Here is a 546,281-nt window from a genome sequence, read left to right as displayed (position 1 = left end):
GATATTTCTTGCTGGGTGACTCGCTCAACACGACGGTGACGGTCATCTCTACGCTGCAGAACCAAGTCGTCAGCTACAACACACTGACGTTGACGTACCTCCTTATCGTCGGCATCGTCGCACAGGGCGTCGGCATTGGTGTCTTTTGGCTCATTCAGAAGAAGTTCAACCTTAGTGCCAAGACCATGTTCAACGCAGTCATGGTGTCCATCATCCTTCTAGACGGCTGGGGCATGATTGGCAACTGGACCGATAAGTTTGGCTTCCACAACGAGTGGGAAGTCTGGGTCTACCAAGCGTTCTATGGACTATTCGTGTGCCCGTGGTATAGCTATTCGCAGATTATGATTAGCTCCGTGACCCCCCGAGGCCACGAATTTCTCTTCTTCTCCATCTTCAACATCATCGGCAAGTCTTCGAGCTTCATCGGGCCTCTTATCAGCAGCGCCATCATCGACGCCACGCCCAACGGCAGCAACAACAGCGCTCCGTTCTATTTCTTGTTTGCACTGACGATTGTCAGCGCGGTGGGCATTTGGACTTTCCTCGACTTGGATAAGAGTGCTAGGGAGCAGGAGGCGTTCCTGGCGCAGGAAAAGGCGCGGATTATGGGTGACGACGTGACGACTAGCAAAACGACAGAAGAGGACCAGGCAGGCGCATGATTTGGGCTTTTGTTTGTTTTCTTTTTTCGTGTTTCTTTTTTTTTTTTTTTCCGTTGGCTATGGACCTTTTTCGATTGTCGAGACACCGGTTGCTTATGATGGTGCAACACTCTATCTAGACAATGATCTCGCTCTGCTGTCGAGCAGCAGATGCGCATGCCCCCGTCCATGCCGTTACCATGTTATGACGTAGCATCGAGGCCTGTGGTTCGAGCCGCAGGTTTCTTTGATTATAGATGTCCGCGTAGTTTTCGGTGATGTTGCCAGTCTGCCTTGATATGCATACCCAAACATTGGTTCCACCTACGTGATTTGCTTTGCTGTAGAAGATGTGTATATTCATAACTGGCTAAGCTGATCAATATATTACATTTATATCATTCTCGTATGTTCATATCTTGGCCGTCATCAATCTACAAAAGCACGACGATGTAATGGGCACGTCCGCCACAGCCATGGCCTTCTTCAGCGGGCCCTCCACCTTCTTCGCCTCCTCTGTCCTGCCCAGCTTAACCAAACACTCGTGATAGCCGTGCAGCGCCCAGACATTGTTCGGATGGCGATGAACTCGGGGTAAAGATTCGTCGATACCCAGGTCTGCACTGTATATGCTCAATGCTTCACTAACATGGCCTTGCTCAAGCAGGAGTGCACCGTAAGCATGTCGCGCGGGCTGCATCCATCCCCACGGTTCGTCAAAGGGGAGACCGTCGTAGCGGGAGATTGATTCGCGGAGGTGGGCAAAGGCGGCGGGGTAGTTGGCCGAGCGGTACTCGATTTCGCCGTCGAGCATGGCTTCGGCGACGCAGAGAATGTCGATGCATTTGTTGTTGAAGAGGGTGCGGGTGGGCTTGACGCGGGGGACGGATTCGGTGAAGAGCTGGCGCTGTTGGCGGGCTTCGTCGACTTGTCCCAAGGCTGCCAGTGCCATGCCCCTTGCGTAGTACGTCAGTGCCGTGGTGACGCAGTAGAGGTCTTGGTCTTCGGGCAGTTTCAGCGCGAGAATGTCTTTCCAGCGGCCAAAGCGGATGAGGACGTGAACACGCATGGCGAGGAAAGCTTCAAGCCAGTCTGCCATGGGAGGAGTCTCGACGCGGAGGAGTTCATCGGAGAAGCTTGCCTCGAGCTGCTCGACAGTCTCGAGAGCAATCTTGGACTGAGCGGCGAACATGGCCGAGTACAGGCGGAAATGATAGTCGTGGCTTCGGTACAGAGTGTAAAAGTTCATGGGACCTTCGCGCTTGAGAAACTTTTCGTCGGCGTGGACAGCATCGGAGTTGGCGACGACGGCTCTGGCGTAGTCTCCCACGAGGATGTCGAGGTGGCTCGGCATGTGGTTCAGGTGGCCTGAATCAGGAACCAGGCCGCGAAGCTGGTCGGCTGCGGGCATGGCGGCCTCTGGGGTATTTGACATTTCCATGAGGTGAATGTAGAGATGCAGAAGACCTGGGTGTCGGTTACCGCCCTCGAGAGACATGCCGTGCTCGAGTGTCTGTTTTACCTCGAGCGTGCGAGCTTCTGGAGCTGGATTGCCTGTCTTGATATCCCAGAGGGCCCAGGGGGTGAGATTCATCATGGAATCGGCGTATAGAGTGGCAACGTCCAGGTCATCTGGGAACTGGGCCGAGACGGCGCTCATTGCATCGGCGTATTCTCGATTCCATATGGGGCGGTCCGTCTTGGTTGGGGCATTCGACCTTGGGTATCTATAGCGAAGAGCGTCTATAAGCGCCCTCTCAACGGGAGTGGCAGATTCGGAGCACGCCTTGGCCTTTTCAATCGCTCGATGCGTCCGATCCGCCGTGTTCTGAATCTCTCTCCTGCCAAACAGATCCCAGGGCTTGTTGTAGTTGGGCCCCAAGGCATAGGCGAGGCCCCAGTAGGCCATGGCACAGGCGGGATCGTGGGCAATGGCCCGCTCGAAGCATTTTGCCGCCTCTTCGTGGTTGAAGCCGTAGCACCAGACGAGACCTCGGTTGAACCAGGTTTGGGCGATTGGGTTGGTGGTGGAAACGGTGCGATGCAGGTCGCCGAGGTCGTAGTAGTCGGCGTCCAGATGCGGTCTGTCGCTGGCCGTTCGACAGGCCTCCTTCTCTGACGCTTCTTCCATTTTGCCTCTGTTCTTTGCGAGCTGCTAGTTCAGATGATGGAGGAGGCGAATCGTGAGCTGGCAATCAGCTGGCCCCGTGGATCGGACGAGCATGTCATCGTCTAGAGCAGGTTGGAACCGGCTCAAGGCCGCTAGATGCAGGTAATCTGCTAGTTTGGTGGAGATTGGGAGCTCCAACCGCGGCGCGACCAGCCGAAACCTTATCGGCAAGGGAGAAGGTGGGAGAAGGTGGGAGTCGGTAAGACGATGAGAGAGGCGGTGATTTTGGTTTGAAGGTGACGATCAGGGCCAATGATTTTATGTTGATTCAGATTCGGATTTTGAAATGGGAAGCTCAGCGAGATCGGCACGGATCTGGAATGACCCCGCTATATGAGATAGCATGAGATAGGGGAGGGGAAATAAATCTCCGATGGTTACATGTTGGTACCGCTTCATCTTGAAGAACACGGGCCCATGAGATTATCTTCATAAAAGTACATGTACTTTAAAAAGTATTGTTTGGTCCTCAGAAGTTGATTGACTTGGGAGGCAGTAATGGCGATTGTCTTATAAGTAACTTGCAGCTCAGGATATGGAACAGATGCAGTAGGGCAGCCCTCAATGTCTCGAATGGCACATACCACACTCACCTATAGACGACTGAGTTCCATTCTTGGGATATTGAACGTATATTATCAACAGACATAAGAGTTAATAAACTCGACTCCATTGCAACCCATTTTTAATATAAATCCGTTTAATTATTTAATATATTATATTCTTAGTATAATTAAATCATGATGGTGAAGAGAGCAGAGAGAGTTTAATACCTTAAGACGACTTGTGAAACCAGTGTTTGAGCTCTGCCGTGTTTCTATTAAAAAGACATACCAAAAAGTCGACTAAAATATATTTACAGCATTCCACGTTTGTCTCAACATTTGTTTGTATAAGTACTCGCCATGTCTGAATCAATTTGACAAGTGAGCTCCAGGTCGGTGGATTGGAGGACGTATCTTTCATGACACCACTTTTGACAGAAGTCGTTTGATATAATCATGACTGTCCGCCGCGAAAACCCGGCAGCGCACTGCACTAATGTTCTCGCCTCCCGCCGGTGTCGCGTCATTCTTGCTCTCACCGCTGTGATATTGACGATTTACCTAATTCTCAGCAGAGCAGATGATTATTACTCCCAAAAGACGTCTACTGTCCTCTACAAGACTTCCAAGGATACGAATGAGCTGGATTGGTCGAAATATGCGTATACTCAATATGTCACCAGCAGCGAATATCTTTGCGTCTCAGTGATGCTGTTGGAAAGGCTACATCACCTCGGAAGCCGTGCAGACAGGGTATTGATATATCCTAAAAAGATGCTTCCAGATCCCGAAACAAATGATGGCGGAGGCTCCCACGATGCTGAAATGTTAATCAAGGCACGAGACGAATACGGTGTAAAACTTATGCCAATTCAAAATCAGCATAAAGATACTGTTGACGGTATGTGCTCTCCGTTCTCTGATGATAAGCAACCCAAAGGCTTCTTCGTTTGCTAACCAGTCAAGATACACGGGCCAACTCTTACACCAAACTCCTCGCCTTTAACCTGACTCAGTACGAGCGTGTCATTGCCATCGACGCAGATGTCACAGTCTTGAAGCACATGGACGAACTCTTCCACCTGCCGCCATGCCCCATCGCCATGCCTCGCGCATACTGGCTCCTCGACGACATGAAATCCCGAATGACGCTTTCTTCCCACGTCATGGTCATCCAACCCAGCGAGCAGGAATTCGACCGCATCCAGAAGAGGGTTCAGCTCGCTGACAACGACGAATACGACATGGAGCTGCTAAACAAGCTGTACGCTGACACGGCCATGGTGCTTCCTCACAGGCCTTTTGCAATGATTTCTTCAGAGTTTCGCGAGACGGATCATCACTTGTATCTCGGCTCTGAGACGGAGGAATGGGACCCTGTAGCGGTGCTCAATGAAGCCAAGACGGTTCATTTCTCAGATCACCCCGTGCCGAAACCCTGGAAAGTACATCTGACTACGGACGATCAGGATAGTATTACCAATTTGGAACCTAAATGTGAAATGAAGACAAAGGACAGCGAAAGCGATGGCGAAGAGGAGGATTGCTCGGGAAGGGACGCATGGAGACAGCTGTACGCTGATTTCAGAGAGCGCAAGGCGGTAAGTTGTACATTCATGAGATGAGAGAAGAAGGGTGGATTAACTGATACGGATGTTACAGAGAGTTTGTGCAAGGATGCAGTGGTCAAATTATGAAGACGTGAGAGTTGGAGTGTCGAAGGAGGAGATGGGCGGCTTTATGGATCCGATTCCATATAAAGAGTCAGAAGACGATGCCAGATATCTATCGGCGTGATGACTGATGCGAGAGTAGGAACTGAAAGAGATAAATTAAGCATAGAGATACTACAATATATTTCAGCAGTAAGCATAATGAGCTTTATTTAAATAAATGTTCAACTCTCTCCCCCTATTAATTACACGCCGGCTATGTTCCCACGGGATAATGCGGAACTCGCCGTTCACATGCAGAGTTGCGGCCCGCCCCCACCACTTCCGACTATCCGCTTCAAGCCGCTTCCGAAGGTCGCAGAGCAATTGATTGCTAATTGCTCATGAGCTTTGTAAAACGCCCGGCGAGCTTGTCACTGTCATCGTCACCTTCTCGCTCAAGCTATTTCTAACTCTCAACAACTCCCTTCCCTCTCCCCTCAACTCTCCTTCATCTCTCCATCAACCCCTCCCCCTCCTCAACCTCACATCAAACAAATCACAGCAACAATGTCGTCCTACGCCCATCTCCTCCCCCCAAGCTGGAAACCCCAAGTCACCGCCTGGCTCGCCGAAGACACGCCCTCCTTCGACTACGCCGGCTTCGTCGTCGGCGAGGCCCCGCGCACCGCCACCCTCTGGGGGAAATCCGAGGGCATCATCGCCGGCCGGCCCTTTTTCGACGAGGTATTCACCCAGTGCGGCTGCGCCGTCGAGTGGCATGCCGAAGAGGGCTCGCGCATCGACCTCTCCGCCTCGCCCGATGGCAAAATCAAGATTGCGACGGTCACGGGCCCCGCGAGAGGATTGCTGCTCGGCGAGAGGGTTGCGCTGAATACCCTCGCCAGGTGCTCCGGCGTTGCGACGCAGAGCGAGAGGGTCGTGGCGAAGCTGCGCAAGGCTGGGTATCGGGGCGTCTTGGCCGGCACGCGCAAGACGACGCCCGGGTTCCGACTGGTGGAAAAGTACGGCATGCTTGTGGGCGGCGCGGACGGCCACCGCATGGACCTGAGCGCAATGGTGATGCTCAAGGACAACCACGTGTGGAGCCGCGGCAGCATCACCGAGGCCGTGGCGGCGGCCAAGGCGGTTGCCGGGTTCAGCGTCAAGATCGAGGTCGAAGTGCAGAGCGAGGCCGAGGCGGACGAGGCCATTGCGGCGGGCGCGGACGTGGTGATGCTGGACAACTTCACTGGCGACGGCGTCAAGATTGCGGCGCGGAGCTTGAAGCAGAGGTGGGCTGGCAAGAAGCACTTTTTGCTGGAGGTGTCTGGAGGACTGCGGGAGGACAATGTCGAGCCATATGTGTGCAACGGTGAGCATCTATCTTTTATATTATTACAGCTTTTTCCTCGTTTACTGATTGGCGACTTGGCAGATGTGGACATCATTTCAACGAGCTCGATCCACCAGGGAGTCCCGCATGTCGACTTTTCCCTCAAGATCAACCACTAAATCGCATGAATGATGGGTAATTAGACGCGAGTGTATTTTACATGTATGTATATGGATGGATCAGTTATATTAAACTCTGCAAAGGCAAACTGGGAGGCTACAATGAAAGATTTCAACTCTGGTTATAATTCCAACGCAACTAATAAGACAAAAATAAGGCTATACATAAAATACAAAAAAGTACAGGTATCTACAATGTCTCTTGCAAAAAAGACAGCTTTATTTCCTTTCTTTTTTCCTTCATTTTTTTTTCTCTTTAGTTTACCTCCTCCTTCTTGCCAAACAGTCCGTTAAACGTCTTGCTCAGCCTCTTGCTCAGCTTCTCGTCAACATTTGCCCCGGCCTCCTTGGCGTCGATGCTCGGACCGCCTCCCTGGAGATGCGTCGCGGGATCGTTCTGCACTGTGCAGTTGTTCTTGTCACCAGATGTGGTGCAGCAGGATCCTCCAAGGAGGACACTGGCGTTGTTCCTGGTAGAGGGAACATCAATCGCAGGGTTGGCGTTGAAGAAGTCGGTAGGCTTGATGTGGATCTGGAAGGTCTCAACGGGCCTAGATGGAAATTGTTAGCATCATATCCTTAGTTATCAAGAGTGTACAATGTTCGACTTACATGACGGGCCAGTCCTCTATCCGGGGGTTGTGTGTCAAGCCAAAGACGCTCCACACAACAGGGCTGCTCCTCTTACCCTTGTCTGCCGCATCGCCATTCGTCGCCCCGTTGGTCTCGCGATCCGTGAACCAATCTCCTCGCTTGACCATGTCAGCCACGCCGCCGACCTCCTTGGTGCTCTGGTTCGTAAACTCTCCTGCAGCCCACAGCTCGCCGTCTCGGTGACCCGTCACCCAGGCATTGTGCAGGGCAAACTGCGCGCGCTGTGCAGCCAAGCCTTCAGGGTCAGCGAGCAGCATCTGAGTCACTGGCGCCATGACCTTGTAGCCAAGGTTCTTGCCCGAGATGGGGTTCTTCTTGTTGGCGTTTTCCAGCTTGATCAGTCGGTTGAGGCGTGGCTCAGCGTCGACCCATTTAGCCTGCTCGACAACTTGACGCTGAATCTTGTAAAAGTTGCCGTATGGGTTCGTCTTGGGGTCAATCTTCTGTGGGTGAGACTCTTCAACAACCACCTGTGAGTCGGCGTCGTTGTACGAGTCAATGGCCGGGTCGATGCGCACAGCGAAAACGTGCTGGTGGTTCTGTGCCAGGACACCAGGTGTCATGATGTTGCCGTAGGCACTGACCTTGCCCTCATCGATACCAGTGACACTGACAATGCCGGTGGCGCGGGTTTCGAGAGTAATGGAGCCGGCGAGATCCAGCTTATAGCACAAGATATACTCGTAGTTGGCCAGAGTGCAAATGAATTGGACCACAAACTCGCGGTTGCGCGTCACAACAGCCCGGTTGGTACGGAAGTTGGTGTGCTTCCACAGGATACCATTATCCTGTTCGTGGAGACACACGACGGCCTTTCCAGGAGATGGTGAGCCATCGGGTTCAGTGTTGACAACGTCAACATAGTGAATCGCACCCAGACAGTCGCATCCCAGCTCCAGGTTGTTGGAGGCTCGGCCCATGCCACCGTCACCAAAGTCAAAGGCCTGCTTACGGTGGAAAGGAGGTCGCGGGTCTGCGTATGGGACTGTCATCTCACTGAAGCTGAGGCGGTACATGACTGAGCGGTTATCATAGTGAACATCGTGCAGGACTGCACCTTCGCGGGGGGTGAATCCCAAGCGGAATCGCCACTTTTGCCATTCAATGAGGCCATCATCCTGGATGGTGAAAGAGGCGCCCTCGGGTTGTGTAATGTTGATGGGCTTCAGGTCGGTTCTCAGGGGAATGTCCAGCAGCTCAGGGACGTACTCGCAGCCCTTGTGGTTCTCGAACAGCTTGATCGGCTCATCGCTTTGCACCTTGGCCTCCAGTTCATCGCCAATGCCACCAGTTGCGATTCTCTCGACTCTGATGAGCTTCTTGGTGTGCCAGTCCATTACGGGGACAATGGGGATTGGGTATCCGTAGTGGTTGGAGTCCTCGTTCTTGTTGCGGGCGTCCTTTGCATAGACCAATCCCTGCATGTAGCGCGGAATGTCCGTCTCATCGGCATTGGGGGGTCCATAAGGCCATGGGTCAATGCAGACTTCAAAGCCCTCGGGGAGGGTGAATTCGGCCATGGCCTTTTGGAACAGCTCCGACTTGATGCAAGGCTCGATGAATTGGTCAAACTCGCCCCTGGATGGCGTTAGAGCTTTGTCCCTTTGTGACCATGTTAAAGGAAAGACTTACGGAGTGACGTATGGCTGGTGAGGCACCGGGGCAGATACGGTAGTGACCTTGCCAGTATCCAAGTTGACCACGGCGTTGATGTACTCGGAGCGATCAGGCCGGAGAACATCGTGCTCAACAAGGGCCTCTCTGGCAGGCCGCTTGGTCTCCTCAGTCAGAGTGCCCGTGTGCTCAGCCTCGAGGAACGGCTGCAGCTCAGCCTTTTTCGGTTCTTGGAGGTGAATAGCTCTGAAGAAGATGGATTCGGAGGCGCCGTGAAGCTTAGCAACGGCATCCCGGGCCTTGATGTGTTCGGCCTCGGAGAGTGGAGCCAGCGGATGCGGCCGAGGTGCTGCGGTGACGGCCATTGTGATGTATGTTTTGGCTGTTAAAGAAGAAGGTTGAAACAATGAAACAAGACAGATCTAGCTGTTGAAGAAGTATTGGGAGGGATGATCGGTTATCAGCGGGGACGGCCCAATGATCAAGCCAGCTTACTTTGTGTTGCCGTATGATATCATAGGACACAAGAAGGATTGGCGTGGAGTTGGGTGCTCAGCTGACGGCTTAGAATATCGAATGATACTCCAAAGTGGCTGAGACACAGAGTTGTCAAGTCTTGCTATTGGATTGTCTGAGAGGTTGTTGGATGTTGAGAAGAGAGGATGAGGATGGCCGGATGTTTAAGTATCTCGTCGTAGTCAAGCAGCAACAAGCCCCAAGGGTCCCGCGGGCTTCCGGAGCGTAAATTCGGAGTGGAGCTCGTCAATGAAGCGTAAAAACTACCGTTGAAGCTGACTAGATGCAACGATCGCCCTGGAATGGCAGCAAATCGAAGGTTTGATACACGGACAATGGCTCAAACCACGAAGCCAAAGACAGCAGCAAAGGCGGAGGTGGGGCAGCGGCTCCTCCACGGTTGGGGGTCTCCAGCGCTTGCCCCGCGTTTTTGCCACAATCCGGCCAATCAGGCGGCTGCTGTGGCGGAATTACAGCGCCTCAGGTTGCCGCTGATAACGCCCAAAGAGCCCACAAGGACAGATAATTGCTCGCCTTTCCATCTCAGGGCATTTGGCCTCAATCTAGAGGCTTTCTCGACCTTTCCCTTCGCCGTGCTGCAGATTGGCCGCGAGATCCCACGCCGGCACATGACCCGGACTAAGCCCGATTGGGGCGATATCCTGCTGGGCGTGCATGAGGCTCAGGGCAATGGCCGTAATGGTTTGCCGCTGGTGGCTCGTGGGTTCCGCCTTGTGAGACGGGGCTCTGGGTAGCTGATGGCTATCAAGCTATCTATGCCCGGCATCCTGGTTCGAGGTGAGCGTTATTGCCTGTTTTTGGACGCGATGCTTCTGGAACCGGAATCGGAGACGCGCGTGGAATGAGTTGAGGGGTTACGATGGTCCAGAGCCGTGGAGATGGGATTCTGGTAGTGGCCGGAGAGAAGATGAGTGCCTAATTTGGCAATTCTCGTGTGGTCTGATCTTGACAGCTGCTTGTTTAACACGGGTAAAACAGGCGAAGAAGCTATTCTATTATTGCTTGTTGCTGTAGAATGATGCTGCTACTCGGGTATTTTGACCGGAATCATCTGGCATGGGATTTTGCCAAGAAGTCTGCAATTCCGACGACAAAACCAAATGACAAACGACGCTGTTTGTATAATGATTGATACGATTCAGTGCATGATTGCCATTCTTAAGATGAGATGAGACGAGATGAATTGATATGGTATGTAATGCCATTCATCCAAGATCTCGATGTGGGCTTGTAATCTTTGCCACATCCCCATCTTCCACGATACATGCTCCAGCCATTGGAAGCCATGACCAATCCGACGAGCAATCAACTAATCAACTGCTACTATCATTTAAGAATGAAGCTAAAAACCCACTTCTCTATCTTGGTACCATCTGTAGTTCCAAATTCTTATCTCCAAGTCCCGTTATGATATTGAATTGTATGGCCTGATAATTGCTGTCCAGATACGCCTATCTGGCCTCCGCACCCCCGCCGCTACGGCGAAGCTCAGACTCGCTCCCCGCGCCGTTGCCGCCCGGAGCCGAGCGCGGGGGAAGGCCAAAACTGGAAGCAAAAAGACATGCGGTGCCGCAGAACGGCCGCGTTGGAGCAACGGCCAAGAATAGGTGTAACCGCATCATGCTGAGACGTTTATGTTTCGAGTTTTGGAGTCGCTTGCTGTCTCGGAAGTCGGCGTCTTTGACCTTGATGCTCGTAATTCTGCTGGCGGTCAAGATCTACATCATCTTGAACTATCTGACGAGCAACCGGTTGGTCTGAACTTGCGTACACTCTCCCAGGTAATCATCACGCCTTTTCAGAGGAATACAGCTTCATTTCATCACAAATATACAAGGTATAAAAGTTACCAGGTAACTTAAAATAGCCCACTGGCGAGGGTTACTGTACCGGATCGACAGGTCCATGTCCCATATTTGCGAAACAGCACATGTAGCAAAAAGGCACGCTTCCAAGTTGGAACAAACCTGCTGCAGCCGAGTTTGAACAGTGTAGCATCTAACGAAAAGTCCTTGCTCGATCTGCATCTGCCGTGATGCAAAAATCATGCCATTCTGGCTGCAGTCGGAATTCTTGTGTCGTAGCCTCGCACTTTCGGTGTTTCATGCGTGCTGCCATGAATCCTTTCGGAGGCGAGTTGCTCGTAGCACTTGCAGCCTGTCACATCCAGTCCGGTCCACATCTGCGGAATCAAACGGGACAAATTCAGTTTGACATTGATGCCAGAGGATAAAAAAAGGAAAAGATGGGCTGGAGAGAATGGATCGGCCAGTGCTAGATGTATCAAGTGCACGGTACGTCTTGTGATCAGCACGTGTCTCGCACGATGTACATCAAACATGCATCCTCCACGATGCTCATCATCACTCCACCAAGATCTTTAGCTTCTTTGCAGCATTCCCGACGGAATATCTACTTTTTCCTTTTTCCACTCCAAGCGTTAGCATTTGCCACATGCACACCATTGACGACGCACCCTGTGGCTCAGCCATCAACATCTCCAGACAAGCATACGAAAGAGTCAGCCTCAGCCATAACTCGGATACCGGCTGGTGGAGGCTGAGGCTGCTTTTTTTTTATCCCTCTCGGACTGCCTACCTCATGGTGTTCTGTCATCAATTAGCCCTATTACAGCTCCGCCTCCCTCGGCCCGTGCGGCAAAACACGACAGGAGATCCAGATCGCAAGAAATACGAAGATTTTAGTGGATTCTCGTACTGGGAACGAGGACAAACATTGGTTTTTGTTGATGAAAATAGAAACATAAAGGCGAAACCTTGGAAAGGCCAGTGCTGGTACGAGATGTACGAGTAAAAGACCAAACCAGTGCGAGTCGCGGTGCAGCGCTAGACTTGCTGGATTAGGCTTTTTTCCCCCTTCTTCGTTCCCGCCATGAGCGTGGATAGACGCATCTGCACGGTGATAGGCGAGCCGAAATCGAATCATTTCTCACGACTCCAACCAAGCCCAGCCCTACGTTACAGCCGGCCATCGCCAAGCAGATCGCCTACGCTGTGCTAAATTCTGACTTTCGGGCGGTACAGCAGCTGTTTGTCACGTCACAAGGGGTTTTCCGTGATGCCCGTACGAGAGAGTGTCAGGCTGATATTACCCGCATGCAAGACTACGAACGAGTCAATCTCGCCAAGAAAAAGCTTGGTTGTATGCTACCGCCTCATTGGAATGAATCGCTATCGAAAAGAACCAGGTTTTACCACTAGCTTCTCATGCTTTGTTGTGCGAGGTAGTGCAGCTAGCACGTAATAGCTTTTACGAAGCGCTGCTATTGATTCCCACGACGTCGCTTATCATGGCCGTTGAAATTAGAGCCCGGAAATGATGGAGACCATGACAGGGGCAGAGATCCATCCACCGGAAAAGATACGAGCTGATAACGCGAAGAAAAGATAGATAGCTGGTCCTCGGCCAAGACAACGGTTTCGGATGCTGATTAAGGTTTGCTTGGCAGTGACGAGATAATCTGCAACTCTAAAGAGGATATTTAGAGTTGAGCAGGTGGCCGCATTCTGCATCGCTTTGGCATCTTCAGGGGATGAAAGGATGAGAACTAGAATTGCGAAACAAGCCAAGACTCACATGTTGATGAGTAGAGTCGCAGCGAGTGTGCCTAAACCCCCGTAGCGCGAATTTTGCTGCCCGCTGTTGTAGGGGTCCATTGCCCGAAATGACGACATCTCCACTGTAGTTCAGCTGGTCAGCAATCAGAGCTGAGGCAAAGACGAAATGGACATTTCATGCAGCAGCAAGACAAGAGGGAAGGCAGCAGAAGAAAAAAAATTGATAACAATAGCAAGGCAAGATTTTCTGGATTACATTGTAGCCATGTGCGAAACGAAGCAGCCAACAATGAAGAGGATAAAAAAAGATGAAACAGCACTTCCAAAGCGTGTCAGAGAAGAAGCGCCAAGGCGTCGACGATCTGGGCAGCAAACGAACCAACAGATCGTTGCGCTAGACACTTTTGGCGTTTCATGTGCGCCTTGTAGGAATTGATAATCCCCTTTTTTCGCTGCTAGAGAACCAAAAGATCACGTCACCCGCCAGCTGTGCCTCTACATTCGGTACTGTGCGCGCCATCATGGTGCAGCTCATTGCCTTGCAAGGGAGGTGGTAGATATGCAATACTACTACTGTATTATCGAGGTTGTATCGGCATGTATGAGCATGGAGGCTTATCATCTACAGGGCCTTCATCTCATCTCATCTTGATTACACTTCTGCTGCTCATCATGTTCAAGGCCGTGATTTGTTAGTGGGAGTCGAGTCCAAGCTATTAGATTGCCAGCCTCTGCCAATAAAATCACACAAGTACCTCGTACGGCCTGTCCGGTGCAGAGAGTGGGTTCGTTGCAGGTACCGGCTACCTGCTAGTCGCCATTAGTGGCCAAAAGCAACCAGTGCAAAAACGGTGCTAAGTTGAGAACACCCCTATTTTCCTGGCGATTTTTAGCTCAAATCTCCCACGCCAAAGAAAAAAAAATACCTTAGCAAAGAGGTGACATCAAATACTTGGCAGATGGAAGCACCGCATGCATCCACCCTCTTCGTCAAACCCAAACTTTTCATTCTCCTGTTCCCCAGAGCCCCCTTCTTCGGCTTCTTGATACAGACCCTTTCCTTTTGATTTGGTTCGAGGGCCTATTTTACTTTTCTCGTCAATCGTTTTAAAGCCTCGCCTGAACTTGGCATCTTTGCCCCCCTTTCGTCATCCCCTCTTTAGTTCCCTACGTCCTGCATTGGTCTCCGTATTTCCCATCTCGTATCCCGTCAACGCCTAACAAGCGAGAACGAAACGAAGAGAAGAGAAGAGAGAAAAAAAGACGAAAACCCACAGCTAGCCCCCCTGCCAAGCGGAAGCAAGCGAGCTTTTTTTTTTTTTTTTTTTTATCCTCTTCTTTCGACTGGTGCTATTTTCTCTTGTACTTGCCCTCGTCGAATATCTCAGCTGTCACATTGTGATTTGCAGCTATTCCATGGTCTAGCTTCAAGCTTAATCTCGATTTTAATTTTCTCGATCCGTACCAGGTGTCTACGACATCGACGAGTTTCGACATCGACCTCACCTCTTTCGTCTACGAGAAGGGTAAAGGAAATAATACAATAAGATAGAAGAAGAGAGAGAAGGAGAGAAGAGAGAAGCCCAACATGTTGAACCCACGCCGCGCCTTCATTGCGGCGGCGTTCCTTTTGACCGTCTTCTTCCTCATCACCCGATCGCACAGCTCCGAGCCGAGTCCTGCCACCAAGACCGAAAGCCAAGATGCCCAAGCAGAAGCACAGGCCGCGGCCAATACGCAGCAGCGAATCCTCCCCCCGCCTCCTCCGCAAAAGCCCATGATTGACATGTCGGGCATGTCAACGTACGAAAAGCTGGCCTACCAGTACGAGTACGACATCGAGTCCAAGTTCCCCGCCTACATCTGGCAGACGTGGAAGCACACGCCGGGCGAGGGCGAGTTCCAGTTCCGCGAGCAGGAGGCGTCGTGGTCAATTGAGCACCCGGGCTTCATCCACGAGGTCATCACCGATTCCGTGGCCGACACGCTGCTGCAGCTGCTGTACGGGAGCATCCCCGAGGTGCTGGAGGCGTACCACGCCCTCCCGCTGCCCGTGCTCAAGGCCGACCTGTTCCGCTACCTGATCCTGTACGCGCGCGGCGGCATCTACTCGGACATTGACACGTACGCCATCAGGAGCGCGATTGAATGGATCCCGGCGCAGATTCCCAAGGAGACGGTGGGCTTGGTGATTGGCATTGAGGCTGACCCCGACCGGCCCGACTGGGCTGACTGGTACAGCCGGCGCATCCAGTTCTGCCAGTGGACGATCCAGAGCAAGCCCGGCCACCCGGTGCTGCGCGACATCATCAGCCGCATCACGAACTCGACGCTGACCATGAAGAAGGAGGGCAAGCTGTCTCAGTTCCAAGGCAACCGCGTGGTGGACCTGACGGGCCCGGCCGTGTGGACCGACACCATCATGGACTACTTCAACGATGAGCGCTACTTCGACATGGCCAACAGCAAGGGCAAGATTGACTACCGCAACTTTACGGGCATGGAGACGAGTAAGCGCGTCGGCGACGTGGTTGTGCTGCCCATTACGAGCTTCTCGCCGGGCGTTGGCCAGATGGGCGCCAAGGACTATGACGACCCCATGGCATTTGTAAAGCACGACTTTGAGGGTAAGTTGTGAACAAAACGATAGAAAGCAAGACTTGCGCAAAGCTAACTGTGTGATCTTCTCAGGAACGTGGAAACCCGAAAGCGAACGACATATCGGCGAGGTCCAGCAGGAGCTCGGAGAGGGAGAGGAAGCTCCGAAACAGCAGTAAAGAAGAAAAGAAGAAAGAAGAAGAACCTCGACACCCTATAATTGCATGAGCCACGTCGGAGGGATGTTTTTTTTTTTTTTTGTTATTTGTCATTATTCCTGCGCCTGTATATTCTTTCTTCTTCGCTGCGGTGGGCTGGGTTCCGCATCGTCACACCTTTATTTCGGGTAATATTTTTATTTCCGCGTTGCTGCGCGCCGCGTATGGGCGTCACGGCTATATATTGGTAGCGTGGGGGGAAGGAGGGAGGAGGGATTGAAACGTTTTTTTACAACATTGAGGCATCATCAGCATTGGGGTTTTTAGACTCATGTATTTTTCGGCTTTTTGTTTTTTTTTTTCTGTCATTTTCTATTGGAGGGAGGATGGGGAATTAGATGCCGGATGGAGTTTTTTGTTTGGTTTTCTACATATTGTCGGCGTCTCCATATTTTTTATCGCCATGTTTTGTGAGATTTCTACGATATAGCCGTTGGCGCTACCAGCGGGAGGCTGTGTGTAGCGTAGAGCCGAGGTCAGTAAAATGAAATCCATCAGACAGACAAGCATTGCGGAGGCCCGCTGAGGAGACTTTGAGATGAGATGAGATGGGGCTTGATAGGAAATGCATGGTATGATTCGGTGACGCGTCGTGTTTGTTGCCGACGGGCGCATACAAAGAGTGCAGCGAATGTTTGCGTGTGTTGCGGCGTAACGCAGGGAGTTGCTGAGATGATGGTTGGTGATAGCCGGACAAGGCAGGGTTGCGTGTGAATCAGTGTGGTGGCACAACGGGTAGAGCAGCAGCAGCAGCAGCAGACACTGTGCTGCAATTGAGGGCATCAGTCAATCAAACAAAGATGCGAAGAAACGGAGAAAGAGAAGACATGATGTCGAATCGCAGCACAGTACATCTTTCCTTAACCTCATGAAGTCTTACATCAGATTGATATCTCATCCCTACAAAAAAAAAACATGTGAGCCGCCTCTCTTCCCAGCAGCTCTCAAGGTCAATCATCCGCCCCTGCAGCCCGACCCGGACCGCCTGTCCCGCACCAAAGGTCCATCTTGGTCGGCAGCCCCAGCGAATAAGAAGCCACAGCAACAAGCAGCGGCCCCAAGCCAAAGCGGGAAACAAGGGCAGCCTAGCATTCTCTCGTTTTTTCCTTTTGGGGGAGCAGACGGCAATAGCCCAAGCTCTAAACCTGCGAGTGGCGAGTGGGGAAATGCCGGACAAAGCAACGGTAAAAGCGTTCGTGATGCCGCAAGTGGCTTGGGCGAGAAGTAGCACGAGAAATGATAGAGGTTCACGGTCCGAAGAGGTCCTTTTTTAGTGTGGGGAAGCAAAAAAGAGGAGGGGGATATTGGGCTTGGTGGGCAAAGGAAAGCCGTTCCGTAGGTCGGGACGGCGGACTGGGAATTTTTTCTGGGGAAATGGGGGCCGGGAACCTTTTTTTTTAGGGACACTTATCTTTTTGGGTATATTTATAAAGTGAGGAGGGTGGTGTGTGTGTGTTGGTTTGTGCTTTGGCTCGTGTCTTGTCTTGTCTTGTGGTTTTTGGGTTTCCGTGGAATGAGAGGTGTCTCTTGTGAAACACTATTTTCTTCCGTCTTCCTCTTCTTCTTTTTAATTTATTTTACAAAAACAACTCATCATCCCTTGGAAAAGAAGTGAAGCATAAAACCCTGAATGGCGGCTTGAATCAATACCGTGGACGATTTTTTTCCCCCCTTATTTCCTCTTTTTGATACCTCGGTGTTTCCTTTTCTGCATATAGCGAAGTTTACGTGTCGTCACAAATCTCCCCCTCCTCCTCCTCACTCGCAGCACTTCACCACCCAACTACGTTGAAAGGAAACAATGTCCATGTACACGCGGGCCTGCGCAGGGCCGCTGGGCCGGGCGAGAGCTTCGGCGCGAATGGCGGCGGTCGTAAGGAGAGCGATGAGTACGGCGGCGGCGGCGGCGAGGACGGTTGACGAGGGCTATGTGCAGCAGGAGTGGCAGCAGAGGATATTGGGGACCGAGGGGCTGAGCATACGGACGGGGCCGATGGAGGTGAGTTTTTTTTGACTGGAACTTGATGGGTGACGGCGGCGCGTTGGTGAGTTGGGATATAAGAGGATGAGTTGGTGTTGATGACGACGTTCTCTTACACGCCCGCTTACGCTCTCACTCATCCCATCTCATCTCACTCACTCGCTCACCCACTCGCCCATCATCACCACTTACACCAAAACCACAAAAGACTAACATCATGTCCAGCCCGCCCTCTTCACCGGCACCATCCCCGACCACTTCGCCTCCGTCGTCTCCCGCCACGGCGACCGTCCCGCCGTCATCGCCCGCTCGCCATCCCCCCTCGCCCGGGAATCCACCCTCACCTACCACGCGCTCGACCTCGTCTCCAACCGCCTCGCCTCCTCCCTCTCCTCCCTCGGCGTCCGCAAGGGCGACCGCGTCGCCGTCTCGCTCGGCAACAGCGCAGAGTTCGCCGCCCTCACTTACGCCCTGTTCAAGCTCGGCGCCGTCCTCGTCCCGCTCAACCCTACCTTCAATGCCCAGCAGGTGACCGCCGCGCTGGGCCATCTCGGCGCTGAAGTATTGATTATTGGCGCTGTCACGGATCTCGCGTATCGCCCTGGAAAGGGACGCAGCAACAAGCAGCTGCTGGAGACGGTTGTCGGCGACCTGCACCGTAGCCGGATCCAGAGCGAGGCCGTCCCTAGTCTGAAGCGTGTCGTCGTGCTGGATAACCGCACCAGCCATCCCGACGTCGACTTCCCGCTGGATCAATTCGCTGCCTTGAGTTCGTATGAGACTCTGCTCGAGGGCTCTGACCGCACCGTCAAGCCTGATGCCCCGTTGGATCCCGCGGACACCATCAACATCCAGTTCACGTCCGGCACAACATCCGCCCCTAAAGCCGCACAGCTCTCGCACACGGCCATCCTCAACAACGGCGCCTTCATCGCAGACCGCATGGGGCTTGCTCCTACAGATCGCATCGTCGTGCCACCGCCGCTGTTCCACTGCTTCGGCTCCGTGCTGGGCTACATGGCCACGGCCACCACCGGCGCCGCCATCCTCTTCCCGTCTCCGGCCTTCGACCCCGTGGCTACGGTGCGGATGGCCGCCGAGACCAACGCCACCGGCTTATACGGCGTCAGCACCATGCTGGTCTCCATATTCGAGGCCCTGGACGCCGGCAACCTCCCCGTGCCGCAGCACCTGCTCAAGGGCATCGTCGCTGGCAGCAGCGTGCCAGAGTCACTCATGCGCACCATCTACAAGCGTCTCGGGCTGCAAGATCTGGTCATCTGCTACGGCATGACAGAAACCGCACCCGTCAGCTGCATGACACGGCCGTCAGACCCCTTTGAGCAGCGCACATCGTCAGTCGGCACGCCCATGCCACACACCGCAGTCAAGATTGTCGATCCCCTAGACCCAGAACGTATCGTCCCCCTCGGTGAGCGCGGCGAGCTGGCCGCCTCCGGATACCTCGTCATGAAGGGCTACTTCGGCGACCCGGAGCGCACCGCCCAGGTCCGGCGCACCGACGCCGACGGCCGCACGTGGATGTACTCGGGCGACGAGGCCGAGATGGACGCCAACGGCTTCGTCCAAATCACCGGCCGCATCAAGGACCTCATCATCCGCGGCGGCGAAAACATCCACCCCCTCGAGGTCGAAAACTGCCTCTTCCAGCTCCCCGGCGTCCAGGAGGTGTCCGTCGCCGGCGTCCCGGACGAGCGTCTAGGTGAAGCCGTCGCCGCCTTCGTCATCCCTCGCCACGGCTGGCAAACGACCGACGCGCAGCAAGACGGCGACGAGGCTGCGCAGAGACTATCCAAGGACCGCGTGCGCGAATGGGTGCGGACGAATCTGTCGAGCCACCTGGTGCCCAAGTACGTCTTCTGGGTCGACGACTATCCCAAGACGGCCAGCGGCAAGATTCAGAAGTTTAAGCTGCAGGAGATGGCCAAGAAGATGCTGGCCGCCGAGGCATAAAGCAAGAAACAAATAAACAAAAAAAATTACAAAAAAAAAATTACAATTAACGAAGCATACTAATCATGTGAATATAGCATTTATCCATGTACTTATTGATTTATTGATTTTCTTTGGCTCAATAGCTTCTGGTTTTGGTTTCTGCATTATCAAGGTCGCTCAGGGGGCGAGTGACGGGCAGTCCAGGTACATGTAATCTATTTACTTGTATTTCAATTCTGCCCCTGAATAACTTAGGTATGAATAAATATACAACCATATTCTCGCAATCCTCAACTTCACAGTGACAACCTAAACATCATTCATCACAATGCACCAGGAATCGACATGTATCCCGCAAAATCAATCGTCATAAGAACTAACCCACGCGAAATCAACTCTCTATCGAGTCTATAGAATCCACTTCGTCAAGTCAGTTGTCGTAGCACATGGTATCAAAGGCTTCTAGCATCGTCCTTCTGTCCGCCTGTCCGTCTCGCTCTGCCTGAGCTCCCAGAGGTCGCACAGCCCTACCAGTTGAAAATATCCCATATCCCAAACAAGTTTCATGTTAAGAGCTTGAAAAAAGGAGAGAAAAAAAGGAAGAGGCTCCCACCTCCCCAGAAGAGAAGGGTAAAGGGGGTAGCCTCAAAACTCCTCAACGCCGTCATCCCAAGAAAAGACACCTCTCTCCGCCCTGCCCATCCTCCTCCTTTTCCCTGTCCGGATATTCATCTTTTATTCCACCTGTTTCTCGCAGCCAATGCGGCCAAGAAGCTCCTTACGATCGCTGTGTCCCGGCAGGCTGACTCCGCTGGCGGAAGCCTGCTTCTTAAGGCCGTTGCGTCGCTCCCAGCTTTTGAGGTCCAGCTCCTCCACTCCGACCTCCTGCTCCAGCGGTTGAACTTCCTCGTAGATGAGCTCCTCCGTATCCTCATCTTCTTCAGCCTCGTCGTCGCTCCGGGAATCTTCAGCGCCAGTTCCGCTAATCACCTTGATGGCAACGCGAATGATCATGGTGAACCAGTAAATCGTAATGGCCTGCAGCAGAAGGAGGGGTGCGAGGAAAGCCCACTTGACTGTCTCGTTGTAGCACACACGGCCCGTCGAGTTGAAGAATGGCTCAAGCAGATACGTGAAGCCGGCGGGGGCTTCCACTGGTCCAACCAGGGCGTCGTTTGATCCAATGAAGCATCCGTTGGGCATAATCTCAGGGGTGTGTGCGTAAATCGACCAGCAGACCATGACGTAGAAGACGTGGCGCGCCACAAACCAGGACACCATGAAGAGGGCAAAGGCATAGTCGCACAGCGTGTTGTGGCCGGTGTACTTGAGACACTTGGCAACCTAGACAAATTGTTGGGGTCAGCCATCACATCAACGACCCCCAAAGCCTACAATGGAGGCAATCGGAAACCGAGAGAAAACTTACAGGGAAGAATAGATCCACCACGTCCATAATAACCAAGATGAACATTCCAACACGGGTATGGTGATAGCAGTAGCACGACGAAATCAGTGCGGTGGTAATGATGTGGTGGCTAAACATTTGCCAGTGGTCCTTTCGCCGATCCTCGATGTTGATGACGATAATCTGCTGCAGCCAAAACGCCCATTGGGCAAGCATGTACCACTTCATGAGGCCGCCCATCTCCCGGTTCGGCCAGTCGGTCCACAGCTCCCTCATGTTCAGCCAGGCGGGGGAATTGTAGTACAGATACTATTATACGGCCAGTCAGTGATTTTGCGTCGCCTACTTGGGGCATGTGATTCGGAACCACGTACCATGCCCGTAGGCCAAAAGACGCAATAGTAAACCAGTAACCAGGCCTGCTCGGTGAACCGCGTCAAGGTCTTCTTCTTGCTGATTCCGTTGAGTCGGCCAAGCGGTGCCAGAATGTAGTCCATGGTGCCGGCTCGAAGGCCGGTGAAGAGGACAATGAAAAAGGCAATCAAATAGGCATCGTCAAATCCGGTAGCATACTTGCCCGTCCTCTGGTTGAAGTACGAGAGGTGGAAGAACTTGGTCGTGTGTATTCTGGCTTTGGGGATGCAGGCGTGGGCCAGGAACAGAAGAGCGAGCAGGTTGAGTGACAAGCCTAGTGACAGCAAAAGTCAGTAAGGTTCCATGAGGTGGCTGCTTTAGAGAGAAGCATGTCGCATTACGCAAACGTTGCGACAGGTGCCAATGCTTGTGCGGGCGGGGGAACGTAACAAGCCAAAACAAGGGAAAACAACGTACCGACCTGGTTCTCGACGAACCAGCGAGCGAGGGGCTTCCAGACGCTCTCGTCCTTGCGCTTCAGGCGACGGACCAGCACGACATTGCGGCCAGGAGTCTGCATGTACAGCGGTCGATCGCTCTTGGAGGAGCTGGCGACAGTCTTTTCGTCCGCCACCAGGCCGTGTGAGTCGCCCATGGTGTCGAGCGTTGTCGAGGAAGGCAGCGGTCGTGAGCGAGGCACCTCGACTCGGGCTGTGAAAAGGGGATGAGACTTTGCGGAGGTGAGTCGAGTCGAGAAATGCTAACGGCCGGTTAGCACAACACAAAGACAAGACAGAGCAAGACAGGACAGGACAAGCAATAATTAGTAGGTACTAGACGGTACAGTAGCAGCAGCCAAAGGGTGTGGTGGGGGTGGTGGGATGTCTCACCTTGGCCAGCGATTGGACGGCTCTTTTTTTTTCTACCTCTTTTTTGCAGGTTCTTTTTTTTCCCTCTTTTTCACGGCGGGCGGAGTGGCGTCCCAAGCTGCAGCTTAGCTCCTCTAAACAGAGAACAAAGAACAAGGGCAAGGAGAGCTCCCGAGGAAAGGACGAGATGGAAGAGCGCTCTGCCAAGCTTCCTGGTCAAGGGCTCCAGTCAATTGCTTGCAGATGGAGAGATGTTCCACTCTGGAGGGATGGAGGGGAGAGGAATTGGGAGCGTTTAAAGAGCGCATTGAGTGAGGCTCGGTACATGCACGAGTACCTCGCAAGCCGGGGGACGGACGGGAAAAAAGAGCAAGCGGGAAAGGACAGATAGGCGGTGGAGGGCCCAGATTAGAGGGATCAGCAGCCAGATGGATGCACTGGTCTGCTTCAACATGCGACTCAGTTGGGTGCTAAGCCTCGTACAGTGTACGGGCCGGCGGCTGGGAGAAGCTGTGCGACTCAGTCACTCAGGGCACCGGCGTAGGTACCAGGTACGGCCGGCCAGATCAGGTACTGTCTTTCATCAGTCCAGTTACTACCCGACCTTGGTAACATCCATTCTCTCCTCTCCAGCTGCTCGTATTACTGCTGTACTGTACAGGCTGTACTTGGATTCTCACACAAGGACAGAGCTGGCACAAGTACTACCTATGTACATTTACCAGCAGCCAAGCGGCGGCAGCGGCAGCGGCGTGTCAAGTGTCGTGTCTGGTCTGGCCTGTTCTGGTCTGATACATGAACAACAACCTGTGCTGCGTCCTGCAGAATGTGAGCAGTCAACTAGGAGCCTCCCCCGCGCATATCGAACAGAGATTGCTTTGAGCCCTGGCCCGAGCTTTTCGACTTTTGTCTCAAACCCCGGCACGAATGACGTTTCTGCCCGTCCCACAATTGCCGTAATACTAACATGACACAGCACCGTGCTTGTACGGAGCACTCTGTAATAATGCCTTCAATGTCCATATCAAAGTATATCTAGGTAGTCAATTAAACAGGTATCACATTTGCTCTCAATCTCTTCCATCAAGACTTGTTGCAAGCGGTGAGAGCTGCGGCACATGTACGAGCAACTGCTACAGTGTGCGTCGCCCTCAACTAACACCAACCCACTACGGCGCACTTGCGCTACCCGCTAGCGGTCTAGCAGCCTGCTAAGATGTGCTGAGGCGCTCGCTTGGGCCCCTGGCCTCAACAAATGCGATGCAAGCTCAGCGGGTGAAGCCATGGCCTGATTCGCTCCCCGAATTAACCTCACCAGGCGCGGCTGCTTTGGTGGCCACCAATGGCAGCAGCCCGAATTCTCCCCTCTGAAACTCCCCTCTTTTCCTGCAGTATGGACCCGACTCCATTGCTTTTAACCTCACAGCAGGGTAGTATTTGTAGCAGAGCGTTTGACTCCCAATACCTTGGCTAACCGCAGGGAGTAATGCTCTGCACCTCCGCCTCTGTGCGACTATGCTTGTCAAGCTGTATTGCTACGCGGCCCTCGGACCCCGTGCAAGGTTATTACTGCAGATTTGCCTCGGAACTGAAGAGATGTGCGCCACCATGAACAGAAACACACGTGGGCTGAGCATAGGCTGTAGGATCTGGGCTAAGATGAACCCTTGCTTGTCAGTTAGCCCATCCAACCTACAGTAGAGCATGCCAAAAGAGCAGTGCATGTGTGCGAGGATGGATGGATTTAGCAGCACCTACCTGTCCAGGCAAGTTGAAGAGTAATGGAGGTGTCGTACTATCCAAAGTGAGGATAACGTCAGCTGTCATGGCGCTGCTGAATCTGAAGCTGAGAAATATGCAGCTCTTTGTCTTTTGTAGGCCAGTATGCATGTATTCATTCAATAGAGAGTTACAACGGGTGGCTGTCCTCTGGCCCTTTAGAAATTACGTCTTATAGTCTCATCCTCGAGATCCTTCTGTATTCTCCCTAGCAAGAGGACCTGATCCGACTCCCCGCCGCCTAGTAGAGGTTCAGCTGAGGTCTCGTGATGTTATTCACATCAATAGCCTAATATGACCCTCCATGGTATAGTAGTGCATCAAGGATGAAAGCAAGAGAATAGAATTGGCTTCTCAGACGATAGTCTCGAACGAAGAATCTAATCTGAGATCGAGTGGGGGCGGGGATTCAAAGCGTGGCGTCATGAGCAGTGGTGGGCCCTCGACAGAGGCATCAGTCTTGGTAAACATAACTCTCATCAAGACATGACAACAGAATGAGTTGATCTTAGGTAATAGCAGCATATGCAAAAGTTGGCGATATCACATAACAGCAGATGTAAAAAGGCACAGGCAGCAAACCCCCGATCTGCACGTCGACAGCAACTGCAGTTCGCCATCAAAGAGACATTTTACGCTCACCAGCTGATCGATTTTCTCATAGAACCCCAGCTGCAGGTCGACAGGGATCACAACCAAGGCCAATCACGAAAGCGCTCGTCGCAACACCCTCTACAGCCGTCCTGTCGCTCGTCACAGTTCTAGGCCCCAGCTGACTGAACCAAGCCGAACCCGGCCAAGACAGGAAATGGCTTTTTGTGCTTGTTGAAAAGAACAAGACTTTTTTGCAGTCCCTTGAGAAGAATCTTGAGTCATCATCCCGGCCAATAGCCCCAGCCATTGCAACAAGACCACTTGAGAGCCTACTCTATAGAATTTTTATTATTTGTATTACAAGTTGTTTGTCAAGACAACCTTTTGCTCTATGCCTCCCCTATACAAGTAACAGCCAGCCAAAGGCGGGGAACAAGCAATTCAATACTTGCACAACTAAAACACAAACCCATCTAAATTTAGGGCTCCTGGACTGGTGCTGCTTCGGAAGTGCTTCGTGCTGTCCCCAACCAAGACCCATCAGCCCTGTACAGTATGGTGAACGACACCCACGCCACTTTGATTGGGCATGGTGGTCAAATTGAATCAAATCAACATGCAATTAGGTTGGAAACAAGGCCTCGGAGAGGGTTAAAATTGCTGTGAAAAATAGTACTATCCACATTATGAGGCTCTTTTTGGGGTCAAACTACATCAAATCAGAATCATGTAAACAGGTTGGAGACAAGGCCTCGGCGGAGCTTAAAATTACTGTGAATTTGCATTTTTTGGTCAAACTGCATTAAATCAGAATCATGCAAACTGTTGGAGACAAGGCCTGGGGGGAGGTTAAAATTGCTGTGAAGTATTATGGAGGCTCTTTTGAGGCTCTTTTGAGGCCCTTTTTTCCCTCCTCGCTCTCCCACCAAGACTCGTAGATTTCAAGCATTCATATATACGTTCAAATAAATAATTAGATATTAATATATCAGTTCATATAGAAAGCTAGTTATTATCTAACAGCTATGGAAATTTGAACTTCTTTGTTACTATCTCTATCCATGCTATAAGGGGAGATCAATCCCATACAAAGTTTGATGTGTTTTCGATTTCTCTACCTATGCTCGCAACTTCAAGCTGTCTGGAAGCTCTCCAGCTTTAATTCCAGCACAGCCACATTCCCCATCCGAAATAGGCACCAACCGAGCTCGCCCCGCTCACCAGCCACGCCGTCTCCCCTCCTGACCCAGTAATTTATCGTCTACATCATCCTTCCGCCACAGCGATCGCCTGTCCCTTTGATCCTTCACACTTCCGTCCACCTCAGCACCAACCACAAACCGTCTTTTCTTTCGTGAGAAGCCCCGAACTTCCCATCAGCGCGATAGAGGAGAAAGAAGACTTGCGCGCAAAACCATGGCGTCCACCGCAAAGTACCAGCCGGCTCCCCAGCAGGAGCCCGACGACGACTACACGCAAGCTCCGCCCGCGTACGGCACTGCGGCGGCATCGTCGTCGCGCAACGATCCCGGCTTGTTTGCTGAGCCGCGCAGCAGCGATGACAACATCCCCGATGACTTCAAGGTAAGTGCAGGATGAACATTCTTTGATATCAAAATCTAGCATCTATATCTCACGGAACGTCCCTTGCTGACGTCATGTTAAACAGTTTGGAGCTTCCGTCGCCGAAGCCACGGTCGATATTCGCAACCAGTTTGTCCGCAAGGTCTACAGCATCCTCACCGTCCAACTCATCGCTACTGCGGCCCTGAGCTCCATCAGCTTCTTCAGCGAGGGCTACAAGGCATGGATCCAAAGCCACCCTGGTCTTGTCTGGGCATCTGTATGTCAACCACTCCACGTTCTCATCAATGATACCCTTAGCTAACCAACATCTCCAGCTCTTCGGCGCCATGATCTTCATGGGTCTCACCTACTGGAAGCGCAAGTCATATCCGACCAACCTGCTCTTCCTCTCGCTCTTCACCCTCACCGAAGCCTACTCCATCTCCGTCATCGTCTCCTTCTACCAGACCTCCATCGTCCTCAACGCCACCATCCTCACCGCAGGCATCTTCGTCTTCCTCACTGTCTTTGCCTGCCAGTCCAAGTACGACTTTACATCATGGATGCCCTACCTCTTTGGCGCTCTATGGGGTCTCGTTCTCTTCGGATTCATGGCCATGTTCCTCCCCTACAGCTCCACCGGCGAGCTCGTCTACGGCGGTCTTGCGGCTCTCATCTTCAGCGGCTACATCCTCGTCGACACCCAGATGATCATGCGCCACCACCACGTTGAGGAGGAGATTGCCGCCGCCATCAGCCTGTACCTCGACATCATCAACCTTTTCCTGGCCATTCTGCGCATCCTCAACAGTCAATCTAACAACTAATATGGCCAAAGAGTGAATCGCACAAGTGGTAACAGTCAACTACTGTGCAATGCTCGTTATTCGTGGAAAGAGCTTCGAGATTGTTATCATGGGCACTACCCTTGCTTTTATTTTCCTTGTTTCTTTTTGTTTTTCTTTTTCTTTTGCAACAATGTAGGATAATGGGATACAGCGGATGGGACGCGGATAGGGCAGTTGACTTTGGCTTTTTATCTTTATTGGTTTTCTTTTTGCATGGTTTGCCATTTATTTCTCACTGCCTGTCTCCTTGGTGTTTGAAGCGCCAACGTACAACACAAGGGACGGAATAAACTAGCTTCTTGTTTCCTAATTGCATGGCCGACTAGGCTCTCTTCTCTCAAGTGTCGAAATCGTGATGAAGGTTGTGAATGTATTTGATATCTGCATTAGAAGTCCACTACAGTAGCTAGAAAAAATAAAAGGACAGTTTAAAAAAAACAGGGAGACCATTTGACAACAGATGGCTACTGATGCGGCTAAAAAACAGGATACCTTGCGAGAGCGTACAGAGAGGCTGGACAGCTCGAGAACCCAAAGAGGTTGTCAAGGCATGCCGTTCATCTCCGTCTCGCACATTATTATGCTGAGTAGCCGCATGCTTTCCCACCTTTGCCGATCCGAGGCACCTCTCTTCGTCGGGGTATACGTCGTTTTGGTCCAACGGCATTCCACCCTCTCCATATATTCCACCATGAAACTCCCTCCCCTTCGTCAGCCTCTAACGTTCCATCTCAGCACCAGCCCATGCGTCACTTCGCGAGTTGCCGTAGGTCGCAATAAAATAAGTAAAGAAAAAACAGGGAGAAAATCAAACTCGATTCTGTAACGGCCGGGGGAATGTTCTGATGTCTTTGCTCTTCAGTGTGTAGGAGAGGTAAAACCCAACGCCGGCAGCGATAAATAGACCAACGTCGCAATTTACTTTTATAATGCCGAAGAAAGCCCTAATACGTGATTTGAGATGATTTAGTTCTCCTCGCCATTGAGGCTGGTGTCCAGTGCGGGGGATGCCTGGGCTGTCGTCTCGCGCTGCATGCGAGCCTCTATCTCGCGAAGCTGAGACTCGCGCGCCAGCAGCTCCTGTCGCTTCTCGTTGATCTCGCGCTGAACCTTGAGCTCGATCTCGCGGAGCTTCTCCTCTTCTCTTCGGAGCTGTTCCTCCTTGAGGCGAACGGACTGGGAAGCCAGGTCCTCGGGGTTCATGGAGCTATCAAGACTTCACACGTTAGTTCACTGTCGCAGCAGGCAAGGTTGTAGTATACTTACCCAGAGGCACCGCCATCCACACTCTTAGACAGCTTCTCGGTACGGTAGTTCTCATACAAGAAATCGTGGGTGATTTCCTTCAAGTCGGCCAAGTGGCTGTGGAGGAGGGCTGATCGGATAGCCAAGAAGTCTGAGTGACGAGGGTTCTCGACCTCGACAACACCCCATGGGTACTGACGAGCGCGGACCTTGCGGCCGCCAATCTCAACCACATCCTCGGAGCCAACAATGGCAAACGGCATGAGTCCTCTGAGCTCTGCGTTTTCCTCAACGGTATCCTCGTCGTCTTCCTCAATGTCGTAGGGGAAGTTGTACACGGGGATTCTGTAGTGCTCAATGTCCTCCATGACCAGCTTCTTTGACTCGGCAAGCTCCTGAGGGGTCAGGGTATCGGCTCGGCCAATAACGGGGATGACGTTGACACGCGGCGCAAGGCGCTTCATCAGTTCGATATCGAGTTCTCGGAGGCTTGTGGAGACGCGTCAGTACGAAAGAAGTAGCTCGCTGGGCAGGAGAAGGAGGCTTACCCGTGGCCGGTAGGGGTGATGAAGTAAAGCATGGCGTGAACACGGTTGTCCCTGAAGCGAGGGTTACGCTTAATACGGGACTCCTCGGCCAAGATGTCGTCATATTGTCTCTCGAGGTAGCCGACGATTTCTGAGAAGCTATATGCGGCAGGTTAGCATGCGACAGAGCGCAGGCGAAAGGGTAGTCAATGCGGGGCTAACCTGGCCTCGTTGTCAATCTGGTCGCCGAATCCGGGGGTGTCGACGATGGTCAGTGAAATTCGGGTGCCTTCCTCGTCGAGTTCAAGCTCTAATCAGGTGGTGAGCGCTTGTCAAAAGACAGATTGGGGCGTTTGCGACTCATCATCACGTACCAACAGTAAGGGGCTTGATCTTGACGCCCTCCTCGATGTGCGCGTTGGTAGCATCGTCGGCTTCCTTGTGCTCGAGGACAGACTTGCCGCAGAGGGTGTTGACGAAGGTGGTCCGGCCTGCAGCGACAATTGTGAGTCTCAAGTTCGTGTTTGGAATTGCAGCGCAGGTGGAGAGAGCAGCGGCATACCAGTTCCAGAAGCACCGCACACCATCAGGCAGAACTGAATGCCTTTCTTGACATTCTTCTTGCGGCGAATAACCTTCTGCACAGTCCAGAACAGTTAGTTTTTTTTTTTCTTCGCGTTTCAAACATGACAGGGCCAGAAAATCGTCGAGGAAACAGCATGTTTTGGGAGTCGTGCATCGTCGTCGTCGAATTGACACGTCCCTAAGAATTGCGGGAAACGGGGGGTGCACATACGGAGGACATCATGGATGGCGATGGGTATGAGGATTAGCCCTAAAACGGCGGGAGAGGGTGCAGAAGCAGCTGGAGCGAGGAAATAGAAACAGAGTTCGGCCAAGACGAAGCTCTTGATGGAGGAGAGAAGAATTGGTGGTGATAAGAGGCCAGGAGAAGTCGGGTGCTAAAGGAGAAGAAGGCGTCGTACTGGCAATTTGCTTCTTTCAGGGGCCGCCAGCGCCAGCCTAGGCCTAGACGAGCCAGACCGCCCCTGCCCCGGCTGTAGCTCCCCCTAAGTCCCCAAGTGAACCTGGTGCTACCCTACGGAGCTAAGCTAAATCATGCAATCCCAAAACGCCTGGTACCTGTAATGGATCAATTGTTTGCTGCATTGTCCGTGCGCGCATCTCAATTAGAGAGGTACTGGACCTGGAGATGTATTTTCGCCGGGAATTCATCGGAAAACACAAACACAGTGCCGGATGTACCTTGTTGAGGGCGATCCATCCAGGTCTCTTTTTTTTTTTTTCGTTTGATCAGCAGAGGAGCAATACGAGCGTTGGTGGTACCGCAGATGGTCAAGTTAATGGACACTTCATGCTACTACTTCCTAGAATATATGGCGAGGCCGATTTCTGGAGAACATTGTTTTGCAAAATGAAGAGCTACCCCTCATTTTGTGTGCCAATGTAGACATATAAAACCCAAGTATTCTGCCTTGCTACAAGTCCTACGTGATGATTGTCCAAGTCCCCTGTCCATTGGTGCCAGAATGGGTGCTGCCATTGTCCAATCTGACATGCTGCCTTTGTAGCGACGACGTGTACTTTTCTTGAGCCTCGTATCCCCAATGCTTAGTCCCAGGTAGGCAGAAGGGTGATGTCCGTCACGCATGAACAATACCTGATGAATCACCAATGTTATAGAGTAATGCAGAAGAAGTATACCTGGCACTTCAAGTATCTGCTATTATTGCTATTAAATATGCCACGTGGGATTGATGCCAGATGGCCAACTTGGGATGCAACCCAGCAAATGCTCGAAGTACGTACCTATCATGATGTTCCCTCTCCTATGCAAATTCACCGAGCCCGCGCATGCTGGTAGCAGATGCTAGAGATCCATACCAACGTAAGGTCCAAGCACGGTAGATAAGGTAGGTACATGTAGAGATGTCAATGAATGCAAGGCGCAAAGCTGCATCTCGGCTTCAATTGCCCTCGACTTTGATTCTCCCAGAAACGCCATGTTGATAGGGGCAACCGATTTATAGCGCTGTCCCGCTACAAGGCAGCGGCCCCACGGAACGTATGAGGCACCAGCTGCTGGGTCGCCTCCGCATTAAAGCGCCAGTGCAGTTTAAAGCAACCACACCCTGTATCTTCCTAATCCACATCCACTGGGCTATTTTCAGCAGCGCTCAACTGCGGTATTGACACATTGGATATCAAATCCAGTACCTGCATCCATTTGGATCGGCAATCATCCTTCAAATCATCCAGTATCGTCGTGCTGTTAAAACATATTCAACGGTCAACGGCCCTGTGTTCACAGCACTGCGTCATTTGTCACATATTAATTCCCCCCTTGCTCTCTCTTTGCTTTGCTGGTGTCTGGAAACCCCATGATCACTGCGCCAAAACGGGATAGCTGGCGGGACCCAGTCGCAGTCCACAGATTACCGAGCATCAGCATCAACAACATCTAAACATCGATAGTCCCTACTCCCATCCCAAACGCCTTTTATACAGGGCCAGAGGCAGGAAGCCGCTTCTTCACCCGCAGCTTCGGCGATCCTGGAACCCGTCTCGGCGCCTCATTTGGTCTTCTGGGTTCCATTCTTGTTTCCTTGCTCGGTTCGGTGAAGCCGCCTCGCCGCCATGAATGTACGGCCGCCTATAGAGTCGTCGTCTCCCACGGCGGTCTTGTCCGTGGCATTCAACAAAGACTCGAGCTGTTTTTCTGTGGGCTTGGAATCAGGGATATGTGGTAAGCCGTGAGATGGGCTCGACGAAGAAGCTCTCGACAGCTGGCTGATAACAAGGGTACTCGTGATGTGTAGTCTTTCATACTAAGTCATGTCTGCTCAAGGCATCAAGAGGTTAGTACTTCATTTTATAGCTCGATATTCGGCGGTAATGTACAGGATAGCTAACATCTAATGAGACTTCAATGGTGGCATCGGCCTTGTCCGAATGATGGGCACAACAAATTACCTCGCCCTAGCTGGCGGCGGTAAATCACCCAAGTTCGCCATCAACAAGGTACTCGTTTACCCTGCAGCCATGGTGGACAAAACATTGACTCGGTATACATCTAGGCTATTATATGGGACGACATGAAGGGAAAAGTTGCCTTGGAAATCTCAGCCCTCACTCCCATTCGCGGCATGCAGCTAAGTAGAGAACGCATTGTCGTGGTCCTCCAGAACAGCGTCCGCGTCTACTCGTTCGCCAAACCTCCCGAGCTGCTGCATGTATACGAGACGGCCGACAACTTGCTCGGCCTGTGCTGTCTCTCGGACAAGAAGCTTGCGTTCCCGGGCCGCACAACGGGGCAGATCCAGATCGTCGAGCTCGCCACTGGTAATGTCAGTATCATCCCGGCTCACTCCTCTGCCCTCAAGGCCATCCAATTAAGTACCGATGGTGAGCTGCTGGCAAGCGCAAGCGAAACAGGGACACTCATTCGTGTCTATGCGACTAGCAGCTGTGCCAGATTAGCAGAACTCCGCAGAGGCATTGACCCGGCGACCATCTATTCACTCGCCTTTTCGCCATCCGGATCATTGCTGGCTTGTACCTCTGACAAGTCCACGCTTCACATCTTCGATGTGCCTAATCCTAAGCGGCCGAGTGCTCATCGTAGTCCACAGCCTGGCGGTGCGGCGCAAGAGGCAGATGTTGGCAAATGGGGCATTCTCAGCAAAATCCCACTTATGCCGCGGGTCTTTTCAGACGTCTATTCTTTTACTTCGGCGCCATTTGAGGCTGGCAACGAGTCCATGATTGGCGGCATCTCGTTTTCTGAGGGCACCGTTCTGGGAACCACGAGGCCGCCCAAAGGCGTCATTGGATGGATCAGCGAGGACAGCCTTGCAGTCATTGGCGCTGGCCAGGACGCAAGGTGGGAGAAATTTACACTGGTCGATGGTGAGGATGGAAAGCGTCACTGCGTTCGCGAGGGTTGGAAGCGATATCTGGGAAACTCTTCGTGAGGGATAACAAAGGGACTATACAGGGAAGGTGATTCAATTCAGATGCAGCGGGGACTTTTTGGGCGTTTCTGGGGGGAATAATGCTGTTCAAACGAAGATGGGGGAATATTTTTCCTTTGGGTATTCATAGCTTTTGGACCTGGTACTAATTTTGACGACGCCGAGGAGATCGGCTTCTACTCTTGCGCTGCGATCTTCTCCTACCATCGTCGTCATCGTCTTCTTCTCTCCGCCCCCTGTGTCTCTCGCGGTCATCGTCTCTTCTATGGGACCTCCTGTCATCGTTTTCTGATTTCTTCTCCCGTCGTCTTTCCCGTTCCTGTGAGTCTCCTCGGGGTGAATCTCTGCGCCTCCTGTGGCGCTCTCTGGAATCATCTCGGTGTCTATATCGTCTCGATTCACCATCTGAGGTTCGCTTTTCCTTCTCCCCTGATATATCATCCTTCCGTGACTTGTCGCGCCGGCTATCATCTCCCCTGTCCCGTCTTGACTTGTGATGCCTGTGACTCCTATGACTGTCCGACTTCTCTTTCCTGTCAGCTCTCCGCCGAGCTTCTTCCACCTCTTTCTTCTTTTCGTCGATCAAGAATCCTTTCATGGGGTCATCGTCATCGTGGTCTCGCATCAGGAGAGCCAGCTCTCTTTCCTCAGGCAGCATTGGTCTCTGAATCTCTTCCGGAATGCTCTCGTCATCTGACAGAGCCTTGCCTTCCCTGCGTTGGATATCTTCCCAGCCGACTTTGAATTCATCTTGGTCTTCATCGTCTCGTGCTTGATATCGGGCGTGGTCAACTCGTAATAGCCTTCCGCCGATCTCTGCGCCGCCTAGGTTGTCTACTGCGAGGTCGGTGCTCCTTTGGTCTTCGTACTTCAGCCAGCCGAAGCCCTTGGATTTGCCCGTCTCCTTGTCGCGCACGAGTTTTAGGAACACCGGTTCGCCGAATTGAGAGAATATTGTGATGATGTCTCCTTCAGAGAGTTCGTATGGCAGGCCGCCAAAGTAGACGAACGCCGTGTCACGATAGTCGACATGCCAGGACGCGTCTGGTGAACTGCGCCGTGTCAGCCCTGCGTTTGCCACGGTCAAAGATTGATTGCGGCCATGCGCAGACTTACATTCCGTTTTCAATCTCCTTTTTGTTAAGCGCCTGGATGGCGCGTATCTGGTTCATGTTGCTCTGCCCAAAAGGCGGATCTTGCTGGGAAATCGAGTCCGTGCCGTCTCGTCAAGATGCGAACCTTGAAAGATGATGCAAGGCTGAGTAACTGCTGCAATTATTCAAACAAGGCTGTACGTGCACTGAGCTCCAGTGACCAATTACCCACTAAACGAGCTCCCATAGCGCCTGACGATAGCGCTGCGTGCTGTCTGGTCCCGGCTCGTCTCCCGACAATTACCCAGATGCCCCAAGCAGTGACCCTTGTTCCAATCGGGTTGATGAAGGAAATGCTTCTGCTGTAGCTATCGGGAAATATCTCGCCTACAAGGCCTATGGCTTCCCAATCCTAATCCTCAGATCGCAGCTCGACGACAATAGCGACGATTTTCCCTTCCGGCGCAGCGCCTCTTCCCGCCACGTCGCTTCATTGTTGGCATCTGGACCAAGATGCTCCGCTATCCCTAGGACCTTCTATCATCCCACCTTAATACTGTTACGACTGGAAGCGCGAGCGTTTCCCCCTATAATAACCCGGCCACCAAACCAACGCGTGCGATCCGGGCGATCACGACGTATTTTCGCAAGCATTTCTGGTTGAGCGACGCTGCCACCTCGGAGGTGCGGAGACTGTGACCATGGCAAACAGGATATCACAATATACCATGACCTCGGGGGATGGCGACAGTCGAAATGGCGAGCCAAAGAGGAATCTGTGGACTTCAATGCTAGAGTCAGTGGCCAGCGGCAAGAGATTACCGGAAAAGAACCTTTTGGTCTTGGGTATGGAGGCATCGTGACTGGACATTCTCAGCTGTCGGCGGCATTCACTGACCGTTCCCTCAGGAGGCACTCCGGAATCGCAACGGGAGTTTCTGGACTCCCTGTCAGGATCCGAACCGAGGCGCAACTTTGATCGGCAAAAGATCCCTCCCATTGCGAACAACTATGCCCTGGGTTATACCTATTATGACGTTCTCGACGCGGATCAAGATGGTTAGCCGCCCCCTCGAACTGCTAGAGCAGCGGCATGGCATTGGTGACTGACTGTACAATTAGACACACTTGCTCGAGTTTCCCTCTACCTTCTTTCCCAGCCCTCGGGCGAGTTCTCTTCGCTCATCGCCCCGCTGCTTACGCCCGAGACGATACCAAACACTGCGCTGGTAATACTGTTAGACTGGTCGCACCCGCATTTGTGGCTGCGTCAAATCTGGACATGGTTGCAGGTCTTCCAGGAAGTTCTAGAGCACCTGAGCAGAGATGTGCAAACCGAGATGGAAGAGGTCATGAATAATTGGAAGGAGAGGGGTAGGGGAGGCTCGTCGGTCAATCTGGATGGCACTCCATCCGCCACCGCCGCGAATGGCGATAGCAATGGCTCACTACCCCTTGGCCCGGGTGAATGGACTGAGCCTCTTGGGCTGCCATTGTGTGTCGTGTGCCAGAACGTGAGTTTGGCTTTATAGCCCCCTTTGCGCTCTCCGAGTTTACTAACAGGCTCTAGTCGCAAAAAATCGACTTTCTAGAGAAGAACAAAGGTTGGAAAGAGCCGGACTTTGACGGGGTGCTACAGAATTTACGAACAGTCCTGCTGAGACGTGAGTTTGTTTTCCATTGTTTCGACATACACTTGCGGTATCTAATTATGACTTAGACGGCGCCTCTCTCATATACACATCACAAAGTACCACCTCTCAACTCCCTATTCTTATCCACTCCACCCTCGGCATCACTTCTCTTTTGAAACGCCAACCCCTGAAACACAATGTCATCGACCGAGACAAGATTGTCGTTCCTCCGAACTGGGATTCTTGGGGCAAGATTAGAGTTCTAGGTGGCTCATTCGACACTGAAAAGGTGTCACAGTACTGGTCTGAGGATATCAAGATTCCCCTCGGCGCCCCTCCTCCAAGCCTAGCCCTGCCCGACCCCGAAGACGACGACGAGGACGGCTCGAATCAGCCTCCTCAAGTTGAGAGCGCGATTGCCCTCTACGAAGACTGGTGCAGAGATCCGAATAGTGGAGGACTCGCCCTCGTAGAGAACGCCATGAACGACGGCACGGAAGTGGCTGTTGAAAGCGAAGACACGCAGGACTTCCTTGAACGACAGCTCAAGATCCTGGAGGCGTACAAGTCAAAGGCGCCGGAGAAGACGACGGATGGTGCTCTCTCCAGCTCGACGAGGAGATCGGACTACGATGAAAAGACTGTCAATGAGCATATTGGCCCCGTGCAGTTCAATATGGGCGGCATTCAAGTCGACGCTGACGATATGCTGCAGCGCCTTAAGGTATGAATCACCCCTGATGAAATAGAGAAAGAGAAAAAAAAAATCGTAGCTAACATCTCGCATAGGACCGCAATGCACACATCGCAGCTGATGTTCCATCCTCCGAACCAGAAGGCGCAGTCAGCAACATGGCCAAGGATTTTGACAATGAGCAACTACACGATTTCTTCTCAGGCCTGATGAACAGAACGGCCGGGGCCGCCGATGGAGGACGCTGATGAAGTGTCTGGTCATGATTTTTTTGGGGGGGAGTGTATGTGTGGTTTTTGGTTTAGCCGATGTGTTTCGACTGACTGGCTGAGAATTATCGTCTTTCTGATTAAGCAGGCGGCAGTTAGTTTTCCATGAGCGAGCATTTGGAGACGGGAGGAAACGAAGTATGGCTTATGTAGTTTTTTTTTTCATCTGGGGAGGGCTTGGAAAATAATTGGTCAAGGGAGGAATTGGGGGAGGACTCAGGGGTGTTGGTTGGCGTGAGGAGGCATTCCATCCACTTGTAGAATAGATACCCTTGATGAAGATGAAAAAAAAAAAGGACATGAAAACATTTTTGTCAGAGCGACGTGTTTGTATGCAGACAGAGGTACATACAAATGAGTGTTAAGTGACAAAAAAATGACAATGTCTATGTATGACGGCGGTTCCCTAACCCTCTCCTTTCCCTCAAGCCAGAAAGCAAGACCATTCAAGCCAGCCCTTTCAAACCACTGAAACAATCCAGGGAAAAAACAAAATGGAAAAAGGCCATGACAAAAACTCCCCAACCCAGTCCGAAATCCATTTCCCGAACCACATTTTTAAAAAGAAAAAAGGGATTTACGCCTTTTGCCTCGTCGTCTTGTACCTCACATCGACAGTCCTCACCTCCAATCCCAGACCCAGCCTAGCCACTACAACGCCTCCCAGAAGGCCCGGGAACAGCCACGGGTGCTGCAACATCTCCGCCTCAAAGGCATTGATAGTCTCGCGCGCGAAGCCAGTGAACTTCTCGTCTCCCAGAAGCTCGCCGAGCCGGAAAAGGTTTGAGACTGAAACCCCGTTGGTAGAGGGTAGGGATGTATCCATGCCGTCCTTGAGACGGAGAATGGTGTGAGGAGAAGACAAGGTGGTTGAGAAGAAGGCTCCGGCGGTATCGTAAAAGAGAGTGATTTGGGATTCTATATGACATGAGTCAGTAAACGCCGCTGTAAAGGGGAGGCGAGTGTGTTAAAGGGGAGACGATTCGAAGCACTTACTCTGCAGGCTGTCGGCGAATTCGACATAACTCTCGTCCCCAGTAGCATCAAAGAGATCCAAAACGCCATGAATTAGATACGCATAATCATCCGCAAAGCCTTCGGTGTGCCGCTCATCGCTCCATATCCGGTACAGGGTCTTGTTCTTCTCATCCCACAGCTTCTCCTTGATAAAGGTCACGCATGCTTTGGCTGCGTTGAGGTACTTTTGGCTCTTCTCCGGCTTCAGCTCCTTGAGAGATGTTGCCGTTCGCACCAAAGCCGAAACAACCAATCCATTCCATCCAGTGACAATTTTGTCATCCACATCTGGGTGCGGCCGCTCCTTCTCCCGCCTCTTCTTGAGCGCCTCCCTAGCCGTCTGGATATTTTTCTTCACCGTGGCGACAGGGACATTGAACTGTTTGCTCAGTTCATCGGGCGTTTTCCTGATCCTCAAGATGTTTTGGTTAATAAAGTCATCGTTTGGGTCGTGATCCTCGTCCACGTTTCCATCTTCCTGCACGTCCCAGTATGCTTCAACCATGGGGCTGATATGGGGGTCATCAGCACCGACGACAGAAGCAAACTCACGTCGTGTCCATAGATAATAGGCTCCCTCTCTCTTGTCACCGTCTCCCCGCTTAGCATAGGAGTCGGCGGCCTCGGAGGAGGCAAAGCCACCGTTCGGGAGAGCAATGGGCGCGGAGGTTAGGTACTCGGCAAGTTCGACGACGACATCATAAAATTCATCGTTCTCCCTCCCGCCACTCCTTTTCCACGCCTCCAAGTACAGCTGTAAGAGTGATGCATTGTCAACCACCATCTTCTCAAAGTTGGGGATGCTCCAATCAGGCGTGACGGAGCATCTGGCAAATCCAGTGGCCCCAATGTGGTCATGCAGCGCTCCATCACGGATCTTGCGCAGAGTATCCAGAGCCATGTCCAGCGCATGTTTACACTCGGCCTCGCCCACAACATCCTGCACTGGAGAGGGGAAGTTGACCAGCTCCAACAAAAAGGCCAGCTTGGGTGGCGTCAGGAATTTCGGAGCAAGGCCAAAACCCCCGTATACTGGATCAAAGGTTCCGGCGATGTGCGTATAGGCCTCTTCGAGCTGGTCGAGATCCAACTCGCTGGACACGGCCGTGCTGTCGCTCACCTTGGCAACGGGTTGGTTGGACACTGGAGCAGCCCATCCAGCAGGAGCTATCTGCTGTGGAGCGGTAATGCTTCGTTTCCCAAGAGTGCCCTCGGCCGCAAATTCACGCAGTTGGCCAATGACCTCGGTTGCCTCTTTACGACATCTGGCTTGCTGATCCTTCCAGATGTTGCGGACCTTTTTCAAGATAACTAGAAAGTCCAAAGGCTCATCGCCATGGTCCTCTGTCGCTCTTCTTGCCACACTAGGGCCAGGCCAGTACGTGCCTCCAAAGACGGGCTCTAGCTCAGGAGTGAGGAAGAGGTTGAGCGGCCAGCCTCCAGAATTGCTCACGGCCTGGACATAGTTCATGTAGATGGTGTCGATATCGGGGCGCACTTCGCGGTCGACAATGATGGGGATGAAGGAGTGGTTCAGGACGGCAGCGCAATCGGAGTTGGAGAAGGACTCTAGGGCCATGAGGCGAGAGACTGGGACCAAGTCAGCGAAATCCAACGGGCCGCAGGGACAAACTCACAGTGGCAGGCCCTATATCCAATGTGTAGGAAGATGAGCTTGTTCTCCCTCCTCGCCCTCTCGACAGACTCGTTGTCCAACAGCTGCCAGGCCACGAGACTATCCTCATAGGCCTTGATAAAAGGCGACTTGCCCTGCTTTGCGCAGTTCTGGAGTGGCAGCAGCTGGGCTTCTATGCTGCTGCTGCTGTCGCCTCTGTCCGATGGTGGCGAGGACTTCATGGCAACGGCAGACGCCGTCAACTCGGAGACAACCATGGTGAAGTTGAGATGCTTGTCGTTTGATGGATCCGTCAGCTCCCCCGCCAAGCTCTAGAAGATGCTTATTTCGTCACCAGCCGAGTATTTCAAGAGCAGCAGCGATGATATTCTTATGGCAGAGCATTAGACGTCTAATCCAACGCGTCACATGCAGGGGGGAGTCAGGTCGCCGTACCTTGGCAGATAAGGCGTTGCGTCTTATCGCGTGTTAATCGGAGAAGAGGACTTGCAAATGTTCGGGAATCGGGAGACGACGGTGTAACCAAAAAGCTCAGTGCTGTGGGCAATGACGGAACAATGGCTTGCTGCAGTATAATAGGTCCAGTACTGTAATATAGCTTAGGCCGGTCGCTAAAAATGGGACGCCTGAATAGAGAATAGAGACGAAGAACCCCGCCGAGGGGCTGACAAGTTTGGACGGTTTGGATACCCTAGACCGAATCCGGGAGAAGTGATACAGCGGGCGAATTGAACGGCGAGATGAGAGGAAATAAATGTGTTGTTATGCTGCGGACGATTCGAGATGTAGTTGGATTGCTGTTGTCTCCGATGTAGATGTGGAATTGAGCAAGAGATGACTCGTCGTTGCCTATTGTTGAGAAGAAGGCGTCGGCCTTAGGCAATGATCCGGGTAATATCTCTATGATGATCTAGTTTAGAACTTGGCCATTTCGTTATCTTTACCCTCCGTGCTAAATCTTGCCTACATACCTTTTATCTTCAGCCGTGCTAGAGCTGCTAAAGCTAAAGTCTATATATACTTTTACCAGCTGGATGGACCTTGGTCTTGGGATTCTCCGCGCATTGACGTTTCATTGGAGATGCCGTTTTCGGATATGACTGCAGTGGGCTTGTCACTGGTGAACCTTGCACCAGCTTGGCTTACACCAGCTGTATCTGGCCGTGATGCTTCCCATGTATTCTTTTGTCGCGGCTGCCTTGTTGTTGTTCGCGAAATGTATTGGGGGCAGATTCGTGAATGTGATGATGCGTAGGTATTTGGGTTTCACAGCGCTGTTGTTCGACCATACATGGCATCTCGGCGTGACTCAAGAAAAAGATTGATGGGTGTCTATGATTGTGATTGTGAGTAACACCTCCAGCTCGTCGCGCCATTACATCATCGGTGATGGCACAGGATAAGATTTAGAGGACGACAGAAGGGGTACCTTCAAATGTCAATACACCTGCCTGTGCTGGTTTATCGATATTAACGAACATAGCATCGGTATTCTGAACAGGGAGATGGAGCACTATATGCCCTACCCGCTAGCTATGGTGTATCTAGACATATACCTATTCACAAAGCATGGACCAGATATTAGTCGATGAACTTATAGAAATTGAGCGCACGAGACTCAGTCCCCAGCCCAGTTTTCCAATGTCGCAGTGGCTGCAGCGCCTCCACGCGACTGACCACAGCGACTGGCCCAGTAAAACGCCCCTGACGGCCACGTCCAGCAGGCACAGTCAGGCGTTCCTCCAGCGCATTTGGAAATGGTGGAGGGGCTTCCTGGCGCTAATGTGGCCTTGAGCCGGCACGCTGAGCCGCGTAACTTTACGGCGTCTCGGAGCTGGTCTGATTCTGAGCTCCGCGGACGATACAGCCACACCAAGCTTCATCTTGGACTTTTTTTCTTTTTCTTTCTCTCTTCTTCATCCTCTAATCTACCTTTGCCCATTTGCGTCCGTCTCTACTCGGGCGACATGGCAGAGCCGCAATACACCGTCTTCGTCAGGGTCCCCATCCCTCGTCGGGGCTTCGTTGATCCGCCTGCCGTACGTTTGATGCCCATGTCTCCCTCGGATAGCGCCATCTGCAGCAGTGACAACATCGATATGCTAACACTGAACACCTGGCTAGGTCAGTTGGGACATCGCCAAAGACGAGGCTCTGTGGAAGATTCTCTCCCAGCACAATGAAATAGACTGTATGATGCGACCCTCTGCAGAAACTGATGGGTGAAGGGCATGAGTTGCTAACTGATGCGCAGGGAATCTAGTGTATGCCACGCCGAATGCCGTGTCGATCCATTCCCCTGAACTGCCGACTGACCATTTACGTCTCCAGGGCCGACCGATTCGAAGTCCCCGTCGATTTTCTGGTCCAGCAGGTGGCCTATTTGAACGAACGACACCAGTCACACACCCTCGCCCAAGTTCGAAAGGTCGCGGCAGCCAAGGGCTCAGCGACCCAGTCACCTATACCTGGAGCCGACCTGGCTGGCGCAGGACATACGAGGACACCGTCGGCCTTGTCTATCCGTCGCGATGTGCCCATGCTACGGAATGAGAGCGGCACTTCTGGGCCTGCTATGAATGCGCCCGTTCGCCCGACTATGTCTCGCAACACCTCGGCGACTACGACAGTCATGAGAGATGGCGGCGGCGCCTCTCCTAGGATAGGCAATAGACTCAATCTCCGGGGGGCTGGGCAAGCTGGGGGGATACGGCTATCGTCATTGCCGATGCAACTGCCATCGCCATTGCCGGCGCCGACGCCAAGGTCCCCTAAGCTGCCTGGGGCTGAAATCAACAGGATGGATTCACCTGGCCCAGCCGAGACGAGCTCAACTACCTCATCCGACGACGAATCGATGCCGGCTCAGTCTCGTATCATCCGTCGACCACCACGACCTCAACAGCAAGACTCATCTCTCGGCTATGTGGGGGATGAGGATGACGAGTCGGAGCCTGCGTTTCAGCCGTACAATGCGCTATCTGCTGGTACATCCTCGCACGACCTGTCGTCTACATTGAAGCTGAGGAACCAAGAGGGCCGAAACCAACCGAGACGGACCCCAAAGCCATTTACCAAAGAACTCCACCACTCGCAGACCTCTGACTCGTCAGCAAGCTCCCCCGCTATGGTGTCGCGGCCAGGCAAGTTGCGAGAGCGCAACAGTGCCGGCCCCTCGTCTCCTCACCGTAACACACAGTCGCAGGAAAACAGTGAGGGCACGCCAAGCATCAGCAGCAGCTTTAGTGACTTGGACGGTATAGTTGCCCGAGATGTTTTGATATTGTCGCACATTCTCTTTGCTAACTTGCCCGCCTATATAGATGCATCAGTTACGCGGTCCGCCATGGAGGAAGCTCTGGCCAGTCGAATGGGAGGATTGGGGAGCACAAGTCGATTCAGCTTCCCATTCCGAAGCCGCTGAGTCCCTCGTTGAAGTCGGCATTTTTCTATTTCGCTTCTTCTAATTGTTTATTTTGCAATGGTTTTTAATCTGGGTGGTCTGGCGTTGGATGGTTGAGAGATGGATGACGACATTCTAATGACATATATTAACAGATACAGTGTGTTCACTCGCCACAATGCAGCGAACTCCTCTGAGAAGCTGAGAGATTTTTCTACATTATTATCTACCGAGCTCTACATAATTACCTAAATAGAGTAACCAATATACCTCTACTCAACTTGTGCTACAGTTTGATAGCTCGTATCTGTAGTTTCGTCCTAATAGATCTTTGCTTTGCAGCCCCTCGAGGTATGCTCGTTAACTTGTCTGCCTTGTAACTTTGTGAGAATATTCATGACAAAAGTAGCCACTGCTATTCGCATCTCTCCATTTCTCCCCGGATTCAGCGCTAATATTGCAGTTGGAGATGCATCAGCGACGCAACACGCATCCTCGCTCTTACCGACGGGTGCTCGCAGCTGGCACGGCTCGTCGCGTTAACATGCTGTAAGAGCTTATATAGGCGTCTCAACGTTTCTGGTCTTCTCACAAATTACATCAATAGTGTTGGGGGGAAAATAGAGCGCTTTATCAGAACTCTTCTTATCTCCTCCGTTATTTAACATTGTGCTTGCTCCTAACCTCCACGTCTAATTCTCTCCGCTACATCTTCACCAGCAACCGAAGACCAAAGCAACTCCCTCTTCTCCACTACCCCAAACAGATAGAAGAATAAAAAAAAGCCTTTCCTCATCGTCATAATGTTCCGTCGTCTATGGTCGGGCCTCCCAAAGGATGCCTCTTTCCCATCTGATTTCAAGGGACTCGGGTTTGTCTCCTTACTTTTTCCTCGATATTCGGATTTTGCTTTCCTCTAACTCGTTGGCTTGAAACAGATACTTTATCAACGACCAAGATGAAATCAGGTCCATCGAGGATCCCGATAATTACTTCAAATTCTTTATTGATCGCAACCCCCGGATTTGCGCTCGTCAGCGATTCGAATTCAACCGTAAGCAGCCATCGTGCAAAACAGCAAGACACTGGGTTGGATATGGCTGACAGATAATCAACAGATGCCCTGGAATCCGTTATTCATGAGCGTCTAGAGAAAGAAGGCCAGCAGAAACTCCTCCTCCCTCTGGGAATACCGACCACCGAGCCTCACATGCCAATCTTCGTCGCCCCAAATCTGGAGACTAAATCTCGTATTGTGGTCATATTCGGCGAACCTACACAGGAGCTTGGGCTCGTGGCCGGCCGTGTGGCTAATGGAGCTGGAGGCATTAACGAAGGAAGCATGGTCTCCGTGGTTCGCGCTCTCGCATCGCAGCGTTCGTCTCCAGACGATGCCTCTGCACCAGGTGTCGTGCTGGCAAATATGGGTCAGACGTACTTCTGGCCTCAGGGAAACCGTGCAATTACGGTTCTTGCGAGCTCGTATTTGCCGTTGCCCAGCCTGTTGCATAAAGGCATACGACACGTGCCAGCGCTGAACGACATCCCGGGCAACGAGGGTCCGGAGCAGCACGTCAAGTACATCTTTGGCGAGGTGCTTCGCTCCATGGCAAGTGAGAAGGCCATGGTGGATGTTATAGCTATTGGAGACAGCTGTGAAATTGTGGAAAAGTTCCTGGATGGCAAAGAAGCCTGGGAAGTCTGGGGCAAGAGGCTTAGTTCTCTGATACTGTTGAGCCCGGTGTGCGAAGCGGACGGTTTGACGAACGAACAGTTCAAAGACTTCATGACAAAGGTAAAATCTCGACTCCCATTTCAGAAGAAGATCCTGTTATTTGGGCTAACGTAATGCATCTAGCGAGCGCGTGGTTATCTCGTCTGTCCCGAGCCCCTCGGCACTCCCCTGGCTCCCCCTGAAGGCAATTCGGAGCTCAGCATTGCGCCCCTGGGCTTTCCATGCTTCTCTTCATCCGAGCCAATGTACGCCGAGACTATTCTTATTCGGGCCCGATCTCATATCCTCTCGCACATCCAGGATGTAGCTATGGATCCAGGCTATGAGAATCCAGCCATCACGCCGATCGATTGCCCGCCACCTGCCATGACTGAGCAGCACTGGGATGATTTGCCCGAGGAGGATAAACCTGTGGTAGAGAAGGTTGACCCGGCAGAGTTCAAGGAGCAGGTGAAGCAGGCTAAACGCTGGAGGAAGTTTCAAGAGACTGGAAAGGCACCGGATACAGATTCGGAACCGGAGACGGATGTCTAAATAGGCGGGTGATGTCTTCTTACCGAGCACATCAGCTTGAGGACTTGGGGGTCTAAATTTGACTTTATCTGTTGGCGGGTAGATTCTAGAGCAGAAATCCTGGTGCAAAGTCAAGGAAAAGCAATTCATTGCCGTCTCCACTAGCTTATACTAATACATGGGATTCTGCATCGTCCTTTTGTCGGACAACGCATTTTAATACATCGTGGTAAATAACCAACCAATAACCGTAGCCTATTTGACACAATTATACCTTGAAAAATGACACAATACCGGGCTTTGGTGCCTGAATATCCTCCAACAACTCCCGTGTCCGCTTAACGCGGTCTTGAATCACCACCTCCTCAGCTTCCCAGCGGCCTTCCGTCTCTTGTGACGGTCCGCTCCAGAAGGAGAACATGGACGTCTGAGATCCCGTCGCCTTCTTCTCCTTCTCTTCCTTTGCCAATCTTGATACCATGATGGACCAGTTGTCTAATCCAGTAGACAGACAATTCCTGCACGTTGATTTCGTCTCGCGGGCGTCCTGGCTTAGTTTAGGACTTCGGAGCTGCTCCTCTGCCAAATCCACTCCGTCTCTAGTCCAGGCCAAACCCTCGTCTCTCGATCCTGTGGCGTAGAGGATCTCTCCGATGTAAAGATTCAGGGCGGCTTCCTGGCAGCGTTCTAGGGTGCTTCGCCAGGGGGGTTGTGTGCCGTCGGGAGGGGGTGGGGGGTATTCCGGCGGGGCGAAGAATTTGAGTATCTGCTGAGAGAAGGATTCAACCTTGGGTTTGGAAGATGTTGTGCGAGGAGGGTCGTCGGATAGGGAGCGGCGGGCTTTGAGGATGGAGAGGTAGATTGGTAGGGCGGAGGAGATGTCTCCCTTGCGAGCTATGTGGTTGGCCGTGGCTGTGAGAGCGTCGAGGACGTTCATCGAGGGTGGTCCAGCGCGTTCCTTGAGAATCAGGGTCCTCGGGTCATAGGGCAGCTTCTTTGGGTCTATGCCAGAAGTTGCTTCTGCGAGCGCAAGTTTGTAGAGAGATTCAGCGCCCTCGGGATTGTTCTTAAACTCCATGAAGCTGGCGTATTCCAGGGAAGCTTCCATTTTCTGTCGTGGGCTTAAGCCCTTGGTCGCAAGGATCTTAGTGTACCAGTTGTCGGCAGACGGATATGCGGTTTCGCAGTCTTCTTCACGAGGAGCTGACGGGTTGCCAGGCGGGATTGGGGTTGGATGAGGATTTGACGGTCCAATAACGAACTCGGGAGGCGTTACAATGTTGCGTGTTATATCTCTCTGCCAGCCGTCGACGTGCTCTGCGGCTTTGGCGGCCAGCATGATGGCCTCGAAGTAGCCCCTTCGCCATTCCTCAGATTTCGCTGAAATGTCGCAGGCGATAAACTCGCCGGGCACTTCCAGCGTCAGGTCGACTATATCCGAGAGCTTCACTACATCCTGTCCACCCGTCTTGACATCCTCCAATCGAATAACGACTCCCCGCGACAGCTCCAGCGCCCTTGCCCAGTTGATCTCGCCATTCTTGGGGTCCTTGAAGTTATTTGCATCCCGTAGAAACTTCCTCGTCAAGTAGTGCCACTCGTGCGGCGTCGGAAACTCTCGCTCCACAATCTCCTCGTTGATTGCGAAGAAAATAGTCAAGACGCATATGACGGCTCCCCACAGCGTGAGGGTGTAGCGCACCACAAGCTTCGCCTCATGTTTCCACCATCGCTGTCGCTCCGACGTGAAGCGCCGTACTGAATTCGGACTTGATCTGGGGATGAAGAGAAATGGTAGGATCGGTCGTGATCGGTTAGTTGTGGTGGTGAGGCGAGACTGGTTCGCAAAGCTTCGGAGGCATCGCGGGCGGGAGACTGTGGGATGCAATAGAATCCTCCGGGTTATTAATCTTGGGGCCATGGCGGCGCTGGCCTGGGAGAGCCGGAGTCCCGGGCTGGGCGAACAGTTCAATGGCGGAGGGATAATCTTGTGATGTCGAGGTTATTATATGCAGTTTGGAGGGTTGCATCATATCTTTTGCACGCCCACTTCGATAGATGACTAAGCCCCCACTAAAATATTTCAATCCCATGGCACCATTCGCAGCACTCATTTGAGCCAATCGTCTTCTCAGTTGGATAAAATTTATGGGAGGATGTGATCAACATGTCTTCCTTTATATCAGATACAATTTCCAATTCCCGGTTTCAGTTGATCGCAACTGCGGCCGTGTCCGGTGCAGCTGTGGCGGGTTTGATACTGGGTTTTCAGGCATTGGAAAGAGAAGAGCGGCTTTCGGAGCTGAAGAACTCGATCCCGTCGTTGTCAACCGATAAAGGAAGGGTAATTCAAGCCCCCAACTTTATATAATTCACTCAAAGATTAACAAACGTCTTAATAGTTGAACAGCTTTGGTGTCTCGTCAGAATCGGGCCTGGATCTTGAAGATGCGCGCAACATTGCTCTTGCTAAGCGGGCGCAGTCTGGAGACTTCGACGAAGACCTCATTCTAGAGCAACTGGCTCGCAATCAAGTCTTTCTTACACCAGAGGGCTTACAAAAGTTACGGGATTCGTTTGTTATAGTAGTGGGCTGCGGAGGCGTCGGTTCACATTGCGCTGCTACTCTGGCTCGGTCAGGTGTTTCTAAGCTTCGTCTCATTGACTTTGATCAAGTGACATTGAGTTCATTGAACAGACATGCCGTGGCCACTCTGGCAGACGTTGGCACTCCCAAAGTGCAATGCCTATACCGACGACTGATCGCCATCGCCCCCTGGATCAAATTCGACCTCCGTCAAGAAAAGTTTGACGAATCTGTTGCCGAAGCGATGCTGGCTCCCTGGAAAGAAGATGGCCGCAAACCAGACTTTATTATTGATGCCATCGACAACATCGACACAAAAGTTGCCCTGTTAAAGTATTGCTACGATAATAACTTGCCTGTCATCAGCTCTATGGGCGCCGGATGCAAAGGAGACCCAACTAAAATTGTCATCGGCGATATTGGAACAAGTAAAGACGACGGACTATCACGAGCTACGAGACGACGACTTAAGCTTCTTGGAATCACGAGCGGCATACCAGTTGTTTACTCTACCGAGCAATCTGGAGAAGGAAAGGCAGAGCTGTTGCCACTCCCCGAAGAGGAATTCCAGAAAGGATCTGTTGGTGACCTTGGTGTGATGGCCAACTTTCGAGTGCGAATCCTTCCGGTTCTGGGAACGATGCCAGCAATCTTTGGCTTGACTGCCGCAAACCACGTTATTCTGAGAATAACGGGATATCCCATTTCATATGTCCCTGGCAAAGCACGTGAACGAATGTATGAAGGTATTCTCACGTATGTTCAAGGATCGGAAGAGAAGCTCGCTCGAATGTTCGTGCCTGGTACTACAGGTCTTAAAACACCTCTGACACTGGGCGACGTGGCATTCATGACGGAGGAGTTGTATCGTGGTCGCAGTATCATCAGCGGTATCCCTACGAAGCTGGTTCTCATCAGGTTTAAGAAGCCAGAGACATGCAGCATGACGGTGATTGGGGAGGGCAAGGACGAACAGAAATGCTCTACGATACGGTTGAGAGACCTCGTGTGCATGACGAAGGAGGAAGCAACAAGGCACGAAAAGGAGATCTTCAAGGCGGACAAGTCACTCGCGGAGTTGTATGATGAAGAGACCATCAAGCGTGTTGAGGAGCGGATGCTGGAAGCAGAAAAGTATGAATGGTTCCGCAGGTAGAATGTGAATAGCATCATTCATTCTCACCATCAATCCCCCGTACAAACACCGAATTCCCGATGTGGAGATTAGGAAACACTTGTATTCGGTAAAGGCAACCACATCACCTGAACATGGCTTCACCGCCTCAAAATATTTACGGGAAAGGACGGAGTAATGCGTTCTAGCCCCCATCTTAAGTGAACCTTGCGGCAACAGCGGCAGCGCCGTCTCAGATATCTCATTCCATTCGTTGCTTGTTGTGCTTGTAAGACCAACACAAAGGGTCTCAATTATGTTCAGTTGCACACCGGTTGGCCATACTTTTGTCTTGTAATACGTGGGCCCCTCTATGTGGACATCTAGGTCTCCGAGATAATGCAGGGGGGATCATGGGCCCATGCCACATGAATGTGACGATATGGAGTACACCTGATCAAGACCTCATAGGCTACTCACATGTGAACGATAAATCTTCTCTGTAGCGCATTATTTGCTGAACTCTAACCAAGTAGTATTCTGTACTCTAGGGAAGAGAAGGCAGCAGACTTATAAAGTAAGGGGGTTTCAGTCTAGGACCAGGGCACTACAAAAGTGCTATGTAATCAATTTGCATAAATTCGGTATGCAGGTAGGTCACATTTAAAATTTGGCAACATATGATTTGTCAACCTATGATTGGTACTCTCTATTTGAGGGTTGGTGATTGGGATCTCCAGCAGCGAAGAGAAAGGAGTCTTGTAGGATTAATTCCTCCATGTAGGTAATAGATTAATGAGCAGTCTTCCTGATCCAATAATGTGTTCGAGGCCGTATCCTTTCTAAAGCCGTAGACGTAACGAGAGGGGGCGGGCTTTAAGTTGCGCCAGTTGCAGCTTCAGCTTCGAATTCCTTTTTTTTGCACTTTCCTTTTTTTTAATACTTTGCGCAACTACTGCCATGTTAGCCCACTGCCTTGCAAGGATAACAGCCTGTTTATGAGTACACCAGAACTGAAAGAGAAGGCTTTCTTTTCTTTTTCTTTTCTCATTTACCCTGAGTTTGCTTGGGATATCGCCGGGCTTGCCTCCCTTCGCCTCATCACATGGGCATACTGCTTTACCGAGACATGTTGGGGTTTGCCTTATTACCACGGGTTTGCGCAGAAATAGTATACATCGTTTGCTACATTGTTTCGATGCTCAATAAAATGGGTGGGCGGAGCGCTATGAGACACCGCTTTGCCTGCTGCATCATTTCAGGTGATAGTATCACAAACATTGCCTAATATTGGTTGCCTTGTCAAAGTTTTATTTACGCGAGTTTCAATAGCCATTCATGTTGAAGGCGGGAGGCAATCAATATGCGGCTGCAGTTCTAGACGTTCGGTGTGCATGTAGGCTGTTGCGCCACATGGAGCAAAGTAGTTTGCCCCCCATGCTCTCAGCAGAGAAGGAATGCACACCATGTTTCAATAAAACATGAGATATGGAAGGGATCGGTGTTTTTATCACGGTATTAATGTCAATCCCAGCGGATGCCTTAAAAGTCAGCAGGCATAATCATTATGGTTGAAAGATGAGGGCGAAAATTAAAGCTACTACCACGTTATCATGACGCGAAATAGCCACCACCCTTTTCACTTGAGTCCAGTAGTACTAGCCTTGCTCTGCCACGTTTGCTTGTATAGTTCAATGTCGCCTCATCCAAGGAACATTGGTTAGTGGTCTTTGATTGGGTTGAATAGGACGTCAATCGTGGTCTAGGGATGGTTAAAAGAAAGAACCCGACGGGTATATAGTGATAAAGAATGGACTATTCATACGCTGATTGGTAAATAGAAGCCGGGGTGCTCCTGAGAGATGTAGATCAGTCATTGAGTTAACAATTTCTAGCAAATGAAAGTGAGGCGAACTGGAAGGCAATTTGTTGCTTAAGACTTGAATAGGTGATTGGCATTTGTCGATCTCCTCTATGGATGGATCCGCACGCCGCAATGGACTAAAACACGGCTCATCTACCGATTTAGTTAACCGCAATATCGTACCTACCTACCTGATGTAGGAAGACAATAGTTACTGCCTACATGAATGTACCTAGGTCCCTGCAGGCAGTCAAACCAGAGGCGCTCTTACCGCTCTCACGGTCATTCCCTCGAACAATAAAGTAAAAGAACTGACGTAAAATCTTGAACTCCAACAATACACAAAATCGTTCGCATACATTGTTACGTATACGAGCGCAAGTTGCCTCATTGTTCTTTGGATACGTGCGGGCTATAACTTCAGCATTTGATGTGTAGATACGATTTTCGATTCAGGTGAACCTCCAATGGTGGTGACATCGAACCCCACAAATACAGGCACCCTCTACGCTTGTACAACCTACATGTATAGGTATACATATAATCTTGAATATAGGTACCTACAGGTACCTTGGCACACACCAAAATGCAATAAGCAAGACCCACCTAGAGAAGTGACAATAGATATATTGAGTTGCAAAAGGGGTGATAATATAAGAAAATAAAGCAAACGCAAAGTTGATGTCAGAAAAATACGTGTATATGTGCTTAGCGGATAACCCTGCTGTAATTCTATTCTTGGCTCTCTTAGCGCTGCAAGGGAGCTGACTTGATCATAATCATATCCGATTGCCACGACGTCCTGCTTTTAATAAAATCTTGAAACTTGAATAATATGATTGATTCATGGCCTATAAATGACACACCACTTTGCATTATGTCAAATGATGGATAGGAGAGAGCTGTGGCTGAGCGAGAAGGGAGTGACGTGAGGTTGGTCATCATCAGCCCCGTCTCCAAGGGCAGTAATGCATAAATGAGATAAAGCCCAAAGCACTATATAGAATGTTCCATCTGATGATAATTACCGAATTCATGCATCTTCAATGCCTAATCAAACGATTTGAACCGTAAAGGTAGGTATTAGGCCGGTGAAGCCTAAATCTGATCTATGTGGTTTAGCTCGTCAATAAGGCTCAAAAGTATGTACCACCAACGTAAGTGCAGCAGCCCCATTAGGCCGCTGGTTCATTGTTCAAGGAAACTGGATGGTGTAGGTATTTAAGAACACCTGTGCTCCGTAGCTGCCCGAGGAATGAATCATGACCAACACGAGGGAGAGAAAAGGGCAATGCCTTGTTTTTCTCTACTGTTTTATCCCTACGTCGGTCCTGTGTTGTCTTTTGGGCCTTGGCACAAGGCACCATTCTACCCCTTCAAGCAAGGCGAACAAGATCTAGACGCAAGATCACCCAACTGATTTGGCATCATTGATCCCTTTCGTTTGAGGCGTCCGAGACTGCAGTCACCGGTTTGTGAGACAAAAGGAGTGTGTCTATTGACGGTTAACCTCAGTCCCAGTGTCTCAAAGTGACCTGGAGCACTGACCTCATCATAGCGCGATTTCTTGAATCCTCCCTACCGCGTCGAGTGCCAAGGTAACGCAAGGCATCATCGACGCAGTTTGCTTTGTTACTCTTCACATCGCCATCCGGACATCAAGTACACGTAGCGTCGACGAAAAGGCAAATCCTCGCCTATACCGTCCATTAAGATAACAACACATACAAAAGGCGTCAGGTTACATAAGACTTTGAGTGAATACTGTAACACTGTGCGACGGAACTTCAATAATGTAACACGGGTGAGGCTGAATTGCCATCGATTACCTGCTTCGTGGATAGCATTTTCAAGGTTAATACTGGTGGCATTTTCTCACCTGGCCGTTCAGATTGAACACACAATACGAATGTGATGGAGACAATAACCCTATCACGATTGGCACAGATAGATGTTCTGACGGTTGCCTGCTGAGATGAATGGTTGAGAACGGTCTACCACGAGTCTAGGCAGCTAACAGAGTTCCATTTGAAGAAATGGAAAATAGGCGTGTGTTTAAGGACTAATAAAAAGGGGACTGAGTCAGGTGCGATTTGAACGTGTATACTTGATCTAGGCAGTCAAATGCATAGAGTGGCGAGTTATCGAATGTTATTTCGAGGAAGCGAACCAGGCTTTATTTGGGGACATATCATAGTAGGCATGGACAGACAGACCTCAACAAGAAAAGAAGTCTGGGAAGGTCCAGGTGGGATCATTGGACGGAGGGGTCCATGCGGCTCTACGGGACGCGGCCACACTCCGAGACAAATATTGTGGCTGCATCATCATCGACGGTGTAGGAATATCATGGCAAGCTGAGTGGGCTCAAGCCAGCCTTGCCGGCGAGATGGGTTGCTTCCACGTAGTGGTGTTGTTGATGCCTACGAGGTAAATATGGGAACAACAGCCAATGCATATGGTGCATTGAAGGGCTGCGCTCTTCATCTGCATGGATAAGTATAAGGGATGGCTGGGAATTGTATTTGAAGCTGTGGGCTTTTCCATGTATGGAGTGCTATCACATACGAGGAAGTCGATCCATGGCCAATTCAGTTCCTCCAATGCTATCACTGCATCGAGCAGGGCGTGACAATTATAAATTATACATAGAGCCTGAAGCCTAAGACGCTGCAAGAAGATATTGCAGCCTCGTCGGGCAGACTCCCCGTATATCCATGACGAAAGCATCAAAGGCTCAGATTAGAATGGCACTTCTAAACAGTTACGTACCTGAACTGCTGTAAACAGGCCGCGGACCTCTTCGGCGCACCTCTTCGGGTATTGTCACGCCCCGCCACTACAGGACGGGACCGAAATTGGGGCTGGCAGAAATTGTAGCGCTTAAATCATCCATGCCTTATAGATAAGTAAATACATGTAGGTAGTCCAAACTTATTTATATAAACCCTCATTTCCTGGACCTCAGCAATCCCAACAATCTCATTTTCCACCCTCAGCCTCAAGACATGGATTCGAGATTCCAGACACATTAAGTTGATGAAACTTGAGAAACTTTATTGGCCTATTTCGCTGTTTGTTATTTTACCGTTCAATTATTATTATTATGTTTATCATTTTCTTCATCATTGCCAACTCTCCAGTACAAACTCTTGGAGAATATATGAGAGTTCACCGCGAAGTAGTAGCGATATTCCCCAAATCGGCCATCAAGGTTAGTGGGTTCGGGGTGTTTGGCCAATTTCCTAGAGCCGCATTAAGGCAACCTCTGCAAAGACTGCGATGGTTCGCGCACCCTAAGCAACAGGCATTTAGTGGGCAGCCTGCAGCGAAGTCCCGCCCGCCCGCAGATGCATTAGGTTGCAGCCACCCCAAAAGAGGGTGTGCATGACTAAGATCAATGTGGAGCACCATTTGCCATCACAAATGGAGATATCGCTTCACTCTTTTTTATCTTCTCCTCTGCGGGCATAGACATATCAAGGCCACTCCCGGCATGACCGCCAGGCCGAACGAATTATTGCAGCTGCTGTATCTTCGGAATGCCATCGACTAACGATTTTTGGATGATAGACCCGTTTCTCTGTCCCTGAGTGGCTGTTGAAATCTCCCTCACCTGCCCGCGTCTCACCAGCAATCAGCCTCATTGCGACGAGCCCCCAACTCTACTTACACGAGGGTATCCATCTGTTTTAGCTGCGCTGAGGCTCATCTCCGCCAATAAAAACATCATGTCTTCTGTCCAACCCGATATCTCAAAGATATTTGTCAACTATCTGCGGAACTCTCGGCAGTTGAGTTGTCCCATCTGCCAGGTAGATGTGAAGCCACCCACGTTTGATGGATTCAAACAGCATGTCCAAAATAGTGCCGAGAAGCACCCCACGGAAGAAAAGGCCATTCTGGAAGCTTTCCAGAAGATGAAGCTCAGCTCATCCAAGCCTCAGTGAGTGGCTCCCGCCACGACATGTGACTTCCTAATCTAACATACCCAAAGACCCCAGCCTGCATCTGCCATTGATAATGATCCTCAAAATAGAAGATCAAGAAAAAGATCCGGAGGTGCAGCCGCCCTGGATCGACCAGACGACCAGCAGACTCCGGATCATAGTCACTTAAATGTCAATGAAAACTCCGATAATGAAGGTCCCAATAAGAAGGTTTGCTCTCCCCGTAACTCGCCCCCGCCTACTACATCTACGCCAAATAGGCGGGGTCGTGGGAGGCAACAAGCCGACAACAAAGAGTTTGATCGCGGGACCAAAGGCTCAAGCACACGTCAACTCTGGAATCCAAGCAGCGCTGGCCTACCTAGACCTTCTCAGCTCAAGGCACAACCACTAGGCCATCGATCAAGACCGTTGCCTCGAGCCAAGATAACTCAGCATGAGGCGGAGGAGCCTGATCCAGAGCCTGGCCCAGCAGTTGAGACTGAGGCTGACAATTCCTATACTGAGGATCCCTCTGTATCCCAGCTAATTCGTCAACCGGAAACCAGGCCAATATCTCAAGAACAGCTTGTTGCTGAAGTTAAAGGCATTTATGCTGGCCTTGTCATGGTAGAAAGCAAGTGTATTGAGGTTGACAATGCTCAATCAGCAAACAAAGATTCACCCCAGCAGCTTAACAACGAGCAGTGGCAGGCACTAATTGCTCTTCATCGTACGCTTCTTCACGAGCATCATGACTTTTTCCTGGCCAGTCAGCATCCGTCTGCCAGCCCAGCACTTCGACGGCTTGCCTCTAAGTATGCCATGCCGGCAAGAATGTGGCGACATGGAATCCATTCGTTCCTGGAACTCTTAAGACACAGATTGCCGCTATCACTAGAGCACATGCTCACTTTCATTTATATTGCGTACAGCATGATGGCTCTTCTTTACGAGACTGTCCCTGCATTCGAAGATACTTGGATTGAGTGTCTCGGAGATCTAGGCAGATATCGCATGGCCATTGAAGACGATGATATTAGAGACCGAGAAACATGGACAGCCGTGTCTCGGTACTGGTATTCAAAGGCATCGGATAAGCTACCGACCACTGGTCGACTCTATCACCACCTAGCTATACTCGCGCGTCCCAACGCGCTTCAGCAGACATATTACTATACAAAGTCGCTGTGTGTCCCTATCCCGTTCCTTAGTGCCAGGGAGAGCGTCATGACTCTGTTTGACCCAGTCTTGAGCTCGTGCCCGCCTCGGCTAGAATTAATCGATCTTGCTTTTGTGCGAATCCTAGCAATTTTTTTCTCTGGGAAAGAAAAGAATCAGCTAGGAAACGCCGCTAAACAATTCTTGAGTCTCTTGGATGGACACATCGCTAGAATAACAAAAAGCTGGCTAGAAGCAGGGTAAGAAAGAATATCTGACTCTCGTACCTATCTGATTATTAACTTTATCACTTTCCTTAGATACTATATGGGCATATCAATAACCTGCTCTCTCCTTGGCTTCGGTAACGATTCAAATGTCCTAAAACACGCTATTGTCCCCAAACAGTCTGATGACATGGACACTGCTGGAGAATCTATTACTCCGGAGGCCATTCCCACAGACACTTTTCACCAATCGCTTTCTTTGGCTGTGCAAACACTCGAGATAGTAATTCAGCGGTGGGGGGATATGAATATACTACCCTTCCTCCACACGCAAATGGTGTTCATCCACCATTTGTCTAAATTTCCTGCTGCGATGAAATTCATTCAACATAAATATCCCTGGAAGCTAATTGCAACGATGCTGAACTACTTGAAGCAGTCTTGCAAGTTTGAGCCTCGGATGGATAGCACAGTATTCCCTGGAGCTGAGAACCAGGACCATTACCGACCACTCCCAGAAGACTACGCCATGCGCGGACTAATTTACACTGAAGAGTACTTCCCACTGAAGTGGTTTTCCGGCGAAGCCGTTGAAGAAGATGAAAAATACTTTGAGCAAGCGTCCATGGTGGACGCCCGAAAGGAAAGAATACTATGGATTGGGAGGCAGATTGCTTCCCTCGGCCAATGGCTACTATGGGATTCAGAGAGCGCCAAATTCACTGTAGCAGACGAGTATGACATTGACTTTACAGCGAAAACACCTGAAGCCGGTGCCAGGGAGATTGTAAGTCTCGGAGCCGGCTCACAAGGCGCAGACGCTTCTCAGCCATCAAATTGAAACCTCCCCATAAAGCATTAATAGACTGCATAAATGGGCGCTGGTGGCTTTTTGATTTTGAATAGAGGGCGCCTGGCGCACAGGATTAGAGAAAAAAATTGGGATAGTAGGTATTCTTTCTTCTTACGATTGTTTCTTAATAATTTTTCATGTACGTTGTATGGTTCCTCCTTACATAGTCAATTATAAGTACATATCGAATATTGAAACAAAATCACAAAATATCCTCCATGATGCGCTCTGTAGAGTTTGTCTTGAATTACGTGAGTGCTTGCAGAAGAAAACATGTATTGTGACGAGTGCATGTTTTTGTTCTTTAGCCATCTACACTATGTTCTGCACAGGATAGAAGAACGTGACTTAATTCAGTACCAGCCTCAAAAACCCAATTCAATATTGAGCTATAGCTGATACTTTGATACTGCAGAGTTACTCAGAAACACTTGTAGTCTGAATAAGCTCAACTAGTTTGGTTGGACCAACCCAATCAGATGTTTCTATTTACGGCCCAATTGTTTCTATTTATTGATACGGACACGAACTATTTCGTGGTCATATATACTAGGGTATATGCGGCTCAAGTGGACGAACGGTGTAGGAGACATATCAGGATTGGCCGCAGTAGTTCGTTTCGGTGTGGCCAGTAATATCGCCTCCCATTGGCGTTCTGGGCAATTCTGGCCTCGAAAGCGGCCGGGCATCGACTAGGTAGTGGTACTTGTCGTTGATCGTGGAAAAACTCTTGAGAGTTGCACGTGGCCAGGAGAAGGCACGTGGATGAAGCGGAAGAGCAGGGTGTAGAGTAGCTTGATGTACAATAAGCCCGTGAGATATCTCGATGGGGAACACAAACCCTGGTCTTCGTTTATTGTTTACTGTAGTACCTGTACTTGGCACTTATGTATTTGCTGCATGTGCCTGATTCGGTACCTAGTAGGGATTGTTGATGTATCAGTTTGTATTAGTAGAAGACCCTGTACGAGGAAGCCTTTCGCCGTTTAGGCGATGAGGCAGTAACCATGGATTCAAAACTTGATGCAGTATGAATCATGATCCATACAGAGTGCGTGTCCGTGCGCCGTATATCGTCGTATATGTTCGTTTTGCGTTGACAAGAAAGGAGGAAGCCGAAGACTATTGAACCGGCCTAATGACCCCCCGCTTCTTTTACAAGGACACACCACAAGGCTGCGAAAGGCTGCGAGTGCAGTTCCAGCATTTTAGGCAAAAAAGGCGTTCAAATAACACCACGTTGGACGAGAATCCGAAGATGTCGGGTGAGAGGAGAAAAAGCCAAATGGTGGAGGGATCACAAGACGTAGGTTGGTGAGCCATTATGGCGTGATACATACCAAAGCATGAGGATGGAATGCTGTGAACACAGTGAGGGGTTTTCATCGAAAAAGTGGTGGATGCGCAAAAGTTGATGCGGTTGGTCGCCCGCTCGAGACGAAGAGAGCTATATTACAGGTATGATTTGAGCAGGCTCGGGCGCGGGGACGCCGTTCGACTTGATACGCCCGGGAATGGAATTATGTTTGTCTTTCGTGGGGGTTCTGATGCATTCTATCATCATCGCCATAATGATTCGCACGTCCAGATAAGGCATGTCGCTCATTACGGAGGCTCGGTGATGGGAAAGGCATCCGCGCTCGGGTGACATGCAGGCTGCACGAGATTCGAGAGCAAGACCTGCATGTTTTACTTCAAAGGTATGAAACTACATACATGTCCCCGATGCAAGCAGGGTTCATGTAGTATTGGAGTGTTACAGGGGTAAATGTTTTGGTCTAAGCTCGGCAAAGGCGCCGTCACCCGCCGCTCCTCACGAGGCAGATCTCCGATACCTCACATGGTCTACGCAAATGATGAAGAATCCACATGAGTAGAGTTACGCATAATGCTCAGCCTTGCTCCTTGAGCTCAGTTTCGGAAGTCATCCGTTTATTACTGAATTTTGCAGTACAGTAGAATCTTACATAGGACTGGGTCCGTATGTACATAGTATGCAGTCAGCGCGTTGTTTTCTCTAACCAAATCCTGATCCCTCGTCATATCACATTGGCCCAAGAGTCAGTGGGTCACGCTAATGCGGTTGCCTTTTTTTCTTTTCAACCCGGAAGTTCCCTTAAAGGGCCATGCATGAGGCTCCAGAAGCGGTGCCAGGATAATTCAAACGGCGTCGTACAACTCAGGCAATCAGGGCAAGAATTTACACATGGTGCATGTTCCGCCCTTTTGCGGGGGTTTGAATGAATGAGCAGGGATTCCTTGCAGCTGCAGGAGATCTGTCGTTTCTGCTTGCCGAGCAACGACAGTTCCCGGCAGGTCCCCGAGACCGTACAGTTTTACACAGCAAAGGCTCAATTGCTTTCACAGGCATATAAATTCTGTTGAACCTTGATTCCATAGCTGCTGAAGTAAGTACCTAGGCAAGTAGGATCCCCAACAGCCATACGGAGCAGGGTATGCCAGCAGCCGCAGGTACTACTAAGTCATGTAAGACCTGGTGGCCGTAAGACATGACAACCGACAGCCGAAAGATGTAACCTGAAAGGCTTCTGCCTAATCCAATAGCAGCCAGCTCTGAGGTTTTTTACATCTTGCTACTAGGTTGCGAAACAAGGCGGCCCTCAGTTCTGCGTCGATAATTTTAATCGGTTGGTCACAAATGAAGGCCTTCAGCTATAGGCGACGGCCTAAACCCAGCTGAAGCCGCCGATACAATTGCCTAATTCTCCATATTAGTGGCTATCGACGGGAGCCACATTGCGGCTGAAACCATTGTGACCGAAACCATCGGCCACTCGCGATTTGGGTATCTGTTGAGATATTCAGCTCGCCTTTTTTCGATTATCAGATTTCGGAGTCCGGTGCACCCCTGACGTCATGTAAATCCTCGAATGAAGATCTAGAACATTCCCGTTCCTTGGATCGGTTAAGGCCCTGAGAGGCAACCTCACTAGCACCGATAGGCGAAGGGCGTTAGGTTAGGCATCCATCGATGAGGCGACATACGCGCCGAATATCAAGCTTGCGGCTCTGTCCATCAACGGTGTGCGGAATGTCCTCATTCAGAACTCGCACAAAAGGGGCGAACAAGCGGAGATCTGCGAGTAATGTCAAACATATGTAAGATTCGCCATTGCCACCTGGTTCGCCTTTGATCGGCGAGTTTTTTTTTTTTCAGGTGCTTTTGCCTGGACTGATCCTCTTTCGGGCATTTACAAGACAGCTATCGGATAGCAGTCGTAATACGCCGTGGCTTAGTAGTGAATTCAAGGCCAGAGAGAGGAGGGGATCGCGTATTAGTATAGTCCTAGAGCCTCAAGTGTCCACAAATCTACAAGTCATAGGACCATTTACATATGCGAGTAATTGGGTGGCTGAAGCCGTCAATTTATCACCGGAACGTTTTTGTAGCTATAGACAGTGACTAGTCATAAAAATAGGAACCCGAGCAGCCCGGTAGGAGTTGGGAGGCTCACGTTGTCGAATCCTGATCGTAGCACACCTGTCCGAGCTTGGTCGATCTTTCCGGGGAACACTAGAATATATCAAGGCTATTACTGCACCCCTGAGCTATGTATGGGCGCTTGTGTAGCACACTGCCAGATGGACTAGCTTACTAGGTGTCGCATGTGATGGTGTGTATTAGTCGACTTGGTCAGTGTGTAGTAAGAAGGGGCTGAGATGCCGCTTACAATAGCACGTGTAATTATATCTCTTACATGTACTCATGACAACATGCCGCAGATCCCATTGCCGATATTTACTCCCGAATAATTCTCCATAATACCCCCATCGGCGGTCAAGCAGACCTGGTCCAAGGCAGTGGCAATTGGTGGGTTTCGAGCAGCTGTCAGTTCGGTCAATACGGACTACAAGGGCGCAGGATTTTTCAGCGGGCGTATATATACCTTCATTGAGCTAGCGGATACATATGGCTGCCTGATGCACAGTCCTTGATCATAAAAGAAGGCAACCAAACCATCGATGGAGCAGGCTAACCCGTGATGGTAGTATAAAGAAATGCACATATGTAATCATAATGATGAATAGCATAATGCGACTTGTAATAAGGCGGCAATGCATAGGGCTGACGGATGAGACGGCGCAAGGCTGGATGGATCTGCACATTGATAGTCGATGTATGTATACGGAGTACGTTGTAACTACATGTATCCGTGTTAAGTCTATCGATTGAGCAACTTGGACCAAAAGAAGATTCTCGATGCATTCACATGCTTTAGATATTGTCCGAATAACTAGTGCGTTGTGTCGTATTCCAAGATCGATATGACTGAATGCCAGGCTTGGGGGTGAATTCAATATAAAGTAGTTACAAGATGTATTCGAACCTCCTGAATCGAATAAACCAAAGGCAATATTAAACAATTTTAGGTAATTAATGCAAGGTTCATGCCATTTATATGACTTTTACATCTACAGTTGCATTTGATCTGCTGTAGTTAATTGTCTCAAGCCCAGAATATAATTTGAGTCCTTCTGATTTAGAGAATGGGTATACAGTTGGCTACACTGGCTCTTGCAACTTATATTAAACTTCATTATGAAAACAAGGGTTTTTCCCTTATATGAGCTGTGTTGCAGCTCACAATCGAGCACTTCAGATTGATCCCATATCCAAACTCATCTTAATCACTTACAATTGAGATCTTGAAGCTTCATATGTCATAAATTGCAGAACTCAAAGCTCATGATACTCATTGCAAATTATTACTCTTAAACTGACACACATTTATACATTTCTATTGACTGACATGGAAATTGAATAAAGTCAATTTATACATGGATTTTTCGCAGATGTCAACGTCGTACTATTTGTATACATGGACAAGTGAATAATATCCTTTTTACAGTATTGCTACTCGTCAGGAGAAGAGAAGTTATATGCCTTATACTTGTTGATGTTGTAATTGTAAATATGTGCGCTTATGTTGGATTGGGATTAAATGGAGCTTGGGAATCGGAATAGCATTAATTTGTTAACGAGATTAGGAGAGAAGTGAATAAAAGCTCGAGTTGCAGCATCATGTTATAGAAATATTCTTGTGACATTTTTGATAACTAACACATATACAGCATCTGGGCAATAATTATTTAATCTACAATTGCCCCTCCAATACATTTCTTCTTCATTCTCATTTTGCCCCTCCTCAGTGTATTCCGGTCGCTGTGATGTACAAAGACTACACTCTCACGACCATTATCACTGCAACAATACATACAATTCATTTATGTTAGTTTACCCTGGCGTTCAATTACTACTTCGACACCCTATCAAGTCAGCCTTGGCCTAATCTCTTCTGCTTAGCAAAATATTTCAAGGATGAGATTGTCTGTATCCACCTATTGGAGGAGACTGCTAGCCCCATCACTTCCCACGTAGTAATCTGCTCATTTTGGCACCAACAACCATCACCCACGTATTTATATCACCGAGCAATCTCACCATCAAATTACAATGTCGAATACTGGCAGCTGAACCCAATAGTGTCCACTACCTATGAATAATTGATACGACTTCCCGGGGAAGGTCCGATAAAAAAAGGCAACCATCATACCACAAATGGAACGACCTGCATTGGTGGACTTATTGCTACCTGAAGAGGCGCCTTATGACGACGCCGGCTAAAGTGGAGTTCGGCCAGCCACTCGCCCCCCTCGGTGTGAAGACCAACTCATCACAATCTAGCCCGCCCAATGCAGCAACCTGAGGAAAGGCCCGCAGCCGATGGATTCGTTACATCACTTTCTATCGAAATGTAAGAAATAATCTCAAATTTGACATATAAAACAGAACTACGATTGCTGTGCTGGTCTAGACCAGCCTACGTTTTCGGAGTAAATGCGTGGCTTCTCAAGGTGCACAAGAATGCATGTCGCATGCAATGGTCAGGAGACCCGTTGCTTTCTGCTCTTCTCCAATTAGCTTGTGATATGCAGCTAAGACGATGCAAGCCTTAGGCAGAGTTTCCGGTGGTAGGTGATGCGGAGACAGCAAAGTTTGGCACAGGCATGTTGGCCTTCTCGCCTAGAAAAGGGGCTCGAGAATTTGAGTTTGGGCACTGAGACAGAAATGAATCACATGTCGAAAAGGCGGCTCATAACTCGTAATCATATGCAACGGAATTCTGCAGGGGGTTTTATGACTACAGTGGTGCTTAGGCAGATCTGCAGTCGCTGGGTAGGGTTGACCGCTATCACGAACTTGGCCTAATGGAGAGGATGATTTCGGTAGATCTTTTAGTCCCGATCTTGGTAAATAGCAAAAGGAAAGGTACTGCGATAATCCGTTACGTAGGGTACAAACAAATCGATGGCTTGGGGAGACGCAGACATGAGCAAAATTAGGGTATATCACGAGGTTTCCCTCCTCGAGAACTTGGTTACTACTGATAGGATGGGTATACGAGAATAATAGCTAATCCACTTTTAACCCTTCTCAGTAGGAAATTTAAATGGTTAAAAGCAAGGCATGTAATAAAAATCCATTTCAAGAAGATACCCTCTCATGGACTGCTTCAATTATAGCCAAGCTTTGCACATACGCCGAATATATAACATTGATGAGATGGAAGATGCCAGCAGCACAAGATAATTATTCTTTCGGCTCATCAGTCTACCTTTCATTGCTATTTGCATAAGTAGTAAGCGTAATCCATGGCACGCGAGAATCATTTACTATCTACGGAGTTCTATATTACTACTTCCCAAGTTCGAAGCACTCGACTTTACTTTAAATATGTTCTAATAAGTCTATGCCTATGGCTTTATAATGTAATGGATGGAACCTTTCTACCTTTTCCCATCCTAAGCATCTATCGTCTTGTATTTGGAAAAGCTTAGAGTGGAGCGCTAACAACTCCAGACCGAACGCGATACGTCAAATTCGATCAGCTACTCTTGAAACTGGGTTGAGAGCATTTGCATACATTTTTTCGAATAAACTGTTATCATTACAATGTTCCCTGGCGTTATGCTGTTGCATATGCAGTTTCCCCTCATTGCTGCTGTTCAACAGATTTTACGATTTCTGGGCTAGCGCGACACGCTGCAGTATATGCGACGTGGATAGTGTCATATCCAATGAATCCAAACAGCATTGAACATTGCATGGAACAAAACCAGCTTAATAGGCAGTGCGGTGGCTATGCATTAACCCGGACAATAATTCACTTCTAAAGGCATCCTTTTCAGATTTATAGAATGTTTTGCACTTCCGCCATTTGCATTTCCATAATTTTTCGTGATTCATTATACTCATTCTGCTATTAGCAGGATTCCTAAGTATAATGAAGGCTTGTGCATTGTGAGCTTTCTTTGTAATTTTCCAATCACAACCCCCAAACACCGGAGTGGTGTTTATAGTGATAGATATCATTTTACACTAATGTCAAAGTAACCCAAAAACTTGACGAATCAGTAACTAGCATCTTCAACTATATTTAACTATGGCAAATATTCGATACTGAACAGAGAGAAAGAATACAGCATAATCGCGAGATTACATTAAAAAACTATCCAACATTACTATATGCGGGGAGGCTATTAACTGAGGCATGGTGCCACATCAAAATTCGCCGAATTCGGCTACTGAAGATATTGAGAGTTTGGCTGGACAAGGCGATAAGGAAACACTAGACGAAGTTACTACATTTCCCCTACGATCACCACTACCACTACCATCACGACAACGACGACAACGACGACAACCACGGCGAGGCCAAGATTCCGGTAAATTAACGCCTACTAGAAGTTAATTTTATCATATATACTGTCAAAAGCTTACACTGATTTAGGGCAATCATCAATTTTCGGTAATGTCGAGCAGTTTCGAGCGGAATTACCGAAATGGCCAGGATACATTTCACGAGCTCCTTACACTCCAAGCGTGCAGAGTGATTCCGGATATTCATCAGCTACTACTTCATCACGTCAAAGTGGTGTCACATGGAGATCAAGTGTTTACTCCCGGGGAGGAGGAGTAGAACGAAAATTTAGCTTCCACCAAAATTTGTCTGATTTTTGGGAGGAACCTACAGAAGACACCCTCCCTCAACGCATGCAGACTGATTCAGGATATTTATCACATCCTTGGACGTCCATCCATAGTGGCGATTCGCTGAGAGAACAAAACCTGAAATGGCCAAATGTTATTTCTCTCCCCACCATTGCCCCGAGCATGCAAACTAGTTCCGATTACGGATCAATATCCCGTGATGGCCCAGGACCAAGTCAGAGCTCTCAAATAAAAAAGGTGATTGAGGGTCCACTCGATACCAATATGGAGAGAAATATTACAGGACTTCCTCTTCCTCAAGAAGACGACACGAAAACTCAAATCTTATACCCTGAGGACCAAAGTATGATGGATACGAAAAGCACGCAACGGCATGTCTTGCGCTTCGCAAATCATCTTTACAGTCGACTCCAGAAACAACTTACGGAGGACAGTATATATATCATAACAAAGTTGCTGCCAGAGCTACTCGAATCATTCTCTTTGAAACTTGGCCAGACATCACAATCACAAATAAAACGAGACGCCATGTTCATTATTTACACACATCAAAAGTAAGTTAGGCTTACCTCTTTTAAGTCACTGCTTCAAGTACACTAACGAACTATTCTAGCCAAATAACTCAATCAATAAGAGCACTCGTTAATTCAAAGAGTTTGTCGCGCGAAGAGCTTTTGACTAGCAGTCTAGTTGCTAAGCCTGATGAGGAATACTCTATAAAAGACAATTTTCAACTTTTTGAAGCAGCTACAAAAGATCCAGCTTTTGAGTGGCTTGTTAAAAAACTTAGCAATGAGCTAACTTCAACTGATATAGATTCTTTTGCTGTGAAGCAATTTTCTAGTTGTATACGAGATCGCCTTCCTCGGTTTCGAAGGATCAACAGGAAATATCCATCAAAGCCATACAAGATTACATTTGATGTCGAGTGCGATATCCCTAAATTTATACAGGATCAAGGATACGAAGGCTCTGCTGCTGACGTAGTGCCGAAGGTGATAACTTTAACTGGGTCTATTCATGACGTCCAAGCAGCAACCTGTGAGCACTATCTTATCCAAACGTGGCCAGTGGTAGGATGCAATCTGTTGCGGACAATCCAGGGCGCATTACGAGAGGAACATACCTCTGAAACGTTTCAATATTCCTGCAAATGTAGGTACCTTGCCGTGCACCGAAGAAACAGAGACTTTGGGTAATTCTAACAAATATTTAGGCAAATTTGAAGATCGAACAGAAATCAAAGTCTCTATAGGCCGATCTATGAAAGTCGAAGCAATTGGATCAATTCCCTCTATCATAGAAATTGGCGAGCAAATTGGATGGTTAGCAACAGCATTCAAATCGTCATTTCAAGATTCGGAGATTTCGTTTTGCCATCCAGAAATTATCAGATTCCAGACCGAAGATGTTACTGGCTCGCGGTCCATTGGAAATGAGTTTGAGCAAGCTTTCAAATGTGAAGTCCACGTTGCCACCGACCATATAAGGGACAATTTACCGAGCATCAATGGCCAATGCTGGCAACAGATATTCAATAATCCAGTTGTCGTCACGGGCTATCCAATCAAGTTTAGAGATTTTCTAAACTCTGGAGTTGGTTTGGAATTGCCTTTTGATATGATGACAACCTTGGCGGACGCCCGATATTTAACAACATTCGATGACAAAACATTGGTGAAAGGTTTTTCGACTACATTAATCCCAACAAGAATACACGGCTCTATAATCTTGTGGCATTTACTTGTAAATGAGTCTGGTGCTCGGATATCATATCGAGATCCCCGTATACAGCAGGGAATATTAATTGAGCCTGATCGTCTTAAGAGTGCGCGTCATATCCTGGGATGGTGCACAAATGCTCTTAACAATATAGGTAGGATATACATGGTTCAAAATATGCGGAGAGGTATTTTCTAATCTGTGGCATAATTCAAGGATCCCCAAATGCAAGTTACGATATCGGATATTCTGGCCTCTCTCAAGGGAGAGGAAGCCTGTCCTGGGAGGGGATCGAGCTCAGCATTGGCGCCGGCAATTATTTCAAGGTTGGTACAACTTTCACAAGAGGCAAAAAGGATAGATCGGTCTGCAATTTTGTCTCAAATGGTTACGTATCCCTTGTTGAACACATTGGGAAGCACCATATCATGCTGTACGACGTGAAAGAAAAACGAGGTTGGCTTTCGGATGGTCTGCCTGTGCTTCTTCACCTCGTTCGTACCTCTTTGAGAAGGGATGAGAAGGAAGATCCATACCATCTCTTTACGCAGCATATCGAAAAGTTAAACGAGTCGCCTTCATCAGTTCAAGGCACCACCGCAGCAAAGGCAGTGTTATTTGATGGCGAGAACCGCCTTTTTAATTTGCATTTAATTGACACAAAGGTCACGGAGCAAATAATTGAGAGAACCATCAACGGAGATACTATCAAAGAGATTGTTAGGATAAAGGAGGCAACACATTACCGCTTCGAAAACAGGGTAGAAGAAATATGTCTCCTTCTTGAGAAGACCATTGACCAAACCGCTAAGGCGATCAAAGAGGGAGTCTTGAGAGATACACCAAAGAACCTTCTGGGTGGGTTCGACTTTGTTGGCGTAGCTACTCGCTCACAGCTTCGCCATATCACAACCAAGATACCAATTCCAACTCATGCTTATGGCTGGACGGATCTCGTGGACTCCCTTGAAGTTGTTACTCTTTTCGGTAGCGACTTTGGAGAGCTCATCAAACCAAGAGTAGACAATCCTTCAAAGTCTTGCAATCGTTGTGGATACGGAGCCAGCTTGCCCTCTGGGAAAAATCACGTAGCAGTGTGTGTTGACGTCCTGGAAAGAATTATTGAAACGAATGGCAACAAGGATACGACTGGTTGGAGACTAACGGATGACCTCTACTGGCATTTTAACGAACCTGCTTTCAGAAGCTGTTGCACCAGTTTGAATGGGCAGCGAGTCAATCCAAAAACTGGTAATTGGATCCAGATACTCTCTTCCAAAAACATCTACCATCATCCTGAACTTCTCATTCCAAAAAATGGTATGGGAAACGATGCGGTCATTTTCGGCCATAGTCGGCCACGGCTCGTCCGCATGAGCCGCAATATCGGGATAAAGAGAGATTTACTCCCAGACGAAAGCATATTATCGCAGACATCGTTTGAAGTGTCCATATCATCTAGGCCGCCAGATGAGAATTCCGGGGCAAATGAAAACCAGCTGTTTGAGACTGTGAGCTCTGCTACTCCTATTACCGGTTCCTCAAGAACAGATCGATCGGGCTCAGAAAGTTATCATGATCTGTCTGAAACCATGAGCTCTAATACTCCTAATACTTCCAATTCGTCAGGAAGAGGCGAATTGGGTTCAAACGGCACTACTGTTGATCAGCAGTGTTTTAGCTCAGAGGTATCTGAAAGGCCGGAGATCATTGATACCCTTCCACAGAATGCACCAAAAAAACTACCAACAGACTCTCCCGAGAAATCATTCGGAAGAATAAAAAATACATGCGCGAGGGCCTGGAATAAACTAAAACGTCATAAAGAAAGCCCCGATAGCAAGATGAGAGGTGTCAACCAAATTGAGATTTGAATTCAGCCTCCAACTAGACTTCTTTCTCGTGTTTCACTATACATCAAGTCACTCGACCTACTCTATCCTTGGGTAATTGATATTAATGATGTATACAATACATTTCAATGATTCTGAGATGTATCCATGGCCAAAAGGGAGAGCTCCCCCGATCTCGCTTCTTAAGTTCTTCTGGACATCAAGTCAGCACCCAGACCTTGATACGATTGTCAAATTATCACTTGAAAGGCACTTCAAAGGAATAGAAGTAGTGTGCTGCATAAACAGATAGTGTGCTCATATGCGTAATATTGCCGCAGGCAAAGCTGTCCACATGTACTCGAGTATGTAGCTCCGTGAAATACCTATTCTTGCAAAGAATTCAAGCATAGCTCTTTGAATATGGGTAGAGTTTCAGTTAAAATACTCCAAGTTTATTCTATCTGTCGCATAAATAGGAGAAAAGCAAGATTCCCAGGTATTAGAACTGGGAAAGAAATACCGGCCAGGACCAACACATTGTTTCTGTTCAATAAAGAGTCCGAAGAAATTGTTTGTAAGGAAAATATGTGTGTGTGTTCCGCGATTATTGAGAGCTATTGAGTAGTGATTATCGTAGCAGATCCGACATGGATTGTGAGGACATGGTTCGGGTTGTATATGTTCGTATCTTGTCTTAAAAGGAGATTCGTCATAAAGAAAAGCATCGGAAAAGATGCATATAAGAATTTGCGTGCTCTTTTGTTCCTGTAGAATGCGCGTACAGTTTGTTCCTCCAAACTCCAACGAGCAAAGATCAGTCGTCAAAAGATTTGGAGGGGATGACAAGAAAAGGCGCTTGCGGCTTCGGTAATGGGATTGTGGGTGACAATATTGTCAAGGAGCCGCATAAGATCATCTCTTATTTTGCCTCTTGTCCGTATATATATATATATTTGTGCCATGGAGCTGAGGAGTCCTGTGAGTCGTGATGTCAGGAATTGCAGTCCACTGATGGTGGTGCGATCATAACCATGTCGGGAGTGTTCTAACACTGCATGCTGTATGCCGTCTTATCAGAGGGGTGTAGATATAACGTGCCGGGGAAATATGTATTTTGTTTTAGGCTCTCCCGCTATGCGGCTCGAAGAAGGCGTTGCTTGCCCCCCTGTCTGCGTCGTAATCACAACTTTGCCACAATATGAGTGCCCAGTCTTAGAATAGTACTAATATTATGCCATTACATTTTGGTAATGGCACTGGTTATAAGTAAGGCACCAAAGCGAAGTTATATGTGTAATAACAGGTGTCGTCGTTGTCCTCATATGCTCCCGTTGTGCGAAATTGCAGTTGCTTCAGAAGAAGCCTTGGCGGTTCCGACAGCGCATATCTGAGCCGTTTGTGTCTATTCTATAATGGAAAAAAATAAGGGTTAGTAAGTTGTCCAAGTTGACAATTGTTGAAATGGATTTGAGAGTACTATTTGCAACTAGCAGCTATCTGGAGTGCGACTCACCACCTAAGAGGGTGTAGACTCCGACATCTAGTACATCCAGGAAGGTCGATAGGAAGGAAGTGAAGATACGAAAGCCTTAGATCTACCAAATTATATTAGTGATGTTTATAGATGGGAAGGATGGGAAGGATGGCAAATTTATAGTGTAGCTCTCTCCCATCAACCAGTGAATAGGTCTTGGATTTAGAGGACGAACAGACCACGGATCAAGCGATATATCTGAAGTGATTTCTGATGCCTCGCCAAATCGAAAATGAGCAACTGATTCACTCACATCTCCATTTGGCGGACCCAATCCTCGGCCTTGATTAGATGTCTTAGCAGCTCCCAGAATGGGTCTGCACGACAATAGCAATCACCTGTGCTTCACCCGACATCGTTTACAAGGCCCCCATCTAGAATTCACAACTCTAACGGCATTAAAAATATGATCCAAATATGATATCTCGGCTCAGAAAATACGACCTAACATACCACCACGCCCGGTGTATTCAGTCAGAATGTCACCAGGAACTTATTGACAATTGTGTTTATACTCAAATTGGTCAGAGATATCATAGGCGCGTAATGGATTGGTAACATGAGCACTGCCAGATAAGCCACTGCATTGGCATGAGACTCTAGTACGTACATGTATTTGACACGCCAGCAGGATCAGACATTGATTCAACGCAACAAAAGCAGTTCTTTTTGGATGATCGTCTATTCAATACTCGACTATCAACCGTGATTATGTGCTTGAATCTTCATTCAGATCCTACTAGGGAGCATCGAGCGCATCGGCAGAGCGCCACGCTTCTAGATCTACTAGTGCCCTCAACTTAGTTCCAACAGCCGCTTTAGTCACTCGCCTCTCCCGAGAGATTGTCTTTGCTGATCCGGCTTGTTGTCTTGAGTTGAAATAAGGCCGCTTTCCCTTTTGACTCCATTCCAAGCGGATGCGGCTTGGCTCCCTCTTCTGTTTTAGCGCCACGACATAATCTCGGGATTTCTTAAGATGCATTGCGGAGTTATCAGAAATTCATCGCCTTGGCAACTCTTTGGCCTACTATTTTGGCCAGGTTTGGCTTGGCCAGAGAGGCGTAGCCTCTCTGGTAGAGTTGTTTCCGAAAATCAAGCTTGGTTCTGAGAGCAACTCGTGGCTGACGTGGTGGTAACATTCAAGCGACGAAGACTTTTTTTCGGATTCTCACAGGAAGCGCAAGGACTTCATGAGCAACTCATTTCGTCTATAAATAAGTCGCAACATGCCTCGACTTTGTCTCGAGCGCCATCTGTCTTTACTGTTTAACGCTGGCTATGATATACATATACGCCATTCTCCCATACCACGATCTGGCTATTCATCATGAGGCAATCTCCGCCTGGCGCCTCCTTCGTGGGAGCGCATGTATCTGGACAGTCTAATAAACCAATGTCTCAGCCAGCGCACAGTTTGACTGCTGAACAGGTCCTATTAGAACTTCAAGCGAATGCTTCGAGTGGTCTCAGTGCAGATGAGGCTGTCAGACGAATCAAGGAGCTTGGGCTAAATGAGCTAGAACAGCAAAAGGGTGTTCAGCCAGTAAAGATTTTCCTTGAGCAGATCTTCAATGCGATGACTTTAGTAAGACAAACTAACCTACCTACACCCCCCTCATCATTCTTTAGCGGAACTATGATGAGCTGACACAGAAATCATTAGGTGTTGTTGATGGCATTGGCAGCCAGTTTTGGTATCCACGCATGGATAGAAGGCGGCATCCTTGGAGGCATCATCGTATTAAACATTTTTATCGGCTTCTTCCAGACTCTCCAGGCCGAAAGAACCATCGACTCACTCCGCAACTTGGGATCACCAACATGCGACGTGTTTCGGGACGGCAAAACTATCAACATTCAGACATCTGATGTGGTTCCCGGTGACATTGTCGACTTGACAACCGGTGACTCAGTACCTGCGGACATCAGGCTCATTCATGCCGTAAACTTGGAAGCAGATGAAGCGCTTCTCACGGGTGAGTCGGTTCCAGTTCCTAAGAACCCAAAAGCCACATTTGACGATGACACCGGTCCGGGCGATCGTCTCAACGTGGTCTATAGCTCCACAACAATCACCAAAGGTCGTGGTCGTGGCATTGTCTTTGCGACCGGCATGTGCACAGAAATCGGGCTCATTGCCAGTGCGTTACAAGGAGGAGATTTGACAGGCAAGGGAATCGAATGGGAGCCTCAGCCTACTCAACCTGAGTCTGCGGCCAAGATGTGGTCAAAGGCTACGATGGGATGGTTAGGCAGATTCCTTGGTCTTACTGTCGGCACTCCTCTACAGAAGAAGCTTGCACAATTATTCATGTGGCTCCTCGCCCTTGCAATTGTCTGTGCAATCATCGTTTTGGGAGCCAACAAATTTGACACGCATAGGGATGTTATTCTATATGCTGTTACGACGGCTGTAGGCACGATTCCAGTCTCGCTGCTGCTAGTCCTAACAGTTACCATAGCAGCTGGCGCCAAGAAGATGCTTGAGAGACATGTCATTGTTCGTAATCTGTCTAGCTTGGAGGCTTTGGGTGGAGTGACAAGTAAGCGTCATGTTTTCCCTATCAACTTTTGCTGCAGACGCACTAATCATTGTCTGTAGACATCTGCTCTGACAAGACCGGAACTATTACGCAAGGGCGAATGATTGCACGCAAAGCATGGCTTCCGGGACATGGTACTTACTCTGTCGAAACGACAAACGAGGTATACAACCCAACAGTTGGCCAAGTATCATTTAGCCCTATGCAGCCCCGAGATGTAAATGAAATCGAAAAGCAGCCATCGGAAGAGCAAATTACCCCTCTTGAAGAGGTTTCCAAGAAGCCCTTTCTACGAAGTTATTTAAATATTGCCTCACTCGCCAACTTGGCCACCGTTGAACAAGAAAAGGGTGACTCGACGCAACCAAACCAGTGGACTGCTCATGGCGCTCCAACTGAAATTGCTATTGAGGTATTCGCATCTCGCTTTGGTTGCAATCGTGTGCAGCTCTCGCAGGGATTGGGTGCGAGATGGAGCCACATTGGAGAGTTTCCGTTTGATTCTGAAGTCAAGAAGATGTCGGCTCTGTTCTTGAATACAACGACACAGGAAACCCACATTTTTACCAAGGTATGCAAACATCAGAATAGGTTCAGATATAGATCATAGATAACTAATATCATTTAATAGGGAGCAGTAGAGCGTGTAATAGAGATATGCAACCGCTTTGCTTCAATGGACGAAATCAAGCCCTTGGACAGCGTCATGAAGGCCACCATCTTAGAAAATATGGAGGTTTTAGCAAGCCAAGGCCTTCGTGTCCTAGCACTTGCTCACAAACTCAACAACCGATCAGCCTCAGCATCCGACTTTACAGATGGGATTGCTCCCAATCGCGAACGTTTCGAGCGCGATCTTGTCTTTCATGGCCTCATTGGAATCTACGATCCTCCCCGTCCTGAATCCAAAGACAGTGTCCTCATGTGTCAGGGCGCTGGTATTGTTGTTCATATGCTTACAGGAGACCATCCACAGACGGCGCGTGCTATTGCTACTGACGTGTGTATCCTTCCTTCTCCAGAGAAGATGCGCATGCTCCCTGCCGATGTTGCTCGTACTACAATGATGACGGCTCAAGAGTTTGATGCCCTGAGCGATGACCAGATCGATGCTCTTCCCCAGCTGCCTCTGGTGGTCGCTAGATGTGCTCCTAGCACAAAGGTTAGAATGATTGAGGCCCTCCACAGACGCAACCGCTATGTTGCCATGACCGGCGATGGCGTCAATGACAGTCCCAGTCTCAAGCGTGCAGATATTGGGATCGCCATGGGATCAGGTTCAGACGTCGCCAAAGAATCGTCCGACATTATTCTAACCGACGACAACTTCACTTCAATCCTAAATGCCATTGAGGAAGGTCGTCGGATATTCGACAATATCCAAAAGTTCATCCTTCACGTACTCGCGGCCAACATCGGCTTCGTTATCTCTCTTCTTACAGGTCTTGCCTTCAAAGACAGCGCAAACGTCTCTGTTTTTTTATTGACTCCCGTCGAAATCATATGGATGCTTCTGGGCACCGGTGCCTTTAGTGAGACCGGTCTTGGGTTTGAAACTGCCGTCCCAGACATTCTTAACCGCCCTCCACAAGACGTAAGGATCCCCTCTTTGTTACAGACGGTATACTTACCAGTGTAACTGAAACCCCAGCTAACAACCGTTTGCCACACAGCTCCGCTACGGCATCTTCACTCCCGAATTCATGCTCGACATGGTCATCTACGGCATCCTCATGGCCGGCTGCGTGCTCGGCTCCTTCACTACAGTCATCTTCGGCTTTGGCGACGGCAATTTGGGCGTCAACTGCAACAACGCCTACTCGTCCTCATGCCACGACGTCTTCCGTGCCCGCGCAACGGCATACACGGCCATGACGTGGATCTTCCTGCTCTTCTCGTGGGAGCTGATAGACTTTCGCCGGTCTTTTTTCGATATGCACAGGGGGGTCGGCGCGTGGGGGGCTCATCTGTGGGGAAACAGGTTTCTTTTCTTCGCCATTACAGTTGTCTTCTTTATTGTATTTCCGACGCTGTACATCCCGCGACTGAACACAATCGTCTTCATGCATACGGGGATTGATTGGGAGTGGGGCGTTGTGTTTGTTTCTGTCATAGTATTTGTTGTCGGAGCCGAAGCTTGGAAGTGGATGAAGAGAATCTATTTCCGGAGAAGAGCACAGGGATCGGCTTCGACAAATGAAAATGCAGTTGCGTGAGTGTTGCCTCTCGCTCTGTTAAGGGAATTTTTTCCCTCTTTTTTTTGCGACAGGGTGCAACGTTGTATCACATGTGTTCCTTTTGTCCTGTGTGGCGGATAAACGACTCGTATATGTAGAGAATTGTGAACTATTATTGGATATATATATAGGAGTCGTCTTGGCACAAAATGCGAGGCTCTGATCCTTACTTTAGGCTGCTTTGCACGTTGTGTCAGTCAAGAAAGGCATTGGTCAAACCCAAAGAGCAGTCATCCTCCTACAACCTTTGCAAAAACCCCAGAGCTGTATCTCGACTCAGATCTGACTGCAGGGGTCGGATCCCCTCCGCCGTTAGGGATTTGCGGTGACTCGTATTATGCATCCGATACCCTAGAGGAAACAGATAAGAAAATAAGCTCTGATCTTAGGCCGTGGCATGATCATCCAGCAGAATGCCCGAACGAGGACGGTGGACCCAAAGAGTTGTCTTCAGCACTAAAGAGTCTCCGTTATACTGCTCCGTGCTCCGTACACTTGTCAGTATTGGGAGATGAATCACGCGTGAGCAATGCTGGTACTGAAGCGTTGTCAAAGTCTCGCTTCTGGGGGACGAAGCATGTGCAAGTGAGGATATGCATGGTACAGGTAAGATACGGAGTCGGCGTTAAGACAACCTGAAGCATCGCATCACATCCCATCCATGCCTCGCCAAAAAGGGACCTGGCCAGGCTTTCAACAGAGCACCTGTCTGGGAGGAATGCCACAGGGTGATACTCGGCCACAGGGTGATATCGGAATACTACAGTGACGGCGCCTCACGAAACAATCTTGACATCCTCTAAATGAATACGCACCACAACCAACAGACGAGATGTCTTCGCTGGCAGACACCGGCTCATCGGCTACTCGGCTGCCCGCCAAGACATGCAAAGGAGTCATGCACTCATCTTAAGCGCCGCTATCTCTTCAGGGTCGCATTGTCACATGGCGGGTATCTAGCCGCAGAGCTTCATGTGATGAGTGCTAGACATGTATGTGCGCCCAGGCCTGTACATACATCCAGCTAACTGCGTGGGATCAGCCGCCGCTACTTTCTTACCGGGCTCGTACGCTTTTTAAAAGGGAAAAAGGATATATCGGGAAATAACCTCACGGATCTCATACATTACAGTATGCTTGGGCTGCGAATTGATTGCAACCCCTCCCCTCTTAGTTTCAACCTTGGCGGTATATTCACCGCAACTCAAACATGCCCATCTCAACTGAGCATCGGTCCGTTTTCTGCATGTTTTGTTTGCTGGATTCGAGTCATGACCTCGACATGGATGCAGCATAATGGTACCAGTTTGTTTCGATCCTAGTGGATTGAGCTGTGCTGAACATTCCACATGTGCAGCATATGCTTGTACATGCTTTGAATCTCTTTGGTTGGCAGTCGCCAATAACCAGCCTCATAATAGACGAGTACAACAGCAAGAGCCAGTTTTCTCACAGTGCGCAGTGCATACCAACAGCCGAAACTCCCCTCAAAGAAACAAAAAGGAAAAATGAAAACGGTCCGCCTTTTTGATGTTATCCGTTCGTTTGTCAAGAGAGAGGCAGGTCTTATACCCTTTTAGGCAGCCTGTGCCGACCGTTTTCTCCAGCCCCGGGCGACCAGTTATGCCTTGCAAATGTGCTCTGTTCAAGTAGTCTCCCCACTTGGTGGCAGATGAAGGCTTCTTAGACTCACCTCAGCTAGCTGGATCTGTCAAGGTACGTGTCTGCCACACGGTACAAGCTTGTAGTTTCTTTTTTTCTCAAGAGCTAGACCAAACTTTCAGCGTGGCTCTGCCCACGAGACCGAGAGGGCGGAGTATTGCTGATGGCCTTGGTACAGATGGATTCAGAAGGCGCACTCCAACAGGGTCAGTGCCCCTCGGGTATATACAGTAGGACGAACGCTGCATAGCTTGGCAGAGAGATCCTTTGGAACCCAAGACTTTGTTATGTCGGTACTTGTTGAGCGAAACCGGACACTCTCGGCCGGGCCGTAAACATTCAGAGGAATAAAAGGAAACATCTTGGCAGTCCATGATCTCCTTCAAGGACCAGGCGGGGCCCATAATTTTGAGCGGAGTTTTCTTTGGCAACTTCGAAGGAAGATGTATCCACACCCAGACGAGGTCGTGAGAAAAAAGACCAAGGTGTGACGGGTGTGACGGGTGTAGACAAACAAAAAGTACAGAGAAAAAAAGAAGAAGCAGCAAGGGGTGTAAAGCACAAGGGGGTTCAATGATGATCATGGAGAAACAGCCAGGGCCCTCTCACTTTGACGGCGGGTCTGACCTTTCCCTGAAAGAGGCCTTGTCCTTGACGAACGCGTGTCCTGGGCCATTCGGGTCCCGCCTCAGGGCTCCATGGCTCCCCAATTCTGGCCACTTGATGTCCTCCCAATAGCTTGGTTGTGATCGCCCGGGCATGGGTTTAGCGGAGAGCGCTGGGGCAAAAGTCCCCTCGTTGCGGAATAGTCCCTTTTACCCGTCCCTAAAAACCACAGTGACCCTCTCGTTCCTCCGGAACATGTCCTTGTGGCACTAGGAGATGGCTGCCCCCTGCATGGAGGCGGATGGAAGAGTGCTGGTAACATGCCAATGCTACAAGTACAAGCACGTTTTGATGTGTCTAATGCGCAGATGATGGCACAGATGTTTGATAGGACGCTGGCCGGGGTTTTGCCTGGGAGGCTTGGGGTTTTGACGGCAGGGATTGACAACGACGGAGACCGGGGAAACCGTGCCGAACAGGGGTATCGCAAGACAGGTCAGGGTCAGCCAGGGCGTAGCTTGACGTCGGTGTAGGGGTGCGGGCCTATTCCCACATCTTCTTTGCTGGCTTCATGTCTGAAGGGTCTTGCTCCGTAATTTTTGTATACTCGTAGCTGTGTAGTTTTGACATGGGGGAGTTGTTGAAAACAAACTCCCCCCTGTTCATTCAATGACCGCTGAGTTACGTGGAACAAATAGAGAGCCAGGGGAGGCGTGTCATTGTGGCGAGGACTAGGCTTGCTTGAGCCATGATGATAGTCAGAAATCTGCTTTGCTCGTCGAGCGAAAGCCGCAGGAGCATGAATAACGCTTTCTAGGTCGGTTATGGCCGCGTCCTTGAGCCTGCAGTCAATCGATCGATCCATTCGTGGCAACAATGTGCCAACAATGTGCCAACAATGTGCCGTTACGGTTGCCGAAGCCCGAAATCGGCATACATTCCAATACGACAGCAGCAGCACCAGTGCTTGGCAGGATTCATGTCTCTGGTCCCCATCTCGGCCCGACAAATTGGGAATTGGAAACCGGCTGAGCAGCGCCCAGTGGCGGGTACGCCGTACTCCGCATAGGCAAGGCAAATACGTACCCAACGGGGAACGTAGAGAACATTGGCCGGAGCGAAACGCGAGATGCGAGATGCGAGACACGAAATATGTTGACGCCTGGATTGTTAGGGATGACAGCACGCGACGTCGGCTGATCCCATGTTGGTTATTACTAATCGGTGGGTAGGTTATTGTGGCCTCAGGCACCCACTATCGATAGCCTTTCCACGTATTTCTCGTACTGTAGATGCCTTTATCCGCAGTAATCATGACATGACATGACAGGAGCAGTTCCGACGGCGACAGGGTGTGCACAGCTCAAGAGCACAGGCGCATCAAGCACACCGTTTCCCGTCTCGCCGTTTCTTCTCCATTTGCCGTTCCCGGCTGGGCGGTTCGACCGCACCCCCTCTCACATTGGCAAAGTGCTGTACGACGTGCTAAGGCAGATTTAGGTACATGCTCCGCAGGCATATTCCATAGCGCGGCTCCAAGTACCGCCCCGACCGGCGAAGCGACTCGGGAGCCGCCGGCAACCACCGTTTGCTCCCATGAACTGCTCCTTAGCTCGGGCAACGAGTCGTGACTGGGCTATTTTGCTATTTTGTGCGAAGGGGGTTGCTAGCCGCAGCAAACTAGCGTTACAGAGTGTCAGTCTTGATTGTTTTCTTGGTGGTTCAGATCGATCCTTGTTTCGCCCTGCTGATGTCTCGATTACTTATACGCCTGATCCATTGGGCCTCTACAGCCCAGGTTTCGTTTTCAGATTATTCAATGATATTTTACGGCCAGGACGAAGCAATGAGCTGTGTTTGGACTGTGCTTGGACTGTGCTTAGTCTGGTCTGGTGCTGCTTCTGTTAACACTGCTCAAGCGAGCAGTGGAGGAGGCCGCGGATATGCAATCGCGCATCGCTTGGAAAAGATCGAGAGCAGAGCCCAGCCGGCCGGCTGAAATGCTCAGCTGCCGGAGCTGGTTCCCGACGGAGTTGATGATCCTCGACCACGGAGTCCGGGGGGCAGACAAATTTCAAACTCCGGGTCTCTGGACACTTCGCCGATTATCCACAATTTTGCGGCTCATGTTTTTGAGTCAAAAGTCAATCCCGTGTAAGCGTTAGTCTCAAAGAAAAACTAGTCAAGTACAAGTAGCTGTGCTAACACCTCAAGATAGAGCCCGACCACAAGAAAGAATTGGAATTGGGAAAAAATGGAGAAGAATGCCACGAGGATTCACGCGCGGCCCGCCGAGCGAGCACCGTCAGCACCGGGGCAAATCACCGCCTTCTCCATCTTTGGCGTGCTTTTTTAACTAACTCGTCCTTACTTTTTGGAAAGGGGGCGTGTGATATTTCCGCTGTCTTGCGCGCTTGACTAGGTGGAGCTCTGGTTTAGGGCTGCATGGGTAAACGGCTGGGAAGGGGGATGAGTCAATAAAAGATCTTCAGCTAAGAAAACGAGAGCAAAGCGAGGAGGACAGACGAGCGCCCGCAGAGAAGAGACCATGCGATATGTCAGACGCTTTTTTCCTCGTCCGCCCCTGCTAGCTGTCTGTTTTGCAGCTGGAATTACCACTTTGAGAGCATCGATGATGATGGCGGTTCGTGATTCGACGCTTCGTATTTTCATACAAAAAGTTACAGAGCAGGCCAGATCACCCAGCTGGCATGGGTTGTGTCGACGAAACTGGAGGGTCGGCGCTCAAATACACCGCTGGCTAAAGGCACCGAAAACGACAGTGTAATATCCCAGTGGTTCAGGTGGAATGAAATGCCGTCAAAGACAGTCGCCATGGGTGGGCTGTCATTTCAGGGCTGAAGCTGAGAGGGGTTCGTTGGTTCCAAACTCCTGGGCATCAACGGAGATGATACGAGTGCGGATACGGACGGACTGATCACCATCTACCTGCGCCTAAGTTCTCTTTCCTTACTCTTTTTTAACTCTATACGAATTGGATGGGTCTTTTTTTTTTTCTTTCTTTTTTTTTTTACTCCTCTCACTCTCGCCGCTCTCAGCTGGGAGGGGCGATCTTCAAGCTTCAAGGGGGCGCTCGATGACTGCATCGCAGATGGATGACACCGACATGCGACCGCCTCTGGCTGAAATAGTTTGGGGACGGCATCCAGATTCCGAGCCAATGGCTCAGCCGCACTCGATTGTCTCAGTTGGTGGCGGCTCTACTGCCATCGGATCACGCTCCATATCGAGCCATGGGACTAGTACCAATATGCAGCGAAAATCCATCGAGAAAAGCGTCAAGGCACACGCACACGCCCTTGATGCCGAGCTCCATTGCCGGGTGTCTTGAGAGCTGAAGAGCTGAACAATACGCGAAATCAGCGCTGGCAACGCCGTGTGAATCTAGCGAGCCATCCCGGGAGCACCGTATTAAAAGCCATGTCTTGGACTTAGCTCGCCCCCTCCCTCCATGGCGCTACCAGCCTGACGGTACGCCAGCATCCTCATCTAAACCTAAAACTGTCCCATCAATCTCGTTGGCACCACGTGCGAGACAGGCCCAAGCAAGTCCGTCTCCGCGCCCCGCGACAACTCAGACGCCATCAGAGCATCAAAGGCGGTGTTCGAGTCAACGCCTCCTCGTGACTGGCGCGGCCCTGATTCATGGGACAATCACGACTTCTAGAAGTTCCGCCAGTTCCGGATGCGCGGCCTAGCCTTTGCGCCGGCGCGATTTCTAGTCGTTCGGTTCGGAGCAAGTTATCAAGCGGCGCAGTTGTTGATGCGCCCTTGGGAGAGCTAGAATGTCGCGTACAAAGCCGCCCAGAAGGCACAACGTCTTGCCAAGATGTGTGGTACAGCGAGACAAGGGACAGCAAGGGAGACAAGCCTCGAAAGGTGACAGATGCAACCAGGTGGCGCTCTCCGGGCTAGACTCGGCGTCTGTCGTCGTCAAGACCTTACAAGCAGGAGCGATTATTAATAGCCACCTGGAGGGTGACAGTTCGCATATTCTAGCCGTCTTGACGAATGGATCCAACGCAAGAAGCAATTACCTGAACCAGCAAAAGAAAAGCAAAGCCGGCTCCGGAAGGAAATCCTTATCCCCGGGCGCCCATGATGCTAGTGGTCGTATTACTAGTACTATGTGCCACCATGCAGCTGTGCCAACAGCATCTCGACTCGCAGAGATCCGGGCTTGTGAGCCTCTTTATTCGCTGGATGTGGCCTGATTTCCTGGGCGTCGCTTCTCTTCTTCTTGTCCTTGGCCCTTTTTCCTCCAATTAACCCAGATTATCCCGGGGCCACTAGGATGTGATTCGCCCCTTGTGCGTGCGTACGGCTGAAGTGACGCTTGTCTAGTCCCGCATCGATAGCTTGCTCTGTCGTCGCATTACAACCACATCTCGCCGTCCATCCATCCATCCCATTTCCATTAGTCCCAGCACTTGAGCAATCCCGAGACCTCCTTTGGCGCCAACGCATGCACTCTGTCGATCTAAGGCGTAGCGCCTATCCGTGTCGCACATCAAAACTGGAGTCGTGTCGGACCCCCCTCCCTTGCCTGCCGCTGCTGTTGGTTTCTACCTTTGCTTTTTTGCTTTGGGCTTGTTGGTGTGATATTGTATTGCATGGCTGATAAATCGTAAAGCAAAGCACCTCCTTACATCTCACAGACGGCTCTAGAACTCGCGGTGCTTACCCGTATATTTGACTAGCACACCTCATGAGCAGCACGAGTCGGACATGATACAACGCTGGCGCCTTTTGCTCACTTCCGTCGGGGATTTTCCCTCGGTGGTTGTTTGATAATGCATGATACTATATCTGCAAAGCCAGCAGCAGCAGTAGTACAGTAGTGCGGATATTTGTCCGCCCCCGAAAGCACATGGAGTTGCATCACAGAGTTACGACACATTTCAATCCGTCAACTTACTGCCGCAAACAACTAACAGCAACTCGGTGAAAATACCCCATTTGGCCTCTCCCAACACCTGGACAAGATGATTAGTTCCCTGCTCAAGCGGGCCTAGCCCATCTGTCAGCTTCATCGCCGCGCCATCTAACCAACTAGCCATATCGGCCTCAAACAGAACTTGTACATGTAAGCTGATAGGCGTTAAATAGCAGGCACGCCGGCAAATGCAGCAGCAAAGTCGAGAACCACCCTCCAGGCCCAAGGGTAAATGCACAATGTCCGCGAGTTATATGTACGGACCTGAGTAGTATTAGTGGCGGTCGGACTTCCGCCTCCTGGTCGCCCCGCGCGGCTTTTACGCTCATTGTCTTGGCGGCTGTCGACAAGTGACGGATTCGAACACGGCGGGTTTTCCTCCGCGGCTGTCTTTTGCGCTCTGGCCTCTCTCGCCTTTGCTCGCTTGGACGCCTTTTACTTCTTCGCCAGCTTTCTGCCTGCTCCAGGCAACTCGATGGCACTAGTTGTTCGTACAAGACGCAGTAGCACGCTGGGAAAAACGGGGTAATACTCCGTAGCCCATGACTAGTTGGGGCATGCAATATAAACAACCAGCTGATGGAGTACTGCTAAGTTTCCTTAGTAATGCATTGGGTAAGATTGAACTAAAGCCATCGTGTTATCGTTGGGGCTGCAAATCCCCCGTTGGACGAGACTCGTTCAATGGTGGGATCTCGATGACCGCTTGGCCCGGCCTAAAAAGGCTTCACGGCAAAAGCAAGCCCAAGAGTCGAGATCATCGCCTCCTGCACCCCCCTTCGCCGTCACCAAACCACGACCCCCCGTCTGGATATGCAGATCAGCGGTTTTCGAACAATCGGGGAGCCTGAATCTCTGGATCCGCCTGCGGGCAAGGGGGCCCGTCCAAGCAGCGTCACCCATGCAAATCTCTGTGAGCTTTTTGCTTTCTCCCCTCCCAGCCGCGCCCGCGCAGATATTTCCTCGTTCGGAATGGTCGGGATCCTGATTTCCTTCTCTTCGCCTCTTCACAAACGCAGCAAGTTTGTGCGTTACAGGTGTTGGGCCCTCTGTGCCTTTTGAACCACACCCCAATTCCTCCCTATCGCGAAGGATTTGTGCCCTCCCCCCCTCCTTTTGCGTCCCTCTTTGGCTATGACCTCTTGGATGACCTTTTCTCTCTCTCTCTCTCTTCTGATAGTAGTAGCTGTTATTTCCAGCGTAGTGTTGCTTGGCAAGCTTCGTACTTCCTTCGTATGTAGGATTCATCACAAATTAATACCCCTCCCAACACGGCTTCTTAGCGTAAGCCTTAACGGATCACGAACTCGAGCAGGAAAACGGAAATTAAGCTTTAAACTCTGCCGTGTAAATCAACAACCCCAAGCTGCACGTATCTCGACAATTTGTCATGGCCAAAAGCCGTAATCGAACCCCCAGTCAGCGTTATTTGGAGGAGCATTCTCTGGCTTGACGGCGCTCGGCGTTCGGCTCTCCTACAACAAGAATTAACCATGCAGAAGCCAATAGTCTCTCACCAATGAAACCGCCCACGCAATTGAGGCGCCCTCGCCCTTTCTCTCTCTCTCTCTCTCTCTCTCTTCCCCCTTCCCATCGTAGCGTTTGTTCGTAGGTAGCATTCTGTCGTAATCCATCAGACCGTGGCCTTGTCCGCATTGCCGATGTCTCGGCAGACGAAAGGCTCCTGCTGTACGCAGGAGGCTGCTAAAACGAAGAAGCCCATGCAACTATTCCCGACTGGTAGATATTTTTACAATACATGTATTTATTCATTCCCCAAACAAGAAAAGAAGAGCGTAACGAGTATTCAGACGTTCTACCGTCTTCGGCAGCCCGCGTTTCAAGTGCCGTCGCACGGTCCAACGGATTCCCGCCGCTTGGATTTCTTTTTATTTCCATTTTTCCATTTTTTTTGGGTTCCGTCTTCTGTCATTGCTTCCTCTTTTGCGGCTGCTTGCCCCTCCTTTCGTCAGCAGCATTTTAAAAAAGGGATCGACATGGGAAACAATCTCGGTGGAACAGCGTCGGGGGCTCTCGCGTAAAAAGCCGATGCATGTACTACCTCACAAGCTGGGCTGGTGCTATGGCCCGTCTCACCAAAAGAGAGGCAAAGATCTTCAGAGGCGAGGATCTTTTTGGGCATAGCCCAACGTTGCGACGAGGTTTCGGCGACACACCAAAAATGCCGGCTGTCTTGCGCGGCGGAGATAATGTGAGACATGTTGGGGGTACACCAGGAACAAGGAGTACAAGCAACTTCACGTCAAGAAACCACGTCAAAATCAAGAGTCGTTCGTAGTAAAGAGAATAGCGTTGTTTGAGTGAAAATAAAAGTCTCCCGCGAGATTGATTGTGCATCTCTATTTACATGTAGCTTCTTCTTTTTTTCTCAATAGTCCGCCTCCGTTTCCCTTGCCCAGATAAAACGCCATACTGATGCACTGCTCTGCATGTCTGCTCGAGCCTTTTCCATGTCCCATAGACATAATACAAACTGGTTCCATAGGACGCTTTGATGCTCTCCTAGGATAGCCAAAAACCCTTATTTCATGACACGTCCGAATGTAACAAGACAAAAGTAGGATGGATACTTTCCTCCGACGCCATGCGGTCCCAAAAAGATAAAAATGACAAAAGAAAAAAAAAAGAACACGTCCTCCCAAGACTGGAGAGACTTCGCCAGTGTGACCATGTGGCATCTCATGTGCCTTCTAAATTCCCTAGCTCCTTGATAATGTGGATGATGTTGATCCGATGTCCCACAGGATAAATTGTTGAAAGAAAAGATAAAAGAAAAGGACAGTCATCATGCGTTCATAATGATTCTTCTCCAGTGCGCCTTGGGCGTTTAGGAGAGGAGAATAGGTCCTTTTCCTACGTCAAAGCCGTGGCAACCTCGTTCGTGTCGCTTCATATTGCTTCGAACGCTAAAGGCCTTGCCGCATCCAGTGTGAGGACACTTGAAAGGCTTCTCACCAGTGTGTGAATGGCTATGGATTCGCAGGCTGCTAGGGCGGCTAAAGGCCTTATTACAAGTTTGACAGATGTATCGGTCTTGTGTGGGAGGGAATGGGATCCCGTTGGACGGGTTGAGATAGTGGTGGTGTTGCCAGACATAGCCACCAGAGGGTGTTACACTGAGAGGGCTAGGCGGCGGTGGGAATGACTGGGGCAGCGGACGCTGGTAATGAAGACCAGGCACCTGAGCAGGAGGAGGCGGTGGGAGGTTCTGAACAGGATAGTAGCTGCCGACAGGAGACTGGGCAGATGCCATTGCAGGCTGCTGGGCAGCTGAGGTTGAGATGGTAGGCCGAGAGGCGGCCATTTGATGTCGGTGCGCATCATGGGCCTCTACAGGGGGGGTTGTCTCGTAATAGTGGCTGTGAGGAGCGTGGGAGATGCTGCTGGGTTTGCTTGATGGAGAGCGTCGAATGTCAAATGAGGTATCTGTGGACATGGGCGGTGTGGGTGGCAGCGCCCTGTGTCGAGAAGCTGGTCGGCTCTCAGTCTTGACATAGGGTCGAGGAGAGTTGTGCTGAGACTTGAACGAGGCTTCGCTCGCCAGTGAGCCAGCGTCGGCAAGTCCCAGGAGATTGGAGATAGAGGGCAGTGAGCATTTTGGCTCGTCCATGGGGGGCGAAGGAGGCGGTCGGTAATATCCAGAGTACTGTGTGCCGTAGGGAGGAGATTGGAAAGAGGAGACCAACGCCATTGTGTGCGTTGTTGAAGAGGCGAGAGGGAAGAGTCAAGTATAGGGAAGACTCGGATGTAGATGTCGACAGTCGGGAAAAAAGTTCGTGAGTTTCAGATCAGAAACCTGCGTCGAGGGTTTATTAACACTTGGTTGGATGATGTGTTGGTTGGACAGCAAGCAGAGATGCACCAAAGAGTCCGTCGTCAAATCGTCGATTCAAAAGAAACCAGGCGGCTTGAGGCAAAATGGGGGCTGGAGATGGTATAAGTATGTTTTTGAGCCGCTATTTGAACCAGAGCGAGCGGTTTGGGTGTGGAGCGGCATATCAGATCTGTCTTCCGTAGACATTTAAGTATCCCACACGACAGGCTAGGAAGTGCCCCCGGCGTTTGGAACATCGCAGATATTAGGAGTGGGCCACCCCTCCCCCCTGGTCAGAGAGCCATCATTCCCAGGAAAAGGTCTGGGACCAAAAAATCAATACGCTCGGCCCATCTAACCCTACCAGGGGGCAAGGGCTTGAATAACGGGGTGGAAACGGGCGTCGAGGTCACTAAGAGGGGGGGTGTATTGAGGATGTCATCGAAGCGCAGGGTATTCGATGCTCTCGGGATTGGGGCTCCTAGACACTGTACCTGCTCCAAGGGCGGGAACATGCCAGGATAAGGGAGAAAGGAGGGGAGTGTAAGTAGCACCGCCGGAGGGGGTATTACAACATGAGGCGTGTCCAATGTGGGGGCCTATTTTGGTCGCTCTCCTTGACCGGGACCGCGGATAGAGATCGTAGGCGTGGGTGGTATTGCATAATGGTGGCTGAACGGAGCTCCAGGGATTGTCATCAGGGATCATTGTGTGGCCCAGTCGTGGGAGACGGTGGGTCGGTGGCCTGGACATAACGGAGAGAAAACGTGAGCGACGAGCGACGAGCAACGAGCGCCGAACATCCCTGCCGCTAGAGACAGTCGACCTTGTTTGGGCAATTTCTTCTTCCTCAGCTTCTGGACGGTGTCCGCAACAGCTGCGTACCAAGTACTAGACACGGCCGCCGAGCATGTCCTCTCTCGTCTTTTGGTCTTATTGGCGTGGTTCTTGTGGGCTGCAAAGGGGACAAAGAAGCGTTCTGATGCGAAACGAGTCCCCGAGTCCCGAGCGCCCACCACATGGTAGCAAGATGCATCAACCACGACGGCCGCAGCCTGCTAAGACCGCCTCGCATACATCTAGCTTGTTAGCATGCGTTTCCCCATTGCAGTAGGAGTACTAGTCACACGTCGCAGCATTTCTATTCGCCCGCAGCCAAGAAACTGCAAAGGGGGGAGGTTGAGGTTGAGGCGCTCCGAGAAGCCGCCCCGCGTCGGAAAATCCCCCCTTTGGAGCTACCTGGCACAACTTGAGACGATCTACGACTCGCGGACCGTGGATCAGAGCCCTTGGCCAAATGGAAATGATAGACCTGATGATTAATACCCGGCGAAGTGTTGGAGCTGACACGCAAGAACCAAGAGAGACCTGACTAGTGACAACGGCGCTCCTTGGTTCAATGCGGCCAGAGTCGTCATTGGAGCGTCACGCCCGACCAACAATCTCGATCCATTACAATACGAACCTCTGCGAAAAAGACGGTCTGCAAAGGGGAAGCGGTTCCTACAATGCCACACGTTTCCAGCCAATTCATGCCCGTGCCTGTGCCTGTGCCTGTGTGAGGGGTCCGTGGAATGACGACGGCTTTTCCAACCTCATAGGTTTACACATACTCGATGCAGCCCCAAGATGCGAGGGGGATGATTTTCCTTTCGGTGAAGCCTGTTGCGGTGGCGCTCCCAGAATGACATCGGCAAACTTTCTTCGTGGAGCGAGCTCGTGGCCGCGCCGGCGTTATCTGGAGCACAGCAGCATGGCTAGCCCCGTTCTAGGCCTTCTCATGGCATTGGCCGCTAGCAAAGCAGTCAATGCTACCGTCGTGGTTTTTCGAGCGGGCGAGCATCACCTCGTGGCGTGGCGTCCACTCCGGAGTGCGCCTGGCTGCCATGGTACAGGCTAATTAATGATCGTCGTGCTAGTCGAAGCCCAGGGAGCAGCCAGTAGATTTTCATCGGGTTGCGTGATTCTCCCAGCTAGACAAGGGAGATGCAGGCGCCACTGGTTGAAGACCCTTGTTCTGCTAGCATGAGCGCAGAGGTGTGTCATGATCTGCCAGTATCAAGGAGCACTCCTGGGGCCGGGGTTAATTTGTCTCTTTGTTTCCAGCGGAGCATTGCCTGCTCGCCGCCGACCTGCACCCTCCTGTCGCGTGAATCCCTCTTGCCATTCCCATCAGATGTCAGAGGCTTGATGCTACATGCGTCGTCATAACTAGGTTATTTTCCTTGCTCGTCAAGTCCGTCGGGTGTGCAGGTCAACCGCTGATGCTAATACCTGGAAGACTGCAAAACGGCAAAAAGCCACGGCGTTCGGTTCAACTCATCTTCTCTCTGCTTGTGCAACAACCAGCGCTGTACGCAACCCGGTACATGCAACATGCATGTTGGTGTATCGTTGTATCAAGAGCGTGCTTGGACGGAGCAGCAGCAGCTTGTCGGCTGCTCGACCGCTAGCTAGTAACCATCTACAACCAGCACCGACCTCCCGCGCGCTCCCTCTTCCGTATGGGGAAGTAGATGGCAATGGCCCCGGCCACAGAAAAAATAACCATGCAGCTTCCTCAGCAGGGCTTTCGAAAATTCGTCGATCGTATTTCCCAAGTGTCACCCTTGACAAGGGGTGAGTTCTCGTAGCCAACACTTATTACGGGTCATTCCAATTTGCTAAGGCGCGCTGCGTGGAGCATAGTTGGGCCTTTGAAATGAGCTGTCAAGATGTTCTGGAAGGTTAAGAACCCGCCCCCCAAGCACGGAGTAACTGTGTACGTCACAAGAGCTGCTTACCAAAGTATTGGTCAAAGTAACAAGAAAAATACGATAAAGGTAAAAATGGGCCTATCCAAGCTTCTTTCGCCCGCTCATATAGGGTCCTTTCTTCACACACTCAAGACTTGAGCCAACGGCCAACCGCACATATGTGTGCCAACTTGATTCTGCTGTGATCACCACGGTTAAATGCAATCCTGCGTCATGGACTGTGAGAAGGCTTGCAGCCCATGCTAAACCAGTCTGCAGCCTTTGGAGAGGTCATTTACTCTGTAAATTAACAGAAACGTCGCCCATTCGTCGGTTTCTAAACGCTTGTGGTATTTGGCCGAGAAGGTTGAAAGCTTCTTGTAGCCGCCGTCGTACCTGACGCACTCCGTATTGTGCTCCTTACTCCGCACCAACTCCGCAAATTTGGCACACGCCGTTGAACTCTTGCGTAGTTGCTCTAGCAGCCATTACTCGACCGGTAAAGTTGTGAAACAATGGCTGAAGAAAGCCCGGTTTTATGCTGCCCAACCGAGAACAACGCCCGTCCTTCTTGGTAATACCTACCGTATACTGAAAGACCGGGGAGTTAACGCCTGGAGATATGGCTTGCTCCCGGCTGATTTGCCTCGGCCCGCAAGCAACCGTGGAGCACACAGCTTGGACCAAAGCAACTGATCGCCATCAAGTTTAGGCTTGACGGTTCACTCCACTCGATCTGCCAATGATTGATATTTCAATTTGGAAAGGCTGCACCGAGTGATCATCCTCGATGATACAGCAGGACGCCAAAAGCATGTACGACGCTTATGAAGCAACGGCGTAAGAGGCAGGAGGAGGATATGAGCCGTTCCAGAAGATCTGCCTCCATGACGACTGAATAGGCCCCTGATGAGCTAGTGCCGGGGTAGACTTCCAGAATAGTTTAGGGGGAAGTAGTTGGTTGCGTTGATCAGCAACGTGCAGGAAGATCCTCCCGCCCGCCAGAATCACCCTTGGACGCTATAGCTGTTGCTCGGCTTTCAAGGACGGTTAACGTCTGCTCCATATAACCTAACCACGAAGGACTCACGGAGCAGTATCAAGGAAAGCCGACGTAGCATTCAAACCCATAACCAACAGCCTCATCCATGGAGGGAATCATCACGGGTCATATTCCGCGGCTCACTTGTGCAATTGAGTTGTAACAGGCCGACTACGTCCGAGCCTATCGAAGCGGTGGATCGCTACGCTTATCCGACGGGGAAGCGCTGATGGCAGCTCAAGACCCTATGAGCGCACTGTCCAACTCTTCTCCCATGTCGGTATCAAGAGTCAGTGGTCAAGGTGTTGAGTTGTTGCAGGCCGACGGACATGCCGCACAATGGAACCAGGTTATGGTTACCATGTATTGAAGTAGCATCAATTATGCCTGCTAATTAGCTATTAGCCCGGCGTTGAGAACGGAGATAGCAGGTAACCCACCAAGGGTCGAACACGTAGCCACAAAGATTACTACATGCGCTGAATTCACCCTGAAACCCGTGGACATGCCATCACGGAGTGGTCTTCCGGAACAGCCTGCATGAGGCCTGGCTAAGCGAGTGACAAGGCAAAGACGGAGAGCGGTATGTCGTCGGTGATGCGGAGCCGTCTCGCGATTTCGGGGAGTAAAAGATCTGCTGGAGGTTTCCTGTCATCAACTCCCGCCGGAGTCAATCTGCGGACGATCGCTCTCTGCGATATGGGCAGAGGCCACTATTTCCAGATACAGCATGATCCCGCCGGCGTTTCAATGTCCGTCTGTCGGGTTATTTCGTGGTAGTTATTTCGTGATAGAGAGCGCTTAGCACTTGCAAATACGGCATTGTGTCGGTTATCATGGATTGCGAGAGAAAGAATGGCAGAAGTTGGAGGCTCTTGCGAGCAGTGAAGTCACGGCGGTTGAGGCTCGCTAAACAATGCGCTAACAATGCACAAAGCTAGAGTACCTTGAAGTTACATCGTCGTGATGCGGCAGATCAGTGCCCAGCACGGTCACAACTGCGTACTAAATACCCCAGAGAAAGTACCGATTTTTTTGCGGCGAATGAACTACAACTCTAGTACAATGGACTTTGGCCTTCACAAATGGGCAGGTACATGTACGAGTACATTCACCATCTTTAATTCAGTGATTTGCATTCCAAGGCATTAGAAACGATGTAGAAAAGCGACGGGTTTAACAGAGCATAGACGACCATACCTAAGTACCCAGTAGGTGAAGGGCCAATAAAGACAAATGAATAGACAGATACTATGTAGAAATCTTGCTTGCACTTTCTTGATAGCCAATCGGGCTCTCCGATTGTGCAACGACAAGAGCATGTATATTGGCTATCCGGTGACTTTACGGAGTATTCACTTCAACATAAATCATAATGAATCATACGTCATTATAGGTAACCTGCCAGTGTTTGGGGGCGTGTGCGTTCTGGCTTGCGAATACGAGTATTAAGCATGGACCGTCAGGACCCTTAGAAACCATGCCATCTCGGAAAATACTACGCTGGAATGGGGGTTTTGGAGCTCAACGGAGCCGTGTACGAGTATACTCCGTACTCTGCGGCTAATGCAATGCCACTTGGACGGTTGAAAACGTAGATAGGGCATGTTCAGACAATTATGGCTTTGCACACATGCCTGTTCGATATCCTTGATGACCTGAGTCTGGTTCATGATTTGTATTCTATGTGGCCCGACGACTGCCAGGATCGGCCTCCGGGTTAAACAGCTTCTTCTCCTGGTTAGCATCAGATGACTGCTATAAGATGACTGCTATTACATGTATCGTCATCGGGTAATGCCGTTTATCGTCAGCCTTATGGCGCCCCGAAATGGACCAAGCGGCGATACTATTTCCTTTTCAGTAACACTGCTGTCTCTATTCCGCATTCCTTAGATGGGATGGGGCAACCATCTTTCCGGGAGGCTTACCATTAATCCATATACGAGTACGCATTTACAAACGGTCCACCCATGCTTTCATCATCCGTGCGCTCTCATCTTACCATCAGCAGCCTGTACTTTCCCCAAAGTAATCTTCTTTGCTTAGTTCAATGTCACTCTATTTTATGCATCTCACCGACCTTGCATTACACTATAAACTCCATAAAATGCTTAGGTACCTAGCTTTCAACCACTATACTGACTAATGTTGTAAATTTTGACAAGTGAAGCTTCACCAGCTATTACTGTCCACATGATATTGCCACCAGTCCTCTTGGTCATCAACAGTTACCATACTTAACCCAGCTGCTTAATCCTAGGCGATAAATCTGACAAGACGGTGGATAAATTTGTACACTAGACGTAGACTTTTGCTTCGTGATGCTGACCGACTTTATCTATAGAATATCTGGGGTAGTCGTGAATACGTGTCATCAGGTGACATTTTTTCGGTTGCAGAATTAACGCAACTACCAACAGTTCTCCGTGAAAGCGGATAGCGATCATGATTTGGAAGTTCTCTTAAATACATGTACGTAACATGACATCATGAAGAGCAGCAAATCCCGCCGATTTCTTCTCAAACCATCAACACCTTGCAAAATATCAGACAACGCATTCAAATTGCACTAATGAGATAAGCTCAACCCTGTTCTCCTATTCTAGTAATAACGGCGACTGCCATCCTCAAGAGTAAACTAGGGTGAAAAAGCTTGTGTGCGTGGGCTTACCGGCTCGGATTCAGACACCAAATCTCTACTACCTAGCAGAAGACAGGAGCAGCTGCTCTTGGTCGAGCGAGTAAATCGGTCAGGGATTCACCCATGCTTTGAAAACGTATGAGTAAGAACTGCGTACAGCAAGTTCGTTCGTCGCTTACTTATGCTAGGGTAGTGCCTGTATTGAAAAGAAATTATCAGGTGCAAGTAAACAGAATATGGTTGGTATAAGCGACTGTGATCGACGCCCTTCCAATGGCGAGCATTACCAGGTTACGGCATCCGATACTGAGGACATGTACACAGCCACACTAGATATATTTGGAATTGCCAAAATCATTGCCCAAATGCTCACCTTACTCGATGGGAACTCCTACTCCAATAAACATTCTCCACAGCAGGAGTTTGTGTCACTTCGACAGCAAAACTGCCATGTTACTTATTTACGTCCTTGGTTATAGGCGCACATTTATATGTATTCAATGACCAAGTGTTACAACACGGATGGCGTCTGTCTCTCACCCCTAACGCATCTGACGATGTACGCAGAATCGACGTACCATACTGTGTCCAATCCTCGTGTTCCTTACTTTCCCTACCGAGGACAGCTTAGCCCGCTGTTTCGGGAGCTCTCCGTTTGACTAAGATCCTCCCCGCCGTCTGGACGATCTCCCAGGATACTCCCTGCTCTACCCACGCGACAAGTGGAGAGTTTCGCTGGCTTTGGCTCAGACATCCGGTGGCACGGACGGGGCGCACAGCCTTTGCGCCGCTCGCAACTCGCCAAGATTCTCAGCCATGCCATTGGGTCGTGGCTCTAAGCCTTTGCGTTTGTGGCTCTCTAGTTTTTTTCTATTGTTTAATTTGGGTTAATTTCTATCACACCGACGGAGGGGGCGCCTTTAGACGCCGGTGTTTTCTACAAATGAATTGCGCCGCTAGTCTGCTCCGTGTTGCAAAAGTCTAGATCCCTTCCATTTGGCCAGTTTCCAGGAATCGGGTGCGCTATTGCATCCCCGATGACACTAGCTCTGCGAGTGTTCCGTAACGAACGCTCATCATGAACTATATCTAACGTCATTTTAACGGAGATTGTGCCCAGCACTTATTTGGCTTGGCTTGGTGCACGGCCTCATCAGGCAGAGCGGGAATGCGGTTTACTAACTGTACGGTTCATCCATCCATTTAATCCATCAATCAATTTCAAGAGAAGGAAGGGGAAGAGATCCCGACAGTCTGCTTACTCCGTACATATACAGTGCAAAGACGATGTCACCTCGAAGTGACATTGAGGACCGGATCAAGCAAGGATAGACAATGGCGGTAGCAGCCTTGTAACTATAGTAGCACAATGTGCTTCAAGTCAAGCCTTCTGCAGCCTCACGACTCAAGGTGCAGACTGGGCTCGCTTTGCATGAAAAAGCCTTTCATTGAAAGAGAATCTGCACCAGTGTCAAACTCATACTCCTTGCGCAGGCAATCCTCCGGGTAAATAGAGGGCTTACGATTACGAGCTCTAGTCCCTAAATGACAAGTGCATAGCGTAATCCGTTGTACCCTTGTTGGAGGAACCACCAATAGCAAAGATTAGACATAAACAACTCCTCAAGCCTCTTCCTCCAAGCTGTCGGCAGCGTCGGTTACAAATCGCTAAACCCACGGAGGGACTTTCGTTCGCTCAGCAATTTTAGGCGTATTGGTAAATCATGGGTCTGCGTTATAGTAGTTTATGCAGCTGATCGAGTTTGTTGCCAGCAACGCCATCCAAGCCTGCAAACATGAATCTTACTCCACTGGTATTGGATAGGAGTTAAGAGGCGCCTCCTGAAACTCGCCCTATCAATAGCTACGACTAGTGATGGCGAATGGATTTTACTTTACTATTGTCACTAGTGCAGGAATGCCACGTAAACTTGTTTTAACGCCTGAAATGAACAAGCATAAAGAACAATAATGGGTCTCTCTGCAATAAGAATACCAGGTTGTAGCCTCTCATGAGATAGCTTCGTGTTGTGGTGCCGTAGTTCGATCATTTGAAAAGAGCAACGTAGCACACGGAGGAGCTGGCCCCTTGTTCTCTCGGCGGAGAGAATCGGAATGTGATCCAGAATCTCATATACCAGTACCATGGATCCTTTGCAGAACTGGACAAGCCATCACCCCCAGTTGCCATCAACAATCACGGGGTAGGATCGATCACAAGAGCTAAGATGGAAATACAGTAGTGTCGAAGCCGACATGAGGTAGGGGTACGGCACCCTCCCATCGACAAGCAAGCACGAGGATGTCATCGTTGCCCGCAAGGCAGCAAGGTTAAATGAGGGGTAGCACCGAGAACCAAACAAGGCTGGCAATAAAATTCCGAGGATGAAGACGACAATGTTACCTATAATGCCGAGTACGTGCAGACGGACATGTGGTGGGATGCGTTGCTGCCCATCAAGTTATTACATCCGAGGATGAGAAGGACAATCGGAATCCTGACACTACCACCACCATCGTGACTGAGGGAGGTCAGCAGGTTCTCAATGCCTGCCAAGAGTCTCTGAACGTGGACTTGTTCAAAGGGCACTTTTGTCTTCAAATCCATAAGAAACTGATTCCACATCTTCTAATCAGGCACGCTGTATTTTGTATTGATTGGTTAAGTTATTTGTTTATCCTTGCAACTTGCCAAGTAGATGACCACATACTGGCCAATAGTACTTCAATGTCAGCTGCTCTTTCTTCTATGCGGTCTCATTGCTCTAAGCGGACTTGGATTAAGCGGACATGGATGGAGCATGATTGCTGAACACAATAGGAAAAAGTTGAAGCCAAGAAGCCAAGAAGCCAAGCCGTGGAGAAGAGCATGTCACACCACTGCCTTCAGTAAGCCCCATTGCACCCGAAGCACACCGAATTTGTCAAATGCCATGCCGGAGAAGAATCGGTGTCGGGACCGAGAAGCATCCAATCCCAGTTCGTACAAGCCAGGACATGTGGCTAGTCATGTCCCGGTAAGGATTCCTTGTTATCCTAATCCGGAAAATGCTAAGCATGGTTCAAAGAAGCATCCAACGTTTCGAGATGGCTTCTCCAAATAATCCCACAAAAGGGAATGTAGTGGAGTGTACGCATGGCCATCTCCTAGAGATGATACAAGGCGCAAATTGGCATCGCCAATGGTATGACAAATTGCGTATCTAAGGTGGGAAACGCCTATCCGTACCGGGTATTGCTGGGTAAATCCTTCGAGCTGTTTTGTTGGCTGCCTGTTGTTGCCTGACAAGGCTTTGCTCTCGGATCATCAAGGCAGAAGAAGGCAACGCATCCGTGCCGGGGGTTACGTCTTTAACGGCGGCGCTTGATAGCCTTGATGTAAATCACCAGACCCATTCCCACGGTCTCGGCTGCACCCCGAGCAAGTTGCGAGGGGGGCGATAGGGCCGTTTAGCGAATCCTGACAACTGGGTTCTTGGGACAGGCTCGTCAGCCCAAGAGACGCGCTTGGGCGAATCCGTACGACTAATAGTAATAATAATTAATCCCGAACCCGGTACCGTTGGGGTTCTGGGCCACTCTTGCAGGGCTCGCCCCTTTTCTTGGGAAAGCTGTCAGCAGACATATCGCCGAAGTCAGCGGCAAATGTCCACTCCATGTCAGCAAGCACGCCTGCACCTGTGCTGCATGTTGGCAGTGCTTGGTTCTGAGACATGATATCGCCCTTGAATTTCAGGTAAGGGTCGGCATCGCAAGTGATCCGATGAGGTATCGGATTCATATTCGGGCTGCAACATGTAGAATCAAATGCCGGGCAACTCCCCGTCAGGAAAGGATAGGCGCTTTTTCTGACCACCTTTTTCACATTACGGCAAGGCTGAGATGTCAAGTGCACATATGCAGGGGATGAGGGACAACAATACAAACATTCATACCCGTAGACCGACGGAAGAGTAACACCCGTGCTCATTACTTCGGGCACTCCCCCGGGGACTGTATTCTGACAGATCGACTCGACTTCAGTCATCACCCATGAAGCTGCGCCGCGCTTGTTTTCGGATTCAATCCCAACTGGTTGTCCCCCTGTGTGGCGTGTATCTCGAGCGATCCATTATTCACTCTCTCGCGGCTATCTTCTCGCGCCAAGTTTCTGCCACTGCATCTCCTCGGCGACCATTTGACAAGCCGCCGTTCAATGGATGGGGGGGGCGACTAAGAACCCTAAAGTTTAATGAGATTACTCATTGACAGCTGATAGCGCCCAGGGGTATAACGTTGGCACATTAACTAGCGTATATGATGTTCAAACGGTGGTTGATTTCCATAGATTCGTCGGATTCTATACCGGGTGCAGCAGCGTTTGGGCAAGTCACATCCATCACAGTAGTTTATTCTCACCATGTCACAGCTTCTATCATCCCTTTGTACTTTATACGGATAAATAAAGGAGTTTATATACCCTACGGCATAATTATTCTATTACTGTTGCGTGCAGATCTTGAGAGCTACAGACTGATGTAGCAGCGCTGAGACACGTGGTGGCCGGATAATGCGGGAAGCGAGATGGCTGGAACTTTTGAGTGACCCCGAGTCAACAACGTTTCAGTTCTGGTATTGGGGCCGAGATGCCGAACTCAATATGGCAAGGAGTTTCGACGGGGTTGCCCAGCTTATCAAGATACGAGTACTAGAGTACCAGTGAAGTAAGGGGAGGGTCGGCTGCAAGCTCCCCCAATGGCAATTTCAAGAGATAAGAGACAAGGGTAGTTTCTAGTATCATTTCTCAAAATCATTGGGGAATACGGAATACATTTGTCTTGTAATAAAACTCAAATGTTAATGACATCACTCTCATGGTTTGTCATGAGGTGTGCAGCAACTAGCAATGACCACGGAGGGATTATAAAGCAAATGTAATAGAATGACTAGTCCGATCCAAAAATAGCAAGCAGTCGCAGGTATGGCGAAGCTTTGTAAGTCATTATATAACGATCATATGATCTTATTGTATCCTTTTGCGTCGTAATGCATAGACAGGTTCGTCTGATGACGGCGAAGTTGGGGAGAAAGCAAGTCTAGCCACTTTGTAGTACCACTGCGGTACAGTTTGAAATTCCACTATCAAAATTGAAGTAATATTCGAAGGAACTCGATGACCATGTTTTTGAAACGTTTCCTGGTATGTTATGAGTGAGTGAAGCATGTAAGACATTGTCGTTGATACTACCGAAGTAATAGATTGATGATAACTATGCAAGTAGAATCAATGACTTACACTTGAGGTTTCCTTTACTTCGTTTTCCTTTTATTATGATTGAAAGAAACTCAAAATAAGAATCACCATGCTGTTTGCGTTGGATTTCTTTTTGTTGTTATGCATTGCTAAAAGAAGGATGGTGACAAGGCATTTCAGGGTAGCATAAATATGGCTACATGTACCTGTAGCAGAAGTGGTTTACGAGCGAAGCCTGCACACATGTACCAAACACGATATAGGTACTAAGACATGGATACATGTCTATGCCTCTGCGGTGACGCTGATACCAAAGTTTGAAACATGTCTGAATTTTCAATAAGTAAGTACAGCTGTTTTTTTTTTTTCTTGAACAAGCCGCTTTTCCAGTACCTTGGTGAATCCCCCAATACTGTAGTTCCGCCAACCACGATACGAGTACATGTACTCCGTACTTGTACTAGCTAATGCAGAGTTGACGTGAATCATTCAGCGATTGAAGCTAGCACACTAAGCGAGCAAATACAGAAGGCTTCCAGCCTTCCAGCAGCTGTGATCAGAGCCTCGGAGAATCGGGACTCTCCTCCGGCGCTGCTTTCCCGCGCCCCTAGCGCACCAGCTGAGCCTTGGCTTCCGGTCTCGGCCTAGCGGCCACTTGTCATCAAGATGGAGATATTTGGATATCCCAAACCACGGCGCCAGAAATGGCCGTTCTCGTCCCATTCTGCTGCAATGCGTCTTTGTTTGCTCGACTGGTGGCCCCATCCACTCGACTCAACCAGGCGTCTGCAGCGTCACCGTCATCATGGGCTCAGTCCAACCACCCACGAAGCCATGCCACAACTGCCGTCGGCAGCGGCTCCGTTGTGACCGGTCGTATCCACACTGCAACAAGTGCGCCGCCTCGGGCAAAGAGTGTCTCGGATACGGCAAGCTGTTTCGCTGGACGGGCGCCATAGCGAGTCGCGGCAAGCTGGCCGGCCGGACGTCGAGTGCCCCCGTGGGCGCGGGTGACGCCGAGGATGCTGACGCCGGGGTGGACGGCGACGCGAGGTCAGAGGCCGGAGCTGTGTCGCCGCTTGTGCGCTCCAGGACGAGCTCACCGCAGGCTGTGGCTCTCAACGGGAGCTTTGCAAGGCGATCGTCGACGGGCGCAGGAGCCCTGCAGGTCATTTCCCAGCCAGTGTCTCCCAGCGCCAAGCTGAGGAGCCCGTGGGTGTTGGTCGATCCTCTCTTTCAGGGCTTAGACAAGTCTCACCGGTTTTATCTCGACTACTGTGCGTCTAAGTCAGATCGCTGCTCGTCTCCTCTGTGCTAACATCGTATCGTAACTGTCACCAGTCACAACCCGCGTGTGCAAAGACCTGGTCTCCAATGACGGGCCACAGTGCAATCCTTTCCGCAGCCTCATCCCGCTGACCCGTGCTCACCCACTGCTGCAGCACATCATCGTTGCAGCCTCAGCTGCCCACATGTCCAACCTGATTAGAATGGGCCTGCCCTACCCTGATGGCGGGTTCATACCGGCGAACCGGGATGCGGCATCAACTAGGGCGCTGGATGATGCGCTGGTTGCTAAACACACAGCGCTGAAGCTAATGTCTACCGCGATTCAAAATCTCGATACCATTAATGGTGACGTCGTGCTTGCAGCCTCGCTTTTTTTCATCAACGTGGAGTTGATTGAATCTGGAAAGCATGGCTGGAGGGCACATCTTGAGGGAGCTGCAAAGATCATGTCCTTCTTGCAGCTTACCAAGGCCTGGGATAGCTCATTACGAGACTACCTTCTATCAGATTGCTTCATGTAAGCTGCTCATACCCTTTGCCTTTGTAGCTGCATTACTGTTTCTTCTCCCTCTTTACTGACTGTTCTGCTCAGTTACTTTATCCTGGCTTCAGCATTTATGCCGGCGCGATATGCAGCGTCGCTCAACTTTGAGTCCTCGCAGATTCCTTTTGTGCTTGGCAAGACGGTAGCGAATAGCTACTTGTGCTGCCCGCCGGAGCTGATGGAAATCTTGCACGAGGCCTCTCAGCTTTCAAACAGTGTACTTGGGGACGAGTCCAACGAAGCCGCCACCATAGCTGCTCTGGAGCTCATTAATCGTGCTCAAGCTTACGATATTTATGCATGGGCTCGTGACACTGCCAGGGCTCTTGGTTTACCAAACGATGTGATGCAAAGCCGCATGCACGCTGGGGCTAGTCATCGTCTAGCTGCTTGCATATATATTCTGCAGGCTATTCCCTCTGCCGGAGAGAGGCTTGGCCCGGAGTTTGCCGCCTTCCTCACGGACGACCTACTGGCGCACTTGAACATGATGCCTGTAGAAGACCCGAATTTCAAGGCAACCACGTGGCCAACATTCATCATAGGTGCGGAGACGAGGGATCCAGTACGGCAGAAATTTATCATGGAAAGATTACGCATAATGACTACGGTATGTCCGTGGGGTTTCATCCATACTGCCATGGAAACGCTTCAGGTTATCTGGAATCTAGCTGCTGAAGAAAGAGGATCCAAGAGTTGGGTGCAAACGCTGAAAGATCCGGAAATGAACTTCTTGATCGTCTGACGCGTCGACTGGTTATCAACTTGCATGGAGCAAAGCATGGCTGCCAGGGCATTACGAGATTATCGGAGGACTCTTGTTCAACACGAGCTTGGCTATACTATAACTATTTGCCGTTTTAAGGCCACTTTATGGCCAACCTCTCTATTCTGCTTCATATCAAGCCATTCTATAATGCTGAAATTAGAGCGCAAGGTCGGTCGCACCCCCACCTGAAGGCTTTCAGCTCTGCCGGATGACTCATCGCCAAAAGGCAGATTGAGCATCCAGCTAAATATGTCTGGGAGTCCGGAATGAGCGCACCGGAGTCTTCTCAACTTACAGAAGATGTCTTGGTCTGACTACACATATTGCTCTGATGGAACCGTCGTGGCCGAATCTGTTACTACCTTGCTCGCCGTCATGGCGGTGCCTTGACCGCTTCAGTCTTCTCGATGAAGAAGGTGAAGATGGGCAGGTAGCATTTTGGGCGCTGCTTCAACGTATACTCCAGCAGCCTGTCAACTCCCCTGCTCAGCTTATCGATGTTCTCGACACAATTGCTAATACGAGCTGTGGCTCTTCTGGGGCAGCCAGCGATTTCGGAACACTCAGAGAAGCTGTGGAGCATCATAGTGATACATTCTTCTCAAGGCTATGGCCCACTATTGTGCAGCTCTCGCTAATGCTACCGGATCACTTCCCGGGAGGTATCATCCCAGTACTACGACCAGGGGACAAGTTGAGTCTCACAAGAGACATGGTTGCATGCCTTGTGGCTCACCAGTTTCTCTGCACTCTTCGGTCTCCTCCCTGGCGTGAAGGATATCACGACTTTGGTATTTGGTATGGCTCTGGGCAGCGACACCCACAGGCAGTGCGAATGTATCTCGCGGCGGTCTTCCAATATTTTGAAGAATTTAGTGCGGATTCTCGGACCAGCCCAGAAAATTCCGTTGATACTGGAGTAGAATTCTTTTTACATGCCTTTGATGGCCCTGGAGGCCCCATAATGGGAAATTGGGATCAAGTTCGGCTGCGGAGCTTCAATGTTGTTCATGTCCAAAAGTTCAGTACAGAGCAGCAAGAAGTTGCTTATCAAGGCTACGATGGCGCCGTGGTAGTCTCCGCTAATAAAGATATTGGTTTCGGGCAAACAGCGACTCAGGAGGAGCTTTATATGGGTAACTGTCCCGAGGCCTGTCCCGCAGTGCTCTTCACGCCAACGCTCCGGCATGACCATATTCTGGCTATTCATGGAGCTCGCCCCATGCTGAGAATCTTAGGCCAACGACGTGACATTGCTTGGGAGGAACTTGGGCCGGGGGCTAGACAAGGAGGTAGAATGCTGCTCATGGATGCACTGGAGCTCGATGAGGCGGATGAGTGTGGGATATTACCTGATTTGAAGCAGGCAAACATTCTGCGTGAGATACGAAAGGCATATACGGCGTTTTCATCCTGGACGGGCGGCGATGCTCCGACTGTATGGACGGGACTATGGGGCTGCGGCGCATTTAATGGCGATCCTGCTGTCAAAGTGATTATCATGTGGATAGCGGCCTCATTGGCAGGCAAGGGATTGCGATTACTCTGTGATGCTTCCCAGGCCGATTTTGGTGCCAAATGCGGACAATTTGTTGAGAAGATTCCCTCGAGTTGGACTGTGCGGGAGCTTGAAGGTTGTTTGGAGGCTATACCTAAGGGTATTGGGCGTTGGGAAACAATGGATTGGCTGCTCGACAATGTGCCCGATTGTTGATGGAGATATCATACTGCGTTTTTTTTGTCAATAAGTGTATGATGATCGTGAAGAATATACATGTACAAGAACAGAGTACCATCAAAAGAAAGACTTGAAATTACATTTCGCACTTGAAAAGGTAACATCTACGTCAATAAAAGGAACCGGAAACATTGGCAGATACGCAATACTTGAGAAGTGAGGTTCCCACGTAAATCGAAGCCATTATGGATGCACCAAATCCATGAATCAAATACCTGTATCTCAGTCTGGAGTCTGAGATTGCAGCACAATTTATGGTATAGTACGATAAGAGTAGTTCGGTTGAGCAGATAATGATCGAGAGCCATACGGGTTGACTCTCTGGAGAGCTATCGATTATCATCTGAAATGATGCAGTATCGAATACAGCCCGGCTAATAATACCTCACATCAAAATGCTACAAATCTCGAAGTAACGAGTTTAATCAAACCTCTTTGGTAAATGATGAATAAAAAAGGGCAGCAAAGCACGAAACCCAAGGCGTGAAAGCGTCTCACTACGGAAAGCATCTATTCGGAAGCATTCACGCAGTGCTCTCCCAAAAACGCAAGAGTTTCGCCCACAGATGCGCTGAAAAACATTCTGAAACGCATCAAAATCGCCTCGGCAGAAAGCATTAGCTCACATAATACTCTTGGCACGCATAAACGAGAGGCATCAGCGGTGTGTACTTTGTCGAACAGGCAATTAGGTGGGTGGATGATGAAATATGCCGCAGCGTGAAACAAGGGGAGAGACTGTCTCTCGACGGCATTATAGTTTGGAACTTGTCGCTATAACAAAGGCATTATTATGCCTTCAATAGGCGGGATAAATATCCTAGTAACGCAATATACATTTTGTAGTCACATGCAGTGACGCCACCGTCGCACGACAGCGTCGTGAGGAATCGATTGATATGACCTCAGGCAGTCATTTGACTGGTTGAGGTTCGAGTCGAAACGAGTATCAGCATGACCACCATTGGTTAGATGTTCAAGCGGCCCCCAAGAGGGTGTATTGAGGAAGACAGATGCAATTCTATAAAGTTTGAGGCCGAAGAAGTTCCACCGAGAGATGGTGTGATGCCTTGTTCTGGAATGGCACAAGGTAACCAGGCGGGGGCATAATGAAGGAGATTCTCAAGTACGAAGGATCAATAAAAAGAAGCGAGTCGGTTTAGTGGCACAATGATGTGCAGTTCTCTCGAACCATTCATCCTGAGTGGTCGTGAGGGAAGATCTTTTACTTTGCCGAGCCAGTGGAAACGGGTCGAACTAAAGCGGAGTGAGAGCTGTCATGAGGCTTACCCGTGGTTACATGGGGTTACCGAAGCATCAAGCTTCTGCACGCTGCTGCAAGCCGCGCAGCCGGCCGGAGGGTGATTTGCATAAGGGCCGCTGCAGACGATCCCGCGTGCACATCGGATGCATGGCGGGCCCGATATGGCTGCGAGGCTTGATGCAGTGCGACTTGGTGCGCGAAGAAGAGTAATGGATTATGTCGAGAGATTCAAATTCAGGGCCCAGATAGTCATGTAGCCGTATGTTCACACGGCAAAGAACAGGCGTACACTTCTTTCAACCGAGGGACGGGACATTTGCTCCAGAAACTAGGCGGGGATACGCAACCACAACACGTCTCCCAACTAGAGTAGGTATCAAAGGTGCACGCACGCATATCAAGACATATTAGATGTGACAATCGCGCGCAAATCAAGATCGTATGTGAGGGAGAATTTAGCCTCGGGCAAAGGGGAGGAAGGGCAAAATGCATCCCTAGACGGGCCTTCGCATGTGTCTGCGCATATCCGTCGCATCCAAGATCCTCTGGGATGGGTCAAGTCAGAGTAGCAGCCCGCAAGGCTATGTAAGGAACCGGTCTCTGATTTTGTGGTGTAGTGAGTTCTGAGGCATGATAATGTAGTAGCAATGGGTCCTGCGTGGTATTAGTTCGTGTTACGGTCCGGGCGATTCCGCGGCGGGCGTGACCTTTCGGCGATGGAGAGAGAAAAGGGATGTCGTGAGCGTCCAAGATGCTGGAGAGGGAGGGGAGGGGCGGTTTGGCGCCTGTGGCTGTGGATAGACTGGATGGTGGTTGGGTAAAGTCGCGTCGGACAAAAAAAGGCTCTCCTGTATGTGTGTGTATCTGGCTTGGGCAGAGCATGTGAAGTGGACGATGATGCTGACGGTGACGGCAACGGTGAGAAGAAGACGGAGGAGAAGAATATGGTGATGCTGGTGACGATGATGATGACGATGGAGAAGTAAAAGAGGACGAGGTTTTTCTTGGAGTCATCTCGAGGCACCTGCAATAGCTGCAATAGCACCATGAAGCAGGTGCTGGAAACACGGCAAGACGCTCTTTCCCAGCGAAGGGGAGGGGCCAGAACCCCCTCGTGATCGCCTCTGTTTCTTTCCTTTTTCCTTCTCTCCCTCCTTTCTCCTCATTGACTCGCTATCCGTAATTAATTCACGTTCCTTTTTTTCCAGCTAACGTTAGATGCTGACCGTCACACACCACCTTTTGACCGTTTGGCTTCGTCCCGGCTCCCTTGTCTCAATGTGAGCTTCCTATCCGGTCGACGCTGATCCGTATAACATTGCTGGTTCCGGCCAGTTCCGCCAGTATCCTTCAGAGAGTTGAGAGAGAGGGTGGTGAGCGTTTGCAATGCCTGCCGTTGATTGAACGAGAGCAGTTCCCGCATCGTGCAGACTGATCTGATTCCACGACGAGGCCACTCTGTCGACCGTTACCTCAGCATCTATCCAGCCGCCCGGTGCTTGGTCTAAAGCTGCCCTTCAAGCTAACAACAAGGCCTCTTGCAATCTTATGGACGGGCCGGCAAACAAGATGCCGCGATTTATGTATTCAGCCCTCGGACTCTTGCCCAGCTAGCTCGGCCCCCCTTGTTGAGCTTGTTATCGGCGAACAAGAAAACGAAGGGCCAGACTAAATTTCCATCTCGATGGGCGGAGCACAAAGCAGCCCCCAAGACTTATTACCCGGCCTGCAGCGGTTACCCCTGCAGTGAATGCATGCTGGTAGCCGTCAAGATCAAACGGCCTCGAGCTAGATATTCGACGATGGTTCTAGAGCCATGTGATTGGTAGCCATTCACAGCCTTTGAACTTTGATTTCTAGCCGCATAAACATGCGAAAAATAGCTCCCGGCAGGAGAGGCCAGGCGATCAAACGAGCGCGGGAGAGGCTCAAAATTGCGGCTGGCCTCATTCACAAGCTACTCCGGAATCGCTGTCGGTCAGTTGCTTTGCAGGCTGGCTTGAGCTGTTGTTAGTGGAACGTGGGGTCATCGCAGGTACCTCATGCTCGCCTCTGGGCACTAATATTCGGCCGCCCGCACCGCTGGAATCGGGCAGCTTTCAAACAGGCCGTGGCCCTGTCCCATCGCTGGTGCCGGGCCATTCACCACCTCGGGCACTTTTTTGAGCTTGAATGCTTTGCTTCTCTGTTTCTTCCTTCACCGACAGACGAAGCGGCATCTCCATCTCCATTGTTCACCATTCCCGCCTGGCTTTTGCGACTTATAAAAGGTGACGACGTCTACCAGCCGCCGGCCAAAAACAACGACCGCCCTCCCCCCCACGATACCGATTCTCCAATCACAAGCTCCTGACTTTACGGAGATCCTGGGATAAGGCCTGCGCCAACCTGGCCACACCGGGGTTCGGTTTCAAACCACTTGCGCGCCGCCAGCTCTCAATCCAACCTGCGGTGTCATGCACATCACTGCCGTCATCACCCCGAGACCATGACACTCTGTGCATTGACTTTGCCGGACCAGACGCCATCGTCACTCGAACATTCATGCACAGTATAGTCCTCGCTCTCCATCGCAAACCCCGTCGTTCCACGATATAGTCGATTCGACGTCTTTTACCTTCCTCACCAACCGCTCTTACCATCGCTGTGCCCCCCCACCAGCCTCGACTTCGACGCCATAACAATTCGCCTTGCTACTCTGCTGACTTCGTCACGGCCACGAGTGGCTCTCTCTGTCCAAGAGGCGCCGTAGCGCCTCGCACGACAGCCAGCCATGGCCACTTCCAACGCCGTGCCAGATACACAGCTGGGACTCAGCGCCGAAGAGATTCAGCTGCTTCGGCAAGGCCAGGCGGCTTTGGGAGGCGGCGGAGGTTCGACAAGCTCTCGGGCAGCCAGCAGAGCCAGCAGCCAAGGTCTTTTGATGCTAGATAGCTCATCGCTATCGGCCCTTGGGCGATATTTTGATCGATTGATGGCCGGCATCGAGCAGAACATCCGCTACCTCAGCGAACAAGCCCAAATGTTCACACAGGTTCAATACGATCGAGCCGGCAACATCATTGACGGCGCCGATGCCGAAATTGCACGATATACAGACATTTTGCGGCAGCTCGATGAACTCGAGGTCGATTTCGACAGGATAGCCCATATTAAGGAAATTGTCAAGGGATACAGATCAAGGGTTGAAACGCTAGAAAGAGACTTGGAGAGTAGCGGTGGCTCGTCAAGTCGACACAAGCATTCGCCTTCACATCACCACAAGCACAAGCACAGCGCTTCTCGCCACAAATGATGCAGGACGCCAATGCTACCACATTTCTTTCTCTCTCTCTCTTTCCTTGTTTGATCTTCGTCCGGCTAGAGCGACCTGCAGCCAGCGGTCTTACAGGCCAATTTGTGGATAACATTTTTATATTGTGCGAGGGAGGCTTGGAAGTTTGCCATGGGAGGCGAGCCCGTCAACACCAAAAGATATCTCGCAGGATTACCGATGGAAAGGAAATATGACATTACAAAAGGAAAAAAAAAAAAGAAAGTTTGTCTTCAGATGCCCTAGCAGGCACGGTTTAGGGAGGAGTTGTATCATTCTCGAGGCTGCGGGATTACGGCAACGGAAGTTCCTTAAAGATGGGTGAGGCCTCGCGGCTAGGCAAGAAGGGAAAAAGCCTCACGGCTGGTCATTTCAGTCTGTTGTTTGGGTCATTGTTGGTTTTGGCGTTGAAATTTGCGGATTCGATTCATTTCGGTGTTTTTATTTTCCCCTTTTATTTTCTTTTCTTGTCCCTTTTGCCCAGTTGTTCACTACACTACAACTGATGCTGCCACAGATGCAGTCTACTTTGTTCTTCTTATTTTTCTTTTCTTTTCTTTTTCTTCTTCTCTTCTATCTGGGATATGGGGGGGAGCTGGGGATACCACGTCCATGTTTATTGGAAACGAATTTGTTCACCAGGGAGCGAAGAAGAAACATGATTTATTTTTCATTTCATGCGATACCGGGAATACGGCGCACGCGGTCACGTTGCGACTTGTTTTTTATACCCTTGGGAAAGATACGGAATGATTGTGTTTTCCCGTCAGGCGTCGACAGAAGGAGAGGCTCTGACCTGCCTTGGTCAGGCAGCGAGCAGCCTGGACGGATGGTGTTTGGATTGCGCAAGCGAGCGCTTGGCTACCTGGATGCAATGCATTCATCCCCTCCCGCCGACAGGCGAGGCGAGGCGGTATGCATCAAGACGCAGCTGCGTTGTTAGTCACTATTAGTATTATTTAAGACGTAATGTGAGTTGGCGCATCTACAAGGCGCCAGCGTAATCAGCTTCCCCTTCTCTTTCGTCTGCCCCCCTCTGCTGTCTGTCAATTTCGGTGTAGACCGGGTTGCTGGTTGGCTGTGGAGAGTCTGTCACCGCATCAATGGCTGCATAGTCACTTGAGCCGATCCAATGGACTGAGCGGCGATTAAAAGATGATTTCATCACCCTGTCTAACTGGAGCCGGGAGCTGGCTAAAGCAGGTGGAGAGATATTCGGAGTCGTCTTGATTGGACACAAATGGGCATATCAGAGCATTCTGGTTCGTGGTTGTGCTCAGCATAGCATCTTGTCTTGGGGGGGAGAGGAGGTCCAAAACATCGTCTTGCTCGTCTGCAAGACAGTGACTTTGACAGTGGCGATTTACCATTTATCGGATTCCTTGATATGATTTGCATTGCTAATCTAATAGTGCTCCAGATCATAACATGACACGCATGCTCTTTGCCTGCTCTGCTTCATTCGACGCTGCATAAGTGGACCGAGACGAGCCTATAGCAAAGGATGTCGACCGTCGTCTTCCACCCCGCGCATTTATCGCAGATGGTCCGATACAGACGCATTGACGGCAAAAAGAAATCAATCCATTCAGTACATTAGTACAAGTTTTGTCTCATGCGCGAGAGAAGAAGGCATGTGCCTTTTGTCAAGCGCCCAATCAATACACCAAGCCCAAATCACAAACATACAGACATATGGTATCACAAGAGGTAACTCCGTACTTATGAAATGACGTTATTGGTCTTGTTGCGGTTATATGTATCATCTCTCTCCGTCTCTCCTAAAACGCCTAAACCAAGGGCCAAGCCAAAACACACACACAAAAAACAGACAAAAACCAAGACCGACCAAAAAAAATACCAGCCTACCCAGCCAGCTAAATAAAAAGACCTCATCCCACACGCCACATTTCTTCATAACAGTGAACAAAAAGAAAAAACACAAACACAAAATACATGGGAAGAAGGGAAGTTAAAAAAGGAGGGGCGAAAGAAAACGAGAGAGAGAGAGAGAAAAGGGAATTGAAACGCCATCCCTTCAGAATGTGTTCTCTGCTGAGTGATTTCCACATCTACTGCTTCTTCTCCATCTCCCGTCGTAAGAAAGATCAAGTCAAGAAGGTCTGCCGTGCTCTGTTTGCCTCGTCTCCCCTCCGTTGAGCGAATGCCAAAATAGGAGGATAAACATCAATATAAACAAAAAGGAGACAAAGGGAAGAGAAAAATGATTAAACGAGTTTAACACACGAAGCGAAGAAAACTCGTGCCGATGCTGGTCTTAGCATGTTGACTGTTTCATGCAGAGAAAAAAAAAAAAAGAAACCGTCGAAATATGAGTTTCGCCCAAGTTTGCTGCCCCTGACAAGAAGAAGTCAAAAGCAGCAGAATCAAATGGTGTAAAGAGGTAAATGTATGGTATCCATATGTATGTAGTTTTTTCTGGGTATGATGTCGATGATCAATCGATGTTATGCAATTTTGATGCCATGCATGATGCGATGAAGTTTGCACAGCAGCCCTCGAAAAGCAAAAAGGGGGCCACCGTTGCAAAGCATAAAAACAGAGGGGCCTGAAATAATCCAGTTTGCCAAACTCCCAAAGGAAAGCAACCTTTTTTTTTTTCTCTGTTTTCTCTCTTGCTTTTTTTGTTTTTCTTTTCTCCTCTTCCTATACCTCTCACCGCAGCAAGGCCTCTTAAACCCGTGCAATGCGGCGCCGGTCCAGGAACGGACTCGGCATCTCGTCCCGCTCCGGGTCCCACACGGCCACCGGCTCGTGTCCGGAGCTGACCACGCGATCCCGATATGCTGTGCCTCGCGACCTCTTAGGGCTCACGTTCTCGCCCAGCGGCACGCCCGAGACGCCCGAGATGCTCGAGACGCTCATGGGCCGGCCTCCTGCGCGCGCCTGCTGCAGCTCAACAAGTGTCCGGCCCTTAAGGTTGTTCTTAGCCACCTTGTTGTGCGCATCGGCCGCGTCCTTCCTAGTAGATATCCTGCGCGATAGGCTCGACGAGGAGGAGGAGATGGGAGAGGGGGTGTTAGCCTCGCTGACCGTGTTCTGCAGCCCCAGGTTGGCGACGGAGGGAACCTTATTCAACCGGCTAACCGGAGAGCGCGTGCGGCTGCTTGTCTGCGCAGGCGGCACAGCAACCTTGGATACGAAGCCGCTCGAGGTGCCCGCGCTGGTCCTAATGCGGGCGGCAACACTCGAAGTCTTCTGTGAGCTGAGGATCGGCCGGTTCTTGCTGGTGAAGGGATTTCTAGAGGACCTGTGTCTTGTTGGCGAGGGCGGAGTGATGTCTTCGTCGTCTGAGTCCAGGCTGGCGCCATCTCTCTCCCAATTTTCGGGGTTGGACGTTGTCGTCGCATTCGCAGCAAAGATGTTACCCTGATGCGTTGGCGGCCTCGCTTTTCCGCGGCGGCGCGGCGACAGCGACAGCGTGGCAAGGGCCATGGGGTCAGGGGATGTCATCTCAATGTCCATGGGGGTCGACATGTGGCCGGCAAAGGTTTGCGCCCTACCATATGGCGTCCGCGCCGTCCGCTTGACTTCCTTGATGATGTCGGGACTCTCGACCGCCGTGTAGGAGAGCTCGGTGATGTCGGTGGTCGAAGGGAACTCGTCGCCGCTTCCGTCGGCAGACGACGTGTGTGCGTGTTCTGATTTTGCGTGGGGAGAATCGTTTTGAACCTCTTCCGTCGGCGGCGATGCGGCCCTCTTACGGCGGCTCTCCAGCTCTCTCCCCAGCTCTCTCTCCACGTGTTTCCTGACCTCTTCGTCAAACTGCTTCTTGAGCTTCTCCACTTCGACGCTGATCTGGCGGTCGATTTCTAGCCGGGCCTTGACCTCCCACTCTCTTCGGATAGACGCATCAATCTCCTCTCGCATCTCCTCTCGCATCTCCTGCCGCATTAGATGCTTCTCCTTGTCCAGGTTCACCAGCCGCAGATTCAGCTCCGTCTCCTTTTCGCGAAGAATCTCCTCGCGTGCCTTGAGCGCCTTGTTCAGGTCAACCACCTCCTTCTCCTTGCGCATGAGCTTCACAACCGGCAAGTTCAGCAGTTGCGCAGTGTCGGGTCTCCTATCGGGGTTGACCTTGAGGCAGTCCTTGATGACCTGGTTGAGTTCGGGGGAGTACATGTCTGGCAGGGGGTTGATTTTGCCGTCTTTGATCTTCTGGACGAGTTGGTAGTGTGTCTTTGCGTTGAAGGGCGGCTCGCGAGCGCAGAGTTCGTAGATAATGCACCCCAGCGACCAGATATCGGACTTGAGTGTGTATTTTTCGGCGGCGCAGATTTCGGGCGACATGTAGAACGGAGTACCGACGTAGGTGGAAGCGAAATCCTGCGACTTGATCATCTTGGAAAGACCAAAGTCACCCAGCTTGACGGAATTGTCCTCACCGAGAAAGACTGTTTCGCAGAGAGCATGGTTAGTTGATTTGGGCCAAGAAATACCATCCGGCAATCCCCCCAACAGAGATGCGCTGTATATTGATGCTCACCATTTTCGGGTTTCAGGTCTCGGTGTAGGATCGTCACTGCTCCGGCCGGCGTCTTGGGGGCGTTTCCTCCTGTGATGCCCAAGACGTTGCCGCCGACTTCGGGAGGGTCGATGCCGTAATGGCAACGATACAGCGCCAGAACCAGCTGGCTAAATATGCTCCAGACGAAGCTCTCCTGGGCCCTCTGGCCCTTCAACTGCAGGTCCTTGATGACGCGGCCCAGATCGCCGTTGCCGCAGTATTCCATGTATAGATGCAGGTCTTGGCTCGCTTTTAGGTGCTCGCGGTGGTAGTAGGCGACGATGTGCGGGTGGCGCAGATGCGACAGGATCTGGAACTCGGCATGGAGCTGCTCGCGCTCCTTTTGCGACATGCGAAGGTACGAGATTTCTTTGCGACACATGATGAAGCCGTCGGCCTTGCGACGGACCTTTCGGATGATGCCAAAGGAGCCATGGCCTGGGGGGAGGCGCCGCCAATGTTTAGCTGGGAATGAAGCCAAAATATGCTTCTTTGTGACTCACCAATCTTCTCCAGCGTCTCGTACTTGTCCTCTAACGACATGTTGAGGGGCTTTCACGGTGGTACCAACGATGCTTGTCTGCTTCCGAGCCCCATAAAGGACCTATTCCGACTTTACAGCCAGGGAAGGGGAGAAGAAGAGGAGGGGGCGAGGGGATCCCAGACAAGGTAGAGGGTATATAAAAGAAGCCAAAAAAAAATGTATATCCTGTGTTTCCCCTCGGACTGTCAGACTTAGCACCAAAGCAAAAAAGAAACACTAGGAGAAAGCTTGTTGGTGATGCTGCTTCAAAGGAGGAGAAAAAAGTTGGAATGTCGGAAAGGTAATACAATGGACAACAGAGCAACGGCTCAGCACCTAAATGGGGCGGGCCTTTGTTAGCAAAGAAAAAAACCGGCTCCAAGCCCAAAGCAGGCGTGCGTTTCCACCTTTGTGCTCCTCTGGGCTGCGCAGACAACCAGTTGCTGGCGATGCGGCCAAAAGGGACCCTTGCTCCGCCAATTCGTTGGCCGCTAAGAGCCAAAAACGGGGGTCTTGGGTCGAGTGAATGTAAACAGTGCGTGCGGCTGCCATGGCAACGGGCCGAAAGCGGGAAGTGCCGGGGTATATCCGCTTATCGATAGGGAGCTGGGGCAACTTGGCAACATAGTGCCGCTGGGCCAAAACGTTGTGGCGTGTGAGAGAACAAAAGCTAATGTGGCATTTTGGTGGCGTCTTTTTTTTTTTTTGGCGTGTTGTTTTGTGTGCGGCTGACAATTGACATTCTGCCGTCTGCCGTGGCGGTCAAGAGCAATGAAGCTTTTGGATTGCCTGGCCTTTAGGGTATGTAGAGCAGCTGGCAAACTTGCTATATGACACGGCGCTGCCCTTAGTAAGACGGAGCAGGTAAAATGAGAATACCCAGTTAGATAGCAGACGCTTACTGTACAATCACTATCTACTGACTATTAACCTATTACTACCGATTACCTATTGTGAGGTGCTCGAGTATATTACTGTACAGCAACGTCCGGAGTAACAACGGGCGGGCCCGCGATGGCAGTTCCGGTGACATACTCAAAACCCGATAAGCGGCAAAGTTATCTCCGTGAGACGGCCTTTACATAATCCATCCATCTTTTTTCTCATTCTTTGCTTCCAAATTGAAAGATTGTACTTGTATACCCTCATAGCGAATCATTTCTCCTGTTTCCTTTTTCTCTTCTTCTTCTTTATATATATATATATATTATCATTTCATTTCTTGGATTACATCATACAATGGTGCTGGGAAAACACGAGCTCGAAGGCAAGCTCGGCGAGGAGAGCCTCTTGATTAAGAGCGGCGTACTGCGGGACGAGAACCCGCTCGACACGAGTGCAGAGTTCCATGATTTCCTGCTGGCGTGTCGGAGGGGCGATTTGCGCAAGTGCCAGGAGCTCATTGGCATGGGGGTCAACATCAACGGCAAGGACAAGTTTGATTACACGCCCTTGATCATCGTGAGTGCTTTGTGTGGCAATGGCGGGGTTTTGGGGGTTGACGAGAATAGGCCAGTTTGTGTGGACATTATGAGCTGGTTCAGCTGTTGCTAGAATCCGGTATGTCTTTTTTTCTTTTCTTTTCTTCTCTATCCTCTGTCCATATCAATGTGGTTTGAAGTTATATACAAGAGCGCCTTTGTTGAACCAGAATCCCCATATATAGGCGCCCTCGCAGAGAGAAACACATTCCAGGGAGAGCGCTGCATATACAACGCCCTCAACGACAGAATCCGCAACCTGCTGCTGCAGTACGACTTCTCCAAGAGCTCAGATCCCTACGTCTACTGGTCATCACACATTTCCACCCTGCTGGGCCGTCCGGCTCCGCAAACCACGGACATCTCGCTCGATGCCGAGACAAAGTCCTTCAACCTGCACAAGTTCCTGCTGGCATCCAGGACGCCCTACTTTCGCAGGAAGCTCCAGGCGGCCCCGGAAACCGCATCGTGGAAACTATCATCGACGATCCCCGTGGAGGCGTTTCAGATTGCCGTCCGGTACATTTACCTGGGCGAGGTGCCGAGGGATCTTGCGCCTCCGGGCAGCACCGCCACGGAGGAAGACGTTGCCAAGGGGCTGGACAAGATCAGCAAGCTGCTCGAGATTGAACAGCTGTGGGAGGCCATCCTTGTGGGAAATGACCGTCGATTGGCACGGCAGCGGTATCAGGACGAGGTCGAGAGGGCGTTGAACCAGCTGGGCGACTTCTTCCAGGAGAGCGTCTTGGCGCATAAGATGGTTGTCGACACAGACCGCGTCGACGAAGTCCGGTGGAAGCACGACAACTCCATCTTCGCAGACATCCTCCTGCGAGCAGACGAAGCCGTCAACGAAGAAACAGACGGCCGCCCTGCCGATCCAATCTCCGGATACACCGCCGCCGCCGGCATCCCCATCGGGCCCTCTTCCCAGACCAACGGCTCGAAAAGGACGAGGAAGTCGGTCCTGTATCCCGCCCACAAGGCCATGCTCATCCGCAGCGAGTACTTTGACAAGATGTTCTCGGGCGACTTTGTCGAGTCGAAAAAGTCGGAGCACCTGCACGTCATCACCGTCGACTGCACGCCCGCCGTCCTCGAGCTCATCCTGTCCTTCCTCTACACCGAAAACGCCGCGTGCCCGCTCGAGCACGCGCTCGACCTGCTCTACGCCGCCGACATGCTCTTCCTCGACAGCCTCAAGAACAAGGCCGCCATCGCCATCAGCACTCTCGGCAGCGGCACGACAAACGCCCTCATCGACCGCACGCACAACGTCGCGGCCAACGGCCAAGGCACCGCAGCAGCAGAGGAAGTAGAGGTAGAGGTAGAGGTAGAGCCCATCAACATCTACGACGTCATCCACGCAGCATGGGATCTGCGCGTCCAGCGCCTCGAAGAGTTCGCCGCCCGCTACCTCGCCCAGCGTCTGGAGGACTACATCGACGAGCCCGACTTCCACGAGCTCATCCGCGAGAGTGCCGACCGCATCACCAAGCGTGAGGAGACGGACACCATTGAGCTGCTCGACGATATCCGGTATTACCTCTCGGAGCGCTTCCGCCTGCGCTTCGAAGACGCCGGCCTGGAGGAGATGATGGACGAGGACGGCGAGATTAGCGCCCAGATGGTAGCTGCGCTGGCTAATGGCTCGGCAGACGTTGCTGATGCTACTGCTGCCGTTGCTCAGCTTGACGTGAATGGAGAGAAGAAGAATGAAAACAACGTTGTTGAAGGGGGGGATGAAGCAGTGCGGACGTTGGATGGGGAGACGGCCGAGGATGAGTTTGCCTCGGATGCCATCAATTACCAGATTTTGCTGCAAAAGATTGATGCCATGCTGGAACGACTGAAACTGGATGCATAAGTGGACATGGGAAATATATATATGGGTACATTGAATCAACAATATTTACATACAATACATACTTATTATATAAACGAGATGTAGAATCCATGACATTAACATACGCTTATACAAGCGCTAGTATACTCCTATTTGCTTCTAATTGTACAAGAGCAGAATCCGCACAACAACGATTCAAGTCGACTACAAATCATCAGAAACAAAACAGAAACCCATACATTATACATGAAAATCAAAATCTGGCCGCAACGCTTAATACTTGACAATCTTGATTCGCGCCCGCAGTGCCTCCGGCAACTCCTCCAACTTGACAAGCCCCAGCTGCACAACGTCTCCCCAGAAAAACATGGCCCGGTCCTGGGCATAGCTCAAGTAGTCGAACTCATCCGCGCCGGGCTCCTCTTCAGCAGGGTTTCCATCCAGCCCTGGCACCTTGGCCTGCACGATACCCCAGGCAATCCACTGGGCGCTGTTCGCCGGCTGCCAGAGTCTAGCCTCTTCAATGAGCTCTCGCACCTGCTGGTCGACCTGCTCCTCGCGCGCCTTTTCGACAGCGCCCCAGTCTCCACCAGGATAGCGAGCATCTAGCATAAAGTCGACAATGGAGCTGCTGGACGCCGTCGGAAGAAGCGAGGGCGTGGCTGCAGCGCTGGGAGTGTCGAGAGGTGTCAGTCGAGGCGTCGAGCTGGCCTGGGGGAACTGGGGGCGATGGTCCACGTATGCTCTGATGAACCGCTTCTGCTCCTCAAGGCTTGGGTATCGATCGGCGTGGCAGGCAAAAGGAATCAGCGGGTCATGATAGTTGTACATCCACTCCGTGAAATGGTTGGCAAATTCGAGACCAGCGGTGTTGGGAGCTGCGTATTCGAAATCAATGACGACAAGCTGCTTATGTTTGTTGGCAGGCTGCAGGAGGGGCGACTTTTCATCATCAGGGCGAATCCTAAGAATGTTGCCGTATTGAGTCTAGAAACAAAATGTCAGCTTCTGCCAGGCAAAAGATCAAAGGGAAATAGGGGAGGCGCTCACGTCGTTGTGCGCAAACACAAGCCTGTCCTTGATGGCCCGGTGACCCTTGTAGCAGTTGTTCAGATGGGCCCTGTACTTGATCACCACCTCTTTAAACTGTTCCCAGGGAACACCGCACACATAACCGTTGGCCTTCCAGGCATTAACAACCGAATTCTTCCTCTCAGTCTCGGGCGTCTTTTCCAACTCCTTGTCCAAGAAACTAGTGATGCGGCCGACGTTATCCAGCCACTGGTCCCAGTTCTTCCACACGCCAGGCCCATTCTCTCGTTCGTGCAGGAGCACCTCAACGCCATCGTGCAGCTCTCTCATACGCTTCGCAATCTGCCTCGAGGTTTCAGGCTCTCGCAAATTCAGCGGAGTTAGCGTGATGGCATTGAAGAACTGCTCGAAGCGTCCGTTCTTAAAGGTTCCCAGGAGTCGCGGGCCAATCTTCTTGCGCGCGAGTCGCTGCAGCACCTGGAGCTCGTTCTCTCGATCAATGAGATGCTCCACCTGGGGTCCGTACACTCGAAGCAGCACCTTTGTCGGCGGCTTCTTTCCGTCGGCCTGGGGCAGTTCAGCTGGAGGAGTGACGACATATACGGCGTTGGTCAATGCGCCGCTCAATCGCTCAACAGACATGGACTCGCCGCTGCCGAGGGGGATACGACGCCACCCTTTGAGCCTCAAAGTATGGGCTATGCGTAGAATCTCGTTCTTAAAAACAGTCCATGCCTCTTTTTCCTTCTCGGCCTTGGCAGCGTGAGCTGAGGCATCCTCCGTGCTGGTGCTGGCTCCACCAGTGTAGCTCATTGTCTTGGAGTTGTCAAGCCAAGCATCACAGCTGGGCACGATGGCGTCACCGTCGACATAATCAGTATCCGAGGAGGCGGTGCGATGTAGAGCCGAGCGTGAAGTCGGTCGCCTGTGCTTAGGTCCAACCCGTGGGCTGTACTTTGGCAACGTAGTAAGCCCCATGGAAGCCATCGACGTCTCCAATATATGCTGTAGGCCATCAAAGGAGATGTCGCTGGATTGTGAGCTCGTGGAATTCGATCTTTCGCGCGGAGGATGGCTGGGAGCCGGAGTTGCAGCATCGGTCGCGGCTTGTGTCTGGTCGGACGGAGGAGACTTGGACTTGCGCCGACGACGCTTCTGCTTCCTGGCCACTGCCTTCTTGCGCTCTCGCTCCAGCCATTCTCCAACCTGGGCCAGAATCCTCTCGCTCTGGTGGTTTCGGCGGTGATGATTATGATTATGGTGAGACGAGAGAGTCGCGTCGTCCACGGGTCGGATCGCAGGCGAAGCAGTCGCAGACAGCCTGCCGCTCAATCGGCGAGTAGGACCCGTTGGGCGGCGCTGTTTGGCATGATGCGAATCGTCTTCGATATAGTCCTCGGGGACAGGGTCGGCAATCTGCACCGCTGTGACGAGTGTAAGCCCAGCTCGGCAACCCATTCTACACCTTCTAATTCCAGTTTTTTTACCTCATCGGCCTATAGCAACACGACGAGAAGCGCACGAAGGAGATCGACGACCGGGGACAGCAAAAGATGTCGACATGGCATTCACCCCACCGGCTGGACCCCGCCACAACAGGCAAAATTATCGTCATCGAAGCAATATAGCAGCGCTCGAGACCATTGTGGAGGTGTTGTCCAGTTCACGATGGAATATTCGCGGCCGTAGTCGAAAGCGACGGAGCTTCCTTCGGCCCCATTGGCTGGGAAATCATTCACTCGTACGTACCTTTCAGAGTGCCGCTGGCAGGCGGAGTTCGCACCGCTTCGTCGTCCATCTTGAGAGCCGAGCGCAACGGCGCCGGAGGATGGGTTGGGGTTTCAGACATTTGCGTCAGACAATGCGATTGTTTGAAAGTAAGAGAGGGGCTTCTTCTTTGTGGTGAACAGGAATGCGGCTTGATTCAGTTCTGAGGAAGCAGGGCGCAAAGAGTTGGCGTGGGGGTTGCAAGCGCTTCAAGTCGGCCCAACAAAAAAGAAAAGTCGCTAGTAGAGAGTGTCGCGTGGAAAACAAAACCCGTTCCTGGAGTCACCACTCACTAGGTAGTATTGTCGGCCAAATTTCAGTTAACCAAAAAAGGGAGGGGAAAATAAAGAAGGAACTGTGTCTCAATGATAGATAAGAAAGACAAAGAAAGAGAAAAGGGACGAAAGCAGTAGAAAAAAAGATTGGAAGGGATCTGGGGAAGGACAAAGGCAGCCCTCGTGACCCAGTGACAAACGACAGGCTGGGGGTCAGGACTCTGTGACAAGGTTCTAGATGAACGCCACGCTGTTTTTCTGTGCTAGCAACAGGCCCTGAGTTGTGATAAGGGATTGACTAGGCTGGGCGTTTTGGAGGGATCGCACGAGGCTAGACCGAGAAGAAGACCGGGAGAGTAGACGGGAGGTGTCGACGAAGCAGCCATATGACGTAGCAGAAGGATGTGGCTGATCCTATTCTCGATTCTACAGTTCCTCAGTGGATTTCTGCTTATCCTGCTTTTTATTTTCCTCCTGGACCCTTTCGTCTCACAAGGTTCAAGCCATGGACTCACGGCCCGTCGCGCCGCAGCGACAAGGTGTCTTCTGGCTGTCGTTGGCCTAGTCATGGCGGACATGGACGGCCAGACATGTGATAAGCCTCTCTATCCACTGACACTAATACTCCGTAGCACCAAACAACTCCACCCAACCGAATTCCCCCCTTGTCTATCCTATCCTATTCCATCCTCGTCTAGACAATGCAGCTCCTGTAATGCTACTGTACGAATCGCCCTAAGATGTACTCGTATGTACGAGTAGCTGAGAGCCCGCATGAGGCATTGCCACAAACATACACATACATATTCATGTACACGAACATGAACAGACACACACAAAAGCCAAAAAAAAATCACCATCATCCCTGGTGAGCCCCAGCCCGTCTCTCGGTCGCCGCATGAGGAAATCCCAAGCGTGCCTCAAAGGGCTGAGGCCTTTTCTCAGCCCACTTTTCCCTTGCCTGCTCGCGTGCGCACTTTCTATACGAAATCCGTCCGCTCTATTTGGCTCTATTGGCTCTATCCGACGCACCTCTAGCCACTCAGGTCGTGGCCTGAAATGAGGCGAGACACAACAAAAAAGGAAGCAATCACACTTAGACCCAGTCCTCGCTCGCCAGCCACTCCCTCGTCACATCCACTCCCTCGTTCCTCATAGCCCACGCAATCGCCTCAACCACGTCGTCCACAATCACCGTTGGCTTGTACCTCGGTTCCCTCTCTGCTGCCGTCTCTTTCCACACGCCTGTCTTGACCAGAATGGATATCCACTCAGTTCCGTCCGCCGGCGCAAACTCGTTGGCGCCCCGGATGTCACTCTCCGGGTTGTCGCCAATCATGTAAACCCTCTTCAGCGCCCGCTTCTTCTGACCCTTGCCGTGAGGCTCCTCGGGCGCGTGGTGAAGCAGCCTGTCGTGTGCGTACTCATACGTGTGTTGCGATGGCTTGCCCAAGGCGCTGAACTGCAGCTCGGCGCCGCCCGTTGAGGCGGCCCACACGCCCTTTAGCGCTTCGACAAAGGCACCTGTGCCAAAGCGGTTGACGGGGTATTCCGTCTTCCACAAAAGATCCAGGTTGGAGATCCAGAGCTGTGGCTGCCCGTCTTGCTGCCATCCATTGTTGGGGAGCAGAGCGTTGCCGTTCTTGTCGGATATCGTGCCCAGATAGCCGCGATGCGAGATGAGCAGATCGTGGATCACCTGAATGTCCAGGGACCAATCCCTCGGGTCGTTCCAGACAAGGATCTGGTCAATCTTGAGCGCATTCGCCGGCACGTCCTTGCTGTAGGGGTCGATGGTGTTTGACACGATCTTGCCGTCGGGGAGCGGCCTCGACTCTTTGTGAAGGCTCTCTCGCAGGTTGTCAAACGGATACACCTTGTCGTTGGCTTCGATGATGTCCGCGGGTGTCACGGCCCTGGCAAACCCGTATCTGCACACATAAACACATACAACTCCATGTTAGTGTTTCTCGCCAAGGGGTTACAGGGGCATGGGTTTACACCGACTCGTTGGCTACCCTGCGAGCAATCTCTGGGTGAGATCCCGTAATCAGCACTGTTCCTTGCTTCTTGACGTTCTCATCCCACCCTCGCATCGGCGTGTGCGACAGGATGACCCTGTTGCGGATCACATCCTCGTCCTCCGACAGTCCCAGACGCTTAGATAGAGACTTGTACTTAGCATCTTCGTGACTGCCGCCGCCGTTGGTCAAGAAGACGTAGCGGATGTCGTGCGATCTGATCTTCCTCAGCATCTCCTTGGCCCCCGGAATCGCCCTTTGGCCCTGATACAAGACTCCATCGATGCTGTGATTTTGGCGCTCTTAGTCATCATGTGCGCCTCTTTGGATAGCTTCACCCACGTACTCAAAGGCAAACGCAATCTCGGATAAAGCTTTGCGCGAGGCGTCATCCACCGGGCCCTGTTGCAAGGACCGAGAAGGCGAGTTTACTTTTTCGTGAAGCAACGTCGCCGCATGGAACCTCCGCCTATCGGTGCTCGCTCGAGTTGCACTGGCGCTGAAGCCGTTGAGAGTTGGCCATGGCCGAGTGACAAGTTGCGAAACGGGCATCGGCCGGAATCGGCCCAAAACCCGTGCGCGCGACATTTGGTAAGTTGAAGTCTTTCGACCTTGGCCGCCGTGATGCCTCCAATGGATCCAAGAGGTTTCGCTGCGGTTGCGACAAAAGACGGCGTTGGTACTGTGAAGATACAAATACGCTGGAACAAGTTGAGGTAGCCGTAGAAGTCGCAGGGCGCCGATACTGGCCGGGATCCGTATCTCCACTATCTTAGGCGTCTTCCGCCAAGATACCTGTAGTCAGAAGGCGGCCAAATCAACAACCATGGAGACGATAATTTCTTTTTAGGTAACTTGGAATTATTTTTCTTCGTTTCTCACACTAAAGCAGAGCAGGCCATGACATAATGAGAGATATTATATTAACATTGAGTGGTTCATTGCTTGGTGGACATCCCTTCTATAGCCTAGTGGTACACTACTGTTACAAACAAGTCGTCGTTTTACATAGTATATTGCGCTTCTCATCTCCGCAGCAGTGACAGCTTAGTGGCTGTTCTTCCAATCCTTTAAATGGTCAGCAATCACCTGTGCCGCCTGTTCTGGCGAGTGCTGTCGCCCCAGCGCCTCCACAAAGTCGCCTTCAGGGTCCATCAGGTAAAAGTATATGCTGTGGTCGACCAGATAGTCTTGTCCGGGCTTCACATCTCGCGGCGTGCTGAAATACACCCGGTACTTCTTGCACAGATCCTTGATTTGGTCGTATGTGCCCGTCAGGCCAATAAACTTGGGGTGGAACTCGGCAAGGTAGCTTTTGAGCGCTGGGGGATCGTCGCGGGCCGGGTCGCACGTCACAAAGATGGGCAGGAGTTCGTTGTTGGGGATCTTGGCATCGACAATGTCCAGCATGCGGGCCATCTTGTCGAGCTCTTCGGGGCAGATGTCGGGGCAGCGCGTGAACCCAAAGTAGACCTGGGCGAGTTAGAACCATCGCATGAGAAGTAGTCTCACGTCCTAAAGCTTGCTTACCAATGAGTGCTTGCCCTTCATCATCTCGCTAGTAAACGTCTTGCCATTCTGATCCGTCAGCTCAAAGGATCCCCCAACCTTGGGGCGACCGACGCCCTTGGTTGCCTCTGCTATTCTCTTTCGCTGCATGCGCTCCTTCTCATGCTCAAAGTACCACACCAGTCCACCACACGTAACAACAAACAAGACGGCCGCTTTCAACGAAAAAGGCTGCCCAATGAGTTAGCACAGCTGATGGCTCTGCAAAGCTGATCAAGAACCAGTCAAAGATAAAGAGTCTCTCCATACCCCTGTGCTATACCGGCTCTTGGCTTGCTCGATAGTCTTGTATTTCGTTCGCTTCTGTGTAATCGGCTGTCTGGACTGGACCGGCGATGGTGGGAGCACCGGCCGGAGCTGCTTCGGCTGGAATGCGCCGCTCGAGAAGCATCTTCGGCACTGCTGCGCGGGAAGATTCCGCAGGGCGCCCTGAAGGGCCCTTGACGAGGCGATCGAATGCGACATGGTATTCGCGCCTCAATTGCTGTTCTTGTGCTGTCTTGCGTTGTCTCGGTAGAACAAGTGAAGCTTGCCAAATATCGACAGATGCTGCCCCACCATGCCGCAGTGAGCAAGTTTGTTGCATTTTTGTTTATTAATGCCACTAACCAGATGTCATATCGCCGGATATCTGCCGGCATCGATCTTCCTTGCCACAATCCCTGGTAAACGATGCCATTGAGACGCTTAGTCAGGCACAAATTCCATCTTTCAGTATGAACGCCTCCTGAACGTATCTCAACAATACCCGTTCAAGGCCGTAATTGAGATATCTCGTTGCCATAGAATCTTTCCTGCTGGACGAGGGGATGATTTGTCTTGTGTGGCCGTGTTAAAGCCTTGCTGTATCGTACCGAAGCTGGGGTGACGCAGCATTTGCTTGTTGGCTGGGGTTATTTCACTTGAAGCGTTCATGCTCTAATCTCAAAGCCTTACCAATGGATCCGGCGCGGATAGGCACAGGCGCGGGCACAGGGCCCTACATCATGGAGACGCGATTCGAGCTTATTGATGAAGACATCAAAAGTGAGAGCGCGGTGAATTCGCCCACTCCACTTCACTCTGATGCAGTCCCAGCCTTCAAATCTTCGACTCCCTTGCCATCCACAGAAACTGCTGAGGCCGCAGATCCAGCTCCCTCAATGGCAGGCTCATCATTCGCAGCCAAGAAGAAGAAGGGCACAGCTTCTGCTGTCAAAAAGACTCCCAAGCGCCCAAAATCCGTACGAGACCCCAAACAGCCCAAGTCAGCCAGATCGACAGCCGGCAGTGAGGCCAACAGTACCGCCGCTGAGGATGCATCTGACGAGGACGACGAGTCTGACAATGGGCCATACTGCATCTGCAGAGGACCAGACGACCACCGCTGGATGATTTGCTGCGAGAGATGCGAAGACTGGTTCCACGGAGAGTGCGTGCACATCGGCAAGGATGTTGGAGAGAGCCTTATTGAAAAGTTCATCTGTCCAAACTGCACGACAGACAACTTGGTGACGATTTACAAGAAAACCTGCACGCTGGGCTCATGTCGAAAGGCGGCTCGTCTGACACAAAGCCCACCCAGCGTCTTCTGTTCGGATGAGCATGCTCAGATATGGTGGGAGCGCATGCTGACCAGGTTACCCAAAGCCAGGGCGAAGGCTGCATTGAGTGACGAGCTATCTCAGGAGGAATTCATGGCACTTCTAAGCAGCGATCTTGCCACTATTGATGGGGATGGATCGTGGACTTTAAGGGCGCCATTTTCAGGAAAGCCGTCCGAAGTGAATGGAGATGTGACAGGTAAGTCTAGATGCATAGTCTCCGCAAGCAGCTTTTACTCCATTTTAGCTGACAACTCTCACAGCCGCCGAAGAGCGTCTTGCTCAGATATTAACAGAAGAGGAGAAGGAATATTTGGACAGAAAAGCAAACGCTAGATTCAAACTAGCAGAGGAAACTCTTCTGTGCCAAAAGATGATTACCCTCGTCGAAATGGTCCAAGAACGCCGCCGAGCAGCTATCAGCGCTGGTCGAATCGCAGAGGACATATGCGGCTACGATCATAGACTTGACTCTATTTGTGCGCGCGACGCCTTTGCCGCCTTTGTCAAGTCACCCGAAGGAGAGGTCATCTTCCAGGCGTCAAAGGTCGACGACCCCCTGGGAGAAGGCGACGAGGTCAGGGGCATGTGCGAGCGGAAGCGGTGCAAGATCCACAGTGGCTGGCATAAGATGCTGCTCCTTGCTGTTAAGCACCAGATCAAGGAGATGGCGGATCAGGCGGCGGAAGTTGGCGAGGACGAGCGTATACTTCGGGAGGCTGCTGAGGAGAGATGGAGGAGGAGACAGGCTGAAAGGAACTGGGTTGAGGTGATTGAGGAGTGAATATTTGGGTTCAATCACGAAAGGTTTTATGCGGAAGGGCGTCAAATCGGGGTATAGGAGTTTTGGGCGTTTGAAGCGAGGATTAACACAGTTTAATGAACTATCTGTTTCCTTGTCTCATATAGCATATATGAGATATTGGCACACGCTGATAATATGTGAAGCCTTCTTTTATCTTCTATGCGACGTGCATCCATAATAGCTGCAAGAGCGTTTCAAGTATCTACATGCTTCTCCTCGCCATAAATTACAACAAAAGAATCAGCCATTTTAGAAGGCATTCAGAACAGCAGCAAGCCTCTACTACTACTAGTGAGTACGAAAGCGTTCACTCACAATATGGTGGGGTTCCAAGCCAATGGCGGGGGAGGGGTCAAAGGCGAAAAAAAAAAAAAAAATCCTACCAGCATCAAGAAGCCGGAAGATTCTGCTTATCAAGCAGAAGGTGACGTCTTGCTCCAGCTGAAGAAACAGCTGAATCTTCTCCCGGAATCCGAGATCCTTCTTCTCGTTTTCCTTTTCACATCAATTTCCTTTTCATATTTATACCCTTTGTCAAAGAGCGACCAAGCTGTCCTCTCCTTTTTTGTATCTGTTACACTCCCATTCTTCTCTAGTCCAGCCGTCGCATCGCAAAAATGTCTGCTTCTAACCGCCCTGAAGACGAGATTGACGACGACCTCCTCGACGCTGAGGATGTAGGAGAGGAGGTTGCCAACGACGATGACCTCGCCATGGACTCTGACAACGAGGAGCTCGTCCTGCAAAACGACTCGATTGCCTTCTTCGACCTACCCCAAGACTCTCTCTTCACCATTGCGCAGCACCCCGTCCACCCTTCGCTCATCGCTGTTGGTGGTTCTGCCGGTGAAGCAGACAATGCTCCTGGAGCCGGCTGGCTCTTTGATGCTTCGGCCGCCCAGTCGCGCCCTGTGCTGCCTGCGAGCTACGCCAGCGATCCTTCTGCCCAGCCTCAGACGACTCAGCTCGAGAGCTTGTATTCTCTACAGGGCCACACAGACTCCATCAATGCCCTGACCTGGACTCTTCCTCAGGGTGAGGTCCTGGTCAGCGCGGGCCTGGACGGCAGGATCAAAGCTTGGAAGACGGATGTGCAGCCTTCTACGGGTGTCAAGGTCACTCTCCTTGGAGAGGCGCAAGAGGTCGAAGAAATCAACTGGGTTGCACCCTGTCCTTCGCCATCAAATCCCAACACCATCGCCCTCGGCGCCAACGACGGCTCCGTCTGGGTCTACACAATCGATCCCTCCGACTCCTCCAACCCCCTCCAGATCGTTCAGTCCTATTTCCTGCACACTGCTTCTTGCACAGCCGGAGCATGGACACCCGATGGCCAGCTTCTGGCTACCGTTTCCGAAGACGGCAGCTTATACGTTTGGGATGTGTGGGGTTTCGCTGCTGCACAGGGCCTTGCCAACGACAACGGCATGACCGTTGTGTCGTTGACGGCCGAGGATCAGCGATTCGAGGTCGAGGGCGGTCTATACTCTATTGCCATTGACCCCAAGGGCGCATTCCTCGCTACTGGCGGTGCTGGTGGCGCTATCAAGATTGTCTCCCTTCCTCGTCTTACAGCTGCCGCGCCGGCGAGGTCAGCTCGAGGCGGCAAGTCTGCCGCCGACCCCAGCACTGGTGGACAGATCCTGGCCTCACTTCACAGCCAGTCTGACAGCGTCGAGACGATTGCCGTGTCAGTGGCATCAACGAACCCCCCCACCACCCTTCTGGCTGCCGGCTCTGTGGACGGCTCCATCACCGTGTTCGACGCAACCCGCCGCTTTGCTATCAGAAAGAATCTTATCGGCGCGCACGAGGAGCACTCTGTCGTCAAGGTCGAGTTTGTTCCCAACTCGTGGCTGCTCACAAGCTGCGGCATGGATGGAGTTGTGCGGAGATGGGATCTGCGAGCCAGCGGCACCACTGGCGGTCCTGAGGGAGGAAGCTCTGGTTTGCTGAAGGAGTGGAGGGGCCACAGGGGCGACGGCGAGGGAGGTGGTGTCTTGGGCTTCGTACAGGGGCAGACGGGCGAGAGAGTGGTCACGGCTGGTGATGATGGTATTGCATTGGTTTTTGAGGCATAAATGAAGTATAGACGCACTGGTAGAGGCGGAGAGGGTATGAACTAAAATGGCCTGCCCACCACCATGGCAGGTTTGGATATCAGCTTGTATTTTGTTTTATAATTTTTTCTATCATCTTAGAATGTGAGGGTCAAGTCCACGGTCTAAAGTGTCAAAACAGTGTCAACCATGCCTTGTAATAAGCGCCCATTTTCAGCATATGGTAGATTCTCTGGGTACAGAAATGCGAGCATCATTATTTAAAGGAAAAAAAGAAAGGAACATTTAGCTGCATAAATCCATTTTAACCAGCAAACAATCGTAAACGAGTCCTTCTACTCTCATACATGTCATGCTTCCTCAAGCTTCCTTGAGCTGATGTCGCCTTATCGATTGTGTCCGGGGTTACTTTCTTCCAACAGCTCCAGAGTGGGGGCTGGCCAAAGCCGGGATTACATACGCTGAGGACGTCAGGCAGGTGCCTCTTGCGTTACCCACAGCAGCCTCGCCAATCACTATCAGACCAACCCTCCCACCTAAGTTGAATCGCTTGCAACGCATCATCGAGTCGACTTTGGATTTTCAATTACCGCCCAGCGACTCCCAGATTCCGAATACGACACGCACCTCCAGCATCTCCTTCTATCCGCCCAGTCGACGCAGCACGCCACAATGTCCGAGGCAACCCTCAAGCCCGAGAAGGACTTCTCTAAGGAGGTTGACCAGCAGCTTCCAGAGGCCGAGAGCCTGGCCAAGGTATGGTTCTCCTTGCTGGAGACGTACCTGTAGCTTCTATAAGCTGACGTTTTTGAGTAGACCAACCTTCAGGGCGCAATCGAGAAGCTTGCCGCTCTTGAGAAGCAAACCCGCCAAGTAAGCCAACAGCCCCAACTCTAGCTTCCAAACAGCTCCCCTGACATTGCGACAGGCCTCGGATCTCGCCTCAACATCCCGAATTCTTGTGGCAATCGTCACATTATGCAAAAATGCCGGCGACTGGAGCTTAATGAACGACCAAACGCTGGTCCTGTCGAAGAAGCACAGCCAGCTCAAGCAAGCCATCACCAAGATGGTCCAGACCGTTGTTGGATTCCTCGACGACACTCCCGATCTAAAGACGAAGCTCTCCGTCATCGAGACACTGCGAACGGTCACTGAAGGAAAAATCTTTGTTGAAGTCGAGCGCGCTCGTGTCACCAAGATCCTCTCCGACATCAAGAAGCAGCAGGGTGACGTCAAGGCAGCCACAGAGATTCTTTGCGAGCTGCAGGTAGAAACCTTTGGCTCCATGGACCGACGAGAGAAGACGGAGTTCATTCTAGCCCAAGTTGCGCTCTGCATTGAGAGTGGTGACTGGACACAGGCGGCTATCCTGGGCCGAAAGATTAGCACAAGATACCTGTCGCGAAAGCCCAAGAAGACGGCCGAGCAGCTGGAAAAGGAACAGAAGGAGCGTGAGAAGAAGAAGGCCCGTGGAGAGGAGGTCCCAGAGGAAAAGGAGGACGATACAACGGATCTGAAACTGCGATACTATGAGCAGCAGATTACACTGGCGAAGCATGAAGATAAATACCTGGACGCATGCAAGAACTACCGCCAGGTTCTCGACACCGAGGCTGTCGAGGAAGACGCCGCCAAACTTCGCCCTGTAAGACTGCGCCTCAGCTCCATTACCACCCCTTGTTCCAATGCTAATCATATCTTGCCATAACAGGTTCTCCAACGCATCATCTACTTCGTAATCCTTGCTCCCTACGACAACGAACAACACGACCTCCTTCAGCGCATACACAGAGACTCCCGAAACTCTCAAGTTTCTGAAGATGCCGAGCTTCTCCGGCTCTTCACAGTTCACGAGCTGATGCGGTGGCCGGAAATCGCCAAGAGATTCGGCCCCCATCTGTGCGGCACCGACGTCTTTGACGCTCAGCCCGGACAGTCTGCAGATGAAAAGGCCAACCAGCGATGGGAAGACTTGCGCAAGCGCGTTATCGAGCACAACGTTCGGGTCATTGCCAAGTACTACACTCGCATTCAGATGAGCCGCCTTACTGAGCTCCTTGACCTTGCAGAGGATGAGACGGAGAAGTACATTAGCGAGTTGGTGACCTCCAAGACTGTGTATGCCAAAATCGACCGGCCAGCACGAATTGTCAGCTTCGCCAAGCCGAGAGACGCAGATGATGTCCTGAATGAGTGGAGCCACAACATGAAGAGCTTGCTGGGGCTCTTGGAGAGGATCGACCACCTCATCACCAAGGAGGAGATGATGGCACGCATCCAGCCAACGGGTTCTAAATAGAAGGTTGAGGAGGGGCAAGGGGGTTGGCACGGCGCATTGAAAAGGAGCAATATTACAATGAATATTTGCGGGCACGGCTTTGGTGGGGATTTCACAGCTTGTAATGATACAGCTTAGATAGTCCTCGGAAGGGAATCTGAGGTTATGTAACGCTTATGCGATGCTTGTGTCCATGTCCGTTTATTTCCACCTTGGCTTGCCTTGCTAAACTAAACAAATCATTTTAAGTCTAGGGTTCTAGTTTTGTATCCATCTATCGCTCAATGATTCCATCTCTGCTTGACTGTCTTACTCCTCGTTGCCGCTGGCGTGGTTTTTTATGAATCCGGCCAGGGGCATCACCCACTCCTTGGACACGGGGACGTGATGGCCGCCGGGGTGAACGACAACGACGGGCTCCTCACATCGATCCACCAATCCCTGGCTACGGCTCTCGTCGACAACAGTGTCGAGACTACCGATGTAGTGCAGCGTCGGCGTCTTGATCTTGGGCTCATACAGCCACTCCAGCTCAGGAACAGCGGCATAAAAGCCGGAATAAGAAATGGCAAACTTGACCGGCCGGCCGCCATTCGCCTCTCGCAGCTTACGAGCCCAGTCGCCCTTTGGTCCATCCAGGACAGTCCTCGACGGCTCTAAAGCAGCAGCGACGAAGCCCGTCATGGCACCTCCCTGACTGAACCCACAGATGCCATCAATACCGCCAGCCTCACGAATCGCATCGGCAATGACGGCCATGCCCTCGTCAAAGAGGCGGTACGAGTTGGTGGCGTCGTCCTTGCGGAACCAGCCCCAGGTGTCGGGGAGGTCGTCGGCAGAAGGGTCGTCGCCGCCCTGGGACTCGGCGGAGGACTTGAAGCCCGGGGTGTCGGAAGGGAGGAGGCGGTTGGGGCCTGTTGGGTAGAAGAGGACGGGGAGGAGGGAGATTGGGGCGAGGGTTTTGGCGAGGAGTTTTTCCATGGCGCGGGTTTTTGCGCGGAAGAGGGCGCCTGATTGTGTGTAGCCTTTTGTATGACATTAGTACCTGGTATTTTTGGTCGATGTGAGAGGTGTGAGACGGGATATGAGATGAGATGGGATGAGTAAGAGTGGGTGAGGACTGTTGAGATATTCGGTATACAGATGGGATGACGGTAATGTGGTTGACTAGGAGAGATAGACGAGCTATACGTACCGTGAATCATTAATATCTTGACCTCCTTCTTTGCGCCATTCTTCTGAGCCTGCTGTTCAGGCCGAGGCGTGCCAATGGGCGTAGATGCTGATGACATTGCGCGAAGACTGAAAGCTGACGTACGGGGGGTATACGATGAATGAAGCGCAGGCAATAAGCAAGACGATGTGTATTTGCAATATTGAAACAGAAAAGACTGCATCTAAGGGATTACGGGTGGTGTAAGTGAGAATATAAATGGCAAATGAGTTGAAGGGATGTGAGTGGGCGAGTGCATCTCCGTTGGGATTGACTTAGTAATCTGTGGCTGACGAGGGAAAAAACTAGAAGTTTTGGGGCGCCCGAGTTGGATGCCGAGATAAGCTCGGTGTGTGAGCAACAGATGTGAAATAAGCCTTGTTTTGCATAGCCTTATGCCTGCGTAATAGACACCCTTAATTTGTTTCTTTTCTAGGGTATTTGTTTTTTACGCTACAGGACATTTTGGCTTTTGTTGCAGCTTATACATGAATTGGTGTAGGACATTCAGTTGAAGCACATCACAGGGTAAGCTGTAGATCAAGCAATCCATACCTTCAACATGTCCACAGGTACATAGGTATGCAGTTCCGAACTGCCTAGCACTCGTTTCTTTTATGGAACGTAGAGTTGCAGAGAACAATGCACCCACAACTTGACCGATTCTGCACAATGTCGAGAAAATCACAGCTCATAGCAGTCGTTGCTTGTTCTTCACAAAGGTCTATTCAGCCCTGAATGCGAGTCTATGATACAGTGCAGCGAGACTATCACGCCGCATGCTCTCGAGTCGTCCGAGTATATATCCCTTCCTCCACCTGTTTCCTTCGCAATCCATTTTTTCCCTTTTTATGCGATTTAGTGAGCCTTGTTGCCCGCAGTCTTGGCGTTGGGGTTGCGAGGGTCGTTCTTCCACTCGTCGGCTGTGCAATAGCGTCAGTATCAGTCAAGCTCCAGCAGAGATATTCGGGGGGCGCATACAGGCCATCATGGCGTTCTGGGCAGAGTTGGCGCCATAGGCAATAACCAGGCCTAGGTATTCCATGTTAGTCAAGACTTCACTTTCGCCCACACCCGCGATACCAGCAGATCCCGGCGCAATCGGCGCACAATCGACACAGACACCGTCTCAAACCCATCGAGGATTGTCGCAAAATCACATACCGGCGGCAAAGAAAGGCCAGTAAGGCTTCACTGCGGGCGATTGTCAGTCCATATTTTTTCCCGAGAGGAATTGCCGGCGAATCTGGGGCGCGGGCGACGTACGGAAAGGAGCCGGGAACTTCTTGAAGGGGACGACGCCGAACCAAGACATGATGGCGGTATTGCGGGAGTCGCGCGAGGGGGGCGGTTGAGTAGGACGGAGGTGGATGAAGTTGCTGGTGAAGTCTTCAAAACGAGCCTTTTTCCCTTAGTCCAACCAGAGGCTTCGGAGCAGCGATTCGAACGGTAGCCGACAAGGGTGTTCTGCCTTAGGCATTCAACTGACTGAAGTGGGCTGGTCGGTACCTGCTGCGATGTACCTAGCAGAATCACATGGATTATCACATGATGTTACGATTACATAACACTCTTCTGTTCTTGTTCCGTGCAATACTCCACTTGGCCACTAAAGCCACTAGTGTGACATCATGTCCCCCAATCCTGCTTGTTCCTGTGCTTCTCCGCACCGAAAAGCGGAGTGACAACGCCTTGTAGCTGGTACGGCGTCGAGCTCCATCTTTCCCCAGGTTTCATCCTCGACTGGTACAAGTACAGGTACTCTCTCTCTCTCTCTCTCTCTCTCTCGTACGCGTCCGTCGTCAAAGACTCGAGACACAATCTACACCAGCCATCACCAGAATCTCGTCTCGTCCAATTGCACCCCCCCTTGCTCTATTTGTCCGCCCACAGCCGCCCGGCTGCATACACTCACAGCCTTGCACCAATCGCCGCCGCCCAATTAACCCGAAGCGACCCCCATCGGGTATCTGATAGTGCGGGGTGAAGCTCCCTTGCTGCAACGTGCCTCTTCTTGGCTACTCTGAGCTCTCGTCTCTGCCTCTGCAACCACGCCAAATTAACACAGTATCCAATCGGCCCTTAATCCTGCCCTCCATCAAAGCTGCCCGCCTTGTGCCTTCCGCCACTCAACTGCTCTCTGCTCTCTGCTCCCTGCTCCCTGCTTCTTAGTCGCCGCTTCTTATCAGCAACCAAGACTGCCAGCCTGTGCCTTGACGCTTTAGGCTGCAGCTCTAGGGAGTTTTTGTCGTTGTCCTTGGTCTTTGTCTGAAGCTTCGACATATTGCCTTGTGTCTTGTTCGAAGCCCGCCACAACGTCATCATGCTTGCTCAGAGGTTGTACCGCCGTGCCGCCGCGGCAGCTCCGCGTGCTGGCGTGCGAGCTCTGGCTACAACAGCCTTGAGGCAAGCCAAAACCCCGTCGATGGGCGACATCAACCCCACGGCGTCATCGGTCGAAACCTTCAACGAGAAGCAGAGAGCATTCAGAGAGCACCTGGTGGAAGCGCAGAAGGAACGGGGAGCTCGTGCGTTTGGATCCCAGAACTCGCTTGACTCTAACTCTCCTAACCAAAGCTCATCTCAATCTACTGCAGGAGCCACAGCCTCAGTCCAGAGCAGCGAGCCTGATCGCAAGCAAGGGCCTCTGACGAATCTGATTTATGGCACCAAGGAAGGCAGGGAGATGGAGGCCCAGATGGAGGCCAGCTTCAGCCAGGTCCTGGCTAGAGGCAAATACGTCCACTCCATTGTGTTCCACGAAGTCCAGCCGGACAAGGTGGACGAGTATGTCCAGCTCACCGGCGAATTCTACCCCAAGATGGCCAACACGCCCGAGAATAAGGTTCATCTGGTCGGAAGTTGGCGAACAGAGGTCGGCGACTGCGACACCTTTGGTAAGGATAGCTCCCACGCGTGCTTTGCTCATTGCCACTCTCAGCTAATGATTTCCCGCTCATAGTGCACATTTGGGAGTACCAGCGGTACGAGGGTTACCACGAATCCCGACACTCCATCTCCCACCACCCCGACTTTGCCGATTTCAACAAGAAACTCAGCAAATTGATCACTTCCAAGAAGATATCCCTGATGCAGGAGTTTTCCTTCTGGCCTACCACTCCCCCACGCCAACTGGGAGGTGTTTTTGAGCTTCGATCATATACTCTCCACCCCGGCAACCTGCTGGAGTGGGAGACTCACTGGAGAAGAGGTCTCAAGGCCCGAAGAGAGGTCATGGAAGGTGTTGGCGCCTGGTTTGTCCAGATTGGAGAACTCAACACGGTCCACCATCTCTGGCAGTTTGCCAACCTTGAGGAGCGGAGGGCCCGCCGAGAGAAGAGCTGGTCAGTTGAGGGCTGGAGCGATACAGTGCACAAGACGGTGCCTCTGATCCAGTCCATGCAATCCAGGATCCTCATCCCCATGCCCTGGTCACCTGTAGCATAAGCCCCGCTTCTCCTGCTTTGCAATCAATTTTTAGTGCATTGGATTTTTAAGATTGAGTTGTCTGTTTCGGCGGCGTCAAGGGTGGCTTCTTGTACGAGGAGTTGACATTTTATATGCAAGAGATAGGCATGACGAGAGCATCATATGTACTTAGTTTTTCTTTCATTGAATTTGAACAAATCATCCACAGCTCTTTTCCCGTCCAGACTGTGGCTACTAAGATCCAACGGGGACAACGGTTTACATTGGGGGTATTTGCATATATGCTGCCAATCAGACCAAAGACATCCTTAAAATCGACGGTTATGTATGTACAAGCCATCATCAGCACTATTTATCATGATGTTCAAGAGCATTGGTTACTCCGTGTACGTCTTCAACTGCACACTCATGACGGCATCCAAGTTCCGCCGCGCCTGGTCTAGCATGATGTTCAGATATCCTAGCTTTGAGTAGAGCGAGATGAGGCTGGGGTCAGCGCTCTCTACCCGGACCTTTTCCCGCACATAGACTTCTTCCAGCTGAGAATTTGAAAGTGTCCTCGCAATAGATGGGGGTTGAATGCTGTGGTTGGCGGCCAATCGCCTGGTATCCGACATTTCGTCTCCACCGGGTTTGTACTTGAACACAATATCCGCTTCATCGTGCTCGAGGCGTCGATACGTGCCGATAGCGAGACCGAGCTTTGTGCCGAAATGGACGGGCGCATCCACGGGCTCGAGGGCGCGCATGAGGAGCACAATGCTGCACTCCTGAAGGGTGATGTAGAAGCTAAAGTTTTGCGTCAAGGGGGGCGAAAAGTGCGACGATGGACAGGACTGTGTGGTCCAATTCGTGTCTGGCTCGTTCAAGGGCGGTCCCTTGAGGAGTGCGATGGAGGAGGAAATGGAGTCGGCGAGGAGACGCATCCCCGAGGAAAGGGCTTGCGCTTGGTTGTTGGAGGAGACGTCGGCTTCGGAATTGGATGTTTTGCTGTTGGATAGTAAAAGGCCGAGCAGGTCGATGGACTCGGTTAGGTGCGTATGGAGAGTATCGAGCGCGTGGACGTGGATGGGGAAAGCGGGCGAGAGGGTGAGTGTCTGTTGCGCAATGGTTCGAAATTGCAGACCGAGAGACTTTGAAGAGCAAACTGTGTCAGCAATGCCATACAAGTGGCACATATTTTCAAGAAGAAGCCCATTTACCCCTTTGACGATGCGCGTCCCGACCCGAGTAATGGTGCCCTTGACTCGCTCGTTGCGCGGCGTGCTCATCACCAGAGTGCTGCCGGGATCAACCGGCGCCAGCAGAGCGTAGCAATCCTCCAGGCCATGCTTGAGGTCTTCGCAGGTTTGGAGGGTCCTTGCGATTATCCACGCCAGCTCGCGTTTCTTGAAAGATATCAGCATTGTGCATCCCCCGTTGCCAGTCTGCTCAGCTTGCGCGCCATCAAACTACCGACCTGGGCTTCAGCGACTTTTATGCTGAGCTCCCCTGGGGAAACGGGAGGCCAGATGTCCAGAGACATGGCTGTTCAGCGGAGGGCGAGAAATGGTCGGAGCCTGGGATACAGGCAGCCATTCCTCTAAGAAGAGGCCAGTTTCGAGGTATGAAGCTGGGAGAGAGAGAGGTCTAGCTAGAGATGACAAGATGACGTTCCTGATGGACTGAGACTGGCTCGCCGTGGTGGGGCCAGCGATAACAGCGCCGATAAGAAAAGCGGGCTGGCGAAGAACTAGGAGCAAGTGCTAGGCAGTCATTGTTGATGAAAGTCTTCCTCTCATATTCCCTTTTACGCTTCGTAGCAGCGAGAGAAATTGGCAAAAGGGACGCTTGTGGTTGCCTCACTTACGCCTCTATATTCACTCGTTTTCATTCATATTGGCGGGCTTTAATTCAATCAGTTTTTCTCCTCCATTCAAGCCGAGCTGAGCTCTTGGAACTTCGAAAAGACTCCCTGAAGTCCATCACTACTGCCGGTTCTTCGCCATGACACAGCAAGAAAACGCCTCGTCTAAGCTGGTGCCTGGAGCGGCAAGCAAGATGCCACCAATTCCACAGGGTAGGCACATCGCCTTTACTGGCCCTTGAGGACACGGTTTTGAACCTTGAACATCTCTAACAGCCGGACTCTAGGCGCCAGGATTCAGAAGCGTCCCCTCACTCGACGCCAGCTCCCAGCGTCGTCCAAGACGCCCGTCATTTACGTGTCCTCAAATTCTCCCTTCATGTCCGTCGTGAAGCGGACTAGAAAGTTCCTGGACAAGGCCCTGCGTAGTAATGCTGCTGCTGCCAAGAATGTGTCCTTGCACGCGCGCGTTGAGGCACTGAAGCGAGGCAGTGGTAGTGGGACGGCTCGTGGAGCTGTGGTGACAGTGATGGGCACAGGTAAAGCTATTGAAAAGACACTACACGTTGCAAGCTGGTTCGAGCAGCAAGGAGACTGTGTGGTTGAGATTAAAACACGAACCATCGGGACAGTAGACGATGTGGTTACGGGAGATGCAGACGACGTGTTTGGGGCTGACAACGAAAGTCGGTTGAGGAAGCTTAATTGCTTGGAAGTTGCTATCAGCTTAAAGTGAAGCGCCTCGGAACACGAGCATTTATGAAAACATTAAAAGCATCAAGGGCAAGATGGGGGGAAAGTGGACAATCAGGCTCGCTGAAGGATGACATCTATTAGCGATGCGCAAAGCAGTGAGCTCTTATGCAACCACTGCACGAATCTCGCTGACCAAACAAGTCTCCAGCAGACAAGCAACATCGATGAACCGCCATGAGCAAAGATGAGCACACGCATATCAAACGCCGAAAGCGCCACCATCAAACAGACCAAGGAATAACCTCACAGAGACCAACCCACAGATGCCTTGAAAAAGCGTCAAATTAACAGGATTTCTTTCGCTTCAAACTTCCCCATGCCTAATTCCGTTGCCGCCTCATTAGAAAGAAAAGATAAAAAAAAGAAAAAGAAAAAAAAAAGGCCCCGTACTCCGATTCCGATGCAGCCCATTACCGCCAAACCAAAGGTAACCGATGTCGAAAAATACTCCAGAAAGAGAACTCCACGCTTCAAAACTCCGCAAATCTGCCGTCACCCGGGCGAGTCATCGTGATTCCGCCATACCGTTGAGAAGAGAGAAAAAGAAAACACAGTCCGCCGGCGCCGCCTCCCTATGCTTTGTGTCGTTTGGTCTTGCAATAGCATTTTTTAAAAAAAGAGATTTTCGGGTTATGCTCGTAGCATAATGCGTCTTTTCCCGATAGATGGCCTTATGCTGCCGTCTTCAAGTAAGGCGATAGGCGCTTTGATCACTGGTTAGCCTTGCTTGGGAAAATAATCACGGCATGATTGGGTGATTATCTACTCACTCAATAATCAGCTCTTCACCTCGCCACACACCACTTGCGACCCAGAGCCCACAGTTGACGAACTCGGCATAGCGTTTGTCTGCCGTCTTGACAGTGGCAAAGGTCCGAAAGCCGTATTGACGGGGATCAATGTTCTCCTTGGATTCCCGAGCACTGAGCAGGGTATCGAGTACGTCACATGGGCCCGACAAAGATCCTCGCGTACGCATCTCCAGCATGGCCGGAGGTTGGTCGGTAGTCTGCAGGACAAAAGCGCCTTCAACAATCCGAATCGGACGGAAGCCCCGTGCCTGCCCGAGATCATATCCGCCGGCCTAACGATTTGTCAGCTGATTTTTTTCATCTTTCTTTTTTTTTTATGTGTTATGTCTGTCATGGGCCGGAATTGGATCGGAATGTCCAGGGTGCATCATACCATGACTCGGCCGTTGCCAAATGATCCAGACCACCTGCCTCCTTTGATGGTGGTGATCTCCTTCTGGACACGGTTCTCAATTCTGGAGGGTTCCGGGTTGAGTGCGACGGCGATGCGAAAGTCAAACTCGAGAGTAGGCATGGCGAAGGAGACGCTCGGGCAGGGAAAGTGTTCCAGCGAACGCTTGCAAGCTTCCTCTACGCTCCTGTAGGAGGACAAGAGGTTGGATGTTAGCCAGTAATCGGAGCTTGGCCTGCGCTTCAAGGGCCTATCGCACTCGTCGGGGTTAAGCTGCGCGACGTACTTGCCCGTCACCGTGGCATCGCCTCCCTGATCCTGCTGTTGAGGCTGTTGTGTCTGGTGCTGAGGGCTCGCCGCGGAGTTGCTCGGGCCGCCTAGCTTGGCGGGAAAGCCAAAGGTCGCGGTGATGCTCGTGTCCCACTCATCAGTACTCCATTCTCTCTTGATCCCGCGGCATTGGTGCTCGTCCGGAGGGAGGCATGTTGACGCCGCGACCTCGGTAGGGGCCGTGGTAGTCGGAAGAGAGAGTGTCTCGGTGTCGGTTGCCATTTATTCCAGTCGCGAGAGAGGTGTGCGTATTTGTCTTTTGAGCTTTTGCGTCGAGTACCGGATCGACCCTGGCGGCTGCAGAAATCTCCACTGTGACGGAACCCGAGGCGGGCGCGGCGAGGTTGTCAAAGTTGAATCGAACAATGCGCGATGTCAATTTACGCTATCGTTTTTCTTGGATGATGTAGGTTCGAGCGCATCAATCCAGGACGATGGGATGTCGTCTGTTTTTGGTAGGAGGGGGGCCGAAGGCTGGTCGGCAGCGGAGGAGATGGGTATATGAATCTCGCAATCAGGCTCCGCCTTTGGATAATCCCGGTGGGGTGAGACGTGGTGTATATGTACGAGGGTATGTAACCGGTACGTCCCGGGGCAGGAGAAGGTTTATACGGGCGGGAGAGGAGCTTTGCCGCAGTCGCTGCTGAGTGAGCGTGTGGTTGGGTAATTGGTAATACTGGATTACTTGGAGGGGCAGCTGAGGACGTTTTTCTGTGATCGGGCTGGATGGGACGGGGGCAAGGTTTAAAGGGCTTCCTATTGCCGGATGTCCGCCAGACCCGGCCGAGAGAAGGGGACTGGAGACTTTTGGCGAGGACTTGGGAGAAATAAAGTACGGGAGTGGAGAGGAGATGGGAAAAGGGAACAAGGACTGGTATTTGGTGGCGTGCCGTGTCTAAGTGGTAGCGTGTGTGTGTGTATGTTTTGGCAGCGAATGACCAAGCAGCGCAGCGCAGCTTAAGGCCTTTGGCAGCGAAGGCGAAAGGCGATGGCGAAGAGCTGAATGGGTAGCAAAGTCCGAAGTAGGTAAGTGAGATAAGGTAAGGCGGATGGAAGGCTGGAGTACATGCGAGTACTTGGCAGGCTTGGGTGTGCTACTACCGTATATAAAATCCGAATGATTTCAAATGCGGGTCGCGGATTCGCGCAGGCAATAATAAGCGAAACTAAGCGCTACTCGTGTGGCAGGATTGGGCAAATTAGCGTTTCCGCAATGAGGAAATTGGAAGAGAAGGCGAGCATCGAATGCACTGGTAATGATTACGGGAGGTTTGATGCTTAGTAGAGAAGAGAGAGGAGAGAGGAGAGAGCAGCAATACAATGCGACGTCTTTGGTCAAGCCAACTGTATTACTATCAATAGGCATTTCATGTTACCTGTAGGTACTACCTAAGGTAGGTACCTAGGCTATCGCTACAGTACCGTGCAGCTACCTATGTAAGCCTACAGAGATTCCAAGGTTGCTTACAAGGCCTGAAATGCCACAATCTACGAGTACTCACATGTACCGCCTTTGTACTCTGACTCGAATCCATGACCTTACCTGGCACTGTACCGTTTTCTGCAAAGAACATGCACGGTACATGCATCTTGCGCCGATAAGCTGGGCAGCCCTTTTTTTCCGCACTCCGAGTGGCTGGGCCTGCGGCGGGTGCGGACTAACAGACAACAGCGAAACGGGCATAAGAAAAAGCCCATGACACGGACAAAAAGAAAAAGAAAGAAAAGGTCAGGCATGTACCTTGTTCGTTTTTGAAGTGAGAAGGAGAGTTTTCCCTTTTCTTTCTTTATGCGAGACGGGGGGGGGAGGTTGTGCGAGCATAATATATACGTGAGATGGAAGAAATGCAAGCAGCGTCGCAGTACATATTCTCGTTGCTACTATACTGGTACTATTGCGAAAAGCGAAAAGCAAAAAAAAAGTAGCCGGCTTGGGCGGCCTGGACGGGCGCCGAATCGGCAGGCTTGCGGACCGAGGATGTTTTTGGGAAAGGGAAAAAGGGAAAGGGAAAAAAGTCTCCGAAAATAGCAAAAAAAGGGAAAGAAAAGAAAAGAAAAAAGAAATAAGGGAAAAAAATAAAAGTTAATATTTTTGCATTGACGGGTTCATGTTATTTTGAAATTTGGCCATCTTATTCTTGTTTCTTTTTATATATCTATACTTTCTGTCTGGTTCTTTTTACTGTGCCCTTGGCTAATCTTACCCCGGGATTTTTGGCAAAATGGAAATTTGGTGACGGGAGCTTTTGAATTTCGCTGGATTAGGGAGGGGAGCAGATGAGCCGGGGGGGGGGGGGAGGTGCTTAGCTGGGTTTATCGTGATTTGGCATCGGCATGGGGTGGCATTTTGTTCTGTGTGTGCTGTCGACAGGTACTTGCTGTAACATGGGGGAGATACCTAGGTAGGTTAAAACTCCCCCTAGCCGCGGGAATCCAGTTCAGCAGCCCGGAGCCCGTTTTTACGTTAACTGTACGTTGGGTTGCGTAATACGTCGGCGGCCGGAAATCCAAAATTCTTTTTTGACAACACGGACGGGCTGCAGTTTTGGAGAGCTGGGGGGAGTTGTTGGGCAGAAAGAAACAAAAGGGAAACCATTAGAGGTACGAGTACACTGCTAGGTAAGGCAAGGTACCAAGGTAATTTGCACGAGGGAGGTACCGTGGAAGTACCCATTTCGGGGCATTCTTTGCAATTTCGCGGGTGCACAGTGGGCGTTTTCGGCGCGATTGTCGACCCGGAGCTGTGCTGGGACGGGTAATCCCCGATGGGCGGAGGGACAGAGGGAGATACTCAGGGGGTACTTGGCGGCTGCTGTACTCTTGGGTTTCTTTTCTTTTCTTTTTTTTTTTGTCTTGTTTTTTTCTTTGCTCCGGAATTGCGTTCGTGGTGGTGGCGGTACGCGCAAGGTACAAGGGATGGGAATATGGAATATTTCGGTATTCCGAGGAGGTGGTACGGCATGATGATGATGTACTCGTATCTCGATGGCACGGGGGGTATTTCATTGCTGCCACGGAATATTTGCAGCTCGTAGGATTCGAATTATCGACCTTATTTTTCTTCTTAATGTGCTTACATGTCTTCTCTGATAGTTTTATCTCTGTTCTGTATTGTTGCTCGCATTGGCAATTGCAGGGCATGAACGGGTCAGCAACCCCCGGAATAGATGGTGTAGCAGTGACATTCATTCTGGCTGCTAATTATTCAAGGGAGGGTCGGAGAATGGGCGACGGTGCTAGGGGTGCTATCTCCGCGTTGCTAGCCCGAGACAAGGCAGAGTTGGCCGAGTTCCTTGTTACTGTAGTACGACTTTGGTTGGTTTTTGGTTTCTCGGAATCGATTGATTTTGTACATTATTAACTTTTCCGGTTGGTGCCCCCGCATTCCGCGGATGAATGATGGGAATGATAATACCGATTAGGTACCTAGGTAGGTAAGAACGTATTTCTGTGTTTGTAGAATTGAAGCGAATGCCATTATCGATGGTTTTAAAACGCATTTGATTCATTGATTGTACTGTATATTCTGATCAACTTACAAAGTACCTACAATACAGCCAATCTACTCCGCGGAGCCCCAAAAAACATCCAGGTACCTCACAAGTACAGCCGCCACTTGGTACCAAGGCGCTCTCCCACTCCACCAAAAGGAAGAAGCGCGCGCGACGGAAGGCCGAATATCTCCTTTTCAGCATTCCGTCTCTTCGCCCTCTCCTCTCGTCAACCCAAATCCTCCGTTTCCTCGCCGTACCTGTAAAGGCCGATCGGGCGTGGCAACAACCCCGAGGATCATTTACGATGAATACGTTTTGCGACCCGAGGTAACCCCGCGGCGACCGCCATGCAAAAAAAGTGAATCAATGGCTTCTTGATGATTCCCGTCCGGCATCAGACCTTCAATCGCCGACAGGTAAAAAAACAGGGCAATCTGCTATTACCGAGACCCGGAAAGCCCGCCACCAAACGCCTGGTTGTTCCGGAATTATAAAATGCTCAGCGGCCCTTGGCGCTTTGTAAAAAGAGCCCGACAGCGCCGGTCTGCCCTTGGCTTTTCGGGCTTTGGAAACGGACTCGCGGGTCGTCCCCGTTTCCCTAGCTGGAGCTGGGCGACTCTTTTCTCGGCCATGATGACATATTTGCTCCGTATTTTGTCTCTTTTTCTTGCTTGTGTAAAGATGCTTACCTATACCGCAGCCCTACCTTTCTTTGCCGTTTCTTTTTCCAGAGATGCCGAAAGAATTGGGCTCTTATTCGTACTTCGTATATGTGCTGGTACCGTATAGGTACCTACTAGGTCGCGACATGCCCGTATTAATAAGCGGCTCTTATGACGCGCAATTAATTGCGCTTTTCCCATTCTAACAACAGCCAAGCACTTCCTGAATACAAATCTATTACAATCCATAACAAATTCTCCTATTGTTTTGCCGCTCACACACAAACAGGGCGGGAAGATTGGTTGTTCTCGTAATTGCCCTGTTTGGAGGCAACCCAGCCATCATCTACTGTGGCGAGCCATGGCGGCTTTTTTTAGGCTTTTTCTCCCCCTTTTTTTTTTCTTTGATTTGGACGCCCGTGGATTGAGGCGAGTCAGTGCTTGGCTGGTGATTTGTCGTCGTACTTTGGCTACGATTATTAATTGATATGGGCGTGTCGAGGTTTATTGCCCTTTACGGGAAATGCAAGGCCGCGGCTTGATGATTTGAAGCCTTGGTAGGCTATGGAATTATGATGAAGAAGCCGCAAAAGGGCCAGGAAGGAAGCAAAGGAAAATCCATCCGCTGAGCAATCCTTTGGGTTTGTCATTTGTTCCCCGGGAGGAGCGGGAAGTGCCTCTTCTTGATCTCGATCTTCATCCATTTCGGGCACATGCCGCATATACACGTTACACGTTACACGTATCCGTACGAGTACATCGACACTGTAAAACCCGTAGTGGACGCAGCGTGTCAGAATACTACTAATGACCAGAAACGGTCTCCTCTGCGATACTGTGGCTGACGTCAGGGTTTTCATGTTGCGAAATGGAACGCCAAATGTCCGTCCGGTGGAAAAGCGCACAAAGCTCCGATGAGGCTGTTGCCGCCGCGTCTTCAGACTTTGGCCTTTGTTGAGTGCTTGAGCTGATTGATTGATTGATTTACAGAGTGAAAAGCGCTATCAAGTTGATTTACGAAAAGTCACATGTGTTAATCCATAAAGCTGGGCTGGACAGGCATCTCCATACCGACCCTCTCCCAACCCAAGCATCATCTTCATCCACCACGTCAACGTTTCCCTCCAGCAATCTCCGAAATACCCCCATACTAACCCTCGGAGCGGCATCTTCCGCTCTCCTCCAACTCACCAGCTTACTCGTGCGTACAGTATGTAACATGCTTTTGTCTCTCTCTCCTCCAGCTCTTCCTTCCATCTGTTACCCCTCAGGCTTTCTCGCTTCCAGTTAGTATCTCCCCTCCATCGGATGCCCAATACAGCATCACTTTGGGCTCTCTCCAACAGCAACCCAAGCTTTGTTAGCAGCTTTAGCTTTCTCCTCCTTTTTTGCGAAGCTTGCAGATGTCAAGGTTTACATCTACCCACAATAAAACATGGGCTCCTAATCCACATCTGCCAAATCCTCGGAAATGCTTCGTCACTTCATCCACGGCCCTCTTTTTTTTTTTCTCGTCTACTAGCTACCCCCCAGAAAAAAATTCACAGTGCTCCAACTACCAAACTTTGGCTCCCTGAAAAGAAAATATACACACTCATTTCAACTGGAGAAGTCCATACAGTACTTGGTCCTCTTTGCCTAACCCCCATATCCCGTATATACCATATACACGCTTCACAATGACATCTATTCTCACCACCACCACCCCGTAGATGTAGGCTACAACCCCCAAAAAGCAAGACACATACCCATATCGTATATAAAGTGATAGCCTATCCCCCCCAACTCAAACTCCTCCCAATAACATCCATGAATATTCATTCCCCCCGCCTATCAACAGCCCTTCCTCGGCATAATACCACCCCGAACCCTCCCCCATACGACGAGTCGAGTGACACGGGTTCCAAGACGCGCCGAACAATACACACAGCTTCAGTGAAAAAAGCACAAGGTACACAGCTGGTACATATCTCTTTGCTCTCTGCCTTTTTCAGTGAGATTCTCCACCTTAGTTAAACAAACATGCCTGTATCCCGGATCTGCGTCTCGTGATATCCATGGGTGCCAACAGCAGAGTATAATCATCGAGTGCTCCATAGCATGTACATAATTCTTCACAGTCGATAGCACTCACGTGGCTTGAGCCGAGATGACCAAATCCTCCTTACATGAGCATCGACCTAACACGGAGTAGCCAAATCTACAACATCAGATAAAAATATCAACCCGAAGAGACCAATTGAGAGTCACGCGACGACATTCACTACCATGTCACAGAGGGCTTACAACAAGAGCAGTTGTTTATATCATGCCATAAAACATATTCAGCTACGGTCGTTGCAAATGTCTATGGTCGTTGCGTCTATTCACAGAAAAATGAGCACCGCCGTGCCTCCATATGTAAAATGAACCAAGAAGAGAGTCCCTAATGTCGGCGGCTACGATTCACCATCAACACGTTTCGATAGTGTCTCGCAGCCGCATAGAATCGAAATGCCCCCCGTTGCAAATCCAGCACACCGTCGGGCATTGTGCCAGCCCCATAGCGCCCCTTACCAGCCTGGATCCGTCTGTATACTCATCATAACGACGCCATGCACGTTGAAGTTAGCCGAGAAGACTAATGAGAAGAAATCGGGAGCAGCCAAGGGAGCTGACTCCGAATGTTTGTGGGGAAAAGAGAAGTAGAAGAAATCAAGTCCAGATTGTCAAAATGACATCGCGTAAGATACAATGAGAAGCGAAAAAAGATTCGTCAACGTTTCGATAGTCCGAAACCCTAACCACGCACATCTCAGCCTTCCCGGAGCCCGACCGCCATTGTCATGCTACGACCGAGTCCCTATAGAATCTGCATGGCCAGGAGAAAGTGGCAAGTGCCGGATGGGGGTTTCTGCTACTGTTTAGACAGTAACGGTGGGGTGGCCCAAGGGAGGGAGAACGTTCTCAGCGTACTCTCCACCAAAGTTTCCTGTAAACATCAATGTTAGCTTCTATGCCATGCCATCAGAGTGTGCGATCTTCTCAGAGAGGCTTACCTGGGGGGCTGTAGTTGCAGACAGTGTACCAAGAGGGGAAGGAGAGGACGGTGCCAGCAGGGCACTTGGCGGTGTAGCATCCGACCTTGGTGGATGACTTCCAGACAACCTGGGTGAAGTGACCCCAGGCATCCAGGTTGGAGCCCGAAGGAGGGTTGGACTGGCCGTAGTAAGTCCAGTTCTCCATCTCGTCGTTGTACCACTGATCGGTAACACCGCGGCGACCAGACTCGATCTGCAGGTCATCGATGTTGCCAGTGGAGCCAAAGCTGGCAAGGTTCTGGCCGTAGCCACCGCCACCCTGGGTCCTATAATTATGTTAGAATCATCATATCTACATAATCTCAGCTTTCATGCATCCACTTACATATCATGGGCGAAAACGCAGCCCTCGGCGATGGTCTGGGCATATCCTGCAAGAGTAGTATCCCACGACAGGTCGGGAGCGGAGTGGTTGGAACGGTGAATGTTGTGCTCGTTGACCATGGCAGAGGCGTAGTCGTTTGCAGGAGCGGGAGCGGGAGCAGCAGGCTTAGGGGAAGAAGCAGCAGGCTTAGGAGAGGGTGAAGGAGAAGGCGAAGGCGAAGGCTTAGGAGAAGGCTTGACCACGACGGGGGCGGGGGCCGGTGACGGTGACGGTGACGGTGACGGCTTGGGAGCCGGAGGGGGAGAGGGCTTCGGGGAAACAACGACGACGGTTGTGAACTCGGGCTTCGGGGGGGCCGGGGCCGGCGAAGCAGGAGCCTGTTGAGGAGCCGCCTGGGAGGTAGGCTGTGGAGCCGGAGCAGGAACAGGAGCAAAGCTGGGCTTGGGAGCGACTGCGGGCTTGGGAGAGGGAGAGGCAGCGGGCTGCTCAGAAACGTTTTGAACGAAAACTCCACCAGCGGTTGGCGAAGCCGAAGCCGAAGCGCTGGGGTCGACAGTGACAGTGACAGTGACAATGTCAGTGACCCAAGTGGTCTCCAGAGCTCGCTTGTCGAGGGGGATGGCCGAAACCAACAGGGCACCCGCGGCCAAAAGAACAGCGGACGTCTTCATCTTGAACGATGGAATAGTTTTTTGCTTAGAGTTGCAGATGTCAAAGTTGAACTTGCTAGGAAATGGAGTTAGCTTTGTGGACTATATTTGAACTTGTATATTTGAATAGAGACGGTGAGTATGGAATATCTCGCTGATGCTGGAAATATCAAACTGGATATATAGTGCTCTGAAAGCAACAGCGATTCACAACGACGTCGATCAACGGGAGGTCTCGTGCATCATCCCGGGGAAGAGGCTGGTGATGCCCTCTGGAACGCGGTTTGGGAGGATGAGGAATGCAGATCAAGGAGGCGGCCGTTGAAAACGGAACAATACCCCACAACTCGAGACCGGAGCTTAAAACAAATCTGAGGAATGGGCCAAGGCAGTGCTGGGACAACTTGCGAAGGGACACTTGCCCAGTTGCTCTGGAGAGGAGGGAGAGAGACAGAGATGATCATGGAGTTGTCACATGTATGACGAGAGATGCAACTTGGGAACTGGTGACTTGACAAAGCCAATCATGATTTGCGAATAGATATATAGACAAACAAGGAGTGAGAATAAGGTTGTCGATCACTGCCTTACCTTGATGGACTTGATGGTATGGCGATCCAAATGTGAGATCTGGACGGTGGTCGAAGAGGGTTTATATTGGCTTGCGTCAGAACCAGTCTGGTGCAGCGCTGCTTTCAAGTTGAAGGAGAGTCGGGAGCCGTGTGGTTGGACAGGGACTGAAGGTCGTCTTGTTCGTGGAGCTGTAGAGGTCGACGAAGGAAAAGAGCGTGTTCAGTCGGCGGCTGGATGCACTCGACTTTGTGGATAGCGAACTTGAAAGAAGAACCGGATACCAGGCCGATAAATAACGAAGTGAATCAATCGGGTCTCAGAAAAAAGGAGTGGAATGTGCCGACGAGGACACGGTAAGGAGAGTTGTAAAAAGAGGGGAGGGAAGGGAAATGGCCAAGATTTCGCTCTCTAGGAGTGGAGGACAAGGAGAGGCGAGAGCGGCAGAGGCAGAAGGGCGACGTTAAAAAGGAACGGCTGCAGTGGGAACCGGCCGAATTGACAAGGAGTGGGAGAACGGGGGAGGCGGCGTGTAGTGTGTAGAGTAGAGTGCAGAGCAGAGATGGCAAAGAGAGGTGGAGGAGGCTAGGGGAGATGAAGCTGGGATTGCTCAAGTTTGCAGTGTTTCGAGATGCGCACGCCCCCGCTGGGACCAGGGGGTGCTTACATAGGTACGAGGGGACCCGTACCTTGGCGAGAGGCAGCTGAGGGAAGCCCTGTAAACGCAGCTGTAGTTCAGGCCTAGAGCTGTGCCTACAGCTGCCTACAGCTCTACTGTACTAGTACCTTGAGTGCTATACCTGCTGAATCCAAATCAACATTAAGTGAACACTTCCATTTGATTGCCAATACTGCACTGCACTGCACTGCACTGCATCAGGTCCTCTGCATCAAAAATACAACGGCGGGTAATTATCCATGTACGAGCTCAAAAGCATTTATCGCCCGGTTGGCTATACGAAAACTGCTAAGACAAACAAACAAAAGCACAAGAAAAACCCATGCGTGCGGGTTCCTGAAATCATGGGGCTGTTCCTGACGCTACGAAACAAGCCAAGTTGCTTAGCACTGCACTTTATTGCCAGCTTAGCCTAGTTGGGCAGCGCGGGGGTGACGGCCATGGCGTGGCTGTAGTAAAGGGCATTCATTGATCCATCAAATTGAGCAGAAACTCTCAAGCTGTGCTGCATCAACATCGAGTGATTGATGCTGTTCTGTAGATTGCTGGTGCAACCTCCAATCCTCTGCCAAGTATCTACTATCGACAGGCAGATTCTTGTCCGTGTCACCAGCAATAGACAATTCTACAAGCAACATCGTCCCGACTACAGCTACTAATGTACCTTGCCTTGCCACGTCACATCTACCTACCTGTACTAAGCAGAATTATTACTCGTACAAGCCGCCAGCTTTCTTTTCTTTTTCCCAGCTCCCATCAAACAGCCCGCAAAGGCTGAAAAAGAAGCATTCTAGACCATGGTCTGCTGGCCCGCGCTCATCTTGCACTGACAAGGCTCAAAATTAAAGCCTCCAGAAATTACCGCCTTGGCCAGACCCCAGCAGCCGGGATGAGGGATTCGCCAAACCAAGCCTTTTTCCTGACATCATCTCTTGAATTTGCTTTGGTTTTTTATCATCGTTATTTTTCCTTTTTTTTCCCCTAGAATTTTCAACGTCGTATCCCTGGGGCGTGGCCCTCCTCAACGATTACGCACATCATCAATGATATGTCTGAGATCGGATGGCGCAGCCGCATTGGCGAGGAGAGAGAGAACAGGTTCATCAATGTTTCTGCCGGGGGTCTCGTGAGCCCCCCCTCAAGCCGACGCCATCATACCTCTGTGCAAGTGCTACTTCGTATTCCGTCCGTGTATCGAGATTAGATGCGTCTGACTAGACCGGATTGCTGCGCAATTGCTTCTTTTGTCGTTGGCCGAAGAATGCCTTGGAAACGCCCGACGCGCCAGTTTGTCACTTGATGCGAGCTCTCCAACGCTTCAACTGCGTGTTGTCTGTACAGTATGTGGTCCAGAGAGAGGGGGAGGCACGCAGATGATGGCATTAGTCGATATGTCATTATTCACGTACCACTTGCGATTCCCCCCTTGATTTACGTATGACCCGCCAACTACTGGCTACCGAACTTTTTTTTTTTTTCCATTTCTTTTCCGTAATATAACGTCCGGTGCTCTCTTTTCTCAGCCCTGAATCGGCGCGATTATTCGCCGAGTCCGTCGTCGTGTATCCCGGCATAAGGTTGAAAAGCTTGGCAGCGTTTATTGGCTTGCATGCTGCATGTGCATGAAGCAATTCGGTACTTGCAATAGCTTGATATTGAATACCTAACTTTAAAGTTAAAATACTAAGGTGTACGTCCATCTGCATTTTCATAGGTACCTATCAAGTTGACTTTTCTCTCAATTTGATTCATCTTTTCAACTTCATGCTGTGTTGCTTACAGTACTTACAGACCTTAGCACTCATACGAGCAGCATCACTACTCACACCCCCTCCCCCCTTGCTCCTCATCCTTTTTGTTTCCCGCCTCTCACAGCGCTGTGCCTTGCAGCAGCTGCTCTGGCGCTTGCCTGCTGCAGGCGTCTTTCGGCCTCCACCAACCAGCGCCGGCGTCCCCATCAAACAAGCTACAGGCGGCCTTGCGGGACTTTTATCCCTGAAACGGCACTAATCGCTCTGTATCACCCCCTACCTCATCTCCAGCGCTCTTTGTCAGCCTATTGAGGGCCTGCAATTGGGGGCCTTTGGGCAACGCGAATGGGGCCCTTTTTTGCTGGAAGATGCAGGAGGAGCGTGATGAATGTCACTCATTTCCATCACCCTCGGCTCTCCTATACTGCACTCGTATGGCTTTCTGAGTGGTGAATCCAGCTAGCAGCTTGACGGGAAATTTGGAATCGGATAGTCGACGCGATTCGGGACGGTACATGCTGTTTCCCAACGGCAGCTGTGCAAGTCCAAGTACTTGTACAGTACAGTGAATTTGATGGATCAAGCAATAGAACTCATCGCCCTCGGCCCGCGTCTTCCGTACAGGCAGAGTCGCATTCATGCCTACCAAGCATTCAATAGTGCCAGTCGCAGATCGCAATTGTCCAGATGCGGGGTGTGCCAAAACGGCAAGCACTGCGCTTGGCACTTGAATCTGCCATCCTTGCTGCAGACAATTCCATCGTATTCTTTCTTCTCATCATCATCTTCTTCTTCTTCCACCACCACCACCACCACCACGTCTATAGGTACAGTGTTGTACTCGTACTTGTACAGTACCTTATGTAGTGGCACTCCGGCGATCCGCCTCGTGCTCCGCATCAATCCAGTACTCCGTCTCATCAAGCGCACGCTTTGGACGCACGCGAGCCCCAGCTCCGGATACACCAAACGGCCATCCTTTTTCCTTTGCTGTTTGCACACGCAACTGTAAGAACCTTGAAACATTGACGCCATTTCTCCCTTTGCCGCCGACACTAGCAACACTGCGAGTGTAAGTGGTTTATTGGCGGGGCTTAAAGCACATGGCCGGAATCCAGCACGAGACAATTGATCCATTGTTCCCCTTCCCCTTCACTTCCCTCCCGCGTTGACGATGCTCATTCCGGCCGAGCAGCCGCATGCAATCAACAGTCAACCCGTTTATTTTCTCACTTCCCTCATCATTTCGGTACGTCGGCTCATCTCCTCTTGATGGTCCCACAACCTTGATCGTGTATCCGCTCGATGCTAGCCGTGCTGCCTATTTCGCATCCCCCTGGGTGAATCAGATAAACCAACTGCCCCATCCCCCATGACGACGCCGGGCCTACAGTAGTGCTGCTCGGAGGCAGAATCTTTCTCGGCCGGCGTCCGGGATGCCTTGAGTCGAGGCCCAACGGGCTTACTCGCGCGACCCAAAATCGAGAGTCCATTAGGGGCTTAATTTGTGTCTGGCTTGCACCAGTCGTTGATTGCCACGGTAGTACTACCTGCTTGGCACTTCGTATTTCGACGCAAGATACTCGATGAGTCTCGGCAACACACCTGCAGAAAAACCTAATGCTAATTCTAAATGCCACTGCCGAGTGACCACCCGCATGGGAGACTAGATTCCGTACAGCTCTCCATCTCTTGGCGTCGCTAGACAGATCCGAGGCGCCTATCGAGCACCACCTCCTTGGCCAAAACCTGTGCAGAGACGCTGTTTTCTCTGCTTGATGCCTTAGAATGCGTGTACAGGCAAGAATGGCTCCACTAGATGCACTCATTTCCCCTTACAGTACTGATTATAATAAATACCCGATGAATCAGGTAGGTATACAATATATTGCGCGCTTTGCCCTTGGGCGTGATCAGTACTAGTACTCGTATGAGTCCTGCCTCTTCCTTCGACGGATAGCCCCTCAACAAAATGGCCTCAAGTAATAAACATCGTGCCGCTATGCCTTACGTAACGTGAGTGAAATAATCAAAGGACCCCAGCCAATTTCCACGCCAAATATCAATCACGGCCAAAGTCAGCCTCCTAACAAGGTGCCCAGTCCTTCCAGAACATTGCCAGGACGGGTCCGGAGCCCATGCCTTTAATATTCATGGCACGGTACTTAGCGCTGCCGCTACAATTTGGAGGAAACGCAAGTACTATTAAGCTCGGCATCCTCTCACGCCATTGGCCACGGGCGCCTGGCGGTCACATTCCGAGCTGCAAAAACCCCCCCAGTCTGCGGGCTTACCGGGCCTGCACACCGGCCGCGTTTGAAACATGCCGCCGGTTTCGTTTTCCCAGTTTTTTTTTTGTTCCATCTGTTTGTTTGCTTGTGGGCTCTTTGACGTGTCTAGTCTGGAGATGCACATAAGCGCCGCTAAAGGCCTACGGGTACGCCTAAGTAAGTGTCCTTTTCCCCTTTTTTTTGAAGCGTGGGCCGACATGTGGATGGCCGGGCCCATGGATTGGTGTTGCGAAGACTTTTGTCGTTTTTTACTGTACTGAGCCGAAGCTTTGGTATTGCATATACGAATACCTTGTTGCCTCTGACGATTACGGCTGCTTGTTTGCAAAGAAAATAGTCGTCGGGCAAAATGTAAGTTGTTTTCTATTCGGTGTGTCCTCCTGCATGCGGATGCCCCTTAGTGAAAAGCATCGGGTCTCGTTTATTCTTTCTGTCGCCGAGATAAAGTCGACCGGCGGGATGCGTAAGGCGCGTGGCTGAAACGGCCAGATGAATCCGCCGGGGGAGTGTGGTTTTTGTTTCTTTTGTTTCGGTTTCTTTCGAGATTTTTTTTTTTTTTTTTTTTTTTTCGTGGACTCTGTCTGGGTCGATCTTTGTCTAGATGCTTCTTTGTGGAACCTGGCGGTTTCAAGTTCCGCCTTTTTTTTTTTCTTTAGTGTTCAACGTACGACGATTGATATGTGCTGTGCTGGTTGTACTGTGTCCTGACGTGGAGGTGATTGATTCTAGAGGTGTTGTTGCCTTTGTCGCATTCTATAAGTTGGTGGTTCTGAATGAGGGTGTGAAGAGCTTGTAGAAAGAGAGCCAGTTTACATGTAGGTTGGTGACATGAACAGTACTACTACGTATCAGCCAACCCTATAGCTCCCCGTTTCTCCATCACTGCATTCGGCATCGTCTACGTCTATAAATCATCAAGATGGTGGGTTATTCTATTTATTGTAGGACTACTCGCAATCTACATCATATGGTAGTCTAGGGTAAGATTGTTTATTCAGGAAGCTAGAAATCCTATGCAATGAATTCTTCACTGCCTGTGTATGACTTGAAGCAATTTTCATGTGAGAAGCAACAGAGCATCAATTGCGAACTCACCAGCTATCTACAATATCCTGTTCTACAAAATATTCAGCTATTTCAGCCTCACCATCACACAGCATCTTCACACTCACCATCCACCCGAGACTTCATTGGTAGCAAAAAGTACAACAAGCGGATAGATATTGCTGAATCAATAATTTACTCCAAACGGCCAACTATCCGTCCCGCCTCACCCTCTACACATCTTATCCAATCAACCACGGCTACACGCCAATATTAATCTGGCTGTCAGCTTCCCCGAGTCTTACAATCCAACGGATGGACATGTATGTCCCAGAGGCAGGCTTCCGGCGCTTCACAAACTTGAACGAGATATATCTCATCTCAAAATGTCTCGGCACAATGCCTGCAGCCTACGTGATGACGTTGACAGTATTCACATGTTGCAAAGATCTAGGAGAGAGTGAGGGGCCCCTCATTTTCGACCGGTCTAAGTTGGCTGTTGTGGAATGATTTCTGTGATGCCCGGGGTTAGTGATGGCAGGATCATGAGTTAGCATGTGAATGTGCAACTACGCTATCGGCGGGCACGATGCTGCGAAAGCCCGATGTCCGGTCGACTTGAAGAATTGAGTCGTGTAACGCGTCAACTTTTAACCTTCTATTTTGAGTGTCTGGCTGCGCCAATGTCTCTGCCTCAAACAACCTGCCTCGTACTGTTTGGCTCAGGACCAAACACTTTCAACTCCCCTTGGCCCCTTAGAGCCCCTTCTACAAAAGAATCAAGATGCCTGAGAATCAAATGGTGCGAGTGTTGTATGTAAGAGGCTGATGAGTTATTTTTGTTTCGACTCAGGTGACAGCAATTGTACATGACGCATCTTCACCCCTCCATTCCAACCGTTCCCCTCTTTCCCTCACTGTGAAGCCTCCGATTTTCCGGCGATGAAGGGCTTGCCATCACCAGGTCCAACCCTCACGTCAGCAAAGATCTGTTTCGTCCTCAGCTCAACGGGGGTGACGTTGGCGGGCTGATCAGGAATCTTCTTCTCCAATTTCTAAAGCCGGAGCATGGTTAATAAATTATGGCGCATTGATGTTGAGATGGATGCCGAGGCCAGACGTACCAAGTTATCGTAAACGCACTTGTTGAGCTTCCACTCGGCGGGGCGGCACTGCCAGAGCTGCTGGTTTCGGTTGTCGAGGCACTCCCAGTGCTTGCGGAACTCGGCTAAGCAGTGTGTGTTGATATCCTTGAGCCTGAACGAACCCAAACGTCAGTACCCCTCCTTTCCACAAAATAAATGGCTCTTCCAACAGCCGAGCCCCTGGACCAAGATGGCCGGTGCCAATTCTTGCAATTCATCAAGTCGCTCGCAGGCGGAGGAAAACGTACACACTCTGGGCGCAGCGGGTTACCCTTCGTCCCTCCTTCAGGCAGTTCAGTTCTCCCTTGCCGGGGTTCTCGGTCTTGCACTGCATGTAATCGTCGTTGTAGTCGCGGCATCGTGCGCCGATGAAGAAAGAGGCCGACAGCAGAGGCGCAGAGGAAGCACCAATCTCCTGGACCTGGGGAATGTTGTCAGGAAGAGGCGTGGTGTCGATGAGCACCTGCTGGTGGAATCTGCCCACAATGTTAGTGCTGCTGCCGCGGGATGTCGCCAATGTGCCCTCAGGCCGACTCAATGACGTCGCTGCTGGATCTGGGAGGCTGGATCAACATACTGAGACCGTCGCGTTGCCATGATTGCCGGGTGTTTCGATTGACCCTCTGTGAAGCTTGCGGTAGGATAATGGAGCTATGAGGTTCTTCCGACTGACGCTTAGTTGAAAGATTGAAGTTGCTCTAGCCAATCAGCGACGACCGGGGGGTCAGCAACCGCAGCCTCGTTGGCGTATTGGAGGCGGCTGTTGGCGGTACATGAAGGGAGATGGGATTTGCAAAAAATACCTCGCTCACTGCGACTAGTCTTGTGGACGCCACTGAATTTTTGCACTTTAGCGCTACAGATAACTGCATTTTAGTAGGCCTGTGGCTGCTGATTAAGAGAATCAGGTACTCTAAGTAACTCTATGTAGCGGCACTAGTTCATTCGCTTGCTCAGTCAAGAGAAATTCATGTATTTCTTCATGGTCACTTCCGTACTCAAGACCTTGAATTATTGGGGAATTTAATTTCAGCATAGAGATTTTCTCATCTCTAATTCATATTTTGCTGCCATTGTATCTGTTTTTGCATCACTCAGTGGCGGTGTGTGCGTCAAAGCGACAGACATTCATTTCGCGATTCTGCTCTGGAGACTGCCTGTGATTGGCCAGCCGGCGGACAAGGCTGACCTGCGCGGTACCTGGGTACCTCCTACTGAGCGCGACCCTGCAGCAATTTTGTAGCAAGTCAACAAAACTGCCCAGCGACGAGAAAAACATCCGCGCATCAACGACAACCCATCCAGCGATTCGCCGACCGTAGCGTCTCCGACATTCGAGAATCGGCATTCTGCAGTCCCTTGCGCCTCCATCCTTTTTAACGAAGCTCCTTTGGGAGCTTTGCGGATAGCCTCACGACACTTGCTGCGGTCTGCCTTTTCACCATGTCGCTGTTCGGAGGAGCCAAGCCTCTGGTCTCGGGAGGACTCTTTGGCTCGGCCCAAACCGCCCAGCCCGCTCAACAGACGCAAGCATCCGGAAACGTCTTTGGCCAGACGCTGGGTGCTGGCCAACAGGGCGCGATGATAGGAACCTCGCTGATGGCGCAGCCCCAGCAGACACAACAGGTGCCTGCGCTGTCGCAGTCACAAGCCCAGCTGTCGAGCTCTCTATGGCAGCCTGGCCAAGAGACGCCGCGTAAGTCTCGCATGCTTATGGAAGCGCCATGTCCTTTGCTAACGGTTCGGTGATGTTACAGACCAGAAGCCGATTCTGGAACAGATGAAGCTCGTGACGGAGAAATGGGATCCCGCCAACCCCAGCTGCGTGTTCAAGCACTACTTTTACAACAAAGTCGATGAAGCACACATCCCCTTTTACAAGCCTCAACCATTCGAAGACCCTCGAGAATGGGAGGAGGCGCTGCAGAACAAGCCCGCCCCTGGTTTCATGCCTGTGCTGTGCGCAGGCTACACTGGCGTGGCAGACCGATTGAAGACGCAAAAGCGTGCCATTTCCGAATTCAACACACGACTACACCAGATCAACGGCTGTCTGGATGCATTGCTGCAGCGACATGAGTTGGAGACGGAAACCAGAGCACTCGCTGCCAGGAGGCGGCAGACGATGATTTCCAACCGATGTTTGGCTTTGGCCGCCAAGGTGCAGATTCTTAGGAACAGGGGCTACGCTCTGAGCGGCGATGAGGATGATTTGAAGAGCAGACTGCAGGCTCTGGAGCGCGACGTGCAAGACCCGGCAGTTGGTGCCAGGGAAGAAGAGCTGTGGAGCAGGCTGATCGTGCTGAGAGGATACTCCGAGAGGCTGAACAAGGAAATGGAGAAGCCGGCTGGAGCTGAGAGCGAGGGGCTGGATGAGGAGACGCAGACAAGGGCAAAGCGGGTAAGCTTGATACATTCAACATACGTTCACCGTGTCATTTGGTCGCTAACCGCAATGACTCTAGGTATTGGAAGATTACGAGAGACAGCTACAGCATTTGAAAAAGGAGTTGGAGGCGTTGGGCGCAGACTACCAGGAGTGGGAAAAGAGCAGAAACCCGCCATCACGGTCCCGGTAAAAGGGTCTGTGCGGATATTCTAGGAGATTGTGTCGCGAGAAGGGAGGTTTCACTGAAGCCATCGTAATGGTGTTAATTTGAAGATGCTTTTTATGTTTTGATGCAAATGGAGTCGGAATGTTGGCAGGCAATGGCAACAGTATTCGAATGCGATAGAATTCGGGGGGTTTTAAGTCAGGTTGTTTCCGGTACGGATCTGTAAACTGCTGCAGGATTGGACAGATAGGTATGAAGACACATCCGGAAGGCATGCAGAGTAATCATTTGCCATTTGGATCTTTTTTTCCTCCGCACATAACAGCTCCATCTTGGCAGTCTCTCACGGTGAATTCCAGTAACTGTACACTTTGATGTTTCTTTATTTTCTTCTATCGTCGCCTCGTTTCATTTTCGTGTCGTCTTGGGTGAATCAAGATGAGCGATTCTCTCTTCCTCATTCAAGCCTCGGCCGACCACATCTATCGTACAGCGATTTGCCTTGGGCATTGACCTGCTGGCTCCCTTGGCAGTGATATGTATATCAAACAGGTTTGCCAGTCGGAAAACCGGCGCGACACCCGTCAATGACAATGTACCGGAGTGGAAAGCATGTATGTTACATGGAAACGTTGTCTATATACGAAATATTTCTTGCCGGTTTAGAAGATTCGGCTGATCATGTCGACGGCGAAGGGAGCTATTCCTGGGGTCAGCAATGACATAGACGAGGCAGAAGAAGCATCATCGACGGGCAAAATCGATCGTCTTCTTCTTCTTCTTCTCATGGCGCGGACATACAGAGGTAGAGCATGAAGGCGGTTGCGGCGACCTGCTGGACGGTGAAGGTGGCTTCGGCCTCCATGGCGCGAATCTCCTCGGGCGACTGCTGCGGGGGTGCGACTGGGCGTGAGACGTCAGCATTGCATTTACATGCAGCTATCACATGGTGCACGACAAGGCCAACATGGGCATTTGTCAGGGATTGGGCGTGTACGTACATCCTCCAAACATGGTGATGATTTTTTGGTTGTTGATGTTTAGTCCAAGTGACGGATAGTTACGTAAAAATTGGGCGATGTCGGGGTGCAGGGCAGATTGGCCTAAGGCTTTGAAAGATGGAGGCAATACAGTGTGCGGTGTGTGCTATGGACAATACGAGTACAGCGATAGACAAGGCCCTGGCGCAGATAAGGTGGTAGTCTATAGGCAAAGCTCAGTTTGTTGATGCCTTAGTAGATTGGATGCCTTATTAGAGGTGTGGTACGGTACTTTGTTGGCCTGTGCTAACAGGTGCTATCTAACAGATATCGCATTTGGAGGGCAAACAAAAAAAAAAAAACAAAAAAACCCTGGAAGAAAAAAACCCCGATGACAATACGAAAAAAAAATTCCCCTTTCCCCCTTGGCGAATCACAAGCTGCCGCAGGGGCGCTCAGCGTCGGCCCGTGAATGGCCGATATCGTTGGGGCCATGCGACACAGCACAGTGGCCGCAACGACATGTCGATAGCCATCACCTAACCAAAACCTCTAGCTGCGCAAAAAAACCCTCCAACTCGGGAGAAAGATTAAGCTCTAGCAACGCTGCGATTTTTTTTTAGTGGGCACGAGTCGTGGATGCAACTATACACTATGCTCCAAGCATCCAAGTCCTGGCCAGTTACTCCAAAAGCCTGCGGAGTCGACTCCAGTATTACGGAGCACTGCCGTGGAGGATGTCCAACCAGGGCCTGGACGGGAGGAGCATCGGGAGTAGCATCAGGGAGATCATTGGGCATTGGAGCGATGCTCGGCTCCGGGGAAGCGAAAAAGGGAATGGAGACGAAAAAGAAAAGGGAAAAATAGGGAAAAGGCGAGGTAAGAAGAGGTGAAGGCCTGTGATGCAGTGATGCGTTTCGGCGCTTTATTAACACAGATAAGATGGAACCGGTCCCCGGCCAGGCTGCACGGCGATCCAACTTCGGAGGGAAAAGGAGAAGAGCATGTCGTTGCTGTGCTGACCGTCTTCTTACTTACAATCTCACCTGCTCTAGTCCTTTTTCTTCATCCTGCGAGGATCAGCGTGGCAGCGTGGCAGCGTGGCAGCGTGGCCTGATCCCGGCACGATATAAGACCGCCTGCCTTGTTCCCTCGACTCGTTGCCGGCGAGGGCCTCAACTTTTTAGCGCTATCACGGCTGCCGGGCTGCCCCACGAAAGTTCCGCCACGGGCCTCTTGGACAGCCATTTTCGGACCACAGAGGCGCCGTCATCTCATTTTTCTGGGGGGGAACTGATTAGAGCAAATCTTTATCGTCCGGGCGGCTTCGGTTTAATTTCTTCGCTTCTCCTCGCCCTCGTGTCCTTCTCTTTTCCTTTTTCTTTTCTCTTTCCAGCCATTGAGGATTGAGGGAGACCTGTTGATTCTTCTGGCTCTGCTGTTTCTGCTTTTAACTCCTTCTTCACATCATCGTGGCCGCCATGGCCTCCAGGCTGCTTATCGCACGGGGGGCTTCCCTTCGCCCATCGCTGGCGCTGGCCCGACACGAAGCGAGGGTTTGCGCTCGAGGACAGACTTCTCTCTTGTCCGCCCGCTACCTCACTAACACCGCCCAGACGGCTGCCGATGTTCGCGCCGCAAGTCGGGATGGCAGACGGCCGCCTTTTGAGTCTCTGCAGAATGACCCGACTTACAAGGAAATGAGAGAGATCCGTGCTGCCAACAAGCTGCCGTGGAAGGATTTCAGCGCTCGCCACATTGGACCTCGCGACGATGAAATCCAGGAGATGCTCAAGGCGCTTGGCCCTGGTGCCGAGACTCTGGATGCCTTTATTTCCCAGGTCATTCCTGCGGATGTCCTGGATCCGCCCAAGAAGACGATCCAGGATCGCGTCTTTAGCGAATCTGGAATTGTCAAGGCCTTCAAGGCCATGAATGCGTCCAACGACATCCGCGTGTGGATGAATGGAGGAGGTTACTACCCCGTTGAAATCCCGGCCGTTATCAAGCGAAACATCCTGGAGAACCCGGCTTGGTACACCAGCTACACTCCCTACCAGCCTGAGATCAGCCAGGGTCGTCTAGAGTCCCTCCTCAACTTCCAGACCATGATCTCCGACCTGACCGGCCTTCCCGTCGCCAATGCCAGTTTGCTTGACGAGGGAACTGCTGCCAGTGAGGCCATGACCATGTCTCTGACCAGTCTCCCCGCCTCGAGGCAGAAGCGACCCGGAAAGACGTATGTGGTTTCTCACTTGGTGCACGACGCTACCATTAGAGTCATGCATGGCCGTGCTGAAGGATTCGGAATTCACATTGAGGTCCTGGATCTGGCTTCCGCAGATGCCCAGAAGAGGATCAAGGCTCTCGGCGATGACTTGATTGGTGTCATGGTTCAGTATCCCGACTCCAACGGAGGTGTTTCCGACTTCCGGGAGCTCGCTGAGCTTGCTCATGCGCAGGGCACCCTGCTGAGTGCCGCCACCGATCTCTCCAACCTGACTCTCCTCACGCCTCCCGGCGAGTGGGGTGCTGACATTGCCTTCGGAAACGCTCAGCGATTTGGTGTTCCTTTGGGCTATGGTGGTCCTCACGCTGCCTTCATGGCTGTTCAGGAGGGCAGCAAGCGCCGTCTCCCCGGCCGCTTGATTGGTGTTTCCAGGGACCGCCGCGGCGACCGAGCCCTCCGTTTGGCTCTGCAGACCCGAGAGCAGCACATTCGACGAGAAAAGGCCACCAGCAACGTTTGCACTGCCCAGGCTCTTCTGGCCAACATGTCGGCCATGTATGCCATTTACCACGGCCCTGAGCAGCTCAAGGAGATGGCCATCAACAACCTCCGACACGCCCGCATGATTCAAGCTGCCGCCCACCACTACGGATTGAACGTCTCGACCCGCTCCGTTGACCACAACGGCAAGGTTCTCTCCGACACTGTCTCTCTCTACTTCGACGAGCCTGTTGTTTGCCGGTCTCTGCGCCGTGAGCTGATGGATCAGGGCATCAGCAGCGGCAAGACCTGGTCCCCCAACGAGCTTGTCCTGGCGGTTCCCACCACTTTCACTCTCAAGCTCTTTGTTCGCATCGTCAAGGCTTTCCAGACCGTTGCCTACAAGAACCACAGTGACGCCGACCTCGATGTTTCCAACAAGTGCTGGAAGGAAGGATTCGCGCAGTCATCGGAGGAGCTTGTCAAGAGCTTTCCCGAGTCTGTTCGCCGAACATCCAAGTTCCTGACTCACCCGGTTTTCAACTCCCACCACAGCGAGACTGAGATGCTGCGCTACATGCATCACCTCCAGTCCAAGGACCTGTCCCTTGTTCACTCCATGATTCCCCTCGGATCTTGCACCATGAAGCTCAACGGCACTACCCAGATGGAGCTCATTGGTACCGAAACCGCGGCCAACATCCACCCCCATGCACCCTACAGCTGCGCCAAGGGCTACCAGAGGCTGTTTGACGCCACCTCTGCCCAGCTGGCTGCCCTGACCGGTATGGATGCCACATCTCTGCAGCCCAACTCGGGTGCTCAAGGTGAATTTGCCGGTCTCCGAGCCATTCGCAAGTACCACGAGCAGCAGCCCGGCAACAAGCGTGATATCTGCTTGATTCCCGTCTCTGCCCACGGCACCAACCCTGCGTCCGCCGCCATGGTCGGCATGCGCGTTGTCCCCATCAAGTGTGACACCAAGACCGGCAACCTCGACTTGGAGGATCTCGAGGCCAAGTGCAAGAAGCACGCTTCCGAGCTGGGTGCCATCATGATCACATACCCTAGCACATACGGTGTTTTTGAGCCTCAGGTCCGAAAGGTCTGCGACATTGTTCACCAGTATGGTGGTCTCGTCTACATGGACGGCGCCAACATGAACGCCCAGATCGGTCTCACTTCCCCTGGCGCCCTCGGTGCTGACGTCTGCCACTTGAACTTGCACAAGACCTTCTGTATCCCCCACGGCGGTGGTGGCCCTGGCATTGGTCCCATCTGCGTTAAGAAGCACCTTATCCCTTACCTGCCCCACAAGAGCACCCAGACACCCGTCTCCAGTGCCGCCTTTGGCAGTGCCAGCATCGTCCCCATCAGCTGGGCTTACATCTCCACCATGGGTATGTTCATCTTTCAACTTGTATTAACTTGACTGGCTTCAAAACTGTCCTGCTAACAAAATATGTCAAAATAGGTGACGCGGGTCTGCGCAAGGCTACCACTGTTGCTCTTCTCAACGCCAACTACATCTTGACCCGTCTTAAGGACCACTACCCCATTCTCTACACCAACGACCAGGGTCGCTGCGCTCACGAGTTCATCGTTGATGCTCGCCCCTTCCAGAAGACGGCTGGCATCGAGGCTATCGATATTGCCAAGCGTCTCCAGGACTACGGTTTCCACGCCCCCACCATGAGCTGGCCTGTTCCTAACACGCTCATGATCGAGCCCACTGAGAGTGAGAGCAAGGAGGAGCTGGATCGCTTCATTGATGCCATGATTAGCATCCGCAACGAGATTCGTGAGATTGAGGAGGGCAAACAGCCCAAGGAGGGCAATGTGCTCAAGAACTCGCCCCACCCCCAGAGGGACCTGATCCTCGGCGACGCAGAGGGCAAGTGGGACAGACCTTATTCGCGAGAGAAGGCAGCTTATCCGCTGCCGTATCTTCTTGAGAAGAAGTTCTGGCCTACGGTTGGCCGTGTTGATGATAGTGAGTTTCGACTGCCTCCCTTATTCTTTTCTTGGCTTCATTTTTTTTTACTAACATCCATTTGCAGCTTATGGCGATACCAACCTGTTCTGCACATGCCCCCCTGTTGAGGACACCACCGGTTCTGCTTAAATCACTAGACACGACTCCATCGCGGGAGAATCTCATCACCCGCCACTTTTCTTCCGAACATTCTAGCATTACTTCAGTAAATATCACGACATAATTAGACTTTTTTGACCAGAGTAAATCCTTTCCACCGGATTTTCTTTTCATGGCCAAAACAACAAACTTGGGAGGGACAAAAAGGGGGGAACCAACATTTCAACATGGTTTTTTAACATAAAAAACGTACGGCGCATAGCGGGGTAAAAAAGAGAGAAAGAAACGAAAGACATACAATTTTTTTTTTTGGTTTATTTATGGTTATGAAAGCGCCGGCTAATCTCAACATTGGGAAAGGGATGATATGAGAGAAATGCAATTTTCTGTTTTTGCTTGATTTTTTTTATTAGTTTTGAGATATAAGGGGATTTAGATAGATGAGGGGTTGAAGATGTCATTGGACGTAAAGATTCGAGTCAAACGTAACAGAGTGCGTGATGCCCTGCTGTTTGACCGACAATACAAACACAAACATTCGAATTGGACAATCATGCTTTTCGTCGCCATGAGCTGTATGCGAGTGTCAGCCGAGAGGGGTAGGTCCAAAATTACCATTACATGCTATAAATATATATCCATCGTGTTTATGGGTAGCCAAAGTCCATCTCTGCAAGAAACCCCCTAAATCCAAACATTGTCATATTCGCGCCTTTTTGATATCGATGTAATCCCAGTTATAAGTCCCGCGGGGTACCAACTGGTCATTAATGTAAAGTTCTTCGCAATTGCCAAATGATGCCCGATATATGCGTATGCAAACACTTCCACACCTCACTCTTGCGCATGGTCAGACGGTACAGTCACTCTTACCGATCGCCCTTGCCTTTCAGCAACGATGACCTTTTGATCTCTAGGATTTGGAAGCATCACCAACGTCCTCTCGGAACCGATAGTTGTGGGGCTTTGCAGACTTTGCTCTAAGAAGCTGACTTGCTCGGATGATTGAGTTGTAGCTGAGAACAGTGTCGCATCGGAATTCTTCCTACTTGGAGAAGACAAGAGAAGGGACCCTGACTCGGATTGTGTCAAGACCCAGATGTTTGGTTTTTTGGGTTTGTCTGAGTCATCGAGACTTTGTATTGTGAGCACGGTATTAACCGAAGGATGTCTGTCCGCGTCGCTCAGGAAGCGCGGCGTCTCGCTTGCTTTTTCTTTATCCAGATCTTTTCCCTTACTTTTTTCTCTTTCTCGTCTCGCCTTTCTGCGGCGTCGATATACGATGCAGGTGGTGAGCCCCAGTGTGTACACCGCAAGCAGGACAAGAATCGGAATAACAATAGGTGCCGCCCAGTGAAGAGAGTGCCGGGGCTGTACCTCTGGTCAGTTTCTAGCACTTGAGATGAATGGGGGTTTATAAGAAGCTTACAGCTTCCTTTAGTCTCCAAGGCGGAGATGTCGTCCAATTTGAGTGAGCATCTCGGGAGGATGAGAGCCACAGAGTATATAGTTCATCATCCAAGTGTCTTGGTGTCCACAAACATGTTGCATTTTCATTGTTCATGCCATCTATGAAGTGTAAGAACTTAAAGAGCATCATTTAATCCAGTGAGGTAGCAACACATACCTGTTAGATTTGACACCAACTCGTATACGACAATACCATCTCTGGGATATGTGATCTTGAACAACCCAAGCTCCGGTGCCTGAGTCCCATCCAGTGATTCGTTCCATTGAATGGCGAATGGATGGTCGTTTGAGATGCTATCGTTCCATTCTTCATTTAGAAATCGCAGACCGATACCCTCGGTGGCGGGGCCGGTGAGGTTATCGAGTCCGTGGCTCATGCTGTAAGCTTGCTATGACCATGTCGTGCTCAGAGACAACTCCTACGAAGATTGTCAAGAAACTGGCAGGATGTGTAGCTGAAAATGAAGAGGTATTATCAAGCCCTGTCACTTAATATGAGCAACTCTGACAGTCAAAGCTGGGGCTGGCTGGAACAGAATAACTGGAGAACACAGGAGACCCGGGATTAAGTAGTGATTTTCAATGCAGCGGGCGCTTGAAAGGCTAGCAATGGGAGAATGGCTGGCAGACAAGACGTCTCAGTCGGCAAGGGAGAGCCGCTGTACATTTAGTCATAGAATCGGGGCGTCAAAGTGCCAAAAGAGGGGGGTGTGTCGACTGAGAACGGCGTCGCCGGACCGGGTGATATCGTGAGATTGGAAAGAGAAGAGACGGAGCGCACAGATTGGGCGCCGCAAGGCGCTCCTCTGGTTGGGCAAGGTCACGATGGTATCTCATCGCCTATTAGCTCCATCTAAAGGGACACGGGTCATTTCACGATGGCTTCGCTGGCATGCGCGACCAGAGTCATTAGCATATGTGCCGCAAATTTCTAAGGGGCTTGAGTTAGTGGTATTGTTATTGAACCCAAGCCCGGATGTAGTAGTATCCGTAGATGGGCTTACACGATGGATAGATGGATACCAACTACACCTTTCACACGGCAACAGTCAAAACGGTCTGTAGAAGCATTGGTACAGGAACATGGAAGGGCTTGAGATTGAGCCGGATAGAAAGCGGGACCATGCAGTAGACTCTCGCCGATGCGGACTGACCCACTGCCAGGCCTGAGGATCGAAATGCTTTATTCGGCATCTAGCTTTCGGGGTTCAGAGATCTTCACAGTCCTGCGTCAGAATGAACAATGAGTTGCTGAGAGTCGGGCTCTCGGCTTGTCGAACAAACGGCACAGGAGGGACCTGACTCTGGCACCTTGAGGCGAGGCTGGAGCCAGTTGTGGCGTTGCTCAAGAGCGCGTGAGAGCAAGGAGGTGATCTGGTATGAGGCGACATTCCAGAGTGATTAGGCGCTTGCTTGAGAGCGAGACATGGCGAATCAGGACAAGCTGGATTAGGGGGTGTAGGAAGCAGCGGCAGGGGAGCTGTGCAGAGCAAGGCAGAGGATGAGATGACGAGGAAGAGTTTTGAGTTTCTGCTGTTCTAGACCTGGGCAGTTCCCAAGAGGCCAAGCTCACGTGTTGGCAGGATCTTCAGCACCTTCCCTCGCCTTTCTTTTGTTGGCATCGAGACAGCAACTACCCCACAGCACCGCGATGCACCTGCCGAAGCCACGGCAGAGCTGGTGTGGGGCTGCCAATCGACAAGAAGCGTGCATGGCATGTGCTATTTATGGCGGGGCAAAAGGGCCTGTCGCATCTTGTACTTGCACATGTAAACATCATCAACAGCTTCTGCCAGGCTTCTCTCCAATCCACCATCCGCCTCAATTGTCACATGCAGAAGCAGCAGCACTGTTCTAGAGACTCATCGGCATAGAGACGACGGACACGCTTAGTTCCCCACACTCAAACTCGCCCTCCCGCTCGCGCTCGCACGCGGATTCGCTCCAGCCCTCCGCGAGACAATACGAGACCAGGAAAACATCAAGGCATCTTCCCCACATTCTCCAGCGAGAAACGTCTCCACGAATCGGGCTTGAGCTCCATCTTTTGCCTTGCCTCCTCCCAACTCCTCCCGACTCCTCGGCATCGTGAACTCCGGGCTCCAATGGCTGCCAGAACGGGTCCGACCGGCGCAGCTACCTATGGCGACTGCGTCGATTCGCTGCGTAACTCTCTCAAATTCCTCGAGGCCTCCGTGGAGACGATTGACCGTGGCGTATCCGATTTCCCTCGCCTCGTAAGCGTCCTCAAGACAGTTCGAGTATGTGCTTCTCCCTGTTGCGCAGCTTGCAATCAAAAATACAGTGTACATTGTCGTTGACCCTGCCACCCCCCGTCGTAGCACTACGAACTCATTCCCCAACCCACACTCGCTGCGGCTGAGGCTTCCCTGCGCGACGAGATTGGGCCCTACATCGCTTTTCTCCTCAGCCGTGCCGATGCCCAAGTCGAACGCCAGGAACGCCGCACTGAGACGCTCAAAGCTCGCGCTGAGCTGCAGCAAGGACGGCTTGCTAGGCCTGATGAACCGGCGCGTAGCATATCCAAGACTGCTTCTACGAGGAGCCGGCAGCTACGAGGTGAGGACAAGCTGCGTGCTCGGATCGTGCGCCAGCGCAAAGAGGCTCTACGGTATGGCATTGAGAGGTTGGAGCTAGAAGTGCTCCAGAAAGAAAGAGAATTAAGAAAGCGCCTAGAGAACCGATAGCGAGATGCAAAACAAGCAGCTCTGCGTGCCATCATGATGGCTATAGGATTCTCTACTTGCATCGAGCGGTCGAAAGACAACCCCTTCCCCCTTGGATAGATGTCACGACTAGAGACACCAAAAGGCAGTGTCCTTGTGCCCTTGTCTTCCACTATCTTCCATCACGACAACACCGGCAGGATCGGCTTTCACGATGCCTTCGTCTCCGCGAAATCTTGCCCGCATACCGGTCTGACGAGCAGCGTCCGCCCTCCGATTGCGCTTGGGCAAACCTGCCTCTTGCGCGCGCGTTGGGGCGAGCCACCATGTCTCTCCCTCTCAGCTTTTAGCCTTTTCTCCCTTGTTTTTTTGAAGCGTGGTCTGGACCCGCGTTCTGAGCTTTGTTATCTCACAGGAACATGTTATGGGCTATTATGTGATTAGCTTTACGAGCACGACTTTTGATGAACAAATTTTAATCACCATACCTCCTCCTTGCATGCCTCGTGAGCTGCCGCATTTGGCAATATCTCGTCACCTTTCTCTCCCTTGTGGCTTTAGCTGTTTGACGATGTCTAAATGATTTTATAAAAGTTCCCCCCCGTCGCGAAGCTTTATTAGCTCAATTTTCCAGAAGAGTGCAAAGTACGAAAGTTTGCGATTTAATCAGTTAGAATTCCACTCTCATTTCTTGTAACCATCGTATGCTTACAATCCCACACACCCTGAGTAACCGTAACAAGCACAAACCAACTTACTTCACAAGACTTCGCAGGCACACGTTGCAACAAACAGTTAGGTATCATTTCAAGCTTTCATTCCAACATCACCCCATCGCGATTGCATGGGCAGACATTGACCCTACTTTTTCTACCAACAGCGCCAGTTCCGTATCTGCCTTTCTTTCCTGCAAGCCCGGACTCTCTTTTTTTTCTCGGAGCAATTTGCATACTTGGCCCTCCCTCCGTTCAGTCTCCCGCCGAAGAAATGGAAAAAATGAGGAAAAAAAAAGAAATAAAAGAGGACAAAAAAACAATAGATCGTTGCCTAAAAAAAGGGAGAGAGGAAGAAAAAGTCACCGCGTCTAGCTGCTTCTTTTTTGATTCCACGTTTGGTAGAGGGGGATATATGTAGAGTCATAAAAGATGATAAAAGAGTTTTTGCAGCAGGAGATGGCAGCGTAAGAAGGAGAAATAACAAAATGGACAGAAAAAAAAAACGTCTCGTACGTCGATGATAAGATGGACAAAAGAAGAGCAATAAAAAAAAGAATCAGCTTGGAAAACAAAAGAGACAAGAGCCAAAACAAGAAGAGGCGATGCTGACGCGTTGCCCCTTCCACTGCTGTAGCCAATTCTCCATGAGTGGTCTCGTCCAAATATACTCCATCCAATATATATCCCTGGCCCGATTTGCGCAAAAATTCCCGGGAGTCGTGACTCTAAGGCGTGAATAAAAACAACCAACACAACATCAAGTGAGATGAGAGAGAGAGAGCACGGGGGTATAAAAGCGAAGGGGAAAAAAGGTATACGTGAGAATGGTAGGCCAGACCCGTAGGTGTGTCACTACCTCCATCCAATGATTGTTCAAATCGAACATCCATAGTGGCTTCACTTCCCCAGAAATGCACTCCCCGCTTGGATATGTCGTCATAGCTCATAACAGAATGAGATAGTTGCTAGGTGCGATACCAGTCTCTCCAGTTTCTTTTCGCGCTTGCCACCATCGTCCACTGACATCGGATACTTCCAAGATTTCATGCTTGGCGAAGGAAATCTCGTTGGCGTCATCGGGGTTGGCCTCGTAGCTGTATATGGCCTTTGCGCGATAGGGATATTCGGTGGGTGGCACTACTTCGGTATCAGGGCCTGTCACCTTGATCTGGGCTGGTCCAGCATTACCACCAAAGCCAGGAACGTTGGAGCCGCGTCCTCCACCGACTTGAGAGGCGCCGCCAACGGGCGAAGGATTTTCGAAGCCATTGAGCTGGGCAGAGGTGTACATTTGAGGCGGCTGGACGGAATTGGACGTCTCAGGACGGCCCATGCCTCCGCCGTAGTTGCTCATGGTTTGTCGCTGCATGGTGGCCGATTCCTTGGTCAGAGCAAAGGAGTCCAGGAAAGCACGGGGCGTAGCAGAAGGTGTCGATCCAAAGTACAGAGTCCACACGAGCTGTGCGCGCATTGAATGTCAGCATACGCCAATTATGAGAAAAAAGTACTACGAAAAAGAAAAAAAAAAATCCCTAGCTTGAAATGCGGCAACTTACCACGACCATGGAAAGAAGAATGAAGCCAGCAGCCGCTGCCTCTCTAGCTCCGCTCTTCGAGTATACCAGCGAGTTGACGGACGAGGTTACCAGCACCATGCCTCCAGAAGTATATCCCGTAATCGCCACATGATAGGTTTGAATTGTGTCGCTGCCGACGACATAGAAAATGCCAATGATCAAAAAGAAACTGTATACGCTTGCCCACCAAGCGAACTTGGGGAATGGGTCGTCTGGTGTTTCTTGTATCTGGCCGATGACGCAGCCGACAATGGTGATAAGCCACGCAAGCTAGACAAGTCGTTAGCTCTGACGCTTACCATTTTGATTCAACGCGGCGGCGAGAAAGGGGGGGAGGCAACGGGACGGAACGCACAAAAGCAATGGACGTGGTGGCGAGCGCAAATGGGTCTCCCAAAATATTGCCAGCCTGGAAGCCTCGACGTCTGTAGATGTTGGAGTGGTCCATTTTGAGAATTGACGGCGAAGTAACCGAGTAGGGGGGCATAAGAGAGTTAGCCAGCTTGTCGGTTGGGGGGTCGAGCGGCCGAATGCGACAGTCGACGCTGTGATTGGATGCGCTTTAGGGAAAGAGTGTCGTCGAGAGTCGAGGCGATTGTCGATCAGAGGGGAGTAGAAAAGACGTGTTTATTTTTTTTGGGGGGTGTAATGCGCGTAGCTGGTGTCCGGCACAGCCGAAGGGAGAACGAGTGAAGAGAGAAAAAGAAAAAGAAAGGAAAAGCGACGGCGACAGAGGTGGTTTCGCGAGGGTCGCCGAGTCGTCAAGAGAGGATTGAAAGAAAGGAAAAAGTGGCGGATGTCGGTGCAAGATGGAGAAATGGATTGAAGGGGGAGAAAAGGAAAACGGCGCCGGGCGAGATGGTGGAGTTGGTGCGACGGGGTTCCAAGGTTGGCAGAAAAATACAGCACAGTCAGTACAGGCAGTACAGGCAGTACGGGCAGTGCTGGTGAGGTACAAGAACTGGCAGCACAGGCGTGGGTGCAGATCCGCCGGGACAGAATTCCTAGGGACGGCGCTTGCGACGATGAATAAGTTGAGGTGAGATCAAATGCAAAGGAGACGAGGTGGCGATGCGAGAAACACGAACAGGGCTGGGCTGGGCTGGGCTGGGCTGGGCTGGACTAGCTGCGAACCTGTCGAGTTGCTGGATTCGAGGGAACAGGAACAGGAACAGGAACAGGGAGACGAGCGAGGATTGCAGTACTAGCCAGCACGACGATTGGAGTTAGCACTGCAATGCAACCACTGCAGAGGAGAGTTGAGGCCCTGTAAGGTACATGTACCCGTGCCCTGTGCGCGCGCTGAGGCTCCAGGTCAGCAATCAATCAGGTACCTCAATGCATTGATAGCTGGCGTGTACCTCAATGTAAGATACGGGAGGAGTCGGTGGCCCCTAGCGCTTCGCAGCCGGGATGTGGCTAGGCCTGGCGATTGGTGCTAGGCTAGTGCCCAGTAATATGCGGTGCTGTACAGTGCTTTGCAGGATGCAATGGTGTCGTATCGAGTGGCTCGGCTGTGCGAAATGAAAGGTTCAAGCATGCAAGCTGCGGGATTGATGTGATTGACTGGACTGGCTGGAGGGCGGAGGCTGAGCAGGTACTTGGTGTTACGTACAGGCTGAAGCTGAAGATGTACTAACCCACGGCAGCTCTTTAATACTGTGAACTGCTAAAGCTGATTGATATTTGAACATGGATTGATTGATGCTGCAAAATAGAAGAGGACCTATCACGAGACGGTGTGCGTTTCTTCCATCTCTACCTACTGTAGCTACCCAATCTCAAAAACAGTAATTCTTACATCAATCTTTTCTTCTCACATGTACGCTCCTGATTGCGCGCCAACGGGAATAAACTCGGGACAGGAATGGTAGATACTACTAAGGTAGGCAGCAAAAGCTCTTGCGGCCGTTGCCTTTCCAAGGAATGCACTCCATGATGCTTCAAGTGACAATTTATTTCACTACTCTGCCATCTGTCGTCATTTGCTTCTCCACCACTTTTTGGATCCGCCGCCATTTCATGTCACGTAGCGAAACGCCGGGAACAAGAAGCCGTGGCAATCATTGGTCTTGAAAAGGTTCACGCACGGCTCTGGCAGAATGTACAAGCAAGCACATTGTTTGTGCAAAAAGTGTCATGTGAAGGGCCCAGCACGGATGAATTACAGGCATCAATCAATACCAGCGAGTAATCATGGGGCCGTGTCAGCGAGTCCCTTCCGCTCTTCCGGCAGTGATTATTTTCTCTCTTTTTTTTTCTTTTCTCTCATTTTCCCGTGTTTTTCTCACCAATCGGGCGCTGACCATGGCGATGGTCTGAGATTCGGCGGCGTGTCTCGCGCCAGCACTAACACGCTCACGATAGGTGGTGACCCTGGCCTTGGAAAATGCAGGGGAGTCGTGCGCTCCTCCACAACGAGTTTCATGCTTCATATGCCCCACTCAACACGGGCCAGCCTTGCAAACATTGATGGTTAACGGCTTGCCGGAAAGAATTGCTTTGCGAGGCCAGCCAATGCCTACGAGTGCAGTGCTTGTACAGTACGAGTACTGAGTGGATGGCGTATCTAGAAGCTGCCCGTGTTTTGAATCTGAGCCTCAGCTACACAGGTAGACGCCTGTACACGGATGGTCCGTACTTGTGAAGCCGTCAACCTGCTTGATGGCATCGATTGACTGGCGCATCTCTTTTGCGGCTCGTCAGCGCTCCACTTCTCTTTCGACTCGACACGCGCGGCGGATGTCGTGCATCTTTCTCCTCACTTGGGCATGTTCCAGTGCTGTCACGGAACCGCACTACGGAGCAGATCTGCATGAGGCTGTCGTCTTATCCGGCTTGTGTTCCGGTTTGCAGGCGCTTGGCCTGGAGCAGTACGTGTATTAGATCCAGGGCGATCTGTGATTCTAGGTCTCGACAGCCTGTAAGTTGATATCTCAACTGCATCATATAGTTGTAGGTCTGACGTAGGGAGCTCAATTCATATCGAAGCAAGAGATGAAGAGGATCCTGACGCTGTTACTTCAGTTCTTACAAAAAAACCAGTACCAAGGATCTGGGTACAAGTACCACATTGCTATTGTAAGTTACAGAATCAAGATGGAGAGTCTCGCAGATTAGCATACAGGGCCATCCTTGGCGAGATTCAAGCTATTGACGGTTCGTACTCCGTATACGAGTACTTGTACATAGACAACCATGTAAGAGCTATTGAGCAGAAGTACTCCGTACTCCAGGGCTCTCTGCTGAATAGTGATGGTTCTGTCAGCACTATTGATCTCAATATTCGAATACAATGGTATATCCAAAACCCCCAATTTAGCATGTGAGAAAACGACGGAGCCAAAATGGGGACTTTTTCATATTGAAAGAGAAAAAAAAAAAAATTACTTTTAAATCTCAAAAACTCTCCCCCACAGGCAACAAAAGGCTCTAAAATCTGTAACATGGAAATTGAAACTCGCGAGTCCCCATCAAACCCCTGACTAGGCCCGGTTTTGATCCATTTGGCGGCCTCTTTTAGCCTGGCACCACGGATCCCGAGAGTACGTATCACCATGCCGTCCGTCATTGGCTATTGTCAGGCACGTGTAGAGTGGGACTTTTCAGAATATGGCCCTTTGACAATGGGATTGCCGGGAGTTGGCCTGCTCGAAACCAAGACGCCACAGAAGGCCGGCAGTGACAGCTTTTGCTGGGCTGAATATGAATCTCGGCCTTTTTTTGAGCGACTAGCTGCATGGATTCTGGATTTGAGGGTGTTCTCACGCGACCTTGGAGTTGGTCACGAGTGAAATGTTTGAGCCAGCTGGGAGTAGCCGTTGCGTAGAGCATCTTTCTGATAGGTTCCCTCGTGCCATACGAGCGCCATCGGTACTGTATCATTTTCGATTCTTCTGAGTTGCTGAAACGCGGGGACCAAGAACCCGGAGGTTGACGCACCGCGAGTTTGAACCAGTCTTGAGATTTACTCTCCATGACGACTAGTGACATACAATCGGAGTGTTTCCGTTGGATTATCTGCTTCCTTACGGTGGTATATCGAAATTGGCGGGTTGGTGTAGTTCTCGTAAGCGGGAATTTTAAGTTCTTTGAGCTGTCTAAGCTGGCCAAGATCTCCTCACCATCGGCTTCAGGTTACGTGAAACCGGGGGAAGTGGCAGCATCTAATCTAACACGGGGTATCTGTCTTTCATCATGCGTTTCTCTTCATTTCCGGCGTCATATCCCAACAAGCCACCAGGTGCCTAGGTCAGTTCGATCATCTCTATAGCAAACACCCACAACTGCGGCATCTCGGAGACACTGTCTTCCGCCCACCTCTAGCACCATGGCTAGGTCGAGTGAGGAATTTGGTTCGGATTCCAGTGAGGCTGTTGGTCGCAATGCCTCTGAATAACCTCATTGACAAAATCTTGCTGTAAAAAGCAAACCGTAGTTGGACACCAACATCGAAATCCCCCCTAATTGAGGAGGGTGACTTGAGTCTCCAGAATTGAATGTCATGCGCTGCAACGGCGCAATCAGCTCACTCTTCTTGCTTCTCCTCTTCGATTATCCGCTCTCTTCTTCTCACTTCACGCTCCACCCTCTGGATTTTGCCCTCGGTGTGCGCTAATACTTGAGAGTTCACCACCGCCCCGTTTTCATACCATGATCGTACAAGCGCCTCGCTTCTGCTTCGGAGAGCGGAAATCTCGGCAGCTTGCGCGAGCTGTGTAGCCTCGATGGCTTTCATGCGTTGGGTGAGCGAGATCAGACTCGCACTGGCAGAGGACTCTGGGATGGGGATGTCCTTGACGGCGGTGAGGGCGGAGAGCGTAGCGGGGAAAGACGAGGCGGCGGAGAGGACGATGGATTGGACAGCCTCCGAGTCGAGTTGGGAGGGAGGCTGAGAGGGAGGAGGAGCGTGGAAGAGATCTGGATTTGACTTGTCTAGGCGAGCGAAAAGGGTTAGAAGACGTTGCGCTTATAAGAGGACGATGCTTCGGTGGACTGGGCTGAACTGACAGATCTTGAGAAGCTCCGCATAGACACGGATTTGAGAAATCATTCTTCCAAATCGCCGTTCTAAGGCGTCCATCTTCGCGAGGGCAGCGTCATGCTGGTTCTGGCTGGAGAAGGGTGAGGCAGTGGTGCCATAGAGGAGATGCTCGATCCGCAGGAGGCGCGATTCGAGGAGAGAGATGGTCGCGAGCGTGGTTTTGTCGAGGGGATCGTCCATTTCCACCGACATTTTGCGTATTGGCAGGCGCCAGCCTTTGAGGATGAGGGCGGTAAGCGCTTTGCGTTTGCCCTGTGGTTTGCGAGTTGCGATTGAGTGAAGAATGCGAAGCTGGTTGCACTATGACGCTTTGGAGCAGCTTTCGGGTTGAAGCTGCATGTGCGTTCGCGGACTAGTGCCGTGTGCTGTGATTCGCTGGATTTTGGAGTGCTCCAACTGCACGCTCTTGAATATTCAGTGGTTAGGTAGCAGGGGGTACAAGCGGCATCCATCGGTTGCACATCCACTACAGCATAAGCTATCCATTATTATCAACCACGTCATATAAAGGAGGCTGTTATCCTATTAACTAAGCTCTTGTACGACTATGTAAGCCCTCAGGTCATGAAACAGCCTCTGCGTTGTAAGTGCCTCTGCGTTACCTACATATTAGTAGTGGTGATAATCGCCAAGTTGCTGTGTAACTCTGCATCACAGCACACGTGCCTCTTAGACGCCCTGTTTCTGCCGAGAGACGGGCTGATGTGCGCAAAGTGCTACACTGAATCAAATGCTACCACGGAGAGAGTATAGATCGCCACAAGCAGCCTGTTTATAAAGTGCCCATTAGGCATAGTTGCTATGTACATGCTATTGATGCCATGCATTGTGCGCTGGACCGTGAATTTCAACCACACCATACTAGACTAACTCGAGGCCAAGACAGGCACTGAGTGCAGTAGCATCTGTGCCTGGAGTGGACCCTTTACGGGAGAAGCGTGCACTACCTGTAACACAAAGCACAGCATGAGTAAAAACCAACAACCCGAGCCATTGAGCGACGACAAAGCAAATACTGCATATACTGGGTGCCAATTATCTACCACTACTCTCTGCCCTGTTGTTTTCAGCGGCAGAGGCATCGGAAAGAATACGGAGTGGCGCAATCGCGATAAGATGTGGCCATGTGCCCCATGCCTCGTGATTGGCTGCGGATGCCGGCCGTTTGGGTCCGGAGGCGCCCCCCGCTGTAAAATGCAGTCACTGTCCGAGACGCCAGGCCAGCACAGCGCTTTCTGCCAGGGCGCTGACGATTAGACCCCCCCGGTCAGGGCCAATTTGGCAGCGGGCATCACAATCTTCAACCTCACCTCACCTGGCAGCCAGCCGCCGCTCGTTCGCCATCCTCCCTCCGACACTCGCTATCCATACAAACCCGCAGCGCCGCCCTCCAGGCCGTCCCTGTTGTTTGTCGCACGACGTCTACCCTCTGCGATACCCGGAAATTGGCATCGACAGCTGGTCACCCGACCAACTTCCGGCTGAGCACCAGCCAGAGGGTTGCTACATTAGGACCGTTGGGCAGCGCGTCTGCCCGCCGAGCAAGCCGTATCGAGACCGGCTATGACGAACTACCAAAGCATCTCAGATAGGGCCGCCTCTCCTGGGGGCTCCAGCAACATGGCAAGGTGAGCCGGAGGGCTTCGGTTGTGCGCATTGGAATCATTGACGGACTGACTGACTGACTTCTCTTTTCACGTTATAGATCACGACGCCGAGCCGGTAAAGATGGCCATGGCGGACAGGCTAGCATGGGCAGCAGCGTCGTTAATCTGCTGAATACAAGTTCGCGACCCCTGCCCTCGATTGCGACATCTTTGAACGGCTGCTAACTTGGCTGCGCAGTTGTTGGAGCTGGCACACTTGCCATGCCATCGGTCTTGTCGCACATGGGAATTATGCTGGGAACTCTCCTTATCATCTGGTCTGGATTCACTTCTGCGTTCGGCCTCTACCTCCAGTCCCGATGCGCGCGTTATCTCGACCGCGGAACGTCCTCCTTCTTCGCCCTGTCCCAGTTGACGTATCCAAATGCATCCGTCATCTTCGATGCGGCCATCGCCATCAAGTGCTTCGGTGTTGGAGTTTCATACATGATCATCATTGGCGACCTTATGCCCGGAGTGGCCTTGGGCTTCAACAGCAACGCGGACAAGATTCCCTATCTGGTGGACCGGAATTTTTGGATCACTGCTTTTATGCTCCTGGTTATCCCTCTGAGTTTTCTAAAGCGACTCGACTCACTCAAATATACTAGCATAGTCGCTTTGGTATCGATTGGATATCTCATTATTCTAGTCATCTATCACTTTTCCGTGGACCCCCATGCCGATCCAAGCAACATCCGAGTCATTCAATGGGCTGGAGCCGTCGAGACCCTCAGCGCGCTGCCTGTGGTTGTTTTCGCCTATACTTGTCACCAGAACGTATGATCGAGCTCACTTCAACTTCCACTGTTGTTCAAGTCGCTGACTCTTTTTAGATGTTCTCCATCATCAACGAGATCAAGGACAATTCCCCACCCAGCATTGTGCGAGTCGTAGGATCTAGCATTGGGTCTGCAGCATCCATCTATGTCTTGGTGGCCATTACTGGATACATCACTTTTGGTAATTCCATTGTTGGAAACATTGTATCCATGTGTAAGAATCACCTGTCATCACACAGTGAGCGCCTAGTACTGACATGACATCTTCTAGACCCCACCGGAGTCGCCTCTACAATTGGAAAAGCAGCAATCGTTGTCCTCGTCCTATTTTCCATTCCTTTACAGGTCCATCCTTGTCGTGCCTCTCTCGATGCCGTCTTCAACTGGCGACCCAGCAGGGGAAACTCAAGCGGCGGCCGTGCTGGCTCCCCTCTACTGAACTCGTCATCGGCACAGCGTGGTGACCACGGCAGCACTGCACCAATGTCTGATCTCAGATTTGCCCTCATTACTACGATTATTCTAACTCTAGCTTACATCACTGCTCTCTCAGTCAGCAGCCTTGACCGTGTTCTTGCCTTTGTCGGTAGCACGGGATCTACATCCATTAGCTTCATTCTACCTGGTCTATTCTATTATAAAATTAGCGATCCCGAAAGTGTCCACCATCAGCGCTTAGCCAAAGAGGACGACGATATGGATGGCTCTGACGATTCTGACGTTGAGGACTCCGGAGCGCTTGCCCAGAGCACCCACAGCATTCGCAGTGCAGCCAGTGCCGCTAGCAATCGGAGCGGAAGTGCCCTGCGCTGGCGTAGAAAGTGGCGATGGGATTTGGAGCATGTCGACAACGGCCTTTTACGAAAGATGGCTCTGGCCCTAGCGATTTACGGCATGGTCGTGATGGTGGTTTGCTTGGTTATGAACATTTTCTTCATTACGGCTGCCCACTAAGAATGATTTGACATAAAGTTATCGTTTTGCGGAGACACCAGCAGAAAGAGTGCCACTCAGTCTTTCTTTTTGGAGAGGCGTTTTTTTTTGGTCTTACAACATACCACAGAGCTTATTGACACGCGTGGAGTTTAGACAAGGGTGGTTTACGGCGTTGATTTCTTTCTTTTCATTTTTCTTTTGGAAACGTGGGTATACCGATGACGAGAGATGTTGTTTGACGAAAAGCCCTGCAGCGAGTTGTATAGTCATCCTTTTGTGATGCACAGGGTTTATGATATCGAAGCGCTATTACGTCCCAGCGGGGGTGGAAATATGTTGTGGCATGAGTCATTAAAGAGAGAGGGAGAGATGGATATCCTTAGAATGATATGAGCACTATTAGTAGCAGGGTATAGAATCATTTCAACAGATCAATACAGATGCCTCTAGCCTTTTATTGAACCAGCTGTTACAGCATTGTACCTCTCATCTTGATATTAAATTTAACCTCTATACAGATGCGTATATCATGGTTTTAGACCAAAGAGCCGTACCATTTACGAGCAGAACAGATATGCACAGCACACACCTCACTTGACCGATTTCAAGTCAGATGCGATTTGAGCCAGCTTCATATAGTTGAAACAAGCTTGTTGTGGTATTTGCCCCTCTATATCAAACCCATACCAACGCCGTTGAAATGCCCAAATCACATATCATACAATCATCCGCACTCCAATTTTCACATCTTCACGTTTTCCTTTGACCATCACAGATCCTTTACCGAATCCTCACATCGCCCGCCTTTACACTGCCCTTGGATTCGTCTGCCTTTGGAGCAAAGTCCCTCTTTGGTAGAATGCCCACCATGGATAGTAGTCGCCATGCCGTGTCAGTGGGCTGAGCACCAACACCAATCCAGTATCGTGCGCGCTGAGAGTCAAGCTTGATGTCCTTGTGCAGTTTGCCAGAGTTGTCATAGGGGTCGGGCTTGGGGACAGGATCGTATGTGCCAATGACTTCGAGAGGACGAGAGTTGCGCGCAGTACTACAGGAAAAAAAAAAAAAAAAAAGAGTGTCAGTCAATTGCAGACATGAGCTGATGCATGCCAGGTGGGGGTTTCAACTCAATTGGCTGCGCACGTACCGAGCATGAGCCACGACAATGTTGTAGAATGGGGAGTTTCGGCGCCCAAATCGGGCGAGACGGATTTTAACGACCATGGCGTATGGCGAGGTGAGGGTTGGCCTGAATGGGAGAGAGCGAAATCTGGTAAAATGCGATTGGCCTCGAAAGATTGGTCGGCAATGGTGTTTTGGAGTTGGCTAGAATATTTTGGACCGGAGTTGCAGTTTAGCCGTCCCTGCCAATCAGAGCCAGTGTATGGAGTCGCAGGACCCGGAAACCGCTGACATCACGCTGGTGTTATAAACGGCAGTCGCTAAGCTCCAACGACATCATACATCCGAGACGCCTCGGTCGCAGGATTTTGGCCGTTGTTCGCATCCTTGTTTGACCTCTGGCGCATAATCTGCCTTTACAAGAGCATCTCGACATTCGCCCCTGCACAACTCACAATGGCTATCAAGGTTCTCTCACGCTCCGTCTTGTGGCTGAAGCTTACAGCGCTAACCGTGTTGCGCAGACTCTCGGCGCAAAGGCTGCAGCGGCTCTGGACCAGGAGCTTATGAGCACTGGCGCCTTCTCTATTGACCAACTCATGGAGCTTGCCGGGCTGGCAGTGTCACAAGCAGGTCAGCATGCTCACCTGATGGGAAGCTACAGAATTGACTGCCCGATACTAAGAGGCCGCCGCTAGTCTATCGTGTCCAGCCCTTGGAGAGAGGCCCAAGAGTTCTTGTGGCCTGTGGACCTGGAAATAATGGTATTTCCCATGCCTATATCCCTTCCCCCTCAGATTGCAAATATCTGACTGTCATCCCTAGGCGGAGACGGCCTTGTTGCCGCACGACATCTATTCTACTATGGTTACAAGCCAACAATCTTTTACCCCAAGAGAAGCAAGAATGAACTTTATCAGGTGAGTGGGCATTCTCAGTTTGTTCAACTTTGGCCACACTTGTATACCATTGAACATGCGAGGACAAGCGATATTCGGCATTTATTTGTTTATCAACTTGTGCTTCTGGGCATCTTCTTTGGGTTCACAAGGAGCAGGCGTTGCTGAAGGATGCTTCTCTTTGATATTCGGAATGTGTCGTGGATCAAAAATTGTCGATGGGTTCACTTGTCCTCCGCCCTGATTCATCTTTCTTTGCCTCTCTATCTCTCTGAAATTTCAACTCCTCGCGAGTTCTCTCTCTGAATGTTTGGAGGGTGGTTAACCAATGGCTCGTAGCGATTGGCTAAGCAACTCGAGGATCTCGAGATTCCGTTCGTCGATGATTTCCCTACCGCCATGAAATCGACGGACCATATAGTGGATGCGATATTCGGTTTGTGCCGTGTACTTTGCACACCTAGACAAAGTTCTCGATGATTGACCCTTGCTCTAGGTTTTAGTTTTTCAGGCGAAGTTCGGGAGCCATTTCCGGCCGTGATCAAATCTCTCCAGGAGACCATAATACCTGTCACCTCAGTGGATGCACCGTCGTCATGGGATATCGAAAACGGCCCTCCTAAGACAGGATTAGGTAGCTCTTTTATGCCCACGGCTCTTGTCAGCCTCACGGCCCCTAAGCCATTGGTCAATCACTTTACTGGCCGGCACTTTGTTGGTGGACGGTACGTACCTCTTTGTTTCATGCTCGAGTCATCTTCATCAGAGCCAGCCAACTGACCAGTGGTGACAGATTCGTGTCTCCATCTATTGCCAAGAAGTATAACTTCGACGTGCCCCCCTACCAAGGTGTTGACCAAATTGTCGAGATAGGACCGTCCGAGCAGAAGCTCTGATTTGATTCAGGGGTCAGTCCAATTCCAAAGCGTTCCGAGTGTGCTGTCTTTGTCGTGGCTTTCTGTGTTTTCTTTTGTTTCGGCTGCACCTGGCAGTCTCTCCTTGTTTGTAATTGAGCTAGTCGTTACATTACTTGACAGCCACCTCTCAGGCTGTTTGGACAAACGGGACTCGGACATCCGCCTTCACGCATTTCCTCGCTTATGATCGTCACCCCCTGAGGGCAGTCGCTTGAAGGTGGCCGGGAATCCGGACAAAGAGCAGCAAAGATGAGGTATTCTTTCCCGCAAACTGGGCATTCAGCCGTATGCGCCGTGCACATTTATCTGAAGTAGAATTTCCCGTCAAGCACTCTTGACGACGGAGATCAAAAGATGGTCAGGGGTAGGGCGAATTCCTTGTGTTGACAACATGGGAGAGGCGATTCTGTATCTTGCTTCTGAAAGTGCCCGACGGAAATGGCAAAATGGCAAGATGTATTACCGGGAATACAACTTGAAAGTTGAACTTGCCAGCGGGCAAACAATCTCCCCAAGAAGACGGCCGGACCTGAAGATTTAGGGAAGATCAACACAAGATGTGGCTTCAGGCAGGCAGGAGGGAGGCTCCTATCCGAATGGAGACAGCTACCAACCGTTGCCACTGCCCGGTTCCTAGCCACAGCGGACTGGGGGGGAGTGGACAGGCGGGTTTGTAGCGGCCTTGTCCCTCCGTGGCTGCTTCAGGGATTCACCGGGAGATGGCACACAATTGGCCTGTGAGAGACACAGGCAATTGCAACAGCGAAGAAGAGCCATTTTGACAGATAAAATCGCGTGCACCACCGCATTTCTTTGTGCTGGCTTGAGCCATGTGTGATCCGATTCGCATTGGGCACAGCAACAGAAAGCCCCGGAGCAAATGCTCCAGCTAGACGTGATAGGCCGAAGCAGCAGGCCGCGCTTACAAAACCGAGGCGAGCCCCAAGGACGGTCCGCTTTTTCTAGAATTACCTTTCAGGAACTTTTCGTCCATCTCACTTATGTTTACTGAGGTCTGGTGGAAAGGCCCAGTTCTGGGGCCCGCTGCCTGGCTTGCCTGGAATCTGCTGCCCACCCTGACGGCTGGACGAAGTATTGTGGCTGAAATTTGCCTTGGGACCCTGCAGTCCCTGGGCTAACCTGCCATGTAGATCAAGGTATCGGCTTTGCCTCCTGTTGATACTATTGGCTTCATTTTGTCACCCATGGCGTTTACCCGCAGCTAGCACCGGGACATGACTGAAGGGGGTGTGAGTGAGGCGCGCCCAGACGGCCCAGACGCCCTCCTGGTTGTCATTGGACTCGGAAGACTTTCCGATGGACATGCTTTGCAAGCCCCGTTGGGGATCGAGGGTGTAGCTCTTCCCTTGACATCGGGAATCCGGTCCCAAACAAGCTCCACACGGCGTATGGAATTCGAGGCGCCACAGGGTGGCGTTGTAGAGCCGTATATCACGGCAGCTGTACATTTCCGCCTCCTGGTCAGGAGCACATTTGAAAAGTTAGTTAGCTTTTGAAGTCGAACTCGCCTTGGTCGGGTAGCTAAGACGAAAGAAGAACCGAGACTTTTAGTCTTTGACTACTTCACTGACTGGTACTTTGAATGAAAGTGAACCAGCCGTGTCTCTCCTGAGACGTGACGGCATATTATCGCCATCATCCTTGCCACAGGTGGTGGCTGACGCAACTTCTCCTATATGCATATGCTCCTGTGGTCTCTCTGACACAACTCTTCTGTTTCGGAGATGATCTATTCAAAAACAGGGCTATACCAAATATCATTGGTCTATATACAAGATGATCATCTATATGACGCTTGGCAGGACGCAATGATTGGCCAAAGCTAGGCTGTTGACAGGTTCACATGCTTCAGCCACAGCGGCGGGGAAATACAGTATGTATGTATTGTACAAGTATGTAACAGCGGCTCAGACCAGCGATAAGCACGGGGGAAAATCCTGACAGACAAACTGACCTCATTTCCGCAGTTTTCTTGCGTAGAAGTAGAATCACAAGTCGACGCTACGTGGCCGGTGCCACTTCACGAAGCGAAGAGTGACGCCAGCGAGATGTCAACTGAGCTTTCAAGATTCAAGGCGGCAAAATTCCCCATGTTCTATCCTTGTGTTAAGGACGGATCGTTGGGCACAAGCCAGCCACGTGTGGCGCCGAGGCCGAAGACCATCTTCCACTATTCTATTCAGGGACTCCAGCGTAGCGGGTTGGCGGAGTCTCGACCTGGCTATTGCCATTTCCATGCTATGGAGTCAAGGACGCTCATGGCCTTCTTGGTTTAGTGTCTGTTGTTCCGGCTCTTTGGTACGGCATACGACTTACATGTTAGCTTGCTTTACGGCTCTTTACGAATGATGGTGCTCACCTAAAATGTGCGAATGCCGCCATGACCCTTGCAATGGCCACAACAAAGGCGTTGCGTTGGAGGGACCACTTGGGACCAATCAAACGAGCCGGCCAAGGATGCTGGTAACGGCCCAGGATCTCGACCCTTTCCTTGGGGCTTCGAGCTGCTGTTTGCATTGCCGAACGACACACCAATTGAATACGAGTAGATCTACGGGATTCTGATTCAATTTTGCATGTTCAATATCCATCTCGCCTCGCCGCCGATCCCACGAGGTTGAGATTTGCCCATGCTTGTCGTCAAAGCTACGCACCACTTGTCTCCGTCCAACCAATGAGATCCAATCGCGCGCCAATCGACGTGTCCCAGAGCAGCCTCGCGCAGTGATCGACAGTGGCGGCTGTGGCTGAAGTTGCGAACTTGCCACCGTGGGGGACCGTCGAGACCGTTGAAGAAATGTACTGTCGCCACAGTTGCAGATTTGTCGCCTTGATTTTGTCACGCCACTGCTGAGCGGCTTGCGTTGGGCTTACGAAGACACGCCAAACGGGATCTACGTTCCGCCTCGGTACAAGTCAGCTCGTTCTTTTTTTTGCTGGGCTGGGCAAGACGAAATTTTCTGGCCGTATTTCCCAATTTAAGAGGGCGGAGACTTTTTGGTTACCGGCGGTGAATTTGGCTCGCGATTGGCCCTCTGGCCGCCGGAGGTAATGCTCCTGCTGCGAGCTTGGCCGCAAATGGGAAAACTTTTTTGCTGGCTGCTTTTTTTCGAGCTTTCGAGGGGGCTGACGATTACCTAACCGGGCAGAACAGAAGCGCCTTCACGTTTGAATCTACCAAGTAGACGAGTCGTGCTCGGAGTACTCCGTAGTATGTATAATGGTCTTGGACCGAGGCCATTCAGCTTCAGATATTTAAATGTGGCTTTATGTGTAGAGGACACCAGTTCAAGTGGCCTTTTAGAAGTGTGTCTTGAGGTTCCTCTTGAAATCTATTCTCGAGATATAAGTCTGGCTAGGAGTATTTGCTACCTTTAATATTGTTCTCGTAACATGGCCACCTAAGTACGAGTAGAGGGTAAATCAACTGTTTCTTATAACGGCCGAATGATGGATACCTTTCTCATAATACACCGATATTCATTGGTCCGATTCTTTCACTTCCCCTTAGTGTTGTTGAGCGATAGCTCCTTCAATACTGCCATTGTTCATGCTGATGGGAAGAGCGAGTTGGATATCACATCCACTTCACCATGTACCTCTTCCCAATGATTTCTTGATATCATATGAAGAGGTTAGACTGACCAGTTGATGTGGAGATCGTTTAAGGCAGAAGTGAACGGACTCGGGGAGAACCCCGTGAGGCGAACTACCGCTGATTACATGAACTACATTGTCAAAATTTTGACCTACATTTCAGTTTTTTGACTCCTTTTGTATTATACTTCTCAATTGGTGTCGTTAAAGCCCCACTGACCATTTAGGAAGTGGCTTCTCTAGTTGTTGATAGGCAGATTGGTGTGCTTCACATGTTACATACCCGGACCTCATCTCCGGCCTGGAGCCTGCTGATACAACACAGGCATTGGCACAAATGGTGCCACGCAGCTGACATGACTCTGCCCTCGCTGACTGGCTATCCAATGGGATTGAGTAGACCGCGGAGTGAATGAGTCGAAATCAGGGGCTGGCTAGTGTTGCAAAAGGCCCATCCAGGATGACGATGTACTCGTGGATACTTGTTCATTGATGCCCAAACTTGAGCAGACGACAACTTGCTGCTTCTTTTCTATGGTGTCGGGATTGCAAAATCTGCCTAAGGGGCGGAGATTGCTGACAGGTAATGTAGCAGTGTCCGGTCCGAGAATCCGCAGCTTGAACCAACATGCTATGTTCTACTGTACCGAGTCTTCTATAGCATTCTTTACGAATCGTGATACATGAATGTAGAAAGATACTAATGGACTTTCGTGGCTTTAGAAATACTCGGGTATCGCTAAGAGGCGAGGCTGTCACAATGAAAACTCGCTATTGATGGTAAAACGATGCCATCGCAGCTGTAGCGGTGAATCACATTTTCTTGGGACGCAGATTCTCAACCGCTATGCGCCGCTGCAGATGGGCTAAGAGGGGTAGCCCTGGCTTTTGGACTATAAACCAGGATTGCAGTTGACGCTAGAGATGTATGCTGCCCAACAGTTTGCCTATATGGAGCTGTGAATGACTTTGGCTGCGGAATTTCGCACTCACTGAATGTATCTGTGGATCACCTTCGTAATGAGAATTTTGCATTACTTTTGCGGATTTGCGGAAGACTGAATATGAGATGGCTCTTGGTGGACAGGGAGCGGAGAACATTATGCAGGTTCGCCGGAGTCACATTTATGCCGCGGCCACTCCTTTCATTCCAACATGAGGGGTTCCCGCCCATCAATGGCGAGGGATTTTTGGGGTTTACGGAGCCTTGGACATGATAAGTTGCAAGTGATGATTGTGAAATAGTGCGATGAAGGGAGTGGAAAGATACCAACGTGTTTTCGTCCCCCACGCTGCATGGAGGTCTTGTCCGACGCATCTATGGTGTGATGGATATTACGAGATGATTACTTGAAGACGGTGTACTATCAAGAAAAGGGAATTATTTAGAGATTATTAATTGTGTGTGTAGCGCTCATATTCATCTGACATTACACAGCTCTCCGTTCCGCGATCACAGAGAGTGATTTTGCGAACCTATGTGACTATGCCATAAGTGGTTGAGACTCGCTATTGTAGTAGTTTTTCCGGCGGAATTCAGTTCCATATACTAGCGAAAATATTATCGGAAGATGTTTATATATCTAGTGAATGTGCTCAGCTTTTGCAACATATGTCGGGGGCGAGAATAGGTTGAAGTGATGTAGAGACTTTTCTATGATGTGGGTAACGGCATAAACGTTCATCGGTTATTTTAACAATCCATTGTTGAACATATGAGGAAAATGACATACTATTTTCAAGTTGTTCAGAAGCGATTAATTGTTAATACATACTATGAGGGAGAATCTTTTCCGGAGCGCGCAATGGATACTCCGAGATGTGGATACCAAATCGCCGTGTCCGGGCCGGAGACGGCCCCGCAAGAGATGGATGGTTATGGTGAGAGAAGCAAAGCAATTTTTTTTACCAAGGTGGTATAATATACTGTTAGATATTTCACAACATGGATTTGGGAAGATAATTGGCAACTTGATGGGGAGTGTAGAAACACTGAGTAGCATCGTTGTGAGGAAAAGTGTTGCATTGTGGTACGTTGGTGGTAGCAACAAGAAACGACAATTGCCATTTTTTTTTTTGGACTGTTCCCGTCATATCATTATTGTACTGCACGTAACTCTTCCCCCAATTGTTGGATCTATTCATACATTCTTTCTTCTTTGTAATCGGTCTCTAAGCTGTTGGTAAACATGCACCGCCTACCCGGGAATTTATCTAGACTTGGCACCGCCTATGGTTCATTTTCCAAAGTTGTATTTGTGATAATATGGAAGCATTATGTCTTTCCAAGAGGTGTGAAAGAAATGAATTGCTATTTAGTGGATTTGTATAGAGAGAGGTGATGGCGACAAGACACAGTGGATGGAGTCGCGAATGAGAAAGCATGGAAGCGAATAGAGAGCTTATCACAAGTTATGTTCCTGGGCTGAGATGTAAGCATCATCATAGTTTTACAGCTTGAAGAGAAGGTACTTTGGTATTTTGACAGCTTCATATTCGATGATAGTCGCGGTGTGAGTTGCCTATCTCGGAGCACACATAACAGTTGTAGGTGTATGTCATTATTTATCGGCTCATTGTCCTTCAAGATTTAATGGGCTTAGACTTACGGCTTTTATCGGCTGTGAAACCAACTGTGAGAGCAAAGGCAAGACGGACAATACTGACAATGTATGCAATAAAGGGGAAAGTTAATGTCCATGTCTTGAAGTCTAGCGTAATGGTTGTCATGAGGTCGTGAGACTTGCTTGCCACCTGTTACAAAAGAGAAAATGACCATAGAGATGGAGCTTGAGCAAAAGCGGGATTGGGATGGCGAGAACGATGAAATTTGTAATGATGTTGCATATGCCAGCAACGAGAACGAGAGCACCATAGTTGACGCAATGTCCTCCAGGGATGGTCGGATTTCACCCATATACAATAGGACGTACTGAAAGACGAAAGCACGGGAAATGACTCAATGTGCCCTAAAGACCCCGCCAGCTATGAGACACTAATGAAAACTCTGCGAAAAAAATTGAGCGGTACATGCTTAGAATACTGAATTTGAGAAAGGCTATGCAGACACACTAGAGGCTTTCGTTGATGATGTTGATCTGCCAAGAGGAGAGACATTGAAACTCAAGAATTTTCACATCCTGTTGTCGTAATTCGAGGCTGTTATGTAATATGAGGATGCTTCTTGACTCACAACTTGGAGCATTCGTTCATGGTCAGCATAACAAGGATAACATGTCGACCCTCTCCATACTTGACCGTGATGGCGAAGCAATTATCGAAGACGGCAAAATTAAGCTACGAGACGGAAATGGATTCAGAAAATACTCTCTACAGCCTCATGATTCTTGCTTTTTCAGGCTTCCATTATTCCCTAATTATGTACTGACCATACTACGGTAGTTGTAGACTTGCAGCGACAAATTCACCCAATCAAAAAGTATGCACCAAGATTTCTCTGAAGCTCGGACTTGGTGATGAACCGCGACAAGAATCGGAGGATAATTAAGACTAGAGAAGCGGGACCGCATATCACTGTGCAGGCGACAATATTTGGCCCTAGATTATTGTCAATATGCGCCTCCGTATCGGCAATCTCTGCCGCAGCCGCGGCATCTATACAGATGCCTTTTGGAGTCTGTCTCATTCCAGCTCGTGACTTTGCACAATGAAGCGATTGGACAAAAAGAGAAACATAGAGATGAAAAGAGTGGACAACATCACGTCTCTACAATCTTACCGAACGCAATGAGGCTCGCTCTTTTGGAGGGTGTTGTTGATTTGAGGATGTTTAGGGAAGGGCTACATCCCGTTGCCAACACGCATGTAGGGTTAATTGGCACTTCACCTGCAGACTCTATTAAGAACAGCTATTAGCCCGAGATGTCGAGAGGTATTCAGGCAAGCAGCACTACTATCTGTGTCTCAAGGAAAACAGACATGGTGAAGGAAGTGGGGGAATCCTTGGGCAAATTCCAATCCGTGTATTTGAGCGGACTACCCAGTAGTCTCGCCAATGGCCCGGATGTTATAGAGAAACAATTGGTGTTCTCATATCCGAAAGCTCTGATCCTGTTAATAAGGGAACGACAGATCGCTATCTGTCGATTCGAATGGCTGATACTGACGACAGATAGGAGCAGACGAAAGGCCCAAGGACTGATAATGCGGGCACGGGATGGTCAGGTACAGGTACATGTTCTGTATAGCGCTACTAGGCTCTAGCACAGAAGGATCGGCCACTAAAGCAAAGCACTTTGAGGACTAGACCTGTTCAAGACCAAAGAGGAATATCCTAAACGTTTTCCTATGACTGCTCCACCACGGGTCGCTGGTGGCGGCCTTCGTCAACCAACGCTTTCATGAGCACAAGACTAGGTTCGTTGCCTGTAATTGGATTAATATCCATCATTTAGTTTGGTGGGATTCTCCGGGAGCCTCGGCCCGAAAGGTTTTAGCTTGGTTCTCATGGCCAACATACTCCGTATACGAAGCATGTAGAGTGTTGGTTGCTAGATTTACAAGCAAGTGGGTGGAACTATATGGGTCAAAGGATTTTCATATCCATTTTCTTCCATAGTCTCCGATATTTGTCTCTAACGACAGGATTCTTGTATTTACCCCTCTTTTTGTCTTGGCCTATCAGAAGTAACGGACCCTAGACTCTGTTGGCTTTTAATCTCGCCGATTTATGTTCTATCCGGTGTAGGATCGCGACTGTAAAACGAAATGCCCGGTGCCCGCTTATCAACGAGTCTTTGCATTCTACTTACGGCGCCTACCGGTGGTAGTCGAGAAGTTCAAACAATTTACACTGGATAGAAGCAGTGTCTTGCGTGGAGATGCTCATCAACTGTCTGGTTGATCCGATGCAACAATTAGAACTGCCACCGACTTTCTGAAATTAAAAAGAAGGATGATGCATGGTAAGGGTATTTAGAAAGGATTCCATTATACTGACATCAGGTGATTCTGTGCTTGGCGTTGTTGGTTCTTCCTCTGGCCAATATTGCCTCACTTGCTCTCGGAACAGTACTAACAATACGACCTTCTCTCACCTTCCATTGACCTATCCTGCCATTAGTACGTACAATGGCCGAGTGAATTTGTAATTGGGCATCTAAGGTCATTACTATGCCTGAGTGATAGCATAGATGGAGGAATGTTGTTATGTTGTGTTGGATCGGGAGGTGCTTCTTTGTATGCGTGGTTCAAGCAAATAATACCTCTCTTTTAACCTTCTCAACTCAGAATACAGCCGTTTTGGAACCGTATAGCTCTGGTTGCAAGCTTAGTCTTTCTATTCATCGACAAATGTGAAGTTATTGCAACCCTCTTGTGCGATTATCGCCTAATACGTAAAATCAACTCGCCCTACAACTCACATAATGGAACAACCATATCATGGCTGCTACCATCAACGTAGCGATGTAACTACCTCAGAGTCTCTTCATCAATTCCCCGAGCCCTCATCAACTCTAAACTGGCAGCCTCCAGTTACCGGCGCTTCATCACGACCCTTTGATACATTGGAGAATTTCTTCAAGCTACTTAGTGACAGTGGCTCACCTATCAACCGCGAGCATTGGGCTATATCACTCGCTTTGCAAATCAACTTCAAGGCTTCTATTGTGGACCCTATTCCGTATATACGACGTGCTTGGATCCTTACCGGCAAACTCCATCCGACAATGACCGGCTCAGTTGTTGAAGATGCGGACGAAGTCGCAAATTCGCGTCTTGTTGTACACCCTTTCGATGCTGATGCTTGGGTATCCAAGACCTTTATAATACATAACACAGAAAACAGTATAGTCACTGGGAGCAATGATGGGAAGGATACCGCGATGTCAGCATCACATGCAAACAATTTGTTTGGAAGTATGCTTCGCAATGGCACTCCTACATGTCACTGGTTGCCCACCACTCAGCAGCTGCTCTTACGTTCTGCGCACTGGCGTATCGACGGCATTGGCATGCTTATGCTTGCCCACAGCTTGTTATCTTCTTTGGCGTCCGTTCTACGAAATGGCTTGGATTGTGACCTGAAGTCGTATGACTCACTGGCGGGCAGCGGATCCCTTACTAGAAGTCTGGATGATCTTGTCAACGCCTACGTGGACGAAAGTTCTACACCAGGGCACATCAAAGATGCCGCAGACGGATTTGTCAACGAGTATATCCGCGGAGTGCCTACTGTTGGTCTACCTACATTGCCTGGCTCTGAAACAGTCTCACCGGGCGATACCGGGCGAGAAACTTTGCGAATTGAAGTCTCTACAACTGCTGCCATCATCTCGGCATGTCGAGTTCGTAAAGTCAGCATCAGCAGTGCCGTCCATGCTGCCATTATTCGTGCCACGGCCACATACCCGCAGCATCCACTCGCCGTGAGCTACGCCGCTTTCTTCCCAGTCGACATGCGCAGGCGCTTACCCAAGCCATACGACGGTCCGGATTATGCTGTGGGCGTCTTTTCCTCAGGTCTCCCAATCTGCGTCCACGATGTGCTCGGGGACACCAAGGGCCGGGGCCCCAAGAGTTACGAAGAGATAGTCCAACAGCTAGCCTCGGCATATAAGAAGGATCTTTCACGCTTGGCCTACGATGTTGATGGGAACCCCATAACCATGCTCGAAATAATTGCGCCTTATGTGCGGCGCACTACGAAGCTCTTCACCACACCTCTTCCTCCCGGGCTGCCGCCGATACAGAATCCAGACATGAGCAGCCTCGGGAATGTGGAGACATATATCCAACGTTCATATGGTGGCAACGGGGAAGGGTTTGAAGTGGCTGACTTTTGGCTTGGCACGCAGATGCTGTCCCGGTCAGTGCAGTGCCATGTATGGAGCTTTAGGGGCGAGCTGAATATTGCGGGGTGCTTCAATGTGAGCTTTTACGAGGGCAAATTTGTGAAGGAGTTTCTAGACAGGGTAAAATTTGAGCTGTTGGCTGGTTTGGAGGTTGATTGGAGCCTGGGGTTGGATAGGAGAGGAAGGGAATAGATCAATGCAGTAGAAGTTACATGGAAATAGCACAAACAAGGATCAAGCTACTCTATCATACCACTTAAACTTTGGCCTATTAACGATAGAAAGAGCTCAATACTATGGAGTGTGGATAGGCCTTCGTCTTTAATTCCCCAATTGATGCAATATCGCCGGGGCTATCCACAACTATATTGTCTTGAATGGAAGACTGCGGTATCAAGAACGGCTCAATTAATTCAAACCGCACCTACCGCTGTGTAGTCTGTGCTCTTAGCAACTTCCTCCCAATCTTCGCAAATCTTGATCGTCTCTTCGCACTTTGCCTTGATCCTCTCCCAGCCGTCCGTTCCCAAGGGTACTCTCAGAGGGATTTGCTTCCCCGAAGCCATGCCCGTGCCCCTTACAAGCTCAATCATCCGCATAGCAGCTTTATCGGCGTCACCAGGCTCATTTCCAACGAGTGAGGCTTCAAACTGCCGGACCCCAGCATTGAATTGAGCGTAGTCTGGGATGCGAGGCTCGACATGGTTGATGTTGGAAAAGACTTTTGTGCGGAAGTACCCGGGCTCTACAATGAGGATCTTAATACCCGGGGAGAAGATGGCCAGTTCTTTGGCGAGACACTCAACAGCACCTATATTTGGTTATGGTTAGCGTGTGCACGGTCCGTAAATATCAGCGAACAGCCTAACTGGTGTAGTTTCGGATGGAATATTGGTTGTGATTTGGGCTTGGTTGGCAAAGAAATAGTGTCTCTTAGTGCACCGTGCTCGTTTAAGCAAGTCGTGTGAAACGGGCATAAGGGGATCAAACGGATCATCCCACCTCCTGAGCTCTTAGGTGAAGAACTAGATTTGCCACATACCTGATAAAGCAAATTTGGCAGCACAATAGCTTCCAGCACTGGGATCGGCATGCCATGCCGCTTGAGAGCCTACATAAAGAAGCGTTCCCTTGCCCTTTTCCCGGAGGCGAGGGAGGATAGCACGGGTGATGTTGAGTGGCCCATGGAAGTTGACTTTGAAAGAGGAGTCCATATCTTCTTGCCTAACCAGGTTCCAGGATGTAAGGATCGATCAGTATAAGTTTCACATGAGAAGGTGTACGGGGTGGGTGTATAGGACGACAAGCCATGATAAGAAAAATGGTAATACGAGTATGCAAGTTGCCAATGAGGAGAGTCTTCAAAGCCTGGGATGGATGCCCACCTACGTTAACTCCTCAATTGCTCCGCTGACGATGAAGCCGGCATTGTTGACCAGGATATCGATACCCCCGGGATAAATATCCCAAGCTTCGTCAATTTTAGACTGGATTTCGGTGGCGGGCGCCGTGACATCAAGGCTGAGAATCGATGCTCCAGTCTCTTTGAGATGGGCGAGCTTCGTATCGGCATTGCGACCTGTAGCTATAACATTATCACCAGCGGCGCGGAGCTGACGAACTAGGATCTCGCCGAATCCGCTAGAGCAGCCGGTGATGAACCATGTTAAAACTGCCATCATTTATAGAGATATAATTTGTCTTTTTGGTAGTTTTCCTAGGAAGAAGGCAGGTGTAGCGTATGCGGTATTGTATACACTTATGCGTGTGAGCACTGGCTGGATGTAACGACCTTGGACAGTTCTAGGTCTGAATATTGTCAGTGAGATTGGCGCAGACTGGTTGACCGATCATGCGGGGAGATTCTTTTGATAGGTTCAATAATTTTGACTGCGTTTCCTTTTTCCTCTCCCTCCTTATTTTTGTACTGTACATACGGGTTGCAGTAATGGCATAGGCTTACGAGATTCTGATAAAGCGGAGAGGGGATTCCAAGGGCTGTGGAGGGGTGATTTGTGATCACGAAAGATGATCGACAACGGAAAAAGAGCCCACCCAGCGCATGAAATCTATCAGATTTCTAAAGGTTTATACTGGTTAATAGCAAACGTATTATTAATTCTGTTGGTAATAGAGCAATATTAAGGGCGACGTGGAAAGAGGGGAGACTAGGGGCTCATATTGATCCGGTTGGAGCCAACAATTGCCAAGTGGCATTGTTAAAACTGTTGGTTGTCTCAAGAAGGAGAAAGTCAGCTGAGAGTAGTAAAACCGGTGCTAGACGTGCTATCATGCAGAGACTTTTTGTCCCCGCGCCTTTTCTTTTCATCTCGCATGTTACATGTAGATGTACATGCCCTAAAACCGCGTGGGACGTCCAGGGCATACAAGACTAAGGGGTGCGAGATGTTACTCCGTCTTGCCTATTCGGAATTCGCTTGCCCAGGCAGTCCCTTAGTTTAGGATGTGCGCCCTTGGAAGACCCATATAATTCCTTTGAGCTACGGGGTGTGTTGTTGGTCCCCTGCCCTACAGTCACGTCTGGTGAGTTTGTGAGGCTTAGTCTTGCTTCCACCACGGCATAAAGCGAAAGTTCGCGGGATTTCTTGGCAGTGATTTCTTTCTCTGCGTGCCATTTCCGAATTCTTTTGTGAGATGAACTACATATTCAGTCGAGTGGCGAGAGTCCGAGAGCTACTAATTGAAAAGCGAATCAGAACACAACACAGCGGAATGAACTTGGCTGGGGCCCTCGCTGGACCAGTTCAATTATCCGCTCTCATGCATGATGCCTACTAGTCGAGCGATACGCAGGTACAGACTATACATAGGTATACAGTAACATGGAGCGTTTTGGCTACAGTTTCGATATAACATAGCTGCAACGGAATCGATGCGGGAAAGTTCAAATTTCGTAGCGAGGCATAATCTAGTGTGGCTTGAGGCGGAAAAGGCGAATGATGGCTCTAAATAGGTGGCACCTGTACGGAGTAATACTTGCCAATGGACTGGATTCTCTCGGCCGTATGGCAATGGGTCTGCGGTCATGCGAAATGTGTAAGCATTTTAAAAAGCGCTCTTGATGGCATGCAGTTGCTACTGCATTCAAGTTAAGGTGCATCGCAGATCCACGAGACAGTGGTGAGAAGCCTTAATTGTCACCTATGGAATTGCATTTATGAGACGATCCCCGTTGAAACGCACCAAAAGGAGTAGCTCATGCATGCAGTTGTCTTGCTGTCCTTTCTTGGGTGGGTTTGATCACAACTCTGACTGAGAGCGTACGGCCCAAGCTGGAAAAGGGCCGACGCTCAGACATGCAAATCGAAGCTAGGACCTCCACGTGTATTCGGCGGCCATAACAGTTCAAAGAATAGAAATATGTGGTTGGCTTTACAGCCAAATACAAGGTAAATGTGTGATTTGTAGCTGTGATATAGCGGCCGTGTTCTCCAGCTGCTGTTATTTCTGATCCAGATGATGGCGGATGCAATAGCAGCTGCCTGTGGCTTCCTGTGAGACCTAGGCAGGGTGGCCACAGAGATACCAAAGCTTAATCGGCCGTAGGGATGTCTATAAATTAGCTACAACCTAGACTATAGCCTTCAGTTGTAGAACATCGTCTCAGAAATTTGTGAACGATGCAGTGTATTGTGGCTCGGCTCAGCTCGGCAGAGTTGGTAAGATACCAAGCCGGGTTTTCAGCAACTCCTCATCCTTTGTCATTGGTTCCCGCGGTTACCTCTCCGAATGTTCGAGTTGGATATTAATTAGCGCTTCTATCACCAACAATTGCAACGACTGAGAGCTAAAACATCCATACTAGGAAACGCTTATACCAACACGACCTCACTTGGCTCAACTGAATCAAAAATTGCTTGCACCTTCGGATTTGCGCCATCAAAAACACCGATCCTTCGAAATCGCTGCTCCTCGTCCACCAACCGCAGCACCAGACCGGTCTGGATCTTATTCCCGGCAACTTTCTCTTTGAATAGAAGAAAGAAAACAAACTGTCCGTCATAGAGTTCAACTGGTTCAATCTCGTCTAGGAAAATAGTAGGGGGACGTGGATCATCAGACTCCAAGAATAGCTCAGTAGGGTGTATTTCGCCTTCCCTGGATGGCGAGACTCGCCAGGTTGGATTTCCGATGTATTGCATGTGGACTCGCTTCGATGTCCTGTTTCCTCGGTGTTTATAGTCTCCAATCGCGAGTTTGCCCCAAAGTCTCATCTCCCAACTGGAGGCGCGAGACATGTCGATGGATGTGTAGTCGATTGATACACTGCGTACTTCAACGAGTATCTGGTCATGTTGCACGCTATGCCCGCACCTGGAGTAATCAACAGGGCCATCGATAGACATCCAAGACCAGCTTGGCACTTTAAGCGCTTTATGCCTATTAGAGGGCTTCACAGCTACCCATAGAAGTTCGAACGGCAAGAATATCTTCCATAGTCCAGCCAAGTAATCTCCGAGATGCGGTCTCAACAGCGAAATTATACCAGAAAAAGCGGCGGCTCGGTCTTCAGTCTTAGTGAATGACATGCCGCAGTATGCCTGGACAAGTCTCGCCCAATATGTAAATGGATGGTAAGTTATGAGTTTCCATCTTAAGCTGAGCTCTTCATATAGAGAAAGGTGATTTAAATATCGGTTTGCATCTTTCAAAGCAATGCCTGTTTCTTTGCCCAATATTTTAAAGCCGAGAGTATTTATATCAAGCTCGCCTGAATACGCCCGAGGGAACTCAATCCAACGAGGAGCCGTCATTGAGCTTACATAGTGATGGACATTTGATGCAACCTTCTCTAGGGCAGAAGATGTGAGAATAGTGCGCTTCCCACCATTGCTGAAGCTTCTATATTTTGTTACAGGATGGTAATCTTCCAAAATAGAAGCTGGCATTCCATTTGGAAAGATTTCCGAAGCTCTGAGTTCGTCGCAGTGCCAGTACAGCTGCTCGCGGCAACAGTGTAAAACCCTAGGTGCCAACAGAACTTCTTGTAATACCCAACCGCGAGTGTACAAAATATGATGCCTGAACACATCCGAGCCACCGACCAGATACTGACTCTGGTCTGGAATGTCATCGAATGGCTCCGGTTGAATGGCGCGGGGATCTCTGATACAAAAGCATCCCTTGGAAGAATCTGTGCCATCGGTTGCGGCAATATTGCCGATGGAGTTCTTATATACTTGACCCATACGAGCCGCTTCCCGCAACCAGTCGTCCCAGTCATCCTGTACAATGCATAAGGAGTCGATCCACAGATATGAGCAGCCCAGTCGTTTTGTCATTTGTGCAGCTTGTAGAAATGTCGTTGGTAGTTGCTTTGTGTCAATTTTTTGCTGAAACGCAGTGAGTGTTGCTTTTACTAGTCTTAGTGGACTACCTCCACCCCAGCAGTGACTTAAAGTCATATATGGAACTGCCGCCAATTGTTTTGTAGAACAATGGAGCCGCAGTTGGATATTCTCGCCATCTGACTGGACAAACAAAAGTCTAGTGGGCTTGAACGGTACATCTGTAAGACTTGTATTGCGGCAATGAGCGTGATTCATCCTACAGGTCTGAAACCACTCGATAGCTTGCTGCAAAGACGTGTATGATCCTGTGTTATTAGACAATGGCTGAGATGCAATGTCGCTGGCTTTCAGCGAGGCCAGCTTGAAACTACATCTTGCTTTGGAATAGTCACCTCTTGATTCTTCAGATATGATGGTGAATCCGAGAATAGAAGCTTCCCATGATGTAACAGGTCTCCAAAACATGATATATCCGAGGAAATCGCGCTTCACTCCCCTTCTTTGCTCCCAAACGGTGGAACAGACACGGCAGCCGGCTTTGACCGACGTAGCGAGAGAGCGAAAAGTCCAATGATGAGTGCCATGAGAATCTTGACGCCCTTCAAGGGCTTTAATTACAGTGCGACAACAAAGTCCGCAAAATCGAATAGGTGGGTCATTAATCTTCAAAGGGCCTGCCGGAGAAAGATATATGTCGTCGTGCTCTTGTGCGATAAAGAGAACCATGAAAATGGTTGTGGAATGGGGTAGAACGAAGTACCCTATTCTCGCAAAATGCTCAAGGAAAGGAGATAACGTAGCTGTGGATCTAGAGATACTATAGAGCCATCCAATCCAGAGACTCAGCAATACATAAAGACAAGATGACCAGCTTGTGTTGTGTCGTAAGTTGGCGAGCTCGGTATTAGCTGTCCAATCCCGCTTACCCCCAACAGCAAGCTGCACCAAGACGGCGAGTAAAGCTGTCCCATAGAAAAAGGCACAGTGATTCAGGAACTCATATTCGAAGACCCAAAGCCCGTATGCCGCAAATGCACCCCACCATGTGAGGTTGACAAGGCCATTCATAACTTGTAGAAAAGTTCGCCGGCCGCGACCTCTTGTTCTAAATAGCACTAGCCATATCATTTTGAACACTGAAACGATAATCCTGGACTTGTTTTCGTTGATCAAGACCTTTCTCAGAGCTAACAGGGCTGGTCGACTTGTTTTGGGTCGGCAATACCACGCCCAGGTATATGTGGCTATGATGCCGCATATATGCATGCTTGTCCAGAACGTATTGGCAAAGTACCTATTCTGAGGATCGTGGAATCCTTTCGCTCCGGCAACGAATTTGAGAATCGCAACATAGTCTGAGAAAATTTGCAACATGATGGCACGCGGATGCCAAAAGAGAAGGGACTTGAGTTGCACAAATGCATTTAGGTGATGCATAGAGAAAAGTGACTGAGGAGAATGTCTGAGAAAAGAAATATGAAACAGCCCTAAATGTGAGAGATACCACGTGGTAGGCGTTTTCGATGCCAAGATCGATAGTTTGAGCTGTGATCCAGCCTTATCATGTAGCTCAGCTCAACTGGCTGATGAGAGCGTGGCTATGGTAAAGCGAGCTGAAAGAGGGGTATTGCCGTGGTACTGCATTGGCTGCGTTGTCCAGTTGAGAAAGGGAAACCATGATAACATGATGCCGTGTTCAGGATTTAATAGAGGATTGAAGCAGAGTAAAGGTAAATGTTGGCCATCAAGGGCTTAATAGAAATAGATTGGATTGTCCTTTAACAGTTTAAGATTTGATGTAGCCATAACACCAGATGTAGATCTAGGACAGGAATTGGCCCCAACGACAGCACCTTTAATTCATAGCCCTAAAGCTGCTCTCATTTTCGCTATTCAGTCTACCATAGTTTATTTATAGCCTCTACTCCGATCAATTTCTCCAATGCGGGCAGCGTAATAAGAGAATGTCAGAGTTTTGAGATAGGTAGCGACGTCAACCGATCCGGGTCGTGAGATTTTCATATTCTAAAATTGAGCAGAGCAACGTCAAGAAACAAGTCTTCGTGGCGCAGTTGGCTAGCGCGTCAGTCTCATATTCTCAATATGATCCAAATAACCAGTTTGGGCTATCTGAAGGTCGTGAGTTCGAGCCTCACCGAGGACATTCTTTTTGCCATTTCTTTCTTTTTACAACCCAATTTATTTTCTAGATTGCTTTGCTTAAGGCGAAGATACGGGCCCTCTGAATAAAGAAAAAGGTGATATTGTCCAGCATTGTCAATGCCCACCCTACTGCCTTTGCCAAAAATTAATGGCCATCCATGCCCCCACCACGTCCAACACTTCGCTGAATCTTGCCTAGACTTAGCCAATTGTCAAGGCATATTAAGATTTAATTCCACTCCAACTCAGGCAATTCCGAAAAGGCCTTTGCCATGAAATTATCCTTGCGATCGAGGTGGATCTTCGGAATACTCGCTTGGGCCTGAACAATTGAAGGACACATTGCTCATCTCAGCTGCTGGTGGGAGACCATCGGTAGGCGATGTATCCCCAGACGCCTATCTCGGAACGATTTGCCTACTGAAGCTCAAGTTAGTACATGATTTACATATTGATCGTGAGCAGGGCCCCATAAGCTTCGATATGTATTATTTCCAATCTCAGATAGCTCTTTTACTTTGTGATCGTCGAGTAGGGGCATCGGCTCAAGCATATATGAACGCTATCCAATACGCACCTGAGATGAAGAGCCGCCACCGGGGCTGAATTTTTTGGCGTAATACTTTGCTTTGTCCTTCAAAGATGGTGCAGGTATTTCTGGTTGTGTTTTCTCGTAGCATCTGTCGCACATTACATCTGAGATGTTGTCGGGAGCCTGGGTCCGCTCGCCGCATGTTTGATGAGCGATAGCCACCTTTCTGCAGGGAACTACGTTGCATTGCATAGTTTGAAAGCATATGAGGCACCGGGTAACAATGACTAGACACATTGTTGATTAAATCTTGGCCGGATTAGCTAATTGATCGAGATGTGAGATTTGTTTCTTGGGAGTTTTATTGCACAGCGTTGGCGGGACTGCAAAATCTGGTTCTACTGATATGTTTCTATTGATAAAAAGCGATCGACACTCATTATTTTATAGTATATTTCTCTGAGAGAGTTTTAATCGTGAATGAAGGAAAATCGGCTGTTTTGTGCATCATGGCTCATGATTTGGTGCTGCTGACAGTCACGACCTCTTCTTTTGTACCACATTGTGATTCAAAGCTCATCAGTGCACGCATATTCGAGCAGGAGACTTTTTTATACAACTGAATGGGTGCCAAGTAGTTCCCATTGCGGGGTTATTGTGGTTGGAATTCCGAAACTTTGACGTTTGACAACTAGACGTCGCAAAGAGAGTGAGTGGACTGTCAGTATGCAGTGGACGTTACACTGGCCAGTTAGGATGAAGAATAAACTCTCAAGCCATAATTTACAGTACATCTGCAAGCTTAATCATGCAGAATCTCAATAGTGCATTCATTCATCACCAAGTGGGAACAGTACATTTCAGGAACTGGAGACGTCCGTTGTTGTTTAGTGCGGACCTTGCAAGTCACATGTTTTCACAAAATCACTGGATATGCAGTAGTAAACGAATTTATATCAATGAACTATTTAGAAAGATAGATTACTGATAAAATAGATATTATGGATATTAAGCTTATGCATTTGATACATCCCACTTCATATAACGCTGCTTTCCCTCCCGCTGCCAGCTTAATGCTTTGTCCTCACTCAGTCGTGGAGAAATTATTTCAAGGACCAAATGTGCCGAAGGCTTCACTTTTATGATGCTTACCATGGGGCCATACATATATGCCTTCGAGTATGTTAATCGCTATTACCAAGTAAGAAGAATATTAAGGGTATTCTAAACCAACTATATATATGTATATATTTCGCTAGAGGTCATAAGAAGGCAAGGCCTGTGAGATGGCTCTCAAATATCCAATGTGTATTACAATGTAACATTGTCAGATATCAAATACTAATTTGAGCTAGCCATGAGTGAAAGTTTTATGATAGACTATGTTGTGAAGGTGTGGCCGCATCAGCTGTTGCATCTAGCTTAGGCTCGATGTTGTCTGAGGCATTGTTATTTGAATCAGAAATCTAATGCATCAGATTGATCACCAATGTAACGGTTAACCATGTTTGACAAATATTGAGACTGTCAGGGAGTGTCTTGTAGTCTATACTGATCTAGTGTCCTCATTTATTTACGTCAAGTTAATACCAAATGCAGCATATTAGACCCCACTAAAAATATGATCCGTCGGCCTGTATATTACTTATTTAGTTGAAGTACTAATAGCTACGGGTCGACAGCCACTCGATATTATATTGGATGTTATTGGTCGCCTGATGGTGCATCTTATTTAGCAGATGAATCTCAAGTGTACCTACAGTCAGAGGAACATAATAATTAATTTAATTATTTTTTAAATAATTGGAGCTCTCGTGGAGAAGAGGACGCACTCGCTTCGTAAAACTCACGAAGCAAGCTGCGCCTATTTCTAGAAGTAATAACCCACAAGACCTCATTTGGCGATGATGTCTCATATCCTGCCGCGTTGGATCAGCATATAGCATCCGGCTCTCACTCATATTGTGAGGAAGATCCTCCACTTACCGAATGTTTTTACCCACTTGAATCGGCCCGCTTTCGCAAGGGAAGATGGGTTGTATCTCACTTACGTCGATACTTTAGCAGAGAAACAAAATCTTCCAGTAGATAATGATGTAATTGTCATATGGAGAGGCCCCGAACATGTAATACTGCATTAATCAAAGTGGCATGCCAGCTATATATCCTCATCTCATTTTTTATGCTCGCTTCTTTGGAAGCTTCGAGCGGTAAGCACCACATACTTGTCTTCTGGTTCTCAAAACGGAGTCCATCCGACGTGGCAATGCTCCCATACAGAACTAGAGCTCCAAAAGTTTGTAGGAGATTCTAGCAATTGTCTATCTATAGAGATGGCGACCAGGATTCACGCTTCCTTCAGCTGTCAGGCGTGTGTGGGCCGGCCGCCCCCTATTCATTCACCATAAGACACCCAATAACGACACATCTGAGACGATAAATATATCAAGCAAACTCGTCCTCAACTATGAGCCGCCACACTTAAGTGAAGGTTGATATGTGTTATTTCTCCGATTTCGGCAGCTGAAATTTTTGCAGTCTCATCAAGACTGCATTTGATGTGGCTGGGAACCAGACGACAGTGCACATCTCTACGGCAGTTTTGTATATCAGTGTGAGCACCGATTCACACGGATTATGCCCTACTTTTCTTGCAGTGTCTTACGTGTTGTATGATCGGAATTTGGCAGCGATCGGTGTAATAGCTTTGCTTAAAGCCTGGAAGGGTAGGTCTTGGTTCGGTTGTCATTGCCTATCTCTGCATTCGCATTTGCGGCATGAAGATTATATTTCTGGATCCAATGCAGACAACACCATTTGAAGCCCCGTTTGTTTGAGCGGCGAATTTAATAGTCTATCAGGAATAACTTCCCAGGCACGCAGAAGGTCAACTCTCGAATATGGCATGAATCATAATACTTTCGCTTTTAAAAGATGGTCCCAACTGGACTGATGTAACCGGCCAGTAGTGATGCTAGGAGAGCTAGGAATTCTGCCACACATAATTAAGATTGGTATGTTGACTCAAAGCACTGTGTAGCTGGTGTGTCGTATACATGTCTCTTATGTGGAAGATTATTCCACAGTCTAGGCACACGATGCCAGAGAGCAGGTTAAGGAAGCTGGTCAATACGTGCATTCGCATACAACTCTGCTCTAAATGAAGTATCTGACACGGTGAGACTATCGAACCAATAGATGCACGGTACATCTAACTGGTTTGGCACAGCCTTGGAGAGTGGCGTTCGATCACTCATTGCTACTGTCTAGGATTCAAGCCCGATTCTGCAGTATCTGGTGCTATTTTGAAGCCCGAGACATGTTCGATGTAGCGCGACTATGCGTTGGTATTTGATTCAGATCTCATGTGGTGTAGATGCGGCAGAACAAAATGTGGTGCAAGTTGGGCAGACTATATGAGAGCTGGCAGCTTTACCACTTGCTCGGTAAGTTTCAGTCCCAAAGCCACATGGTGGTTGCATTGATGAATACTCACATATATCTGACCACGAATGAGGATCGATTGAGTCTGTGATGAACCATGATTAATATTTGACTTCGATGCAGCCCAGCGTGAAACACAGATCGCATATGGTAGCAACCACTTCGCCGCCTACAGGCACCACCATTAATCATCCAACTCTTTCATTCAGCTAAATAATCCTGCAGCTGTCCTTTTTACCATATAAAGCGTTGATAGATGGTGTCTTACTAACAGCTGCACCAGTTTCTCTTGTCAGGATTATTATAAGTTCGCGCCTCGATTATCATAGTTGTTTCATTTAATCACCAGAATTGTCAACGTCTGATCAGCAATAATCGCATGACAACTCTACAGCTATAGATCAAAGCACACCATGTCACCCAGTAAATTAACAATTGCCAATGTTACAGCATTGTGAATAATACTGGCGCATTTTTTTTCCCCACCCAGCCCTATTCAGTTATATACCACTAGTATAATAGAGATCGATAAGTTTATTAATAGACGATGTTGAAATCTTGGGGGGCGATTGCGTATTCATCTTTTCCCCCAGTACCAGACCGCCATAAAATGGTTTTCTTTTTCTTTGTTATTCTCTTTGTAACTATGTGTGAGTCCGTGGCAGACCTAGCATGTCTTGAGGTCTCTGGAACTCCCATACGATAGTATTTTGTACCTCAACCACAATCCAAATTACGACATTTAAATATGCATAACCCGCATATGCTGTATAACATATGGTGCATATCAGACTTTCTTCGACATAGTACCATACAATGCAAAGATGCAAGGATGTGTAAAAAGTTCGAGGAAGGATTCAATGCAGCTCTTCCTAGAGCGCTCGCAAAATGTACGACAGACTTCATACAGGGAGTTTTTAAGTCATCTCTCAGAGCACTCGAATGAGCTTCTGACTGATTCCACTTGCCAGAAATCGTCCAGTATATAACTTTCACATAAAGGAGATAAATATAGGAAAATAAGGGTAATTCCGAGATTCGCTCACAGAGCCAGGCGCATGTATGATCAAGTAGGCTAAGGTATCTAATAAAGACCACGATCAAGGTTCATGCGGTGAGGTTGGAATTGTGTTTTCCGAAATTTGATGCTGCTGATGTCTCTCACATGCAGATGAGCGGCCGCATTCAAACCTCCACCTGATAGTCCAAGGTCGTATACTGAAACATGGTAGGGGGCGACCGTTAAAGCCGATGCGGATGCTTTCATCCGGTGTAATTTTGAACAAGACAAGCTCTAAAATGAGACATTGGGATTGTAACCAAAGCGGCAAGGAGCCTACCGTACTCGTACGAGTTCGGGATTGCGTTCCAGTACAAGCAGGCCCAGCAAGAAACATCTATTCCCCTACAGGCAAAGCAGCTGTCGTTCATCGTAACAATCGCCACCTCACCCGTCTTGACATTACGTGAGCACTGAGAGGCTGTCTTGGACCCCATGTCTTTTATGAACCTACCACATCCATACCACAGAGATGCGGGCTGGGTTTCAACAAAGGAAGGGGGAGGGCGAGACGGAATTCCTTTGCCTCGTTGAGCTCATACCCAGGTTTCTCAACCCGCAAAAGTCATCATCAGTGTGGCCTGATGACTTTTCGCGACACCGTCCACGGCATGTAAGTCCCGGAAACGCCATCGACGCTTCCCACGTAATATCTCTGGCGGCAGTTGTCAGACAAGGGAGCTGGTTTCCGGAATAGGCAAAGTTGGTGCTACCGTGCTTGCCGCGGTACCCTCCAAACTGGCGTCTGACGGGATGGTGGAGGAGCTGGACAGGGCTACTGTGACACCAACCTCTCCTTTTGCCTGCATATGTGTCAGTTGAGAGTTAAAAACGCCTCTTCTGATGCGAGATTCAGGTTGCAGAGAAGCCACTGGCCTAGATTGACTCTCATGATTCATCGTCGTTGCTCTCATAGGCTGCTTAGCAATGCAAGTGGAGGCTTTCTTTCACGCATGCAACCGGCCTCTTTGAAGTATGGGTGGAGATGTATTCCTTGCTCTGTACCGCTTAACCTCTTGTTGTACATGTACTCGTACAGCACCAAATGCCAACATAAAAATTTGCAAATACTACATGTATGTTCCTTCATACCACTGGCGTTCTAACACCTATATCTTTACTCCAGCTAAAATAACAACTCGCACAGCAAATTCGACAAATAATAGATAAAATTTAAAGAAAAAGATATATCTTATATCTTTGTGATAGTATGGAATCATATAAAGTGATCTACCAATGGTTTATTCTTGCCAAACATCACCTGAAATGCTGTAGGGTAACCCTTGCATGGTAGAGAACCGGAAACACCAGGCAAACGGATGTGACCAGTGGAACCGGTACTTGTACGTTCTATGGATTATCTCCGAGACCCAGTTATTAATGTTGCCATCTACTCCGTAGCTGCCGCTTGTTTAAGCTTGTCTTGCTCGTGCACTCTTTCGTGCATCTTTTAAGCGCGCTACCTGTTGAAGCCCGCAAGGGGTCCCCAGTCAAGCCGGGATCTCCACAGGAACAGTGGCGAGACGCGTTTCTGTTGGGAGTCCTCCTTTGGGCGAAACGCGAGACATAAACACCAAGTTCGATTTTGCTCTAATTTGATCCCTGACCTCATCTCCAGCTGGACAGGGGATCCCTGTTCTTGGACCTGAGCCCGCCTGGTATTAGGTGTTCAGACAAGTAATTGCTCCTTGCTCTGACTCGTTCTCACAGGTACGAGTAATTCGTGCATGGCAGATCCTGACTACGAACACCTTTTCTCGCGTTACACTTACACTTACCTATTGCGTTGTCTAAGACACTCACTACTGTAGCTGACTATTGACCTCGGGGTCTGTGCGCTTCCCTACATTTTGCTGACCCTGGTCCTGCTTCTGAGTGAACCCGTTGATTCTCATACAAAATACAGAGTAGCCAGCCGCTATGTAAGGGTACGAAGGTACTACCCCACGTAGTATGCCAAGCCTTTTCCAATGCTTCATAACTGTAATACTGCGAACATGTATTACTGATGGCCGGGAAGAACCGATGCTCGGGCCCCACATGTCGGTTGTAGTAGCAGCGTAGCCGCTACGGATACCCTACGCATTTCACCATACTCGTACTAGGCGGCGAATGCCAGGGTACCATATTAATAATATTTGGCATCAACTGTAATACATGGAGACTGTGAAGTGGTCTGATAATAGATGCACTGGACTACTGCATCTTTCAACTCTCCAACATTGAGATTCTCGTTCCCACAACGAGTTCGTAGACGTGCTGCTTCGAAGCACCTCCTCTTATCTTGATGTAGACATTTTTGTCTGCTCGGCTTCTTTTTCTGGGAGCCACATGCTTCTTATTTGAGAGCATCCAACTCTTTTCTTGAAATTTACCCTTCCGTTTTTACAAAACCTAATCCCTATACCAAAAAATAGAGACATTCTTGATAGGGCGTCCGAACGAATTTCACCAATTCTTAACTGACAATTTGATTCCGGAGAAAAAAGAAACGCGCCGTTTCTGCTACACACCGGTATCGACATCATATTGGAATACGACAGGTATATAAAATATAGAACTGAGGAACCAGCGAACGCGAGGAAAATATACACGGTTAGAAAAAATGGCGTCGAACAATACTGACGAGAATGGGGGCCAATCTTATACCCCAATTGCCATATGTGGTATTGGCATCCGGCTTCCTGGAGGCATTCACAATGCTGACCAACTGTGGGAGTTCATCGCCACTGGTTGCGACTCTCCGAGCCCGCCACGATTAGGTGGCGATTGTCAGAAGGACCAGGGCCCAGTTGGTGCCTCGTTTTTCTTCACGACCAGCGAACAGGCCGAGGGCTGTACGCTGCAGCAGGCGCAGCTTCTGGAAGTGACTCGCGAATGCCTTGAGGACGCGTGCGAGATCAATTACCAGGGCGAAGATGCTTGTGTTGGTTGTTATGTTGGCATGCTTGAAGATGTCGACGCATCTATGATATCCTCGAAGAATGACTTGAAAGGGCCATGGTTTGTTTACCATCTTACTGTTGATTTGCTCCTGCAACCCGTGTGTTCCGTTTGCTGACCCATTTGTTTCTTCTAGCATGGTTGCCAAGTCGTCACCATCGCCATCTCTTGTGGCTCTGCATGAGGCTTGCTGCGCTGTGCAATCCGGCGACGCTAGATCTGCAGTGGTTGTAGGATCTAGCTTGGTGCTTGACATTGAAGATGGAGCCAAACCGGTTGAGGCAGTGTCAGCTGTGTATATCAAGATGTTGCCTGATGCCATCCGTGATGGTAACCCAATCCGTGCAGTCGTTCGAGCATCCAGTGCAGGAAATATTGCGGGTGACCAAAGCTCTGGATCCGATGTACCTGGGGAGGCCGCACCTGGCCTTACAAGCTTGATCAAGGCTGTGGTAACCCTGGAGAATCGTGCTACTCCTCTAAATGCTTCTTCTGGTAAGTTTTGGGCTTGATTTAAAATTATTTTTACAGAATGTACTGACGTGAGTAACAGGATCCTCTAATGTGGACTCGTCCGATCATACCGAGGGAATCAGCATCAATTCTTCTGGCGCTGATGGATGTGGCATCCAAGTTATTATCGGATATTATCCTCAATCTGCTCCAATTAGATTCGAGGCTCGACCAGAACTTGTTCTTTTTTCTGCACACAACGTGTCGTCTTTGGCCAAACAAATAGAGCTCCATCGTTTGTATGCCCAGTCTCACCCAAGACAGGCAGCTGATATCGCTTTCACTCGCGCCCTGCGGCGCGAGACTCTGGAATATAAGGCATTTTCCATTCTTTCCAATTCATCTTTTACCAACACCTCAAACTATGCCAAGTCTTCTGCACAGACTTCGGCCATCACCATGATTTTCAACGGCCAGGGTGCTCAGTGGGCAGGAATGGGCAAGGAGCTCATCCAGGCTGACCCGGAGTTTCGAGAGGATATTGAGAAGATGGATGCTGTTTTGAAGGGATTGAAGATACCGCCTACCTGGTCGATCCAAGAAGAGCTTCTCCGTGATGCTGCCGATCCCGAGAACAGGATAAATTCATCACAGCTCTCCTATCCTCTCAGTACAGCTCTGCAAATCGCTCTTGTTAATCGCTTTGAGCGCCTTGGTGTTACGCCTAAGGTGGTCATTGGTCATTCTAGTGGTGAAATCGCCGCCGCTTATGCAGCGGGCTTCCTTTCCTTTGAAGACGCTATCGCTATTGCTTACTACTATGGCCATATCACTACCAAGAACTTGAAGGATGGCGGCATGGGTGTGATAAGCTTGGGCGTTGAAGAAACGAAAAAGTTTTTGGAACAAAATACAGTGATTGCTTGTGAAAACTCTCCCACTAGTACCACTATTTCTGGTGATCGTGAGGCGGTTGAACGAGTTTTGAGGTCCGTCAAGGCAGCCAAGCCTGATGTGACTGCTCGTGCTTTGCGCATTGATGTTGCCTATCACTCTCATCATATGGCTCCTCTTGCGAGTGATCTGCTTGAGCTTTTGAAGGCCGAAAAGATTGCTTCACAGGCGCCTAAGAAGAGCAAGGCCATCTTTGTGTCTACTGTCAGTGAGAAGGTCCTCAAAGAGCAGAGTGATTTTGGTGCAGCATACTGGATCTCCAACTTGGTGTCCCGAGTCCGATTCAGCACTGCCATCTCTAAATTTCTCGAGTTATCTTCCGAGGAGCCATTGTTTCTGGAAATTGGACCGCATTCTGCCCTATCAGTCCCTCTGTCCCAGATTTGTGCAGCTTCAAATATTCAATATAGCTATATTTCGTCCCAAACTCGCGGCGCGGATAGTTTAATGAGCTTTCTTTCTGCTGTTGGACGGTTGTGGCAAGAATCGACTGATCTGAATTTGGCCCCATTATTTACTAATGGTAAGGCACTTTCTGGATTGCCTCAATATCCATGGAGTCACGGCAACTCTGACGAGAGCTCCGATGCCACTTATCTATCTGCTCATGGTAAACGGGCACGCATTATTGAACAGGCCAGTTCTTTGGAGAGTGAACTTGCAGATGATGAAATTCCAACAACCGAGCTGGAAATTGTTCTTCGAGCTATCTGGGTTGATATCCTCCGAGACGTAATTCGAATCCGCATTCAAGATATCGGGAAGAAACACAGTTTCTTCTTGCTTGGTGGCGACTCCCTGGCAACCATTGAGCTTGTTACGGCTGCTTATCAGCACGGTATTCGTCTTAGTCCGGCTGCAATTTCCGACAATGCTGAGCTTGCTCAGATGGCTGCGGCGGCAACCATTGAGGACGATGCCACAATGATGGCCGAAATAAAACCTTTCGGCCTGATTAAAGATGACAAGGCCTACATCATAAATAATATTCGGAAAGAGTGCAAGTTTACGGCAACTGAAACAATTGAGGATGTCTATCCGTGTACAACTCTCCAGGAAGGCTTCATGGCTTTAGGTATGAAGCAGCCGGGCTCTTATATTCACAGGGTTGTGTATAAGCTGATGCCTGACATCGATGTTGATCGATTCATTGCTTCCTGGGAGGCTACTATTAACCAATGTGGCAGCTTGCGTTCTCGAGTTATCCTCCTCGGCGGTCAAGCTCTTCAAGCTGTGATAACTGAGGATACCGCTTGGGAGCATCTTCCGCCTGGTTTGGATATCCACACCTTCCTGAATCGAACGCGAAGCATTAGCATGAGCTATGGTGAGCGCTTGAGTAGACATGCTCTGGTTCGAAATAGCAATGGTGGCGTCTATTTCGTGTGGCTAATTCACCATGCGGTGTTCGACGGTCTGACCATGCGAATCGTTCTTGATGCTCTCTACCACGCCTACCGAGACAATGACACTAGGGCTTTGCGGCCGTATTCCAACTTCATCCGCTATGTCGAATCTCTTGACTCCACTGCCTCTGCCGAATACTGGCATAAAGAACTTAATGGTGCTCAGCGCGCTCATTTCCCTCCCGCCAGGCTTTCTGCTACCTCCGAAGACAAGGTCATGAAGAGGACGATGCCTTTCCATAACACGAAAAACTCTTCTGTCACTACAGCCACGACCCTTCGTGCGGCCTGGGCTCTTCTCCTTGCTAGCTATTGCGACTCTGATGATGTATGTTTCGGTACTACATTGTCAGGACGTCAAGCTGCGGTGCCTGGATTGAGTGAGATTCCCGGACCAATGATTGCCACTGTTCCTATCCGCGTCAAAATTGACCGCAGTATGAGTGTGTTGTCTTTTCTTGAGAAAATTCAGGCTCAGGCTGCGGAAATGGTTGCTCATGAACAGTATGGTCTTCAGAATATCTCAAAATTAAGCCAGGATGCTGAGGAAGCATGCGACTTCTCTAACTTGATCGTCATTCAGCCAAACAGCCATTTGACATCCATCGCTGATACTGCCTCTGATGCTATCTTGCAACAGGGTCCCATTGAAAAAGCTCTCTCAGAAGAGGCAATGCGTAATTACTTTAACTATCCCCTCGTTTTGCAGCCTCGTATTGGCGATGACAGCATTGAGTTGGATTTGACTTACTACGCCGACGCAATCACCGAGGGCCAGCTTGAGGCTCTGTGTGTTCATTATGAGCACATTGTCCAGCAATTGCTTGCACCTACCGACATGCCTCTGAGTGCTCTTTCGGTTTCCGACTCATGGGACTTGGAGAAATCCCTTAGGGCTAACAGCGAGACACCCGAGATTGTCGACTTGTGTCTTCATCAACTTATTGAGAGACAGGCAAAGAATCGCCCTAACGCCACCGCTATTCAAGCTTGGGACTTAGAGCTTACCTACTTGGAACTCGATCGTGCTGCTAACCGCCTCGCACACCATCTTGTTAAGTCTTGTGGGGTCAGAGATCAAGATCTCGTGCACGTATGCTTTGAGAAATCAGCTTGGTTTTTCGTGTCTATCATAGCCGTCAATAAAGCTGGTGCTACGTGGATTCCTCTGGATCCATCACACCCAATTCAGAGACAGCAACAAGTTGTCTCGCAGACGAAGGCAGCTCTGGCCTTGGCTTCCATCAGCAATGTTGATATGTGTTCTAAGTTGATTGGTAACGTCGTCGAAGTGTCGCATACTCTGGATGAGGCGCTGGCCCAGACGGAGATGAGCTCGCATGGACCGGTCAGTAATGTGTCGCCGCGTAATGCCGCTTATGTTCTGTCTACTTCTGGAAGTACTGGAACGCCAAAGGGCCTGGTTATGCAACATCAAGCCGTCTGCACTTCACAGACAGCTATCACAAAGCGTCTTAGAATGACCTCTGACGTAAAAATGCTCCAGTTTGCCTCCTTTGTTTTTGATCTCTCTATTGGTGAGATTTTTGGTCCCTGGGTTGTTGGTGGTTGTATCTGTGTTCCGTCAGAAGAAACACGGATGAATGACTTAGTTAACTTCATTAATACAATGAAGATCAACTGGGCATATCTAACCCCCTCATTTGCGCGGACCTTAAATCCTGTTGACGTTCCTGGCTTGGAACTGCTATTATTTGCTGGTGAGGCTGTTAGGAGAGATGTGTTTGAAGCTTGGTTCGGAAGGCTGAGGCTGATCAATGGTTGGGGTCCCGCCGAGACTTGTGTGTTCTCAACTCTCCATGAGTGGAAAAGTCTCGATGAATCTCCATTAACGATCGGTCGACCAGTTGGTGGCCACTGCTGGATTGTTGATCCGCAGGATCCGCAGCGATTAGCTCCTATCGGAACCTTTGGTGAAGTTGTGATCCAGGGACCAACTATCCTTCGCGAGTACCTTGCTGATTTTACTAAGACTGAGTCTTCGATGGTCCGGAGTCTCCCTGAGTGGGTACCAAATCGTACTTCTACACACTGGGATCGATTTTACAAGTCTGGTGACCTGTGTCGATATAATGCCGATGGTACGATGGAATTTGGATCTCGCAAAGATGGCCAGGTCAAAATTCGAGGTCTCCGTGTGGAGCTTGGAGAAATCGAACATCACATCCGTGAGGCCTTGGAGGGCGTTAAGCAGGTCGCTGTTGATGTGGCTAACGGAGATGGTGGCGCAATCATTGTGTCCTATTTTTGCTTTACAGATGAAACTCGTACCGCTGGCAAGAACTACGAGACGAACGTGAGGGATATATTTGCCCCGATGACTTCTGATCTCCAGAGCCAACTTACTGCTTTGGTTGGTCAGCTCGGCGTGACACTTCCTCGCTACATGATCCCAACAATGTTTATCCCCTGTTGTTATATGCCCTTTATCACCTCGACAAAATTGGACATGAAGCTTTTGCGACTCGCGATGTCCGAACTTAGCAAGCAAGATGTCGCGAGATACTCCCTTGTGGATAGTAAGAAGCGCGCACCAGAAAATGAGATGGAGACTCGTATCCAGGCGATCTGGGCCGACCTCCTCAAGTTGCCGACCTCCTCCATTGGTCGAGATGACAGCTTTTTGAGGATGGGAGGTGACTCGATCGCTGCAATCTACTTTGTGTCTGCAGCCCGCGACGCCGGAATCTCCATTGCCGTCAAAGATGTTTTCGACGACCCCCGTCTGTTCCAAGTAGCTTCCAGGGCTACTATTCTTGCCAACAAGGCTAAATCTTCTCAGGTCAAGCCTTTTAGCCTCCTCACAGAAACTCTGAGCAAACTTATGCAGAGTGATGGTGTTCGAACTAAATATGGCCTTGGAAAAGACCAAATTATTGAGGACGCTTATCCTTGCACACCCCTTCAAGAAGGTCTTATGGCCCTCACTGCAAAACAACCGGGTTCTTATATATCGAAGTGGTACCATCGAGTCCCAAAGTATATTGATATCGCCAAATTCAAGGCTGCTTGGAAAGAAGCTGTGGAGCGTAACGCCACTTTGAGAACCCGAGTTATGCTTGAAGACGGCTGTGCAGTGCAAGCTGTCGTCATGAACGATAGCGACTGGGAGGATACTACTGGCCATGATCTTGAGTCCTATAAAGGCTTGATTCACCAGTTTGATATAGGATATGGAACTCGCCTGACTCGATTTGCTCTTGTAGAGGATAAAGATGACATCTACTTTGTCTGGATCATCCACCATGCTATCAATGACGGCTGGAGCATGCGCATCGTCCTGGATTGCGTCTATAACACTTACCACGGACGTCCTGTTTCCACTATATCTCCCTATTCTAACTTCATCAAATACCTTAGCAATATAGATGGGGAGACGGCCGCTAACTTCTGGAGATCCAATCTGTCTGGCGCTCAACGACCCAGCTACCCTGCTACTGGAAAATATATTGCTGCTGATAAGTCTGAAGGCGCAGTTCGTGTAATTGATCGTTTGGTGTCTTTTTCCGATCAGAAAGACTCCTCAATCACGATGGCTACTATCCTTCGCGCTGCCTGGGCAATCGTCCTGGGCCGACACTGCGATACTCGTGATGTGTGCTATGGTGCCACTGTTTCGGGTCGCCAGGCTGCCATGGACGGTCTTTTGTCAACCCCGGGCGCTGTTATTGCCACCATTCCGATTCGAATCCATCTAGACGCTGAACAGCCTGTGAGTAAAATGCTGCAAGATCTCCAGGCTCACGCGCTGGACATGGTTCCGTATGAACAGTATGGTCTGCACAACATTTCTAAGCTCAGCCCTGAAGCCCGAGAAGCTTGCGACTTCACATCTTTACTGGTTATTCAGCCCAAGGAGCAAGAAAGCACCATATTCAACACTAAAGATGGTCTACTTCAGACAGGGGACGAAGAAGATCATCTGATGATCGAGTCCATGAACAACTACTTTAGCTACCCGTTGGTTATGCTTAGCTACATGGCCGAACAGAGCGTGAGACAAAGGTTTTTGTACAACCCTGCCGTCCTGTCCGAGGCTGAAATTGAAGCCGTTTCCTATCAGTTTGAACATGTGGTTCAGCAGCTTTTGAATCCTGGTGACAAACTAATCAGTGATATCTCTGTTGTTGGCCCTTGGGACCTTGAGCAGAGTCTCAAAGCCAATAGTGAAATTCCTGACGTTATCGATTCTTGTATTCACGAATTGATTGAGAAACAGGCCGTTGAGCGGCCAGACTCCCTCGCTATTGTTGGGTGGGACGGAACTTTTACCTATACTGAATTAGTTGAAGCGGCCAATCGATTGGCAAACTATCTCACCAAGAATTTTACCATCAAAACTGATGAGTTGATACCTGTTTGTTTTGAAAAATCGTCATGGTATATCGTCGCAATCCTCGCAATCAACAAAGTTGGGGCCGGTTGGGTTCCCCTCGATCCATCTCATCCTGAGCAACGTTTGCGCCAAGTTGTTAGTCAGATCCGAGCAAAAATTGTGCTATGCTCCCCGTCCAATGCCTATATTTGCAATGGGTTTGGCCTGACTGTCATCGAGATCAGCTCTGTTTTCAACCAGAAGCTTGTGGAGAGTGGTGTGACCAGCACCACTGGGCCAGCTACCAAAGTGACGCCCCGAAATATTGCTTACGTCCTTTTCACCTCGGGTTCTACGGGCACCCCTAAGGGCTTAGTTATGGAGCACGTTTCCGTGTGTACCTCGCAGACCGCTATTAGCCAGAGACTTGAATTAACTACCGACGTTCGCATGCTACAGTTTTCAGCCTTTGTTTTCGATATATCTGTTGGTGAAATTGTAGCGACGTTAATCTCAGGCGCCTCTTTATACATTCCAGATGAAAACACACGTTTGAACAACCTACCAAACTTCATCCAGAATAATAATATCAACTGTGCAATGCTTACATCATCGTTCCTTCGTACTATTAAGCCGGCGGACGTTCCTGCCCTAGAGCTCTTGGTTTTTGTGGGCGAGGCTCCCGCTCGCGATGTGTTTGAAACCTGGTTTGGAAAGGTCAGGCTTATCAACGGTTGGGGTCCCGCTGAGACCTGTGTTTTGTCAACAATTCATGAGTATCAGTCCATTGACGAAAATTGCCTTACTATCGGTCGGCCTGTTGGCGGCTTTTGCTGGATTGTAGACTCAGATAATCCTCAGAGGTTAGCCCCTACAGGTGCTATCGGCGAGCTTGTTGTTCAAGGTCCGACCCTGTTGCGCGAATACCTTGCCGACTCTGAGAAAACCAAATTAGCGATTGTATATGATCTACCAGATTGGGCTCCACGCCGCGAGTCTCAATACTGGAATAGATTTTATAAGTCCGGCGATTTGTGCTATTACAATCCGGATGGTGCAATCGAATATTTAACTCGCAAGGATACACAAGTTAAGATTCGCGGCCTTAGGGTTGAATTAGGCGAAATTGAGTATCATCTGCAGCATGCTATTAATGAAATTCGCCAAGTCGCAGTTGATGTGATTAATGGTGAAAATGGCTCCAGTCTCGTTGCTTACTTCTCCTTTAATGAAGAAAGCAAGACAGCTGATGCTCGTGTTCAAGATGATGACAAGGGCCCATTTATGTCGATTGATGAAGACCTTCAGGCCCGTATCATTACTGCATCTGGCGAATTAAGGGTTGTTCTCCCGTCCTACATGGTTCCAACCTTCTTTATTCCCTGCAGCTACCTTCCAACTAGTACCTCCGTTAAGCTTGACCGCAAGGCGCTGAAGGGATATACCGCTGCGTTATCTGCCGATGAGTTGTCGAAATACTCTCTTATCAGCGGCAAAAAGAGGGCACCAGAGACTCCTATGGAAAGCCAGCTACAGCAGATTTGGGCCGGAATTCTTAATATTTCTATGGAATCAATTGGACGCGATGATAGCTTCCTCAGCCTCGGTGGCGACTCTATTACGGCCATTCATTTGGCCAATGCTATGCGAGAATATGGTATCTCATTAACTGTGAAAGACATCTTCGATGATCCCCGCTTGCTCTCTGTGGCTAGCAAGACCAACGAGATTAGCCAAGAGACCGTAATTGAAGAGATTGAGCAATTCAGCCTTTTAGAAGAAGATACGCGAGAAGTTATTCTCTCCGATGATCTTCGAGAAAAGCTTAATCTTTCTGAACATCAGGAAGTTGAAGATGCTTATCCTTGCAGTAAACTTCAGGAAGGCCTCATGGCTCTATCTGTGAAACAGCCGGGATCATACGTCGCCAAGTATACTTACCGCCTTCCCGATCATGTTGACCTCCAGGAATTCAGGGAAGCCTGGAAGTTCACTTCATCTGCTATTGAAGCTCTCCGCACCCGTTTCGTGATGATTGATGATACCTGCGTTCAGGTTGTGATTAACGAGGAGTTTTCTTGGGAGACTGCCACAGTCGATGACATTCGCACGGCTATCGCATCGGCTCAATCTCTCCGAATGACATATGGTACACCTCTATCTCGTTTTATGATTCTTGAGGACCAAGATGGAAGAAATTATTTCTTGTGGGCTATCCACCATTCGGTTCATGATGGTTGGTCGCTGAGAATTATTCTGGAGACCCTGTGGCGAGAATATAAAGGTCGAAGTTCGACGACTATTATCCCATATAACGGCTTCATTAGTTATACCCTGAACCTCGACGCTGAGGCGGCTGCTGATTACTGGAGAGGTCAGCTTGAGAGCGCTAAAAAGGCCAGCTTCCCAGCTGCTGCCATTGCTCCCGGCCAGACAACACATAAAACTCGCATGATGACAAAATCTATTCCCTTCCCCGCCTCTATAAATCCGGCCATCACTAAGGCGACAGTTCTCCGGGCAGCTTGGGCTATTATTCTTGCCCGCTACTGCGATACTGACGACGTGACCTTTGGTTCTACCATTTCTGGTAGGCAGGCCGCGGTTCCAGGTTTAACCGAAATGGCTGGTCCAGCTGTTGCTACTGTTCCCGTCCGTGTCCGTCTCGATTACGAGCAGCGCGTGTCAGAATTCCTTCGGAGTATTCAAAGTCAAGCTTCTAAGATGATTCCTTTCGAACAGTATGGCTTACAGAATATCTCGAGGTTAGGTGCTCATGCTAAAGATGCTTGCGACTTCACTTCCTTGATGCTGGTTCAGCCAATGCAGCATCTGACTGGTGAGGATATCGACACTATTTTAGTGCCTGTTTTAGAACAAGATAGTCAAGAGGATCAACTACAGAACTACTTTTCATATCCTCTTGTTTTACAGGGGCATATTTACAACGACAGGATTGAGCTTGTCTTGATCTATGATGCTGTTGCTCTTCCCGAGCCACAACTCATTGCGCTGTCTCACCAATTCAATGGGGTTGTTCAGCAGCTTCTTAACGATGGGAATTGCAAACTGAAAGATGTATCTGTGGCTAGCTCTTGGGACCTTGATCTTGCTCAGGCTTCCAACGGCGATTGTCCTGACATCGTTGATGATTGCGCTCATCTCATCATTGAACGGCAGGCTCAACAGACCCCCCAAGCCCATGCCGTTTACGCCTGGGATGGCACTCTCACTTATAGTGAACTTGATCGTGCTGCTAATAAGCTTGCCAATTTCTTGATCAAGGGTCATGGCGTCAAGGTCGGTGACATCGTCCACGTGTGCTTCGAAAAATCCCTTTGGTACGTGGTTTCAGTGCTCGCAGTCAACAAGGCCGGCGCCGCGTGGGTACCAATGGATCCGGCACATCCACTTCAACGTCTCCAACAAGTAGTCAGTCAAACAGGCGCTAGGCTCGCGCTCGCATCTTCTGTTCATAGACACCTGTGCTCCAAACTGCTGAACACTGTTGTTGAAGTTTCCTTGACCCTGGACGAGCAACTGAATAGAGACGAGGGTATCAGTGATATAAAGCCTTCTGTAGCAGTTGTTTCTAACGACGTCGCCTATGTACTCTTCACCTCTGGCAGTACCGGCGTCCCTAAGGGTATTGTTATGGAACACGGCTCGCTTTGCACTAGCCAGCGTGATATTGCAAAGAGACTTGGTCTTAAGAGCAACGTCCGGATGCTTCAATTCTCCTCTTTTGTCTTTGACGTTTCCGTGGGAGAAATTATGCTTTCTCTTATGCACGGTGCGTGCGTTTGCATCCCATCCGACCATGACCGTCTTAATAACCTGGGCGGTTTTATTCGAGATGCCGAAGTGACTTGGGCATTCTTAACACCGTCCTTTGCTCGCACACTTTGCCCTCAAGACGTTCCAAATCTCGAGCTTATCGTCCTTGCTGGTGAACCCGTTAGCCAGGATGTCTTCGACCTCTGGTTTGGTAAAACTAGACTTGTAAACGGTTGGGGACCTGCTGAGACTTGTGTTTTGAGTGCTATCCACGAATGGAAATCTGCAGATGAATCACCGCTGACAATTGGGCGCTCCGTTGGAAGCTTTGCTTGGATAATCGACGTAGAGAATCCTCAGCGCCTAGCCCCGGTTGGATGTATTGGAGAAATCGTCATGCAGGGACCTACGCTGCTTCGTGAATACTTAGCTGATCCAGCTAAGACTGTCTCATCGACCTTGACCACCCTGCCTAACTGGGCACCTCGCGCGAATGACAGAAAATGGGGACGCTTCTATAAGACAGGGGATTTAGGCTTCTATAATCCTGACGGAACAATCCATTATTCTGGCCGCAAGGATACCCAGGTCAAGATTCGTGGCCTTCGAGTCGAACTTGGAGAAGTTGAACACCACATCCGGAACTCTCTTGATTCGGTTCGACAAGTTGCCGTTGATGTGTTGCGAACAGAGACCGGCACCAACCTTGTCTCTTATATCTGTTTTAGCAGTGAGAAGAAGATCCCTGGCCCTAATGTCGACCCCGAGGGCGACGATATCTTCCTTTTCATGACCGAAAGTATCCAGACCGATTTGAATACTGCTATTAACAAGCTTAATATCTTGCTGCCTCGCTATATGATACCAACTTACTTTATTCCTTGTAGCTACATGCCCCTTATATCTTCTGGAAAACTGGACAGGGTTAAGCTCCGCAAGGTTACGGCTGCTCTAGCTCAAGAAGAGTTGGAAGCTTATTCGCTGACTGATGCCAATAAGCGCGCCCCTGACACGGCTATGGAAATCCGTTTGCAACAACTGTGGGCTGATATTCTTAACATTCCTCCTCAGGCTATTGGCAAAGACGATAGCTTCTTCAACATTGGCGGTGATTCGATTGCCGCTATTCGCTTGGTCTCTATGGCTCGTAAACTTGGCATTACTCTCACTGTGAATGCAATCTTTGAAGATCCTCGCTTGTCTTCAGTGGCTTCTACCGCTAGTGCAGCTGACCAGGCTGAAGAGACTTTTGCTCCAATCCCTGCCTTTTCCCTCCTTGATGACGGTATTCGAGAGTCGATTCAGTCTCCTAGCGCCTACAAGGACTATAGTCTCCATGAAACGCAGAGAATTGAGGATGCTTATCCTACCACAAAGCTGCAAGAAGGGCTCATGGCCTTATCTGCTAAACAGCCTGGCTCGTATATCGCAAAGTTTCTGTATCGCCTCCCTAGTCACGTTGACGTCTCCCGTTTCAAAGATGCTTGGAGGCGCACAGTTGACGCCTGCACTAACCTTCGCACTCGAATTATCTTGTCTGAGGGATCTAGCGTGCAATTGGTCATTCATGGCGACTTTGAGTGGGATTCCCTTGAATCTCAAGACCTCCAGTCGTATCTCAGGCTGCATCAGGGACTAGAGATGAGCTATGGTTCCCGACTCTGCCGGTATGCTCTTGTAGGGCACACGGATGGTGAAATGTATTTCATGTGGAGCATTCACCATGCTGTGTTTGACGGAGTTTCTGCCCAAAACGTCTTGAAGATCTTTGATAAGGCTTATGAGGGTATCGACACACTCGATGTACCAGTATATGCCCGTTTCATCAAGTATACTCTTGGTCTTGATGCAGACGCCGCCGAATCGTATTGGAAAGAGCAATTGCAGGGCTCTCGCAGAGCCGTTTTCCCGGCATCAAGTGAAGTTTCTAATATAGCCGGCACTACACGAGTTCTTGAAAGATCCATTAAGCTACCCGCCATGACTTCATCAGGAATCACTGTCGCTACTATCGCGCGATCTGCTTGGGCCATAGTCATCGCTCGTTATAGCGAGACAGAAGATGTCACGTTTGGTACAACTGTCTCAGGTCGTCAGGCCCCAGTACCCGAATTGATGGATATGACTGGTCCAATAATTGCGACTGTTCCTGTAAGAGTTCGAGTAGACCGAACACAGTTGGTGTCTACCTTTCTCCAAGGCATTCAGAGGCAGGCATTGGAAATGGTTCCTTTCGAGCAATTCGGTCTGCAGAGCATTGCTAAAATCAGCGAAGATGCTAAAGACGCTTGCGATTTCACATCGTTGTTGGTCATCCAACCCATGCAGCACATTTCAGACTCTAAGAGCAGCAAATCTATTCTAGTGCGCACGGATGGAAAACTTAAGGAGGAGGCAGAGTCCATGCAAAACTACCTCTCATACCCGCTCATTGCCCAAGCTCATTTGTATGAAGATCATGTCAACATTTTTTTCATATATGACTCAAACATCCTAGCCGAGAGACAACTTGAGGCCCTCTCTCAGCAGTTTGGCCACGTCATGTGTCAGCTCGCAGCTACTGCTAGCCAAAGTACTCTTGGGTCAATCTCTATTTCCTCCTCCTGGGACTTGGAGCGCTCTGTTGCTTTTAACAGCGAAATTCCTGAAGTCGTTAATGCATGCATGCATGAGCTTATTGAGCGCCAGGTTGAGTGTCGACCTGATGCTGTCGCCATTTCTGCTTGGGATGCCGAGTTTACGTACAGTCAGCTTAACCTTGCTGCTAACCGACTGGCTAATCATATTATTAAAAGCTATGGAATTAAACCGGGTGACCTGGTTCATGTGTGCTTTGAGAAGTCGATTTGGCATTTTGTTGCTACTCTAGCCATCAACAAGGCTGGAGCAGCATGGTCTCCTCTTGATCCAGCCCATCCAGAGCAGCGCCTCCGTAAAATCGTCGTTCAAACCGGAGCTAATCTAGTTCTAACTTCTCCGAGTAACTCTATGCTTTGTTCTGCCTTATCTGAGAAAGTCCTTGAAGTTACATCGAGCTTGGATCAAAAGCTGGCCGAGACAGTTGATTCCGAAGCTCCCGATGTTGCTGTCACGCCTGACAATGTCGCTTATGTCCTATTCACATCTGGTTCAACCGGCACCCCAAAAGGCGTCGTTATAGAACACAGGTCTGTCTGCACCTCACAAACTGCCATGATTAAAAGGTTGAGGGTTACATCCGACGTTCGAATGCTCCAATTTGCCTCCTTTGTATTCGACATGTCAGTTGGTGAGGTTATCCCCACATTATTTAGTGGCGGTTGTGTTTTTGTGCCATCAGAAGACATCCGGATGGGCAACATCGCTCAATATATACGGGATCAACGCATTAATTGGGCTTTTTTTACACCTTCCTTTCTTCGCACCCTAGCGCCCAAGGATATTCCTAACCTAGAAGTACTTCTCATTGGAGGCGAAGCTATTCCTAAAGAAATCTTGAATACTTGGTTTGGTAGAGTACGCCTTATCAATGGCTGGGGACCAGTCGAGACTTGTGTCTGCAGTTCCTGGCATGAGTGGAAGTCAGTTGATGAGAGTCCTTTAACTATAGGTCGATCTGCTGGAGGATTTTGCTGGATTGTGGACCCTGAAGACCCCCATAAGCTAGCACCTATCGGCACAGTGGGTGAGGTTGTTGTCCAAGGCCCAACTCTACTCCGCGAATATTTGGGCGATCCAGAACGTACTGCAGCTTCTTCTGTCAAGGCCCCTAAGTGGGCACCTCAGCCTGACTCTCAGCATTGGGGTCGTTTTTACAAATCTGGCGATCTATGTTCGTATAACTCTGACGGAACCCTTAAGTTTTTCTCCAGGAAAGATACCCAGGTCAAGATTCGAGGTCTTCGTGTCGAGTTGGGCGAAGTGGAACACCACATCCAAACCGCATTACATGGTGTTCGCCAAATCGCTGTCGACGTGTATAAGGGCGACCATGGTACCAATCTCGTGGCTTATATCTGCTTCACTGACGAAATTCGTGTCGCTGGAGTTAACTCTGATGATAGCAGCCCTTTCTTCTCGATTGACCAAAAGCTTCAAAACCGATTGAATGCTCTGGTCGGCAACCTCAAGGTGACACTACCGCAGTATATGATTCCTACTCTTTACATTCCATGCAGCTTCATGCCGTCAATTATTTCTACCAAACTAGATCGTAACGAATTACGGCGCCGTACAGCAGACCTTACGCGCGATCAATTGTCAGAGTATTCTCTACAAAGTGGCATTAAGAGAGCTCCAGAAACTTCTATGGAACGCAAACTTCAGCAAATTTGGTCCAGTGTCCTTGGTATTTCACAGGATTCGATTGGTCGTGATGACAGTTTCTTCGGTATTGGTGGCGACTCGATTAAAGCAATCCAGCTCGTTGGTTCCTCACGCGACGTGGGCATTTATTTATCAGTGAAGGATATCTTCAATGACCCTCGGCTTATTTCAGTGGCCAAGGTTGCCAGCTTACTGAACTTTGTTGAAGATGCCGCTATTGAGCCATTCGCCTTATTGGACGACGAGACGCGCCATCTTTCTATGAGTGAAAGCACCAGAGTGAAATGCGGTCTTAAATCTGAAGCGATTATTGAAGACGCTTATCCTTGTACAAAATTTCAGGAAGGTCTCATGGCTCTATCAATGAAATCTCCTGGCTCTCACATTGCCAAGTTTGTCTATCGATTAGCAGACAATATCGACATTGAGCAGTTCAAATCCAGTTGGGATCAAACCGTTTCTCTCTGCCCTACTCTACGGACGCGTATTGTGCTATTAGGAGACCATTGTGTTCAACTAGTGATCAAAGAAGATATGAAATTCGAGATATCCACTGCTTTAGATTTCAATTCCGCCATGCTCGAAGTCCGTAATATACAAATGACATACGGTACCTCACTCTCTCGGCATACTTTATACCAAGGAAAAGACGGCATCTACTTTATTTGGATTGCACATCATGCTGTTCATGATGGCTGGACCATTCGTCTTGTTCTTGAAACGCTCCAGAACTGTTATCAAAATTCCAACAATATTTCTCTAAAACCGTATTCAGCTTTCATTAAATATGCAAGTAATGTGGTCCAGGACCCGGCCACTAAGCAGTATTGGTCTCAGCAACTTGATGGCGCAGTGCAGGCCTCATATCCGCCTCGCCACAGGTCTGGAACGCAGCACAAGGCAGTCACTGGCGTGATGACAAAATCCATTCAAATGCCAAACAGTGCCCAGTCTTCATTCACCAGAGCGACTATTCTTCGTGCGACTTGGGCTATTATCCTTGCTCGTTACTCTGACACTGATGACGTTTGTTTCGGCACTTCAGTGTCTGGTCGTCAAGCATCTGTTTCGAACATCTTAGATATGCCTGGCCCTATTGTTGCTACTATTCCAGTGCGCATAAGGCTAGATGACCGGCAGACAGTGCATGAAATTCTGGATAATATACAATCGCAAGCTACCCAAATGATTGCATATGAGCAATACGGCCTACAAAATATCGCAAAGATTTCCCCCAATATCAAAGATGCTATCGACTTCTCATCTCTTCTAGTCATCCAACCAAGGTCTCACCTGAACTCAAACAATGGCGATGGCAATAATGACAACATTCTAATCCCGGCAATGGAAGGCGATGAAACTGAAGCAGACCTGTTGCAAGATTACTTCACATACCCCTTAGTCATCCAAGGCAACTTATTCGACGATCACATTGATTTAACTTTTACCTATGATAGCACTATCTTGTCCAAAGTTGAGCTTAACCGACTAGCAGGTCAATTTGAGCATACTGCTCAACAGCTTTTCGATTCTAATGATGTCAAACTTGGAGATCTCTCCTTGGCTGGTCCACAAGATCTCCAACAGGCAATTGCCTGGAATACAGAAGACCCCGAAATAATTGAAGACTATCTCCATAAATTAATCGAACGGCACGCAATTTCTACCCCTAACGCAATTGCCATCGACGCTTGGGATGGAAAATTAACCTACGCCCAGTTAGACCGGATGGCTAATCGCCTAGCTCACCACCTTGTTAAGGCATTTGATGTAAAGACTGGTGATCTCATACTTCTTTGCTTCGAAAAATCCTTATGGTATATTGTCTCAATTATCGCAATTAATAAGGCTGGTGCTGCATGGGTTCCCCTTGATCCTTCGCATCCTATGCAGAGACTGCAACAAGTTGTAAACCAGGCTAAAGCAAAGTTGTTTCTCACTTCACCTTTATATCACACGCTAGGTGATGAGCTATCAGATACTGTCCTTGAAATCAGTCAGGCCTTGGACGATATTCTTCTCAAGGTAGAGCCCAGTACTCTCGCTCCAGATGTAGCTCTGTCTCCCCGCAATGCTGCATATGTTCTCTTTACTTCTGGGAGTACTGGAACACCGAAGGGATTTGTGATAGAGCACAAGGCTGTCTGTACTAGCCAAACTGCTATTACTAATCGCCTTGGGCTTCACAGAGGTGTTAGGATGTTGCAATTTGCGTCATATGTCTTTGATCTTTCCGTTGGCGAGATTTGTTGCACGTTGATTTGCGGGGCCTGCCTTGTCATCCCGTCTGACGAGGTTCGCTTGAATAACCTCGCTAAGTTTATGCGTGAGAAAGATATTAACTGGGCATGGTTTACACCATCGTTTATCCGAACCCTTGAACCTGCCGATGTTCCGAAGTTAGAATTAGTCCTCCTCTGTGGTGAGGCTTCTGATAAGAAGATATTAGAGATATGGGTTGGCAAGGTTCAATTATTCAATGGTTGGGGCCCGGCAGAAACCTGTGTATTCAGCAGTTTACACGAATGGAAGTCGGTAACTGAAAGCCCTCTTACAGTTGGCAAACCTGTTGCCTCCTTTATCTGGATCGTTGATCCCAAGAATCCCCATCGGCTTGCTCCTGTGGGCACCGTTGGAGAAGCTGTTGTCCAGGGCCCTACACTGCTGCGAGAATATCTCGATGATCCTATAAGAACGAAAGCTAGCATTCTTGAATCATCCCCAAGATGGGCTCCACGCTGCGAATCACAACATTGGAATCGGTTTTACTTAACCGGCGATTTTTGCTGTTATAACCCTGACGGGACCATTGAGTACCATGGACGTAAGGATACACAAATCAAGATTCGAGGGCTCCGTGTGGAACTGGGAGAAGTTGAGCATCAAATTCGTAACTTCTTAGGGGAGTCTGTTCATGTTACCGTGGATGTTCATAAATTTGAATCAGGCTCGGTCTTGGTGGCATACATTGGATATTCCGAAGAGACAATGGATAATCCTGATGAGATATTTATACCTCTCACCGACGATCTCCAAAGAGATTTTCATGCTATGGCTAGTCAACTTAGCATTTTGTTGCCCCGTTACATGGTGCCCACTTTGTTTATCCCATGCTCTCAGATGCCTCACTTAACATCTGGCAAACTTGATAAAGGCCGGCTCCGCAGACTCACTTCTGCATTAAATCAACAGCAGCTTCATTCGTATGCTTTAGAAGACGCCCAGAAAGAGGCTCCCGAAACTGAGATGGAAGTTCGCCTTCAAAATATTTGGGCCAGGATTTTGGGTCTTCCTGCTCATTCAATCGGCCGCCGGGACAGCTTCCTACGCATTGGCGGAGATTCAATCTCTGCTATTCAACTGGTCGCTGCCTCTGGCGGGTCTGGAATCTCTCTTTCAGTGAAAGATGTCTTTGATGACTCGCGACTTTGGAAAATGGCAGAATTGGCCTCACTCCGGCTCAAGTCGGACTGTGCCGGCGAGATGATCGCACCATTCAGTCTGCTCAGTGCAACTCTTGATCAGACGGCTGTTGCAACTATTCTCCATACACAATATGGCCTAACTAACGATACCATTCTAGAAGACGCCTACCCGTCCACTAAGCTTCAAGAGGGTCTTATGGCCGTATCTGCTAGACAACCGGGTTCGTACGTTGCAAAACAGGTTTATCGCTTGGCTGAGCATGTGGACATCGATGCTTTCAAGGCAGCCTGGGAGCGTACTATTGAACTTTGTGGCAACTTGAGAACTCGCCTTATCATTGCTAGAGATTTAAGCGTCCAAGTTGTTATTAAAAACGAAGAAGCTCAGTGGGAGATTTCCAATACCACTGTGCAGGCCTACCTTTCTCAAAAGTTCAATATGGGATACGGTGCTCGTTTACTCCGCTATGCCATCATTCATGAACCTTCAAGGGAAAGCTATTTCGTTTTAAGCATCCATCATGCCATTTTTGATGGCTGGACGCTACCTATGATCATGGAAACACTAGAGGCTGCTTATCGCGGAGTCGAAGCTCCGGTCCTCCGACCTTATGTTGCATTTGTGAAGCATATTCTGGACACCAATGAAGTAGTTGCCTCTAATTACTGGCGTGATCAACTTCAGGATGCAAAGCGCGCCTCGTTTCCACCCTTCTCGTCATCTCAGTCAGCCCAGCCTGTTACTCGCGTTCTTGAAAAGCCTCTAAACTTTACTTACTCAACTCAATCCGGTATTACTAAGGCGTCTATTCTGAGGGCTGCGTGGGCAATTGTTCTATCCAGGTATTCCGACAGCGATGACGTAACTTTCGGGGTCAACGTTTCTGGTCGTAATGCTGCTGTTTCTGGAATCGAGTCGATGCCTGGACTAGTGGTATCTACCGTCCCTGTTCGTGTACGACTAAATCCTGAACAAACGGCCGCGGCATTCCTTGAGGGCATTCAGACCCAGTCAACTGACATGATACCATATGAGCAGTTTGGTTTGCAAGATATTTCTAAGCTTAGCCCTGAAGCTAAAGATGCTTGCGATTTTTCATCCCTCATGGTTATTCAGCCCATGTCTAGCATCGTCGGCCATGCAAAGTCTATCCTTGTCTCCCCTGAGATGGACAATAATGATATCGAGGAGAGATTACAAAATTACTTCTCTTATCCTCTTGTCATTCAAGCTCATTTATATGATGATGCGGTCCACTTGTTGCTGATCTACGATGTTAACGTTCTTGCGGAGGCTCAACTCCATGCCTTGGCAACCCAATTTGATTATGTGGTTCAGCAATTGCTTAGCCAAGATACAGAGGCTAAGCTTAAGACTATCACGACCGCAGGACCATGGGATCTACAGCAGGCTATGAGCTATAATGTAAAAGAACCTGGCATGGTTACTGCTTGTGTACATGAGCTTATTACCCAGCAATCAGCCAGAGATCCCCACCACGAAGCTATCTACTCAAGTGAGGGCATAGTAACTTATGCTAACTTAGATCGTCTCTCAAACCTCTTAGCACATTACTTGCATAGGCTTGGTGTGAGACCTGAATCTATTGTTCCCTTCTGCTTCGACAAGTCGCCGTGGGCTATCGTTGCCATGCTTGCTATTCTAAAAGCTGGTGGCGCATTTCTGCCCCTTGACCCATTACATCCACGAAACCGCCGTGAAGCTTTGGTTCAAGAAGTTGGAGCTGAAATTATGATTGTCTCACCTTCGTCCTCTGTTCCTTGCGAGGGTCTGACTTCTATAATGGTAGAGTTCACAATTGAATTGCTTGAACAGCTTTCGTCAAGATACGATGCCTTTCAAGAGATCTTACCCAAGGCTGAGCCTAGCAATGCAGCTTACGTCCTATTCACCTCTGGCTCCACTGGCAAACCAAAGGGCGTCTTAATGGAGCACTCTGCGTTTGCTACCAGCACATTAGGACACGGTGGCATATACAACCTCAGTCCAGCTTCTCGTGTCTTCCAATTTTCAAATTACATCTTCGATGGAAGCTTGGGTGAGATTTTTACTACCCTTTCATTCGGTGGTACAGTTTGCGTACCCTCTGAAGATGAAAGACTCCAAAAAGCCCCTTCATTTATGCGAGAGGCCCGAGTAAATACTGCGATGTTAACGCCTTCGTTTGTTCGGACTTTCGCACCTGAACAAGTTCCGTCCTTGCGATTGCTAGTCCTTGGTGGTGAACCTTCTTCCAAAGATCTTCTCGAGACTTGGTGTGGCCGCCTCCGTCTTGTCAACGGTTACGGTCCAGCTGAAGCATGTAATTATGCGACAACTCATGACTTCAAGCCCACTGACTCTCCCCATACAATTGGGCGCGGTTTCAATAGTGCTTGTTGGATTGTTGATCCAACTGATTACAATAAGCTGACTCCCATTGGTTGCATTGGAGAGCTGATTATCCAAGGAAACGCTCTTGCTCGTGGCTATATTAACGATGCTGACCGCACTAAAAATTCTTTCATCACCAATGTCGACTGCTTGCCCAAATCTATAATTTCTGGTCCCCACAGGTTTTACTTGACTGGTGACCTTGTTCGGTATACCCCCGACGGGCAATTAGAGTATCTTGGTAGAAAGGATACGCAAGTCAAGCTCCGCGGACAACGTCTTGAGCTTGGAGAAATTGAGTATCATGTCAAAAAATCATTGGCTAACATTGAACATGTCGCCGTTGATGTAGCTCATCGCGAGACTGGTGATACGCTCATCGCCTTTGTCTCGTTCAAGGAAAAGATGGCTACTACTTCTGGTAATATCCTTTTGCTCAATGATGACCTACGCGTAGCTTTGGCTACTATTATGGAGCATTTGAAGATGTCACTTCCGGGCTACATGGTGCCTAGCACTATCCTACCTGTCAGGGAGATGCCATTTATTACTTCAATGAAAGTTGACCGGAAGAAGTTAACTGCCATGGCCGCTGCTTTGTCATTGGAAGAGATCACCTCGTTCTCTCTGGTGAAGCGTGACTACATCGCGCCCAGTACTCCCATGGAGAAGAATTTGGCGAATCTATGGGCTCAGGTGCTTAAAATCAGCTCTGAGGATATTGGAAAGAACGACAGTTTCCTTCAGATTGGCGGTGATTCCATCAGTTCAATTCATCTAGTCTCACTTGCGCAACAGTCTGGCATTAGTCTGACTGTAGCAAGCATTTTTGCTGACTCAAAGCTATCCACCATGGCTTTATCAGCTGGAGATGGCAAAATAGAGCCGATCCGTGATGTCGAGCCATTCTCTATGGCGCCTACGAGGGATTTGGATACTCTTCTAGAAGATGTTCGTGCCAAGTGTGGGCTATCCAGCACTGCCATTGTTGAAGATATTTATCCGGTGACAAGGTTTCAAGAAGGTCTTATGGCTTTGGCTGTTAAGCAACCAGGTTCTCATATAGCCAAGCAAGTCTATCGACTCTCTCAAAATGTTGACATTGCTCGTTTCAAAGCCGCCTGGATGACCACCATGGAACTATGCAGCAACCTTCGCACTCGAATTGTCCTTTCCGACGATGCCTCTATTCAGGTTGTCTTGAAAAATGTGGACCGTTGGGAAGACACTTCCAATATGACACTCAAGTCGTATCTCGAGACTAACCAAAATTCTCATATGATCTATGGGTCTGCATTAAGTCGTCATGCTCTTATTGAGGAAGCTGATGGCAACCACTACTTCGTATGGTCTATTCACCACGCTGTGTTCGATGGCTGGACGACTCGCCTGATCCTGAACACCTTATTCTCTGCCTACATGGGTGATGAAATTACACCCTTAAATCCCTATACTCGCTTTATCAACTACACTAGAAGTCTTGATGCTGATGCTGCGAAGATCTACTGGGGCGAGCAGTTATTAGATGCTAAGCGAGCACTATTTCCTACAATTTCTAATGGCGTCCCTCGCAATAAGAAATCCAACACTCGTGTGTTTGAGAAAGCTATTGAGCTGCCCCGGTTTAAACAAACTTCGATCACCATGGCTTCAATTCTGCGTGCCACATGGTCGATTGTCCTCGCACAACACTGTGATACCAATGATGTAACTTTTGGCACTGCAATTTCTGGTAGACAGGCTCCAGTTCCTGGTATAACCGAAATGGCCGGCCCAGTTGTCGCTACTGTCCCAGTACGCGTTCGACTTGATAAGCTGGCTTCAGTTTCGAAGTTTCTTCAGAGTATCCAGAATCAAGCTTCTGAAATGATTCCTTTTGAACAATTTGGTTTGCAAAATATCGCCAAATTGAACGTTGAAGCTAAAGAAGCTTGTGATTTTTCATCACTTTTAGTCATTCAGCCCATGAAGAAGCTACTTGATTCCGGCAACCGCAAACCCATACTAGAGCACATGAGTGCGACTACAGAGGACTCAGAAGATCACATGCAAAACTACTTCTCTTATCCTCTTGTTATTCAAGGCCATGTGTACGAAGACTCGGTTAACTTGGTCCTAATTTATGACGCAGATATCTTGCCTGAACAACAGCTGCTCGCTGTAGCTCATCAATTTGAACATGTCGCACAGCAGCTTGTTGCAGAAGATAGCGGCACCATGCCTCTCGGAAATGTGTCTGTGTCAGGTTCTTGGGATATTGAGTATGCCTTACGTCAGAACAACGAGATACCTAGGCTCATTGAGTCTTGCTTCCACACTGTCATCGAGCAGCAAACAATTATTCGACCGGAATCCCCTGCTGTCCACGGCTGGGATGGTAATTTCACATATGGTCAACTTGATCAGGCTGCCAACAGGTTGGCAAACCACCTTATTGCAGATTATGAAATCAAGAATGACGAGCTTATCCACGTTTGCTTTGAGAAGTCATCTTGGTTTGTGGTTGCTATTCTGGCCATCAATAAAGCCGGCGGTGCTTGGGTTCCTTTAGATCCTTCCCATCCAACTCAGCGTCATCAACAGATTGTTGATCAAACCAAAGCTCGGCTTGCTCTTGTCTCGCCCTCTAACATTTCAACTTGCATCGATCTTGTGGAACATGTGGTAGAAGTTTCGCCTGTTACGGATGAGATCCTAAGCAAGACAGAGTCATCTCACCGTGGCCCAGATCGTGAGATTTCTCCATCTAACGCCGCCTACGTGCTCTTTACCTCGGGTTCCACTGGTACTCCAAAAGGGCTCGTAATGGAGCATAGAAGCGTTTGCACTTCACTAACGGCTATTACAAAGCGTCTCAAAATTAGGCCGAGTGCCAGGACACTACAGTTTGCTGCTCATGTATTTGACTGCGCAGTTGGTGAAATTATTTCTAGCCTTTTTACCGGTGGGTGCTTGTTTGTCCCGTCAGACCATGATAGGATGAACGCGCTCCCTGAATTTATTCGACAAAATAAGATCAACTATATGTGGTCTACACCTTCATTTATTCGAACGCTTAGCCCCATGGATGTGCCAAGCCTTGAATTAGTGGTGCTGGTCGGTGAAGCTGTTACTAGAGACATCATGGATACTTGGTTTGGGAAAGTCCGTCTGATTAATGGATGGGGACCAGCTGAGACCTGTGTGGTTTCTACTATTCATGAATGGCAGTCAATTGATGAGTCGCCTCTTACAATTGGTAGATCTGTGGGTGGTTTCTGTTGGATTGTCGATCCAGAGGACCCCCAGAAGATCGCACCCGTCGGAGCCTTAGGCGAAATCGTTATCCAAGGACCAACAATATTACGAGAATACCTGGCTGACCCAGTTCGGACCTCAGGTAGCACCGTCTATAATCTTCCCAACTGGGCCCCGAATCGTAGGGATAAGTATTGGAACCGATTTTATAAATCTGGTGACCTTGGTTTATATAATGCCGACGGAACTATTCAGTTTGCAAGTCGCAAAGACACGCAAATCAAGATCCGTGGCCTGCGTGTAGAATTAAGCGAAGTTGAGCATCATGTCAAGACTGCCCTGAGCGGCGTCCGTCAGGTTGCTGTCGATGTTGTTAGGTCCAGCGCTGGTGCCAGTTTGGCCGCATACTTTTGCTTTGGCGATGAAACAAGGATTACTGGTACTCGTGAGGGCTTTGACGAATGCGATCCGTTTATTGAGATGAACGATGGCATGCAGGAACGTCTAACTGCCGTGATCAGCCAACTGAACATCTCATTGCCTCGATATATGGTTCCAACATTCTTTATCCCTTGCCAGTATATGCCTTCTATTACCTCTAGGAAGTTGGATCGGAACTATCTCAGACGACGAACTGCTGCCCTCAGCCAAGAACAACTCGTCACATATTCTCTTCAAGGGGGGAAGAAACGTTCACCGGAAACAGTAATAGAAAAGGATCTTCAAGCCATCTGGTCTCGGATATTATGTATTCCGTCCGAAAATATCGGTCTTGATGATAGCTTTTTGGGCTTGGGAGGTGATTCAATTACCGCTATCCATCTAGTCACGATGTCCCGAGAGCAGGGCATATCGTTGACAGCTCAGGATATTTTTGATGACCCGCGGCTATTTGCTGTCGCTGCACGTGCAAAGAAGGCGGGTGTAGAGGAACAGGGCTCTCTTGAAATCCCACCCTTCTCTCTTCTCAGCAAGAGATCACAAGAATTGGTCATAACCGATGGCGTTCGCGCCCAGTGTGACCTCTCTTCTGAAACTATTATGGATGCCTATCCATGTACTGCTCTGCAGGAGGGCCTCATGGCGTTATCTGTTAAGCAACCCGGCTCGTACATTGCTAAATACGTCTATCGTATTCCCAGCAACGTGGATATTCGTCGCTTCAAAGCTGCTTGGGAGCAGACAATTGCCCTTTGCGACAATCTTCGAACTCGTATCGTCCTTGTCGACGGTCGAGCCACGCAGATTGTCCTTGAGGAGCCCATTGCTTGGACCGTCAGCCATGATTTAAACACCGCGGTTTCAGAAATGAGATCAGTCAAGATGACCTACGGTTCTCCACTCTCTCAGTTTGCCTGTATTGAGCAGAACAATGGCGATTTATTTTTCCTGTGGTCTATCCACCATGCCATATTCGACGGCTGGACAGTCCCAATCTTGATGAACACATTGCATGCCTTCTACCGTGGCATAGTGCCAACCCCACCTGCATCTTACGCTCGGTTTGTCAAGTTTGCTATGAGCGTTGACAATGAGGATACTGTGAAGTATTGGAAAGATCAATTAGATAACGCAAAGAAAGCCACGTTCCCTCCAGCTGCATCCTCTCAGTCAAACTCCGTGAGCGTTCTGGAGAAATCCATTACCTGCTCTCAGACTGCTGGCTCTTCTATTACGAAGGCCACTATTTTACGAGCGGCCTGGGCTCTTGTACTTTCCCGATACTCCGAAAGTGACGATGTGACATTCGGTGCTACGATCTCAGGCCGCCAAGCTCCTGTAGATGGAATCACTAATATGGCTGGCCCTGCTGTCGCTACTGTTCCTGTTAGAGTCTGTATAGATAAGAAGCAGACCGTAGCTGCCTTTCTAGACAGCGTTCAGAGCCAAGCCTTAGATATGATATCTTACGAGCAGTATGGTCTCCAGAATATCTCAAAAATTAGTTCACATGCTATGGAAGCTTGCGATTTCGGCTCATTGTTGATTATACAGCCAATCGAACAATTGGCATACCGCGGCGATGATGCTCTCTTAGTTGCAGCTGAATCGCATATCACTAATGAAACAAGCGCTTTGCAAAATTACTTTTCTTACCCGCTTGTTATTCAATGTCACTTATATGACAACACCATCAACCTCATGCTGATATATGATTCTCAAGCCCTTTCGGAAAGCAGGATGGAGGCCCTATCTCACCATTTCGATAATGCTGTTCAAGAGCTTGCCAGTAAGGACAACTTGCTTCTTGGCAGCATATCGCTAGCAGGTAGATGGGACTTTGAACAGGCATTAAAACTCAACAGCGATTCCCCAGACGCTGTTGAGCGTTGCTTCCATGAAATGCTTGATGAAATTGCTTTAGTTCGAGGTGACTCTCTGGCTATTTCTGGATGGGACAAATCATTTACCTATAGAGAAATGGCCGAGACTACTAACCGTATTGCACACCATCTTGTGACTGACTATGGAGTCAAGGTTGGAGATATCATTCATGTATGCTTCGAGAAATCGGCTTGGTTCATCATCGCTACCCTGGCTATCAATAAAGCTGGCGCAGCTTGGTCAACTCTTGACCCATCGCACCCAACTGAGCGTTATCAGAAAATTATCAATCAAACTGGTTCCCAGATAGCACTTAGTTCGCCTGTTAATTCCAACAGATGTGCTAGTCTGTTACCGAACGTTATTGAGCTGACGTCTGAGCTCGACTCCAAATTGGCTCAAAATGTTGAATGGAGCACCAGTAGACCGGCCGTCAATGTTACTCCTAGAGATGCTGCTTATGTCTTATTTACTTCCGGGTCTACAGGTGTACCAAAAGGTGTTGTCATCGAGCATGGTTCGCTTTGCACCAGCCAAATATCTCTGTCAAAGGCTCTTGACTTCAATGAAGAGTTCAGAGTTCTTCAGTTCTCGTCTTACTCATTTGATATCATCTTATTTGAGATTGGTTCTACCTTCCTTACCGGTGCTTGTTTATTCGTGCCCTCATGGGATGAGCAGATGAACGAGCTGGTGGAATATATCCGAAAGCATCAGCTCACGTTCATGGTGCTGACGCCGACCCTGGCTCGAACTATCCGCCCCGAAGATGTTCCTTCCGTCGATATGTTAGTGGTTGCTGGAGAAGCTCCTACTCGCGATATCCTCGATATTTGGTTTGGGAAACTGAGACTTGCTAACGGTTGGGGCCCAACCGAATGCTCTGTTATCGCATGTCTTCACCAGTGGACCTCTGTTGATGAATCACCCAAGGTTATTGGTCGACCAATTGGTGGCTCATGTTGGATTGTTGATCCGGAAGATGCCACATGCATGGCTCCCTTGGGAACTGTTGGTGAAATTGTAATACAGGGTCGAAATTTGCTTCGCGAATATCTCTCTGATCCTGTCAAAACGGCTACCGCTACAATTACGGGCCTTCCACAGTGGGTTCCAAAGCGTGATTCCATTCATTGGGATCGCTTTTATCTTACTGGTGATTTGGGATTCATCAATGAAGCCGGTAACTTAGAATACTGTACTCGCAAAGACACTCAAGTGAAGATTCGAGGACAACGTCTTGAGCTTGGAGAGATTGAGCACCACATTCAAGCTAACCTTGAAAGTGTTCGACAAGTAGCTGTCGATGTTATCAAGTCTGACGCTGGCTCAACGCTCGTTGCATTCGTGAGCTTTTCTGATGCCACAGATCAAACCGTCACTGACACGAGAGTCATTGCAAATGGCCCCTTCTCAACACTTGATGGAGATTTCCAAGCTACAATTAGTCGACTGATAGGGATATTGAGTACTCTCATGCCTCGATACATGGTCCCCAGTGCTTTCATTCCCTGCGCCTACATGCCTCTCGCAACGTCAACTAAATTAGATCGCAAGAAGCTGAGAGAACTTGCCGCTTCTCTTAGTCAAGAAGATATGGCAGCCTACTCGCTCGCGAACGAAGAGAAAGTCGCTCCACAAACTGCCATGGAGAGCCGTATTCAGAAGATATGGGCGCAGGTACTGAATATTAGTATCGACTCAATAGGACGCGACGACTCTTTCCTCCAGATCGGCGGTGATTCTGTTGTTTCCATTCGGCTTGTTTCTGTTGCTCGAGATGCCAACATTAGACTCACCGTCGGAGACATCTTTGACGATCCACGGCTGTTAGCTGTCGCTGCTAAAGCAACTGAGATTGGCGAAGACGGTGAGTTAATGACTCAGATTGAACCTTTTGTTCTTCTAGACGGCTCTGTCAAAAATATCGTTCTCAGCCAGAATATCCGAGAACAGTACAGCCTTCCAGCTGATAAAGAGCTAGAAGATGCGTATCCATGTACAAAACTCCAGGAGGGTCTCATGGCTCTTGCTGTTAAGCAGCCTGGATCGTACATTGCTAAATTCCTCTATCGTATTTCTCCCAATGTCGACGTCTCACACCTGAGGGCTTCTTGGGAAGAAACTGTCCGCCTTCTGCCTAACCTTCGTACCAGGATCTTCACCGTCAATAACATGTCCGTCCAGGCTGTCTTCAAAGATGATGTATCCTGGCAATCGACAAGTGGAACCTCTTTGCGTTCTTATATGTGCTCGACTGAAAATTTCGAGATGGCTTATGGCTCACCGTTGGCTCGATATGCTCTCATTGAGGATGGCGGTCACACTTATTTTATATTGTCCATGCATCACGCCGTTTTTGACGGCTGGGGCATGAGGGTTCTCATGGCAGTTTTCCACTCTATTTTCCACAATCGAACTCATACGGTTGTAGAACCTTATGTACGATTTGTGAAGTACACTTTGGCTATTGACAGCGATGCTGCAGCAGACTACTGGAGGTCCCAGTTCGAAGGTGCAAGACAAAGCATCTTTCCCCCCACCTTATCATCTGTACACGAGAAGAAGAGAAACAGCACACTCACCCTAGAGAAAGTGATTGACTTGCCTAGCACAAGCAAGTCATCGATCACAACAGCTACTATGCTTCGAGCTGCCTGGGCAATTATTTTAGCTAGGTACTGTGATTCTGATGATATTACTTTCGGTGCCACTATTTCTGGTCGACAGGCGCCGGTCCCTGGCCTTGTAGATATGACTGGGCCTGCTATTGCAACGGTCCCCGTACGTGTTGTCATTAACCGCAACCAACTCATCTCAGACTATCTACAGGCTATTCAAAGGCAGGCAAACGACATGATCCCCTTTGAACAGTTTGGTTTACAAAATATTTCTAAACTCAGCGATGATGCCAAGGATGCCTGCGATTTCAGCAGTCTACTTGTCATTCAACCTATTCAATCACTATCCTACGTGGATGAAAATGCCGATGCCATCTTTGTCCAAGCCGAAGTTGAAAAGGAGATTGGCGATACTGTCCAGAATTATTTCAGCTATCCACTAGTTATTCAAGGACACGTGCATGAAAATTTCATCAACCTTGTTCTGATTTATGATTCAAATGTGCTCTCAGAGAATCAGATAACTGCTTTATCCCACCAATTCGAAAGCGTCATGAAGCAACTCGCATCTCAGTCCGATATGAAGTTAGGCTCTGTTTCTATGGCTAGCGATTGGGACCTTGAACATTCAATGAGACAGAATCGCGATATTCCTGATATCGTCGACTCTTGCATTCATGAGTTAATTCAATACCAAGCTGTCACTCAGCCCGATGCGCCCGCCATTGTCAGTTGGGATCGCGATTTTACATACAAGCAGCTTAACGAGGCGTCCAACAGGCTGGCTCATCTCCTTGTCAACAAATATAACGTTAAGCCTGATGACCTAATCCCTGTGTTCTTTGAGAAGAATGCTTGGTATTTTGTCGCGATTACTGCCATTAATAAGGCTGGTGCTGCTTGGGTTCCCTTGGATCCCTCGCATCCTGTACTACGTCTTCGTCAGATCCTTTCCCAGACCGGGACTACTCTAGCTCTGTCGTCTTCAGCCAATGCCGTATTATGCTCAACCCTTGTCAGAAAGGTGGTCGAAGTAAACGCTGAGCTTGACAACAAGCTCTTAGCAACAGAATCTAGTGCTCATGGCCCTGTGGTGGACGTCTCTTCGCGTAACGCCGCTTATGTGTTGTTTACGTCTGGCAGCACAGGCATTCCGAAGGGTCTTATTATGGAACATGGCTCTGTCTGCACGTCACAGGTTGCTATCGCCAAGAGGCTCGGATTAAATTCAAAAGTTCGAATATTGCAATTCGCAGCCTTTGTTTTTGATTTATCAATTGGGGAGATTGTTGGCCCTTTAATTTCTGGTGCATGTATCTGCGTTCCGTCAGAGCATATTCGTATGAATAGTATCGCCAATTTCATCAACAGGCAGGGCATAACCTGGACTTACTTAACACCATCATTTGTTCGTACGATTAAGCCATCTGAGGTCCCCAACCTTAAGCTTTTACTACTTGCTGGTGAAGCTGTTCCTCGAGATATCTTTGCGACTTGGTTCGGTAAGCTGCGTCTAATCAATGGTTGGGGCCCTGCCGAAACTTGCTGCTTCAGTACATTACATGAATGGCAATCTGCGGACGAGAGTCCCCTTACTGTAGGCCGTCCTGTGGGTGGATTCTGCTGGATCGTCGACCCAGAGAACCCGCATCGACTTGCGCCAACCGGTGCATTGGGCGAGGTTATAATTCAAGGACCTACAATTCTACGCGAGTATTTATCGGACGTCGACCGTACCGAAGCTGCCGTTATTAAATCACTGCCAGACTGGGCACCGTTTCGCGAGCAATCTAGTTGGAGTCGCTTTTACAAATCCGGAGATCTTTGCGTGTATAATCCCGACGGAACTATTGAATTTTCCAGCCGGAAGGATACTCAAGTCAAAATTCGTGGTTTGAGAGTTGAATTAGGCGAAGTTGAACACGCTGTTCAGGTCGCTTTGGATGGTGTTCATCAAATCGCTGTTGATGTCTTTAAGGGTGATAATGGTACCAACCTCGTGGCCTACTTCTCATTTAGTGATGAAAGTCGCCAAATCCATGAAGCTCATCCATCTGGACCTTTCCAAGCCATCGATGAGAAGTTGCAGGCTCGTCTAACAGTCGCTATTGGGAAGCTAAATATAGCTCTACCTAGGTACATGATTCCGACTCTGTTTATCCCTTGCAAGTACATGCCTTCTATCACGTCTACCAAACTCGATAGGAACGAGCTTCGACGTCGCACTTTGCTCCTTACTCAATCCGAACTGGCTATGTTTTCATTACTAGGTGGTAATAAGAGGACTCCCGAGACGCCAATGGAGAGTCTTATTCAGCGGATCTGGTCGGAAATTCTTCACATACCACTTGATTCTATTGGCCGTGATGATAGCTTCTTAGGACTTGGGGGTGATTCAATTACTGCAATCCATCTAGTGAGCATTTCACGAGATCAAGGTATCTCTATTACTGCAAAGGACGTCTTTGATGACCCACGTCTGTTGGCTATTGCCAGTAAGGCTAGGGAACTCGACACCGAGGCCCAACAACAGTCTCCTGATATATCGCCATTTAGCCTCCTCATTGGTGAGACTCGTGAGCTCGCTGCCGGTTCCAGTGTCAAGAAGCAGCTGAAGTTGCTCACAAGTCAGACTATTGAGGATGCCTACCCATGCACTAAACTCCAAGAAGGTTTTATGGCCTTGTCTGTTAGTCAACCAGGATCCTATATTGCGAGATACGTATACCGCCTACCCCACCAAGTTGATATTGGTCGCTTTAAGTCTTCTTGGGAACACACCGTTGCCCTGCATCCTATTCTACGAACAAGGATTATCATGATTAAGGATACTTGTGTTCAGTTGGTAGTCAAGGATAGTGTTACTTGGGAGAATCTCGATTCTGGAGATCTAGATGAAGCTGTCAACGCCACCCACTCTTACAGCATGACGTATGGTTCACCTCTCTCTAGATACTCCATCCATGAGTCTAAGTCTGGTGACAAGTACTTCTTGTGGACAGCCCATCACTCTATACACGATGGTTGGTCAGTACCTGTGATTTTTAATACACTCTATCAAGCCTACAAAGGCCTTGAATTGGGAAAACCAAAGGCTTATTCCGGCTTCATCAAATACACTATGGAACATGAACAAAAGGCTGCTGGGGACTATTGGAGAGAACAGCTTCAAAATGCAAAGAGGGCTAGCTTCCCAAAGACTGGTCTCGCTGCGAAGTCTATATGGACTGGGAGGAAGACTCGTGTCATGTCTACCTCTCTCAAATTTTCTGCATCTTCTAACGAGATCGCCACCAAGGCCAGCGTTATTAGAGCTGCCTGGGCAGTTATTCTTGCGAGGTATTGCGAAAGTGATGATGTCTGCTTCGGCGCTACTATCTCTGGTAGACAGGCTTCTGTGCCTGGCCTCTTGGAAATGGCTGGCCCAGCGGTTGCAACTGTTCCAGTTCGAGTGCAGCTTGATAATGATCAAGAAATTTCTAAATTTTTGCAGAATATCCAAAGCCAGGCTCATGAGATGGTGCCGTATGAGCAATATGGTCTCCAGAGCATTGCCAAACTAGGCAATGATGCGAGAGATGCGTGTGATTTTACATCGCTCTTAGTAATCCAGCCTATTCAGCGACAGGAATTCAGTGTGCAGTCTGACGATGCCCTTTTGATCCCTGTTGAGACAGAACTTGAGGATATTCTTCAGAGCTACTACAACTACCCCCTAGTCCTTCAAGGCCACATCTATAACGACTATGCTGACCTCGTGTTGGTTTATGACTCAACTGTTGTTTCTGAACCACAGATGACTGCTCTTTGTCATCATTTTAACAACATTGTACAGCAGCTGCTAGCAGCAGAGGATGGTGGTAAACTGGGAGATATATCAATTGCTAGTTCATTTGATCTGGAGCTTGCGCAACGGTCTAATGGCGACGGACCTCAGATCATTGACGACTGTATTCACCTTATCATTGAGAGACAGGCTAAACAGAGGCCGAATAGGCCTGCTATCGACGCCTGGGACGGAAAATTCACCTACAGTGAACTGGACCGCACTGCTAATAGACTTGCCCACCTTCTTGTTCATGACTATGCCGTCAAGGTTGGCGACATTGTGCATGTTTGCTTTGAGAAGTCTAAGTGGTATTTTGTAGCTATTCTGGCAGTCAATAAGGCTGGTGCTGCATGGGCTCCGTTTGATCCTGCGCACCCTCCTCAGCGTCTCAAAGCTGTTGCTAGTCAAACTGGTGCTAAACTGGCGCTTGCTTCGACTGCCAACACAAGACTGTGTGAACAGGTCGTGGACTGCGTGGTCGAGGTTTCATCTACACTCGACAAAAATCTTTGGACTACATATGACAATATCGAAAAAGGACCTGATATTAACGTCACTCCTATGGATGCTGCCTACATTCTGTTCACATCTGGCTCCACCGGCGTGCCCAAAGGTATTGTGATGCAACATGGAGCACTTTGCACAAATCAAGCAGCGCTAAGCGGGTGGCTGGGTTTTGACCACACCGTTAGGATGTTGCAATTCTCATCTTTTGTTTTTGATGTGTCAGTCGGCGAAATCGTGCAGGCCCTGATGAACGGCGCTTGTGTCTGTGTCCCATCAGAGCACATGCGTCTCAATAGTCTCGATAGCTTTGTCCGTGATTTCAACGTCACATGGGCATATCTGACTCCATCATTCACACGTACCTTGAAACCCAAAGATTTTCCTAGCCTTAAGCTGCTACTTCTTGCTGGTGAACCTACAACTCAAGATGTGCTCGATACTTGGTTTGGTCTTCCCAACACGCGATTTATTAATGCTTGGGGTCCTGCAGAGACATGTGTTTATAACACCCTATACGAATGGCAGTCAAATACAGAATCCCCTTTGAAACTTGGTCGGGCGGTTGGCGCGTACATCTGGGTTGTTGATGTTGAGAATCCTCAACGGCTTGCACCTACTGGCTGCTTGGGCGAAATTATTGTCCAAGGTCCTCCGCTACTCAAGGAATATCTTGCTGATCCTGAGAAAACAGCAGCTGCTACAGTCACTGAGCTTCCAGAATGGGCTCCTAGACGCCAATCTACCACATGGAACCGCTTCTACAGGACGGGTGACCTTGGTTTCTACGACCATGACGGAATGCTTCATTTTGCTAGTCGAAAAGACACACAGGTCAAGATTCGTGGGCTACGTGTGGAGTTAGGTGAAGTTGAACACCGCATCCAAGGCTCCCTGGATGGTGTTCGTCAGGTCGCTGTTGACGTTTTCAAGACCGAGAAAGGAGCTAACTTGGTTGCCTACCTCTGCTTTACTAGTGACACTAAGACGCCAGATCAGAACACAGATTTCGAAGGCAAAGATGTATTTGCATCTATTGATACCGAACTGCAGATTAATCTTGGCAAAATGCTTACAGAGCTGAACTCCTCACTTCCAACATATATGATCCCCACTATGTTTATTCCTTGCGCATATATGCCTTTCATCACCTCTTCTAAATTGGACCGTGTTAAGCTTCGTCGCCTAACAGCCGAGCTTAGTCAAGACCAATTGGAAGCTTATTCCTTACTCGTTAACGAGAAACAAGCACCTGAAACTGAGATGGAAATTCGTCTCCAGAAGCTCTGGGCAGAGGTTCTAGATTTACCAGAGGCCTCAATTGGCCGACACGATAACTTTATGCGCATTGGCGGTGATTCAATTGCAGCTATTCGGCTTGTGTCAATGGCCCGCGATGCCGGAATTAGTCTTACGGTGAATGACATCTTTGATGATGCTCGTTTGATTTCAGTTGCTACCAAAGCTATTGACAATGATGAAGATAGTCATCTCATGGCACCAATTGAACCATTCAGCCTTCTAACTTCTGGTATTGAAGATTTTGCTCTACCATCTGAGCTTTCTGATGGTCAATTCATCGAAGATGCTTATCCCTGTAGCAAGCTTCAAGAAGGTCTGATGGCTCTGGCCATAAAACAACCCGGCTCTTACATCGCAAAATATATCTACAAACTCTCTGAACATGTTGACGTTGACAAGTTCAAGGCAGCTTGGGAGAGCACAGTTGAAATAGCTAGTGCCTTACGTACCCGAATTATCCAAACTGGCGGTTGTTCTATACAGGTTGTCATCAATGGGGATATTTCTTGGGACGAAGCCGACGGTGATCTGCAGTCATGCCTTGCTCAATCTCAGACTCTTGAGATGGGATATGGTACTCGACTTTGCAGGTACACCTTGATTCGACGTGATAACGATACATACTTCCTGTGGAATATGCACCATGCTGTGATCGATGGGCTATCAACGCAGAACATCTTGGGCACGTTATTCAATATCTACAGCGGTGTCGATGTTTTGCCTCTGCCACCATATAATCGGTTTATACAGTATATGCTTCAACTTGAAGAGGACACTACAGCCAATTACTGGAAAAATCAGCTCCACAATGCCCAAAGAACCATTTTCCCGCCCAATGATGTGGCTCGTGACAAGCCTGCTGCTACTCAAATGCTGCAATCATCTATTGAGCTCCCTCATGGCCTGGACAACTCAACAGTCACAATAGCTACAGTCATTCGCGCCGCTTGGGCTATCGTTCTTGCTAGATACTGTGATTCTGATGACGTGACGTTTGGTACCACTATTTCGGGTCGGCAGGCACCCATCCCTGAGATCATGGGAATGGTCGGGCCTACAATTGCCACAGTGCCAGTTCGTGTGCTTATTAACCGTCAACAGCTTATCTCTGATTTCCTCGAAGGAGTCCAGAGACAGGCTGTGGAGATGATCGCCTTTGAGCAGTACGGCCTTCAAAATATCGCTAAATTAGGTGACGATGCACGAGATGCATGTGACTTTAGCAGCCTTCTTGTTGTCCAGCCTATTCAACATCTTGCTGGTAAGACCAAAGATGATTCTATCCTGGTTGATGCTAGTATTGGGGAAGATAATGCTGTTGAAGCCATTCAAAACTACTTCTCTTATCCCCTTGTTATCCAGGCTCACTTATATGATGATCATATAAGCTTCATACTTATTTATGATTCGAGCATCATGCTAGAGCCTCAAATGGTTGCTTTATCTTATCATCTACAACATGTAATGATGCAGCTAACCACCAATACGCCTGCCACTCTAGAGACAGTCTCAGTCTCATCGTCATATGATGTCGAGAGAGCTTTGGCAATTAACGCAGAAATTCCCGAGGTTATCGATACTTGCATGCACGAGATGTTTGAGAATCGCGTACACCTAAACCCACTCGCACCAGCTGTTGCTGCCTGGGACGGTAATTACACATATGCCGAGCTCAATAGTGCAGCCAATAAGCTTGCTCACTACTTAATCAAATCCTACAGCGTCAAGCTGAACGATCTTGTCCATGTTTGCTTTGACAAATCAGCATGGTACATAGTGTCGATAATTGCAATCAACAAAGCAGGTGCCACTTGGGTCCCATTAGATCCTTTCCACCCAGAGCAACGATTACGATCAATTGTCAATCAGACTAAGTCCACGCTGGCTTTGGCGTCACCAGGCAATATAACACTCTGTTCTGCCTTGGTTGACAATGTTGTCGAGGTATCTTCAGCTCTCGATAGTATGCTTCCTGCACAAGACGGACTTGAAAGCCCCAAAGTCTCTGTGTCTTCACGAACTGCTGCATACATACTATTTACCTCAGGCTCAACTGGCACACCCAAAGGCGTTGTGATACAGCACCGCTCTTTATGCACAAATATGAATGCAATTGCGAAGAGGGTCCGCTATCATTTAGATGTGCGCATTCTTCAATTTTCCGCCTACGTATTTGATTTCTCTATTCTTGAGATTATCATGTCATTGCTTCAAGGGGCTTGCGTTTGTGTTCCCTCGGAGCACATACGGATGAATGGTATAGTCGATTTCATCCGCGACATGAACATCAATTGGCTCTACTTAACACCCTCCTTTTTACGCACAATCAATCCAATCGATGTTCCGAACGTAGAATTGGTTTTTGCGGGAGGCGAAGCTATACCGCGTGATGTTTTCGAGACATGGGTTGGTCGCGTTCGATTCATCAATGGTTGGGGTCCTACAGAGACAACTGTCGTCGGCAGTATTCATGAATTCGAATCTGTTGACGAGTCACCGTCAACCATCGGCCACCCTGTCGGTGGGTTCTGCTGGATTGTCGATCCAAACAACCCACAGCTTCTTGCACCAACCGGGACTCTTGGTGAAATAGTCATCCAAGGGCCAACTTTACTCCACGAGTACCTTGATAACCCTGACAAAACTCAAGAAGCAATTCTATATGACTTACCAGAATGGGCGCCTCGCCCAGATGAAAACAACTGGGGCCGATTTTACAAGACTGGAGACTTGGGCTTCTATAACGCTAACGGCAAGATTGAGTTTTCATCTCGTAAGGATACGCAGGTTAAGATTCGGGGTCTTCGTGTTGAACTCGGAGAGATTGAATATCAAGTTCAAGCTTCAGTCGAAGAAATACGCCAGATTGCTGTAGACGTTATCAAAACCGACAACGGCTCTAATCTGGTTGCATATCTATGTTTCAACGATGAGATCAGACAACTTCATAATGCTGATGTTAATGGACCATTTTCTCCTCTCGATACTAATCTTCAAGAAACGCTAGCTGGCGCAATAGGTAAATTAAGTGTTACTCTTCCACGTTACATGATTCCTACCTTCTATATCCCATGCAGTTATATGCCTAGCATCACATCTGGCAAGCTCGATCGAAAGGAGCTGAAACGGCAAACAGCCGCTCTAAGCCAATCTGAACTAAACAAATTCTCGCTGCATGGCGTCAGCAAACGTGCACCTGAGACTCCTATGGAACTTCAATTACAAAATATCTGGTCGAAGTTACTATCTATCCCATCTGAGTCTATTGGCCGCGATGATAGCTTCCTTGGGTTAGGAGGTGACTCAATTATGGCCATCCATCTTGTCACCGCGTGTCGTGAAGCCGGAGTTTCCCTCACAGTGAAGGAGATTTTTGACGATCCTCGTCTTTCCGCTGTTGCATCTCATGCCCGCTCCATGGATGCCATTGATCAAGATCTGCCGGTTCTTCCATTCAGTTTACTATCTGACCGTCTCCGCGAGATGGTTCTCAGTGATGACACCCGATTTCAGACTTCTTTACTTCCTAGTCAGGTTATCGAAGATGCTTACCCTTGTTCAAAGTTACAAGAAGGTCTGATGGCTTTGTCTGTTAAGCAGCGCGGCTCTTATGTCGCACAGTATGTGTACAAGTTGTCGAGTGGCGTAGATCTCGTTCGATTCAAGGCTTCCTGGGAGCGAACTATCCAGCTCTGCGCTAATCTTCGGACCCGCATCGTCATGCTTGATGGCACCTGCGTCCAATTACTAGTCGATGGACCTGCTGAATGGGATAACGCTTTTTCAACAGACCTACAGTGTACTCTCAACGCGACCCGTTCTGAGATGACCTACGGTTCTCGTCTTAACCGTTATGCCTTAGTTAGGGATCCTGAGTTTGGCAACCATTTCATCTGGGTATCGCACCACGCCGTCCATGACGGTTGGACACTTCGAATCATCATGAACACACTCTATAGTCTATACCTGGATCAAGGGCTTCCTAATCTTCTCCCATACTCTGCCTTTATCCGTTACACAGTCAATATTGATAAAGAGGAGGCTAGCAGATTCTGGACTGAGCAGATGAAAAATGCTAAGCGTGCAACATATCCTCCAATGCCCCGCATTGAGTCCCATACTGGCGTCTCTCGGATGATGAATATGACGATATCTTTCCCTCCATCCGTCAAAACTGTTAATACAAAGGCTACAATTCTTCGTGGTACTTGGGCGATCCTTCTTGCTCGATACTGTGATACTGATGATATCACATTTGGAACCACTGTTTCCGGTCGACAGGCTCCTGTGCCCGGCCTAACCGGGGTGCCAGGTCCGGTCGTTGCAACAGTGCCAATTCGTGTTCGCCTCGAGGCCAGCCAGACAGTAGCTCAGTTTTTGAGCAATATACAGTCACAAGCAACTGATATGATTGCGTTTGAGCAATTCGGTCTCCAGAACATCATTAAGTTGAGCACCGACGCTAGAGATGCTTGTGAATTTTCCTCACTTCTTGTCATACAACCTCGAAGTCATTTAGATTTGATCAAAGGCAAAGAATCTTCTGAATCTCTCTTAGTTGCATCAGTTGATGCCAGAAGCGGCGAGCAGTTGATACAGAATTACTTTACTTATCCTCTCGTGATTCAGGGGCATATTTTTGAGGACTCTATTGAGCTTCTTCTCACATACGACTCTACAATCCTGTCAGAAGTTCAAATGAAGGCACTCTCCCATCAGTTTAACGTCGTCGCAAACCAACTAGTGAATGAGTCTAATGATCCCCTTAGTTCTATTACCATCTCCGGCGAATGGGATCTTGAGCAGGCTAAGGAGTGGAATGTTGAAAATCCCGAAATATTGGATACTTGTATTCATAGTCTTATCGAAAAACAAGCACGAATCAGACCAGACGCACCAGCTATCTGCGCTTGGGATGGTGAGATGAACTACAGCCAGCTCAACAGCGCTGCTAATCAGCTAGCTCATCATATACTTAAGATAGGTATTAAGGCAGATGATCTGGTTCACGTCTGCTTTGAGAAGTCTGTCTGGTTCTTCGTTTCTATTATCGCAATCAATAAGGTTGGAGCCGCTTGGGTACCTCTTGATCCATCACACCCTGAACAACGCCTGCGTCAGGTTGTAGGCCAAACTTTGGCCAAATTCGCACTTTCGTCTCCTACCAACGCAGCTCTCTGTAACAAACTGGTCCATAACGTCATTGAGGTCTCTCCTAGTCTTATTGATGAACTTTCGAAGTTTTGTGATGGTTTTAATAGTCCAGCTATCAACGTACCATCAAGCAACGCGGCCTATGTTCTTTTCACCTCGGGCAGCACAGGAACACCCAAGGGCCTTGTAATGCAGCACGGCGCTGTATGCACAAGCCAAACTGCTATTGCTAAGAGGCTAAGTCTCACACCTGACGTCAGAATTCTTCAATTTGCTGCGTACGTCTTCGATCTTTCTATTGGTGAAATTGTAGCCCCCTTAATCCACGGAGCCTGCGTCTGCGTGCCATCGGAAGAGACAAGAATGAACGGTTTAAAGGAATTTATCCGAGATGCGAGGATCAATTGGGCGTATCTAACGCCTTCTTTCGTTCGAACGTTAAGGCCCGAAGATGTTCCTAGTCTTCAGCTGTTACTTCTGGCCGGCGAAGCTGTTGGAAGAGATATACTTGATACATGGTTTGGTAAGGTACGGCTGATCAATGGCTGGGGACCTGCCGAAACTTGTGTATTCTCCACTTTGCACGAGTGGTCTTCTATTGATGAATCACCATTGACGATCGGAAGACCTGTCGGAGGGTACTGTTGGATCGTTGAAGCGGAAGATTCGAATAAGCTGACCCCAATTGGCTGCTTGGGTGAAGTCGTTCTGCAAGGCCCAACACTGCTCCGTGAATATCTTGCTGATCCACAGAGGAGTAAGGAGACTATTATTACTGAATTGCCGCCATGGGCACCGAAGCAAGTCTCTGATGCTCATCTTTGGAGCCGCTTTTACAAGTCAGGCGACCTGTGCTTCTATAACCCGAACGGTACACTTGAGTTTTACAGCCGTAAGGATACCCAAGTCAAGATCCGTGGCCTTCGTGTAGAATTAGGCGAAGTTGAACACCATATTCGCGAATTACTTGAGGGCGTCAGACAGGTTGCTGTTGATGTTTTGACATCAGAAACAGGAACGCAGTTGGTTTCATACATCTGTTTTAATGATGACTCTCAGCCTAGCTCGCCAGAACTCAAAGCTAGCGACATCTATCTCCCTCTTGATGCTGACATTCAGGCTCGCATTACTTCAATGGTTGGCGAGCTTAGCGTGACTCTTCCGCGCTACATGATTCCCACTCTATTTATTCCCTGCAAATATATGCCTTTTATTACTTCCACAAAATTAGACAGGAAGACACTGAAGTCGATAACAGCCTCCCTTGGCAGAGATGAACTTATACACTATTCGCTCATCAATAGTAAGAAGCGCGTCCCTGAAACCGAGATGGAAACTCGCCTGCAGGCTATATGGAGCGAAATTCTTAATCTTCCCATCGATTCTATTGGTCGTGATGATAGCTTCCTCCAGATTGGCGGCGATTCTATTACTGCAATATATTTAGTGTCAAAGGCGCGTGAAGCGGGCATCTCTCTTATCATCAAGGATATCTTTGATGATTCAAGGCTGCTTGCTGTTGCTTCCAAAGCTGTCTTATCGACGGAATTCCAGGAGCCACAGGGACCTATTGTCCCCTTCAGCCTTTTGAACAAGCAAACTCGTGCCCTGGTACTTGCTGGCGAAGTTCGCAAATTTTGCGGCCTTAATGATGATCACATTATTGAAGATGCTTATCCTTGCACTTCACTTCAGGAAGGTTTGATGGCCTTGACCATGAAGCAGCCGGGTTCGTATGTTGCTAAGTATGTTTACAAACTCTCTACTTTTGTTGATATGGAGCGATTTCAAGCCGCATGGAATCGGACTATGGAACTTTGTGGTAACATGCGAACGCGAATTGTCCTACTGAATGGTACGCCAATCCAATTACTCCTCAAAGAAGATAATCAGTGGCAGTCTCTGGAGAATGACACACTAGCCTCAATCACCAATTCTTCTCGAGATCTAAAGATGGGCTATGGTGCTCCTCTCTGTTGGTACGGAGTGCTTGAGGAGAACAATAATAAATACTTTGTGTGGTCAGCTCACCACTCCATCTATGATGGCTGGGTGATGCGCATCTTGCTGACTACCCTATACACCATTTATCTCAGCACGGATGTACCAACCCTACAGCCTTATTCTGGATTTATCAAGTACAACATGGAGCTGGATAGTATGGCCTTGGCTGATTTCTGGCGGGAGCAGCTGTCTGGCTCTAAGAGGGCTGTTTTCCCAGCACGTCAAACCTCTCCTAGTTCATCGTCATCAACACAAATATTCAAGTCTATTATCAGCCTCGAACAGGCTAAGCAGAGTATCATCACAAAGGCTTCTATTTTGAGGGCTGCTTGGGCGATTGTTCTTGCACGATATTGTGACACTGACGATGTGAGCTTTGGTACGACTGTGTCGGGTCGCCATGCTCCGGTTGCCGGTCTTGAGACTATGCCAGGCCCCATGATAGCGACGGTTCCTGTTCGAGTTCACCTAAACCGTTCGGCCACTAAGTCCCAGTTTCTTACTGAAATTCAAAAGCAAGCATATGAGATGGTACCTTATGAACAATTCGGGCTTCAGAATATCTCTAAGCTCAGCCGCGATGCTAGAGACACTTGTGACTTCTCGAGCTTGCTCGTTATTCAGCCACCAGCAACTACGATCTCGGAAAAGGACGCTGATACTAACATACTAATTTATGGCGACGAGGAACAGAGCCTTACAGATGATGCTATGCATAATTACTTTAATTATCCTCTTGTGATTATCCTCAACACTTTCGAGGACCATATTCTGCAACGCTTCTTCTTTAACTCCGAGGTGTTAACTGAGGCGCGAGTATCTGCGCTATCGAATCATATTGACCATGTTGTGAAGAAGCTTTTAGCTGAAACTGACGAAACGCTTGAAAGTGTAAATCTGGTCGGTGATTGGGATATTCAGCACGCTCTTGCATCCACAAGGCTCAAGCCCTCAACTGAGTCATGCACGCACTGGCTTATACAGGAGCGTATTAAGACCCAGCCTAACGATACCGCCATCGTTTCTTGGGATGGCGATCTTACTTACAAAGAACTCGGTGTACTTGCATCACGACTGGCATGGAAGCTTCAAGGGCTTGGCGTCGGACCTGAATCACTCATTCCACTATGCTTCCCTAAGTCTACTTGGGCAGTTGTTGCAATGGTTGCTATCGAGATGGCTGGCGGTGCCTTTGTTCCTCTTGATCCCAATGCACCTGTTGCTCGCCTTCGAGGAATTATTGAAGATACGAAGTCCTCTTTAGCTGTTGCTAGCCCATCTTGCCAAGATACTATGCGTGATATTGGCATCGAGGTGTTCGCTGTCGACGAGGCTCTTTTGCTTGAACTATCCGACCCCGCGGACGGTGTTAAATCTATGGCACAGCCAGATAATGCAAGTGTCGTACTATTCACTTCAGGATCAACTGGCAAGCCCAAGGGGATGGTTATCCAGCACAACAGTTTGTGCTCATCTGGAAATGCTTATGGTTGCGACCTCGAAATTGGGCCCGGCACGCGTATATTCCAGTTCTCTGCTTATACATTCGACGTTGGTGTACTAGACTGTCTCGTTTCTCTTATGCGTGGTGCAACTATTTGCATCCCGTCGGACCATGCTCGTCTTAATGACCTTGCCGGAGCCATGAATGTAACAAAAGCTAACTGGGTATTCCTTACACCTACTGTTGCAGATCTTCTCTCACCGGCCGACGTTCCTTATCTCAAGACTCTCTGTTTAGGTGGCGAGGCTATTAGTAAGAAATGTGCAGACCGTTGGGTTAATTGCACAAATCTACATGGCCTGTACGGCCCGGCAGAAGCGTCGATCTGTGCTTGGAATCCCGCTGTTGGTCAATCGGGACGGTCAACCAACATCGGAAGACCGACGTCTTCGGCCTTCTGGGTAGTTGAGCCTAACAATTACAAGCGACTTGTCCCTGTAGGATGCATTGGCGAGCTTCTCATTGAAGGTCCTATGCTTGCCCGAGGATACTTAAACGCCACCGCCGACGTTGCATCCAACTGGATGGAAAATGTCGACTGGCTTCCAGGCAACAACAACAAGAGAGTCTATAGGACTGGTGATCTGGTTCGGCGCAATGCAGATGGCACTTTCGAATTTATGGGCCGTAAAGATACTCAAGTTAAACTTCATGGTCAGCGTGTTGAACTTGGTGAAATCGAATCTCGTATCCATGAATTCCTGCCAAAGGATATGGCTGCTATTGTGGCTGTTGTCAAGGATGAACACGAGCATGATAGTTTGCTCGCTTTCTTATGGTACACCGAAGGCGCTGTGGCCTCTCAGCCAACTGCTCATTTAATGGAAGTTGTCACGGATGAGGCTCGATCTATGATTTCCTTTGTTGATTCCTCTCTCGGAATGGTGTTGCCCTCGTATATGATTCCATCATCTTATCTAATATTTGAGGGTAAACCTGACCAAACTGTTAACGGCAAGGTTAACCGTAATGGCCTGCTTGCCCACGCCCATAATTTATCGACACAAGATCGCCTGCGCTTTGCGCCTGTTGTTAGCAAGAGTGAACCACCAAGCACCACCATGGAGTTCACACTCAGAGACCTCTGGGCTCAGGTATTACAAATTGATGCCGAATCCATTGGGAAAAATGATAGCTTCCTTCGCATTGGAGGTGACTCTATTAGTGCTATTCAGCTCGTCTCCCTGGCCCAGCAAAATAACATTGGTCTTACGGTAGCTACCATTTTCAACGATCCTCGCCTATCTCACATGGCTGAAGCTGCCAATACTGAGGAAATCATGCCGGTATATGAGACTAAACCTTTTAGTATCATTCCTGCTTCTGCCATGGATATAGTTCTTGGTGAGGTGCGATCACAGTGCACCGATCTATCTGAGACCGCAGTCATCGAAGATGCTTATCCTTGCACTCAATTACAAGAAGGCTTGATGATTCTGGCAGTCAAGCAACCTGGATCATATGTTGCAAAGCATGTATACCGCCTTACTGCTAATGTCGATGTTGAGCGCTTCAAGCATGCTTGGAATCAGACGGTAAATGCTTGTGCAGCACTCAGGACGCGATTAGTTCTTGTTGATGGCTCTGCTTTCCAAGCCGTTATCAAGGATTCAGTCCAGTGGCACGCATCGCCTGATCTTCGCTCATTCGTAATGTCCACGGAAAATTCTCAAATGGGCTATGGCTCTCCTCTCTGTCGATATGCTATTATTGAGCAGAATGAAGAGAAGTATTTTGCTTGGAATATCCACCACACTATCTTCGACGGGTGGACTTTGCCACTAATAATGGGCACGCTTCACGCCTTCTACCGTGGTACCGATGTCCCTTCTCTCCTTCCATTTGCTGGCTTTGTGAAGTATGTCATGGATATGGACTATGGCGCCGCCAGCGAATATTGGATCAAGCAGCTTCACGGCGCTAAGAAAGCCATTTTCCCTCCTGGAAGTGAAACAATTAGAGCTACGAAAAAATCAGATAAATCAACTCGCGTGATGCACAACACGGTCCAGTTCCCAAGGTCTACTGATACATCGATTACGAAGGCTACTATCCTCCGAGCTGCCTGGGCTATTGTACTTGGACGATATAACGATTCCAACGACGTTTGCTTCGGTACTACAGTTTCCGGTCGCCATGCCCCTATTCCTGGCATAGAGCGAATGCCTGGTCTTGTCGTTGCGACTGTTCCTGTTCGCATTAAGCTTGACCAGAACCAGTCTCTGAATAGCTTCTTAGAAGGCATTCAATCACAAGCCTCTGAGATGGTAACTTACGAGCAGTTTGGTATCCAAAATATATCTAAACTAAATGCTCAAGCTAAGGAGGCTTGTGACTTTACTAGCTTGTTAGTCGTGCAGCCAGTCCAGCATATAACTTCCACTGGTAGCGAGGAAGAAGCGGCCCTTCTTACTGCTGCTGCAACTGAGGACATTCAAGTCGATGAAATGCTAGAGAACTACTTTAATTACCCCCTAGTTCTACAGTGCCAGTTATTGGATGACCGCGTCGATTTTGTCCTTGTCTACGATTGTGACATTATCGATGAGCACCAACTTGTTGGCCTGTCCCACCAATTCGAACAAGTGGTTTCCCAGTTACTTAGACAGGACAGCAGCTCTTTATCCACGGTTTCAGTGGCAAGCGAGTGGGATTTAGAATTCGCACGTGCCGCAAACCATAGCGAGCCTACTGTTATTGACGACTGTATCCATCATTTGATTGAACAACAAGCCCTAATCAACCCAGAGGCTGAAGCCTTAAGCGCTTGGGATGCTAAATTTACTTACACTGAATTAGATCGCTCTGCCAATAGATTGGCGCATTATCTTATCCAATCTTCAGGCGTTCAAGTTGGCGATTGTGTTCACGTGTGCTTTGAGAAATCGGCTTGGTATGTGATCTCGATCTTGGCTATCAACAAAGCTGGTGCTGCTTGGATTCCTCTCGACCCATCACATCCTACTGAACGCCACCAGCAAATTGTTAGCCAAACTGGATCTACATTATCCCTCACCTCCCCAGCTAATGCTGCCAAATGTGCCAGTGTTGTGGCCAGTGTTCTGGAAGTGACAGGCGAGTTCATGGAAACCCTTGAAGAGCAATACAAAGATAGTAAGCCGGCTACCAGCGTCTCGCCCAAAGATGTAGCTTATATACTCTTCACCTCTGGATCAACTGGTATTCCTAAAGGTGTTGTTATAGAACATGGAGCCCTCTGCAGTAGCCAGACCTCTTATGTCAGGAGACTTGGTCATGCTCCTGGTGTCCGAATGCTTCAATTTTCTTCTTTCGTCTTTGACGCGAGCATTGCCGAAATTTTTGCCCCACTGATTTCAGGAGCTTGTGTTTGTATCCCGTCCTGGGAGACTCAGATGAACTCACTGACAGGCTACATATGTAAAGAAAACGTTACATGGGCACTGCTAACTCCTTCCTTTGCTCGTACTATGGATCCTCTGGAAGTTGCTTGCTTAGAGATTTTGATCCTTGGTGGCGAAGCTGTAAGCCGCGATGTCTTCGAGCTTTGGTTTGGCAAGGTTCGTCTGTTCAACGCCTGGGGCCCTACGGAATCTTGCGTCTTTGGTTCTCTACATGAGTGGGAGTCTATAAGTGAATCGCAGATGACAATCGGTCGTCCACTCGGTGGTTACTGCTGGATTGTTGACCCCGAAGATCCGCAGAAATTAGCCCCTACAGGCACTTTTGGCGAGGTTGTTATTCAAGGGCCTAATTTACTTCGCGAATACCTTGCCGACAAAGATAAGACTGCCTCATCGATTGTCGCTGCTCTTCCTGATTGGGCCCCCAATCGCCGCTCCCATCACTGGAATCGGTTCTATAAAACTGGTGATTTAGCGAAGTATAACCCGGATGGAACTTTGCAATACTACAGCCGAAAAGACACACAAGTCAAGATCCGTGGTTTGCGTGTGGAATTGGGCGAGGTTGAGCACCATATCCGCCAGAGCCTTATTGATGCCCAGCAGGTCGCCGTGGATGTGTTTAAGACGGATGCAGGAGTCAATCTTGTATCATTCATCTGCTTTAATAATGATACTCTTCCTGCCAGCATGACTGCTGATCTCACGAGCAACGATATTGTTTTGCGATTAACAGACGATCTCAAGGATAGTATCAATAGTCTACTGGGCCATCTCAACGTCGTTTTACCTGGATACATGATTCCCACGCTATTTGTTCCCATTAAGTCCATGCCGCTCGTCACTTCCGGCAAACTTGATAGGAAGCTTTTGTTGAAGCTTACCGCTTCAGTTCCTAAGGAGCAGCTTGAGGAATATGCTCTTACCGGCGGCGATAAAAGACAGCCAGAAACTGAAATGGAATACCGCTTACAGGAACTCTGGGCCGTCCTTCTTAATATGCCTGCCGCTTCTATTGGTCGTGATGACAGTTTTATGAGAATTGGTGGAGATTCTATCGCTGCTATTCGCCTCGTCGCCAAGGCTCGTGAGAATGGCATCTCTATTAGTGTGAATGACATATTCAGTGACCCCCGGCTCCTTGCTATCGCAGCCAAAGCTACTATACTGATGAATGACATTGAAGAAATTACTGTCATTGAACCATTTACACTCATTGATCAGACTTACCAGTCCATGGTATTAAGCAGCGCTTCTGGTATCAATTTGTCAACTAACATGCAAATCGAGGATGCCTTCCCGTGCTCAAAGCTACAGGAGGGTCTGATGGCTTTAGCCGTGAAGCAGCCTGGCTCCTATATTGCTAAATTCCATTATCGATTGCCGCCTCATGTCGATGTAGCCCGCTTCAAAAGAGCATGGGAACAGACTGTTGAGCTCTGTGCTAATATGCGTACACGGATTGTCAGTGTTGGAGGTACGACTATCCAAATAGTGATCAAGAACGATATCGCTTGGGAAGATACTACCGGCATGACATTAAAGTCATACTTACGCACCACTCAGCAAACAGAGATGGGCTATGGTTCTCGCCTTTGCCGTTACGCGCTGATTAAAGAAGAAGGTCAGGATGTCCAATTCTTTTGGAGCATTCATCACGCTGTCTTCGATGGCTGGACAACACCCATTATTATTGGCGCTTTACACAGCGCCTATAGAGGCATTGAAATGCCCAGGATCGAAAACTACGCTAAATTCATCAAATACACGATGGATGTCAATAAGAAAGATGCCAGCGAGTATTGGATGACGGAGCTTCACGATGTTAAGAAAGCTACATTCCCTTCCACTCCCTCGATTGCACCATCTGACGGAAACGACGTGACACGGTTTATGGAAACTAGAATTGATTTGCCTCAGAATGGCATGGCTGTCACTAAAGCTACTATACTTCGCGCGGCCTGGGCCATAGTTCTTGCGCGCTACTGTGATACCGATGATGTTTGTTTTGGAACAACAATCTCGGGCAGACAGGCTCCTGTTTCAGGATTGATGGAGATGCCTGGACCAGTTATCGCTACGGTGCCAATTCGAGTTCGTCTAGATCGACAGAAATCTGTTGATGGCTTCCTTCAAGACATCCAAAGCCAAGCCACTAAAATGCTCGCCTATGAACAATTTGGCCTCCAAAATATCAGCAGATTGAGCGCTGACGCAAAGGAAGCTTGCGACTTTTCATCGCTACTTGTTATCCAGCCAATTCAATCTCTTACTTATAATGACAGCAATGAAAAGACTCTACTGGCTGCTCCTGAATCTGCTGTCGAGACTAAGGATGAAGTAATGCAAAACTACTTTTCGTATCCATTAGTAATTCAAGCGCACTTGCACGAAAACTACATTAATCTTGTATTAATTTACGATTCTGTGGTTCTGCAAGAGGCGCAACTTCTCGCCCTTTCTCAGCAATTTAAACATGTTGTTGAGCAGCTAGTGTCTGAACCTCAATTAAGCCTTGGATCTCTCACTGTCGCTTCTGACTGGGATGTTACACAATCTATCAAGTTTAATTCTGAAATCCCTGATATTGTCGACTCGTGTGTTCATCAGCTTATTGAGAGACAAGCTGAAATTCGTCCTGATGCAATGGCAATTAGGTCTTGGGACGCAGAGCTCACATATTCCGAATTTAACCGTGCTGCTAACCGTCTCGCCAACTATCTGACAGCTAATTATAGCATCAAAACGGATGACCTGATACATGTCTGCTTTGAAAAATCGGCTTGGTTCTTTGTGTCTATCCTGGCTATTAACAAGTCGGGCGCTGCTTGGGTTCCACTCGATCCTACTCACCCGGAACAGCGACTTCGACAAGTTGTATCTCAAACATGTTCCGAAATTACACTAACTTCGGCTGCAAATAAGAATTTGGTTTCTAGCTTGTCTAAGTCAGTTATTATTGTAGACTCAGAACTTGATCTGCAGCTGTCTAAGGTTGAGGAATACAGCCAGAAGGGCCCAGTAACGGCTACATCTTCGGATAACGCTGTATATGTTCTCTTCACCTCTGGATCTACCGGTACGCCTAAAGGTCTAGTTATGCAACACGGCTCAGTCTGTACATCTCAAACAGCCATCGTTAAGAGGCTTGGCCTAACACCTAGTGTACGCATGTTACAATTCGCTGCCTTCGTGTTCGACCTTTCGATTGGAGAGATAATTGCGCCATTGATAACAGGCGCTTGTCTGTGTATACCATCTGAACATACTAGGATGAATAGCCTTACCCAATTTATTCGCGATATGGAGATTAATTGGGCATTCCTTACGCCTTCATTCATCCGTACGATCAACCCAGTAGAGGTTCCAGGACTTGATCTTGTATTATTAGCCGGTGAGGCTGTCCCTCGAGACGTCTTAACCACTTGGTTTGGCAAAGTTCGCCTAATCAATGGATGGGGGCCTGCCGAGACCTGTGTGTTCTCAACACTCCATGAGTGGAAGTCAGTTAACGAGTCACCTCTCACAATTGGTAAGCCAGTCGGTGGTTTCTGTTGGGTTGTTAACCCTGAAGATCCTCATCGCCTCGCTCCGATTGGAACGCTTGGAGAAGTTGTCATTCAAGGCCCGACCTTGTTAAGCGAATATTTATCTGATCCTGAACGAACGCGGTCTTCTACACTGTACAATCTCCCCAAGTGGGCCCCTCGCCCTGACTCTAAACACTGGAATAAGTTCTATAAGTCTGGCGATCTGTGTTATTACAACCAAGACGGCACGATTGAATTCGCAACTCGTAAAGATACACAAATCAAGATCCGTGGTTTACGTGTGGAGCTTGGAGAAGTTCAGCATCACATCCAACAAGCACTTCCTGATGCCCGACAAGTCGCCGTCGACGTCTATAAAGGTGAAAATGGCACAAACCTCGCTGCATATTTCTGCTTTAGTGATGAGACCCGAACTGTGGGTGTCAATGATGATGCTTCTGGAGGTCCATTCTTACCAATTAGCGAGGATTTACAGTCTTGCTTAGCAGCAGTTGTTAGCAAGCTTAGTATTTCACTGCCTCGTTATATGATCCCGACCATGTTCATCCTTTGCAGCTATATGCCTTTCATTACCTCAACAAAACTTGACCGCAATGAGCTGAAGAAGCTTACCGGAGCATTAGATAAGACCCAAATAGCTCAATATTCTCTCCTTGATGGTAAGAAACGCTCACCAGAAACTCCTATGGAGGTGTTCTTCCAAAAGCTTTGGTCCGAGCTTCTTGGAATTCCGATCGAATCCATCGGTCGCGACGATAGCTTTCTGGGCCTTGGTGGTGACTCTATTACTGCAATTCACATGGTCAATGCCGCCAGAGAACTAGGTATTGTGCTTGCTGTCAAGGAAATATTTCAAGATCCGCGCCTTTCTACTGTTGCGGACAAGGCTCGAGAGGCCGGAGAAGACGAGCACGCGTCTATTGTCCACATCACTCCATTCTCGTTACTTGATAGGACTGTGCGTCAGCTATCTCTCGGTGATGAAGCTCGACAACTTTGTGGGTTAGAAGATAATGAAGAGGTCGAAGATGCCTACCCGGCAACTACATTCCAGGAAGGCCTAATGGCTCTATCAGTAAAGCAGCCGGGTTCATACATTGCCAAATATGCCTACAAACTATCTCATGACGTCGACACCTCTCGCTTTAAGGCTGCCTGGGAACGCACTGTTGCTTTATGTCCAGCTATGCGGACCAGAATCGTTCTTATAGATGGCAAGTGTATTCAGACAATCATCAAAGAGGAGACTTGTTGGCAATCCCAAGAGCACAAAGATGCCCACAACGCAATCCAAGCTGCTCAGAAAATTGAGATGACCTATGGCTCTCGCCTTTCTCAACTTGTCTTAGCCGAAGGTGATAATGGGAACAAATACTTCCTCTGGACAATTCATCACGCCGTTCACGATGGCTGGACCATCCGTCTGATAATGAACACCTTCCAGAACGCTTATCATAACCTGGAACTGCCTACACTAAAGCCATACTCAGGATTTATTCACTATCTGACGACTATCAATTCTCAAGATACCATCAAGTACTGGACTCAGCAGCTTCGAGGAGCTAGCAAGGCATCTTATCCTCCTGCCACGCCAACTTCCGCATCAGAGGCAATTACTCAGGTCATCAGCAAGACAATCCAAGTTCCCACTTCTACTGATGCCGCCATTACGAAAGCAACAATAATGCGAGCTACTTGGGCTATCTTGCTCGCCCGTTATTGCGATACTGATGATGTAACTTTCGGTACAACCATATCTGGAAGACAAGCGTCTGTATCAGGCCTCATGGATATGCCTGGTCCTGTGGTCGCGACTGTTCCCGTGCGTGTTCGTCTAGACCAACAACAGACAATTAGCAAGTACCTCCAGACTATTCAAAATCAAGCCCACGAGATGGTCCCATACGAACAATATGGCTTATCAAACATCGGAAAGATTAGTCCCGACTTCAGGGAAGCATGTGACTTTACAAGCTTGCTGGTTGTGCAACCTCGAACACACTTGGACTCAAGAAGCAAAGGCATATCTGGTGATGACGAAGCCACATCGTCCGCTCTACTATTGCCTGCCGATATTGCGGGTAATTCAGCTGAGGAATTAATGCAAGGATACTTTTCTTATCCTCTTGTCATCCAGGGCCATCTTCTCAGTGATTCAATTGAATTGATCATTACCTATGACTCTTCAGTACTCTCTCAGCCGTCTATGGAAGCTCTTTGCTATCAATTTGAGCATGTGGCTTCTCAGCTATTCACAGATCAAGTTCACCTACTGGGTGATTTGAGTGTTGCTTCCAATTGGGATCTACAGCGCGCCACCGAATTTAACTCGGAGACACCAGAGATCATGGATACGTGCATTCATCACCTTATAGAATTGCGTGCAAGGGAAGCGCCTAATTCGCCAGCTATCTGGGCCTGGGATGGTGAGTTAACTTACGGTCAGCTTAATGAAGCCGCCAATAGGTTAGCACACTATCTTATCAGTGAGTATGATGTTCAAGTTGAAGATCTCATTCATGTCTGCTTCGAGAAATCGGTTTGGTATTGGGTAGCCATCTTTGCTATCAACAAGGCCGGTGCTGTGTGGGTTCCTCTAGATCCATCTCATCCTGAGCAACGTCTCCGTCAAGTTACTTCCCAAACGCGATCTAAGTTGGCCCTCACATCTAACAATACCCGGAATTTACTTTCTGGTATCATTGACCGAGTGATTGAAGTTTCATCTGCCTTGTACAGGCATATCAATGTCTCGCTCGGTGCAAAGAATCCTCAAGTCTCAGTTTCATCTCACAATGCTGCCTATGTGCTGTTCACTTCTGGATCCACGGGTGTGCCCAAAGGTCTGGTCATGACTCATGGTGGCATTTCAACCAGTCAGATGGCTATCAAAAAGAGAATGGGCATAAACTCAAGCAACAGAACGCTCCAATTTGCTTCGCATGTGTTTGACTTGTGTCTCGGCGAAAGTATACTACAGCTGATTTCGGGCGCCTGTATATTCATTCCTTCTGAGTACACTCGAATGAATGGTCTGAAAGACTTCATTACTGAGCATAAGATTAACACTCTTTTCCTCACGCCATCCTTCGTGCGAACCCTGAGTCCTGACCAACTCCCCTCAGTCACACTTTTGCTATTAGCTGGTGAAGCCGTTCCTCGTGACATTCTTACCACTTGGTTTGGTAAAGTTCGATTATGGAACGGTTGGGGTCCTGCTGAGACTTGTTTATTTAGCTCCCTACACCAGTTCCAATCTGTAGATGAATCACCATTGACAATCGGCCGTCCTGTAGGAGGCTTCTGTTGGGTTGTAGATCCGACGAATGCTAATAAGCTTGCCCCTATTGGCACGCTGGGCGAAGTTGTCATCCAGGGTCCAACAGTCTTACGCGAATATCTAGCCGATGTCGAACGTACCAAGGCCACTACAATGTATAAGTTGCCTGCCTGGGCACCATACCAAGATCAGCCCTCTTGGTCACGATTCTTTAAGTCCGGTGATTTAGCTTCATACAATCCTGACGGTACACTTGAATTCTCCAACAGGAAGGATACACAAGTTAAGATTCGCGGCCTTCGTGTGGAGCTTGGCGAAGTTGAGTATCACGTCCAGAGTAGCCTTGAAGGTGCTCGTCAAGTTGCTGTTGACGTATTCACGACCGATTCCGGTACAAGGCTCATCGCATATTTCTGTTTCTCGGATGAAACACGCACGGCAAGCATTTCTGAATCAGATGAGAGCATCTTCTTGCCTGTAACAGAAGAGCTACAGGCGCAGCTTACAAATATGATCAGCCAGCTCAATGTTACACTGCCTCGTTACATGGTGCCCTCACTTTTCCTGCCATGCCGCTACATGCCTTTCATCGCGTCCACCAAGCTTGACAGAAATAAATTAAAGAAGCTCGTTTCTGAACTTAGCCATGAGGACCATGCTGCTTATTCACTACGCAACTGCGTCAAACGCATGCCTGAGACGGAAATGGAAACTCGCATGCAAGAGCTCTGGTCCACCGTGCTGCACATGCCCAAAGAAGAAATTGGCTGCGATGATAGCTTCTTGCAAATTGGTGGTGATTCAATTGCTGCTATCCAGCTTGTAACAAATGCTCGTGAGGCCGGCATTTCGATTGCGGTTAAGGATATCTTTGATGATCCTCGTCTCTCGAAGCTTGCCTTAGTGGCTAGTAATAACTGTAGCCGAGTCAACATCTCTACAGTTATTCCTCCCTTCAGTCTACTTGGAGATTCACTTACAGGATCTCTCCTCTCTGACGCTGCGAAGGAGCAGTGTAATCTCTCTGGAGATGACCTGCTTGAGGATGCCTATCCTTGCACAAAGCTACAAGAGGGTCTAATGGCACTCGCCATTAAGCAACCCGGATCCTACATTGCTAAATATGTCTACCAACTTCCTGCCCATGTCGATGTTGGCAAATTCCGCGGTGCCTGGGAGCGTACCGTCCAAAGTTGTGCCAACCTCCGCACACGTGTCATTATTGTAAATGGTATCACCACTCAAGTCCTACTAAAAGACGATATCGCTTGGGACGACACATCCAATATGACACTTGAGACTTATGCTCGTGCCACGCTCCAATTTGAGATGGGGTATGCCAAACGCCTGTGCCGATATGCCATCATTGAGGAACATAATGCCACTTATTTCGCTTTCAGCATCCATCACACTGTCTTTGACGGCTGGTCTCTTCCATTGGTAATGAGTACACTGTCTGCGGCGTATTATGACCTTGAGCTTCCTTCCCTACAGCCGTATGCTGCTTTCGTCAAGTATACAATGAACATCAATAACAACGCCGCTTCCGAGTATTGGAAGATGCAACTCGAGGGAGCCAAACGTGCAAGCTTCCCGGCACCCAGTGACAAGTCCGGAATTTCACATACTCGCGTTACTAATAAAACCATCGAGTTTCCCAAGTCAACAAACACATCCATCACTAAGGCTTCTATTCTACGAGCTGCTTGGGCTATTGTCCTTGCACGTTATTCCGATAGTGACGATGTCTGCTTCGGTACCACAGTCTCGGGTCGTCATGCCAATGTCACCGGTCTTGAAGCTATGCCTGGTCTGGTAGTTGCTACTGTTCCTGTTCGTATTCGCCTTGATAAGGAAAAGCGTCTTTCTCAATTCCTTCAAGATATACAAACGCAGGCCTCAAACATGGTTGATTATGAACAGTTTGGCATCCAAAATATCTCTAGACTTGGCTCTGACGCTAAAGAGGCCTGTGATTTCACATCCCTATTAGCCATCCAGCCAGTTCAGCACATGAGTGCAGACAGCAACAATCCTGGCGATCAGAATGCTCTCATACTTCCTGCTGCCGCTCCTCATATTCAAGCTGAGGAAATGCTGCAGAATTATTTCTCCTATCCATTGGTTATCCAGTGTCACCTCTTGGATAGCCTTGTCAACTTGGTCTTTATCTATGACTCCGATGTTCTTGGCGAAGCTCAACTGGGCGCTATGATGCATCAATTTGACCATGTTATCCAACAACTCCTTACTCATAGTGACGAACCACTGGGCGATGTGAGTGTCTCGGGGCCGTGGGATGTCCAGCGAGCTGTGCAGTTGAACAACAAGAAGTCTGATTTCATACATACTTGCCTCCATGACATGTTCACCAAGCACGCCTCGAACGCCCCTCACCACGAGGCCATCTATTCATCAAAAGGTAGTCTCACATATGGTGAGCTTGACCACCTTACAGATATTCTCGCTACACACCTGAGCTCGTTGAATGTTGGCCCAGAAACCGTGGTGCCGTTTTGCTTCGAGAAATCCATGTGGGCCGTGGTTGCGATTTTGGCCATTCTCAAGGCAGGCGCCGCATTTGTGCCTCTTGATCCATTACATCCAATCAGCCGTCGTGAAGCATTGGTTAGAGAAGTTAATGCCCGCGTACTCATCGCATCTTCTGACGCAGTCGCCTCGTGTGCAGGTATGGCTGAGCATGTTGTCGAGTTATCGCCTAGCGTAATGGCTAGACTTGCTACTTCTGTTACTCTCAAGATCCTACCAAAGGTTGGACCGAGGAACACGGCATATATCCTGTTCACCTCTGGATCTACTGGTAAGCCCAAGGGTGTTGTTATGCAACATGGCTCCTTCAGCTCTACTACCATTGGATATGGCAAGGTTTATAACCTTTCACCGTTGTCGAGAATATTCCAGTTCTCCAATTACATCTTTGATGGTAGCCTTGGTGAGATTTTTGGCCCACTGGCCTTTGGCGGAACCATTTGTATCCCTAGTGATGATGAGCGCCTGCAATGCGCTCCGGACTTTATGCACAGAGCCAAGGTCAACACAGCCATGTTGACACCATCCTTTGTGAGAACTTTTACACCAGATAAAGTGCCACATCTGAAGACTCTTGTTCTCGGTGGCGAAGCCGCCTCTAAGAGCACCTTAGAGATGTGGGTTGACCGAGTCACTCTGTTCAATGGTTACGGGCCGGCTGAGGCTTGCAACTATGCCACTACCCATATTTTCAAGTCCAGTGCCGAATCTCCTCGCCTCATCGGATCCAGTTTCAACGGTGCCTGCTGGGTTGTAGAGCCTAGTAACCATAACAAGCTCACACCGATAGGTTGCACGGGAGAACTCGTTCTCCAGGGTCACGCTCTGGCTCGAGGTTATCTAAATGACAAAATGAAGACAGAAGAATCGTTTGTTTGTGAAATTGGCTCGCTTCCATCTTCGCTCTTACACGAGCCCAAGCGATTCTACCTTACGGGAGATCTAGTCCGTTACAACTCAAATGGCGAGTTAGAATACCTCGGACGGAAAGACTCTCAGGTTAAACTAAGAGGCCAGCGTCTTGAGCTAGGTGAAATTGAATACAACATTACTCAGTCACTCTCGAGCGTGCGCCATGTCGCTGTTGATGTTATGCACAGACAGGCGGGTGATTCACTGGTCGCATTCATCTCGTTTTCTGGCCATGCAAACACTAAATGGACCTCAGACGATCTGTGTCTTAATCTAGTTGCTCCTAATGAGACTATGAGGTCTACGCTTGGAAGTTTGAGAGAGAATTTGAAGGCCTCTCTTCCCGCTTATATGGTTCCCAGTATCATTCTTCCTCTTCAATGTATGCCTTTCATTACTTCGATGAAACTTGACAGAACCCAACTGCGAGCCCTGGGAAGCTCTCTATCTTCTGAAGAGCTTGCCGCATTTACTCCGGGCAAGGCAGACAAGATTGAGCCAACAACTCATATGGAATTCAAGCTGCGCGATCTCTGGGCTCAGATCCTTAAGATCTCCGCGGAAGAGATTGGCAAAAACGACAGCTTCCTGCAGATTGGAGGTGACTCTATCTCAGCTATTCACCTGATTACCCTGGCTCAAGAGCATGGTGTTCTACTCACTGTTGCAAGTATTTTCGCCGATCCTCGACTATCATCAGTTGCTGCATCGGCAAGATTCGGCTATGTTACAGAGACATATGAGGCTGAGCCTTTTAGCATGGTCCTGCCATCTGATCGCAAAGTTGTCACTCGTGAAATTATGCAGCAATGCAATCTCTCTTCCACCGAATTAATCGAGGACGCCTATCCGACTACGAAACTACAAGAAGGTCTTATGGCTTTGACTGTTAAACAGCCTGGCTCTTACACAGCTCGCTACGTGTACCGCATTCCTGAGCATGTCAACACTGAGCGGTTCAAAGCGGCTTGGGATAAGACTGTCGAAGTCTGCCTAAATCTTCGAACTTCCATTGTTCTTATTGGCTTTAAAACCATCCAAGCCGTTATCAAAGCTAATTTAGAGTCACTGTGGGAGCCTACCACAGATGTCTCTTTACAGTCGTATATGAGGAATGCGATCCAAGCTTTCAACATGGGCTATGGCTCTCGTCTCTGCCGCTACGCTCTGATTGAAGATGGCGGTAACAATTATTTTGCCTGGCACATTCATCACTCAGTGTATGATGGCTGGACTCAGCCGTTAATCATGTCCACCTTCTACGCTGCCTACTTCGGCACTGAGCTGCCCCCTCTGCAGCCTTTTGCCCGTTTCGTCAAATACACGACGACCATTGATCAAGATGACGCTGCAGAATACTGGAGACACCAACTTTACGATGCCAGACCGGCTTCCTTCCCAGCTGTTGACAAGAAATTAGCTGCTACAAATGGCAACATAGATGTAACCCGGATATTCACAAAGTCTATTGACTTCCCACGCACGACAAACACCTCTATCACTAAGGCTACAATTATGCGAGCTGCTTGGTCAATTGTTTTGGCTCAATACTGCGATACTGATGATGTATGCTTTGGCACTACGGTCTCTGGCCGTCACGCTCCTGTTCCTGGTCTAGATTCTATGCCTGGCCCCATGCTTGCCACCGTCCCTGTCCGAATCCGTCTTGATAAAGATCAGCCAACGTCACAGTTCCTCCATGATGTTCAGATTCAAGCTTCAGAAATGGTCGCGTATGAGCAGTTCGGTCTCCAAAACATCGGGGCTCTAAGCACTGAAGCTAAGCAAGCATGCGACTTTTCCAGCTTGCTCGTCATCCAACCCGCTCAGGCTGCTAATGAGAATGATGCGGCCGACAGAGGTGATATCTTGGTACTGGCTGACTCCGTGAATTCCACCGAGGCATCTTTGCAGAACTTCTCCAATTATCCATTGGTCATTCAAATTGCTCCCATGGATAACCACTTCGAGTTACTCCTAATTTACGACTCAAATGCTCTGACAGAGTTCCAAGTAATGTCTATTTCTGAGCAATTTGGTAATGTTGCCAAACAACTTATTATCCAAAATAAGGCATTAATTGGCGACATCGAAGTCGCCGGATCTTGGGATCTACAGAAGCAACTCGAGTGGAACAGTGAAATTGATAGTCCCGCTGACAGCACTCTCCACGATCTTTTCTCGAAGCAGGCAGCTATTAAACCAGATCACGAAGCTTTGTACAGCAGTGAAGGAAGCATGACTTATAGCGAACTCGATCATCTGACAACTCAATTTGCTGTATACCTCAGCCGCCTTGGTGTCCGACCTGAGACCATTGTGCCTTTTTGCTTTGAAAAATCAATGTGGGCTATCGTCGCAATGTTGGGTATTCTCAAAGCTGGTGGTGTTTTCATCCCATTGGATCCATCACATCCAACAAGTCGCCGCCAAGCTCTAGTGGACGAAGTTTGCGCACAGTTCATGGTTGTGTCGCCTACAACCGCCTCTGATTGTCAGGGCATGGTTCAGAACACGATCGAGCTTTCTCAATCCTTCATTGCTCACATTTCTACCATCAATGTCACAAAACAATCTTTCGTCAGGCCAGGCCCCAATAACGCCGCATATGTCCTGTTTACTTCCGGTTCGACTGGTAAGCCAAAAGGTGTCATTATCGACCACAAGGGCGTTGCCACGGTGCTCCTCAGGCAACGCGAGGACTTCTCAATCAACGGAGACTCACGGATGCTACAATTTTCCAACTACGTATTTGACGCTTGTATCATCGAAATCTTCACGACACTCATTGCTGGTGCTACTGTTTGCGTACCCACAGAACACCAACGTGTACACAACACTGCAGCCTTCATTCGTGAAGCTCGCATTAATCATGCGATCCTAACGCCTACATTCACCAAGACTCTGTCTCCGGAACAAATTCCTGGAATGAAGGCTATCATCCTCGTGGGTGAAGCCCCCACAAAGGAGATTATCGATATCTGGGTTGATAAGGTGGAACTTCACAACGGCTATGGTCCAGCAGAGGCTTGCGTAACTTCGACTAACTACACATATTCTTCATCTGTCAATTTTTCAGCTACCAATATTGGTCGCAGCTTTACACACGGCCTATGGGTTGTCGACCCCGATGACCATAATCGCCTTATGCCGACCGGTTGCGTTGGTGAGCTATTGCTACAAGGTTCATCTCTGGCCCGCGGCTACATCAACGATGAGGAGAAGACTAGGAAATTTTTTATTAAGGAAGTTGAGTGGCTGCCATCTGAGGCCAATGTGGGAGAACGCCGATTCTATAAGACTGGTGATCTAGTTCGCTATAATCTCGACGGCTATGTCGAATATCTGGGCCGAAAAGATACTCAAGTCAAGGTCCGAGGCCAACGTATCGAGCTTGGTGAAATCGAGCACCACATTAAGAACTCCAACACTGCCATCGAGCATGCCGTTGTCGACATCACTCGAAATGCTGGCCGCGAGTCTCTCCTCGCCTTCATTTGCTTCACCTCGCAGCAGGAGGCCGAGAGTGTTTCTAAGGAGATTCGCCTCACGGAAGTCACCGAGGAGCTTCGCGAGATGTTCTCTGACATTGTCACCACCATCAGCTCCAATTTACCTAGCCACATGATTCCGAAGTACCTAATCCCCGTTGACTATATGCCACATAACGCTGCTGGTAAATTAGATCGAAAGATGCTTGTCGCTTCTATTGCCAAACTCACAACTGACGATCTTTCCAACTATCTCGCCGGCCAACGTCTGCCTTTCCGTGACTGCTCAACCGATACCGAATTCTGGATTCGACACCAATGGGCCACTACTCTTGATCTTCCCGCCGAGACCGTCGGCGTAGACGACAACTTTTATAGCCTCGGCGGTGACTCTATTCGCATCGTTACCATTTCCAAGGCTATCCTCAACCAATATGGTGTTTCCCTTGGTATGTCTCTCCTTAACTCGAAGCACACCACGATTGCGAATATGGCCAAGCACATCGACAACGAACACAACGGGCAAGAAAAGGAGCAATTAAGTGGCGTTGACTTTAATGGTGAAATATCGTCTCTCTCTCGCTCTGTATTGGATACCGGAGCACTCAATCTCGCTGCCAATCCCAAAACTGAGCTACCTGACCAAGCCATTGTCTTCCTCACCGGCGCCACTGGTTTCCTTGGACAAGAGATCCTTAGGCAACTCATTTGCAACAATGCTATTGCTTCAATCATAACGCTCGTACGAGCCAAGTCTCCCGATCACGGCCTAGACCGTATCCGCGAAACTGCCAAGATCGCTGGCTGGTGGCAAGAAAATTACACGAGCAAGATCGAGATCTGGTGTGGTGATTTGAGCAAAAAGCGAATGGGTCTAAGCGATGTACAATGGGCACGCCTAGCCGGCCAATCCAGCAACAACGTCGATGCCATCGTCCACAACGGTGCCATCGTAAACTGGAATGCCGATTATGACAAGATGCGTGCTGCTAATGTTGACTCCACGGTTGATTTGCTCAAGGCTACTGTCAACTCCGCCGCTTCTCCCAAGTTCATCTTCGTCTCCGGTGGTATCAAATCTGATCCCACCACGGATCGCACCATTCTCGCGCAGTATCTTGGCAATATCACGGGTTATACCCAGACCAAGTTTGTCTCCGAGGGCATTATTCAAGAGATTATCAATACTCTCCCCGCTGACCAGAACCGCATTTCTACTCTCAAACCCGGCCGCATCATTGGATCTCCCGAGACCGGTGTAGCTAACGTGGATGATATGCTATGGCGTGTTGTTTCTACTGCTGCTTCTCTTCGCGTCTATCCTGCAGAGCCTGAGGAGCATTGGGTCTCTGTCGCTGACGTTACCACCGTTGCATCATCCGTGCTCAGCCAATTATACGCAAAGGAAGGCATCGCGCCCTTCGTCAGTGTCGCGGGTGGCATGCCAGCAACAATTTTCTGGGACATCATCAACAAGGAGCTTGATGTTCCTTGCGAACCCCTCTCTCCAGATGAATGGACTCACCGTGCTTTGGAATCAATGAACGAAGTCGGCGACAAACACCCTCTATGGCCTGTGCAGCATTTCCTTGGCAACCTTGGCTCTGTTCGAACTGCTAAAGAAGTTGAAACTGAAGGCATTGAGCATGAGCAGTGGCATATGGCTGTTAAAATGAGCATGCGCTACCTCATGAAAATTGACTTCATTCAATCGTCTACTGATGGTTTTGCCAAGCCTCGTCGCGCTGGTACTTTCCAGCGTATACATGGTTAAGGACCTTTGAGTTTTGGATGTGGAGGAATCTGGGATTTCTTAATTTTCTATCTTTCCTGTCTCTTATCTTTCTTCTTATTTTCTCTTCATGTTTTCGAATTGATTCACTCATTATTCTTTACGTTCTATTTTGCTGGACCTTGAGTTGCTTTCGGGCCTCTACATTTGTACGAGGCGTTGGTTTTTCTTATCTACTAGGTAGCTAATTCATATTAAATTTGATCGTTCAAACTTCATTCGCTAGTAGCAGTTGTGGAAATACGTATAAAAGTCGTCAATAAATTAAATGTTACAGGTTTGATACATATTAACGTACATTGGCCTCGCTGGCCCATTGTCAACAATCTGGAGCTTCCAAAATTCCCTCCTCGACGACCTCTACCTTGACCTTCATGCCCCACGGATCGTCTTTTCCAATCCAGTGCTTCTTCTTGCCGACTTTTTTAATCACTTTGACATTGTCCTCTAAAGCTTGCTTGAGATGTGCACGATCCTCCTTCTGCTTCTGCACCGATATCGTCAAGACGAAGCCCTCTTTGTTCTTCTTCTTTCCCATAGTCCATGACCACTCAGAAGAAAAGACGACTCGAGGCTTTGCTGTGTCAATCTCTCCGGATGGATACAGTCGTGTAATCAAATATCCAACTCTGCCTAAATAAGTGGTCCACCATACTTCTTCTGGTGTAATAAGGGAGCGCAGCGCTTCGCGGAATTCCATCTCTCGAGGTGGTAATTCGCCGCGGTATCGAGATTCAAGCATCAGCGCAAGTCGGGCGCGATCTTGATGGGATACACCATGGGTTGATGACATGATCCCGACACTAGTTGAGTAGAGCGCAGTCGTCGATGCTGTTTCTTTGGACATGAACATGTGGACATACATTACGTTGGCAAACGAATCGATAACATGTTCTCCGAAATCATCGGGAAATTTCTTTGTTTCGTTCTTCGAAGGCTTCGGGATGGCACTCTTAATCAGTTCCTGGATAGTGCGATAAGAAATCGGTGCGAAGTTCTGCGTTGCCACTGCCAGCGGGGATAGCTCTCTGACCTCAGGAGACAGAGTCCGGAAGAGATATCCTTCTCGGACCCCACCCTGACAAAAGTGAGCCTCTCTGATTCCATGGGGAATGGCTTCAGCCAACACATTAACCAAGAATGCCACTGCAGGAACTTGTGACCGGCGACGATCCGAAACTCGGAACACATCCTTCGCCGCCTTTGCAATCTGCTTCACAGTATCTGTATCTTCGAATTGGTCCTTCCCGACTGTGTATCCATTGATAACGGATATTGGATAATGCTTTCCGTGGGACTGATTGAGATATAGCAGCAGATAACCCCATCCTCGGAATCCACCGCCCGACAGATAGATACGAAAGCCTCCCTGTTCTTTGGCCTTTTCAACCATAACGTCAGGAATTTGCAGATGAGCATATGCATCTCTGAAGTTTTGAATCATTTCCTGTCGAAATTGGGCGACAGCTGCATCCCCTTCATCCTTCTTCTTGCCCTTCCGCAGATCATGCAGTTGCCTAGATAGAGCGGCTGCGCCATATGGGAAGCTAAAGCTCCCAAGAGGGCTAATTCTGATGTGACCTCCTTGGCTGACCATCCAAGTGATTTGGGTGCTGCCTCCCCCCAGGTCCATCACAAGGCCGGAGAGTCTGGTAAATCCGCTCGCAATGCCCAATGCTCCTATCTGACCCTCGATTTCCTTGGGCAGCATCTCGATAGTCAAACCAGTCTTTTCTTTGACAACTTGCAAAAATTTAGCTGAATTGATAGCTTTGCGAGTCGCCTCTGTTGCAACAACGTGAATATTCTTTTTATCAACTCCCATATCACCGCAGACAATGAGGAAACGGTTGAAGACTGTAACTACATCGGCAATAACATCGTCCGGGATGGGAATCTGCTCCCCCGTCTCAGGATCAAACTGTGCGTCGTAGAGCGATATGCCATTTCGATAGGTCAACACCGTTGGTAGTATACGCGCCATCCCAACCGATAAATCCGTGATGGAAAAGCGAATACCATTACTAGAGAAGTATCACAATCGGTTAGCACATACTTTATAGAAGTTGGGTAGCGACCTACCTTCCCATATCCACAATGCCGACGAGTTTGTCTCTGTGTCCCTCCCATGGTGGATGAGGCCTATCATCACCTCTATGAGAAGATGTAGGAATGATGGGTTTCATCAAATTTCTGGGACAAGACTCATTTGCGTCTTCCTCCTCCTCGAAATCAGAGATGATTCCTAGATCTTCAAAGTCCGATATATTCATGGTAGCTCCTGGCTGTTCGTCGTCGATAATACCAGGCAATCATTTGACTCTTGGGAATTTCGTCGTATGGAGAACTTCTTCCTCTTTATAAACACAGCTGAAAAGACGAAACTCTATTTCACTGGCCTCGCAATGGTTTCAAGCCTCAGTGACGTCACATGGAGAAGGTGAATTTGCCCATACTAAACATATTTTGTAACAATGCATCGACCCTTTCTAGTACTATCAGGATCTGTCATTGTGATAAGCGTCTCTCGTGTTGTCAGCATAATGGTTACCAAATCCGCACCCTCCGAGGTGACCAAATTGATGCATTTTTGGACCCTAGTGGGATTGATGAAGCTCTCACAGTTTGTCCGGTTGCACTTATAACAACTGCGGGGAGGGAGCTTACAAGACGCCGGATTCAGCCTCGAGGGATTCTCTAGCCAATCGCACTGTTGGACCGATCATTGGCCTGTCAATTCATGTTAAAGCTAACATAAAGCAAAACTCGACGGTTACATGACAGAAATCAACACAAAGGGAAATCATTGGAAACTCAATCCTCCCCGCCTTACGCCACCCATTAGCGTTTATCCATAACCACATGTAATACATGGATGCATCCGTCAGGTCGCGTGCCTCCGTCCATGGCATACTTCAAGGTGCAAAAATACCATGAGTTGACACAAAAAGCTATATTACATCGTGCTGTAGAACACATGGAGAATTCCTCATCTGATATCAGATACTCGGCCGCCACTCTACCGGCCCCGGTCCTTGGCAGAGATGTTGGCGAGCAATCTCCTCTCTTACAGGGTCCCGATACGTGCCGTCGAGACCTTCGGATCGTGTTAAAGTTGCTCACACCTGGCAGCTACTCCAATCTACTTCTGGTCTTCATTCCGTTGGGGATAACTTATGGTGTCCAGAATAGAGACCCAGAGCTCATCTTTTGGTTCAACTTTCTAGCCATCATCCCGCTGTCAAAGCTGAATCTTCGCAAGCTCCGTCAGCTGTCGTCCATGTTGGGTCCTTTGGGTGGCGGATTCCTACATGCAATCTTAGATAATGCACTCTTGTTAATTGTACGCATTCCCAGGAAATGGTGATAGATATCAGTAGATGCTCACCAACCACTAGGTAGGCATTGCGGCAATTCAACATGGCGCAGCTCATATTGCACAATCCTGCATTCTCGGGAGCGTCTTGGCCAATCTTCTTCTTGTAAGTCGTACCTGCTCTTACTTCTGGCATATGAATTAATATGCAGGAAAGGTTGTAGGATGGTGTTTCTTGGTCGGAAGCATTCATAATCGTGAGCTCATATTTAATACTACTTTTGCATCGACAGCATCTTCTCTCATGATCGTCGCATCGACTTCCCTTGTTGTTCCGTCTGCTATTTCCGAGATGCACTGCAGAGTCGACCCCGACTGCGAAGACAAGTTGGTGCAAATGTCACGCTCGGTATCCTTGGCCTTACTGTTTCTTTTCCTTGTATACCAGCACTACAGATGGAGATCTCACCGAGAGCTATTCCTAGAAGGGACATCAACTATACTGGCTGACAGCTCTGATATAAGTCGAATACTGTTTGGAATTGTTGAGGGCTTGCTTCTCATCTCCGTTCTGGGCCTGGCTTCGATGTCTGCCTATTTCCTAATGCGCACCATGAGCTCTGTGACAGATTCCAGCTTTCTCAGCAACAGGGCGGTCAGTTTTGTCTTCCTACCCCTAGCAACTGACGGTCCAGGTCGGATTGAAGCCATCGTTGCCGCGTACAACAACCACATGACGACGGCCCTCGAGTTTGCAATCGGTCGAAGCATGAATGTTGCCTTGTTTATCACACCAACATTGGTCCTCTTCTCATGGGTAGCTCAATCCAGTGTTCCCATGACTTTGCATTTCCCTACGTTGGAGACGATTTCCATTTTCCTTGGCACGTTACTAGTCGCTGAGCTATGCCGGGATGGCAAAAGCGACTACTTGGAGGGCGCCATGTGCCTTGTCACGTCAGTTTTGTTGCCCCCTTTTCTTCATTTACGGATACGCCGCACCACGCAGGCCCCAGCTAACTGTTTATATCTATAGGTATCTGATACTATCATTCTCTTTCTAGCACATCAAAAGACTCTGGGTGGAGATATTAATATTTGGTAGAACTTGAGCAATGAAACCGAAAATAGCTGTTGTTGCAGAATCTTGCTCTTTTTAATCATTTCTTATGCATACAAGTCTCTGAAGCGAAGCTAGGGAATCACAATCATGAAATCTTGTATTTTTGTGAAACTTGATGGGAATTCGGCATGGCATACTCTGTATTTCCATCTTTAGGCGTGCTTACGGGATTCCTACAGAGTGAGGCTCTTATTACTGAGCACGTCCCAAATGTACATTTTTATACATATGGACGCCACAGCCAGTCATATGACGATTGATACGGTCCACAATATGTACGCTCTATATCATCCTCTCCAATATTGGGCGCTCGAGGCTGCCTCGCCAGATGATCGGTTAGTTGTTTGACGTGGAACGCAAATTTTACCGCTTCCAGACACAGTCTTTCTAGTTCTTACAGAGGCATTCCGCGGCCTCCTAGCGAACTACACGTACAGATACATGTGTAGCGGGATTGCTAGTCCGCCACAGGTAAGCCGATCTACAACGCATGGCTTTCTAGAAGGAGGCAAAAGACACTAGAAGCCTGGTCGTTGGCTGGCATTGAAGAATGGCGAACACGGCTGCATTCGGCTTTTAGCGGACAATGCATCCATGAAAACTTTAACTCCCAATCTATGATCTCAATAATCATCCAATTACATGTATTCCACGATAGGGAGAGGACGCTAAATATCTCCCCACTTGAGATATACTCGTACAAGCGCCCAGCTACATAGTTAGATAGGCGTATACGCTCAAAATACTAGATTAAGAAAGAACAAATAGTGCCTGGCACCAGCGTAAACACAGCAATTAGTAGATATGACGGCTTCTTTCAATGAATCATATGATCGAATTATTCGTTATCTACATCTCCACACCCAACGTATGTTCCCCGGATCAAAGCGACGGCTGGTCGGGATATGACGGGCTCGGCAAAGGCGAGCAGCTACATCTCATCTACGCAACATGAAGACCCAGATTCGGATTGGCATATGCCAAAACAGACCAGTGCAGTACTAGAGAGGTAATTAGGTGGGTGTCTTTGAGCCGTCCGGATCGCGTGACAATAAGGTGCTGACCGAGATGAAGAGCTGAACTCTGCCTCCAATCTAGGCGCTATAGTATACGGCATGCAAATCTGCGGTCTAACGGTGAGGCATTTGTTCTCGTCTAGTTCCACACGCTTAGAGCCCATATCGGCGCATGCTCTTGACTCAATCTCTCATGGGCTGATTTCGACATACCCCAGCCCTCGCTCCCCCATCTCCTGGCCCAGATATGGTTGGAGTTGACGGGCTTGGGGAAACCTGGGGGAATGAGGGGCTTTGGCGGCGGTCGAACCATGGGCTAGTGCCAGCTTCTGGAATCTTTCTCCAACTAAAGAACTGCCCAAGTGGATCATGATGGTGGCAATGCGGTCTCAGTGGCTGAGGGCCAGTTTTTTTTTTTTTTCCTCCTACGCCTTGCTCAAGCCTGATACGTGAAGGATTGAGTGGTCAAAGCGGCGCACGCGCCCTTTCGACGATACGAGATATTCGGCCGACGGCTGTTATCGGCTTGTTTAGAAGGCTTGATTGTCTTTGAACACTCATAGCCCTACTAAGCCTTGCGTAGGTATAAGGTGGATATGAGACGGAATGTTGTGGAGTTTTTTCCACCTTGGCTTGGTCTTGGTCCCGGCTCTCGTCAGGCTCCAGAAGGGGAAGCAAACGTGAAGCAAGCTTTAGCGACTGCCATTGGGTATGTTTCCTTGTTACATAGACCAAGTTTGCATGTGGTCTCTCGTTTCTGGAGAGGTGAGGCGATAATCACGAGCTTCTTCTCACGATGTAACCATTGCTGCTGCTGAGGTGAACCGTACAGTGTTAGTCCCTCAATGGAGCATCACGCCTCCGGACCAATATACTGTACCGAGTAGTCTATGGAGAATCGACAGACTCGTCTCATGCACTACCACTCCATCTTATCCTGCTGTTACCAAGTGGGGTTGCGCATCTTTGTACGTAACAGCTGATGTGCCATGTTGCGCGCAACTGAATCATGTTTCTGCCACCCTAGTCAATCACTCCCTCCACATCCACTTCCCCGTCTTCGCTTGTGACGAGAGAGACGGGAAAAGATAAGCATTCGAGCGTCTTTGGCCTGTGGAGAGTCAGAGCCTTGGAGGTATGAGTACATGTACATGTACATGCACACATCAGTTCGGGATGAAACTCTCACATGCAAAACGAGGCATCCACTAATGCATTTCGACGCAGGCACAGGATCGAGGGAGCAAGCAGAAGCGCTGTTCTTTTTCGCTTCTCCAAATGGGCGCATTCTGGAACATTTCCGCAGCCGGCAACGCACTTGGATGTTTGCTCTAGGCGGGACAAATCAAGAGAAGAAAAGGAAAAGATTGGAGAGATAAGCTGGATGGGGCTCGGGGAAATAAATGCCGACGCCACCAAGCGTAGCCAGTAACAGTACATGTACACCGCAATCTGCCATACTGGGAGAAGTTGAAGTATGGACAGTATAGGTTGTCATTCCAGCTATTGCATGGAGAGCAAGTCCAAAAAAGAAGCCCTGGAGAAGCAGAAGCAGAGATAACGTTCTTATCTCGCCCACAACAATCTCCAATTCGGGGCCCGGCTCCAGTCTGGTGATCACCCAAGTCCATCCATCCCCCACCGTCGCAACGAATCACCCGTCCAAAACAACACCGACTGCAAAGTACCGGTACCTCCAGCCTCTGCAGCTACGCCCTGTGCCTTGGCCCCCCGCAGCAAACTATGCTGAAAACAGCTACTAGAGGCGTCAATGTGCCGGGGATCTGCTCTTTAGCGCACTCAAGCCGCTGTAACAAGCGATAAACAACCTAGGCGGTGGTTGCCGCATTCGCCATGGTTCATGCGCTCCTCCAGGCTGTCGCTATATCTATACCCTGCTGCCTTTGCATTCATCTTTTTTCTTCTTCTTCTCCTCTTTCTTTCTCTCATTCCTCTTTTGTCTGCTCTCTTCTCATCTCCATCATTCGCAATCATGGAGAAAAAGTACGGCTCTGGCGCCGACGAGGCCTACGACATCAACATCGAGGCCAGCGCACCAAATGACAACTCAGACTTCACCTTTGCCCACAATGGCGAGGAGCTCAAGCGTGGTCTCAAGAGCCGTCATTTGCAGTTTCTGGCCTTGGGAGGAGCCATTGGAACTGGTCTCTTTGTGGGATCAGGCGGCATCCTCGCAGACACTGGCCCTGCGCCCCTCTTCATGGCCTACCTTTCCATGTCCATGATTGTCTACATCGTCATGAACGTCCTGGCCGAAATGACCGTCTATCTCCCGTTTCGAGGTGTCACCATCCCCTACTACGTCAGCCGCTATGTCGATCCCAGCCTGGGTTTCGCTGCTGGCTGGAATTACTGGTATGCCTACACAATGCTTGTCGCGGCAGAAGCTTCAGCTGCTGCCATTGTGCTGGACTATTGGAAAGCCCATGTCAACGTTGCCGTCTGGATTGCCATCGTGCTCGTTGTCCTGCTAGCGCTCAACTTGTTTGCCGCTGCCATTTTTGGAGAAGCAGAATTCATCTTTGCTTCGATCAAGCTTATTGCCCTGTTTGTTCTTTGCATCATTGGCATAGTCTTGTTCTTTGGTGGTGGACCAAATCAGCATCATGTCCTCGGTTTCCACTACTGGAAAGATCCAGGCGCATTTGTAGAGTACAATGCCAAGGGATCGACGGGCAAATTCCTGGGCTACTGGCACGCCTTCGTCAAAGCAGGTATGTTTGGTCGACTCTCACCAACATTTAAACTGTGTGTAATGGAGCTGACAATCTATTTTTTCCAGGATTCGCTTTCATCACTAGCCCCGAACTGATCGCCATCGCCGCTGGAGAGGCCGTTTCCCCCCGTCGAAACCTCAAAAAGGCTGCCCGTCGCTTTACATTCCGTCTGGCATTGTTTTACGGTGTCTCGTCTCTCATCATTGGCATTATTGTCCCCTCAAACGATCCTAGACTGCTTGGAGCCTCGAATGCTAGCGCGTCGCCCTTTGTCATCGGCATCCAGAACGCAGGTATTCCAGTGCTTAACCACATCATCAATGCTGTCATTCTTACCTCTGCGTGGTCGGCTGGAAACTCTTTCCTCTATTCCGCCAGCCGAGTTCTATATTCCATGGCCATCAATGGTGAAGCTCCCAGGCTGTTTGCCCTTACCAATCGCATGGGTGTCCCCTGGGTTGCCGTTCTCTTCACCTGGCTCTTCTCCCTTCTCGCTTTCCTCAACGTCAACAATTCCGGTGCGACTGTCTTCAACTGGTTCGTCAACATTTCCACCATTTCCGGCTTCCTTGCCTGGATTATCATTATGATTACCTATCTTCGCTTCCGCAAGGCTATCTTTTTCAACAACCTCTGGGGAGAAATGCCGTACAAGACACCTCTGCAACCATATGGTACCTACGCTGCGCTGTTTGTTATTTCTATCCTAACCATCACCAATGGTTTCCAAATTTTCATCGGCGACAACTGGAATGTCAGCGACTTCCTGGCTGCATACATTACTCTACCAATCTTCCTTGTCCTTTATGTTGGTCACAAGATTTGGAAGCGAACACCGTTCGCCATTAAGATATCTGAAGTCGACGTTATTACTGGCAAGAAGGAGATGGACGAAATGGAGGCACGGGATCAGCCACCTGTGCCCAAGAACTGGCTGGAGAAGGTGTGGTTCTGGCTGGCCTAGACGGGGGTATTGGATGGACGGGCTGCTTGTATATCCTGCTGCGATTTTTAGTGTATATAAAGGTGATTGACGGTGAAATTTCTTATTGGATATCGCCAAAAGATATGTGATAGTCTGGAGGTGGTGGCCATTGTCGAGTCACCTACTGCCTTAGATATCCTATCAGCTATGATTTAGATGAGAGTATGTTGATGAATATATATCCAAAAATTAATGTTGATACAAACATGTTGGTGCTTTCTTCCCCCGGTGTCCATGACCTTGTGTGATTGTTCAGTTAATAGTATCAGGGTCTCTCTCTAACGCTTACTTACCACGGCGTGTCAAACGATTAGAAATCGGCCTCACAAGTAAGCGTCCTACGCGCAAACTAGGATTGTCGCAGAACCTCCAAGGAAGCATCACTTCGTATATTAAGAAAATCGAAGCATGTAGAAAGCTAACTTTTGTTTTACAAGACAGCTTTCGACTCTGGTAGCCGGCTATATTTTATACCAAGTGAGCCTCTCCACGGAGACCGGAATTACAAATTGGTCAGCTCCTTGGACAACGCCCTAGTGACGAATCCGGACAATGCTCAACTGAATCTCGCATGTCCTATTGCGTCAGCAGCTGACATGGCTCAATTCCTTTTGGGCAAATGCTCATCTTTTCCTCCTTACCTATCGCTACTACATCCATATCGAAAGGAGAAATAGTTGTGCTGGTTGCTGTGTTACGGGTGTATGCTACCAATTCGCATTTGAACTATCGGCCAGAAGTAAGAACATTGTGCCGTTTGGTCTATCCCAATGGCGCTGAAGAATACATTTGTCATATTCTCGATTTCGCACCTCTTCGACGTAGCGAAGCTTCGAGCTGAAGGATTTCGGTAGTTGACGTTGATGGAATCAAGTATTCATCCTCGTTGACTACTATAAGTAGTCTTGACATTCTTCCATCATGAAGATTCCAATTTTCATCTTCAGTAGCACAGCTTCCATCAACCTATACACTTCGTCACAAAAGTCTGATTAAGATTTATTCTTTCAATCTGCCAAAATGTCTACCCCATTCGAATCGCAAGTCCTCGAAGCCAACGCCAAGTACGCCAGCACCTATAAGCACAGCGGTCTTGAATGCCCTCCTCTGAAGAAAGCAGTTCTTGGTGAGTTCATTTACTTGTTTTAAGGCTAAGCCTTGCCTTGTACAGTTATACTAACCATTTCTCCTAGTCACATGCATGGATTGTCGTCTTGATCCTAAATCTGCCTATGGCTTCGATCTAGGCGAGGTTACCACCATCCGCAATGCAGGCGCCTCAGGTCGCGATGCAGCGCGCTCCGCACTTCTTACGACTCATGTTCTGGGTGCTGAGGAGGTTCTTCTTATCAAGCATACTAGATGCGGGCTGCTTGGTGTTCCATCTGAGGTTGTGCATGATATCATGATGAAGAATTTGGGATTGACGGATTCCAAGGATGTGGATAATTTTGAGGTCCTTACTTTTCATGATTTGGAAGCGTCTACCCGAGAGGAGGTGGAGTATCTTCGAAATCATCCTCTTGCTCTCAGCAAGGTGCGAGTGACTGGTTGGATTCACGACACTGATACAGGACTTCTTAAGAAAGTGGTGGCATAGATAAATTCATTAGATTCGCTTTATACATAAAGAGATTTAGTTGGGACTGCAGAAATACTAAAATATGAGCGACATGAAGCAGACTATTTCATCATTCATTTATAGTAGCTGCACGTACTTCGATTTCTCACGATTTCTTCTACTATACCTGTCAATGGTAAGTTAAATATACGTTTTCGCGCCAAACATTCTCCTTATCTTTACGCTAAAATTAGAGTAAATAATGAGAGACATGATTATAAATGAGATTAGGTGGCTTTAAAATAAGGAATAATACTTAAATTATTCCTTAAGCCTTCAGCCTCGCAACTATTTGTAGATCTTGACTATTGCCTAGCATGACAGCAATTTGATCCAAGTATAGCGAATATATGTTCGGAGATATTAATGGCTAGAAAATTCAGCTCTCCTTTTATATCTAGTTCAATTCTTTCTGCTGTACGCAAATTCAGGCTGTGATAATCTCTTTATAAGCTTTATCCAGTCGTTCGGTTGTCTGGCTTTACATCTTCGTCTCTTCAGCGTTACAGGGTGGAGTAGATATCTCCAAAAGTGCCTTCTCATCCCCCTTTTCCCGTTTGCCCAAGCCCCAGAAACTCCATCCTTCGCCCTCCTTATTTAGAATCTCTTTGACGCCGTCACATTTGATATCCTGCCATGGGCCGACTGCTGGATCACCAGCTGATGACTGAATTATTGGATCATTTGTCCCTGTGTTCTTCTTCTGCTTCTTCTTCTCTCCTTTTGGTGACTTGTGTCCAGAAGCCCGCGAGTCATCTTTATTTTCCTTCTCGTCGTCATGTTTAATCTCCTGCTGGGTTTTGACCACAAAGTAATCTCCTAGGTGACTGGGTTGAGGATCAACTACAGCCACACTGTTATTATTGTTGTTGTTATTGTTCTTGCTGCCCTTTTTGCCCTTTTTGCCTCTCCACTTGTTTTCTTTGGCAGCTTGTTCAACTTCTCTGACTGTCAGCTCAACTTCGCAAACTGCTTGTTCTTCAGCCCGTTTTTTGGCCTTTGCCTGGAGGTGATGTAACCTTTCTTCTGCTTTTGTGCTCAGGCCCAAAAAGAAATTATCCCTCTTATCAATTAATTGAGCGATTTCTGCCTCTTCTTCAGCAATTGCGGCAGCCTCCGCAGCCTTTACGGCCATATAGGCAGCCCGTTCTTCAGCTCCTTTTCCTTCTGGTTGTTCCACGCTGTCAAAGCTCTTTTCGATCTTCTTATCCAGATTCGCCGCAATGTCTTGAGTGGATATATCCTCTGACTCCTCTTCCTCTAGGAATCCATGTACAGCATTTGTCGTTTTACCTTTCTTCTTATTCTTAGGGTGGAAACCCCATTCATTATCATCAGATCCATTCAGATCCCCGCCAGTTTCTCCGGTTTTCATGTTAGATTTGACAACCGGCTTGTCGACCAAGTCGATAGGTTCTGGTTCAGAGTTTGCAGCCGCCAGAGCAGTTTTTGCAAGTATGTCAATATATTCGTTGCGCATTGAGGCCTTGTTTTCTTGAAACAATTCAAGTATGGTCTTGAAGAGGATATCGCTGATTGACGCGGTCTTGTACCGAACATCTGCCTCACTAGCCAATGGCTCTATAATTCCATCCGTAAGAAAACATTTCAGACGATTCTTCAGATAGTTGCCAATCCACACGTCATTGGTTTCTGGATCTGGATAGGCATCTCGTAACAAATCAAACACCAGGGAAAGCTGGAGTCTCCCGCCTAGTCGCTCGATTTCAGCTTTTGCGAGTTCCACTAAATTGGGTAGTACGAAAGTCTTGGCAGCAGTGTAAACATGGATGCCTGTTAAAAAATCGGCTACTACTTCCTCTTGGGGCGACAAGTTAATGGATTTGAGGGACTGATAGCTGCCGGTAGTGAGGTAATGAACAAGGACATGACCTGCATCTTTGGAAATATCCAGGAGCGGAGATGGATTGAGCAGATAACGCTCCAATTTGGGACTCTGGGCAAGCAGACGAGGTGAGATGTAGAGTGTGCAGCCATTCGCAAAATACAACGCAACGCTGGGAACTTCGTAAGGGCTGTTGGCGTTAGCATTGGTGCGATGATGAGGGGGGTGATACTCACGATGTCTCAGGCCGCGAATATTCATCCATAATGCTAGTTAAACGAATAGAAGATATTATGGAAGTTAAATTTGATATCAAGATGAGAGGTTCAATGCTGTAACAGCTGGTTCAATAAAAGGCTAATTGAAGATATTATAGAAAATATCTTCAGTTCATTCCAAGTGCGGCTTGATGAAATCAACCGAGGAGAGGTAAACGAGGAAGATTAAGTATTGTTCTCTGATGACTGATCCAAGGGCAGTGTACTCGAGGGAGTGTGAGATACTGTAAGTGCTAAAACATTCACGTCTTCTGGCTGACAAGAAGTCTCATGACAAAATACTCCGTGTGAAGACGGCGCATGGCTGTATTTAGGTGGCTAATCCATCCTTCTTGCAAAGATACCTGTTATCCGATAGATAATGTCTTGAGTGACGTGGCCATACCTGCTCCCTCGCTCCCCCGCAGTCATTGAGTTTTGGTAAGACAGGTATTACTTCCCGTTCAGTCGGCCTCCCGCATCTCAACAAATTTACAACCAATCCGCGGTCATGCATTGGCGACTACGGAAAAAGTCGTCATTAAGGGACGTGCCACTTTCTTGTTTAACATTGCAAAGATTTTTTTTTAGCTTAATAACGGAAGTTCCCGAATTCTTAGCATTCGATGACCTCGGCCAGCCTGAAGATTATGCAGTTAGGTGAATTTGTCTGAAAGGGAGGATTCGTTACCATCTGCGGAGATGGTTAGTCATCAATCCGCAATCCATATGTCGTCGTCACAGCCTAAAAGCCGAAGTTGCACATGAATCTCATCCCTCTCCGCGCCGTTAATTCCATTTAATTCCGTACTTACTATACGATGCAGGACACCAGTTTTGGTGGCTTCGTTGCTCATTCCAACATTTGCAGGCGACATGAGTCATTAATAAGCAGGCGGAGACGTGCATGTTTTGCCTAATCGGGGCTAGCCTCTATCATGTCATGCCCAATGCGGTATATCAACCAGAAGGGTTTATACAGAATAGGCTTCACATTGATATAGGACGAGAAGATGAATGATGGGACATTGGGATGATGAGGGCATTAAATGGATATAAAGGGAGCTTTGAATCTCCTCAACTGTAGAATCATTCTCACCATCAATAACAATACCAACTACTCTACTTCTCAAAGTTCGACTTCACCAATAAAATGGCCACTCCTAAGCCAAGAATCATCCTTGGTCTCATGACCTACGGCCCCGACAACTTTGCAGACAACCGTGTAACAACAATTGAAGAATTCAAAACCCATCTTGATGCTTTACAAAAGCACGGATACAATGAACTTGATACAGCCCGCATCTATTCTAACGGTGACCAAGAATCTTTCACCGCAAAAGCTGGATACAAAGAGCGCGGCTTCAAGCTCGCTACAAAGAGCTACCCCCGAACTCGTGGACAGCACACTGCCGCCAATTTGCGCAAGGACTTGGAGACTTCTCTTGCTGAGCTTGGTACTACATCTGTAGATATTTTCTACCTGCACTCGGCCGACCGCTCTGTTCCCTACACTGAAACTCTGGAAGCGGCAAACACACTGTACAAGGAGGGAAAATTCAAGCAACTCGGAATTAGTAACTATGCTGCGTTCGAAATCGCAGAGATTGTCATGCTATGTCAATCTCGAGGCTGGGTTAAGCCCACTATCTACCAGGGGGTTTATAACGCCATCAGTAAGGAGTCCCTTCCTGAAAAGATCTCCAGCACAAATGTTGTATCTGTAACTCAACGAGGAACTAACGTCGTTACTCTCTAGCGCGAAACCTTGAGACTGAAGTAATTCCTGCTTGTCGTCGCTTTGGATTGGAAATTGTCATTTTTACTCCCCTCGGAGGAGGTCTCCTGACTGGTCGCTACAAGGCCATCGATGAGGAAGAACAATCAGGCCGCTTCAGCAATAGCACATTTTTGGGGCCCATTTTTCGATCCATGTACTTCAACGAAAGTTTGTTCAAAGCCCTCGACATCCTCCGACTTACGGCTGAAAGCCACAACTTGACTATGCCCGAGGTCGCTCTCCGATGGATCGTGCACCACTCTGCTTTAAAGTTTGCCAAAGATGGAGGCAACGACGGCGTCATTTTTGGAGTTAGCAAGATTACTCAGTTGGACCAGAATATCTTGGACCTGCAAAAGGGTCCTTTGCCGGAGGATGTTGTCAAAGCTCTGGATGCTGCCTGGATCATAGCAAAGGGCACCAGCCAAAACCCGTGGCACACGCCACTTGTTTATACGTACGAGGGACACTCATAGAGATAAACTCCATTTTTTTTGGAGCTAAAGGCTCTTACTATGAGATGGTGCTAAGGTTTCATAGTTCATGCTACCCAAAAGAAAATTTGAGCATTTTTATTTATACTTTTTACTGAGCACTTTGGCATTGAGAAATGAGTCATGAATAACAGCAGACGAAAACGTGTATAAATACGAACCCCTCCTATTTCGATGTTCCGGTTCATGCGATGAATCCTTCATTGGGGTTAGTATTGATCCATTTCGGGGGCTTGGTGTAGCACTGGGGTTGAGGAGTCCTTCAACACAGAGGTCCTCACGACGTAAAATCCAAGGCTGTCGGCTAATGATGAATCCAATTCACAGACGGCAACGAAACCTGTCATCTGCATCCAGACTCTAAGGCAGACTTCAGCCTGGAGTCGTCACATACAAGCCGATGATGAAACCAGCAGATAGAAGCGTTGGCAATCTGTCATCTGCATCTGGACTCTGAGGCTCTTGAAAGGGGAACTAATAAATTTAAGAATTTGGAATACGAACATCGGAAGTGTAATGATAAGATCAGGGATGCACTCAATCGTGAATCGAATGACACAAATTGCATGCATTAGCTTACTTATGATTTAGGACGGTATCAGATGAATAGCACTTTATTCATGAGCATGAGGTCTGTGGGTACAGCAAGTGCATATGCAGCATGATCGCCGGCATTCTTTCGTGCCCTCTTCATCGTTCATATTAGCCCACCAACTGATTACATTTGACGCCGGCAGCAATTCACGCCTACAATGATTCCATCGACTAAGAATTCCATTAAACTTGGTTTCAAGTGCGTCCAGTATCACAGGGGTATGGTGGACTTCGAGAATAAGGATATGCCTTAATAGCTGTGGAAAGAGAGGTGGTTTCACTCCTCCATTTAGCTTGCGAACATATCGTTATTGCCCCAGAACATAAAGATCAGAACTCTTCAGGGTAGCGATTGTTGAGTGTCTGACTGACTGAACCAATTGAAATGGTCGCGGCTCCAGGGTTGGTGACAAGTCAGAGGTGTGCAAGTTTGCTAAATTGCATCCAAGGCCCATGTCATATCCAGATCGCCAGGAAGAGGTAGGACCATCGCAAAAGCCCACGGCTGGAACTCCGAGCATCCCAATATCCTATAGTGTAGGCTAGATGGAATATCATGAATTGGAGGTAGCTGCTTTATAGCATTCTGCTCGACGAGGAGGATTGACTTCGATCGCGTAGCTGCTGGGCTCTTACAGTCATTGCCATTGTGACAACCATGCCCAGTTCATCTGAACTTTCTTTCCACTCTTCAACCGGACAGTCATTTGAAGCTGCCGGACTTAACAAGTCTCTCCATTTTAGCTGTTTGTATGGAGGCAAAACTTTTGTAAATTTTGTCCAATCTGTAGTGTTCTGGGCGCCCCACGAGGCCTTTGAAGCTGGCAGCGGCATGTCATCAATATTCCAGTCTTGTGGACTGTTGCAAGGCAATCCGAATTCCATTGATACAATCACGTTCAGGGTAAAGTAAATCGTGGCGATGCGGATGAAGGATTCGCAAAACACCCACTGTCTCCAGTCGTCACTGGGATGATGCGTAATGTCAAGTAAGCGTTCAAACTGGAGGCGTCTGAAAAGAGCCTTAGTATTAAAGTTAGTTTTCTATTTCTCAAGTTTCGTGACGGTAAGATAAAAAGAACGAGGGGGGAATGCAAGGGTTATCTCACCCCAAGGGTGTAAAGAAGCGCAATATCTCCGTTTGGGAATGACCGGTTGTTCTTCCCAAGCTTAACCCTCAAGAGGACGTAGATTGCAAGACACTGTGCAGCAGACAACAGCTCCCATGGGTTAAATGTGGGAATCTTGATAACAGCAAGTTAGTTGCGATGTTAAAGTGGTCAAACTAATAACTCTATGGAGCATGAAGCTGGTTCTCTTGCCTTTGAGTATATCCATTCCTGATGTTGGTGAATCATTTCCCACAACGGTTCTTTATCCACAGACCAACTGAGAGTGTCGCTTTTATACGAGCCGTACGCCCGCAGTAAGTTTTGACATGTCTTTAGAGGACTCGGCTTCATAGCAGCGCCCTCCAAGTTGACTTCCAGCTCATGCTCGGACGAGGGATGAACGAATCCCACCAAGGACGAGTCGTGTGCAACTTTTGAGGCTTGTCCACATAGAAACCGTAGTATGAAATTGCTGATTTGCATCATTGGTAGACCGGATAATTTCCTCTGTTCGAACAGTAGAAAATTGGGTATCTTCAATGCAGTCACAAGTTAATATTCCGGTTCGGTCTATTTTATTAGTAAATACTAACCAGGGCACGGGATGGTGGGCCTGATTGCCAGTCAATCAAGGTAACCGGTTCCAGGGGTCCATTTTCGGGAATGCTTGATGAGGTCGCCTCGCCCTCATTCCTTGAGGCCCTCTTCTTCTGGTTTCGGCGCTTGTGGAAGTTTTTCATTACAGCGCGTCGAATATACGTGCGCCTTGCGCCTCGGCCCTCCGCCGGGTCATCGGTCAAGTTCACAAACGTGTGATCGAGCTCAGGTTGTTGGGCCGCCATTCTGTTTTCTGTTTTCGATGAACTGTATAGCAATCTCACGGAATTCAATCATGAGAATGTACGGAGCAAAGGGGGAGAAGTAACCAGTCATGGCGATGTGGGGACAACTCAAGACTGGGATCCCATAGGCTCCAAACCCCGACGCCATTTTAGAACTGCGGGCTTTCCGGCGGGTGCCGGGTTTTCAGGGTATGAATACGGCATATACTTATATATATCGTTACACTGGAACTCATAGCAACCGGCATTTAGATATTAAAAAACTGTCTAAATGGTTCATCTAGAGACATATATCTAGACGGCTCGCGGCTTCATGTGTAAAATACACCACCATATTGGCGACATTACTGCAATCTCTCCACATGCGATTAATACTCCCGTGCTCTCTAATAATGCACTCCCTTCCCCAAAGTCTTGTGTAAAAATGGTAGCATGAAGTGTGCAATGTCTTCAAGATTGCTGATCAAAGCAAAATGGCCAGCATCAATGAGATGAATCTCGGCATGCGGTAGATCTCGCTTATACGCTTTCGCGCCGGCAGGAATAAAGCTGCACATGGTGTTAGAATCCAGTCTCAACATCATTGAGGGATAATCCTTACAATTGGTCATTTTCTCCCCATACAGCAAGCAGGGGCACTTGAGACTGGCGGAAGTATTTTTGGTACTGCGGGTATTGCGCCACATTGTTGCGGTAATCGAAAAAGTAATCCAGCTGGATATCTATGTTCCCAGGCTGGTCATTCATGAGTGCATAGTCGAGCCACCATGACTCCGGTTCAAGGCTTTCGGGGTTCTTTGTTCCCGTGGTGTATTGCGATTCGGTTGCGTTCAAGGTGAAAAAGGGAATCAATGCATCGCGATCCCTAACGAAATTTAGTCCCAAGCTTCTCACAGAACGACATCTAGTGACCTACGCTTGACTTCCGGAAGCCCAGTAGGTTCTTAAGGCATCAAATCCGGGCCCGAGTCCTTCCAAATAAGCATTTCCATTCTGCGACACAATAGCCTTGACCGCATGCGGGCGTCGCACAGCGAGTCGCAGGCCAACCGGAGCCCCATAGTCTATAATGTACTCGGCAAATTCATGAATATTCAGGGCGTCGAGAAATCCTTCCATAACATCGGCTATGTTGTCAAATGTATGAGGGAAAGTTGCAGGAGACTTCGTAAAGCCAAATCCAGGAAAGTCGGGAGCGATAACATGGTATGTTAAAGCAAGAAGGGGGATCATGTGTCGGAACAGGAACGAGGACGAGGGAAAGCCATGGAGTAATAGCAGAGTTGGAGCATCAGCTGGCCCAGCTTCGCGATAAAAGACTGAATAGTTGCCGACCTCAACTTGATGGATAGTCGGAAGAATCTGGTATGCTAATTCCGCCATCGTAGTAGCAGATGTCAGTTATTTGCTGAACGATTGATAGGTGGGTGACCGCATGATCCAGCAAACGTTATTTCTATGATATCTATGTCTCTTATACAACATTACAATAATAATGAAAAATGATATCATCACTCCAATTTACTTGAGTAAAGCAATAAGTCATCCATGATTAATCGTGTCTGCTGAGCTCCAAGTTTTCAGTCTAGAGCCATGCAGCCTAAATGGCAGCATTTACCGCATTTGGCCAGTAGTGCTGACTACTAATGTCATGATTTAATCTGATATATATCCCCAGCACACCACGGAATCTTCCGCTCGGCTCCATCCGACGCCCTTTCAGGGCTGTAAAGAGATTCTGCAGTTGATCCCCAATCCTCCGGGGCGACCTAGGCAACCGAGGCAAGTTGATGTTAACAGCACAGCCCCCAGTAGTAGACTGTAGAAAATAAGCCTAATTCTAACTATTTCTCCTTTGGAATAAAAAAACTTGAGATTTTGCGCGCGCTCATCATTGCCCAATCACATGTGCCCCATAGATGATGGAATCAACAATGGAGCTACGCCTGTAACCAGACTAGACTCAATGCAAAGAGACATGAATTCAAGCTAATAGTCATTAATAATATTACAACTGCTTACACATTGATCAATGTATAGAGACTAGTTTACGTCTATGAGTTCATCAGGTCCCATTTATGCAAGCTTCATAACTCGTGAAGAGACTGTGATATGAGAGTATCAGAGATGATACTTGAAATCCACAGCCCGGTCGCCAGTCTGAACCTTTCGTGTGTCTTCTATCTGTCCGCTGGCAATCTTCTCCTTCTGATTGTTGCGGTATCGGACGTAGAACCACTTGGTAATGATAAGCAGTTGAGCAACTCCCAACGCACCAACAGAGAAGCTATTTCCCAGGACGAACGGCGCCGTCCGGTAAATCTGTCCCGCAACGATGCCGGCCGTGTTTGCAAGACCTTGCTGCACTCCGATTGACGTAGCACGGCGGTAATGCGGCGCAACATTGACGTTGAGCCATGTCAGGTTCAATCCAGGGCCGTTGTAAACAGCAACGGCGCAGAGAAACGTGCCAAAGAACTTGACGGGGTTGCTTGTAGGGCAGAGGATGAGTATGTAGCCGATGATGCCCGGAATATTGGCGAGGAAGAGCATTGGCCCTCGAATACAAGTTCGATCTGAGATATATGCAAAGGCGATGAAGCACAAGCCGCCGAACAAGAATACCGGAATGCTGAGGTATTGGGCCTGGATTGAAGAGTACCCCATGCTGACGATGATAGAAGGTAGGAATGTGCTGAAGCCGTACAGGAGAATATCCTGACAGAACTGAATGGCGGCGCTAGAATTTAAATGTGAGTCTGACTTCTTCACCAATACCAAACATGGAGTTATTTTGGTCTTACCTGAGATACAGCTTCGGGTCCTTGAGACTAATACGAATCTCCTCCCAGCTAAACTCCTCACTGCCCATATATTGCGCCCGCTGTGCCTCACGGACCTTCATCATAGCCTTCTCTTCTTCGTTGAGGAAATAGGCATTGGAGGGATCATTCGGTAATCCGAACCAGATAATCGGCGCAACAATGAAGCTGAAGATACCTTCGATGATATACACCCATCTCCAGCCCGCATAACCCGCAACGCCGTCCATCTTGAGAATGCAAAACGCAAGCAATCCTCCAAAGGCACCCGAAATCGCCGTGCACACAAACAGATATGACACCCTTATTCCTTGCTCGTGGCGCTTGTACACCATTGTGAGGTACAGGTTCAGCGCAGGGAAGAGTCCGGCCTCGCAGGCACCGAGAATGAGTCGCACCGCATACAGGCCAGATACGTTGTGGATGAAGCCCGAGAAAATAGTCGTCAGGGACCATACAGTGCAAAGACCCGTGAGCAAAATGCGCGGAGTGACCCATTTCATCAAGATGGCCCATGGAGGCTCAAACACCACATAGGTCGCATAGAAGATGGAAACGGCTGTCGAGAATTGTTTTGGGCTGGCGCCGATATCTTTGGGCATGCCCGCAACCTTGACGTTGCCAATGCTGCTTCGATCGAGGAAACAAGTCAGGTAGACAAGCATGATGATGGGGACGAAGTAAGTGTCCAGCTTGAGCAGCAGACGCTTCTCGGCATGGGGGTCGAGCAACGGAATGGATGAAGCTGTCTCGTCGACATCATGAGGGAAGTCATCGCTGGAAGACGGTCCCTTCTTGTCGTCGTCGAACCTCTCGTCAGCTGTTTCTGAAGTCATGTTTGCAAACGGGATGCTTCAGTCAAGGATATGCAAGATCTTGAGGACAATGAAGATAAGCGAGGAAGAATATCGATATTTTCAACCCCACATTAATAAAACATAAAATATGAAAACCCCATGGGGAATCTGCATTCAAATGCAACAGTCAGGGGGAGTGATGTCGCATCGCATCCCATTTAAATAAAATCGTTCAGGGGGGGACGGAGGCTCAAGTCCGAGCGTACAAAAAAAATGCGATATATCTTTGTCCATCTCGACAATCTTTCAAACCACCATTTCTTATCGCTTACTTCCACCCTCCATGCCTAGTTCGTCGCTGGTTGACCGATAGCAGCATCCGAGATAGCCTCCAAAATCGAGGATGACGGTGGAGTTTGCGGGGCTGGTCGGAGACCCTCACCGACCCCTGGAGGTGGCGATTGGGTTTTTGGTGTAAAACTAGGTGAAGAAGAGGATAGCCTTGTGCGGGGAAGTTGGAGATAGGTGATGATGGCCGTTGGCAAGACAGAAGATTTTGCTCATGGCGTTGTTAGTGGAGATGTGGCAATCATGATGTTGCATTGCATATCAATCACATTACAATATGTCCGATGCAGTAAGTATGAGGTAGTAAAAGGTATCTACAAAGTTGTTGATATCGGCATCTCGTTTAGATATCGACTCTTGTGGGTTTACGATGAACACATGATCCTTGTCGGGAGATAAGAATGTGGAGATGGATTTGAGAAACATGTCTTTGCATTGGTATTCTATTCATCTCTCATCTCTTCGTAACATCTCATACAGAATTACCTTGGCCCATAAAATCAATCATCCACTCGCGAATATCTGGGCCGCCGACTCCTCCAGCTGCGGATGTGCGCTGCGCCAAATCTAGGTCTAAATCCATTGTCGGATATGCAAATCCCTCTTCCCAAAGCCCAAAATCCATTCCCGTGCTCACACTCTCGTCATAAAACGGTTCGTTCAATGCATCATTATTGACGGCTGGGAAGTTAAAGGGCCCATTTGCACTGCTTACGGCAGTATTGTATGCGGTAATGGGGTATGGAGCCATCGAGATGCGCGGCGTAACAGTTCCCTTACCATTCATTGGGGTGGCAGTTTGAGAGACAGGCGTCATCATGGCAAATTGCTGGTGATGAGCGGCGGGAGAGACAATGCTCGAGCCCGAGTAGATGTTCGCCAGCAACTCATAGCGAGCGCCCATATGGCTGTTCCCTCGCTCGCCCATATTCCTCAACAAGCCGAGCCCAGCCGCCATGGCCAAGTTGTTGGCAGCATTGTCAGGAAATGCTGTGCATACCATGACGAGCACGATTGTGGCAGAAAAGATGTGCTCCCCGTCCATATAGCCATATGTTGCTAAACCATCAGATTAGCAAATCCACATTCAACAAAAGAGAGAAGTATGCTTCGGCAACTCACCAACCAAGTCTCTCTGCGCTACAATAGTCATCATATTGATAACATCTTGTGCCGCTCCAATACACATGTCAATAACTCTCACCGTCGTCTGCGAAAGCCCTTCCTTCCAATCACGCTCCTTCTCGGCCGGACCATCACCGCTTCGAATCGCCTTCAAACGCTTCTGCACCACATGAAACAGCAGCGGCCGCACAGTCATGTTAATGCATTGATAGTAGTGCGCAAATGCCCCAACACTCTCGCGGCTAAAGGTAAGCTGCGCAGGGTCGAAGCGCAACTCATCAGGCAGTTCGCGATTCCATTTCGAAAGCGAGAGGATGATGCTCTGCACTGACGCCATGAGGCTCTTGCCAGATTTTGGTGCAGATTTGTTCGATCTGCGATATATAGTCATGTGAATCCGGCCAAGAATGCGAGACAGTTCAGTGTAATGTCGCAGCACCACAGCAGGACAATACTCGGCGTCTCCTGGGAGCGGCGATGGCATGGCTACTCCTATGTCCTCATCCTGAATAGTGATGGGATTGCCAGACTTGACACACAGAATCCTGTCCAAGCTATAGATTGACCACCAAACTCGTCGGCGATGCTCTCTTTCCGCTTTGTCTAAAGCCGGGCCCTGCTGTGAGTTGTAGTGAGGGTTCACCTCCTGATGCAGCCCAAGCGAAATGGCCATGCGCAAAGCCTTGCCGATATACTGAAATGCAGCATCTTGACGATTCATATTTTGCATGAAATACCCTGCAAGCGCCAAAGTCTCAACACATAGAATAGACCCTTCTTCATGGGTCTCGGGGAGGAGATTCAGTGCATCTCTAAAATAATCGAACCCCGGTGGTCCTCGAAAGTCCACCCATTGATTCACCGAGTATAGCTGCCCAAAAGCAAGAATAAGGAGCACCTTGGCATATTCCAAACATGCTGTCTTATCGGAAGGATCTGGTAATCCACTATATGCTTCGAGAAGCAAACGCTCAAACGAGTCTCTAGGATCGGTAAATGCAAAAATGGTGCCGATATACATGTACTGTGCTGAAAAAAGCCTTCGTGCCATGTCAATAGGGGGGAGTCGTGAGCGAATGCTGAACACAACTTGTCGCCGTGAAGGTAGAGCGTCAGGCTCATAGAAATTAGACACTAAATCAAGACTTCCATCATCGCCTTGGAAACCAGACAACTTTCTCACATTGCGAAGGAAGTTGTCTGCTGATGCAGGGCCTTGAAAGCCTGTGGAATATTTGGGATTAGAATATTTCATGCTCTCGGTATCGCAGAGGAAGGCTTACTTGTGGAGGGTTTATCTAGACTGAGTTGAGTAAACGGCTCAAGCAGAGGCTGCTCATCTTCAAAGTCGTCTTCTTCGTCGTTGGTATTGCGGTGGCGAAGCGCAGTAGTCGAACCGCTAGGCTGCATGCCTGCATAAATACATGCAGTCTTAGTAACTGAGGTTGCATCAAGTAAAACGGAGCATAAGCGGCTTACTGTCCAAGGCTTTTGCTTTTGCTTCAAGCTCTCGTAAATAGCTGTTTGACCAGGGTTAGTCTTGATCTGGATGCGAACGATGAAAAGAACCATTCAGACATACGACTCATTGACCAAAACCTTCCGCGCCCCCTCGTAAATGCACGTCAATCGAGAATCACGGCATCTCGAGCATGTAGGTTTTTCCTTGGAACAGTATGAGCGTCGTTGACGGCAGTTCAGACAGCTAGATGAGAAGAATGCAACATGAGTATATATCCTAAGTATAATGAGAAAATAATCGACTCACGCAACCGGTCTTGAGGTGAACTGCTCCGCAACCTGCCGAGGCGAATCCTCTGGGGTTTCCATCGTATGACAAGATCTCAACGTCTATGAAATTGCAACAAGGGTATCTCCTCTCGTAAACTTGTTTGACTCGGACGAACCCTGCAAGATGTGGGCCATCGAGGAGACAAGACCCTCTCTCCTTGTATTATTTGAATCTTCTTGGCCCAGGCGAACTCAAGCATGAGAGCCTCAGCCTGCTCGCGAACCAGCTGATCGCGCAGGGCGATCGCAAAGGGCAGCCGAAAATCGCGGGCTTCTATCCCGACATAGGCGTAGACATGGAAATCAGCCTACACCAGCTCCTTCGCGCACACAGATAGACAGCCTCACTCAGCTGCAATCGCAGGTATCACAGCCAACTGATAGGCCTCAAACGACAGGGCTTGATTCCCGGTCAAGTGTGCCTTTTTGGTCAGCAAATCCAGCGTCACCTGCGTCGGGAATCGACCCCGACAGGACTCCTCATCTGCGGCGCACATTAGCCTCTTCTTGGTTTAGATTGGCTCTGACGATTCATTCCGAGTGTGCGTCTCCATCTCGGGGACCCACACCGACTGCCCTGGATTTTGTCCCTCCACACTCACGAATCAACGACCATTGACATTGTGTCTAGGAAGGACGGGAGTGATCCCGAGATGCGGAGATGGGGCATGGGATGCAGCTGGCGGATGGAGACGGTTGCCGTGTTTCTTGTGTCTTCATCCTTGCCTTGTCATCTTCCCGACAAAGAGAGAGCTTGATATAAAGAGCTAGCTGCTTGCCGCTCTGGTGATGCTGCACTCGAATCAAGCACAATACCCAGTATACCCAACCATGGCGATTGAATCACTCCGCATCCGAGTCTCCATCGACAGAGGCGGCACCTTCACTGATGTCCACGCCTCAATCCCCGGCAGAGACGACATCATCCTCAAGCTCCTGTCTGTCGATCCGGCGAATTACCAGGATGCCCCGACAGAAGGCATTCGCAGGATCTTGGAGCTGGTGACGGGCGAGCAGCTGCCTCGAGGCCAGCCCCTCGACCTCTTCCACTTTGAGTCCATCCGCATGGGAACCACAGTCGCCACAAATGCCCTGCTGGAGCGCAAAGGCGAGAGAGTCGCCCTCGTCACCACAAAGGGCTTCCGCGACCTTCTGGCCATCGGAAACCAGTCGCGCCCGCAGATTTTCGATCTGTCAGTGGCGCGACCAGAAGTTCTCTACGACCATGTAGTGGAAGTAGATGAACGCGTAACCATGGAAGATTACACGGAAGACCCAGAGTCAATCAAGACCACTCCCACAGCCCAAGATTCACAGCTCGTCGCCGCAGTCACAGGCGAGACTATTCGGATCTTGAAAGAGCCTGATTTGGGCGCAATCCAGAAACAGCTAGCAGAAGTATGGAGCGAAGGCTTCCGCTCCATCGCCGTAGTCTTCATCCACTCATATGCCTACCCCAACCACGAGCTTCTCGTCGGCAAGCTCGCTCTGGAGATGGGCTTTTCAGTCACCTTGTCATCAGAGCTTCAGCCCATGATCAACGTGGTGCCGCGAGGAACATCGGCCATTGCAGATGCCTACCTCACCCCCATTATCAGGAAATACATCAGCTCCATCGAGGCAAACTTCCGCGGCGGATTCTCTTCTGCCGATACCAGAATCGAGTTCATGCAGTCGGATGGAGGACTGGCGGATTATCGCAAATTCAGCGGTCTCAAGGCCATTCTTTCAGGCCCCGCAGGCGGCGTCGTTGGCTACGCCCAAACGTCATGGGATGAGGAGGAGAAGCGGCCCATCATCGGCTTCGACATGGGTGGCACATCGACGGACGTATCCCGATACGCAGGTGTCTATGATCACGTCTTCGAGACCACCACAGCTGGCATCTCTATTCAATCACCGCAGCTTGATATCCACACAGTAGCCGCAGGAGGCGGTTCTATCCTCTCCTGGAGAAACGGCCTCTTCAACGTGGGCCCGGAGTCTGCATCTGCTCATCCTGGCCCAGCCTGTTACCGCAAGGGCGGCCCATTAACTATCACAGACGCGAACCTGTTCCTTGGCAGAATCTTACCAGAATATTTCCCTAAAGTCTTCGGCCCCAAGGAGAATGAGCCGTTGAATCGGGAAATTGTCGAGCTCAAGTTTGCGGAGCTCACAACCGAAATTAACAAGGACAGAACGGCCTCTGGCCTCTCCCTATTCTCGTCAGAGGAGGTGGCCCTCGGCTTCCTGAAAGTTGCCAACGAAGGCATGGCGGGACCTATCCGCGCTCTTACAGAGGCCCGTGGCTACGACGCCGCTGATCATCACCTTGCCTGCTTTGGCGGTGCAGGCGGACAGCATGCTTGCGCGGTGGCCAATGTCCTGGGTATCTCTCGAATCATCATGCACAAGTACTCTTCCATCTTGTCTGCATACGGCATCTCACTAGCAGACGTTGTTCATGAGACGCAGCGGCCCGCAGCGATCGTCTACAGCTCAGAGACAGAGAGCGAAATCCGATCCCAGCTGGATGGCCTAGGCCGACAGGCAACGGATGCGCTCGTGAGCCAGGGATTTTCAGTGGACCAAATAACACACAATTCTTACCTCAGCATGAGATATGCCGGCTCAAATAGCTCACTCATGATCCTCAAGGGTCAGGATTGGGATTTCAAGCGGGAGTTCGAAGACGCTCACAAGCGCAGCTTTGGGTTCCACTTCCCGGAGAAGGACATCATTGTGGATGACATCCGTATCCGAGCCGTTGGCGGCACCGGCGCGAAGCAAACCAAGACTCCGTTTGCTCAGATGAACAAGATCCAGAGCCTTCGTCTTCCTTCACCTACCGCGGATGGATCAAATCCAGTGTACTTTGAAGGCTCTGGACGTGTAGACACTCCCATCTATGAACTTCAAAAGCTTCCAGAGGGGTCACAAATTGCTGGCCCGGCGCTAATCATCGACAATACCCAAACCATTGTCGTTGCTCCCAGAACAACAGCCACGATCCTGAACAGCTACGTCGTGATTGATGGCGCGCTAAACACCAAGGGATCCAAGACAAACGGCGAGCAGGAAGAGTTCAGTCCAATTCAGCTCACAGTCTTTGGCCATAGGTTCATGGGCATCGCAGAGCAGATGGGTCGCACACTGAGGCGAACTGCCGTCTCAACTAACATCAAGGAGCGTCTTGATTTCTCATGCGCAATCTTCAGCCCCGACGGTGGCCTCGTCGCAAACGCACCGCATGTGCCAGTCCACCTGGGATCGATGCAGTTCGCCGTCCAATACCAACACCGCCTCTGGGAAGGAAAGCTTCGTGATGGCGATGTACTCGTGTCGAACCACCCCTCTTGCGGCGGCACACACCTTCCCGACATTACAGTCATCACACCTGTCTTTGATGGAGACAAGCTTGCTTTCTATGTTGCCTCTCGCGGCCACCATGCTGATATCGGCGGTATTCTCCCTGGCTCTATGCCCCCTACCTCGTCAGCGCTCTGGCAAGAAGGCGCCGCTATTCAATCTACCAAGCTTGTCAGTGAAGGCCGCTTCGATGAGGCAGAGGTTGTAAGGCTGTTGCTGGAAGAGCCTGCCCAGTACGAAGGCTGCTCAGGCACCCGAAGACTGCAAGACAACATCTCGGATCTCAAAGCCCAAATTGCAGCCAACGCCAAGGGCATCTCGCTGATCAAGGGGCTTATTGAAGAAAACGGCCTAGCTACCGTGCACAGATACATGTATGCCATTCAGCACACCGCAGAAGACGCTGTCCGTGCTCTGTTGAAGGAAACGCGTGCCAAGTATGGCTCCGAGCCTCTTGTTGCGACTGACTACATGGATGACGGAACGCCTATCACTCTATCTATCAGCATTTCTCCGGATGGATCTGCTGTCTTCGACTTCACAGGCACTGGTCCTCAAGTGCTGGGCAACACAAACGCTCCCATTGCCATCACGCATTCTGCCATCATCTACTGCCTGCGCTGCCTGGTATCATCTTCCATCCCCCTAAACCAAGGTTGCCTGGCACCTATCAAGATTGTCATCCCTGAAGGAACCATCCTGAATCCCGGGGACGGCCTCGCTGTTGTCGGTGGCAACGTGCTAACATCCCAGCGCGTTACTGACGTTGTTCTCCGCGCATTCAACGCTTGTGCCGCCAGTCAAGGCTGCTGCAACAACCTCACGTTCGGTACCGGTGGAAAGGATCCCATCACTGGGGAGCACAAGGAGGGCTTTGGTTATTATGAAACCATTGCTGGTGGATCTGGTGCTGGGCCTGACTGGATCGGCCAGAGCGGTGTCCACACGCACATGACAAACACAAGAATCACCGACCCTGAGGTTTTCGAGAAGAGATATCCGTGCATTTTGCGGCGCTTCGAGCTACGCAAAGGCTCGGGAGGAAAGGGCCGCAACGGTGGCGGTGACGGAACTGTTAGAGAGATTGAATTCCGTGTTCCCGTGCAATGTTCCATTCTCAGCGAGAGAAGATCACGCCGTCCTTATGGCATGGAGGGCGGAGGAGACGGCGAGGCTGGTCTGAACAGCATCAAGGTCACAGATGCGGCAACGGGGTTGAAGAGAGTCATCAATCTGGGGGCCAAAGCTACCACAAGGCTGAACGCCGGAGAGAGCGTTGTGATTGAGTCCCCCGGAGGAGGTGCTTGGGGACGAATCGAGGCATGAGTGAAGTACTACGTACCAATAGGGCATTGCACTGGGTTTGTTTATGCATCATGATAATAAGACTACTTTGTAGGTAGTAGTAGTAGAATCCCGGGTTTGGGATATCTGCCAGATATGTTATAGAAAGATTTCTTCACCTTTTTAGTAACTTGCACAATTTTCTTTTCTTTTTCTTTTGACTTGTTGGATCAGATAAGCAAGCCACGAGATCGATCTGCATATCGACGACTTCTCATAGAACAAGATGAAACGTCAAAATCGAGAACGCTTGCAGATCTTGAGCGATGACCCTTGGGTCGTTGGAGAGGCAGCAAGTCAGCACTTTGTTAGTACCAGTACCAACGCTGCTCCGTAGCACTAACAGCAATTCGCCAACTCTTGCTAGCCGTCGATAATTTCACGCGAGATCTCGGAGGGGGCCGAAAGCCGCTAGAAGGCCGATGATTTGCTCGCACGCGAGGAGGCCCAAGCTTTGCTGCTGAGTTTCAAGCGTAACGTAGTGCGACAGGTTGGTGTTGCCGCCCATGAGAGCATGAGCCAGAAGGGCGGCCTGCATTGTTGCTTTCGAAACAGGTCAAGCAAGACAATGGGATGGAGAAGAAAGGCGGATGAATGCATGTGCTGCATCCTCGTACACGTGCTTCGTATTCTTTGGCCAGGGTTGCAACACCAAGAATGCAACCCAGACCATTGAAAGACCCGAGTCAAATGCGAGCACGCAGCAGTCGTCAAATCGAGCTTCAGGCTCTTTTGGGCACCGTCATAGCGCTCGCTAAAGCGCTGCACTAAAAAGTTAGCGGCGTAGCCTCTGCCCAGTAGTTTTTCCGCTAAAGGGCCAAGTGCCAGGCACCATGCAGGAACAGACTCAGTGGCCACCAATCAGCTGCCTGCAGGAAATGAAGGCATTTTAAGGTGCGCACCAAAGGAGCAGCCGCAACGACCCCTGATGGGCCTTTTTCTTCGTCATTTCTGCATCGCATGTACTTAGCCCTCATGAATTATACGTGGAGGTACATTGTCGACTGCGTAAGGGTCCAGCACGTTTGAGCGAGGGCATGAATCGCGACGAGTCAGGCTTTCTCTCTTCTTCTAGGCCCCTGGACAACCGGGGTGAGGATTGGTCTGGTTATATGCGGGGGAGGGGCTCGCTTTGGACCGTCGAGTGCAGATCGTCCTGCTTCAGCTAAGAAAGATCTGCCCTGTCAGCCCGTATTTGGATGCATGGGGACGGCAATGTGACCAAGAAGAGGCGGCTGCAGCGGTTGGGCTGGGACGACTTGGGATGACTTTTTTTTCTTCCCTTTGCTGGGGTTGGCAGTTTTCGCGATGCAGTGAGGAGTAGAGTAGGACTGGCATGATGGCGTAATAATTGGCTGTGTGTCACATAGTTGAACAGACGTAGAATAAATAGAGTGCGTGACAAAAGAAGAAACGAAACGCAGCGCGGAACAAGGAATCGACTGATGGAATTGAATGGAATAAAACATGGAAGGGCTGAAACCGCGGAAGTCCTCGACCGCATTAACTCTGCCTTCTGCGACAAGCCTGGGAAAAATTTGGGCCTGTCCTCACACGAAGTACCAAACTTGACACACCATAATTTCATCAGCGTCCATGCGCGACTAACCCCCAGGTCCCGTCTACCTGCTGATGCCGCCATCGCCCCCCATCCCATCATGTCTCGTCTACCTCATCGGGCCTTGATGCCGGCCCCATAATTGTTTGGCTGGCACTTCAGAGCACTATTGGCTGCTTGTCTTTGGTTGAGTCGCCCTCCAAACCAGTCCGCCCTGCGATGGCGCCTTAGCTGGGCTTGTTTTTCTCAAATCGTCTTGTTTCGCCTCCTCTCTTCTCTCTTCTCTCTTCTCCTTCTCCTCACCATCTCCTCAAACGTTTCTGCTTGTTTCACGAATTCCATCCCAAAAAGACTTCGTTGGCAAAGTCTTGTCCATTCCTTCACTTGACGCATCTCTTGGATATCGAGTATCCATTATTATACCCTCCTCACGTTCCTTTGCATCACGCAATAACACATAACCGCTACCTCCAGCGCATCTCAAGGTTGGCGGCAACAGACACAGCGTTTTAGAAGGTGTCATTCGCTAATCGCTTACAGTATTTCGAAAATCTCGAGTAAATCACCGCAGAGAACCATCATCTTGCTTGATTCTACCGCCATACTTGCGCTTCACTTTCACCCATCTCTTCGCGACGCTTAGATAGCTTGTGCGCAGATCTACACCCAAAAACATCACCCAAAAAAACACCAAACGCCGAAGAATCAAGATGAAGTTCTCCATGTTCGCCGTCGCCGCTCTGCCGGCCCTTGCTCTCGCTCAGTCTACCACCACTGAGACGTCGACGACCGTCCTGACCAAGACTGTCACTCTCAAGAAGGTCCACACTGTCACCTCTATTTCTACCACCGCTGCTCACAACAGCACCACTGCCGCTGCTACCACCTCATCCAGCCACCACTCCGTCGGCACCGCCGTCAGCTCGACTGCTTTCCAGCCTACCACCGTTGCCACCTCTGGCGCCCCCATCGCTACCGTTACCAAGGGCCCACAGAACGCCGGCGTTGCTCTTGAGGCCAGCAAGATCGCCTTGGCTGGTGTTGCTGGTATGATCATGGTCGCTTTGATGTAAATCTCTGCGGCTTTGCAAAGATGTGGAGTGTAGACATCTGAAGGAGGTGACGTGGATTCCTTCTTGATCCACTGACAACCATTTTGACTTCTTCGCTCGTTTCTTCGTTTTCCTTTGTCAACTTGAAAATTAAAACCCATTCTTCTGTATGACAATCTACGAATATTTACGACCCGCCGACGATTTGACAACGTGCTTCCGCTGAAAAGGGACGGGCTCATTTCGTCCACAAAGGCCTGGCGGTCTAATTTCTATTCTCATTTTACAATTTTGCCTATGTTTACGCGCGCCGATGGCGCTGCTGAACTTACTACCCCTATTGATGCTTCATTTCTTGGATATCCTTACTGTCCTCGCTGTCTCTACCCATTGATGAAGCAGGCACTGGCTACTGGTCATTCCCACAAATGGGAGTTGATTGGTCCTTCAAGCAAAAGCCAGTTTGCATATCTTCAGACGGCTGGGAGCAGCACCCAGTGTGTGCAAGCGCGCTGGCTGGAATTTAACTTGAATTCAATTACACAATTTTTACCCCTCTTGTTTCTATCATCACCTTACACTAGGCGATTCTTCCATTCAAAAATCTTTGGGTCTGATACCATGGGCATACATTCAGCATGCTGATGAACTTTTATTTCACGGGTGAACGGGCACTTATTCGCTTCTGTTGGTGATACCCCTTTTTATGTATTGGTGATGGAAAAGTCGAGGCTTGGTGAAGCCTGGGGTGAGATCTCTCATGCACTGCGAGAGAAGATCTTGCACAGCTGCATCCTCGTCCTCGACTTGATGGCTTGTAGTCTTGGCGTACGTCCTCTGGGGTTTCATTCGGATGCTGGAGTTTTGGAGAGAGGAGGCTTGGTGTTACTGTGAATAAGGAACTAGGCCGTGCAATACATATTTATCGCCGTACATTTCTTTTTTTGTGATTCATTTGCAGTATCGTTTGAGTATCGTTTGATTGTGAACTGGTTTGACCTCGCGGACTAGCAGAGCAAGATATCGGCGCATTCACTGTGCGGATTCGGCGTATTTGGTCACTCTGCCAAATCAATCGTGATACAAATAACCAACGCAAGAAAGAAAGAAAACACATATTACGCCATTTGGTAACGATATGGAAAGTCGACTTGTCATAATGCCGACTTAAAAAAAGGCTCGCTCATGACTGATTAATAAAGAATCATCCCTATTGGCGCATCCAGACCAAGTCGCCGGCTTGCGGCGCCACGATGCGGGTCCCATCGGCTCTCCAACTTTTCTCCAGAGCTCTTCGCTAACTCAATCTTCATCACCCACATCTCACCAACAAGGCGGGATTCTCGGAAGAGCCTCGCATCCAGAACCTGCAGCGTCGATATTCTGCATATTCACAATGGCCTCAATAGCTCCGTCGCTCCAGCGAGCTCAGGCGCCCATGCGAAGGGCTCTGGCCGCTTCTCCCGCCCTCCGATCGTTTGCCACTCTCCCACAGCATCCCGATGCCAGCGAAGCTCCCAAGACGTCGCGACCCAGGACATACTTCAAGGATAAGACCGTTGCGCCCTTCTCCGACTTTGTTGCGACTTCGTCTCCCGCACAGGCTCTGTCGCCCAGCGATGCGTACGCCCTCAAGACTGCCGAAGTCGGCCCTGCAGGCAAGAAGAGAACCATCACACGACTGCCCGAGTGGCTCAAGACGTCCATTCCTGCGGGCAACGAGAACTACAAGAAGATCAAGAGCGATTTGCGAGGCCTCGGTCTGCATACCGTCTGCGAGGAGGCACGATGCCCCAACATCTCCGAATGCTGGGGCGGCTCCGACAAGAACGCCGCAACGGCCACAATCATGCTCATGGGCGACACATGCACTCGTGGCTGCCGCTTCTGCAGTGTCAAGACCAGCCGCGCTCCTCCTCCTCTGGATCCCCATGAGCCGGAGCACACTGCCGAGGCCCTCGCACGATGGGGTCTTGGTTACGTCGTGCTGACGAGCGTGGACCGTGACGATCTCATTGATGGCGGCGCCCGACACTTTGCCGAGACAATTCGCAAGATCAAGCAGAAGAAGCCGTCATTGCTCGTGGAGGCCCTGACTGGAGATTTCGGCGGCGACTTGGACATGGTCAAGATTGTGGCAGAGAGCGGATTGGACGTATATGCGCACAATGTTGAGACGGTGGAAGGCCTGACGCCGTATGTGCGTGATCGACGGGCCACATTCCGCCAGAGCTTGAAGGTGTTGAATCATGTCAAGGAAGTGAAGGGCAATGAGGGCATCATCACCAAGACTAGCATTATGCTTGGCCTGGGAGAGCAGGAGCACGAGGTCATGGATGCTCTGAGAGGTACGTCGTTGATTTCAAATCAGAACCAAGAGAACAAAGATGACTAACAAATTCGCAGAACTGAGGAAGGCCAATGTTGACGTCGTCACCTTTGGACAATACATGCGTCCCACCAAACGACACCTCAAGGTCGAGAAATACGTCACGCCCGATGAGTTCGAGATGTGGCGCCAGCGCGCTCTCGATATGGGCTTCCTCTACTGCGCAAGCGGACCGCTTGTTCGTTCATCGTACAAGGCCGGCGAGGCGTTCATTGAGAACGTGCTCCGAAAGAGGGCTGGTGAAAAGGCCGCTGCACTTGCGAGCGAGGGCCTTGGCAAGACGGTGGCTCTTGACGCTACCAAGACGCAGTAAGACGTTTTAATATATAAAAAGAAGTTATCGTTTGATTGGGAACATGGCGTTTTTTGCGAGGTTGGATTCCTATTTAGAGGGTTCACGATTCAACGATTGAAATGGCGAGGGTCTTCAACAATGGCTCTTATAGATGCTGTAGAACTATCATGTACCTAGGGTGGAAAAGGGTTTAATGCATGTGTATCGTCCCTCTCCCAAAAAATAAATAAGCAACAATGCTATATACCAATGTAGGTTGAGAGAGATAGAGGGGGTATCAACTCCATTCAACCAAATTACTCATTATCCCATATGCGCTTCAATGCCGTCAATGCAATATACATGGCCTCTTCCGTCCGAATCGTCCTGCTTCCTTGATTCGGCATCACGTCGACCCAGTGATCAAACAGCTCTCTCGTCTTTCCGCCCTGGATGCCCATTCCGCCAAGCTCCTCGTCATTCATCGCTGCATACTCAATGCCTCGCGGTCCGCCAAATACAATGAGGACATGGTTAAACTGCACACGCTTGCCATACGGAAACTCCTTACCCACGGGAGATCCTCTCTCGGATGTGCCGATGCTGACATCGTATCCTCCTTCGTATGGCGACTCGGTGAAGACAGCAGACAGGGAATTCGCCTGTCGGACGGTGTAGCCCCAGTAGAAGCCGGCTTCTGTGCGAGGCGCATGGGGGTGAACACACTCGGCAGGCTCAGACTCGTCTTCCGAAATCTTGAGCGTGACTCTGGTCTTAGGAGGAATGTCCTCTTTGATTTCGACGGGCTTGTCGAGGCCAACGTCCACCAGCGTGCCATCGCTCGACTTTGTCATGCCCGCAATCGTAACACCCTCTCTATATATCATCGACTCCTTGATATGCGGATGATGGGGAGTATCAAGACCCGGCAGGGAAGACGTCAATCGCAAGTTAGGATGCAGAGGGAAAAGCGCCTTGCGCATAAACGGCGGTGCCTCGAGATACGATAGCACATGCGTCAGGAAATGGCACGGGTCGGTATCTCCGGTATATGCAGATTTGTCGGTATTGTGCGGACGAGACTTGACCGGAGAGTCATCAAAGACAATGACCTCGTCGATGGAGAAGATGGCGAGAGCGCGGGCAATGCGACTGGGCACAGCGATTCGCTGTTCGGCCGTGGCTAGGCTGGGAGCATTCTGTAAGTATTTCTAGACCCGAATCATCTCATATTGGAGGAATCGAATACGTACGTCGCAATTGTGCTGCTGGGGAACGCCACAGAGACTGTCCATTCCCTTCCCTCTGAGGCTGCGAGACTGACGGGCTGGCGAAATGATTGCTGCGAATTGCCGCCATTGTGGGCAGTTTTTCTCTTCTGTAAGTTCAATTAGAATCCAGTTACACCTCAGGAGCACTCGTAAGTTCATACCTTTGCTTCGCGCTCCTGGTACGACATGGTGAATACAATTTCTGTCACTGATAGTATATGCAGTTCATATGCAGCCAAATCTCGGTTCAAAATATTTTGATAATTATTCTGCCGGAATTTGACCCACTTTAGATCATACCGCCTACCACTTCTGTAACTGTGTCATTCTTCCTCAATCATTACCCTATAGTTGTTGAGCTTTGGGAAATATATAGTATAGCAACAGACAATATGCTTAGATAGCAATAGATTCTCAAACATTTTTATCTTTCCATCTCCGATAAATGTATTTAGGTAGCCAATATCCTTCCCACATATCAATAAATGGCGCATTATATGTCTGATATGGTAACGGCCAGCCTGCTACGTTAGTTAGCATTATACCTGTATATATGTAACCAAACATATCAGCAGAGAGCGAAATAGCATATGCAGAAGCATACCGTGAGATAACCGTGAATATCATGTCTACCCGCTGCCAATTATCCAGACGGAGGGTTGTCGCTCTCTTGAGTAGTTGCTGGCCCGATAGGTACCTGTAGCTGCACTCCACTTTCCCAGTCCGACTCATACTCGCCCGTATCGTCTGGTAAATCACCAAGCCAAGCATTCACATCTTCCGTCGTCAGCGCGGATCCAAGATCAGGCTCACTGGGAGGCAGTTGTAATTCCCCCCGGCTCCCCGTGGCTCCAGAGAGCGCTGCAAGCTTGGTGTTGGCCCATCGAATGTCAAACATTGCCTTCATCTTGTCGACATCTTCGCACGGCATGGTAATATAAAACATTTGCCCTGACTCGATGAGAGGGACGGAATCCTCAGTCGGAGGGCCTTCTCTTAGTCGAAATGGTGTATCCAACAACATCTGCCAGGCATTAGCGGTGCTTAGGCCCATCTCCGCGGTAGGAGAAAGGCTATTCTTGTGCATCCATTGAAACTGTAGCTGAATGATACACTGATCACTCCCTTGAACATCACGGATCCCGACGCATTTAAGACCAAAGAGGCATTCGCCCCACCAATAATAATAAACCCTATCCATGCAAATCATGTTCCAAGACTTGTTATATGACTCTGGAGCAGTCAAGTCATTAAGAGACAACTGACTAAGCGAGAACATGATGGTGTCGAGTTGAGCGATGAACTCTCGGCTCATGTTTTCCTCACCCGGGCTGACCAAATATGGCACAATATAAGACACCTTTGAACAAGGCGCTCCTGTCAAGATACACATCTCCTCTTCTCTGTCAAGGACTTTGTCTACTTCTTCCTTATTTGAGTAGAGACTATCGACACTGATTTCGCTTTCTCCATCTACATCAGTGGGTGGTGCAGTTTCTCTATCTACATCAGCGGGTGATGCAGTTTCTCCATCTACATCAGTGGGTGATGCAGTTTCTCCATCTACATCAGTGGGTGATGCAGATGAAGAGCGCTTAGCAAGGGGCCCCAGTACAGACAATCTGCTTCGGACAACTGACATAAAAAATCAGGGGCGATTCATCAATACAATCCAAGCACTTACCAAGCGATAGATAAGTATTCAAGGTTAAAGGGGAGGGAAAATATTGCCCAGGCCTCTGAGTCAGGCTCCGTAAATGGCGGAGAGGTACCAGCATGAAATAGGATACCAGCGGCACTGGGAGGAGCGGACTTTGCCCATTGCTAGCAGCTTGATGGCCTTCGCGTGACGCATAATGGAGTGCATATATCCTCTGAATTATTCTCATTCTCTGCTGAAAGTCGGTGGCGGTAACTATAGGTCTAGGAATAGCAGTCCAGTGCGACTTTGCTGCCCAATCAAATAAAGAATCGATTTCATCGGGGATGCCGTCGGTGTAATAAAACTTGAACACGGCACGCCGCAGACTTTCTTCGGATAGTTCGGCATTCATTGGTTACGAGGTGTCGTGAGGTAAGGCCAGAAAATTGTGTTGATTGGCCGACGGTGACAAATTCACAAAGGGAAAACGTACAAGGAGGAGGAGCAAAAATATGTATTTATAGGACAGAAAAGTGAAGGTTTGGTGAAGAAATTGGGTTATGAAAATTTCTGGGCTTCAACTCTGGCGCCGAGTTACTTGGCTGGAACCTTTGGTAAGACGTTCGTAAGCTTGTCATTTTGTATAGAGGCGTTTATTGCTTTAGTAACAGCAAATATCCGCGGTAATAGAAGTGGATCTCTGTGGCAGCAGTAAACTCCAGGTGTGGTATAGTAGGAAGTACTGAAATAACCAATAGTCAGGTAGATTGGCCATCATCTCAAAGAGAGGACACATTACGGCCTTTTGACCGATGTGGTTAAGGTTTTACACAGTAGGGCGCATTTTTTGCGCCAGTCTCAGGTCCTTATTCTTGATTTCGTGTCGGTCCATCCGTCAATAAAGTATAGATCCCACATCTCTTGTCGCCAGTTGATGTCTAGTGGCGTGGCTTTTGATGAAGCATTATTAGGCAACGAACTCGAAGGCTCAACTATATAGACAGATATAGAGCCGCACTACCGCCGGCACTACACCTTCTAGAGAGCCTCATACTGATATCTTAGCCGTTTATTACACTCAAGACCCATCAACTCAGCCACGCCAAGTAGTAAATACAAAGGATACTCTGTCTTTACTTAAGGAATGGTAAAAGATCTTTCCTCTACATATTGTTATGACGCTTGACGTCTACGTTGTTGCTGGGATATTGGATGGTTCCATATTATATGTGGGGAAAGTTAAATGTAAATTGTGTCAGGACGAGATGTTTATTTCCGGAATGACGTTTCCATCCTCCATATTTCCACACACACTACCTTGCTTCAGGTTGTTGAAACTGTACTAATAACACACCCTCTTCTCCATATTATACCTTTTCTGACTGCCCCTTAGTGGCTTGTCATGTTCAAAACTATACTAAACATTTCTATTGGGAAGACAAGTAATAAAATCAAATAGACAGCCTTCAAAAAAATTTCAGATGCTCGACCACGAAATGCAATGAATGACGGCTGTTGTATTCCAATACTTTGCATATTGATTCCATACATACTAACTGGCGACAGCGATACCTTGATGCTTGGAGTCGTCTGGCGAGCTTGGAACCTTGTCTTTGTCTGTATAAACTCTTCTACTGTAGAGAGATTCTGATGCCAATCTCTCGCGTCATCGGGAGTGAGAGAAACAGCATCAATGTCATGTTCGTAATTCCCGTTGTTATCTCTGGCTACCAAGAAGAGAAGAAATGAGGTCTTGCGTCTAGAGGACTCAAACACCAACACCGCTTTGAAGTTGGGATACGTTTTTATGACGAGATCGCCATCATGACTTTTGCCGTCGAATCGAAAAGAGCGCCAGATTTCGTGCGAATCCATAATCAGCATCTGACGAAGCTGGGATCCAGGGAACAGTCTACTGCCTTGGAGGAGGTTTCGTTTCAAATAAAAGGCATTCTGATAGCGTTTCCTGACTAATTCAGATCCCATTTGAGATCTCTCTTCCTCGAGGTGCTCCTCGAGTACTCTTGCCATCGTAGTCCAAGGCTCTTCAAGGTATAGCCCAATGATATCCGAGGTGCTCTTGATTCCGCATATGGAAGCTAGAATAGTATGAGAGTCCGAATGGACCCTAGCTAACTCATTTCCTCGGGCTCGAGCATAGCGATCTCCGCCGAGGCGCTTTAGATATATTCCTGCAGTAGCTGAGGGATTTGCGTCAAAGCAACAGTTGAGTAGTAATATCACAAGGTCTCCAGAAGCCCAAGGTTGTCGAAGGTCTTTGACGAGGGAAGTGACGTGAATCCCTTTGTTGGACATGGTGATCGGATCTTGCGGTACTTTGGATCCCCAAACACGTACTAACCTATCAAACCTAGAGTGAATTTTGTATTCCGGTAGTCCCCTGCGATATGATCCGTTCGCAAAATTGCGAAAATCTCTTGGAGATTTCGCAAACAGCCCATGTACCATATCTGGATCTGTCGAAGTAGTTGAGGCTCGCCAGGCGAAGATGGTGTGGTCATCAGATTGTTGAAGAATATGTTCCTGTAGTCGAAGAAAAGCCCTCCCTCCTTCCCCGTAGATTAGGGGCATATAAACATCAAACAGTCCGAATAAACAATATGCAAGATCTTCCTCGCGAGTTGTTTCCCTATTGGCAGCCCAACTTAGACGTCTTCCTACACTGACCTGCTGAAGGGGGCCCGAGCCGTCGAGAACAAAGGCATCAACCCCCGTGATCACCGCAAGTTGCTTTGCAACAGCTGCCTTTTCTGCAATTTTTTCCCATGACTTATTGTAGAATTCGAGTCGCTGGGGTGCGATAAGCTCTTGCAATGTCCAGCCTCGAGTAAACCACCGGCTACGGCCAAAGCCAACATATGTTGTATTGAGAGCACTTTTCTCGACTTTTGGAGATGGGTAGTCCTCTAAGAATGCATAAGCGATTGATGAGTTTCTGTACCACTTGAACATGGAATTGATTGCTTCGCTAAGTTCTGCGCTGCTCGTCTTATCAATGCAGCACGTATCAACCCATGCGTAATCCAAGCCGTGGCTATATGCTTTCTTGCAAGTAGATCTGATTTTAGAGAATCCAGCTAGCTTTTCTCGCTGATCTGGCAAGTGGAAATCTTGAAAAGACACCTCCTCTTGGCCCCAAGTATGGGACAAAATGGCGTAAGGTGGCGGCTTGCCGTGGAACTGGTGAAGCTTTAGGGTCCGCGTGTTGATTAGCCTCATGTTCGTAAAGACCCGCAAAGATTCGTCTCGAGGCTAGATAACTTCTTAGACTCGAAATTGTACCCTCTAAACTACGATGAATTTGAAGCGCTGAGACTTCATCCTTCTGTGGTAGGCAGCAAAGGCATTAAATCCTATTCATCATCATGTGACACGACATGCAGGTTGCTCTCCATGGGTGCCTATATTCACATATGAGCACGGCTATGCATTCCTCCGATTGCTCTCCTTATTTGGTAGCAATGACCGATTCCACAGCCTTTTAAATACAGGTAGATGTCATCTTTCTCTCACTCCTTAATCATATGGCTGCTTTGCACTAGCAATAACAATTCGTGTGTTCTCACTTTTAACTGTAGATCTTGAATACATGTACTTTGTCCAGGAAGCAGAAGGCACACTAGGAGCTATTCTAAACAGGGCACTAATATGGAAGCTTGGTTGCCGTTTCCGGCCATGCCTTGGATTAGTCCGTAGTCGCTGCGGAATTACGCCATAGCATGGGTGGCTACCTGCAAGTATACTTGTACAGTACTGTGGCGCTGTATTCCGCCAATTACTCAGCAAACAGTGAACAAACCCAGGCAAATACGCAAGCTGGCCACGTCCAAATCCTACAATCACCAACATCAACGGTAGAGTCGCAACCACAGCAACAGCAATCTAATTGTCCGGCACCTACGAGCGCATCTTCACAATGAGCGGCCCCATCCACATCGGATCTGACGGCGAGTGGCAGTCGCTGCTCTCGGGAACCACCGTCGTCATCGCAGATTGTACGGCATCTCGTGTGGTCTTGTGCCAACCCGACTAACAGAGCATCACAGTCTACGCCGATTGGTGCGGTCCTTGCAAGATGATTGCGCCTCACTTCGAGCGCCTCGCCAAGGAGCACTCGCGCCCGAAAAAGGTGGCCTTTGCCAAGGTCAATGTCGACAACCAGGCCAACATCGCGCGCACGAATGGCGTCACTGCCATGCCCACATTCGTCGTCTTCCACAACGGCACGACCGTCGAGACCATCCGCGGCGCCAACCCGACGGCCCTGACTGAAGCTATCACAAAGGCCGTCTCGCTCAGCAACGGTGGCAAGGCCGAAGACGTATTCAAGACTCCCGGCAGAACATTGGGCGGCGATGGCTCCGTCCCCGGCCAGGGCCGTCACTGGAGCGTGACCTTGTTGATCAACATCATCATGATGTTTGTCGGGCTGTACCTCGCGTCCTTATTTTCGGCACGTAAACAGGAAGCGTAGGAAGCGGGCGGTGCGAATTTACTGACCGGCGAGCCAGATTGATTCGTACAAGGCGGCGGAACAGTCCATGTTCAACCCGAAGAGACAGCAGCCACCGTTGAAGCCGGCATCGGCTGCAGGGCCGGCACCAGCAGGCAGCGCTCGGGCGCAACAACAAAGGTCGGCCATTAGGACACTAGCTGATTTGTGATTTGTTATAATGTGATGGATGTGAGGGACGAAGAAGCGGTCTGTGTTTCTGTGCGTGAGCGTTCTCTACCTACACTGCGTTAGCCATGCTGGCATACAAGGGATTATGCCGCTATATGATTAAGCGACAGCTAGTAGCAGTCCATATAATTTGTTCTCCATTTGAAAGGCAAAGACAATAAAATAAAGAAAGAAAGAAAGCGAAATGAGCCGCATGTGCCAAAGAAGCTTGAACCATGGATCTTGTTAAACTGGTTCAGTGGGCCTACAGTAGCGCTGATTGACCTCTCACATGCGAGCTATCTCCAATCACAGCATCACGTGACTGCCAGAGCTTGAAAAAGTCCAGAAACCTTCATCATTCAAGCAAGCAGCAGCTCTTCTCTCGTGCTCAAATTGTGTACCAGAGAAGAAGATGCTGTCATTCAATGGGCTCAAGAATGCTTGCCCAAAGTGCAGCTATACGTATCTCTTCACAGCACCAAGGCAGTTTGCACATTCTTCTTCCCTAGCATCAGTGCGAAGGACAACTGCCCCACGCATACAAATTCAGCGAAGCTCTTATCAACTAAACAGACGATGTTTTTCCAATTCTAGCACTGCTCTTCAGGAGCCAACAGGTGGATCAAGGAGTCAATCTGTGGAGGATATTGAAAAGGTTGTTCGAGAAGCAAAGCAGCGCTTTCGAGACACCCTCCCAAAGGGATATCTCAACGAAGAGGAGTATGCGCTCTACGAACGGCTCTATGGCCCACCACTTCGAGAGACTGCTCCAGAAGATGTCGGAATTCCAACTCATGCTGATATGGGAGGCCAATCGACGCGGGTAAATGATGAAAGGACGTTACTGCGACAATTGGAGGAAGGGGGGTTTGAGGAAGTGACCTACAGAATCCCCTACCAGGAGAGCGGTGTTGCAGAGGCATCTTCAGGGTCTGAACAGCCCTTGGCGTCGGATTCTGCACTAGAAGCTATTGAAGAGTCACCAGGATACGTTGATGCTGTGGCAAGAAACCCAAGAGAGCATGAGGCATTGCAAAGATTAATGCAAGACTTCAAGGCCGCGCAAAAGAAGCAACTCGAAGATGAGATTGCAGCGGCGAGGGAGGAAGCCGAGGCAGAGCAGGAGGCATATGAAATGGATGAAGAAGATGATTTCTTTGAAGAGTCGGAAGAAACCACGGCTGAGCTAGGAAGGGATATGAGCCTTGGCGAGACGCGACGATTCCATCCCTTTACTCTACAAGGCAGATTCCATGGAAGTCCAGTCGAAATTTCACTACCCCAAAGCGGACTGGTCACGCCTATTCGGGACCTTTTGGATCGAACTCATTTGAGTCACGTCAAGGCGGCTGCCGAAGCAGCATTTGGTGGGCAGGGTTTGCCAACTTCTCCATCAACACCAGAAGGAAGAAAGAATGGGCAGATGGGCGGCGTCGGCTTACCCCCTGATCAGCGACACATGACGGAAATTGAGGCAGATGCATTCCTCGCTGGCTATCTTCCACCTGCTTATGCCTCTGTCACGTCGGTTTTGCGAGAAGTGCGGAAGCGGCTAGGCAGCGACTGGATTCAACAGCGGCTTAAGAAGAAGGAAAACGCAGGGCTCAGTGTACTAGATGCCGGAGCCGGCGGTGCTGGTCTTGTCGCCTGGGAGCAGATACTCAATACCGAGTGGGATCTCTTAAGAGAAAAGGGTGAGGTAACCGGCTCGCAACCCCCTGGGAGAAAAACTGTCATCACTGGATCGGATCGTCTGCGTCACCGGCTGAAAAGCTTCCTACACAATACTACCTTCTTGCCTCGACTGCCGGATTATGAGCATTCTGGAGAGATGCAAGGCGAGCACCTCGATGCCGGCAATAAACCACAACCGCGGAAAAGTTATGATCTCATCATCGCTTCTCATCTCTTCCTCAAGGAGAAGCAGGATCATTACCGTCAAGCTATCTTGAACAACTTATGGACTCTTCTCAACAAGGATGGCGGAGTACTCATTGTTATTGAAAAGGCCCATCCCCGAGGATTTGAAGCAGTCGCTCATGTCAGAGATACACTTCTAAAGCAATTTCTCCTGCCACAGAACGGCGAGCCCAGTATCCCGACGGAAGAGTTGAACCCAGCATTCCACAAGGAGCGGGAAGCTGGTCACATTATTGCGCCGTGCACTAACCATGGCACATGTCCCATGTACAAAGAAGCCGGGAAGAGCAAGGGCAGAAAAGATTATTGCTATTTCAATCAGCGGTTTACACGGCCCACCTTTTACACCAAGATGTTGGGCAACAGTTCGAACAACCAAGGCGATGTCGAATTCAGTTATGTGGCGATACAGCGTGGCTGCTCAAAGACAGACCAGCTCCCAGGATGGAAGGCCACTGAACTAGCATTTGCCGGATACAAAAACTCCAAGGAGAGTCCAGATATGCAAACCTTGCCCAGAATGGTCCTGCCACCATTGAAACGCAAGGGCCACGTCACTCTGGATGTCTGCACGCCGGAAGGCAAGATTGAGCGATGGACGGTGCCCAAGAGCTTCAGCAAGCTCGCCTACCACGACGCAAGAAAATCACACTGGGGCGATCTCTGGGCCCTGGGTGCCAAGACCAAAGTTTCTCGAAGCGTTCGAGTCGGTAGCGGAGTAGACGATGGGGGCAAGCGAGCTGAAGGAGGAAAGAAGCCTCGCAAGGTCGAGATTACAATGGATGGAGGCCGTCTATCAGCGAACGAGAAGAATGCACGAAAGGAACGCCGGACCAAGGGCAAGCGAGAGAGGCAAACGGACCTGATTAAGGAGATTTTGGAGGCAGAAGACCTGGAAGAGCAGGAGATTGAGAGAGAGATGGATACAGAGGTAGAGGAGGAGTTGAAGCTGGAAGAGGAAGAGAAGCAGAGGAGGAGGCGGCGATGAGATGGAAACGCATTAACAAAGGCACACTGTATAACATGAGTTGAACCAAACTGTATAATAGTCTGATCATTGCCACAAGGAATTTACGAGACATTTATTGATTTCAGAACAATGGATCGTGTCTTTTTGAGTGCCGGATTCCAGAAAATCGTAGTAGATCAAGTATTTAGTGTCCTGCACAACTAACTGGAGCTGAAAGTTAGCAGCGGCCATCTTCATCTCGGGTGTTATTTTTAGTGGTTGGCGGGGCGTCTGAGCTGAAATAGGGAATTAAGGTGTCGATTAAGCATAGTGGGAGCCAAGACCAGTTGTTTGAAAGGTCTGTGCATCGCTGAAACAAGCAATAATATCCAGCTTCTAAATAGGAATCCAGACTGTGAACAAGTAGGTAGTAACAAAGTCCAAGTCTCTTTCAATCGTGTACATTACTTCAATTCACACAGAAAATAGTAAGTAATAATACATGCAGCCTAACAGCAGGCTTAATGCACTTGATTCAATAGCTGAAAAGAAGAGAAAGTATAACCGCGCTGTTTAGCCTAGTTTCAGACCCAGCCCATGAATCATTCGTCGGAACGATATTAATAGCCCGGACTATGTTGGAAACTGATTCCCCATCTGGAAGCTCGCCTGTCGTTCAGGGGGAAGGGGGGGAACTTGAAAATCCGAGGGGGGGTCTGGAATTTGAAATTTAGCATCAGCAATGCAGCGCTCTAAGCGAAATCGGGGACACGAGAACGGACAGATATGTCTTTTGCCGTATACGAAAATGTAGGGACGTCACGCGGAGGAGCGCAAGGTAGAGTTGTTTAAAACTCTATTCCACCTTAACTTAGAGACTATTTCGTGACCCTGCTTTACACGCTGTTGAAGGGAGGCTGTTGGAATAAACGGGTTAGGCGTGTCTCTCATTTCTGTCTCATTGATTTCCATCCGTATTTTTTTCATCTTTCAATTACTGGCGTCTCTTTTCATGTCCCATCTCACCTAGGGTTGGCTGGAGGAGAGTCGCGCCTCGCGCAAACCTCCGTCAAAATGTTCGCCGGCCGCCCGCGATTCGTCCGCAACGGCATCCTGTTGATGGCCGTGATCCTGACACTATGGCATCTCCAGCTAATACCCCAGCGGCCATCATCAGAATGGACCCGGCATGAACATTACATGAACCACAACGCGTCGTCCAGTCAATATCCTGAGCCCAAATCCAGCTTCAACTGGAGCAGCATCAATTTCCGCTATCCTCCACATAACTCTACACGGCTGCCAAGTCCGGGCAGGCCTCTTCCCCGGATCCAGCACCGCTTCGGCGTCGAACAACCAATAGCCGCCAAAAAGCAGATGGAAAGGATGCTCCAGGTGAAGGAGGTCTTTCTGCGAGCATGGCAAGGATACAAGAAATTCGCCTGGAAGCAGGATGCGCTACTACCCATCAGCGGCCGCGGAAGGGAGCAGTTCTCGGGCTGGGCGGCGACCCTCGTTGATTCCCTGGACACGCTTTGGATCATGGGCTTACGAGATGAGTTTGACGAGGCGGTGGCGGCGGTGGCAGAGATTGACTTTGGATCTTCGACGAGTAACCGGGTCAACATCTTTGAGACCAACATTCGCTATCTCGGAGGCTTGCTGGCGGCGTATGATCTGAGTGGCAGGGAAGTGTTGCTTAAGAAGGCGGTTGAGCTGGGAGACCTCATATATGCCGGATTCAACACCGAGAACGGCATGCCTGTCGACTTTCTCAACTTTCACTCAGCCAAGTCGGGAGAGGGGCTGGTCGTTGAAGGCTCCGTCGTATCAGCATCACCGGGAACGCTGTCTCTAGAGCTGGCACACTTGTCGCAGGTCACAGGAGACCCAAAATACTACAGCGCCGTGTCACAGGTGATGGATGTGTTTTATCAGGGCCAGAGCAAGACGAGCGTCCCTGGAGTTTGGCCGATGAACGTGAATATGATGGCCAAAGATGTGATCCACGGCAGCACTTTTACGCTTGGTGGCTGTGCCGACTCTTTGTATGAGTATCTCCCCAAGATGCACCAGCTACTACGAGGTGGCGAGCCCAAGTATGAGGCCATGTCCAAGATGTTTCTGAAGACAGCAGATCGACACTTTCTATTCCGTCCAATGCTGCCAAAGGAAGATGACATTCTCATATCCGGCAACGTCAACGTCGACGAAAAGGGTAATCCAGTGCTGGATCCCGAAACGGAGCATCTGACTTGTTTCGTAGGGGGAATGTTTGGCCTGGCAGGCAAGCTCTTCAACAATGCAGACGACGTCGAAACAGGCGTCAAGCTGACCAACGGCTGCGTCTACGCATACCGCGCCTTTCCCACTGGTATGATGCCCGAGAGAATCGACCTAGCCCCGTGCAAAGATCGTTCGCACTGCCCCTGGGACGAAGATTATTGGCTGCAAGAGCGCGACAAGAGGCCGGAGTGGAAAAGTCATCTGCCCAAGGGCTTCACCAGTGCCAAGGACCCGCGATATCTTCTTAGGCCGGAAGCCATCGAGAGTGTCTTTTACTCGTACCGGATCACAGGGCGGCGAGAGTTCCAAGACGCCGCGTGGGATATGTTTACAGCGATCGCGAAGGGGACGGAAACGGCGTATGCGAATGCCGCAGTGCTCGATGTTACGATTGATGGCGGGAAACTGCCTTTGGAGGACTATATGGAGGTGAGCTGAGTTCTTTTATTTTCTGTCGACTTCTCTTTCATTGACATGACTTTGTGATTTGGGCTTTAAACTAACCATGATGTTTTGATGCAGAGTTTCTGGCTCGCCGAAACGCTGAAATACTTTTATCTCATATTTGCGCCGCCGGATTTTATCAGCTTGGATGACTATGTGTTGAATACCGAGGCCCATCCATTTAAGCTTACGAAATGAATGAATAAGAATGTCTACTAGTAGCTATCTTGTATATACGTTATTTGCTTAACGTTAAAAATAGAAACCCAAGATCCTTGCCTGTTTGTACTATGTACGTATAGCACAGGCCGTCCAACGCATCAATCTCATATGTAGAGACAGCCTTGCGGTGAAATTGATTGGTTACGGGAAAGTTTCCAACTGCCGATCACACGCAGAGGGCGATCAAGGGTTTCCGCCTAAGCAATGACACAATTTTCCACAGTAACTTCCCGTTCTGAGATGCCCAAACAAGATTATTGGGCCACACCAGCGGGAATCAGAAAGCTAAAACGTGTGATTCTCTGGACACGTATGTATTGCTCATGTTTGGGACTCAAGGGAGTAGTGATCAGCAATATTACTCGAGTTCTCAGACCTGTAGCCTAGGTTAGATTAGATGAAAAGTCAGGCTATATCGGCCTATTACAGTAGTTCACAGTGGCGATTTGTTGCGTGTCAAGATTTCTCCGATGCTAGTGGCTGAGTGCTACCTGGGATGTATGAGCAAAGGTTCATAATCGAGCTGTTTAGACTCTCAGAGCTAGGCAAGTCCATCACTAGCAAACATAGAAGCCGTCTTCCAGTGGCAATGACACGTATACACACAGAAGCCTCTGTACATCAAAGGATAGGTAGGAAGACGAAGAAAGGCCACTTGAGACTGTTTGGAAATATGCTAGTGAGCAATTGCAGAAGTACATGTAACTAGCCGTGTCTACATACATAGCGCGCAAACCCGCTTATACCCATTCAGTCTCTACGTGTGACCTAGTTTAGATGCCGGCTTATAATGACGACTGTGGACGCGGAAGTTTCTCCGTGTGCCAATTACATGCAGACAATAAGTTCAGAGCACAAACTTCCAAACAGGAATGGGAGAACACCCACTACGGCCTGCATGACATTTAGCTCAATGGATAAAAGCGGAGAGCTTTGGAACAGCGCAGGCACTGTCGAAGGCGATACGTACTGAATGCCGTCTTCCGGTCGATCTGATTGGAACGCCACACGCCAGTGACGAGTGACAAGTCTTGTAGCAGAAGCTCCTCCGAGAGCTAAAGCACCTACAGAGAGGGATCTACATGGTCGCTGAGTGAAGGTTTGTGTACTAGGAATGTACTGGGCAATGAGCCGTGAGGAAGCTTAAAGCAAATTGCCACACAAGCTTTTCTTGATTTCAAGTTTTTTTTTTTTTTTTTTTTTTTCCTCCCTCTGCTCTATGCTTTCCAGCAATTGCATTTTGGTGGCTTCAAACGCTACCTGCGCATCCCCTTTCAGAATTTCTTCTGGAAGCGAATTCTATACAAGCACCATTTACAAGAATAGAATTGGATATGCCGGATATACCATGTCATTCAAATGCCCAATAGGATCCTCTACCAGCACAGCGCGGTTGTTGCGTTCATGAGTGACGTATAGGTGCAGGAGAGGCCATAGGAGAGGCCCTCTCGCCACCATCCCATGGGAAATGGGAATTGTAGATTCCGATGGACAAATGCAGGCGCAAAACGAGGGTGGGCCTTGCAAACGCTCCCAAACACCCCCAAACACCCCCATCCAAGCCCATCCAAAAGAAGCAGGCCTGCTTTCTCGCCTTCTCCAGCTTACCCGAAGCGCCAGCCATACTGTGCACGGCTCTAATCGTCCCCTGCCAATGGCCTGTCAAGCCTATCTCTCCACATCACCAGCACCCGGGAGCAGCGTGAGATCCCGCAGATACGCAGGCAGGTTGACGACGACGCGTGCCTTGCTGAACCTGAACCAAAACGAACAAGAACAAGCCCGTACGGACTGACGTCAAAGGCGACACCGCCTGCCGGTTCGGCTCCGCGGACTGTATGCAAGTTGTGTGCAAGTTGTGTGGTTGCTCCTTGTCTTGCTTGTCCACAGTCACCTCATACAGTATCAACATCAGTGGATCGCAGAGTTTTAAGCAGACCGGAGCTTCTGGTCCGGACTGTGTGCTTCAGCCACTGACAGCAGCCAAGCCCAACACCCACGAGCCACACGTGTTTCTCTTCCCGGCTGTTTCACTGCACATCACCTCGAGCTACTCCGTACACGCAGGCGGAAAGTCAAAACCCGCCGGCCATTGGCGAATCAGCGCAGATGATCGTCGACTTGGCACATGATGGATCGGATCATGACGAGCGTGGGCGTGGCTGGTGTGCGCGTCTGTGGCGGTGCACGTGCCTCTGTCTTAACAGCCGTGATGTCGCCAGTCTTGTTGCTTGCCAGGCACGCGGCCATCAGCCCAAGTATCTGCTGCAAGGGAATCGCATCTGCAAGGCATATGAGATTGCTGTTTAGATAAATTAAAAACAGCTACGTTGAATGGCACGACGAGGAGCAGGCGGACATCTCATTTAGAAAACAACTCGAGTGTCTCAACCCAACTCCATCTCGCCTCCCGCTTCTCAAGATACTTGCATGGGTGCCATAAATGCAAGCGGCGAAGAAATAAAAGCAAGTAGCTCCAGCTAAAGCCCCCTCGGTTCCTGATCGAAGGCGAGGCTAGTTCCGCAAGCGCTAGATATACAGGTTTCCCTCTTCAGCGAAGTCGAAGGCGAAATGATCAAGATTCCCCATATATGCTGCCTGCTAAGTAGGTCATACAGTACTACTAAGAGCTTGGCCATCCGGAGCAGATGCTGCTTGCCCGTTTCCCCATCCAGAATCTCCAAAGATGTATATAAGTCTCGCCACTAGTTGCTCGGTTGGGGTGTATGAACAGGATTCCCCCAATTCTCACCACAGCATTGAACATTATTTCTGTCACGCACAGGACGATACATGTGTCTGGTGGTTGACAAGACTACATACGTACACGCACACGTACATTAACAAATAATCCACTTCAATTACCATTGCCCATCGCTCGAAACATTATATTGTACGCTAAACACTCTCTTGCAAACTTTTACTCCTTCTTACCTACCTACATGTGTACATGTGCATGCGCACATCTGTGTGCTCGGTATAATAACACTACTCAAAGCCAAGCTACTGCTTGAACGAGATTCAATTCGTCCACATACATATTCATTCACATCTACCAGCTGGATCTGGGCTATACTCTTTTAATTACAGCTCCCAGAAAGGGCTGGCAAGTCTACTACAACACCATGGATTCCGAATCTGCCCTGACGGCTGCTCTCGTCGATCCGCAGCTCGAATTGACGAGCCAGGGCACAGCCAACGAAGGCATGCAATATCAATACCCCCTCTCAACTTCAACAGGATTTGAACCGTGGAATCCCATGTTCGAATCAATAGGGGAATTCGCCCAAGCCGCACAGGACATGGAGATGATGGATTCGGACTTTCACAGCGATGAATCCTCTTCCGTGTCCTTCTCCCTCGGAACAGAGCAGGATATGCAATTCCCACTGTCCCCGCTGGGGAACTCTGCCAGCATAGATGAGTCGCCAGGCGGCACATCCATCTCTACGGGACTCTCCGAGGCGAGCACCAGCACAGACAAGAAGACGCCAAAGGCCAAAAAGCCACGCCGGCGCCGCAGCGAGGCGGAAAAGAAGGAACAGATTAAGCAGCGGAACAGGGTGGCCGCATCAAAATGTCGACAGAAGAAGAAGGAAAAGGTGGATGAGCTCAAGGACATGAAGTCGAGTCTGGAGGCGCGCAACCACGACCTCCACATGGAGTACCAGCGCCTTCGCCAGGAGATTGGCCAGGTCAAGAGCGATCTAATACACCATACCGAGTGCAACGATCCCAACATTAACCGCTGGGTCGAGAATGAGGCCAGGGGCTACGTGGAGAAGCTGGTGCGCAACGACGAGCAGCAGCGCATGGGGAGCATATGCAGCGCTGACGGAACTGTCGACGCGTTGAATATGCGCTCCCTCCATGAAGTTGAGGATCCATACATGGGGCTGGCTTGAAGTTGTAATCCACGACACTCTTCAATCCCTCACCTCTTGTTAGACGATCCCACAGGCTTTATGATATCCCCTCTCTATACGAAGGCAGGGCTTTTCTCTCACCATCTCTGACGATATAAAGCGACCGGAGTTCAAACAGATCTTTGCGTTTACCCACGGTTTTTTTTTTTTTTTTTTTTTTTTTTTTTTTTTTTTTTTCCCTCTTGTCATGGAATGACAAAGGATATCCAGCGCTCATTTACCCCTTCTCCAGGCATGGAGAAGGTGAAGGAGAAGCATATTTTTTTACCAAAAACGGATGGCCGTTCATAAGCATATAAGACGATGCACCGAACTATTCTCACAAGGACTTTTTCTTTTTTTTTTTTTTTTTTTTTTTTTTAACGCACACATGACATGAAAGATTACAAGGGAGTTGGACTCGACTTGGTACCCTTCCCAACTCTTATGTAGTACTGAGAGCCGTAATGATCTAACTTGAGTCACAGGTCCACACTTTGGCGTTATTGTCTTTTCTTATTTTTTATGCGAAGCGAGGCGATCATTAGCGATTTCCCCGCAAAAGTTTTACCTAGCTAAGAATGGCATATCTGGAGATGGCCTCGGAGATGTTCATACTATCAACGCTCACAATCTGTTCAGATCTTGGGGCTTATCAGTCTGATAAGCAGCATATCTGAACAAAAGACCTCGGAGATGCTCATCGTGTAACCACTCGCGATACACACGCAATCAATCTTCCTCACACGATAAGCAGCATCTCAAGAGGACCCCCCTCGGAGATGCTCGTCTTACAGACGCTCCCAGTCTGCACAATCCAGCCTAGTCTTATCAGTCCGATAGCGGCCCCACATGGAGAAATGGCGTCAACTTGGTGGCAGATTGATCATTTCTGCAAGTAACCAGAGCCCCAGCCAAACCACACAAAATAACCGATGAGCAACAGGCAAAAGATGCCATGGAGCTCAGTGGACTGGACTAATTCAGAAAAAAATAGTCTCATCGGCTGCTCGGTGTCCGGGGCTTCGGGCTGTCGGGAGGGGACGTGACTGGCGAGATTTTGTCGAGGTGGATAGATGGCGTAGATGGTTATTATATAATAAGGCAGAGAATAAGAACGAGTAAAGCATCACACAAGCTACACAAAGCTCTCCCTCTTTAACTTCAAGCTCTGTGAGGTCCATGACAATATCCTGTCCTAGAGACTTTTAAGTTGTGAAATTCTCCCAACTCCTCCAGCCACAGCTCAATCCTTCACAGCATCCCGGATCTCGGGCCTCCCGACATCCCGCCATATCAAACATGGCAACCTCACCTTCACTCACCAGCAGCAGCAGCAGCTCATTGCTCGCTGGCCTCAACTGCACAGGCAGCATCCACCTCGTCATCGGCACAAACCCATTGGCTTCAGCCCGATGCGCGCAGTCTCTCGGCGCCGGAGCGCATCCCATTGTGGTTGCGCCAGAGACGGCTGAGCTGCACTACGGCTTGCAGCAGAGGATCGACGACGGCAGCGTCAAGTGGGTGCGCGAGGCGTTTGACGACGAGCATCTCTTTCGGTTGGGCAGAGAAGAGGTTGGCCGAGTGGTGGATGCCGTGTTTGTGACATCCCGAGAAGAGCTGGGTAAGTCATGTACTCTTCAACCATCTACCTGGTCTATAACACACCAAGCAACTAACATCACCAAACCAGCCTCACACATCTCCTCCCTCTGCAAGCGCAACCGCATCCCCGTCAACGTCGTCGACGCCCCCCATCTCTGCACCTTCTCCCTCCTTTCCACCCACTCCGACGGCCCCCTCCAAATCGGCGTCACCACAAACGGCCGCGGCTGCAAACTCGCCTCCCGCATCCGCCGCGAGATCGCCTCCTCCCTCCCGCCAAACCTGGGCGCCGCATGCCACCGCTTCGGCGAGGCAAGACGGCGCATCCAGCAGCACGACGAGGGAAGCCTCGGGGACCTCGACGACTCCGTCGACCAGAGCGCGCTGTTCAACAAGCTCGTCACCGAGGAGGATGTCCGCAATAGGAGGATGCGCTGGCTCAGCCAGGTCTGCGAGTACTGGCCCCTGAAGAAACTCGCCTCCGTCACGGACCAAGACGTCCACCGTCTGCTCGAAGCCTACGCCAGCGCCGCAGAATCAGACGTCGCAAAGCGCAGGCCGCGAGACGGCGACATCGACGCCATCCTAGAGCGTCCACAGGGCAGAATCATCCTCGCCGGCAGCGGCCCAGGACACCCAGACCTTCTAACCCGTGCAACGTACAACGCCATCCAAACCGCCGACCTCATCCTCGCCGACAAGCTCGTCCCCTCAGGCGTGCTCGACCTGATCCCGCGCCGCACCCCCGTCGAGATCGCCCGCAAGTTCCCGGGCAACGCTGAGCAGGCCCAAGATGAGCTCCTCGCCGCCGCCCTCGCCGCCGCAAGGGCCGGCAAGACGGTCCTCCGCCTCAAGCAAGGCGACCCCTTCATCTACGGCCGCGGCGGCGAGGAGCTCGCCTACTTCCGCCAAAACGGCTTCGCTGCCGCCGGCGCCGTCACCGTCTTGCCCGGCGTCACCAGCGCCCTCAGCGCGCCTCTGTTCGCCGCCATACCCGCCACCCAGCGCGATGTCGCCGACCAGGTCCTCATCTGCACCGGCACGGGCAAGAAGGGTAAAGCCCCCCAGCCCCCGGAGTACGTGCCCTCGCGGACCGTCGTGTTCCTCATGGCGCTGCACCGCATCGTCGGCCTGGTGCGCGAACTCACCACCGCTGTCGAAGCAGACCAAGACAAAGCCCCCGAAATCAGCAACACCCCCGTGACGGCATCGTCAAGGACCCTCTGGCCCCTCTCAACCCCCTGCGCCGTCATCGAGCGCGCCAGCTGCCCCGACCAGCGCGTCATCCGCACGACCCTCGCCCACGTCGCCGAGGCCATCGAAGCAGAGGGCAGCCGCCCACCCGGCCTCCTCGTCGTGGGCCGCTCATGCGAGTTCCTGCACCCCAGGGAGCGAGGCAGGGCGTGGGTTGTCGAGGAAGGGTTCAGGGGTATTGACGATGAAGGGATGGCCGCGCAACTCCAGGGGCTGGCGGCGGCAGTGGGAGCGTAAGCATTGGATGAGGTAGGAGGTTTAGTGAGCAAGGGATACAGGGTGAACGGCGTTTTTCTTGTCTTTGTTTTGGGGGGGTTCAATTATGCGGTGAAACAGGAAATATGTGTACAATTAATTACCCAAGGGTGAACTGGGAAAAGCATAGCAGGCAATTTGTATTCATTTTTTGTATACCAACGAGAATGAAAAGGGGATAATTACTTTTCACAAGAGAACAAATGAAATACTATAGCATCTCAAGGTATATTACAAGTTTCATATGAGATTGGAGTCACACGACATACACAGATGCATAGTCATGAACAGAAGGAGAATAAAAAAAATTAACAAAAAAGAGAATAAATGTCAGTCCAATTTCCCCAGATGCTATGCTATGGAACAGAAAAAATACAACCGTATTTGCGCCGATTCATCTTGTAAAAAAGAAAAAAGAAGAAGAGTGTGGGGAAGTATGCAGATTCTATACAACGTCTGGTACATCCCTCTTCGTAGATGCTATAATCTCCGCGTCGCAGATTTAAAAATATATACAGGTCGAATGGTAAAAAAAAAAGCGTCCTTCGCCGGCTAGCGCCTCGATCCCTCCCATCTAGTATAGTATAAAAGATTCTTTGCAAACATCGTTTCATAATACCCAGATAAAGATATAGATTGCGTATATGCACATCACCATGTGAAGCTCTCCTCGATGAAATCGACAACGGTGTGTCCTTGCACCGATCGGACAGCGCCTCGCACGTCGTCCGCTAAAGCACCGGGCCCGCAGACGGTGACCACCATGGCGCCGACCTGCTCCTGAACCTCCTTGGCCAGCAATAGCGGCACGTTGGGACGTCCAGGGAACATCTTGACCGTTGAGCTGGAACTGGCAATGTCACGGGGATTTTGTGGTCGCGTGACAAAGACTTGGATGCGAAGGATGTCTTTGCGGTTGGGGATTCGCAAGATCTGGTCCATGAATGGGCGCACCCACTCGAGGGATTCATACTCCCGGATAATCCAGACAAGCGTCACCCGTCGAGTCGCAACGGTGCCTTCATTGTAGCCGTTGAGCAGGTGTCGAATGTAGGAAATCTGATGCGTGATGCCCGTGGAGCCAGCAAACAGGACGGCGTGGCCGTACGAGTCGAGGCTGTGATGTCCAGCATACGGGCCCTCAAGCGCCGCCTTCATTCGGATGCCCTGCTCCTGGCCCTTGACCGTGTTGTATAGTTTTCGTGTCATGCCGGTCTGTGCACCAATGAGGAACGACACCAAGGTGGTCGCATTGCTACGGTCCATCGCGGTGAGAGGCTCCTTCTCGGATGTCGGCAGGGAGTGTTGGATCTCGTGCTCAACCCAGGCAATGGAAAAGGGATGGCTCTCCCACACATTGACGTTCCAGAAGCGGAGGTAGGCGTGGGTTCCCGGCTTGATGTTGACGTATCGCGGCAGGCGGAAGGTGACTCGGGTGACCTCGCCAGGCATGGGCTCGCACAGAGCGTCGGCAAAGCCCTTGTCGGACCAGTTGACCCACGCAAGGCGGACAATGCGGGCCAGGCGGTCGGCAATCCACAGCGCCACGATCGCGATGATCCAGGACAGTTGCGGGAGGCCACCGGGAATACTGGCGGTGACGCAGTGGATCCAAGTACAGGCAAAGGCAATGCCGGCGAGAATGATGTGAAGGTTGAGGAACGTCTCGTAAAAGGCGTGTCGGAGGGGCGAGACGGCCAAGAAAAAGATCAGAGTCAGGGCGAGCGTGCCCAGACCTCCATATCCGAGGAAAGGTACCTTGAAGATCGACTTCCAGACACCAGACCAGCCGCTGTTAGCGACACTCGGAATGGCCCAGGCAACAGTGTGGATAATGACTTCGACGGCGACAATGCGGCCCATCCAGCGGTGCAGGAGGTTGTATGTATCGAAGCTGATTTGCAGGAGACCGATAAGGGGGTTGTTGCGGCCAGCCATGATGATCAGGGGCACCATGTTGACGAGGGCCAAGGTACCGGCTCGGCCTCGCAGCTCAGCGCAAAACGAGTAGTAATTGGCCTGCGTCCAGTCGAGGATGAACATGTACGCAATGTTGCTAGCAAGATACAGGAACAGCAGCGTGGCGTGTAGTCTCGAGGGCAGAGTGCCGACGTTGATGGCGGACGAAAAGCGAAACTCGCGGTTGTGGCGCTTTCCAAAGAGAGGAGCGTAAATCATATGCTTCTTGACGCCCGGCATCCAGCTCCATTGCGAGATCTTCCAGTAGCCCTGCTTGTCTCGCGGCACCGACATGGCCGACACCTGGCGCAGCTTGGCCCATAGTAATTCTGCGATTCTGATAAGTAACACAATGACAGCAACGGCTCCCAGACTGGTCCAAAGGATATCCTTAAATAGAATGTTCTGAGTCTGATTGACACCATTTAGCGCGGTGGTATAGGGTGCAATGGTTGGATTGGATGGTACCTCTGAGCTATCCGACGACCTGACTTGAAGCACCCGTGAGGGCACCAGGGACTCGATGCCACCAGCGAACCGGCGCGGATGGAAGTCCATTTTGTCTTGGTCTTTGCTTTTTTTCTTTCTTTTTTTTTTTTTTTTTGTTTTCTGGACGAGGTCTAGGATTTCGTCGTCGGGAGAGGCAGGGTAAATGAGTGTGAGGATGCAGTGGTGAGCAGGCCGTAAAGAGTGAAACGAATTGCCAACCAAAAAGGTGCTTGTTTGCGAATCCAAACAGGAAAAACGAGAGTGTCGGCCGTGTTCCAAAGAGCGCCACTCAGTAGCGAGATGGAGTCACGGTCGGTCGGAAGAAAGGGCAAAAAAACAATTCGTGTGTGTTACGCCTCGTTGTTGAATGGCATCCTGTGCGTGTAACAACGAACAACCAAGGCCGGGAAGGAAAGAGAGGCTCAAGGGGGGTGAAGAAGAAAACTGGTTCGCTCTGAACAGGCGACGAAACAAAAACTGGGTTGCAGGGACCCAAGTGACTCCCGTTGCTGTGTGCCGGTAGACTTTGTCACCACGCAGTAGCGGCAAATAGAATTTGTTTCCAGAAGGGCCAGTCGGCTTTCGGGGCAATGAATCGGTCCAAAAATGAAATTGTTTCCTTGCGAGATTCGATTGTTTCGTCTTGGGGGGTTGCTGACACGCGCAACCAGTGGACCCGTGGATAGGGAATAGTGTGTGGGATGGAGACTTCGGCAAGGACCAGGAAGTCAAAAAAATAATCTCAGCAACAGGAGGCGACCGGGAGCGGTATTTTGCTTGTCTTGCGTGCGTGTATTTGCTTTGGCGTGTTTATTTATGCCGCCCAAGTTTCAGCTTGACGATCCGGCGCTGGTATGTGCGAGGCGGTTATGTGAGTGCAGCGGCAAAAGTGGTAGTTGAAACGCAAAGTTGCAATAGTCAGGCCGATCTCCGCGCCAAGGGGGTCCTGGGAAGAAAAAGAAACAAATAGACCGCTGGCAGCCAATGTTTCGATGGAATAGAATAGAGTTGGGATTGAGATTGAAGGTGATGACGAGGTGTGAAGATCACCAGCCTTTTTGAGAAATGATTGTGAGGGAGGCAGTTGAAGTAATACTTTTTTTTTTCAGTTTCTCTTTTTTTTTTCAGTCAGGTGGAAACAACGTGATGACGAGCGAGTGGGCAAATCAGGTGAAACGCAGAGGCTGAAGGAAGGGACAGGACAAGCCAACCAAGCTGGAAAGAAAAGAGACAATCAGGCAAAAAACGATGATGGAAACAAGAGGCCTCGAGGGGGCGCAGGGAGAGTAAAAGATGGTTCGCCTTCGGCAGCCCACATTCCCCCTGATGGCTGCGATGGCATGTTGTGGGAGGCGATCAGTGGCTGCTGGGCGTTGAAGGTGCGCGGCCAAGCGGTTAGCGCTCCCCTGCCGAGGGCCCCCAGCAGACGCCCTGGACCACCCAAGACCACCCAGGACCACCCAAGCCAGGGCCCTGCTCCCTCTATGGGGGCCTATGGGGGCCTATGGAGCTTCGATGGGGCGCCCAGAGGCCCCTGGAGCTCTCTAGCGCCCAACTCCGCTCGGATGGCTGCCAGTGGCTGCCAGTGGCACGCGGCCGCTAAAAACGCCAGCTGCCTTGGTTTCTGCTGCACGAAGCATGTTTGCATGACGCCAAACGCAGGTACCAAGAGCACGTCAGCACGCCACTGCAGCTGTGAAGTTAAAAGCGAGCTGGTGAGACTCAACTCGCCTCGACCCAACTCAACTACTAATAGATCAGGCTGGAGGAGAAAAGTCAATATTATTAATACATTATTGATGAATCAGTCAATGTTCAATGGCCGTCGTCTGCCGTTTGAGTTTACGCTTAATTCTGACCGCAACAATGAGTCTGTCTCTGTTAGAGTGGTCCGCAGACGGCTGGCCTTGAGGCATTGAGGAGTGACATTCATCAAACCAAAATGGCTTCAATATAGCACCATCAGCATCAATTTGCTTTTCACATGTCATGTTCCCCAGACGCCAAGTCTGATGTGCGTGTACACACTTGTAACTGCGCCTTGCTGCGTGCATCTACAGCCAGCGCTCCAGGATGACGGATACGAGCTGATACTTCGTACGTACTGCCAAGTCAAAATCCGCATCGCCGGCGTCATCTTCAGCAGCTCTACAGAATCTCGGGCAGAATTGGCCGTTTGCCTCTTCTAGGCGCCCTCCCTCATCCACTCATAGGCTAACAGCGCCTCTTCCCCTCATGCTCTTGACCCGGCTCGGGAGCGCTATGCAGGGATGGCCGACGCAGAGAAGACAGACGGCCGCCCAACAGGGAAAGGCACCATCTCCAACGCCGTTCCGGACGCCGTGGTTGGCTGCAATCTCTGGCTTCAGATGCTGGGGTCTGACGTCGACATGCGCCGTTTGACTGGTCGCTCGGTTCTGAAACCAGCCACTTGTGCGGGCCCTGCATGCCATCGAGCCTAGTTCAGGGGAGTGCCTTTTTTTTTTTTGTTTCCCTGCCGTTGCCTGCGAGGAAACAGAAACACGAGGGATGTGGCAAACTCACGATGACTGGTTCTGCGTTCCGACCGACTGCGACACTGCAGCGAGGAGAGCAGCCAGTCAGAAGCACAAGCCGGCCCTTCGCATCGGATCTGCGGAAGTCATCGCGGCGACACTAGGACAGACGTCGTTTCAGCCCGAGATATCCAGCAGCAAAAGGCTACTGCTTCGTCGTAATCTCCTGCCACCGCACAAATATCACTCTGGCTGCGTAGCGTGGCATGAGCAGACGAGAAGATGGCATGATATGCGAGGCCATAAGGAGATATTTCTGCCCTAAATCATATCCTACAGCCCCTGGGTAATATTCGACCTGAACCTGAAAGGCACCTAAAGAGTCAATCATCTATCCGGGACCGCCTGCTCAGTTGCTGGGGATGGATATTAACAGATATATTGCCATAGATTACCATTAAGATTGCGCACGAGCAACGCCTCTCCACTCTGCCATGCCATGTCCAGAGCCTGCCCGGAATTTCCATACGATAGCGGAATAGCAAGAGTTCGAGGTGGGCAAAACGTGGACAGCCCAACAAGCATGATGCTAGCGAATGGCCTTCCACCCCATTGGAACCCTTCGCATTGGCATGTCACAGGAAGATGAGGCCAAGGCCACTCATCTAATCTACTGCTGCCAGGGGCCACAACTTGCTCAACTGCCCCACGTCTGCTTCGGCGAATTACCCGATGAAGCCATGGCAGCCGTCATCACCATCTTGGCTCAATCACCAAGAAAAAGCTTTTCGTGATTCCGTGGAACGACAATCAAAGATCATGTCGTGATGATGGGCTGCTGAAGATTGCGTCTGTCCTGGTTTTGAAGGCGAAACCGTTAGTACGTGTGCGAGTAGCATCCATTCGAAAGGCTCGGCAATCTTAATACCTGCGCCACTCGAACTGGAGCGATGCATGGCTTCTGAAACACAGCAGAGATTGCGCACTAGCAAGATCGATCTGAAAAAATTAGAGAATAGAGAACAAACGGGCTTGTTGGATTCCATCGGTCGCTTCTCCTTTTCTCATTGTGTAATCGAACTCGGCTTGCTATTGTTGGCTTGAACAATTAATTGTTTTTTATCAATCAGTTCGATGAATTGATTATTGAACTGTGAAACACGGAGGGTCATGTGACTTTAAGATACCTATGCACATAAAACCTCGAAATCGCAGTCGAGTGATGCTCCACCTTACTAAGCGAGCACTGGAACTTGAGGTTTTGAGGTTTCCCAACTTGATTGAGGCGCACACCAGCCACTTCGTTTGCGCCACTTCCACCAGCCACACTTGCTCCTCAGGCAGAAACCTCCGGACCCGGCAGCTCCAGTGACGCCAGCCGAATATGCCCGGAATTTTCCAAAAGCGCTTATCACGAGCTCAACCCGTCCTACATTTGTCGCATCGCCATTGAGCCCGTCGCCATGGGTGCCCAAGAGTCTAAGCCCCAGGCCTACGAATGGAAGGTGTATGTAATCATGCCAATTGAACAAAAAAAGCCATTTCCCGAAAGCCCCATGCGCCAGCTAACGAGGTGAAATTTTATATCAAAACAGCTCAGGACCGCCAAGCGTCTCTCTGCCAGTCATGGAGTCGCTGCAAACTAGCCCCGAAGTACGCCCTCGATTCGATTCGATCCCCTGTAGTTGTGATGTTCTTCGAGACTGATCCAGCGGTTCCCAGACGGATGCCTCCCGCGCCAAGCTAGTTGAGCAACATATCCAGGCCCGCGTTGCCGAGGAGCTCAAGAAGCTGCAAAAGCAAGAGTCCGATGCCCTCAAATTCGCACACGAGAAAATCGCAGAGGCTGCCTCTTCAGTCACTGAGGAAAAGGGCCCCAGTCGCTACACCGTTGGCAAGGAGATTGATGAGCTGCGCAGCAAGCTCGAGCAGCGCAAGACTGTGCGAGAGCTGCCTGAAAGTGTCGAGACGGCACGAAACAATGTCATTCGATGCTTGAGGGAGAACGACAGGAGACCGCTGGTCTGCTATGACGAGGTCGAGGCGTTCAAGGCGGAAGTGAAGAAGCTGGAGAAGGACTGGATCAACAGGGTCACTGCATAGAGTCATTTCCGAGAAGGTGAAAAAAGGAGGCAAGGTGAGATGGTAGAAAAGAAAAAGAAAGAAGCAAAAGAAGAGAGACTAGCGGCTACATAGACTTACGATGACAGTCAGTGATTCAAACGCACTGGCCGAAATCCAGGGGAGCGAGTTGGGATAGGTGTGTATATCTGTACACTATAGCAAGACGGCAGCGGTAAAAGCTGCATGCATGGGGCACAATGTATGAACAAAAAAGAAGACATTATTGCGCTAAAAAGCAGAATTTATTTGCATTTCAACATCTATAGCTTGTGATGATGGTGCATCGGCCTTTTCCGCCTGAAGCGCCGCTTTCCTCTTCAGCCCTTCCGCTCGCAACCTCTCGCGCCTGGCAGCAGCATCTTCCCACTCCTTACCCTCGGGGTTCAATTTCTTTGGGATGCTTGATGACTTTGGTTCAAGTACAAGCTCCTTGAACGCGGACCTGAACCTTTCTATGCGTTTTGTGTTTTCCACGAACCGTTCATTGGATATCTGTAGGAGCATTTTGAAATATCCGGCAGAGACTATCCGTCGGCGTTGCCCGTCCGAGTCCTGGTAGCCAACGAGGGATTCGAGGCTTAGACCCATGGACCGTATGGCGACCATGGGCATGGTTTGCTCGTTGGACTGGGAAGTGATATTGATGGCACCAGATTCGCGGAATCCGGCTTGTAAGGCACAGCGCAGAAGAAGCTGAGCGTGGCCAAGTGATGCAGTAAGAACGTGGAGAATCTTTGAAGCGCATCCAGTTAGCTTATGCCATAATGGATTGTCTCTTCGGCGAATATAAAAAGGGATTGCTCACCATGGGCTCAAACTTGAAGTGTATGAGTCTCCTTTCACTGCTTCCATCAGGAAGAGTCTCAATCATATCCACCCCATCAGGCAGCCCTAGACTCTGCATCCAATCCAAATATGTGGCATCTCCATCAGCCCGAGCATCGTGAGATACGTACAGCCACGTTCCTCCAGCACCTTTCCCGCCTACTCTCGCAACCTGCTCACTCTCGCCGTTGTCTGCATCTCCAGACTTGGTTTTTCTGCCTTCGAGGAATACACTCGCACGCCCGGCGCAGCTACTCGTTGTGACAAATCCCTCAGCAGTGTTGATTTCGTCAATAAGATACCGAATTCCTTCATCGACGGAGCCTTTGGGTGATGCGTCAGAGTATTCGGTGTCCGGGACTGCAAGCTGCTCAAGGATTTTTGACTTTTTCTCGCGGAATGGAGCTGACGGCTGAGTGAGAGTTTGCATACTGTGGATGATATCTGAAACAAATGCCTAGATAATTTTTTTTTTTAAAAAAAAAAAAAATGGAGGAGAAATTGAATGCAGAAAAAAAGACGACCGCTCTGCTCAAATTCTGAATGAAATCCCCGTCACAAAGAACACGCTGGTTATTGTTACCCTGGAGAGGTACTGAAAATCAAGTCTTGAATGAGTGATAGTGCCCTATCAAAAACTGGTGGTTAGTGTCGCGGATCGCTGTCAGACGCTTATCTACGGGGCGTGGCGCGGGGCAGCGAGTGGCTCAAATAAACACGTTCCAGAAACCGACGCAGTGCTGACTTCATGATGCTTCCCCCAACATTCACAGTTGCACAAGACACAGAAAGAGTCGATACTGAATTACTTTTCTTTATTTCACTCCCGCTATCTACTGCCACGGGCATGTGATGCCGCCTTTTTGTCAGAAACCTGCTCAGTCGGTGAATTCTCGGGATAAGAAGGGTCAAGGAAAAAGAAACAAAATCAAGCCGAACGCCGCCCATGATATATCTATGGGGTCAAACCCCCATCCAATGCTGGTCCATCGATGCAACTCCCAAGACTCCAATCGCCAATGCCATTAAAGGTCATCATGTCATAACAAATCTATCCAGGTTCCCCGGTCCTGCGTACGGAGAGAGCGCCTCGGTTGAGAGGAACAGACGCGTACGCTCATGAAACAGGCGCAACCTGGTTCTCCTGCTGAGCAATAAACTCGGCGTACTTGGACTTTTTGTTGTGGATGCCGCATTCGGTCTTGTTCTGGCCCTTCCAGCGGCCGGCACGCTCATCTTCTCCCTCGCCGACCGGGCTGGTCGAGTGCCAGTCGCCAACCGACTTGTAGCCCTGGTCAAGCAAGGCGTTGTAGGGGACATTGTTCTCCTTGATGTACGCGTTGACCTGGGCAAAGGACCAAGCGGCCATGGGGTTGATCTTGACAATGTTTCTCTCCTCATCGAGCTCGATGATGGGGATGGAGCCACGGGCTGCACCCTGAGATCGTCGACGGCCGTTGAGCACTGCTGCCACCTTGAGCTCTTCATATGCTCGCTGAAGGGGCTCGACCTTGACGATCCAGTCATACATGTCGCCGGCAGTGTGGTAAAACTCCTCTCCATACGTCTCCTCAAGCTGCTGGGCAGTCTCCATGCCGTCGGGCTTGAAGACGTGGATGGGGACGTTGGGATATCTTTCCCTGACTCGGTCGACAAGCTCATATGTCTCCTTGAAGTGGTACAGAGTGTCAAGGAAGATGAGGTCCACAGTGCGGGACTCTGGGTTCTCCGCCTGGATCTTGGACAGCATGTCCATGGTGGCGAGACCTGTCAGGCCAAACGCCGTTGACTGGTAGAGGTTGGGGAACATGATTCTGCAGAAGCGGAGGATGTCCATGGGGTGCATGGTCTCCATCTGCTGGTTGAGGTATTCGATGTGAGACTTGCTGAGGGAAACAACGGGCTTCTCTTCTCGCGGTGACGGAGAGTAATCGGACTGGCCGGAGACATAGCCAGATTCGATGTCGTTGGCATCAATCTTGTGGGTATAAGACGACTGAGCCGTCGACTGCTCCATGATGACGGACATGACGACGAAAGAGAAGGAGGCCTTTGTGGATGATTGAGGTGATCTCTTGGTTGGGCAACCGAAGAGGTGCTTGGGTTGTTGTGCCTGAGAGGAGAATTGTATTCGCAAGTGCGAGATGATTCAGAGGTTCAAGTGGCTGTCTTTCTTCGGGACTAGTTTCTTGGAGAGAAGAGTGTCACTGATCAAAGGGGGATGCCAGTCAAAGGTCTATGGGAGCAAAGAATGAAAGCTGGACTTTTATTATTACGGGAGAATCTTGGGGGCAGGCTCTCTGTATATGAAAGGAAGGCAATCTGGGGAATCTGGCCCTGTTTTTCGCCCGCCCTGACTAATTCGCCTGCCTGAAAAACACCGAGCCCCAAGGATTGCAAACGCAGGACCCCCGTCCAATTTACCAGGCCTGACGGAACATCGCTCAGAGGGAGCAAAAAAAACGAGCCAAATGCATTGAGCACGCGCCTTGGAAGCTCCCTGGGCGTCTGGCGTTGCGTCTAGGAGCGATCACGACATCGACGCCAAAGCTTCCGCGATGTCGAGCTAGTGGCTCTGATTGGCTGGAAGCGGGACCCCCAGGATTGGATTTCAGTAACAAGGACTTTGCATTACACGGGACGAATCAGCAATCATTCGAGTATCTTCTACTTGGACAGGCTCCAGTTTCGAAATACTGGGGCTGCGAAGGGTTTTCCGGGGCTTGTTGGCTTAGAAATGGAGTGGCCGCCGGAGGTGTAATCGTCAAGCAGGGAGGGAATGATCTCATCCCGGATGACGAATGCATCTCGAAGAGTCACGAAGGGATCATGGAAGGGCTCAAAAGCTTGGAAATCCGGGGATGAAAGCCGTACCAGAGTTACGGATCTACTGGAGACGTCTGGACAAGCTCCTGCAAGAAATTTGATGCCATCTCGACGGGCAGACGGTTCATTTTGTGCGCCTTCGGGCTGTCGGCGGCTAGGCGGGCGTCGGGAGCCGAGCGCCGCTTGGCTGAAAGATGCCTTTTATTATGGGCCTTGTGTGGATCGCCGCGAGGGTCCGAACCGGCTCGTCGCGTTGAGGATTATTGGAGAGCTGAATATTGGCTGAATGGGGAAGGCTGTTTATTGCCAACTAATGTTAGCGAGGTGTGCCTCGTCAGCTCGGATGATGGAGTGCTTTACTCCGTATTGATGGAGGAGAGGAGAGGCATTGATTACACATGCCCGAGAGTCCGAGGTGAGTACTTCTGCTGCAATAAGCCTCCGACTGACTGGCCCTTGCATGACGCAGGAATGTTCGGATAGAATGGGGTTGGTTCTCTATTACTCTGGTTCTAGTTTGCTGCTATCTTCAAGTGTATCGACCGACTCCTGGCCTTATACCACTCCTACATCTTTGTACTGCACACAACGGCTAGGCGATTCAATCATCTAGGTGCAACGAAGTGTCACTCCAGTTATACACCATGCACACCGATTCGCAGAAACTGCTCATCCTTCTCAATGCGCTCTCGGAGGGGCCCACTCTGCAGCTCTTCGACATCCCATGCTGACCAGATGAATCGGCCATGCAAAAACGCTGCTTCGTCCGAAGCCGCCCAGATGGCAACAGAAGAGGGGAGGCTGACTAGATGGCAAGGATGGTTAGTATTGACTACCCGACAAGGAAGGCCGTAGCTGGAGAAAACTTGTGTCAAAGAGCAAGGACTGTACGCACTGTCATCCCAGTTGAGAGATTGTTCATTTAGGCCTGCATGCTTGGCGCCAGGGCTCAATATGGCCCCCGGGTGGAAGCTGACAATCTGCATCTTGGAGGCTGGTGTGTCCCGTGCAAGCTGCTGTAGCAAGAGCACACCCGAGTTCTTGGTCATTCCGTAGGCTTTGACGGCCTCGCCAGCAGCCCAGTCGTGAATCGCCGACGTAGCCACATTGACGAGATATCTCTGCACGAAACGGGGTTGTTAGTAGACTATTCCGTCAAGATACCTGACTGCTGAAGCATGAGAAAAGGGATATGGGATCTGTGACTTGCCTTTTTGTCCCCGCTTTGCATCCAGAACCGCTGGCCGTAGTGGCTGAGAGAACGAACATTGACTATGTACTGTTCCCAGATGGATTCCCATCCCACAGTCCACAGGGACTCTGTTGTTGTAGAGCCCGTCACAGCGGCATTCAGCACGAGCACGTCGACCTGGATACCCTCAGACTCAAGGGCGTCCCAGAGGCTGTCGATGCTCTCGGGGCTCGCCGGTGAAGCGGCTCTCCCCTCGAACTTGGTGTGCGAATCAGGACCCGCATCCGTAGCAAGGCTCAGAGCTGCACCACGTTGCTTGGCTTCTTCCCGGCCGACTATGATGACTCTATCGGCTCCAGCGGCTGCAAAGGCGAGGGCGATTCCGTAGCCGATGCCCCCGCTGCCGCCGGTGATGAGGACGGTTCGGCCGGCTTGGGAGAGGGCGGGGCGGGAGGGAGAAATGGCCGGGTAAGAGGCCTTGTGCGCCTTATCCGTGATGCAGATGACGCGGTAGGGGATGATGCAGTCTTGGCTTGAAGTGGCTGCCATGTTGAATGAAATTGAAGGTTTAATTTGACTGTAGTATTTTCAAGGAGCCCAACTGTGATGTACATTCATCAATACTCCATACATGGAGAGTTGTACCTCGCAACTCCCTTTATAGGATTGTTTTGCCGGTAACCCGTCAATTACACACAGCCTACACCATACATACAGAGAAAAGACATTTCATGCTCCGTGTTTTTCTTCACGCACCTGTACAGCTTCCTTCATACAACGCCGTGCTTCTTTGTATCCTCGCCGGTTGTCGTCCCACCTCCGGCGGACATGAAAGGCGGAATTCCGCACTTTTGTGGGGCCGTGACGGGACAGGAGAACCGCGTCTACAAGCCCCGAGTCTCGAATCTTGCCTTGCTTCTCTCCCTCACTTCCGCACTCGCCCTTTATCGTTATTCCGCAGATCTCCCAGATACCGCTCGCCATGATCTCAACCCGTAGAAAATCGTGCGCCGCTTGTGTGGCGGGCAAGCGGCGGTGCGACCTCGACCTGCCGACGTGCGGCCGTTGTCGTAGGGGGAGAAAGGACTGCGTCTATCCCTGGATGGCGATTGGGAGCGCAGAGCAGTTGGGCCTCGACTCATCAGCTGCGGGTGTCAGGGCCGATACGAGTATAACGCAGGATCTGAGCGGCATCTGGCAGCTGGGCGGGAGCATCAGCAGCAGCAGCAGTAGTAGCAGCAGTGGGAGCAGCCATGGCAGCGCGTATCTGTCGCCGGGTCCTTCGTCAACGGTGCCCCCACCGCTTGTGCCTTGCTTGCTGTCCCAATTAGACGAATACGTTTCTCAAACCCAGGATCAGACTGTCCTATCATTGGGCCCGAGTTCGGGGCCGATAGAGCCGACGCTGGCCTTTGGCCGCGAGTTCTCCACCCCCGAGTTTATTTACTTTGACATAACCGACTCTCCTGTGACCACTGGCCAGGTGTTCCAGTCGCGGACTGAGTGGGCGGCCAGCCGGTTTGCGATGCAGCCGCAAATCCTCGCCATGACGGGCCAGAACTGCTTCATCCACCACACGCAGGTGTCAGCCTCAGAGGTGCTGCAGGAAGCCCTCGCTGCAAGTGCGCTGCACTGCATGAGAAACACGGCCAATGCATCACTCGTGAGAGGCGAGATTGCCAAGAGAGTCACCCGCCTCATTGGTTCCATCCGCCATGCGATTACTTCCGCAGCTGAGACGGTCGCCGGAGCTGAACTCGACCTGCTGCCGATACTGCAGGCATTCGTCGTGTACCAGTGCATTCGCTTCTTCTCAAGAGACGATGTAAGTGAGCGAATGCGTGCGGAGCGGGACGAAGCCATTGTGCAGTCGCTGCTGGCGGCCTTGTATCCGCGGCTTCAGTCATTCTCCAAGACTATGGACAGCTGGTCATCTTGGATTTACTACGAAAGCATGCGCCGCAGTATCCTCACTGCCGAAATCCTCTCAGGTACATACGCCTTCCTGAAGCAAGGCTGGGACCAAGCCGAGGCGCGCTCGCTGCAGCTCAAGTTTACTGCCCAGGTAGCACTCTGGGAGGCCAAGACGGCAGTGGAATGGGAGGCCATGTGGGCGCGAGGACCAAAGTTGCAAGTGACGATCCGGACGTTTATCCCGGACACTCAAGAAGCGTTGCCAGAGGACATGGATGATTTGGGGATGGTGCTTTGGGGACTTCATCATGGACTTGATAAGATGGAGAATTGGATGGGCAAGCAAAGGCCTATGCTGGTGAAATGGGGGCTGAGATCTGAGGCCTGAGGCTGAGATCTGAGAGGGCTAGAGGTGAAAGATGATGATGTAAGTTGTTGGATACTTTCTTGGGGGTCTATTTGTTTGTTTGTTTGTTTGTTTCACTTTCTTTTTTTGTGGAGATAAGATTTTTGGAGTTGTTGATGCTCGTGAAAGGCGTATTGGGCGTGAAAGAGCGAAATGTTGAGATTCTGTCGTCCTGCATGGAACATATACCCGACAGTTTGTGAGGGCTGAAGAATGAATTACACAGCGACTCGACTTATATAGGTTATAGATACCTTGGCAAGTATTTTGTTATAGATTGAATTCACAATAAAATAAGCCATTTGATCATGATTAGATACCAGATACAAAATCACAGATGCTAATAGTAGTTGGTACTTCCAATGGAATCGACTTGGCCATGATAATCTTGGAGTTTTACTTGTCTCTGACAAATGACTAAGCATCTTTGGTGTCTTGAAACATGTGCCAGAGACGCACGTGGGACTGACAGGAGCGGGGCAGAAGCAACTGCACAGTGACGAATGAGCTTGATCGGAGGCGTCGAAGTTTTGTTTTTTATTTCTCATTCCTGATGCTGTTTCTATTTTGGGGTATCGACTTATTAGAAATTCAGTGTAAAATTAAAAATATATATAAATAACTAGTACCATTTTTCTATGTTTCTCGACATTGGTAAATCTCAGTCCCGGGTATGTAAATGTAATTCTACAGTCCTGCTTGTACCAGTATAGAGCATAGTACTCGTATTGTCGCGCCTCTCCTCCAGACTTGCCCGCATCACAGCCATCTTATTTTCTAGTCTAGCTCTTCTGCGCAAATCACGCCATAGCTGGAGCCAGTCCACTTTGCTCTGTTCTGCTAGTGCGACCCCGGAGCAATCTCTCCACCCCGTCTAGAATCAAAAGCGGCAAAAGCGGCGGGCAGGCTGAACTGACTCCTCCTGCTCGAACTTGTGCGAGGCTGTAAATCGACAAACTCTGAGGCTGTTGTTTGCGGCTTTCCCTTGCCCTCGCCCTCATCCACCAGCTCCCGGCTTCCGCTGCGGCTCCTGGCGATTCCATATCTTTGTGTCCCATATCCGGCATCTCCTCGAACAGCTGACAGCGAACCGAATCCGCTTCTTCCTTCGCCATGGCAGACACGGCAAAGACGTCGTCGCAGCGCCCGCAGCTCTCCAACAGCATGCGGAGCAGCTCGTACCTCAGCGACCACCAGCAGTATCGCCCGCCGCAGCACCGCATTCCCGAGTCCCATCACGGCATCGACACCGTTGTCGAGGACTCGTCGCCGTCCAAATCGCCCAAGCTGCCCTTCAATGGCGTGCCGTCGCCCGAGCACCCGCCCATCATTGTCGACAGCGGCGTCTCGCACAGCTACTCGCATCCCAACTGCGCGCCTCCTGTCGGCCATCGCTCCGACAGGCTGATCGCGACGCTGTTCTACAAGGGATCCGACCACAATGCGCTGCCGAGGAGCACTTCCGGAGGTCTCAGCAGGTCGCGATCTCCGGCCAAGTCGGGGCTGGCCGACAGCACCGAGTCTCTGCCCCCCAACATGGCGCCGACGACCAGCATGGATGAGTTTCCTCTTGAGCCTCCCACGCAGGAGTCGGAGCAGCTGGACCACCTCTACGGCTCCTACGTCTCGCCGCTGTGCATCACGTCCTTCCTTCACCTCATGTCGACGTTTCCTCTGCCCGACGGCGCAGAGGAGCCGCACTCGTCGCATCGCTGTCTGGACAACCAGGAGAATCCGCGGGTTGTTGAGCTGACGCTTACTCCCGCTCCGTCGCCCAGTTATCTCAGCCTGGCGGATCTGCGGAAACACGAGCTGATCTACCGGTTTGAGCAGGAGTGGAACGTCGACGTGGCTCTACAGAGAGATGTCCTGTGGCGGAAGCACCCCAGACTGGTCGTCTTTGACATGGACAGCACCCTCATCACACAAGAGGTCATTGATTTGCTGGCTGAGACCATCCAAGACCCGCCGGATCTTGCGGAGCGGGTAGCTGGCATTACACATCGCGCCATGATGGGCGAGCTCAACTTTGAGTCGTCTTTCCGCGAGAGAGTTGCGCTTCTCAAGGGCCTGCCGGCAACCCTCTTTGAGGACCTCCGGCCTGTTCTTGATGTCACCAACGGCGTGCGGGAGTTACTCAAGGCGCTGAAGCGCCTTGGTGTCAAGACGGCCGTTCTCTCCGGAGGTTTCTTGCCGCTGACGGGATGGCTGGCAAAGGAGCTCGGTATCGACTATGCACACGCCAACGAAGTGGTCATCGAAAACGGCAAGCTCACGGGCGAGGTCAAGGGCATCATTGTCGGAAAGGAGCGCAAGCGCGATCTCCTCGTTGAAATTGCGCAAAAGGAAGGCATCGATCTCTCCCAGGTAATTGCCGTTGGAGACGGCGCCAACGACCTCTTGATGATGGAAAAGGCCGGCCTGGGCGTGGCATGGAACGCGAAGCCGACGGTGCAGATGGAGGCGAGCGCGCGGTTGAACGGGCAGAGCATGCTGGACTTGCTGTATTTGTTTGGATTCACGGGCGAGGAGGTAGATATGCTGATTTCTTAGCCATGGGGCGTGTTTTGCGGGAGAGGGGAACAGGGAGGTGTTTGGATCTGGTAGGGAAGAATCAGAATTGGCGTCGAAAGGGCTAGAGATTTATGAGGGGTTGCTTGTTTGACAGCCTTTTTGTGATAGGGCATATTCTCTTTTTTAAGGAATGAGAAAGGAGCTACAATGACAGGAGCCATGATATTTGGCTTGGTGCTTTCTTCCGCTTCAGTGATGCCGGCTTGGTAAAGACGATGGAATAACTGCAACTCTATATCCTGGGAAGAGTATTTGGAAAGGTTTTGAAAGCAATCAATTTTCAGCTGTATGGGCTATTGCCTCTTTGGGAGCTTCAACCACAATGTCTCACTTTCGGAGATGTATGCAAAATAATCTTCTTTTTCTTATCCTTCTTTTTCTGCCTCATCATCGTTTTTTGTTTTAAACCATGATGCGTCTCCCCCCACTCATATGTCTACACAGGCGAACACGCCTCATTTAAATACAAGAATGCCCGCTTCTACCAGTTCCATCATTGCTCACAGTTCCATGTGCGCATTGTGCCTTTCAAGGGTAGCCCTCCTTGCCCCACTTGTTGAACTTGTCGTGGTACTCCTTGGGAGCAGTGACGTTGGGGATGATGACCACGTTGAGGGCGCTGGGAGCTTCACGGGGGGCAGCGTTGGGGTCGCCGCCAGGGTGGTACTTGTACTTGCCCTGGCCCTCGCCTTCCCAGGCCATGCTGGCGACGTTGACGGGAGACTCAGAGGTGGCGTGGGTGGGAGATCGGCCTTGGGTGAGGGACGTTAGTATCTGGAGAGTTCTTGTGCTGCTTCATGCTGCTTCATGCTGCTTGGAGAATAAAAGGGGAGGTCATGTCGTGAATGACAGAATGCATCGATTGCATCGTGTCAAGCAAGGAGCTGCATGTCAGGGTCGCATACCGAAGTAGATGCCGGCACCGCCCAGAGCGGCAACCATAACACCGCCGAGGATCTACAAACACCCCAAAACAAAACAATTAGCCATTCAAAGTCCTCAAGGGAGCAGCCCGGGACATGACGGAGCTGCGAAAAAAAGAGCTTCGGCTTCCAATATGACGCACATAAATCTCGGGGTTGCGCTTGGACTCGGTCTGGAGCTCCTGCTTGGTGGTGTCGGCCATGCGACGGACAGTCGTGGAGAAGAAGCGGCGGGTGATCATGGAGGCCATTTTGACGGACGAATTGGCGGAACGTGGTTGATGGGAGGGTTGGTTTGGATTGGATTCCTGGGCTGGAGAGACCAAAAGCTTGCTGGAATAGTGGTGCTAAAGCTGGGGTCGTATGATGATTTCAACCCGAGATTCCGAAGCTGCCATTGGCCAATGCCGAAGGTGGGATGGTGCACGTGAGAAATCACATGGCAGCGAGCTGTTTCGGCAGTAGACTGCTTAGGTAACCATGAGCTCACCTCACAGGTCGGGCCAAGGCATGAACAAATCCAGCTTGTTAGGCATTGATCACCATCACATCGGGGCGCGCTAGGCCGTCTAATGGCTGCTGGGCAATTTCCACAGGCCAATGACGAGCGTGGCGAGAATTGTGCATGGCCAAGCAGGATGCAGGCGGTTCTGAATACAGTAGGACTTCGTAATGCAGTGCCTGGGAAGAGATCAATACAGTACACCATTTCTCACGGTTTGTCAGCACTCGTCATCTCTGTTTCATACTTGTACAGCCCTCGTAAGCAAACATACAGATCGCGGATCGCTGGCTGTACATGTAAATGCTCCATGCTTTACAGCAAATAATTGCACCTCATGCAAGCCCCCAGCTTCTTGCTGCAGGTCAGTTTCCAGCACTGGTGGTGTGCTCCGTGCGCGCGCAAGCATGTACCCGTTGCATTCCGCTCAGGTACCAACTACACCTGCTAGACTCGAAACAGCCCGGCAACCTCGTAATTTCCACCGCCTGCAGGCTAACCTGGAGGTACCCAATACGACACGCCCGGACAGCCACTACCGCGGCCGGCCTCAACAACCAAATTGCGCAGAGCCAAACGCACCAATGGCCAGCCCCTTTTGCCTACAGCCAGGGAAAAAGGAGGGTCTGGGCGCATGCCTGCAGCCTCGTTAACGGGCATCGAAAAGTGGACGAACGGCAAGACGCTCGCGAGAGAGGAAAAAGGAATTCGTATGTTTAACTCGCTGCCTCTCGCTCTCTCTCTTCCTCCTCCGCTTTTGCCGGAGCGGGCGTCCTTCCGGCCTGTCCATCACCCTCCGAACTGCCTTGTCGCCTTTTTTCAATTTTCTTTTCCATCTTGAAGCATCCCCGCTTCCGACGCTCCCTCTAGTGCTGCAGTTTTTCGATTCGTCTACGCTCTCTCCCTTGTCTTTTTTTACAGCCTTTCATTTACGTTCCTTTTGATTAACACGCCTCTTTGGAATCTCGCGATCCGACCCTCGACGACTTGTTGCGCGACACTTGTTACAAAGCGGCCACCCGAACTACCATTTTGTCACATTACCATTTTCCCATCGAGCTGAACCATCCGTCTTATTCATCCCCCTGCGCGTTTCCGGCGGCCGCCAAATTTGTCAAACGTCGAGTCGATCTGTCATACGCTGTCCGCCACGATCTTCTTCTTTTTTTTTGCAGTGAGATTTTGGCGGAACACTCGGATCTCGTGCTCTCTGAAAAGGCCCTGAAGAAAAAAGAAGAAAAGAAAACATAGAGGGGAAAAAATATCGAGACAGCGGGCTATGTTATAGGACAACGCACGGAAATTACACATACGGGACCATCGCGATGGCGTCCCAAGACGAACCCGTTTCGCCGACTGGCAATGCCCAGACTTTCTCACCTCCCGCAACTTCGACGCCAGATGGACAACGCCCTGGGAGCGTTGTATCCTCCCACATGACCGACATTCCCAGCGAGGATGAGGCCGACGGCAACGCATCAACGTCGGCGCCCAAGACGCATCAAACAAGAGAGTCGGGGTCAGTGATCCGGCCAGAGACGGCCATGACGGCGGCTTCGTCCAAAATATGGGGAGGCGCCAGGAAAAACTTGGGCGTCGGGAAGAGAGGAAGCGGCACCAGCACGACCAGTTCAGCGCTGGGAACATCGCCGAGCCTGACATCCCGCAGCCACGTCCCTTCGCTCACGTCAAACGCCTTTTTCCACCCCATGAGCTCGCAAAAGCTGCAGGCGCAGCGAGCCGGAGCGTCACGGCCTCTCGCGACGGCCCAGCCACCACCAGCTGCGCCCCAGCCACAGTTTGGGGACCTGCCGGACAACGCAACGGATATTGATGGGAGCGTGATCCACGACTTTGCCCCTTCGCCCGTGGCCCAGCATGGCCCGCCGGTGCAGTTCCAGCACGTCATGTATAGCGAAGAGCAGAGACAGCTGCCCTCCCGAGGCACCGACTTCACCGAGCACGACACATTTGATCAGGCCACGGAAACCACCAGTCCTACCGGCCACTATGCCGGCGGGAGCATGTCAGAGAGCGTTCGACCGCTGCGCAAGGCCTCGGTTCCGGAGAAGGCCCACCCGCATCTCGACCTGAGCGGAGGCACGACGAGCCTGAGAGATCTGAAGAGCTTTCCCAGCCCCATGCTCAAAACCCCCCAGTCGTTTAGGTCGACATTTCTCCCCGGCATGCTTGACCGCGACCAGGGCCAGAGTGGTGAGAGTCGAAATGCGGCTGGCGTGGAAAAGCTCGCCTCCACTGCGTCATCACCACGGCTAAACCCCATTGATTCCCAACTTCGACCCAAGACCGAGAGCACCGCAGTACAGCACAAATTCGGCAAGGAGCGCAATTATGAGTACTTTGAGGGCAACACCATGTTCTTCTTTGGAGGCCGATGGCAAAACACCAGGCAAAGGCCCATAAACGTTGCTACTGGACTCTTTGTGGTTATCCCTTGCGTTCTGTTCTTCGTCTTTGAGGCACCGTGGCTGTGGCACAACATTTCTCCCGCTATCCCCATCATCTTCGCGTACCTTGCCTACCTCTGTTTCTCATCTTTCCTCCACGCTTCCATTTCAGACCCCGGAGTAAGTAGCACTATTGACTTTGGAATTTCTCTTGACGAAGCAAGACATGGCCAGCATGCTAACTGATACTAGATCCTTCCCCGAAATCTTCACCAGTTTCCCCCTCTTGGGCCGCATGAGGATCCTCTTCGTGTCGACCCCCCCACAAACGACTGGACACTGATAAAATCAGCGGAGCCGACGGCTGCCGCCATGGAGTTTCCCGTCAAGCACTGCCGGACGTGCAACATCTGGCGACCACCCCGTGCTCACCACTGCCGTCTTTGTGACAACTGCGTAGAGACGCACGACCACCATTGCGTGTGGCTCAATAACTGCGTTGGCAAGCGCAACTACCGATACTTCTTCACCTTTGTCTCATCTGCCACCATCCTCTCCCTCTACTTGATCGGTGCAAGTCTTGCACAGCTCATTGTTTACATGAAACAAGAAAACATTTCCTTTGCCAAATCCACCAACCACTTCCGCGTTTCTCTGGCCTTGGTCATCCTGGGAGTCTTTGCTTTTCTCTACCCCGCCGCCCTCATGGGATACCACATCTTCTTGATGGCCCGAGGTGAAACGACGAGAGAGTTTATGAATTCCCACAAGTTCACCAAGAGCGAACGATACCGTCCCTTTGACCAGGCAAGCTTCTGGAGGAATATCCTGGCCGTTCTCTGCAGACCTCGCACGCCCTCTTATTACCAGTTCAAGAAGAGCTATGAAAACGGCGATCAACGACTGGGCCTTCACCGGGACCAACGACCGGTGCTCGACTCTCGAGGCCTTGAGATGGATGCCGTCAAGCCCCCTTCACAAGGCGGCTTCCAAGGCCCTGTGGCCCTCCGGGGCTCAAGCCAGGGCGAACCGTGATGTTAATGACCTCAGTATATCGCGTGCTTTCAATCTTCTTGATTATTTTTTTTTCTCTTCTCTTTCCAATTTTTCTTTTTTTCTTCGTTTTTCTTTCACAGACACCGTTGATGGTGCTTCTTGATTACTCGCACTCGATTAATTCACGAAGGAAAACACATACGGCTGGAATGAACATACATGGAGCAGTGTACGATTCTTGCAACGTGTTGGAAAAGAGCTAATGTGTGTGTTTCTAATTATACCCTTTGTGGGCGGTATATTTACCTGTTCTGTACTTTCACTTGATGTTTCTTCTTTTCTTCATCCATTCTTCTTTTTATCTTTTTTTTTCTTGACTGGAGAGGCGTGGTGGCGTCACAGCGATGGGCAAACGAAGTGTAGACTCGGATCATGAACTAAAGTTAAAGCATGCTGGACTTTGCGGAGAACCAAGGTCGTCTAGACAGGAAGCAAGATTTTCTATTCTATTCTGCATTGACCTTGATATGGCACATTATTTCTTTTTCTCTTGCATCCTTTTGTCATTCCTCAACTGTTTCGCATACGCTCGAAATGTGAGAGTGAACTGTGAATGTGCCCACTGTAGATCCAACACTGGCCAGAAATAACATCCCGAAAATGAGAAATGAGCCTTTTACCCCCAATTTGTAACGGCTACTGGGGCGTCCAAAGATGATGCTCGCCGTGACCCACGTGGAGTTGTAAATGGCGATAACGTCAGCCGCACATGCTTAGCGGCAGTTGCATTTCCAACCAGGCTAGCGAGATAAGGGGCTGATAAGAGAAATTTTTCGAAAAAGAAAAATGGCGGACCCAACTAAAGGTGCAGCGCCTTGCTATGGGCCAGCACCAGACCCTTTTCAGCTTCTTGTCGTATCCCCGTACTGTATTCTTTCTTTTTCCCTGGAACATTCGCCTTTTCTTTTTTTCTTTTGCCTCCCCAGACTCTGCTATAGAACAGCCCTCCCTGCGTCCTGCGGCTGAGACTTTCTGTTCTGGGGAATCTCCTTGTTTTGTTTCTACTCCCCCTTATCTTCTCACAGGCAGGACGCTCCAAAACCACAACAATGCCTCACCCGGTTTCGCCGCCGCTTGTGGTGTCGAAAGAAGCCCCTCCCCCGCCATCACAGGAGGATGTCGCGGCCTTCATCAACACCATCTTCAACGCCCAGACGTCCGCTGCGTCCATCGATGCCTGCTATGCCCTTTGCGATCTGCTCCTCAACTCGGTCGGATCTGCCGGCCTGACCACATATGGGATCCTCGCCGAGGTCAAGAAGGCGGCTGCTGATAAGAAGAGCGGGCTCCGACGAGAGAGCAGCCAGAACCTGCTGGGTGCCATCTTCGAGCGGTTCCCTCCGCGAGAGGCCCTGAGCGAGGTTGTGCTGCTGGTACAGGATGCCAGCACCGTGGCCTGTGCCCTGGATGCTCTGGCTGATAAGGGCTCCGTTGTCCGTGAGGCTGCCCAATATGGCCTTGATGCGCTGTTCGCCAACCTCAGTGCCGAGGCCCTGGTTGTTGGTCTGCTGCCCGTCTTGACCCAGTATCTCGGCAAGAAGACGGGCAAATGGCAGGGCACCGTGGGAGCCTACCTGCTGCTGCAGAAGATGGCCGACAAATCGCAGATGGTTGTCGGCAGCACCAAGGAGGAGGCTGCTGATAAGGATGTGCTTCGCGAGGCCATGGGAGCCAAGCTCGCCGGCCTGATCCCCATCGTTGAGGGTGGCATGCACGACCTGAAGACCGAGGTGGAGAAGCAGGCTGTCAAGACGATGAACTCTCTCACCAGTCTCCTATCCAATGACGATGTTGCCCCTCGGATTCCCCTGCTTGTCGACACTATGCAGCATCCCTCTCCCCAGACTCTCCAGAAAGCCATCCACGCCTTGTCACAGACTACATTTGTGGCTGTTGTCACGTCTCCTGTGCTGGCGCTGCTGACTCCTTTCCTCGAGAGATCTCTCAACACCCCCACTACCTCTCAGGAAGTTCTCAGACAGACAGTCGTCATCGTCGAGAACTTGACCAAGCTCGTCCACGATCCTATCGAGGCCAGAACCTTCCTTCCCAAGCTGATGCCTGGTGTCAAGGGCGTCTGCGACCGTGCATCTCTCCCCGAGGTTCGAGAGATTGCCGAAAGAGCCCTCGCAACTATGGAGAAGGCTATGGGCAACGACAAGGACATTATTGCCCGAACCACCATCGACGACGTTGCCAAGGTCCTTGATGCAGAGGTTCAGAAGCACAATGCACTGGTGCTACAGGCCGAGACTTACAAGCTTGCCAAAGCTTACATCTCCGAGATGGTTGCCACTGATGTCAACTACCGTCATATTGCCCGAATCTCTGCCAGGATTGCGCCTTACCTCAAGACCCTGCTGCAGAGCCCCGACGCCCCCCAGCAGGTGGCGGATGCCGTCCAGCAATTCTACTTGGAAGAGGACCAGCGCCGATATGGTGTCCCTGAGAAGGAGGACGACGGCGAGGTCGAGATTGTCAACGCCGACTTCTCTCTGGCTTACGGTGGTATGCTGCTGCTTTCTCACACCAACCTGCGACTTCTCAAGGGCCACAGATATGGTCTCTGTGGTCGCAACGGTGCTGGCAAGTCTACTCTCATGAAGAGTATCGCCGGTGGCAAGCTGGAGGGTTTCCCTCCCCAGGACGTCTTGCGTACTTACTACGTTGAGCACAACCAGGGCGAAGACGCTGAGATTAGCATCCTTGAGTTTGTCTCCAAGGACCCTGAGATTGGCCCCCAGGGAACTGCTCACATCTCCAAGGTTTTGGAAGAATTCGGATTCACTTCTGGACCTGAGGGTCGTCAATCTCAGCAGGTCGGATCTCTCTCTGGTGGTTGGAAGATGAAGCTTGCCCTGGCCCGAGCCATGCTGAAGGGTGCTGACGTCCTCTTGTTGGACGAACCTACTAACCATCTGGATGTTGCCAACATTGCTTGGCTTGAGAACTACCTCAAGTCACACCCCGATATCACCAGTTTGATCGTGTCTCACGACTCTGGCTTCTTGGACAACGTCACCACCGACATTTACCACTATGAGCCCAACAAGAAGCTTGCATGCTACAAGGGTAACCTTGCAGCATTCGTCCAGCTCCGCCCCGAGGCTAAGAGCTACTATACTCTATCGGCATCCAACGTTCAGTTCAAGTTCCCTCCTCCTGGTATTCTCACTGGTATCAAGTCTCAGACCCGTGCCATCATCCGCATGACAAACGTCTCTTATACCTACCCCAAGGCTCCCAAGCCATCGCTGCAAGACGTTTCTTGCTCCCTCTCCCTCTCCTCGCGAGTGGCCATTATTGGACCCAACGGTGCTGGCAAGTCTACCTTGATCAAGCTGCTCACCGGTGAGACCATTCCCACCACTGGCAAGGTTGAGAAGCACCCCAACCTTCGTATCGGTTACATTAAGCAGCACGCCCTGGAGCACGTTGAGATGCACTTGGAGAAGACTCCCAACCAGTACCTGCAGTGGCGATACCAGCATGGTGACGATCGTGAGGTCCACATGAAGCAGACTCGTGCTTTGTCTGACCAGGATCGTGAACAGATGGACAAGTTCATCGACCTCAAGGACGGCAAGCCTGCCAAGCAAATCGAGTCGCTTGTTGGTCGTCAAAAGTACAAGAAGACGTTCCAATATGAAGTGTAAGTGACAAAGAATGAAACTCAACATCTAATTCGGATTCATCGAGGCTAACTTTTCGGTTTAGTAAATGGCGTGCCACTCTTCCCAAGTACAACACCATGATTTCGCGCGAGACTCTGCTTGAGCTGGGCTTTGATAAGCTCGTTCAGGAGTTTGACGATCACGAGGCGTCTCGTGAGGGTCTTGGATACCGTGAACTCCAGCCATCTGTCATCTCCAAGCACTTTGAAGATCTCGGCTTGGATCCCGATATCGCCAACCACAACGAAATTGGCTCGCTCTCTGGTGGTCAGAAGGTCAAGGTCGTTATTGCTGGTGCCATGTGGAACAACCCCCACTTGTTGGTCCTTGACGAGCCTACTAACTTCTTGGACCGAGACTCTCTTGGAGGTTTGGCTGTGGCTATCCGAGAGTTCAAGGGAGGTGTTATTCTCATTTCCCACAACGAAGAGTTTGTTGGTGCGCTCTGCTCTGAGCAGTGGCTTGTCAACGACGGACGGGTTGCCCAGCGCGGTAACGCTGCTGTTGACCTTGGTCGCTTTGAGGACAGCCGCCCTGGAAGCGGTGTTACGAGCACTGCGGCCAGCTCGGTTGTTAGCAGCGCTGTCAACTCTGGCGTCGAGGATAACGGCGAGCTCAAGTTCAAGGCTCGCAAGAAGAAGAAGATGACCAAGAAGGAGCTCAAGGACCGAGAAGTTCGTCGCCGTCTGCGACACATTGAGTGGCTCAACAGCCCCAAGGGAACTCCTCACCCTCCTGACACTGACGATGAGGAGTAAAATGTCAGGGCTCTTCTTTGTGAAGCCTCTCGAATGGGGAAAAAGTTTTGCTTTATTTTACTTGATGAAGATTATTATTATTTAGAGAAGGAGGCAGATGCCAGTATTTTTTTGGGGCTTGGGTATTGAGTTTGGGCATGAATCTGTGTGTTTATAGCGTCTGGTAGAGCTTGCGCGCTGGGGAAAAAAAGAATTGGATAGATGGTTGAGATGATGGGAGGGGGGGCATGTGCATGACTTTGAGATGAAGAGGCATAGAGGCGTTTTACGGATACATAGATGGATTCTTTTTCATTTTTCATCTTTTCTTTGGGAATTTCACTTTATGAATCGTATAGACTGTTGTGAAGCTATCAATGGAACATCATTTCCAAGTTTGCTCGGATCTCATATTATCTATTCACACGAATATCGGTATTAAAATGACAGCAATATTAAAAAGGATGGCTTAAAAAGTATATCTGCTGATGTCGACCACCGATATATGCGTTTTGGCTGTTTTATCAGGAAACCCAATAGGAATGCAATTGACTTATACATGGGGGCTATCAATGCGCGCGCATCTTTAGAGAATAAGTATCGCTCACTGGTGGAGGACTCTGGCCAGAAAATACTGGAAACACTGCGAAATTTAAGGGGGGGATCGCAGCCCTACTCAGTATGAGACCCGGGCCGAAGTAGGCCTGAGCAAGTTCGCCTCGGCCAATAAGCAAGAGCGTACATCTGATCAAGAACGGTTTTTCTGGCGAAAACACTTCATATTTTATGCAGGCAACGCACTGGAGAAGAGTCAGGAGGGCATGAACCTACTCAACATGTTTAAACAGGAGTCTGAGGACGCTGACGCAGAGGCTTCAAAAACGCAACAAAAGGAGGTGATGGCAATTTCAATGATCAACAAATTCAATGAAGCCATCAATCCCCAGATTGAGAAAATTGCACAGAAGTTTCCAGTGGTCCAATATCGCCCGGGCTTTTAATAAAGATATGCCTTAGGAGAGCATTAAAAGAAGGAGGAGGTAGCTTAAACAATATATATATAACTTTGTATCGAAGTTACGAGCTGCCATAAAAGGGTCTTTATTAAAAGGATAAAATTGTATTATCCTATTACTATCCTATACTAGCCATCATCTAAGCTATCCATCACCTTTACTTTTCCCCTACTTTCGTTCCGTATCCGTCATGTCCCATATTTCCCCCCCAAATACCCAAAAAGTCGTAAATAATATCCATCCCAATCCTTCATAACAGTTTAGCCTCCAAACCTTCCGGTATTAACATTTAAGAATCTAACATTATGTCTTGTGATGAAGTGTATGCAACTCAAGATCATACGTAAAAAGGGTAATAAAAAAGCAAAAGCAAAAATTGCAAACTCGATCCGTTTCTTTTCATGAAAAATTGATAGAATGGGGGGAAATGAATGTGGGATTAAAGCTTGTGCTTGGCCACTGAATGGGGACAATGCCTCCCGTCTATAATATGATGTATAGTTTTCTGTTTTTTGTCTTTGGTATATGCGATTCAATGTAGGTATGAATGCCAATGCATCCATTTACCATGAAAAGGTCATGAGGGCAGGGTTCAAGGCCAGAGGCAACAGGAAGTGACTGGCGGCGACGGTGGCCATGGGCAGGATAGCGACGAAGTCCTTGATTTGCCAATCATAGGGGACAAACGGTGCCTGAGCAAGAACGATCATGCCAGCAATGAAAATCAGCGAGAAGAGCATAGAGAATTTGAACTATGAGAACAATATGTTAGTAAACTCGATATATTGAAGTATAGAGCAAGCATATATTTTCACGGGATAACTAACCTTCTTCAAGACCTTCGGAACTTCAATAAAGAAGTTGGAAAACTCGGCTTCCTTGGCAGTGGCACCCCATGTCATGTTAATCTCAAACATGTGAGCCAGAAGAGCCTGACTGACGTGCAATGACAAGCCACCGAGGAAAATGGCCAACATGAGAGTCCACATGAAGTTCTCAAACAGGGCGTAAAGCAGACCACGCTCACCAACACGGTAACGCATGACAGCAAGGGCAATGTTACCAAGGCCGTTGAACACAATGATGATGGAAAACCAGACCTGCCACGAATCCATATAGTACTTGTCCAAGTAACCGTTGAACCAGCCCATGACGAAGTAGTTTACCGCAGTCATGATCCAGGCAGCTCCAATGGCATAGTAGGTACCAATGTAGGAGATAACAGTGACCTTAGACGTAAAGCGAATGTTGGAAAACAGAAAACGTCGGAACAGAGGCGTAAAGGGACCGCGCCAGAGCCAGGTTCGAATGGGGTGGAACAGCAGCTCGTTGCAACCATAGGCGTACTTCTCCCATCGGGCAAGCTCGTCGTAGACTGTCAAAGACACACCTTCCTTGAAACCTTCGCCAGCCCAGGCAGCCAGGCGAATGATGTAGCCGTTGACCTGCAGACGCAGCGACATGTCAAAGTCTTCTGAGACGTGGCTTTCTGACCAGAACTTGTCGTATCCGTCTTCATCCTGGTAGGCGACCTGCTGGATGGCGGACCAACGAAGGATAGCGTTGTGGCCGACAAAGGGCGCGACGTCACCGTTGGATACAGTGTATCGAATGGCAGAGTAGATGAGGTTCGTGAAAAAGGTAATGCCGTTCTCGAAATAGGTGTGGACAACTTGCATGACACCAGAAGAAAACTGCATGATGCCGACATCAGGAGACTGCTCCATTTCGGAAACGGCATCCAGCAAGCAATCAGCGGGAACACGGGTATCAGAATCAATCAGCAGGATGTAGTCTCCCATGCGGATGTTGCCATCAGCCCAGGCACGGCCGTCAGCCTCGAGAACTTCCTTGAGAGCTTCCTCATATGCCAAAGCCTCGTCATTCTGGCTCCATTCGGGAGGACGCTCAATTGCCTGAAGCTTCTCCTCAACCTTGCAGGAAATCATGAGAGCAAAGTTCATGTTGGAGGCCTTCTTGAACTTGCCCTTGCGGGTAAAGCCGTTCTCTCCATGCTTCGGGCGAGCAACCCAGCCAATGCTGTTGTCAGCGTAGAATTCAATGCGTGCCAGACGATCCTCTTCGGAGATGAGTTGCAAACCGTCGTCATTGATGAACATGTTTGCGGAGCCACCCTGAAGTTCATATGTAGACATGGCCTGCTTGATGGACTTGACTGTTGGCATAATGACACCCTGCAGACCTTCTTTGTAGACAGGACACTGGATGGTGACGTGGGGAAGAATGGCAGTCTGCAAACGCGGCGGAGGTCTGGCAGAGTAAAACTTGGAGTTGATGGTGAGCTGGCGAATGGGACCGAAGATCTGAGCCAAGCAACCAATAATAACCTGGGCGAAAAAGAGGGTGAAAAACACCTGAACCGGAGCCAGTGCAACGAGGGCAAGACGAATGTAGGTGTTGTCAACAGAAACCTCAATGGCCAGCTGCCTCCAGGCAGCACCAAGAGAGACGGTAACAAGAACCAGAGTCAGAGACACGAGGACCGTATTCTGGAGATGGATAGGTCGCTTTTCAGGCTTAATTTCACCACTCTCTTCATCAATTTCAACCTCGGCGACAGGCTGGGCTCTCTTCTCATCGCTGTCTTCTTCTTCAGGGTTGCCAGCCTTCCAGACCAACTCCATGAGCTCGGATTCAATGGCCTTGGCGCGTGCAACCAGATGAAGAGCGTCATCGTCCCAAACAACTAGAAGGCCCTCAGACGCAACAAAGGCTGCAAACTGGTATTTACGGGCTCGCGGCAAATCGTCAATTGTGGGGAGGATTTGCACGCGCAGGCCGTTCATGAGCGGCACATCAACAGCGTCAGGAGACCACTGCAAGAAAGTCTTGATAACACGCGAATTGACCGTCATGGCACATTGAACGTTGAGAGCAGCGCATGCCAATGCGAAGGGAGAGCTGGCAAGCTGAGGTGGGCAGGCCATGTAGTGGCCTCGAGCCTTGCGAAGTAAAACTCCTTCAATCTCTCCAGATCCATCGCTTACCCAGAGCTGAGAACACTGCTGCTGGTACAGATAGTTGACCATGACCTCATGCTTGATATCATCAAGGAACATGGAGCTCTGAATTGATGGGGTAGACCTGCCAGAGCTAGACTGAGGCCGGGAGCTGAATCTAGGAGTAGGAGGATGGAGCTCCGCCTCATTGGCAGAAACGGATGAAGGTGTTGTCTTTTCTGACATTATTGACTTCCGAGTTTCTTGCTGTAATCGAGGAGGAGCAACCGGTTTGGCCGGCGGCGGCGCTGGCGGTTCCTGCTCAGCCTTTTTGGTGCTGGCCTTGAAGTAGCTCGTGATACCCATCTTGACTGGTATGAAGCGAAGGCGCTGTGAATAAGACTTATTCAAGCTCGAGTTCCCCAGGCAATGGGCCTATTCGAGTCCCAAGCCCTCTTGAGGGGGTTTGAAGAGTCAGATAGAGAACCCTTTCAGAATTCTTTTCCGTGTAGTATTTTGGTGTCCCGAATCTTTGCGAGGTGTAGACGAATAACTCCTAGCAATGGTGCCCACCTGTCGATACAGCAGCGGCTGATGCAGTTGGATACGGCTGCGTGTAAGTGATTGCAATTGACAAAACCGGCAGCGTGGAGATTTGATATTATAAAGAAAGCAAGTTATGCTACCACCATGTGGAGAGAGACCACCCTAGGCAACAAGGCCGAACTCCTCAGGTAACGAACGGTGTTGAGAAGAGCGACTGTAAGTGAGTGTGGTGTGGACCGAAAACGAAGGCAATGCCCGAACACCTTGTCCACTTATGCAATATTGGCCGAGAACGCAACGTCTGCAGGCCTGATGAGCGAGGGGAGGGAAGGGCAGAGAGAGGAGATGATAAAGAGGTGCGACGACGCAAAAGAAGTATGAGTTGGGGAGAGGGTGGGGAGTGAAGCAAGGCCGCTGGCGAGCATGTAATCGCGGATGATGGACTAGGGACGAGATCAGGCCAGGGCCTGTGGCAGCCCAAGAAATTGGTGGGCTGGACTCTCAAAGTATCCCGATCGGTGGCTCCCGCTCGATCTCTCGGTCTGGTGTGCATGGTGGGCAATAGCAACACCCTCTTGAGCTGGAGCTGAGAGAAAGAAACAAGAGAGACGACAGAGTTTGATCAAGGGAGCAGGGGGAGGGGGTGTGGTTGGCAATGCAGGGTTGCAGGCGCAAGAAGCTGCAGCTCTTATGCGCCAAGGCACTGCAGTGGGAGTGGGCATGTTGAGGAACAAGAGCAAGCTGATGGGAATCGGCCTCCGTTTGGACGCCACTCCAGGCCGCAGGACACTTGTTGCTGTCGGGAACGATACGATAGCGAAAAGGACGGGCCAAGGTGCTGGCGAGTAATGAAGCCCTGGCGTGAGTTGATGCCCAATACCCGGCAGCACGAGGACTGGTCAGAGCGAGGTACAAGCAGATAGACGCCAGATTGAGCTCTCACTTGAGAGACGCCAGGCTCCAGATGATCCCAGACCGATGCTACAGCCCCTCGTGGTTAACAATGGGTGGATTGTTGTGAGAAACATTTCCCGATGGGCCCCGGGCCACCGCCCACGTTTTTCTTGTTTTTCTCGGGTGCTTCTCACGAATTACACATACCCTTGCTCAGTAATCTGAACAGTATCCGAGAGTCCCTAATGACTGACATTGATGGCCCAGTCTTCCCCTGGCCTAACTGTGAACTTTGACCGGACCCTGATGCCTGTAGCTGCTTCTTGGCGGCCTGTAAATGGCAGTTCGTTTCTGCACCCGCACGAGCACATGTCCAGCTGGTTGTGAATGCCCGCAGCCGCTGGCTGGTGCTGACCATTGGGAATAGCCTTTTCCCTCCTACTAGGACAAAGCTTCTCTCGCTGTCTGCCTCCGCCACAGCGTGGCCCATGACCCAAACATCCGCCGGCATGGTCACAATAGCTGTGGATTCGTACAGTCAAGAGCAGCTGTCACGAAGACCAAGCCGGTAATACGGACATTCTTCTCCCCGCTTAGCGCTTCCCACGGCCTTGGCTAGCTCCATAGAGTTGGGACCAGCTTATTTGTGCCTGTGCCTGTGCCTGGATTGCGCTTCGAGCGGGCGACTGCAAACTCAATGGCTTGGCTGCCAATGGTGACAACACGTCCTCGTAGCTTTGGGACGGGATATAGTTCGAGTGGAGTTGTTTCTTTGCCTTCAAGGTTCGGTTTCCCAGAGATGGATTCAGTCCGTGCCCGCTCGCTGGGTTCCTCGGCGAATCGCCCGTTGGATGGATGGATGCCCTGTGCAAATTCACGTTCAAGTACAACAAGGCCCGGGGGGGCGTGAGATTTGGCAGAAACCGGCAGAAAAAAAAAAGCTGGTGGCCTTTGTGGAAACCCTAGCGAACGACTTGTGGGCCCTCGTTTTCTGCCACTCAAGCAGCCCTTAAAGCGGCGAGAGGTGCGGTACAGTATCTCCAAGCTACTGTACCAACGTCCTTCTAGCGCCGAGTAGCTGCATCTTGCACTCGCCTGGATGCCATCGTCATCGACCAAAGGCTGCGGCTGACACAATCCGCGGCACCCGGCTCGGAACATTAGGGCCAGACTGTCTCCCGGCACTCGTGGCTCCGTCTTATCGCCCAGGCAGATGGCGCGAGAGGGCATATCGCATCGAATCTGTGAGACACCCGCAAGATGACCAGCCGTCCAACTCTGCCTAATGCACGATACAAGCAAGAGGCTGCGAGAGGGTCGGTCAGCAAGGCATGAAAATGCAATCCGTCGATAGCTCCATGGCGTCAAGGCCACCAGAGATAACAGAATCGAGTTCCTGATGCCCGATTGGATCGCTCCCAGCTGCACGCCAGATTCAGGACAACCACAAACGCACGGCCAGCGCCACCACAACAGCGCATCAAAAAAGCAACAATGGCCAGCCCGTCCCACGAAGCTCCGGACCCCTTGCACAGAGTCGAGAACGTGTGGTACTCCCTCGTACAGTAGCGCAACGCCGGGCTATTCCGTCGTTTGGCCTGTGAGGCTTGCGAGTGAGAAGCGAAAACACCGGTCCTGCAGAAGGGGGAAATGGTTGCAAGGGAAGAGACGATGGCTGCTTGGACGGCATGAGTCCCTCCCTACCTAGACTTAGACGAAGCCACAGGCACCGTATCTGCAATGTTGTGGTGGGTGGCAAGTGCGCTGGCCTGCAAATCAGAAGCTGTAGAGGGACCTGAGCGTGCGTTGTTGCGCATAATGGCACGGAACATGCACTTGGTCCATGCACTAGAAGCTATTTTTGGGCAGCTCTCCATGGCGGCTTCGTATTTCCACTTTTGTGTGGGTAAAATCTCCGTTTCTGTTTGCAGAGTTGCACCCAGGCATTGACAAGGTCTCAACTTACAGCAACACTCCTTCGCTCCCTTCCCGCACAACACATATCCGAGGGCAATACCATCCGTCCGGAACGGTAGTATTTGCATATTAACCAGCCAGGCTGATATCTATCAAAGTCTGCAAATCATTACTCGGATGTGTGTGCACGTGGCCGTTGGTTAAACTCAAGGGAGGCAGCTGAATGCAGTTATGAGAGAGCAGCCAACTCTGTCAACTCAGTAATACTACCTAAGGTAGTACCTACTGCCCATCTACTCTAGCTTGTACCTATGTAATCTATACAGATTGTGCTTCTATGGGCCGATAATTGGGGGTAGTCTGATACGTGGTAGTAATGGCATCGAGAACGGGCTGACCTCAATACTACGCCTCTTCACTATCACGACCTGCCCTCTGCAGAGCGCCAAGTGCTGCACATTTTGCCTCTCCTGCAATAAGGGTCTTGATTTACGCCTCCATGGAACATTTGGCTGCCTTAGAGGTTTCCATGCAGCTGCCATGTGTCGTATAGACGCCACGGCAATCTCCCTTTCATCAGCCAAGAAAGCCACAGTCGTTATAATAGGCTCTATCAGCCGCCCCCTTACTTGTCACGACGCAAATCCCTACTCCTTACTCCCTGCAGAGCAGCCAGGCAACACCTAATACGGAAACCCGTAGCTGAGGCGTAAACGCTTCCCCAAGGGCCAACTGAGCGGCTCATTCCCATGGTCTTCAGCTTCATTTACTTGCTCATCATGTACACCCCCCCGGTAGCCGCCGTAGCTATCACTCTCCCTACGTATTTGTGTTACCAACCAGGACATCTCCGAACAGATAGGAGATCACCACCAACGGGTAGCCACGTCAACAGTAACTCATGTAATCGTACACTTACACTAAACAACCCTTGGCCAGATATCTCATGCCTGTACGGAGTACCTGTGCTACTCACCAACAACAAAAGGGCATATGTATTTGCAAATAAACGCCATGTACCTCCAGCCCAACCACACCATGGCATTCTCTCCGCTGTGGCTGCTTTTATTGAATCCGCTAAACAAATCACATAACCGCCAACCCATCTCCATGCAAGCCTCCCAAGCCCTTATGCTGCAGATGTATAGTAGCATAAACTTGTCTTTGACCGATTTGTGCTCTCTATGCCGCATCTAATTCCCAGTTGGGAAGCCTCCTTGTCAAAAAGACCCTTGCACATTGAAACGTGTTCATGCATCGCCGCACATTAGATCAATATATTGCTGCAGCACCGTGATTTCCGGCTCAAGGAGCAAGCTACTGGTAAGATACATGCACATACATGACAAGCACAATGCAACTCCCAGAACAAAAACGGGACTAGTACCCGAGAAATATTGAAGCCTTTTGCGGCTGAATAAGAGAGAGAAGAACAAGAAGAAGAAAAAAAGTAAAAGGGGCAGAAAGCTTGCTGCAACGTTCGGAAGATATCCTCAACACACGCCCATACACACCCCCTCTGTGTAGTGTCCGCCGCTAAAAGATGATCGGCTTGCTTGGTATTGGATAGCTGTCAGTAGTAGCAATCTGATCTTTGTGGTTGGACAATGATATCACCGGCGTCCTCGTACCTGTAGATGGTGTGTGGCGGTAAGAGGGACGATAATGCAGGTCTCGGTTCCCATCTATTGTTGAGATTGCCTCGAAGCCACAGCGCCAGATAAGACAGCATCTGCAATAGGGAACAAAGAGCACCGACCTTCCAGACACCACGTTGACTCCTTTGTGGATGAAAAAGAAAAGAAAAAAAAGAGCCCAACCTGCTTACTTTGCATTTCAGCCTTATCTACATCCCTGTTTTCAGCTTCATGCATCACCTTGTAACGCCACGTACCGTACATGTACTGACCCTGAATGCCTACATCACACCTAATGTAGGGGACAGCAAGACTATCAATCCAACCATGTAATATTTTTCGTAGCTACTATTGAAAGACAGCATGGCGAGCCTCTCTCCCTTGCCAAAAAGGGCGCTGCATCCCCCCTCTTGGCTACATGTATATGCAGCCTTACCAATGGGACATGCAGAGCCATCCAATATTCTTGGGAGGAAAAAAAATATCGCACGCCATCTGCCAACAAATATGGACGCCTTTCTCAAATTAGGAACTTTTCCCGCCCCTGTTCACAGCTGGCTTCTACACCGCATCGCCGTGCCGTGTCTACATGCAAGCGAGCTCAATATTGATTTCAGGATTTGGTCATTCAGACTCATAGCTATTGAGTGTATCCAGAGACACTCGATGATTGTAGTTGAAGGTTCAGAAAAGTGAAGCCAAAAACAGTACTTGCATGAGTAGTTGAGGTCACAAAATCATGGTAGTCTTCAAAATAACAAAATAACATGAAAATCAGTGGATATTCAATTCAAACGCCTGGTAGCACTGGTTGCGCATCTAATAGCCAAATAAACCATCCATCCCTAATATTACCTAAAGTTACTGTATTCTCAATCGTAAAAGAACTCTTTGCTTCATATACCCGATAATTTTTCCAGAAAAAATGTACTATCCCTCATCCTCGTGTCTATGAGTGCCCATGATTACAATGAATGGCACTCCCCTTGCAATAATGCAGTAGTATGTAGTAGTCAACCATATAGCTCACAAATCCTCGTTACCATCGCATTGCTGCGTCATGACAACGCGGCTAATCTCGAGCTGAGGCTGCGTCCACGTGGGATACCATGTGTTGCGGGCATCCCAAAAGTCCTTCTTGGCATTGGGAGAGTGGTCCAGCCAAGGCTTGCCAGACTGACCGTCTTCAAACCAACCGTTGGTACCGCCAACAGCAAGGTTCAGGATGAGGTAGAACTCCTGGTCAAATGGGGTGTTGTCACGGCCGGTCTGGCTCCAGATGTCAATCAGCCTGGTACCATTAGAGGTGGAGTCGGGGAAGCCGCCTCGTGCCCACATGGGCTTGTTAAAGTTGGTGTAGGTGACTTGCAGCAGCCGGCTGTTGATGTAGGTGAAGAGATACTTTTGCGACCACTCAAGGCCAAAGGTATTGAATCCCGCGCTGTAAGTGGTGTGCAGAGCCTTGCGCTTGTTGTTGGTCTTCCACCAAGCATCATTGGCGGGGTCAGGGCCCCAGTGTAGAGCAGATGAAGCAATGTTGTTGCCGCCTTGAGCATAGGTGTGATTGTTTCCACGCGACTCCATGATATCAATCTCTCCGGACGAGGGCCAGGGGCCATAGGTATCTTTGACTGGCAACATCCAAATGGCGGGCCACAGCCAGTCGCCTACAGGCAGCTTTGCAGTGACTTCAACACGGCCATACTTGATAGTTGCTCCCTTCAGCGTGTTGATACGGCCGGACAGTGTCGGAGGAACGATACTGGAGTTGCCGTTGGTGGTGTTGGTGGCGGCGACGCAGCTATAGTAGTCCTTGGAGGTACAAGTGCCGTCCTTGAGCAAGTTGATGACATTGTTCTTCTGGACCAGGTTGGCATCTTGGAGAGTTGCCTTGATCATAAGATGGCCGTTCTCAACATAGACGTTTCCGTCGCCACCAGTAGTCTGTTCGAACTCGCCGTTGCTAGTTGACCTTTATTAGCAAAGCCATTACACCGGGATGCCACTCGAATAAAAGTACTTACCCAAATCCGCCAATCTGCACCTCCTTGGTCCAAATGCTCGGATCAATGCCGTTGCTGAAATCTTCATCCAAGACAGGGCAGTACTTGTGCTTGACGACACTACGCATGCCGTCCCAGACCAAGAAGCCGGAAATACACAAGCCAAGGAGGATGCCGAGGAGGGGCAATATGGTGACCCATTTCTCCTTGGGATCGACCTTTTCCAGCCAGGGCTTTTCGATTTCTCCCTTCTTGACCAGCCGCGAGTGGAAATATCGCTGGCCACCACGCTCTTCGGGACGCTCATCGTAGGGGCTGCCGCTGGACGACTCAAAGCTGGAGGCGGGCCGTGAGGCGTCCGGGCTCACAAAGGGGTTTGTGCCAGTTCCGGGAGCGTTTGAGGCCGTGTCGGTCCCCCCCTCGAAGATGTTGCGGTTGTCATCTGTGTTGGGAGTTCCAGGACGGAGAGGCGTGGGCGCACTGGAGGTTGCGGCCGAGGGGACGACGGGAGGTCGCCCGTCAAAGTTTTGCTCCATTGGGAAATGCAGACTTGTGGACAATGCGAAAAGCCGAGGGTTTGGGTTGCAGCAGGTGGCTCGAAATTGAATCAGAGAGTGGAAGCCTTGGGCAGACTGTAGTAGACCAGCGTCTTATGAGGCACGCAGAGCAAAAGAAAAGAGGCCCGCTGTGACGTATGGGAGCTGAAGAGGGCAGACGGAGAGCGGGCTTTGATATGCCGATAAGCAGAAGAGACTTTGCAGGAGAAACTGGGAGGAAATGATAAAAAGAGGGACTGCAGTGTAGTGGCTGTTACGAGGAAGAAGGAGGCCGAAGCAATAGACTCAGCTGAGCGGATGGATGAAGCTGTTCCCTCCCTTCAATTGGAATGGACGCTGACCGAGTCGCTATACGGGTGCTACCTCAGGCAGTACCTCAGCACCAGAGGTACATGTACACGTGCATGCAGATTGGCTGAGGCACATGCACATGTACAATATCCAATGTTGACACTTTCAAGTTTTTTCTCTTGCACCCTCACTCAGAGCGACAATCAATTACGCTGCCCCCCGGCCCTTCCAGCGGAGTCGCGGCAACTCAACCTCTGGCGTGCAGGGCCTGGAATATCGAGGTGTCGAGGGCGTGTGCAGCTCCTCGTCCAGTGCCAAGATGCCGTCCCTTGCTAAGCTGATCCTTGCATCTGTTCGACTCTTTGCTGGCCCATCTCCACACCCTCGGGCAGCTTAAGCTCTGTCCTATCAAGCAGCGCTGTTGGGGAGAACGTGGGAAGCGCAAAAGCAAGAGGCAGAGATTAGAGCGAGGCTAGCAGCGTCCGGTATGCTTAGATCTTACCTTGCTTTTTGCTATTATCTCCGCGGCCGCAAGGCGATAGTAATCCCACGAAAGCGGCCGCGAGTACAACGGCGGGCTTGCTAATCATGCTAACAGGACTAGGTAGACACTGTTTTGTAGTCTACAAGACAACATAGTTGGAGGGAGTTGGAGTTACGGGACTGAATCCTACCGTTGTTTTGAGATTGTCATGGGAGCGCTCTCAACTCCATCGTGGCCGCTCGAAGCATTAAGGTTGTCGCAGCACCGCCCGCTGCTACCCTTCTGGCGAGACAAGCGCCCTACAACTTACATGCCTATAGCACCATACCTTAGCCCTCGTACTGTACGGAGCACCACATGGACATACGAGTATCGGTGCTACAGTACAGCACGTCTCTGCCTGTCGTGACACATGGTCGCTTCGCGCTGCGTCCCGTCAATCTCTTGTTTGCAGCGCCAAGGCTCGTCTGCCTCGTTTGTGACTGATACTGCTTGCGACTATCGATCAGCCGCATCTGTTGCGTCCGCCGTACCCACCGCCGATACAACAAGAGAGAGTCGCACGCAACGAGTTGATTCATTGCCGCTGAGCCGGGCCACCCTCTTTGCAACACGACCTGAAGACAATGCCTCAACCTCCCTCCATAGGTACGAAACAAACTTTTCGTATCGGCGCTCCCAGGCGCCCTCCCGTATCGCTGTTACAAAGCGCTAGAACGTCAGGTCGGTGCCTGTAGCCGGTTCCTCTGAGCGCTAAAGGCCGGGTCTGGCGCGGACTCCGCACGACACTCCAGCGCCCCTGGCACTTTTTGACACTGGCTTCAGCGGCACAAGCCGGAGAGCGGGCTCTAGTGGACGACGTCCTCGTACGAGTAAAAGCAGCAATAGGTGGCTGAGATTAGCTGCCGCTGTGGCTTGCTCAGCGCTGCGCCTCTTGCGCCACTCTGCCTCCCCCGTGCCGTGCCTGAAGATCCCCTGCTCATGGCGCTCACCGCCTTGGATAGAGCCACCCCCTCACAGATACAAAGTCAAAACAACATCATGGTTGTTTTTTTGCTTTTACGCCTCCCGCATTTGCACTAGCCAGGGCACGCTCAACAGCGCTATCTGGTAGCTACAGATCAAAAGCTGTCGCTAGAGATGTTGGCACCCTCGGAATGGCGAGGTTTCGCCGCTGGCCACCACCAGAAATGCAGCAGTCCCACGTTAACGCTGCCAAGAGGCCGGACCAGGAAAAAAAGGGCACCGAGAGAGAACTGAGAACTCTGTCGGTCCTTTTCCTCCTGCCTCCCACTCTGCCTCCCACTCTGCCTGCGGTGGCTAGTCTGCTCCAGGACGTGGGATTCCTTGCCGGGTAAATTGGTGCCAGCGCAAAGGGACCGTAACAAAGTTCCGTCTATGCATATGTAGTTACGGTAGCATGAAGCTACTACTAGGCACTAGGTGGGTGGCCTGGTCACAGTCAATCTCCAGCCAACAAGCCCGGGTCTGTCGGGGATGAAGGAGCTGAATAGCATTTTGTGCCTGGCAAGATAATAGTTCGGGGCACAACTCAAATTAAGTGCCCTGTCAAGAGTCATTGTCGACGGCAGAGAGAACCAGATCCTTCTTACCGAGGCTGCAATCCACTCTGGAGGAAGATGCAAGCGAAAAAACACATATAGCCCTCGCCTCTGCCCTCGAATACGTCATGCGGATCCTGCTGAACTTACTTGTCCCTAGACCCGACACACAAAACACCAATTCTGTCTATATTGCTTGGTACCGATGGGGCTCTACAAACTATACTCTTGGAACGCGGGCTGCCCAGAGCCACTCAAGTGCCCGAACAAACAAGAGAACAAGGCGAAACGAGAAATGGACTAGACGCTGTCCGCTGCTAGCTGCTCCACATCCAAACTATGTCTCACGGTCGATGGAATACGAGTACCATGGCAAACGGCAACAATTGCTCCGCGGGACTGAGTTGAATTGGCTGGGAAACGTTGCGGACGCTGCAAGCTGAGCTGAACACTGCAGCAACCGGGATAGCTTTCGCCGACTCGCAGTTGACGATAAGCTTGTCTTGCACGCCCAAGAGTACTCCGTAATCAGACTCAATCCTGACTCCAGTATCTCTTAGAGCGGATCCCGAAAATCTACATATCGCGGCAGCGAGCTCCGGCTTGGCGAGATGGCAAACGAGGCTCTGGCTCCACGACATACTGCGAGCTACAGTACAGCACTCCAATGGATATCCTGAGCAGACAACTCTGTACGAGTGCTCGTAGACGGCCAAGGACATTGACAGTCAAAATGTCCCGCGTGTACGAAATAGCGGCAGCTGAGTCTCAGGGCTAAGAACACGGCTTGACTCCGCTTTGTGGGGGGTTTTGGTTCAACTGCTGGCCTGGTTTTGCCCGCCTAAATCGCCCCCAAACATCGTCAATCTCTTCAAGTTGGAGAAGTCGGCATTTCCCTGCGGCCGCCGGGCAAGAAAAACTGTCTCAATCCACGGCATCATGCTCGTATCCCAGCCGCAGGGGGAAGGGGCAAAAACAAAGAGTGGGAGAAAAGAGCTGAGATCGGCAACCCAGATAGATGGCCTTGATGGCCCCCACCACCAAGCAGCAACTCGACAACCAATCGACGAGGCTCGCTCTATTTTTATCAGCAGTAGCGTCCTCGACGCCTTTGTTGGGCTGCATGTCTCAGTCAAGCAACCGCTCCCTTACATCTCGTATAGCTGGCAGGTGTGTCGTTGCGATGCTACGGTGCAATGTACAGTAAGTATGATGCTCGGATGGCAGACCGAAAGATAAGACATGCCTGGCATTGAGGTGCTCGAAGCTGAGTTGGGTACGCAGCGCAAGGACCAAGCGCGGGTCCTTACTTTTGCCCTTCGTTCAGCCCTGAGAGACATTGTGGTGCTCTTGAAGGCAGTCCAACTGCCGATGTCATTCCATGAGCAACTTATTGGTTGTGTAACTCTCGTTACTTCAACTTGGCAGTCGCTTAGGAGCAATACGATGTGTACGAGTATGTCACTTACTTGTACGAATCCTTGGGTTACCTTAGTATTGTACTAACCTACCCAGTGGAACCAACGAAAATGCTTGGTCTGACTGTCACCAGCCATGCCATCAGAGAGTCAATTTTGACGCCTTTTGTGCTACCAGGTAATGTCCACCTGGCCACCTTGGCCTACCTACCAAAGGCTGTGGCGTACACATGGTGAAAGCAGCCCGCGCCCTACCTAGTGCATGGGGCTGTTGCAGTCATATCGTATCATTTCAAAGGTCCCAACCTGAGCATATTGTGCTGATTAGAGGGAGCCCTGCAATCCAATCTCCCTTGACAATGTTGACAAGCAACGCCCTCTTCTCTCAGACACCAGACTGTATGACTGCTGCAATTGCTACCAGTACAAGTAAATGAAAGCCTACTCAGTCTACTGGATAAGAGCCCCGAGTTGGAAACTAACAGGCCGCACGCTTACAACGGACGGCGGTGGATCAGCACGGCTCTTATCCATCGCCTTCTTGTTTCCGTTCCCACAACCCGAGAATCCCCATAATACTACGGCGAGACGGACGGAGCATGACTCGGATGAGATCGGGTAGCTCCCGATGAGGCCATACAGGGATGCCGCCTGGTTGGCATCGCCATCGTCTTTCTCCTTTGTTCCTATCAGCTATCAGGCTGCCGCTGCTGCGACCGTAGCGTGGCGCTACTCAACTTGAGTTCCAACGAGTTCCGCTTTTTGCGGTCGCGCTTGTGATGCATCAGGGCTCGTATGGATGCAGGACCAGGGGGTTGTTGCATCGCTGAGGCAGTCCAGCGATTGGGTGGCACCACATTCATGGACGGGACGGACACAGCAGGATTCCATGTTGGCATCATTGATTCGCCTTTGCAGCCTCTTTTGTTCGTATCCTCGGTTTTGCAAGGGCTCCATGCCAGCACACCCAAACTACTGCCGGAATGCGTCACCAATGCAGCCGCATTTCCATTTAGCACCGTTTACTCGCTGTTGTCTCGACGTGCGTTGTTTTTTTTTTTTTTTCTTTTTTTTTTTCCTCTCCTGGTAGTATTTGCAATTCTTACAGCGGTGTCGCATGGACTGTACGTCGTAGTTGGTGCACTAACACGTCCAACCCCTGGCCTTGCTGCAATGCTGGCTCACAGCTTCAGCTGGCCAGGTAGCATCTGGCCATGTCATTGATAAACAAGTACACGTATCGTACTCGTACATCACGCAGGGAGAAAAAGAGGCTTTGAAGCCAATCATGGCCCGTCCCAGCCGCTTCATGATTAGCGGCAGGCTAGCCTCCATGTCCGATGTTGGGCCAAGTGTGAGGCCGCGATGCCGATCATCCAGGAACCCTCGCAAGTTTCCAGCCATTGCAATATACACGGTGCTACAGTAAACAAAGCCAGGCTCCAATGAAAGCAGCAGGTAGTCTATCTAACTGCCCGACATCACATCTCTCCTCACCTCCTTGCATCTTCTGCCAGCGCACAGCGTCAGGGAATCATAACGCCATTTTCAGCTCCGTATCTTTGGTCCATGTCGCTGCTACTTGACGTTATTAGAGGCTAACAAGAGACTTTGGAAGCCTGCATTGTATCCATACAAGTCCAGCCTTCGCCTATTTTCCTCCGCTCTTCTAGCCCAAGTATAATATCATTGTTGTGAGTGTTGTCGACAGCCTGCACTTCAGCTCAACTTTAGCTTACACACTATTGTCAGGCTATGCATACCCCTTGAAGTCAATTCCTTTACTCTCACCGTCTATACCTTGTGAGAGAATAGCCACGTCCCATCATCCTCAGTTCACTGGTTGCTCTTGAACCTCTTGAGAAGCCACGGCTGCCATTATATACTTTCATACCTTCTTTCTCCTCTTTGGCGCCAAGATACCTCTCTGAAGCTCCCCCAAACGCCTCACACACTTTTCACTTTCAAAAACTTCATTTCGTGGCAATGCTGTCAAAAAGTCTACTGGCCTTGGCGACACTGCTCGTCTCAAGCGTGTCAGCAGATCCTCGGGATCTAGGAACTGTGCTCGCTGGCAACAAAGATCTGTCCACCTACTATTCGCTCATCCAGGTAAGCAGTTTGAGCTTCAGAACGCCTTTTATTTACAATTGAGCAACCAATTGGTGTGCTAATACATTTCCGCAGAAATATCCGGATGTTCTTCTCCAGCTTCCAAGCTACGCAGGCGTCACCGTACGTGTTTTTTTTTTTTTTTTTTTGATTCTGCCCGGCATCACTCTTTAAGTCACTTCATCACGACATGAAATGAATCTAGCATCAATTCTACAAAATAATTTTTATTAACTTCTCGTCTTCCAGATCGTCGCACCTTCCAATGAGGCCTTCAAAAACATCCCTTATACTGCCCTCAATGGCATATGGAACCCAAATGACAAGGCCACCACCGTGCCACTCCTGCAATATCACGTTCTCATAGGAACCGTCGCAACGGCTGGTCTTAACACTGGGCCAACCTATGTCCGGGCCACTCTTCTAAAGAGCCCTCGCTACACCAACGTGACGTTTGGTCAAAATGTCCTCATTGCCAAGCAGCCCGGTGACACTGTTGTCTTCACTACAAGCATGGGCACTCGCTGCACTCTGGTCGAGGGTGATATTCCCTTCCAGGGCGGCCTGGTCCAGGTGGTTGACAACTTGTTGATCCCTCCGTCACGCATCGAGAACACGACTGAGGCATTCGGCGTGCCCAACTTCATGGGCAGCCTCTACGCCGCCGATCTCATGCCCAAGGTCTCTTATGAGGAGAACATTACCGTCTTTGCTCCCGTTGACAGTGCGTTTGCCGCTGTTGGTGGTTCTCTCAAGCACCTCGATGCCAAGGCCCTTGCACGCGTCATGGGATACCACATCGTGCCTGGCCAAGTTCTTGTCTCGTCGACCCTCACTAACGGCACCAGTCTCTCAACACTTGCTAAGAACCCCGCTGGCACAGCCCAAGAGTCTATCGTCATCCGTCAGTCCGGCAACAACAAATACGTCAACTCGGCTCAGATCGTCCAGCCTGACATTCTCCTCGCCAACGGCATTATGCATCTCATCTCTAACGTCCTGAACCCAGATGCTGATGCTGCCATTCCAAACCCCACCGCCGTCTCTCAAGCTCCCGTGTTTCCTGTTAGCTCGGCCCGTAACCCGTTCACCTCAGCTCTGCCTTGCACAGTGAGCTGCCCCGTTACGACGACGGCTGCAGATACTGCCACGGATGCAGTCGCGACAAGCACCTCTACCAGCATATTCACAAGCAAGAGCAAAGCAGCCGCAGGAGCCATGGCTACGGCAAACATCCGTGCTGCGGGAGCAGCTCTGGGTCTGCTTGGTGCGGGAATGATGCTGTAAAACCTTGATGATTTTTCTTTTTATCATATAGATGTATACCTTTTCTTCATACAGAAGTTGAAGAAGATGTCAAAAAGCGGAGAGCCTTCACTGGTATGAGTAGTAATGAGATGGATTTAGACGTAATGAGTTTGGATATTGTGTTTTTTCAGACCTCAGGGTCTTTTTAATAGAAAGGGAGTATTTCTGTTACCCATGAATAGTATTGCAATATGATGACGATGATTGAATTATGAGTTAGTGTCATAAAATAAGTAGTTGGTTTTGCGTAAACGAGCTCTTGATTCTATGCGACGGATCGAGAATTAAGATGGTTTGTCTATGACGGCTAATGTTCATGTAGATGTATGTGAATTAGGGTGTAATTTCGTGGGATTTTGGTATTTCGGCATCAGATTTCATTACCTCTGCGTATAATAGATAGCTCGAGATATGATATCGGTGCATATAATACGGAGTGCCATATGTCTTATACTACCAAACTATAGATCAAAACGGCATGGTTGGAATGTTTCTTTACTTACATAGTACAGTAAATGCGATTACTGCCGTGACATAATTTCTCACCAATACAGTATTTGTCTAGAACATGAATCTAGGGTAAGGCACATCTCACAATAACGTATCAGCAAACATGGTATAAAATCTCTGCATCATTTTGCGATACCTCGTCTATTCCGAGGCAACTGCCCACATTCTCAATCCATTAACAAGGCTCATCGGCCATCATGATATCTGTAACTATACAAGCACTACAAACAGAACTCGCCGTTCCCCAAAGTTGTTGTCCATTGCTGAGACTTCCCCTAGCCTTTCCGAGCTCCCAACGCCACTGCTTTAAAGCAAATCAAATTATTCCCAAGCCTAAGCCCTTACACCACAGGGGGAAGGAAAAGAATCTCTCCCTCATCATCTATAATTGCGACCTCTGTTCCGCGAAGTGCTCCGGTCACTATCGAAGCTGCGGCTGCGAGTGCGACTGCGGCGTCGTGTATCACGATCGTCATATCGACCGGCTCCATTCCCTCCTCCACCGCCGCGTCGTCTGGGCGCTGGCGACCTGGATCTCGATCGGGACGAGTATGAGCCGTTGGATCGGCTGCGGTATCGATTGCCGCCACCGCCGCCGCCACCTCCTCGAGCAGAGGGAGCACCGCCTGGAGATCGAGCTGGCGACAAGGAGTTGGGTCGGTAGACATCGGATCGAGGACCGTATCTGCTTGAGGGCGAGAAGCGACGACGCCCACCACCTCCACCGCCGCCTTGAGGGCCAGAAGGCGGACCACCCCCACGAGAGCTTTGGAAGGGGACTCGGGGGTCAATGTTGGCACCCCGACGGGCGAGGGGAGGACCAGGTGACTTCCTGCGCGGCAATACGATAGAAACATTGATGACGGCGCCGTCGATTTGGGCTTCGTGCATGTATGAAATGGCCACTTCGGCGTCGGCTTGGTGTTCATACAGGATGTACGCGGTGCCCCGGTTCGTTCCAACTGCAAATACGTCCATCACATGTTAATTATGGGGGTCGTTCTACTGAGCTGGGGTGGGGAGCAACTGACAGGTTCTGTTCATCGGCAGGTCAAGGTCCTTGATGTGGCCAAACTGACCAAAGATTTCGTAGAGATGCTCTTCATTGACGTTCTTTGACAATCTCTCCACCACAATCTAGTTTGTCGCTGGTTAGCCTGGCTGCACTTCCATGGGCTCTGAATGGGCCATTCGTTGCGGATAAACGAACCTTGGTGGCTCTTCTAGGAGCGCTTTCGCTGGGCGAGCGGCTGTCTCTGCCACGCTCGCGACTCCTGTCTCGACTGCCGCTCCTGTTTCGTCCATTGCGACGAGGCGGAGTGGCTGATCGCGACCTGGATCGAGAACGCGACGGAGACCGCGAATCGTGGCGCCGGCGGCGATGGCTTGGAGGCGGCGAGCGCGAGTCGTTGGAGTTGGACCGTGGAGGCGTGCGCGATGACGCCCTGCGGCGGGTTCGGGATGGAGATCGCGACGCCATTGCTGATGCTGAAATGGCGGATCTTTGGTGCGTTGGGAGAGCTCAGCAGGGAGGTTCGAGCTTTCTGAAAGCCCGCCAGAGCTTATCGCCAATTCTGGAGCACTGGGACTGGGGGAGTGAATGCGTGGTCACGTGATGGCATCTGCTGCATTGGCAGCTTGAAGCGAGCTGAAAGAGCTGCAAGAGCCTCACTTTCTCCCTCTTTGGAGTTAGCCATGTTTTCTGAGATAAAGACCCCTCTCTTTGTCTGGGTATTCGATGTGATTATTTATTGATGGAGGTTGACGCTAATTTTTCCCCAGAATTCGTCGATATCCCTCTGCTCTGCTTTCTCCGAGGCTACCTCTCTGGGCCGCAATTGACTTATATCCACCACCCAAAGAGAAGACTAGTCTACACGACGCACAACCAAACATGACAACCGAAAGATACAACTTGGTGTGTCGGACGTCGAATATCTGCTTTCTACCCAAATGCCCATCTTTCTCGCATCCATACCCAGTCACTTGAGCAGCATACGCTCATCGTCAAGAGGGACTGCTCTTGTAAGTGTTCCACGTTTTGGCATATCTATTCACCGGCTCCCCTACTCTGCAGGAGTCAACTGAATCCAACATCCATTAACCATTGATATAGTTGAGCCTATTTCATGCTGCATTGGCTTATCGTCTCCCGGCTGGATGTCGCCAAATGTCTGGAGCACTCTCGTGATCAAGAACAGCATCTGGGTCAGAGCAAACTGCTGGCCGATACAGATTCGTGGGCCGCCGCTGAACGGGATATATTCCCACCTGATATCATGTCAGCATTCGCCGTCATTAGTGGAGGTTCGATCGGAAGAGTGCTTACCCCGGCCGGTGCGTTTCCCATCTCTCGGGCCGAAATTCGTCAGCATCAGGACCCCAATAGTCTTTTCTGCGATGCAAGCTGTGGGTTGTGAACCGACAATCGGTGCCTTTAGGGACAAAGAGAGGGCTCTGGCCATCAGGACCACCGCCTTTAGGCAGGACTGTGTCCCTTTCAGCAGTGCGCATGTTACTTGCTACAGCAGAATACAACCGTAAAGCTGCAGAGTTGTGTAAGTCTCCCGCATCAGGCTCAAAGACGGAAAGGCGATACTAACTTTCTTTCAGAACCATGTTCAGATATTTGAGGTTCTTTAGCTCTTCCCAAGTGGGCTTGCGACCATCCAGCTCGGCAATTTCGTTCCTCAGCTTCTTGAACACATCCGGCCGTCGTGACAGGACCCAAAAGAGCGAAGACATTGTACTGGCGCTTGTGTCACGGCCACCAAGAATCAGCGAAAATAGTTGATCTCGCACCTCACGGTGAGAAGCTCCAGATTTGATGATTTCGTTCATGAAGATGTAGGGTCTCTCCATCTTCTCCTGAGCGAGCGCCTGAGATACGTGTTGGTCGACAAAACGCTGGGTAATCGTGACGTATTCATCAAATTTCTTATCTGGTCGCAACAACACCAACCATCCTAGACGGGCGCGGTTCGTCGAAGTAGTGAGGATGTAGTCAAAAGCTGCCATGAACTCGAGAGATTCCTTCGTTGGAGACGTCAAAATAGAGGTTGAGTGTCCGAACCTTGCAAACATTTAGTACTGCTTCAGTGCGACGGTACCATTCTTGCTCACATGAAATCAGTTGCTACATCCATGGTGAAATGATACAGCAGCTTGTCGATATCAAACTTGGATCCATCTCGAGGAAGTCTCGCCAAAAAGTTCTCAACATGTCTATCTGTACACTCCAGATCGGCGATCTGATTTCGCACGAAGCTCGGGCGAATCATGGCACGTGCATGCTGCCATTCGGGTCCGTTGACAGCGAAGATGGCGTGAGGGCCAAGAGTCAATATGCTCACTTGCTGTCGCAGCGATTTCATCGGCCAGTCCTCGAACCGTGTCGATAGCAACGTCTTTAGGTTCTCTGGCTCCGAGGTAATAAGCATCCATTTACCCATAGAGCTGAACCAATATGTTCCGTTATAAGTCTTGAGAAGGTCATCCCACAACTGCAGGAGCCTATACTCCTTGAGCGCTTTGACGGAAATGCTCAGCATGTCCAGGCCTAGGATTGGGTCCCGGTGAGGATATACCGCGGCCAGCTTGCATCCATTGACGCGCGTCCCACGAATGTAGTGGTGCCTCCTGCGGAAAAGTGCGAAAATTGGAATCACGACAATGGCGGCTCCAAGGGACGCGTAGGAGGAGAATGGTGTGAGGTGCTGATCCGTGACAACGAGAAAGATGCGTTCAAGCACCGACCAGGCGATGTAAGTGCTAGTGAGGACAGCACCAGCCAGGGCCGTGATCTCACTCACGATGAGTGACATGGCGACGTCTTTGCTTGTGACGAGCCTGTGCAGCTGTCGACTAAAATATGTGTCTGTCTAGTGATCGCATACGAGTTGGCATCTATAGCCGTTCACACTACTTGGGGATGAGCTTCCGCATGATGAAACAGAGATTGGGGACAGTCTGGCAATATATACGAGCTTGAACAGCTTGCTCTGGTTCTCCGCTAATCCATCGCTTCTCCTTTCGTCACCTGTCCATTAACTTTCCACAAACGGTATGAGCAACGCATCCAGATTGACCCAGAAAGGTTCCATACGTCAGATGTCTCCAACAGGCAGCCAATAGCAGCAGAGGGCGGTTCTCTCCCCGCCACTAAGCAAGGCTAGGCTGCGAGAGTTATACAGCCGACTACCACCAACAAGACGCAGCTACCCGGTCCCAGCACGGAGTACCGTGAAATGTCGCATTGATTATATATTCATTGATTGCCTCATATTACGTTACAGTGCAAGGAATACTCGCTACACAAACGAAATAAACGAGTACGACGCGTGGGGTGAAACATACAATTCACCATCATGGAGCTTGACAGACTTGGCAAGCGTAAGACAAATATGACAAGTTGAGTTTTTCTCATTTCTTTTCTCCCTTTCATAGGTGGACATCTCCATTGATAACATTACGTGCTTGAGAGTATATTTACGCCCGTTTTTATGCAAGGAAGTGAATTTTAGCTCAAGCTATGGTTAGGTCTTAGCACTCCTTACGAGTACATCTTCGCGACGACGCCTTCGATGAGCTGGCAAAGTTAAAAGCTGCCAAGTCAGCTTTCGATTACTCGTACATCTTGTTTGAAACAGGTTTAGGAATATGGTTTTGCCCCGACCATGCACGGAGAGGTGACAGCTTCACATGCAAATTTGGTATGCAACGACCAGGGTGAAATTATAGATCTCATCTCGACCGTTACGGCACTCAACACCTGCAGCCTCGGCTGCCCCGCCTTTATAGCCGCAAATTGTCCTGCCCCATTGATACACCTTTAATATCCCCTTTTAATGTGCCAACAAGCATGAAACCATTCATGGCCCGTGTCCGCGGACATCGTACATAGTACTAGGTGACGATCGATACGCGGAGGAAGAGGCTCGGGGAAATATGGCATGGTAAGGCCGATGCGGAGAAGAAAGCCGCATCGGTTGTAACAATTCCTAGTGCTGCTACGTGGACCCTTCATTCTCGCGAGGATTGATTCGTGTGGTGAGCTCAGCAGACCTTGCCAAGTGTATATATTTAGCCTTTTACGGAGTATATGCCGAGGATTTGGAGATTTATCGGCCGTTGTATTCGGATCCGGAGCTGGTATAGGACCCGGACACGTTACATCAGATGAATAGCTATGTCCATACTCCGTACACTAATCATTGAGAACAGAAGCATATCGTGGTCTGTGATGGATGAGCTGTGTCTTGAAAGTTAGGCAGCTTTACTCTTTGGCCTCACTTAGGTTCTCTCCTTTTCTCACCCATTCTTCTTCGTTTGCTTACCACTAGCCAAAAGGAGTACTTGGCATGCTTCGAGCCTTTCCACGATAGAGGAGCATATGACCGGCGGGAAGGAGCGGTGAGAATTTAAGGCACGCTTACAAAGGATTCATGATTGATGCGAGAATGCAACCAAATAAAGAAAATAACTTCATTGATGACATCAAGGGTATCTATTGGGCCAAGTCCAGGCAAAATACTACCATATTACACCACCCCGGCCCAAAATATATGAATCATATTCTATCCAAGCAGACATTAAGCCCAAAGACCCCCAAGAGTCGATATAAAACTACTCCTCAGCTTTGTCAGTGATTTAAATTGAAGACGCAGATATAAAAATAGACACTTACAGCTCCTCTCCTTGTATGCCTTGGTCAGCTCATTTCGAACTTCATTCAACGTTGGATATGTATCTTCAGGATGCCATTTCTTGATCGAAATCACATTCTCCAGGAGATGGATACCCTTTTCTAATTTCCCAGCATCCAAGTATGCGCAACCAAGCTCATACTGCGTCTTCAAACGCAGCGGATGGTTCTGTTCAAGGCATTGTCGTTCTACTGCGAGAAGTTCCTCCAGTGCAGATAACCCTTTCTTCTCGTCGCCGGTTTCGAGATAGGCCAGCCCAAGGTCGTGTTCTGATGCGAGGCGCAAGACGTCGTCTGGTTCGAGGCGGCTTCTCCGTATGACGCATGCTGATGTTAGTGCTTCTACGGCTTCTTTCGCTTTGCCTTGCATCAGGTAGGCGGACCCTAGTTTTGCCAGGGTCATGGCTAGTGAAATGCTGCGGCCTTGTGTCAAGGTTTCGACTCGTACGACCTCTTTAAGAAGGTTAATCGCGTCGTCTAGTCTCCTGAGAGTCAAGTAGCAGCTTCCGAGTTCATACTGCGAAGCTAGCCTGTTGGGGTGGCCCTCGTCGAGATGAGTCTGGTTTTTGACCACATCTTCTAGAATCTTTATTCCTTCTTCAGCTTGGCCGTCTTTGATGTATGCCAAGCTGAGCTCGTGGCGTGCCGCGAGTCTGCTTGGATGGTTTTCTTGGGGGTAACTTGCTGAAATATCCGTCAAGATGGTGATGGCTTCCTTTGCATGATTCTGCTTGAGATATGCTGCAGCAAGCTGTTGCTTAGTACGCAACACGTCAAGATGATCAGCAGGTAGTAAGGACGATTTGATTCGGTCCACATCTTCGAGTAAGGTAATAGCGGCTTGAACTTGGCCATTGGCCAAGTAGCAACGAGCAAGTCCCTGACGAGATGCCAATAGTCCAGGATTGGCTTCATCCAGAATCGCCTTCTCGATATTTACAATCTCGGTGAGGATGTCTGTCGCTTCTTGGATACGATGGTTTTCGAGATAGGCCAGACCAAGCATGCGCTTCGATGCCAACTGATCGGGATGGGTTGCATCCAAACTAGTGGATTGCACTTTCACGACCTCCTCAAATATAGCAATAGCTTTAGAGAGATGTCCATCCATAACAAGACTCCTGCCAAGTTCATGTTTGGTGGCCAGCAAATCGGGATGACTTTCTGGCGCTGTTAGCGACAAAGCATCAATCGCTTCTTCGAATAGTGCAATCGCAGGTTTAACTTGTCCTTCAGAAAGATAAGCTCTCCCAAGCGCATGCTTCGACACTGCTCGCTGATGTTCGTTATCATCGACCGCAAGGTCTTCGAGTCGAACCACTTCTTCCAGTAAAGCAATAGATGTGCTTGTTTGTCCAGCGTTCAGATACGCAAGCGCAAGCGCATATTGCGCAGCCAGTCGGATCGGATGCCCTTCGTCCAAATTGAGTTCCTGTAAGGCAACGACTTTCTCGAGAATGTCGATGGCTTTAGAGAAGTCACCCATTTTCCCATAAGCATTGGCAAGCTCTGTCTGAGTCATTAACCGAGACGGATGAGCTTCATCGAAGACGCGTTCTTGAATGGTGGAGGTTTTTTCAAGAAGAGCAATTGCTTTTTCTATCTTGCCATCAGCAATATAGCTAACACTGAGTGCCATTTGTGTGTCAAGTCGGTTGGGATGATCTTCATCAACGCTTGAAATACTCAAAATGTCTTCGAATATGGCAATGGCCTCCTTTGTCTGGCCATTTTGGTTGTAGGCAGTGCCAAGAATATGCAGTGAAGCAAGTTTGACGGGGTGATCCGAGGCGAGGGATGATCTCTCCACTTTGGCAATTTGTTCGAATATGTCGAGTGCTTCCTTGGTTTGGCCATTGGCGAGAAGGGCTCTCCCAAGACCATCCTGTAAAGCTATTCGGTTTGGATGTTGACTACGAAGATGTTGTTCAGCCACCTGGATTGTCTGGTTGAAAAGTTCAATCGCCTCCTTAATACGATTGTCACTGAGATAGCTTCTTGCCAGTTCATATGCTGGTGGTATTCGTGTAGCGTCTCCTTCCTTTAAGTACCTCGAGTCAATCTGGATAGCTTGTTCCATTGCCTCAATAGCCTTCTTGATCTGGCCATCTGCGCGATAAGCGGTACCGAGCTCATATTTGAGTACAGCCATGGACCTTTCACTGATGTTGACTTTGGGAGATTGAATGCTGACCATTCCCTCAAACATGGCTATTGATCTTTTGATCTGTCCATTCGTCAGATATGCGCTTCCAAGCTCTGTTTCAAGTTTGAGTGTTTGAAAGAAATTTTGGTCATGGTTAGCTCTTTGGATATTTAATGCCTTGGTGAGGATGTCTACAGAGAGCTTGACATTTCCCCGATTGCGCTCATTGAGCGATTTCAAGTAGTATAACGGCAATAAGCCATCCACTGGGCAATCAGGCTGGACATCTAACCGTGAAAATAACCGTGTAAGAAGGCTGGTAAGCTCTTCATCATATCGTAAGCTCTGGAGAAGTTGTCCGATCTGAAAGAAGCATTGCACCGCGTGTGCTGAAGCCAGTGCGTCCTCCACATGTGCCGTTGCGGTAATCAAGAACGATAAGTGAGTCCCTAAATAATCACTATAGATCTTCCATTCAGTCGAAGCATATATCCATAGCGCAAAAATGCAGCTAGTAGATTGAAGTCGAGCATGTCTCTCTACAATCTCCTGACGACTTGCGATCCATTCGTGTACTAGTGGATGTAGTGAGAGGACGGCAACACCTCTCATATTGGACTCTTTTACTAGTGCCAATGAGCATAGTTTTGCCAGTGATGATAGAAAACGATCGCGGTCCCAAGAAGTATCGTGAGGGCCGAGGAAATCTGGTAGTTGGGAGACATGCCAGTCACAGAGATGGTCTATGGTCTCGTCTTCGGGCTGATTTTGCTGAGCCATCTTTATTCCCTCTCTGGAATCAATGAAGAGGTCCAATGGAATATCCTGGTAATGAATGGAGGAGAAAAGGTGGAGAAGATCAAGCGCATCCTGCTTAGCCCCTGTCTCAATTGCTTCAAGAGCTAGTACCGACGATTCGAAGGTTGCATAAACGTTGAGATATCTTGAACGCAGCTGAGACAGGCCAAACTTGAGAAGCCGTTCTCTCTGCTGGCGGAATAGTGCTGGGTAATCTGCCATGGGGTAGTTCTTGTGGGCAATATATGCACCAGCTTGTACTAGTGCCAGAGTGTGAAACCCAACTTCGCTCGCAATCTCCTCAGCAATGGGCAAACTTTCGGCGTGTAAACTCTCAGGGATTTCGGCAGCTTTGAATAGCAAGCTAACACAATCCTCTTTGCTGAGATTACCAATCTCTTCGTAGCCAGCTGTAGCATAGATCCTGCATTCAGGGAGTCGAGAAGTAATCAGCACCTTGCCCCGATCTCCAGAAGGGATATACTCCTGATAATCGATCTCTGGGTTATCAGCGTTATCCAAGACTAGGAGCCAGTTGTGTTTCACTTCAATGTTTGCCAAAAGAAGCGTCACGTCTTCGACTTCTGTGACATCGGATTTTCCCAGCGCTTGAGCAATCCTCTTGAAACCGACAGCAGCCACAGATCTGCTGCTGACATCTACCCAGAAGATGCCCCAAAACCTATCAAGCTGATGTTAGATGCACAAATAAATAGAACTAATAAAGAGAGATGGAAACATCATACAAATTTCGGACTTGGGCTACCACTTTCCGGCAGATTTCGCTCTTGCCTTGACCGCCAATTCCCGTAAGGACAAATCGCGGCTGATGGATTGAATTGTCGTCTTCAACCAAAATTATGCTGCTAATAATCCTGTTTACTATTTCATCGCGGCCTGTGAACAAATCATTCTCTCTCTGCGAGACAATGAAATGGACATTTTCAGCTATGCACCGGTTAGCATGCAGCACAGTCATTTGTAAAAGGAGCTCTTCCCCACGTACGACCCGGCTCAAGAGCTCTCTTCATGTCCAATGCTCTATCAAACTCTGCCGTAATCAGCCCCATAACAGGTTCGCAGGCCTCTGCGGTTGGAAATTTGCAGACTTTGCTATGATCAGCTGGGCGAGCCACCTGTTTCTCTTGATCCTCTGGGAGGTTCAGGACTGCAGATTCCTTTTCAACAATCTAACATGACAGACGGAAGAGTAAAGACCGCGTTAGCTCAAAGGACGACGCAAGCATTTAATATTTGTGTATGACGAACCAGTCCTAGCCTGCCGTAACTCTGCGTTTCATAAAAGCTTATAACGAGACAGGCGTCTGGCAAGTGGCGAGATTGTTCAAAGCGTCTTATCACGTCACGAGACCCCGACTTCAGACCGTCTAACAAGTCGTTGCTAGGAGCTCTTAGGCCAGTTCTGACAATCTTGGCAGCAATATCTCCGATTTCACTGTAGTTACCGCCAAGGTGAGGCGTCGCAAAGAAGACTAGAAGCCTGGTGGACGTGACAATGTTGCTATAAGCTGGATTGAGTTTGCCTTCAACAATTGCCTTTTGTAAGATTCGTGTAAGTGTAAGTCATGCACAAGCCAACGTCATCTCCGCCCAACAGCATTGATCAGCGACATGCACTTACGGATTTCACTACGATGCCGCCCATGCTATGACAAAGAAAGATAATCGGCCTGTGCGGTGTATCCTGTGACGTGTTAGACCATGGATATGGTTGGTCTCATTTGTTTGTCGTGCAGATCTTGTACCTTTCTCTTATCCTCCAGGCATTCCAACAGCATCCGTGCATGCTCATCCAGAAGCTTTGAATCTGACGCTCTGGCAGGACTGGAATTGTAGGCAAACAACATGACCCGGCATGGCCTTCCGAGCCTCTGGGGGAGAAAATCCCGAATCCATATCGATCCCTGTGAACGCCATGTAGCCCATGCATGATTTGGGTTGGCCTTGAAGTTGAGGCCATGAACAGCTACTACACTGCAAGAAATGAGAATGAGACTTCATTTAAGCCTAAGCTTATTGTATCAGTATTACTCACTCGATTTCCGGCTCCGCTACGCGAGTATCGCCATCTACCTCCGAATCGCCGTAAATCGTGTGTAAGCCGTACTTCATTCCGGCGAGGCGGTGATTTACTTCTCACAGGGAACTCAGTGAACAGTGGCGATTCCGCTCATGCATAGCTCAGAGGTTCCACGATCCAGCTCCTCAACGTGTGAGACCATCCACGTCGTAGGTAGCAAATATCAAACGAGCCACAAACAAGACGACATTGAAGTCTCCGGCCGGCATATCTCAATAAGTAGTAAAGGTAGAATCGTAACGCGCCCGCTCTCCTCAACTCGACATTTTCCTCGCGCTCTGGCGAACTGATCCTTCTGCCTGTTGGTCGCAGATGCGCGTAGCCGCCTCGCGCTGGGGCTGGCGGATGGACAGACAGGGGTCCTGGCAATATGATTTGATGGTGGCCTGCAATGCGTAGCACCAACATCCGCCTAGAAATCCATCGACCATGCATGTGTCTAAATGAGTTCAATTAACAGAACATAACGCGTAATACGAAGGGGGAGATAATAAGAGAGAGAAAACAAAATATTGTGGTAGCCTTGCAAACCGTCACACTTGCGACACTGTTAATACGCATCTTATGCTTCACAGGGTGCCAACATTAAGAGCGTCTAGCGTTCCCAAAAGAATAAGCTCAGTAATTAGACCAAGTCCCACGCGGAGACTTGATTTGCCCTTTAATCTCTGGCGCAAAATCACAAATATCAGAACAGTACTAGATCAAGCACGCACAGAAGACGTGTCACAGGAAGGGCACAACCATGGCATTGAAGCAAATAGACAGAATATACGCGTGAATACACCATTTGTAAACTGGCCGCTATGCTTCTGGCCCCTTCCCCCTTATACTCAGACACATACCCCAAAACCCATTGAACTCCGTAAAGCAATATTGCAATCCTCCCCGCCTTCCGTTCCGCTACATTTACATTTCAGGGATACCTTCGAACTCTGCGTATCCTAGGGCGAGGTTCATGCTGATTAGGCCCGAGGCTGAGAGGCCTTCAGCGCCTGGCTGGCTGCCTGAGCTGCACGGCGTAGTCGAGCCTCAAGGTTGGAATCACCCAGCATAGCCCGTCCATGCGAGATGAAGTCGTCATAGACCGGAGCCAGGGCATCAGATCGAAGATCGCAACCATAATAGAACAAGACGCTGCCATTGTGGTTGAAGCTGCCGTCGGCCTTCTCAAAGAACCAGGTCAAGTTCTCATCATTCTCACTGACAGTCCAGACAAGGCTAGGGTAGTCCTTCTTGATAGCGGTGAAAACGTTCTCGGCCACGTTGGTCAGCCAGCCAGACTTGGTGATGGCCAAAGTAGCAAGTGTAGCCATTGGTCGGTCTTTGCCGGCAGGGATGACAATCGCAACGCACTGCAGTGCATCATCATAGTAGGCAGTAAAGGGGTTCTCCTTAAGAAAGTCGACAAAACGGTCAACAGTTGCCTCAGCATCAAGACCCTCTCGGTCTCGAATTAAGCTTGCTTTGATCTTATCCAAATCCTGAAATTCTGACACGGAGGATGCCTTTTGAACCTTATCTCCTCGTCGGATTAAGGTACCGGCGCCGGAGTCCGTGAATAGTTCTTTTTGAAGATCGCTGGGGTGAATGATGGCAACGCTGGAGGTCCTGGGGAGGGTATCGAGGAGTTCCTTGATTTCCTTAATCTTGAGGCGCGTACCATATCGGCACCAAGGCTGTGCCATGAGGTGATCAAACTCCTCGTCCAGGTTAATGTGTGAGATCTTCTCTCCCTCGCCGTCGAACAAGCCGCCCTTCTCGGACAGATACACAACCTTCAAAGGCTCCAGTGCGCGGGCGAGTTCGGCTGCAGCAACGTCTGCATTGACATTAAGGATTTGGCCATTTTCAGTCTCAGCCATGGAAGTAAGAACGGGAATGTATCCGGCCTCAATCGACTTCTCAATGGCCTCCTTGTTAACCTTTGTAATCTTTCCGACGTACTGCCATTTTTCTTTGTCCAGGTAGTCAGCCATGAAGACACCGTTGATGGACCTGGTGGCAACACCCAGCTGATCGAGCCTGTCCACCAGCCTTAGGTTCTCTTCGAGGAAGAGCTTGCGGGCCACACCCAGTGTCTTGGCGTCGGTGACACGGATGCCCTCTTCGAATTGAGGCTCGACGCCAGCCTCTTCTAGGAGACGGTTCAGCTGAGGGCCAGCACCATGCACAATCACAGGGTAAAGTGACAGTTCGTGTAGGGTGATCGAGAAAGCTCGTCAAGGTAATCCTTCAATTCGTCAGCATACAGCCCACAATTCCAATTCATCCCCAGTTACGCATGCATACGCATGCCTCTGAAAAAACCATCACCAAGGTAGATGATAAAACCTACAGTCAGAATAGCACCTCCCACTTTGATGACGGCAAATTTCTTAGACGAGACCGAAGTGAAGAGCTGGTGATACTGTGCGCTTCGAGTCCTAGTTAGCGCAATTGCAGCTTCAGAGTGAACCGGAAACAAGGACAAGGAAATAAACATACCCCTCTCGCTTGCTACCAATGCTGCTCAAGGTCTGAGCAACAATCTCTCGAGTTCGGTCCTTCGTGGGAGGAGAGGCTAGAGTCCTCGTCGCTGACAGGCCCCTGCTACCGACTAGACTCTGGCATCGGACAACGTTCGAAGCAGATGCGAGAGCCGCAACACGGGGCGCACCTCGTCGAGCTCCGGCCCGCAAGGCCACAGAGGTTGCGGAAAGCATATTTCTCGAGGTATCTGGTCCAATTGACTGGGCAAGGGCGAAAAAGCAATGGCCAAAAGAGCAGAAATGAGGATGCGCAGGGAATAGATCAGATAAGAGTCACCCAGTTTAGTCTAGGAGCTGTGCCAGCCGCTGTGGGGGGAGGGGCAGAAAAAAATCGCCCCGAAACCGCTCACCACATACGGGCAGGCGGTGAATCTGCCCCAATCAGACATGGTGCTCAGCTGTTGGCCGCACATGAATGTGTTGCTTGCTTGCATAGGCGGATTGTTGTCTAGTGGTGGCGAGAGACCTGATACGCTACAATTAAAAATGGTTGCAGGAGACTGTGCAATTTACCAATAACGTCAAATTTGTCAAATGCCACATTTTGATGTGGCGGTTCCCGCTAAACACATCAATCTCAATTCTGCCTCAAAAGCATATGTACCTTGAGTTTGGGCCGAATCTCACTGGCTCTTTTGAACCTCGGTAGGCGATAGCATAAGATGACAGTAAAAGAATGAATTCATCTATAGAGAGTGTGCGACCAGCTCGTTCAGCAAGTCAGTCTTAGGTACTTAATAGCTACAGACGCACGTCCTCGATGTTGGTCCTCAAATCCTCAACGCATAGACCATATAACAAATTAAAGTAAATACATCCCGTTTTATTAATTCTGCTAAATACGGAGTATGTATACCTAGTAGATTTATATACAAAGTACTAGTACTCCGTAATAACTACCTAATAAAACACTATCGTTACGCAAAATACAGATAACCTTATGAAGACTGAGGATTCCTGGGGGCCTGTAATAATCTATTCTTCCTCCAAAAACATATCATATTTCAAAATATAACAGGCATTCAATATATCTGGAAACAGGATACAAATCAGAGATAGTTTGAATAATACTCGTTTTTTAGGACCGGTAGAGAGCGCACATTATCTCAATTGGTCGGGGTGAACGCCTAGCCTGCAAAACATATACATAAACCAGCCTGAGAGCGTCCCAAGGCTACATCTCCCGTTAAAATAGTCCGAAGTAAGTCTGAACAAACTCCATCATGACACAGAACCCTCATCCAATAGCAATTCATAATCTTTCAGTTATAACGAGGCTTAGCCCGTAGTCGTCCAGAACAGTATGGTCTGGTGCTCATCAAAGACCTCGTAAATCATGGGTACTCAAATAAGGAAATTGAACATTTAACGGGTGGCAACAACTATAATTCACAGTCAGAAATCTGCTGCAGCGTTTGCTCATATTGACAACTTACCTGATGGAACAATGATGACAACCAAGAGGAGGATAATTCCAACAACGATGCAGACTCGCATCTTCATGTCTTTCCACCACATTGCCTTGCGAACTCGGTTGGCACCACGACGGAAACCTTGTGCGGACTCTGCCAGGTTATCCGTCTTATCTTGCAGGACATCCAGGCGGTCGCCACGCTGAGCCACATTCTCGATATTCTTTCGCATTACTTGGACGGTTGCATCGATTTCCTAGTTAGAACGAAAAAGTTAGCTTTACCTGTCACTGATTTTATCTCTCTCTCTCTAAGAAAATCCCCCAATAAAAACCAGGCCGCAGTCTCGATTTCGTTTATCGCTCAGCGGTGAGGCCAATCAATAAGCGCATAATTGTTTGCCAAGCAGTTTTTAACTCTGCAGTATGCAGTCTCCCAGATATCAAAGCAAACGGGATCTCATCTCAAGCAAATCATAGGTCTAATCTTCGCATAACTTACACCTTGAAGCGCCTGCGTGCGCGATACGCCGCCAGCTGCTTCGGCGCCGTTCTTGGGAACGTAAGGATCATACGGAGCGTCGGCCATTTTGAGAGGACAGGGTATTCAATACAGCAAGCTCGGACGAGGAAAATGCAGGCGAGAAAGCGATCGCAGCTGTGAAGCGGATTCGGGCGACAACGTTGAAGGTGGTTTGTTGTTGGAGTGGCTTGAAGAGACGACGATTCGTAATGGCGGGCAGGGAATTTGAGGAAGACAAGTTTACGTTTGGTCCGCAGAATAGCCCCCTCGACTAGGGAGCATACCTGTTGGAGGCGTTGCCCCCGGCTGACGACAGCGCGGAGTCTACGGAACCAAGACCCCCAGCCTCACGGGTTACAGGTAGATAGCAGGTACTGCACAGGTACCGCCCGTCCAGTCTCTGGCGCATTACGGCGGCTCACTGCTGCGTAACGCCTGCCTGGGAAGTGCCTAATAGCAGCAGATCCCGTTCGATTATTACCTGGGCAATAGGCGTAAGCCCGTATCTTCATGTGAATCTATAGACATTGCATCCAAGCCTCCCTTCTATTACGCACGTTTGTCACTTTCCCAGCGATTTGTAATGCCATAGGAAGGCCGGAGAAGCCACCGGCATCGCCATCCTGAGGCTCCGGGACAGGTTCAGACGAGAGGTACGGAGCGGTACATGGTTATCGCCTGTACCGCTACTTTGCCCCGCCACACTGCCTCGCCAAAGAATGTGGCTCCTCAACGTCTTCTCACTCGCACACGTGATTGCTGCCGCCTCGGTCAGAAACCGGTTCAGCGGGCTAGCGGCGTCATCGAGTGATGCTGAGCCAAGAGGCGACGATGGGAGTTGGAAGAGGAAACGGATTCTGCAGCACGTACTCTGTAGAAGAGCTTGGATCGTCTGGAGAACGACGTGCAGATGCTGTCGATTGCGGTGGTACATGCTACGAGTACAAGGCCGAGGCACAGACCGTGACACAGTTGGACACAGTTGGCCCGAAGCTGAACCACGACCATTGTCGCAGGCCGGTTTCATCGAGAATAGACGAAAGCGCGACTTGATGCATTCCTGTTAGACAACGAGCGGCTAGCCTGGCAATCGAAAACAGTCTCGATCTCTCTCGCTCGCCTCTCTCTTACATTGTGCAGCTAAATAAAGCAGCAGTGTAAGCCGTCCAAAGTAATGGACGGAGCAGCAGTACTTGTGCGGGAGTCACTGGCGGACGGCGGCCGTGTTCAGCGACGCAAACGGCTCCGGCCGCATCCAATCCGTACAGTGCATTACGAAGCCTCGTCCATCTGATGTACCTGGTATGAGAGATTGTTGGTTTGCTACATACCTAGTACCTTGCAGTCAAGTACCTGAGTGAGGTTGTAAACTTAATGCGTAAAGTATGTACCGTACCGCGCAATATTCGTTGCTTGGTTGCTCAAGCGTTGCTAAGTGTCGGCTAAAAGCCGCTTCAATTCCAAGCACTAACCATAGCCACTTCCAGCTGGAGACTTTTGGTGGACTCCTCCAGGTGCTTGAATCGTGACTAAAGGCACTGTATTTATAGGCATAAATTCTAAACATCCACAGGGCCAGGGAGAGAACCCCCCCTCCCTTGTTGGCTTCAGGGCCATCCATTCTCCCGTCGTCATTATCAGAACGGTGAGTGACGACGACACGCAGCAGTCCCAAGTCGTAGACTGAATTGATTGATGTACTCGTACAAAGTATCAATGTGATAGTAGTATTGCTTCGTATTCCGTTAAGCAGACCTGCTTAGCCTCCCACCTCCCTTGTCTGGCTATGGCTCTTTTTGCGTGCCAAGAAAGAATCCGGCTGCTGACCTGTGTGGTTGGGGAAAGGCCCGACGCCAGCGTGATTGGTGAAAGGAGGGGTTGGATGGAAAAATTCAATTCCCTTCAGTTCGTGTGCTTTTCAAGACAGCACTTCCTTGGAGTTTTACTATTTATTGATAGTTATTGATAGTCGGTTACGCATCCGTGCAGATCATGCACAAGTAGAGCCAGAACACACAACGACGGTGGCCCGCCCTATCGAACATCGATGCCGATAAGCGATCGCCATCTCAGGTATGACGAGCACAAACTCGGCTTCGACAACGAGAGACATTGAGAAATCCAACGCGGTGATGCCTGTGCTCCGTCTTATCCCCAATCCCCCCGCTCTTTTCTTCCCATCTTGCCATCCCACCCACGACTAGGCTACATTGGCCCTTTTTTTCCCTTTTTCCCTCCACCAACAAGCAGCAGCTTACGAGTACAGTGCTCGTGCTAGCTGGAGTGGTTGCCATGTCGGGCTGAAGTGAAGCACCACAACGGCCCAACCACCGCGCCCAGGGACCAGCCACGATTATACGAGTGCCGTAACTGGACGACTGCTGCTTACAATCGTCAGGTAATCGTTCTATTCTTCCATTGGGGCCGTCAGCACCTTGACCAAGGAGGAAACTTTGCGGCGGCCCTTCGCGATGCTCCCGTTTTGGCCACTTCCGCATCGAGCCACCCGCCAAGCAAACACATTCGCTGTTCCCAGTGCGGTCAAATACAACAATACTTGCAGCGTCTTTTTCTCTCCGGTGAGCTTGGCTTCAGCAGCACAGCAAGTACTCGTAATAGTCTACAGTATTAGTTGATGCGGCCGCTCAGCAAAACCCGCCTGGATCTCCAGCGGGGGGTCCCGATGTCATCGCTGGCCCGCTTGCAGCTCTCGTATTTGGACCCTGGCCACCATGCCAGGTTCCCGTTCAGGCTCAGCACCGAGCTAGGGCCAGTCGTTTTGTGATAGTTCGATGCAGCAAAGTGGTGCTACCAAGGTTTTCCGTGGCGCTCTCCAGCTCCAGCTCAACAGACTCAATCGCCATGGCCTCCCGCCAGGTAGCGCCAAGGTACCGGCTCATAGACCATGGCGCGGCCGAGTACCCCGGAATACCGCCTGTGCTCGCTTGTAGCTTGTAGAGCATGTTGTTTGCCCGACAGCTCGTACAGCCCAAGTACGTCAGGCAAGCGTCAATTCAGCGATGCAAGCGCTTCCGGAGCCGATGTCAGTTCCCCAGCCCGATCGTTTCTAGAGCAGTTGAGAACAAAGAGTACATGCAGTAACTCGTATGTCCACCGCTCACCTCGTGTTTCCCTTCTCCACAGCTGTGCCGCCTGTCTCTTCCAGTCTTCCTTTTTTTCTTCTTCCCTTTATATCCCATCCCTCGTCTCTCGCTCAAGGTCACTCGCTTGTCGTGCTCGTGTGTTGCGTTGTCGCCAGTCTCCGTCGCTGTGTTGGTGCCCAAGCTCTGTAGGCGGCGTATAGATGGATCTGAAGCTATAGCCGGTTGCATTCCACCCTGGCCACGATACAGCCTCGATCGACGGACCCTGCTCGCGACCACCGGCCCATGGGATCCTTTATCGGTATCAAAATTTGAGCCATTGTCTCTGGAAGATTACTTCGCCGCCGTAAATCATGGATCGATTGCGCAAAGTGCCACGGCTTGGTCGTCTGGCCGTTGGGCTGCTGCTGGCGGCCGGCCAGCTCACCACCGCCTATAACTTGAACCCAGACTCGGCCGGTATGAGGATACTAATGGTTCAACCGATTCTAGAATCAATGCAGCCGCTAACTCGGGCCTTGCAGACTCTGTCAAGTCGATATCAAAACAAATGGCGGAGGACTTGGTGTCATTTTACAACGGCAATCAGCCTGGCAACACGCCTGGTCTTCTTCCCGATCCATACTATTGTATGTATCTCGCTGTGCCGTGCTATAAACACATTTTCTCAGCTCATTACTAATGCTTGCTCTCAGGGTGGGAGGCCGGTGCTATGATGGGAACACTTATCGACTATTGGTATTACACCGGTGATGATACCTACAACGACATAACCTCACAAGCTCTCCTCTTTCAAGTCGGCGAGACCAACGACTATATGCCGAGAAATCAAACCAGAACCGAAGGAAACGACGACCAAGGCTTCTGGGGCCTCTCCGTCATGTCGGCTGCCGAATACAACTTTCCGAATCCGCCCGCTGACAAGCCACAGTGGCTGGCCCTCGCTCAAGCAGTTTTCAACACTCAAGCCGCTCGGTGGGACACTGAGCACTGCGGAGGAGGTCTACGCTGGCAAATCTTCACATGGAACAACGGTTATGACTACAAGGTAGGTCGAGATTGCGTTTTGTGGAGCTATATATGACCATCAGATCATGCGATGAGACTAACGGTGCATAGAACTCAATTTCGCAAGCGTGTTTCTTCGCTCTCGGCGCGAGACTAGCCCTGTATACTGGCAACCAGAGCTACGCTGACTGGGCTGAGAAGACGTGGGACTGGATGATTAATACGAAGCTCATCAACACCACAAACTGGTACGTCTATGACGGTGCCGGTATTGAGACCAACTGCACCGTTCTTACTCCTTACCAATTCTCCTACAATGCCGGAGGCATGATTCTTGGTGCCGCTGCCATGTACAACTATACGGAGTCGCAGACATGGAAAAACCGCTTGGACAATCTACTTCAGGGCAGCAAAGTCTTCTTCACGGGGCCAAATAACAACATCATGTCAGAGGTTGCCTGTGAATCGGTCAATACCTGCAACGTTGATGAGCATTCATTCAAGGCGTACTTGACGCGCTGGCTAACTATGATGATTAAATGGGCTCCTCACACGTACAAGGTCATCATGCCATACCTACGTGCATCTTCAGTTGCCGCAGCGAAGCAATGTCAGGGAGGCGATAATAAGCGTATGTGTGGCCTCATCTGGTACGATGGCAAATACGACAATACGACTGGAGTCGGCCAGCAGATGGCTGCCCTGGAGATTACCATGTCCAACTTGATCGCGAATAGCAGTGCTCCGGTGACTGCTGACAGCGGTGGCACCAGTGTTGGAGATCCTGGCGGCGGCGGTGATGACATTGGTCGAAACCAGCCGAAAGGACCAGACTACAAACCCATCACCGCAGCCGATAAGTTTGGCGCCGCTATCCTCACGGTGATTGTTGTTGCTTCAGTGGTTGGGGCCATGGGTTTCATTTTCCTGGACGAGACATCGACCAAAGGGCCTGTGGCTCAGCTCAAAGGGTTCCACTCGACTGCCTCTGCAGCCATTGCCACTCTTGCTGCGGGCGGTGGAATGGCTGCAGCTGCTGCCGCCGGTCGAAGGAGGAGCGACAAGGAAAAGGGAGTCCGTATCAATGAAAAGTCGGTCGCCAACAACGGTGATTCGGAGAGCAGCTCAAATAACGCACTGACTGAGCCGGCAATGGTAGCTACAGACTCAATGCGGCACAGTGTAGTGAGTCAACGACGGCTGTCGAACATGCCTATAGGTTGGCCTCATAATCCGTCCGTCAGGAATAGCCTTGTAGTGGCCGAGTCCTCATCTACCGGAGCATCTGCTGAAGACCAGCGACACCGATAGGCGCCCACAACGTTGGGCTGTTTGATAGTTTTGGGCTGGTTGCCCTTTTTACAACGGGCACAGCGGGACGGCGTTTTCTTTTTCTTCTTCTTTTGGGTGATGCATATCTTAGCCGGGGAACTCTCTCTCATTTTTCCCGCGGCGAATCTGGAGTCTTTAAAGGGATATAATCTTGGAACAGCGGCGAAACTGGTCTAGGTTTGGTTAACATGTTGGGTGAATGTATTACGAGCCCGTGTTCAATGACATACACTACACGGTATTTGAAGTCATGATGTGACATGCACATAGGAAGAGAGAGAGGCCGAGGGGGGTTTAGAATTACACGGACAATTTCACAACAGTGAGAGGGGTCTTGTGAGAAATTAGTGCTAGCAATGCTGAGACCATACTGTCGGGTATGAAAACCGCGTTGGATGATAGAGTGACGTATGCAGCCATATGTATTCCGTATTGGGCAATACTGTTGAGGGCATTCTCAAGCTTGTCAAGCGGATATAAAAAATGGAGGACGGCAAATATTATGACACAAATCTGTATAATACATATATAGGAATAGTGATGAAACTACTTTATGATGTTGTTTTATACTGCTTTTTTGTTTGTAGTATTTGATCATATTCGTGTTACGGCCCCTGTTTTTTGACTCTTGCATGCTTACAGAAATTACCGTGGCAGATGATCGGTGGCGTCAATGAAGGCAATTTCCCCGCCCACAGCCTACCTATACAACACGAGTACTTGCGAATATCTATACATAGGGCTGAAGCTATAGAAGGGATTGTCAAATGAAATGACATGAAAATAAAAAAATGGTTTAGATAAACTCTCCAAAACTGATGCTCTACAACCAAGTCTCAATCAAGGCGACCAGTAATAAGGTAGGAGTTGGACGGTTAGGGAAGTACCTAGAGAGAAGTACCGTATCATTACAAACTGTTCCTAATCTGGCTTGACACCCAAGTGGGTCGGTGGATATTTCGGCCGATCTGGGAACCTCGTGTCTGTTTAATATCTTGAATTGCACGACTTCAAAGTGCATTTCCCGCACCCTCAGGGGCTCTTTGAGGCCGCAACAACATGTCGATCAATCTCCTCGACACCAGCACTGCAAAAGGGGATCGCGACAACTCGTCGTTGCTGTCCCCGATTGCATACGACGATGACGCGTCATCCATCAACAGCCGAGACCAAGATACCGACAGCGAGGACGATGCGCTGCAGCAGCGCGCCAGAAACAGCCGCGAGCTGCTGGCCCATGACCGCATCGTCTTGATGGAGGAGGAGGAGCTGGACCAGCTGGTGACGGACTCGAGGCGCAAGCAGGAGCTGGTGCGCCGTGGGTCCGCTCTGGCGCTGCCGAATCCCTTTAGGAACCTGGGGCGCAAGCCGAGTCTGGGAAGCATGTCGACTGCGGGCAGCTCGAACGAGAATATTGTGTCTGAGAAGAGATCGGCGGAGAGGCAGAAACAGAAGAGGCGGGAGAGGAGGGAGACTAAGAGGAAGAGGGTCCTGGAGGAGGCTCAGCATGGCGAAGATGGCGAGCTCATGTACGAGATGGAGGAGGGCGGCATGAAGGAAGGCAGTTCCACCGGCGACAGCAGCGAGAGCGACGAGTACGATCGTCGCAACCTTAATGCCTTTGCTCAGGCAAAGTCACAGCGTGGGCGGAGCTGGCGCCGCTGGCTGTTCATACACTTGCTGATTGCCATCGGATTCTCAATCCTCGTTCTGGCCTCCTGGAAGCTGTCAAAGGGTCGCAAGTCCAGCTTCAAGATGCATCTCGCCAGCAACGGCACTGCTGTGTTTGGGCCAACCACAATCATCATAAGCCTCGACGGCTTCCGTGCCGACTTTTTGCAGCGGGGACTTACACCAAGGCTGAATGCCTTTGTCAAGGAGGGCGTCTCTCCCAAGTGGATGCATCCGTCGTTCCCCTCCGTCACCTTCCCCAATCACTATACTCTCGCGACCGGCCTATACCCCGAAGCCCATGGTATCGTAGGCAACACATTTTGGGATCCCGAGCTGAAGGCCGAGTTTCACTATACCGATCCTGCTCGGAGCTTGGACCCCAAGTGGTGGGGTGGAGAGCCGTTTTGGGTGACGGCTGAAAAGCAGGGCGTTCGAAGTGCGATTCATATGTGGCCTGGCAGCGAAGCACATATTCTGCATGCGGAGCCTACTTTTGTCGACAAGTATAATGGCAAGGAGGATCTCGACAACAAGGTTTCTCGGATTCTTGGTTGGCTGGACCTGCCCGGAAAAGAGAGCGGATCTGTCGAGGCTAAAGGCTTGCGACCACAGCTCATTGCTGCGTATGTTCCCAACGTGGATAGCGATGGTCACAAGTATGGACCAAACAGCACGGAGATTCGATCTAGCATTCAAAAGGTTGATACTATGATGGACCAGCTCTTCAAGGGGCTCGACGCAAGGAACCTGACACATATCGTCAACGTCATTGTGGTATCAGACCACGGCATGGCCACGACGGATACAACTCGACTGCTGCAGCTGGAGGATCTTGTCGACACTTCCAAGATTGAGCACACTGATGGCTGGCCGCTATATGGGCTTCGACCCAAGAACCTCGACGATCTGCAGGGTCTGTACGACGGCCTGGCAGAAAAGGCCAAGTCGAACCCCAACTTTGACGTCTACCTCCGTGATGTCAACATGCCGGAGCGTTATCACTTTTCACAAAACGACCGCATTGCTCCCCTCTGGATTGTCCCCAAGACCGGCTGGGCAATTGTCACCAAGGAAGAGTTTGACGTTGAGAAGGCGAAGAAGGAGAACCTCGTGTATCATCCCCGCGGCTTACACGGGTATGACCATGAACACCCGCTTATGAGAGCCATTTTCATCGCCAGAGGTCCCGCGTTTCCTCACCCGGCGAATAGCCAAGTTGATGTATTTCGTGAGTGACACTTGTCCTTACAATGATTGTGTGACCTTGGCTAATACTTTGTTTCCAGAGAATATTGAAGTTTATAACTTGCTGTGTGACTCATTGGGCCTAAAGCCGAAGCCTAACAATGGCACTTTGCGGCTGCCTCTGAAACCAATTGGTACCCACGAGGCTGAAGACGCGCCTCAGGTACCGGTGGATCCAGTTACGTCCTATACGATTGTTTCGACTTCGACCTCCTCGCAGGTTGTAAAGACTCAGACTATTCAGCGTCCGTCAGTTCCCCCTGAGCCAACCACTTCTTCTACCGCCCTGTCGTCAATCTCCTCGACATCTCTATCATCAACTACCTCGACATCTCTGCTGCAGCCGCACACTACTTCAAGCGAGGCAGCAGTGACCCCTACAGAGAAGCCCCAAGATGGCAACAAGGGAGACCAAAACGATGATGAGTCCTCCGGTGGGCTGAAGGGTATATGGGACTGGCTTTCCAAAGAAATAGACAAAGTCTGGCATAAGATTACCGATGGATCGAGTTGAGTTGCATCTGATAATACCACCTCACAGCGTTTAAGAGTTTTTGAAGCACGCGTATTGTTGATAGAGGCGTTTGGGTGGTGCGATTTATTCAGCTACATGGATATACATGGGTTATATGGTTTTTATAAGGAGAAACATTGCGATTAATTTTTCGCCTCATGGCATGTCTTTAGGTTCTCGCGATCTGGTATCGTTATGAGGACTTTTATATAGCGGCTCATTGATAATTACTTTCCATATTAATACATACATTGCATGCTTCGAGAGGACGATGGCTTACCCTAGAAGATTGCACCTTGGGCATTAGGAACTTTATCTCTGTTTTGTAAAATTCAACTCGTCATATATTCTTGGAAGGAAAAACTCTCAAGTGGGATAGTTTGAGTGGCGATTGACATGCCATGTGCTCGAGGTCCATTATGGAACGCTGCCCCTCATTATGGAAGAGGTCGAATCAGAGCGGAATGCCTTCCAAAGTGACGGGCGACCCACATCCGTGTGGGGAACCGCTTCAACAGCCGGTGGCATGGATGAAAAATTAAACCAGAGCGTTAATAAGCTCGGAGCTCTGGATAATACGCGTCGCGACTTGGGAAATCGCATTTGTACATTCACGGCGTCAACCTGTACATACTGATCAACCGCACACTTGGCCTCTGACTTTTGCACCACGCTCACTGCAGCGGGTTCGGTATATTAAGACACATATATTGGACACATATATTCATTACCTGCTTACCACTTCCTTTCATTCCTTTCTTTCTGCTCTTATTAATCCGTGTTTCTGACTCAGTTATTGGTGTAACACCGTCAGTGTGAGGCGGCCATACAGCCATTGGCCAGACAAAGGCGAGAACCGCTCTCTGCCTAATCTGCCTGGTTACCTGAAAGGCAGCAGAGACAAGCTTGGCTCTTTTGCACAGCCCTGCCATTACCTGTAATTTTTTTCTTTCTTTCGGTGTCGTCCTCTGCCAATAGAACAAGGACAGCGCATTGGGCTCCATGAATCGCCAGGCGCTCGAGGAGGAGCTGACGGTTCAGGAGGTGATTCTCGACTCGCTGCGGGACGAGACTGCCGAGGATGTCGAGGTGCAGCGTGACGAGGCGCGGAGGGAGATTGTGAGGCTGAAGAGGGCGCTGAGGAGTCTTTCCAAGGGTGCCGGCGGCGCTGATGAGGGTATGAGAGCAAGAGCCTGATATTGGCCGTTTGCGCGGATTCGATGCTGATTCGGTGATGTTCAGGTGGTCCAAGAGCCGCACATGCCCAAGGCCTGGCCTCACAGGCTCCAGCGTCACCCCAAAGTGAGTACGTGCGTTGTCCTCCAGCTATTGCTTGAATCCCAATCCAATCCAATCCTTATCGTTTGGGCTCCTTCTCTTGCCTTTTTTCACTTTTTTTGCCCAACTCGATTGAGCATTTCCTCCTTGCATCTGCAGCAACAAGAGGCCTGAAGAAGCCTGAGGAAGCAGGCATCAAATTCACGGTGCTGGCATCTCCCTTTTCACCTTCCTCTGGATGCTTGTGCACTCGCCTTCTCTCCCTTGCATCACTTCAATTTTTTTTTTTCGCCTCCCGCTGCATTCACGCCACTCCACTAGCTTGATTCTATCGACAAGTGACAAGTGGTCATTATCCCCCCTTGCCCCAGAGCCTCCGTTATTCTGTACCGGCAAGGTCTCAGTCACCCGGTCCTGTCTGTTTCATCAGACCCTCTTTGGCTCTGTTGCCAGCTCTCTGTGCGACGTATAAGGTGCCCGCTTGTCTGCTTCCCCCAAAGCCTTGGGCGCTTCTCGAGGCGTTATTCCTCCTTTAGGCTCGCCATCAACTTCCGTCTTGAGGTGATTGAACTTTATAAGACTGACTTCTTTTGTGTCTGAAATCCAGGTCAAAGCCGAGCAAGGACACCGGCTTCTGCTGGAGCCTCAAGGTCGCATCGTCCCTCTGCCGTGATGGATACCCCGCGACAGCTGCGGCCTGCTGAGGATGGAGGCAGCCCCTCGCTGGTGATGCTGGGTCGAAAGCGAAATTATGATTCAACTAATCTGAGTGCTGGACGTGAGTCGAGTAAGTCTCGGCGGACTACGCCGTCGCCGTTTGGTGGTTTCTCAGGACAATTTGACCCTCCATCTGACGGCGAAGTCGAGATTATTGATCTAACTGGGTATGTGCCGTCGATGTAGATGCATTTGTATTCATGGTTGATTGCCCATCCCTCTGTAGCTAGACACTGACACAAGAGGCAGGGCTGATGTTGATGCCGACTCGACACGGATCGCGGAACAATATAGACAAGCTGAGCGGCACCGGCAAGAAAAGGCGGATAGAGAGATGGCTCTCCTTCTGTCAAGTCAAGACTCGCAGCCTTCGTCTCGGAATGCTTCTGGGCCTTCTCGAAGCTCAGGTCCCCAGCAGCCTTCCGCCTTTTCTAAGATTATGGCGTCTCAACGCTCTAACGCGCCCGAAGCCCCTATCGAAATCAACTCCGATGATGAGTTTGAGGGCTTTATGCCTAGTGCTGGACCTAATGATGCGTCAGTATCTTGGAATTCAATCATTTCCACACCTGCCTCGAACCCGTCATTTGGACATGGTCAGTTCTCGGGCCTCTCAGGGCAGCAACAACTCCAGGGGTTCAGCAACCCCCCTACCCCTGTTGGTAATGGGTTTGGACCTGGATCTTTCGGAGCTGTAAGCCAATCGTTCCCAGGCACGCCTTTTGTTAGGAATCATCAGGCGACGTCTCAGTATGTGCAAATGCCTGGAGCATATCCCAGACCCCCTATGCGGCCGGTCCTCCCAAGCAATGGGAGCTTCACGCCCTTGTCGGATATCATCAACAGAACCAGCATGTTTGACTATGCCAACCGTCTCGATGAACATGGCAACCCGTTTTCTGGCCAGCTAATGGATTATCTCAACGACACATTCCATGATCCTAGAGTAACGGAACAGGAGTTGGATGATTTGTTGCAAAATATCCGTCCGGACATGGAGATTCCGGAAGGAAAGCGAGATGGAACTCCAGAGGGCCTTAAGCACGCCCTGTACCCGCATCAAACGCTGGCACTCACGTGGATGAAGCAGATGGAGACGGGGACTAATAAAGGTGGTATTCTGGCTGACGATATGGGTCTTGGAAAAACTATATCGACATTAGCTCTCATATTGTCACGCCCGGCCCAATCTCGCCCCAAAGTAAGTCATAGCCAGTGTAGCTTTTAACCTCTATTTGCATCACTTGTGCTAATCATTATCATAGACAAACTTAATCATAGGCCCACTGGCCTTGATTCGTCAATGGGAAGAGGAGATTTATAAGAAAATTAAACCCTCGCATCGGTTGTCCGTGTTTGTATACCATAACAAAAAAGCCACGGCCGACGATTTGCTCGGGTTTGACGTCGTCTTGACCACTTATGGCACCATAGCCCAAGAGCTGAAACGCCTTGACAAGTTTATGGAGGAGAATGCAAACCGCAACATCGACTTTAATGATAGAGCCAATTCAGCAAAGTTTCCACTATTGAACCCGAGAAAGTCTAGATTCTACCGCGTCATCCTCGATGAGGCACAATGCATCAAAAATCACACTACCAAGACCGCCAAAGCCTGTCACAAGCTCATCGCCACCCATAGATGGTGCCTCACGGGAACTCCCATGATGAATGGCGTTCTTGAGCTTTACTCCTTACTCTGTTTCCTTCGGATAAAGCCATATTGTATCTGGGACCAATTTCGTAGAGTAAGAGCCTCAGCCCTGCCCCCCCTTCATTCTTCTTGACCCGTTCTTCAAACTTTTGGCACTTTACTAACTCTAATTGTTCCACAGAGTTTTGGTGTGCTCTTTGGCCGAAATGGCGATCCAAAAAGTGTCGCCATGAGCAGGCTCCGTGCTCTCCTCAAAGCGATTATGCTTCGTCGCAAAAAGGACTCTAAGTTAGATGGGAAACCGATTCTAAGACTGCCTAAGAAGTTGGAAGAAGTTGTGTATGCTGAGCTCTCGGGAGACGAGCGAGACTTTTACAATCAACTTGAAAAGAAGTCCCAAGTACAGTTCAGCAAATATCTTCGCGAAGGCAGTGTTGGGAAGAATTACTCCAGTATTCTGGTTCTCCTGCTTCGACTGCGTCAAGCATGCTGTCACCCCCACCTCAACCTAGATGTGGATGACGTTGCTCCAATCTCTAGTGAAGAGATGCTTGAGTTGGTCAGGAAGCTGGATGCGTCTATTGTAGCGAGGATCAAGGAGGCCGACGCCTTTGAGTGCCCTATATGTTACGATGCTGTCCAATCACCAACATTTTACACACCTTGTGGGCATGACAGCTGCAAACAGTGCCTGGCCCAGTTGGTGGATAGTGCAGCGGCCATGAATCTTCAGCAGGGCAATGATACCAACACGGCAACGGCTAAGTGCCCTGTGTGTCGTGGTCGCTTCGATCCTAGGCAGTGCTTCACCTATGAAGCATTTCAACAGATTCATATGCCAGAATCTATCAAGGCATCTACTTCTGAAGGAGAGGAGAGCGAAAGCTCTACTGAAGATGAAGATGAAGATGACTTTGACGAAGATGATGAAGTAGATCGCTATGGTGATTTGAAAGACTTCATTGTGCGGGACGGCGTTGAGAGTGGTTCAGAGTTGGGGGAGCAAGACCAAATAAAGAAGGAGAAGAAGAAAAAGAAGAGAAAAGACAAGAAGAAGGCCGATATCAGGCCTTCTATGCTGAAGGCTCTTCGACAAGATGCGTCCAAGAATAAAGCTGCTTTCAAGAAGTACATGAGCTATTTGCGAAAAACTTGGCTACCTGCCGCCAAGGTGTCAGAGTGCATGAATCTATTGAAGGAAATTCACGCGACTGGCGAAAAGACGATTGTGTTTTCTCAGTGGACCCTTTTATTGGATCTGCTCGAAGTGGCCGCGTGGCATGACGACTATCCAGGCAAGGTGAGGAGATATGACGGAAGTATGTCTGCAGAGCAGCGATTTAACGCGGCAAGAGACTTTCGCGATAAGAGCGACGTCAAGGTCATGCTGGTGTCTCTGCGAGCGGGAAATGCCGGACTCAACCTCACCGCGGCGTCTCGCGTCGTCATTATGGATCCTTTTTGGAATCCGTACATCGAGATGCAAGCCGTTGATCGTGCGTACCGTATCGGCCAGATGCGAGAAGTCAAGGTGTACCGGATTTTAACCAAGGAAACCGTTGAGGACCGCATCGTCGAGCTTCAGGAGCGGAAGAAGGAAATGGTAGAAGCGGCACTGGATGAAGCTGAAAGTTCAAAGATTGGACGACTAGGCGTGAACGAACTCAAGTTCCTTTTTAGCGGTCGCTAGGGGTGACTGGGATTTGCTTTTTCATTTTGCTCTCTCTTTGTTGCCTTTGTGGCTGGGATTTACGAGCTTATTTGAGATTTTTATTTTTTTTTGGAGGATGGATGATGACTTGTTATTTCTTTGGAATGGTTATTGCTGAGAGCGAGGTCGCAAGCGAGCGAGGTCGCAAGCAGGCGAAGGCGGATTTTGCTATGAACATGAGACGAAACGGCATTTTATGAGCGATGGAACGAGACGAAACGGCATGGTGTCAGGTAATGAAATGAGAGGAAGCAAGCTTGTGTTTTAGTGATGGACGATATAGACAAGCCACTAAATTGAGTGAGTCATTTGATGTTTATAAGGTTTCTTGGACTCTGTGGTACGTACATGCACGATTGTTACTTTGTAATAGAAACATCCCAAGGACGCAATATATTCTTGCAACTACCAAAGACTCCTAGTCCAATCATTAAACGAAACTCCGTGCCTCCTGTATGTATATGCCGTATTGCCTGAAACGAAACAAGAATCAGACTCAATTGTTATTCACGCATCAAAACCTCGTTATAGGATGGATATTTTTTTTTTTCAAAGTTCCTCTGCTTCCTCCGTCTCGTCATGCCATGGCTCTCCATCCTCAGCATCATCTGCATTTACCACTGTCCAAGCCGCCTCTAGACCCGTAAGCCACATGTCAATCTGAGCTGGAACATTCACATAGGGCAAGGAAGCGCCCACGGCGAGCTGCTCGTCCTTCTAAGCGAGCTCCTGCGCGGCGACGACGAGCGACCTGATGACGTCCCTCGCGGAGCGGGTTTCGCTGGCCCCGCCAACGGACCACTTCCACGTGTTGGAAGTTCCGTTTTCCGCGGTGCTGCTGAGAGACAGAGCTAGTTCGCCGGCGTCTTCTCCTTCGTGCTCCATGGAGAAGTGGATGTCGATGATGTTTTTGTCGACGGCTTGGCTGGATGTGCTTTCTTCAGGGGCGGCGGGTTCGTCGTGGAGGATAGTTCCGGAGGAGAGCATAGTGACGAAGTGGTTGGTGAGGACGCGGACGACGACGGTGCGGAGGTAGTCGCCCAGAGTTTGGACGCTGGGATAACCCTCCGCCCAGGGGGGGCACATGGTTGGGAGAGGCGATGAGGGCGGGAGGAGGATGTAGTAGTACGTAGCCGTGACGGGGAAGCTAAACGCACGGGCTCGAATGATGAATGAGATTTCGGGCAGGATGGTGATTTCGAGGGTAAAGTCTTGCGTCTGCAAAAGGTTGCGGACCAAAGTCTGCGATGCGGAGAGCTGGTTCGGCCCACGAGAATTGGGGTCGGACGCACTCGCTTGCGTGGTGCGTAGGATGACCGAAGAGGGGAGGCCGGCCTTTTGAAGGGTTTTAACCAGCGCGCCGACGTATTGCATGGATTCCTCAATGTTCTTTAGATACATTGTGCGTGCGAGGATGGGGCGAAGGAGAGCGTAGGACTGCTGGCGAGAGGAGCGGGAGATGTGAGGGGGGACGGGCCGAATTCTCATAAGCTCATTATATCGATGGGCGTAGCTGAGGAGGATATGCAACACCATGGATGTCTTTTCCGCCAGGCCATTCTCTGGAAGATGCTCGTCATGGGAGGGACATGATTCCAGAGGAAGGAGTTCAAAGGTGATTTTCATTGCGTCGTCGGCTTGGCATGTCAATTTTTTCCCTTCAGGCTTGACATCGTAGGCGGCTAGTGACCGCGACTCTTTGGTAAGTTCATGCCAAAGTTCTTGTGAGAAGATGGTGTTGCGTGCTTCTAGAACGCGGGACTCTAGCGAGCCATCCTCAGAGGCTGATCGTGTAGTGGACCGCCCAATAATCTTGCCATCTCGTTCGTATGTCACGACAAGAGCTTCCGATACGCCGCCTAGCCGACCAAAATCGAGATCTGTTGAGCTATTGTCGCCGCGTCTCATTGGCGCTAAGCCATTATTCTTGAATTCGGGAGCGGCTGGGAACGAATTAGTTGCTGCAGAGAATCAGTCCATCAGATGGCTCAAGATTTAACATACCCTCCGAAAAGCCAAATTTAACGCCCAAGGTATGCCTCTCCTGCGGAACCTTGCATACGGACCAGCCAGCTTTCCTGACTGAAATGATGTCTTCCCAGTATTTGCTCTCTGCACTAATCTCCTTTTCCAAGAATGCAGCGGCTTCTTCTGCGGAATCCCTGGTCTTGTTGATTTCCATAATGGTCCATCCCATAGCGATCGCTTCTTGATCTTTTGTCTTGGCTGGTGTGGAATTGGAGTCATTGAGCCTGTCCGCGCCGAGAGTACCAATTCCGACCATGTCGCGAAGCTGCTGCGATAGGGTCAAGCCAGCCTGCGTCGGGTTCTGCTTGGAGAGGAGAAGGGACATGGAGTCGAGGGTCAATAGAGCGATGTTACCGGCTATACTGAAGTTGCAGAGTCAGTACGTTTATCTTAAGCTAAGTAGATGTGTATCATAACCATTATGCCGGCCATTCTTACTCGATGTTCTTCAAGACCTCCATGCGCGCAACGTTGGGATCCTTCTCTGCAACTTCGTTCTCCGCCCCAGCCTCGGACATGTCCTCATCGTGATCGGCCGCTCCATCGGAACTTTCGCTGTTTTTCAGATCTTCGCGGAGTTTTTCTTCTGTTACGGAGCGGAAGCCCCCAGGCTGAGCGTTGACCCGAGCGATGAACTCGGCGAGATTCTTGGGCTTTTGGTCGGCAACGGGGAACGGCCGCAGTGAGAGCGGCGGCGGGCCGTCGCCTGAAGACATGGCGGGTCTAATCGGTAATCAGCAGCTCTGTTGCGAATAGTGTCGGCCTCATTAGATGGACTGCGACACAAATGACGAGCAGTCGCGTCGTCTTGTGAAGGTCTGGAGCTGCAGCTTGACGAGGCTGAGAGCTACAGCCTACAGGTATGGTGGTTGGAGGAAGACTCCCAGTGGGGGTCAGCTAAGGGCCATCGCTGATTTGCTGCATGGCTTGGCGCTGAATGGGCTGCTGCGGAGCTGAGGCTTGTACCTGTACGCAGCAGGTAGGTGCACAGATACATGAAGTGGTAGCCTTGCGGCGTTGCGTAGTGCTAGTAGAATTGCGTGTTAGCGCATCGATGAGCGCTCCAAGTGGGAATTGCTGGAGCTGGCCTTGCTGTAGAAAAGCCCACATACCTGCTGCGAACTTAGTTATTGCGAACCTATCAACTTGGAACCTATCACGGATCCGAATTTCAGCACACTAGTGGCAACTCCAGCTGTAGTGTAGCACTGCTAGTATTACTCCGTCCAGCGCTGCTCGCAAAGCTCCGAAAGCTGTCCATCCGTGAATTCCTACAGGGGGCCCTAGCGCAGTAGCCGCCGACTGCCGGAGCTCCGTGCTGTGCTGTGGGCGTGGGAAGCTGGTGCAGCCCTGTCGCAAATTGCAGGCAAGCGCATCTCGACTTTGTGCATCTCGCCGATTCCCAAATTCCCTCATTGCCATTACGTGGTGTTTGTAGTCAATGCCCAATTGCTGTGACGGGATTGACCATGCCAAGGCATCATGCGATATGGCGCGGGATCAGGATCTGTGCGGCGCCGAATTACGAGCAGTTGAGTCCAATTAAGTTCCAGTAGCACCAATTACGTAGGAGGGGTCGGTCAGCTGTAATGACGAATGATGAATATCTTGCTGTCAGCGATAAACAACAAGTTCAGCTCCAAATCCTCGGAGAGTCGGAGAGGAGGCACCATCTTCCTCCCTCTTGGAAACCAGTCCTTTATATTCCTCTAGATCTTTTACCAAGGAAATTGTTGAGAAAATCTGAGGAGCAAGGGATAAAACCTAGAGAAAAAAAAAGACAGCCCCGCCAGCTGATAACATCCATTTAAGGGCCGATAAGAGCTTCTGTCTACCAATTCCCCTCATGCCACTCTGAACTACACCAACATTCCATACCGTATCATTTGCTCGCCATCTCCTAATTTTGCTCATCCCTGAGCTCACGGGCGACAGGCCCTCTTAAATGCCTCTTCAGAGTTACCTAGAATTCTTTCCGGGGCCCATTGACATTCTCCTTACCTTCCGCCGCTTCTTTCGACGAATTTGGCGGGCTCTCTTTCGCGGACTTGGATACACCACCACTTCAGCCTTTTCTTCGAATCTTCCGACCAGAATGGCTCTCAAGAAGAAGATTGCCGTCATGACCTCGGGAGGCGACTCCCCGGGCATGAACGCCGTTGTCCGCGCCGTTGTCCGCATGTCCATCCACATGGGCTGCGATGCGTTCTGCATCTACGAGGGATACGAGGGTCTGGTGCAGGGCGGCGACTTCATCAGGCAGATGGGATGGGACGACGTCAGAAGCTTTCTGTCCGAAGGCGGAACGCTCATTGGAACCGCTCGATGCATGGCCTTTTACGAACGACCGGGCCGGTTGACGGCCGCCAAGAACTTGGTGCTCAATGGCATTGACGCCCTCATTATCTGCGGAGGCGACGGCTCTCTTACCGGTGCCGACAAGTTCCGGGCGGAATGGCCTTCATTGCTTGAGGAGCTTGTTGACAACAAGGAGCTGACTCCGGAGCAAGTTGCGCCGTACAAGCATCTGAACATTGTCGGCCTGGTCGGGTCAATTGACAATGACTTGTCCGGAACGGATGCCACCATCGGCTGCTACTCTGCCCTCTCGCGTATCTGCGAAATGGTTGACTACATTGAAGCAACGGCTTCTTCACATTCTCGTGCTTTCGTTATTGAGGTCATGGGACGACACTGCGGTTGGCTGGCGCTTCTAGCCGGAGTTGCGACGGGAGCCGACTTTGTTTTCATTCCCGAGCGGCCCAGAGATCAGGACTGGAGAGAGGACATGAAGGTCGTGGTTCAGCGAGTGAGTTATCATAACCAAATCAGCGCAGTCCTCTTTCTCTTTAAATATGCGACGCACATGACTAACACTTGGTGATTTCTTCTTCCTTGCGATAGCACCGTAACATGGGAAAGCGAAAGACCATTGTCATCGTCGCAGAGGGCGCCCGTGATAAAGACGGCACCAAGATCACTCCCACCGAAATCAAGGACCTCCTGGCAGACAAGAGCGAAGGCGGTCTCTGCCTCGACACCAGAATCACCACCCTGGGCCACGTCCAGCGAGGAGGCACAGCAGTCGCCTACGACCGCATACTTGGTACATTACAAGGTGTTGAAGCCGTCAAGGCTGTGCTGGAGGCCACACCCGAGACCGAAACATGCTTTATTGCCATCAACGAGAACAAGATTGTGCGAAAGCCGCTTATGCAGGCCGTCAAGGAGACTAAGGAGGTGGCCGTTGCTGTCGACGCCAAAGATTTCGACAAGGCCATGGGCCTACGAGATACCGAATTCTCGGATCAGTACAAGTCCTACCTGACAACGACCAATGTGATGGTGGAAGATCACAAGTTGCCTGAGAAGAGCGTTAGTCTTGCCACTGTTTTGCGATCCTATATCCTTTCTCGCTTCTTTCCCCTTCTCTTTTCCTCTTCATTTAGCAAACAACATTGACTAATTTCCTGTGTAGCGAATGAAGATTGGTTTCATCAACGTCGGCGCCCCTGCCGGTGGTATGAATGCCGCAGTGCGCGCGGCTGTTGCATACTGCCTCTCTCGCGGGCACGAGCCCCTTGCCATCCACAACGGATTCGCCGGATTCGCTCGCCATCACGGCGATTCTCCCCTCGGAGCCGTGCGGCCCTTTGACTGGCTCGAGGTTGACGGCTGGGCTAGCAAAGGTGGCTCGGAGATTGGCACCAACCGAGAGCTCCCTTCCGAATCCGGCATGGAGCTGATTGCCAACCTCATTGAGCAGTACGAATTCGATGCCCTGTTCATTGTTGGTGGCTTTGAAGCTTTCCACGCCGTCTCTCAGCTGCGCAAGGCTAGAGATGAGTTTCCGTCACTGTGCATTCCCCTTTGTCTCTTGCCGGCCACGATTTCCAACAACGTTCCCGGCACCGAGTACTCGCTGGGATCGGACACTTGTCTCAACGAGTTGGTCAACTACTGCGACAAGATCAAGCAGTCCGCTTCGGCCACCCGACGCCGTGTCTTTGTTATCGAGACGCAGGGTGGACGCTCGGGCTATGTAGCCACGCTGGGTGGCCTCAGCGTGGGGGCCTCGGCCGTGTACATTCCCGAAGAGGGAATTAGCCTCGAGATGCTGAACGCGGACGTCAAGCACCTCAAGGAAGTTTTCCGCAAAGACAAGGGCCAGTCCCGCGCGGGTCGCTTGATTCTCGTCAACGAAAAGGCCAGCAAGGTCTACGACGCAAAGCTCATTGCCAACATCATCCGTGAGGAGGCGCACGACCGGTTTGAAAGCCGTGAGAGCATTCCCGGACACGTGCAGCAAGGAGGCGTTCCCTCGCCCATGGACCGCTGCCGTGCTGTTCGACTAGCCATTAAGTGTATGCAGCACCTGGAGGAATATGGCCGCAACGCGCACAACCGGGTGAAGAAGGATCCCAACAGCACAAGCGTCATTGGTATCCAAGGCTCCGAGGTCGTCTTCACACCAATTGAGGAGCTGGAGGAGAAGCACACAGACTGGCCCAACAGAAGACCCAAGGTGGCCCACTGGCTGGACATGCGAGAGGTGGTTGACATCCTGGGTGGAAGACCAGACTATCCCAAGCCGGAAAAGAGCTTGACAGGACTTATTGCCAAGGATACAAAGCGCGGAATCTACTCAGGTGCGGACTAATGGGTTGCTTATGATTACTTGTTGTTTGTTTGGGATTGATGAGGACGAGAGGGATTACTTGGGCTTGAGGAAAACGAGAGTATCAACGTAACATGGGCTTGTTCAATAGTGTTAACAAAAAAAAAATGACTGAGAAAGAAAGAAAAAAACATCATTACGAAAGAAATATCAGTATTTAAAAAACATCATTATAAAAGACAGACTTGATTATAAACAAGTCAGCATGGGAGAGCAGAAAGGGGAAGATTGAAGATGGCTGTGAGATGCCGCCGCTGGGGGCCGAGAACTGGCGATGTGGACTCGGCAGCAGAGCCGCAACGGGCTCTCTGGCTAGGAGATAAATGGGCAAATGGGATACGTGTACAGTACCAGAACGGAGCACGGCAGTCAAGAGTGAAACGTTCCTTGCATCTCATGGGCGATGCTAGCAGAGCAGAGAGCGTTTGATGGCGGAGTCTGTGCATGTGGACCTGCGTTTGCTTGTAAGCTGCAGTTTTTAGTGTCGATTACTCCCAGGTTGTTGTTGGTTTATTACACCTGGAGCGCTTAGCCATAGTAATACTGCCCACCTACCGAGGTCTCTGTATATATTAAGTGCTGCTATATCTACGATTCAGGTTTTGTCTAGACCTCAATTATGGTTATTCTTAATTTATCTCGCCTGGGCCTTGATGGGCATCGTGAATCGAGTCTCGAGACACACACACACACCCTCACGGCGTAGACGAGACCACCATCGCCTAGCCCGGGTCGGGGTCACGATGCCAGGGCTTAGTGACGCATGTGACGGGGGGACAGTTTGTCTAGTTCCAGCCGGGACCAGGGACGAAGCTTGAGCCGTGACGCCATGTCCTTCGCTTTCCTTGTGCTTTGCAGTCGAAGTGGATGGACGCCTTGTCAGGCTCTCAGGCTTTTGGTTCGCGGCGCATGTCACCGGACGGGGTCACTGCGAACGCTCTAGTTTCGATGGAGTGGGAGTGGGAGTGAGTGGCCCGGTCTGGTTTCTTTTCCTTTCTTTTTTGCTTTGGTGCATATTTCTTCGAGAAGGTTGTGGAAAGAAGGGCGAGGCCCAAATTATGCCTAACCAGGGGGGGAGGGGAGCATGGCACTTTGCGGTTCGCTTCCCATGAAGAAACTATGCCATCATCATGCTGTGTCGCTCTCTGCTAGCGAGGGGGAGCGAAGCAGAGAAAAAACCCGCAAGATGGGATTAGTCGCTGCACTATTGCGTCAGGATATGGCAGACGCTAATGGGGGAGCTTGGTTCTGGCATCAGGTTGGGCTGGAATCGAAGTGGTTGGTTGGGGTCCTTTTTCACAGCCCCTCCGCGATGGAGACGGAGCCGGGGGTGGAGGTTCTTCTTCTTTGAGTGAGTGAGGGAAGCAGAGAGAACCATGAGGGTGGGTTACTGGGCAAGAGTCACAGCAGAGAGAGAAAAAGAAAAAAAGAGGGACAACAGAGAAGAGGGTCGTGAAATGCTGCGCCTTCTCAGGCGGCAAGGTCGAGTGATTGGCGGCGCTCGTAAAGCTCAAACTTGCAGCATGTCCCATTTTCTGCTAGGCGTGGAGGCATGGATGGCCCATGGACCGAGCCGCTGCTAGATGTTGTGTGGCCGTGCTAATAGCGAGAGTTTGGTGGATTAAGCTGGAGGCGTTGCGCTAGCAGATCCAAGGCTGGACTGGGATGGGATGGGATGGATGGATGGGATACTGGAATATTGTAGTGTATGGGCATCTCCTGATTGCATTGACAACAGACTTGGATTTGGTATCGAGCATGGAGTGAGTGTCTCACATCTGGGAGCCCAAGCGAAAGGAGCAGCGTCATCGTCGGTGTCGCTGCCACGACACAGTCTCTATCATCTTGTTGCTATGCCATGATATGATACCTTACCTATGCTATGCTATACTCGTACATTGCGGTACTCGCTTCTGGCTTATAGACTCCATCCGCATGCATCGCGAGTGCATGTATATCCTTTGTAACAACCCAGTCATTCCCTTCAACCCCATCAGCAATGCACGACCCAGGTATCAAGGTAGGATGCAGTCCCCGCTTAGGCTCCAAGACAAGAGCAATCCCAAGACCCAGATTGTAGAGAGAGTCAGAGCCTAGATGTTTCAGCACATGAAAGAAAGCAAAAAAAAAAATAAAAAAATACATGGAATCCGAGAAAAAAAAAAAAAAAGGTGCCTTTCATCTCGTAGTGGCGCATCAACCACCCCCCCTGCCTCTTTTTTCGGGCCTCCAATGAATGACACAAGACATCAGGTCAACTTTGATCGCCTGAGCCAGTTTCTCGCTGCCGGGATGACGTTGGCCAACCCCTGTCGCCAGCTGATACTGCCTTGCTGCCTCTAAAAAGTCATCACTGCCCCTCTGGCCGTTGGCGCCCGCTTTACAAGGGCTAGAAAATCCTCAAAACCAGCAACGGCCTCTTGGTTCGCTTCTTTGTCTTGTCTCGGTAACTACCAACTTGCATTTGTCGCTCGAATCTGTGCTGCGCGCCTGTTTCCCGCTTCCGTCGACTCTCCCCGCGTGGCTCTTTATCTCTCCCCAGCAAATGTGAGTGCTCACTCTCCCACTCTCCCACTTCTCTTATCCAAGAACAAAAGAAAAAAGGAAAACGTCACAAGGGAGGCCGTTTCGTCTCAGCCGCATGACGTTCCCACCTTTTGGACCCCGCTCCAACTCCTCCCGCTTATACTGATTGATAAAGCAAAGTCACCGCAGGAAACCCTTTGCCCGGCTTTTGTTGCTCAAACACATACAAAGGGAAGCGCCCAGCTTCATCTTTGGGCTTGACTTGAAACCTACGCCACCCGAGACCAAGACACAAGAACAAGACGAAGCATGGCCTATCAGGAGCGAGACTACCGTCGCTCTGCCGTCGAGTTCGACGACACCATCCGCACCCGCACCGTCACCCGCAGCCCCGCGCCACCCGCCCCAAGAGCCCGCCGAGGAGACTTTGAGGAGTTTGACGTGCGCATCCGTGAAAGAGATGGCGATCTGCCCGAGTTCCTGAGCCGTTCCCGGAGGCCTGAGGCTGGTCCCATGGTCCTGCGCCAGCGCGAGGCCGATCCCTATGAGCGCCCGCCCAGGGAGCAGAGCCCGGTTCGCTACCGCGAGGAGCGCATTGTGCGAAGAGCCCATAGCGTTTCGCCTTCAGAGCCCGAGCATGAGCACTCTCGCACCAGAATCGTCGAGAAGATCAGGAGCCCCTCCCTTGCCCGGCGCAGGTCTCCTTCGCCCAGAGCCGTTCGCTATGTCGAGCCGTCCGACGCTGGTTCTGAGCACATCCGCATCATCGAGCGAGAGCGCGAGCGTGAGCGGGTGCCTTCGCCCTCACCTTCGCCCCCTCCAGCACCCCCTGTCATCCGCGGCCCAGTCATTGAGCGCGAGGTTATTACGCACTACACAGACATTGACCATGGTGAGTTCCCCTTCTCTCTGGCTGGTCTTGGCCCATCAGATGTTGTCAATTAGAGTTCGATGCTAACGGGTTCCTAGGCATGATTCAAGCCAGACAGCCATCCCCGCCTCCAGCGGCCCGGCCCCGCCCGAGGGAGCGCGAGACCCGCGAGACAGACATTGACATTTCCCTGTCCAAGGGCCGCACTGAGGTTGACATTCACCGATCTGCCAGCCGCACTCGCTCCAAGAGCCGTGAGAGGCGCTCCAGCCGCTTCTATGACGATGACATTGTCATCCGCCGCGACTTGAAGGTTGAGGATACAAAGACCCGCAGAAGGGCTCACTCTGCCGCCGCACGCCCTGCCGAGGAGGACGAGGCTGAGTACATCACCTCCAAGGTCGATGGCCGAGGACACATGGGTGAGGCCTGGGGTGGTGCCACCAAGAAGTGGGCCATCGTGGACGTGCCTCCTGGAACTGAACGGATACGCATGGATGGTGTTGGCGGTGCAACCACCGACACCACCTGGTCCAAGTACAGCGGTGTGCGGAGGACCAAGTTTATCCCGGAGAGAGAGAGGGACAGAGATGACCTGTCCAACAGGGCGCCGTCGCCTCCTCCCGCTCTCAGGGGTGAGCGTGTCAGCGTTTCCGTCCTCGACCGTGAGCGTGAGATTGAAATCGACAGGCGGGTCGGCCGCTCCCCTGCTCCTCCACCACCCAAGGAGATGTGGACCGAGATCACCAAGGACCTGGTAATTCGCGAGGCCATCGAAGAGCTTGGCTATGAGTATGAGGAGACTGACCAGTTCTTCTACGTCATGGACTACCTCAAATATGTAAGTCATTATCCGTTAATCTGTTCTTACATACAGTCTGCTAACACAAACGTCCTCGCAGGATGATGTTCTTCAATTGACTGAGATCACTGAGGATATTCGACGATCTAAGCGACAGCGAGAGCGCGAGATTCGATTCGACCGAGAGCGTGACTACTACGAGGAAATTGACCGACGGACCTATGACAGACGCGCACCCCCTCGACGGGACGAGCGTGAGCGTGTCAGGGAGACTGAGGTGATTTACGACCGCGCTGCTCCTCGCTATCGTTAAACCTGCCGTCCATGTGCCGAAAGCCCATAGCACGATTAATTCTTTTATGAGTGAGCTTGGGTATTTGTCGACTTGCCTCTTGTTTGTTTTTGGATGTAAAGAAGCTATTTGCCGCGAGAGGCGAGAATAGTCTGTCTCGAAAAGAGAAAGGAGGGAATGTATAGCATGGATGGGATAAACTGAGCTGGCTTGATATTATCATTTTTTCGCAGGGACGATTCAAGGGGATTTGAGGGGGACGAGAGTGAGAAGTTGGATCATTTTTTCTTATTTCTTTCCTCATGTCTTACGATCCATGAATGCTTGATGACGACTGGGAGTTTAAATTGTTTTTTTCTTTTCTTTCTTCTATTTCTCATTTAACATGTAATGAATAACGAAAAGGCAAATAAACATACTCTTTGATAAAACGTCTTTCTGGTAATACCTCTCATCTACAAACTACCGAGGCACTACGCAGCACTACGTGACACCGCATTATGATGTCTGATCTATTCCACCCACTATACCTAAGCAGTGACAACAGCCATCAATCGGTTAATCTATACGCATCAAATCGGGAGCAAGCAATTAAATTGTTAAGCCCATCATACGATGCTGCCTTGATTCGGCCCAACGCGGCCTAATCCACACTACAAAAGCCGGCATACATGCCTTCTCCTAGACTTACTCAAACAGAGCACACCCAGCACAAGCTCTACTGTAGATTCCATGATCGATAGAGACCGAAAATCCCCACTTGGTGGGAAGTGATCGGAGTAATGACGCTTGCTCAAGGCCAACGATATCTGAGGGCGAGATGGACATAATGACCGCGGCTGTGCTGTGGACGCAAGTGAGCCGGCTCAAACGGCCGGCGATGATAGAGATGAGGGCGAGCGGACGGGTAATCTCGACTTGGGGACCTTGGGCCTTAATCTTTACAGACAGTGTACATATCCACCCGAACATTGAATCTTCAGATCTCGGCAGCATCATTGACACCATTGAAAACTGTAAAAAGACCCCCGTTCATCAGCGAGCGCCGTATGGAGATTCCTTGGTCGTGTGTGCCTTCAGTGGCTCCCACCAAGAAGCCATCAAGAAGGGCTTCTCTGCGGCGTGGTCTGCAGGTCGCCTTCTCCAAGGTCGTCTAGAACCACACCAACAGCCTTGGCCGCGAGCTGCTGGCCAAGGAGATTACCGACCTCTTCGAGGAGACGTACTTCCTCACGGAAAACCCGCGCTTCAGCATTGTCGACTATAGCGTTACTACTGACCGATCCAGATCACCGGCCCCTGTGGCCCCTAGCAAGATTCCGGTTACAAAGCATCTCATGCGTGTGTTTAACGGCGTCATCTCCTTTGACGGCAAGAAACTCAAGCTCCAGAGTCGCAGCAACGGTCCTATTTCCGGTCTCGCCAATGCCACCAGGATGTGGTACAGAGCTCACTGATTGCCCTCCTGAGTACCGCCAGCAACGTGAGTTCATATATCCTCAGCGTTTGGAAACCCGCTTGGGACATGAAATGCTGACATTTGAGATACAGTTTGCCTCTAGCCGGCCGGACAGCCCATTTGTTGCCAAACCTGTCAGTGTAGATGAAAATGTGACTCAACTGAATCTGAATGGTGGTCCCAGCGAGGTGAATGGAACTAACTAAATTGATTCACGATTTGGGTTCTGGAGATGCTGGAAAGGCACTTGGCCACTGGGAAAACAGTGAATGTGGTTGATCTAGGAGAGGGATGCTTTGTTGAAACTTATACCTTTGGGTGAGATGGACAAGATACGGAAGTGGATGATGGTCTAAGCATGGACAAAAAATAGCAGAGATGAATGTAGCCCATAAGAGGCACTCGAGATTGCATTGATTGATATCATTCTGTAGGTATGATGTATGAACAAGCTGCCGATTTAGGCGGTCTTGGTGCCGTTATGGAGCAAAGATGGGAGGATTCACCTGAAGTACTGATATGGCGTGGTTACCTTATCCCGCGTGATGTGTATTAAATTGCGTAGTACATAAATGTACGGGAATCTTGGCCTATTCAAATCCCGTAGCTACCTTAGTTGTTTACTTGATGTCAGATGCAGGAGAAAGGCAATTAGAGAAGGGGGAGATAGCAGCATGCCTTATCTATATTTGAAAGGATACTATAGTCAAGTAGACTCAGAATGATTCTCCTGCGTCTCACTATGGCATATAATACGCTGCTGGGATGCTGGATAGGTAGCCGGGGTGCCGAACAGCCACTCTGTGGTATAAAGTTGGCAACGAAAACACAGTTGAGGCATCATTTACACGACCCGTCATAATCGTTCTAATTTCAGAGGCCCAAAGTATTACTAGGTATTTATCATGGAACTCGTATTGCAAAGTATCAAAATGCTGGCAGGTTAAAGCAAAGCACCGCCACGTAAGCGTCTTACTGTTGTCACTTCATCTTCATTTTATTCTACAGTGCAAATGAGTTGACACCCTTGAGCATGTGTCATATTCCCAGGTTGCCCTGGAAGCTGTGGGGAACACTTGGGGTTGACAGAGGGCGACAGAGAATGTCGAGCGGGGAATAATAGAAGCTGTTGGAAAGGCGTCCCGCAAAACCAGGCAACCTTGCGGACACTGTGCGAAACTTGGGCTGCGGAGCGTGTCAAAGATTGTCTTGCTGCCTGTTTTGATCGCTGGACAATGCAGGTATATATGGATAACGACAGCACGGCTTTAAAGGAGTCTGTTTGGTTTAAGAGTGCCTTAGCAGGTATAAGCATAATGTAGCTGAAATGATTGCATGAACCTCTGAAAGGGTCGTCTTGTTGACGGGACCCCGCTGAGCAGCAAAAGAGGGCGAGTTTCGAGTCTGACTAGCAGTAGTGCCGCCCTATTGAGGCTCAAACTCTGTCGATAATGCTGTCACTGCACTGTCCAGTTTGCTTGATTGATTGATTTGACATTGATTGATTGATGGAATCACATGACAGACTGTACAGGCACAAACAGCCGCTGTAACAGACGCAGTAACAGACGCCGCAAGTCCGGAACAACGGGAACAGCGAATCAAGCAAGGCCCAATGGCACAGGATTTGCCACTGCCCGCTGATCCGGCCCGCTATCTACGGCGTATTACAGCACTGCACTGTACCTATCTTATCGTATTCGCGTCGAAAACGTTCGAGTCGAGTCGAGTAGAGAAAAAGGTGAGCCAAATACTATGCATGTGCTGTCTCACAGCTTTTCCTTGGCGGCAACCTTGAGATCCGCCCGCCCCGCCTGTCGCTAAGCTTTTCTTCCTTGAATTCTTTTTTTTTTTTTCCCGCAGCCTCAGCTGTGTTATCCGCTGTTTCGCCGGATGGGCAACAACCTCGCCCTTTGCCCCGCTGCAAACCCGCCACGGCGGCCGCTGATTCGTGCACGGATGGGCAAAAACATCATCCCGCGCCTTGCCTCAGCTGCCGCACTGGCCTGTCTGGGACTTGGTTAGTGCGCGGCCCTGTTCGTGTTAGTGGGAGCTCGCCCTTGAAAGTGCCCTGAGAGCAGCCGGAAGCACCGTCAAGTGCCGCCACTGGCAGTGCTGTTGACAGCCTAACCAACCGCTACTAAGGTAGGTACCTAGTACTGACTGTACTGAGCCGCCCAGCTGTGCTGTGCTGCGCTCTGCTACTTAGGCTTCTGCGTGCTGATTTTGGGTTGATTCAGGTCTGGCTCCAGGACAGAAACTCTATTCTTTGTTTGCATTCTTGACCATTTCCACAATCTCGGCATACCTCGCTCCGCTCCGTATCTGCCTCTTGTCTTGTCTTCTCTTTTTTCTTCTGTCTCTGCCCTCGTCCAGACATCCAATAACAAAACAAACCAGAACACCAAAACACCACAGGGCAGTCTACAGCTGCCTCTTGCTCCCACTCCCGCTGCTGCGTCAACGTCATTCTCACAGCCCGGCACGCTCTTTAGCACCTCTCCCTCTAAAATAGCGCCCAAACAGGCACGCAGTCGTGCAGCTGCAAGAAAGTGGCGGTAGCAACTTTGGCCCCGTCATCCCACAGAAAACTACCCCCCTTGCCAACCTTTTACTATTTGGAGGCAGACCCTCTGTGCGATCCCTCGACCCTATTCGCTCTCTTCCCTTTCTGCGTCTGCTTCTGACCGTAATACAGCCAGGCAGCTGTTGGGATCCTCACGGTTTCCAAGATTGAAAAAAGTACATCACCGAAAAACAATAGACCGCCCTTTTCCTTTTTCTGCCTTGTCGCGCCAAACCAACTACGTGTATCCCACAAGGCTACCCTTTTTTTCCTCTCTCTTTTTTCTCTCTCCGCCTCCGCCTTGGGCACTCCCCCGCGTCTACGCCCTTTTTCTCCCCCCCTTGGTCCAACACGTGTGTGGCCGCTCATCACAACAGGGCGTTTCCCACCAGCATCACCAGGGCCTTTGGACGCCGCATGACAGGACGCTTTCAAGACCGCAACCATGTCGAGCTCAGAGATTAACACGGTGCTCGCCAACTCGCTGTCTCCAGGTTAGTACGAGAGGAGGGAAAATCTCTACCGCAGAAGCCCTCTCTGCGCACCCCTCAAGAGGGGCACTTTTGTTTGCTTGCGATGGCCTTTGCTCTCAGGAACGCCCGCCTCAGAGCGAGGTGAACAAGGCGACTGCGGGGATCCGAGCTACAGAGCATCATCAGCTAACCAGAAGTGAAAAACCACAGATGCGAACCTGCGAAACGCCGCCGAACAGCAACTTACCCAGGCAGCGGAGAGTAACTTCGTACGTTTTTGATCACCTCCCTTGAAGCAACGAAAAGATCCGATCGCAGACACTAACAATATATTTTTTTTTCCGTCCTCGTATAGCCGCTGTACCTCGCTACACTCGTTCAAGAACTCGCAAACGAACAAGCAGAGAGCTCCATCCGAGCCGCTGCCGGTATTGCCCTCAAGAACGCCTTCACAGCCAGAGATTTTGCCAGGCAACAGGAGCTGCAGACAAAATGGCTTCAGGGAACGGACGATGAGACCAAGAACCGGGTAAAGCAGCTGACACTGCAGACCCTGTCCTCAAGCAACGCCCGTGCTGGTAATGCCGCCGCCCAAGTCATCTCCTCCATCGCCGCCATCGAGCTGCCCCGCAACCAATGGCCGGATCTGCTGTCCTTCCTCGTCAAGAACGTGAGCGAGGGCGCCGATCACCAGAAGCAGGCTTCACTCACCACCATTGGCTACATCTGCGAAAGCCAAGACTCCGAGCTGCGACTGGCTCTCGTCACTCACTCCAACGCCATCCTGACGGCTGTCGTCCAGGGCGCTCGCAAGGAGGAGGCCAACGTCGAGGTCCGACTCGCCGCCATCACTGCGCTGGGCGATTCGCTGGAGTTTGTTGCCAACAACTTCAAGCATGAGGGCGAGCGAAACTACATCATGCAAGTCGTTTGCGAGGCCACCCAGGCCGACGACTCGAGAATCCAGCAGGGCGCTTTTGGCTGCCTGAACCGCATCATGGGTCTCTACTACGAGAACATGCGCTTCTACATGGAGAAGGCCCTCTTTGGCCTGACCATCCTCGGGATGAAATCCGAGGATGAAGACGTTGCCAAGCTGGCCGTCGAATTCTGGAGCACCGTCTGCGAAGAGGAAATTTCCATCGAAGACGACAACTCACAGGTCGAGAGCTCAGACCAGATGCGCTCCTTCTACAACTTTGCGCGCGTCGCAGCCAATGAGGTTGTACCCGTCTTGTTGACCCTTCTGACCAAGCAGGACGAGGATGCCACGGATGACGAGTACAACTTGTCCCGGGCTGCCTACCAGTGTCTGCAGCTCTACTCCCAGGCTGTCAACGCCACCATCATTGCTCCAGTTCTGTCCTTTGTCGAGTCAAACCTGAGATCCGATGACTGGCATAACCGAGACGCGGCCGTTTCTGCATTTGGTGCCATTATGGAGGGCCCTGATGAGAAGGTCCTGGAGCCCATCGTCAAGCAGGCTCTCCCTGTCCTGATCACCATGATGGATGACTCGTCTCTCCAGGTCAAGGACTCCACCGCCTATGCTCTGGGCCGCGTTACTGAGGCGTGCTCAGAGGCTATTGATGCTCAACAGCATCTTCCCACGCTGATTGCGTCCCTCTTCAAGGGCCTCATTAGCAACGCCAAGATGGCCCCATCTTGCTGCTGGGCCCTGATGAACCTCGCCGAGCGCTTCGCCGGCGATTTCGGTGCTGCTTCTAACCCCATTACTCCTCACTTTAACCAGGCCGTCAGCTCCCTGCTCGACGTCACTGCTCGCCAGGATACCGAGACATCTGTGCGAACCGCTGCCTACGAAGTCCTCAATGTCTTTGTTCAGAACTCTGCCTCTGAGAGCCTGCCGGCCGTCGCATCGCTCTCTGATGTCATCATCAAGCGTCTCGAGGAGACCATTCCTCTGCAGACTCAGGTAGTTAGCGTTGAGGACAAGCTGACTCTGGAAGAGATGCAAAACAGCCTGTGCACTGTTTTGCAGGCCATCATCTCACGCCTTGACAAGGAGATTTCCCCTCAGGGTGATCGCATCATGCAGGTCCTCCTTCAGATCCTCAGCACCATTGGAGGAAAGTCCAGCGTTCCCGAGGCCGTCTTCGCCACTATCAGCGCCCTGTCAACCACCATGGAAGAAGACTTCATCAAATACATGGAGGCCTTCGTTCCTTTCCTGTACAATGCCCTTGGAAACCAGGACGAGCCTAGTCTCTGCTCGATGGCTATTGGCCTCGTCAGCGACATTACCCGATCCATGGGCGAGCGCAGCCAGCCTTTCTGCGACAACTTCATGAACTATCTTCTCAACAACCTAAGGGTGAGTTTTTTTTCCTTCATTTTCATCGTCAGCTTAAAACAACAACTTGTGCCTTGATATAACTAACTTGCCGTATCACAGAGTACTACCCTTGCCAACCAGTTCAAGCCTGCTATTCTGCAGTGCTTTGGAGATATCGCTGGTGCCATTGGAGGTCACTTTGAGACCTACCTCTCTGTTGTTGCCCAGGTTCTTGAGCAAGCATCCACAGTCACTGCGACCCCCGAGGGCCCCGATGAGATGTACTACTACGTCATCTCACTGAGAGAAGGTATCATGGATGCTTGGGGTGGCATTATTGGTGCCATGAAGTCTAGCGGAAAGAGTACGTCTTGCCTTTGAATTTCCGCCACACCCTGTCTTGATGTTGATACTGACAAATTTCTGCAGCTCAAGTCCTTCAGCAATATGTTGCCGCCATCTTCCAGCTTCTCAACCTCATCGGCAGTGATGCCAACCGCAGCGAGTCACTTATGAGGGCAGCTATGGGAGTCATCGGGTAAGGACTGAATGCCACTTTTGCCTACGCGATAAGCTAGAGCGACTATGCTAACGACATCTTTAGTGACTTGGCTGACGCCTACCCCAATGGCGAGCTTGTTGATGCTTTCCGCCAGGGCTGGTTAACGGCTATGATTAAGGAGACTAAGACCAACCGTGACTTCCAGCCGCGCACGATAGAGACCGCTCGGTGGGCTCGTGAGCAAGTCAAGCGTCAGTTGGGCGGCACACAGGGCGTCATTGCTCAGTCTTGAGGACGCAATCCGACCCTTTAATCTTTGAGCGTCCTATCTTGGACCATGAGTCTCAAACAATAACAAAACGAACAACGACATCGCAACAGCCGTTGATTCCAAATCGAGAGCACCTCGTTATACTTTCCTGCCGCAGGACACGCGAGCGGGCGTACCCACCCTTCCCCTTCCCCCCAGTTCAACACATCACAGCAGAGCAACAACACGATCCCCATGACCACTTCATGTGTATATAGACCCTATGACACTACAGTAATCCAATACCCCCTTCATGAAAGCTTTTTACACATTACACAATATTCCTTTTTCTCATTCGAGTGGTTACAGTTTCCATATTTACAATTATCCCCGCTTCCCCTTCCATCCCATTTTAATTGTCATCTTTTTGCCCCCCAGTCGTAACGATGGAATAGAGAAGTCATGTATGCTCCGCACGTATCGAAAAGAACGGCGGCAGCTAACCCAAAAGTCATGTAGAAAGGAACAGGGAGTACAAAGGAGGCCGGCTATTCATCGTTTTGTTTTTCTGTTTTGTTTTTTTCTTTCTAGGTTTCTTTATCCCCCAACAGCAATAGCAGAAGTTCAAGCCCTAGTCGGTTCAGTTTTCTGTGTTGGTGTTTCTTATCATCGTGCATTCATCTATTGGATGCCCTTCGAGTGAATGGGCTTTGCATTTAGGAATGGCTCTTGTGATTTGGTTTTTTGCAAGGGCAGCAAACCGGGCGCGGTAGTGGTGGATGGAATATCAAGGGAACTTTGGAGCGTGTGGGGTAACCGTTTGTTTTGCAGCTTGGCTCGCCTTGGGTTGGCGAGAAGCAAGATGGGGGAAGAAAAGAAGATTAGGTTTAGGGAATGGCTTTAGAACTAGAGAATCAAGTGATCTCGTTCCATGTACGGCGGTGCTGAGCGTTCGGGCCGCCGTTAGATAGTAGCGTCACAAACTGCAAATGGAATTTTGGTTGATCCCCCCTATTACATTGAGGCTGAAGATGAGTGCTATGCTGCTACCTGTCATTCATCCAGGGCTTGGCTTCAGTCAAGGGTGGTTTGTATCAATGAAACCCGCCGACTCGATAGACCCTAGACTGGATGAGTAAACCTTGATCAGGGGTAATATATATAATACGTACATGTACAAGAGCCTCGAGATGTATCGCCACCTGCTCCGCTTCCAGGTCGTCAGCATCTATGCAAACACTATTTCCATTGTCCATCATATCAGCATCGGCCACCAACTTTGTTTGGCGGCTCTAACGTGGCCGTTAGATAGGCCGTAAATTTTATCTGGAACCATCCGTTACGACGAGATGTCGCTACGTAACCTCCACTAGCAGAGGCATCGTGGCTGATATCTGAGTTTGGCTTCAAATACGTTCCTCATAAATGAATTAGGTTTTCCACAATGTTTACTTCTTCTTTTTTTTTTTATATATATATCCCCTATATCCCACTGCGTGTCCTTTTTTTATTTTTATTTTTTTCATATTCCAAGTCGACACCATGCAACTTTTCTCGAATCAACATATTCTCGTCGCCCCCCTGGAAAAGCCTCGAGAATGGCGACCACTCAGATTGCTAATCTCCCGTCAGAGATGGTTCTTCACATCATGGAATGTTTACCAGATGTAGCCACGTTGAAAAAATTTATCCTCTTGAATAGGAGGGTCTATACTATCTTCAAGAATCACAACAGAAGCATTGTGATATGTGTTCTGAAGAATGAGTTGGGCGAGGACCTCCTTATTCATGCTGTTGTTGCACACCACGTCGAGAAGAATCGTATAGCCTTACCAGCTTTTGACATGCTACCTATGGATGAGATCGATACCAAAGTGGTCATCCTTCTGCGGATACGGAATCAGGCTTCGATCCTACATCGATCATCACCTGCGCACTCATCTATGCGGGTCACCCTTCGGGATGCCGACAGAATCTCTCTCTTGTGGAGCAAAATATCTCAGCTATCGGCAGCATTTGTGGAGGACTGTTGTTTTGGGCTGGGTCGCCGATTCTATCCCTTGCGGGAGTCTATTGGACGTCGGCCAGTATCGGTTGCCGAGTTGAGGAGAGTTCGACACTCGATGTACATGTTCCACATCTTGTCCATCTTTTGCATGAATTTATTCTTGGATATTCAAGGCGACCAGGACCAGCAAACAATCCGGAATAGAACTGTTGAATGTGGGAATAAGGTTCTAAGACTGCAGCGCAGTCTTGTGAACGGATTTATGGCTCCTTGGGAACTGTACCAGGTCCTTTCTTTGCAGGCATGGTTTCGTCGCAAGATGCGTGTTACAGGTAAGCTACCACATGTACATGAACATTTTGTATTATTATGCAACAACTTGACTCATTTTTTTTTAACAGAATATGACTGCCTTCTTGTCGAGCGGCTGATACCCTATGTTCTTGCAAACGGCATAGAATGTATGTACCAGGTCGTATGTATATATGGCGAGGATATACGATTTAATGGTTTTCTTGCCATCTCAAGACGAGAGGAGAGAGATTTCAGTCGTTTTAGGACCCAAGTAATCATAGGTGCAGTAAATCACCCAGCACATGCGTTTGGGATGGTCCTTTCTCGAGGTGTGAGAGACAACTGGACCAGAAAGCCGCCAATGGACTTTGACCAGTACACAGCCTTTTGGGGCTCCCGAGATAGAGGAGCATACCTCAGTTGGCGTAACTTGGAAATTTCCGAAATGCATCAGCTGGGCCGTGGTTTATCAGCCCCTGGATCTTATCACATCTCGACGGAAACAGAGGGCATACTGGATGTCTGGTCTGCGGCGTTTTGGGATGCCGTTCGCTGGCCTGAGATACGCCGTTCTATGGATGGTGACTTGCCCTATTGGCCCTGGCGCTATGTGACATTGCATTGGGATTCTTTTGAAATCGGGTGGGAGAGCGCTATTGATCCGACGATGAGGACGAGATTGAGGATTGTGACAAGAAGAGGCTCATTGATGTGGCGGATTGCGGTGATGGCGATGAATATTTTGGGACATTGCTGTTATTTGGCTGTGACAGTAGCCGCCTGGTTGTTTGTGGCCCTCGGACATATGGTACTGATAGTATGAAGATTGTTTCTTTTTGATTCTACAGTCTTACAAGTACATTATTGCATAGAGAGAGAGGGGGAGAGAGAGAGAGAGGTACCTACTACTAGGGTACCTAAAGTTGCGACAGCTGTTTCGGTCAAAGGCGGTGATGCAGCAACTGCTGGGCAACTGGCAGCAACCATTGAGGAAAGCGGACAGCGTTGTTCCTTCTCCGAGCCTTGGTCATCGCGTCACGTTTCGACGCGTTGAAGCAGCCGCGTCTTTCTTCCAACTCCTTCATGCAATTTCTACTGTTTGTTCCAACAGATTCATTATCACAACAAACCACTCCAACAGAAGCTCGACAAGGGGGTTGAAGAACAAGTTTCAAGCAGCCAGATCAACATCTCCATCATTATTAGCATCATCATCGGTTTACTTCATTTGGTTTACTCAGTCTGGTCGTTGCGTCTTTCTCTGCGTTCTCTCGAGAGTTTTCTCCCCTTGTTGGTGCTGCTTAGCGGCCCCCTATTTACCATGTTTTACAGTCATGAGAGTAAGTTACGATATGCTTACATCTATATGTGATGATCTGAGGCATCCTGACTTATCTCTCGTGTAGTTCTGAACAACACCCAGTATGGCGTTGCTACTATCTGGTATGTACCTCAAATGCTCCTCTGCTGGCTGACTTCTTCTAACGATCGGCATCGCCATGTAGGCTGGTGGCCACTGTGGGCAAAGGAAACCAAAAGAGACTGACAAAGAAAGCCATCCAAGAGGTCAACGTCCCCAAGGCATGTGAAAAGATATTGGATCCAGGAGCTCCCCTGGCCCTCCGCCTTCAGGGAAACTTACTCTACGGAGTATCGCGTGTTTTCGCTCATCAGTGCGCGTACGTTCTCACGGATGCTGAAAGGACACAGTCTGATATGGTGACATTCTTTCGCATCATCCAAACAAGCGAGACTGATCCACGGGCTGGAAAGACAAAGTAAGCGAGCAGAACCATTATCTCCATCTATTGATCATAAGTCTAACCTGCATATCAAGGCGCCAGAATATCATATTGGAGGATGATCCCAGTTTCGACCCATTGGCTGCACTTCCCAATTTTGACCTTCTTCAATGGGATAGAGATCTAGTCTTGCTTCCAAGCCAGGGTTCGGCGAGCAAGTTCTCCCAGATGACACCGCTCGGCACTGCTAGCCAAGGCAGTTCTTCGCCGCCACGCCACCACTCTGCACTGATCAACCTACAGCTACCGCCTTCTTCTCAATCAGCTGCAAGTTGCCGCCTTCCCTCAGATTTCGGCAATCTCAGCCCTTTGTTTGGCAGATCAATTCACCACACTGACAGCATGGGCGAATTTCAGCCATTTGGTGATGATGAATTTCCGTCCATGGCGGGAATCGGCTTCGGTTTTGACGCAGAGGGAAACCTCATCAGCATTCTTGACCAGGAGCCAGAGCTACCTCCTCTTCCTGTTCAAGCAACTCCCCCAGTGGTTAATATTGGATTACAACGCATAACGAAAGTGGAGCGAGGTGTCATCATGGGCGAAGAAGAGAACCTGCTCGACTTCGGAGACCAGGAACTACCAGGCAGAGATGCAGTTCAAACGATCGAATCGGTGCAACAAGCGGAAGAGACATTGCAACAAGTAGCTGAATCAGCAGAAGCAAAAACTGGCCGGACATCTTCCAGGGTGGTCAGATCCCGTCGAGTGAATCCGCATACTGTGGTGGACACAAGAATCTCACTTCACAGACAAGAAATTAAAGATTGGGATCTAAACTATGCTACGAACATGGCATCTGTTGGCAGACAGCAGCAGAGAACGGCTACTACTCAAGGCCAGGCGAAAAAGAATGCCATAGCGCTTCTCTATGACTATGGCATCGCTCAAGTTGGAGCATACCAGAATGCAGCTGGCTTGGTCCACCCTTTGGCGGCTGATTTTGTTGGTATCTCGCTGAAGGCTCGCCTTCAGGGCCAGGAACCAGATGAAATCGAGCAAGCTGAGCCCAAAAAACGAGGTCGACGCCGAAAGTCGGAAGAAGCATTTGAAGACGAGCAAAACTCTGAAGAGCGAAACACAAGGCAGCGAATGATGGAGGAATTTGAGCTTGGGCGAGGCGATAACCGCGACATCCACGACGACGCACACATCATATTTAATGATAATTCGATCCCCGAGATTGGAATGGTTGCAGCACCGCCAATGGAAGATCGTCACTCTTCATCACTGATGCCATGGAGCAGACCTGGCTCTGCCGTCCCAGGCTCATCTGTTCGAGGAAGTGCACAGAAATCAAAAGTTACCCCAAGCCCACTGTTTAATCGTGGAAGCGCCCTGGGCGCCATTGACCGCCATAGTGATCCTGCTGAGCCCTTTTTCGGAATGGACGACTTTGGTTCTCAAGACTCGTCTTTCCAGCTGGGCGGCCCAGTTGGTCCCCTTGATTTTAATCAGGACAACACTCAGGTTTCAACTCAAGGTCTTGATTTGACCAGTCAGAATTTCTTGGGATATGTCACGGAGCAAGCTTCAAAGACGGGTGTCACCCATAGTCGAGATCCGAAAAATCGTCGGTGGATTGAGTTTGAGGAGCTGGCTGATCCCAGCACCCATTCTAAAGCCATTGCCGCTCAGGCATTCCTACACGTGCTGTCTCTGGCGACAAAGAATGTCGTTTCAGTTCACCAACAGGGCGCGGCAGCCATGGAACCATTTGGAGCCATTCGAATTGGAATCAGTACCGCCGTCAGTGGTGAAATGTACGAGACACAAACGGAGTCTGAAGATGAGCTTGCTTGATTTGGGCCTCTTGTCAGCAACGGTTTCGGAGTTTGAGTTTAAAGGCATATGACCATTCTGCCTTTCGAGTATTGGAGTTTCATGCGTTTTCAAGATTTAATAAGAGGGCTTTCATCTGACAATGGCGTTTGGGAGACAAGGACATCTATTTTCGCAGTGGGATGAATCATGAGGAATCGACGGCCCTGAAAACAGGAAGGGGACTTTCTACGCATCTTTCGGATTTTCTTTTCTTTAAATGCTTCTATTTCTGATGGTGGGAATTTCGGAACATCTGAGACCAAGATGGGAACACGGACGTGACCGGGACGTCTATTGCAGTTGATATCATGACTATGGTACGGATATTTCGACGGAGGGACAGGTTTATCTCAAGGGCACCGCGACGATGGATTTCAATTAGTACAAAGCACAGGGTCATATAATCGTTCATTTGATGCATTTCTGCTAGCTAATTAATTATCAAACTCATCTTCCGCATCGGCGCCTTCTCTGTCTGTGAATACTAGATAGTCTGCAGATTCTTCATCCGTAGCTGGAGAGGCAATCATTTCCCAAGCACTTCGGACAGGGTCCAATACAGAGTCATTAAATGCAAGATCCAGAGGTAGCAGGGAAAACACAGCGGATTTTCCATCAATGTTTATAGATGGAACGTCAAAGCCAGTTTGTTCATAATACAATTGGTAGAGAGACTTGGGAGGCTCGTGGCCTTCTACAGAGAGAGAGGCCAGAAGGGATGCGAGCGCTTTTTCAAGATGGGTTTGAGCATCTGGGCTTGTGAGGATGCTTAGATATAATACACCTGGTGAGAACATTAGCAAACTATCCGATGCAAGAGATGTGAAAGATAAATAAATGCTAATGATGAGGTTGTGTATCAGGTTGTCAGAGGAGTTATCGTCAATGGGATTCAGCCAATGTAGATAAGTATTCGTTTTAGGTTTTATCATCATAACACAAGTAGGAGTGCAAGAATGAGAGAGAGAAAGAAAGAAAGAAACTTACACTTTCCAGTAGGACATTCGCCGGCGTCACTTGAGTGAGCCAGAACGTAGATGGGGTACTCTGATGAGACTCCATCTTCACCAAAGGGTGTTCCAGCGGGAATCGCAACCACGCCCACGGCTGGGGTTGGCGCACCGTCGGTCACCTTCTCAAAGAGTGCGGGTAGATCCGAGTCGACAATGGCCGTGAGCCTGCTCAAGCGGCGGCTTTCGCCTGCCGGCTTGCCCAGGGCTTTCACCAGGGCTTTTGACTTTATAGCCACGTCGTTGGTCAGGACAATGTCCAGCTCTTCGGGCATTTCGGCCGTGGAAGAAGATTTCTGGACATCCCTGATACCAACGCCAAGCATATAAACGGCGCCGCCGACAGCACCAGCTCGACAGCCCACTTGGGCAATCTCAGAGAGGCCACCCCATTTGGGGTAAACGGCTGCAAAGCCAGCGCCAAAGACTCCCATAGAAGTAATATGGCGGTGGATGGCGGCCAGACCAGCTTCTGTTGATATCTTGCCATCCAAGCTGAGGGTCAGAGTGACGATGTATGCCTGCAGGTCGGCGTCAAGCTTGAACTCTGCCGCAAGAAAACTCGCCAGCGAGTCACCTGCATGTGGTTTCCATACGTCCGTCTGCGGCTCAACGTTGTAGTCCAGCACGAACTTGAGAAACTTCATAAGCCCGCGCTTTGCCTTGACCGAAATTGTTGTGTTGGCAAACACATCTTCTCGAGTCGAGGGTATGCGGCTGAGGCTAGCAGCTGAGGTCTCTCCGGACGAAGGCTGGTAGATGTAAAACGAGCCAACGGCAAGAAACTCGAGCTGTCGGAAGGCTTTCGACGACACCAGCTTCGACAGGAGTTCTGATCGCGTATGGATCAGCTGCGGTGCCAAGGCAAGGGTGTAGCCTCTCGGCGACAAGCTTTCGGGGCCGTCGGGACGGGTCACTCGCGCGGCTGCGAAAACTCCATCGCCGTCGCCGGATTGCCGTGCAGCAGCCCACTCGTCAATCTCTTGCAAGCTCAGGACAGCCTCGGCCTCGCCATAGTACTCGTTGGGATCGACGTGGAGGATGTTCTTGCCAGATCGCGACAGCGCACTTCACGAGACGAGGCTGGTCAGTCAGTTTGAGGGCAAAAAAGCCAAGCCGATGGAATCCGAAGCTTACAGGGCGAGAAGGGATTGCTGGAGCCCCGTGCCGCTGATCACTACATCCCACTTTGTATCTGAGAGGGATTCCATGGTCCGGTTCAAAGACGATGAGGGAGGAAAGGAAGAAAGAGAAACCGACGGAGAGAAAAAAAAATAAGTTTCGTTAAATGTTGGGTTAGCTAGAGGGTTTGAAAGCGGTTCGAAGCTCAAGCGAAGTGGGGAGGCGGATTCGGATTAGCTAAGTCAGGTGGCCTGTGCGTTGCTGTGGGAGTCTAAAAAATTGAGCTTCTGTTTCTGAGCTTTTTTCTCTCTCTTTTCCTCTCTTCTCTATAGTTTATCCGCTTGTTGAATATCTCACGTTATGTCTTTGGTACTTTACGTACGTGGCATCGCGGGTCCTTTCGACTGGAGCGGCAGAGAGAGTCGTCGGCCGGTATCTACTGCCCTAGAATAAAGTCTGAAAGGGTGGTTCGAATGGTTGACACATGCCCGCTTTGATCCATGAATTTTGTTTGCTATTCCATACCTCTATCTGGTACTATGTGCAGAGTTTGCTAGTGTTAATTGGTGCTTGCTTTGTATAAGCTGGCCAGCGGAACAAGTTGGAGCAAAATGGCTCTCAATGCTTGGACAATTATGGTATTATGGTATTCTAGATTTATCGGCCGCCCGTCATTGCCGATGCAAAGCCCTCCCACCGCTTGCTTGCCCAGTCGAGGAACTCCTTCGACCCAAGTAGCTTCGCCGTCATGACTGTGCCTCCGTGCTTCGAGATGGACAGTATTCTTCTTGAGCCGCCTGCGCAGTCAATGACAATCGTCACTGTCTCGTCGCATAATGACTCCTCCAGGGTATCTGGGTCAGCCAATATCCAGAATTTGCCATCCGCAGCCTGTTCCTTTGTCTCTTTGCCTGTGAAGATGACTGCTGTGCAAGCAATGGGCATGCTTTCCACCGTGAGAGGTCTAGGGTCCTTCTTTGAGCATATAATCATCTCTCTGTCTGGATCGTAGCGAGCTTGGGGGAGCTTGGTGTCGCGAAGAGCAGCCACAGTTGCAGCCCAAGCGGCATCAAACGGATTGCCATCAAAGGAGATGAAGAATAGGTCGATATACAGCACCCAGTATGCCACCACGTACTCTTCCCCTTCTTGTTTCTCATTCCCCACCTCCTCTTCGTCCTCGTAGCCTGAGATCGGAGCTTCGGCAGGTCGTTTGTGCCATATCCGCAAGTCCTCGGCGCGCAGCAGTTTGGAGCTGTGTAGAAGAGAGTAGATTTTGGTGCTCAATGTTTGGGCGAGGGTTGTGGGCGGACCGCCGGGTAAGAATTGTGGTGCTGACCCGGTGGCCAGTTCAATATTCGGAACCAGTAGGTCGTAGTCGGCCAGTTCTGTCTGTGTATTGGATGCGCGAAAGTTGGGGATGTGGTCTGTCAGGATAGTTTCGCCCCGAATTCCGCAAATGACGGTGGTATCGCCTGTCCGCACCAGGGCACTTCCGTGGGCATGTGATAAGCTGGACAGATTCACCGTAGGTTTCCGAACCTCGAAAGGAGCTCGGCCATTGCTTCGTGCCGGTGGGATAGAGTCGTCGGATGGCTCAAGATTTGCGAGCAGATACGGATGAGGAGAAAGCTTCGCAAAGGTAGAGCGAGACAGGCCCACCTCGGGTGCCATGATGGCGGCGATTCGGGAGACTTCGGCGTCGTTGATGGGTATAATCGAAAGACGGATGCAGAATTACAACATCAGAACAAGGGTCGTATCGAGTGTGTCGTGTGTATCGGGAGTTGTTCTCTGCGCCGCTGTGCCCAAAAAGAAAGAAAACTTGAGCTCTCAGCCTTGCGGGTGGGGAAGCTTGGATAATCTACGGCCAATGAAATCAAGGTGGAGCACAAGGCTGACAGAGGAGTCCATCGCTTCCTGCCTGGCAACCTGGGAGCTGGAGATTACTTGGAAATTCGGAGATGCAAAGACGGGGATGTCGATCGATGCCGTCGTTGCCGTCGTTGCCGATTACTTCGTATCGTCTATGGAGTTAGTGGTTCGATAAATATCCAACTGACGTGTCTCTCCAGGCAGGACTCATTATCAATTGGCGGCGCAGCGAAGTTAAAGAGCTGCTCGGTTACAAAGTTCGACTCCCGATGGGTGCCACACGTGATTTGACTGCGACGCTGCCGTGGCCGGATGGCCGAGTGTCTACGGAGTTCGCATGGGCAAGCAGCATTGTGCAGGAAGAGATGCTTGACGATTTCTACAATCGGGTGATTCTCTCAGGACGAGGCAGCCAGGCCAGGGGGAAGCATTTGCCGGACGCCCATTTCTCCGGGCCACTACGGAATACCAGCAGCAACAAGCAACCACAAGAAGCAGAAGCAGAAGCAGAAGCAGCGCCATTTTCAACACCAGCAACCGCAAAACCTTGTGAGACACACGAATTCATCCCACGCGATCAGCCAGGCTCCGGCTCTTAGCGCTCCTTGTGAGATTATCAGCATCTTGGCGGACTCTTCCGAGGGCCCTATTTGCTCAGACCGCTGTCGGCCATCCAGCGCCCAGCGAATCACACGCCGTGTTTTGCCGCCTTTGTCCAAGACGGTCCCCCTCGCCCTGCCGCCCGTCGAATCACAGTGCAGAGTGCATATGGCGCACTAGATCCGTCACCAACAGCCTTTAAACGCCGTTTTTACTTGCCCAAACGGCCCTCGATTGGGAGCTGTTGGAGCTCTTGAGTGGCTCAAAGCAGAAATCTGGCTTCCCCTCATTCGCGCTAGGGCTGTTGATAGTGGTCTTCATGACTTGCTCTGGCTCCGTTCTCGAGACGGTAACTTTCGCCGGTGTATTCGTATTCGAATCTTGTCTTGTGGAATATCTCGGAGTCTATTTCTTTCTTCGCCAGCACGGGACTGTGGTCATCACCAACGAAGTATGGAGCCCCTTGTCAGCAAACTTGTGGATCTCTGGCGGATGAGCGGCAGCCCGTTCTTGTGCCTGGAGGACGCACATGTACTTGTACAGTATCGATGTGCGCAGAACGGAGTGCAAGACACATGAATCGAGTTTCTCGTTAGCTTCCGCCCTGCTCATGCAGACGACCCCTTGCTCGATCATCAACCGTCTGCCGAGAAGAAGCCAGTCGCCCCCGCCCGCTAGCAAACTCGATGTCTGGTTGGAGCACACCATGTCTGGATTGCGGTAAGTTGGCCTGCATGCCGCCAGGTTCATCACCTCGCCTGTCACATTGGGCCGCGCCAATTCGTCCTCGGCGTGTGCAATCCCCGGATGCACAGGCGACCAATCTCGCGGCCTGCCCAGCCGCTGGGGGACCTGGTGCGTTCCATCACGGCTCTCATCTCTCTGCCTTTGTCCGGACTATTGAACGATTCAGGTCATGACGACCGTCGTTCAATTCCCCGCCCACATGGCGATTAGACATGTCACCAACGTCTGATGCTCGTTCGTATCTCTCCCGCGCTTGCAACCCACGCTTTTGTAGCCTTCACTAGCTCATCGTTGATGTGATCCACCGACTTAAAAAATCCCTGTATCACTCGCTCCGTATTAGCGAGTGCAGGGAGGAGGGAAGCTCTTTGAGCTTCGCCTGTGCTTTATATCCTCACGGGCCGCCGCATTTAGCCCCCCCACCGCTCATCAGTTGTTGATCAATCTTTGCCATCTCACTGCCCGGCTCTTTCGTTAATCATCGGGCCTTGATTCGTTTCGAGAAGTCTGGTACTACTCGTTATGACTCCAGAGCGCGCTGTTGTTTCATAGCCACTCATTCACGGCAGCAAGTCCTGATCGGCGGGCTGTAAGCGCCTGGCTGCAATGCGATAGAAGCATTCGCTGTCCTTGGCCCAGCTTGAAACCGTGGGCTTTCCACCCATTACCTACGTCCAACGCAAGCACGGGGTAATACCAACTCCAACTCGTACCTCGCCCGCCACGTTTTTTTGCTACGACGCAGCTGAAGCGATTTCCTGCTGGCCATCATGGCACCCCATATGCAGGAGGTCACCACCCAAGCAACGCGAAGCGTTTCCAACGTTGTCAAGCGGCTTCTGATTCCCTTGACTCCTACAAGCCCTCCGGGCCTCGTTCAGGCGAACACTGTCGATCCTTGGTCCAAGGCCGGTAAATATGCTCTCGGGTGGACCTATTTCGCGGCTGCGCTCTCGGCCTGCGTCTTCTTGGTTCGCATGTGGCATTTGTGGCAAGACAAGATTCGCCAGGCCATTTACAAACAACAAGTAGAGGCACACTATCAGGAGACTTACAATGTCGATTCCAACTTTGTCCAGGCCGCCATTCGCACCGGCATGGCCCATGAGTTCTTCCCTGACGGCAACCCTATGGGTGAAAAGTTCCGTCCAAAGGCCCATTTCTCGTCCATTGGGTTTGTCAACGACACACTAGCCTTGTTTCGATGGGTCTTCTATCGCTCTCTGCCTGATATCGTCATTGGAAAGCATCGATTTACGTTTTCGTCGCTCTCTGTTCTGGCGACGACATTTATCGCCTTTGCCTTTGTTGCCCTCTACACCTTCCTCCAGCAGCCGCTCTATTGGGAGAGCATTCGCTTTGGAGCGCCTCCAGTGGCCATCAGGGCTGGTATGCTTGCCGTGGCGTTGATTCCGTGGATCATTGCGACAGGCATGAAGACAAATATACTGACCATGATGCTTGGCATTGGACCCGAGAGACTAAACGTCTTTCACCGATGGCTAAGCTACCTTTGTTTATTCCTTTCCTTGGTTCACATGATCCCATTCTACGTCCAGCCTGTGTGGGATGACAATGGCATGTCGGTCTGGGCCTCAACCTTCCCTCCCTCAAAGGGCATCATTTACGGCACTGGAATTGCCTGTATCGTTCCGTTGATTTGGCTTAATGTGACCTCTCTTCCCTGGATTAGGAGAGTTGCCTACGAATTGTTTGTCATCTGCCACGTCCCGGTCGGCATCCTCTTCGTCGGCGTGTTATTCTGGCACACGGCAAACCGACTCCTCACCTGGGACTATCTCTATGCCACTGCGGCCATCTGGGGAGCCTGCAATCTCATGCGGGTCTTTAAACTTAACTGGATATGGCCTGGACGACTGTCCTTTATGGTTGGAGACGAGGCTGCAATCACCCTCATGGCCGAGAATGCTATCAAGGTCACCATTCCTACCCAGATGCGGTGGAAGCCTGGTCAATACGTCTATCTCCGAATGCCAGGCATTTCAGTATTCGATAACCACCCGTTCACCATTACGTCCCTCTGCAGCGATGATTTGCCTTCCGAGTACGGAGAAAACTACCGGGATTGCATTCTCCTTTTCAAGGCCTATCGTGGATTTACTCGCAAGGTCCTGGAAACTGCCATTGAAAAAGGCCCTTTTCATACATATCGCGCGTTTTTGGATGGTCCCTACGGCGGCATGAGGCGCGACCTGGCCGCTTTTGACACCTGCATCCTCATTGCTGGCGGAAGCGGCATCACCTCATTAATTTCCCAGCTTCTCAATCTGGTGAAGAGAATGCGAGATGGCAAAGCCATCACTAGAAAGGTTGTCGTCGTCTGGGCCATGAAAAAGTTTGAGGACATGGATTGGTTCCGAGAGGAGCTGCGCATCTGCCGTGAATCTGCGCCTCCCGAGAGCGTCAGCTGTAAATTCTTCGTCACTACGGCTGTGCGGAACCGACCAGGGCAGCAAATGACTGCCCCCATAAATGGAACAAACACCCGAGCTTTGACTCACAAGTTTCACGATAAACTTGACGGCTTCGTTGCAGGCATTGCTTCGAAGCGAAACTCGGCCTTCATTCAGGCTGAGGCACAGGGAGATCCGGAGCGAGAGCGCGAACTTCGAGCTGAGAATGAGGATCGCATCACGGCCCTTCCGCAGCAAAAATACCTGCAACCTCACCAATACCCGCCGCCACCTCCCCTTCCTAACCTCCCCCCTAATGAATCACCGGTGAGCCAGGGTGCCCTATCTGAAGACAGGTTGGATTACCTCAACGAGAATGGCTATCCCGAGGATAAAAAGTATGATGCGCCAGCAGAGGAACCTCAGCCTCAGCCCATCGCGGTCCCAGAGCTTGCACACTTGTACAACACTGGCATCCCCGTTGGCCCTAGCGACCGTCCCGTATCGACCTTTGGCCCACCAGCCGGGTTTGACTTTGGATTCCCGCAGACTCCCACCGAATTCCAAAAGAACCTGATGCGATCTGCGTTCCCCATGCCCCACCAAATAACTGAAGACGGTTGGACCATCGAATATGGCCGCCCCTCTCTTGGATACATGCTCAAGCAATGGGCCACAGGCGGGCCCGAGGGCAGAGGCATCTTGGGCCGAAGGACTGCCGTCTTCGTGTGCGGTCCTCCAGGAATGAGAGTGGGCGTGGCCAACACCGTCGCGAAGCTCCAGGCAGAGATTTGGGGCGACGACGAACTGGAAGAGATATTTTTGCATACGGAGAACTATTCTCTATAGAGTGGACGGTGTATCGTGTGTGTGTATTTGTAGATATAATGATGATGAGGCGGAGGATCACGATTGATGTATATTCTTTGAAGTCACGAACTGGCTTATGAGCCCCCCCAGAGATACCACTTGTACATAGCAGCATGCACATATATTCCTGGCTTTACTAGCGTTAATCAAGCAGTTTTATGCGAGCATATGTCTTTACTCTTTAATGTTTATTTTTCCCTCTGCTAACACCCAACACTTAAGGGATTAAGACTAAGCAAAGCGTCTGCTACGGTTCACCATGGAAATGAAAGCTCGCCATCGCTTACTCGATTATCCCCATGCTCTTAGCGCCTGCTTTCGGTGGTCCAAGTGCTGGTGGGCACTTGCATCGAGTGGGTTGGTTATCCACCAAAACCTCGAATCTACCTTCTAAGTTACATACCTGTGAAGATGTTGAGGGAAGGCTACAGACGTGAATGCAGAATCTACCTATTGCCTTCCGTGCCGCTATTACGATGTTATACCTCGCAATATGATTGTGAAGGAATGAAGCATGAACGAATAAAATCGTATTCTTTGTATTTCAAGTTCAGGTGGATTCCAAAGCAACAGTCATCCATTCAGTTCTTTGACAAGATGACCCAACGGCCGCTGTTGAACCCTCACAGCTGTCACTCCCGTTTTGGTAATTAAGCTGACAATGATTCATTTTTGTTCATTTTTATTATCTTTTTGAACTAGTCATGCACTATTAATTGGTACCTTGATGGTATGCCGCTGTTGATAGAGTTTGTCATGAACGAACCTTCCGAGAACCTTGATGGCTCGGTGCATTTGTCGTCATATGCGCCTGTTCTACGATACTTAACCTATACACCACAAACATGCGATTTTGTTGACAACCTCATACACATTTTTTTTTTTTGGAGTGGAAAAAGCGATCAAGTCAACGTCGATATTTCATCATTTTATTTTCTCACGCGACACACAATGTATGACCTCGAAGATAACACTTTGCACAAAATCGAGAAGGGGTGGAGCATCGCCATGAGCTGTTCAGAAGAGCGGTTGAAACGACTATATGGCTGGACAGACGATGAGCTTGTCGTTGCTAAACAGCAAGGGCTGGTGATGCTGGAGACGGTCTGCGTGTTTGTGCATGGGTGTGTCAAATCAGGGCAATACAAGTATGTCACATTGCTTTTCATCTCGCTGCGCTTCTGGTTACTGACCATGGAGATGATTGTGTCAGGTTACCGGTCGATTTCTGGAAGATGCTCTTCGCCGAGTATGGCATCGTTGTATATCCGTCCGCCTTGACCGAGTGTCTAGCTCCCTCAGGACTGGGGACGAGTCAGACCTTTACAGAGATTTACAGCGAACACATTGGTTTGTCATCCTCAACACTGTGTCTCTACAACTGTCCATAGATACTAATTTGGCCATTTGTGACAGTCATGCTGGGGAAGCGTGATTCCAATCGTCCGGCTTTTTGTCCGTTTGAATATCTAAAAGAGCCGTTACCCGTATACGAAAAATAAAAAGAGCGAGACTTGGAAACAGTGGGCATGGTTTAATGATTAAATAGCGGGGGATATATCACAATACCTCATCTTTTGGTAGATGACAGCGGCAGAGAAACAACAGGATAGAAAGAATATAGAACTACTCATGAATCCATCTTTTGTCCCATGGCGCCGTCTCGATTTGCCCTCCAGACGCCCTCTTCGCCTTCGAATTCTTCCCTCTTCCATACCTCTACCCTGGATTTGCACGCTTCGAGAGCCTCCTCCCCTGCCCTCCACGCAGCCTGTCGATGTGGCGACGAGACTGCGATGAGGATACTTTCTTCGCCAATGGGAACGGTCCCTAAGCGATGGATCATGGAGATTCCTTTGAGCCCGTGCTTGCTGAGGATGTCCTTGCAGATGGCCAACATTGTCCGCAAGGCCAGCTTGTTATAAGATGTGTACTGGAGTTCCTTTACCGGCTTTCCGCCAAAGTTATCTCGCGTTGTTCCTGTCGAATGTGATTAGCAAGAGAGTGGCCCTGGCATGAGATATAAGAACGGAATGTCGCATAAGTCAGCCACCAACCTGCGAACAAGACAATAGCACCAGCCGCGGGACTGCGGACTTTGTCTATGGCCTGTTGGATATTGAGATGATCGTGCGTTAGGCCCACATAGCAGCCTTCGTCGGACATCTCCCAGATGGTGTTTTCATCGTCATCTTTGATGTCTCCCATGGCTGGTGGCGAAAGAGGCTCGGTCGGTTCTTTGAGTGATACAGAGGCTGAGACAAAGATCGACGAACAATGAATGATGTCCAAAACAACCGCTGGGGAATCCAAAAAGACAAAGACAAAGATGATAAGAGGCAGATATATGGAGAAGAAGAGACAGACGATACACAAAGATGAGATATGAGAAATGATTATATACTACTAGTTATAATTTACTAGATGCCGTTTGCGAAGGTTTTGGAGTGGCGTAGAGCAGGTACCTTGTCGTGCAGCAAGAAACGGGTGGGAGTGTGCGTACCTCTCGGCGAGCCCCTCCTCACAGCACAGGCTTTAGTACAGATACAGTAGAGTAGATGCAGGCAGCTGAGTCAGCGCCAGGTCTTTTAAAGTTCAGCTCCCTCTGCTGCAAAATAAGGTGGGACTTCTTTTTGATGGTTGCAACATCCCACCATGTGATGCGCTCGCCTTCGACTTCGACTTCGACTTCGACTCCAACTTTACCTCCATTCCGCTCTCTTTACTTCTTTTTCTCTTCTTCCTCTTCTTATCCTTCTCTTCCTCTACACCTTTACATCCTCCGCCAAAGACTGTGCCTGATTGGCCTCTGTCGTTATGCGCGACGACCAGCACGCACGATCCCCAGACCGGGGCAGAGATCGTGAAGCCAATCGCGACTCTCGCCATGCTCGATCCAGAGACCGAGACTTCCACCACGACGACTACCAACAATCGCGGCAGGGTAAAGACACGGCCCGCGCACTCATCCTCATAGGAGGTTGAGAACACTCACTGGGCTTTACCTATGGCTGATGAATTGAGCTTGACGGCTAACTTGCCCACGGGACAACGAGGCTATTCACAGTCTCCATCCAGGGACGACGACATGTACGGCAACGCGTGGGACCGGCGCGACTATCACTCCCGGCCGCATCGCCGGCCACCCTCCAGTGCAGATCGTGCGCCAGACTACCGAGACGCTCATGATGCGCGCCCGAGGCGAAGCCCGAGCCCTCGTGACTGGAGCCGTGACAACCAGGGCAGAATGTATAGCGATGACTATCACCGTGGGCGAAATGACCAAGACAGAGGCTACGACCATGGCTCCTCTTCTTCCTACCGTGATAGGAGATCCTACACGTCCCGATCGCCGCATGGAGAGTACGGAGAGTACTATAGCAGGAGTCGTTCCCGCAGTCCTGCCAGAGAGGGTGGCCGGTTGAGAGAGGCTGGGCTGCCCAGTGATACCGTTATTTTCGAAGGGCTACCTGCCAGGGTAGACGCAATGGAGGTTTGTACTGCTCGCACAATATATTGAGAGAGAGGCTACGAGATAGAATGTGTGTCTAACAAGAGTGCACATCCAGCTACGAGAGAGCATTATCCGCAATTGCATTTCCGACAACTATTCTCTCGTCGACGTCCGGATATCGTATTCCAAAGGTATGCATACCATTGGATTCTAGCTCTTTTGAACGTCTCACCCTAACATTGCACAAAGGAAAACGCCGGGCTTTTATCCAATTTGAGGAAGTTGATCATGCAGCCGCCTTTGTCAATGAAAACTTTCCCAAAGTCCTCATCACACTACCTGACACGACTGATGAAGTTCCAGATGGCAGAATCAGTGCTTACATTCACTTTGCCCATCGCAGGGAGGACGCAGAAACGCGCGCTTCCGGTGCTGGCCAATGGATCTGCCAACCTGTAAGATTTCCATTACCCGATAGACAGAAACCGTAACTCACCAATGCGCAGTGCGGCTTCAACAACTACTCTACGCGCATCAAGTGCAAGCGCTGTGGCTCACCCCCAACATGTACGTATAATTCAACACCATCTCGCAATGGCTTACAACTGACGTATAATTCTTAGCCTCCACAATGCGATTAAGTCTGAATCCCGCTGCTGATGCGGCTGAAGCACCTACCCAGATCTTGGTGGTTTATCCTCTGACTGCTTTTGTCAACGAGGACATGTTCGCTGCAGACATGAAACGTCTAGAGCTTGAAAAGCCTGACCCGGCCAGCCAGAAGCTGGTACCAGGCTCAAAACTTCAATCAACTGCCCCAGCCGATCGTGCTGCTCGGACTGGTGCGCGCGCAGGGTCGCTCCACCGCGTATTCCTAATGCGCGATCCCAATACCGAAGAGTCTGTCAAGTATGGCTTTGCTGAGTTCTGGACTGTGCAAGACGCTGTTGATGCCATGGCTAAAATCAAGCTGCTACCATCCTTCACCGTTGCAGCCTGTGCCGTCAACGTGTCTCACATTCACATGGGAGTCTTTGTCCCAGAGGATCGTGAGACTACTCCGGATATAGAGCGATTTTCCTTTACTCCGTTGTTCAACACCAGTCTCCGCGTCCGGTATCGTGATTTGCGAGCCTACCCTAGCCAGAAACTCCTGACAGCTGAGCCTCCCGAGACTGTGAACGCAGATGGAGAGCCAAAAGAAAGTGACCCGAATGGAATTAGCAAGAAGCCGAAGAAGAGAAAGGCAGATGATCCCCAAGGGGCTGCCGCCAAAAGGGCAGTCCCCGCGATGGCTGGTCATATGGCCATGTGGCAGAAGAAGCATGAAGAAATCCATACGAATGAATCTGACGACAAGGCAGCTGCCAAGCAGCCACCACTCGCCCTAAAGCTTTCAAAGGAAGCACCCATCAAATTTTCATTTACTGGAGCATCAAAACAGGCCTCAGGCCATCCAGCGGTTTCATCATCAGCCTCAACCAATGCAGCACCTCCCGCACCCTCTTCTGCACCTCCACCTCCACCTCCGCCAGAGGAGCAAATCAACGACAACATGCCTGCAGCCAAACCTGACGTCCAGGTCAAGGAAGAAAAGCCAATCACCCCATATGCGGACCGAGAGAAGCTACAATGTCTTCTTTGCATGCGAAAATTCAAATCACTGGATGAGCTGGGCCGCCATGGAAATTCGCAGCTGCATGCGGAGAAGCTGCTAGATGAGCAGTCTGTCAAGAGCGCGGTAGAGAGGCTGAATAAACGAGGCATCCAGCTACCAAAACAAACTGAAGCTGGTGATGATACCGGCGCCACAGCACCACAATACCGTGACAGGGCCAAGGAGCGACGCGAGCAATGGAACCAACCCAAGAAGCCACTACCTGCCCCAGCAGACAAGAACGCCTCGGGACCTCCGAAAGACCAGGGCAAGGCCCCAGTCCAAGAGAAGGCTACGGTGCAGTCTAAGGGCGCTGGTATGCTGGCCAAGATGGGCTGGACAACAGGAAGCGGCCTGGGCGCCAATTCTGAAGGCCGCACCGAGAGTATCGTCACCCATGTGTATCGGCAGGGCGTGGGTCTTGGGGCCGAAGGCGCTGACCTGGGCAACGCGCAGGCTTTGGGAGAGAGCAGGACGCTCAACAAGCGCAAGGACTATGTGGATGCTGTCAACGACCGGGCGAGAGAGCGATTCTTCAACGAATTTGGCGAGAAGAAGAATGACGAGCCAAATGGTGAGGACCAGGACAAGAAAGAGGAGTGAAGACAGCTTATGGGGGAGGGTCAGTTGGATGAAGGCGATTCTGTAACATATACAACAAAGGCGTTGGAAGACTCGAATACACTTCTGAGCAGCAAGTCCCTCTGCTGCTCTTTTTTTTTTTTCATCTACTTCGAGATGTATCTGCGGATTTAGGCAGTTTCGGACTTCAAAGTTATCTTCATCTCGAATTTTCTTCCCTACTGAAAGCATTACTCGAGGACTACGCAGAGGGTTAGAATGGTTATGTGTAGGAATATTGTAGAGTCAATGTCCAAGGACAAATTATGGGTGCTATATGCTTCGACATGGCTTGTCTGTGCCAGTAATCTCGCTCGTATATTTCATGTGATTGACTTGCTTGTTTATACCCAAAACCCCCAAATCGTCGCTACAGTATATCCCCTTGGCCGTTTCGTAACCTTACATTAAATCTGATAGCTCGTATATTCGCAATTATCCCCTTATCCCATATGTTTTCTCACCATCATATTATACCCCAGTTGTCTTGTGAAAAATAAAAGAACATTACCATGACGTTAACCCTTTCCCGTAGCTGTTTGGCCTCTACAGAGCACTCAGCATCATGGAAAGAGCTGTGAAAACGGTGCCCGCAAGAGCAATCGAGAAAGTAGGATATATCGCGGAGCCGGCAGAGCCTTTTGAATTGTCAGAATTACTAGAATCACTAGAATTTCCAGAGTCTCCAGAACTATCTGGAAGCCCAGAGCTACCTGGATTGGTTGGATTGGGACTGGTTGAATTACCTGAATCATCGGCGCCAGTGGAAACAGGGCCAGGAATTGTCTTTGAACCCTTCTGGAACTCGACGATGCTGCTGGTCGTTGAGTTGAGAGTCGCCTGGGCAATGCCAATCTGCTTGTTCTGCAAGTCGTAGACGACATACGCAGACCGCAAAAAGGTGTCACCTAGCAAGATGAAGTTGTCCGTGCGGATACCGTAGTTTCTTGTTGAACTGATGCCAAACGTGCAAACTCCGCTCCACCCCTTGAACAAGCTGCTCAAAGTGGGATCTGACATGATTTCGCCTTGAATCGAGGCGAGATTGTTGATGACCATTTCATCAATGGGCACTTTGATCGTCTTGTTGGTGAACTTGAAGTTGAAGGTCGCATCCTTGGTGTTCGCCTTGCCGCAATCAACAAAAGGAATGGGGAGGCCTTGGAGGTTGATGACACCGTATTTCTTCCAGAGGCTCTGTGCGACAGCATCTGGAAGGAGAGTGAGCGTTGAGCCAGAGTCCAGAATTGCGCTGCCATTGACGGCAGGGGTATCAACGCCGGATGCTGTGAATCCATTCAACTGAACGTTGTACATGACAATTTCCTGGGTCGTGGCAACATTCGCGGGCAGCGGCTGAAGGGGCAGAGTGGCGAGGCCGTCGTGGAATTTGTCGGTGTCGACACCGCCAAAGAGAATGGCGCCCTGGCTGGTTTGCAGGTCGTTGAGGTAGAGACTGAATGCCGGCACGGGAATGACATTTTGAGATACCATGTTGTCGATGATGGTAGGATACTTCACATCGGCCGCGACGTTGTCTGTGAATCCGAGACCCATGATGCCTGTACCTCGAACAGAGACAAGAGCCAAGCCGAGCTGCTGGCTCTTGATACTCGCACCGTTAATGGTAACGGTATCCTTGAAATAAGTGCCCTGTATCCTGCGGCCATCAAGGTATTTAATGTCGAAGTCTTCTGTACTCGACTTGTAGGATGAACTACTAGACGGATTAACTATAATAACATTGAAGATCAGCCGAGCAATTCAGAGACAGAGTGGATAAGTAATAGTGACAGCCGGCTTACACTGCTTGTAACAGTATTCCCCAACCGTCTGCTGTACTGATGGACTTGTGCAAAGATCTGCCTTGACCGAGTTGACCCAGGTATCACTGCTGCCGGTATCGAGAAGGAAGCTCAGCTTCTGGGGTGGCGTGCCAATGCTGAACTCGGCATAGTAGCCACCCCCAGTGATGTTGTTGAGCGCATCGAGACTAATACTGCCATCACGACGTAGCAATGAAGGGGCAGGGTCATTGATGATATATCGCTTCTCAAGAGGGATGGAGACAATGCCTGCAGAAACTGTGCCTGCGGCAATGAGGCCTGCCAACGAGATATACTGGACGGAAGAACGCATTGTGAATGGTGGAAAAGAAACAACAGAAGGGTAAATCGGGCCCAACGCTGCGGTGATATTCGAGGAACGATGAACTCGAACCGCCTTTAGTTGCCTGGTATCACGGGCAAACAAAGAGGAGCGGGAATTGCTCGGGGCGTCTCAGTTATTTAAGCATAGATTTAGAAACCGCGGCGATTGCCTGAAGGAGCTGAAAGCCCATTCTCTCGTGTATCCCTGCCCGTGCATGAGGCTAGAACCACTCGGGGTTGGGAAGCCATGCTTTAGACCCAGCAGCCCTGCCTACTCGAGTGGCACGGGAAAGGCCCCATGAGTCTAATTTTCTTGTGCCGTACGAGAACGATACGGCGGTAGAGAGCCTCAGTGAGTGAGACATAGCCCCTGCGGGATTGTGTCATGTATCAGAATCGCGGTAGCTTCGCGCCTTTGCCCAACCATGGTGGCAACCAGCCAATAAGCAGCTGGAGAGCATCGGGGGGTTCCCAGAGCCAGAGAGTCTCGATCACTGTCTCGACTTCTGCCAGAGCCGCAGCTAGCTCGATAGATGGGGTAGCATAGCATGGCTCCTTATTCTTGGCAACGCAAGACGAGCCACTTTTGAATCCTCCTGGAGCTGAAGCGCCACGCCGATCTGGCTAGCCGGCTATTGACTGGGAAGCAATGTTCCGCCGTTGTGCAAAAGAGCCAGTGCAAAGCAGTTAGGCGAGCGTCTTAGCTCAGGGCACTTGCTGGTCTGAATGTGCTTCACTGCGCCACAACCCCAGGCCACGGCTAGGAACAATTTCTTTGTGAGGCGAGTGAGTCAGCGGTGGGTAAATGGAACTGCCCATCTTGGCGATGGACCGCTGCCGGGTCTGTGATTTTATCGTGTCTGTCCCAAAAGGGTATTTGCCGATTGAACAATGAGATAGGCTAACGCGGGAAAGACGAGAAAAAGATTGGAGGAAAAGGATTTTGCATTTGCAAAGGACATTTGGTGTTGTGATTATGTTGTCGGTGTCGGAACGAGGCATTCCGTACCTTCCCTCTGAGAGGACTGCAGCCCATACTACCTCCTACCTAGATACGTACCTAGTAGTACACTTGAAATCAATATTGCACGTGAAATATTGGCTTCAAGCAAGTGAGGCGAGATGCTCACATGGCCAGGACAAACATGTTTTTGTATCTATTTTTGAATAGGATGGGCTGGACTGCTAGTAGATCCTAGCTTGTGCAGATGGAGTGTAGCTGCGGCTGAAATCTGCCTCATGTGTTGGCCATCGCAGGATGGGACTAACGAAATGCCGCCTTTCGGCGATTTGAGGCTGAATCTCTGGAATGTTTGTCGGGTGTTAATAAGACTGCCTGTACTATACCTAAACGATGTAGATGCTGGAACATGTGGCGGATAAGATCATGTAGGGATAAACACGACTGAAGCATCACGTCTTTTGGATACATGCAAACTGCTCCATGATTTTACTAACACAATAACCTTGGTCTATTATACTGAGCATGTCTACCATCAACTCCTGCTCGATTAAACCCACAAAACCAAATAAACATATGCCTTGATCCAATCTATTCGCATTTGTCTTCCCAAATACAAAAGCAAAAACAAAATACGCCTCACGTCTACTGCTCGGTAATAATATGGCCAGATGCTGGGTAGAGCTCCCCATAGCTAGGAGGAGGAGGCTGTGTGGTCTCTCTCGACACAATATCGCTCCACCACCGGTAGCTCACCACTGGACGACTCATCCCAGGTGCCGTCAACTTCCACATTTCCGCATCATACGGCTTATCCATATACAGAGGCACCCTCGGAGCATGCCTCTCTCCATCCTCATACCCGTTGGCCCAGACAATGGTGCTAATCCTCGCCCGCTGCGTAATCTCAGACCAGTCTACAACCCTGGGGTCGTATGAATCCGGTCCGAGCAAGACCGCGCTGGCCTTTGCGGCGCGATATGCATCATGGATGAGTTTCCCCTCCCATGTGATATGACCGGGTTGAACAGGCAGATCGGACTTTCTATCAACAACGGGGTCCCACCAGAGCCACGTCAGGGGGTCGTGCTGCCGCGAGAAAATCTTCCGGACCTTTTCTGGATCGTCGTAATCGGAGGCTTGGACGCCCCAGAATCTTCGAATGGCCGTTGCGTCTCTGAATTTGACTGCCGGCTTGTTGCTGTCGTAGTCCGCATCGCTCTTGATGTGATTCTCAATTGTCGACATGCATTTGTCACACCAGCCAATGAGAAGTCTGAGAGCAGTGGTTGTTTTACTGCACTGTTTGTGGTAGTCCGTTCCTTTGATCTGGCGGGCGCTTGAGCAGAATTCGTAGTGGTTTCGGGACCAACACATGCAAACAGTGTAGTGGCATATGACGAGGCGACACATGATGAGCGCTTTGATGATGATGATGATGATGATGATGATGATGATGATGATGATGGGGAGAGAAGGGGATGGAGGTTGATAGCAGTGGGATATCAAGCAAGATGGATTGATTTAGCAGCCTTGGATAGTTGCGTGTAGATGGAGATTTAGAGGCAATTATATATGACAGAAGTCATTGGGCATGAAAGGACATCATTGTATATGAACATAACGACGATATTGTTTTGTACAAGGCAACTTAACAAGCATAATGCTGTAGACATGAACAGTATCTTGTAATAAGCCAGAACAGTCTCTTGGAAACTCGAACAATAGTCTCAAAGCCAATGTACATAGGTATATAGCTCTTGTAAACCAAAACAGCAAGCAAGCTGAGCTTCTGTGAAATTAAAAATGTCGAGCGGTTCAAATATCCCGAACCTAAATCTCGTTCGTTTCCATGCTGTAAGTAAAGAAAAACGCCATGATCTCCCCTGTTCTTATTCTAACCGAAAACCTCGTCGTTCAAATCTTGGATGCCTTTTCCGCCCCGTCCTGCTGCAACCTCACGACGCCCTGTTCATCTCCATGTCAGCATTCATTCATCATACATCGTCATCATTCATCATCATCAAAGAATCAAACAAACAAAAAGAGACTCACCTCCTGTATGCAACTCGCCAGCAACGTCCCGTCCTGCGCATAAATCCGCTGCATCACAACCCCCCTCCCATCTCCGCTCCACGGACTCTCCATCTCCGAAAACATCCACTCGTCCGCCCTCACCCGCTTCGGTTCGTGGAAGTAGATGCTGTGGTCCAGGCTCACCAGCATCCCGACCCGCTCCAGCCCCTTCCACTCCTCGGGCTCACTGCCCATGCCGTCGTACGCGAGAAACTGCCGTATCCGCGTGCCCTCGGGCTCCGGCAGCTCCACCACCTGCTCCGGCGTCATGCCCAGCCGCCACAGCCGGTGGATGCGCGACACCGTGCCGATGAAGTAGCTGTCCGAGATGTATGCCAGCGCGTTGAGATGCGCCTGGTGGCCTCCCGCCTCAGAGATCTGGCCGCGGGCGCGATGCCACTGCCGCGCCTTGCGCTGGTCCGGCCGGGCGTCGGCGTCCTTGAGCTCGATGCGGCGGCTCTTGAACGGCCCTGCCCTGGACCAGGCCTGATCCTCCTCGTCCCAGCTCGGATCTGGCATCTCCGCGTCGGGCAGTGCAGCCGCATGCCGGATCTGCTTCTCGCCGCCGCTGTTCTCCCGCACGAAGCTGATGGTCGTCGTGAAGATGCAGTTGCCCTTCTGCCTCGCCTGCACCGTCCGTGTCGCAAACGAGCGGCCGTCGCGCACCCGCTCGACGTGGTACATGATGGGGATCGTCGCCGACCCAGCCAGCAGGAAATAGCAGTGGCACGAGTGCACCAGGAAGTCGTCGCGCACCGTCAGCTGCGCCGCCGCCAGACTCTGCGCAATTACGGCGCCTCCGTAGACACCGCGCGCCCCGGGGGGCAGCCACAGCGGCCGCGTGTTGGTGAAGATGTCCTGCGGCAGACTCTCGGTTAGATGGGGGTTCGTGATGGCTTCACTTGGGTTTCTCGTCTTCTTACCGGGCCCAGCACTGCCAGCGGCGTCACCTCGACTGTGTTCTCGATGGGCGACTTGCTCAGATCCGGCTCCGGAGGCCGTAGCAGCGTCGTCCGCTTGTCCAACACTTTTTCTGTCCCCTCCATCTTGGCGTCGTTATCGCTGCCACTCATTCTTTTTTTCTTTAGTTCTTGGTATTATTGGCGGAGTCTTTCAAGGGCGATTCATGTCCGTAGAATAATGGATCTCAGCGGCTTCTGTCCATATATCTATTGAAAATATAAAGAGGTAAACAAAGAGATTCAACGTCTCAGACTCGAGTCAAGTCCTCAGGGGTCTCACTTGACGTCAGGCTCTGAGGAATTGCCTCGGCTCAGCCCGGTCTCAGCCTAGCTAATGTCTAGCACAGATTGCCATCTATACTCCCAACTCCGTACTAACGCACGGAAAACGCACACGTTCAACACATTTTTGACATTGAATCCACTGGCGAATTGACTTTGCCATTAATACTAATCAAGCTAGACAATCCACTAGGATGCGTCGGCTCATGCTTGTTCCTGAGTTGACGAATTGCTTCTCGTGTATATTGCATTCATCAGCACAGAATTGCCGAGGTTTGCTTCGCCGTCCGCGGACTACCCGTTCCATTAATCCACGGAATTAAGGGGGCCATAACAAGCAACTGTGGTCCATACCAAATTGCTACACGAGTACTATGTAAGTAAATGTACTGCTTGGCGGCATCATTGCTTATAGAGCAAGTGGTGTTTGGTGAGACTCGAATTGCAACAACGCCCATGTGAAAACGACGCCAGTCAGCACCCGCCAATCTCTTCCCCAACATTTGGCACATGTCAGGCCATGTACGGTAATGCATGATATACATCCACAGGCAAAACAAAATGCAACAAGATGGAATAATGAGTGTTTCGGTATAGTACTAATATTGCATACGGGCTACTTCCTATCTCATTCCGTCGTGTTCCACTCCCCTTCTCTCGCTCTCTCTCTCTTTAACAAAGCAACAACAAAACAACCAAGCTCAACCCCTCGAAATCTAGTGCTAAAACCATACAGTTACATTTTTGTCCTTACTTTTTCTGAGTCTTTTGTCGTCTGCCGCTATCTGTCACCACGAAATTCTAAGCAGGTATATCGTCGTATATAGGCTCCAACCCTGCCCACGCCGCCTCATAATCGCCATCAGGCCCGGCCTTTTCTCTCTGTGTCCAGTACTTGCCGTTGAATTTCCAGTACTCTTCACCCGTGACCTCGCAAGTCTCCTTGGAGAACCATGCAGGGACAAACTCTTCTCCGGCACTTTCGCGCATTCGTCGGCGAGCTCGCTGGTTCTCCTCCAGCCGGTTCTTCTCCGTCGCTGCGAAATCATACTCTCCCTCCTCCATGGCACGCTGATCTGGCCGCAGACGCGAGTCTGTGGGTGCAATCCACGGCCTCAGCTTGTCGTCGATGTGGTTAAACGTCAGCACAAACGGCGTCAAGTTGAAGGGAATTCCTGTCGGTCTCTCGTTGGCTTGCCAGATGAGGTAGGCTCGGCTGGGATCCGCGATGCTACCGCGGTGAACAATATCCTTATTCTTCGTCGAGGGCTCGTCCACAGCAGCCTCGTAGCCTGGCGTCAATCGGGCGTATAGTCTCGAGTTCCATCGTCCGCCGAGGCTCACACGAACCTGGCCCGACGCATCCATGACCTTGCCGACGATCTGGTACGCACTCGAGGCCTTCCATCCCCTGGCTTTGAATTCAACCAGCGCCACTTCCCCAGTTGTCCAGTTCTTAATCTCCATGGGGCCGTAGTTGTCCACCGTGGGGTTTCCTGTAATGATGCCAACGACTGAAGAGGTTACCTTCTTCCACGTGTACAAATCCTCCTTGCCGCCGGCGGTAGGGCGGAGTTTGAGGAACCATGTTCCGAGAGGGTTGATATCAAATGACTTGCCGTAGAACTTGGACTTGACGTGCGATTCGCCCCAGTACGTCCAATTTGGTGACTCTGCCCAGGCAGCGCCAATCGGCGGGTGATGGCTGACCTGCTCAATGAAGAAGCGGTAGTTCTTGTCCGGACGAACATACTCAAACGTTTCGCCGAGCAAGGGATTGAAAGGTTTGGCGACGCGGCCAATCGTAGAGGCATATTCGCTAGCAGCAAATGCGGCCACGTACATTAGTCTTTCGATTGAATCGGCGCGTTCAGCTGCGAGATCGAGGAGTTCCACGTATTCCATGTCCTCGCCGCAACGGTACAACAAAGACGTTGGCTCGTTGAATGACACGGGCAGTGTCATCCTCGTCATATCCTTGCCAATCATAGACTTGAGAATACCCTATCGCTTCTTGTTAGCCCATCCGCGCACCCAAGTCAGCGAAACCTGATTGACTAGTTGACGTACCCAGAGAGAAATCTTTGGCCGGTCATCGCTCTCCATTTTGAGCTTGTGCCGAATTCCATTCTCATATCCATTGAACGAACTACTAATATCGATACCCGAAATAACGATGGCCTTCTCTTGCTTGGTTTCGCTAGGAGGCATCTCTGTAACTTCGACATCGCCGGCATCCACAGCATCAAAGAACTCGTCTTCCACTCCAGACTCGCTGTCAGACATCTCTGCCATCTGCTCGAGAGCCGTTGGCTTTCGAGGCAAGCCGCGGCCAGCTGCCTTGACAACGGCAACGACCTCCTCAACCTCTTCCTGCACCCTTTCCATCGTCGGAGTGACGCTGACAGACGGCGGCAAGGCGCCACCTTCCATGACTTCTCGCAATGCCTTCTTTGCGAGCTTGCGCTTCATCTCTGATTCTCCGACGCGGGCCTCGAGAATTTCCTGCTCACGAGCCACCTGTGCCATGCTTTCTTCCCACATCCGTCGCATGTTAGACTCACGTTCAAGCCGGTACTGCCAAAACGCGTCGCGATCTTTCGAAATCCGGAGCAGGTCGCCAACCAGTGCCGTCAAGCTCCGAATGGCAGCGTCATATGTGGAGAGAGCCTGTGTCACCTTTGTATCTGACAACGTCGTGGCAGGACTACGGGACAGCTCTCCCATAAGAGCCGAGTGGACGCTCGCCATGGTCTCGAGCTGCAATTTTGCTGATTGTGCCGTAATGTTGAGCGCGTCCTTGGTTGCCTGGGGTTCTTCACGGCCGCTCGTTTCCTCTCCATAATCGTCGTCGTCGTCTCCGTCGCCAGGCAGGGTGCCTGGACCAGCGGGGTGCTCGTGGCCTTGCATCGCATCCGCTTCTGTGTAGGTATCCACGAAATCATCCTCTTCTACGCTGCCGACGCTGGTTCCGGTCATGTCTGACTTTTTGACACTAAGGATCGGCCGGGCCTGAAGCTGCGTGCTGACGCGCCGCAAGTCCGTCATGCTCGTGTTCTCGCTGTGAGAGTCTTGGGCAGAGACCGATCCGCTCTGATCGGCTTTGGCCAGTCGAAGAAGCTCCGCGCTGCGAGCCGCTTGACGCTCTTCCTCCCTAGCCTGATCTTTGGTCCATTGGATGGAGTTGTTGAGGGCCCAAAACCATCGTTTGGCTTCCACTTCGTGGTTTGCCTTGAGGGTATATTTAACGGACGACTTGCCGATGATTTCAAACTTGGTCTTCTCATCAGGGCTCATGTGGAGCTGGGCAATCTTCATGTTGATGGCGCCACGACATGCCGAACCGGCATCGTCTTGGTGCTTGTAATAGCTCAACACGCCATCCTCGAGCACGAACCATCTTAGCTGGTAACCCTTGCGATAGTTGGTCCATTTCTTCAAGTAACCCTTCATCTCGCGAGCCTCGCGGCCTGCTAAGGGATCAGCAGGCCCGCCAGTGGTAGCGTTTTGCGAGGCTGCATGTCCCAGTACGGCTTTCTCTTGAATTCCTCTCTGTGCCGCAACAGCGGCCGGCGACTTTTTCAGAATGGCTTTGACGTTGTCGTCGTTGGTAATTGACTGGGGCAGCTTGCCTTTTCGATCGCGACGGAAAGGGTCGGCACCGTGGAGCAAAAGCACCTGGATGAGCTGAATATTCTTCTTTTTGGCTGCCTCGTGAAGCAAGGTACCCCCAGCTTGCGCAACAGCTGGGTCGCTTACAAACTCGGTGCTGTTGATGTCCAGCATCGTCTTCAGCCGCTGCTCTTCTAGCACCTGAGCAAGGGTATCATAGTCGCTCTTGGCGATCAGGTCTTGGATTTGCTGCACCTTGGTATCCGTGAACATGGAGCGAGAGAGCTGAAGAAGCTGGAAAATCTCGGGAGTTCGCGCCAGGTCGATGGGCAGCTTCCCCTGGGAATTTGCGATGGCATCGTTGATCTCCTTCTGATCCAGGAGCAGCTTGACTGCCTGAGTACGGCCGTGCATGGCAGCAATGTGCAGCGGGGTGTTGCCATCCTTATCTCGAGAATTCACGTCCAAACTACCAAGACCGTCGGAAAGAACGTATTCAATAACAGGGAATTCGGCGCACTGCATGGCCAGATGAAGTATGGTGGTATCTTCCAGCGCTCCAGCACTGGCCCCGCCAAGCGACGACATGCTCGCACGTGGGACGCCGTCCGCCGTCTCTCGAATGGCCTTTGAGATGGACGCCGTGTCCCCGCTCCGCAGGGCCTCGACAACCCTGAACTTGCGGACCGACTGCTCAAGGCTACCGGTTTTCATGTCTTGAACAGGGGAGCCCTTTGCGCTCGCAGCGGTCTGGGTGTTGGAGGGTGTTCTGCTCAGAACGGCCGACGGCGTCGATAGCCGCGAGCTATGACCTCGGGCAGCTGACGTAGCATGCTTCGGAGGTGATGCATGACTGCCAGTGGCCGACAATCGATCGTCTTCAGTTCCGGATTCGTCCTCGCGAGTGTCCCTGCGCCGCAGCAGCGACAGCGCGGCAGCAGACTTGGACCGCTTGTGCTGGTTGCTGTAGCCACATCAACCGAGTCAGCCAACCCACCAAGTCCAACAATTGCTTGCTCAAACAGCACTCGACGGCAGAACAGGACGCGGTGATGAACGCGGGCAGGAAAGAGATGTTGCAGCGGGCAAATAGACAAGACGAGGATTAAAAATCAGAGGCTGGTCGACGTACCTCTCGCCCACGTCCGACATGCTGGGCTACATGCAATTGTTCGCTCGTATTCGGGGGGGTTCGTTCGTTCAAGTTGCACGCGGAAGGCAGCCCCCAGCCGCCAACGCAGAGACTATTCCGAGCAGCTCGGAGCAGAGGTGAAAGAAGGCGTCGATAGCGGTACAGGTATGTGCAAGAAGAGCAGATCCAGCCCGGGCTGCATGTGAATTGAAGAGAAGGGAAGCCAGCAGCGTGGGAGATTGGTGGTGGAGAAGTGGCATGTACAAGAATGGACCAGGCCTTGGTCTGAAAATGAGGGATGATGCTGCACTCGTGGCTGAGTTGTCCTTCAGGTGTCCTGAGGCGCTGTAAAAGACACTGTAGCAGCCGCTGCAGCGCTCTCTGCACGGCACAGTGCCTAGCTAACAGCACTAAGCTTGCCTGTAACTTGTAACTCGTAGCTCCGAGCAACAAAGTGCTCGACTCGGAATGACGTTTTTTTCTCCAAGCGAACTAGCGGGCATCGAGCAGCGGGGCGCTTAGTCATGCAGGCCTGTAATTTGGAGAAGGGCTCTTTTACCAGCTTCCTTTCACGGGCTGGCTCGATGCAGCAAGCAGGATTGAATGGATTTAATCTATTAATACCGAGGGGTCCGTAAAGAGGTAAGTACAGGTTGGTACATTTGATTACTGCGGTATACATGTACCTACATAAAAGGTCAGGTAGGTATGATATGCCGTTATCATGACGGAACCACCCCGCGGTTTCTCTGCTTCTTTCTTCTAGCAGCATTTCTAAGTAAGGCACTCATTGATTTGGCTCAAAAGTGCGAAAAGGGAGGGGGAGTGTGCTATACGCGTTAGTTATCGGGCAGGATTCACGCGATGGCAACTCGGCGAGTCATGGCCTCAACAGCGCGTATCGTGTACATGTTAGCGGTTCAAAGGCTCAATCAATGGATGTGTATCATTCCCCTCTCCTCACATGAACATGTATTAATCATCGAAGCCTACCTGTTACGCAACACCCGGGAATTGGGTGGTGTTCAAGAGGCAATTCTCGCACGGCCATTATTGTCGCTATGCCTTTGTCGCCCCAACTCTTGCATCTTTGATCAATCCATAATGTTTGTACAGACTCATACACAACGTAAATGCCGTGCTGTAAGAGGCCATCTTTACATACACGTAGTCTTGTTTTAGTTCTAGAGGAATGTCGCCCCTTCTTTTTTTGAACCAGCGTTGTATGAAGCCGTCTTTACTGAGCTTCCATTGAGAACTCGATTGTACGTAGTGAATGTTCAGCCTCTGAGGCTAAGATGTTCAGCGAGCGGCTATATCAAGATGGTCGGAGATGGCTTCATGTTCAAGAAAATGCCACCAGTAGCGCACATATATAATTCCCGTAGTGTGCATACCTGTAGATTAAAATCAGCGCATATTCTCAAGATAGACTCTTGCATCAGTTGCCCGTCCTAACGACTCTGATGAGTCCCAACACGCAGGTGTAAAATGGCATCAGCTCCCGCCTCGCCTCTCGCGGCAAATCCGACACTAGCCATGGACATTCTTGCCCGGTTCCCAGCCGAAATTATCGCTCGCGTTGTGGATAATCTCCATCCAAGTCTCATCTACTTTCATCTCTTCGCCGAGCCGAGGAGTAGCCTCGTCCAATCATCCTCAGAACAATGCCAGCGAGTAAGAGAGGTTTGTATCTCGCACAATGTCAAGTTCGGCTGCATGGACATTCTTACTTATGCCGTTTCGTCTAACGACAAGGAAACCGTGGAGCAAATGCTTAAGGAGGCTTCGACGAACTCCAAAACGTCTGAGAGAAAAGGCACGGTTGTGAAGCACGCACCGCGATCCCTATGGAAGACATGGCTCTCTTGGTCGGTGAGTAGAGACTATCATGATATCGCGAGTCAACTTTTGTGTATCGATGGCATTGCGAGCTACCTCAATAGAGGAGACAGGTCCTTCGACAAGTTGTTGCTTCCGGCTGCCAGGGATCAAAACACGATCTTGATGAGACTCTTACTTGAGAATGGTGCAAATCCAGATATTACTAATGATCACAAAGACACTCCGCTTCATTTTGCTGCAAAGCACAACAACAAGGCGGCCATTATCATGCTTGTCCAATATCAGTCTGATGTGAACCGTCTAGGGTCGGCAGGTAACACACCCTTGATGTGGGCGATTGAGCACGATGATATAGACATGATCAAGGTTTACCTCGATTTGCCGCTCTTAAACCTTAACAAGCAGTGTTTTTGGGGGGAGACAGCCCTCCATAAAGCCTTGTCAAAAGGTAAACCCAAGGTAGCTGAGTTACTGCTAACATGGAAGAGTGGCTATCTAGAAGAACACAAAGACACTCATGGGAGGACGCCGCTGATGTTGTGCCTCGCCAAAATGGCCGGTCTCAAGGATATGACTGCTTACATGCCCACCTTCAAGGAGCTGCTGATTGCCAAAGGTGTCGATCTGCAAACTTTCAGCAAAGAATATGAGACCGTCTTTAAGGATGTACTCAAGGAATATGACACGGGTTTCTGGCAAGAGCTGCTGGAACAGATGGATTCATAATAGCCAACGCCAATTCTGATTTTGCGCATTCATCTATTTATGCTGCACGCTGTTACTGTGCGCCATCGACGGAGAACAGAATCCGGGGAAAGGGGGGGAGGGGATTGCTTTGCCTTTTTCATGTACACGCCTAGTTTGGATTCGCGGCGTTTTTAGTAGAGAGAAATAATAGGCACAGACTTGACATCAACGTCACATGCCTCACAATAGGAGAGTCGAGTGATAGCAATAACATACGACCTTGGAGAGTAATACAGGAAATTTCCGCAACTAATTAGAATCACTTCGTCGACTGAGTAGAGATCAAATACAAATATCTGTAAAACAATACAAATAAACCACACCTCATCATTTTGAGCTAATCTCAATGCCATATGGCTCCAAAACTTGCATCATCTCCTTCCAAATCTTTGCTTGGAGCTTTTTCCCCCTTTCGTTCGACACCAGCACTCCAGGCCTTAGAAATCAAACAATGTTAGCCAAGCTGTCATAAAAATATTATGTCAATAAATAAAAATTCAGATGGAGACTTACTCTGCAATTCTATCCTTGTGATACCACAATCCATGGCTCTGTACGCCAAGACCGCTCGCAAAGACGATTGTCCTGGAACCTTCCTCCGTCGTCTTGCAAATCGTCGCCTGAACGACAGCAAGCCCAACCTTTTTCCCTACGGAATCCGATTCCCGGGCCAAATCCGATTTACACGCCCCCGGACATGAATAATTCACCACGACGTCTGGTTCACCGTGGGGTGAGAGAGCAAGCTTCGCAACCTCCCTAACCGCATAGATGACAAGCAGCTTAGAAACGCAATATCTGTCGGCTGACTTTCCAAAGTTTTCCTCTTTGTTCAGCGCTTCGAGACAGTTCGGAGCGTCTTGCCAAGGTGCTCCATCCGACACCATTTGGTGCCCTCTCGAGGCTACAATGCTCAGACACGGCTTCCAGTCGGGTCGTGATGACTGTCGCATCTTTGGAAGTAGCAGCAGAGCCAAAAATGTCGTCGCCAGAGCATTTACTTGCAAAGTCTCCTCCCATCCATCCTTTGTGAGTCCGAATTGAGCCTTGTCGACAGCAGCATTGAGCAAGGCAATATCGATTGATGAAAGCTCCTTTGTGGCCCGCTCCGCAAATGCTTTCACTGATTCGAACGATGCCAGATCAATAATCCAGACATCAATGGTGCATGACTTGATTACTTCGGGGCTGAGACTAGAGGCGATGTTCCTCTTGGCAGCATCGCCTTTGGTCTGTGACCGAACTCCTAGGATGACTCGGGATGCTCCTAAACGAACGTAATGTCGGGCAGCTTCGAGACCGAGACCTCCACTAGCACCGATGACAATGACTGTTTTTCCAGGAATTGGGAGGTTGTCGAGAGATTCAAAGTCAGGGGCTGACCAGCGGTTTGTCAACAAGCCCCAGACTACATGTGCAGCACCCATGGTGATGGTAAAGGTTCGTGATAAGTGAATCGAATATAATTGGTAATACTCAGTTGGTTGAAATTAGATTAAACAATGTGGTGATTCGAATGAATATTATGTCAAACTTCCAAAGAAATTATAAGTCGTATGTTGGCTTTTTTCTTGGGCAATCTGCAGAGGATCCCGAACGGTGATTTTGTTTCCATGGTGAATTCCAATATTCCGGGGAAGGCAACTGTCTTCTTATAAGCACCAAATGATCAAGTTGAATTGACGCAGTGAAAGTCTTCAAAATGGTAGACAGCCCATAGAATTCTGTAGATTTCCAAGTCAATGCCAAACTTTTGGAGTATCGATACCCAGAAAGGGGATTCTTCGTCATCAATCTCCATGTCTCATTCGGCTTTGCCTCAGAATATCGCCAGTCTAGGCTCAAACAGGGATGGTTCTGTCATCAGATTGCATTAGCGTCAGTCTCTTGAAACCCCACCGACTTTCCCAATTCGGTCATACTCAGTCAGCAGGAGACATTGAAAGACCAAACCGATGACCATCCACCTCCAGATTCATCCTCCTCCTATCTACGGAATCCTCTTCCGCGTTCATTTCCTGGACATAACGATTGGTCTAACTCAACGTAAACGATGGCTACATTCCAGAGATTTCGTCTAGTGCCTCTGCGGGACGAGGTGAGTTTGCTTCCTGTGGATCGGACAAGGTTGGCCAAGAGCTGAATCAGGGGACCCAAACAGAAGATTGATGAAAACGACGAATGGTCGGGGCTGAAAGATGCTAAGGAAAGAAGGAAAAGGCAAAACAGGCTCAACCAAAGGGCAGCTCGTAAGAATACCTTGCCTGGTCCCTCTTTTTTTATTCTTGTATACGGAATATTGACCCGATATCCGAATCAGGCCGGCGGCAGAGGTTGATTCTTGCCCAAGAGCACGAATCAGAGACGACTACGGCGGTGCTCCCATCACCTTCCGCATGCCAGCGTCGGAAGCGCGGTCCTCGTTCTCATCAATTTTATTTCCCGCTCACTCCCGACCACAAACTACTCTACGTCATCGTCCTCAATGTCTCCCGGGCAGTCATCACAAACTTCTTCATCCTAAGTAGCATCTCGACACTAGCCTATACTATGTGCGACAGCCGCCGAGTCTTTGCACTGAGCGATCTCAAGCTAGCCCCTCGCAATCTCGATGGTACTCCTGCAATCCCCCCGTCGTTTACCCCCACAAGACTCCAGCAAGAGGTGCCTCACCCTGGCTGGATTGATCTTTTCCCATCGCCTCAGCTGCGTGACAATCTCATCTTTGCAGTAGAGGAGTTCAATATTAATGAAGATGAAATCTTGAACGACTTGGTTGGAGATATATTCGCAAGCCTTGGTTGTTCAATGGATGACGATGAATCGGAGGCAAGCGGCGGATCAGAGCCAAGCGGCGGACCAGAGCCAAGCGGCACATCGGATGATTACAAGGACGCCCCTACACCATCACCTCCTCCACCAAACGGGATGACCCCATTACAAGAATACAGATTAAGAACCTACACTCCATCGAGTTCCGCAGAGCTCGGCATTCTCTCATGGTCAAACCCATGGGACATAACAGGCTGGGAATTCACGGAGAAATTCGTTACTAAGTGGGGATTCTTGCTTCAAGGATGCCCGGATGTGGTCAATGCCGCCAATAACTGGAGGACTTTGCGAGGAGAAGAACCTCTGATTGTGGAGATTTAGCAAGGGTTTAAGGCGATGTAGTATGAGATTTGGCGTTGGCTTTGCGCGGTTGAAATTAACCAAGGGCGTTTTGGAGATGGGTGTTTCGCAAACAGAACAACAAGATACTTGATGCAATGATAGAATATTCTCCTCTTCTTTTATGTAGTTATCCACCAGCAAATAAAGCATTATCATATTTACAGGCTCCAAATAAAGGTTCTAGCAGCTTGCAATTTATTGGAATAGAGGGAAGGTGTCGACATGGGTTTTAGATATCACATCATATTTGTTTATACGTCTATGATGACTACATTAGGTAGTCTAACTCAATTTTCATCCATCACCCATTGTCATTTCAGTTCACTGTTAGCATTTTACGTGACATCCCCAAGCATCGAGTTCATGGGACTACCGACCAACGGATCCTCTTTTTCTAAATCTATATACCTAATCCCCAAGACCTATACTCTATACAGAGTGGAGGTGAGAACAATTGAGATAGCCCTACGGCCCCTTGGGAAGATGAAAAAAAAAATGGGACTCGAACAAGAAAAAAAGAATGCCCACTATCAGAGTCGAACTGATCACCTTGTCATGTCAAGTATTTACTAGTGACACGCTATACCGCTTAGCCAAGCGGGCAAAGAGCTTTTGATGCTGGATTCCTTGTGTTTCTACCTTATACAGGTTTCATGATATGTCATCGGATTTAGGGATCTAGGCGCAAAGATTCACAAGTCGACAGTCGGATTAAACCTGCTCCTGATCTACGGCGCCCCTGCGAAACAGGCGGTGCAAGCGAAGCTAACGAAATCAAAGCACCCAAATTTTTTGCATCGCTAATATAGGCGAATCTCTAGACTCTGTGGGCGAGCGCCGTCGGTCCGAGGGGATGCCACTCCAACATGAATAAGGCAATTTATCGCGGCGAACCCACTCCAGCTGCAAGCTATTGCAGGACTCGGAGCAACAAGAACAGGTTTCTGACGTCGGCAGTTGTGCCGCACGTGCAAAGTGTTTTGGCGGGCACCAATGATGGACGCTCAGGGGCAGGGACATGTCTTGGAATGGAGGCAGCCGTCCCGTCGGCCTCGGATACTTGAACAAGATGGTCTGATTTCAGCTTCATGGAACAGGGTACAAAGCAGTACTTGGGTAGTACTAGTGAGGAGCAATCCAGTTCCGCCTGAGTAGCCGGGCAAAGTGAAAAATAATTTCAACGGGAATCGGAATCGGGGCGATGAGAATTGATTAGTTGGTCGTCGAATGCCTTTGCCAATTGTAGACTGGACGGAATAGTAGTTGACGGTTGGAGATGTCATTCCTGCAGATGCTCCATTCTAGAACAATTGTTGCTCAGCGGCGAACGACCCATGCCGACCTACCTATTACGAGTAGTAGTTACCCTTTCGGTTGAGCATAAACACAGCCTCATTACTTAAGTTGTTCTAGCATCTGAGCTGCAGGGTATAAGGTAGGTAGTCGTGATTGCTGTCAACTGTCAAAACCGGCGCCATATGGTTGTCCATTTAAAGATATCGAAAATTAGCGCAGGCACGGCTGAACTCGGAGGATTGAGTAGCGCCGACGCAGGGACCAAATTTTTTTTTTCTGAGATCTAGACCCTTGAGTGGCCAAAAGCTGCGCCCATCGAATTCCTAGTACGCTGATACGAGTACACTGATAGCAGAGGCAATTGATAGCAGTCTGCTCAGTACTCGTACGTACCCCGAATGGCTTAGGTTCGAAATCTTGACGCTGGACCGTCCCGGGTAGGCGTTACAAATCCAAACTCAGTCTCGATGCGGCAAGGGGCCACTTGAAAGGAAACCGTGAAAAATCGTTACATCATGGAAGCAACGGCTGTGAATTGCCTCCTTCCTTTGCGAAGCTCACTTCTTATTGTCTGAGCCATGGCTCTCTTGATTTCCTCTCTTCTCTCATCTACAGCTGCCTTATCGTGACACAAGACGTGGTTGCACCGACTGAGATAATTTTCTGCTCAGCAGGGATTTTCCACCAGAGCAAACAAATTGCGTGATCGCCCTTCCAAGCTATCTCTCGTTGGAATCCTGCCAGCGGTTATCGGAAAAGCCGCTCCTCAATTCCTCCCGCCGTTTGAATCTGAGATCAACAGGTGGGCTAAAAAGGCAAGGGAGAAGACAGAAGGGGGGAAAAGAAATCCTGCGGCACCCCGCGACACGCAAATATGCAGCCTTTTAGTGAAGAAGGGTTCGAAAAGTATCCCTTCGATGGGGACGAGATAATCCACTCTCGCGCCGTCTTCAACCATACTCACCACACATGGGCGCGCACCTTTTCCTGCATCCCAGAGATCTACATACAGCCCGAATCGCTGCCAGAGATCGAAAGGGTTGTCAATCTTGCGCGTAAATGGCGCAGGCGAATTACGACGGTGGGATGCGGACACTCGCCCTCGGATATCACCTGGACCTCACAATGGCTGGTCAATCTGGACAAGTACAACAAGATCCTCTCTGTGGACGACAAAACCGGCATCGTGGTGATGCAAAGCGGCATTCGCTTGTACATGCTATGCGAGGAGCTTGAGCGCCATGGCCTGGCCATGCCAAATCTCGGCAGTATAAATCAACAGTCAATTGCCGGCGCCATCTCAACTGGAACACATGGCAGCAGTCTCCGCCACGGCCTCATGTCGGAGGATATCCTTTCTCTCAAGATCACTCTTGTCGATGGCAGCACCAAATCATGCTCCAAGGATGATAACCCCGAACTGTTTCAAGCCGCGTTGCTCTCTCTCGGCTCACTTGGCATCATCTCCGAAATCACTTTCCGCGCCGTTCTAGCTTTTAGCCTGAAGTGGAAGCAGACTATTGACTCTGATTTGCGAATGTTCAACTCGTGGTCAAAAGACTTGTGGACTCAGAGTGAGTTTGTGCGGGTCTGGTGGTTCCCTTACACACGCCGGGCGGTAGTCTGGCAAGCTGAAAAAACGGAAGAGGAGCATCGTGATCCTCCAGTGAGCTATTACGATGGGTCTTTGGGATACTACGTCTATCACAACTTGCTTTACTTGGCCCAGTATGTGCCCCGTATCCTTCCGTGGGTTGAGTGGTTCGTATTTGGCATGCAGTACGGGTTTGCCAACGGTTCCACAACGACAGCTGTCCAGCCAAGCCGCCAGGCCCTGTTGATGAACTGTCTCTATTCCCAGTTTGTCAACGAATGGGCTATTCCCTTACACAAGGGCCCAGAGGCGCTCCGCAGGCTTAGCTCTTGGCTCAACCAACTCACACCGAGTGACCCGGACTATGTGCCACACAACATTCCCTTTTCGGCCGATGGCCTCTACGTTCATGCGCCAGTTGAAGTTCGTGTCAGTGATACGACTCTTACTTCAAATGCCAGGCCATATCTCGACCCAACCGTCAAGGACGGCCCGACATTGTATCTCAACGCTACTCTGTATCGGCCTTACTGGCGTGATCCACCGTGCCGGAAACGTTACTATCAGGCATTTGAATGGCTGATGAAGGACATGGGTGGCAGACCACATTGGGCCAAGAACTTTGAAACCTATGGTCCCGAGATTGAAGCCATGTATGGCGGTGACATTGACAAGTTCAGAGGCGTGCGTGATGATGCCGACCCATACGGACTTTTCCTCGGGCCTTGGCATAGAGACCGCATCCTGCACAAGGGTTCTTCGTATGACCTTGAGGAGAAGCAATCTTAGAGAACGGACTCGTTTTAAGACAAGGGCATCGTTTCTCGGCCGAGTCTGAACAGCGATGTGACAGCTCCCTGCTATCCCCCGTGGGGGTTATCGACGAAAACTCCTAGCATTCACTTGATGTAGTATTATTATAGACCTGGGCGGCAATCCTTCGTTAGGCTGTTATGTACATATTTCCCCTTGGGCCAAGGTGATGTCTCTATTGAGACATATTAGAGCAGGCGCAATACAAAATACGAGTACTATTAGAGTTGTTATACCCCCAGCACGCTGTTATCTACTGGGTACGAGTACAGTAGCTTGGTAGCTCCATTCATACAAATCAGGCAGCACACTGGAGACTTTCAATGGCAATCACATGCAGGGACAACCAAATCGGTCATGGAAGCTGAATACCTAGGCAGTCTACCTACCCCATTCATGAGAAGGATCATCAAGGAATCACATGCTCCGTACAGTAGTTTGCGGATGGTCAACCTGCCGGATTCATGGAGCGTAGGCGCCCCATCCCTTCACCGAATGCCTGCAGAGAAGCTACTACATAGTATGTACTTGAAGGGAAGAGAAGAAACGAGAAAAGGGGACCATGTCCAGATAGTATCAATACTTGATCCTAGCGCTGATCCTGAGAAGCAATTCCTACATGCTAGCAGCAGCTCCGTCGCTAGCAAGAGCGCCGATTGGACACGCTTATCATGCGCAAGGGTCCTTTTTTATAGTAGAAAGAACCTGGGCTGATTCCTAGCACGAGTTTACGCTCGTATAAACGAAAGGCGACTACTGTACGGGATATGCAGCAGTAGCATGGATGGAGCAGAAAAGGAAAAAAAAAAAAAAAAAAAAAAAAAACTGCCTCAAGCTATTTTAATATTACTATTATTTTATTTTTTATTGTCTTTAGATTGCCGTAGTTCCTCGGCTCCGAAATCCATCTGCTGGGGCACAAAAAAAAAGTCGGAAGGATTTCCGCGAGCGAGAGCCGCGGCGCACCATGCTTACCTTGTATGTACTCTGGTACCTTGCCTATTATTCGTGGTTTTTCTTTGTTTCCCTATTTTGCCACGAGACATATCCCGTTTCTGGCACGAATCTGCGCCTTTAGGTAAGGGGAAGGGGGGGGGGGGGGTTGACTTACCCTGGATTTTCGGTCGATCTTTTTGCGCTCTATGTACAAGTACTATACAATACTATACAATACAAGGAAGTGGTGGGTCTCGAGTTTCTTCTTTTTCTTATGTTCATGTTCAGTCTTATGGAACCCTTTTTCTTGCTGAAAGACGCTGGCCAATCAAGCAACTCCAAGGACCATCAGGCAGGAATTCCAAATAAATAAGAAAGTAACAGACACACACCAAAAAAAAAGTTCCTCATGCTCTTCCTCATTGGCGCGGAGAAACTCTTCTAATAGAGCCAGGAAGGGGGACAGGAAAATTACAGAGAGAGAAAGGGAGGGGTGCCCTGAGTGAGCTGCCATTGGGTGCTTGGGGGCCAGACAGGCTTTGCCCCCTTGGCCTGTTTCTTCAATTGACAGAGCCTTGCTGTACGGAGTATTGGCATGCGTATTGTTACAGTAGTTTGCAAAAGCTCCTCCCAGCGCCACACGCGGTGATGAGACGTCGCATCTTGGGCTTACGTACGACAGGTACGGTGTATGCGAATCCTTAATCCCACTTGGCACTTGTAGGTGTGTGACGCCGTTTGACGAGTATCCCACGACATGACTTGGCGGCGCCCTCTTTGGTGCGGAAATGGCCAGGAAGGGGTCTCGACAGGGACACCCTCCCGCTATGCTCTGCACTCCCCCCTTTCTGTCCGTTTATTCGTTCCTTTACCTTCTCTGCTGTTCTCTTGTCCGTCTATTATGTTGCTGCTTGCGGCTTGCTGCCCAACAATCCCTGGTGGCCAAGTCTCGGCATATGCAAAAACCAACGACGAAAAGAGACAACTGGCATAAAATCCGGCAACAAAATCCGTACTCGTACATGGCTGGTCTGGTAACTTTAGCTGCGGCATATCGGAACTTCTCCGAGATTGGAACCCTTCGCCGACAACCAAGGCCGTTTTTGCAGCGCGCCAACTTGTGATACTGATATCCCAGATACAGAGCATGCATGCCCTTGATGTGTAGACTCAGACAGGGAGCATAGTTGCTCGGAGGATTTCTACGAGTACTCGTACACTGCCTGGCCAGCATGGTATGCTAAATACAGCATCAACAGCGAGGATTCGCTAGCCCTGGCCTAGCTGAATATGTCTCGTATAAAGGGCGAATCTGCATTCCCACAGCACAAGGTCGCCCAGGTCCAGAACAGCCAGCATGTTAGCTAGCTAATACTCCGTACAGCAGAGCCTAAAACTGTGTAGTGCCTCGTGATGCCTACCGCATCTGTCCTTTAGACTGTGGGGGATGCAAGTCAAGAGATATTGGGTGAGAGTTTGGATTCTTCAACACTTGCAAGTCGGTGAGGTTGCTGGTGTTAGCCCTGTCTGCTTGAGCTTCCCTGCATTGCCCAGGGTTATCTGCGGGTAGTCGGGCAAAGGTGGATAACGGACCTTAGGCCAGAAGCGTAACCGTTCTGATCCTCCGTTTTAGTCCCACTTTGCATTTGCCGTCAACGAGTGTTGACTCAACAAGATATAGCAGTAGTAGAAGATGGCGGGCACCGCCTCTAGCTGGTTCAAGATCCAGTAGCGATACCTGTGGTAGAAAGCAGCAGTCACTCTGAATGCTCGTTGATGGCTATACAAGGACATTGGGAATATCTGATAAGAAGCATTCATGACACAGCGATGATGTAAAGAGAGATGGCCCGAATGGACGAGGTGCTTGTTGAGTGGCATGCGCATTCGTTCCTTTGGGCTGAACTGGGGGTCTGACGGAGAAGGAAAAGCGAGGCTAAAAGGAGAAACGGCCAGGCAACAGTCTATAATATCTCATATTTTCATCACAGGCTGAGACATGCTAGCAGTAGTAGAGATGATTACCTTGCAATAGGCCGGAGTTGGGCTAGCATGTAAGAAGTTGCGACCAGCACGGAACACTTGGCAGGACGTTCGTAATAAGTCCTTGCGCTACGGAACTGGTTCCGATGTTATTGTTTCAAGAAAAGATGATGCCTTACTCGTATTTGTCTATACCAGAGTAGTCTCTCGGAGTGTGCGAGTTCTCGTAGTAGAGTGGACAAACGGGAAAACAAGGGATGGAGGTATCCGGTTGCACCTAGCGTGGGCTTTGCGGGAAGTCGTCTTGCTGAGTCGGGTTAATGGTGGGATGGTATCGCCATATTGCAGTTTTATTGCCGCTAGAGCATTCGTACCCTGTCAAGGCTGAAAAGTGAATTCCGAAGTGGAGAGAAGGGAGTCTAGAAGTCAAGTCCAGAGATGTGACGAAAAATACATGAATGCTCAAAGTAAATATACCTGCCTTAGCATCTAAGTGTAGTAAGCACCAACTCACAAACTTTGCGCGCCTATAAAAGTTATTACCTCCTAGTGCAACAAATAAATTTGCTACAAGAACTTAGTACAAGTCGAGTGCAGGTAGCGAGCAGAGTCGGGTAGTAGTAGTGGGGATATGGAGTGCCAGGCGAGTTTGTGCAGACACGGCGCGATACGAATTGCTCCCTTGGTTGTAGCTGACCTGTTAGTTAAGCACCGGCCCGCCACTCCAATCTTGGAGAGCGAGATGCGTGCGTTGAGACATCCATGCCAGGGCACGCTCTGAGATGACGCATCTGCGGGGGAACAGCTGGGTGAGGGGCTGGTCTTTGTTCGACTCCGTTGATTGCGTGCGACCCTTGGCCCGTCATTTGCGGAATGGCTTGTAAGGGAAAAGGCGCCGGACGGGCACGTGGGATAATACCGGGTGGATTTGGTCTGTCTATCGAAGAGACAAAGTTTCGACCACTACATTGATACTTTTGCAGTATCCCCAGAGGACATGATCGCTGATCAAACGTGCTGAAGACGGCGGAGTTGTAACCCAGTGCGGTGCGGAGTACTGCCTCCATGTAGATGGCCATAAGCGATGACCACTGGGCTAACTGTTGCTGGTACAATGCTGGACTGCGGATTGGGGTAAGGCCAAGCCAATGATGGACCGGCAAAGTACGGAGTAAAGGGCTTGAAGCCGTTACACGCGCGGGGGCACACCGGCGGCGGTGGTGAACCCATCGCATTGCCGATTTGAACTTGGTCCTTCGGCGTGAGATTCGCCGGGACGCTGAGACTCGGCTGCAATTGGTACACCTGCCTGTTCCTTATTTCCGGAACCCGCTGAGAGCGACTGCCCCATTGAAATACCACCGAAAGGGACGTGGATATCGCCAGTAAGTACGCAAAGCAACATGTCGACTGCATGATATCCCGTGTTCCGTGTTCCGTGATCCGTAAGATTGCACATGGAGCGGTGATAAAGGCCGGCCGCACGGGGTATCCCTGCAAGTCCAAGCGGAAACAAAGCGGGCGAGGCCAGGCATCGGGAGAAGGGACTCCCAAAAGATACATGTATGAACTCGGTACTGATGACACGGAAGATGAGAAGATGCTGAAGGAGTGCGGCAGATCTCACAACACAGGCAATCTTTTTCTTCTTCGTACCTCTAGTTGCCACGGGGGAAGCCCTGCCGTGAACAAACTGGATATTAAAGATGATTTCTTGCTGCGCACCGGCCTCCACACTTCAAGGGATGTTGTCCGTAGGGCAAATCATGCCTAGTCGGCGGTGGAGCTGTGTTCGGGATCCATCTAATTCTACTGTACAAACTATGTCAGTGGAGAAGTTGGCAAACTCCCGGCAGATCGAAAATTGAAAGAAGACAGAAAAGATAAACCGTTTGACCCGACTGATGACAGCCGCAGGTTGCACCACATACATAGGCAGTACTCGTAGGGGCGGCATGGGACGTCTAGTGCCCGCCTCTCACCTGCTGTGCTCTGATGCAAACTCCCTAGATCGTGATACTAGTATCGGCATTCTGGAACAGAGCTCGGGATAACGAACAGGTGCGTGATTCCGACGCCTCCACTTGGTCTTTGTTTGTGGGATTGCGCCGCGTCGGGCAACCAGAGCGTAATCAAGCAGAAGCGGCCAAACGCAAGAGGAGCGAAAGAAGTCGTAATCGGGCAGTTGAATCTCTCGAGGTCTGGTTGCGATCTCAGGGGGCCGGGCCTGGTGTGTGCGTACCTGTACAATACAAGGAGCACGTCCATATCATGGGATCTTCAACGGGGAGGCGAGGAGTCCGGGCTGCTGCCGCGCACGTGCTGTTCCGCGCCTGTATCTGTACCCTGTCAGGCTGTAGTATCCGTGCCGGTACCTATACTTGAGCCTGTACTTGAGCCCATACTTGAGCCCGTCCGTGCTTGCTCACGGGCTGTACGTGTAGTTGAGCTGGCAGCTGGCTCTGTCCATTGGTCGAGAAATACCTGTATCTTTGGGGACAATGAAATGATTGCAGCACCGTTTCACGCCTTTGGCTTGTCCTCCGGTCGGTGTCAAGTCATTTCCCAGCAGGGATTCTTTGTTGGAGGGCCTCGCGTTTAAAATTAACTTAAAAGACGTGGGAGGCCTTGTCCAGCACGACGGGACGTCATGCCAGTTGGCTTGCCTTAGTGCTCTCTCTTGACAGGGGCCCGCTGCTCCAGGCGGAAAAGCGGTGCCGGGGCAAAAGTTTCAGGGCCTGAGGGCTGCTAGCTTTGGAGCTTGCAGTGCATGCAGGCACTCTGGCAGGCTCTGTTCTGTGCCAGACAACCGTAGTTTCGAGTCGCTTGTCGCGCAATGCGCTGTCAGCAATGCAGATGATCTGGCTGCCAAGAGTGATATCTCAAGAGCTATGGTAGTATCCTTGACTGTTGCCTCGTAGTATCTCTTACCGCACTTACAAGATGCTTGTACGGAGTACAGGTACTTACGAATTACAGTACAGTACAGACATTCGCCTCTTTGCAGATAACCTAGGTAAGGAGCAGACGGCAAGTGGGTATGAGTCCGGGGAAGGACGCAGCGGTGGCAGCCTTATCTGCCAGCTTTATTGTTGTTACATGAGATGCACGAGTAAGTCGAGGTGGCAAGCGGCTGTTATACCTTAACAAGGCACGGAGCATTCAGTTTACAGCTATTCAGGCAGCAGGAGGAATTACATGATTACATGGAGGCAGCCCCTTTCTTTGATGCTCCAAAGAGGCGAATATGGTCTTTCCGTGCGAGGCAAGAGACAAGATGGGCTTCTGCTCCGTGCCTCCCTTTTTCTTTCTTGAATCTTGATGCTCCTATTTGTCCTCAAGGCGGCAATGACGCAGTACTCATTACTCGTAGAATAAGCACGTGTACTGTACGAGTAATAGATGTCCACTCGAGCTCATACTCAGTACACTCAGTGGTACTGCTATTGATTCCTACCTACCTAGGTATTTCCCTGGCGGCTTATTTCCCAGTTTTGATGGCATCATTCATGTCTCAGCCGGGACAAGCAGTCCCCTGTTTTTTGCTTCCTCCTTCTCGTCTTTTCATACTTGTTCTGGGGCCGCCGGAGCTATGCGAGCTCTTTGACAATATTTCATACTAAACTTGCGGAGTGGACCTGAGGCTTGCGGATATGGACGGCAGTTGGCAAAGCAGAGCTTACCTGGGGTCGATTGCATTTGCATCCAGCGAGGTCATCATCGGCTCGCTAGCGGCCACACCTCCAGACGACGGGTATTGGGCCGTGGGAGACGAGGGATTGGCTGCAGCACGATGCCGCTAGTTTAGCTGTTCTGCATCTCGTACCCTTTGCCTGCGACAAATGCCACATGTAATTCTAGGGGGCAGATGTGCGTGAAAGCGTTATCGCGCGGGATGAGAATCTCACCGCGGTCCACACAATGGCGACAGCCATGATGGGCCCGTTCTGAAGACGTCGATGGCGTCGTTTGCCGATGAGCTGGAACCCAAAGCAAAGAGATGGAATGGGACTCGGGATGCAGCATCTGCCAATACGAGTATAACCTCAAGTATGCTGCCAAGCTCTGACCACCTATCTAATTCCAGCTGAGAGTTGAGTACAGGGACCATGCTAGGTACGCAACACCAGACCTGCCTGTTCGAGTACAGCATCACTGACACAGACAGATCGACATCCATGACTACCTACCTAGTAGTAGGTACTCACGGATGCAATGCGCAGCTTCTCGTAAAAGCATATTTCCACCAAGTTATCTCTTTATCTTATCTACCCGCACAGTTTTGTGATTTGAGTTTCATCTTGCCTGCGTCACTCTAGCAAACGGAGCCCCCGGAGCAATCCTCGATTCTAACCAAACCTTTACCATTCCTGGATATTTATACATACTGCCTTTGTACAATTTGGTGACAGGCCGCAGCCACTCGGGGACGGTGCCATTCTGCATACTCAGCCCCTCCGCGCCGTCTCTAGCCCGGCTCTGACCAACGGTCGACTAGAGCAACGTGTCGCCAAGTTACTGTGCGCGCCGCTTCGGTTTCGAGACACCCGCCATCTCGATTGGGTGCCCATCGATTGCAGTATTACTCGGCGGGTTTTGCTTGGTAGATCAACATGGGCATCATGGAGAGGCTGGCAGCTTCGTCAGCCGCCCAATGCGGCCCCGAGGCACACAATTCTGCTGCTCGCTTGGGGGCCTCAGCCGTTCCGGACCCCGTCGCGGCAAAATTGCCCCGGTCTATTGATTATCTGCGTCCTGCTGCTTGCTTGATATCGGGTTGCTGGGTAGGGGAGGAGGGGAGGAAGGGAGACAAGGAAAGGCCTTCTGGTGATGGCTTCTGGATGATTCACTTACAGCAAGCAGCTCTACGGTCCCGTCATCGGCGACCCCTCTTCTGGCTGTCTGCCCGCCTTTTCTGGCGATCCAACCCTCTAGCTCTGCACGTTATCCTGCTCTCCATTTATCTGCTCGTTCTTCCTGCTCCCTATGGGTGACCTCAACAGCCTCGTCAATATGGATGCTGTTTTATATCTGGATGTTCGTACAGCCCTAGCGCTTATTATCTATGTGCGTCTACCTATTGTCTTGGCGCATATAGACGCACATATCTATATTGCATGACGATGGCTTCAATCTTGACATTTCACACAAGCGAAACGAGACAGTACCCCCCCGAACCGTTTTTGGTCTGTGCGGTACAGGTACATCCCAGCTCCGTTTTCAACCCCACAGCTGCTAGGTAGGCGCCAGCCTGGGGTATTTGGTTTCCAGCGGCGTGCACTGGCGCACTAGGGCAGTTAGTGGCGTCTGCAGGCCCCGTCTGGCTGGCGACACACACAGGTACCTCTGCTGCTGCTACCAGGTACAGGTAGGGTCTGTGTCGGACTGCATTTCTACAACAGACGCTCGCTGCATGCACATGCTCACATGGGCATTGCAGCATTGGCAGCACTGCAGGATGCAGAGTTGTGCTCTAGACAGGTATGGACAAGTACCCAAGTAGCAGTTTATCTACAGTATTGGCACACGCAGAGTACAGGTAGGTACCTTAGGTACTTGGGCCGATCTGAAGGTATTAATGTACCTTATTGCCTTGGTACCTAGGTAGGAACTGCCCGGGTAGTAGTAGCATCGATCAAGCGCCTGTCAACCCCGTACCCGAAGCAGAATCAATAGCACAGCCTTGTGCAGGTACTCTGTACATGTACGAACCAGTACAGTATCTGCTCGCACGCACATATAAGGGTCGAGGCACCTCTCGCCAAATTCTCCAGGTCAATGGAACCAGCTGCATTAGCCCGCTATTAGCCCGCCCAACAGGTCTTCAGTTAGCCCGCCTGGCAGCAACAGGCCCTACAAGTACAGGTCTGGTAGCATTCGCACTCCCAGCACAGGGGCCACTGAACTTTGCGGCCGCCCACGAACCCTGCCAGAGCTGCCAAGCTCGTGGCTGCGCGAACGGAAAAGGGAGCGCCGCGGTACCGACAACCGAGCCTGGAGTACCTGTACGCGACGCCGTATTGTCGAGTACCAGCTGGGGACTCAGCAGACTTGGCGCTGGCACCAGTCGCAGCCCTACCTACCGCTAGTACTAGGTACTGTAGTAACCAGGCGGCGCGTCAGCACAAGTGCCAAGTACTGGGTAGGTACTCGCCCTGGTACCAGTACCTCGCAGCGACCTTACCGATACGCGGCAAGTACGGAGTGCCTGCTGACCCACGCCTTGTGGCTCTCTTCGATGCACCTGCCTTGCCCCATCTTCCACTGCTTGGTTCTTTGGCTTGGCTTCATCTGCCAGCTCAGTTCTTCTTTCTTGAATCAACTCTCGTTTTTGCTTCTTGGCTCTGCTCTGCTTGTTAATCTTTATCCTACATAAGCTCCAGCCTCAGAATCAGAATCTTTCACTGCTCTCCCACTCGCCAACCTGCATAAACCACGCCGGAATCGCCTTGTCCAAACGACCATTGCCACTGCATCGCCGTCTTCATACTCTGGCTGCTGGAGAATCAATCGGCTTTGAGCTTCCGGCAGCCCAGTATTCCAGCCGTGTGCGTCCCAGCGGCATCGGCACCGTCTTGACAGACACGGCACGGCCGTTGTATCACGAATTTTAGACCCGTGAAATGCCCAGCAATTGGCCCTTTGATCTGCTGTATCGTCCCGTCCCCAATTAGAAAGAGAGTCACTTAGTCTCTTTGGCCTGTGGACCGGATTCCAACCATGTCGGACGGCCGGGCCGGCATGAATCGCCAGTTCCGCAACACAAATCGCCACAACTTCAATCCGTCCCAGCTTTACCCGCAGCGAGATCCTTCTGGTAGAGGGCAGCGCGAGATGTCTTCAGACGATATGATGGGTGCCAATCCTCATTTCAGTGACTATAACTTTCCCTTCTCCGCCATGCCCGACCTCCACATGTCTGAACAGCCTGGTATCAATAACCACCAGGCGGATCCTTTCTCACAGCACCAGGCGGGCGCCATAACCTCTGTGCCGCCACATACCATGAATGCCGTCAACAATATTACGAGGCAGCCGTTTGTACCGATGCACGACCAGCAGATACCGAGCGTGGAGCTAGCCAACGGTTCGATGGCGAGGAAATCGACTCCGGCGTCCAACTCCATCACCGATGACGGAAACGACGACTTTGGCCTGTTGAATCAGAATCGCGGTGATGGTACAGACTTGGGGGGCAAGACAAAGGATGACTCGTCCTCTGCACCTCCAGCTTGGAGCGAGCTCAAGACCAAGGCTGGCAAGGACCGGAAACGCCTACCACTCGCCTGCATCGCCTGTCGTCGCAAGAAGATACGCTGCTCTGGCGAGAAGCCTGCCTGCAAGCACTGCATGAGATCACGAATACCCTGCGTTTACAAAGTCACTACTCGAAAAGCCGCCCCGCGCACCGATTACATGGCCATGCTCGACAAGCGACTCAAGCGCATGGAAGAGCGCATTATCAAGATATTACCAAAGGGTGAGCAGGAGACAATATCGTCGGTACCCCGTGCCGTGGTAAAACCTGCCATTCCCGGCACCGGCACAATGGCCTCGAATAAGGCATCCGCCAAGAAACGCAATGCCGACGAAGCATTTGGCCGGGACCTTGAGGCTTGGGCCAAAGCTCCTAGGCCAAAGCTACCGGAAGATCATGCGGCCGGCACACCCGAGTCTCGCGAAGCTGAAGAGAATGAGCTCCTCCGCGAAGGAAGAGAAGCTCTTCCTCCAAAAGACGTCCAGGAACACCTTACTGAAGTTTTTTTTGACAATGTCTATGGGCAATCATATCACCTTCTCCACAAACCAAGCTATATTCGCAAATTAAAGTACGACAATTTTTCCACGGGGGAATGAAGCATGTCGCCTTTCCTTCCTACTGCAGCCCTTTCACCCAACCGCACAAAATGCAACCGCTAACGCGAGCTATAGGAATGATACGCTTCCGCCAGTGCTAGTCCTCTCCGTGTGCGCCATCGCAGCGCGCTTTACCTCAAGCCCAAAGTTCAACTCGGCCACCAAACAATTTATGCGTGGAGAGGAGTGGGCCTCACATGCGCGAGACATTTGCACCAAACGATACGACTGGCCTAATATAACGATATTGACTTGTCTTCTCATCTTGGGGATGCACGAATTTGGAACATGTCACGGCGGCCGCGCCTGGGCCCTGGGTGGGCAGGCTATTCGTATGGCCTTTGCTCTTCATCTGCATAAAGACTTGGAGTACGATCCGCAGTCGCGGAACAAGAAGGTCAAGCTGAGCTTCATTGACCGTGAAATCCGTCGCCGTGTTATGTGGGCTTGTTTCATGATGGACCGCTTCAACTCGTCCGGCACTGATCGCCCAGTCTTCATCAAAGAAGAGACCATGAAAATCCCTCTACCCGTCGCCGAGAAATACTTCCAGTTTGATATGCCCGCTCGGACAGAATTCCTTGACGGCAGCGTCCCGGAGTGTAGCGTGCCCGAACAAGACCAGGTGGACAACCCTCGCGACAACATGGGAGCATCTGCCTATACTATTCGATGCGTGTCTATCTGGGGCCGTATCGTTACGTACTTAAATCAGGGTGGCAGAGAACAGGATCCCTATCCGATGTGGAACAAAGACTCCGAGTATGCGAAACTGGTGCGGGCTACTGAAGAGCTGCTGCGAACTCTTCCCGATAACCTGCAGTGTACTCGCGAGGCTCTGGATATCCATCGAGCAGAGAGCACGGCAAAGCATCTCCTGTATCTTCACATGGCCATTCAGCAAAACTTGCTCTTTCTCCACCAAGCCGCGGTTTCCTTCTCCCAAGACCGTGTCGGAGAGGAAGCGCCGGAAGATTTCATCCCACAAGCCAGCATCAAGACTTTTGCGGCCGCTAATAAGATATCAGACCTGATCAGAGACGCTGAAGAGGTGCAGTGTAGCATAGCAACCCCTTTTGCCGGGTACTGCGCCTTCTCTTCGGCCACCATCCACATCACCGGTATCTTCTCTGGGAATCCAGCGATGAAAGCCACCGGAGAGGCCAATTCCAGTGTAAACGTGAGATTCCTGCGTAATATGATGAAATATTGGGGCATGTTCCACTGGATGGTAGAGAACATTCGTATGCAGTTCCGCAACGCCCTCGATGCAGCCCGCGCTGGCGGCCCTAACAATGGCAGTACTGCTTCATCACCGATATTGCAGTATGCTGACTGGTTCAACCGTTATCCTCACGGAGTCTCGGACACGGATTATATGGATCCTGCCATATATAGGAAGAAGGAGCGGGGAGAAGATGGCGCTTTGGAACAGAAGCCAGAGCTGCAGTCGATCGAGGAATTCTTCATGGCTGTTGGACCGACAATGAACGACAAGGAAGGGTCACGACCTGGGCCATCGAAACGGAAGGGCCCCCTGAAGAAGCCAACCGTGCCGACAACGGGCAGTGCAGAACCGCAGAAGACCAACGAACAAAATGCGGCAGCTATTAGCGGGCAACACCTCCACGATCGGATGAGACTGGCCATGCACCAGCACCAGCAGCAGCAGCAGCAATCTCGGCAACCGCAGAAGTTCTCAGACGCGCTTGGGGTGCAGACCACCAATCCAACTCCCTTCCTCTCCATTCCTGTGTCACAGCCACAAAATCCAACATACCCCATGATGCCACTGGGCCCTGCTAACGCTGCACAATTCACTCAAAACGTGCCGTTGCAGAATTTTTTCTCGACAGATCTACTCTCTATGAACATGGATCAGTCAATCGGGATGATGAACTCATTAGACAAGCAAATCTCATATGGTGATTTCTCCATGGACACCGGGAATGTTATGATGAACGGATCTGGCAGCTGGGGAGGCATGTCTGGAAATAACCCTCAGGCCAATAATCAGATTCAGAGTCAGCAAAATATGAAGTCTGAAAGCATGAGCGGCGACGATGCTCAGGCCCAAGATCAGATGGGCAGCAATGCTATGAACCCGTACGTTGGCCAAGATGCGTCTCCTGGATGGTTCCTATCCTTGGAAGGAGGTCAGGATATGGGATTCGGAAGCGTCGATCCTTTTGCAAACTTATTCGGCAGCAACGGAGGAATGCTTATGGCTGACCACCAGGGCGGCATGTAATAGCATACCGTGACAACTTTTGGATAGTAGTCGTGTGCAGGAAGAAGGCATTTTTTTTGTCTGGATAATGCAACATTGAACGACCTCTGGGGCAGGAAACTGTTGCGGGAGAGGGATATATCCACGCGCCCTTTTGGTTACATTTACTATTCGTATATTTTATCTTGCTCTTTTTAGGACGGCAGGGCGGGAAACGACTGTTCTTTGTCTTTGGTCATAACGTCGGATTACGAAAAACATGTCTGAGCATTTTTTGGAAGGAAAAATGGCGCTTCGGGAGGGATGGATATTGAGTATTTTTCTTTGTTTTCAAAAAAACGGACATATGTATATCCATATATACCCAGGGAACACGATTTCGGTTGGTCTTTTGGGAGGGCGGGAGGCGCCTTGATGATTGGCCTTGCCTAGCATATTTTGGTTTTTTTTTTATTTATATCTTTTTATTATTCCTTGTTGATATTGAGATATTCATGGAGATGGAGAAAGGGGGTGCGCTGAAGCGCCTTGTGAGGGCGGAACAACCAATTGAAAATGTCTTTCAATCTTTTTCTGAAGCGGTTTGATGTCTGCTGTGTTGATTGATTGCTGTGCTTTTTCTTTGTTTGTTTCGAGGTGGAGAATGATTCAAAGATTGATAATTCTATGATGTTTTGATGCAACTTCCAATGTATTTTATCCATCACAACAATTAACTATTCTTCATTAAATATGTCATGGCATCATATCAATTCTACTTCATTTCATATACGCCCGCCGCTATGCAAAAAAAAAAAAAACCGAAAATGAAACGCAACGCCACCCCAATCTAAAGCCATATTCATTATCCAAAACGCTACGGGGTCGTCATGTCCATCATTCAAAGATCGTATCAATCCGGTTTCCCTTTCCGCTCCCTTTATATATAGATATCCTGTTTTCCCCTCTGAATCCCGATTTCCCATAAGTTTCCGTGCCGTAACCCCTCTAAAATACTTTCAATCCTTCTTAATGTAGACCGGAATTCCATATAAAACGACCGCAGCGCCGTTAAGATACTTGAAGCGGCACGCGTTTCTCGCTCTCGCCACCGCCTCGGCAAGTGATGCGTTGCCGAGAGCATCATCGTCCCCGTTGCGACTCAATTCCTCCACCTCCTCAGCAAAGCTCCTAGCCTTGCCTTTGCCCTTGCCCTTGCCCGTCGCCCCATCAAACGTGCCCCTGGCAAAGAGCCCCCATTCCTCAAAAGTCTTGCCCGCAAACCGGTCAATGTCGCGGTCAGTCACGTCCCAAAGCGTGCCCACAACGGCCGGACACCCAGCCATCATGTAATTCCACACGGGGCCGTAGCATTCGAATTCGCCCGCATCCGTCAGGGCGGCGGAGCTACAGCCCATGAGGAACGTCGCTGGCCTGCACTTGTCCAAGCGGCGGATCGTCTTGCCGCGAATATACTGGGCGCCGCTGCCGTGGCCAAAGTACACCATAATCTCAGACGTAGCGAGAGCCTTTTCGAATTCTGACTCTCTTGGTGCCTTGTTGATGATTCCGGTCCACGACGAAAGACCCGAAAAGGCCGGTTGGAAGTACGTTTGCGTATTGGTCAAATCGGATGAAGGGTTGAGAATATACGTTCCAGCCTTTGCTGAGACAAAGTGGCCTTGCGACTTGCTTGTCGGTCCTCTATTAGCATCTCGAATGAGCTGACGAAGGCATGCCAATGAGGGTACGCGCGACACAGAAAGGCCATCCATGCAGGGCAACGACTCCCAAGGGAAAGCATGGAGGAGCTTGTCTAGAACGAGCACAGTATGTGTCTCCTCCTCCCTTTCCGTAGAGATGGCTGCGTTGTGATATCCACGCAGAGCATCGTACGTCTCCAGAACCATCCCGTCGAAATCAATCTCATCGTACGCATTTCGCTCGCCATGGAATTGCAGGATATCCACGACAAAGTAGAGCAAATCATTCAGCGCCTCATCAAACTCGACGTCAGGCTCAGTCGGATCGCCCAACCCAATAAACAGGTCGAGGATCCTGGGATCCAAAGTAATAGTCTCTGCCTTGGTTGCCATCCTCTTCCCGCGGGGTTTGTTTCGAGATGGCAGAGTCCTATCCAGCATTTGATGGAAATCCCTTTGGAAGCGAGCCAACAAGTCCGCCTGCTTACGATGTTGTGAAAATATGCCCTTGAATCCTCCTAGCCATGTGGTCTCGATGGTGACTAAGAGTCGCTTCAGTCGAGAATCCAGAGCCTGTCGCTCTGCCCACCAGGCACCACGCTCTCCTTTAGCAGTAAAGTCTCGCGCAGAGTGACTGCTTTCGTTGGCCAATTTGATGAGTTCCAATAGCTCCTCGCGGCCTTGTTCGAAGTTGAAGACCTCGGAATCGGCATCTCGAGAGTTGGCCCTCTCCAAAGGTAGGCGCAAGATAAACGGGCCTTGGTCCGCCTGGAATTTGGTGATGCAAAGATCATGGCGGTTATCGCTCAAAGAAATCGAAATCACGCTCCACTTCTTCGGGATCAAGTCGACATATTTCTTCTGGAAGTTGGCGATGTCAGCCATTGCTTCCGCCGTTGGCGGCTTGTGGACTGGAGTTGCAATACGGACAGGAGCCGCATCGTTATTTAGCCCGGCCAGCGTCTGCTGCTCTCGTCTCCAAGTCACATTTCGAGCCATGTCAACGGCAACTGTGCCTACCCCCGATTCTGAAAGCGACTTCGAGGCTAAAGTCGCCGACAGGAAAATGACGGTGCTTTGAAGCAGCGCAGAGATGCGACGAACCATGCTGCTGTCAGCGCTTGACAAGGCAGAGGCGTGGGCCTCAATCAAAAGCTCTTGTGCCCTTTTCAATGCATCAGCAAAGGCAGGAGAATCGGAGTTGGAATCCTCGGGATTCTTTGGAGGTACTCCAGTAGCACGTAGGTCGATGGTGGACACGGCAGGGAATGATATGGTTGAGTCTTGCATAACTGAGAAGACAGGATCAGAAATCATCTGCTCCATGCTGTGACCTATTAACGATACCGCCGTCATGACCTGCTCCTGAGAGAGCACGCTAATAAGCTTGGGTAGATCTTTCAGTTGCTCTAGAGCTTGTAGAGCCGACGCCCATTCCTTCTGGTGAATAAGCCCCAAAGTGCGTGCCATGATGATGGCGGCGTGAAGGCTTGCATAATATATGTCCTTTGGCAGTTGTACAGTATCTGCCTCAGGAGGTGTTTTGGACTTAGCCGTAGTACGCTTAGAGGTTTTAGGGGCAGCTGATCTGGCGGATCTTGTAGTCCTTGCTCTGGTGGCAGGCTCCTCAACGATGTCACTTTCATCTTCATCTTCAGCCGTGCTGAGGAGATGGGCAGCCTCCTCAGCGATTTTCAGGAACTCGGCAGCTTTCTCGTCGTCTCCGATTTCCCAATAAAATTCTCCGAGTTGACGAGCAAAGCGAACTCGAGCAGAACAGATATCACGCGGCAGCTGTTCTTCTGCCTCTTGGAACGTAGTAAGTGCCTTGGGCAGCTTTCCGGCCTTGAGGTAGACCGATCCAGTCCAGATAGCTACTTGCGCTTTGTAGAGTGAGGATTGAGTGCTCTCTGCAATCTTCCAAGCTGACTCGGCATAATACATTGTTTCCTGGAACATGCCAATATGAGCGTAGACTGAAGAGATATGTAAGAGGCTTCGAATGAGCGGACTGGCCAGAGTCCAGAACCGAGGGCCAGCTACTTTCCCCTTTGAAGATGTTAAATCTGTGCTGCTGGTGTTGATATCTGCCAGGCTGGTATCCGCGCTCTTTGTGCCAGCCCCTAGTGCTGCCTCCAGCTTGGTCCAGTCGTGAGTAAGCATGCGGACGCTCGTTTTCACAAATGAGAGTGCGTCTTGTAAATCTCCAGCTTGGAGAGTAGCAATGGATTGCAACAATGAGGTGACGGATATGACCATCGAAGCCTGAGACTTGCTTTGAGCCCAAGAGGGATATGGACTACTACAAATCTCACTGGCTTTGGATAGGCAATCGAGTCTGTCAAATATTAGCTTTTACGTTTCCTTCATCGAATTCATATATGACAGCAAAATATGTACTTACGCAGTGTCCATGTCGCCAATACCTGTGTGGTACTCTGCCTGGGAGAGGTAAAAGTCGACAATAACTTGGCGTGATAGGCCGTCATAGCGGCCGAGAAGTTCTTGAGTCCGTTCTATTGTCTTTAGGGCCTGAGGGAAGAGTCCAATATTTACATATTGAGCTGCCAACTGGCTATGACTGAGCACCAGTCCGTCACCGCTGGCTTCGGTAGATCCGACAAATACTCTTGACAAGGCGATATTAAGCTCTGAAATTGCAAGCTGGAGTCGAGTCTCTCCCCTGAGACCTGCGAGCTGGTGTAGCGACCGCAGGTGATCAAGGAGGCCCTGAGGGTCATCTATCATGACAAATAGCTCGTCTTGGGTCTGACAATTGCCAATCATGGATTTCCAGGAATCAATTGCCTCGTTTATCAGCGTTGACATTGATTCATCTACGCGTATCAAAGCAGAGATGGACGTGCAATAAGCCTGTAGATGGGGAATGAAGTGGCCCAACGAGGAATCCTCCCCCTTGCCTTGGGTTTGTATATGCTCCCATGTTTCCTCAGCCAGGGCAAGGATTTTGGGAAGCTGCTCCTCCTCTCCAAGATTCTGATAGCAGAGATGCAACAATACGCGAAGCCGACGCAGTGGATACTTGTCCATAGTATATATGCGAAGTAACGCAGCCACTGCCGTATCGTAAAGTCCAAGAGGCTGTGGTGACGCTGAGGAGCCAGCAAGACTAACGTTCATCAAATGCTCCAAAACTGCAGCACGCTCGGCCTCCGGGAGAGGGAAAGTCCATTCATTCCACGAACTATCAACTTTAGACAAGGAACGCAGAGTGCGTGACATAAGAGATACTTTATCGTTCATTGTCCAGGCGAGGCTTGGAGACTGTGTAGAGAGCGCAGTGGCAACATCGGCCAAAGTGCCGTTCTCAACCATGCCAGAACAGATGTACCGCAGCATCTCCACGGCATCATCAGTTCTACCAACGGTTTTGCACAAATCAGCAAACATCTCAAGCTTTGTCGATAGTTGTGCTTTCTCCTTCTCGGCTTCGGTACAATCTTTAACTACGCTAATCGATCGATGCAGGGCCTGCAGGTAATGCTTATTCTCTTGTTTGGATCGACTGGATTTTTTTCGAAGTTGTGAAAAGATGGAGAAGTAGAGGCTTGAGATCTTGACAGCGTAGGTACCAAGGTTGTCTATCTTGGTGGTGGATAAAGTTGAAGCAGTCATGCATTCGAGAAGTGAGACACAATGTTGAAGGACATCATCGGCAGCCTGATATCCGCTCGCATCCGACTGAATGTCGCATTTGATGACCATCAGGGTAGCGTCGAGGGTCTGGCCAATGGACTGTGCAACCAGCTGCCGTCTCTGATCAAACTGAAGAACTTGCTTGGGCGATGCGTCTTTGCTCGGCGGCAGTCCCGTCCATCGCCGCACAAATCGTGGATACTTGAGAACGAATGTTTTGAGCTGGTTTACCAGGTCTCTGGGAACGGTGCTTTCTGCTGCATTCGGCCCCAGACATGTCATTAGGAGGCCAACGACGGAGCGCCTTGCAAGCGACAGGCTCTCGAGAAGCTCATTTAGCTCTGCAATTGTTCCACTGAGGCTACCATCTAAGCCCTCGATGACTTCGCAGAGCAAAGGCTCAATAGTATGGTCAAAATCGGCCTTCTTTAGGGCTACAGCAAGAAGGCGCGCTGAAACAGAGCATCTGAGAACAGAAGACTCCTGCCCTGGTGTGAGTGAGCTCTTCAATTCTTGGAACCAGCGGTGTGCTTCGGTATATCGGCGCTCAGCCTGAGCTGCGGATCCTAAAATCTGGTGTATCGATGCTAGAGGAGAATCAAATGATGTTGCTGGACGATATTTTTGGGTATAGATAAGCTGCATTATGGTTTCGTATGACTCGGAGACTGTTTGGTAGACGGAGCCTTTATCTAGTTTTTGGCGACGGGTGTAAGCTCGTAGACAGCGAGAGAAAGGGGAGACCACATCGTTGTCAATATTTCCCTTGTGACCAGCCAATTTCCACCACTTGAGTTGGATTCGGAAAGCTAAAGATTGTAATTCGAATGCGGTATCCGGGGATGGGCTGAGTCGAGGCTCGGTAGCCACTGCATCTTCCTGACTGGAGATGCTCGGCGCAAGCGAAAGGAGAACTTGGGATAAGGATGCCATTTGGCGCGCTGCCTTTGCGGCCTCCTTTGCCCCATCCTTGGCGAGAGCGGTCAAGAGATTGAATGGAGACGAGGCATATGAATCGGCGAGATAAGGTAGGATAACTTCTATGTGAGAAGGCTTCTTTGTCGCCGCAATTAGTTTTAGAACTTGCATCTGGTAGCCTGTGACGGTGGCAAGGCATTGCTTCGTGATGGAACCCTGGAAATTTAACAAGTCGGCGATTGCTGATGTGGTGGTCGTGGTGCCTTCGGATCCAGACTTGGCGCTGCTTGACTGTATTCCAGAGATTATGCTGTCCAACCTTCGCTTCAACACTCTCAGCTCTTTTAAAGCTTGATCGTGCATCCCTAAAGCTAGAAGCTTCCCTGTCAGCGCTGACATGCCCGTCTCTAGCTGAAAGTCGGTCTCGTCCGGTTTCGTTGGTCCTTTGATGGCTCGAAGTGCGGAGAAGGCAATGCGCGCGCACTCTACTGTAGCAAGGCATCCGGTCGACTGGGCGGGCGCTTGTGATTTCGTCTGGTTCGCTTCGACGCTGGTGGACGTGACGAGTCGATTGAGCGATCTGGGCTGTGCGGGAGACAGCGGTGAGGATGAGGATCTTCGTGATGACTGCCTCCCCGCCGCTTCTCGAAGATCGCCGTTTTGTTTCGACTGTGTAGAGGAAGGCAGAGGCTTCGCAGCCTCCGACAGCGTCTTGAGGGTAACATTGATGATGTGCGTGGCCAACGCAGCTCTATCCCGTGCACCCAGAGCCTCGTCATCTGAGCCAATGCCGCCTTTTGTTCTCGCTGTGGCTCCTGTCTTTGTAGATCGTGACTTTGGCCTCGACGGTTGCGATTCGGGGTCTGGGAGTAAAAGATCTTTGAGCGTCACGACGGTGGCGGGCGTGCAGCTTGATGTTGATGAAACAGCTGCCTTGACGGCGTCGACCTTTGCCTGTAATGAAGCCATCTAGATTATTCTCTTCGCCCACAGCTGTTAATCATACCATCGCAACGCCCCGGAAGTCAATCCAAAATAGATTCTGCCTTACGGCGTGAAGCTGATTATACAAATGAGTGTACGAGCCTAATATGGTAATCAACTTTCAAGGTGTTGGAGTGCAAGGATGTCAGGCTAAAGCAGCCACGGGCAAACCTCGGGGGTTGTCCGGGGCAACTGGGCCGGACAAGCGCCATTTCGGAGATCCGACTACGGGTTCTAGAAAACCTTCGACGCCGGGTGCATACGAGTACTTCGAACATCAAATTCCCACGAAAATCCAAGCACGAGGTCGACAATGATGGCTCAGCGGCTTTTTCTGCACGCCGGCAGGCAGAGCATGGCTGCCATTACTGCCACTAACTTTGCACGTGCAAGCCTAGGACTGCGATTTTCCAGCACGGCGCCGGTAACCATCGTGGAGGGATCTTTTTGGAGGTCTCTTATACCCAAGCCGATGCGCAAGGCGAACCGCAAGAAATTGAAGGCAAAGGCGAAGAAGGAATGGAACCCGGCCACCTATTTTATTGTCATGTTCCTGTTCATCGGATCCATGTCGATCCAAATGATTGCACTGCGGAATCAGACAGAGCGATACATGCGACAGTCGGCGCTAAGAATTGCCCAGCTTCGAGAAGTGGTTCGGCGCATACAGAATGGAGAGGATGTAGATGTAGAAAAGGTTCTGGGAACTGGAGATGCTCAGAAGGAAACGGAGTGGGAAGAGGGTGAGTAATCCCGGCATTAACTCTATCTGTGTGTCACAATCGGGTGGCTGACATATGATTAAGTGCTGCAAGCCATTGAGCGCGACGAAGCATCCCGGGGCCTTGAGAAACAGCCCAAGCAGGAACAGACAGGAGCTCAGGCGAAGACGACAAGCCAGCCGGAAAGCAGCGCTCAGCAGGTACAACCGGAAGCCCCTGTGAAGACGAAGACGGCTAGTTTCGGAAACTTCTTCTGAATCATGGTCCATGATGCAACGCAATTATTATCTACAGATGTCTAAGAGAGCATATCTTTGAAGACAGACGAGTTTTCTCGCGGGTCGTTAGGGAAAGGGGCATCATTGGGCAACGAGCCCGAAGCGAGCCTCTGGCGAAGCTGAGACACCAGAGTTGGGAGAAGATCGTCTGTCGACACCTCTACCCTGACGGCTAGTTCGCCAGCTTGGTTGGGATCTACGTCAATGAAGAATTGGTCTTCTCCCCTCACACCACCCATATTAACGATGGCGATGGGCATACCCCTCTCTTTGGCTCTTTTAGCCAACCTCCACGCCGAATAAGTGGCAAGCGAAGTCCCCAGGACGAGAAGCCTACCAGCGTTATCGATGGCATCCTCGGCCGCGGTTCGGACATGAGTCGGAATGTTCTCGCCAAACATGACAACATTCGGCTTTAAAACACCAGCTGAGCTAGGCAGAAGCCACGCACCGTCACTGTCGGCTCTAACCGTGTGTCTGTAGCCCTCTGTCTTGATTGGTGGGTCGGTCAAGCATCGAGGGCAGGGAGGGTATCTAAACGTGGTATAAGGCGCATCGGGGAGGTCAACGTCGCCATCCGGGTTGACTTTTAAGCCTCTAAACTTCTTCTCGTCAGGATCCTCGGTGTCGAGAGCTCCCGATGCCAGCGCCTCTTCGAGAAGAGCTGCCCAGCGAGGGTTGAGCCGGGCAAGGTGATGTTGGAACTCCTCGCGGGAATATTCAGTGTGGCAGGTAGTGCACTTGGTTGATCTTAGATAGCCATGGAGCTCAAGCGAGGGGATCCGGGGATGGGCTCTGGGGTGGAAGGAATCAACGTTTTGCGTAATGACAGCACTAATCAAGCCCAACTCTCCCAGATCTCTGATGGCATAATGGCCGGAATTGGGCTTTGCCTTGAGAAGACTAGACCAACCAAGAAAGCTCCTGGCCCAATACCTCTTACGAGCCTCGTGATTCTGTACAAACTCGTTGTAGTAGATGGGACGGTATGTCTTGTTCACTCGATACGTGCCATTGGGCCCTCGGTAGTCGGCCAGCCCAGATGCCACCGACAGTCCGGCGCCTGTGAGAACGACAGTAGAGTGAGGCAGCTGATTAGGCGGAGGCGCTGCGAAGAAGTTGTGAAGGGCGGCGAGAGCACCTTGAAGGGAATGGGCCGAGGCGGGGATGATTGTTGGTGACGGGAGAATGTCAGTATAAGGGATTCGCATCAACGGTTTCCGCATTGGAGTCTGGGGGTGCCAATTGGCATCAATGTCGTGTCGACAGCTGTTCGGCCTAGAGGGAGGGATATATCCAAGAGATTGCCGCGGCAGTAGTTGATGGAACCGACCTCTTGGTACGGAGTCGGGCAACGTGATAATAGCCAAGGTACGTAAGTCGAATCCGTGATTGAACTATTGCAGGAACTTGGGCAAAAGTCGGCGAAGAATCAATTCGGCAATGATTATCTAAACACTCTCCGTCCGATCTAGGCGCTGCCGATTGATGCATCCGATCATGGCCTTGCTGACAAAGAGTGACGCACCATTACATCAACAGGCAGGTCGCGACACCTTGATGTCGAGAAAGTACCCCTCCAGTTCCAGCGCTTACAGGGGACCAGCGCTGCGTTTCCAGCGCCCGGACCAGCACCGTCAGCGCCTGGAGCCGCCTGGAGATGGGCCTTGATAGGTCGCCTAGGCAGTTTGGGGTACATCCAACGTACATGTATGCACCCCATCCATCCATTTCGGTCCAGTTGTTGATCTCTAAGGCAGCGCAGTGGCCTGACCGGCGAACTCGGTCTCCGGACCACGGACCCGGTCATTTCTCCCGCTCTTCAACTCTTTTCGCGCATCTCTCCAGCCGCACGCAATGCAGCGCAATCCGGGCCCTGGAGCAAGAGTCAAAGGGAAAACTCTCATGTCTGCATCCAGCCGGCCGATAGTCCCGTAGAGCCGCCATTGTTTCTGGCGCATCGCCCTCTCAGGATCCCCTCAAGGCTGAAACAGACCAGGACGCTGTATGTCTGCCCAGGCCAGGCGCTCCACGGGCCTGGCCGTGCGCTGGTCCGGGGCAGCTGGCAGTCTCAAATTACGAGCACATCCGCCAGCCACGGTCTCGCTTCCATTTAGCCAGCTCCAAAGGCCACATCAACCTTCGCGCCGGCTGCAGACGCTGTCCTCGCCCACGATTGTGCCGCCCTTTTCGCTCTCGGCCTCGTCCAATTGCCATCTTGCGCTGGCCGACACCTTGACGTCTCGCAGCGCCGTGCTTCACATCTGCCCCGTCTTCCGCGGCCGCATCCGCTCGCTGCCCTTCATCATGGGCGCCGCTCGCCAGGCACGCGACCAGCACAACCACGACCACGATCACGATCATGGCCATGATCACGGTCATGACCACAGCCACGGGCTCTTCGGCCATCACCATCACCACGACAACACTTTCCTGATGTCGGCCGACAAGAACGACCCCGGCGTGCGCATCACTCGCATCGGCCTGCTCAGCAACCTCAGCATGGCCATTGCCAAGTTCATCGGCGGCTGGGCCTTCAACTCCAAGGCCATGATTGCCGACGCCTGGCACAGCATCGCCGATCTGGCCTCGGACATTCTGACCCTGGCCACGGTGTCGTGGAGCCTCAAGTCGCCGACCGACCGCTTCCCTCTGGGCTTTGGCAAGGTTGAGAGCCTGGGCGCGCTGGGCGTGTCGGGCATGTTGATTGTTGGCGGCTTCTACATGGGCTTCGAGAGCGCCGTCACGCTCTATGGCCATTGGAACCCGGAAGCTGCCAGTCACATGCTGGAACACGTCGCCCATGGACATGGACATTCTCACGGCCATTCGCACAGTCACGCAGACCTCGGAATCCCGAGCATACACGCAGCCTGGCTCGCGGCGGGCACCATTCTGGTCAAGGAATGGCTATACCAAGCTAGTATGTGGACTCAACCTTATTCTGTATACTGAATTCCTCTCTGTTTTTACTTCTAACACGCGTTCTACTACAGCTATGAAGGTTGCGCGCGAACGCAAGTCGTCTGTCCTCGCCTCCAACGCCATCCACCATCGCATCGACAGCTTGACGGGTATTGTGACGCTCTTTGCGATTATCGGCGCCAACGTCATTGAAAACGCCGCCTGGCTAGATCCCGTCGGCGGTCTCCTCATTTCCGTCATGGTCCTCCACGCCGGCCTGGGCAACACCAAATCCGCCTTCTTGGAGCTAATTGATCAAAGCCTTGATGACGACGTCAAGGCGTCAATTCGCAAGCACGCGCATCGAGCAATCGCAAATGTCAGCGAAGGACATCGAGCCGAACTGCGGGACATCACGGGGACCAAGTCCGGGCCCAACTACCTGGTCGACCTGGAGATGGCAGTACCCGGCGCATGGACAGTCGACGACGTGAAGGACCTGGAGGATGCGGTCCGCACCCTGGTGGGAGGTAAGGTGCGCGGCGTGAAGAGAGTTCGTGTGCGCTTCGTGTCCCGAGATGCAGAGGTCAACAAGCGATTTGATGAGTTCATCCCAGGCGGCGCCCGGGCGAGTGTCTCGGAAGAATCAGAGCAAGAGGAGGAGGAGGAGCACGATCACGACCACAAGCACAAGCATTAGAGATGGCAGCACTCTTGTTTCCCTTTGGCATTTCCATTTTCGTTTTTGTTGTATTTGTATAAATCCTAGATAGGGTTAAGGTAGTACTAGACTTGAGTTACACACGGTAGTTGCTTCGCCAAGGCCCGAAGAGCCCCGGCCCCGATCTCTCATACGATTCCCCCGTATTACCTTGCGCCGGCTTTCCTCCGGGTCATGTTCCGGCTCCGCAGCCAGACCGTTATCTTTGCCGTCTGATGATGCTGATTGTTCGTGACCAGGGTTAGTGGTAGCGCTGCCCTGCTCAACTTGGGCCATGTGAAAGTAAGGTACTGGATAGTAAATGGGAAGAGTGCAGATGAACCATGGCATTATATATGTGCCCCTGTTTCTCAGGCTTACTTGCATATCGTATTGACCTCTTTGTTGTACGGCATTCGCCTGTATACATGTATAGGTACCTATGGAGTACTCGAGGGAGGTGAGAAGCCATTGTGGATGGCCAAGAGCAATAAAGGCCTTAGTGCAGGTACTCTCTACATGAGGCCACCAGCCAAGGCAACGCTGATCTAGCAACGGCGCAAAGTAGCAGTGACAAGCTTCTATTTAGGCTAAATTGCTGATATGATGAACCCCTCTATAATCCACATCCGCCTCTCCTCTCTGCTGTGCAAGCACTTTTCAACCATGGCTCAAAGACGATTGAATCCCATGATCAATCAAAAGAAAAAAAAAGAGATCCAGAAAAAGAGGAACCATGGTGTAGTCCAAGGTGGCTAAATTGCATCACAACGTCCGCAAATCCTTACTCCATGTACTTTAGCCTAATCGCCCGAGAAGCTACTGTAGAAACAATCCGACTATTTCTAGCATACGGGGATGGCCTTTAAGCGCGCGTATGTCAGGGCAGCGTTGAGGTGGTGTAACTCTTACGTCTGACAGCTTTTCGTTCGTCGCACGCTCCCATAAAGCTGGGCCGTAACCCGTTTAAACGCCTTTCAAGCTTAAATTGAATTCTCGAAAGGGTGTGGCTTTGCTTTAGCTTGTGGTGAAGGATTTGGCGGTTCCTGAGATCCGAGCTATATTATATCGTCGATAGACTCCCCCCATCACTACAATATCTTGGTTGTGACGAGCTACAAAGCATTGGATAGGCAGCATACGGGATTTTCTTCTTCTTCTTCTTCTTTTTTTTCTTTTTTAAAGACATTGATTTTGCGACCATGAGTGCCGACAACGGGCCGCTTTATCTGGGCTTTGACCTTTCAACCCAGCAACTCAAGGGTGCGTCACCTATCGAATGAGACCTCATCGAAAACAGCAGCAACTAACACAAACACCCCGCCAGCCATCGTCGTCAACTCCGACCTCAAAAGCGTCGCCGAGGCCAAAGTCGACTTTGACCAAGACTTCGGCGCCAAGTATGGCATCCACAAGGGCGTCCACGTGCGCGACCAGACGGGCGAGGTCTTTGCCCCCGTCGCCCTGTGGCTGGAATCGCTCGACCTGGTGCTGGAGCGCCTCTCGCAGGCGATGCCCGTGCCCATGAGCCGCATCAGGGGTATCAGCGGCTCCGGCCAGCAGCACGGCAGCGTCTTCTGGAGCGCGAGCGCCGAGGAGCTGTTGAAGGGGCTGGATGCGGCGAAGCCCCTGGTTGGGCAGCTGGAGAAGGCGCTGGCGCATGAGTTTGCGCCGAATTGGCAGGATCACAGCACGCATGAGGAGTTGGTTGCGTTTGATGCCGAGCTGGGAGACAGGGAGAAGTTGGCTGAGGTTACGGGCAGCGGTGCCCATCATGTAAGTTGTGTCATGTTCTTTCACTCTTTTTTCTCCTTGATCGTCATATGATGCTAATCATATTCAGAGATTCACCGGACTCCAAATCATGAGAATCAGACGAGTCCTCCCAGACGTTTACGCAAACTCAAAGCGGATATCTCTAGTCTCCTCATGGCTCGCCTCCGTGCTCATGGGCGCCATTGCCCCCCTGGACGTCAGCGACGTCTGCGGCATGAACCTCTGGGATATCCCCAACCAGACCTGGAGCGAGCGCCTGCTGGCCCTTTCCGCCGGCCCTGATGGCGTGGCCGATTTGCGCCAGAAGCTCGGCGAGCCTCGCATGGACGGCGGCGGTTCCATGGGTGCCATCTCACCCTACTTTGTCACCAAGTACGGCTTCAGCCCAGAGTGCCAGATCGTCTCCTTCACTGGCGACAACCCGGCCACCATTCTTGCGCTCCCCTTGCGTCCTCTCGATGCCATCGTCTCGCTTGGCACGTCAACTACTTTCCTTATGAATACGCCCGCATATAAGCCAGACGAGTCATATCACTTCTTCAACCACCCCACAACACCCGGCAACTACATGTTCATGCTGTGCTACAAAAACGGCGGCCTGGCCCGCGAAAAAGTCCGTGACACCCTGCCCAAGCCCCAGGACGGCGCGACAGGCTGGGAGAACTTCAACAAGGCCGTGCTGGAAACTAAACCCCTGGGTGTGGACGACGAGAGCGACCGGGCAAAGCTTGGTCTGTACTTCTATCTCCGGGAGACGGTACCCAATATCCGTGCTGGAACCTGGCGTTTCACTTGCAATGGTGACGGTACCGACCTGAAGGAATCCCCGCAAGGCTGGTCCAAGGAATCTGATGCTCGTGCCATTGTCGAATCTCAAGCTCTTTCCATGCGTCTCCGATCCCAAAAGCTTGTTCACAGCCCGCGCGACAGCCTCCCCGCGCAACCCCGTCGCATCTACCTCGTCGGCGGCGGATCCCTCAACCCAGCCATCACACGCGTGCTCGGCGAAGTGCTCGGCGGTGCAGATGGTGTATACAAGCTTGACGTCGGCGGTAATGCATGTGCCCTGGGAGGCGCGTACAAGGCGCTCTGGGCTCTGGAGAGGAAAGATGGCGAGACGTTTGATGAGCTGATTGGCAAGCGGTGGACGGAGGAGGGCTCGATTGAGAAGGTGGACATTGGATATCGGGAGGGCACATATGAAAAGTACGGCAAGGTCTTGGGAGCGTTTGAAGAGATGGAGGGTAGGCTTCTTGCAGAAGAAAAGCATTGAGAGGGTCCATGTTTCGTCAGTGGATGAAGAGATGTAATGCCGCTATGGAGGCTTGTGATTCATTATGATGATGGCGTCTACCGTCTTCTAGAAGAAAAAGAAATAGAAAAAAATAGAAAAACCTTGCACGTCGCTAATCCTGAATATTGCCGAATCGTTTCCCTCTTTATCGAACATATTTACTCATGAACCGTCTATGGAAATCAGAACGTAGCATGTCCTAAAAAGGAGAAATAGTTAGCAATTTAACTCGCACCCCAAATGGTAACACAAGCAACTGAAAGTAGAGCAAGGCTTACATTCACAAACTCCTTCTTCTTATTCTTGTCTTCCGTCCCCCTGGCCTGGTTCTTAAACACGACGTCATCGTCCCACCGGCGCTTCATTGTGAAATCCTGCTTGTTGAGAAGGGGGTTGCCGAGTGCAATGTCTCGTTCTCGGGCCTCTTGCTCTTCTCTTGCTCGTTCTTCTTCCTATAACGAACATGATTGATTAGCCCACCTGTTCCCTCATTTGTAGACAATGGTGGAGCATGGAAGCACCACAACGTACCTCTTTCTTCTTCTTCTCCTCACGCTCTCTTCGCACTCTCTCCAATTCTCGTTGCAGCTCCGCATCTTCGTCATCATCGCTGTCTTCCTCCTCATCGCTATCTTCTTCCTCTTCACTGTCATCATCCGCATCGATATCTCTGCTCTCCTCCAATATCCTTCTTCGTTTCGCCTCGAGATCCTCTTCTTCTTCGCCGTTTGCAGACTGCGACCTCTTCTCTCCTCGTGCTGATGTCACCTCCACATCTCCCTCTTCGTCGTCCTCGGGGGCCAAGACGCCGCCGTTCTTCTTCTTGAAGTGTGCTGCCTCAGCTGCAAGAAGCTCGGCAGCGAGGTCGCGCGTAGGCTCGTCGTCGGCATCGCCACCTTGTCCCGCCTTTCGGTACTTGAGTTGAGTGTGTGCTGGCAGAAGTCGCTGGTGGTAGGCAGGGCCCCGGAGGGCCTCTTTGCCACGAGCCTAGTGACTGCGATTAGCATTGCCAGCGTCCCTTCACATCTGGAGTGATGACATCTTACGGGATCAAACGTAGGTCTATGAGCGGTAGTCATCTTTGCAAGATTTGCACAACAAAAGACGCCGAAGCAATGAATTGAAATAGGATGGAGAATCAGTAATAGTCAGGCGCGTGTGTCGTTCAACAAGGTCGCGGCACCAGCTTAGATGCATGCAACTTTATGCACACCGCCCGGCAGAATTTTTCAGTGGCGTTCTGCGCTCTCACTGAGAGTTTCATATCATCGAACTCACTCTTGGAGAGGAGCAGAAAAGCAATTTGCCTGTTTTTTCTTTGCTCTAAAAAAAAATCTACAAAATATTAATTCATCATGCCTCGAGAAGCTGAGCCGTCATTAAGCGAGCGGACATTCACCCTTCAGGCCATTGGCGAGGGATTGCGATTAGATGGGCGAAAACTCGACGAATTTAGATCTCTGGAACTCAGCTTTGGTGATGAGTATGGCGTGGCAGATGTGAAGCTGGGGAAAACAAGGCAGGTTCAATTCACATTTGATGCCTCTTACACTGCGACATAAAGCTAGAACCACAATTTCTAACATTCTACACTCAGAGTACTGGCCAAGGTATCAGCGGAAGTCACAGTCCCGTTCCCTGATCGGCCCTTTGATGGCATCTTTCAAATCACTTCAGAGCTTGGCCCCATGGTGGCCCCTTCGTTTGAAGTCAACCGTCCAACTGAAACCGAAGTCTTGCTCGCCAGACTCCTCGAAAAGACCATCCGGAGATCGGGAGCCCTGGATACGGAATCGCTCTGCCTCGTCGCGGGACAGAAGTGCTGGTCTGTCAGAGTTGACCTCCACGTTCTATCTGCCGATGGCAACCTCATCGACAGCTCATGTTTCGCCGTCGTGGCCGCACTGAGGCACTTTCGAAAGCCCGACACCAGCATGGAAGGCGAGACGCTCACCATCTACACGGCTGCGGAGCGTGAGCCTGTGCCTTTGAGCTGGTTGCATTCCCCATTCTGCACATCGTTTGATTTCTTTGGCGAAGACGGCGAGATCGTCTTGGTGGACACTACATGGCTGGAGGAGCAGCTGCGGGTGGGCAGCTGCACATTCAGTCTGAACAAGCATGGCGAAATATGCCAGATTTCAAAGCTAGGAGGCAAGCCCATAGAGGCTACGTTGATCATACAGTGTGCGCAAATGGCGTTGGCAAAGGTAAAAGAGTTTACGGATTTGGTAGACAGGAAACTGGCGGAGGACGCCAAGAGGAGAGACAAGGGCGGCCTGATGGCTGAGCTGTCTGCGGAGAATGAGAGATGAGGATAAAATGCCAAAGGGGGCAATAATGTGATCTACTTATATACGTTAACTAAAGAAGGATAAAAAAAATCAGGAAAGCAAAATGCATGATACCCCGATATGATTTCTTCCCTCTGATGGATTACAAAATAAAATAAACTTCCGCTGATGGTTTACATTCAGCTTTCGCTTGCTCGCAACGAGATGAAATAGCAAGGCGACCCATATCTATCCAACCAGAAACGCCTCAGAACACCACCCGACGCTCGTTTTGTCTGTAGCCCATATGCAACGCTTCGTCCTTCCGCTTCTTCGATGGCTACCTCATGACAGGTGGCCGTGACTCCTTGTTCCACTGGACCCTCGAACGTACCCAGTCGATTGCTTCTCGCACGCCCTCGCCCGTCAGCGCACTCATGGCGAGCACGCGAGAGTCGCGAATGGCGGCGCCTTTCTCGCCCTCCATAACCCGCTTCACTAGCCCTTCCTTGATGCGTATCGTCTCAACGCAGTCCTCTCTGTCCTGCTTGTTTGCCAATATTAGGAGCGGCACGCCCTCCGTCTCCGAGTGCTGCAGCACGTCTTCCAGCACCAGCCTGCACTCGTCCAGTCGGCCCGTGTTCTCGTGCGCCAAATCGCCGTCGCCAATATCCGTGCTGTCGATGATGAAGACGATGGCGTGGCAGCTGGCGTAGTAGCTCTGCCACAGCTTGCGCAGAGAGTGCTGGCCGCCCACGTCCCAGAGCTTGAGGTACATGTCTGGCAGGGTTATCGTCGAGACGTTCTGGCCGACGGTGGGGACCGTCTTGAGCTTGGGCTCGGGCGCATTCGGGAGGTACATGGACTTGACCTGCTCGTGGAAGGTTGTCTTGCCGGCATTGTCGAGGCCGAGGAGGATGACGGAGTATTCTGCTTGGTTAGCCGTGGAGGGGATACGAGGCCGGGCTCTGCTCACCTTCTTTGCTTGTTGCGAGGAGATAGAGGCCCTTGGCAAGGTGGTACATTGTCGACTCTATATCATACTAATCATGTGGCATGTAGAGAGCCGTGATTTGCAAAGCAGCTGGTCGTGGAGCGGATAGGAGTTGGTCTTGGATCACATCAGGTGTGCTTATGGGATGGAGGATCAGAAGCCGGTGAAAGGCCGTCTTGGTTAGTGAGCCGCCCCCGGAAAGCGCCTCCCCACCCCGCGCTGCCCCGAAGAGCCCCGCCAGAGAGACGCTGGAAATGGGCTGACCGGATTGATTTGGTGGTGGATGAGATGCCGCTACTATTTGATGCATTTATACGGAAATCAGTTGCTTGATCTGGGCCATGTCACACTGACAAAAGTGATAAGAGGCAGCGTCCTAATTAATGTACTACCAAAGTCCGCATCCTTGTACGTACGAGAGTCCACTTGCTACATAGCACGTTTTCTGCCTGCCAAGTATTACTTGACACTTTACATTCGACTACTGACAATACCCACGTCAAGTCGCTATTCATATGGGCAAGTCTCAGTTCCAGCTGCTTAACCTCTATTATGTTGTACGAGTATTGTAAGGACAAGAGGCCGCTGGACCGCCGACAGCTCGCCCTGCAGCAATAAAATGACCTGGACGGCGATCCATTCTCCGTGTTCCGTGTTCCCGTCTTGGCTCAGGCACTTGTAGCACGTTGAATCAGTGGATGCTTTGTAATTGGTGCCCTGAAGCCTCGCTGATGAGGCCACGCGGCAGCAAACCTCGTCTTCGGTGAGAGGTGGCTTCTATTGTTTTTCTATTCATCTATACCTAAGGCACGCACGGAATTAACATTGCCGGCAGCCTGTCTAATACTAAGGCACGGCGTCTGTGTGTAGGCACATGCATGTCCCTCCTACTGGTTGCGGCCTCGTCATCAGCGATCCACAAGCCCGCGCCAATTACAGGGCTTAGAGCGCTACCAGATCTGGCCCATCGCTATCAAACAGGCACCTGCATAATACGGTACTGTAATAACAACTCCGGACTTGGACTTTGGACTTGGTCTTGGACTTGGACTTGGCACATGTTCGCACAGTCGTCGCTGGATTTCTAGCCCGAGCACCGCAACTCTCTTCCACCAACTCCAGCCTCGCCTCCTCCGCCTTGTCCCTCGATTTGCAGTCGTCGCGATTCTCTTTCCCGGCCTGCGATTCCATGCCCGCATCGTCCCGCCTGCGCCGCAAGGCTCGCGCAAGCTCCACCATTTGACGAATCCGAATCCCACCTCGATCGTGTCCGCAGCGGATCTCGAGATCGCACACCATGGCCACCATGGCCGCCACCGAGCTGGCCAATTTGGGCTTCAGGCTGTTACGTGCGTCTGGCAGGAATATCGCGCTGTAAATTGCTGCTCGAGACAAGCTGACCGTTCATCGTGTAGGGCGAGAGGAGGAAGAGGGCGATCCCGAAGGTAACGTCGCCCACCCACGATGATGAAGACGACGACCGGGAGGGGAAACATGAGAAAATATGGACAAGGGGAAACAGCAACGATTGCTAACTACTAGCTATATTCAGATGACGTTGGGGAGAAGGAGTTCTTCGCGGCCAGAGCCATCTTCATATCAATCATGCTGCTCATCATCGCCTTCTTCACAAGCTACTTTCTCCAGCAGAAGAAGGTGACTGCTATCCACGAGACAGTTATTTCTATCTTCGCAGGTTCGACTGCTCTTCGCTCAATCCAAAAGACTTGCGCTAACGTTGCCCGCTTCACAGGCATGGTTGTTGGTCTTATTCTACTTATTAGCTCGGGCGATTCCATTCGAAACCTCATCAGCTTCGACTACCAGATCTTCTTCAACCTCCTCCTACCGCCCATCATTCTGTCGTCCGGATACGAGCTACACCAGGCCAACTTCTTTCGCAACATCGGTACTATCCTAACGTTCGCATTTGCTGGCACCTTTCTTTCTGCCATGGTCATAGGGCTGATCTTGTGGATATTCAACTTGGTCCCTGGATCCTTGAAATTAAGTCTGGTCGATGCCATCTCCGTCGGCGCAACTCTCTCTGCTACTGACCCCGTTACCATCCTGGCCATCTTCAACACCTACAAGGTTGATCCTAAGCTCTACACCATCATTTTTGGCGAATCTATTCTCAATGACGCCATCGCCATTGTCATTTTCGAAACCGCGCAATATATCAAGAAGAGCGAGGGCAAGGCCAACTACGGCATCATTAGCTTCTTTGATGGTATCGGCATGTTCTTGCTTGTTTTCTTTGGCAGTATGCTTATCGGCATTGTCGTCGGCATCGGTACGGCTCTTTTACTCAAGTTTACCTATGTGCGAAGATTCCCAAAGATTGAAAGCTGTTTGATTATCTTAATCGCCTATGCCACTTACTTCTTTTCGCATGGCGTTCACGCATCTGGTAAGATTCCCTTACGGCTGGTGTATTGTGAATAAGTCTAATCCTTGTCTAGGTATCGTGTCGCTGCTCTTCTGTGGTATCACGCTGAAACACTATGCCTACTTTAATATGTCGAGGCGTACTCAACTCACCACCAAGTTCGTCTTCCAAGTCATGTCGCAGTTGTCTGAGAATTTCATCTTCATCTACCTGGGTCTGGCACTCTTCACCGATAATGCCCTACAGTTTGAGCCTCCTCTCATTATTGTCACCATCTGCGCTGTATGCGCTGCTCGTTGGGTCGCCGTCTTCCCCCTGTCAAAGGCCATCAACTGGTTCATTCGCTACCGCGCGAGGAGGAGAGGCCTGGAAGTTGGTGACGAGCTTCCCTACAACTACCAAGCTATGCTTTTTTGGGCCGGCCTTCGCGGTGCTGTCGGTGTAGCATTGGCAGCCCTTCTCACGGGCGAAAACTCGTACGCCCTTCGAGCTACTGTCTTGGTTGTTGTGGTCTTGACTGTCATCATCTTTGGCGGGACCACGGCTCGTATGCTCGAGATTCTTGGTATTCGTACCGGAGTCGTCGAAGAGATTGATAGTGATGACGAGTTTGACATCGAGTCGTTTGGCACTGGTCTTCAGGTTAAGCGCTCCGGGTCCGCCATTGGTTACAACCCCCGTCGCAACGGCAACGGCAACGTCGCTCTGAACAACCTGAGCGCTCCCACAGACAATTCCGCAGCCTACGTATCTGGCACTTCATCTCCCCACACGGGTGTCCGGCCGAATAGCCTTAGTCGCAAGAACTCCATCCGCAACCCTACTGAAACCGAGCGAGCCGATCTGCTGCGCAGCAATACCGACGATTCCGATATTGGCAGCGACATCGATATTTCGGACTTGCCGCCCCCCGCAAATCGCCGCTCTCCCCGAGCACCAGTCAGTCCTAACCCGCCATCGGCTGAAGGCAGCGCCTTCATGAGCCCGGCTGAAGCTTCATCGTCTGCTACTCCGATAACTGCCACGGGCGCTATTCGGCAGCTGCTCTCGGCGGAGGATCCAGCTAGTTTGTTCAAACAATTGGACGATGATTTCATCAAGCCTCATCTATTACTTCACGGAGATAACAGCAGAGGTGGTGGAGCAGGGGCTGTGTAATAGATGCGGCCTTTTTTTTTTGGGTTCAAATATTTTTTTGTTTGTTACTCTTGGGAAATATATGATGTATGTATATCATACCTGGCGTTTTATATTTTGATGAAATTAACAGAATGGATGATAATTTCCCATGTTTCGTTGCTTCATTGCTTCATTAATTGTTCCTCGTTGATCAAATGCTCGTTAATCATTGCTCATAACACTTCACATATCACGTAAAGAGAAAACAAGAGCTTTTGACAACATAAATCAGGGCCCCAGCTGGTCGCCCTAGAATCTTAATTCTTTTTGCATACAACATTTCCACTACTGCCTCAACCAACCCCCCATTTTTGGGGACGATTTAGGCAATAATCTTCTTCACCTGCGTGTATGCCCATGTTGCCTGAAACGACGAAAAGCTATGTACATGTTTCTCTACAATTGGTTTGCCGCCCGCCCGCTTTCCCTAGCACATCCCTTTTTTGTTGATTTTTTCTTTCCCGCCTTTCGCAAAATAACTGGAGAAAAAGTATCCAGCAGCGATCCTTGCGAACCCCCTGTTCTAGCATAAGAGAGGAGAATTGGAAAGAAAAAGAATAAGAGTTCCGAGAACCCTGTTGTTAAAGCCCACATTATAACAGATAGAAGGGGGTGGAAAAAGAAAAGAAAAAGAAAAAGAGGCATCTAACGTTAAAATGTGTAAACCAGCCCAAACCCCCCTTTCCCGCTTTAACACCTCCCGTTTTGCCCTGACGAAACAAACGTCGAACGAAATAGACGTGTGAAAAGGATACAATGACCACGTGAGGCATTTTGCATTAAAATAAGAAAAAAGAGTACTGAAGAACAAATTCAGAAACGCTGGTCGTTTACTTGCCTGCAGAAGGGGTTGCGCTTCCGCTGGCCTGACGCTGAGCAGGTGCTGGACTTCCCGCCGGTGGGTGTGTCGGTAGTTGAGGCGAAGCCTGGGGCTGCGACTGCGACTGAACTTGCTGTACCTGGGTTTGAGCCTGGGCCTGGGCTTGAGCCTGAGCCTGAGCTTGAAGTTGGGCCTGAGATTGTTGTGGTGGTTGTGGTTGGGGCCTTTGCTGTTGCGGGACCTGCTGCTGCACCGGGACTGGTGATTGTTGTGCCTGAGCTTGCTGCTGGGCCTGCTGCAATTGAGGTACCTGTTGAGGTCGCTGCTGCTGCTGCTGTTGATGCTGCTGCTGCTGTGGTGTCGGCGTGGGTGTCGGCGTTGGCGTCGGCTGTGAGTGTTGTACCTGATGCTGCTGAGCCTGGGCCTGAGCCTGAGCTTGGGCTTGGGCCTGTTGGGCTTGTGCTTGGGCCTGTGCCTGCTGCTGCTGCTGTTGTTGTCTAAGTAGGGCGGCATACTGATGAGGGCTGGCCGTAGCAGTAATACTGGTCGCAATGCCAGTCTGTCCACCAGCTGCAGCATTCATAGCGCTTTGTCGCTGTGCCATCATAGCTCTGGTCAAATGCTCGGTAGCAAGGTGGCGAAGTTGCTCGGGTGAAAGGTTGGGATTCTTGCTCCTAAACTGTGCTTCCAAGGAGTTAATCTGTACGGCAATCGTAGGAGGGATCTGTGTTGGCAGTCGAGGGCCAGGAGACGCGCCATTAGCAAGAGTCGGCATGTGTAGACCATTAGCAGCTGCCGAAGCATGACCTGCCGTAGCGTTAAACGAAGCCATCATAGCCTGGGCATTATTCATAAAGGCGGCCTGCTGGCTGATGGCAGGGACTCCGCTTCGCATAGCGGGCGATGAGGCTTGCTGTGCTTGTTGACCCGGAGTGCCGACAACGGCCCCTTGTTGCTGTGCATGCTGAATTTGAACCGCAGCCCGTTGCTGCTCCGAGATACGTTGTGCACGCATCATCATGCTGGCATCAGGCTGCTGACCGGGCATCTGCATCCTATGCTGGGCTTGCATCGCTTGCAAAGCCTGCAACTGAGCTTGTGGGATGCCGCTCATTTGCGCCGGCGGAGCGAGATTACCGCCCATCTGGGCTTGAGCGGCGATGCCGTCCATGCCATTCGCAGGGGCCTGCATGGGCATTCGTGCTCGACCCTGCGCCGCCACTGCCGCAGCCGCTGCTGCCGCAACAGCAAGTTGATTGGGAACCGCTGCCCGGTTGACGACACCGTTGACGCCGTTAGCGACCGCCGCAGGGAGCCCAGGATTCTGAACTGCTGGGGCTGCTGCACCTGGCGCCGCGGCCAACTGAGCGGATTGAGCTTGGGCTCTGGCCTGGAGAGTAGCCTGAGTGGATAATGTCAGTTATGTCAAGACTGGATAATGCCAAGTTAGATGTTTACTTACCCTCCTCTGGGCTTCCTGCCGCTGCGCGTATAGCGCCATCTTTTCTGCCAGAGCCTGGTCGCGCTCCCATCGCAACAGACTGTAATCCCGAGGTGTCTTAACCGGTCGTTGAGCCATTGTGTCATTAACCTTTTTCGCAGCGTTCTGGGCCGCAGAATGCTGTTGCTTCTGCATTGTGGTCTCTCTTTTCTTCGCCAGCTTCCTCATGGCATCAATGAGTGTCAGATGCTTTTGATTTCGACGCCTCTCAACTCTTAGCGGTGTAGATTGCCTTCGTCGTATCGGTGTTACTGCGCCACCATCTTGAGAAGCCCGCTGTGCCGCCAGCTGATTTTGCTGGGCAATGACGCGCTGAGCAGCCTCAATCCTACTGTTGTAGGCCTTAAAGTATTGCGTTTTCTGCATATCGGCGGGCAGACCTTCCAAGTTGATCCATCGTTCGAAGCACTCCCACGGCGTTCTTCTTTCTGCTCCTGACGCAAACAAAGATTTGGTAAACAGCAGATTGGAAATGAGGGACCAATTGTACGAATATTCTCGAACCAGGCTTCGAAGCTCATCATCCTCGACCACAGTCCACTGCGACGGGTTTCGACACTCGTAAAAGCTCTGCAGAGGCATAGGATGTTCAGATGGCGGACGAAACTGGTGACCGGCATGGAGACGATCCCGAATGTGCTTCGACTCTGGGGCGAATAGGGCAACCTCAGAGCTTTGTGGCGGGAGTCTGACATTGTGTGCGAGCGCATCCGCATCAAAGGGACTCTCCTTTTCATCCTCGGATTCGTCATCACGATAACTATACCGACTGCGCTTCCTTGGAGGGCCATCTGATAGAAGCTTCATTTCTCCTTCGACGTACTTGCTTAGAGGCAGAGCAGGTCGCTTCCACTGAGCATCTGGGTCATACTCTGGCCCTGTGAGCTCGAACCGTGGGATTTTCAAGGGTGCGCCGTACAATGGCAGCTCCTCCAGCAGTTTATCTGAAGCAGGTGTCCGTCGCAGCGCAAAGACCACATCCTCTTCCTGCAGAGCAAATATGGCTGATGGCGCAACAGTTTCAGGGAAATCTTCTTCAACAAGATGATCCGAATTTTGGGGTGAATCTGCATCTTCCGTGACGAGATCAGGGGTTGGATGGTTCTCGGCGCTGTCCGCGTCGGCATCGCCCATTGCTACATCATCCGTCCTCAGCGGAGGAATGAATGCGGCGACTTGCAATGCTTTGCGCTCTTCAGGAGTCGATTCAATCCATTCCGCACAGGCATAGGCGATGTTCTTGGCTGCAGCCATCTTCCACTTTCTCTCTTCTCGAAAATCAGTCCGCATCCATTTCATCTCCTGAAATAGCACATCCAAATGAGACGGCGGGCGAGTTGGCTCTGGACATCTCTTGGGTTGTCTCAGAGACCATTTATCGTGCTGCTGGAGGTGGTAGACCCTACGCAGAACCTTGCATGCCTGATGGTCTTGAATCGCAAGGTACGCGTCAGGGGTAGCGATGGTCTTGTTTGCGTGGAACAAGATCTTTTCGATAGGCTGCATCCAGTTGGTAGCGCCTGTAAAATTCTGGATGAAGAGAGGCGTGTAATAATCATCAGATGCCTGGATTGTTTCCTTCTGGCCGGGAACTAGAGCTTTTTCCTCCATCTGCTTCGGCTGTTTGCCAAACAGAACAGTAGAAGCATGGCCCTTTGGCCTTTCTCTCCTGGCTGTGTTTTTAGGTCTTGGGGGTGGTGATTGAGGTGTCGATGTTACCGGAGTAAGCTGGTTCTGTGGCGCCTTCGTTGCGTTTCGTTCTGTTGTACTGGCAGGTCGCGGGCTCTCTCCCACTATTTCAGACACGGATTTCAACCTCATGGCTCCGGATGACACTCTGGTAACCGCTCTCTCGGGTGCTGGAGGTTCTCTGGGTGGTGTTGGTTTAACAACGACGGGTGAGCTGTTGGTAGAAGCCAGAGGAGGGCCAGTGGGAGGTCGAGTCACAGGTAACTCTGCATTTTCCGGCCCCGTTGCCTGGACTGGGTCCACATCCATTCGTTCAGGAGTTTCTTCTTGGCTATCAGGTACTTCGTCAGCCGCCTTGATAGCTGGCGTCGAAGAAGCTTTGGAGTCCGCTTGTGGTTCTGTAGTCGACTGGGTCACAGATTTAGCTTCCTGCGCGGATTTGATAGCATCGGCTCCAGCATGGAGTCCACTCTGAAACTTTACGGGCTCTGGGCTTGCAGCCGCAGCACTCGACCGAATAGAGTCTTGAAGAAGCTGATCTTCATCCAGCCTAGAAGCTTTTGAATCGGGTCCATCAGGCTCCGGCTTCGCTCCCGTCTCCACCTCAGTTCCCGCAGCATCTTCCACCTCATCGCCTTGCTCCTCCTTTTCATCAACATCTCGCTCCATCCTATCGTCAATATACTGGGGAGCATCATGCTCAGGGCTGGTATCCGCTGAGACATCATGATTCCCGGGTGTCGTTGCGCTCGGTGCTGTCGAACCCGGAGAGGAAAGCGCATCGGGAATCTTGGATGCTGCGTGGGGAACCTTGATAGAGAGTTCTTGGTTACGTCCAATCTGCGCCGATTGGGACTTTTCGACTACATCCCCATCATCCATAACATCTACGCCTTTTGCAGCCTCGGCCACCGCCACAGCGCCATGTGATTCCCTTGATGGTGATCCCTTGGTCCCTGGAGGGAAAGAAACCTGTGCCGATCTTCGTTCTGACGGAACGTCCTCACTCGCCGCTCCATTAATCGCATGCTCAGCGTGTTTCGTCTCTTTCGTTGAAGGCGGAAGGGGTGAAGGTGCAGCAACGGGCTTGGACTGCGTAAAGGCTACATTGGGTCCAACGGGATGGGGTACGACATTGTTAGTGTTTTGGGAAGATGGCGTCAGGGTGGGTTTCGTTAGTTTGTTTGAGAGCTTATTGCTCTCTTCGAGAGGCGCAGGGATCGACTCGTTCGATATAAATCCAAGAGGTTGTCGCAAATCGTTTGTCGGGACAGATGCAACTCCTTTGGTTTTCGCAGATGCAACGATCGGAGTAGGGGGTACGGGAGAGTGCACAACTGTTTCCTGTATCGACTTGGCAAGCAAACGTTTCAACGTATCTACAGACAGTAATGGGCGTGCTGGGATAGCCTGTTCGTTCAACGTCTTTCCTCTGCACGAGAGTCAGCCACAGATATGGTCTTGAATTATCCTTCAGACGCGAAGACGCGACCGCTTGTACAAACGGCGATGCCTTGTTTTTTTGCCATTTAAAAAATTAACAAGAGGGATACGAACTGCAATATTTCGCTGGTCTGGAGAAACTGCCATTCCGCAGCGGTAGTTGCCGGCGCGTCGGGGTTCGCGAAGGCATCTTGCGGTAGGCCATCGACCTGAGTCGCGACAGCGAAGAGCTCACGAATCTTCCTCTTCCGCGACGTCACGATTGCACTGTCGGCAGTCAGTATGGCAAAAAGCACCTCGTTGGAATCGGAAAAATCCGCTCTTTCAAACGGGCACAAACTCACTTGAACTCGTTTCGCTTGGATTGAAGCAGCCTCGATAGATCGGTGTGGCCGACCTCCGTCATAGCATCGGCAGGAGCGACATCCGTTTGCGGGCGAAACGGATGTCGGAGGATAGCCAGAGACGTCGTCTGAGATGAGGCTCGAGATGCACGGCGATGGAAAAGTCGTAGTGGTGGCCGTTTTGACGGATCTTCTGGCCGTTGAGCGTGTCGCCGGTCGGTGCGAGGGCAGTCAAACTCTGTCTTGGGGGGAGTTTGGCCGGGGGGGAGCGCTGGAGCTGGCGGAGTGCTGCCAGTTGGGCCCAGGCGGATACCTGTTGGCACTGTATGGGGTGCGCTAGCCGTTAACAGCGGTTGGCGGGCGTTGGCTGGGCGTTGGCTGGGCGCTCCGCTAACGAAGACGGTGCAGCGAGGACGCTCAGAGCGCCTAGTGCACAGTAGGGTGGAGATTTTCAGGCACGGTGCATCACCGCTTTGTTGTGCGTGTCAATGATGCGGCGTCGAAGATCTTCAGGACGCTTATACAACTGTAAAACACCTAATGGCTCGAGAGGAGGCTATTCGGATGGCCCCTATTTGCAGTGATGCCTAATTCCTTAACAGTTAATTCACGCCGTTTTAGATGCCTAGACTTCCCTTTCCCTTTTCATCTGCACGCATCAGGGATCCATCTGCGACCTTTTTTTTTTTTTTCTTAGTGAGTTTTAGTAGTACTGGCAGTTAGGCGTCAACAACGTTGCGGCACAAATAAACTCTGGCATCAATGAATAAGCTCTGGGGTGATGCCTATTTCTGGCAACCAGCACACATTAACTGCCTCACCAAGGGTGGATTTACGGATGTAATGGATACTTCATTCCTCCACATCTCGGTGGCATAATTAATGATGGAACTGCTACTTAGCCACGTCTCCAAAAACAATGTGAAAGCTTTGGCCAGTTCACCTCAACGCCTCAAAATCTTTTTTCTCCCTTGCAGCCACACGCGCCCCACACCTGGTTGCGGCTTCAATTTTTTCTGTCCGACTTGTGAAAAGATACAAGTGCAAAGTACCCTCGTGGCGGCGCGCTAACGCCTCTTAGCCTGCGATACGTACCTTTTTGCCAAAGTCATCATTTTGAGCCGCCAAAGATTGAAGCACGCTTCTGTCACGGCGTCAAGGTAGAGATTCACCTTTCACAGGCAGCATTCTGCAGGGTTTTGCGCGTGATGTCTGACCAGAACAAAGGTCGCATAGCCATCAAATTTGGCGGAGGCAGCAATTCATCGTCAACAGCGAAGCAAGCCCGTGCGAAACCGTCATCAGCTCTAGGGAAGCGGCCGCGCTCCCACGCCCTGGGAGGAGGCGAATCCGATACTTCAGACTCTGAGGATGACCGCCATCGAGGGCGCCATGAGGTCATCACAGGATTCGGTGCAGAGGGCGCGGAGACGAAACGGAAGCGACCCAGGGAGGAGAAGAAGGAGTACATCATTGAGCGGCAGCCGAATCGGAGCTGGAAAGACGAGTTGAAGAGCAACCGGAGATCGAAAAACCTACTTCCAGACGAGGCCAGAGCTCAGCAAAACGCCGTTACAACTGAGACAGAGCCTGCGGACCAGGACACGCCGCTGAAATGGGGATTGACGGTCAAGGAAAAGAGCGCCGTGTCGGACGACGTGATGGTCTCGGAGCCGAGCGCACAACCCAGCGACGACGAAATGCGAGACACAAATCAAGAAAGCAAAGATACACCACCAGTTGAGCGGACTGCTGATGACGAGGCTATGGATGCCCTCCTCGGCAAAACATCCAAAGAGCAAAAGGTCATCACCGCGGCACCTCCAACAGAAGACGATGCCTACCGCCGTGACGTCGAATCCTCCGGCGCGATATCCACCCTCCAAGACTACGAAGACATGCCTGTCGAAGAGTTTGGCGCCGCTCTCCTTCGCGGCATGGGCTGGAACGGCGAGGCTCGCGGGCCTCCAGTTAAGCAAGTCAAGAGACGGCAGAATCGGCTTGGTCTTGGCGCGAAGGAGCTGAAGGAAGAAGAGGATCTCGGTGGGTGGAATCAGAATGGCAAGAAATCCAGACCGCGGTTGAACGATTACCGGAGAGAGGAGAGCAAACGAAAGGAAGGCCGGGGACGCGAGGACAGCTATAAGCGAGAGAGGGAACGTGAGCGCGATCGTGAGAGGGACAAATACAGAGATAGGGATCGGGAGCGAGACCGAGACCGAGACCGAGATTATAGGGATAGGGATAGGGATAGGGACAGACATCGCGATAGAGATCGGGATCACGATAGGCATAAGGACCGGCATCGCGATCATGAGCGGGATCGTCGACGATAAAGGACAGCCTACTGTCTTGCATATTTTTCATTCGTTGCTCAGTTGAGCGGATGGCGACGGGATCTTTTACTACTTTTTACTTTTACATGACAAAGGGGCTCAAAGGGGAAAGCATCCGCAGCAGATACATTTACATTTACCATCACATAGAAAGCACACCAACGTATAATTCCGAAACAGAGTTCCACCGCTCAAGCATTATTCTGAGTTTTTTGCAGATTAACTGATCGAATTACATACTATTCAGTCGAGCTATGAATGACCATGTAACAGTCTGATCCGGCAGACTCAAGGCTATTCCGCCTTTCTTTTCCGTCACTGCAATATTTTAGTTGTTTGGTGTCACATCCCCTCCACACCCTTCCTTTAATCACTACGGCCTGATCTTCATTGTAGCGGTACCCGACTCAGCGTATCTGTTAAGATGCCGAGCTGCATCAGACCCTCTCCATCAATCTCCACCTCCTTCGCACCAGCTGCCTTCTCCAGCGTCCTCGCAGCATGCAGCAGTGGCTCAACATAGCGATGCTCAATAGCCGCGGCCATGCCGACGGGGGCCAAACTCTTGTATTCATCGCCGAACAAGAAGAGCGCAAAATTAGCAACTTGCAAGTGTAGAGGCGCACTCTGTGCCCAGAAGTCCAGTAGAGTTGAAGCATCATCTTGCTTGAGATGGGACAAATCCGGAAACAAGGTGTACTGAATGGTCTCGAAGCATTCCGGGCTGGCGAAGCGACCCTTTGACCCAGCCTTTTTCGCTGCAATAATCTCTTCTCGCAGCCAGGAAACTGCACACGCTTGTAGAGACGAAAAGATGCAGCTCTCTAACAGATCTTCCAGAATGGCCAGCCGGTCTTCTTCTTCGGGATCGGAGTGCAAAATTGAACCTGCTACAACAGTAGCCGCATTGCGGACTCGGATGTTGGGGTGGAAGACGGAAATGAGGGTTAAGAGATGGTGGTAGGGCATAAATCCTGCACTAGTATCAGCACCCTTTGGGTTTGATATTGCTTTCCGGCCATCAAGCCAGATAGCCATTACGACCAGAGCCTCGATTGTTCCGGGATTGGTGGCAATCTGGCTTTGAGATTCATCGTCCAGGAAGCTCTTTAGTAAGACTTGATGATCTGGCATCATGTATTGCGGCAGGAGATCCCCATCTGGAAGGCCACGGTCCGCATCAAATACGTCGGCAGCAAACATCCAGTAAGCGTTCAGACACACCAAGCCACCTGTTGACAAGTGGAGTTGCTCCGGCTGCTGGGGGTCAAAATCAATGGAGAGAGGCGCCCGGTGAATAGGGCCTTCAAGATACTCTTTTATCTTGAAAGGGGGCAGTTTCGACAAGCCAAGATCGCTGGCGAGAGCCTATGTAACACGGTTAACTCATACTCTCATCAAATATCCACACAAGGTTTAAGAGAAATACTCACCACTAGCTGTCCTACTAGAGCATCCTTTGCTTGGAGCTCTACCACCTCCTTGAATGTTTGAATCATAGTTTTCCGGCCAGGCACTATGCGCTCCGGATAAGTGTATTCGAGCATTCTTGAGGCCCACTCTATGCCGTTAGAGTTGACGTATGCCTCAATGATGCATGTGATGAATGATTGCAGTAGGCTGGTTATCAGCTGCGGCTCGTCCTTGTTCAGTGTATCTGAGCGCTCCGCTTCGGGGTCCGGCGCCTGTTTCGCCGGGTCGCTGTCTTGGAATGGCGTATCCAGCATGATGCTCGATTTTCTAGAGGGCAGCGGGGGCCGTGACTTGCGCGCAAGAGACTGCACCAGAGAAATGACGGCCGCCGTAGATGCTGCGCTTGTGGCATCGTAGCATCTCTGTACTGTTTCGAGCGCGGTGTGTAGAAACCGCGACGGGGCCTTGACCTGGAGCCGTTTGAGCAGAATCCCCAACATGCCACAAAGGGTGACGAAGTGCCTAGCAGCTTTCGTCTCGCCCTTTGTAGTTATAGCTTCAGAGCCTTCAGCTTTCTCTTGTCCTTCTACCTCGTCATCTTCATCAGCGTCCTCTCCCGCGGCAGTGGTTTTCTCCATAACCTCGAGCACCTTCAGAATGACCTCTCGTGGGTTGCCCAGACGCGCAATACTCTCCAAGCATTCCTCACTGCCGGGAATAGGGATTAGCATATCAACCATGTCCCAGCCGATTTCATTGGTCAATGAAACGTCCTCCAATATCTCCTGCAGCGCGGGCAGGATCTCTGGAGACAAGGACATTTCGACAATGGTCAGGTAGGTGGCAGCATCTGTTGCTGGCGGGCGAGACTCCTGGAGCCGCCGCACAATCTCTTCGGTTGTCGCCATGATGAGGATGTGTCTGGTAGATGGGTAGATGGGGAGACGGGGAGATATTCGGTGCAAGAGCCTGCAAATGGTACCTAGTAGGTAGAAATGCCACAAGTAAGTATCGCGTGAATCGAGATACGCGAGAGACGGCTTGGCAATTCCCGATCGCACGGCACTGGAGACTGCAGATTGCCAAACGAACGAGCGACGGCTTGTACAGGTTAGAGAATGGAAAAGGGAGAAGCAGGTTGATCACAAGGCCATTGATCGTCGAGCTAGAGGTTACAGACCATTGCTTGTGCCGACCGGCTTAGGCATTGAGCTCTGCCCCTCCCCTAGTCGACGGAAACTGCCCCAGGAGACGCCCCGCACTAGCTGCTTTAGAGAGGGGACACGCTGGAGACGTCACTGTAACAGGGGAACAACAGGCCCAAGTGGGGGAGATGTTGTCACGCCTTGGGGAGCCAAACGAGCCGCGTCTGAGGGGTAAAACAGACGATGAATTCGACGCCAAATGCAGAAAAGGGATAGATTGCTCGTCGTAATATATGAATATCGAGAGCCAAGAGAAACGGATGCATATTTTGAATTCTAGAATCGCTCGGACCACATACTAGGTGGGCTTGTGACGCGGCGTGGTGAAGACCACTTAATGCTGTGCTTGTTCGCGGATCTGCTCACTGCATGAGTCGTCTATACCGGTTCATGATTCAAAGGTTACGGACCACCAAAGTTGCGTTATGGAGCATTCGCACACATGAATCAAGATATGGCCACTCGGGATACGGAGATGATAGACGCCCGCTCCACAACAGGATCCAGTGCATACGTGTTGTCTCCTGGATAGATGCCGATGATTTGCAGCCCAATAAGTGCCACCTACCCGGTAATACTGTTTAAAAGGCAGAAAAAGAGATGGTCGGCAGAGTGCGCCTTATTGTGCTGGAAGTACAATCCCTAACCTCATCCAAAAGTACATGTAAATCCTATCCTTAGGTGTCTCATGTGCTTACCTACCTCTATACTGGCGGTAATAACAATCCGGAACCCAGGTATTTACAATCTGCACGGGCTACCGCAGCATCCAAAATACGACTTTCAGATTTAAGCTTTGCGGGGCTTTAAACATGCATGGAGCCTAAGAGTGCTGCCAAGGATCGAGAGAAAGAAGATCAAAATCACCATTACTACCTAGTAAATACAAGGGCAAGCATAGATCAGGCGAACATCCAGTCCACCTAGAAAGAGAAAACGCATTAGTTATGTGGTCTGGATGAATGCAGGCTGCTAACAAAGAAATGTTCTACAGCCAAAAGGGTGCAGGATCTTGGTGGGGTGGCAGACCTACAACTTTCCGATGACCTTTCTTGATAGTCTACAATCTAGGTACATGTAGGTGTAACACCTACGAATAGATCTTGACCATGGTAGAGATCCCAGTTTCAGCTTGATGTCCTAGTAAGCTGGTATTTTTGAAGCACTGGAATACAGTGAAACCCATTTAAGGTAAACATATTTAGTAAGTTACCTAGGTAATGTATGATGCTTGTTCAAGGCGGATTAATCAGATTACGGCTTCTTGATATGTAGGTACATAATTATTCAACTTAAGATGAGCAATTGCATCCCTTTTTATTTTACTGAGAAAGTGCATTTGCGTAAAACTCGACTAGCTTTGGCGCTGACTCGGTCAAATCATCGTACAAATCGAAATGATTCTTGCCTTTGACAATGAACAATTCCTTAGGTTCCCTTGCCCCCTCCACTGACGTCCTACTATAGTGTAGAGTTTCAGCCTCACTGCCAGCAATCATCAGCAACGGTCGTGGGGAAATGAGATGCTGATAATTAAACGAGTCGTAGCCAATCATCAAATCATAGCTCGATGGGGGAACCCGCTGGTCGGATCGAGCATGGTGGCCACGCTTTGAGCCATAGTATGCGGCAGCCGATTTAAAGAACGAAGGTGCATTATCTGGTACTGCAGATGCATCCGTTTCGAACATACGAGGTGCTTGGGTTTTAGTATCATTGGCATGGGTGGTGCGCCAGTCTCCTGCGGCTTTGAGAGCGCCTGCGATGGCTTCGGGTGACTCTTTATTGTTGCTTTCGTAGAGACCACCATTGCGTGTCATCCGACCTACACAGGCGGCACTGACTGTTCCAAGAGCCTTGATGCGGGTATCTGATTGTGCAGCATACGAGGTATATCCACCTGATGCGCAGATTCCTAGGACGCCGATTCTCCCGGGATCAACTTTGCCCTCCAAAGTGGTCAGGTATGTAACCGCAGCCTTGTTATCCTCGACACGTTGGTGGGGATCCTCAAGCCCACGGGGTTCGCCGCTGCTTTCACCTTGATAGCCAGCATCAAATGCCAAGGCGTAGAATCCCGCGGAAGATAAAGCTCGGGCATAATCCGCTGCCGTCTGTTCTTTGACTCCCGTCATGGGGTGGCTCACCACAACGGCAGCACCTTTCCGGTCCGGAGACCCGTTGGCAGGCTCATAGAGCTCTCCGCTGATGGTGAGCATGAATGATGGAAACGTGACCTTAATTGGTGAAGACATGATTAAATGCTGTTGGTCAATGGATTGAGTAGAAGGTGTCAAATTGTTGGATTTGCTAATGATTTTGAATCGTGAATGTAACTTACTGTTCATGCATTTTTAAATAGTTCGCCTATGCGGAGGTATCGGGGATGAATGACAGTTCATGGAGCTGGAGTTCATCCTTTTCTCAAGAGCGCCAACATCTTTCGGCCGAATACTAGATACATTTTATCTTCAATAGCTTTAATTTTCGTCCGAAATCTCTTGGGTGCTTGAAAGCTTTAGTGTTCGGTCGAAAACTTGTGGGGGGTTCGGCCGAAACCCTTTTGTCGTTTTCGGGTGATCAACATGGCGTTTCCTGAAGCGGTGGGATCTTGGTTAACTCCGCATGGATATCTCGGGGATATTATTATTTGCTTAGGACTTAGGAATAAGGGGTACTAACTAGAGTATTTCTCTTTTCTTTTTTTCGGGCTTTTTCGGGCTAGAGTTGTAGGGAAAGGGGGCGTATTGCTCTACAGTTGGTAGTTGGAACGATTGAACTAGAGTAGTTTGCCTTGAACAGAACAGACACAACATACATGTATTCATTCATATACTAGAGACAGAGTACCCAAAGACTGCGTAGCATTAATAAAACTTCATGGAAATTGTGATGTCTAATTCAACGGTCGTGTACATTGGGGTACTTTCGCGTCAACTGTTTCTCTACCAACAAGTAGTTATCAGTAGAGCATGTAAATAGTTACAACTGACTTTCGGCTACTTGGTCTCATACGTGCAACTTTAACCCCTTTCATGATATCGGAGTTTCCGGATATAATGATCAAGACGGCATGTTGACGTCGCAGAGTTTGAACTTTTTGGAGTGGCAATAGTATCATGTTCAAGAATTGTCGGAGCGGGGCCACCCATCGTTATGACTTTCGGCCTAGACCATGATTAACCGAAGTAGACAAGACGGCCGATAACATAGTCCGAGAGTCCCAGCGTCACTATAACAAAAGGCCAGGCTATTCTGTTTACTAGGTTACAGGTCGTGAATATAAAGTGCTTGTGTCCTATCGCTATTCAATTGTAGAGGATTCTGCACAGATTCAACTAAATTTATTAACTATTACGAAAGATAATACCCAAGTCACCAACATGGCATCAGTCTACGCCCCAGCCCCAGAGCCGAAAACCGAGCTGGGGAGATATCGAATCCTTTCTTCTACGGCTGGTATTCGTGTGTCGCCTCTCCAGTTAGGAGCGATGTCTATTGGTAATGGGTGGTCCGAGTTCATGGGCTCGATGGATAAAGAGCAGTCTTTTAAACTTCTTGATTATTTCTTCGAAGCTGGTGGCAACTTCATCGACACTGCAAATTGCTATCAAGATGATGATTCCGAGGCATGGCTCGGCGAATGGATGTCGGCACGAAAGAACCGTGACCAGATGGTCATTGCTACAAAATATACGACTGATTACAAGTCGTACGCCCTCGGCAAAGGGCGGACGCCTAATTCTTCTGGCAACTCGCGACGAAGCATGCACATGAGTGTCCGTGACTCACTCCTCAAACTTCAAACCGATTGGATCGACATACTCTATGTTCATTGGTGGGACTTTACCACTTCCGTCAAAGAAATCATGGATAGCTTGCACGTTCTCGTTGAGCAAGGCAAAGTCCTCTATTTAGGGGTATCAGACACCCCGGCTTGGATCGTGAGTGCGGCTAATGAATATGCTGCTGCGTTTGGAAAGACTCCGTTTAGCATTTACCAGGGTCGCTGGAATATTATGCTACGTGACTTTGAAAGGGAAATTATCCCAATGGCCCGTCAATATGGAATGGCTCTTGCGCCATGGGATGTTCTCGGCGGAGGCAAGTTCCAAACGAAGAAGGCCTTAGAAGAACGGGCGAAAAAGGGCGAAGGCCTACGTTCTACACGCGGCAATGACCAAAATGAGGACGAGAGGAAATTCAGCGAGGCGTTGGAGAAGGTTGCCAGTGAACATGGCATCGAGTCCATTACGGCAATTGCACTCGCTTATGTACGAGCCAAGGCCACTCGTGTATTTCCTATGGTCGGCGGCCGCAAGATCGAGCATCTTAGAGATAACATCCAGGCCTTAAGCATCAAGTTGTCGCAAGAGCAGGTAGCGTACCTGGAAAGTGTGAAGCCCTTCGAAATTGGATTTCCCAACAACTTCATCGGGCCCGATCCCCACGTCACGGGTCAGTTCACGGGGCTGGCGGCGGCAAGCGCAGCCCTGCAAGTTGAACAGTTACCCAAGCCGACGGGTCTTGCTTGAGTTCGATACAGGGTGGATGGTGTTCGGAGGCTGGCTTTTGATAGAGACAAAGCTGATAAATTCTGGCGGCAGACGGGTGTGGGCAAGTGGCACAGGCATTTGTAGAAATAGTGTGCGATTTAACCGTGTATTCTATGCAGCTGCAATGAGAACAATGTTGCACTGAGGCCAGTATTACCCTTAGAATACCATCCAGTCAAACCGGCAAGTCGTTACTTATCCATCTAGACAATTTAAGCCATACGGCAGAATAAAACTTAATAACTCAGAGAGATCAAAAGAGTCTAGGATGATAGCAAAAATCTCGATTTCTGGGACGAGGTTTAAGAATCGGTGAATGAAGTATTCCTCAACAGTCAAATATATATGCTGTCATACCAGAGAGCCGAACAAATACGACTACTTGTATATAGTTGGAAAATTTGACTTCTCCTTCTCCCTTCAAGTGTACGAAGGCTACAGATACTTCCTTTCTCTTATTATGCGCAAAGCGTTTGTTTTTCTTTGCTTGACCCCTTAGAAATCTTCCTGGGACGCCACACGCTTAGTCCAGAATCTATGTAATGCCCTATTTCGGCTCTATGTAACATTGAGCTATCACTAACTCTACAACCAGAAAAAAGGCAAGACTGCATGGTAGCACTATAGCCAGCAGTAGATGGCAGCGACACGTATAGAGTGGTACTGTCCTTGAGCCACCCCTAAGATACGAGTCAATTCCAACTAGAAGAGTATAGTAATGCAATGAAATGCTTGGAAACATACTGCGAAGTTTCAAGGTTGCTTTCTGGGAACACGTTGCCCCTATAATGATTAGGTTGCATTGAGGTGTGCTGATAAGCACGGTGGCACTCTAAGCACTCACTGGTGGAACAATATGCGGCCCCAAAGCGGCCAAGTTACACAAACAGAGCCCCGTCTAATGTATGTGAAGGTGTGTTTTTATTTTTTTGTGTTTCAGGTTGATAAAATTGCCACACGAGGCATCTTTCAACTCTTCAAGCCTTGAGCCACGTATGCAAATTTCGATGGGCGACGCCAACGAAACAATCCAGGGACCCGAGTTTGTCAAACGAACTGATCAAATATGCATGGGTCCAACCAATGAAACCACAGAGGTATCCGAAATGTCGTATGCCGGTGAGGCTGTGTTGCAGGCTCTTAGCAAGGCTTTCTATTTTGTTTGTAAGCTGTAGGCTGTGCTATTATTGAGAGAAATGTTTTTCGTGGTCTCGCGATTGAACCTTTCGCCATTGTCCTGTTGGCCACTGTAGCCATTTCGTCAGGACAGTATATTGCCATGGAATCTTGGGATTCGACGCCTAATATGTTGGATTTGCACAACACTGTCGCAATGAAACGATATTTCGATTTAGATGACTTCGAAGGCAGCGGTCATGTGGCATCTAAACGTGTTTGCTTACAGATCCAACATCCACTGGCTGAAGATTCACAGTCCTCAGAAGGGTTTCAAACGTATGCTATAGACCCAACTTACGGCATCGACTTCCCCTTCGAAACAGGTGAAGTGTTCGATCTATCTTGGTTCGGAGATCGAATGGATACGAGCGGTGATGAAACGCCTGGTTTCGCCCAAGAAGATACAACGTCCTGTAAGTTAATAGAGGATTGACTTCAACGTGTAGCTTTCTCATCGTTCAATTTATTTGCAGTGAGTCCGGATGCTTGCGACATCAAGTCGACATGTCCGCCGACTGTACCAACAGGAATCGATAAATCCCAGCCGGATACTTGTTTTGGCGTTGTACATCATGCTCCCCATACTCTTTGTGAATCTCTGCTCAAATATTTACCACTTGGCAGATCGTTGCGGCGGCGACATCTTCTTTCAAAAGCCAGGACGGCACGACGAAAGTCCCAGTGACCCTCGAGACCTGTAACACGAAATTGAAGCTCTTATCTCAAGGTAGTCAAAGGTACGCCGGAATTATCAATGATGCCGCATTAGCCAGGGTCCTCCAGGAGTTTACTATCAAAGTCGATGCCAAACTGTTAATCCCGACAACCTTGAGGAAGAGAACTTCAAAGACATTGCCTAAAGAGATCTATTCTCCCGTTAATTGCGATGTTCGAATTATCTTCTATGGACTTGCCGCTGACCAAAACACCATCGGGAATATTCTTGGAGATGCTGGTCTCTACTTCCAACATCCATTATCCTCAGAGTATAATAGCAATGTGCGGTATTGGAACCCTCATTATCTTCTTCGTCCAGGATCCCAAATGCCAACGCCGGAAGAGGCAGAAGAGGACCCAGGAACAAGATGTGACCGAGCTATGGAATCGGATTTGCTTAATACATCAAACGAAGGGCGATTCATGAGACTCTTTGATGAAGCCAGCGACAGCAATTTGAAGACGAACATTGAGCCGAGCCGTCGGCTCAGGTCCACGTTGAAAGAGTAAGACGCGAATCATGTGACGAAAGTTGCAAGTGTACGAATACTGATCTCAATAGGCATCAAATTTCTGCCCTCGCCTGGCTGACTGGTATTGAAGCAAGAGGCATAAGAGATGGGGTTTCATCATTATGGGAGCCAGTATCGGGGTCATTCCCAACGAAGGAGTACGTCTCTTTGCATTATTGTCTCACTGGCCAGCTTCTAATTTTCCTGGCAAGGTATCAACACAAAATTACGAGAAATCGAAAACCGAGGCCGGAACTTGCACCTGGCGGCGTCTTAGCAGACGTAAGGGAACAATAATGTTGCCTAAAATTTATACCCCCGCTAACTGTAGCTTAGGAGATGGGACTGGGAAAAAGCCTTAGCATTTTGGCTTTAATTTGTTCATCTTTGGATATTATGGAGGTCCAGAAGACTGGAAGTGAAGAGACACAGTCTAGGCAATCTTGCACAACACTTATTGTTACACCAAAGTCAAGTAAGTTACATTATGCTTCGGCCATCTTATTAACACGTGCTAACTCTTATTGGCTATACATAATTGGCAGCAACAATGCGAGAGGTTCGTCGAACGTATTATTGAAACTGCAGCTACTAATGAGACCCAGTCACATTCATCCGGGAGCTCTAAAAATTGCAATATATCATGGTTCCGACCGACAAAAACTGCAGGATAGCCTTCAAAACTCCGATATAACCCTCACCACTTACGAAACAATGAGACGGGATTGGGAAGAGAATGGAGCTTTATTTACCAGGCAATGGTTACGTGTTGTCCTAGACGAAGGCATGTACAAACAGAATCGACGGCTAAGTCATCAATGAAAATCTTGCTAACACTGTAATTATAGCACATCATATCAGGGCCAGGGATTCCAAAACCTTTAAAGCAGCCTGCGACATCCAGGCTCGGTCCCGCTGGTGTTTAACTGGGACACCGATTCACAATTCCCTCGATGATTTTGCAGCACTTCTAAGCTTTGTCGGGGTGCCAGTCTTTATGAAGAAGAGTTTATTCGATTTTTGGATAACAAGACCCATTAAAGAGAATCATCTCTGTGGCTTGCAAAGACTCCGCCTCTTGATCAAAGGCACCTGCCTGCGACGTACAAAGAAGCTAATTAAATTATCAGATCAACTACCTGATCCACGAGAGCAGATAACATGGGTAGAATTGCTACCGGCAGATCGCGATTTATATACCTTTTTCGAAAAAGAGGCAGCCAACATAGCATCAGGATCTTATCGATACAATATTGAGAATTCGAACTCAAATGATCAAAAAAACAACAATATTCTAAAATTCATCAATGCTCTTCGCTTGATCTGCGACCACGGGGAGTATCTTCTTCCTCGGTCAGCTGTTGAACTTTGGAGGACGCCAGGTGATAATCTTATTGACTGGCAAAAGGTTCAAAAGTTTCGCGAAGCATGCAATGTGTGTGGCCTGAGCATTGATTCTTCCCAGTCCCGGTCTGCGATCGGTTTCCACATTTCATGCCCGCAAGTCATGTGCAGAAGATGTCTTACCAGTACTGGAGAAGTTGGGTCTAAGATTGAATCAACACACCCAGACAGCTCTTTGCTTATTCGCAGTGACGGAGAAGGGTCGTATTCTACAATTGACATCCGACCAGGTCAACAATCGCCAAAATTGGAAGCGTTGATTGAGAACCTCCGCCAAGAACAACTTCGTTTTGGTCAATGCTCATCAAATGAGCCTATCAAAAGGTAAAGAAGATCGGATATGCTTGTAATTCAGTGACAAGTTAGCTAAGAAGCCACAACATAGCGTCGTCTTCAGTTGTTGGACTAGAATGATAGACCTGACTCAGCAATGCCTCGAGGCCAACGGCTTTGTCTGCGCACGAATTGATGGTCAAAAAAGCCTAGAAGCACGATCAAAGGCGATGAATCAGTTTAATTTGGACCCAAAATGCACAGTTATGCTTGCAACTCTTGGTAGTGCTGCTGAAGGGTAAGTTTCTCATGCAGAACACCATTCTCATGACATTTCGGCAGCACTGCAATTATATAATAACCAGCAGAGCTATAGGGTTAATTTTACAGCTGCCAACAGCGTACATTTGCTCGAGCCTCATTGGAATCCAATGGTCGAGGCTCAAGCCGTTGACCGCGTGCATAGGATAGGACAATCACGGAAAGTCCTAATAACAAGATATTTAACAAAAGACACGATAGAAATGGTAAGTGGGATTTTGTGCTCTCAACCAGTTCTAATTAACTCTTTTGATGTATGTGCATCCTGAGACTAATGAAATAGTACGTGCAATGGATACAAAAAGAAAAGATTAGGCTCATTCAACAATCACTCGATTCTCACGATATTTCTCAGTTAGATACCAATGGTCAACGATGGAAGGTTAGGAATTGAATATTTAATTTTCTACGTGAATAGTGGCTAATAGAATACAGGAGTTGCGAGCTTGCCTGAAATGTGAGAGCTCATAATAAGTCTACAGGAATTGGGCTACATATTGGTAATAGAATGGATATAACTTGCAATTATGCTCTTTCATATACACATGTCAATATAGATACAAGGGTTGGAAATTGACCTGAATTTTGGATAATTGTAGTCAATATTGTTTTCGGTTCTAACCCTATACTAGGACGTTAATATCTAATCGTTGGATTAAACTATTATGGCCACTGAATCCCTCTTTTCCTATCTTCCTCTGCTTTCTGAACAAGTTCATCCCAAGTCATGCCGAGCCAGTTTGACATATTCTTAGCACATTTCTCGTCTCTAATTCCCTTGCATATGTATGGGTTCGCTCCTTGGTACAGCAAAAATTTTATGAACTCCGCTGCTTCAGCGCAGTCATGGCGGGTGGCCCAATGGAGCGGCGTGAGAGTTGTATGACGCTGTCGTTCATCCATGTTGATACCGTATTGGAGCAATGCCTGCGCAAGGCGTATTGAATATGTTGTCCGAGCGATGTGTGTGAGTGTTTTGACAAGGACCGCGGATAGGAGTTTGGAAACACCATGAGTTGACCATGCGTTGATGAGATAATCCTCTCGGTCAGGGCATCTTGCGGTTGCTTTGATTATATCTCTCCAAATTAGATCGGCCGTCGGATCCCATTCATAATGCGTAAAGGCTGCTTTCAAAAAAGAATCAGTTATCTGAATCACCTCCATTGATCCAGTTGCGACTGCACGCATCCGAATCTGTGCAAAATGAACTCTCATGCGGAGCTCTTTTGCAATTTTGTCACCATATTCTGACAGTACCACAGTCAATGAATCGATTCTCTGACTTTCCATGCAAGCTAAAATGAAGGTAAGCCACCTCTTGTGGATTATTTTTTCTCGAATTCCTCTGTCACAAATCAACCTCGTCATTGCCACAGATCCAGAATGTGCAACAAATTTTAGCAATTCGTCTTGTTGGTCATCACCAAGCCTCTCGAAAAAGGATGGAAGCTTTCCAACTGACTCTATATTGTCACTGTAAACAAGATCGAATAAGAAAGGTATAAAGTCATCGGATTTCGGATCGAATAACGATGTCTCTTTACTCGGCGAATTTTCTTGGGCTTCTGCGCGATGGCGATCCAAGTGCCAGTCTCTCATAGCCTTGGAAAAAACCCCAAACGCTGGATAATGGTATGAGGGAATGTCACATTTCTAAGGGAGGTCATGACTTTTTTTGTGCGAGTTCCTGGAAAGTTGGGTAGCAAACCCCTGGCGATGATATACGTAGGACAAAAAGCCACATTTATAGAGTCGTTGGCCGTAATGACGTTCCAAAATTGTGTACAAGCATTGATCAGTATGCTGCTCCATTTGGCACTGAAATTCATCAAATTGATCATACAGCTTCTTGGAAATAGTTGACGTGGTGATGGGGTCCAGGCTGATCCAATCGTGCACTATAGATATTGTTATTTCACGATCGGAAGCACGAGAAAACACAGCACTTTACCTTCTTCAAGATGGAATAGGGATGTGGAACATTTTTGTTGGAATTGCGCAATACTCCGAAGGAAACAAAAGAGACTCGGATCGCGTGATCCGAATTGTTGTAGCTCAGATGGATACCGCTGCTCATCTAATTCCGTGGGGCCAGAGGATTCTTGCTGACCTCGTTCTTCGTAAAACTTGTTTAGAGTGGTGATTAACTCTTCTGATAAATCCCTGGGACGATTCAGGCGCAGATATTGGATAATAAGATTCAGCCATGTGTCTGTGGCATAGTAATGCAGTCTGTAATTACCCATCCTTAGGCCCATCTCGAAGTCTTCATCACTGATGTTAGGCGAGTGGTGGTCCTGGCATAGGTATCGTATGCAACAAATTGCTAGGATCAACGTTGATTCGGTAAGGTCAATATAGTTCTCAATTTTATGGCGACTGTGAATATATCTATGATAAAAACTGGTTAATGAAAATACCACATCAGAAGTGAGATTACTTACTCTTTGACCGTGAAATGTACAAACTGAATGTTACCCCCCACGATCTCAATAATAGGACCACAAAGACGGACAACATTCAGTGGTGAGGAAACTCTGGAGGTGTCGCTGATAGTCACTACCAAAGCTTGCTCCAGTTCTGATAATGCCAAAGGCGTTGGTGAGCAGCTGATCCAGCCGAGAATAAGTCGACACTTCTTTTTAATGATCTGAGACTTGCGATTTATTTTGTCAAATACTCTCTCGTAACTAAAATTTGTCAGCTTTCTGTATATTTAGAGTAGCTGGGTTACTGTACGCCTCATCTAGACTCTCTGGAAGTACTCCAAGTTCGTTGCGAATCTCATCTAGATTGTCAAGCTCCTCTATGCTATTCAGCATGATCTTGGCATAGAGAAACATCCCTGTTGGAGAATAAGCGATGATCAGCAACAGTATAACTGTGGAAAATACCTACCCTTTGCTTTTAAGGAAAGCGGCGCAAGTAGGTTTCCAATCTCGGACTTGTCTTCGGGTAGAAAATCATGATCTGAAAACCATTTTTGTGCCCAGTCATCGATAAATATTTGGATACTTGCCGCATTGTGTGCATCTACTCGAATTGTTGACGATTTTGGGCTTAGGATTGATGAAATATCATGTTCTGCCCGGCTGCTTATTAATAAATGAGTCCTCTTGCAGGCCATAGATGTTTCGCAAAGCCTCTTGAGTAGCTTCTCTCGTTCGGAGATATCAATCTCATCAACCCCATCAATAATGATGGTAATCGGGCCAGTGGAGCTAAGTAGCGTCTGAAGAAGTTCAACAGCGACATCAAGACTGTTTTTCAAATTTTCCCGAACCAAGCCACAGAGAACCGCCTGAAGACTTTCATCTTCCGAAGTCAACTGAAATATGAGGGAATGGAAAATCGACAAGGCGGAGGTGTTACTATTGTTAGCGTGGCTAAGAAAAGCAAATATAGTTCTAGTTGATGAAGTAAAGTCGATTGCCGTGGCTGCTAGATGAGTCTTTCCTATCCAAATCGTTAAATTTCTTCAATCTAGCGACAATGGTAGAGATGAGTTCGCAAACCTGCTCCCGGAATGCCGCATAGCCACAATATCCTTGTTGAATCATCGTTCCCATCAAACCACTTCTTGAAATCACTCGCTTGCTTCAGCCAATTTCCCGTTCCCTTACAGACCTGGCCTCGTATCCGATACAGCTCGGTATCGTAATAACTTGGGGATAAATCAGTTTTGATGGTGTTATACTCCTGACGCAGGTTACTTTTCTGCGTTGCTTCAAAATGCTCAAACGCTCGCTGTCTATATTCATTCTCCTCCCGGAGGTGCTCTAAGCGAACATTGTTTCTCATTAGATTCGTGTGTCGTCCAATGTGATCCATTACCTTTTTAATTTTCTCCTTCTGAGAAGGCCATAAGGCCTCGAACATATACCGCCAATCTTCAATTTAATCGTCAGCTCGGTTTCTATATTGCGTGGGGCTTGTAACGTACTGGGTAGACTAAAGAATTTTAAGGCCACAGCATAAAAGTCAAGAATATCTTGGAAAAAGAGGACAAGAACGAGCTTTACTTGCTCGGTGTGGCCGAACATTTCACCTATGAGTTTGAATTCTGGTAGCAGCTCACCAATTTCGGCTGCCGTATTGATAAGGGCATCCATGGATTGCGTTAGAGAAGTGGCCCATTGAATAAGCAACTTAATTGGACCACAAATAAGTGCAAGGACGTCTGGTTTGACTTGGACAAATGTGTCGATGACATTTGCGTAGCCTCGGAGTCCTTCAAGGAACGGTTTGATCTTCGAGAGGTGCCGAAGTCGTCCTTGTTTCCCCTGTTCGGCTTGAAGTGCGTCGGTAGCATCATAGACTTCGTCAATTGACTTCGTTTTGAGAATATCTGCGTACAATTGATCGTTTTTGAGCTTGGATTTGAACTCGCGAACTGCTTCTGCGAATGCTAGTTGGATAGTATCAGGATCAGGATCAGGATCAGGCACCGTTGCCATTATGCAGGGCCAATAAACCACGTTCGCCTGAGTAAAGCGACCAGCGATGTAAGTAATAGCGATAGAAGGCACTAGAGGCCGCCGCGGTACAGTAATCTGATTCAATGTCTTGCTTCAAATGGAGAGACACCCAAGGCAATGGAAGAGCGACTGGGAACATTGGAGGTGAAACCTCTTAACCGACAGTAAATAGGCAGCAGGCTGGGCAGCGATGTGGCATTGCTAGGCAGATTTAGCCGTGGCTTAAATGACAATCGCCATTGGTGAAATCGGGCCACACAAGTGACACGCAATGTACGGCAAGTTCATTGGATAGCAAGGTATAGATAAGGCTATGTCTCCATTATAACCGCTTGCGTCCCGGCTGCACTTTTACAGCCTTGCGTTCTCCCAACTGTACAATCTGCCGATAAAGTCCGCAGAGTTGGTTCCAAATGAAGTTTCGTCTAGATGCCTTATGTTCTTATGTTCCTCCTTCAAAACAACGGCGAATCAAAGACAATACAATACCAGCACATGAAGCACATACGACAGCGTTTGTATTGGAAATTTTGGGGCCTCGTTTATCGAGTACTTGCTCCTGATTGCGATGTGCTACTCGCTTCTGAACTGTAGGTGGAAATAATTTATCGTCCTCAATACCAGGATACCGGCAGTCCGCGCGCCGTCCGGAGTCTAGCGCAGCTGTCTGCAGATGTATTAGGTGTGCTGCAGCTTCCAATTGCAACTTCTCTTTGTGAGACTCCATCTCAAGATTCCTAAGAAAGCCTCTTATATCTTTATTTACCCTTGAAAGGTTGTCTGCTATAATCCTTTTCGCCTCAAACCCTCCCAGATTCTGACTACTATAGTCATACTGAATGACTGTGTTGCCTACCACAACGTCGCTTAAAAAGACATCTTCTTTTGAGATATGGGGCGTTCCCCCGCATATTCCGACGAGGAATGCAAGTCTAAGGTTGACGTGGCTTGACGGTAGGTTGGCTGCTGTCGTAGCCGCTGCCTTTGTTTCCATATTCGGCAATACAGTAACGACGCCGTTATATGTAGTTTCCGATATGGCCCGTCGCGTACGTATTCGCGTCTCCATCTGTGCGGTCGTACATTCGGTTGTTCCAGAGTTGATCAAAGAGTAGTATTACGGCATCAGATTCATGAGGCAGAGCACAGATAATTGCAACATAAAACTGTTGTTGATCGACGGGTCTATCCACAGAAGCCATGGTCAAGCCAGGACTTCAGACGTAATGACACCAGAGTAGAAAGGTTGGAGGCGATTCGGCCCAAGCGCATCCGTAGGATGGAGAAGCTTGTGGGAAATTTCCGTCAAATGGTTATTAAGAAAGCCAACAACTTGGTCTGATGGTTGGACAAAGTAGGCCAAGGCCTCCATTATAATACCCAAGATGGCATCACAATTGAGGAATAATTTAAAGACCGATGAAGGGTTAACCAGGAGATGGAACGATTTGATTTAGAACTCATACTAAAAATATTAAGATTGAGGAGCTGTGGCAGCTAACGATATACGGTAACGTAGGTCCTCTGCTAAGCATATACGGCTATAATAGGTGTCTTTCATTTTTCACATCTCAAGACTCCAAATCTGAAGTTGCATAATTCCATTTTCGGTGGTTACTGTAATCAACACCCGCTAAGACGCACTGCCAACGTAGGTAGCGTAGATGTAAGCACTAAGTACTAAGCACTATAACAGGGGCTGAAGTTTTCATCAATCGATTTCGATTTCAGCGATTCAATTCACGACCAGTTTAAAAGTGAACTTGTATTTTCGTCAGGCAAAACCCCCAAAAGGCGCACTTGGTGATCATTTAAAATGGAAATATATGTCTACCCACAGCCCCTATATGTTCTGCTCTGTGCAGTTGCCATCTTTGAAGCCTCTCTTTTCTGTCTGCCGCCGCACACCTTCTACCGCGCCGCGGCTATCGCCCTCCTCGCGGCCGTGACTTACAGCTTCCAGCTCAGCCTCCTGGAATACTTCTCAAATCGCGCCTTTATATCTCTCGCGTTGGGCGCAACCTGGACTACATTCTTGAACGCCTTCGAAATCCTCATTGTGTCAAATGTCGGCCCTCATGACCCCGGTCTTCAGTCAGCCAACCCTGGAAAGCCCATCTGGCGGGCATTTCGGGCTGCTACATTACCGTTCAACTGGCGGCGCATTGGAACTAAGTGGCAAATTCAGGTCCCAGCCTCGACGGAAGATAGCTCCATAACCGGGCGCGTGCGTTTTCTTTTCAGGAGACTGGTCGTTCTAATCGCCTGCTATCTCGTCATGGACCTCTGCGCCGCCGGTCCTCCGCCAGACCCAAATATGATCACGAGAGAGAAGCAAACTATCTCATATCTGTTTGCTGGCACAGGGGCAACCTCAGAAGAGGTCGGTTTTCGGGTGGCAACCACCATCGTCTTTCTTATCAACGCAGCCATCGTCGTAATTGGAGTCTACGACCTTCTGGCAATTGTTGCCGTCCTTTGTGGTGACCAGCCCCAGAGCTGGCCTCCCATCTGGCAGGGCTGGCCGAGCCAGGCGTATTCCGTGAGAAGATTCTGGGGGTATGTTTGAGCACCTTCTAGTTGTATTACTGACCGCTAATCGAGTGTATCCAGCAATTACTATCACCAAGGTCTGCGCAAGGCGCTTAGTGGACCGGCTGATTGGATTATTGATTTGGTTATCCCTCGTGGTACCCTGATCTCGCGTTACTCACGGCTCGCCCTGGCATTCTTTTTATCTGCAATGCTACACCACCAGGCCGAGAGATCCGAAACTGGACAATTGATATTCTTCAGCAGTCAGGCACTTGGTATCATGTTAGAAGATACAGCCCACAAGCTGTATAGCTTCAGCCCCGTACAGCTCCCTCGACAAATCGAGCGCGCCTTGGGGTACCTTTGGGTGCTAGTATGGTTAGTGTGCCTTGTGCCGTACTGGTCTTATTCGACAATGCGCACAATGGACGACCCTGTGAGAGACCGGGCAACCTTTGAGATTTTCAAGAAGGTCTTATCCAAGTAAGAGTATTACGATCACGACTACTTGGGTCCTGACCGATAGGGTTCTTCCAAGGGCTAAGGGGAATAAAGGTTCTCAAAGGCGATTCTTATATGATATAGACAAGAGAGCTATAATAATTATATCCGTTAGATGTTAGATATTGCTCTAGTATCTTAGATCAATTGCTAAAGAATAAGCTATTGATGGTAATACTTAGGTCGAAACTATATTCTCATATACTAATAAAGAGAAGGAGCTTTCCTACTCTAATCTGGTAAAGATAGCGTCTCTTAGGAAGAAGAGTAGTCTTTCTACAAAGCCGAACAAGCAGAATTTGGAAAGGAGGAATGTCATGACTTCCCTGTGAACTTCTTGTTCCGGTCTGTTGATCTCTTATAAATAGCTAGTTCTCTTATAAAGTTACGACAATTGCGATTATTGGTCTAATCTTTTGCCCTATTGGCTTAACAATAAAACGGATCGTTACAGTTATTATTATATATTTAGAGATAGGTACCTAAGATAACTATGAGGAGGTAGCAGATAGGGTTTGTTCTCTACATGCCTGCTGATATCCTACTCAAGACAAATTTCAGCAAATAGTTGCGCTATCCTTATAAACTTATGCCACTCAGTTACCGTTACATACGGCCATAGGAGTCTTCGGTATGGTGATTGGAGATGTTGGACGTGGTAAGGCCCCTTATACTACCTCGGTGGTGGATAGTCGACAGTGAAACAGCAATCGCCAGACCAACACCAGCCGACTCAACTGAGACCAGGCTTGAGTCAATAAGACGTCACTCCAGTTTTATTAGTTCTACTAGCTTTGCCGTGAGTTTAGCGATTGGTGAAGGGAAATAATGTGTCTCGTTGACCCAGTTCGATTACAAGCTACACTCGAATGTTGAAATGCTGCTGATTAATAGACTGTACTGGATGCTGGTGCGGAAGCGCTGCCCTTCGGGTGTGGCCCTGTATTGGCCTAAGCAAAGAGCTTTTGGAGGGTGGTTGAGTTGGTTTTTCGGCGTCGAAGAGATCTTCTCTTCCTTCTATTCCTTCTGCGCATGTGATCGCCTAAAGGTATTGCGTATGTTTGCCTGTCCTGAGGTTGTGGCTCCCAGCGCTCTTGACGACGTGGTGTCATGTCCCAATATCTATAAAACGTCGGCAAGCTCAAAAATTTTATTTGAATGTAATAATTCTGGAATACATATCAGTTTAGGTATTATTTATTGAATTCACAGTTTGGATTGCTATGATACGGCCTTTTTCAGCTGGTACGTATATTTGAAGTCTGAGTCTACGGGTTCTGATAAGGAATACCAAATATGTCTTCTCCATATATACAAAGAGCTGGCCATTAGATCCGACGCCATAACCGAACATTCAACTTTTAATAGCAAAAAAATAATGTTGTATTACCTGGATACAGTCTATTCGGCCTTATTATTCTAGTGTACACTTCATTAAACCGAAGTCAAAATCTTCTCTGCTTCTTTTGCATATGTATCTATCGCGATGAACTGAATTGCAGGCCCAATGCTTATTCTGGCCACGCCGATTTCCGACAGTTGAGATGCATTCAACCCGTCAGGAGACAGCTTCATTGAAACGTTAAGTCGCCCATCAAACTCCTTCACCATCGTTGCTACTTCATCACGGCTAACACCCCTCTTCGATCCTCCCCAGACAAATACACTGGTAGCACCGGCAGCGAGATACGCCTTGCCTCGAGTGAGAACCTCACTAAGCTGACCACCGTGGATAAGAACATCGCATCTGGCGTTGACCACAAAATCTTTAACTCCAAGATTCTCTGCGACCTTCAAAGTCCTTTTGATTCGCTCTGCAGCTTCTTGTAGACTGTAAAGCTTCTGAGTGTCTTTATTGACGTCCTCCAAGTTCACTCCATGAACACCACCCTAGATAAGCGCTGTTATGACCTCTTCGAGTTTCTCTCCATATGCGTCCTGAATATCAACTGTGAATGGCTTCTTGAACTCTGCGGCAACTTTCGCTATTGGTAAGACTGCGCGGAGGTTTGTCTGGGCGTCCATGTCATCGTCCTCTGTCCCGTTAGCTCTAGCAACAGCATAACTTGCTGTCGCGAGTGCTTTGCAGCTCGGAAGAGCAGCTACGGCGCGCGCTGATAAAACGTCATAAACATTGGCGAGAATGAGGGGCTGGCCAGGGCGATGTAATGACTTCAGAGTAGCGGCCAAAAAATTTGATGCAGCCATTGTTTGTGGAGTTTTCTTCAGATATTAAGTGAGTTTTTGGTAAAGTATTGTTGAGTAAGAGTGGATTGAGTATGTTTTTCTCTATACGTGTTGCAGGAGTTAATCTCTTCTAAGCAGCGCTCATGCGATACACTTATATATACCCAATGTGAACAGACCATCAACCATCAATTATTCAGCGATCGGCAGCCAAACTGGTGTGTGAGAGCAGCCTATATTGGTAATAGACGCTTTAGTTTGACTAGATGTATGTTATTCCTCTACATATTGAAAGCAACAGCTGACAAACTCAGAGTAAACCGTTCACGTTGCAACACCTTAGCAATCCCAATGGATAGGTAGTTGTGAACCTGGTTGTACCACTTGCGGCACACGCTTCACTTCCGCCCGTCACACATTGCATGGTAGTTTGACTCACCGTTAATGAGTTCAAACTAACTAATGGAATCCCCAGTTGCCCCAGTTTGGTCCGAATCGCTTTCCTTATTATGGAAATACCCTAAATCTCAGATTCCTAATCCTTTTGCCCCTTTGAGGGTAAATGCGGGTTTACCCGTCTTCTTGACTAAATGACCCGCGCCGCCTTTGCTTTCATTATGGGTTGGATTTCTTTGTAGTAATATCTGATGGATGTTACAACGTAGCAGTCACAGAAAAACCCATGCGAACTTGACCAATAATGTCTGATATTCGCGATATTACTATTTGGGCATCTTCTGCACTATTCTGTTAACGATGCTACTGGAGTGATTGCGTGGTGAGGACCCTGTTGTTTGTATCCCGGAGTAGCTTAAGTGGTCTCTCGTCGGCAAGCCGAGTGATCAACTTGAAGACATGTTTTATTTGATGCTTAAACATATTGCCTAAAATAAGCGATGCGATGAGTCTAAAAATCACAGCTGCAACACATCCCACCTGTCGTGACAGCGTCACCCTATCTCCTTTTGAGTTTTACATGATTTGTCTATTGTTATTAATAAAAAATCGGCCCTAGCAAATTGATAGCGGCGGAAAAACTTTTGGAGATGAATTACAGCCATAAAAAACCACGCGCTTCCCCTACGGTTATACAGGGTGGTATAATTACAACTAATCACTAACCTACTATTACTACGAATAATTAAGAATCCCGACATACTGAGTACACTCCTCTGCCGAGAGCTTAGAAGAAGAAGATGGCTTTCTCGAAGCGCGTTGAATTCCGAACGGTGGATGGGGTGACTCTAAGAGGCGATTTGTATATGCCAAATAATACAGCCAATAACGCCCCTATTGTGGTCATGACACAAGGAGTTAGCCCCATAATCGCCGTCGCCACTTATATTCTTGTTTTTCTGACTCTTTTACTGTAGTTAACGTTGCTGAAAGAACACTATTTACCCGACTTTGCTGTTCGCTTTCAAGCTGCTGGCTATGCTGTGCTTATCTATGACCACCGGGGATGGGGCTCTAGCGAAGGAGAACCACGAAACGCCGTAAATCCAATGCAGCAAGCAGAGGATTACCATGACGCAGTAATTTTTGCCCGAAGTGTTCCAGGGATAGATGGTAACCGAATTGCCATGTGGGGAATAGGGCGTTCTGGTGGCGCCGCAATGATATCTGCAGGTAACGACGATTATATCAAAGCTGTTGTGCTAGTCATGCCTTTGCCATCGGGATCACGAGACGCAACAAGCTTTCCTCCAGGGTTGATTGAACAGATCAAGGTGGAACGTCTTGCAAGAGTACAAAACCCAGCCATGGGAGAAACATATGTACAAGTCTAGGATAATTCTTCTGGGCAGGCGTCCGGCGAACGTGGACAGGTTATCTTACATTCTCCTCCTGCGTTTGAGTTCATCTCTGGAGGTAAACAACGTTCTGATGTCGCAGGCACTCCTTGGGAAAACAAGATAACATTGCGGAGTTTGTACGATATTAGCAAAGTTGAACCCCAAGATTTCATCCGCAGGATCAGCCCGCGACCATTGCTATACTTAGCCGCCGTGGAAGACGTGTTGACCGCACCCCTTGAATCGCATAAGAGGGTATTTGAGCAAGCAGGGGAACCAAAGCAGTTTGTCACGCTAAATAACCACCACGTCGCCAACTATTTCGGCGCCAGTTTTGAGAAGAATATCACAGCACAGATTCAGTTTCTGAATAACTATCTATAGAGGGCTTAGTGTTCAGAGTATACAGAGTTGTCCTACAACATTCGCCCCCTCCCAAAAAAAAAAAAAAAAAAAAAAAAAAAAAAAGAGCATTTACAGCTTTCGCATTCACAAGTTTACTCTGCAACTTCGTCATCTAGCGCCGCATCATTTCGGACTCGAGTGGAGTTGGTTACCACTTAGTCGCTTACGTAGCTCGCTATCGTTCGGGTGAAATAGTTGCTGGATTGAATTGACAATAATAAGCATTTGAGAAGTGGTAACCGATCCCCTCTTTTTGTGACGCTTGGATTGAGCCACTTCGGAGCGTTTTGCTATAATGGTCGAGACTAAACTTGGACCTTTTCCGTCTGGGAACTCGGCGCCGCTCACGTGTATAATACCTCCAGTTCCTGTGTCAATAAGCTGTAGACGCCAGTATTGACTGCGTCAGAAACCTCTGATGTGTTTTTAAAACAAACTACTCGCGCGTGGCCAACGAGGACGAGATTCTTTTTCTCTCTTAGTAATGTGAAGTTGTCTGATATCCCACTTTGTAATTATGGATAGTTCAAACATCAAGCAATCTGGGAAAAGCAAAGATGGCGCGAACAAGACCACACGAGGTCGCAGAGAGACGATTCCTGAGAGACGACGGCGTGTTATGGGTACAACATCGCTGAAATTTCCTCAATCTGAGGACTCAGGTAGACGACAATTACGAATATCACACAGTGCCCTTTCCTCTGCTGCTGACAAGAGCCGTGGTCAAGCCAAGCCTGCAGAAGTTACTGAGCACAGTAAACGGAGACACCAAGTTCTTAAGGCCCAACGGTGATTAGCACTTCTCCTTTCGTCCATACTCCGCTTTCTTGAGCACGAGGAGATCGTGATCAAGGGTCAGTGCTGATTCATGATGCAGTGCCCATCGCCAGAGAACAATGGACTACATCGACGAGCTCGAAGCCGAGATCTTCCGACTAAGAGCCTCAGTTACGACAATGTCTGATGAGTCAAGGAATCCACGACGCGCCCCATCATCGTCACAAAATGCTCTTCAAACTATCAATAATGTCAACATTAATGTCCATATTCAGAGCTTCAACGGGCAGATTGCAACTGGCATATTTTCAAGCAGCTATCCGAGCACTGCAGACCCTTGCATCGTAGAGAATTTGTTAGCAAGTGATGCTTTCGGTAAGTATCAGTACTTATGATTGAGTATGTCTTATTTGCCATGTTGTTTATATAAACGATTGTTAACTCAATGATTGGATAACAAAGGATTTGAGTCAACCACAATACCACAGAGTATTGAGCTGTTCGATCCTTTAACCAGGATGCTTTTCTATAACTGTATGTGAATCCACCTCAAAGAACATCTCGGGGCGCTAATTAACGCCAAGATCAGTCTCAGAAAACATTGCCCCAACTCTTGTCGCGATAGATGGGCTCTCCAATGGGTATAGAACTATGATCCTTCCTCTCGCCTGCTCCAATGATCTAGTTCGGTCTGCGACATTAGCAGCATCAGCGAATCACCTACGATTCCAACGCCCTAAGCTGTCACCTTTAGCCTCAAGATTACAGTCCACAGCCGTTGAGAAGCTGTCCGTCTTTTCTAGAGATGAAACTGCTAATGGCGCCACTAGAAGTGCAGTTCTAGCTGCCATAATTCTCATGCTGATCACAGATATGATGAACGGAGGCCAACAATTTTACCTTCTCGTCAACATGGCTAAATCTTGGGTAGCGGCCATGAAACATGGCAGCCCACCGACAGCGAGTTCCCGGTCCGTGATAGAACAGTTTCTCCTCAACCAGCTTGAAATGTAAGAGCCACCATTGGGAACTGCTTCATTATTCGCTCATTAACCCAAATGAATAGATTACAACTTTACGCAGAGCCTCTTCTCAAAGAACAATATGCAATACTTGCGCAGCATGACTCACAGACAACTTCTGACGACAAGACGTTTAAAGACAGAATTCTTAGCATCTTCAAAGCAATAGAAGAAGCTATAAAACAAGCATGTAACATTTACTCCTCTCACATCTTGCACAACGCTCCTCCGGCGAATATTGAAGAAACACTGGACAATCTTAAAATCACTGTTGATGGAATACCTGCTTACGCGCCTGGTGAAAATTCGTTGGCTTGGGTGTATTTCATCGCTGCAGCGGAGAGTTCCGCCCCCGCGAAACGCAACTTTTTCTCCAAAAAACTGATGGGTATTTTTGAAAGGGGAGCATTTACTAACACAACAACCGCATTCGTCATGCTCCATCACATTTGGAATTGCCGAGAGATGGGCGATAATTGGACTAAGACTCTGAAACAGACACCTACGGTACTAGTCTTAACATGAGATAAAAAGAAGAAAAGGAGAGAAAAGGAGAGGGAGAAAAAAAACTCCCCCGCGGCTGCAGATGGATTCATAACGCTGCTACCACCAACAAGAATTTAGATCAAGCAGCTTTATTCGAAGCAAGAGTAATTACACATTGCATGAAGACTTTGGCTTTTGAAGGAGGGTCAAGGGCGGACAAGAGAGGCCAAACCCTTTTGACATGCAGTCGATTAGCCACCCTTGCTTATACAGTAGTGAAAATCTAAACTCTCAATGAGAGTAATTTCTCTTCAGAACTATAATTAGGTCCCCAAAACAAATAGAAAGAAAACGTAACAACAACTGCCTCCTGATTCTGAGGACGACATGAAAGACAGGCTCATATCCGTTGGGCAATTACAATTAGCACCTACATTCATTATTTCTCACCGGCTAAAAACCACTATTTTCAGCTAATTTGCCTAGACGAAAGCATGGGAGCTTGCTGGATGTACCTTATGAAAAGACCAGAATGTCAAGCAGCATTTCATATTGTAATGACTCATTTTAGTTTTTAAATGAGTGAAAATTCGTGGCCGTCGCAGATCGCTATTACATTAACCGTGAAGGAAAGAAAAAAGCGGATCTATAGGCTTCAACTTTATCCTAAATGAGCCATTTGATTCTATATCATCTTCTAGATCTCTGTCGCCACTGCGGAGATCCGGACGTCATTTCGGACGAATAGTACATCAGCTACTAAAGATTACACATAGTTCAGGGGATTCCATTGCCGTTTCAAGACGCGTTCCTGGTTTTTCGATTGCAGTTCCAAATCCATATGGCACATAATGAGTAAAATATAGTGAAGTTTCGTCCGACGTGCCCCGTAGGTTGGATATAAGAATGTCCACAAGGAATTGGGGAAAAAAAAAATAGTATGATCACACAATCTAACGATACATCAATCATATCAACAAGAGATACAAGACAACACAGAAATAGTGTATCAACAAGAACATTAGCGACCATCAATACCAACAGCGACATAGTACACCAGATCGACGTATCATAGCAAGTCAAGATCATTACAAGTCAAGATGCCTAACGTACTTGTTATCGGACCAACTGGTTACGTCGGCTCGGCTCTTAGCGAACAGCTCATTCGTAGCGGTGATAATTACGTCTACGCCGCATCTCAGAGCGAAGAGGAAGGATTCCGCCTCGCTACCAAGGAAATCATTCCCATTAATGGGAACCTTGATTCACCTCAGGCAGCGTTCGAACTCATCTGTTCTAATAAAATCGATGTTATTGTGGATACCACCAGCTATAACGACAAGACAACCAAGTCAAGGCTTTTAAGCACCATTGTGGAAGCTGAGAAGATCAGGCGGCAACAGCTCTCCAAGGGCAAAGACTTCATTCAACCAAAACTAGGCTTTGTCACTCTGAGCGGAATATGGACCCAAGGATCAACAGAGGATCCTTACGGGAGCTTTCAGCCTATGACTGCGGAAGCGCAATCAGCCGTACCCGAAGAGGGCCTTAATGAGTCAAAACTTTTATATGAACAGGAGGTTCTGGAGTCTAGGGCAGTTCTTGATGTTGCTATCATCCAGCCATCGTTTATTTGGGCTCGAGGAGGCGCCTCTTGGACTCGCATTCTGGGTCCTCTAGTTGAAGGAGCGCGCACAGGATCTACTGACGTGATGAAAATCGCCGTCGACCCTGAAGATCAGGTGTATTGCTTCACCAATATTGATGATGTAGCTGCTGCAATTGAGCTAGCGGTGAACAAACTGCAGCTCATCAATGGAAACAGCGTACATCCGGTTTTCGAGCTGGTGGGAGATCAGTTTCCGATTGGTTTGCTGTTTGAGCGCGACGCTCTCTATTTTGGATGCAAGGGAAAGGTAGAAATGTACAAGCCTGAGGAAACAGAGTTCTTGGATGTTATTGGCGGGAACCACAACGCCAACAGAGCCAGGTCCGAGCAAATTTTAGGGTGGTATCCTAAGAAGCGATACTTCTTGAGAGACACGTTTATCTACGCCAACTCATTCATGGCAGCTTTGGCACTTGCGAAGCGTAAGTAGGCGGAACGTTAACTAGTATTCGAATTGTAGAATTTTTTTTTTTTTTTTTTTTTTAGAATAGAACTAGTGATAACAAAACCTTCTCTTATAACCTCGATAATCATGACATTTTCTGCTGCTAAATGAGCTGGTGTAAGTCTGCCTGAGTTATGAAGTTGGTAACCGCGAACAGGCCGCTCAGAACTAAAATCATTATCCAAATTATGTACAAGACATGAAGCCGCAGATACAATGAGAATACTTGAATCACCCAATTATGTTCACTTTATTCACTACTCTTTTCCGTAGATGTATCTCTACCGTCTCTTTGTAGTAATCGAATAAATCCATTTGAGTCTAATCCAACAAGAAGATGATTCCATCTTATCTTATCTTCTCTACAAGCAGAATTTTGAGATAGACTCGTGTGTAAGCGCAACTGCTTCTTTGTCTTGCTAGTCAGTACCACACTCATTATTGCGATGACTGAACAAAATTCTTGATTAGAGCAACATATTACTTCCGATTTTCAGCATTTTTCTATACTACACCATAACTTGGCAGGCATCCGTGAATATTATTCATCGACCATTGTGACTAACTGCTCACTACACCCATTTCTTCAAAAAGTCAGCTTGCTCCTGCAGATTCTTTTCGTGTGCCGGGCCAACAACAGACTCCTCTAAGCTGCAGAAACTGTGGAATTGCTTCGGCTCAAACGCTTTCTCATAAGCTCGGACCTGGTCTTGGTAATTTGGTAATAACGGAGCATCGGTTGCAACCCAGTAAATCGGGCGAGGAGAAATACGATGTATCGATGAGGTAGGCTCAAATTTGCTTTGCCAATACAAGCTCTCAAGCGTCAGCTTGTTTTCCCATGGTGTTCCTGCAGCATCTGAGATTAGCTTAAATGTTGACCACAAGAAGAATCCCTAAGGGTTTCCAATGATGCTAGCCAGTGGGCTCTTCTCAGCCATCTCCATGGCCTCCGCAAAGATGGGAACGTATTTATGCTCAATCTCGGGGTTTGCAATCCGAGAAGCTCGTTCCTCCCATGCTTCCCGGTATGCAGTCGGAGGAAATCTGAGCATATCAATCTCCCCAGAGAAGAATGGAGATATCGCCATAACCGCTTTTGCACGCTTGTCATAGGCGCCTGTTTGCACTACAACTCCTCCGCCATAACCAATTCCCCAAATTGCAATTCTATCGCCGTCTACATCGGATCTACCAGCCATATATGTGATAGCATCTGACAAATCTTCGGCTTGCTGGAAGAGGTTTACATGTTGTCGGGGTAGCCCGTCACTTGATCCCCAGTGTCGATGATCATATTGCAGTGTAGCAAAACCAGCTTTGTGGAATGCTTCAGCGGTGTCAGCTGTACCATGTTCCTTTAGTAAAGTGAGCTAGATGAATTGTTCATTAGCAGTTCATTCACTTTCTAGGATACATCAGTTGATCAGAGTACCCATACCCATGTAATCATGATAACAGATGGTGCTTTTGATGCGCCTGGTAATGTCAAGTTTCCGCGAAGGGTTGTTCCATCTTGCGTTTTAAACTCGACTCGCTACTTTGTGAACGGCATGTTGGATGTATTGCCTTTGTTGGGGCACCTCCTGCCCATCGGCAGGGAGGAAAGGGAAAGAGGAGAGGGACGTCCGAGGACGTCCCTATATATATATATTAGGTTATGCAGGTAGATAGACCTATGATCATCATCTTCTCCCTCTGCTATCATCGTTACACCCATCGTGACGTCTGTAGAGGTCTTTGAAGACCTGATAGCCTTGGTCTGGAACTTGACAAATCTACTGCTCTGTGTTTTTGCTATTTAGAAGTCATGGCTGTTTTCGGTGCTGCTTTATATACTGAATATTTTGTTCGCCCCGTCCTGGTACACACATCTTTTCTTTTCATAAGTCCATTCATCAATATTCAACTCCGTTGCTTACAGATTTATTTATGTGGTGACTTGTAAGAGACAGAATTACTAAATAGGAATACTTGATTCCTTAATATTTTTCTTATTTCAGTGCTAAACGCATCACGCCGCTGGGTAAAGCACTGACAGGTATATCCTAGCATACCTTTTTAGTTCATAGTCGTAATTTTCTTACTAAGTTTGAGACCTTGATTATTACATATTCACATTATGCCAATTTACTTTCAGTATACTACGTCGTAAATATTCCCAACCTACAGACCTCGCCACTCTGTTTCTGTTTTCCTGAGTACAGAGCGATGCTGTGCCCCATCCCTCCATATTCGCTCGTAATGCAACTAGACATACACACTGGGGGCCAAATATGGACCAACATGTAGTCGCATTTCGGTAACTTATCTAAACACGAGCTTGCAATAAGCACCTATACTGCAATTCACGATCAATAGATATTGCATCAAATGTTGATTCCTCATCTTCCTGCCACATGCGTAGTTGACCCACCTCCTAGTAACTAAACAAGCGACGGCAATGCGGAAATAACTGGAACTAATTATACCTCGCCTCCAATAGTCACGAATAGAATCTGCATTCACAAGGTTTACGAGTAGTCCACTTAGTTACTGGCTTTGCGCTAATGGTGCGAGCATTCGACGTGCCGTAACTCATGGCTTATGTTGCTACAGTAATACTGGTAATAGGATGCCATAGAATTCAACACTTTTTTACGACATAGAAACCGTGATGTCTGATAGCAAATGACGTGCATATATACATATTTCAGTTGAGAGCTACAAATGTCACAGTATACCGCATCTCGATTTATAAGCACAACTCGAAGACGCAAGAAACACTGGGGGAAACAAATACTGAAGACTCGCCCCAAACCAAGCATTCATTTACTCTAGCGCCACTACCTGTGGAAAGATATCCGATGAAAGATGCATCTTCCCTACGTATATCGCTTGACCGAACTCTACTCCATTCTCCTACAATTGCCGGAGGCTGGCATTCATTTTTTGGTGCCATCTGTTCAGGATCGGTCTTACGCGCTGATCTGCTAGAGCTTGCAATCTGCCGTGTTGCCCTGCTTAACCGAGCTTGGTACCAATATGACGGCCACATAGCGATGCTACACCGTTGTGAAGGATTTGGCTCGGCAAAAATGAGCGTGTTGGAAACGCTGCAGCCGTCGGACAGAGGACTCCTAAGTCTCGATCAATGGGCTGTCCTTAGATATGCCGATGCCATAACAAGAAATATTGCAATAGAAGATGAAATATTCGCGGAACTGCAAAACTCAGGCCTCAGCAGCAGAGAAATTGTGGAACTCACGGTAGCTGTGGCGGCATACAATGGTGTGAGCAGATTTCTGTTTGCATTAGATGTAGGGGAGAGAAATTCAGAATCAAGATGGGTTAATTATGTGATTCAATTGATGGCGATGAAACGAAATACCTAGAAACTGAAGGCTGTCTTCTTCCTTGTCATGGATAAATATTCACCAACAGCATAATTTATGTCTATCATGGGCAGGGCTGGGCTTTTCTTTTGTGTACTGAACGTTAAGATTTTGTACTTTTTCCTTCTCTTGTATAACTTGAGCTTTTTACATCATCAAGTACAATAGCCCTCCAACGATTTCTTGTCATGGCATAATCTCTAGCTCATATGTCGCAAAATCCACATATAGATGACTTTACAAGGCCTGATCAACGGATTCGATACCTCACTACGGCATACACATTCGCAATCGAATTAAAAGTAGCAAATAAAACCATGACCTTTTCCAAGGTTATTCGCCGTCATTACAAGAGTGTATGTAAATATATATCTATTGTTTCGTTGAATCGTCCCAATCCCATGGCTTTCTAGGTATGCGGTTTATGGCGTGTGTAATATAACGAGGTGGAAATAACCTCCAGGAGTCAACGAATAGATGATATCTTTCTCATGATAGTGGTAATACGGTTTGGTGTCTTGGTAGATTACTGAATAGATAGCTGTCGAATTGGAAATTCGTAAAGGCGGCGAATTGATCATTGTAATTTGGAATGCTATCGTCAGCAAGTGGAGGGAGGTCGGCCAAACTATCCAATTTCTGCCGAAGCTGGTCGCGTTCTTCTTTTACCGCGTTATACGCAGCTTCAAGCTTTTCCACTTTTTCTACAAGGGTTTGAAGCAATTTCTCCTTCCTCCCTCGATACGCTCGTTGCCTGATGCTCTACGTTAGCCTCCGCTCCTTTGGTTTTTTTTTTTTTTTTTTTTTTTTTTTCTTTGGGGGGGACTTTGGCAGTGTGCTTACGCGTCTCTGTTCCTCTGTCGCTTTGAAAGTTTGTGTATCACTGCTAGATCGACTTGTGATATTGATGATGATGATGCAGGCGATTGAGATCGACTCGATGGAGTTGAGAGTGGTGGGTTTGGAGTCTCGACTAAACCTTCTGACATTCCATTAACTGGTTGTGAGGTAAATGATTTGGTAGGCGAGTGGCATCTCGACGAAGGAGCAACGAAATCTGATTGCTTGGTGGGCAAAAAGCACTGTATCACCTCCGTATATGCTTCCTAATCACTTCTCAGCCCCTTTTCCGAAAAAGTCTTTTGCCTAAGAGAGGTTCACTTACATATGTCATGTCCGTGGGGTCCCACATATCATAGCTGAATTGACTGTCGTTCCACGAGGAGATAGAGGGGTTAGATTCCTTCAGATCCATTTTTAACTTAGTTATTCGGTAGGCGGAATTTTAGATGTTGGTGTTTCTATTTTCCAATGAAGAGCTCATGCAAAAGGAGATGCATTTGTCTTCAGTGACATATATGTCCAGCAGCTTGCTGACGCTTACTCTTGCATGACGTAAATATCAACCGCCAGGGTACATCATGTAGACAAGGCTTGATTAGGCAACCGCTGATTTCCGCTCCAGGGATAGCCAATTCTCAACCGTTGAAACTTTATATGCCCAACTTGCAGAGGTAACTGTTACTATGGAAGAGATCTTCGAATAGTTCTTCGCAAGGTTGAATCTAAGAAGACAGGAGAATAAATCTCTGTCCGCATATTCCGATCGTTACGACACTAACGCATGAAGAGTCGCCCGGCATTGCTGGTGGACATAACTCGAAATTGCGGACCTGCTACGCCAACTCTCTCGGTGCCCGTGTAGTTTGAGAGCAACGGGGATAAGCCGACAGAGTAGGCACGGAGAACTCCGCGTTAGGCCAACAATTGGGGAAAGCTCCTGGTTAGATCCATAAGACTTAGGCTCCGGGGCCCGCATGTACGCCCCTCGCTTGACGTTACCAAATTGAGGTCTTGCTACCTCCAGTAGTCAATTCACGCCATTAACACGTCGGACGAAGGTGCGGACGAAGGTGCGGACAAAATCGCAATGTGATATCATTATCTCAGGATTTCCTTCACAGAGGCTTAATAATGCCCTCTAGTTGTGTCATGCTCAATTACCCCTTCCACATTATACATTCAATTGGCATGGAATCATGAGTTCCACTAGAACTGCATCATTGCATCTTACACATGGCTTGGTATTTATCACCAACATTGAGAGAAAAAGAACGCCCCATTAAGGTTAGAAAAATCCAAATTTATAATATATTTTCTATGTAGGAAACCATTCAAAGCCTCTCCATATTTGCCGTGCCATCAACTAGGTATGTTTTAGGTAGTAAATTACAATGAGCTATACTCTGATTGTCAAACTTAATGGTGTCTACGGCTGCATGAAGCAACCCAATACAAAGCAAACATATGTAGTAACTGACTAGAGGCCAAAAATTTTAGCCTGTTGCTCCGGAACTGGTGCGGAGCTGTACTGACTAAACAGATGGAATACAAACACTACGAGTGAATATCGATGACATAGGGCCTGAAAAAGTATAAGTATCTCAATCCGAAATTTCTCAAGAATTCATATCATTTAGGATATAGACATTAAAAAGATTCTCCAAAAAGTTCAACTATTACCCACATCAACCTCTAGCAAAACACAATCCCAGAACGGGGAAACAACAAAGACAAATATGGCAAACAGTGCAATTGACTTCTACTCTCACCGTAAGTGTATCACCAAGATCTGTATTCTAACGGTATAATTGTCGTGCAATGAGCTGATGAGTCTTGTCAAAGGCGATGGCCCTAACCCTTGGAAGAATGTAATTCTCTTCGAGGAATTGCAAATTCCTTACAATGCTACTTACCTCACCTTTGGAGGGGCGAGTGGTGGTGTTGAGCACGAAGACTTTTTGAAGAAAAATCCAGCTGGGCGTGTCCCATGGATCAAGGACCCTACAACTGGTTTGTATAGCAAATGTCCACATGAAGTCAGCGACTAATACTTCAGTAGGAATTGAGTTGACAGAGTCCAACCTGATCAGCGAATATTTAGTTGATCATTATGATACGAAGGGTATCTTTAGCGTGGAGGGCGAGCAAAATAAGCTTCTTGTCAAGCAATGGCTCGGATTTCAGGCGGCCTCCCAGGGACCATTCTTTGCTCAGGCAAGTCTTTCAAGAATGATTCCATTATTCAAGATTCATCAGTTCTAATGTTCTAATCGAAACAGGGTCTGATTGCGCAACACATCTTGAAGAATGAGGGCTCAACAAAGCACTTTCAAGCCTTAGTCAAAAGGACAATCACCACTGTAGACCGCGCTCTCCGAGGCAAAGAGTACCTGGTTGGAGACAAGATTACTCTGGCCGACCTGGCATATATCCCTTGGGACCTGGCATTGGACACTATTCTATTGGGCGATGCAGAGGCTGCAACTGCCAAGGAGCGTAAGAAGTTGTGGCCTGACTGGTTTGCGTGGCATAACAGGGTCTTGCAGCGCCCTTCAGTGCAGAAGATGATCGCCATTCAGAAGAAGGTTCAAGGTAAAGAGTAATTAACATAATATTCATGTACTTAGATCATAATTCGCACTTTGCATTAGCTATTAGAACCATTTCTAGGTTCACCTCTCTTATTTTGCAAACGTTGAAGTGATGCAGATCGGGAAAGATGCCCGCTGCGTGATGAAAAAAACAGCCGCCTCGTCTGGCTGCCATGCATACGATACTACAAGCCAATCAGCAACCTTTATATAAGATGTAACTATCATTTGATTCTGTCATGAAAATACGCAGCTGCTTGAATACATATACATAGAATAATACATACGGATATAAACTCTATTTGTTTATTCACAATACCAGTCACACATTTTGAGCCTGCATCTTCGACTGAACCCATTTCACCACACCCCCCTTAGCGACGATTTCTTGAACGCTAGGAGGCATCTCTCCAACTTTTTGCTCCCAAGAGGAGCCATCTTGCTCCGTAATGGTAACCGTGGAGCGACGGACGTCCCAAAGCAACTTCCAGCCTGTACGACGAGTCAGGGGCTTCTCCGCATCGTCCTTGTACGCTTCACGAAGCCGCTCAACCAGTTTTGGGATCTCAAGTCCAAGGAGGGCGTTGTTGATGCCTGGAAATATTTCCGTTAGTTGCTTGACATCATGAGGAAAGGCAGGAGAATCTCAAGGGGTACGCACTATTGCGGCTGAAGATGTTGCCGAAGCTACTGGCAACAACGAGAGGAATCTGGTTGGCTAGGATAGAAGTGGCAGCCTGCTCTCGGGAACTGCCGCAACCAAAATTTCCACCAGCCACCAGCACATCATTTGGTTTAATGATCTTGCCAAACTCGGTATCGTAGTTCTCCATGCACACCTTGGCCATTTGCTCCTTGGTCAGGCCATCCTGGTAGGTGTAGCGGCCAGGGTAGATGCCATCAGTATTGATGTTGTCATTATCGCCTGCCGCCGTTAGGAATTAACTCCATAAGTTCATATAAAACCACTCACAGAAAACAATCTCGCCTTCGATCTTCTCAGGGAAACCCGGGAGGACGTCAGTCAAGGTCTCTTCTTCAGTGGCCACTGGGCTGGCCGATTCTTCAGCGGCTCCTTCAGCAGCGCTAATCATGCTCTCCATCTCGCCAATGATTTGGTCAACGGCATTTCCCACGGCGTGAGCTTTGTCGGCAACAAAGTCACCAGTTCCCTCGCCAAAGATAACCTTCTCGACACCTTCGGGCTTCAGGTACCAACCAGGGCTAGTGATTTTACCACGAATAGCACTGGCTGCGACTACCTCAGGGCTGGCGAGATAACACAGTGCCTTTGGGCTACCTAAACAGCAAGTTAGTATTGGATAAAAAGTTGGATTCGTAGGCTCGAGTTACCCATGCGCCCTTTATAGTTTCTATTACTCGCCGAGATGCCTACCTCGCCTTCCTCGAGCAAACCCTGTAAATAGATTAGCACTGAGCAACGACATCTAGATCATATAGTAGTATCCGGTACATACAGTACCCTGTAAAAAGATTAGCACTGAACAAAAACGTCTGAATCATATAGTATCTGGTACGTACGAGTCCTATGCATGGTCCGCACCCTGCTGGTAAGAGCACAGCTCCAGACTGTTCGAGGATCTGCCAGTCTCCGGCCTCTTCCGCTATTTTCTGTTCAGCCAGAGATGCAGGTGCAAGATAGAACTTGACACGAGGATGAATCTTGGCAGGCTTGCCATCTGTACCAGCCTCACGGAATACACGAGCAGCAGCAGCAAAATCCTCGCTCCTGCCATTGGTGCAACTCAGAAGATATGCTTTGTCCACAGCAATATCTTGAGCCTCGAGGTCCTTGACGGGGTTGGCAACTTTCACAGAGTTGGGACCAGCAACAAAGGGCGAAAGGGTGGAGAGGTTAAGATAAAATTCCTTGGCATATTTAGCACCAGGATCAGCAACCATAGGGCTCTCCAAAAGCTCATCAATCCGCTCGTGATTTATCCGATCCTTGGTAGGACTGTCAGACATGGCTGCAACTGTGGCTCTGCCGCGGTACCATGAGATGAGCTTGTCATCAACAGGGAAGAGTCCTACCCATACGTATTAGTAACTCAGCGGAGTTGCGGGGGAGAGAGTCGGACCTGATAGCGCTCCCCATTCGGTTGTCATATTGGCGATTGTCAATCGTTCGGAAATGGGGATGCTGTCCAGAGTCTGCTCAGACCCGGTAAACTCGACGCACATGTTGAGCACATCAGATTGCAGCAAGGAACATAATGCTATGATCACGTCCTTGCCTGTGACCCCCGGAGCCAGGACGCCGGTGAAAGTGACTTTCGCAATTGGTGGAACCTGCCAGAATACTGTAGAGGTTGCCAGGACACTTGCAGCGTCTGAGCGTACAATAGCCGTGCCCTACGAGAGGTTAGGAAAAGGAAGATATAGTTCAATCAGTAGAGCGACCAACAAGACATCCGATACCACCGTACATGTTGGAGTGACTATCGCTAGCAACGGCAACCTGCATCTAAGTGAATAACAATTACCATAACGTTAAATAGATGTTTTGCTCACGGTTCCCGGCCAAGCGTAGCCTTCTTCAATCATAATTTGGTGCCCGATTCCGTGTTTAGCGGGATCTAGTAAGTCAGTTTACCTTGCTTCATACATCTTTGGGGCGGGAAGTCCCGGAAGTGCCAGCATACAAAAATCTATGCCATGCGTCTTGGCAAACTCCTCAATCAGGCGGTATTTGCGTAGATTTTGTTCAGAGTCGTTCTGTACGTCATGGTCAAGTCTACTAGCAATTAGAGAGGGTATATGAGCTGAATTGGAAGCAAGATAGCGTACGTCATGACGACCTGGCGATTATCGTTGACTGAGGTGGCGCCCATTTCCATATACCTACACAGCTCAGTTAGCGTGTAATTATCATTAGTAGAGTAGGTGTTATTACTTGGTAATTACGGGCCAGGAGTTGTCGTGGGTCATGCTTTTATGAGGTCTTTTGCACATAATATTAGCTCGACTTCTTGGTATCCGGACTGAGCATAGACTAACCGCAACGTAACATAATCGCCAGCTTTGACTCTTCTTCCTTCACGGAGGCCATCTGCGTGAAGTTGTACAATCTTCTCGGTAAGTGTCTGTGGGTTGGTCGGGGTGGCGGAGTGCAGAGAGGACTGGAAGGCAGAGGATTTGGGGATGCTATCCGTTTGCGACTGGAAGGCCTGTTGCCGTCGGGGGTTGGTTACGGCATAGGTACGGAACTGAGTCGCAGATGCCGACAGCAATCGCGAGCGGGCAATTGAGGTTCGAGTCTGCCGCGCCGCAATGGCGGCAGCATTAAGAGATATGACTCTTCGCTAAAGAAGTACACTGTCAGTCAAGCTTCTTGGATGGGATACCTGCACGCGATAAAGCATTGATGGTTGGTAGGGAAGCATACTAGCGCAGTCATGATGGATATCTACAGCCAGGAAAAGGCATTGATGATTCCAAAAAGACCGTTTCTGGCGTTTCAGCGACAACCAGGGAATAGTTAGCGCTGCCTGTGGATGCTGGTGATAACTTCAATTCCTCTGCAGAGAGCCGGCCTCGGAGCTACGTCACAAAAAAAAATTAGTAGACATGTAATGTGGCAGCTGTGATTGGCTAGAGACAACAATAGCCACTAACAGTTGCGGTCCTCGTCCGCATGCTAGTGAGGCTTGGTCTGCTAGATTGCACTGGGCTGTATAACCTAAACCACTTGATTATAGAAACGTAATATAAGACCTAATCTTTTATAAATAATGTAAAGCATAGATAATTCTTACAGTGTAAGCTTTGCTAGAGTTTAGAATGAATTATTTGTTCTTTTATAAAGATTGGGTGAGGGATTCGGTCAAATAAATGCGCCTCCTGCATGTTCACCACTTACACGTAACTTCACAAGATGTGACTCGACAAGCCGCCTACAACACGATTAGATGCAACTCTCTAGACAATGTTTCAGTGAATGATATAACGCCAAATAGTACAGGCACCACCATCCTATGAGGCCATTTGACGAATAAACAAAGAGAATAGAGTGAATCAAAGCTGGCGCATCGATATACATGCATATACCTTCATCTTCTATCGTACATTTGTAACCACAAATACACAAATCCACGAACCGTCTTTATCCATAAATCCATGACCGCGTGCCCCGAAAAGAATATGTCGTTACTCATACACACCCAACTCCAAGCCATAACAGCCACATTTTTTTATCCACATAATCCAACAAAGAAAATGAAAAAAGCATATAACCTCTTACTACTGTACATGTCTCGTACCGCTCACTTGCCGAACAAACCCATATTGTACATTAATGAAATGACCCAGGGGAAGCATTGTGCTTTTGATTGACCCTCGCACTCCGACTCCCATCCTGATACCTGTAGAAGTTGGAGTTCGATCTGGGCTGGCTGCTGCCAAAGTCCGTCAACCATGGATTTTGGTAAAAAAGCACATCATTTGCTTGAGGCTTCGGCGCTGTAGGCTTCGGGGTTGTAGGCCTCGATGTTGTAGGCCTCGACGTCGTAAGCTTCCGCACATCCTTGACGATACCTTGCAACTCCTCTTCATTGCTCACGATCTGGGCTTTGATAAACGAAATATTGCTCTGCGAGGACTCTTGAAGCGTTTGCATTACAGGAGTGCGCGGTATATACGCTATATCATCAAGCTTCGGGGCCAACTTAGGATCCGGAACGATGGAGGAGTCGAGTTGCGCGTCAAGGCCCTTATCCAGGAGTGTCTGGATATCTAGGCTCTCACCATGAGGAATCGGAGTTTCGTGACTTGGAGTGATGCAGTCCATGTTAACTTCCTTGCGGAGAACGTGATCAATATCGACAGCAGAGAAGAAAGCGCAGGATTGTGGAAGATCGTTGATTCCCACTTGTTGTGCGAACATGGCACGGGTCCAGATATTTGCAACCTGGAGTGCAAGTGCAGCCCTGTATTTATCCTCATTCTTCACCAGATACCGAATTTCGTCGTGGACAGTGATGGCTAGTCGAGCATCGAGGTTGAACCGGCGGATCAAGTAATCCATAGAAACGATCAGCAAATGGAGATAGTCGACGCCTGAGGATTGAATGGCCCAATTAATGCGGGAAGGAAGATAGCTGCCCTTGCTCACAAAGCGACTCATAAGGGCTTGCGTGATGCCTGCTCCCAACACTGGTGTTCGGGCCCAATCCTGTTCCGCGAATTCTTCCAGCTTGTTAAATACAAATGACTCTGTTCCGCCTCTCCAGAATGTGTGCTCGTTTATTGCCTTGCATTTGGTCTTCGTGCCTTTGGTGTTGGCGTACAGCCTCTTGGCAATATCCATTGTCTCTTGTTCACTGAGTGCAGGATTAAATTGTCGAAGAAGAGTCGCAGCAAATTTCAGTCCAGCTCCGTAAATACGCCCGTAGTTGAAGACTTTCGCGTCATTTCTAGTGATGCCCAAGATTGCCGCTGTCCGCGAATGCAAATCTGTGCCTGCAGCTTTTGTCCCCTCAAGCGTCATGAAACCAATTGCATTTCCGCCATGGATTTTGAACGTTGCATCGCCCACGAGGCTAGCAATCCAGAGCTCTTCCGAGTCTACATCGGCACCCACAAAGCAGTAGCCATCTGGAGCTTTGACCATCGACTTCAATTCAGACCCAACACGGTTCTTCTTGGCATTGCTTGCTGTGAGCCAGGTGATCTCGACTGCGCGCCGAGTGATTGTGCCCATTGGGATAACCTGGGGCAAGATGAAGCCTTGACGCTTCTCTCCAACTTCCATCTCTTTGGCCTCTTTTTTGGTGGCGAATATGTCGTGCTCGTAGACGACCATCTGGGACCTTATCCTGTCGCGCGCACTCATCCAGTAGGAGCATGAAGCATTCATTTCCAGCGCCTCTTTCGCATACTCATACTCTGATGATAAAGTTCCATTTTCGAAATAGTTGAGATATCCCTTTGCCATAGGATTCGAGCAGCGAGCAGTGGGGCCATCCTTATGAGGGAGCTTAAAGTATGAGTGCCCCCAATCGTCGCGCAGAGCAGGATCAGATTCACCAAAGATGCACTCCGGCATTTGCTTCGCGGTGTATTTGGACACATCGGCCGGGTTGACTCGAAACACCCAGCCATACTGGTTAGACCAGAATAATGGATGCCCATCCCAAGCTAACTTTAATAGCAAGGGCGCAATGCGAGTTCGCACCGTTAGGTTGATGGGAGCTTTGTTGCTGGCAAAGAGATCTTTATACCATTTCGGTTCGCCTGCTTTCTTCTGTCTTCCATCCTGTCTTATTGGATCGTTCTTGCGTTTACCCCCGACCATCCTAATTTCTTGGCCAGACCAGTCCAGCTGCATCATCCAGGGATCATTTTTCCAAATCTCGGGCTTCTCCTTTATTTCCAAAGCCTTATTCGCCAGCTCCTCTAGCCTCTTCTGGACCGATGCAGTTAGTTTCTCATATGTCGCATCCGCATGGGCGAGGTATGACTCCCAAGTCTCGTTGACCGGTAGGATGACAGATGACAAGTGCCGCAGGGCAGCGAAGCTGACTGGATGTGGGCAAACGTTCAAAAAGCTGGGGAGGACGATTTGATATACTTTGTGGGTGGTGGACACATCTGCAGCGCAGTATTCCAGGAGCCGATCCAACTTTTCCAATATGACTTTGCGGTCCAGCTCGACAAAATCATCACGCGTACTTTTGTCGATGGTGGCATTGAGATGGAATTTGGCAACATCCTGCAGTGAGTTGATTGAACTTTTCTCAAGCCACAGCTCCTCTTCTTCGTGTATGCTTTTATTTTTCAAAAGCTCCGCCAAGCCCTGATCAACGTCTCCGCTAGCGACTCTTTCTCTCGTCTCTCGATTTTTCTTGAATCTCATCCAGGTCGGGCGTTGTCGTGAGCACATACCATTAACAGCAACGTGCAGCGACATGGTATCGAGGAATCCAGTTCGAGTTTGCTTAAGACTGTACTCTTCCAGTATTCTGGCTCTATCATACCCGACATTGTGTCCCACAACGATGCGGTCTTTGGTTGGGTCGCCAATCGGGATTAGCTGTCGCTCGTTGTCGGTCTCGCCCAGTAGCCAAGGGGATAGCCAAGAATACCAAGCCGTAGGGCTAACTGCGCAAGCCATTACTGCGAAGGGGTGTTTTTTATACATGACCTCTGTGTCAAAACACAACATTTCTTCATCAGGCGCTTCCACCGACTCCGGTGGCGTCCCATCAGAGTAATATTTGGTCCACCCACTCTGTCGCACCCATTGCTTCGGCTTAAGAGGGACATTAGCGCAAGCGAATTCTTTAGCCAGCCGCAAATATGGTTCGGCGCAATCGATTCCAAGCTTGTAAAAGTGTTCGTCGAGGGTCTCGCCCTTGAGTTCGGGCAGGTCGAAAGCGATGGGGTCAGAGTTATCCGTATTCTTTCCATAGAGGTCGTGTCGTGTCAAATGATCTCTAGACAGCTTTACCAGCTCCTCAGGCGGCGGTTCGGAGCCCCCGGGAAATATCTGAGAGAAGATGCGATCACTGAGTTGCTGTACACCAACTTCATTGTATCGCGGAGTGGAAGACACTGTTGTTGCAGTATCAGCTACCAATACCAAAATCGCAAACGCAAACATCATCGCAAGCATCTTACAAGCTAAAGACCTGATATCCTTCGATTCAGTCCTTTGGACAACATCAGCGAGCCATCGCGACTGCGCTTTCCAAGCAATGCGGCGTCCTCGGTGGCGAGCAAGCCGAACGAAGCTCGTTATTGGAGCTCGCTGGAGCTGGCCAGCGGCAGAGTACAGTGCTCTCATAAGCGTGGGGACGACATCAATGAAAGGCGACCGAGCGCCAAGTGGTTTGATCCAGTCGCGACGAAGAAGGCAGAAAATGTGAATGTTCCTAGGAAGTGAAGTCCATGGTCATTCACGAGAAAAGAATTGCGCTATGCGTGCTGCTTCCAAGGGCGGCAGGAATTTTAGTGGGGTGGGGCGTATGCTTTGCAAGGGCGAGCTTATCAAGAGCAACTGCGGAGATGGCAAAAATGACGTCGCGAACCGTCTGGAGTCATGTTGATTGTAAAGTAAGGTACTAGTAGTAGTAAGTAAGCCTAGGCTCACGCATCTGGATGGGAATTATACAGCAATGGAACTCAACACTTAGCTCACACTGTCGCTACGCAGGTGATGTAGAGAGTGAGATTATAAGACGCCAGATTGGTCGATTCAAGCTGAAATCCTCCCTGGTGGCATCAGGCTATCAGACTGTGTCACGGCAGCATTAGCTGCGGCCCCTCACCCAACGCCGCCTGTGGCCCCCGTCATTGGTCCGACATCCCAATTGGGAAATATAGGACTGAGGCCATCTCCAAGATCTCCAGGCACCGTAAGGCTGATCCATGGAGAATGACACCACCGCGCATCAGGACAGGAGAAACCACGCCATTGAGCCATTGGCGTAATTTTATGTAAAGAGAATTTTTGAGACCCAGTCATTATAAATAGATAAATATCTGGTCTGAAGCAGATTTACTGATACTCGCTTCTTAACCTGTCATAGCTACTGGAATCGCATAACTTAATGATTGCTCTATATAGAATGCATCTCCAAATTGTATCAAGCTTCATAATCTACTGAGAATATATCATCTCAAAATAGTATTATATCCCCCACCTGCATACTGCACTTCCTGCATGGTTATTTACATATGTAGATTGCTTAATGGTAAATTATCAGATGATTCGGTCAGAGAGTCAATTGCTACCCTAAGGTTTATGCACTCTACCACGCAATAACGCTCCTTTTCAGAAACAGAATATGGAGCAGTGCATACCACGCGTACCATATCATTTTATTTCTTTCTCTTCATTAATAGAAAATATTTTTCACTCTTAGGCTTCCAAGAAGCTTCTCTGTCTTCTGCGACTCTCCCTCTACATCTTGACGCAGGGCTACCAAAGGTACCGACGTATTGACGTATTTATCCTTCCAAAGTAATTTCTTCCTTTCAAGAAGATTTAAAAACAGTTGATAGAGATGGCTGACATTGAAATTAAAATATTCTCTTTTAGAAAAAGGCACGCATCAGTCTATGCAAGACCTATGGCGACGATCCTGCTTGTCGTGTCGCTCTTCAAACAAATAGCACCACGTAAAAGGGCAAAGAGAACGCATATTTCCAAGCTGACAAATAGTGCGCCATTGTTCGGTGCCGATGATTCCATGGAAATTGGAGAAGTAAAAGTCTTTTCCGGTGAAGACAGGTGCTTCAGATACGAGTTGGCCGCCAAAATCAATGGAGTCGATTTCACAGGAAGTCCAAGTCATTGAGATCTAATTACAAGAGCTTGTATATACACCCACTGAACGCCAACGTCAGGGACGAGAGCCTGAATCTCGGACGCGAAACTTCGATGTACACTTTCGAGAAAACACTGACGCTGCTCAAGGTAGCTGTTTCAGCATTCAGATCATTGTTATACATATTAGTTGAATCATAACTAAATGACGGCAGTGCGATTTGATTGGCTGCATGGAGTGGAATAAAACTACACTCCAAGATTACTGTTTTCTTTTGATAAACAATCAAATTTAAGCTCTCTGAGATATTATTAAATGATACCTGCATATGCCGAGAGAGTGGGACGAGCCCCCTTTTCATGAGCCGAGTGACTCAACTGCAGCTATTTGAAATCCATGGCGTACAGACCTTAAATATGGCTTATGCAGCTGTGATTTGTTCGGCAATACGCACTCGTTTGTTGGCATAACTCCGCCAGTTAGGCCGATTTACTCTTTTGCTGGCAAAGGGAACAGGAATTATTTCGACATGGAGAGCAGCCTCTCTGCTTTAGGCATTAGGATTGGAGATGCCTAAAATAAAAGGGGGGTCAGGCAACAATGTGACGTATGGATATCCCACACAACATAATCCATCAAATGCTGATTCCTTCCAGTGCCATCGTGGGCTGGCCAAATATCTTTTAACTCCCCGAATCCCGTATTCTTACTCGATTACGAATTCAAAAGGCTGGTGACAGTTGAATCCCGTCCACATCAGGGGGTGCCTTGCTTCTCCATCAGAAACGACAGAACTCAAAGCCCCCATTTACGTCTTTGCGTAATAATGTTTTCACTGACCCCTTTACCTTCATTGCAATTTTGTTGTTGCTCGAGACCATCGAACGGCCGTGGTGTTCAGGCATCTGGCCTCGGCCTGCGGACTACATGAATCCACGAGGTGGTATTGACCGCACCCCATGCGCGACCCTCGAATCATCGTATTAGGTAAAAAAAGAAGCAAAAGACGGCGATATACGACGGCAGAAAGTATTCCAAATTGTGTACTGGGGAAAAAAGAATGATCTCGCCCGGGCTCGAACCGGGGACCTTTTCGGTGGTGTCAACAGATGTTGTTAACGAAATGTCATGATCAACTAGACCACGAAACCATTGATTCCAATTTGGATGCCGTGTATCGACGCTTCTGACGCTCTTGAAAGATTGAGAACTTGCAACTAGCAAGCCATCTGATAATGGGATGGGCTGTGGATGCACACCATTATGAAACCATCTCATTGATATGGGGTTTAGGGAGGGTATTCCGGACGTCGGTAATGCCAAGAGCCCGGATGGGGCCGTAAACGGGACGACCACCGCCAATAATAAGTACCGTACGGAGTACTTGCTGAGGCATCGGGTATTATTAGAGGGGTGATATGCTTGATGGGTGATTTGCCTACTTTCATGAGTTTGATGCCTCACCTGCGTTCCATCCATCTAGCACAAGACGCCCGCACGAAAAAAAATAAAAATAGCAAAATCAATACATAAATAAGCAACGGCCAAAAGAGAGTACTGTCTAACCGGGCCGCCGTGCAACCATTCTTGGGAATTCTTTTTACAGGTATATTGAGTCATCCCGATGAGAAGGATGACGAGCTATTGCCACTTACGACGAAGTAAGAATATATTGCAGCCCTGCAGTTACGCCAGTCTGCATGATAGCGGACTGTACGAGGACTCCGAAGGATTGATCCACGTTGCTGATACACGGCACTTTAAATCTGTGCTCCATCCTTGCAGCCGCATGGCTGTCGTTAGATTGACTTTCTGCTGGCATTTTAGTTGCCTGCTGTGTTGTAATATCGGGGTTGAGCGGCTCAGGTGAGTAACGGCGTTAAGCGACCGGGATTCGGATTCGCGTGGCTGGGACCATGGCACTAAGCTCATTGCCGCAAACGAAGAACCAAACGAACGGAATACTACCTAATACACAGCAGCAATAAATTGAATGAAAATTGGGCTTCAGTTGAGCAACTACAAAGTAAACGCAGTACAAAGTAAACGAAGTACGAAGAAAATATTAGCCCCTGTTAAATGATTGATATTTTTTGATCTTCATTATACCCGCTTGTACTCCGTATTATACACGCCGTCTTATGGAGGTCAATGCTTCCGTTCAACGGAAAATACAAGCATGATCACATAAACTACTCGGTAGCCGGAAAAATATTTGATGTTTCGCTCCCCGTCTGTACACAAACAAGCTTTTTGCCAGTTCGACTCCCCTATCATCCACCGAATGGTAAGTAAGGGATGGCGCCCCCTCCTATTCATGCCGGCGGTCTGGATTTCGGCTCGGTTCTGGAGTGCGAGAGTCGCAAACCTACCTTCAAGTACCTGAGTCAGCTGACTATTTTGCAAAAAGGGCAGCTACGGTGAATAAAAATGTCTGTGAGTTTATTTGTAAGTGCGTGCGATAGAAAAGGCCAAAATCTATGCCTCATCTACTGCCTCTGGAACGCATACGAGCATAGATGGAACATGGAAAATGTGGTTTGCAGGACCTAAATGTACATGCACCCATGCCAAAAGTCTAAATGCGCTGCCAAACATTGTCGGGTCGGGGTTCAGAGCTTCCAACTTACCGCAAAGTAGGGGCTCTGCTAGTGAAAGTGGCGCGGGGACGCCAGATGTTTTAGCAAGGACCCCTGCCTCAGCTACTCGCATGGGAGGCCAAACTCGGAGAAAAGTCATTCGAGAAGCGCCACCACTTTACTGGCTGAGGCTGCCATCGTGGCGCCTCCGGGATTCGGAGTCGGGCAGGGACCCGGTGAGGTCGAAGGATGCGCAAACGAGGAGTCATTGCCGCAAACAGTGCTCCATAGTTGATAACAGGAATAGGGTGTTGGTACTGGGATTTGAGCGATTGCCGTGGCGACTGAGAGATGAGTCAAATAATAAGGGGGAAAAATTGAAGAAATAATGAGAGAATGATGTAATTTTTTTTAATAGGAGTTGGCTTGTAAGCTTTCTGTTCTGTACAAGTACGTGTACAATACGTCTAGAAGAATGCCTAGATTGA

General features: G+C 49.9%; 150 protein-coding genes across 150 annotated transcripts in view; 78 read left to right on the top strand and 72 right to left on the bottom strand.

Moving 5' to 3' along the window:
- Positions 1-665, top strand: part of TRIVIDRAFT_194030 (uncharacterized protein) — a gene marked incomplete at both ends in the record, with an annotated part of 1,668 nt that extends 1,003 nt beyond the window's left edge. The window contains one exon of the mRNA XM_014097691.1: positions 1-665. This exon is cut by the window's left edge and continues 852 nt beyond it. Within this exon, the coding sequence (XP_013953166.1) occupies positions 1-665 (665 nt within the window).
- A 391-nt stretch (positions 666-1,056) lies between these two features.
- On the bottom strand, positions 1,057-2,775 carry TRIVIDRAFT_44028 (uncharacterized protein; the record flags this gene model as incomplete). Its single annotated transcript, XM_014097690.1, has 1 exon — positions 1,057-2,775. One exon carries the CDS (start codon positions 2,773-2,775, stop codon positions 1,057-1,059), a length of 1,719 nt encoding a protein of 572 aa, XP_013953165.1.
- Positions 2,776-3,815: 1,040 nt separating this feature from the next.
- Positions 3,816-4,984, top strand: TRIVIDRAFT_43511 (glycosyltransferase family 8 protein; the record flags this gene model as incomplete). Its single annotated transcript, XM_014097749.1, has 2 exons — positions 3,816-4,260; positions 4,326-4,984. The coding sequence occupies 2 exons, from the start codon at positions 3,816-3,818 to the stop codon at positions 4,982-4,984; spliced, it is 1,104 nt and encodes a 367-aa protein (XP_013953224.1).
- Positions 4,985-5,492: 508 nt separating this feature from the next.
- On the top strand, positions 5,493-7,389 carry TRIVIDRAFT_216665 (uncharacterized protein; the record flags this gene model as incomplete). The annotated part of the gene is made up of 3 exons (XM_014097689.1): positions 5,493-6,386; positions 6,450-7,077; positions 7,139-7,389. The coding sequence occupies 2 exons, from the start codon at positions 5,582-5,584 to the stop codon at positions 6,524-6,526; spliced, it is 882 nt and encodes a 293-aa protein (XP_013953164.1).
- TRIVIDRAFT_80736 (uncharacterized protein) lies at positions 5,493-9,159 on the bottom strand (the record flags this gene model as incomplete). The annotated part of the gene is made up of 4 exons (XM_014097688.1): positions 5,493-6,386; positions 6,450-7,077; positions 7,139-8,758; positions 8,813-9,159. The coding sequence occupies 3 exons, from the start codon at positions 9,157-9,159 to the stop codon at positions 6,783-6,785; spliced, it is 2,262 nt and encodes a 753-aa protein (XP_013953163.1).
- Positions 9,160-9,645: 486 nt separating this feature from the next.
- Positions 9,646-11,367, top strand: TRIVIDRAFT_66987 (uncharacterized protein; the record flags this gene model as incomplete). The annotated part of the gene is made up of 3 exons (XM_014097687.1): positions 9,646-10,044; positions 10,711-10,751; positions 11,199-11,367. 3 exons carry the CDS (start codon positions 9,646-9,648, stop codon positions 11,365-11,367), a joined length of 609 nt encoding a protein of 202 aa, XP_013953162.1.
- A 3,130-nt stretch (positions 11,368-14,497) lies between these two features.
- TRIVIDRAFT_66986 (glycosyltransferase family 32 protein) lies at positions 14,498-15,686 on the top strand (the record flags this gene model as incomplete). Its single annotated transcript, XM_014097686.1, has 2 exons — positions 14,498-15,536; positions 15,601-15,686. The coding sequence occupies 2 exons, from the start codon at positions 14,498-14,500 to the stop codon at positions 15,684-15,686; spliced, it is 1,125 nt and encodes a 374-aa protein (XP_013953161.1).
- A 1,924-nt stretch (positions 15,687-17,610) lies between these two features.
- On the top strand, positions 17,611-19,680 carry TRIVIDRAFT_44320 (uncharacterized protein; the record flags this gene model as incomplete). Its single annotated transcript, XM_014097685.1, has 2 exons — positions 17,611-17,724; positions 17,932-19,680. 2 exons carry the CDS (start codon positions 17,611-17,613, stop codon positions 19,678-19,680), a joined length of 1,863 nt encoding a protein of 620 aa, XP_013953160.1.
- A 331-nt stretch (positions 19,681-20,011) lies between these two features.
- TRIVIDRAFT_80734 (uncharacterized protein) lies at positions 20,012-22,079 on the bottom strand (the record flags this gene model as incomplete). The annotated part of the gene is made up of 4 exons (XM_014097684.1): positions 20,012-21,006; positions 21,092-21,379; positions 21,445-21,758; positions 21,902-22,079. The coding sequence occupies 4 exons, from the start codon at positions 22,077-22,079 to the stop codon at positions 20,398-20,400; spliced, it is 1,389 nt and encodes a 462-aa protein (XP_013953159.1).
- Positions 22,080-25,988: 3,909 nt separating this feature from the next.
- TRIVIDRAFT_89012 (uncharacterized protein) lies at positions 25,989-27,509 on the top strand (the record flags this gene model as incomplete). The annotated part of the gene is made up of 3 exons (XM_014097683.1): positions 25,989-26,250; positions 26,336-26,509; positions 26,568-27,509. 3 exons carry the CDS (start codon positions 26,083-26,085, stop codon positions 27,057-27,059), a joined length of 834 nt encoding a protein of 277 aa, XP_013953158.1.
- A 537-nt stretch (positions 27,510-28,046) lies between these two features.
- Positions 28,047-29,657, bottom strand: TRIVIDRAFT_57758 (uncharacterized protein; the record flags this gene model as incomplete). The annotated part of the gene is made up of 7 exons (XM_014097682.1): positions 28,047-28,287; positions 28,347-28,814; positions 28,874-29,011; positions 29,075-29,162; positions 29,227-29,343; positions 29,415-29,490; positions 29,649-29,657. The coding sequence occupies 7 exons, from the start codon at positions 29,655-29,657 to the stop codon at positions 28,047-28,049; spliced, it is 1,137 nt and encodes a 378-aa protein (XP_013953157.1).
- A 1,853-nt stretch (positions 29,658-31,510) lies between these two features.
- Positions 31,511-32,847, top strand: TRIVIDRAFT_43802 (uncharacterized protein; the record flags this gene model as incomplete). Its single annotated transcript, XM_014097681.1, has 3 exons — positions 31,511-31,619; positions 31,797-31,894; positions 31,951-32,847. 3 exons carry the CDS (start codon positions 31,511-31,513, stop codon positions 32,845-32,847), a joined length of 1,104 nt encoding a protein of 367 aa, XP_013953156.1.
- Positions 32,848-32,992: 145 nt separating this feature from the next.
- TRIVIDRAFT_44275 (uncharacterized protein) lies at positions 32,993-34,019 on the bottom strand (the record flags this gene model as incomplete). Its single annotated transcript, XM_014097680.1, has 2 exons — positions 32,993-33,899; positions 33,964-34,019. The coding sequence occupies 2 exons, from the start codon at positions 34,017-34,019 to the stop codon at positions 32,993-32,995; spliced, it is 963 nt and encodes a 320-aa protein (XP_013953155.1).
- A 623-nt stretch (positions 34,020-34,642) lies between these two features.
- Positions 34,643-36,517, top strand: TRIVIDRAFT_57755 (uncharacterized protein; the record flags this gene model as incomplete). Its single annotated transcript, XM_014097679.1, has 6 exons — positions 34,643-34,787; positions 34,851-35,000; positions 35,064-35,455; positions 35,539-35,605; positions 35,662-36,299; positions 36,365-36,517. The coding sequence occupies 6 exons, from the start codon at positions 34,643-34,645 to the stop codon at positions 36,515-36,517; spliced, it is 1,545 nt and encodes a 514-aa protein (XP_013953154.1).
- Positions 36,518-37,115: 598 nt separating this feature from the next.
- TRIVIDRAFT_43700 (uncharacterized protein) lies at positions 37,116-39,448 on the bottom strand (the record flags this gene model as incomplete). Its single annotated transcript, XM_014097678.1, has 3 exons — positions 37,116-37,420; positions 37,535-39,145; positions 39,193-39,448. 3 exons carry the CDS (start codon positions 39,446-39,448, stop codon positions 37,116-37,118), a joined length of 2,172 nt encoding a protein of 723 aa, XP_013953153.1.
- Positions 39,449-41,158: 1,710 nt separating this feature from the next.
- TRIVIDRAFT_210140 (uncharacterized protein) lies at positions 41,159-44,863 on the top strand (the record flags this gene model as incomplete). Its single annotated transcript, XM_014097677.1, has 10 exons — positions 41,159-41,230; positions 41,316-41,382; positions 41,446-41,455; positions 41,523-42,448; positions 42,750-42,754; positions 42,922-42,945; positions 43,004-43,143; positions 43,533-43,648; positions 43,713-44,389; positions 44,453-44,863. The coding sequence occupies 10 exons, from the start codon at positions 41,159-41,161 to the stop codon at positions 44,861-44,863; spliced, it is 2,448 nt and encodes an 815-aa protein (XP_013953152.1).
- Positions 44,864-45,110: 247 nt separating this feature from the next.
- TRIVIDRAFT_44161 (uncharacterized protein) lies at positions 45,111-46,763 on the bottom strand (the record flags this gene model as incomplete). The annotated part of the gene is made up of 1 exon (XM_014097676.1): positions 45,111-46,763. The coding sequence occupies one exon, from the start codon at positions 46,761-46,763 to the stop codon at positions 45,111-45,113; it is 1,653 nt and encodes a 550-aa protein (XP_013953151.1).
- A 238-nt stretch (positions 46,764-47,001) lies between these two features.
- Positions 47,002-48,616, top strand: TRIVIDRAFT_80731 (uncharacterized protein; the record flags this gene model as incomplete). Its single annotated transcript, XM_014097675.1, has 2 exons — positions 47,002-47,186; positions 47,245-48,616. The coding sequence occupies 2 exons, from the start codon at positions 47,010-47,012 to the stop codon at positions 48,583-48,585; spliced, it is 1,518 nt and encodes a 505-aa protein (XP_013953150.1).
- A 4,834-nt stretch (positions 48,617-53,450) lies between these two features.
- On the top strand, positions 53,451-56,764 carry TRIVIDRAFT_182354 (uncharacterized protein; the record flags this gene model as incomplete). Its single annotated transcript, XM_014097674.1, has 4 exons — positions 53,451-53,621; positions 53,981-54,353; positions 54,405-55,757; positions 55,818-56,764. 3 exons carry the CDS (start codon positions 54,139-54,141, stop codon positions 56,563-56,565), a joined length of 2,316 nt encoding a protein of 771 aa, XP_013953149.1.
- Positions 56,765-64,948: 8,184 nt separating this feature from the next.
- Positions 64,949-67,869, top strand: TRIVIDRAFT_10541 (uncharacterized protein; the record flags this gene model as incomplete). The annotated part of the gene is made up of 5 exons (XM_014097380.1): positions 64,949-65,166; positions 65,226-65,767; positions 65,829-66,488; positions 66,551-66,918; positions 67,000-67,869. Coding segments are annotated over 5 exons (2,658 nt in total), but the record flags the coding sequence as incomplete, so codon positions are not given.
- A 3,161-nt stretch (positions 67,870-71,030) lies between these two features.
- Positions 71,031-74,462, top strand: TRIVIDRAFT_57750 (cation transporting ATPase; the record flags this gene model as incomplete). Its single annotated transcript, XM_014097673.1, has 5 exons — positions 71,031-71,288; positions 71,367-72,246; positions 72,306-72,817; positions 72,878-73,840; positions 73,920-74,462. 5 exons carry the CDS (start codon positions 71,031-71,033, stop codon positions 74,460-74,462), a joined length of 3,156 nt encoding a protein of 1,051 aa, XP_013953148.1.
- A 10,094-nt stretch (positions 74,463-84,556) lies between these two features.
- Positions 84,557-85,420, bottom strand: TRIVIDRAFT_57749 (uncharacterized protein; the record flags this gene model as incomplete). Its single annotated transcript, XM_014097672.1, has 1 exon — positions 84,557-85,420. One exon carries the CDS (start codon positions 85,418-85,420, stop codon positions 84,557-84,559), a length of 864 nt encoding a protein of 287 aa, XP_013953147.1.
- Positions 85,421-89,549: 4,129 nt separating this feature from the next.
- Positions 89,550-89,755, top strand: TRIVIDRAFT_225493 (uncharacterized protein; the record flags this gene model as incomplete). The annotated part of the gene is made up of 2 exons (XM_014097671.1): positions 89,550-89,669; positions 89,726-89,755. The coding sequence occupies 2 exons, from the start codon at positions 89,550-89,552 to the stop codon at positions 89,753-89,755; spliced, it is 150 nt and encodes a 49-aa protein (XP_013953146.1).
- Positions 89,756-98,002: 8,247 nt separating this feature from the next.
- Positions 98,003-99,776, top strand: TRIVIDRAFT_115781 (uncharacterized protein; the record flags this gene model as incomplete). The annotated part of the gene is made up of 4 exons (XM_014097670.2): positions 98,003-98,340; positions 98,407-98,474; positions 98,539-99,004; positions 99,080-99,776. The coding sequence occupies 4 exons, from the start codon at positions 98,003-98,005 to the stop codon at positions 99,774-99,776; spliced, it is 1,569 nt and encodes a 522-aa protein (XP_013953145.1).
- A 370-nt stretch (positions 99,777-100,146) lies between these two features.
- On the top strand, positions 100,147-101,316 carry TRIVIDRAFT_4413 (uncharacterized protein; the record flags this gene model as incomplete). The annotated part of the gene is made up of 1 exon (XM_014097377.1): positions 100,147-101,316. A coding segment is annotated over one exon (1,170 nt), but the record flags the coding sequence as incomplete, so codon positions are not given.
- A 4,269-nt stretch (positions 101,317-105,585) lies between these two features.
- On the top strand, positions 105,586-106,324 carry TRIVIDRAFT_172591 (uncharacterized protein; the record flags this gene model as incomplete). Its single annotated transcript, XM_014097669.1, has 1 exon — positions 105,586-106,324. The coding sequence occupies one exon, from the start codon at positions 105,726-105,728 to the stop codon at positions 106,095-106,097; it is 372 nt and encodes a 123-aa protein (XP_013953144.1).
- Positions 106,325-108,809: 2,485 nt separating this feature from the next.
- On the bottom strand, positions 108,810-111,186 carry TRIVIDRAFT_158156 (uncharacterized protein; the record flags this gene model as incomplete). Its single annotated transcript, XM_014097668.1, has 3 exons — positions 108,810-110,530; positions 110,623-111,081; positions 111,147-111,186. 3 exons carry the CDS (start codon positions 111,184-111,186, stop codon positions 108,810-108,812), a joined length of 2,220 nt encoding a protein of 739 aa, XP_013953143.1.
- Positions 111,187-112,405: 1,219 nt separating this feature from the next.
- On the top strand, positions 112,406-114,514 carry TRIVIDRAFT_44225 (uncharacterized protein; the record flags this gene model as incomplete). The annotated part of the gene is made up of 4 exons (XM_014097667.1): positions 112,406-112,627; positions 112,678-112,726; positions 112,833-113,923; positions 113,975-114,514. 4 exons carry the CDS (start codon positions 112,406-112,408, stop codon positions 114,512-114,514), a joined length of 1,902 nt encoding a protein of 633 aa, XP_013953142.1.
- A 252-nt stretch (positions 114,515-114,766) lies between these two features.
- Positions 114,767-117,374, bottom strand: TRIVIDRAFT_43568 (uncharacterized protein; the record flags this gene model as incomplete). Its single annotated transcript, XM_014097666.1, has 3 exons — positions 114,767-115,480; positions 115,544-116,949; positions 117,275-117,374. The coding sequence occupies 3 exons, from the start codon at positions 117,372-117,374 to the stop codon at positions 114,767-114,769; spliced, it is 2,220 nt and encodes a 739-aa protein (XP_013953141.1).
- A 1,289-nt stretch (positions 117,375-118,663) lies between these two features.
- TRIVIDRAFT_44087 (uncharacterized protein) lies at positions 118,664-120,140 on the bottom strand (the record flags this gene model as incomplete). The annotated part of the gene is made up of 3 exons (XM_014097665.1): positions 118,664-119,498; positions 119,575-119,874; positions 119,935-120,140. 3 exons carry the CDS (start codon positions 120,138-120,140, stop codon positions 118,664-118,666), a joined length of 1,341 nt encoding a protein of 446 aa, XP_013953140.1.
- A 379-nt stretch (positions 120,141-120,519) lies between these two features.
- Positions 120,520-121,640, bottom strand: TRIVIDRAFT_111565 (uncharacterized protein; the record flags this gene model as incomplete). Its single annotated transcript, XM_014097664.1, has 3 exons — positions 120,520-121,061; positions 121,119-121,328; positions 121,407-121,640. 3 exons carry the CDS (start codon positions 121,620-121,622, stop codon positions 120,636-120,638), a joined length of 852 nt encoding a protein of 283 aa, XP_013953139.1.
- A 659-nt stretch (positions 121,641-122,299) lies between these two features.
- Positions 122,300-123,524, top strand: TRIVIDRAFT_57742 (uncharacterized protein; the record flags this gene model as incomplete). The annotated part of the gene is made up of 2 exons (XM_014097663.1): positions 122,300-122,939; positions 123,037-123,524. 2 exons carry the CDS (start codon positions 122,300-122,302, stop codon positions 123,522-123,524), a joined length of 1,128 nt encoding a protein of 375 aa, XP_013953138.1.
- Positions 123,525-124,135: 611 nt separating this feature from the next.
- Positions 124,136-125,626, top strand: TRIVIDRAFT_231603 (uncharacterized protein; the record flags this gene model as incomplete). Its single annotated transcript, XM_014097662.1, has 1 exon — positions 124,136-125,626. The coding sequence occupies one exon, from the start codon at positions 124,163-124,165 to the stop codon at positions 125,624-125,626; it is 1,464 nt and encodes a 487-aa protein (XP_013953137.1).
- A 474-nt stretch (positions 125,627-126,100) lies between these two features.
- Positions 126,101-128,067, top strand: TRIVIDRAFT_83059 (uncharacterized protein; the record flags this gene model as incomplete). Its single annotated transcript, XM_014097661.1, has 4 exons — positions 126,101-126,361; positions 126,422-126,478; positions 126,534-127,253; positions 127,320-128,067. The coding sequence occupies 4 exons, from the start codon at positions 126,278-126,280 to the stop codon at positions 127,905-127,907; spliced, it is 1,449 nt and encodes a 482-aa protein (XP_013953136.1).
- Positions 128,068-128,195: 128 nt separating this feature from the next.
- TRIVIDRAFT_66960 (uncharacterized protein) lies at positions 128,196-129,178 on the bottom strand (the record flags this gene model as incomplete). Its single annotated transcript, XM_014097660.1, has 2 exons — positions 128,196-128,911; positions 129,082-129,178. The coding sequence occupies 2 exons, from the start codon at positions 129,176-129,178 to the stop codon at positions 128,196-128,198; spliced, it is 813 nt and encodes a 270-aa protein (XP_013953135.1).
- Positions 129,179-129,808: 630 nt separating this feature from the next.
- On the bottom strand, positions 129,809-130,479 carry TRIVIDRAFT_76337 (uncharacterized protein; the record flags this gene model as incomplete). Its single annotated transcript, XM_014097659.1, has 4 exons — positions 129,809-130,022; positions 130,081-130,131; positions 130,264-130,293; positions 130,366-130,479. The coding sequence occupies 4 exons, from the start codon at positions 130,412-130,414 to the stop codon at positions 129,958-129,960; spliced, it is 195 nt and encodes a 64-aa protein (XP_013953134.1).
- A 943-nt stretch (positions 130,480-131,422) lies between these two features.
- TRIVIDRAFT_43654 (uncharacterized protein) lies at positions 131,423-132,546 on the top strand (the record flags this gene model as incomplete). The annotated part of the gene is made up of 2 exons (XM_014097658.1): positions 131,423-131,996; positions 132,062-132,546. 2 exons carry the CDS (start codon positions 131,423-131,425, stop codon positions 132,544-132,546), a joined length of 1,059 nt encoding a protein of 352 aa, XP_013953133.1.
- Positions 132,547-132,905: 359 nt separating this feature from the next.
- On the bottom strand, positions 132,906-134,145 carry TRIVIDRAFT_76335 (uncharacterized protein; the record flags this gene model as incomplete). Its single annotated transcript, XM_014097657.1, has 3 exons — positions 132,906-133,661; positions 133,731-133,916; positions 133,988-134,145. 3 exons carry the CDS (start codon positions 134,051-134,053, stop codon positions 132,906-132,908), a joined length of 1,008 nt encoding a protein of 335 aa, XP_013953132.1.
- A 369-nt stretch (positions 134,146-134,514) lies between these two features.
- Positions 134,515-135,821, top strand: TRIVIDRAFT_80726 (uncharacterized protein; the record flags this gene model as incomplete). The annotated part of the gene is made up of 2 exons (XM_014097656.1): positions 134,515-134,587; positions 134,662-135,821. The coding sequence occupies 2 exons, from the start codon at positions 134,515-134,517 to the stop codon at positions 135,108-135,110; spliced, it is 522 nt and encodes a 173-aa protein (XP_013953131.1).
- Positions 135,822-135,896: 75 nt separating this feature from the next.
- Positions 135,897-136,522, bottom strand: TRIVIDRAFT_119533 (uncharacterized protein; the record flags this gene model as incomplete). Its single annotated transcript, XM_014097655.2, has 2 exons — positions 135,897-136,214; positions 136,316-136,522. Coding segments are annotated over 2 exons (525 nt in total), but the record flags the coding sequence as incomplete, so codon positions are not given.
- Positions 136,523-143,122: 6,600 nt separating this feature from the next.
- TRIVIDRAFT_213853 (uncharacterized protein) lies at positions 143,123-144,354 on the bottom strand (the record flags this gene model as incomplete). Its single annotated transcript, XM_014097654.1, has 3 exons — positions 143,123-143,790; positions 143,858-144,165; positions 144,225-144,354. The coding sequence occupies 3 exons, from the start codon at positions 144,341-144,343 to the stop codon at positions 143,723-143,725; spliced, it is 495 nt and encodes a 164-aa protein (XP_013953129.1).
- A 295-nt stretch (positions 144,355-144,649) lies between these two features.
- Positions 144,650-145,850, bottom strand: TRIVIDRAFT_172564 (uncharacterized protein; the record flags this gene model as incomplete). The annotated part of the gene is made up of 2 exons (XM_014097653.1): positions 144,650-144,950; positions 145,466-145,850. A coding segment is annotated over one exon (246 nt), but the record flags the coding sequence as incomplete, so codon positions are not given.
- Positions 144,719-145,850, bottom strand: TRIVIDRAFT_76327 (uncharacterized protein; the record flags this gene model as incomplete). The annotated part of the gene is made up of 2 exons (XM_014097652.1): positions 144,719-144,950; positions 145,466-145,850. A coding segment is annotated over one exon (184 nt), but the record flags the coding sequence as incomplete, so codon positions are not given.
- Positions 145,851-151,841: 5,991 nt separating this feature from the next.
- Positions 151,842-153,022, bottom strand: TRIVIDRAFT_88984 (uncharacterized protein; the record flags this gene model as incomplete). Its single annotated transcript, XM_014097651.1, has 4 exons — positions 151,842-152,264; positions 152,334-152,466; positions 152,603-152,830; positions 152,932-153,022. 4 exons carry the CDS (start codon positions 152,949-152,951, stop codon positions 152,124-152,126), a joined length of 522 nt encoding a protein of 173 aa, XP_013953126.1.
- Positions 153,023-153,935: 913 nt separating this feature from the next.
- On the top strand, positions 153,936-154,933 carry TRIVIDRAFT_225474 (uncharacterized protein; the record flags this gene model as incomplete). The annotated part of the gene is made up of 3 exons (XM_014097650.1): positions 153,936-154,050; positions 154,112-154,755; positions 154,820-154,933. 3 exons carry the CDS (start codon positions 153,936-153,938, stop codon positions 154,931-154,933), a joined length of 873 nt encoding a protein of 290 aa, XP_013953125.1.
- A 638-nt stretch (positions 154,934-155,571) lies between these two features.
- On the bottom strand, positions 155,572-155,923 carry TRIVIDRAFT_225473 (uncharacterized protein; the record flags this gene model as incomplete). Its single annotated transcript, XM_014097649.1, has 3 exons — positions 155,572-155,609; positions 155,711-155,812; positions 155,911-155,923. 3 exons carry the CDS (start codon positions 155,921-155,923, stop codon positions 155,572-155,574), a joined length of 153 nt encoding a protein of 50 aa, XP_013953124.1.
- A 1,447-nt stretch (positions 155,924-157,370) lies between these two features.
- TRIVIDRAFT_213851 (uncharacterized protein) lies at positions 157,371-161,241 on the top strand (the record flags this gene model as incomplete). The annotated part of the gene is made up of 4 exons (XM_014097648.1): positions 157,371-157,445; positions 157,629-159,999; positions 160,074-160,592; positions 160,660-161,241. 4 exons carry the CDS (start codon positions 157,371-157,373, stop codon positions 160,722-160,724), a joined length of 3,030 nt encoding a protein of 1,009 aa, XP_013953123.1.
- A 153-nt stretch (positions 161,242-161,394) lies between these two features.
- Positions 161,395-162,541, bottom strand: TRIVIDRAFT_66951 (uncharacterized protein; the record flags this gene model as incomplete). Its single annotated transcript, XM_014097647.1, has 4 exons — positions 161,395-161,454; positions 161,568-162,065; positions 162,124-162,263; positions 162,322-162,541. 4 exons carry the CDS (start codon positions 162,539-162,541, stop codon positions 161,395-161,397), a joined length of 918 nt encoding a protein of 305 aa, XP_013953122.1.
- Positions 162,542-164,269: 1,728 nt separating this feature from the next.
- TRIVIDRAFT_18977 (uncharacterized protein) lies at positions 164,270-164,872 on the top strand (the record flags this gene model as incomplete). Its single annotated transcript, XM_014097646.2, has 2 exons — positions 164,270-164,425; positions 164,507-164,872. 2 exons carry the CDS (start codon positions 164,270-164,272, stop codon positions 164,870-164,872), a joined length of 522 nt encoding a protein of 173 aa, XP_013953121.1.
- A 1,638-nt stretch (positions 164,873-166,510) lies between these two features.
- On the bottom strand, positions 166,511-167,592 carry TRIVIDRAFT_43994 (uncharacterized protein; the record flags this gene model as incomplete). Its single annotated transcript, XM_014097645.1, has 3 exons — positions 166,511-167,026; positions 167,124-167,414; positions 167,500-167,592. The coding sequence occupies 3 exons, from the start codon at positions 167,590-167,592 to the stop codon at positions 166,511-166,513; spliced, it is 900 nt and encodes a 299-aa protein (XP_013953120.1).
- A 4,080-nt stretch (positions 167,593-171,672) lies between these two features.
- Positions 171,673-172,368, bottom strand: TRIVIDRAFT_44111 (uncharacterized protein; the record flags this gene model as incomplete). The annotated part of the gene is made up of 2 exons (XM_014097644.1): positions 171,673-172,079; positions 172,155-172,368. The coding sequence occupies 2 exons, from the start codon at positions 172,366-172,368 to the stop codon at positions 171,673-171,675; spliced, it is 621 nt and encodes a 206-aa protein (XP_013953119.1).
- A 1,440-nt stretch (positions 172,369-173,808) lies between these two features.
- Positions 173,809-176,012, top strand: TRIVIDRAFT_80721 (uncharacterized protein; the record flags this gene model as incomplete). Its single annotated transcript, XM_014097643.1, has 5 exons — positions 173,809-173,816; positions 173,894-173,973; positions 174,034-174,614; positions 174,671-174,830; positions 174,888-176,012. 5 exons carry the CDS (start codon positions 173,809-173,811, stop codon positions 175,568-175,570), a joined length of 1,512 nt encoding a protein of 503 aa, XP_013953118.1.
- A 320-nt stretch (positions 176,013-176,332) lies between these two features.
- Positions 176,333-176,776, bottom strand: TRIVIDRAFT_57726 (uncharacterized protein; the record flags this gene model as incomplete). The annotated part of the gene is made up of 2 exons (XM_014097642.1): positions 176,333-176,600; positions 176,700-176,776. The coding sequence occupies 2 exons, from the start codon at positions 176,774-176,776 to the stop codon at positions 176,333-176,335; spliced, it is 345 nt and encodes a 114-aa protein (XP_013953117.1).
- TRIVIDRAFT_193985 (uncharacterized protein) lies at positions 176,775-178,469 on the top strand (the record flags this gene model as incomplete). The annotated part of the gene is made up of 7 exons (XM_014097641.1): positions 176,775-176,779; positions 177,246-177,307; positions 177,373-177,438; positions 177,500-177,594; positions 177,913-178,009; positions 178,070-178,298; positions 178,367-178,469. 7 exons carry the CDS (start codon positions 176,775-176,777, stop codon positions 178,467-178,469), a joined length of 657 nt encoding a protein of 218 aa, XP_013953116.1.
- Positions 178,470-178,503: 34 nt separating this feature from the next.
- Positions 178,504-179,224, bottom strand: TRIVIDRAFT_172553 (uncharacterized protein; the record flags this gene model as incomplete). Its single annotated transcript, XM_014097640.1, has 1 exon — positions 178,504-179,224. The coding sequence occupies one exon, from the start codon at positions 178,790-178,792 to the stop codon at positions 178,595-178,597; it is 198 nt and encodes a 65-aa protein (XP_013953115.1).
- Positions 179,225-187,609: 8,385 nt separating this feature from the next.
- On the top strand, positions 187,610-189,076 carry TRIVIDRAFT_116435 (uncharacterized protein; the record flags this gene model as incomplete). The annotated part of the gene is made up of 2 exons (XM_014097639.1): positions 187,610-187,916; positions 187,962-189,076. Coding segments are annotated over 2 exons (1,422 nt in total), but the record flags the coding sequence as incomplete, so codon positions are not given.
- Positions 189,077-189,167: 91 nt separating this feature from the next.
- Positions 189,168-190,602, bottom strand: TRIVIDRAFT_213849 (uncharacterized protein; the record flags this gene model as incomplete). Its single annotated transcript, XM_014097638.1, has 3 exons — positions 189,168-189,734; positions 189,966-190,147; positions 190,313-190,602. The coding sequence occupies 3 exons, from the start codon at positions 190,600-190,602 to the stop codon at positions 189,337-189,339; spliced, it is 870 nt and encodes a 289-aa protein (XP_013953113.1).
- Positions 190,603-193,269: 2,667 nt separating this feature from the next.
- On the bottom strand, positions 193,270-194,700 carry TRIVIDRAFT_157620 (uncharacterized protein; the record flags this gene model as incomplete). The annotated part of the gene is made up of 2 exons (XM_014097637.1): positions 193,270-193,550; positions 193,773-194,700. Coding segments are annotated over 2 exons (1,209 nt in total), but the record flags the coding sequence as incomplete, so codon positions are not given.
- A 2,125-nt stretch (positions 194,701-196,825) lies between these two features.
- TRIVIDRAFT_43519 (uncharacterized protein) lies at positions 196,826-197,182 on the bottom strand (the record flags this gene model as incomplete). Its single annotated transcript, XM_014097636.1, is given in 2 exon segments — positions 196,826-196,960; positions 196,976-197,182. 2 exon segments carry the CDS (start codon positions 197,180-197,182, stop codon positions 196,826-196,828), a joined length of 342 nt encoding a protein of 113 aa, XP_013953111.1.
- Positions 197,183-204,039: 6,857 nt separating this feature from the next.
- Positions 204,040-266,849, top strand: Tex1 (Non-robosomal peptide synthetase; the record flags this gene model as incomplete). Its single annotated transcript, XM_014097635.1, has 3 exons — positions 204,040-204,437; positions 204,514-204,872; positions 204,931-266,849. The coding sequence occupies 3 exons, from the start codon at positions 204,040-204,042 to the stop codon at positions 266,847-266,849; spliced, it is 62,676 nt and encodes a 20,891-aa protein (XP_013953110.1).
- A 337-nt stretch (positions 266,850-267,186) lies between these two features.
- On the bottom strand, positions 267,187-268,836 carry TRIVIDRAFT_43748 (uncharacterized protein; the record flags this gene model as incomplete). Its single annotated transcript, XM_014097634.1, has 1 exon — positions 267,187-268,836. A coding segment is annotated over one exon (1,650 nt), but the record flags the coding sequence as incomplete, so codon positions are not given.
- A 1,008-nt stretch (positions 268,837-269,844) lies between these two features.
- TRIVIDRAFT_43618 (Ca2+ transporter) lies at positions 269,845-271,219 on the top strand (the record flags this gene model as incomplete). Its single annotated transcript, XM_014097750.1, has 3 exons — positions 269,845-270,216; positions 270,272-270,349; positions 270,401-271,219. The coding sequence occupies 3 exons, from the start codon at positions 269,845-269,847 to the stop codon at positions 271,217-271,219; spliced, it is 1,269 nt and encodes a 422-aa protein (XP_013953225.1).
- Positions 271,220-274,291: 3,072 nt separating this feature from the next.
- TRIVIDRAFT_76316 (uncharacterized protein) lies at positions 274,292-276,229 on the top strand (the record flags this gene model as incomplete). Its single annotated transcript, XM_014097633.1, has 2 exons — positions 274,292-275,057; positions 275,126-276,229. The coding sequence occupies 2 exons, from the start codon at positions 274,316-274,318 to the stop codon at positions 276,022-276,024; spliced, it is 1,641 nt and encodes a 546-aa protein (XP_013953108.1).
- An 836-nt stretch (positions 276,230-277,065) lies between these two features.
- Positions 277,066-277,645, top strand: TRIVIDRAFT_43552 (uncharacterized protein; the record flags this gene model as incomplete). Its single annotated transcript, XM_014097632.1, has 2 exons — positions 277,066-277,171; positions 277,239-277,645. The coding sequence occupies 2 exons, from the start codon at positions 277,066-277,068 to the stop codon at positions 277,643-277,645; spliced, it is 513 nt and encodes a 170-aa protein (XP_013953107.1).
- A 502-nt stretch (positions 277,646-278,147) lies between these two features.
- On the bottom strand, positions 278,148-279,777 carry TRIVIDRAFT_204313 (uncharacterized protein; the record flags this gene model as incomplete). Its single annotated transcript, XM_014097631.1, has 2 exons — positions 278,148-279,702; positions 279,749-279,777. The coding sequence occupies 2 exons, from the start codon at positions 279,775-279,777 to the stop codon at positions 278,148-278,150; spliced, it is 1,584 nt and encodes a 527-aa protein (XP_013953106.1).
- A 1,145-nt stretch (positions 279,778-280,922) lies between these two features.
- On the top strand, positions 280,923-282,025 carry TRIVIDRAFT_43965 (uncharacterized protein; the record flags this gene model as incomplete). Its single annotated transcript, XM_014097630.1, has 2 exons — positions 280,923-281,445; positions 281,529-282,025. The coding sequence occupies 2 exons, from the start codon at positions 280,923-280,925 to the stop codon at positions 282,023-282,025; spliced, it is 1,020 nt and encodes a 339-aa protein (XP_013953105.1).
- A 1,188-nt stretch (positions 282,026-283,213) lies between these two features.
- TRIVIDRAFT_44263 (uncharacterized protein) lies at positions 283,214-284,591 on the bottom strand (the record flags this gene model as incomplete). Its single annotated transcript, XM_014097629.1, has 4 exons — positions 283,214-283,660; positions 283,747-283,881; positions 283,924-284,283; positions 284,343-284,591. The coding sequence occupies 4 exons, from the start codon at positions 284,589-284,591 to the stop codon at positions 283,214-283,216; spliced, it is 1,191 nt and encodes a 396-aa protein (XP_013953104.1).
- A 386-nt stretch (positions 284,592-284,977) lies between these two features.
- On the bottom strand, positions 284,978-285,974 carry TRIVIDRAFT_43515 (uncharacterized protein; the record flags this gene model as incomplete). The annotated part of the gene is made up of 3 exons (XM_014097628.1): positions 284,978-285,140; positions 285,193-285,456; positions 285,508-285,974. 3 exons carry the CDS (start codon positions 285,972-285,974, stop codon positions 284,978-284,980), a joined length of 894 nt encoding a protein of 297 aa, XP_013953103.1.
- A 738-nt stretch (positions 285,975-286,712) lies between these two features.
- TRIVIDRAFT_43674 (uncharacterized protein) lies at positions 286,713-288,249 on the bottom strand (the record flags this gene model as incomplete). The annotated part of the gene is made up of 2 exons (XM_014097627.1): positions 286,713-287,331; positions 287,396-288,249. The coding sequence occupies 2 exons, from the start codon at positions 288,247-288,249 to the stop codon at positions 286,713-286,715; spliced, it is 1,473 nt and encodes a 490-aa protein (XP_013953102.1).
- A 781-nt stretch (positions 288,250-289,030) lies between these two features.
- Positions 289,031-291,390, bottom strand: TRIVIDRAFT_43601 (uncharacterized protein; the record flags this gene model as incomplete). Its single annotated transcript, XM_014097626.1, has 5 exons — positions 289,031-289,617; positions 289,681-290,961; positions 290,988-291,122; positions 291,145-291,203; positions 291,266-291,390. Coding segments are annotated over 5 exons (2,187 nt in total), but the record flags the coding sequence as incomplete, so codon positions are not given.
- A 908-nt stretch (positions 291,391-292,298) lies between these two features.
- Positions 292,299-296,290, top strand: TRIVIDRAFT_172546 (uncharacterized protein; the record flags this gene model as incomplete). Its single annotated transcript, XM_014097625.1, has 1 exon — positions 292,299-296,290. One exon carries the CDS (start codon positions 292,306-292,308, stop codon positions 296,149-296,151), a length of 3,846 nt encoding a protein of 1,281 aa, XP_013953100.1.
- Positions 296,291-298,437: 2,147 nt separating this feature from the next.
- On the top strand, positions 298,438-298,800 carry TRIVIDRAFT_66928 (uncharacterized protein; the record flags this gene model as incomplete). Its single annotated transcript, XM_014097624.1, has 1 exon — positions 298,438-298,800. One exon carries the CDS (start codon positions 298,438-298,440, stop codon positions 298,798-298,800), a length of 363 nt encoding a protein of 120 aa, XP_013953099.1.
- A 1,417-nt stretch (positions 298,801-300,217) lies between these two features.
- Positions 300,218-301,481, top strand: TRIVIDRAFT_43662 (uncharacterized protein; the record flags this gene model as incomplete). Its single annotated transcript, XM_014097623.1, has 2 exons — positions 300,218-301,127; positions 301,186-301,481. The coding sequence occupies 2 exons, from the start codon at positions 300,218-300,220 to the stop codon at positions 301,479-301,481; spliced, it is 1,206 nt and encodes a 401-aa protein (XP_013953098.1).
- Positions 301,482-301,759: 278 nt separating this feature from the next.
- Positions 301,760-302,901, bottom strand: TRIVIDRAFT_43974 (uncharacterized protein; the record flags this gene model as incomplete). The annotated part of the gene is made up of 3 exons (XM_014097622.1): positions 301,760-302,641; positions 302,692-302,820; positions 302,875-302,901. The coding sequence occupies 3 exons, from the start codon at positions 302,899-302,901 to the stop codon at positions 301,760-301,762; spliced, it is 1,038 nt and encodes a 345-aa protein (XP_013953097.1).
- A 455-nt stretch (positions 302,902-303,356) lies between these two features.
- Positions 303,357-304,767, bottom strand: TRIVIDRAFT_66925 (uncharacterized protein; the record flags this gene model as incomplete). The annotated part of the gene is made up of 2 exons (XM_014097621.1): positions 303,357-304,246; positions 304,398-304,767. 2 exons carry the CDS (start codon positions 304,765-304,767, stop codon positions 303,357-303,359), a joined length of 1,260 nt encoding a protein of 419 aa, XP_013953096.1.
- A 977-nt stretch (positions 304,768-305,744) lies between these two features.
- Positions 305,745-306,671, bottom strand: TRIVIDRAFT_66924 (uncharacterized protein; the record flags this gene model as incomplete). Its single annotated transcript, XM_014097620.1, has 2 exons — positions 305,745-305,767; positions 305,909-306,671. The coding sequence occupies 2 exons, from the start codon at positions 306,669-306,671 to the stop codon at positions 305,745-305,747; spliced, it is 786 nt and encodes a 261-aa protein (XP_013953095.1).
- Positions 306,672-306,854: 183 nt separating this feature from the next.
- TRIVIDRAFT_119408 (uncharacterized protein) lies at positions 306,855-307,595 on the bottom strand (the record flags this gene model as incomplete). Its single annotated transcript, XM_014097619.1, has 1 exon — positions 306,855-307,595. A coding segment is annotated over one exon (741 nt), but the record flags the coding sequence as incomplete, so codon positions are not given.
- Positions 307,596-308,214: 619 nt separating this feature from the next.
- Positions 308,215-311,950, top strand: TRIVIDRAFT_213844 (uncharacterized protein; the record flags this gene model as incomplete). The annotated part of the gene is made up of 4 exons (XM_014097618.1): positions 308,215-308,371; positions 308,423-308,829; positions 308,888-309,009; positions 309,637-311,950. The coding sequence occupies 4 exons, from the start codon at positions 308,293-308,295 to the stop codon at positions 311,948-311,950; spliced, it is 2,922 nt and encodes a 973-aa protein (XP_013953093.1).
- Positions 311,951-312,985: 1,035 nt separating this feature from the next.
- On the top strand, positions 312,986-314,839 carry TRIVIDRAFT_157800 (glycoside hydrolase family 47 protein; the record flags this gene model as incomplete). The annotated part of the gene is made up of 3 exons (XM_014097617.1): positions 312,986-314,316; positions 314,380-314,626; positions 314,720-314,839. The coding sequence occupies 3 exons, from the start codon at positions 312,986-312,988 to the stop codon at positions 314,837-314,839; spliced, it is 1,698 nt and encodes a 565-aa protein (XP_013953092.1).
- A 3,149-nt stretch (positions 314,840-317,988) lies between these two features.
- Positions 317,989-318,768, top strand: TRIVIDRAFT_57711 (uncharacterized protein; the record flags this gene model as incomplete). Its single annotated transcript, XM_014097616.1, has 1 exon — positions 317,989-318,768. One exon carries the CDS (start codon positions 317,989-317,991, stop codon positions 318,766-318,768), a length of 780 nt encoding a protein of 259 aa, XP_013953091.1.
- Positions 318,769-319,953: 1,185 nt separating this feature from the next.
- Positions 319,954-322,110, top strand: TRIVIDRAFT_88969 (uncharacterized protein; the record flags this gene model as incomplete). Its single annotated transcript, XM_014097615.1, has 2 exons — positions 319,954-320,392; positions 320,462-322,110. The coding sequence occupies 2 exons, from the start codon at positions 320,071-320,073 to the stop codon at positions 321,862-321,864; spliced, it is 1,725 nt and encodes a 574-aa protein (XP_013953090.1).
- Positions 322,111-322,533: 423 nt separating this feature from the next.
- Positions 322,534-324,135, bottom strand: TRIVIDRAFT_43724 (uncharacterized protein; the record flags this gene model as incomplete). The annotated part of the gene is made up of 1 exon (XM_014097614.1): positions 322,534-324,135. The coding sequence occupies one exon, from the start codon at positions 324,133-324,135 to the stop codon at positions 322,534-322,536; it is 1,602 nt and encodes a 533-aa protein (XP_013953089.1).
- Positions 324,136-328,234: 4,099 nt separating this feature from the next.
- Positions 328,235-328,928, top strand: TRIVIDRAFT_43733 (uncharacterized protein; the record flags this gene model as incomplete). Its single annotated transcript, XM_014097613.1, has 3 exons — positions 328,235-328,332; positions 328,421-328,478; positions 328,548-328,928. Coding segments are annotated over 3 exons (537 nt in total), but the record flags the coding sequence as incomplete, so codon positions are not given.
- Positions 328,929-329,177: 249 nt separating this feature from the next.
- On the bottom strand, positions 329,178-330,204 carry TRIVIDRAFT_44038 (uncharacterized protein; the record flags this gene model as incomplete). Its single annotated transcript, XM_014097612.1, has 2 exons — positions 329,178-329,681; positions 329,755-330,204. 2 exons carry the CDS (start codon positions 330,202-330,204, stop codon positions 329,178-329,180), a joined length of 954 nt encoding a protein of 317 aa, XP_013953087.1.
- A 365-nt stretch (positions 330,205-330,569) lies between these two features.
- TRIVIDRAFT_216652 (uncharacterized protein) lies at positions 330,570-332,032 on the bottom strand (the record flags this gene model as incomplete). Its single annotated transcript, XM_014097611.1, has 1 exon — positions 330,570-332,032. One exon carries the CDS (start codon positions 331,801-331,803, stop codon positions 330,892-330,894), a length of 912 nt encoding a protein of 303 aa, XP_013953086.1.
- A 597-nt stretch (positions 332,033-332,629) lies between these two features.
- TRIVIDRAFT_216651 (uncharacterized protein) lies at positions 332,630-333,809 on the bottom strand (the record flags this gene model as incomplete). The annotated part of the gene is made up of 1 exon (XM_014097610.1): positions 332,630-333,809. The coding sequence occupies one exon, from the start codon at positions 333,647-333,649 to the stop codon at positions 333,236-333,238; it is 414 nt and encodes a 137-aa protein (XP_013953085.1).
- A 965-nt stretch (positions 333,810-334,774) lies between these two features.
- Positions 334,775-336,094, top strand: TRIVIDRAFT_43927 (uncharacterized protein; the record flags this gene model as incomplete). The annotated part of the gene is made up of 1 exon (XM_014097609.1): positions 334,775-336,094. The coding sequence occupies one exon, from the start codon at positions 334,775-334,777 to the stop codon at positions 336,092-336,094; it is 1,320 nt and encodes a 439-aa protein (XP_013953084.1).
- Positions 336,095-337,059: 965 nt separating this feature from the next.
- On the top strand, positions 337,060-338,836 carry TRIVIDRAFT_88960 (uncharacterized protein; the record flags this gene model as incomplete). The annotated part of the gene is made up of 1 exon (XM_014097608.1): positions 337,060-338,836. One exon carries the CDS (start codon positions 337,226-337,228, stop codon positions 338,663-338,665), a length of 1,440 nt encoding a protein of 479 aa, XP_013953083.1.
- Positions 338,837-338,940: 104 nt separating this feature from the next.
- TRIVIDRAFT_88957 (uncharacterized protein) lies at positions 338,941-339,928 on the bottom strand (the record flags this gene model as incomplete). Its single annotated transcript, XM_014097607.1, has 3 exons — positions 338,941-339,438; positions 339,592-339,643; positions 339,753-339,928. The coding sequence occupies 3 exons, from the start codon at positions 339,858-339,860 to the stop codon at positions 339,215-339,217; spliced, it is 384 nt and encodes a 127-aa protein (XP_013953082.1).
- A 1,508-nt stretch (positions 339,929-341,436) lies between these two features.
- Positions 341,437-343,545, top strand: TRIVIDRAFT_114353 (uncharacterized protein; the record flags this gene model as incomplete). The annotated part of the gene is made up of 3 exons (XM_014097606.1): positions 341,437-341,979; positions 342,034-342,699; positions 342,772-343,545. Coding segments are annotated over 3 exons (1,983 nt in total), but the record flags the coding sequence as incomplete, so codon positions are not given.
- Positions 343,546-344,624: 1,079 nt separating this feature from the next.
- TRIVIDRAFT_88955 (uncharacterized protein) lies at positions 344,625-348,379 on the top strand (the record flags this gene model as incomplete). The annotated part of the gene is made up of 2 exons (XM_014097605.1): positions 344,625-347,227; positions 347,293-348,379. The coding sequence occupies 2 exons, from the start codon at positions 344,625-344,627 to the stop codon at positions 348,005-348,007; spliced, it is 3,318 nt and encodes a 1,105-aa protein (XP_013953080.1).
- A 1,186-nt stretch (positions 348,380-349,565) lies between these two features.
- On the bottom strand, positions 349,566-352,208 carry TRIVIDRAFT_43815 (uncharacterized protein; the record flags this gene model as incomplete). The annotated part of the gene is made up of 2 exons (XM_014097604.1): positions 349,566-349,754; positions 349,830-352,208. The coding sequence occupies 2 exons, from the start codon at positions 352,206-352,208 to the stop codon at positions 349,566-349,568; spliced, it is 2,568 nt and encodes an 855-aa protein (XP_013953079.1).
- Positions 352,209-357,712: 5,504 nt separating this feature from the next.
- On the bottom strand, positions 357,713-359,667 carry TRIVIDRAFT_83043 (glycoside hydrolase family 16 protein; the record flags this gene model as incomplete). The annotated part of the gene is made up of 2 exons (XM_014097603.1): positions 357,713-358,919; positions 358,981-359,667. The coding sequence occupies 2 exons, from the start codon at positions 359,493-359,495 to the stop codon at positions 357,983-357,985; spliced, it is 1,452 nt and encodes a 483-aa protein (XP_013953078.1).
- A 1,745-nt stretch (positions 359,668-361,412) lies between these two features.
- TRIVIDRAFT_210111 (uncharacterized protein) lies at positions 361,413-362,704 on the bottom strand (the record flags this gene model as incomplete). Its single annotated transcript, XM_014097602.1, has 3 exons — positions 361,413-361,687; positions 362,004-362,040; positions 362,222-362,704. The coding sequence occupies 3 exons, from the start codon at positions 362,573-362,575 to the stop codon at positions 361,413-361,415; spliced, it is 666 nt and encodes a 221-aa protein (XP_013953077.1).
- Positions 362,705-364,972: 2,268 nt separating this feature from the next.
- Positions 364,973-366,890, top strand: TRIVIDRAFT_172511 (uncharacterized protein; the record flags this gene model as incomplete). Its single annotated transcript, XM_014097601.1, has 3 exons — positions 364,973-365,383; positions 365,459-365,506; positions 365,633-366,890. The coding sequence occupies 3 exons, from the start codon at positions 365,258-365,260 to the stop codon at positions 366,668-366,670; spliced, it is 1,212 nt and encodes a 403-aa protein (XP_013953076.1).
- A 440-nt stretch (positions 366,891-367,330) lies between these two features.
- Positions 367,331-371,025, bottom strand: TRIVIDRAFT_210109 (uncharacterized protein; the record flags this gene model as incomplete). The annotated part of the gene is made up of 7 exons (XM_014097600.1): positions 367,331-368,163; positions 368,233-368,338; positions 368,412-368,783; positions 369,272-369,472; positions 369,531-369,747; positions 369,805-370,274; positions 370,325-371,025. 6 exons carry the CDS (start codon positions 371,023-371,025, stop codon positions 368,242-368,244), a joined length of 2,058 nt encoding a protein of 685 aa, XP_013953075.1.
- A 2,397-nt stretch (positions 371,026-373,422) lies between these two features.
- Positions 373,423-374,985, bottom strand: TRIVIDRAFT_158061 (uncharacterized protein; the record flags this gene model as incomplete). The annotated part of the gene is made up of 1 exon (XM_014097599.1): positions 373,423-374,985. A coding segment is annotated over one exon (1,563 nt), but the record flags the coding sequence as incomplete, so codon positions are not given.
- A 3,930-nt stretch (positions 374,986-378,915) lies between these two features.
- On the bottom strand, positions 378,916-380,655 carry TRIVIDRAFT_57695 (uncharacterized protein; the record flags this gene model as incomplete). Its single annotated transcript, XM_014097598.1, has 3 exons — positions 378,916-380,168; positions 380,285-380,367; positions 380,438-380,655. 3 exons carry the CDS (start codon positions 380,653-380,655, stop codon positions 378,916-378,918), a joined length of 1,554 nt encoding a protein of 517 aa, XP_013953073.1.
- A 1,245-nt stretch (positions 380,656-381,900) lies between these two features.
- Positions 381,901-382,481, bottom strand: TRIVIDRAFT_43757 (uncharacterized protein; the record flags this gene model as incomplete). Its single annotated transcript, XM_014097597.1, has 2 exons — positions 381,901-382,149; positions 382,395-382,481. The coding sequence occupies 2 exons, from the start codon at positions 382,479-382,481 to the stop codon at positions 381,901-381,903; spliced, it is 336 nt and encodes a 111-aa protein (XP_013953072.1).
- A 3,391-nt stretch (positions 382,482-385,872) lies between these two features.
- On the top strand, positions 385,873-388,238 carry TRIVIDRAFT_213831 (glycoside hydrolase family 76 protein; the record flags this gene model as incomplete). The annotated part of the gene is made up of 5 exons (XM_014097596.1): positions 385,873-385,978; positions 386,044-386,148; positions 386,215-386,567; positions 386,639-387,498; positions 387,561-388,238. The coding sequence occupies 5 exons, from the start codon at positions 385,873-385,875 to the stop codon at positions 387,613-387,615; spliced, it is 1,479 nt and encodes a 492-aa protein (XP_013953071.1).
- Positions 388,239-388,918: 680 nt separating this feature from the next.
- On the top strand, positions 388,919-391,555 carry TRIVIDRAFT_80706 (uncharacterized protein; the record flags this gene model as incomplete). The annotated part of the gene is made up of 2 exons (XM_014097595.1): positions 388,919-390,761; positions 390,820-391,555. 2 exons carry the CDS (start codon positions 388,919-388,921, stop codon positions 391,290-391,292), a joined length of 2,316 nt encoding a protein of 771 aa, XP_013953070.1.
- Positions 391,556-392,291: 736 nt separating this feature from the next.
- Positions 392,292-396,619, top strand: TRIVIDRAFT_112647 (uncharacterized protein; the record flags this gene model as incomplete). Its single annotated transcript, XM_014097594.1, has 5 exons — positions 392,292-392,469; positions 393,178-393,454; positions 393,537-394,488; positions 394,553-395,035; positions 395,123-396,619. Coding segments are annotated over 5 exons (3,387 nt in total), but the record flags the coding sequence as incomplete, so codon positions are not given.
- A 750-nt stretch (positions 396,620-397,369) lies between these two features.
- TRIVIDRAFT_193946 (uncharacterized protein) lies at positions 397,370-399,396 on the bottom strand (the record flags this gene model as incomplete). The annotated part of the gene is made up of 4 exons (XM_014097593.1): positions 397,370-397,531; positions 397,646-398,595; positions 398,657-399,042; positions 399,119-399,396. 4 exons carry the CDS (start codon positions 399,394-399,396, stop codon positions 397,370-397,372), a joined length of 1,776 nt encoding a protein of 591 aa, XP_013953068.1.
- Positions 399,397-400,775: 1,379 nt separating this feature from the next.
- Positions 400,776-403,340, top strand: TRIVIDRAFT_57691 (uncharacterized protein; the record flags this gene model as incomplete). Its single annotated transcript, XM_014097592.1, has 3 exons — positions 400,776-401,489; positions 401,585-402,055; positions 402,159-403,340. 3 exons carry the CDS (start codon positions 400,776-400,778, stop codon positions 403,338-403,340), a joined length of 2,367 nt encoding a protein of 788 aa, XP_013953067.1.
- A 2,439-nt stretch (positions 403,341-405,779) lies between these two features.
- On the top strand, positions 405,780-408,282 carry TRIVIDRAFT_216643 (uncharacterized protein; the record flags this gene model as incomplete). The annotated part of the gene is made up of 4 exons (XM_014097591.1): positions 405,780-405,905; positions 406,065-406,776; positions 406,854-407,596; positions 407,658-408,282. The coding sequence occupies 3 exons, from the start codon at positions 406,194-406,196 to the stop codon at positions 407,868-407,870; spliced, it is 1,539 nt and encodes a 512-aa protein (XP_013953066.1).
- A 396-nt stretch (positions 408,283-408,678) lies between these two features.
- TRIVIDRAFT_66894 (uncharacterized protein) lies at positions 408,679-409,306 on the top strand (the record flags this gene model as incomplete). Its single annotated transcript, XM_014097590.1, has 2 exons — positions 408,679-408,974; positions 409,021-409,306. 2 exons carry the CDS (start codon positions 408,679-408,681, stop codon positions 409,304-409,306), a joined length of 582 nt encoding a protein of 193 aa, XP_013953065.1.
- Positions 409,307-412,211: 2,905 nt separating this feature from the next.
- Positions 412,212-415,437, top strand: TRIVIDRAFT_76275 (uncharacterized protein; the record flags this gene model as incomplete). Its single annotated transcript, XM_014097589.1, has 6 exons — positions 412,212-412,368; positions 412,558-412,616; positions 412,703-414,682; positions 414,764-415,007; positions 415,073-415,181; positions 415,248-415,437. The coding sequence occupies 6 exons, from the start codon at positions 412,320-412,322 to the stop codon at positions 415,435-415,437; spliced, it is 2,631 nt and encodes an 876-aa protein (XP_013953064.1).
- A 3,581-nt stretch (positions 415,438-419,018) lies between these two features.
- TRIVIDRAFT_44046 (uncharacterized protein) lies at positions 419,019-421,302 on the top strand (the record flags this gene model as incomplete). The annotated part of the gene is made up of 5 exons (XM_014097588.1): positions 419,019-419,037; positions 419,104-419,140; positions 419,203-419,475; positions 419,535-420,018; positions 420,133-421,302. The coding sequence occupies 5 exons, from the start codon at positions 419,019-419,021 to the stop codon at positions 421,300-421,302; spliced, it is 1,983 nt and encodes a 660-aa protein (XP_013953063.1).
- A 418-nt stretch (positions 421,303-421,720) lies between these two features.
- Positions 421,721-423,550, bottom strand: TRIVIDRAFT_76272 (uncharacterized protein; the record flags this gene model as incomplete). Its single annotated transcript, XM_014097587.1, has 3 exons — positions 421,721-422,107; positions 422,311-423,401; positions 423,471-423,550. 3 exons carry the CDS (start codon positions 423,542-423,544, stop codon positions 421,758-421,760), a joined length of 1,515 nt encoding a protein of 504 aa, XP_013953062.1.
- A 400-nt stretch (positions 423,551-423,950) lies between these two features.
- Positions 423,951-425,129, bottom strand: TRIVIDRAFT_210101 (uncharacterized protein; the record flags this gene model as incomplete). Its single annotated transcript, XM_014097586.1, has 1 exon — positions 423,951-425,129. One exon carries the CDS (start codon positions 425,127-425,129, stop codon positions 424,113-424,115), a length of 1,017 nt encoding a protein of 338 aa, XP_013953061.1.
- A 2,318-nt stretch (positions 425,130-427,447) lies between these two features.
- TRIVIDRAFT_210100 (uncharacterized protein) lies at positions 427,448-430,124 on the top strand (the record flags this gene model as incomplete). Its single annotated transcript, XM_014097585.1, has 1 exon — positions 427,448-430,124. The coding sequence occupies one exon, from the start codon at positions 427,448-427,450 to the stop codon at positions 429,938-429,940; it is 2,493 nt and encodes an 830-aa protein (XP_013953060.1).
- A 788-nt stretch (positions 430,125-430,912) lies between these two features.
- Positions 430,913-431,463, top strand: TRIVIDRAFT_44187 (uncharacterized protein; the record flags this gene model as incomplete). Its single annotated transcript, XM_014097584.1, has 3 exons — positions 430,913-431,087; positions 431,162-431,311; positions 431,378-431,463. The coding sequence occupies 3 exons, from the start codon at positions 430,913-430,915 to the stop codon at positions 431,461-431,463; spliced, it is 411 nt and encodes a 136-aa protein (XP_013953059.1).
- Positions 431,464-431,591: 128 nt separating this feature from the next.
- On the bottom strand, positions 431,592-432,169 carry TRIVIDRAFT_43650 (uncharacterized protein; the record flags this gene model as incomplete). Its single annotated transcript, XM_014097583.1, has 2 exons — positions 431,592-431,941; positions 432,019-432,169. 2 exons carry the CDS (start codon positions 432,167-432,169, stop codon positions 431,592-431,594), a joined length of 501 nt encoding a protein of 166 aa, XP_013953058.1.
- Positions 432,170-432,983: 814 nt separating this feature from the next.
- On the top strand, positions 432,984-435,606 carry TRIVIDRAFT_113739 (uncharacterized protein; the record flags this gene model as incomplete). The annotated part of the gene is made up of 5 exons (XM_014097582.1): positions 432,984-433,454; positions 433,531-433,606; positions 433,665-433,870; positions 433,922-433,982; positions 434,039-435,606. Coding segments are annotated over 5 exons (2,382 nt in total), but the record flags the coding sequence as incomplete, so codon positions are not given.
- A 332-nt stretch (positions 435,607-435,938) lies between these two features.
- Positions 435,939-437,921, bottom strand: TRIVIDRAFT_88928 (uncharacterized protein; the record flags this gene model as incomplete). Its single annotated transcript, XM_014097581.1, has 3 exons — positions 435,939-436,331; positions 436,440-437,426; positions 437,499-437,921. The coding sequence occupies 3 exons, from the start codon at positions 437,830-437,832 to the stop codon at positions 436,240-436,242; spliced, it is 1,413 nt and encodes a 470-aa protein (XP_013953056.1).
- A 1,528-nt stretch (positions 437,922-439,449) lies between these two features.
- Positions 439,450-440,217, bottom strand: TRIVIDRAFT_204263 (uncharacterized protein; the record flags this gene model as incomplete). Its single annotated transcript, XM_014097580.1, has 1 exon — positions 439,450-440,217. The coding sequence occupies one exon, from the start codon at positions 440,215-440,217 to the stop codon at positions 439,450-439,452; it is 768 nt and encodes a 255-aa protein (XP_013953055.1).
- Positions 440,218-440,721: 504 nt separating this feature from the next.
- On the bottom strand, positions 440,722-441,926 carry TRIVIDRAFT_44246 (uncharacterized protein; the record flags this gene model as incomplete). Its single annotated transcript, XM_014097579.1, has 3 exons — positions 440,722-440,772; positions 440,860-441,738; positions 441,804-441,926. 3 exons carry the CDS (start codon positions 441,924-441,926, stop codon positions 440,722-440,724), a joined length of 1,053 nt encoding a protein of 350 aa, XP_013953054.1.
- A 999-nt stretch (positions 441,927-442,925) lies between these two features.
- TRIVIDRAFT_57679 (uncharacterized protein) lies at positions 442,926-446,888 on the bottom strand (the record flags this gene model as incomplete). Its single annotated transcript, XM_014097578.1, has 3 exons — positions 442,926-444,128; positions 444,195-446,700; positions 446,869-446,888. The coding sequence occupies 3 exons, from the start codon at positions 446,886-446,888 to the stop codon at positions 442,926-442,928; spliced, it is 3,729 nt and encodes a 1,242-aa protein (XP_013953053.1).
- Positions 446,889-448,359: 1,471 nt separating this feature from the next.
- Positions 448,360-449,439, top strand: TRIVIDRAFT_204260 (ankyrin repeat protein; the record flags this gene model as incomplete). The annotated part of the gene is made up of 1 exon (XM_014097577.1): positions 448,360-449,439. One exon carries the CDS (start codon positions 448,360-448,362, stop codon positions 449,437-449,439), a length of 1,080 nt encoding a protein of 359 aa, XP_013953052.1.
- Positions 449,440-449,817: 378 nt separating this feature from the next.
- Positions 449,818-450,821, bottom strand: TRIVIDRAFT_118992 (uncharacterized protein; the record flags this gene model as incomplete). The annotated part of the gene is made up of 2 exons (XM_014097576.1): positions 449,818-449,896; positions 449,974-450,821. Coding segments are annotated over 2 exons (927 nt in total), but the record flags the coding sequence as incomplete, so codon positions are not given.
- A 692-nt stretch (positions 450,822-451,513) lies between these two features.
- Positions 451,514-452,613, top strand: TRIVIDRAFT_66879 (uncharacterized protein; the record flags this gene model as incomplete). The annotated part of the gene is made up of 3 exons (XM_014097575.1): positions 451,514-451,558; positions 451,622-451,709; positions 451,781-452,613. The coding sequence occupies 3 exons, from the start codon at positions 451,514-451,516 to the stop codon at positions 452,611-452,613; spliced, it is 966 nt and encodes a 321-aa protein (XP_013953050.1).
- A 2,191-nt stretch (positions 452,614-454,804) lies between these two features.
- Positions 454,805-456,313, top strand: TRIVIDRAFT_43785 (uncharacterized protein; the record flags this gene model as incomplete). Its single annotated transcript, XM_014097574.1, has 1 exon — positions 454,805-456,313. One exon carries the CDS (start codon positions 454,805-454,807, stop codon positions 456,311-456,313), a length of 1,509 nt encoding a protein of 502 aa, XP_013953049.1.
- Positions 456,314-463,869: 7,556 nt separating this feature from the next.
- Positions 463,870-465,345, top strand: TRIVIDRAFT_66877 (uncharacterized protein; the record flags this gene model as incomplete). The annotated part of the gene is made up of 5 exons (XM_014097573.1): positions 463,870-464,246; positions 464,304-464,323; positions 464,625-464,737; positions 464,774-464,795; positions 464,861-465,345. The coding sequence occupies 5 exons, from the start codon at positions 463,870-463,872 to the stop codon at positions 465,343-465,345; spliced, it is 1,017 nt and encodes a 338-aa protein (XP_013953048.1).
- Positions 465,346-466,348: 1,003 nt separating this feature from the next.
- TRIVIDRAFT_43951 (uncharacterized protein) lies at positions 466,349-469,364 on the top strand (the record flags this gene model as incomplete). Its single annotated transcript, XM_014097572.1, has 3 exons — positions 466,349-467,085; positions 467,189-468,665; positions 468,699-469,364. 3 exons carry the CDS (start codon positions 466,349-466,351, stop codon positions 469,362-469,364), a joined length of 2,880 nt encoding a protein of 959 aa, XP_013953047.1.
- A 977-nt stretch (positions 469,365-470,341) lies between these two features.
- TRIVIDRAFT_44043 (uncharacterized protein) lies at positions 470,342-476,569 on the bottom strand (the record flags this gene model as incomplete). Its single annotated transcript, XM_014097571.1, has 2 exons — positions 470,342-473,327; positions 473,430-476,569. The coding sequence occupies 2 exons, from the start codon at positions 476,567-476,569 to the stop codon at positions 470,342-470,344; spliced, it is 6,126 nt and encodes a 2,041-aa protein (XP_013953046.1).
- A 487-nt stretch (positions 476,570-477,056) lies between these two features.
- On the top strand, positions 477,057-477,563 carry TRIVIDRAFT_157707 (uncharacterized protein; the record flags this gene model as incomplete). The annotated part of the gene is made up of 2 exons (XM_014097570.1): positions 477,057-477,327; positions 477,391-477,563. 2 exons carry the CDS (start codon positions 477,057-477,059, stop codon positions 477,561-477,563), a joined length of 444 nt encoding a protein of 147 aa, XP_013953045.1.
- Positions 477,564-477,604: 41 nt separating this feature from the next.
- On the bottom strand, positions 477,605-478,810 carry TRIVIDRAFT_57675 (uncharacterized protein; the record flags this gene model as incomplete). Its single annotated transcript, XM_014097569.1, has 1 exon — positions 477,605-478,810. One exon carries the CDS (start codon positions 478,808-478,810, stop codon positions 477,605-477,607), a length of 1,206 nt encoding a protein of 401 aa, XP_013953044.1.
- Positions 478,811-479,969: 1,159 nt separating this feature from the next.
- Positions 479,970-481,188, top strand: TRIVIDRAFT_117609 (uncharacterized protein; the record flags this gene model as incomplete). The annotated part of the gene is made up of 2 exons (XM_014097568.2): positions 479,970-480,507; positions 480,581-481,188. Coding segments are annotated over 2 exons (1,146 nt in total), but the record flags the coding sequence as incomplete, so codon positions are not given.
- Positions 481,189-482,390: 1,202 nt separating this feature from the next.
- TRIVIDRAFT_43676 (uncharacterized protein) lies at positions 482,391-484,237 on the top strand (the record flags this gene model as incomplete). The annotated part of the gene is made up of 3 exons (XM_014097567.1): positions 482,391-482,451; positions 482,516-482,964; positions 483,032-484,237. The coding sequence occupies 3 exons, from the start codon at positions 482,391-482,393 to the stop codon at positions 484,235-484,237; spliced, it is 1,716 nt and encodes a 571-aa protein (XP_013953042.1).
- A 166-nt stretch (positions 484,238-484,403) lies between these two features.
- Positions 484,404-485,337, bottom strand: TRIVIDRAFT_57672 (uncharacterized protein; the record flags this gene model as incomplete). Its single annotated transcript, XM_014097566.1, has 4 exons — positions 484,404-484,457; positions 484,537-484,710; positions 484,790-485,245; positions 485,305-485,337. 4 exons carry the CDS (start codon positions 485,335-485,337, stop codon positions 484,404-484,406), a joined length of 717 nt encoding a protein of 238 aa, XP_013953041.1.
- A 276-nt stretch (positions 485,338-485,613) lies between these two features.
- TRIVIDRAFT_193923 (uncharacterized protein) lies at positions 485,614-486,573 on the top strand (the record flags this gene model as incomplete). The annotated part of the gene is made up of 2 exons (XM_014097565.1): positions 485,614-485,777; positions 485,856-486,573. 2 exons carry the CDS (start codon positions 485,614-485,616, stop codon positions 486,571-486,573), a joined length of 882 nt encoding a protein of 293 aa, XP_013953040.1.
- Positions 486,574-486,577: 4 nt separating this feature from the next.
- TRIVIDRAFT_88924 (uncharacterized protein) lies at positions 486,578-487,651 on the bottom strand (the record flags this gene model as incomplete). Its single annotated transcript, XM_014097564.1, has 2 exons — positions 486,578-487,461; positions 487,508-487,651. The coding sequence occupies 2 exons, from the start codon at positions 487,554-487,556 to the stop codon at positions 486,872-486,874; spliced, it is 639 nt and encodes a 212-aa protein (XP_013953039.1).
- Positions 487,652-488,831: 1,180 nt separating this feature from the next.
- TRIVIDRAFT_193921 (uncharacterized protein) lies at positions 488,832-491,075 on the top strand (the record flags this gene model as incomplete). Its single annotated transcript, XM_014097563.1, has 4 exons — positions 488,832-488,874; positions 489,078-489,221; positions 489,279-489,938; positions 489,991-491,075. 4 exons carry the CDS (start codon positions 488,832-488,834, stop codon positions 491,073-491,075), a joined length of 1,932 nt encoding a protein of 643 aa, XP_013953038.1.
- An 851-nt stretch (positions 491,076-491,926) lies between these two features.
- TRIVIDRAFT_43538 (uncharacterized protein) lies at positions 491,927-497,057 on the bottom strand (the record flags this gene model as incomplete). The annotated part of the gene is made up of 7 exons (XM_014097562.1): positions 491,927-491,968; positions 492,056-492,163; positions 492,320-493,318; positions 493,379-495,961; positions 496,025-496,538; positions 496,664-496,816; positions 496,894-497,057. Coding segments are annotated over 7 exons (4,563 nt in total), but the record flags the coding sequence as incomplete, so codon positions are not given.
- A 1,065-nt stretch (positions 497,058-498,122) lies between these two features.
- TRIVIDRAFT_119390 (uncharacterized protein) lies at positions 498,123-499,061 on the top strand (the record flags this gene model as incomplete). Its single annotated transcript, XM_014097561.1, has 1 exon — positions 498,123-499,061. A coding segment is annotated over one exon (939 nt), but the record flags the coding sequence as incomplete, so codon positions are not given.
- Positions 499,062-499,616: 555 nt separating this feature from the next.
- Positions 499,617-501,550, bottom strand: TRIVIDRAFT_44143 (uncharacterized protein; the record flags this gene model as incomplete). Its single annotated transcript, XM_014097560.1, has 3 exons — positions 499,617-500,597; positions 500,663-501,217; positions 501,284-501,550. The coding sequence occupies 3 exons, from the start codon at positions 501,548-501,550 to the stop codon at positions 499,617-499,619; spliced, it is 1,803 nt and encodes a 600-aa protein (XP_013953035.1).
- Positions 501,551-503,169: 1,619 nt separating this feature from the next.
- On the bottom strand, positions 503,170-504,102 carry TRIVIDRAFT_44179 (uncharacterized protein; the record flags this gene model as incomplete). The annotated part of the gene is made up of 1 exon (XM_014097559.1): positions 503,170-504,102. The coding sequence occupies one exon, from the start codon at positions 504,100-504,102 to the stop codon at positions 503,170-503,172; it is 933 nt and encodes a 310-aa protein (XP_013953034.1).
- A 1,128-nt stretch (positions 504,103-505,230) lies between these two features.
- Positions 505,231-506,382, top strand: TRIVIDRAFT_44178 (uncharacterized protein; the record flags this gene model as incomplete). The annotated part of the gene is made up of 1 exon (XM_014097558.1): positions 505,231-506,382. One exon carries the CDS (start codon positions 505,231-505,233, stop codon positions 506,380-506,382), a length of 1,152 nt encoding a protein of 383 aa, XP_013953033.1.
- Positions 506,383-507,956: 1,574 nt separating this feature from the next.
- On the top strand, positions 507,957-511,203 carry TRIVIDRAFT_193915 (uncharacterized protein; the record flags this gene model as incomplete). The annotated part of the gene is made up of 10 exons (XM_014097557.1): positions 507,957-507,995; positions 508,207-508,805; positions 508,862-508,943; positions 509,148-509,290; positions 509,417-509,595; positions 509,660-510,246; positions 510,277-510,508; positions 510,582-510,786; positions 510,865-511,015; positions 511,093-511,203. 10 exons carry the CDS (start codon positions 507,957-507,959, stop codon positions 511,201-511,203), a joined length of 2,328 nt encoding a protein of 775 aa, XP_013953032.1.
- A 193-nt stretch (positions 511,204-511,396) lies between these two features.
- TRIVIDRAFT_213820 (uncharacterized protein) lies at positions 511,397-515,269 on the bottom strand (the record flags this gene model as incomplete). Its single annotated transcript, XM_014097556.1, has 8 exons — positions 511,397-512,434; positions 512,483-512,710; positions 512,764-513,191; positions 513,257-513,502; positions 513,552-513,657; positions 513,711-514,268; positions 514,328-514,702; positions 514,756-515,269. The coding sequence occupies 8 exons, from the start codon at positions 515,267-515,269 to the stop codon at positions 511,473-511,475; spliced, it is 3,417 nt and encodes a 1,138-aa protein (XP_013953031.1).
- A 1,837-nt stretch (positions 515,270-517,106) lies between these two features.
- On the top strand, positions 517,107-518,312 carry TRIVIDRAFT_66859 (uncharacterized protein; the record flags this gene model as incomplete). Its single annotated transcript, XM_014097555.1, has 2 exons — positions 517,107-517,849; positions 517,904-518,312. 2 exons carry the CDS (start codon positions 517,107-517,109, stop codon positions 518,310-518,312), a joined length of 1,152 nt encoding a protein of 383 aa, XP_013953030.1.
- Positions 518,313-519,760: 1,448 nt separating this feature from the next.
- Positions 519,761-520,534, bottom strand: TRIVIDRAFT_193913 (uncharacterized protein; the record flags this gene model as incomplete). The annotated part of the gene is made up of 2 exons (XM_014097554.1): positions 519,761-520,189; positions 520,238-520,534. 2 exons carry the CDS (start codon positions 520,532-520,534, stop codon positions 519,761-519,763), a joined length of 726 nt encoding a protein of 241 aa, XP_013953029.1.
- Positions 520,535-521,709: 1,175 nt separating this feature from the next.
- TRIVIDRAFT_225381 (uncharacterized protein) lies at positions 521,710-522,693 on the top strand (the record flags this gene model as incomplete). The annotated part of the gene is made up of 3 exons (XM_014097553.1): positions 521,710-521,826; positions 521,887-522,261; positions 522,322-522,693. 3 exons carry the CDS (start codon positions 521,710-521,712, stop codon positions 522,691-522,693), a joined length of 864 nt encoding a protein of 287 aa, XP_013953028.1.
- Positions 522,694-523,610: 917 nt separating this feature from the next.
- TRIVIDRAFT_66857 (uncharacterized protein) lies at positions 523,611-525,038 on the top strand (the record flags this gene model as incomplete). Its single annotated transcript, XM_014097552.1, has 4 exons — positions 523,611-523,866; positions 523,954-524,025; positions 524,081-524,501; positions 524,558-525,038. 4 exons carry the CDS (start codon positions 523,611-523,613, stop codon positions 525,036-525,038), a joined length of 1,230 nt encoding a protein of 409 aa, XP_013953027.1.
- Positions 525,039-526,099: 1,061 nt separating this feature from the next.
- Positions 526,100-527,098, top strand: TRIVIDRAFT_43884 (uncharacterized protein; the record flags this gene model as incomplete). Its single annotated transcript, XM_014097551.1, has 1 exon — positions 526,100-527,098. One exon carries the CDS (start codon positions 526,100-526,102, stop codon positions 527,096-527,098), a length of 999 nt encoding a protein of 332 aa, XP_013953026.1.
- Positions 527,099-528,009: 911 nt separating this feature from the next.
- TRIVIDRAFT_66855 (uncharacterized protein) lies at positions 528,010-528,566 on the bottom strand (the record flags this gene model as incomplete). Its single annotated transcript, XM_014097550.1, has 2 exons — positions 528,010-528,486; positions 528,555-528,566. The coding sequence occupies 2 exons, from the start codon at positions 528,564-528,566 to the stop codon at positions 528,010-528,012; spliced, it is 489 nt and encodes a 162-aa protein (XP_013953025.1).
- Positions 528,567-529,986: 1,420 nt separating this feature from the next.
- TRIVIDRAFT_121115 (uncharacterized protein) lies at positions 529,987-530,427 on the top strand (the record flags this gene model as incomplete). Its single annotated transcript, XM_014097549.1, has 1 exon — positions 529,987-530,427. A coding segment is annotated over one exon (441 nt), but the record flags the coding sequence as incomplete, so codon positions are not given.
- Positions 530,428-533,066: 2,639 nt separating this feature from the next.
- Positions 533,067-533,933, top strand: TRIVIDRAFT_193911 (uncharacterized protein; the record flags this gene model as incomplete). Its single annotated transcript, XM_014097548.1, has 4 exons — positions 533,067-533,100; positions 533,173-533,340; positions 533,390-533,548; positions 533,665-533,933. The coding sequence occupies 4 exons, from the start codon at positions 533,067-533,069 to the stop codon at positions 533,931-533,933; spliced, it is 630 nt and encodes a 209-aa protein (XP_013953023.1).
- A 243-nt stretch (positions 533,934-534,176) lies between these two features.
- TRIVIDRAFT_231565 (uncharacterized protein) lies at positions 534,177-537,418 on the bottom strand (the record flags this gene model as incomplete). The annotated part of the gene is made up of 14 exons (XM_014097547.1): positions 534,177-534,515; positions 534,583-534,846; positions 534,895-535,221; positions 535,275-535,338; positions 535,400-535,405; positions 535,464-535,972; positions 536,024-536,297; positions 536,350-536,403; positions 536,457-536,521; positions 536,588-536,679; positions 536,733-536,786; positions 536,839-536,886; positions 536,943-537,247; positions 537,331-537,418. 14 exons carry the CDS (start codon positions 537,340-537,342, stop codon positions 534,244-534,246), a joined length of 2,346 nt encoding a protein of 781 aa, XP_013953022.1.
- Positions 537,419-538,236: 818 nt separating this feature from the next.
- Positions 538,237-541,545, bottom strand: TRIVIDRAFT_43834 (uncharacterized protein; the record flags this gene model as incomplete). The annotated part of the gene is made up of 1 exon (XM_014097546.1): positions 538,237-541,545. One exon carries the CDS (start codon positions 541,543-541,545, stop codon positions 538,237-538,239), a length of 3,309 nt encoding a protein of 1,102 aa, XP_013953021.1.
- Between the last annotated feature and the right edge of the window lie 4,736 nt (positions 541,546-546,281).

The sequence above is a fragment of the Trichoderma virens genome, assembly GCF_000170995.1.
Source record: "Trichoderma virens Gv29-8 chromosome Unknown TRIVIscaffold_85, whole genome shotgun sequence".
NCBI lineage: Eukaryota > Fungi > Ascomycota > Sordariomycetes > Hypocreales > Hypocreaceae > Trichoderma > Trichoderma virens.
The sequence above is the reverse complement of the archived record's forward strand: the minus strand, read 5'-3'. Positions and strand labels throughout refer to the sequence as shown.